Below are 576,716 nucleotides of genomic sequence, written 5' to 3'. Positions count from 1 at the left end.
GAGTTAGGAAAGCCCCCATGGCTGTGCTGGCCAATATGGAAGCCATCGGTCACCAGAAGCTGTGTTCCCATCACTGAAACAAAGTGCCAGACGGAAACAGCGCAAGGCAGGGAGGTCATTTTGGTGCATGGCTTCATGGTAGTGGGGACACAGTGGCAAAGGCTGTGTACTTCAAGGTGGCCAGGAAGCAGTGATGTGTCCCCAGTGACACACTTCCCTGGCAAATCTCCACCCCTTGAAGTTTCCAGAACTTCACAAACACCACCAATGACTGGGAGCATTAAATGCAGAGCCTCTGGGGAGTGTTTCCCATTTAAACAGCAGCAGCTAGCTCAGTTTCCAATGAAATGAAACTTAGAAGTCATGCGCTAAAAAGGTGACTTGCTCAGAGGCACTGAGAGCATTAAAGGACTCTGTGGCACCCATGGCTAGAGCAACAGTGGCCAGCACACCTGAGCACATCCCTGCCCCGCTGCTTCCCACAGTTAGTGTATTTCAAGATGGGCTTGGGGGTGCAGACTTTAAACCCCCGTTACTCAGGAGTCTGAGGCAGGAGGATCACAAGTTCAAGTCCTTAGCTGAACGACAGAGTGGGTTCAGTGCTGGCCTGGGGAACTGGGTGAAATCCTCTCAAAATAGAAGGTGAAAAGAGGACTGGAGAGGTAGCTCAATGGTAGAGTGCTTGCTTAGCATGCACGAGGCCCTAGGTTCGATCCCTAGTACCAGACGAAACAACCATTTGACTCTTCCTTAGTGTCGAGGTGCCCTTGTTTATCTCCACATTCTCTCATCCTCACTGGAAACTTTGTTTAGAAACGCCCAAGGGTGTTGAGCAGTGGCATTTAAAGCCAGATGACAAGATGGGCAGTCCCAAGGGGGCAGTCTCCGGGGCTGGCCAGCTCTTGATCCCTCGGCCACACAGCCTCTTCCATCCGCGAGTCTCACAAATGCATTCATGTATGTCCCTGGTTCAGGTGAAAGAGAAGCATGCCCCTCCCCTCCCAGGATGCCTCCCCTGCGACCCCCTTGATTTCTCTCCTGGACAAACCCCCTGGACAAACCCCCAAGCCTGGAGCTCACTGCTCTGGCTGGCTGGGGAGCCTTTTGTGGACCTTCCAGAGCAGAAAGAAAAGCTGCCACTGAAGAAAGAATCCAGGCAGCAAGTGCACAGGGCAGAACAAGATGAGGCAGGAGCAGGATGGGGCCGGAATTGTTCATTCCCTTGGAATTCACTGGCTCTTCCCGCACTGTAGGTATCAACAGCAAGGCTTCTGGGCAACGGATGCTCCACACTCCCCTGCATTCCTGTGAGGCTCTCTTCATGCGAACTCCACACCACCACTAGAAGTGAAGAGCTGCACACTGCAGCATTAATCTGCTTAGATGTAAGTCAGTGACCAAGCTCCTCCACCCACAAACCCAGAACTAAAGCCATGGGGACTGAGATGGCTCAGCAGGTTAGAGCACTGGCTGCTCTTGCACAGGCCTGGAGTTTGATTCCCAGCACCCACATGGTGGCTTATGAGTCTATAACTCCAGTTCCTGGAGATCTGATGCCCTCGTCTGGCCTCCAAAAGCACCAGGCACACATGTGGTGCACAGACGTGCATGTCGGCAAAACACCCGTACGTAAGAAGTAATTTAAAGAAAGGAGATAAATACTTTACACAAAACTTCCGGGGTGTGTGGAATGTCAGCGCTTCGTCCACGAAGTGCCAACGGTCGGTTTTTCATAGACTTCACACACAGTTAACACACAAACATGCAGGTAGATCCTTGTGTCTGTGGAGAGGTGAGTGGAGGAACAGGTACTACTGAGGTCGCCATGTGACTGTGGGGTAGGTAAGCTGCAGCTTGGCAGGAGTGAGGATTGTGGTCTTGGGTCTGGAGGTGGCTGGCAGCAGGAGTCTTCTTTGAAGACTTTGAAGATCTTTTTTCCTAGGGGCCTTCACCTGATTGGATGAGGCCCATTCATACTATGGAAGGTAGTATGTCTTACTCAGCTCTGATCTTAAAACAGCCACACTGCTAGCCACCGGGGTACATCCCTGTACTCTGAAGGCAGAGACGGGAGGATGGAGAGATTGAAGTCAGCCTGGGCTAGACGATTAAAGTTTTATTTTTCAAAAAAGCCAAATTGAAGCATAACTGGTATGCAAGAAACTGCATATAGTCACTGCATTACAATCTGAGAAATCTGGACAAGTGCCTACAGCCGTAAAAAAATGACCACAATCCAAATGAAAGAAACTCTCTCCTCCAAGGACTTGCTTGAGTACCCCCAGCCCCACCCTGTCATGTGCAGGTAGGAAAACGGTCCAGGACACTTACCCTCTTCAACAGTTTCAAGTGAGTGTGCAGTACTGTTGGTCCTGTGCTGGATGGCTCTCTAGAACATACCCATCTTGTGCAATTGAAACTTGACAGCAAAGGAACAATTCCCCAGCCCCTCCTCCTCTTTTAAAGTAAACCCAGCCACTTAAAGCCTGCACACCAGCTTCCGGTGGGTGTGTGGGTAACCTGCAGCTTTTTCCAGTTTCTACATTATAACTCCTTCTGACATGGCTAGCTCTGGCTACAGACAGTCTGTCTACCAGCTTGTGGCAACCCTTTAATTGTAATGTTTAGCTCTCCAGAGTTGCCATAGGGTCTCCCTGCACCCATGAAGATCTGGGTTTTGCTTCTGATTTATATGTTAGTCCTTTTAGACTGTACCTGGATGCTTTTATCCACTCTCCATCCTGACAGCCAGGCTGCCTCAGGGTCTTCACTGTTAGAGAACTGTAGCCCAGTGAATGACACTTTGCTTATTGCAGCTTCACACTTTCCCAAAGTGGCTGGCCTAGGTCACCCACTCACCAGGTTGAGTGTAGTTGTTGGATTTTCTTCTACTCTAGCCAAAATGTTGTTGGTTGTTTTTGTTTTTGTTTTTTTTTTGAAGGGACACCACCCAGCTTCCAAATAAAATCACACACAGAGGCTTATTTTTAATTATAAGTGCTCGGCCTTAGCTTGGCTTATTTCTAGCCAGCTTTTCTTTAAATTATCCTGTCTACCTTTTGCCTCTGGGCTTTTTCCTTTTCTTACTTCTGTAAATCTTATTTTTACTCTTACTCCATGACTTGCTTGTGTGGCTGGCCCCTGATGTTCTTCTCTCCTTCTCCTTTTCTTGCTACTCTTTCTTCTTCCCAGATTTCTCCTATTTATTCTTTCTGCCCGCCAGCCCTGCCTATCCTTTCTCCTGCCCAGCTATTGGCCATTCAGCTCTTTATTAGACCATTGGGTGTTTTAGACAGGCACAGTAACACAGCTTCACAGAGTTAAACAAATGCAACATAAAAGAATGCAACACAGCTTTGCATCATTAAACAGATGTTCCACAGCATAAACGAATGTAACACATGTTAAAATAATATTCCACAACAGCTGAGATCCCATTTGCTCACAGCTTTATCAGCACTCAGGGTGGACAGACTCAAATTTTGCTAAGCTAGTAGATGGTACATTGAACCTAGTAACTACTGGCATGTAACTACCTTTGATTTTCTTTTACATTTAACTCTACCCTGTATTTATCTATCTCTTGCTGGACACAGAACATCCAAAGGACAGACCCTAGGTAACATGGCTATGTAGCTTTTCTACACACATGAGGAAATGCATATGCAGACTTTTGAGGATGTAGGAACATAAGCTGTGTCAGTACTGGCTCCTATTTATCTTTGGCTTCAAGCATCAAAGGGCCACATTAATGGTGACTTAAACAAGTGTGCTGGATGCTCAGTTAATGCAATAGATAAGAAGTCTGAAACTGTAAGAGAGGCTGTGGGTCCATCCCAGACGCAGATCCCTACCATCTTTCTCTACCACCCTTATGTAGGAGTTATTCTCAAGCTCATTCCCTATAGCTCCAGTCTTCTGGTTACAAGACAGGAACAATGTCAGCTCAGGGACACAAAAGCTTTCATGTAAACACAAGGCAACCCATGCATCAGACAAGAGTATTCTGTCAATGATAGGAACTGGAAAGAAGGCAGCTCTTGCTCACAACAAGTATGGGGGATATGTATTTTATTGATATTTCTTCACAGTAACAAATGTATGAACACAAATGATTCATGAACAGACATCATGGAACACAGAGTTCCCACAAGCCACTGCTTTACAGGCCGGCATTTTGCTCACTCCCTACTTTTCCCTTTAGTATCTAAGGTTCATTTTTTTTTGTACCCTTTTTTTCTTTTTGGTTTTTCGAGACAGGGTTTCTCTGTATAGTTTTGGAGCCTGTCCTCGATCTTGCTCTGTAGACCAGGCTTCCTTGTACATCAAGTTTCCATGCAGGCCTCTTGCCACTCAAGCATAGGGTGTCAGAGGAAAGTGCACAGAGTTACAGAAGAAATCTAATTTGTTATTTGTTGTGGTTGTGAAACAAGAATCCTTTAATGTCTCCTGTTACTAAGTTAAGCTGTGAGCACACCTTATTTTGTAGATGAAGACCTAACAAGATGTTCCTGCAGGAAAGAGAAGGTGTGGTTGCAGCTTACAGCCTAAAGCTGGATCACAGGGAGGAGGTTTGGAGAAGGAAGTAGCAGGTATAAGACTGGCCAGCAATTAGGCATCTCCATAAAAGCAACAGCTGGCTTTGAACTCACAAGTAGAACAGGAGACATGGGAATTTAATGATGCCTTGAGTTAGGACCTGAGTGGTTAACAATTAGGTGACTAATCATCCTGGGACAAAAGCCAGCGCTGTAGGGACAGGATCAGTGATTGACATCCTGGGTACACCCTGCCCCTGCCCCTGCCCCTGCTCTGTGTCAATGTCAAGTGCTCAGCATGTCTGTGTCACCGTGTCTAATGGAAGGTCGGAGGACTCAACTCCAGAGACCACCAGTTTTCATTCCTAGCTGGGGATTTCCCCTCTAGCTTTTCTACAAGGCAAACCTGAACTAAGAACTTGAACAATGCAGCCCCTGGCTATTCCACAGGATCTCTGACAAAGGCGGCTGTGCACTCTGCAGTGAGGTGGGGGAGTGGGGGTGGAAACCAAGGAACCGTTTGCCCACTGCTTCTCTTCCTTACAGAGTGATGTAACTTTTATGTGGTGTTTGACTTTAAATACCAACTGCTGTTATTTTTATTGGAAAATATTTTTATCTGGGTGTGGTGCTACATTACTGTAATCCCAGTACCTGGGAAGTGGAGGCAGAACTGTGAGGAATAGACCAGTCTGGACTAGTACATGAGACCCTGCTCCAAAAAAAAAAAACCCTTAAAATTAAATGAAAACATCCAGGAAATATTTTTCTTTACAACAAGTAACAGGTGAAAAGTTTCCACTGTGATTTCCCTTAGGACACACAGACCTGTTGATCTCAGATAGAACTCAGTTCAAATCCAGACTCTGCTGCTCAGCACTTGCACAACTGACCTGACTCCATCAAGCCTCAGAATGTATGTGCCCTGCAGAGCCCATGGTGAGAATTAGGTGGGGTTACTCAAGGGGTTTAGACCAGGCCTGGCATTCCTACATGCTTGAAAGGCAGATAGTAATGGCATCTGCCAGTTTTTAATCTCCCATGACTTTTTTTTTTCCAAATCCAATATCAAAATGAAAACTGGTGGGATCTGATCTTGGCTTAACTTCACACACATCTTCAGGAAGGCCCACATTAGGTAACAGGAGGCAGCCTGATATTAACAAGAGTTGTTTTTCTCACCTGTGCTGTGGGGACACACATGTGGCTGGAGGGGAACTAGAGGAAAGCTCCTCTCTTCAATGGGTTGTTGTGAGGATGAAATGATGCTGGCATGCTTCACTGTGGTAATATATTGTGTACCCTAATAAAATTTGCCTCAAGATCAGAGAACAGAACAAGCCACTAGACTAAACATTGAGGCCAGGCAGTGGTGGCACACACCTTTAATCTTAGCACTCAGGAGGCAGAGGTCCATCTGGATCTCTGTGAGTTCAAAGCCACCCTGGATTACATGAGCTTGGTTCAGTCTAGGAGAGAAACAGAGCCAGACAGTGGTGGCACACACCTTTAATCCCAGCACTTGAGAGCTCATGCCTTTGCTTGGGAAGTACACATGCCTTTAATCCCAGGAAGTGGTGGCTGGGCAGAGAAAGGTATATAAGGCGTGAGGAGACAGGAACTAGAAGTTTTTCAGGCTGAGGAGTTGGTGAGGTAAGAGGTGGTGGCTGTGGCTTGTTCCTTTGTCTCTCTGATCTTTCAGCATTTACCCCAATATCAGCCTCCCAGGTTTTTATTCAAAGACCCTTTAGCAATTAGTGTTATACTTCACTTTGGGCACTGGGATATTCAGCAGACACTAGCCCCTTCTCTCTACCCTGCAAACAAAGCTGAGCCTCTGAGAGGTAGACCAGAGACATGGTTCCGGGTACCTGAGCGCTCTCTCCAGGGCCTGAGGTTGGGTTCTCATTTCCATAGTTATTTCAGATTTACGGAGCCAAGAGATGGCAATGGCTCTGTCCACACCATAGAAGAGCAGAAACAAAACAGAAGCTGCTAGAGGCACTGTCTGGGGATTGAGTCTTAGTCTAGGTGAAACCTGCAGACAGTAGCACCGATTTGGAAGTGATGGGGTTCATCCTCACACCTTCTAACTGATGGCACATTGGCTTGGAGGGCATTGGAGGATCGAAGATGAAGCCAACCGGGTCTCTGGCTCTGGCCGTGGTGCTGAATGCTCCTATCTCCGCAGCACAACTCCTGTGGTGGCAGAAGAAACCCTCAGTGGTGGGAGTGCCGGGGGAGATGCAGGAGAGCAGAGCACATGCCTGCCCTCACTGCTAGAATTCCACCAACTGCCTATTTAAGGTGTTCAGTGCCTCTGTTCCCTGATCTTTGTTAGACGAACAAGGCACAAGGGAGAATTTTTTTTTCTCTAAAATCCCCAGTGCCTTAGCATCGTCTAAACTAAGTAGTGTTTTGAAGAGTCAGAATACACCCTGGCTGCAGAGCAAACTGCAGGCAGGCTAGCACAGTATTGTTTTTCCATGTGTGGAGAATTGACAACACCATGGTTCAGAGATGTGTGGTCAGAGATGCCATGTGCCCTGAAAAGTAGCCAGAGAAATATTTGTGAGTTCTGAGCTCCAATCTTGACCTCCAGCTACAGGAAGATGTATTTGACTGGCTTTATGTATGTTTGTTATGTGTGTCCACACATGTTTATGGGTACAGAGACATTTGTGCACGCACGTGTGTGTGTGTGTGTGTGTGTGTGTGTGTGTGTGTGTGTGTGTGCGCTAGAAAATCACCTCAGGCACCACTCCTCAAGAGCCGTCCACTTTGCTGAAACAGGACCTCCCACTGGCTTGTAGTTCACCAACTAGGCTGGGCTGCCTGGCCAGTGAGCTCCAGGGACCTGCCTGTCTCTCCCTTCCCCAGTGCTGGGACTGTAAGCCATCATCACTGTGCTAAGAGTTTTAAAGCGTGGGTTCTAGGCAACAAACATACATCTTCATGCTTGTGTGGCGAGTCCTTTTCTGGCTGAGTTTTCTCCCCGATACCAGAAAACACACATATCTGAGTTGACGGGGTTTGGTTTTAGAAATGAATTCCGTTTTGCCATGATGTCCTGGTCATGACTCTCGCCAAGTGTCTCCTGGATTGCATCTGTCCCTCCAAAGACTGCCAACGAGGGAGTGGATGCCTAATCATGGGCAGGTTAAGGCAAAGTGTGGTTAATCTGCTCCATGGACACAAACTATAGTACCATCTCCACCACTGTGCCCAAACACAAGTTGAGATTAGAATGCGGGGGAGGTGTGAACAAAGGGACACACAGGAATGTGTCTAGGAGGAGCCTGCCATGCCAGGAGCCTTTCCTCTGGCTGACCTAGGTGAATGTGAGGATTAACTCCTCACTCCCAGGCCTCCTGGGATCTCTTCACCAACAGACATGTACCACCACAGTTGGTTTATGGAGTGCTTGAACCCAGAGCCTCATGCATGAGTGCATGCTAGGGAAAGCATTCTACCTACTGAAGTCTCCAACAGGAAAATAAAGCACTTGCGATCAGTGTAACAGCTTCAGCCAGGGCCTGGGAATGGCCTCTCTCAGTGCCTAGTATCTGCACATTGCTGATGCTACTTCGGGGCTACCTAATGTGAAGGGAGTTGGCCATGTCTACGGACTGATGTCATACAGAAGGTAAAGGGACGATCACTAGTCTTGGGTCCTTTGGAACACATGGCAGACCCCACATGATATGGGAGCAAAGGTGTGAGCTCAGGAAAGCCCCCGCTCCCCCACCAGGGACCTAGAACCCAGCCTATCCTCACAAAACAGCCTCAATTAAAAGACCAGCAGCTACATCATGAGCCTTCTCCTAACATACTTCCATTATGCAGTCTTAATGGTGCTACTCTTGACTCTGCTATCTACGAGGGGAAATCAGGCCAGTGGCTGCTGATGCCCAGTCAATGTGGCATCAGGACCCCTTCCAAAGCTGTTTCAAAATTGTTTAGAGACTCGTTGCTCGCCTGCTGTTTGGGTTCTGAGTCTCTGGATTGTTGCTGTCTTCTCTCAGCCTCTCTGATCCTCAGTTCTACTGTTGTTTCCTGACCTGCGCAGAAAGTAAGCGAAAGTAGGGTTAGACCAAGGGTCAGTGTCTCATCCATTCTAGGCCTTCCTGCCTCCTCTTCTCCCTGTCCTCTGGTTTATTCAGTCACAGGAAGGAAGCCTGCAGAGAGGCGGCTGTTTGCACACAGGGAAAATGCCTCCTTTAAAAGCATACCCAAGGGCTGTCCTTTTTTCGAAGACCAGTTCTAACAGCTAAGACGGCTGACACCCAACTGGCATACTCCAGTGCCTCTGTCATGTCACCTCCTGCCATATCAAGCCTTTGGCACAGTTCTGGTGACTCAACCTCTGCCAGGCCCACGCCATCTTCTGCCCAACCCATAGCGGGTGGTGTCCAACATGTTCAGGTTGGTACAGGTTGGTAGTAGACCATAGTTTCCTGGACTTCGTTTCTGAGGTAGCCTTTGCAGGGGTGGTAGGCATGCCGCCATTCTTCAGTTTTCTCTTTGACTTCCCCCTGTGACTTCAATGAACAAACTCCTGGTCTACCTTTGAGTTCTTTCGCCTTTGGGAGGAGGCTTTGTGTGCCCACTGACCCAGCGGTCTCCTCTGACCTTAGGAGGGTTGACCCTGGCACAGCTAGTCGGCACAGTTTGGCCCAATGCTCTCTGGCCGCACCCACATACCACAGCAGTGCTGATGCCAGTGTGTTCCCTGCAAAGGTGCCCATCCATTGTTTCCTCTGTAGACTAAGGAGGCTGGGAGAGTTTCTTTCCAACTCTCAGAAGTCCCCGGACATGCTCACATACCTCTCAGCCTCTTGGCAAAGGGGTGACCGATCACAGGTGAAACTGCCATCTGAGCGAAGTACCTTATGGAGTAGTAACTTTTACTCTGCAGACTCAAGTCCATATATATGGAGCATCCCTAATCTGAAATCCAAAATGCTCCCAGTCAGCCATGGAAGAGAACCCACAGGGTGCCTCAAGTGGAAAAGTCTACACCCCACCTTGTGTGGTGGGGTGTAGTAAAACAGTTGTTTTAAAACTAATGTATGAGATTACCTTCGGGCTGTGTGTATAGATATATATACACACATGTGAAACAAACCAATGTTGGGCATTGACTTGAATTTCATCCACAAGGTCTTCATTACATATATACAAATATTCCTCCCTAAGCTCTTCAGGTCCCCAAGTATTTTGTGTAAGATGGGCTTGACCTTTAGTCTGAAAAAAGAGAAGAGGGACACTAAGTTACTAAGGTAAGAAAGCTCAACACCACTGTTAAGGCCCGTACCAGCCACTCCGAAGCATGCCTACTGAGGCGTTACTTCTGGGGTTCTCAGCAGCCTCAGACAGATGAAGACAATTTAACATCCTAGGTTTTGATCTGAGATCACATCAGATCCAGGATTAGTATAAGGCTGCCCCAGGCCCTTAGAAGATGGCTAATAGAGATTCCATAGTGTCCCCTTCCTTCCCTGGCTCTACCTATATTGGAGCAAACAGTTCTGTTATCAACTGCTTGTCTGCAGCCCCAAAGACATCTCTTTGTCCCTTACCCTGGCATGCATACAACCCCATAAGCCACACTGCCCTCCAGGTTCTGAAAGGCTGGAAATAAAGATCAGAAGCCCAGAAGGGCATCTGGGGCACACGGCAATACCATGGTGCAGCCTGTGGGTTGGCTTGTGCCTCAACAATAGTCAAAATCATTAGCAAGAAGTGTGCCAGGTCGGGAGTCCGCTGCTTAGACATGGCTGAGTACCTGCTGGCTGGGCTTATGCTGGAGTTTTGACCCTCGTGCCACAGTGAGCCAACAGAAGGGTGTCTCCATCTCCTTTCACTAGCCATGCTATTATTAGTGCTCTAAAACAGCCTGCAAGCCACATGGAACTCTAAGCCCCTTGACTTGGATAGATTGAATTCACACTAACACTCAGGCTCCTTGACTTTTTCTGTTTTCTTCATAATAGGACATTGAAAACCACTTTATAGTATTTTACAAATTCTGGCATGTAAGGTCATCCTTCAGATCTATTAAACTTCATATGTGATGGGTGATGTCGTTCTGTATGCTGTGAATAAGTGTTGTTCTGATTGGTTGGTAAATAAAGCTGTTTGGCCAATGGTGAGGCAGAATAAGGTTAAGTGGGGCATTCTAACTAGAGAGAGAGGGAGGAGGAAGAAGAGCAGAGAGATGCTGCTAGCCACTGCCAGGAGAAGCAAGATGTGAAAGTACCAGTAAGCCACAAGCCATGTGGCAAAGTATAGATTTATAGAAATGGGTTAATGTAAGATGTAAGAGCTAGCTAGTAAGAAGCCTGAGCCATTAGGCCATAACAGTTTGTAATTAATATAAGCCTCTGTGTGTTTATTTGGGTCTGAGCAGCTGTGGACCAGGCAGAACACAGAAAAACTTTCAGCTACATTTGGTGCTCAAATGTGTTGGCTCGAGTTTCCACCTGACACCTGAGAATACTTAATAATCAATTCTAAATGGAATCAAAGATAGGTTCCTGCTTCATGTCTCGTGGATGGTGAGATACCGCAACATTCAGGCTTGAGCACAACATGGTGGATTCCTGTTGCAGTACACAATGGCATCTCCAAGATGCACAGTAGTGTGTGTGACAGATTTAGCTTTTGCTAGTATAGGGGGAAAAAAAAGGGTTCTAGGCTACACGCTGCTTTAATGGAGGCAGAGACCCACTGCTTCTGAGAGCTGATGGTACACATGGCCCAGAGCTGGAGGTGAATTACCTCCACCATGTTGAAAGGCTAAAATGGGTGGAGTCAGCAGCCAAGGCTGCCACTTTTTGTCCTGGCCATGCAGTTTAGCAATTTAAAGTCTCTCCTGGCCAGATAAGGATTATAGATTCACAATAAGACAAATGCAGATGGGATAAAGCCTAAACAGTTTACAATGTGTGTAAAAATGTATGTAGGCTTGAAAGAGAGGAATATAGACAGTTACATAAAGAAATAGAGGGGTTGGGGGATTTAGCTCAGTGGTAGAGCGCTTGCCTAGCAAGCACAAGGTCCTTGGTTCAGTCAGTCCTCAGCTCTGGAAAAAAAAAAAAAAAGCCAAGAAATAGAAAGTTTTAAAAAATAAAGCCTTTAAGGAGAAAGTAAAAGTAATATGAAAATAAGCCACATAAAGATGGAAATCACACAGAGAGTCTGGATTATATTGTCTTTGGTATTTTTAACTGCAGAGAGACATTTGATTGTAAAAGCTGCTGAGCTAAATCTTGATTTAAAAATCTATGTCTAAGGGTATGTTGCTTTGGAAAAGAGATTCTGCTTTTGTTTCCACAGAAGATGAGAACATATGGATTGCTTCCAGACTAATATGGTTTGATCAAGGAAGACCCCCTGAGAGGCCCAGATGATCCAACATCCAAAAACAGCTTTAAGGCAACTGGCTCAGAAAATACAATATCATAGACTATTCCAGTCAGGACTTGACCATAATTCTTAATTTTTCTCAGGATCCCCATAAGAATACAGCACCCTTTATTAGCAGGAAGTAGCCTAGAAAACTATGCCCACATTCCCAAAAAATGGATTTGTTGTTGTTAGGTTGTTGGTTACAAATTGTTATTGGTCATAGTCAATATCTTTCTAAAAGAAGAAGGGGGGATAGGATATAAAATATAGGATATAGATATGACAGGATAAAAGGGTGGATTGTTGAACCTACGTGTAAGGAGCAACTTGTTTAAAATGTTTTATGTTGGTATAGGTTTTAGTTTATTGATATAAATTTAAAGTTAATTTTGTTATACTGTACATATATTTCTACTCTTGTTTAAGGCATTAAAACCCTCCTTTTGAATAGAAAAAAATAGGAAATGATGGGTGATGTCATTCTGTATGCTGTGAATATATGTTGCTCTGGTTGGTTGATAAAGTTGTTTGTCCAATGGCGAGGCAGAATAAGGCTGGTAGGACATTCTAACTAGAGAGAGAGAAAGGAGAAAGAGCAGAGAGACACTGCTAGCCACCACCAGTCTCGAGAAGCAAGATGTAAAGTACTGGTAAGCCACAAGCCATGTGGCAAAGTATAGATTTATAGAAATGGGTTAATTTAAGATGTAAGAGCTAGCTAGTGAGAAGCCTGAGCCATTAGGCCATACAGTTTGTAATTAATATATGCCTCTGTGTGTTTATTTGGGTCTGAGTGGCTGCAGACTGGGCAGGACACAGAAAAATGTTCAGCTACACATATGTACCAAAGGTCATACCCTTAGATCTAAAGATGGCCTCAGAGATGCCATGGGCCAGATGCTTGGAGCCATGGCATGAACCCCTGTGAAGGGCTGTGGACAGGAAAGCATTGCATGTCTGACCTTTCTGAACTCTTCAGCTTAAGATAGACGTGTATTTGTAAGGGGCTGTATTAATTACTTTTCTTGGTGCTGTGACAAGATCCTTGATGTAAGTAACCCAAGGGAAGAAAGGTTTACATTGGCTCATGACTTCAGAAGCTTCATCTGTCATAGCAGGGAAGGCAGTGTTGGCTGCAGTTCCAACTGTGGCAGTTAAGTGCAATGTAGCAGCGGATCACATGGTCCAGACCAGGAGGTAAACAGTGTACTGGAACCTGGGGTGGGTACAGCCTTCAGAGGTCTTCCTGATTCCTACTTTGGCCAGTCAGGTACCATACCCCAGCAGCTCCATAGCCTTCAACACATGTAACATGCTGGGGATCAAGCATTCAAAACATGACCCTGGGCAGAACATTTTACACTAAAACCTTATCAGGGCCATAGTTTTCATTAGTTGTAAAAGAGACTCTGCAATGTGACCAGTTTATTTTATTTATTCATGAAGTTTCAGAACACCATAAAGGAGTGAGGAAAGCAGACCAAAAGAGAGCTGGGAAGGTGGGGGGATGGTGGAGGGGAGGAGGGAGATGGAGAAAAGAATTAGAACAACTTTTACTAATCATCCAGGATTTGGAAATATGACTAAACAGAGATATGAAAATCTCAGGGAAGCTGATTTCAGCCATGAAGTCAACTAAGGCATCCTAAGTTCACACAGAGCAGGAAAACAACAGAACATCAGAGCAATGTCTGCAGAGCAATGGACACCATGAGCTATTTGGAATTATCTTGGATTTTGGGAATAATGGTATAGCCAGTACATGTTCTTCAAGAGTGTAGCTGTTTGCAAAGATCCTCTCTAAGAGAAAGCAGTAGAAGCCGATACAGGACTCATCAGTACCAAGCTTTTATGGCATGTTAGTCACATGAACAAAGAGTGCATGAATGAAAACTGAAAGATGGCATTTAATCTGCAAAGTGACATGGGAAAGCTCTGTTAGTAATTGTGGAACTCAATAAATGTGGGTAATAAAGACAGTCTTGTAGCAGAAGCCAGGACAGTGGTGTACACCTGTCATCCTAGTACTTCAGAGACTCGAGGCAGGAGCAGGAGGGCCTTGATTTCTGGGCAGCCTGGGCTGCACTGGGAGACTGCCTCACGTAAACAAGACAGAACAAAACTCCTGTAGTCATATACGATGGGACTGGCTGGTCCTTCTGTTTTCCCCCAAGATTTAACTTTGAGGACGGGGAGATGCTCAGAGGTCAAGAGCACATACTTCTCACAGAGGACCCAAGTTCAGTTCTCAGCACCAACACAGAGCAGCTCATAACTGTCATTACTCCAGTTCCGGGAGATCAGATACCTCTGGCCTCCATGGGCAACTGCACGCATAGACACAGATACAAAATGATAACAACAACAAGTGAGCCAGGTGGGGTGGCACACACCTTTAATCTTAGCACTCAGAAGACAGAGGCAGGAGGATCTCTGTGAGTCAGATGCCCATCTGGGCTGCACAGCGAAACCTCAAAAACCTCAGAAATCTCAAAAAAAAAAAAAACTTTAAAATTTACTGCCATGGTCATTAATAGATTACTACCATGAATAATAGGCAGGACAGAGAAGGAGAGTAAAGAAATCTGTGGACAAAGCTTTAACGAACAGGCAGAGAGGCTGTGCCGCCATAGATTACATGCAGCACAGCACACAGTGGCCATACTGAAGACCCCAGAAAGGAAAGCCCCCAGGGAGCACCCCATACCTGTGCAGAAGGGCGGGAAGGCTCAGGAACTGAGCGAGAGGCAGTGTCTTGAAGTCAGGTAGACTGGAGGAAGTATCTGGAACAGAGGCACAGAGGCTCAGTTAAATTCTAGTTTCTCCCCAAGTACTCCCAATACATGTCATTCTCTAGAGAGCTTGAGGCAGAGATGATGTGCACCTGGAGACAGCCGGCACAGCCAAGGGGTGTGCTCTTGGAGACAGTGTGCACGGCCAAGGGAGGGTTGAGTGCCAGGCTACAAAAGAGGTTAATTAGAAATCCACATTCTGAACGGTAGGACTTGCTGCTCCCTCTTCAATTCAGCTTCCAGAATCTGACATTCAGGCTTATCCCTGTGTAGGACTAGGTCTCATTCACCATCTCCATCTTACCCTGTAAGGCTGAAACTACATTTCCCAGGATCCTCTTCTCCACTTAATTCCAGGCTACCATTTGGCCATGAGAGAAACCTGAATCAGATGTATAATGACTACATCAAAGTTATTATTCCAAAGGCCAGACATAGTCCCATGTACCTGCCTCCATTGAGCAGCCAGACTCTGCAGCTTCCTCGAACTCCTGGAGCCTCTGGCTCTTCTGGTGCAGGCTCAAGACAGGTGAGAATTTTTCCAAGGCTCTGGCTGAAGCGTCCAGGACCTCTCTGACATGCTTCCTGGTGCTAGGTTTTATTCTTGTACTATCTGAAGAGGTGGGCTGACCTACGCTAACTGAAGCAATGCCCCATTGGAGCCTGAGGAACTCAGCAGCAGACAATGACACTGGGTGTGCCCTGCTGGATCCAGGACTGAGCCACACTATGACTTCCTTACAGCGGCTGTGACTGTAAGGATTCTGTACATGCGCAGCCTAGGGGTCTCATCTGGCGCCTTATTATGTCATCAGCAGGCGACTGTGTCCCAGCCTAAAAGGCGGACGTGCACCCCCACATGTTCTTTCTGTCTGTCTCTCTCTGCTGTCTCTTTCTGCCTCTCTTTCTCTGAGTCTCTCTCTGCCTCTCTCTGTCCTGTCCTCTCTTCTCTCTAATAAAGCCCATTCTAACTCTGGTAACCATGGCCTGTGACTCTTCCGCCACTGACCAAACCTTACCTTTCAGAGACAAGTCACTACAAACTCAGTGTCTTCCAAGAATATAACTGCGCCATCTCCTCCCAAGTCAACAACAGGTCTCACTGGGTAAAGTCGGGCATCAGCAGCTCCACTCCTTTCTGTAGGCTGCAGGGGAGAAGCTCTGTTGTCTTGCCCTCCTCACCTCAGAACATGACACATTTCCTCGCTGGGGCCCTCTTCCTGCACCCCCAGAGCCAGCCTTGTCGGGTCTCTCTACTGCCTCCATCCTCACATCTCTCTGCTTGTAAGGCCAAGTATGACCAGGAGGCTCCTGGACCAGTCAGGATGCTGTCCCATCTCAAGGTGCCTGACTCATTCACCGCATCTAAGCCCATGTAAGGCCAAATTTCCAGTTAGGACAAGGACTTTTTTTTCTTAAGATTAAAAAAACTCCACAAACCTGTGTGCTTATGTATGTTTATGTACATGCATGTCCATGTGGAGGCCAGAATAGGGTGTTAGATCCCCTGGAACTGGGGTTACATGTGGTTGTGAGCCACCACACATGGGTATTGGTACTAGGAACCAAATTCTGGTCCTCTGCAAGAGTAGTACATGCTCTCAATTGCTGAGTCATCTCTCCAGCCCCAAGGACAGGGACCTCTTTTTGTTCGTATGAGAGGACCACTGTTCTGTCTAGCATACAAGCTGCAATTAGGTAGGCCAGTTGAAAAGTCCTGTCAGTGGATAGAGACCTTTGACATTCTACACCTACCCCTCATATAAAGACAGTCAAAGACCCAAGTGAACCCACAGTACAAAAACCCCAAACCCCAAAGCATCTGGAAGAATTAGACTCAGCAGTGGGCAGAAAATTTTAAAATGAGAATGAAATCAACACCCCCCAAAATAGCTCTGAAACCTCACATGGGAAAAAATGACATTAAAAACCCATCTTTTAGATACTGAAGTACATTAGAAATAAACACTTACTGTGAAGTTCTAGAAGACATAGACTTTTCTCCAGAAAGCAGAACACAGGGACAGAGAGGAGATAAGGAAAAAGATAAGTCAAAGGAGTGGATCAGAGTGACATGGAAAGGGGTGCCAGGGAGGAAGGGGGGCGGAGACCAGGCCAGGGGATTAAAATGGCAGAAGTTTTGCAGGAGTGGAGAGACATCAATTACTGTTCACAACAGTGACACTGAAGCCTGGCACGGGGATGACAACAGCCTCTACTGTGGCCCAGGAATAACCACTAATGCGTGTACACACACAGACACAGACACAGACACAGACACAGACACACAGAGAGAGAGAGAGAGAGAGAGAGAGAGAGAGAGAGAGAGAGAGAGAGAGAGAGAGAGGGAGAAACTGAGTCTCCTACTTCCAGAGAGAATGGTCCAGTCTAGATCAGCTCTGCAATGTACTAGAGAATGAAAGTCTGTGTGATTTCTTTTTCCAAACCAGGAATTCATATCAACAGAGTATAAACCTAAAGAAAAACAGTAGTCAGCCTTTCCCAGATTACTGTGGAAGGATGTGTGCACATTTTTGAACACACACACACACACACACACACACACACACACACACACACACACACACACACGAGGATGGGAACTAGGGGTCAAGAAGGTTAAAGAACCCAGAATCTGGGATGTATTAGCCCAGGAGCGGAAGCAAGGGAACCAGACAGCAGAGAAAGGCACTCATCCAGATCAGGGCAGGAGGCAGCTGGCCTCGGAGAAAACAAAGCACAACATGGTGACCGCACACTCGTCTGGACACGCTGGAAGGGAAGTCACAGCCCCACAGTCAGGATTAGGAGAGAATGGAAACTTAAGACTTGAAAATGATTCTCAACTCATTTCAGAATTTAAATACGTTTCTGAAGGAAATGTGAATCCGTATGGGTGGGCTACAAAAATCTCTACATACTACTGACACCAGTCCTTTTTCTGTGTGCACATGTGCACCTTAGGTTCACCTGGGGTGTCCTTCAGGGCAGCTGTCTACCTGCGTTTTTGAAATAGGGTTGTTTACTAGTCCTTGAATTAACTTGGGCTGTAATTGAACTGTGAAGGTAACTGGAGTTGGGCACACACAGATCAGAGAGTTAAAGATGCTGCTAACGGGAAATAGCAGTGGACACGGCTTGTTGCCACGAGGTTCAGTGCTATCCAATACAGTCTGTGAACGTGAAACACACAAATGACATTAAAAGATTAAACTTTAAAAAAAACCAGGATAATTCTAATGCCAAACTGGCAAATACATAAACAAATTGTGGAACGTGCATAAATGAAATATTATTCAGCCATGAAGAGAGAACAGAGTATGGATGTACACAATGTGGGTGAACCTTGAAAACACACTAAGTGAACAAAACTAGACTGAAACGTCCAGAACATAGAACTCTAGAGACTTTACTAGGAATCAGGAAGGAGAATGAGGAATGCTGACTTGCTGGGTGCAGGTTTTCTTTTGTGATGAGGAGAATTACACCTTGACCTGACCTGATACAATACCATGAATGGTTTAAAAGCCATTGTATTATATACTCCAAAATGGTTAAAATGGTAAACTGTTTCTGTAACTGTTACTTTGTTTTACCTTAATAATAAAAATAATGTAAAAGCTCTAATAGATTCTATGTCTTTGGTAAACTCCATTTTAATTTCAGCTAAATAAAAAAGCTGCTCTCAGCCTCAGCAGCAAACATATTCCTCTGCTTTACACAGGATGCTGATGGGTAATAGGCTGTACAATTGTTCTGAAGAGCCACGACCTCATTCAGGCACGACAGGAATGAACTAGGAACCTCAGAACGCAGGGCAGTGTGAGGAGAGCAACATCAGTAGCTTGCTTTTTCACTGTGACACAGAAGCATGACAAACCTGGATTTGGGGTTCTGGGCAGTAAGGCCTAGGGAAGGAGCTTCCTGTTTTGCTCTCTACTTTTTTTTAAATTAAATTTTACTTCCTTCTCCTTGGTATGCCCCCCCTTCCACAATATCTTCTCTTGATGTTCAATTATTAAAAATCAGACTGACCTCAGAGTCAACAGCAAAGCAAACTCCAGTCGCCCAGATTTGTCTGTTCATTTCGGAGTTCAAATTTGATTTGTGGATTTTTCTTTTTTTACAGCTAATTTCAGGTTTCTGCCAGTTGAACAATAAATAAAATTTAAACCCATCTCACTTAATGGCTTTTTAGATCTCCCACAGCTTAGTCACTTGTATGACTCATCTGGTTTTTCTCATGTTTAAGTCTAAAGTTCAACCAGGAGGGAATGCAGTTGCTAAGTACCACTTGGAAATGTTCAAAGACCACAGTTGAGGCATGTCTAACCTGTGGTCCGGGGGTCACACACACCCCAGAATAGCTAAGAATGCTGTCCAACACTGTAAGTGTATTTAAAACCTATGAAATTATTTCCTGCAACTCCATTGTGTTCTCTAATGTGAACTTTGTAGATGACAACATTGCTTTGCAATGTCAAAAGGCTGGACGTGCCCACGGAGGAGTTTGTCACAGAGATCGCCATACTGCAATCAACCATACTGCAGCCTGTGACCAATTTTCTCTAAAGTCCCGGTACATGGGAGGCCCTCGCTTCTGGTCATGGTGATCACACCTAACAGAGAAGCTTGGGACCTGAAACCCCCATCTGGTTCTCAGGGGCCCAGGAGAGAAACCATCAGCCCTGCTCTGCTGGGACACCCATGCCATGTGAAGGCACCACCGCCACACAGACCAGTGCACATGTGACCTAGGTGTTAGGAGAGCTATGGAGGACCTGGGCTGAGGAGGACGGGGAAGAACACCTCTGGGCAGAGGGGCACTGTACACACATTCACGAACCTGGAGTGTCCTGGCAGCAAGCTAAACTCAGAAGCTAGGTCATGAGAGTGGGCAGACAAGAGTGGTAGAGCAGGCTGGGGAGGGAGCCTAAACAGCCTGTCCCTGGCTGAGACAGTTCCCTGAATGGCTAGAGAGAAAGGATACATGTTTTACAAATATAACTGGTGGTTACTCAAGGCTGGAGGAACGGGAGGGGAGGGTACAGCCGGCCAGGAAGCCATGCAGGGGGGTATCTGAAGAGCAGTTCTCAGCGAGAGGGTGGAGATGAGGCTTGCTGAGGGTGGATGTGGATAAGGAGGGAGTGCTCAGATTTAGCTGGGTAGTGTGGGAGGAGTCAGCTTTTCAGAGACCAAGAACATGGCTCTGGCATACTGTGCAGAGGTATGTTTAGAAGAGCATGTTGATCTACCTAGGAGACACTCAACAGGACCTCCGAAGTTCGAGGCAGTCCCAGGGGCCAGACTCCAGTCTGCCAGAAGAAAGCACATGGGCAATGTGTCTGGGACCTGGAGTGGAGGCCACTCAGCAAACAGTAGCTGCAAAGACAAGAGTCCCAAGGACCCTCGTGGTGAACTGTGGCTCATCCACCTTGCCACAGGGGACAGAATGTCTCAGCTCCATACCGTGTCTTTACTTGGAGGTGACACCATTTCCAGAGAGATTTCAGGGGTTGAAAGGCAGTAAGTGGGCAGAACGCAGCTAGGGTGTGTGTGGTCTTTTGGGGGCAGAGAAGAGCAATCTTCCAGGTGCCTCTTCATGTGGCAGTGGGTGGACCAGTTGGTGACATCAGCATCTGGGGCAGGAAAGTATTTACAACCCGGGGGGTGTAGCGGCTGGCCTCACTCCTGCTCCTGGACCTAGAAAAGTTAGGTTTTTTTTTTTTTTTTTTTTTTTAAACCAAGTGTCCCTTTCCCACAGACATTTCAGGACAAAGCTCAAATAGAACCTCCCACTTCTTCACATCTACTTATTTCTATGCCTGTTAATTTTGGTGCGTCCCAGACATGGGCCCAGTTAGTTAGCCGAACCATCTGCTACATTTCACTTTTAGCCTTCCTGAGTGTGGAGAGCTAACCATACAACGGCCGGTGTCTGACTGTCCCCAGGTGAGCTAATAGAAGCTTCTAAAGTAAACCGAATGTCCTCCCAAATTGGCTCGGTCAGTCATTGGTTTTGCCCTTTACCCTCTCTAGTTCTCACCGAACCCAGAATGTAGTAAACAAGTTCTCCAGAACATAACCATCAGCACTACGTGAACAACTATTACCACTTTTTGCTCCTGTAACACATCATGAAACTGAGTTAATAAAAGAAAATGCACCCCGGGGTTTCTTGGTATTTGTTTTCTTAGTTCTTACCCGTGGTCCCCAAGTCGGCAATAAATGACTCTTGTGTCAGTCAGCTGGCTGCATGATGCTTTTCCCCAATCATTATAACCGATTTCAGATGGTGCTAGAAAATTCTATTGACTCTGAACACCAAAAGAAATCAGTCATCCTCTAAGGGGTCACAAGAGGTCGTGTGGATCAGAAAGGTCACTTGTAGGGCTCTTCATCCAGACACGACTGAGTCTGCTTCCAGAGAAGACTTATTTCGCAAACAAGTATGACACCCTAACAAGGGATGATCAATTAGCTCTATACAACACTGGTGTCAGCAGGGCTAGGGTGGGGAGCCCATTTTCCACGCTCTGTACTTCAGGGCCGTAGCACTCTCTCAGCTGTTGGCAGCGAGGTTGTTCTCCTCCAAGAACACTGATTTCAAATGGTGCTAGACAATCACTATTTAAATCTAAACCACCATATGAAACCAGCTTCCTGAAGGAGCTTTATCATCTGCTGTCATGTTCTTCCAGCCATCTCCAGACAGCCTACAAAGGGAACAGTTGCAGTCTGTGCATTACTTGCCAAGTTCAGGTGTTTGTGCACTGGCATCACCCAGCTGGGGGTGGGGTATGTCAGCCACTCACTACATTCTTCCCTAAGTGGTAAAACAGCCTTCACCCTTCACCGGAGCCCTGAACTCTCCGAGGTTTTGGTACCAGCAGCTTCGGGACACTGAGGGACGCTTCCACGTGCATGGTGCCGAGTGAGTCAGCGCTGCAGAGCTGAGGACACTTCATAAGCATGGTATTTTTTACTTCCAGATCATTCCATTAGATTCGACCAATGAGCACAATGTGGGGTTCCGAGGAGCACAGAAACCGGGCCAGCTCAAAGGCAAAGTGACTCGCAGATGTCTAATGAGACCGCGCCCCCCTTCTTTCCAGAACAGGATTTCTCAAGAGCGCAGCAGTGAGTTCAGGCCTTTCCTTAACTTTCAATTCTCCTCCACAAATAAAGCTTCGAGTCTTAGGTCTCTGACAAATTATCACTACTGCTATATTATTTTAAACAGGGTCTCAGTATGTATCCCTGGCTGTCCTGGCGCTCAGTATGTAGACCAGGCTGGCCTCTTAACTCACAGAGATCTGCCTGCCCCTGCTTCCTGAATGCTGAAATTAAAGATCATTTTTGTGTAGCTCTTTTCTCCCTCTCACTGGCTCTTTATATGGTCTTGCTAGGCAGTCTGCTGTGGATCCTTTTAGAGTGCCAAGGATCCTGCTAACTACAGCATCCACATTCTTTTTAAAATTATTGGGGAACATTTCAGATGTAAAAATGTTAACTTTCCTTTTAAAAATAACTTTTTAAAAATGTACTCAATTAAAATATGATTAGTATCATTTTCCCCCTTCCTGTTCATTCTCAAATGGCCTCAAATTTCCCCCTCAGTTCATTCTCAATCATGGCCTGTTTTTAAAATGCTGTTAGACACACATGCTCTCTGCCTCCTCTAAATACATGAATATAACCTGCTCAGCCTATATAATGTTACTTTTATGTTTATGATTTCAGGGCTGACCACTTGGTATTAACTTTCAATGACAGTAAAATTCCTAAATTTTTTGCTTATGAATTCAACAGCTGAGCATTTTTGCTTCAGATTTGCTAACTACATATATAATCTACATCATTACCTAAATGTGATGTGCATGGTTCTTGTTCAGATCAGCCAGGTTATCTGCTCCCAGCTTCTGGGGCATAACACTACTTAAGAAAGATTGAGATCATTGTGATTTTTTAAAAAGGACATTTTTCTATGTAACTAAGTATTGTCCTACATGAGAAAACACACAGTTCCTCAAGACTGCAAAATAAGCCAGTGTGCATGTGACATCTACTTTGTCTTACAGCTTTGCTTTTAAACTCAGGTGTCATCAAGATTACAGGAACCTTTGGTCTGCACCCTTAACACTGCTACCTTTCATGGCAAATCACCATCGTGTGCAGACCAGTTTCCCACCCTGCTGTTCACCGCCTGCTCTATCAGCTTCACTGAGTACAGTGAGTTTACTGTCTCCTTAGCGCTGTCCTCCTTCAGTCTCACACACAGTCTTGCTGGAGAACAGGGTCATAATCTAACAATGTGTTAGAGGCTGGGCTACAGCATGAAAACCTATTTCAAAGAAAAAAAAAAACTAAACATAAAAAAATAAGAGGAATAAAACTTTGGCTAGCTTAAGAAAAACTTTTGTTCTCTAATAAAGCACCAAACTGAAAGAGACAATGTTCATTACAGACGTGTCTGAAGGTCTACAACATATAGAACTTTTGGGGGCTGGAGAATGGGCTCAGAAGAGGATTGGTCTGAGATCAGCTCCCAGCACATGGGTGGCTTACAACTGCAGCTCCAGGGGAGCTCCTCTGGCTTCTGTAGGCACTCACATGCGCATACACATAAGCAGACATGCACATACAATAACAACATGCCTGCACACACAGGCACACAAGCCTGCACACATGCCTGCACAGGCACACATGCATGCACACATGCACAGAGATCTTGAGTCTGGACCCCAGTCTTCATCACCTCAGCACATCCGGCTCCTTAAGAGAACGTTCACCATGAGAATGATCTCAGAGTCAACCAATAGTTGACTAGCGGAGAGATGGACAAGCCGGGGGCGGGTCTCTTTTTTCAGGACACACACAGAAGATGGAGTAACAGCAAACGGTGTGGGCTCTGCTGCCTTCAGTGGCCCTCAGCCGCAAGCCCAGGCCTCCCAAGAAGAATGGCTTCACTCAGCAAGTATTACCACGCTTCCATTCTCCCAGAACCATTACCAGTCAACCTGATCACGCTTTGGGCGAGGACACGGTAGAGCTACGTTTCTATAAACTGGGATTATTGTTATTTTGAACCAGCAATAATTTCAAAGTACTACAACACTTGAAAAACAAAACAACTTTAAAGCACATAGAACACACACTTGGGGTGACCAGAGTCTCCACCCCCTTGAAAGAACAGACTACTAAGCATCTGTCAGCCCACCAGCCATGAAAATGCCTGTTTTATAACCTACCCTGCATTCTTCATGCTGCTTTTCCACTCACTGCCCTTCTATGCACTTCTTCCACATCTAATAGCGTAGCTGGGGCCTGGAGGAAGTCAGTAACCCGCAGAAGGATGCGTGTGTGGCAAGGCTGGGCAGTAGATGAGCACTGTTCCCACTGACGTGAGAGACCAGTCTGTTCTTGCGTGAGCAAACTGGATTAAGGTAACTTCCCTCAGGGCTTGGGGATTGCACAAGAAGGATCCCTTCCAGAACAGACACCTCTTGAAGAACACGGCTTCAAAATGTTAGGGACACTGGACTTGCCAGGCCAGACCACAGACACTGGTCTCACTGGGTCTCACTGCGGTAGCTGTGCTCACACATCTGGAAAGCCACGCTCAGCTGCCCATGATGCCTTCAGTCATGTTAGCTCAGGAGAGAAGCAGGGATCTGGCTCTGCTGCTTACCTGCTATGTGATCTTGGGCAAATCATTTAATTTCCCTGATCTAGACAGAAAGAGAGACTGAGTCCTACATGGTGGTGGTGGTTAGGTTGACTGGTAGGAACCCTGTAGTGTCTCCTCAGGGAGAAGGCAGGACTGAGTGAACAAGTGGAGGAAGGGTACTCTTGAGAGATACTCGCAGCACACACCTTTGGAATGCTTATTCTGGCCTTTATATGCTGAGTGACACTCTGAACATTCAGAGTCACCTCAACATAAAGATGTGGGGTCTTGAGGGACAATGCAGTGAGGGTGTGGGTCCCAAAGCTTGTAAATGGCAAGCCTGGGGGAGGGGGAGGCTCTATTTAGCCACCCCAATCCCATGCCATCAGGGCTTTGCTGCCAGAGGCCATAACATTTACAGTTAACTGTTCATCTTCCCTTGACATGGGAACACCCACCAATTCCAAATCCAGGGGTTTGCCAGCGAGTACATGAGCAAACCATTAACACCAGCTCTGGCCCCGATTCACAGAAAGCCCTAACCCAGCCGCCAGTGGGAAGGAAGACTTGGAAGTCGCTAAGATTTGGTCACACCAAATGGTCAGACTCCCAGTCACGCCTCTGACTTGGGTGACACGGCCTTGAGCATACCCCACCTTCTCTGTAGCCTTGTCCCTGCTGACCTTAAGCAGCTCAAGTGAAGGGTGTGTCACGTCTGGTCCCAGGATCTTATTATGAGGATAAACACTGTCTCTCTCCAGAGCCTCCCATTTCTACCAGGCAGTCGGGTGATGAGGGTGAAAACAGGCGTATGGAGCCATGCCCACCTCTGCCCCTGCTCCCTGCAGAGCCCTAGTGCCTCCATCTCCTCTCTGCACAATGGTAATACCTGACCTACCACACCAGTCACGTGAGGTAAATCAAGTGGTTAAGATGAAAGGTGACTGTAAATCAACATATGACCTTTCCTGGGGCACACAGTAGAGGGATAAGAGGTCTGCCTCAGCTCGCAAATGAGAAGGCATGCGAAGGTGCATTGAAAAGGCACCTTTGGGTCTCTGAATGGAACACCTGGCGATACATTCCGATTACTCTTCCGATACATTCCGATTACTCTTCCGTTCGAAGGCCTACACGTGAGAACTGTGCTATTGCTGGCGAGGAGAACTTACGAGACTCTGTCCCGATTGCGAACTGGCAGCCGGGCATGTGAGACAAGAGTAGGTATCAAATACAGACGGCCACTTAGAAAACTGGGGATTCACTCAGGAACAAAGGAAAGCAAAACCTCTTTAAGGGTGATGTGCAAGCATGAACTTCTACTTTCCTGTTAGCAGGGGTTTTCCAGGTGTACACATGCTGGGGAGGCCCTTCTATAGAGAAAGAAGCCGTACATGGTGACCTGAATCTCAGGCTTCACCCCAGGGAGGCCACAGGATAAGTGTGCTTCCCCTTTGCAGCCTATCACTCCTGATTCCTTTATTCACACACCTTCAGAAACAACTCCAAGGTTCTTCTCTTTCCAGCTCCAGACACATAAGCTGGGAAGGTTCCTGTCCAGTGAACACCTCCTTCCTCATGCACGCATTGCTTTGCACTGGAGATCTGTCTGTATTTGGAGACGTGTGTGTGTGTGTGTGTGTGTGTGTGTGTGTGTGTGTGTACACGTACATACGTACGTATTAAGGAACCTGCCCCTTGGCCTTCCATTTTGCAGATCAGGAAGGTGTGATGTGCAGGATGGCTTAGGTAGGGATTGCAGCATGCTATAAACCTGTAGATCCAATCAGCGCAGAAATGGAGGAAAGCGTCTTGCACAGGGCAGGAGGTTTCTGTTTCCAAGGCTGAATTGTAACCCCACATTTTAGCAATGCAGGCTGCAGAAGGCCCACAGAGGGAGTACCCCATTCCACGTGTCTCCACGTATAGTTTTCTTTGATCGCTCAACAGCCAGGCAGAGGGCAATCTGGAACTCAAACTACACTATACTCTACTCTCTCCTCCGTGGTCCTACTTTAAAGTACCTTCCACTAGACAGGAAGCCAAGGGCGTAGACACTCATTTCCAAAATATTGATCACTCACGTTAATAAACTGGGAATGCTGCCCCAGCAGGCCCACACAGGATTCTTTACAAGGGACTTAATATCTCAACAAAAAAGAGGCCAAGTGACTCAGCAGTCAAGTTTCCAGTGACTGCAATTTCTAAGTTAATGATTGCAATGCCCCCAGTGGAACCTGGAACAGCAGAGGCCTCAGAGCTTATCATCAAACCAGGATGGTGTGGTCCAATCTGTGAGGCCACCTGTGGACCACAGGCCACACTACTCTCTTCCATTGTCTCATTGTCCAAAGTGGCGGGTTTCATTAGGCCACCTCCACACACTTGTAACAAGTACTTGGCCAATGTTCACATCATTACTCACCCTTCTCTCCTTCCATTGCTCTTTCTCTTTTTGTGAGTCTCATGTAAATGTGTGGATTAGATCACTGATTTCTGTTGTTATTGCTTTGGTTTTGAGACAGGACTTCCCTGTGTGCTCTGGGCTGTTCTGGAACAAGCTCTGAGGACTAGACTGGCTTGGAACTCAAATGATCCCCGTCTCTGCCTCCCCAGTGCTGGCCTTAAAGGTGTGTGCTACCATACCCAGCTGGTTTTTTATTTGTTTTTTAAAATTTAGATTCCGTATTTAAGAGGAAACACACAATATGATTTATCTGAGTCTGGCTTATTTGTCTTAACACAATGACCCTCCGTTCTATCCATTACCCTGGAAATGTCCAAAGTTTCTTCTTGTTGTAGCTCATACCCTTTAAGATAATTTCCAAACAATAATGAAGTGTCTATTGGGAAGATTCTTGGAAGAATTCTGGGGTTAAAGTCTGAAGATGTTGGCAGGTAAAAGAAACATCAACACCGTGTTAACCATGTAACAGCCTTTGAAAAAACCCTCAGGTTCAAAATTAAGGTAGGAAGGAAGACGTGTCAAGACCAACACAAAGTGAAAACCAAAGTGCAAATACCACCATAAACTACTAGTAGCTTCCCAAACCATCTGGTCACAGAAATAAGGAGAGGGACTAGGACCGCAGAGGGGGTCCTGTGCTTTTCGGCAGTGACCAGGTCCTGCTGCAGCTGGTCTGAGAGCATGCAGTGTTTAGAAAGTGGTTCGCTACATTTAAGCCAGTGAAGCACCTCCCAGGTCAGGGGTTGAGCAAGCCTAGTTACAGAGCCATGTGTAATGAATTCATCCTCTCCTCAGAGAACCTGGGAGCCCAATGGCTACTGCTGTGCCCTGCAGCTTCATAGGCTGTAGGTCACAGGTGCAGATTCTACAGGGGCCGGTGAATTTTCTCACATCCAAGGGTTTGACTTGACAGATGACCTGCAGTCTCTCCCCCACCTCCCTGCCGTCCCCATGAGAACTAGTCCCCATGAGAACTAGCTGTCCGAGCAGCTCCGGACAGCTCGGATCTACGGGCACAGAATGGCAGTGAGACTCACACTGTACCTGCCACCATTGAAAACAGAGCCCCTAGCTCCGTGGGGCCACACCTGTGAGGGCACCCTGGCTGCCTCTGGCAAGGTGACAGCAGTCACAGTCTGGGCCCCACAGATGGAGGGCCTTACCTCAGAACCAGACCTACCAGCAAGTATCTTTCCTTGTGGTTCTGTTCCTTGTGAGCAGCGGCCTGCTGAGCTGCCCTTTCTTTGTCAAGTGTCAGAAAGGGATCTCTTTAAGTGCCTTTAACCTGGGATTAGAAGGACAAACAGCCTAAGCCCTGGATTAGAAAGATCTAGATGTCAATTTCTCCTCTGCTGCTTGTTACACAGCCTTTCTTTAAGGTTAACTCTGAGAGCTGTGAAGACTTAAAGGAAAAAGAAAGCTATGTACGACAACACACATCTGCAATCCCAGCACTCGAGGGGCTGAGGCAGGAGGACCTTTCAATGAATGCCTCCCTTTCCTGAAGTGAGTGGAGGGCACACCTAACACTTCAGATAAAATATCTCAATCATCTCTACATACAATCAGGATGTTAAGATCGGGGGAAGACTACAATAGGATTGGGCATTAGTAACCAAACACTGTGGGTAGGTCTGGAGGTTTCTCTGGAGGTCAAGGCCAGGCCAACAATGTCAAAACAAGAGATCAAGAACTGGGTAAAAGAGATTAAGATCTGTAACAGATTGAGGTATTCTGGTCATTTCAGGCCGCCCACTCAGGCCCCACAGCTTCACCGCCTTCATGGTACTCTGGGGGCTGGAGGAATGCGGCCAGCCTAAGTAAATTATACACAGTGGCAAAGAAAGAGGTGGCAGCCCCTGTGAGCCATGCACACGGGTGGGACATGCCACGTCTTTTGGAGGTAGATTAGTCAACAGCAATGCAACATGGTCACATGGTGCTAGCCACCCTGGGGTTATAGGGACAGAAGATGCCACAGATGACAGTAGGAGAGGAGGATAAACACGGTGACAGAGGACATAGATCAGGACTAACCGTGCAAGGGTCTGCTGTTCTTTGTCCCACAGAGGAAAGGGTGAGAGCAAACGTTGGGGTCAATTCCTTCAGAGTGTCCCAGGGTGGCTGGGACAGCCAGCCTATGAACAGTGTTTAGCTGTCGTTTGTCTGTCATCTGGTTTGGCTGGAGAGGGAGAAGGGACTGTAGCACAGCCTCTAAGGGGCCTTCAGCCCAACGTCAACCCTGTCCTGTTCCCTGACTCCTTACAGAAGGCAAAAGGAAGTTACGTCAGTGGCCCCAAATCACACTCACACCGGCATGAATCTGTCTACTCCCGAGGACATGGCGATGATAAGGCCCTGCCCTAGGAAATGAAAATCCCGGGGAGGGCTGCAGACAGCCCAGCAGTTAAGAGCACTGGCTCCTTTCTCAGGGGCCTGTAGTCTGGTTCCCAGCAGCAAGTCAGGTGGCTCACAACTGCCTAGGGCTCTAGTTCCAAGGGGTCCAACACTCTTCTGGCGAGCGAGAGAGAGCGAGAGAGAGCGAGAGAGAGCGAGAGAGAGCGAGAGAGAGAGAGAGAGAGAGAGAGAGAGAGAGAGAGACAGACAGACACACACACACACACACACACACACACCAAACCAAAAACCATGGAGATTTGGGTTGAATGACTACTATTGTGACAATTTTATCTCTGTGTGTCGTCTGACAAAACCTGCCTCCAGGTAAGGCCTCCATGGACACATTGGTAGCTCACTTTGCCATGCTCTCTTCTTCAGTAAGTCTTTCTTTAAAAACAAAGTCATCTTAAAGTAGATTGCCCATCTTAGACATTTGACAGTATAGGGGCTGGGAGCAGGGGCATTGTTATTCTTTCCCAGAATCATGCTAGGAACTAAGCAAGATGGCCTCCCTCCACATCCCTTCTATGAGCTGGCTCTGACCGTCACTAGAGCCAAGGGCAGCTGCGTGGGAGAGGCTCCCCTTTATGCTGACAAGCTGGGTTTACCTGCTCCAGGGAATGCAAGCTCGGCAATAAGGAGGCCACGTGAGAACTGAGCCATGAATGACAGCTCTTTTGAGTTCTACCTAGAGGGACATGCCTAGGATTTACTCACAGGAGGGCTTCGTGGCAGAGATTTGGGTACAAATCCCATGCCTTTGACTTTATTTTCTCCTTAGACAAATTATTTAATCTCTTGGCGCAGGTTACCGTCCTTATAGAAATAAAGGCAGCATTACTCTGTCTTACGTGATCACGAAGGAGAAGCTGGCGGTGGAGTGCCCGTGTGCTGTGGGTGCTCAACATCATGGGCTCATGTCCTCTCTGGGACACGGTGTGCATGCGGTCTCTGGTTGGTGTGGCTTGGCATGTGGTCTGGTGTCTCCTGCGGCTTGATCATTACTGCCTGTGCTGCCTGTTCCCCAACACAGCAGGGGCAGCTGGTCCCTCCTCAGTTTAGGAGGAAATGAGTCCTTCCTCCTGGAGGCTACCTCCCTGAAGTCTCAGCTGAGCAGTAAGGGGCGAATCGACTGCTCTCCCTAAAATGCCCTCACCTATCCACTTTCCACGATCTCCCCCTTTGCCCTATGCCCCCAGGGGTCACTTCCAAGTGCTCAGAGCATCTTCTAAATATAGCATCTACTCAGAACCTGCGATAAATCATGGTCTAAGAACATTGCTCAAGTCTTTCTCCTGTGGGAAGGTTTGTTTTATTAAGAACTATTATGATGTAAGTTCTCATCTAAAGGGGAAAACCCACAAAGGTATGTGAGGTCCAATTCTGGCAGATAGACATTAAACACTCATTCTCTCTCTCTAAGAGCTAACAAATGTGTAACACATGGGCAAACCTTTCACAGGTTTTTGAAAAGCTTGCTTATAGCACACACATATCTGTTCCACTTTGTATTGAATAAGACTTTCCTTTTCCACCCAGAATATTCCTCAAAGGGTGAGCTGTCTCTTCCAGCACAAGCCAAGGACAGGCAGGAACCTCTTCTGTGGTTTGGACTGGGAGTCCCAGGCTCCAGACTCAGTGGTCTGTCTGGGACTGGCTCCTCTCCCAGATCCATGACCCCTGGCAGGCCGAAGGCTCTTGATGCTGGCCTTTGTCTGAAGTAAGCAAGCTGTTTTTCATTTGCTCCCAAATGAGACGGTTCTACCAGATGACCTTAAGTGTGAGGCTGGTTTCTGCTCAAACTTCACCTACAGAAGTTTTAGCCCATGCTTAAAAAACTGTTCTGCTGAAAAAAGGAGCCTTCTGAACCATTCAAAACCACCAAGAATATTGGCTTTAACTTCTGAAAGGTAAGATAAACAAACCCATGCCTGCTGGAGCCTTTGCCTTTTAACTCCCGCTGGGGCCCAGGAATACCCCAAGGCCTTGTGGGGGCCCCTGGAAGGTGCTGTCACATGGAAGCATCCCTCTGGCATTTCAAAGGTAGAGGAAGGTCCTTTGGGTGCTCAATGTCCAGTGATGGCATGTGGTCCCAAGACTGCCCTTCCTGTAACCTCTGTGCAAAAACACGTCAATTCTCTCATAGGTCCCAAAATAGAGAAGGAAGCTTCCTCCCTCCTAATGAACCCCTTTCTCCACGAGACCACACTCGCCCAGTTCAGTGAGGTGAGTAAAGTCTACAGAACCAACTGGCCTCAAACTCCAACCACCTGTGATGAACTCTGGATGACCTGAAATTAAAGGTTCAGGAATCAGGTCAGGTTCTGGATTCTAGAACTTTCCCCAATTCTTCTGATTTCGTAACACTAGAAGGAATGGGTTTCATGTCCCGTATTGCAAGGGAAGGAGGGACCAGGACACGACACTACAAGACAGAGACAGAAAGGAGCAAGCCCCACTTCCAGACCAGAGGCTGCACTGCCGTCTGCAACCAGGCATCTGGGCTTAGAGGAGCAGCTCCAATCTGTGCTGAAGAAAGATGGGCCAGGACAAGGACGGGCTTTTTCCCCTTTAGGGTTCTTTTGCTCAACAGAATTAACTGGTCACATGGTGTGTGTGGTCAAAAACTTGAAAGAACTTTCAAAAGTTAAAAAAAACCCAAAACCCTCAATACTTGGAAAGCAAGAACCTGGTGTTTTTTTTCTTCCCTTTCTGGAAGCTCCGACAGGGGCATCACAGTTCACCAGATGTAACATTCATTTTGTGTGTCTGTAATGGCTTTACTGGAAGTAAGTTAGTACTATCTCCTAAAAGTCACTGTTCAGTCAGACCAGTACCTCAGGCAAAGAGGAAAGTTACTTTATGGCTACAGATTTGGTTTAGATTGAGGCCATGTCTGTCTGCTGTGTTGTGGGTGTCTAAGCTAGATGTTTGTAAGCAGGAACTTTCAAAAGGAATACTTTTGCTTTGGAAATACATGATAAGCATCTGAATTTTTAAAGCAGCCATCAGAATGCCTATGAATAAATAACTCAAAAAACAAAAACAAAAACAAACACACACACACACAAACAAAAAAACAAAACCAAAACTCCAGGGTGGGGAGATGGCTCAGCGGGTAAGAGCACTTATTCTGTAAGTGGAAGGTTTGGAGTTCAGACCTCCAGCACCCACATAAAGCTAGGCATGACTGTGTATTCCCCTAACACCAGCATTGGAGACAGGTGGATCCCAAGAGCCTGCTGGCTAACTAGCCTAGCCAAGAGTGAGCTCCCAGTCTACTGACAGATCGGTCTCAAAGCCGTAAGGTGGTGAGCTACGGAGCGGCTTCCACATGTATGTGCACGGTTGCCTATGTAACACCTCCCTCCTCACGAAAATATCCTGACCCTCATTTTCACGTGGTTTATGGACTATCAGTGGCTTGCATCTCTCCCGTGTCACACTGTTCTTCCACTCTTGTAAACCACAAGCTCAAACAAAACACCATTTAAAAATTCCCTCGCTTCTATTTCTAAAAGACATCTGTAAGTGGATAATTTAGGTGTGCTGAAACATGATGACCAACCACGAACCATAACTGTAATTGTGGGAAAACTTTCTGTGTGTTCTGCCAGAAAATTCCCATTTCCTTTGCCATCTCTGCCTCACTGAAAAAACCCTCACAGGCTTGCAGGCCAGATGGAGAGAACCCAGTCAGCCTGGGACGGCCTGGCCAGGGCACTGTTCCCAGGGCGGTGACTCAGCTCTAGAGGACCACCTGCCATTGCTGCTTTCCAGGTCATTTACAGTCCTGGGGGCAGAAGGACCTAAGGGACAGCCCAGAGCCAGGCCAAGGGAGGCACCTGAAGGCAAGTCTTTGTTTGAAAAGGGAAAGAGCCAGTCCTGTGGTTGACGGGGCTTCACACCTGTACCCTAAAATGTGTAGGTCACAAGATCAAAGCCACCAGGCCACAAGGAGGAAGCTGAGGTGAGTCCATGACAGGAAATGAAGGCAGGGCCGCAGGGCACCTTGAGCTTTTTAAAAAGACGCCTCTGAAGCAGCAGAGTGGCAAACCCAGACAGTCTAGCACTTAGGGAAGTAGGGGCAGGAGTTCAAGGCCAGACTCAGCCACACAGAAGTTCAAGGTCAGCCTAGCCTACTTGAGACCCTGTTTCAAAAAGGAAAAAACAAAACAAAACAAAACACCCCAAACCCAAAACAAACCAAAAGAAACGATTACCATTGCCAAACACCACTGTTTGGCACTTTGGTGGGTTCTAATGAAGTGACCGACACACACTAGTTACAAAATGTCTGAGTGTGTGTCTAAGGCTTTTCTACAGTGAAATCCAGCCACCCGGGAGCATTTTCCCACCCTCAGATGAACTCTCTGCTAGGGAGATAACCTGCTGCCCACACGGCCGGCTTCTCCCCTCCATGTCTGTTCAAGAGAATGGCTGAGCTGCCAGAAATCTCAGACACTAAGCTCTTGGAAGTCTTTTATAACTCTTTGATCTTTTAAATGTAAAGAACATTTGCTGTCCAGTTCTAACAGTTCCTAAATGTTTTGTAGAAACTCCCCAAACCCATTCTGGACTCCCAGCAATCATGCTTGGATGGTGTCACATCAACTGACGTTCCCTGGTTTGTGCGTGGTAAGTACTTTCAAATGCCAGCAGTGTTTTCAAGTCCACAGGGTACACTGGGCACTGTGTCAAGTGCTCGGGCTATAAAAGAGACAGTCAGGGTCCCCTTTGTGGAGGCAGGTCACAGTTCCAGAGGGAGCCACAGTAAGGAGGGCACGCTTACCAAGGAAGAGGAGCCTCTGAGAGGAAGTGGCTGGCCCTGCCCAAAGCATCAGAGGTTTCACTGTGAACTCAGACGTGTCCATCCAGTACTTTTAAGAAAGAGGTCTGACAAGGAAGGGAGATGGGAGGCGCAGACTAGTACCTGTGTGTGTTGAACTACACAGGGCATTTGCTGCATTCTACCTGCAGCCTGCAGTGAGGCCTGGGGCCCACAATCTTCTCCTGGAGGCTGAGCACTTCCAAGATCTCAAGTGTGCCATCTGTGTGAGGAGAGGACAGACTCCAGGATGGATCTGGAACGAGGTGTTTCATAGGAGGAAGGCCATCTTCTTTAGGTATTTTGTTTATCCACCACCATATTCCCCAGCCATGTATTTGCCCATTAATCACAAGCTGCTTTGTGACATTCTCTTTTCTGCTGTCACTCTCCTAAATGGCTCTTGTATCATCCTCTAACCTCTGCTGAAGGTTCCCATGGTGACCTGCTCAAGATCTTATCTTCAGAGAAGTTCAACCAAACATTTCAGAAATCTCAGGAGATGCTTTTACCACAGTGTATCCAATGAGCAATCCATCATCTAATTGCTAAGCCCTCAAGTTCAGGTGTAGACCACAGGTAGGTTCGTTTTATTTGATGGGGGCCCAGGACTGAAGAGTCACTGGAGAGAACACTGTTAGGACCCTGCCCTGGCGTGCGCGCGTGCATATGCACTCTCTCTCTCTCTCTCTCTCTCTCTCTCTCTCTCTCTCTCTCTCACACACACACACACACACACACACACACACACACACGAAGCTTGGGATCTCGAGTCTTATCATCATCAGTGGGTGCTGGCGACTACATAACCCGCCATGTGGTCATGCAATTCGCACCTTAAAAAGCCAGATGCAGATCCCCCCGCCCCTCCTCCCTGCTCTGCTCCCGCCATCTTTCTTTCTCTCCAGGCCTGGCTCTCCTCCCTCCTATCCCATCCTTCTTTCTAATAAAGCTCTTTGTAACTCTGGTAGCTGTGGCTGTGGCCCGTGACTTTTCTACTGGTAACCAGTGCCCTCACCAGTGACGTTTATCATAACCATCAAACACAGCATGAACAAAGAAGTCTTAAAACAGACGAGCCTGCCAGCAGTGGGTGTGGTTACGGACACCATCTATGCACTGCTGTGAGGTTGTGAGTACTGTTCATCAGGCGGCTTCAGCGGCCCCCACTCTGTTCCTAGCCAGTCCTCTCAGCCCTGTGAATACCCTCAAGTGTTTTCTGAGTCCCACTGCTTCAATGATGACCTCTGCCTGCTTTGATTCTCTTCCCTTTATCCTCCTCAGAGCCAGTGAGCAGTGGTCAGCTGCCAGGCACGATCCTATTACATAGAGACCCAGAGACAAAAGACAGTCTCTATTTTCAAGTAGCTTGTGGAAGAAGAAAAACATCTGATTATAACACAGTTGTTCAATCCTCTCAGATTTCCTCCCTCCCTCTTCTCCTTCCAGCCATTTGGCTTTCCATTTCTTTCTTTTTCTTCCAAAAAGGGAGCTGAGGCATGCTGAGGGAAGTGAGCCAGGCGTGGCGAGAGGGAGGCTGATATGGGGCTGGGTACCTGAGGTGACTGTCAGATCAATGTTCATCAGCCAGTAAGTTGGAGGGGAAACACTGTGGGGCAGAGGGGCTGGCAGAGCTCTGAGAGCTGGGCTGGAACCTGGAACCCGAGAGAACTCCTTTGCCTTTCGGATAGACTGGCCTGGAGCAGAGTAGAAGAAAACCATATGGAAAGTGAGTCCACAGCCAAAGAAACCAAACACAGACTATAGAGATGCCAAAGCAGAAGCGCTAAATCCTTAAGCTGGACTCGTGTGTGTAGTGTGTCGGGGTCACTGTTCCCTAGAGCTGGAAGCCAGTTACACACTGCTCGGTCTCAGCCACAAGGTGGCAGCCTCGCACAGGCACGGTAACGGAAAACGAGAGCCCTCTAATCGGGAGGAAATGGGGCACCCACCCACCGCAGAGCAGAACCACATCCATTTCACAGGAATACCAAAGAGGGTACGAGCATGAAGTTCACTCCTGGAACGCTCCTCTCCCACTGAAAATGGTGCAGAAGTACTGGGAAGTTGGCGGGTCTGGGTGAGGAGTGTCAACAGCAGCAATATGCCTGACAGGCTGGTTATGCACAGAGCAGGGGGCTGGGCCTGTAAGAAACACTCGGAAGTGGCAAAGGCAAGCATCTGGTCTGACTCCACATTCCTGGCTTGTGACACAGGATCCAGGTGGGTGAGGCCGACTCCACAAGCCCCTTGTCATCCCAGGGAGAGGCTGCCTCAGGTACTACAGGACTCAGGGTGACCGCTATTCCTGCTGTGACACAGGCTGCCTTCTTCATGGAGAGAAAGAAAAAACGAAGGGGCTGATAACCTAGCTCAGTTGCCCCGCGTCCCAGTCTTCTGGCTTTCCCGGCTTTTCCTCTCTTGGCTTGGATCTCTAAAAGAACATTCTAGGGCTGGAGATATGGTTCAGAGGTTAAGAGCACTGACTGCTCTTCCAGAGGTCCTGAGTTCAATTCCCAGCAACCACATGGTGGCTCACAACCATCTATAATGAGATTTGGTGCCTCTTCTGGTGGGCAGGCATACATGCAGGCAGAACACTGTATACATAATAAATTTTAAAAACAAAACAAAAACATTCTAGTTATTTGGTATCTGCCTGCAACAGTTTGGAGATGCAAAGGACCATAAGTGGTCCCCACACCTCAACGGGGCATCTGTGACTTGGCCTTTCTAGAAAAGGCAAATCACTGAGCTGAGCAGGTCTCTAACACACACAACCAGATGTATCTGCATGGCTCCTTGGAGGCCAATAGCACTTCACAGAGGGAAACCACCAGATGACATGGATGTGTTCAGAACTCAGCCTGGAAGCGGTGGAGTTAGGATTCAGAACTTCTGAGCGCATATGCCACAGTGAAGTGGTCACCTGCTCCAAATTCCACCCGTGGAGAGGTGGGAAGTCAGAGGAAGAGGCAGGACCCTCGGCCCCCAGTCCTGACCCAGCACCCCTCCACTGCCACCACAGGCCGTGCCACCATGCGAATGAAAAAGGCGTGGTCAAATCCTCCAGCTCTAGTTACAGCAGGAACCCATTCACCATCACGAGGGGCTCCAGAGAGTGCCCACAGGGCCCAGGGAGGGTCCCCTGCACTTATCACCTACTGAAGCTGTGCTTGGACTCACGGAGGGTTTTAAGTAACAGTCCCAGCTGCTTAAGTCAGCCCACCCAAAGTACTACCCAGCAGCCACACCGTTTCCATGCCAGAGCCTCAAAGCAGACCGAGGAATGGGAAGGGACCAATGGAAGCAAGAGTTCTCCAGCCTCAAGGTGTTTGGGGCAACCACAGCTCTGTGAAAAGGCTACTTACTGGTCACACCACACACTTGGCATAATGGAGCAATGCTGGTCACATGGAGGGAAAAGGGATGCCATGCCCACAGATGTGGGTATGAAGGGTACTTCTTCACCTTAACCATGCACATCTTTCTCTTGCACATCTGAACGGTAACACATCCAACCAGAGTGAAAGGCACTCACTGCTGAATCCTCCACTGGGACTACTGGGTGGGGGAGAGGTCTGTTTCACAGCAGCCCTGATCAGCTAAAAATACCCTGAACTTCTCAAACTTCCCCTTGTCCACGGTAGTCCTAGACGCAAGCTCAGCACAGCCTCACCATCTGAACAGCTGCTTACGGCCACTTCTTACTGCATTATGAAAAACTCTTCTCACTGTTCCCCTTGGACACTAAAACAGACATTCTTTACAAACAAACAAACAAACAAACAAAACCCCCAGCTGTCTCAGCAAGCGCTTTAGACTGGCACCTCGGAGGGTCCCTGCCTTACTTTAACTACAGATGGGTGACGCTATATATGCTACCATGGAAATCCCTTCAGATATTCAAGCACATAAACTCCTGTAAAGGGAAGAGTTCAGGGAAGCGAGCTTTGTAAAGGAGCTGTTCTGACCTCCTCCTGTGGCTTCAAAGGTATTCTCTATTGCACAATCATAACCTTGAAAGAATCCGGCCTTCCCTGCCAGCAGCAACTCCGCATCCACCTGTCCCTACAGGTAGTAAAAGATTAGATGCTCAGAACGCAGTGTTGACACAACACCTTTGGGCTCCACGGCGCTTCCTTTTAGCTCCCACTCCAACCAGCCTCAGAGGTTGAAGTTCACTTCTTCCAAAGTGGAGGCAGTGTACTTCCAACAAGCAGAATGGGAGGTGGGAACTGGAGGGAGAAAAGTAAATGGGATGCTCATGGGGTCCGCACAGGACTGCATACAATCTGTGAGAGCAGAGGTCTCAACCTTGCTGAGGTTGCAATGTGAAGAAACGAGGTTCCCTGAATTCCGTGCACAGTGCTCCCTGGAAGGCTGGGGCCCAACTATGTGGGCTTCTCTCTTCAGAATTAACCACCATCTGTGTTTGGCATCCTACCACCTTGTTGGCCTCACCACCCCGGCCACGTGAACCACGGTAGAGCAACGTGGGTCCTCTGTCCCCTCAGCGCTAAATAGCCTGGTCACACTTACGGGCACCGGAAATGGGTCTGGTTTCGGATTCCCTGTCATATGCTTTCACTGTCTCTGTTTATTCCCCTCAACAGGGGACCGTCATAGGAACAGGAAGTGGCAAGCAGTGGCTTAGGGTGGGGCTCTCCTAAGAGCCTGGAAACTTCCCAGGGGCGTGTCCAGAGATTCCATGAGGGTTCTGAAATGGAGGCACCCTTTGTACTGCCTTCATTTTGATCCTCCAATGTTGAATTCACCCCTCACCCTAAGGGAGTGGTTCTCAACCTGTGCGCCAAATGACCCTTTCACAGGGGTTGCCTAAGACATCAGAACACAGACATTTACATTATGATTCATACAGTAGCAAAATTACAGTTAGGAAGTAGCAACAAAAATCATCTATGGTTGGGGGTCAGCACACCGTGAGGAACAGTATTAAAGGTCACAGCATTAGCAAGGTGAGAACCCCTGCTCTAGAGCCTTCTAGAGGCCCAATGGTTGGTCCTCCTTCCTGCCTGGACACCCCCCCCCCCCCCCCCCCCCCCGTGCGCGCTGAAATCGCCTCCGACAGACAGCCTCCCTTCAGTGGGTTCACCTGGGTTCCACAATGACAGAGGCCACACTTGCTTCCGTGTCTCATCATCCATTTTAGCACAATGCTGACCAGGGACTGGCACACAGCACATGCTCAGTGAACACAGAACAAACACAGTCAGCTGGAGGCCTCCAACTTTCCAACCCCAGAGGAGGGTTCTCTGATGGTATCTTCCTGTTCCTGACTTTGTCCTTCCCCGCAGAACAAGAATAAATTCAGGGAGGGGTTTCTCTAGAGATCTAAACATCAAACATACTGGCCAATCTCAGGCCAGTATCACAATCACTTTGGTGATTAACAATTACCTTTGGTCCTGTGTTCTATTGTGGGTGCAATATTCATTTCTCTGTGAAATTAAAAATCCCCACTTTGACCAGTATTACCTAAAAGAAAGCCAAGTTGGATACCGGGTGATTTTTTTGTAAACTTATGAACTGCTGCCTGGACTCTACAGTCTTCAGCTTACCTGCTTGTGAAAATTCATGCCTAGCTCCGTGTGTCCACAGACATTTCCTCAGCTTTCTCGCTTTCCCTGTTCCCCTGCAGGCCTGTGGAGAACACCACCCTACTGTTGGAAAGACCTGTTCAACTGTTTAATTACACAGCTTGTCCCGGCCAGCAGCCTCTCTAAGGCCTCTTTTGTGCCAAGCACATGGGCCGCCCACACACATTCTCTCGCTCACTTCCTCACTGCGCCCAGGTATACACAACACCTACCTTGTTCAGTTCTCACTAACACAACCAGGACGTTCCCCTTCAGTGTGCTCACGCACTTTACCCAAACCCTATGGCTTTCTACTCTGCCGAATCTCTCCAATAAGGGAAGCAGCCAGCACGGTCTAAACGGAAGACTCGATGTCGACACCTTACAACTTGGAGAGGTTCTACCACTTGTCAGTGTGGGACTTTAAGCGAAACGGGGTGTGGGTGTGGGTGTGGGTGGGGTAAGGGGCTGCTAACGGAGAGAAGAGAGTAAGAAGGAAAAATAAAGTCTGAAATCAACCCATTCTGAGTCCAGCTGACTGGGACAAGAGCAACGCGTGGCTTTCGTAAAAGGTCGTGAGAACAGTTATACACACTTGCTAAGGAAGACCCACACAGGGAACCTGTGAACAGGATCCAAGGCCTAAAGACTCCAGAGATTTGAGGCTCTGGCTCTGTCATTCACCAACCATGCATCAGCATGGGGCATGCTGATGGCTCCTCATCAGTGAGATGGGGACAGAGAAAACTATCGAAGTTGCTGTGAGGAGCTACATTCCGTGTGTGAACATGTCACACAAAGCTCTGGCAGTTCTGCCTCATTCAAAGGCTGGGTGTTTATCCAGAAGTACACACCATCCAATTCCCAGTTCATAAGAGGAGCTTTAAGTCAGGAAAGGCAAACACTGGTAAGTCACAACACATCTTGGGAGCACCCAGGAAAGGGATGTGTTTCATTGAGGTGGCACACAGGGAGGGAAAAACTTCATCCTTCATCCTGCTGGATAATATCACTGGCAAGGGAAAGTGGGACCAGAGTACATGGGAAGCCAAGTTCTCCCCTGACAGAGGAATTGCATAGTGAACAGGCAACAATCCTATCAAAAGACAACTAACTTCTAGGCTGTGGGGCTGCATTTAAATCATGGAACCTGAACTTCCTGGAGGGCCCAAGAGCAGTGAACTATCACTTGTTCCCAACCAGGAAAGGGGAGTTTGCCCATCATGAGCCACGCCGCTTCTCACCCTTGGCGGCTGAGCCAGTTACTTTGTGAACTGCCTTTGTTAAGAAGTGTCTCTCAGGTCAGGGCACATTCTGTAGAGGCACACAGGCAGAGAGTATTCATCATTAATAAGCGGTCACAAGGTGACCTAGAACAAGGAATGCCATGAAAGCATCCAGCTGGATGAGAGCATCCTTCCGCAGTATACTGAAGATACGTGACTGCATCAAACTGAATAATGGCCCAATAGATAAAATCTAAAATGAGTCAGGAGACCAAACAGGATACAAACTCAAAGCTTGGGTGTAGCTGGCAGACCTCGGCGATTGGAATCCTTGTCTCTGCATTTGTTGGCCATGTGGTTCCCCAGGAAAACGACTAGTTCTCCAGCCCTTGGTTTTCCCTGTGTGTGGTGGGTACTGCAGGTCTCCTGCCACAGAGAAACCTGTACAGTGCCTCTGACGTGTGTTGCTGTCACCGGCCTCTTCTCTTTGTGTTGAATCAGGCTCTGTGCTGAGGGGAGTTGGCAGGAATGAGGAACACTAAAATGAGCTTTCCTTGTTTACTCTGGCCCCTGAACGCTCACAGTTAACCTGGGGTTCTGGGTTAGTCATCATTAGCATGTGGTAGATTGTGAGTGAGTTGGCAGTTTGGCACATGGTAGTTACATTTCTGCTTCAAGTGAAGAACTTTCACCATTAAATAGAGACATAAAAATGCCACCCTAGAAAATATCCATGACTTGTCTAAAATGCTAAAAGCCCCCCCTTTAATTCTTTTTTTTGGGTAAGTACCCCAGTAGCACAACATACCCCATTAGAGCTCCCACCTCAGGACCAGCTTCTAAAGTAAAGCCACACCTCATCACTTATATTCTCTCTGCATAGTGCGGCTTGTTTCATTTATATTCTCTCTGCATAGTGCGTCTTGTTTTATTTTGAGACAGGATCGGGCTATGTGCTCCACCTGGCCTCCAACTCATTATGTAGCCCAGACTAGCCTTGAGCTCTCTGTGCTCCTGCCTCCTCTACTAAGGTGTCAGAGTTACATGTATGTGCTGACCACATATAGCTGCAAACAAGTCTCATCTGTCTTGTTAACTTGTTATGTAGTCTCAGAGTCTATGAACATACCCCAACTTTATGTTTCATCTAAACTGGTGGCAGTTTTTAGTATTTTAGCAAGATAACACTTGGGAGATAGAAGTTCCATCCACATGGACATGACTCAGCCTAAAAGCAACATTCCTATGACACCCTCCTCAGGATTCCCTGTGGTGAGAGGCTTCATGTTCCTTCTACAGGGCTTATGACCTCATCAGTCTTATTTCCTGCAGATCTAACCTTGGAGCTAACTCCATCCTTGCCATGGACTGAGAAGGTGATTCATATACTCTGTGCATACCATGGTGATGAATGGGGTGTGTGTGGAGGGGCGGCTTTGCATTGTCTTTGTATTTTAGCACCAAGGAAAATAATATGTAAGAGAAAAGTTGTGTATCTCCCCCCTTGCTCCTGGCTAACTTGGTATTTATCATCTGGGCCTCTGTGCAGCCACTGGCCCAGGCTGCATCCGAGTCCTGATGCAGAGATAGGTAAAGGGCGAGGTGAGGAAAGACCGACAGCAACATAGTAGGTGGGAAGCAACAAGCAGACTCTTCTTGGAGCACAGTGGTGTGAAGTGGACATTAGCAGGAAAAACAATACTTTATATCCCCCCCTGAAAACCATTTGCTCAAACAGGACGCCTGTCTGTACACACTGAACTTGCCAGAACCTTAATTTAGGTGATATAATTTCTCTGGATAGTCTTGGAGTTAAAAGATTTTGTTGGCTAGGCTTCTAAAACATAGCTATCCCCTCTGCTGGGAAGCAGGGGATTCAGAATTGAGGTGACATTAGATCCCAGTGTGTCTCACGGAGGAGGTCAAGGCAAAATGCTGGTTAGTAAGGAGTCACCAAAATTCTTGCCAGGAAAGTCACCTCCCCTGTGTGACTGCAGGAATCTCATCCATTCCTCCTACTGGACTCACACCCCTCACCCAGCCCATGGATGGAGCCTCATCTAACACTCAAAATCCTAACTCCAGAGCCAAATCTTATGAACTTCACCGCAGTTAAGTACTATTTAGGAAAGTGAGGGGGGAAATCATCTTCCTAGCTTTCTGAGAGAGAATGGATACTAATCTACATTCAGTGGTTTATCTTAGAAGTCATGCATTGTTGATAAAGAGGCCACTGGTATAACCATAAATCCAAGGCATTTTTATTGATGCAAAATAGAGGCTAGCATGGGGAAAAAACAGTATGGTACCCTGCTTTGGTGAGCACAGGCAAGTCTTTCCAGGCAGATTGTGAGTTTTCTGTTTGGCTGGCTGTGTGGACAGCATGGTTACAGACTTAGCTCCACGGCTGTGGTCCCAGCACGGCTCACAGGAGCCTGCAGTGGTGGCTCTCAGCCTGGGCAGAGGGCTTGCTGTTTCTTGTGAACAGTCGGGAGGGCTAGGCTCTCCGGGGCAGTCCGCTTCCTGGTAAGGGCTTCCTTGCACAGCAAAATTCAGCCACCAGAAAGCAACGCTCGACACTGTCTGCTTTCAGGGCAGTACCATGGCCAAGGCCTAACCTCTCGTCCCAGCTGCTCTCAGCATCTCAGCAAGAGACAACTACTGTTGGGGGACACTCAGAACAGGGAACCAGGCTTCTTAAGAAATAAATTCCTCACCTTATAACCCTCGAAGTCAAGCCATAAGTTAGACCGGAGGAATACGGTGGGAAATAGTTTTCCTTGATACATACTGTGCTGCTCACTGTCTACCACACTAATAATATACATTCCCAAGAGTCCTCAAGAGCAGATCTTCAAATGAAAAACCAACCAACCAACCAAACTTGGATTAGGGGAAACGTCTTTAAGATTCTTCTTGGAGTTCAAATGATGGTTTAAACGTATTACATCAATAAATAAATGGTTTTAATAAAAGAGCGGTAAAATATTAACTATGGAACCATCTGGCTGGTGAATGGAAGGGGTTTACTATAAAGCACTTTCAACTCTACTGTATACTTGAGACTTTTTATAATAAAATGTTTGTAAAAACTACGACCCCGCCCTCCACTCAAGTGCTAATATCCAGGCAGTTCAGGGCATCCCGCTTCAGAACAAAGTGTGGAAACAGAAAATAACGGGAACACCACAAAGTACCTGGGAAAGACCAATGACTCAGAGCACAATGCTGGGGGATTTACTCTGAAAAACCCATCTGAATCTTCGCTTCAGACCTTCCTTTTAATGTGTCAAAGTTTAAGAAAAAAAAATGAAATTACTTAAAAAAATAAAATATTGTCTAATTTTTGAGTAGGAGGAAAGTCCTCAGCACAGAGCAGCTTTAGCCGGGAAAAACAAACAAAATGCCACTAACTCACCCAAGGGAAAAAACACTTGTGTATCTGGAAAAGAAAAATGACAAGCGAAATCAGAAGAAGTCAAAGAAGGGAGGAAGAATACTTGGCCCAAGTACCTCTCACACATACAGAATTAAAAACGGCGTTTCAGAAAGTCGCATTTCACTAGAAATGCTGGTAATGAACACTGACAGACATTTACAAAAGAAAACAGAGTCAGGAACACATAAACAAAGCTGAGCTTACTAGGAAAACCAACACAGGGTGGGTGTGCATTCCACACCTGCTGACTAAATGATCCAAAAGTAATATAAGGCTTTTTGTCTAAAGACTAACAGTAAAGGTAGTAACGACATCTATAAAGAGATTGTGAAAAATTACATAGTCTACTAAAAATGTGTCTAGTATGGTACAAGCGCTTGAGAACACAAGTCAGCAAAATTCATCAAAATCTTAAAGTACAATTCCTTCAAGACTCACTATTAAACATATCCTAAGGAAATCACAAAACAAATGAAACGAGACAAGGTCTCGCTACATACCCCGGCTGGCCTGGAACTTGCTACATGGGCCAGCCTTGCCTCTGTCTCTTGACTGCTGGGGTTAAAGGTGTGAACTACCCATACCCACATGAAACAAATTTCCAGTACTCATGTATTTTAAAGGATAACTACTTAAATATGAAAAAACTAAACCTCCAAAGAAGAACATAATGTACCATTAAAATGCTTTAATGGAGAAAATGCTAATTTAAAAAGTGGACAACCCAAGGGTCGATAGAGTTCCTGCAAACAGAGTGAGGAGGTAGCTATTTGAAGAGAGATGCAAAAGCATTAGTATGTGGCATTGATTAATACCAACAGATGTTTGGGAATTGAGGATAGTTTTACTGTTTTTAAATGTAGATTATAAAGAAAGTCAAGTATATAGAAACAAAATAGAATAGTAGCAAGGGGGGTTGGGGAATATGGGCTAAAGGGTATACAGTTTCTGTTATTTGAGATTAATCAATGGGAAGAACAGCAGTCACTAGTGCAGTACAGGGGAATTTAGGTGCTTTTTACATAAGCTTAACCATGTGAGATACATACATAACTTGGTTTGACTGTAAGTTATCATTCTATCAAAACATCATACTGTATACCTTAAACATAAACAATGGAAACTTTTATACTACAAGTAACTTTGAATCAAATTTAAAATACAAAGGTCAGGTGTGGTGCATGCCTATAATTCCAGTATTCAGGAGGATGAGGCAGAAGAGTTATGAGTTTCATGCTTGCCTGGGCCACATAGTGAGTTCAAAGCCAGGGAAGGCTGCCATAGGTAGACCTTGTCACAAAACAATAAACAATCCAAAAAAATAAATAAGTAAACAATAAAAAAATAATAATAAAAATCAAGAGAATGACCACTGCTTTGGAAAGGGTGTTTACACCAGTTAAGACTACCTGATCATTTGAACTGTCTGTTCATCAAATTTGAAGTCCACGCCCACTAAGCAGACTTCCCATTCACTCTTTCTCTTCCATCTCATTTACCTAGCCAGTGGGTGATCTGCCATGCCCCAACGCCACCTGTTCATTCCTCCAGGCCTGGATTTTCCACTGGTATTTTCATGGTTTCACAGTGAGTGACACTACATGGCAATGAAGCCATTGTGCCAAGTCTGCCTTATCCATGTCTGCTCACTCCTTCCTTGGGAATCCACTACTTACCCATGTCAGGAGCCTCTACACCTTGCCTGACCTACACAATACCCCAACAAAGTCCTCTTCACTGCTGTCTGGTCCTCTTTCCAAGTTGTACATCTACCAGGCCACCATGTGTGGCACGCTAGTCCTTGTAAACAACGGCTCCCCCAGCATCTGCTCTCATCATTCCTTTCTGGACCCATGCCTCGTGCCACACCTCTGTGCCCCTATGTACCAGGTCCTCATGGGGACGGCTCACCATTAACTCCATCTTCCTAACCTCAATGGCTGCCCTTTAGGGAGGCAGCAGTCTGGACTTCAACTCTATCAGGAAGCCACATGGGGTGGTGATTGAATGCCACAAGCCCCCCCCCCCCACATGCTGCCTATGTCTTCACAGTAGTGTAATCAAGCACTGTGTGTGATCTTCCTGTTGTACCTGCCTACCAGTCGGCCCTAAGAGACTGTTGAAATAAATGTTCTACCACTCAAAATGGTTACTTTCACCTTTAGAAAATCATCACCAAAGATTTTATCACATCCCTCAGCTCAACTATTTTATCACCTATCTATTCATCACATCCATTCCTATGTCATACCAATAGCTTTTTGGATTTATCCATATATATATACTCGCAATGAGTCTATCACGAAAGTGTTACAAGCGTTCCTAAGCCAGCAGCTATGCACTGTGCTGCTCCTTAGGGAAAGTGGGCAACATGGCGGCCCAAGGAGACAAGAGAAATCAAGCAGTTAGGAAGATGATCAGCAACAAATCCTCCCTTTTCCTAGAACAGTGCGTAATTCTGTTGATTGTGTATCAGCACTTCACCATCGCCCAGTATCTTTCTCCCAGCATGACTCAAACTGAGTGTGATGAGTCTGACTAACGTCAAGTCCACCCCTCTGTGTCACAATCCCTTTCACACAATCAAGACCTGGTGTCTTCTTTTTCCACAATGGCCCCGACGGTATGGCTTCAATGTAGCTAAGGAGCAATAAAGACTTGGTTTTTTTCAAACACTGTTCCATCTGCATCCAACAACATCCTCATATGCTAACCCTGCCACGTTTCTCCCAGGAGTATAACCATCTCTCTGATTTGTTATGAATGTTAGGAGTTACATCCTAAAGTTCAGGCGACTTGTGCTCCTATCTGATTTGGTGGCATACACCATGGAAAAACTAACAAAAGAAAGGGAGGAGAGAGAGAAGACTTCCTGACATTATGATATAAAAAAAGATGAGGAAAAAATGATTTGAGGAAAACTAAACAAAGTGGTTTACTACAAGCCTTTAGCTCTCTACGTGAACTCGTAATTACTTTATCGATGTACTTGGCTGAATAGATAGGGATCCTGGGCTCCACATTCGACACTCCTGATGGTATCAATCACTGTCTAATATTTATTGTTAGTCATGTGTCCTCCACCCCTTTGTCCTTTCCTCTGGCTCTGGTCTCCACCCAGAAGCCACACAGGAGTGACTTCTGGCCTGCTTATTTCCTGCTTTTAACAGCAGTTCTTTGGGAAGCCTAACAGCCCAGTGAGGAAAGGCTCCAGAGTTCAGCTCAGCCTCCTATACCTGGGGCATCTACAGAGGCTTTTCTGTGTCTATGGATGTCTCCAAGTGCAAGCAAATGTTGTCAAAGGGATTCATGGCTTCATCAGGCTCTCAAGGGGGTCTAGCCATCAGAAGAGACTGAGAACTCTAACTCTCAAGGGGTCTAGCCATCAGAAGAGACTGAGAACTCTAACTCTCAAGGGGTCTAGCCACCAGAAGAGACTGAGAACTCTAACTCTAAGGCATGAGGAGCTTAGCTCAGGACACACAGTAAGTAGACACACTACAACAGGCTCTACCTTCTACCTCCTACTGTGGGAGAATAAGAACACCCACAGAAATCACCCATCAAGCATCTTAGGATCTAGTTTGAGGATGTGATTAGGAGGCGACAGACAGTGGACCTAACACAGAGGCAATACTATACACGCAACGCCACGACTATCTTCTTTCAATCTCTGCTTTTATACAGCTTCAGTGTGTTTTCTCAGTTCTCTTCTGAAGCTCAATTGCTAACTAACAGTGGTGGGTAATCCAGAGCATCAGGACGCACAAGTCTCTCTCACTAAATATCCCATCACTTGCCACAAAGGTGCACCATTCATTTTTTTTTTTGTTACAATATACTGATCTATTTACTATTATGCTTTAAATAAAGAAGCACTTACTATACCAAAACTCCAACTGCATTTTTATCTGTATGCTGTAAAAATAAAAATAAAGCTTAATTCTCAACTTCCACGGGTGTCCATAGGTTATGTTTGGTTCTGTAGTTTATCACACCCACAGTACTTTCCATGGGAAGTGAAATGTATTACAAATACACTAGCAAAGATAGTTCTTAGGAGGTCTTGCTTAGACAGAATGCCATTCAGAAGTTTCTAAGTAAGATGCAGTGAGCACCAGAAACTGCAGTCCCACATACTCACGGCTGACTGGTCCTCCACAGATCCCCACGCACAGGCTGGACTTGTCCTGGAAGCAGAGGACTGAATTCCATTAGGAGGGCAGAGGGCAGGCCTAGAGACACTGAGTGCCTGCACTACCTTCCTCCAACCCATCTTAATTGCAGGCCCAGGGATTCTGCAGTCCTCCAGCATTAACAATAAAACCACACTAGGTTGTTTTCCTAATTCCTATGAAATGAGTCAGTAGGTCAAGCAACTGATCCACTTGAGAGAACAATCCTTACAGCTACGCTCCCCATTTCCAGCAACCCAGCCCCTTCTCTCTCTCCCACTAACCCAGGAGCCACAGGGCCTGGCAGAGCCAGTGTGGATACTGACAGATAGCCAGTCTCCCCTGGGGTTAGTTAGCATTTCCCTTTAACAGAGAGTATCACTGATGTAGGGCCATAGGGTCGGCTTCCTCAGAGTTGGCCTAACTTCTCTGTTGAGACCATGTAACTAATTTATCTCTTTCACCCCAAAGAAGGGGCTGGTGCTTAAAATAAACATAGAAACCCATTTAATTACACCTCTAAAAGCCCCCCCCCCAAACAAACCACTTCCTTTTGCAAAAATACCTTCTCTTCAAAAGATCTCCATATTCAGAAGACTGGATTCAACTATCCACACTGTTCAAACCCTCCTCAGGGTCTTCATGCTGGCCGGCAGTACCAGACACTGCTTCAGAAAGCCAAAGTGTGTACAAGCGACCAGCTTTTAAATTCTGCCTCTTAATCCATGACTCAAGTTGCTGAACACCTTCGGAAACTACCACCTACTCACCCAGAAGAGGGATGGTTCATGTAGTTAGTGACCTTCTGCATCGGAAATCACCAGCTACTACTGAGGAGAAGAGGTTGGTAATTCCAAGAACTCATCCATGCAGGCAAATCTAAGGACACACAGCTTGACACAGAGGTGGTTAGATCGGCTGTCACAGTTCTTCAGTGCGAGACTTTTGTTTTCTGAATCCACGGGGCTTACTTTCTGTTTTTTTCTTTTTAAAGACAAGGTCTCATTTTGATCTTGAGAAACTGTCTGATCAAGCCACCAACTGAAAACCTGCCATTATAAACCAGGGATTTCACAATGCTCATTCCAAATCTGTGGCTATTCATTTCTGGAAGTGACTCACTGAGGAAGACCGGCTGTTGGGGGTGGGAGGGAGCGATCATTTAGGAGACAGACTGCACTCTAGGAGCCGAGCAGAAACCCCAGAGTAGCGACCACGTGCCTGCGCGGGCAGGAGGGCGGCGACCCCAGCTCAGCTTCCTCCAGATGACACGCAATGACCAGTCCCCTCGTGAAAGCCACTCCATGGACAAAAAGCCCTTCGGGCTGTGCGCCCGCCCACCCGGCCAGCCTCGTGCCTGCCCCTCTGGGGGCTATTTTCACATACTTCAGGAGGGAGGCGCTTGCCACCTGTCAGGACTCCGTGGCTGGTGAGTAACCAGCATACAGAGACCACTTCCTGTGAGTATCTCCAGAAGACCTTATGCTATTTCCTTTAGAAAAGTAAGAAGTGAAAAGGAAAGCTTCCTACAGAGGAAGGAGAAACAAGAGCAAAGCTCAGAACTTGCAACGTGACCGCTGTTTACCCAGCCACGCCTAGTTTTAATTTGGTTTCCCAACCCCTGTGTAATTAAGACAGCCAAAGAGAATAGCATGGGGGGGGGAGGGGGGCGTGATTCACAAAGGAGTAGACTTTCTGAGCGCGTGACCAGAAAAGTAATTTTAAGATTCAAGAGAACCAATCCGAAGCTGGCTGGAGCGTTAACCCTTGCAGAAAGAGAAAGCTGTTTTTTGTCCCCAAATTTCAAACATAGAAATCCTCTTTCCACTTGGATGACATTCACCAGACTCTACCCTAGGTCAGTGAAAGACAGCATGGTGTCAGACCTGTCTGAGGGGACAGTCACATTAACAGCACCAGCCCGTGCCTGTCATCTGACACTAACGTGTCCTTTGAAACTGCCAACAAAATACGACGACGTTTTGTATTTTGCCAAACCTGTTAATTTATGTCACACAGGAGGGGGTGGGGAGCAGAATCACTGCTCCGATTCCTGGTGAAGGTAGGCTGTCAACAGGGCTTTTTCTGAGGACACCGAGGGCCATGCTGGTAGAGGGGGCTTTAAAAAGCTTGCCTGGTTTTTATTTTCCTGCTGCTAATGTGCCTTCACTTAGGGTGTCAGGGGCGGGCGTGGGGAGAGCTGTGAGTCAAGGCTAGAGCAGGGAGCACCAGCGGAGTGGAAAGAGACCACCTGCCTGCGTTTTAGCGCCTTTGGATGTTGGCCCTGGCTCTTCTCCTCCTTTCTGGATACTTGAGATGGGATGTACTGTTTCCATAATGTTTACAAACGGTTTTCTTGTTGCTTGCTTTTGACAGTACTGGGGATTGAACTCAGGGCTTCACATACTCTAGGCAAGCCACCCTACTGTGGGGGACTCTATCCCCAGACTATCAAACTCACATTGTTCAAGAGTATGGGAGCAATTTCCACAATGGAAATATAATTTACAGGTCAAGAGTAAGTCAAATGGATCTGTAACTGGAGGGAGAATGTACACTGACTGTATCACACTACCCTCATCCCTTCCGCCCTCGCCTGTGAGACCTAACCAATGTCCTCAGCGAGAGAGCAAGGCTCCTCCTCTACATGGAAAACCAGCCAGTTTTAGAAATCCTACTGCTACTAGACTGGTGAAGGGGAGCACTGACTGGCGTTCTCAGGATGGCTGAAATGCTCCAATGTCTCATTTCCCTTCTTGCCAACAGGACGCTTCCCTCCCCAGTGTCGAACACATTGAGGATCAGATCTCAATGGCTGTGTGGCTGGCTGGTCCTGGCCTGTCTCTGATTGCTGACTAGGGCAGTCTTGGGAGGTCAGTGCAGAGGTTTTAGAAGGAGTAAGGGAAAGTCAAGTCAAACCAGAAGATCATGAAGCAGAAGCTGGGGAGGAGCCGAGAACACGCAGTGAGCGTGGAGCAGCTTGGAAGGTCACAGCTGTCTTTGAGAGGCGTGCTCGCTTGGGTATTCCAAGGCTGGACACTCAGAATGTGACTGAATTCCAAGGCTGCTCCAGGTCTTGCTGTCACTTGCCCTGTTGTGGACACTGTTCACATGTACAAAGTCCGCCCTCTTCAAACAAAACAAAACCCTGACACAAAAGCACTTGTCTACTAACATTTACTCAGACTTCCCTCTGCACAACGCAAACAAGCTAACTCTTTTCACAGCACCTTGATGGACAGAGACACGGTGGCCTCACGCAGGTAAGATGCCAGCTCTGGGTTCCAGCTCCTTTTACTGGTGTGCTCTTAGGAAGGTCACCCAACCTATTCAGGCCAGTTTAATCGTCCATGACACACAGGCCTGGCTCAGGTACTACCCAAGCGATTTTCAAAGCAACCCTACAGGCTAAGGTCTGTTATTACTCCATCCTACAGAGAAAGGAGCCAATCAGCTGGCAGTGGAGACAGCACTCAAAGTCAAGAGAGCCTGACCTTGGCCTGTTCTCCAGAGCCTGCCAGCCACCTCCAATGGGGTTCCCTGAGTGACAGAGCACCAGGGGAACCGCCTAAAAGCCACAGAGTGGCCCTACTAGCCAGGTTTTTGAACATGTCACTTGCAAACATCGTTTTCTACAAACTTTAATAAAACTTTCTAACAAAAGTGCTAACACGGGTCTATAAGTGTATAGGTCAGTCTGTCCACAGCAAACAGCTTCATGTGTCCTACAAACTTTGACTGCCAGATCCATGACACTGTGAGAAGCAGAAAGATTCAGATGACCTGTTTTCAATCAGGGTGGACAGAAAGAAGGTCTCCGATCTGGACCTTCACATCTGCATCCTTGCTCACTGATCCAACAGAGCCCTGGCCGAAGCTGTCAATGCATAAGGAACCAGATGCCTTAATCTCTTCAATGTCCATTTACCGCTGGGAAGCGTGGGCAGTGTTGGTGTGAGCTGTACAATGCCCACCTGCCCCACCCAGGCCTAAAAAGGAAGAACCTTCCTTCCCTTGTGTATGTTTTTTCTTCAAGGAAAAGTATCTTCTGGTACAAGTCCCGCTGACTAGGAATATAATTTGAGTTTTACACAATTCTTTTCCATATGAAATTGCTCAGCTATATCCTTCCTGATGTCCCAAGTGCCTGTCAAGCAGGCTGTCTAAGGTGGCACTTGGGAGTCTCCTTCCTTTCAATCTTCAAGCAAAAGGCCCTTCCTTAGTTCAATGCCATGTACATTTGTACTTGGTCTAGAATGTTCCACATAGAATCATAGTACAATTTGATCTCCCTCTCCTCCCCTACCATATTTTAATGGTTCTGTATCATGTTGGGTCATCAAAAAAAAAAAATACTTAAAAATGTCTTCCTAAACCAAAGGTGTTAGCAAGAAAGTTAAACACACCATTCTGGTATCAGCTTCATCTAAGACCAAGTGACAGCTGTGTGCAAGATTCTGGAAAACTGATGTTACATTTATAAGCCACAACTCCCCCCGCCCCAAAGACTTCTTCGGTATTAAAAGCCGCTCCCTGCACTGTAGTCACAAGATCAAGATTATTTACACCCTATCTTATCCATTCACACACATTTCCTGTCATAAAAACCTGAACCTGGATGGGGTATTAGACCAACCATGCGAAAGCTCCAGGTGGGAAGTGACCGGAGCTACGAGTTTCAAGTTCATGTTCTAGTCTACCAAGGGGTGACTCACTCACTCTCGGGAAACCTGTATCACACTTTGTCATCTTAGGTGACTGATCCCATTATGGCTCGCTCTGAGGGCCTTTTCTCCAGAGAATTGTCCTTGGGGGGCTCTGGAGTGGCTGCAATTCACCTTCAGAATCCATGACCCAGGCTTAAAAATTGTGACAACCCAAAGACATCTATGGGACAGATACACCTATTTTAAAGTCACACGCAAAGTTGTCTACCTATTTCTAAAAGAAACCCAGCTCCGAAATGTCTAGGCTTCTCTATGATGGTGGGAAAAGCAGAACCAGTGTACACAGGACTGAACAACCTTAGGTTGACAAATCTGTTTACAAAACAGGCCTGGCAAAGTCTGTCCTCCGTCTACAGCAGGACGCAGTCAACGCACGCACACACACACACACACACACACACACACACACACACACACACACACGCACAGGAAGCGGAGGGCTAGCTAGGCTTTCTGATGAAGGTTTGAGTTTGTGATTCCACTGGGCAGTATGTAATCCTGGGCCCAGGACTGAAATACACATATCCATACAACTGCCCACAGACAGATACACTCACCCAATCACAGACATATATATTCACACACATTCTCATTACACAAAGACACACATGTAGACATACTTAAGTACACCATTTCCACTCTCCTCCTCTGACATTGGTCTCCAAGTTACTCCTTCCCTGTATTTACCTACTTCAATGTGGAAATAACACACATTACATTTTGCTTGCTTTACCTTGATTAGAGGACCAGCCTTCCAGCAGGGCTTCAGAGATGGACTGCTGGCACTCACCTTCATCCTCACTCAGTCAGGCCTGTTAGCAGCTCTAGCCAGCATTGTCCACCCCTGCTGCCTCTGTCTTCTCCCGCACACACCTTAGACCCCTGTCACTTGTTCCTCGATGAGCAGGCTGGTCCTTTGAACTGGTCACTTGCCGACCAGTGACTGTTGGTGGAAGGCTGGGTAGGTAACAAGAAGATGAAGTCCTGGTGATTTCCACGGAAGTCACTGAGTGTCCACACCTGTTGTATAAAGAAAGTGGCTGTCAAATGACCCAACCAGGACATACTACAGAGTCACAACTGTAACCTCTTGAAATTTAGTTTCTGTGTGGTACCGTACTCCACAAGAATCTTTAGTTATTTTGCTGGGTCTATAGAGGAAAAAATTATGTCTGTCATTCTCCAAGTTTTCATTTAAAAATTTAAAGTAAGTATGACAATTTTATACAAAATATTAAGTCACTACTAAGAAGCCAGAGGTATATCGTGAAACTATCTCAAAAAACCACACATTTGAATTGCTTTCAAAAGGACAATGCTTTTGAGCTATGGGTATTCAGCTATGAGCACTGTGGATAGCTCTAAGTTCTGAGCTATGAGCACATTTCTGGGGGTTTCACACACACAGGCTCCAGTACTTTGAACGAGAGCGCACAGCTGCATCACGCTCTACTACGAACTGAAGAGCAAGAACTTGGGAGTTTGAGGCAGGGGAGATGGCACAGCTGGGCAGGGCACTTGCCACCACGCCTGATTACTCGATCTCAACCCCGGGGACTATAACATAGGAGGAGGAAAGCGACTCTTGACTTTCGCATGTGCGCTGGACCATGTGCATAACCCTCTACAAGTGACAATGAAACGGAACACAACGAAACCACTCAAGTTCTGTAGCATGCCCAAGATTATATTAGCTATAATGTGTCCGAGTCCCTTAAAGAACCAAAGGAGAGGACCTAGTTTGAAGAGTACTTGCTATGTGAGCATGAGCACCGAGCTCAGCTCCCTAGCATTGTATATTTAAAAAAATTAAGTGAGGGACTTGGGAAAATTTCAAGTGCTTCTATAAAAATCACCCTCTCTAAAGTTAAGTCTAGACATCGACATTTGATCTTTGTCCGAAGAAATAACATGACTATATCATGTCTCAGATTTTTCTCACATAATGAAAAACAAATGAAGTATTTTCTATGACATATAGTCTTAATAAAGCAGTTGATTCAATTTTGAGTCAGTTTGTATTGGGATACCTTCAGGTAACATGTGCTTCCTCAAATAGTAGTAAGAGAAAAACCGGACTATCTGTAAATCATGCTCAACTCCAGCACACAGCTAGAAGGTGATACTCTGGTTTTCTCCTTCATTCCAACAGCCCCAGGCTGACCTACTCTGCAACAAGCCTGAAAAAGCCAAGCTCACTGGCTCCATATACCACTCTACCTCTATACCGACGGACGGGGTGTCTACAAGTTGTTAGGCTGGTCTTGGGCATGCCCTGACTGCGAACACAAAACCAGTGTGCTCAGTCTAAATCATCATTTGACATGGCTCATGGACTGTATCTAGTCTGTCTTTACCAAGCCATCTGAAGATCTCCACTTTCTTCCTGAAGAGCTGGGGATCAAGAAGAATTTTGTATTACCATAGTCTACTTCGAAAAGGTCTCATCAGTCAGGGGTGATGGCACAGCTTTCTAATCTCAAGGCCTAGGAGGATTGCTGTGAATGTGAGCCTAGCCTAGGCTACACAGTTACCCCTCAGGCAGCCTGGGCTACAGAGGGAGACCATCTCAAACAAATAATCTGGGTGTGGTGATACAGATCTGTAATCTCAGTACTCCAGAAGCTGAGGCAGGAGAATCACAGGTTCCAAGCAGGCTATGGAAGCAGAGAGAGAGCCTATCTCAAAAACAAAAAACAAAATAGCTAACCCCACAAAAACTAACCCATATATAAAACGGCTCCAATGAGCCATACCTACAATCCCAGCACGAAAAAGGACTAAATTGAATTTGAATCTAGTCTGGGTTATACAGCAAGACCCTGTCTCAAAAGCAAGGCCTCACTTTATCAAGATTCTGACATAAAATGTGCATATATATATATATATATACTGTGTATATATTAGATTATGTGGTTTGGTTTTCTGCCAACATCCTTCAGTCCAAGGTTTACAGAAGAGGTATTCGGAGAAAGGCTGAACGGGATTTCTAATCAAAACCTCCAACACATAGTGACTTGTCTCCAACAACCCTGAAATACAGTGTGGTTTGCCATACCCGTGCTTTTCCTAGTGACGCCAACATTCACCTTTCAGGCTCATAATGTAAAGTGGGCTTCCATGCCAGAAAGAAACTCAAGGAAGCATGGCCTGAGAGGATGACTCAGGCTTAGGTTGGCTGATCTGAGGGTAAGGGGCCAAAATATGATCAGGGAGCGTTCTGTCTGTTACACAGGATTACTGTGTTTGCAGTAGAGGTGGGAGCCTTTCCCTAAACACACGGTTCTGATTTACTCAAGTCTGCTTCCTCTCCCCACAGCAAAGCACTGCCCTTCATAAAACACAAACAAGCAAGAGTACATACATGCTAAGTAAGAAGAGTGAAGAATTAAGCTTAAAATGCACACAAACACACATATCTTTCTGAAACTCAAAAATCTGAGGCTAGGGTGGGAATGAGAAGTTGGATGAAGGAAAGGTGGCCTGTAGCTCACCAGTTGACACTTCTGAGTCTTGATTCCAAAACGGACTTTTTTTTTTTAAACAAGGCATTTGTTTCCAGAAGGGCCCCTGCAGTACTGACCTGAGACGGCGTAATGATGTTGCTGAGGCTGTTAATCAAGGCTGATGCTAATGATATTCCCTGATTCAGAGACTGCACAGGAGCTGAATGCACAAGCAGCTTGGCCCAGCAACTCGGCCTAGCCATTCAGTCCTTGGAGGCTGTGGGGCCTAAGCTTGAGACGCCTGGGCGGAAGGTTTGTCTTGGAGGCCATTCAGGGAACCGCATTTGGTTTCCTCCATTTAACCAGGTCACCCAGGCATGGAATGCACAGCTCTGCCAGACAGACATTTTGGATGCCTGTGCAACAGCGGCTTGTAGAGGCTACCGAGACAGAGAGAGGCTGCGGTCCCCTTTCGCTCTGTGCTGAATGGCAGCCTTGACGTCACAACTAGGAATCATTGGAGGGACAGATAGCAAGGCCCAAGCCAAACGGGCTCCCCTGTCCCCGCGGCAGGGCTACTTTAGTCCTACTCAGACACTTCTGGGGCTGCAGAGACAAATGCCTGCAGTTTACACAGACAGGCAGCCTCTGGACAAAGGAAACGCCAGGGCTAGCTGTGTTCAAAACCCTCGATCCATCGCCGTTTCTGAGTTCACTTGTTTCTGACAGAGTAGCCTTCCTGAGGGAGGCCTGCAGCCATTGGGGGAGATGTTCAGATCTCTGTGGGGCTAAAATTCCCCAGTGTGTAAAGGTCAGCCTCGTTCAAAGGGATGACATACACACTCTGGAGATACTAGGCACTCATGAAAGCAGGCAGTCTCAGCAGAATACAGCTATCATTTCAGAGATTTTAAGTTTGAGCAAGTAAATACCCACGGCAGCACCCCGCTGTAGGGGTCTAAGCCAGTAGGTGAAAAATGCGGGCTGTGGCAGCAGAAACTCTCCATTAGTTGCAAGTTGTCGGTGTAGGCCAGTTTCAACTTTACACTGAAACTATGAATTATGTTTAGCTATGTGAATGCCAGGTCATTTCTTCCCATTATAAATGCGTTGCTAACTACAGACATCACGGGCTATCTGCAGCTGGGATGTGATGGACTGTACCTGCTGGAGTGCATGCATGGCAGCTCATGGGCATGTCTGACTGCAGGTGTGAGGACAGGATGCAGGGTACCCAAAGGCGATGAGAGAACGCTGGAGGAGTAACACGGAGAGGCTCTGTCACTTTTGGCAGCTTTTTTAAAACCCAGCATTCCCAGAGCACTCTTTTGTAAGGTCCCCATGTCAGGCTAATTTCAAGAGAAGGATCTGCTATGGAGAGCCAAGGCTTCCACAGCCAGAAGGTGCGATTCTGGTCCAAGTTCCCCTCAGGGTTGGTTCTATCAACCATCATCATCTATAGGACGCTAATGACCTCACCTAGGCAGGTGACAATTGCTGGGTTCTTGGTTCTGTTGCCCAAGAACTACCACCCCCCAGTGTGTTTTGTGTTTACTGATAAAGTAAGCAAGTAAGGAAACTAATGTTCTTAAAATGAGAAGGGAAAACTGATTCTTAACTGCCGAGTTTCTTCAGACAGTGGTCACACTCAAGAGGTCAAATTTTATCCTAGCTGCATGTGGCTCTTCTATTTCAAGAGTGGAGTTACAGTGGCCCTACCCTACCCATCTCCAGAGGCTTACTGTTTAAGAGCTGTAATTAAATTTCTTCTGAACTCATTTATTACACTTCAAATTTTCAAAAAGAGAATGATGGGATTTCTCAAATCATTGCATGCCCAGAGGGAGGATGTCGATTTATTTTTATTGCTCTGATGTAAGGGTAAGAAAATGAGTATGAATTCTCCTCCAAAATTGTATTCTGATTAGAACTGTTCAATGTTCAAATCCCTGGTTTAAATTTCAGTAAACAATCAGTCACTCATTAAGAAGCAACTACTGAAAAGGCGGTATTTAAAAGGGGGGGGGGTGACAAACAAAAACTATGTGTGATTAAAACTCTCCACACGTCTTTACCCGAGAATGCCTTGGCTGTCTGGGTAGTCACAAGTTACAAACACCCTTTGGGATCTAGATTTAATTCATGCCATAAAGCAAGCATCCTATTTTCATTTGTTCACAAAAGACCTAGAACCTCCTGTAAAGAGCCCTAGTATTACTAAAGTTTACTTTTAAGTCACTGAAATGCCTGTCGAGACACAATCTTGAACAAACAATACCCTATCATTCTTCCTGAAGGAAGAAAGTGGTGCAAAGATAATTTTGGGCTTTACTGAGTTTCTGCTCCAATTTCTTGTTTTGAAAAGTTTTTCAAATGGGCTGGTTCTAAGCTCTGGTAATTTCCACTCAGAAGGACCAGGAAGAGAAGACACTGTTCCGAGAGGGCCAGAGACGGATCCTGAGAGTCCAGACTGGCTATGGGAACCAGAAGGCTCTTCCTTAGCTTGCTTCCCAGGGGTGGGGGTGGGGGTGCTGCAAAAACTCAAGCTCCTTAATCGTTCCAGGAACAGGAAACACACCGTCCTGGGCTGATGAGCTTCTGGCTTCAGAACCTGCCAAGTGTCCACACTCAGACTAAGGCTGAGCTAGCCCACCTGCTCTTCAGCAGGGTGGGGTGATGGCGTCCTCCTGGCTCTCTCCTGCCTCTGTTTCAGTCTATGCCACTCTTGGTATTCCCCAGTAGTCACTGTCCCCACTACAGAACTGGCTCCTTCTGAATCCAGATCCTCTTCTGGATGAAGATGACATCCTTTCTCTAACTTAATTGTGAAAGAAAAAATAACTTTTGAAGAGTTTCCTCTTTCAATTTCACACTCAAAGACAGTTAATCCTGTAAAGCACACTTGAGTGTTGGGGAGAAATACTATCTACCTGCTTTCCTATCCATCACCTGTTTGAAAAAGAAAATCTCCACAGTTCCTCTGTCCCACCCAGCTCCACCAAGGCTAGCGTTGGTGCTGGCGGCGCTGTCAGAGAAGAGCTGTTCCGAGTGCAGGCGCCCAAGTTTTGATCAGCCGCCCCACGGGCCTTGATCCATCCTAGCCTCTGACTGCGTGCACACTGTGCCTACCGGGTGTCCTTCCTCGCCAGCCTGCAAGCTTCCTCCACAAAAAAGGGTGAAGGCCTCGGGGGCTCTTTTTTGAACACTATGGGTGCTGGAAAAAGGAAAAGGAAGGAAGAGAGGAAGTGGGAATGGGGTAAAAGGAGGAAGGGTGAGAGGAAAGAGAACAGAAATGAGGGAGGGAGGGAGGGAGGGAGGGAGGGAGGGAGGGAGGGAGCAGAGCAGCCGCCGCTCGTTTTTGTAATCAGCGCCTTGACTGTTTCCTCTCATTTTTCATACACAGAGTTTACAATTCTTGGCAAATATGACTGCATAAAACCATGGAAGGGTCCAGGACCCTTAAACAACATCCTCTAGGGTAGTGGCACAGAGACACAGCCCTGGGGGCAGGGTCTCTCCCGACCGCTTCTGCTTTACCCACCCGTCGTCAGCCCCTGGTACGTCTTATGACTGCAAAGCCTAGACTGGCATGCACATTTCTACAAAGGAAGGAGAACTTATCAAGCAATTTCTTTGTATTCTTACCACCCACATGCACAAGATTTCAGTAAAAGGATGCATTCAATTTAGACAGCCACTTATGAGCAGTTAGTGGGGTCAGTAAGAGTGGAGAGTATCCTCGCACAGGACAGCCAGGAGGAAGGTAGGGCATGTCACAGGGCAGGACGTTCACCAGGGCAGATCGCTCATGTCACTCTGGAGTTCCCAGGTCTAGGTGAAATGGAATGTTCGGTTCCTCATCATATGACTTATTCCACAACGTCATCAACAGGTCACTTGTGCCAGCAGACATCTCCGAGATTATTAAGTCCCAGTGCCCACTCAGATGACAGATCCAGAGCAGAGGTTCAGGTGCCTGTGCATGTCTCCTGGCTTCTTGCCTTGTGCTCCCTCCATTCCTTGTCACTAGTCACCACCGACCACTCACCAGTACAGCAGAGGTGGAAAGAGCTGGCCAGGCCGGCCCAAGTTCCCACAGCTCACTAAGGTTTGAAAGGTATGCTGTGTCACAGAGACAGCTGCTGGGTCAGGCTGTGGCCTTGGGGGCAAATGACAAGGACAGCAGAAAATGGCAGTGAGCTCACCTGTAGCTCAGGAAGGGTATGGACAAGGAACCTCCCCGAGACCAAGAATGTCCCAGTGTTCAAGGAGCTCACCAAGGAACAGTTAATGCCATGAGCCTGACCTACCGGCCGTATACAGCCGTGAGCGGATTCACCGGCTTCACCACCACCTAATACCCAAGGGTGGACGGGCACCCCTCTCGTCTGCAGCTGCCCTGGGAATTGCTGAATCAACAGGCAGGATGCACACTTTTGTGGACCATCATACTCCATGTCTCCTTTGACCCTCTCTCTTCCCAGAACTGCATTCACACCCTATGAGGCCAACCTTAGAAATTCAGCTCTCACGTGGTGGAAACTCTTCTGTCAATAACATTTCTCCATGAACACATCAACATGTGTGGTTAGTTCAGGGACTCAGTTCTCTTTGGTAACCGCTGACAAAGGTAATTTGCCACTCTGTGTTGTCCTCAGATGGGTATCTTCTGGAAACTAACATCTTGTCCTTGAGTGGTGAAGCTTTTCCATGAACACATGAAAACTAACTGCCTGCCACCTGAACACACACGCAGCAGTAAGGCGGGAGGTACCAACTCAGTTGGCCTGCCTGTCCCTCCTTTGAACATCACAGTGCCTCCTGCCCATCACCATCTCACCTTACTTCTCCGGCAACAGTGGGTGGAATCATGCATTACAGAAGGATGGACCTCCTTCAGCATCCTCCAATGGGAGGGAGAACACTGAGGGCCAGCTCTGTGATATAATCCTAGCACCCGTTGAGTGTCAGAGGTCTTCAGAGAAAAGCACATTTGCTCTGGTCATTGCTTGGCTTCTTTGATATAAAAAAAAGATCTTAGTATTTGATGAAGTCAAGTCAAGTGCTTTCAGACTTCTGCCGGGTCCCTGGAGATATATGGCTTTAATACAAAACAAATGTGTGCTTGAGAGGCAGAGGTCTAGGCCTGTCACTGCTTATTCACTGGGTGGTTGGCAGGCAAACAGCTGAAATCCAGCAGGGTCACTTTTGAAGAGTCCAAGCGTCACTCAGGAGCTGGGCTATGTTCATAGGCGAGACTATAATGTGTAATAGGTACTAGGACCACTTGGACAACTCTGGGGACCCTGGCACTGAGGGAGGATGTTTCTTGCTGGATTCAAGGCAGACACACTGAAATGTGAACTTGAAATGGGACCTGGCAAATACCTGTCATTTAAAGAACAGCGCCACACGGGCCAGAACATGGCTCTTAGGAACTCATACCACACATGCAAATGCCAGTCCACCCTTCTTTATGCTCCGTTGCTTCTATTTCTAGTTTGAGTAAAGCTTACACCTGTGAAGCTGAAAAACAGTAGACAAGAGGTGATTTTCCATACAGCATGTTGCACCTGACAGTGCCAATTTATCTACTGGTTCCATCTCACAAGGCTCTAGGAGAGGGAGCAACTTCAGCACCTGAGGGTCCCGTCACCCTTCAGAGCTTGCAGACACTTCCCTCCTCCTCCCTTGAAGCTCCCATGCTCTTCATTCTTCCCTGTATGTCAACACTACAGCAAGATGACACAAGAGGACAGAGGCCTGGGACAAACCAACCATCAGAGAGACGCAGCACAGGGAAGAAGCAAGCACAACACACAAGTCTCACCGGGTGCCTTCCGTCACATTCCGGACTCCGAATGACTCGGATGCCACCTTCATGCTGACCACAATGCACCCGAGCCCACCTGTGTTCTCAATGGTTTCTCCGACATATCTGAAACTCCACATGTCCAAAGCAGAATCCTTGTTTTTCTCCCACTTTCCACGATAAGGTAGTGGTAAGCTGTGATCAAGTCATATGCAGAACAGTACAGCACCACAGATAAAGAAAGGCTGCTATCCTCAACATGGAGCAGTTTTTATAAACACAACACAGGAGGAAAACTCAAGCTGCAAAGATGACCACATACAATGTGGTGCCACATTTCTGGGTCTTCAAATGTTTTTTTTTTTTTTACCAATGCGTATTTATGTGATAGAAATGTTGCCTGGTAAGAGCCAGAGACAACTGTAATTAAAATCTTCAGCACTGTGTGTGTGTGTGTGTGTTAGGTTCACAGGAATCAGAGAGGAGGATCCCCAAATATTTTTAGCGTGCTGACTTTAAGCTGAACAGTGATTCACTGACAGCCATCTTTACGCTGTCCTTCAGCTGATGGCTGTTGTATAGAACCTTTTGCACAGGACACCCACGAAAATTTCTGTTGAAGGTAGCTCCTACTTCAAAACAATAAGGAAAGTAAGCCCTTTAAAAGATGCGGAGATTAATTTATGCTGATGAAGTTGGTTGCAGGGTGCCACTGTTTTAACAAGGTCGGGTAAACAGGCAACGCATGGGATCAACTACCAAGGAGGAAACTGCCAAGGGTAAGATCAGAACCTACACACTGACCGAGAATCTTCTCTGATCCACAAGGCTGGTCTTAAAAGGCAAAATTAACTGATGCGACTTCTCGTCAGTTAATGGCTTAGCAGGTAGAAGATCCCACTTTCTCTTGTCCCCAGAGGATGACACTATTTCAAAAGGTTGCGGAGAGCCCAGGCTCTGCCAAATGTCAGTGATTTGAGGCCATTCTTCCCTCGTCTTTGGCCCTTGCAGTAGATGACTGGTTCTAGCAGTTATTAGAATGAACACTGTAGCAGGGGTGAATGAGCCCAAAGCCACGCTGGGCATGATGTGCCTTGTTTATCTGTGTGAACAGGCGTTTAATTGGGGAAAAAAAAAAAAAAAAGAAGCCTGTAGGTTTCTTGCCTTTCTTATATAAGAGTTGGATCTCTCTGAATGGCCAAGGAGGAGAAGGTAGTTTGATTCTGGCATGAGGTTTAGGGGAAGAAATGCCTTTGTAGCTGGTCCTAAATATTATGGTAACTTGGATGAGTTAGCCTCCAAGGGAGAAGTTGCCACATGTTATAACAGAAGCCACGGCTTGGCAAGACTGAGAACAGAAAAATTGCAATGGAATGACAGTTTCTCCATCATGACAGAGGTGTGCCGGGAGACCATCCCAGGACCAGCTTCCTCGCCACAGCTTACCAAAGTGAGCGCTGCCCTTTCAGCCAAGCCTTGCACCAGGGCTCTTAAGAACACAAAATGCTGGCGTTAATTTCTAGTGGATTTCTTAAGAACTTTTATCTTTCTTCTAACTTAAAAGAAAAGAAAGATTAACACTTAAAAAGGGAGGGCTGCCAGCAAAAATTGTGAACCTGAGACCTTTGGGAAGGAGGACTTTTCAGCTTTTAATTCTGTAGTTCCAAAGTAAGGATGCCGTCTGCTTTCTTGTCCATGCCAGTACTTCCAGTTTACATGTTAACAATAGATTCTTGCCTGTGATCCAGCTCATCACTTTCAATGGCCATTCTCAAACATGGATGGCCCTGCTCTGAAGCTTCTCCAAATCACACAGAAGTTCCCGTCTGGCATAGAGCAGCCAGCTGCTAAGGCGTTTTTACTGGAAGTTTTACCAAGGCCTTGGTTTGGATATAATTTTGTTTTGTTTTGTTTTTCGACACGGGGTTTCTCTGTAGTTTTGGAGCCTGTCCTAGACTAGCTCTGTAGACCAGGCTGGCCTGGAACTCACAGAGATCCGCCTGCTTCTGCCTCCCGAGTGCTGGGATTACAGGCGTGCGCCACCACCGCTCGGCTAGGATTTAAATTCTAAGGCATCTCACATCAACAATAATGGAGTTTTTGGAGATTCAGACCTTTCTTATGTTAAAAGATATGAAAGAAAGCATAAATATTAGCTCACATCTTAGGTATATACACAGACTCATGTATTTGTGCATTTACTGAAACATATAAACTCAGGGCCTGGGTTAGGGGGATGGAAGCCTTATTCCATAAAGTGCTTGCAAACTGTGTGGAGAAACATATGACAGGTATAATGGCATTTGCTTATATCTCCCAGTACTGGGGAAGTGGAGACAGATTGTGGGCTCACTGGTTTGACAGCCTCAACTACTCACTGAGCTCCAGACCAAGGAAAAGTCCTATTTCAAAATAAGGTGGTTGATGGTCTTGAGCAAAGATACCCGAGGTTGACCTCTGACCTCTGTATGCATGCACAAGCACCTTCGCTCACAACAGAAAATAAACCTAGGGGTCATTCTTCTAAACTGTCATTTTTATACAGGAAAAAGACCCACAGTATCTTTACTCTGCCAGAGATCAGCTTGCACATCTAGCAGTGGATGAGTGGGCAGGTGGAGCATGGAGCTGCTGCCGAAGTCCGATTTACAGGTTTCAAAATCACACTTCAGTCATAATAAACGTGTAGAACTGGTTGTGACAAGAGTACCACTGATTCCCAGTTTTAAGAAGCAGACAAAGTTAGCACTGAGGGGAAAATGGTGGGAAATACACATACTGGTTTAAGTTTGCCTAGTTTTTCCATGTGTTTCATTTAAAAAGCAAAGGGACCTAAGTAACAGGCAACAAGAGTCTGCACTAACAGAATCGGACATCAGGGACTGTTTAAAAATGTAGAATTTGCTGAGTTCTGAAGAGCACTGGCCTTCATTAGATGTTGGTTCAGACCAGTGTGGAGTACAAGCCAGGGAAGAAGTCCTGGCTGTGGGCAGCAGGCAACATCACCTGCGTTTCTCCGGGAAGGAGAGACAGGCAAGTGTGCTCATCTCCAAGTGTGGATGGAGAGGATACCCTCTAGCCTGGGCTGGATGTGTGAGACTCCCTGAGTCCGCAGTACCCTCGGAGTTTGTGCTCTTCCCCAGCCCCAGCAGGAACTAGGAGGAACTCATGTTCCACTGCACAGCCATATGATATGATCACAGACGTGCAGTCAGTCCATTCCGGCTCTCAGTGTCCGAGCAGGGAACATCAACTACGCGTCAGGAATAGCACTATGGAATGTGCTGAGCACAGTGAAAGAGTCCCTGCCTGTAGGAGCCACAGTCTGGCAGGGAAGAGGGGCAGGCATAAGGCCGGTGCCTAGCGTGCACAAAGAGGGCCAAGAGCACTGGAGCAGCCTAAGGCCGGTGCCTAGTGTGCACAAGAGGGCCAAGTGCACAGGGGCAGCCACTCTGATGAGGTTCACATCCTGTTCTGCCACTGAAGCTCGGAAATGTGAGCTGCCTCCTCAGTCAGTGTCCTCCTTATATGTAAAATGGAGTAAGGCCAGCCTCTTGCACTGCTGGAAGACTCCATGAGGTGAGATCTCTAAAGCACTTTTACAGCTGTAGCTTGTCATACAACAGGTCCAAGAACTAACAATTATGGTGGCCATTCTCCCAGAGAATCAAAGGCTATGCATAAAGAGCATGTTCTCTTCTTCCCTAAAGGCTAGAAAGGGGTGCCCCTGGCACCGTTTTGTCACTTTGGGCACTAGGCTTCATGAATGTCCTATGCTGCTGCTACTGCTGCTAAGGGGCACCTTTCTATCAAAAAAGACTAAGCATGTTCTCCCTGGTGTCTATCTGTCCCACCAATGGTGCTAATGTATGTCCTAGGTGAGGCTTTCAAGGGAGCCCTAGTGAGCTGTGTGCAGTATGTGCAAGGCTGAGGAGCAGCAAAGCAGAGGGGTCAGGAGCTCAGCCCCTGGAGCCAGCCTTCCTGGGCCTCCAGCTCTGGTCTATGGCTTGTTAGCTGTGTAGCAAGGTCCACAATGCTTAGTGGACCTTAGTGTTTAGAATCTACACTGTGTTGGTTAGAATAATCCCTATCCCATTGTGTGATTATAAGAACTAAATCACTAACACAGCAGTAGCTGAAACACAGCAAAAACCCCATTAGTAATAATTATACAATGCAAACCCAGCAACTTTGTCACCTTGCTAATAAAAACCAGAGAAACAAACAGCAAATAGGCAGTCCAAAGATCCCAGAAGAAACCCCTGGCTCTCCCATCCACTCTCTGAAACAGTGCGAGTGTCACGTCCCTTCTATAATTCATCTTTCTTGTCATGTGCATTCAAGATGCTGAGAGGCCCAAAGCATCTCTCATTCATTAACTCAAGATCTCAAGGTTTTGGTATCACATTAGAATTTCAGATGGAAGATGTTAGGGTGTGTGTGTGTGTGTGTGTGTGTGTGTGTGTGTGTGTGTATGTGTGTGTGTACACATGAATTTGTGCATGTACCTATGTGTACAGGGGCATGGCATATGCAATGTGTGCTAAGGAATTAGCTCATGGAGATTTGTTTCTGCATGGTGTAGAGCAGGATAGTGACTCTGGGAGAAAAGCTTCTATTTCAGTTTCCAATACATTAAAAAGAAAGCTCTTTCTTTTTCCATAGAGTTTTTGTTTTGTTTTGTTTAAAGATGGATTCTTTGTGTAGTCTTAGTTGTCCTAGAAATCACTCTGTTGACCACACAGGCCTCAAATTCACAGATATCTGCTTGTTTCTGCTTTCCAAGTGCTGGGATTAGAGGCAAGCACCACCCCCACCATCTCTTAAGGGTTTCAATTGATTGGGACAAGTATGCCAGCGATAGTAATAAGCTTTAGTCAAAAGCCCCACCCACTTTATGCTAAAGGAACATCTAGCCTGGTGTTTGAGGAAACATCTGGGTCACATACCCTAGCCAAATTAGCCATCACATTGTCCTTTCAAAGAGGGTGACTCAAATGGTTCTCTGCTAAAGCAAAGCCTATGGGTTGCTCAGTGATTTTGCTTTTTGTTACAGTACATAGGAAAGGCTAAAGACGCCAATGAGTCTATATTCCCTCTGAAGCTTTTCTGTATGCGTGGCATTCACTTCCAAGTACATCTAGAAGACCTGATGTAGACAGAGGTGAGTCAGAAGGATGCATGCACAATCCCCATGGCGGGTGTCTGAAGTGCCAGTGTCCAAACCCAGTGGTCTGAGTGCCAAGCAGACTCTAGGAAGAATGGGGGTCATTAAAACGGAGTGTTTCCCTGGCTGGCAGAACTGTCCCAGGCTTACTGCTGTGAAGGGCTTTTAGTCCACACTTCTTCCTATCACACCCAAGGATGCAGAGAGGTCCTGTGGGGGGATCCCTGGTTTCATGACAGGCCAAGGGAGATGGTCTCTCAGTGCAGATTAGATGGCTGGTCACTTGAGCTGGAGTCAGTCAGTGCCAGCATCCCCTCTGATTATAGGATGAAGCTGAAGACCTGCACTGCAGAATTATCTGCATGCTAAGGGGAAATGTACTTTGAATGAGACATGGCAGTTGATTTTATGCACACGCACACACACATTATTATATAATGGTCACTGTGTTAGGAACTACATTGCAATTCATTGAATTCTTAGGATAGCTCTATGAGAAAGCTGTTCATTTCACAAACGAAGATACAAAGAGCAAACAATTAGCTTCAAGGGCATAGAGCAAAGAATTCTACTCATAGGGACTGTCAGAGAAACAGAACACACCAAGACTGTCAGGTGCTCCCAGGGCCTCATATTCTGCAAGCCCCCACAGTCCTCTTGGCTCTTTCTTTCAGCACAGAATCTACTGTGTGGGGGCTGTGCTCTAGTCCCAGCACCCCTTCACTTGGTAAGCCCATTCTTCCTCCGCCACCTGCCTCATCTGCTCTTCTTGGTGTCAAAGCACTGCTAACACCTCCTCCATTTGCTCTGATTCTTTGTGGCCTCCCGGGATCCCAACTGCCCGGTTGTTTTCACATTCTCCGAAAGCTCTCCCTCTGCCCCTATCCTGAACCCTACTCCGAGGTTGGGTCCTAGGCTCTTCTGACCCTTCCCCTGGCTCTATAGCTACAATTCCCTCTCCTCTCTAGTTGCTCATGTCATCCTTGCAAAGCACATTTGTAAGGTATGCCTCAGTCTGAAGTCACCATATCCCTCACTAGTTACTGACTGATAATGTGATCTACAACCTTGGCTCCAACTTGCACGTGAAGCCTTTGGGCCTCCTAACTGCTCTCCAGAACCGGCCTCTCCCGTGTTCTTCACCCTCCAGTGGCCAAGCTCACTGATCATCGACCTGCTTTTACCTCTCCACTTATAAATTAGTCTTCTCTGGTTTCTCCTGGTGCCTCAGCTAACATTCCTCCACCTAGCTAACATCATATAACCCAAGCAATTCCCCAGCCTCGCCTCTGGACTTTATCAAGTTCTCCTCCTTCTCCTGGACAATCACAACAGAGTTCTCATTGCTGGCTCTTTCACTGTCCAGGTCACACCCTTTCACACACACCTTAACAGGGATTTGCCCAAATCCTTCGGCTCCCTCGTGACTCACTGTTAAATCCAATTTGTTTACTTACACAGCAAGTGACCCCTCCCAGAGCCGGCACTCACGGGACCTCTGTCCTCGATGGTCTCCCAGTCACTCTGGGGTTCACTGTTATTTCCAATCACCACCAGCTGTTCCCAAAGATAAGGAGGCTTTCTTTCCAAGGTCTCATGTCCAACATCACCTTTCTCTTTTCACTGAGCTAGCTGAAATTTCCTTTATCTGGGAAGCATTTCTTTTTTTTTGTTTGTTTGTTTTTGTTTTTTCTAGACAGGGTTTCTCTGTGTAGCTTTGCGCCTTTCCTGGATCTCGTTCTGTAGACCAGGATGGTCTCCAACTCACAAAAATCCGCCTGCCTCTGCCTCCCAAGTGCTGGGATTACAGGCGTGCGCCGCCGCCACCACCACCCGGCTAGGAAGCATTTCTAGATCCCTCTGCACTGATTACTTTTTATGCTTCCAAATTACCATGTGGCTAGTTTACTCATTTTTACTTTTTCTACAATTTTCTCTACCTTTCTAACTTGATCTATGCACTGAGAAAGTCCGTACACGTGCAGGGCTCTGTGCTAGCAGCAGCAGCAGCCTTCCACATCCAGGACACTGACTTAGCCCTGGTGATACTCCACAACGAACTGCACGACACTATCCATAAGACATATCGCTATCAGCTGCAGCACAGAATTCCTATCCCCGGGGAAAATAACCCGAGGGCCATGGAGCGGCCTCGTCCCATGCACTGGGAAAGGCAAGGCACCTTCAAGTTTACTGTCTCGCACGAGTTAGTTATATAGCAACTCTCAACAGTAAAATGACCTATGATGCTTTGATGCTCTCTCAAATGTTATTTATTTATTTACTTATTTGAGACAGGGTCTCACCATGAAACCCTGGCTGGCCTTGAACTCAAGAGATCTGCCTGCCTCTGTCTCCCGAGTGCTGGGATTAAAGGCACACACCACGTCTGGCTATGTTTTCTCAGTTCTATTTTATTTAATTTTATTATTGATGGAGTGACTGAGACAAGGTCTTTCCACATAGCCTTGTCTATCCCAGCCATGTACACCAGGCTGGCCCTCTCAAGTCTAACATGGAAAAGAAGTAATTATTCTGTATCTTCTTAGAGGACACAAAGTTATTCCATGAATCTTGGAACCTTTTTGGATCTTGCCTTTTGTACACCAACAATTTACCTGAGGTAAAAGAAAATTTCTTTTCGGGTAAAAAACATTTCAGCTGATGAGCAACTGTGCATCAGAAATAGTCTGTTCTGCAGCCTCAATGTAAGAAGGGGTAGTGCAAGACTTTCACTGCTAAGACTTGGTTACATGAGTGACTCTCAATCAATCTCTCTCTCTCTCTCTCTCTCTCTCTCTCTCTCACACACACACACACACACACACACACACACACACACACACTCTTACTTTCATTTCCCCCCAAGTCTGTATGGTAAGATTTTACCTGAACCTGATCTGGGTACCCACCCCTCTGCAGTGTTACCCCATCATGTCATTCACCCCACAATGCAGTGCCCTCCTGGAATGCTGGATCCATGAGCTAGCTGCTTACTTCTGAACATGACACACCAACTCTAGGGATGAATTTGTGGCCCACTGGGTGTCGACAAGAAATACAGACACAGCTTTGGAGTGAGACAGCCACCTTACTTATCAGTGCTTGCAAACACAGCTCCTTACTGCTCCAAGACAGAAAAAAAGCCAAAGGTTCTTCTTAATGCAATGGCAGGCAGGAAGTGACGCGCTCCAGGGAGTCAGCATCCCACTAGGGAAGTCTAAACTCTTCCTGGCTCACATCAACTTGTCTGTGTCTCTCGCCATATGAGTTGAAATACTAATCACTTGGGGCTAAGGGGATGGCTCAATGGGTAAAGATCATGCCACCTAAAGATGCACAGCCCACCTGTAAATGGGAGGAGGAGCAGGCATGGTGGCCTGCCTATAATCCTAGCACTCAGGAGGTGGAGACAGGAACCCCAGAGCAAGTGGCTCCCTAGACAAGCAGAACTGGTAAATCTTAGATTCAGGAGAGAAACCCCACCTCAATTTTAGGAAGTGGAGAGCGATCAAGGAAGGCACCCACCATCACCCTCTGGCCTACACATGCACACCTATCCACATAGGGACAAGCATGTACTCATATACCTACATATACACATAAAAACTAGCCACATTACCTCATAATCACATTCTACAGATGTAATTTATTTTAGTCCTCTTGAAACTCATACTAAAGGGTAAAACGAATTTTGATCACACTGCACATGGCTAATTCAATATGTAATCTAACATCCAGAGCTCTTCCCAAGAAACAAACAAAAACAAAGATGTCAAAGCACTATGAAATGACAGGCACCAGTTGCTCACACCTGCTCTATCCCCTCACTGTGGACTATGCTTCCAGCTAACTCCAGATATGCAAACTGGATGCTTGTCTGCAGATGCCTACATTCCTCATCACCAGATGACACAGAGCAGAAGCACACCCATGCTTCCAGGAAAGCTCATTACAGGCTGGTGAGAAATCTGAAAAGCACTGTGAGGTTACAGGGGTAACTCACATGTTTGAGCTTCCATCTATATTATCACAGGGCTAAGAAATATCACATTTCCATGTCACACAGACAGCATGACACCTGGCTTTGACTGTGGAGTTTGAACCAGTCCTGCTCCATTTAATATGGCTGTTAGAGCATTTTTGCCGAAGTATATTAAAAACTGAAAATAAAACCAACTAAACAATTTAGAATTTCTCAGTTCCAATAAAGTTTGTATGAAAAACAAGTATTTTTCACTGTCTCTCAAATGCTTAAAGCAAAACATGTTTCTTTCTCTGACAGAGTTAAGAAAATCGAGGCAACAAAGTGAAATCATTTTCTGAGGGTAACTCACATCTCAAAAACAATTAAACCATGACCCTAAACTAAATTGTCTTGGAGCATATTTTCATGAGAAGACGGGCGAACAAGCTTATTGCTTAACTAAAGGATAAACAATGCGAATTACCCCCGTGATCACGGGGCCAGACCACTAAGCAACTGAACATCTTCTAACATCCTTATCCATGTTCTCTCTCCCCAGATAATATACATGCACTGTAACTAACAGGTGGGCCCAAGACACATCCCTATCCCCTGTCCACAGCCATATGTTGCCATCTTTTGATTATGCTCAAGGGAATGTAAACGATTTTCATGAAAAAAATAAAATCAATAAAAATAAAACTCCACGCTTTTCCTACCAGGAGTAACCTCAGGATCCAGAGGGACAGAGACAGCCATGTGGAGACTGCAATGTTCTGAGACATAATCAAGTGGAGTTCTAAGTGGATAAATGCACTGCCATGAACTTTGTTTTGCAAGTGCCAGGCATGCTTGTAGTACTATTCATACTGAGACAGACAGATCTTCAATGACCTTCTGGGTCACTGACTAGGGAGAAAGCTATTAAAAAAAAAAAAGGAGGAGGAGAAAAATAAAAGGGGAGTTTGCTTCCTTCCACTGCAGCCCCCCTGCCTTGAATGAAAGAGGACAGATGGCAGGCACCTTCCCCTTTAATTAGGAAGGGCGTCTCACTGGGAACATCAGGCTTGCTGGGCACTATCCTCAACAAGAAAAGTTTTGATGGACTGCCTTGCTCGCTCACCCTTCAACCTGCTCGTCATCTTTAATTTACAAATTGAAACTGCAAACTGAACTATATAAAATCGTAACTTTTATCATGTCACTATCATAAGGAAGATACTTAAAAATGTTTGCTGAATTAGCAATCCTCAGATGTTGGGGGGGGGGGATTGGACTGTTTGAGACGGACGTCAGTCATGCTCAGTTCCATCTCTACAACTCAGAAGTAAAAAGCAAATTCTGTGACACTGGTGCTCTGACTTTATCCCTGCCACATGCACAAGAGACTCAGACGCAAGACACCCCTCTTCTGCCTCTCACTCTGCACCACAACCACACTGCTCTCCCTCTACCCTCCAAGTGCTATTTGGAGAGTGCAGCAGTCAGAGGCGCTCTGCAGTTCCTTTTATAGAGAAAGACCTTAATTACAAATCAAATCAAACCACTCTGCTGCTGTGCTCTGCTTGCGAATGTCAAAGCCACAGAACTCCATTAAAACTGAACCAAGCCACTTCTAGAGACAGATTCAATGCAGAAACCTACCGCGATCAAACATACGCCCGCTGGAGATTTAAGCTGCCGTCACCGGCTCCTATGTAGGTGACGACTGCTCTTTGTATCCCAAAGGCTAAGATCACCTTCTCCAAATCTGTAAGGTATGAAACCTCCTAACACAGGATAAGTCAGTCCTCTTGAAAGACTAGATCTCTATCTATTTTATCCTAACTTTTAATTTTTTAAACATCATTAAATATCGTGGGTCCCTTGGCATCCTTCCATTTTCTTACAGATTTTAAATTACTTATGTCTGGGACCCTCTCCTCTGAACAAGGAGCTATAGCTTGTAAAAAGCTTGTCTGTCATTGTCACTTAACAGAGAGAAGAGCCAAGGAGTGGGGAGTGACCAACTGAGCCTGTTTTCTTCTTGATAATACTCCTCACTCTCTAAAGCAAGTCAGCATCTTAGATATGGGAGGGCAGCATGATTAAAGAAGAAATTAGCCTAACAAACTACATCTCCCACTTCCAAACAAAGGAGGAAACTCAGCACCTGCCAAGTATTGAACGTCTAACAGCGTTAACAAGGAAAAACATGGAAGAGGAGACTGTCCAAAAAACAAAACAAAACAAAACAAAAAACCCAACTTACTTCACTTTCCAGCCGCTAGCAGGCTGTGCGCAGGGCTGCTGGCAACTGCTTCCTCAAGGCCATGGTTTCACTTTAAAGGCTGTGTGTGTGCTAACACACCCAGGCTTGCTGTGGACACCAGAGTGTCTGCACTTCTATCGATGCCTCAAGTTCATACATCACCTCAGAGCTCCTGAAGACCCTTTTGAGAACAGGGAATCCCCAGGGCAGACTGTGATGACCTCTGAGAGCCACGTGGCTGCACTGTGTCACCCCCCCCACACACACACATACCCTAAGCAACACCCACTTGTTACCTCCTGCACCCCGAGGCCAGCATAACTGCTCCTATGAGCAGCCAGAGACTCCACTCTCTTGGCATTCTCAGGTGCAAGGTTGGAAAATGCCTTAAGACAAGAGCTATGCAGCAGTATTCTGTACCATCAACTTTCTTTAGCTTGGACACCTGCCTGGGTAAAAAAAAAAAAAAAAATCAAAGGTAGAAGACTAGAAGAACCATGTTGTTTCTGACCGTGACTGCAACCTAACATGATTTGAAATCTACCATATATTTAAAATTCTTATACTAGAAGACATGAAGTTGGGGGCTATAAAGGGGTGGGAGATGGAACTAGGAGGAGTTATTGGGAGAAATAGGGAGTAAATATGATTGAAACATTATATGCATGCATGAAGTTTTCCAAAGAATTTTAAAAAGCCAACAAAATAGAATTCTAGATTATTTCCTTTATTAAAAATAGAAAAAAGTAATCTTTATAATATAATCAGTAACAAATCTCATCTGGATAATTTGTTTCTTTTTAATCCAGAAAGAAAAAACCCATACGTATAAATGTGACGTTTGTTTGGAAAATTACTTCATCCATGCGCTGTCCAGCTCGTAAAAACAAGCCTCCTTTTCCAGCAAAAGGGGACACTTTGACCTTGTTTACTGCAGTGTTTTGAAACCGTGGTCTCGTAACTCCTGACATCACTGGCCATGCATTAGCACCTTTGCTGCTGTTGGCTGCACACGCTGCTCCAGCTGCCTCGCACAGCCACGGGTGAACAAACACCACGGGACAGCCAGGATGGCGACATTAGCATTATGCCCACAGTGCTCACACGGAACCCTCCTGAGATGCCTTGGTCCTCTGGTCATCCTTACAGGAAAGCAAAGGCACGGTACATTACAGATGAAGTCCCAACATCCAAACCCTGTCCAGCTGTTCTTGTTCACACAAGAGACTGGCTTCCTCACTCAGCTCCGCCATATTGGCGAGAATTCCTGTCCAGAGCTTCACTGAAGGTCCGAACTCATTTCCATCAGCATGTAGCTCCCCACAAGCTTTTCTGATACAGTTTTTATCTTACAGTATTAAAGTATGTCATGGAGTACTGTGCTCTGAGGTCTGGTGACCCACAGAATGCACTTCTGGTGCTGTGTCTCAGTGCTACCCGTTTAAGTAAGGAACTGCCTCTTCTAAGTCCGATACATGTTTCTTTTGCCTTCCTCGAGTCTTAATGTATGTTACAGCAAAGTAGAGTTGTAACTGGAATCACACTGCAACTGCTTCTGTGACAACATCTCCTTAAAATTAAATCCTGAACCCTTAACTCAGTGCTGTTTTACAAAGTAATTAAAAGCCCACATTTAGCTTATGTGATGCCAGCTGAGAACTATCTTGGTTCCTTTGCTAAAAACACTTCTAAGCATCAAGCCCTTGAACTACAAGCCACAGATCCGAGAGAACATGAAATACGTACCAGAGCCGTGAGTGGCACTGTTTCCCAGAGAGGGGTAAACAGAAAAACACTGGTTAATAACATAAAGCCAAGCTGAAGCACCATGGAAAGGCCCCAGACACCAAGCTGTTATGCCATACAAACGTCAAGTCTCCGGTGAGGAAATGTGACAGGTTTAAGATCCCTGATAAAACAAGTGTAATCCTGCCAGCCAGAAATGAAGATCAGCAGAGCCTCCATGGCCAAGCGCACTTGGGAAACACAAAATCGTTTTTTACCTTCAGAGAGCTGCAGGGCTCTTCGTTTGGATCGCGAAGAAGTGGGTGGCTCTCTTGGTAATCAGAACCGTTTTGATTTCCTCCAGCGGAACCACCCCCACAGCCTATCTGGTTGGCATGTTACTTTTTAATAATGAAAGCAAAGTCTGATTCAATCTCAAAGGGAAGGGATGAACAAAAAACAAAAACAAAAACCCCAACACCCAAATCTAACGGCCTCTTGGCTAGGAAACCACACATTTAGGGCTCAGCATCAGCATCAAACAGAAGGAAACAGCATTTTCCTCAGAAAATTTCTGCTCCTAGGTATTTAGGCTGATTTACACTTTATGTAATCTTGATGGCTCAATCAGGAAGTGAGAATTTTAAGTGCGTGTGTTATGGGCGGGAGGAGTCACGTGACCCACAGCAAAGACAATTAGCCAGTAGATTAGCTCGGTGAGAAAAAGAAACTTAACAGGCATTTATAAACAGTATCCTTGGGATATACCGAGCCATGAATGGATTGTGGTCTCTGAAATAAGCATTTGTTTAGAAGCTTTGAAAACAAGTCCCCAAGACTTTTTTAAAAAACAAAAAACAAAAAACAAAAAACAAGTGAGATTAAAGCAGAGCACAGAGAAAAGAAAGCTTAATTATCAAAGGAATTGTTTCTCTGAAGATAATCCATTGGAGGTATGTACAAGGCTATTTTTCAGTATTATCTGGAGACCATAGAATACTGAATCTCCCAAATGAAACCCAAGCTGTAGTTCCTTATAAATATGCATGTCTTCTCTCTTATACAGTGCTCTGTAGTCCTCACAGACTGTTAGATTTATCTAGGTTCTACAGATTCAAGGAGGCATGTACAGTACTGTAGCAAATACATTTTCAAGGGGAAAAATGTTATAAAGCTATAACATTTTTTACTAGAATATCTTGAGTCTATAAAAAGCATCATTAAATAGTGTGTGACCACCCTTGTGAGTTATGTAGGTTATAACCAATATAAGACCATATCAACCACTCCAAAACCAAAAAGCAATGAGTAGAAAGAGCAGACAACTTTGCATTGTAAGACTCACTTGAGGTACAGTCTTTGTGCTACATTCCCAAACCAGAATATATTAAGAAAAACGTCTGAAATAAAAAGATTTGGCTGGCCGTTGTTTTGTTTCTCAATGCAGTTCCTGATACTAATGCATTCATGAGAAAACATGTATTAATACCGACAATCCCCACGGCTGAAGAGCAGGCAGTTGCCCCAGCTTTACTCCTATCATTTTAATAGGTCGTGTTAGATTTTTATCTTAGCCTTTTACATTCACATTCATGCTACAGCTCTGGGCACGAGGTGGGGGACAAGATGCTCAGGCTTGGAGTTCCTCCGTCATTAGAGCACCTTTCCTTGATGCTATACACACAGGAAAAGAAATGCCTGGACGAGGTCTTTCAGAGTCGGGACGGTTACGACAGATGAGGAGCAGCCAGGGTGAGTAAGCAGAAAGTCTCCCAAGGTGGACTGTTAAGCGCCACCAGCCTCATCTTACAAAGCCTGGTCTCATACCCACTGATGAGACCCAGAATTAGACCACAGCAGATCCTCGTGAGCCTGGCTCTGCCCCCTGCCTAGACTACAGCTTTAAAATCAAGCTGAGCGGGCACAGCTCTCTCCCTCTCCTGTACGTAGACAAATTAGAAAAGTTGGACTTTCCAGTTACATGGAGAGCTGGCAGACAGATGAAATCGGAGCCAAGATGTCTGCCTTCCCTAGGCTGGGGCTCTGCCACCATGTTCTACTTCCCATCTGCCATAGTTACCCCTAAATACCCAAGTCAGCCAGATGCAGGCTTGACTCTATACACCTGAGGTCCTGGTCCCCAAGTCCTTCCTTGTTCCTACCCTCTGCCTCCACCAGCCTCTGCTGGCTGGGAGGGGGCAGGGCCAGGGATGAGCCTCATGGTTGGGAGGGGACAGGGTAGTGGGGGGCAAGGAAAGCTTCTGAAAGGGTTACACAGCTCTTTCTGACCCTCCTGCCCTTTGGCACTCCAGTCTCCTCAAACAAAGCACTTGAAGAGGATAAAACATTTGCTTTGCTTTGTAACACAACTAGGCTGGGAGTTTGAAGGAAGTCAGGAATATAATATTTTGGCAACTTCCACTCAGTAACACCTAGCAAAAGTAACTCTGTAGAAATTTATGCTAATGGTCATCCTATAAATATTTCTCAGCTTGATAAACATTGTATTGTTCATACCTCTTTAGAACCTCAGGACACAGTACATGAAGAGTCACAGTAAAAAGATTAAGAATACAAATTAAAATGCCACAGTGGTTGCCTTTGTGTAGACCTATTGCCCATGTATACTTTTCCTGTAGCTTACAAGTTATTTATAATTGCCATACCTTTTGTAACAATATTACAATTTAAGACAGACAAATGAAGAAACTGTTACTATACCAGTTAAAATTCAAAATGCAGAATATACGTAGCCACAGATGGCTACTCTATTGCTAAGGTGTTTGCTTTGGTATGCCTTCAGAAAACAGCAGTTGAGCCACACCATAGTGAGGGACAGGAAGTATGCTAAGCCCACCTCTTAGCTATCCTATGGTCTCCACAGTTCTGTGACAATCTTGAGAACAGAACATTTCTGTTGGCCCCCAACCTGTGCTTGTGACTTTCTGATTCAGTGGTGTACGAATGCCATGTGCACACGGTGGAAGTCACACTTGGAACTTTGATCTTTTGGTCTCTAGTCCAAAACTCTCCTCCCAGGTAATGCTGGTCCTGCAGCTCCCTGCCAGCCGCGTGATTCTAAGAGCAAAAGACCACACTGCGGGACGAGGATGTTCATTGGTATAGCAGTGGACAGTAGTTTTCTTTGTGTGTATGTAATGTATGCATGTACTTATGTAGATCACAGTAACTTCTAGCTATGTTCCTCTATTGCTCTCCACCTCGATTTTTGATACAAATTTCTCACTGAACCTGGAGCTTGCTGTTTTGTTGAATCCCCTGCCTGTCCCCACTGTCACCTGGAAAGCTGTCATATTGGTAATGAGATCTGAGTTCAGGTTCTCATGCTGGCACAGCAAGTACTCTGTGAGCCCCTCCTCAGTCATCTTCACTTTCTATGGTGAGATGGGAATTCCCTAAGTCATCGAAGATGACCTTGGATGTACACCATGGCTCAGGCAGGCCTTGACCTTGCTCCCTTCTGTCTCTGCTTACAGAGTAGGTGGGATTCCAGGCCTGGCCAATGTTCATTTTCTGCCTTTTCAACTTCGGCTGAGTTTACGTATACGTTGTTCTCTGTTGTGAGAGTATTTTGTACTCAGGTAACGTTCCAAAGGTCATGTGAGAAGAACAATAAACAGACAAAAGAGGAAGACAAGAATCCATGGCAACAACTGGTATGTTAGGAGCTGAGGATCTGATCTTAGGTTCTAATTAACCTAAGTTGGGGAAGACAACACCCACCTGCACAACCACACAGCAGCACTACTCACAACCACCACCCAAAACTGGAAGCTACCTGGCTGTCCGTCAGTGAGTGACCAGATAATGAAAATGTATCATGCACAATGGATTATTACTCAGCTTCAAAAAGGAAAGAAATTCGTTCAGGATTACAATGATGGGCCCTGAGGATGCTGACATAAAGATAAAATGGTGTGGTCTGACACATACAAGGTCCCTTTAAAAAGTCACTGAGTTGGCAGCAGACTGGAGATTCCTTGCGGATGGAGTTTGGTGTTTAAGGAATACATACATCATGTTCTGAGGAAGAGCATTCTGGAGAAAGGAGGCAGTGTGGCATGTAACTCAAAACTTTTTATAAGTGTTATTTTCAAATGAGTAATTTAAAGTTAGAGTGGGAAGTGGCTGTAGTTTAAAGTGGCTATGTTTGGAAAGAGAAGCTGATGACTTCCCTTGAGGGGCCAAGGAAGGGTAAAAGGAGCTACTTTAAGTACAGGGAAGGATGGTCAAAGCAGCAACTTGGCTAAAGAGCAGGACCAGTGTGATGCTCCAGGTGTAGGTATGTGAGGAAGAAGTCACACTTGTCTATGAGCAACATGGAGGCTGCTGGGGAGAAGGCGCGGCCAGAGAACAGAGAGAAATACGCAAGCATGGGAAAACAGGGTTCCACATGTCATGAATGTTAGGGAACTGGTTCGAGAGGGTGACTTGAGGGCACAAGGTCAGATGTGAGGAATCTTGTAAGTAAGCTTCAGAGGTGAAGTTCACTGCCTTGATCACTGCAGGTTTGAGGGGGGAGATGAACAGCCCCCATGTAGGTGGTGCTGGAGACAGGAGGGTAGAACCTTGGATGAGGAGCTCTGTACGAGGGCATGCAGTTTCAAACGCAGAGATGGGGCACCCAATGGGGAGGTGGTGAGGACTGTGCAGGAGGTGAGGGCTGTGCAGGAGGTGAGGAGTCAAGATGCACAGTGGGAGGTAAGAAAGTTACTAGTTACTAGCCTGGGAACCAGGGATCAGAGCGACTCTCATTATACTCCTCACCTCCGTGATCCTCCATGAAACAAAACTGCCAGTTTCCTGTCCAAAAGAAGCGTGAGTGTGCACTGGGGCAGAGGCAGTGATCCATACTTCCAGTTGTCTTCTGGATCTTCAAAATCACTGCCAGCCACAGAACCCCTGAGCAAGCATAGTTCATCTCTCAAATCAGCTTCATGGGTCCAAATAAACGGCTCTTTCATGGATACTATTTGTTAATCCAAGCAATGAAAACCAAACTGAAGCAGGGTCAGCAGCAAATCTTTGTGTGCATCTCCAAAAACAGGAATTCTACCTCAGCGAAACCCAGAACAGAACTGGCCACCGCTTAAAACATTTGACTTGGAAAATAAATTTTAAGCAATTTTCAAACTACTATGCATTTGCTCCATGTGCTTACATTAAATTAAAAGACAAATAAATGGATACCAATTGTCCTTTTCCATTTAATGAAACACATTGGCAATTCCATGTAAATGTATTTAACATACTCAGTGTGCTGCATGGTGATTAAGAGTAAATTTTTTATATATATTTTACAATCAGAAATAGTATGTGCATTGTGTGTGTTTGTGCAAGGCAGGGGTCAACATTAAGTGACTTCTATTAATCCACTATGTGTGTGTGTGTGTGTGTGTGTGTGTGTGTGTGTGTATCTATCTATCTATCTATATAAATTTTATGTGTACTGGTGTTTTTGCTATGGGTGCCAGGTCCCCTGGAATTGGAGTTACTGTGAGATGCCATGGGGGTGCTGGCAATTGAACCTGAGTCCTCTGGAAGAGCAGTCAGTGCTTTTAACTACTGAGCCATCTCTCCAGCCCCAATTCCCCTAATTTTTTGAGACAGGGTTTTCTCACTGATCCTGGAGTTTGCCATTTCAATTAGACCAGCTGGTCAGTAAATCCCAGTGATCCTTCTTGTCTCTGCAGCTGCCCACCCCACTCCACAGTGAGTGCTGCAGTTACAGACATGCGCCTCTGCCACTGGCTTTTATAAAGGAGCCGGGGATCTGAACTCAGGTCCCCATGCTTGCTTGACAAGTACTTCATTCAACCAAGTCACTTCTCTAGCCCCAGACAGACGTGCACTTCAAGAGCATACAGTCACACATAATGCAGACATTCTCCTTAAAAACTCACGTTCTGAAGGTGGCTTCTAATTGCCACAAGAAAAAGTCAACGGTGCAGACACCAAAACAGACAGTATTTAAATTCTTTGTTGGTTTGTTTTGTTTTCTAAGACAGAGTTTCTCAGTTTAACAGCCCTGCTTGAACTCTGTAGACCAGGCTGGCCTTGAACTCAGAGATCTGTCTGCCTCTGCCTCCTAAATGCTGGGATTAAAGGCATGCTCCACCACCACCCGACAATACTAAACTCTTTGAATGTACTTACACAAGTCAGCTCAAACACAGATCAAAAATGAAGTAAGAAGGGGCGCTGTGTTTAACTTGAGTACACACAAGACTTCCCTGTGGCTTTCTGAGACCCTTTCATTAAAGCCAGCTTGAAAAATTCCCCACAACTAGGAAAGAACCTACAAATCCAATCAACAACAGCAACAAGCAGGAAAAAACACCAGCATGGGGGAAAGTCTGAGTGTTGTACCAGCCTACTCCATTTCCCCTTTCGTTCTCAGCTGTCAAGCACTGCAGAACAAGACAAGGGGACCCACCCCCAGCAGCTTCAGGGATGTGAACCCCAGGAGGGACCAATCAGGTCACTGATGTCAGAAACCGTGTATTAGATAGAACCTTCTTTGTATAAGGTGTCCAATATCATTCAACAAAGACCAATGAGCTCACAGGACATAACTGCATCTCAGGCATTAGCCTAGGTCCTAGGTGGCACATGTGATGTCTCCATGCTTTCTCCAGTGAACAGGACATTACTGTCTCCAGGAGATGCAGGTGCTGAAGATCCAGATACAAGGGGGCTCTGATCTGGTCTGACAGATGGAAGCCTGCAAGTGGCACGGCCATCACTATCATCACAGTGTCACTGACTACGCCCTGTGTCACACAGGGCCATGCATCAATCATCTCTGTAAGCCCACAAAGCTGCACTCTGCAGACGAGGGACTCAGGTGCAGAGAGGTCCCAGAGCTTCCAAGCAGTGGAGTGGGACCAGAAGGCATCCATGTTCAGTATCTGCTTCTCCAGAAACTGAACAGGCAGGGATGAAGCTTGCAGCTGAGAATGTTCGGGGAGAATCAGAAAAGGGGAGGTCCAGGGAAGAGTTTCTCCAGGTAAGAGAGGCTGGGACCAGAATCGGAACAGGTGAACGGGGAGAATGGAAGACATGGGGAGCCCAAGGCCAGGAGCTGGGGAGGGCAGGAGTGGTGGATGTCCAGAGAGGGATTCACGGGGTTATGCTGTGTGGTGTGGAGTTCTGTCTCCCTGGGAACGCTTCAAGCACAGGGCAGGGCCCACAGGTGGCCTGCGTGAAGCTATAGGAGGTTTTAACAAGCATCATGCTGAATACACAAAAGAATGGTCCAAGAGAGAACATCCAGAGGACCAACAGGGCTACTCCCGTGGAAATGTGGGTCAAAGACAACAGAAAGGAGGGGGATACACAGGAGACCAAAGCAGCTGGATGTTGACTTCAAAGATGAGAGAGGAGGACCAGAAAGGACCAGTCGCTGTACAAATCAGTTTGGAAGCGGTTAAGTAGAAGGTGCCATGCAAAGCGTCGTAGGGAGATGCCCATCTGGGATCTAAGCAGGCAGGTCAGCAACGTGTGGCAAGACCTGGCAAGAGTGTTGAGGGTTGGAAAAGGTCAGAGAGACTAAGGGGCAGAGTAGAGAGTAATCAAAGAGTGCTCACCACAAAAAAGGCCACAAAAAGGAGCACAACTGACTTCAGTGTGAAGCCACAAAGGAGCAGGGCTGCACACCTACCAGGTTCGGCCGCAGCAGAAACCGCTGGGTCTCAGGTAAAAATAACCCAGACTAGAACCCTGGGAGCGGAGTGGGCAGTGGGGGGAGCACGTCTACAAGCAGGGTCCTGGCAGACAGCAATGGAGAGGCGCTCAAGCTAAGGCACCACTTACTAAAGCACCATCTGGTGACGACAGCAAAGAGTGGGGTAGGTTTCAGGGTTCACTGGAAATGCCAGCGGGAGAGAGGTGTAAGGTCACGGGAAGGAAACCCTCTGGGAAACAAACTGAGGACAGGAGGCTGGGAGAGCAGCAGGCATAGACACAGGGAGCCCACCCTCTCCCTCTTTTCTCTGCCCCTTGTGAGTGACAGCCACTGCTGGTAAAACACAAAGGGAAGGAGCTGGAAAGAAACTGTCGAGTGGGCTTCTCTGTGGCCTCAGAGAAGTCTTGTCTTCAACACAGAAGGATCAGTCAGTCCGCAGTCACCAGTCAAGTGGACTTAAGCTTCATCACTAATGGTCAGACACACACAGTGGCCGGCCTTCTGGTTACAGATGTGGAGCATGTGCACTCATCAAATACCATGGCTTCAAACCACCAAACTCACAGGACTAGCCTGCCTACCAGATCAGTTGGAGCTGGAGCTTATTTCTGGGATTGTTGGCGCTTCTAAAGATGGGAGGTGTGAACGCAGCGTGGGTCACACCTGTCCAGCCCCCCTACCCAGCCTGTTAGAGCACTGCAGGCAGCCGGTCAGGGGAAGACCCACCTCAGCCACTTCTCCCAGGCCTGGCACTCATTCTGCTCTTGCCAGGAAACTGCTCAGTAGAGCAGAAAAGGGCCAGGAGCTAAGCACGGACATGCAAGTCCAAACAGGCTCAGAAGGTGGTATTCCAAGTGAGTGGATGTTGTTTTTCTTAAGCACAAGAAAAGATGTGAACTTAGACGCCATGTTTCCTCGTAAAGCCCTTGTGTAGAGAGAGAAGTAACACAGTGATTAATATAATGCTCTCCTGCTATTTCCAGGACATGCACTCTTACTGAAGAAAAACTCCCATTCCAAGTCCTCTGGGGAGCAGATGGATGAATGCAGTGGCTAATGTACAGAAGAGGTCACACGTTTTTGCTTTTCATCATCTTAAAGCCATGGTCCTCTTAGCATGAAAGTAACATTAACTTTAAGTAAGACAGGCTGTGACCTGGGCATGACTCTACGCTCTTTGACTGTTTAACCCACCCTAGAAGCAGGCACTCTGACTGTTCCTGCATTGGGTGAAGTTCCGAGGGGATACCTCTATTCCAGCCAGCACCAGTGTGCTGTCTCAGCCTGCACTGGCAACTTCCATGCAGAGGCCAAGGTGAAGTCTAAAATCAGAGGACACCAGAAGAGATAATCCCCGCCTAACCCTGCCCACTCCACTAACACTCAGGGTGCTAACATCCTCCACAAGCCATGGGTAAAGGCTGGCTATGGACTAGAGCCTCCAAAACAGGAGTTAAAACAAACATTTCCTCTTCTTAAATTACTTATATTTGGGGTCTTTTGTTTCAATGACAGAGGCTAACTTACTCTAGGAGAATAGTTTTAGTGTCTTTCTTACTCTATTATTAATCCTCTAGGTTTCAAGTAAAAAAAAAATCTTTTAATGTTAATATACTGAAAATTTTAAAAATCCTGAATTCTGTTTTGAGAAAATGGAAACTTTATACGAAAAGTTTTCCAGTCAGTATACAGGGCTTGTGTAACTCAAGTCTGCTTTCACATGCACTGCATTTGCTATTAAAATACTCCTTGTTTCATAGTCTGCTTTATAAAAAACTTTTAGGAGTTTTTTGGACTTGCCCATCTACTACAGTAAGTATCAAGTCAGTTACGTTACAGTCCACATGCATTCAAGTTTTTAAATATGAAACCAGAAGTTGGATCTTTGTTCTCCCTGAAGACATCTGCAGGCTTGGGTTGGATCTCAGCTTATGGTACATTTCTATGCACAGATACAAACAATGCATTTGGGGCTGGAGAGATGGTTCAGGGGTTAAGAGCATTGGCTGCTCTTCCAGAGAACCCAGGTTCAATCCCCAGCACTCACAATGGTGGCTCACAACCATCTATAATGGGATCTGATGCCCTCTTCTGGTGTGCAGGCATACATACAGATAGAGCACTCACACACATAAAAAGTAAATATATTTTTTTTAAAAAAACCCACATTGCATTTAACATGGGAATCGTGGAACTTACAGGGTCCTCGGTAAGGTCAGCATCAGAAAACAGGTAAAATCATGCCCTTCAACACACAGATTCTGTCAGTCACCTCTGAAGCACTGTCCATTACACACAAGTCACACTTGAAGCTTAGGGATAACGAAGTGACCAATGGGGACTGTTACATCCCAGACTTAGGTCAGATACATACATACAACTTTGGTTCGTTTTGAGACAAGGTTTCATTTTGTAGCTCTGGCTGTCCTGGAATTCACTATGAAGAACCAAGCTAGACTTGAACTCAAAGAGATCTGCCTGCCTCTGCACCCCAAATGCTGGAATTCAAGCTGTGTGCCACCCTCTCTGTATATTTAACTTTTATTAGCATGTAATACATTGTACATCTTCAGTTCCACTGTGACATCTGCATACATGTACATGATGTACTTTTACCATATTCACCCCTTCTCCCTAACTGTCCCCTTCTACTTCCACGGGCTTTGGTTTTTGTTTAAAATCTACATTCTGTATGAGGGAAAATGGTGTTTGCTTGAGTCTTGAGTCTGGCTTATTTTGTTTGGTGTGAGGGTCTCTCCAATTGTATCCAATTTCTTGCAAGTGACATGATTTTGTTCTTTGTGAGTGAATAATGCTCCACTGTGCATGTACAGCACATTTTCTTTACCCATTCATTTGTCGGACACCTAGGCTGAGTCTATAATTTGTCTATTGTTAAGGGCACGCCAATAAACACGGGTGTGCAGGTCTCTCTACCATGTAGTGCCTTTGCTTCTTTTGGGTGTATCCCAGGAGCAGTGGGACTGGGTCAGATGCTAGTTCTATTTTTAGGTTTTCGAGAACCTCTATTTAAATTTCCACAGTGGTTGCAGTACTTTACATCCTACCAATAGTGAGTAAGGGTAAGGGTTTTCCCTGGAGTCTCGCCAGCACTTGTGATTTTGTATTTCCTGATGACATCTGGGGTGAGATAGAATCTTAATGTGCTTTTGATTTGCATTTTCCTAAAAGCTGAAAATGCTAAGCATTTTTTAAAAAAATGTACTTTCAGGGCATTTTATATGACAGTTTAGGTTCCTTTGACACAATTCTCTCTCTCTCTCTCTCTCTTACACACACACACACACACACACACACACACACACACACACAGACAACTGATTCTCAACAACAACAGTGCCTAGACAAGTCAATGAAGAAAGTAAAGTAAAGCTCTTTTATAGGTCATGCCAGGGAAGTATGAACGAAAGAGTGAGGTTTCTGAACGTGCAGGACAACTAAAGGAGACTGATTGCTGGCCACAGCATAAAGCTGAAAAAACACACTGGAGAAAACTTCAGAGTTAGGGACTAAGATTATTTAGGAAAAAAAAAAATCTACCAATAGTTCAGGTGTCTTGTTTTAAAAACTTTAAAATTTTAAACTCTCACTGGAAGACACTTCCTAATTTAAAAATTAGCAAATAAAGGTCAAGCATAGTGATATATACCAATTACTCTACCACTTGGGAGGCAGAAGGCTCAACAGCTCAAGGCCAGCCTGGGACATACAGAAAACAACAACAACAAAGTCAAAAGACTTGAATAGACACTCCAAAAATAAGATATATAGACTGTCAGTAATTACGTATTATACACAAAGGAAATGCCCATTTTTTAAAAAAGATTTATTTATTTATTACGTATACAGTGTTCTGAACGCAGGCCAGAAGAGAACTCCGGATCTCATTACAGATGGTTGTGAGCCACCATGTGGTTTCTGGGAATTGAACTCAGGACCTCTGGAAGAGCAGCTAGTGTTCTTAACACTGAGCCATCTCTCCAGCCCCGGAAATGCCAATTTTAAAACCATCACGATATATTACTTGATATCCCAGAGAATAAGCTAACTTAGAAAATCAACAACATACACAGCTAGGAAGGAAGTAGAACTCGCCCTGCTTGCTGGTATGATATATAAAATGGTACGGATACTTTGGTGAATGGCTTAGAGGCTTTTATAAAGGTACATACATCTCCTGGATGGCCCATAAATCCATAAAGGAATGGAGAACCCACTTCCAGTGGCTTGAAATGAGTAATAGCTAAGCAGGTAGAAATCATCCCAAGAGAGGCCAGGAAGACCCGCAAATGGAGTATATCTCCAGCGGAATGCAGAAGACTGCAGAACTGTGAAGAGCGAAGAATGGATACGTACACGTACAGCAGTAAACGATCCTGGGGGAACAATAGACAACAAGAGTCCCCACTCTACAACTCAATCTGTACGAGACTAGAGTAACAGAAACGTTTATGCCAGCAAGGGAGGGAAGGCTGAGGCAGAAGCACAAGGGACAGAACAGAACGGCTGTGTCTCAACTGGGGTATGAATCCCGCTAAAGTCTGTGTACTTTCCCATGCTTTTCCATCAACTGTGTCAAGGAAGGTCAAGACCTGATGAACTGGTATCTACTTTTCCCACTTTATAGCATGCATGACAAACAGGGACAAGGACAATCAACATGGGCTTGGAGGTTCTTAACAAATGGGGATGTCTCGAAACATCTCACAGAACAGGAAGAAGTGGGAGGGTTTATGCTCCCCAGGGAATGACTGCCATGCATGTACGGGAACTAACCAGTAATGGAGCCACAGATCAGAACAACTACCACTACTTTTATAGATTTTAATGACTAGGTTGGAACCAGCCAGGTGAGACTCACTCCGTGAAATAACATCAGTTCACATTTTCGTCCAATCAGGTAATTCCTGAGTTAGTTTCCAGAAACCCCATTGCAGTCACGATGCCCCATTAACTAACTTTTTTCCCATGACTCAGTGCCAAATGCTACTGAATTATGAAGTCCTCCAAGGTCCCATGTACTGATCAGGCTTAGTCCTAAGTCCTTGAAAGTGGGTAGATAGGACCTTTAGGAGGTGGAGTCTAGTGGCAGGAAATGAGGTCATTGGGGGTGAGCTCATGAAGGGTTATGGTGGGACTCATACTGTTCCCTTTTCACTTCCCAGCCACCATGAGGGCAGCACTCCACGGCCATGTGCTGCTTCAACACAGACCCAAAACAACAGGCAGGTGGACTGTAGACCAGAGCTGCGAGCCAAATGCTTTCCTTCCTTAGGAGCTGATTATCTTGGATGTTTTGTCACAGCAACAGAAACCTAACACATCTGGCTAACCTTACTTTCCTGCTTACTTATTCAGATTTAATTATGTTAAGTCACCTAGTGGAAGTCTTGCCATTTTAAGGCAGTGGTATGTTACAAGGGTGGTGTGCTACAGGAGAAATGTCATTACAGTTACTGAAAGGTATTTTTGCTGTTTATCTTGGTTTCCTCTCTATAACTAAGTATGACATTGGATGCAACATACACACATACATACACACACGCACGCACACGCACACACACCATACAATACCTGAGAGCTTTGCTCAAATGTCTGGAAAGTAAAAAGGGACCCAATACACTAAGCAGAGAGGCAGCTCACATCCTTAAGTCAGTGTCTGAGAGACTTTATTTAGGACAACCCCTGTAAGGGTCCAAGTTCAGGAAAACAAGTGCAATCTGGGACAGAAGTGAGAGGAACAGACAGGAGGCAACAGCCATATCTGGTAGCACACAAACATTCCTCCCATGCCTGTTTCCTGTGCTTAGAAGGAACAGACCTTATTCACCACCAACCCCAGCACCCCACTCCAGGCAAAATGAAAAGAGAAAGGCGACTCTAAGATTAAGAACAAGTCTCAAGAGGACTGAACTACTAATGTGGCTATGAGAACCCCAAATCAAGTCCTCCTCACCTCAACTCTTAGCAGCTCTCCAAGAGCACAGTACTGGGAGCCCCCCCCCCCCCCCCCCCCCGCCCAGTGTCTAGTCAGAAGGAACTTTAATTCAAATCAAAAAGAGAGACAGGTATCAAGAAGAAACCGAGATAAACAACAAAAAGACCCTGGAAGCAACAGAAAATTTAAGACAGCAAAGAGTTTCTTTTCTAAAAAGAAATCTTTTATTAGTAACTCCAAAAATATTTGAGAAACAATAATCACATCCATATAGTATCAAGGCATCATCCAAATAAAAAGCCTAGAAAATTAGAAATCACGAGCCCAGGGGCAAGCACTAAGGAACACTGTGTGGGTAGGCCTAACCCCCGCTACGACCCCAAGAGGTTCAATCAACTGTATGGTCATACCTTCTGTGTGGCGAGCAAGGCTGACAGGCCTGTCTCCAGTTCAGAACAGCACACACAGAACAGATTCACCGTAAGAAGGCAGGGACACAATGTCCCACAGCAAGAAAGCCTGTGTCTATTTTTAACTCACTGGCTGGTTTACACTGTGATAGGTAAACTTCCCTTCATACTTGTCTTTCCTTTTTACAGAATGGGAGCACCCCCAGAGGATCAGGTGAGTGCTGGAAAGACTAAAGGCTCCTGGGAAGGCGTCACAGACTACAGGAGCCTCAGACACAGATGAGCACCCTCTTTACACTGCCCTTCCTTCTACAGCAGCAAGAACAGTGGGATCGAAACCCTACTCACCACAGAGAGCTAAAAACTCAGCGTGTGCATGTGTACACATGCACAGGTGTGTGCACATGCACAAATGGTCATGAGTGTGAGCATGGGCACAAAGGCGCTGTCAAAGAACAATCTCAGGTGTAGGTCCTCAACCTTGGGGTCTGTGTGTGCACCAGACTAGCTGGGACCCAAGTTTCCACGGGAGCACTGGCGTTACAGTGTGTCTCCACTTTACCCAGTGAACCATGGCCCGAGCTCCCAATGCCCTCTTTTTATAAAAAGAAGACAAAGTCCTGTCATGTGGCACTAGTCCAGAATAAAATTGGACAGTAATATTAACTACTGTACAGATAGCTTTTGAAAAGCTAAAGGCAATTCCCTAGATTCCACATCAAGGAGAAAAGTAATGTATAATCACAATACTCCGGTATCAATACATAAAGAACTTTCAGGTGTGATTAAACTGTACTACAGACAGACCCTTGTAACTTCCTGGGATTGAAGAAGTCAGACGGGACCAGCATGACGGCAGCAGTAAGGTTGGAGTTCCATGCAAGCACTCGGCCTAAGGAGGAGAACAAGACCTGACTCCTGTACATTGTCCTCTCACCTCCAGACATGCACAGCACACATGCACAAAAACTTGTGGGCACACAAATAAACATAATTTTAAATTTTTTAAAGAAGTACTCAGATAGAAGGGTGAGCCGCTGCTAGAAAACAAAGAGAAGATATACTCTGTATGAAAATGCAAAACGGCTTTGTCTTATGAAAAATCTGAAGTCTAGTCTCAGAAAATTATAAACTAACTTTTCACTACATGAACACTTGAGGTAAAGTCATGTGGGCGAATGGGCAAGTTTTTCCTGTATGGGGCTCACCCCTTAAAATACCCTTATAGTATAAGCAAAACACCCTCACGTATTTCCACTAGGGGGAAGTCCCACTTTCTGAGAACCCTGGCCCAGACCTATGGGATCACACTGAGAACTGGTGCCCTAAAGTCCAAGCCATCAACATATCTAAAAAACAGATCAACTCACTACCCAAATGGCCATGAAGAAGTTAGTTTAGAATTATGTCATTTCCTATATCTATAGTTAGCGCCATTTCTGAACTCAGAACCATCCGCTGCTCCAAACAGAACGCGGAGTGAAAAGCTCACTGTCTCCCTGTGACATTTATTTAGAAAGCACAAAGTAATTCCAATTTGAAAAAAAATTTTAAGATTCAAATCTGGCTAATTAATGAGATGAGGGAGTTTTCACAGAGCTCTGGGGCTCTTGCTTCCTCAAAACAAGAATTAAAGTGTTCTTTCACATGTGGTCAGCACAGGAAGGGGGAGCCATTTACTGTAAATGCTAACTCTGATGCAATCCAACCACCTCTTTCAAAGACAGAATTCATCCAAGAAGCCTTAGTCACTTCTAGAAAAATGCCACTGCTCTGAATGTACACACACCAAACCACACGCCTAGACACCAGAGATGAGCTGGTCTGGCCAACAGAAAACAGATCAACAGATGGAGAGGAGAGATCTTGGCCTCATCAGATCCAGCAGTCTTCTTTCCGAGACTGGCCTCTGAGATGGGAACGCCTGACAGACATGTTACCACCTCTGTTTCATAAATCAAGGGCAGGGAGAGTTCTCCTCTGCCTACCTGTGAAGCACTTCCTAAAAATGTGGGCCTCCGGTTTAGAACCGGGAACGTAGGCATAATTAGTAACTCAGCAACTGTGACTAGTTAGTTAAAAAAGTTTCAGGTGCAGAACAGAAAGAGGAATCCTGTCCTTTAAACTTTGAAACTGAAAGTACAACTCGGAGAGTGTGGGTTACACTTCAAGAGGGTGAGACAGTGGGAACCACAGTTGGGTAGAAAAACAAGAAAAGCAGCTTGGAGCTCTTCCGAAAAGACTCATTTCCCTAAACCCCAAATCCACCCAGAGAAAACTAGGGGAGGATTCCTCCCCTTTCTGCTTACCAGGGACACCTTGAGTTCTCCTGGGGGCAAGATGTGCGCACTCGCTTTCCTGGAGGAGCTGCGTTCTGCTGAAGATGGGGATCCCCTTGATGAATGAAACCACACGGGGTAATATATGTGGTCTGAGCAAGCCATTGGCTACAGGAGGCCAAGGCGTGTGTACATCTGATTTGCCAGCCCTCGGGTAAGCCTCTCTCAGCCCGTCTCAGGAGAAGACGCAAGGTGCACTACACCCCAGGAGAGTCAAAACTAGACAGGGTTCGTTGTTCTGTAGCACTCTCCCCAGCCCAGAGGAAACCACAGCCGACCACAGGAGATCTGGCTCCTCCACCAGGCGAAAAAGAATTATGATGTTGACACCGGCAATTTACCAATGAATCCCACACTGATGCCAGAGCTTGCTCTCTTTGTATGACTGCCTGGGAATCAGAGGTAGGAACATGCAAGGTATATGCACACTCTTAGGCTAAGGGGACAGGCCAAGGTTTGGGGGCTCTAAGGAGGTGGCGAATTCTGCCAAAGAGTGGTACAAAAAAGAAAGGAATGTTAACTTTTGGTTCCCCTGGTGACCCACAAGAGATGAACAACCAAGACGACAGGACAACAGTGTAACCGATCCTTTCTGACCAACGTTTCAACATGGTTTTGGACTACCGTGTCCAGACTGCCTCTGTGGAGCCCAGGAGTGTGCTCGTCAGTCAAGCATCATGGGTCATTCTCCTACACTAGCTCTGTTTGCTGTTGCCAGCATTTTGCCTAATAGTTAAATCTGGCTGTATCAGCACGGAGATTCTCTAGTTCATGTTACCACTGAAATCCCTTCCATTCCCCCAAAGAACATCGCAAGTGAAGGCCCACTGCAGATTATCAACGGCAGCAGAGTACCCTTGGTTGACACAGTACACCAGAAGACAAAGTACATCTGATTTCTTCCTGTTAAAACATATCATCCCTCAGGTGATACAGCCAAACCCTATAGATATTTCTTTACACCTTATCAATGTATTCTATGTATGCCTTTATGTCTCAGAGTGAAGCATGCCTAAGTTTTTTTTTAAAGGTACATCAGGTCAAATCTCAGACAAACATCCTATCTACTACATTGAGCTCCAGAGTTTTGTCACACCTCTGACAGGTGTAGACCCAAACAGTAAAATTACCATCTCTACCTGCACTGCTAATTAGCCTTACCCTTATCACAAACAAGTTGAAGGTCATTTTAGAAACACAAACTTTTGTCAAGGCATGTTTCGAAATGTATGCGAACACCATCTTGATGTATGAGAGCCCATTATATTTCAACTCAGATGTGTATATACTTAATTTTTACTTGCTGGTGTGTTAATCTATGAAGCCCTGCACTATGTAACGGGCTTTCTGCCAAGGACAGGTCCTAAAACAGACCCACAAGGTATTATTGCCCAGGGATGCCAGAACTGTCCTCATTTGCAAAGCATACCCTGTCACCTCTACAATGATGAAATCACCTGACACCTTTCTTCAGGATGTGTCCCTGTTCTTAACTGGTACATGGTTGTAGTGTGAGACCATTATATTATAAGCAGCAAGCTCATGCACACATATCTGAGACTCAAAAGGAAAAGGGAACTTAACATTAGGCAATCATTAACCAAAAGATCTTAATACCACGTCAGGCTACAGAGCAAAGATCGAAACGCTGCCTCTAAGAGTCGGTTATTTCTAAGCTTCTGCCAACACGGAAACATGAAAGTCTTCTCTTGTCTTCTGGGTGCTGTTTTCTGGTTTAATAAAACAAACAAAGCTGCTATATGTCAAGTGTAGGTGTAGAAAAACGTGCAGAGTGAGGGGAGATTGATGTTCAAGTCCCATCCAGGGCCACCAGGTTGGACTGGGAAAGTCCAGGGCTCCATAATCAACTGTCCTTTTGAATAAACAACTACACCTATATAAAATAAAAAACTTGATATTCCTGTATCAGAAATATACATGGGTATTTAAATGAGATGGCATTTACAAATTCATGCTTAAATCATTTTCAGCAACTATCTATTTTCCTATGATTCCGATTTTTAGTTTTGTCCTGAAAATAATGAGCAAACATTCTAGAGCGGTTAACAGCATTTTAAAAGTCTGCCCTTAATCACAGGATACACTGAGACCCTTGGTGGCTACCTGAAACGTCAGCTAGTTCAGAACCCCACTACATAGTGTACTTTCTCCTATACATACATGCCTATGATAAACTAACTCATAAATTAAGCTCAGTAAGGGACTAGTAACCAACTTTAAAAAAATGATTATTGTTACCTATTGGCTTAAGACTGGAGTTCATCTTCCCTTAGGAACAGCACTTCTAATGACTGTTGGGGATCCAGGCTATTCCACAGAGCTGACCTCACTCAGAATGTGTGCATAATGAATGCTATGTGAAGAGTTATGAAGAGCAGGTGCGAATCTGTGCAGCAATGCTGGTAGTTAGTGGAGACACATGCTAGGAACGACCTTCATTTGTCTATATGCAAATGTAAGAAGGTGTAAGCACTTAGGCTGAGAAACTTCCCGAGCAGACCACACAGTAGTGTGTGACTGATGACTGTTCTTAGGAAAAGAGAAAGACACTTGAAATGCAGATGAAATATGTGTACCTACTTCATATATATGGAATTGAAAAGACCTTAAAAGGTCATCAGGAAGAGAGAGAAAGTGGCCAAACTCCTCCAAGTCCAGCAGAAAAGTGCTGTGTTGGACACGCACCCTCTATCAGGAGAACTAGACTGCTGCAAGACTGACCAAAGGCAGGTGGTGTGTTGAGTGGCCACGTGTGTGACTTAGACATGTGCAAAGCCAAGAGTGGCCCTGTGTGTGACCAAGATGTGTGCAAAGCAATCTGGGAAGGCTTTTGTGTGGTAAGCTTGGTAAGAAGCTGGTTGTCAATCTTCCAGAGAAGTAGCACTGGGTCTGACTGGTGACTCAGACAGTGAGAACATAGGGGCAGGGTTCAGAATGGTGTCATGCGGTGTGGTCAGCCTTGTGGTGTCCATGCATGAAAGCAGTGAACTTCCCATAGGCATGGGGCTGGTTCACCAGGCGCAGGCCAAAGCCTTGGCAGCTCAGTAGACCAACTCACTCTCCAGATCTCTGTCCTCTGTTAAGAGACCCTAGGGGAGGGAATTAGGGACTATAATCTGAAAGATCATTTATTATTAGCATTGCTAATTTTAAATTACTTATGAAAGTGACTAATGGACATAATCTTATTATTCTTATCAATTTTAATGTTATATATTTGCCAAAAGTGAGTTGAACTAGAGTAATATCAAAAGGTCTTTTAAAAAGTGGTCATATGAACTTCTGACTTTATAAAAATTAACTGGTGACATTTAAAAGTGTGTGACTAATCGACCAACATTGGTTACAATTCTGTTTTTTTTTTCTTTCCTCTCTCTACTTTTGGGTGGCGTTTTTTTTTTTGGGGGGGGCAGTTGCTGTATTAGATTTTTGTTTGTTTTTTAAGAAAGACTTTAAAGTTGGGTGAGTAGGGGGAGAGGAGCTGGAAGGACTTGGGGGAATGGAAGAATATGATCAAAAACATTTAGATTTAAAAGTTGTTTTATATAATAAAAATAAAAAATAAAAGTGTGTGAGTGTTGAGTGGCAGATTTCCAGTTCTGCCAGAGGGGAACTTAGGAGAATGAAGGCAGCTGTATTTTACTAAAACCCTGCTCCTTTGGGTTCCTGTGAAGCTGGTCTGTACTAAAACCCTGCTCCTTTGGGTTCCTGTGAAGCTGGTCTGTATCTGTAGGGTTTTCAAACCATGCAAGCAGCACTTTTAGAAAAACAAAACATAAAAAGACAAGAGCTCACTACAAGTATATAACTACATGTGTGTGGCATGTACTTCCCATCCTGTAAAACCCAGGAGAGAAAATGTTCTACTAGGAAAGGTTAGAAATTATGATTGAAACCAAGTGGGTGGATCACATGTAGATTTAATTTGAATTGGAACTATGCCATCTTTCTTATCTTGGGAACTAATCCATAAACCAAGATGTGTTTACACTATGCTAAACATCAATCCTAAAGTATCTTGTAAGTCATTCTTCAATCAATCACCCTGTAATCTGTTCTCCCTGAGGGGTTACGACCAGATGAAGGTTAAAACAAAAACCAAACAAACAAAAAAACCCAATCAAAATAAAACAAAAAACCCAACAATAAAAACCTACTTCAAATCCATTACATAGGGTTGTTAATTAAGTAGGATTAAATTATAGTAATAGCAGCTACCACACACTGTTTATCATGTACCACCGCATGTTTTATACACTGTGCACACCATTAACTCCCTTGATCCTCCCAGTAGTCTCATAAAGTAGACACTAACATGATTTGTTTTACAGATGAACAACACGAAAAGCTAAGTCGGTTGTCTGCCATGTAATTAGTGTGAGACATGGAGTCTAGCATCTTGAGCCATGCTTTTAGTTACAGAGCATCAGTACCACAGTTGTTATGACGTGAGGAGAAAGGAAACATGAACTACCTCAGGTCTAGCCTCCTTTCTCCATGCTTGATGCCCCAGGGCATGCACACCATGCTTCCCAGAAGAGCCACAGAACGTCCGCCTTTCTCTGTGGTGTAAGGAGCAGACTCCTTACCTTTCTGCAGTAAAGGCTTCTCACTTAAACCAGAGAGGAGTCGTCAGTCACAGTGCTGGGCCCTAACTTTCATCCATTCTGAATGCTTCGTCCCGGACTCAGCAGCCACTGACCTTCTGGTGATGGACCTCCTGGGCTGACTATCTGGAGCTCCAGGGACGCAGTCTTTGCATCCTCTGACTACAGGCCTCACCAGCTTCAAACAGGCTCTGAGGAAACTGTAGGTTTATCACACTGTGGTGGCTATATAGTCATGATTCAGAAAACATGAAATGGTGTGCAGCCAAACTATTTTCCTGTCAAACCTCCCTGCTGCCTTCAGGCTACCTGGAGTGTGTTTGTAACAGGGTCTACAGACAGTAAGAGTCAACACTGTTGTTTGCAGCCGCTAGTCCTAGGGCTCAGACCTGTGAGTAAGATCCTCACTTCTTAAACACCACTCTGCCATGTGAAGGTTCTAATTTGGATGTGAAAGGTCACCCTAGGCTCATATGTTGAGTGCTGAATGAATACTTGATAGAGCTGTTCTGAAAAACTGTGGATCCGCCTCCTTGTGCACTACTAGCTCTTGGAGATTCGAGGAATCCCAGAGCCATCCACTATATCAACACCTGCATGCCTTCTTGATGGACTGTGTCCCTTTTAACTGTGAGACAAAGTAATCCCTTCCTCCCTTAAGCTGCTTCTTCCAAGTGTTTGGTCCCAATGAAGAGTACCCAGTACAAATTCTGGGTAGACAGCTATGACACCGCCCTTCTTCATCACATAAGCTGAAGCAGTCTGCAACTAACAAATGCAGGCAATACTCAGGTCTTCACCTGACACTTAACTACAACCGCAGATTTTTATCATGCAAGCACCTTTTGGGCAAACAAACAAACAAACAAAACAACAACAACAAAAAACGAGGGATGTAGTGGGTAGCCATTCCAGCCTTGGCCTGGAAGTTCCAACCCTCATTGAGGCTTCGGTAATGGTCACGCCCATAGGCGGGGCTGAGGGAGGACGCTGAAGACCCAGGATCAAGAGGAGAGGCTTCTCTTGGTTCCGAGACCCTGGACACTGGAGGTAGACCGAGCAGAGTTCTCCAGAGAACACCGCCGGACTGCACTATACCTTTGCCAGACCCTACAACCTACCCCTTCATTTGTAAGTTACCCCACAAAATAAACCTCCCTTTTAACTACGTGGAGTGGCCTTAATAATTTCACCAAGTTATCAAAATTAATATATATGGATGGTTTACAAATTGTGACATGGAGGATTAAATTTCAGAATAGTTTAGGGTATTTTTAAATGTAATGAAACACTTGAATAAAATCTGGGGCTTACCTGTGGTGACTGTTGAACCACACTTCCTTTTTATCTTTCCATACAGTCTCTAGGTGACCTCAAAACTAATGAAGTAATTCTTTTATAATATACAGTTCAGAGCACTGTCAAAATAAAATCTTCCTTGAATAACACAGTTTACATATGACTGTTAATTCATAGAAGAAGCGGGAAAGATGACTTTACTATCCATTGTTAAAATGATTTTTAGGTATTTTAAGGCTATTTCTCTTAATGAACAGTCTGAGCTGTTCATTTCTATGAAGTACTCAGTGTGTCTGAAACCAGTACATTTGACATAGTCTGGGACACACACTGTGGTTTTAAAAAAATAAAAGGATGATTCAATTATGCACTAATATGGTCAATCTGCTTCTGAGAAAGACACCCTTGGGAGAAAATAGTAATGTCTGCCTTGAGCACTGTGGCACTTGCTGCAAGTGGTAATAGCATGTGGGGACTTTTCTGATGCTGCTACTCATTCTTCCTGTCCACGTACCCTGCCCATTTCCTGAGCTGAGACAGGAGCATTCTTTTGCAAGACAGCCTGCAGAAGAAGGGAGAACCTCAAATATGGTGATTAAGCTTTTTTTTTTTTTTTTTTAAAACTGGACACAGAATGGTTTATGGGGCAGGAGAATCAAATACAAAACCGTTTCCTTTACAAACATAATATATTACCATATTTAAAACTGCAACTGGGGGCTGGTGACGTAGCTCAGCTGGTAGACCACTTTCCAAGGTTCAACCCCCAGTACATAAAACTAGACGTGGTGCCAGGAGACCGTGATCCACTGCTTGGGATGCAGGGACAGGAGGATCAAAGGTTTATAGTCATCCTTGGCTACACAGTCAATTTGAGGCTAGCCCAAAGTCCCCATAAGACCGTGTCTCAAAACACACCAAAACCAAAAATTGCCATCACAAAACCCCCTGCGATTATGCCAGGAAAACCAGTATGGCCACCAACTTTGAAGCCAGCTGCATTTGCTTCTATTAAGGATCTGGCTGAGGCCTCCCTGGGGTCCAGAAAGGAGGGCAGCTGCTTTGGAGCTGAGGAGAGGACAGGGAACATTTCAGGGAGGAGCTATTGTTAAAGGAGGAAGTTGCTTGGGTTTGAAAGCAAGTCACAAAGCCTTCATTGTCGCAGGAGGAGGGTGGGCCTCTGTCCTTCCTGCCCTCAAGCTGGCAAAGTGGACACTCACAAAGTAAATAATGTTTTAAAACTGTAAAATACATCCTGATGGCAATTTTTAGCAAAACATATCCTCAAATTCTTACGGGACAATGAAGATTCCGCAACTGTCCAAACATTCTTGAGAAAGAAGAGCAAGGAAGGGACAATGCCACTGACTTCCAAATGCACTCTAAAGCTACAGTGACTAAAGCAGTATGGTGATGTCATTCAAACAGACAAAACCAGGGGGAAAATAAACCTATGCATACAGCCGATCAATCTTGACAAGGACGCCCAGACATCCGCAAGAACAGGCTCCTCCATAAACAGTGCTGGGAAGATGGAAAGCAGTAAAACTGGGTCTCTTACACCCTACAAAACAATGTGAGACATGGGTTGGTGAGGTGGCTTAATGGGAAAGGCACCTGGCACCAAGCCTGACAATCTGGGCTCCATTCCCAGGACCAGAGAGCACCTCTCTGTGAGCTCTCTCCTGACCTCCGCACATGGACTGGACTGTGTATGTGTACTTGGAGTGCATGCTCACACACAGCAAATACATACAATGTAATTTTTAAATTTACAACTGGACACGAATGGGCTAAAGACTTTAAATTTAAACCCTGAATACAAGAAATTATTTGGAGAAAACGGGAAGCTCTACGCCATTACATCCAGGCAGGGATTTCCTGACTACTACACTACTACAAAGGCACAAGCAGTAAGGGCAGCAGCAGACAACTGGGACCAGGGAAGCAGCTCAGCAGGGCATAGGAGATCTCTGTCTCCTCACCGGCTGTAGAGCAGACCCAGGGTTTGGGTAAGGCAGCTGTCAGTCATGTATCTGACAGGCACACCGAACACGTGTAAGGGATGCCTGTGGCCCAGAGGCAAAACAACCTCATCTCTAAAGTGGGCATTTCTCTGAAGATGACATACAAATATGACCGTGATGCCCATGAAAAGATTTTCAACATTACTGGTTTGCAAGAAAATGCCAATCAAAACCACAGCGGGAGCTGTGTGAGGTAGAACACACCTTCAATCCCAGCACTAGGAGGCGAGCAAGATGAGCTCTGTGAGGTCCAGGCCAGCCTGGTCTACACAGCAAGACCCCGTCTCAAAACAAACCACAGTAGGCTCTTGCTTCCCACCTTTCAGGATGGTTACGATAAAAAACAAACACAACGTGACAGCAAAGAGATGAGAAACTGCAGCCCTTACACAGCCTCCGTCGACATAAAAAGCGGCTGCGACAACATGTACACTGCACGTGTACGCACACACAATGACCCAGTGCTTGTGTGTCTGTCTCCTATCTTCCTAATCCCTGACACGGCCACCATCCTGAGGCGCTGATACAGACACACCTTGCTGCATACGAGCACTCCGATTGGAGGAGGCACTCCTAATTCTATTACTCTATCTGATGATTGAACGTGCAGTACAATTTTCAAGTATGCACTTGAGAACCTGTAACACCAAAGTTATTCAAGTGCTCCCAACTGCAGAATGCTTGGGTCATTGTCTCATTCTCTTACGCCCTCTGATTTCCTTCTCTGTCATCACGGCTCATCCCCATGTAAAACGAGAAGCGCCTTAAAACTGCAAACAGTGCTCCATTATTATTTGGACCCAATAGCCCGAGATTCCAATGAGGCTCTGGGTGCCACAGGATTCTCAGTGAGGGTAGGAAAGCCTTTCAGCCTGGGCTTTCCGATCTGGTGAGCATGAAACTGGATGGCGGTAGACCCTAGCCTTATGCTTTCAGCTGATGCTTAGCATGTATGACTCACCAAATGTAACGTGATTATTTACCTTTGAAAATTAGTTACTGTTTTGTGTGTATATGTATGTAGGGCATGTGTGTGCACATGCACGGGGAAGCCAGATGTTGATATCAGGTGCCTTTCTCAGTTACTCTGCACCATTTTGGGGGCAGGGACTCTCACTTACTCAGGAGCTCGGGGGTTGGCTGGCCAGAGAGCCTTGGGGATCCTGTCTATGTCCCTCAACACCCAGTGCTACGGTTACAGACTTGTACTCACAGCTGGCTTTCACATGGGTGCCCAGAGAGGTGAACTCAGGCCCTCATGTCCACACAGTAGGCACACCAGTGACTGGCTGAGCCATCTCCCTAGCCTAACGTTATTTTCTTTGCCATATAAATCCAAACAATCTACAGGAGACAAGAACTAACAACTTCCTGCTGTGGCTATTGGCAGCATCGTATCTTGGGCCTGGCAGTAACAGTGGCTATTTGTTGAATGCAATAAATGTGCACTCAACAGAGTCACAGAGGACTTCAGTCCCAGGTTCAAAACCAGCTGTCTGGAACACACCGCTTCGTCTCTTCTTGTTTAACCCCCTTCTAGTCTCACTTAAGCTTGGCTGCCTGACACAGGCTTCTGTCAATCTTCAGATCCCCAGGAGTCTTGACAAAAGGAACAGATTCCTAAGACAACAGCCGGAAAGATGGAAAACGTGTAAGACATGTTTTAAAATACACGTTCTCCGTGTGTGAGGTTACAAACCTCAAATGCATTATTTTACGTTCCCAGCTACTGTTTGATTTGATCCCTTAAGCCAACAGCTCTATCTGCCCAGATCTGTCATTCTTGGAAGCTGCTGCAATTCGGTCCTGTGACACCCAGATTACCTACTGAGAAGAAGAGGGACAGAGACGGCATGAGGATGCTCAGCAGGGAGGCACACACCAAGCTCCCAGCACATGCTGGTGTTTTCCTACCAACTTCCCTTTACTTAGGAGTAGAAAACTGTTAAACACGGACAGGTTAGCAAACAGTGAAAAGTCCGAGACAGATGGACGACTACTGCATTAATTTAGAAGAACAATTTTGTGCATGCTAGTCCTTAAAATCTGTTCTGGACACAGTAGAGCCTTAGAAGTGTGTAATTACATGTTTTGTTTTGTTTTTTGAAGCCATCCTGCCTCTGCACTTGGTGAGAACTTCCCCAAGGAAACACTGCATCGAAGCTACCATGATGTTCCAACTGGGGCTTCAAAGCAAAATGTCAGTACCCTGGATTTCTTCTTCTAAAAATTTGTTTTGATTTTTAAATGTTTTCTATGTATGAGTATTCTGCCTGCATGTACATATGTGCATCACGTGCACACTTCATGCCTAAGGAGGTCAGAAGAGGGCATCAGATCACTGGAACTGAACTTAGGGTGTCTTGTGAGCAGCAGCCCTGTGGGTGCTGGGAAGCAAACCTGGGTCCTCTTAAGCAACATGTGCTCTTAATCACTGAACCAACTCTCCCATCTCTGGCTTTATTTTTCCACTGCCAAGTTTGTAAATAAGAACAAATGCACCTCTCATGTAATAAAACTAAGCCATCTAAAAAGCAAGCTCTAACTTCTCTTTGAGAAGTGAGTTACCCCTTTCAAAATCTTTTAAATGACCCAAGTCTGAGAAATAATTACTACATGATTATTTTGTAGCTCACTGAACATGAGGAAGGACAGAACTGGGGTTTGATCATGAAATCCTTTTCTCTGTCACATCTCTACTCCTTGGACCAAATTCTCAGGTATGAATACTTCTTAGTTCATCAAATGTGATCTGTAAATGGCAAGTATGTTTGAGGGGCTTAGGTGGGAAGCTTCAGTACATTCTAGTATAAAACATATCCACATGCTATGAAAGTTTAAGGTCCTATGATAATATCCAGAAGAGAACAGCAATGCAATACTACATTTTGGCCAGCAGGTGGCTCTCTGGAGCACTTGACACCAAGAAAGGAAGACGCCACCATTATTCTACTACTGTGAACCTTACCACTTACCGGGGTTGGGAGGTGGGGGAGGATTTTGAGACCAGAGCACCACAACGGTTATGTTTCTGAGAAACCGTATATTTCAATATAAAAATTATGACAATGCAGAAGTAGTATTTTCTTAAAATTATTTCATAACAAGATCTTTGTGTGGGGGCAAACACATTCATGTGTGTGTGTGTACATGCAGATAGAGGTCAGAGGTCACTGACAGGTGTCTTTCTATCACCCATGGCCATCTATCTATCTATCTATCTATCTATCTATCTATCTATCAGGTATCTTTCTACTACCCATGGCCTTTATTATCTATCTATCTATTTACTTTGGAGACAGAATCTCTTACTGAACTTTGCTCAACTGATTTGGCAAGACTAGCTGGCCAGTGAGCTCCAGGGATTCTCCTGTCTCTGCCCCACAGAGCTGGTGACTAAGTGATTACAGACACATGCTGACATGCCTGGCCTTCTCCATGGGGCTGGATGCAAATTCAGGTCCTTAGTGATGATAAGCCCTTTACTGACTAGCTTACCTTCTCTGTCCTGTTTAATGTGAGGCCTAACGGCACAAAAGGATGTGTCTTTCAAAATGGCAAGATGGCTCTTTGTCGGGAAAGCAATGTCAAAGCTCAGACAGACAGCTGAGCAAGGGATGGAAGCAGAAAGCAGAGTGCTCGGTTACAACAAGGGGAAAGTCTGCTGCAAAGAATTAAGCAGCTGAAGACCTGGGTTCAGATCCCAGCACCCCCTTGGCTGCTTGGACTCATTTGTCAACTCTAGTTTCACAGCATCTGATGCTCTTTGGCCTCTGAGGGAAAGGCACACGCACAGTGAACACACACACACACACACACACACACACACACACACACACGCTCAGGCAAACACTTGTGCACATTAAATAACTAACTTAAAGTTAAATTAAGGCACGTTTGCAGTGTTTACAGACAAAGAAACAGCAGTGCACAGAACACAACTCAAGGGCAAAGACCCACGGCCACTGTCACAGCACAAAAACCTCAGGTCTACAAGAGGACAATACCCTGGAAGTCACAATCCGCATTAAAAGAAACATCAAGTGTTAACATAAAACAGAGCAGAGGGCCGGGTGGTGGCGGCGCATGCCTGTAATCCCAGCACTGAGGAGACAGAGGCAGGCGGATCTCTGTGAGTTTGAGGCCAGCCTGGGCTACACAGTTGAGTTCCAGGATAGCCAGGGCTACGTAGAGAGACCTGGTCTCAAAACAACAAAAACCAGTGAGAAAATCGTGACAGGTATAAACGCTTGCAGTGCTAACTTATTTCCTCCTATGGGCCTGAAGGTCACTGACATACTCAGTGCTCCTGTTGTGCTGGTAATGGCCATGCTAGCACCTCCCAGGAGAGCAACCACATAGGTCATGTTACACCCCAGAGCCCAAGCAGGGAACCACACAAACACCAAGTGGCAGTGTATTTAGGGTAAGGCAGGTAACTTACCACATCACATCAGAGGGAAGGAAGCCACACCATGAAGACCATCTAGAGCAAAGTCTACCAGACTGGCCCCTCACCCTAAGAGAGGGATGCTGAGGTACTGAAGGAGAGGAACCGAGGAGAGAAAAGTTGAAGAGGAGGGAATGGAGTCCAGAGCATCGCCACGCGAGGAGACAGGAGCCGACAGGTGAAAAGAGGAGGAGGGCTGTGCTCCCTCCATCCACGGGCATGCGAGTGTCTCCATCATCATCACTGGCTCACTGCCAAAGCCTTTGTGGTGCCACAAAGTTGGACGATCAACACTTGGGAATTTTTCATCCAAGTTGTCTGCTGCCCCCAGACACAGGGTGCTGTTTTTAATGTCATCTTTGTGTGTCAATGTCAACCCCAAAGCCACCTTGGTGGCTACCTTAAATAAACCTATTCTCCATTTTCCCAAATGATAAACTCTTAGGGTCCTGCTGGATGGCCCAGCAAGCAAAGGTGCTTGCCACCGAGTCTGATGATTTGGGGGTCAATTTCTACGTGGTGGAAAAAGAACAAACTTGTCCTCTGACACCCGTGTCCCCTGCCCCAACACAGACTTTATTTCAAGGTTGGGCCGGGTGGTACCTGGCATCCCAGCACTTAGGAGGCAGAGGCAAGAGGATCAAGACTTTTGGGAGTGGCCCGCGCTACATGAGGCTCTGTCTTCAAAAGTTTTAAAATCATAATAATTACTATTACTTAAAATTATTATTAAGTATCAACAAAATTTCAAAGAAGCTCTTTAGTTTCAAAACTGAAACCAATTTCACATTCAAAGTTATTATGAATGGGTGCTTAAAGGCAAAAATAAATTGCTGTGCCAAGAGAATTTGTTAGATCCACTCAGGCCATTTCTGGACTTACCAAGGCTGCTCATTTGCCCTTGGAACAAAAGGTGTGGCTTTGTGTGCAGTTTTCTTTTTTCGACTAGTTCATTTGGAGCTTAGGTACACTGACAATAACTTAGAAAAGGGCAAACACACACAGTTTCCTGTGTCAGATACTATTCTAAGCACTTATCAACATTAATGTAATAAATATACACACAGCTAATTTCACTTACATGTTTGGTGGTTTAAGGTGTCCATTAGAAGGTCCTAGGTTGCTGCAGTATGTTCCCCTGCAAAAGATGAGGACGATTGTTAGCAAGTGCTCTCAAAGACGCATCCACGTGTTTTCCATCATGTTTCCAAACTCAGGAGAACCTTAAACCATTATTTCAGGAGCTTTATTGCGTTCATTAAAAAAAAGACCCATTTGAAAAAATCATCTCTCCATTCAGCAGTACTAAGGACTTGAAAAACAAGTATCCCTTGGCTTTAAAGACAACCATGTAACACCATGAATTCAGCTTAGCCAAGGCTAGCCTCACTCTGGATTCTTTCGCTGGCTAAGATCACATTTTGTAATATCGAGGTGTGAGGCCTGTGTCCCACAATGCACCAGTGGAGGTCAGAGGACACTTTTAGCAGCTGGTCCTCTACTTGCACCAACCAAGTGGGTCTTGGGGATTGAACTCAGGTCATCATGCTTGGAGGCAAGCACCTTCATGGTTGAACCGTTTTGCCAGCCCTTTTTCCAGGTCACCCTCCCTCTGAAGACCATTTGTAGGTGACTTCTCACTTTACCCTCTGAAGTAACTGCAGCTCTGGAGACAAGACCAATACATAGATATAGCTTTAAGAACTACCTAAAGATGCAACACAATGTAATGGAAAATTGTTGAAAAGGAGTGTCACTGCCAAGGCAAGGTTCAACTGACATCTATCCTGGGGAGTTTGTGGCTAGCCAGGAAGCAGAGAGGCCTTCCGCAAGATCTCTTACACTCTTAGCCCCTCAGCTGTGGTGGAGTGCCCCTAACAGACTAACAAGGTCCGAATTCCCAGCATTCATTTGTAGTGGAAAACAGACCTAGCAGCCCCTAGTTTCATCAGCAGTTCCTGTCCTGTCAGCACGCAAGTGCGTCCTGAGAGCCCCTGAATCCTGGACTCCAGCATCTTCCGGCAGTTTGGAGAGGACGACACATCCATGGAATGAACTGTCTGGGGAGGCTGCTGGAGCCACCACCAGTGAGAGCCCTTCTCCTCCCCTCCAGCCCGGGCCCTCCTGCACTGCCCTTCCCCAGGACCAACAAGAACCCACCTCTCGCTCTTATTCCCTCCCAGTCTCTTACCCAAGATGCGTCTTGAGGAGCCACCATAACACATCAATCAGGCTGGGTTCAACCATACTTACTCTTTTAAACCCTGGATGTTCTGATACGGACCACAGCTGACACTTGGCCTGCTCTGGTCCTGCCCCCCACCCCCTCCTCTGCAGTTCTGACTTTAACCTTCTCTCACTAAACACAAGGTCCCCGGGCTGGACCTGCTCATTTGATTGGTCCAGTTTACTACAGGGGCTCAGTAGATCTGCTCTTGAATGGCTGATAGCCTAGGACCCTTAGAACCCAAGGCACCATCACCCACACAGGGAAGGCTCTGCCGGGCAGAGCGCAAGGCCTCGCGGACCAAGTGCGGACCTCCCTGTGCTGTCCCTTACTCCAAGAGAACCAGGAACCAGATGGGCTCCGTCTATATTCTTGTCCCAATTTTGTTGTTGTTGTTGCTATTTCCTATGCTTCCGTGGCCAAGATAAACCTGAAGCTGTTAAAAGAGAAACAGCACAAAGTTCAAGATGACTGAGGAGCAATTCTGCAGCAAGGCCTCTGGCAGAGGTTACTAAGAAACACCATCAACAAAAAGGAAAACACACATGTGGCCAAGGAAGTCCTCAGTGGGTACAATGCTGGGAAACACATTCACAAGTCCGAATTATCTTCAGGGTGCCACACAACTGAGGCAGTGAGAAAGGAGAAGGCTTTGCTGCTTGCTGCTTCCCTCCCATCCTAGGGCACACAGGACATGGACCACTGTGTTCTCCTCCCACAAATCAACCATTAATTGTCATTTCTTAACTGGACGCCTGGTGTTTTAAATGGTTCACGGCTGTGGTTAATTATTAAAAGATGTTCCCCTCACGTTCACATTTCAGTTCTTGTAAGTGAGGGGATTAAGAACAAACTGGTGGAGAGACACCCCCCCCCACACACACACAATACCTAAGTTCTAAATCCTTACCAAGACAAGGGGCTAGAAAGCCAACTGCACTCTTGGAATGGTGTGCATGTAACTAGGCCAGGCAGAGTTCTAGAGACTAGAGACACAGACGGAAGAGAACCCCTGCTCTGAGAGGAGCGACATTCTAGGAAGGGACAGTGAACACTTGAGAAAACCAGCATGAATACTGGATGATGGTAAGTGTCATTTAGAGAAGAGCGTGAGCAGGGGGTGGGGCATTTAAACATAGTGGTTAAGGGACACCTTACTGAGAAACTGACGCATGATCCTGGAAAGGGTATGACAGGAAGTTGAGTACAATTTGGGAGTATGCACATATTCCTACACTGGCCACTCCCGTGTACCAGTATTCTTCATTTATTCTGAAAGCGTAGGGCTTTGTCCCTAGCTAAGGAGAAAGGCCCTCATATTTATGTGGCTATGACAGTCGATGAGTGAAACATGGTTCTCCACATGAAGATCTACTGCCCACAGCCAAATAAACATCAAACACAAGCACCCTACAACCCAGCTTCAAGTGTTTTGCTGAGCCAGTGTGAGGTCAGCCCCCGCCAAAACACCTAGCACCTCACAAAGGAGGCCTCATGCTTCTATATACAGACTTTGGCTCTGATAACTGTGATAAGGTGATGGACAGTACAATGGACATGATGAAATTCTTTAAAAATTAAGTAATCTTTTTATTCTCTGCTCTGTGGATAAATGGAGGTGGGAAGAGGCCACAGTGTAGAGTGTCCTAAAAACCAATGGGCTGCCAGTCTGGGAGCAGCTTTCCTTGAGTCCCTCAGCCTTGGAGGCTGCCGTCTGTCAGGAGTGGAATCCCTGCTCTCCCTTTTCCACAACACCTCAGTCCAGTGCTGGCCTGGTCTTAGCTACAGACCAAAGCAGCATGCCCAGTATTTAACTCTCAGAACTGACATGCTGTGTTCATTCGGCTTCTCTCAAGTATGCCAAGACAGGCAAAGCCCTACTGGTGATCTCCAGGCTGCTGTACTGCCCTATGGCAGAGTTCTTTCAGTGTCAATGTGTACACAGCTGGGCTAGTGAGAGCACACTGTGATCCACCAGGCTCAAGTGCAAACGACATATTGTGATGGTCAACATTTCATCTCAGAACTACTTTAGCTCATATCCTGGTCATCTTTGGCAATTCTCAGCATCTATTTCCTTTTTAGTTTGCTTCTAAGGGTAATGGTGCACTGACAAGATGTCCTAGCAGGTGAAGGTGCTTGCTGCCAAGCTCTGGGATCTGCACTGTGGAGAAAGAGAACCAACTCCTGAAAGCTGTCCTCTGGCTTAAACACACACACACACACACACACACACACACACAACCAAACATTTTTTTAAAGGGTAACATAGATAATGTTTTTAAAATCATTTATTTAGATTCGGAGACTACAGCAGCATGCATAGGGTCTGCACATGTTCAAGCCAGATGGGGACCCACTGCTGCAAGGAGGAAGTGGACACTGCCTCCCACCTCTAACCAAGAAGCTCTGTGCAACTGGCGTCCCCAGGCAAAAGGAAACCTAGTTTCTCCAATGGAGTTTGACTGTATAAATGAACCACACTTCATGGTAGACCCCATGCCCAGCAGGAGGTGGTCAACACAAAATGAACTCAATGGTATTTTTTTGTTTCAGAGTGCTTTGTTGGGAAGTTTTGTTGTCTTACTGATCTTGTGCTTGGGTATTTTGTCTTGAGACAGGATCTCTCTACCCAGTCCTGGCTGTGCTGGAACTCTGCGTAGACCAGGCTGGTTTCGAACTCAGGACATACTCCTATTACTGTCTCCGAAGCGTTGGGGTGAAAAGGCATTTGCCACCACTACTAGACTTTTGCATCCATGTTTTGGTTTTTGCTTTCTTCTTTATTTTTCCCCTCTGTCTATATGTGTGTTTCTTATTTTTGTTGGTTTTTTTTAAAGACAGAAAGAGGGTGAGGAGCTGAGTGGTGGAGAGGATCTGAGGAGTGGGGGAGGGGGAATGTAATCTGAAAACAATGTTTTTCGAAAATACTTTTTTTAGGATCCTCAGCAAATTTGTGAAAAAAGGCCCACTATAAAATCCTCAGGCTTCGAAAAAACAAAACAAACAAAAAAAAACCCAAAAAAAACAAAACAAAACAAAACAAAAAAAAACCAAAATCCTCAGGCAACTAAAGGGTAATAGATGACTAAAGAGAAACAGGCTACGTGTTAAGGGGAGGGCACATAACAGAGAGCAGACTCAGTCTGTGTGGCTCATGTAGTTTAAAGCCAAGAGAAGCAAGATGAGGGACCCGGGCACAACATCAACAATTATTTCCAAAGTAATTATTTCCCTTACTGAAGATACACCTGCTCACTCCTGCATCTCCTCCATCGACATGGCAAACAGGACAGGCTATAGATCCCGCCCCAAAAGCAGTTCCACAACCTGGTGCGTCATCGGCACTATGCCTCGAATGCTTCCCTAGTTCCAGACCAGCCTTTCAGAGGGGAACACCGGGCTTCACCTCTTCTGAAGTGGGTGCACCCTGCCTCCCAGCAGCATGCACAGCAGCTCAGCACACACAGCACATCCTGGCTGCATGCACCCTGCCTGACATTCTCTCTCAGATACAAGCACTCAGACCCGGTCTTGTAAGGCAACAGAGTGAGCTAGCTCTCCGTGTAGCCTCAGCGGTGACCACAGTGATTTGTACACCCATGTACTCACTGGATGACAGAGGCTCCAAATGAAGAGAAATGGAGAGAGGGGATGCTGAAGCTACCACCTAACAAACAGGTGCACTGCAGAGCACGCGTGGGACCTGGGAGGAAGTCAGTCAGACGTACTTAATTCTGCACAGAAGACGTGCGTTTCAGTGGGACGGCTTATCACTGTAGTGTGTTTGTAACCTATTGGCAGAGCTGATGCCGTAGAAACAGCCCTAGTAACTTGCTTTTAATTAAGAACACATTATTTCATGCTACAAGTGGATGAAACAATCGCTTGTGGTTGGTTTCCGGCAAGCCTCAAGAGGCCGTGCCCACGGTACCACCCTCACACTACAACCAGTCAGTCACTAAAGCACACACAGGTCATCCACCCCAGGAACAGACCTGCAAAGGCTTTGTGGTCTTCTAATGTTCCAATTTAGAGAGGCCTGCACCCCAACATTACTGATTAGTACAAAAAGGCCAACTTTATTTCACCATTTGTCCTCTTTCTGAGACTCTGACACTATAGTTCATCCCCTTTTACAGGCTACTGGGCAAGCTTAAAACAGGTATGTATTCTGGGTCACTTCTATGAAGGGCTTTTCTCACTCATGACTTTTCAGTTTCATATAGGACTTTTCAACATCCCATTAAATAAGCAATCTGGGGACTGCATGCAGCGTCATTGCCAAGAACAGTAATTGCTCTTCACAAGAATTTCCGTAGCTCACGCCAGCTCGCTCCCTACAGGTGCTCCAAGCCACACACCTCACACCCCAGAGCGAGCTCTGCTGGGATGCACCAGCAGCACCCCACACCCCCATCGGTGGTCACCATCTAGGCAGCCTGGGTCCTCTTAAGTGACCCCCTTCTCGGTCAGACTGCTGCCCTGGGTGGTGAGTGGCCATGGCCTCCTCACAGCGGGTGGCGGCTCAGTGCTCTAGCAGAGTGTGGTGGCCTTTCTCCACGACACAGGCTAGACGTCCTAGGACAGCTTCAAGTTGTAGACTTTATAAGCATCAGCAGATGTTTCCGGACCTATCAATTTGCAATCAGATTTTAAACAGAACAGTTTTTTTTCTTTTTAGAGAGATTTAAAAAACAAAAAGCTACTCTTGTATAGAGGAGGAGGGTAAGAAGCTCAGAAACCAGCCAAATTCAAACGTGATGTGGGGTTGCTCACCATCAGAAGTGGCTGTTTATCCAGAGGATCTAGCTTTCAAGTGTGCATCGTGTAAGTGCGTGTGCCTGCGAGCATGCATGTACCTCTTCTACCCATTCTTCCTTACGTTTGAACAAACAGCCAAGAAATAAAAATGATGAAACTTACAGTGAATGCTTGCTTCACAATCTGTCGCTCTGCCCTAAGAGAAAAGCTGCCTCTTTTGGGGGAAGACCCCATCATGTTTCTAAGGATAAGGCGAAAGTTCCCATCCGGTGTGTTGTCTGTCTGTCTGTCTGTCTGTCTGTCTCTCTCTCTCTCTCTCTCTCTCTCTCTCTCTCTCACACACACACACACACACACACACGTCACACACACACACGTCACACACACACACGTCACACACACACACGTCACACACACACACGTCACACACACACACGTCACACACACACACGTCACACACACACACGTCACACACACACACGTCACACACACGTCACACTTACCACTCCGGTAACCTCTGGGGGAGATGAAACTGACGGGGAGGTTGGTGAATCAAGCCCTGGAGGTGGTTACTGCTACTGGAAGCTCAGTTCTGTCCTGGGGGCTGTGAGGCTGGCAGAGCCCTCTTCTCACCCCCACTCCCCACAGCTGCCACACGGGAGGCCTGGCCATGCCTGCTCATAGCAGAGAACTCAACATAGGATTCAACAGGACACAGGAGCCAGTGACTGAACACCCAACAGACTTCCAGGGGCAGGGCGAGAGATGCCTGGCCGACCGAAAAGGGAGTGGGCGAAGGGCTCTGGCCACAGCCCAGGGCCTGGGATGCCTCTGGGCAAAGGCAAGATGTATCTGTTGCTGGCCAAAGGACTGAAATTCCGGAGCCATTTCAAGGGAACCTTGCCACAGAACCCTGTGGAACATAGTACCAGACCATGATGGTACACTGTATGTAGCCCACTGGGCTTCACAGAAATTTGCATAAGATCAACACCCAGGCAGAGAAAGAGGCCAAACTTGGAAAAATAAACAAGGAAAGTGCTGGGAAAATTAGAGTGTTTTGTAAAATAAAAATATTTGTCTGGAATTGAGAAGGAAAAGAAATAGCCCAACGGCATAGGACGTATCTTATAGACTAATGCATTCATGCACCAGCTCTGGGTTCGAGTCCCAGTATCATACCAAAAGAAAAACAAGGAGCAAGCAGCCAGCCGGGAGCCCAGGAAGGGTGAGAGCAGGGCAGTCTCCAGCCAGAACAGAGAGTTCACATGGGCCTGGGCGTGTGCTAGCTTCCATTTGGCCCACCCACGGATTCTGGGGCAAACAAATTCTTGGCTGAGCAGGTATGTGTGGGAGGCCTGATCATTTTCCAACATCAGAGCTTTGCCCAGAACTACTTAATCAGGATTTTTTTCAAGGTCACATATTTAAAAGCCAATGTTACAGCCTTACAAAACAAACAACTCTGGAGTCCAGGAGGCAGGAGGGTAGGCAGTCAGGAGGGAGGCCAGATTGACTACTCTCATGTGATCTAACTTTCTATCCACTCAGAACACACATAAGCAGGCAAACACAGACATGAGAAATAGTAGCTAATTTTGCTACACATGCTTGTGCTTTCTGGGGCGCTATCCCCACCCCTCTTCCTCCCTTCTTCTCGCCCTCCCTCTCTGGAAGCAGAATTCAAACCCTCTTCAATGTGGGTCACTGCCACCATCACCACAGCTCTTGCACAGAGGCAAACAGAGGGTGGGGATTCCCTGTGGACCCTGCTAGCCTGCCCGTCAGTAAGACAAAACTGTAACAAGAGCCCTCTTCCAGTTATAGTACACCTAATGAATTTCCCCAGCGACCTGGTGTTCTTCAGGCAACTTTCTTCAGCGTATTATCATCAGAACTGGTCTCTGTTCTGGACAGATACCATGCCTGATCCTTTAAAAAGCCATTTTTTAAGAGGGCTGCAAACATCTCAAGGCTTCGCCCACCACTCACCCTCTCACTGCCCGTTTAGAAGCCGGTCTAGCCAAGCTTGATCCTGTTACAGTACCAGTGGACAGGCTTCTGAAAGGGCCTTACGGTTACTGATCGCAGCGGGAGTTTTGTTGTTATCTTTTAAATACACCTTGACGATAAGAACATGGGGTGGTTTCCAGGATTCCCCTGTCCAGTTCTAGCTTGTTCTCCGGTGGGTGCCTGGAACTCTCCAGGATCTAACACAGAAGTAGGCACTCTAGATTGCTCATGTGGGCAAACAGATGAATGGATGAACAAACAGAAAGCTATTAACTCTTAGAGGCTGAGTTTAGGGCAAACTTATGACGCACGTAAGAATCAACGGGCAGCCAAGTTGGGCACAGTTATCACTCTAAAGGTCTAAATCTGAACAAGGAAAAAAATCAGTTGGGTATTAACTCTAAAGACACCTTAGGCATGTCTAAACAGGCAATGGAATGGTATGGGGGCGCTTATTAACAATGGATTCTATTTTCAAAACACACAGCTTATGCACTTAAAGACATAATGGGGTCAAGTATGTGTCAGACCTATACTATTTTCCTATGACATCACACTCTCCCCAAAGGTACCAAGCCTTAGGATGCCAGCTGTTCTATTATCCATCCCCACATCTGGATCTTTTGAGTCCACAAAGGCCTCTTTACCCCCTTTCAGGAGGCTTTCCCTGACTTTCCAGACACATGAGTCGTTTTGCTTATAGTCAAAAGCACTTGGGGCTGAAGAGATGGCTCAGTGGTTAAAGAGTATGAGCTGCTCTTCTAGAGGACCTGGGTTCAAGTCCCAGCACCCACATGGCAGCTCACAACTGTCTTAACTTTAGGTCCAGGGGATCCAACACCCTCACACAGGTATACAGACAAAAATCCAATGCACATAAATAAAAAGTTGTGCTTTTTTAAGAGTATGTTAAAACAAAACAAAAAACAAAACACTGGACTCTTTTTGTATACAAACTCACTCTCCAAACTAAACTGAAGTTATTTTTCCCACCTGTATTCTCTACTTATCCCAACTTCATCCCTGTACATGGGGAAAAAAAAAATTTTTCTGAACACCAATCAGCCATCTAGTCAATACAGACTGTTTTTTTAAAGATGCCCATGAGGGCCTGGAGAGATGGCTCAGCTTAGGTTAAGAGCTCTGGCAGTGCTTCAGGAGGCCCCCAGCTCAATTCTCAACAGCCACGTGGTGGCTCACAACCATCTCTAGTGGGATCTGATTGCCCTCTTCTGGCACAAAGACATACATGCAAACAGAGCACTCATACATAAAATAAATCAATCTAAAATAAAAAGGGGTATGGGGGATGCCCACAAAATGTTCCCAAGATATCAAGGCATCTGTTTCTAACATCTAAATGTATTCAATATTTTAAAGCTGTAGTTTAAACTCCACAATGACTGATGCACTAGCCTTCCAAAAGCAGCAGGTTGTTATCCACTATGTGTACAGGTATCAGCCCAGCCCACTGCACCCAGGAAGCCGCTTTCAAGGCCTGGCACACACAGGGGAATTCTGGGTGTGACATGCCATTGAGAAGTCTTTTGTGGTTACTGTGTTCTGAGAACAGGGTCTCACTCTACCCCTCAATCTGGCCTGGAACTCACTATGTAGCCCAAGCTGGTCTCCCTCAGCTTTCCAAGTGCTGGGATTACATACAGGCTTAAACAGCCATATCTATCCCAGCTAAGTATCTGAAAACATCTGTGTCAGGGTCCACTCACCTGAGTTTGTGTGTATGTAGTCTACTCTCCTGAACTTATGGGAAGCATACATGTGCCAAGCCATTCCTGAGTGTGGACTCCTAGGTGACACCAGGCAAGGCCCAGGGACACCTGCAAAGAATCATTGCACTTACAGACCTTTGGGATAGGAGCCTATCTGAGAAGGGCCAAGTATTGAGTCTAAGAACAAGACGTTTCCTGTGTGCCTAGGTGTGACACGGAATGTTAGCAACTCTTTCCGCAGTTTAGTTACAGGGCTACAGCTTGAAAACAAGAATTCCCTACCCCTTAGATTGGATGAATTGGAAACCAAAAAGCAAAGAACAGCCTGGGCGCAATATTTAAAATGAAGAAAATCCTATTGCTATTGTCAGATAATGATCTGTGAGGAAAGCTTTCAAAAGGTTACACATTTAAAGCACAGTGTGCAGCATTGCTCACTAAGGGGGCTGGTGTGAACACAGCTACCACACAGTTAACAGCACCTACTTCCTGGCTCTGTATTCAGGGGACACATCACCCAGCACTCGTGAGACTCTGGGTTCAGCCCCTGCATCACAAACTAACCTGTACTTCATTAACTGTTATGACCCTGCGGTGAGCAAACACTCCAGAGTAAACAAAACCAAATCTGTACTATAAAACATCACTTGGTTTTAGAAGTAGACTTCCCTGCAAGATTCTGGCTAACAGGGTTCACCACCTACTGTCAAGTTTGAGAACTTGCCTCAGAGTTTCTCAAACCTTGGCCTGTATGTTAGCTGCTGAGGGCCTGGGCAGGTAAATCTAACTGTTCAGATGGAAGATGGGCTGATTTGGAGTGTAGCTCCACAGAGATTCCCTTCGGATAGTGAAAACAGTTAAGAATCATCCAAGGTGAGGCAGGTACTGGAAAGTGAGAACTCGGCATCCAGCTTGCAGGGTTTGATAGCAGCGCACTCAGTTCAAACACAGAAGACCCTCTGACCAAGACACAGCTGTCTTCCGTGTTGGAATGGGGAAAGTGATGTCCAGGGCTCACTTAGATCAAACTGGGAATGCCTAATGGTCTCCTAGAATATCTGAATGCCTAGTAAACACAACAGAACAGCTTTGGAGATCTCTACATCCAGAAAGCAAGGTGAATTCCTTCTCGCCTTTGGCAATCCTTCCTCTTCCCCACCAAGTATGTGGCCTGCTGATGGATCCTGAAATGTGTTAATAGAGATGAAGATGGATAAAGTCAATCCAACAGAAGCATGCTTTTATTATAAACTCACATCCTTCCACTCCACCACCTCGAACTTCTTTCGCTTCATCTTTTCAGTTTCCACATCTAAACCTGAACTTCCCGAGGACAAAGGATGAATTCCATCTTCTCTAGTTTCAGGAGCCTAGAGAGGCAGCAGGAAAGGGCAAGTTGAGGCAGCACTTGCCACTTAAGCAAGACACACTCCTCCAAAACCAGCCATGAATGACAGGGCCTGAACTGCACGATGACTCTGTACTTGGAAAGTTCGAACATGAAGTTACATTCAGTTGTGTGTGGATTGTTGAGAGGGACCAGAAAACCACCACCGAGCTTATCAAATAAAGCCCTGCATACAAATATAAACGGTAAAACCATCTGAGGGCAAGTGAACCTTTACAAGTAGCTACACTGGGGCCAGAGGTCTCGATCCAAGTTCAGTTCCCAGACTTCACACCGGGTAGTTGGCAAGCACAGACACAGCTCAGGGGATAGGATACCTCTAGCCTCACAGCCACCTGTGCCTATGGTCACAGACCCGCCTTGCACATGGTCAAAAGTAATAAACCTTTTTACAAACAGCTCTATGAGCGAAGAGTTACAAGCCAATCTACACTGGAAACTTGAATTTGTAAGAATATTCAGTGATTGCCTATTGTGTGCTGGAGGAGTGTCATGTGGAGGGCCAGAGCGAATCCCCTCTGGGAATCACACCAGATGCCACAGGTAATAACTGGCTTAAACCAACAGGGCATCTGAGCAAGCATGACAGAAGAAACCCCACCAAAGCTGCCTGTGTGGGCTTCCCCTTGCAGAATTCCTAGAACTCAGCTGCCCTATGAAGACGACAAAGCCAGCCTGTAGCCGTGCCACCTAGGTTCTGGATACCAGTGATGCCATCTTCGGTCTTTTCTCCTTGGGCAGCATCTTATTGGAGCCAGTGTGGACATTCAGAGACCAGGAGAAGGATGCTCAACTGACTCATAGAACCATGCTCAGATAAAGTGACTGAAATCTATCAAACTTTGGACTCCACGTTACACAGTGTAGATAATCCAAATGTCAAGACACTGTGGAGATATACACAGATGCACAAACATGGTTTACAGTATGAAATATGTGGATGGAAGCAGAAAGTATTTTTTCTTTTTGGTTCTGGCCTACAAAAACTAACTCATTTTTATTAGCCTTATTCGTAAAAGAAAGTTCAATTTTTTTTTAATAAAATAAAAAGAAAGTGGGCCTGAAATATCACTAAGGCAAAAGCAACCATAAGACTGCAATGGGAATCAAGAGTCTTTGGTTTTGTTTTTTTAAGACAGGGTTTCTCTGTGTAACAGTCCTGGCTGTCCTGGAGCGCTAACTCTGTAGACCAGGCTGACCTTGAACTCAAGCGATCCACCTACCTCTGCCTCCCGAGTGTGGGGATTAAAAAGTGTGTATTAACACACCCGGCAACTTAAGAGTGTAGCATCTTAATCTTGTTTAGCATTTATTCATGCATGTGAGCAGCAGATTTCTGTCAAATGGACCCACTGAAGCTAATTTTGAAGAATGGAGATGAAGATCCACACTTGAATGTAGATGACAGAATGCCCACCAAGCCCAAAGCATCCCATGTATTCTGGGTGATTCAACAGCAGGTACCTGCCTGTACTCCTCATCTTTTCAATGCACTTAGAGAGCTCTGTGACAGAGTTCCTCTGTCTCACCCCCACTGATCCACCACCGTTAAGCTGGAAGGCTGCTTCTTACTGACGTTATCTTCAGGGATGGTTACCAAGGTAACTGCCCCTTCTCCACACACATGGGAAACACCACCACAATGCTTCAGACCACCGAAGCCAACACCCGCTAGGGCAGCTCCCACGCCGAGGCCAAGGAGAGGGGCTGAGAACTGGCACTGGTGGCAAGCCTTTCAGAGGGCACAGCAGAGCAGCAGATGCCGCACTCCCAACATAATCAGTCTGTGATTCCTGAAAATGTACCTTTCAAAATGGCTCTACTGCTTCTCGAAGCAGCAAACACTCAGGACTCAGGCAGTTTCAATTTTCTTCTAGTGACTAAAAGCTCACACATATGCCATGTATGTGTCTGCATGTGTGAGAGTGTGTGCGTGTCTGTGCGTGTGTGCGTACGCATATCACAGTTTACTGGAAATATTAATCTTTGCAAACTTTCTCCCAAATAGTCATCATCATTTCCATTTTCCAGATTATACAAGCAGAAATTCAGAAAGGTCTACGTGTGTCCAAAACCAATAGCAAAGCTGGGATTCAAACCCCGTAAAAATAAAGCTAGGTAGCCGTTCAACAGTCACTCAGTGGAGAGCATTTTAACACTGGACTCTGTGCTGACACTCGAGGGGACTGAGGGGCACACCTATCTTATCAACTGCGACACATGCACATACAGGGCAGAGTAGTGCTGCATCCAAGGAAAGGTCCAGAAATGCTGAAGATGCTCAGAGATTGAAACCATGTGTTCTTTTTGTTGTTCTTTTATCCTGAGAGGGTCTGGTGTAGCCCAGGCTGAGTCTCCAACCCACTATGTGGCCAAGCCTAGCTTTTAACCCGACCATCCTGTCTCCACTTTGCAGATGTAGGGGGTTACAGATGTGTGTGTGAGGGACCGTGGTTTTGGAGAGGGGTGGAGGGCGAGTAGGGGAGAGAGACTATCATGGAGACAGCACTGAGTCGCAGTACAACCCGACTTTGGACAGGGTGAGAGGCTACCTTACACACCAAGGCAGGTTGACCCTTGTATGGGGGCCAGCTAGTGAGTGACTTTCAGAAGACCTGCATTCCCAACCAACGATCTTAAACTTTTCTATCTGACACTCAACCTGGAAGCATTTAACAGATACTGACTGAGAAAGGATGGGAGTGGGGTGGGATCCAGCATAGTCTGTAGAATATTTAAATAGAAATATATGGTATCTATTCACCTGTACATTACATAGTTCTTAAAAATACCTTCATATAAAAAAGGCAAGATGAACAAAAGCTACTCAGTTACCTAACACTCCAAAGAGGAGTCTTCCACATGCTGAACAGCATCGATGGAACTGGAAACCTGGCGTCCTAACGAAATGCTGGCTCTGCTTCCAACAGAAAATGTTTCTCTAGCAGATGTGTTAGCAGAGAAAAACCAGACCGTTGTAATGGAGCCTGAAGCAACGAAAACGTGTTTCCTCCCCCTCCTTCTTGTCCCTTTGACAAGACAGCTTGTCACGGTGAGACTTTTAACAGCATCAATCCTGGTGACAAACATTTGCCAAGTGTGTGTATGGGGGTGCTGGTGCAGAGAAGGAATGGAATAAAAAAGGCAAACCTGGCAGGCACAAGAGGAGACAGCGAGGTGCCATCTGCTGGCCGAAAGGAGAAAGGACCAGGAGAGATTTGAGAGAACACCTCCAGAACAATCAAATGCAACACAATGAACTAGCTTTTCAGTCACCAAGAAGATGGAATGTGCAGCCCGAGACCACCTTCTCCTGCACAGGCCTGAGCTCACAACTGACTACACATCCCACCGTAACGACCACCCACCTCACTACCAACTACAGAGAACACCAACCAGCACTATGCTAGGCATTCTGGGTGCAGTACACCTACTAAAGCTACTGTACTGTACTGTACTGTATCCAAAGGTGTCTCTCAGCTTATTCAGGCAGAACCGGGAGATGTCCTTGTCTAAAAGCAGCATCTAAGTTCTAAGCAAACATGAGACAGGGAAAGACTGCAGGATACAAAGAATGTCCTTAACAATCCAAACTTTGCAACTTCATTGAGCTACCAAAAAATCCATTTATTATTTTATTATCTACAAATAAAATGTTGCACATGACCAACTACCAGTCCCAATGTTCACAAGCCAATGTCTGTGAATGAATCTCAACCATGTGCTGAGAAGATGCTGGCAAAGGATAGGTGTTTACCCACACACCTCTGAGAAGCTGTTGATACAGGGGGTCTATTTCCTCTTCTCTCTCTCTCAACACGCACGCACGCACGCACGCACGCACGCGCTCCCCCTTAAGATATTTCAACTTCACAGGTAGCATCTTCCAGTATCTCTGTTTTTGGCTCATGGCATTTCTTAGCATCTACGAACTATGTGGATTTCAAGCACCACAAGGCAAATCCCCAATGGGCATCACTTTGTTCTCAAGCTACAGCCCACTGAAGGAAGCTCACATCTCACAACACTTAGGGACAGGCTAGTTCACAACACCAATCTTTGCAAGCACTAACACCTGCTGCAACTCAATGTTCTTGTCTTCGCTGTCCTACCCGGCCTTTCTGTAACAAATTGGATTTAGGAAACACTGGTGCTAAAACAGTGCCTTAGTTCATTTATACCTTCAGCACATGGTGTGTCCTAGCTGCAAAATGAAACCAGTCATAGATAAAGTGATGCCTTTTGGGTTATGTGGTGATAATTATGCTAATTCTTTTGTTGTTTTGGTTTCTTTGAGACATGGTCTCTCTCTATATAGTCCTAGCTGTCTTGGAACTCGCTATGTAGACCAAGCTGGCCTCAAATTCCGAGTTTGCTGCCTCTGCCTCCTCATTGCTAGAATTAAAGCCACGTGCCACTATACCTGACCTATGCTGATTTTTAAAGCAATTATATCAAAATTTAAGGAAATCTAGTATTGTATTAGTATAAATGGATCCCAGGACAGTCGGGGCCACAAAGATTTTGCATTCTATTTATATATTGAAAACTTCTAAGAATCTGTTAGCTGGCTGGAGGCAAAGGCAGGCAGATCTCTGTTGAGCCTGGGGTCAGCCTGATCTACATAGTGAGTTCCAGGCCAGCCAGAGCTACCTCTCAGTGAGACCTAGTTTCAAAAAACAGAATGTGTTAACCTAGTGTAGTGGCTCCCGCCTATAATCACAGCACTTGAGAGACTGGGGCAGAAAGACTGCCCTAAATCTGAGACCCCAGCGAGGCTAAAGTTCCACTGGGCCTGAGCTACAGATTGAATCTGTTGTAAACACAAATAAGGAACATGAGTCAGCTGTGTGGGTGTCCATCTGAAATTTCAGCACTTGGGCAAGAGGACTGCAAAGCTGAGGCTAGCCTGGGCTATAGTAGCAGAACCTGTCTAAGAAAAACATTTTTTCAAGAGCAAATAGTCCACAGCATAATGCACCTACTCACAGATCTGGCAAGGAGGAGGGGAATGGCAGACAGACCCTAGCACACTTTCACAGAGAAAATGCACATCTAGCTTGGTGATGTGGTAAACACTGACCCCAGAATTCTCTCAAATGACTTAATGAACAATTCCATCCACACAGATTTAGGACAGAGATCACTCAGTAGGAGATGGCCACGATGTGATACAGAGTGGTGGCTGGACAGAAAGACCTGATCTTTGTTTCACTGTCTCCCAGTGTAGCCCAGGCTGGCCTTGAGCTCAAAATCCTCTTGCCTCTTTTCTCCACTTCTTGAGTGCTGGGATTACAGATGTGGATGGCTGAGAAGACCTGATCTGACACACTCACCATGAGCAATTTGAAAGGTCCTGTGTCTGTAGGTCTTTTCAGTCTTCCTAGGTTAGTAACACAAATTCAGACATGAAACCCCACACTACAGCAAATGAGAGGAGATTCTAAACAGCATCTCTCTGACATCTTTCAAACGACCAGCCCTAGTCAATCATGCACCCACAGTGGAGTCTTGAGGGTTCTGCATTTATCGTCAGAGTTAAATGGCAGTAGCTTCCTGCACTCGCCTCCTCCAAGTCTGTTGAGGGCAATACTTGGACAAACAGCATTCAGCATACCATACAGCTTCAGTGCTATTGCCGCCTGCCCCAATTTGTTTCTTGCAATTAGAACCTGGTACTAATTCCAATCCCTGTTGGTTTCTGGCCATACTCCCATGTATCACAATTGTAAGTTATCTCTGCATACTATACACTTAACAGTGTTGACCATGTGCCTCCATCTGCCCACTTTTTAATTAGGTAGGGATCTTTGAGGAATGCTGTACCAATCCAAAAGTCTTGTCCCCTTTTATTGAGATGCAGGTTCTGCAAGTGGCATGGATAGCTCTCAGAGAGATGACAAGCACCTCCCAAAGGCAATGGCCATCTCTGGATGCTCTGAGAGTCAATCAGTACTTCTTGAGTTATTACCTAAGCCGTGCTTTTACGGAGCGTGAACATCTGACTTCCCTCTAGAGATGCAGTGGGCACTGCAGACCAAGAGTCCTCGTGTACAGACCACAATCAACACAGAAGAACTCTGACTGAATCTGGTGCCACTTCCAAATGCAAGGGGAAAGGAGGGTGGGACTCACAGTCCAGCAGTCAGGGCCTCCATCTCCGGTCTGCACCATTAAGTAACTGAAATTGGAGGGGATGGCGGAAGGTTTTCCCAGGAGCAGGAAGGTCCTGGAGTTTGTCCTCTGGAGGGTCATCTGCTCTTTCTCAGAAAGAAAAACCACTGCAGACAAGGAGTCTGCCAGGGATAGTTACTCCTTGATCTGGACAAATGGGCTGGTCTCTAAAAACCATTAAGAAACTTCAGTCCCGCTCTCTGTATTCTGACTGTGGATATGGTGTGGCCAGCTGCCTCAAACCCCTGCTGCCCTGACCCCCCGCCGCCACCACCACCACGATGGGTATGGCCTTCAACTGTGGGGCAAAACAAAACCTTTCTACCAGAAATAAAGGAAGAAAGAAAGAAAAAGGAGTAAAGAGAGAAGAAAGGAAAACCGCAAAGATCTCAGTCACCTGGACCAAGTGTGGTTAACTGATGCTGCTTGCCTCGATGGCTGGAGCAATCACAGGAAAGCACAAAGACGTGCACACACTATGGTTCGTCTGAAGGGGAAAAGGCCAACAGTCACCTCACCACGTGGACATCACATGGGTTTTCCAGAACAAGGCCGAGTGCTGCTCATGTTCCTAATACCAGAGGCTCGGCCGGGAGAGGAACTCAATGCAGCCAAGTAGTTCTCTGTGGCCCTCTCTCTCGACTCCATTGTAGACAGAAAATACAACACTTTCTGTAATATCCTCACACGGCATCAAAAGTGCCTTGACCAAGACCAAAGGAGCTCTCCGTCTCTGAAGGAGCAGGACCTTCAAGCATCGTCCTGGGACTCTGATGAGAAAAGCAGCTGGCAGTAACCTCCTTAGTATGAGATGACCCTCAGGTCCACAGAGCCAAAAGGAAGACTATTCACTTTTTAGAAGAAAGCCTCCGTCTCACCTTCTGCATGCTTGACTTCACTTAAGCCTGGTCTTGGTCTAGCTGACACTCATTACTAGCGTCTAGCTGTCAAATCTTCTGTTGTTTTCTTGGTTTCTGAGAGTCTCACTGGATAGACCACCTGGTCTCTGACTTCTAATCCCCCTGCCTCGGCCTCCGAGTGCTGAAACTGCAGGCACGCACCATCATGTCTGTCTTCAAGTCTCCCCTTAATTCTGGGGGGCGGGGTGTGTGTGTGTGAGGCTACAACAGACACTTGGGAAACTGCCCCAGAGTTTCTCACAACAGGGATTTTTCTCACCTAAGACACACCAACACAGGGCATTTTCCTTCTCCAGGGCTGGAGGGGAGAGCTGGTATGGAGTCAGATTTGGAGTCTCCCTATGATGCATGCAGCAACTTCAAAGGCAGACAAGTCCCAGAAAGCATTTTCTGTGAACACAGTATCAATGCTATTTCATAGGAGACCAAGTTTCATAAAAACGAGGAAAAAATGCCTGAGATGACCACACAAAAATCATGTTAGGTGATACTTTAACCATAAATATAACAGAAAAGGAACCTATCATAACAATCAAATGATTCAATTGCACATACCAGTTAGTAAGCAAGGGTTTACTATCATCCCCGTGAGGGAAGAGAAACCTAAATTACAGCAAAATAATTTAGAACCTTCAGAAGTCAACACTCAAATTCAGACTTTTAACTCTGGTAACCAGGCACTTCCTGCAGCCAATGAGGACGCACAGGCTCCAGGCAGCCCCTGCCTCTAAGACTCGGCAGTGGCAGTGACGGAGGGAGGTCCATCAGTCTTCCACGGCTCTGGAGCCACTCCCGCTTCTGTGGTACCTCTTTGGATGGAGCTTATCATTTTTAGCCGTGCAAAGGAATCTCTCTGAGGAGTCGGGTGTGATTCCGGCTTTTCCCAAGGCCTCAAGGACAGCTCTTACTCCTTTATCAGCGTCAAAACATGGTAAGAAACCCAACACGAACTTTTGTCCTCCTCCTACCCCAGCCTGGATTCAACACTGACCAAATCTTACAACTCAAGGACTCCCTCTAGTACCGACCACCGGGACCCCCAACCTCATGCTGGAAGACTGAGAGGCCAGAATCCCTGAGGCTTTGAACCTTGGAAAGTAACTTACTCCACCTTTGTACAATTAGTTCCTCCAACTAGCAAATGAGGGAGGATGAGATGCTCTCAAAAGGGCTTTTCCAGGGTCAAAGTTCTGCTGTATGAAATAACACCAAGCACTCGGCCCATCTGAGGATACGGATTAGTAAATAAAAACAAACAGCACCTACCCGAAAGCCCCAAGATGCTTGGTTCAAATCTTTCATTCCCAGGAACGCAATCTACTTAATAGCGGTGCGCAAGATCACTTGAAGACTCCATGAAATCGCTCCTGCTATGGTTTAATGTGAAGCGGCTTCCACAGGCTCATGTGTCTGATCAGTTTGGGGATGTCTGGGACCCTCTGAGATGCCCAAATACCAGCAGGGAGCCTCAGGCTCCCACTGCCAAGTGCCTCCCTACAGCTGGTGGGTCCCTTCTCCTCAAGCCAGAGCAGGTTAGGTTATGTCAGTCAGGTTATCTGTTCACATGAATGAAACAGGAACAGAGCCTAAGGACAGTAAGGGGCTTTGCTGTTGTTTTGTTTCCAGAGACCATGTTACCATAGCCTAGGCTACCGAGAACTTGATATCCTCTTGCCTCAGCTTCCCAAGTGATGGCATTACAGGTTTGTATCATCCCCAGAAAAAGTGGTAAGTGTGCACTGTGAATTTACAGGAGAGGTATCACAGCATAGTATTTCAAATCAACATATAAATAAGTAAGTAGGCCAACAAGATGGCTCAGTGGGTAAGGGCCCCTGACTGCAACCCTGGTGACCCAAGTTCCATCCTTGGAAGCCACATAAAGGTGGAAGGAAAGAAGACATCCCACGAAGTCATTCCCTGGACAATACCCACACACCCACACATGCACCCACACCCCATAAAACTTCCCAGCTCTCACCATGGTTTCCTCTCCTATGCACACTGCAGGGCCAGCACCCAGGGTCTGCACTAGGCGAGTGCAATTCAGAGTTCCACTCAGAGGACAGAAATGGACAGCCTTAGGAAGGTCACTTGGTCATCACCAGAAGGAGCCTTGGCAGCAGATCAAGAGCCCCCTCTCCACTGCAGGCTTCGCTGCCAACAACTTGTCTACACTCCCCAGAACCACTGGGCTCCACCTGCCCTCCACGTATCAGCTGCCAGCTGCCCCACCCCCCTGCAGCCATGTCAGGCCCCTTCTCCTTCCTCTCCACTTTACAGAAATGCTGACCACACAGACTATGCCAACCTGACAATCTAAACAGAACTTCTAAGTTCATGTCAGTGCTCTCATTTCTATACTGCCATGTAGAGGCAGGTAATGTGCTGGAGTCCCTGCCATGTAGAGAACTAAAGGGGGAAAAAGTTTTCAAATTTTCTTGAAAATCTCTTCTCTACAGACAGAACAAAAGAATTCAGAAAGTCTCTCTCTACTATTTCCACAGAAACTTGGTAATTATCAAACGATAACTAAATTGGTACTGGAATGAAAGGAACGGTGCAGGATTCTCTGAAATTAAGAACATGGTTTTCTGATAACGATTATTGACTAAATGCAGTTAACTTCTTGTCACTTTCAGAAAGCCACCGGTGAATTTCTCTGAAAAACCCAACGTCTTTCTTTAAAAGAAAAAAAAAAATCCACAAAACTGGGACTCTGCCAAGTGAGAAAGTTACAAAATCATGCGCCACAGGCCATCAGATGGCGCCTCCCAAAGGTGAGGGCAAAGCTTCTGGTCTGTGAAGGCGGAAAGGCTGCTGCATGTGCTCGACCTTCGAAGGGTCTGGATGGTGTGCTCAGTTTTCTTTAACCTGTCTCCTGATCCAGTCGAGGAGGAGGAGGAGGAGGAGAAGGAGGAGGGGGAAGGGGAGGGGGAGGGGGAGGAGGAGGAGGGGGAGGGAAGGGGGAGAGGGGAGGAGGGGGAGGAGGGGGAGGAGGGAGAGTAGGGAGAGGAGGAGGGGGAGCAGGGGGAGGAGGAGGGGGAGGGGAAGGAGGAAGCGGTGGCCATTGTAATATGGCCAAGCTGAACTTGCCTAGCAAATGAACTGATTTGAGTCAGGACTGGGCTAGGCTGGGGAAGAGAGGACACCCAAAGTATAGTTAGCTTTGAGAGCTCTTCTCCTTCCGTTTGTAGGAACCCAGGACGGCCAGCGGATTCCACCTCTCTGAAGTTCTCACACTGGCCTATCCTAAAATAGTGACACCCACACATTCAAGGCAGAACAGAAAAGAGGCAAAAGATGAAGAAGTACTGTCCCTGAAGGCACATTCCTAGAAGGGATTCACGTGATAATTTATTTACCCCCTCCCATACACAATGATGGTAGCCTATCTAAAAAAATAAATAGAACCACCACAAAATACAAGAGAGAGAGGAGATATGGTTGTCTACTAGGGACCAGCCAGCAGGCTCTCATAAATTATAGCTTCACTATCAACCCACAGTGGCCTCACCTTCAGGAGGTGTAAGGGTCCACACCCTCAGTGACTAGATGCTCCTGCTACCACGATGGCCACATGTTGTGAAATTTCCTCTGGCACTGAGAAAGCCTCCCTTCCAAGTTCCACAATGAACAAGATTTTCCTCTCACAGTAAACTAAGCAATTCACTAAATGGTTTCTCCGTTGTTTTCTGAGGAGAGCATGGAGCACAGACCTAGCAACTTGCTTTAGTAGAGCAGTTAATACTGCAGAATTACAGGAAGCCATTTTAAAAATGAGTACTTTGTCACTTCTCTCTGAGTGTGGTCTCCTGGGAGCTGAACTATGGAGATTGGGGGGGGTCTCCACTGTCCCCACTTCCCACCTCTCCATCACTCGGGAGCCATGGGCAGCGTGGGCTCTGCAGTGTGGGCGGGCGATGCTGAATGAGGCCGTAGTCATCCCAAACGCAATTAACACTAGTATTCACTTTCTTCAAAGACATGAAGCGGGGTGCCCCAGACCTGGAGTATTTCTTGTCAACTTCATCTTTCTGTTTTAATTATTTCCAAGGGTTTTAATCAGCATCTCCTGCACTCTCCCACGAGTGTTTAAGAACGGTCACAGGGGCAAAGTTTCAATGCTAACAATATTGTTCCTCATAAATACACTTAAATTCAAGAAAGAAAACCAGTTCTACATAGCAGCTTTAACTGCTGCACAGTAATTACTCTAAGCAGCAAAGGTGTGCCAGCCCCAGGCCACTGTGCACTGGGAGGGCTTTGGAAGGCTCACGTTCCAGCCACAGGAGGCCCAGGTTTACAGGACGCATGAAGAAAAGGTGACACAGCGAAGCTTGTCTCTTCCCTAGGGGAACTAGTCTCACTTCAGTGAATCCTTCCACATCATGTCTTTCCTAAAACAGGGGTATAATACATCCTGTTTGGGAAGTTTGTGTCTTTAAATTCAGCAGTCATATTACAGTTATTACACTCCCATCTTTGACCATGTGTATAAGACTCCAGCAGCAGTATCTTAACCCAAGACACCATCAGGCCCAGGGCTGGGTATCTGCTCTATACTCACCTATGGCAAACACAAAGCCCTGGGTTTGATCCTCAGTGTCGAGGCATGGTGACGCAAGTGAAGGTACGAGGTTCAGTAGTTCAAGGGCAGCCTGGGCTATATGAGATGCTGTCTCAACAAAAGAAAGGAAAACATATGAACACTCAAGCCAACAAACAAAATTAAATACTGATTCTCTCTTCTAACTTCCCGGGGCTTGCTGGTTCTCCAGACAGGAAGGCAGCATGCATATTAGAGGAAAGGGCCGGCACCTCCAGGACGAAAGGACAAAGTGTGTACTACTCAAGTATTCCCAGCAAGACTGGTCTGTCCTACCCAGTCAGTCATCACTTCCCCATCTTTCACCCATGGAAATGTCACTGCACCTCATGGAAAGGGTGACTTCAGTGTCCAACTGAGCCTCATGCAACCATGGAGACTGCCCAACACTTGACATCCAGCAGAGGAGCTGAATATATTTTAATTTCATTTTATTTAACGTATATACCAATAGCAACAACACATGTGCAGCAGCTACTGGCCAGTGAGAAGACAGAAAAGGAGCAGCTTTTGATGCTACAGGAGCAAGAGGAACTGTACGTTTAGGTATGTGGGTAGGTCAGCAATGTCAGCCTGAATACATACTCTGAACTGTCTTTTCTTAACACGATCAGAGATGAGTGGACAAATTCTACAAACAATTGATTTGAAGTTAGAATGCACACTATAGAATAAACACTGAGATGGTGCAATGATCTCTAAAATCTGAAATTAAAAAGTTCAAGTGCTTTCTGATTTTTTTCCTGGCATGATCCTGCATGTGGATCACACTGCGTTAACAGCTTCTCTGTTGGGTGAAAAAACAAACTGCAAAACAGAATGTACAATGTTATGCCAACTGTGTGTGTATGTTTATATATGACTAGAGTCCATCTTGATCCCTGCTGGTAGCAGAACGTTTGAAGTCATGGAAACACTCTACACCTGTCCTGTGCACATGGTAGCCACCAGCTGCTGAGCATTTCAAAGATGGCCAGCATGACTGAGGAAACTTGATTTAAATTTGTGTGCACGGGGGCACGTGTGTGTGCTCCAGTGTGTGTGGAGGTCAAAGGACACCTTTACAGAGTCACTTTTTGACTTCCACTTTGCTGAGGCAAAGTTGCTCCTGCTATCTGTTCCACTATACAACATACTCCACCCTAGCTGGCCCATGGGCTTCTAGATGCTTCTCCTGTTTCTGCCTCCCACGCCAAGTCAGGGATGCTGGGATTGCAGATGCTATCTCTGCATCCAGCTCTTTATGTGGGTTCTAGGGACTGAACTCAGGTCAAACTTGTACAAACATTTTACCCACTGAGCAATCTCCTTGGCCCTTGCTTATTTTTTAATTAGTTTAACTGATAGAGTCCCAGTGAATATGGTTATCCATTAGATAGGGATTTATTCTTGAGACCCACATTAACTATTCAACAGTCCTTGGGAAATGATAATGGTTGGAGGGAGAATCAGAAGGATGTTACTTAAACTTTCTATAGCACAGAATTCTTTGGATTTACTCTTCAGTTTTACTCATGTGCCACCTGCACGTATTTTGTATTAAACAGGATGGGGAAGCTTTTGCTTGGGCTACTGTGACTAACCAAACAAAACAAAGCTAAACAACTCACCACCCCCACAGATTTGATGGATTAAATGGTGGCAGACATTGTTCCTATTTCAAGAGATGGAAATATGAGGGCATGTAGACTTGGTGCCTGGTGAGGGCTTTCCTTCTGCCTTGGTGTATTTTTATACAGTGGCATACTACTGTGTGGTGTGCTCCACCCATATGATCTCATGGAAACATAACTACTTCCCAGAATCCTTAGCTCTAGGCATTATCACCTCTAAATCAAGACTTTGGCTATGGATGGGGTGGGGGTGTCCAATGGAAAACCTGGAAGCTTCCTCTCCTCTGTGTTGTTGGTCTATTTTGTCATCATACCTACTCAGATCTTGAGGATCTCTGCAAATGTAACCTCAGGGCTCCTGATATCTGGTTCTCAAACAACTGGACAATAGTCTTTCTCCCTGGGCAGAGACGCCATGAAGTCTCCAGACCTTTACAATAGTAGATTCTAGCTTGAAAGGGCACATTTAATGGTTCAACATTCTCACATCTTCTTGGACTCTCCAGATGCTCAAAATATCAGGGGAGGGACCAGATGTACAAGCTCCAAAGCTGGAGACAACAGTACTCACATTACCTTTTTATCACATCACCTCTTGCTGATTGCATACGTGACTGGTGGTCTTTCATGGGACTTCTCGTGGACCCTAACAATTATCAAAATTGCTTTCTTGGACCCCATAAAACAAAGATTTCTGTAGGGGTTGATCTGTCTGGGAGCCCCTTTCTAATTTGAAAACTGCCAATGAACTCATCTTCTGCACATATACAGAATAAACCCAGGGGACTATTTCTGCAGAGTGCAGGATCAATCCCACAACCAACAGATGCCAGCACTGCATCTAGCTGAGATCACACAGAGGTATCATGGTGTCCTCCATTTGAGCAACCCTAGTTTTCCAGTAGAAAGGAAGGACAGAAATGCAAGCCTGTTTCCTTAGCTGGCCAGTAGCTCAGTGGTAGTTTTTGCCTAGCCTAAATGAGACTCTTGGTTCTGTGCCCAGCATTGCAAAAACAAAACAAAAATAACAATTGTTTTCCTTATACTTTGTTAAAAACAGACATTTGCCACTAAGTATTAGATGTCTATAAAGCCAGAGACAGTAAGGAAAATCTCAAGTTCAAGGACAGCATGAGCCACACTGGGAGACCCTATCTCCCAATGCACATCTGTACTTTGTCTTTTCACAGATGTCAGTATGGCAGAGGTGAGACCAATGAAGGTGACTCAGCACTGAGAAGAGGAGGAAACTAGAAGGTTCTCAGGGACAGAAACCAAGGACATAAAAAAGACAAATGGAACAGAGGCTGTGGGGCAGGCTGCAGGAGTGCAGTGAGTGAACAGAGGCTGTGGGGCAGGCTGCAGGAGTGCAGTGTGTGAACAGAGGCTGTGGGGCAGGCTGCAGGAGTGCAGTGTGTGAACAGAGGCCGTGGGGCAGGCTGCAGGAGTGCAGTGAGTGAACAGAGGCTGTGGGGCAGGCTGCAGGAGTGCAGTGTGTGAACAGAGGCCGTGGGGCAGGCTGCAGGAGTGCAGTGTGTGAACAGAGGCCGTGGGGCAGGCTGCAGGAGTGCAGTGAGTGAACAGAGGCCGTGGAGCAGGCTGCAGGAGTGCAGTGCGTGAACAGAGGCCGTGGGGCAGGCTGCAGGAGTGCAGTGCATGAACAGAGGCCGTGGGGCAGGCTGCAGGAGTGCAGTGTGTGAACAGAGGCCGTGGGGCAGGCTGCAGGAGTGCAGTGCATGAACAGAGGCCGTGGGGCAGGCTGCAGGAGTGCAGTGCATGAACAGAGGCCGTGGGGCAGGCTGCAGGAGTGCAGTGAGTGAACAGAGGCCGTGGGGCAGGCTGCAGGAGTGCAGTGAGTGAACAGAGGCCGTGGGGCAGGCTGCAGGAGTGCAGTGAGTGAACAGAGGCCGTGGGGCAGGCTGCAGGAGTGCAGTGAGTGAACAGAGGCCATGGGGCAGGCTGCAGGAGTGCAGTGCATGAACAGAGGCCGTGGGGCAGGCTGCAGGAGTGCAGTGTGTGAACAGAGGCCGTGGGGCAGGCTGCAGGAGTGCAGTGCATGAACAGAGGCCGTGGGGCAGGCTGCAGGAGTGCAGTGAGTGAACAGAGGCCGTGGGGCAGGCTGCAGGAGTGCAGTGCATGAACAGAGGCTGTGGGGCAGGCTGCAGGAGTGCAGTGAGTGAACAGAGGCCATGGGGCAGGCTGCAGGAGTGCAGTGAGTGAACAGAGGCCATGGGGCAGGCTGCAGGAGTGCAGTGAGTGAACAGAGGCCGTGGGGCAGGCTGCAGGAGTGCAGTGTGTGAACAGAGGCCGTGGGGCAGGCTGCAGGAGTGCAGTGCATGAACAGAGGCCGTGGGGCAGGCTGCAGGAGTGCAGTGTGTGAACAGAGGCCATGGGGCAGGCTGCAGGAGTGCAGTGTGTGAACAGAGGCCATGGGGCAGGCTGCAGGAGTGCAGTGTGTGAACAGAGGCCATGGGGCAGGCTGCAGGAGTGCAGTGAGTGAACAGAGGCCGCGGGGCAGGCTGCAGGAGTGCAGTGCATGAACAGAGGCTGTGGGGCAGGCTGCAGGAGTGCAGTGAGTGAACAGAGGCCGTGGGGCAGGCTGCAGGAGTGCAGTGAGTGAACAGAGGCCATGGGGCAGGCTGCAGGAGTGCAGTGAGTGAACAGAGGCCGTGGGGCAGGCTGCAGGAGTGCAGTGAGTGAACAGAGGCCGTGGGGCAGGCTGCAGGAGTGCAGTGAGTGAACAGAGGCCATGGGGCAGGCTGCAGGAGTGCAGTGCATGAACAGAGGCCGTGGGGCAGGCTGCAGGAGTGCAGTGCATGAACAGAGGCTGTGGGGCAGGCTGCAGGAGTGCAGTGCATGAAGCAAGGGAGACAGATGCCCAGAGTGCATGAGGAAGAAGGAAGGAAACCGACTGTCAAGCATGATGAGCAGGGCTAGGGAGGACTAGCTTAAGGCTTGGGGATTCTGGCGGAAGCAAAGGTAAAGCAGTTGCTATATGTGAGAGTCCTCTGGCAGCATCAAGCAGAATGGATCACCTCCAAGGGAAAGCACAGAAGGCAACAGGAGGTGGTGTGAGGAGTGGGATCAAGCTGGTAGCACTCAACTGTGTTGACAACCAGCCCAGTATCACAAGTCAACTATTGAAAATGCTGAACAGTGCCTTGAGCCTAGAAGAACAGGTCCTAGTCTGCCCTGCTGCTCAGGTGCCAGAGCTTAAAAGGTCAGGCATGGAGAGCTTTGGCAAGAGACTCAAGTATGTACAATGGTTGAGAAGAAAGAACACATAGGGCAAGATAGAAAAAAGAGGCTAGAGAGATGATTCAAGTTACGAGCACTTACTGCTCTTCCAGAAGATCTGAGTTCAGTTCCCAGCACCTACATCAGGTAGCTCATAACCTCCTGTAACTTTAGGTCCAGGGGATCTGACCCTTCTTCTAGCTTCATGTCTCTCTCAATCTCCCTCATCCTTTCCCGTTCTCCCTCCCCACCCCATACACACACAAGGGGGGAAGGGAAGGAGGAGAGAAAAAGCATTTTTAAAATGATAAAGCGTCGGTAGGTGAGAAAAACAACGTGTGGCAGGGTAGATGGACACACGAGTGTGGTCAATTGCAGCATTTCTGACTTGCTGATCTGGGCTGTGCACAGACAACATTTAGGAAGTGGGGGATCTGGGATGGTCTGTTGAGCCCACTGGTTTAAAGGAACCACAAATCCCAAGAGGTCAGGGCATTGAATGGGGGCAATAAACTTAACTAGAGGACAAAGTCCATCTATCAAAGAGGTAGATGGAGCAATCAAAGTCCAATAACTTCTAGGCAGGGCAGAAAACAAGGCAGTCATTGGTGATGGATGGGAGAAAGTGAACAGATTATATACCCACAAGGCATGCATAGGCATGGGTTGTGGAGCTGGGTGACATGCCCATGATCAGGCCAGGATACAAAGGTGGACAGCAGTGGTCTAGTAGCTACGCTTCTGGAATCCTACCTTTGGAAGGTCGAATCTACCAGTAAAGCGAGTATACAGTATCAGCTGCCTCCTGCCTACTTTAATCTCAAGAGTGCCCATCAGTCTTTCCTCTAGCTTCACACAACACAAACACTGGTAGAGTATCCAGATAGGTTCCTGTAAACTTCCAAAGGAATGTCCAGGGAATATAAAATTCATCTTAAAAGCTTTGGGAGGTGTACACAGCCACCCGTAAGCTCATTACAGGGTCAGAATAAAGGAGTATTTCTATTAATTTTTTAAAGTTTTTTTTTTTTTTTTTTTTTTTTTTTTGTAGCATACAGATCCTTCACTTTTGCTACAGGGAAAAAAAAAGACAGGGGAGGTCCCAGAGCCTGGCACTTCCAAAGTCTCCCATGACAGTTTCTGCTGTATACTTGCGCATAACTGAAAAGGCAGAGACTTGTGGTCTTTTCCTTGAAGATGTAGTGATCTGGGTTATATTTTATAACTATCTCCCATCATCCAGTGTCTGTAACTGCTTCACCCTATGGACTCATGAACTGCAGCAATTTGCATGGACAAACTTAACCCTTTGGCTCCTGGGAATAGGCTTGTCAACTTCTGAAGCTGCCTTTGCAATTGACAGCTCTGTCTCCTGGCTTCACAACAGCTCCTCGGCGTTGCTGGGACTCTCTCTGAACAGCCCTGTTACTGCACTATCAAGCAGACATGATCCATGACTTGGGGCAAACACTTTACCTCTCTGGTTAATTTCCTTGAGGGAAGAATGGAGGATGTGGCAAGCATCTCATTAGACTATGTATCACCCTATGCCCTGCTTAGAAACTGGAATGTACCTGGCACATGCTAAGTGCTACAGAAGCCTTTGCTACTCATTTGCATACCTCCTTGCCTGGTACCATCACTGGCTAATGGGAACATGTGGTGAGCACGTTAAAACATCAAGTCCATTTCCACCTCACAGAAAAACCAAAAAGTAGATACAAACGTAACAAGTCGGTGCCAACGAAACCGCTCAGTGGGCTAATGGCACCTGCTGCCAAGCCTAACAACCTGAGTTCAACACATGGGATCCACAGGATAGGAGAGAACACTCCTCCAAGGTGTCCTCTTAGCTCCACATGCAAGCCATGGCACCATGGGCCCACACATGAACAAACAGATGTAACAACAAAGAACAACCAACAGAAAGCCAAAATAGTCACTTATTTATAAAAGCTCATACAGAATAGCCTGACACTTTAAACACATAATCTAAATTCCATAATTCAATTTTTTTTCACTTTGCCACAGGAAAGGGCCTGGCTCCCTAATGGTCGCCTATGACAATTCCACCTGAAGCTCCAGGAATCCAGGGAGGGGAAAGCTGTAACAGGGCGCACCTACTTCATCTGCCACCGTCCTATAGCAGAAGTGTCTCCTCCAGGCTGTTGGTGACAGATGGGGAACAAATATGCCATCTCAAAGTTTTCTAGCTATTGTGGCTATCATTCAAACTGTCCACAAAGCCCACACATGCTCAGGGCGGGGAAAGCCCTCCTCCTCCTCCTCCAGCTGAGTATCCTAGTCTACAGTCCTTCTCCACACAGAACCATGTTACCCAACCCCAGACTGCGAGAGCTGACACTGGCATATCCTGTTTCTTTATGAGCATCTGCTATTTCTAAGCACATGGATGAGCTGTCATGAAACCAGCCCGGCTTCCCTCTTTTTCTGGTGCATTAGAAAAAGTCACCTATTTCTTTCATCTGGAATTGAACGACCGCATTCACGTTAGAGTCTGGAAGTAAGTGTTCATGCTTCAGGGAGGTAAGATACTGGGTCAACCAAGAAGAAACTGACATGAAAGAACACGAATGAAGAGTCAGGGAAATCACACTTAGCACTGAAAACAGAAAGTGGCATCGTCAGATTAATCAGCGTCCCTTCCCCACTCAAGGACTTCATTTCTACCTTCAAAAACAAGCCAGCATAAAATGTGTGTGTGTGTGTGTGTGTGTGTGTGTGTGTGTGTATGTGAGAGAGAGAGAGAGAGAGAGAGAGAGAGAGAGAGAGACCCTGTTCAAGGAAAGGGTGAAAAAGACAAAAATAAAAGCACAGCATGCACACCCTACTTATAGTGTGTCCACTAATTAAATATTGGAGTTTTTATTTACTTAAAAGTTAAATGAAAAAAAAAAAAAAAAAACAAAAACAAATGAACAAACGCACACTGTGACCCCAACTTGCCGACTGCTGCATTTGAGGATTAAGATTCTTAAGTACATACCTTTCAGCTGCTCACCTTTAATTACCACTTCAGGGGCTGCCCAGGAGACCTCCAGGCTGACCGGAGGTCTGCAAGTGAGCTCTCACTTCCCAGCTTGCTTTAACAGTCTGTCTTCCTGAGCTACTGAAGTCAGACATTTACGCAACCTGATGGCATGGGAGGAAAAAAGTTTGTGAGGAATATGGATATTCCTAACAAAAATACAAGTTAAAGAAACTAAGTCCTGTTCACATCAAATTTAGAAAAGAAATGGTTAGTTTCAAAAACCCTACTACCATACCAACACTTGAGATGACTCAGTGGTTAAGAGCATGTTGCTCTTGCAAAGGCGGGGTGGGTGGGTGGGTGGGTGGGTGGGTGTGTGTGTGTGTGTGTGTGTGTGCATTCCCAGCATCCACATGGTAGTTCACAAGTAACTGCAGCTCCAGAGATCTGTTGCCCTCTTTGACATTCCATGGGCACTAGGCATATATGTGATACACATATATATATGCAGACAAAACATTCACACGCATAAAAAAATCTAAAAAATTATAATCCAATAACAAGTAATTATAGAATGTTATTTTATAGCAATGTTGGCAAGATAGTGACTGTTAGATAATAAGGAACACACTGAGAAAGCAAGGCATGGGAAATACCCATGGAAAGAAAACAGCCAGCAGTCATGAGACACTCAAAACCAAAGACGCCCACCACTCTAACTCCCACCCCAGCTCAGGCTCCCTGCCTTCCTTACACTCTACCTGCTGTCATTACTGAATAGGTCACTTTGCTGTATGCCAAGTTGATGGTGTTGATCATGGATTACCACACTAGAGTTGAGCCTAGGCTCAGGCACCTGTGTGAGAGGTTTGCTCCAGACAGAGTCCATGTGGAAACAGGTTATAGGAGATGTGGCCCACTGGCCTTTGAAGGAAGGGAGAACGATTGTTCCAACAAACTAACTTATGGCAGACTCAATATGGACAGCAGATCCCAAAATTCCAATTCCAAGGTTCTGTAGGGCGGGGTAGTACAGGAAGTGTCCCAAGTTGAACTGACAGAGAAGAGCTGCCGCTGTGTAACTGACAACCTCCATGGATGGAGTGACCATTTTTCCAAGGGGTGCTTTATTCTAGCACAACTTCCTAATGTACTTAAAGTATGCATTCTGGGACACCTTGGTATTCTCTCAGTTGATTTCTAGCTAGCAAAGTGGAAGACTATTTATTGAAGCAAGGTCTCACTGTGTAGCTCTGGCTGTCCTCGAACACACAGATATCATGCCTCCCCAGTGCTGGAACTAAAGGCATGTGCCACTGTGCCTACCTAAAGTGAAAGACTTTTGACTTCAGTCTTTTCATGACTAGGCAGAGCATTCTTTCTGTAAGTCCTTACTAAGAATGGACCTTCTTTTAAAAATGAATTATTTCAATTAGTTTGAATTATATACACATGTATATACACGTTACTCCAAGTATCCATGGAGGCCAGGAGGCTTCTATCCTGGAGTTAGGGTCACAGGCACTTGTGAGCAACCTGATGTGGGTACTAGGAGTCTAACTCGGGTCTTCTGGACAGCAGTACATGCTGCTAACTGCGTGGGTCTTTATATAGTGACGAGGGGCCCTTGCACTGCCAAAGACTAAAACAACAATACAAGCCCTTAGCTGAACCTTTTGAATTTTCTTTCTCAACTGCTACCCAACCCAAATGTGCAGGAATGTGGACTCTGCAAGTCCTTAGCAGGACTCTGACCGCCATGGGCCTCCAATGCAGAAAGACCTCTCCCCAAGGTGCCACCAGGGCTTGGCATTTCCCATCGCCCTCTGCAAGCCCTACCTCTCATCAGTTGGCTTTCATTTATTCTCTTAAACCCAGATCTCTCCTGGCCTTTGTTATTCCTGTGGCCAGCCCCGATGATCACAAGGCTCAAGAGGTGGTTGCAGTAACTGTATTGGTCTGGTGTTTGAGGGTTAACTTCCCAGGGAAAGCAGTAATACAGTTCCCTGTAGTTTGGAACAAGTCAAATTCAGAGGGGGCAACACGTTGTGTGATATTTTGTTTGTGTTCTGACAAATAAAGCTTGCCTGGAGATCAGAAGGGCAGAGCTAGCCACTAGTTAACCACAGAGGTTTGGAAGTCTGTACAGACAGGAGACAGGAAGTGGTGAGGCTGGGCAGAGACAGGCTCTCAGCCCTTTTTTGGCTTGAGGATTTGGAGAGGTAAGAAGTTTCTGGTGGCTGCTGATTTGCTTCTCTAATCTTTCAGCTTTTACCCTGATATCTGAGACTCCTGGTTTTTATTGATAAGACTAATTAGGATCATACTCTAGCTGCTGGCTGTTAAGACTGTTGTTACTTTACTTTGTTGGCAAAGACCAAGTAAAAACACTTTGTTGTAAGTGGTCACTTTGTGGCTTCACAACTGTCCTAAAGATGCCTCAAGGAAAACAGAATTTTAGAGAAGGAAGCGGAAGGAAGGCAGGTTACAATTTTAAAGCATCCTACAGAGCTGAATCTTTGTGGCACAAAAATCAGCAATGTATTTAGTTTTGAAAATGTCAGGGAAGTTCTGTAGATATTCACACCTGACAATGAACGATGGAAAAAAATCCCTTTTCTATGGATGGCTGTTGTTTGAGTACATGGAATGGAAGGACTCACGAATGCCTTAAGCAAGTCTTACACCTCTCTCCTCAGCAGTTCCCCGATGGCTTAGATCTCTAGGAATTCTCTCAATTAGAACAAGCCTTTGTGAGGGACTGGAGATGGTGCTGGAGGGTAAGGCCAGAAAGGGCAGGAACCTGGCTTCCTGAAAGCAGATGCCAGCTTCCTTCTCAGGTGAAACTTTCCAGTGCCCACTTTGTGCAAAGATGCTTGCAAAGTGGAACAGGGGGAGGCTACTGTATGTTGGGGGGCAGGGGTGGGTACCTGGTTCCTAGGGGCACATATTAGGGTGACTGAACAAAGTCAAGTGTCGAGCCATGGCTCTACAAACTCAAGAAATAGCCAAGGTGGGTCCACATGGAGGGTTTTTAACTTTATCTCAAGTATGCTCATTTCAGTCATCATTTTATGAGACTTTCCAATTCGATCTCAGCTCTCCTATCAGTATTATGTCCCTCAACTGGGTCAACAGTCAATGTTCTGAAGGTTGTCTCCAGGCTTTCAAAACTAATCCTTAAGAAGAGATGGCTCAGCATTTAGAAGTACTTGTTGGTCTTGCAGAGGACCTGGGTTCAATTCCCAGCACCACATGGTGGCTCACAACCATCTGTAACTCCAGGTCCAGGGGATCCAAAACCTTCTGACTTCCTTGGGCACCAAGCATACATGTGGCACACATACATACATGCAGAAAAAAATACTCCTATACATAAACTAAAAAAATCAAAAACCACGTTGCATCCCCTAGGCAAGGATGGTGATCTATAGCTAATGGAAGAGGGCTTAAGTTAGGATCCTGAATTCAACTTTTAAAAATTGTTTTATTTGCTACGTAAAATTTTTTTTAGAAAGTTTTGTCGATGTGTGGGATAATATGTGTGTTATACACAATACATATCTAAAGTCCTTATATTAAATGGCCTTTAACCTACTTTACAGTTTTCTACATTTAACTTTTTGATGTTCAGCCTTTGCCAGTCCATATACTAAGAATGAGTAATATTAAAACAGCAATGGCACACGGAACAGACCTCACTGAATTCAGAAGTAACACAAATGCAGTGCTTCCCTGTATTGTGCACTCATATGAGACCGAGACTCCAAGAGTCTGCGTGGGAATCCCCACACGAACCACAGCCATCGTTTGGCTGAGAGTGGAACTGAAAGCCCAAAGGATTTCCCCTGCGGTTGATGAAAAACACTACTCTTGTTTTTAGTTGTCATTCCAAGTGACCATTAAGTGAGCAAAAGACCCCTTTCAGAAGTATTTTTTCAACCTTTTCAGTGCAGGATTCTGAAATTGCCTCAAACTACTCTAAACATAGTTCCCAAGGTCAAGGTCATTCGAACACGGAGAGGAGACACTAAGTTCCACAGTCCTGCAAAAAAGATTTATTTAGCAAGTCCACTCAGACGCAATGTGTACGGCCGTGGATGACACAGAATGGCTCCAAGTGTGGACCCATGAAATAAGCCATTTTGGCAATCACAAAATTCATCACAAATTCTGAGACAGTATCCTAACACACACACACACACACACACACACACACACACACACACACACACACGGTCACTCATAGCTATTCCCATAGTATTCTGATTATATGCTACAGTAATACTATTTTAACCTCTCATTTTGTTTCCCGAACAGTTCCGAGTGACTGTCCTGGCTGTCCCGGAATTCACCATCCTAGTCTACAGAGATCCGCCCGCCTCTGCCTCCCGAGTGCTGGGATTAAAGGTGTGCACCACCACTGCCTGGCAATCTTTTTTTCATAAATTTAAATAAGACCTAGAGTTGATTAAGAAACTAATCAGACAAAAACCAAAAAAAAATTTGACCCCTTCATGCACCACAGAGACAAGAAGACCAACAGAGGAAATCCATGAACTCCTACAATCTCCTGTGTTTAGGTGGAAGCAGCGCTGGAGCTGAGGGTGAAATGAACTGCTCCAGTGTCTCGAGTCCATGTAAAACTCAAATCTTTTTTTCTTCCCCCAAAATTTTATTTATTATGTATAATAGCCAGAAGAGGGCACCAGATCTCATTACAGATGGTTGTGAGCCACCATGTGGGTGCTGGGAACTGAACTCAGGACCTCTGGAAGAGCAGTCAGTGCTCTTAACCTCTGAGCCATCTCTCCAACCCCCAAAACTCACAAATCTTAAGGACACTTTCATACTCGAAAATACTCCCACTCATTAATTATAATTAATGTAGTCTGACGTCGTCTACTAGACATAAAAAATATGAGGCTTTCTTGTGCTAAACTCAGGAGATCTGTGCAGCATCTGGGTGGGGCAGCTGATGCAGTTTGCAGATTATGGAGATCGTAAAGTAAAATGAAAATGCAGGCTGGTGCTAAATAACACTGCTTCAAACATTCCCGCTTTTAGACAAGCTTCTTTTTTCACTTCTTGCACTTAAGGCTTCCAACATGACATCTGAAATCAGATACACCCTGCCACAGCAGGTGTGACTGCAAATAAGGCATTTCATGATCTACAGGGAAGAGAACAAACAAATCTTACAACTGACATTACTGTCCTTGGTGACTTGCTCCCAATGGTAGAGGGTGGAAACGAGGAAAAAATGACAGAAAACTGGCCAACACTGAGCCAGGTGACAAGCGACTATCCAGTGGTGACGTCACACAGACAGCATGCTCCTTCATGTGATGTGATGAACACTTCACTCTGCAGTGGTCTGAACAGGAACGGCCCCAGACTCACGTGTTTGAATGCTTAGCCACAGGGAGTGCCCTGGTTGTGGGTGTGGCTTTGGAGGGGGTATGTCACTAGGGGGTGGGCTTTGAGGCCTCAGAAGTTCAAGCCATGCCCAGTGTGGTGGCATTCTCTGCCCGATGCCTGTGGATCCGGATGTAGAACTCTCAGCTCCTTCTCCAGTACTATGTTTACCTGCATGCCACCATGCTTCTTGTCATGACAATAATGGACTGAACCTCTGAACTGTGAGCCAGACCCAATGAAATGTTTTCCTTTGTAAGACTTGTCATGGTCATGGTGTCCCTTCATAGCAATAAAACTCTAAGACACCACCCCATCTAATAATCAGTAAGACTAACACTGACAGACATTCTACAAACTATCTCCTTAATATGTCTGTGGTGGCCTGTGGTGGTCTGAATGAGAAAGGCCCTCATAGGCTCGTATATATGAATGCTTGGTCCTCAGTCGGTGGAACCATTTGTGAAAAATTAGAAGGTGTGACCTTATTATTGTCTAGGCGTGTCACTGGAGTGGGCTTTGAAGGTTCAAAATCCCATGCCAGGCCCAGTCCTCTGTCTGCCTTCTACCTTTAGATCAGGATGTAAGTGCTCAGCCTGCCTGCTTGCCCACTGCCATGCTTCTTACACCATGATGGTGACTGACTCACCCTCAAAACTTTGAGCAAGCCCCAATGAAATGCTTTCTGTAAGTTGTACTGGTGACAGTGTTCTGTCACAGCAACAGAAAAAGACTATGCAGGGCTAGAAATGTGGCTCAGTTGGTAAAGTACTTGACTGGCATGCATGAAGCCCTGGGTTGGTTTCCTAGCACTGCATAAAACCAGACATTGTGGGCATGCTGTAATCCCAGGACTTGGGAGGTGGAGACAAGGAAGATCAGAAGTTCAAGGTCGTCCCTGCCTGCATGGAAGCTCCAAGGCAGCCTGGATCACATGAGACCCTGTCTCAACAAAACAAAAAGTGAAGAAATTGAACACCTACACTCAACTACTTTAAGGTAAAAGGCCATTCTAAAAGGCATCCCTGAGTGAAGACTCTCCACCGGAAATGGACACCAGAGAACCAACAGTGAGTGCTCAATAAAGTATGCATTTTTTTTTTTGTTCACAGTAATGTCCCCACGTTTGTTCCTTGTGAGCGATGCAGGACACGTGCAGGTTCTTGGAACTACCTTGCAAAGTTTCAAATAACACCACACTGAGCCCACAGCATCAATACTTGGTACTTCAGGTGATTGCTGTGACATACAAACAGGGACAAGCCTAGGCTAGGATCCTGATCACCCTGAGTGTTGACCAACCAACACTGTGGGCAATCTGGGAACTTGTCTGAGATGCCAGGAGACTACAGATGGTGTGCAAGCAACAAGAAAGGGAAAAAAAAACCCACAGACACCTCAGAACTGCCTCACAACCCCATCTGAAGTGAAAAATAGGCAATTTTATGCAAGAGGAAAAAAGACTAAAACAGGTTGGCCAGGAGCCATTGGAGCTCTGTGAAAACACATGACATGCCAGCCCTTGTATTTCACTTAGCAAATAGCATTGCCAAAACCCAAGCAGGTGTCAAAGTTACACAGCCTCAACAGACCAGTATGTTTGATTTCCTCACTGGAAACACAGGGAATCATGGACATGGGATTCTTGGAAGCTTCACAGGACAAAGCAGGCCACCTCCCAACCTAACAGTCCATAAATGTTTAAAACCATCCAGTCAGGAAAAACACTCAGAACTAAGCTAGCCATTAAGTCTTTCAGGTGCTGTTCAATATTGTCTTTGCAGAACAAACGTGGCCATGGTTGGTGTGTGTGTGCTGAAATGGGTTTATTTAATTGCCTTGAATTTCAATAGAAAAAGAAATCTGGGGACTAATCTGCTCTAACTGAAGAGTTCCAGAATGTATGAACCAGTGAATACACAACCATCATCAGGCAAGAAAATTAAAACATGAATGTCTTCAGAAAATTAACACACTGTCAATCAAAAATCAGGTTTTTTTGGGGTGGAGGTGGTGACCAAATCCTCTCAAAGTTCATTTGTAAGAAAACTATAATGTAGAAATAGCCTAGACAATCCTGAAAAACTGTAATGGTGACGGTGGTGTTCAACAACGCACAGACTCACAGCACTTGAGTCAGGAGAACACAGTGTGGCTGCAGATCTGGAACACCCTGAGAGATTGATGGACAGCAGGAAGGTATCTGCAAACCAGGCAAGTAATAGTCATGCAAGCCAACATCTACAGAATGCCTGCCATTTGTAGGCACTGCTGATGGTCACAAGACATGGAAACAAAGTGAACCAATGGAAAAGCTGGAACATCCCCAAACTGACCAGCTTTCGAGAGAAAATCGCTTCTATTTCCCTCACAAGTACATTTACATCAATACAATATAAAACTCCTAGCATTTGGCCAGGCTGTAGTCATGAACACCTCTAATCCCAACACTTGGGATGCAGAAGCAAGTGAAATCTCTTTGAGTTTGAGGCCAGCCTGGACTACAGAGAGTTTTCCAACACAGCCAGAGCTACACAGAGAAACCGTCTTGTTTATGCTATTTACATAAACTTCATCATGGGAAATATGTGGGTTTGAGAATAATAATTGTGACATTAAGTTAGCCCAAATGTCCTCAGAGACATGGTTAAGTAAGAGATCTATTTATTAATATTTTAAATGTATTTAGTAAAAAGACGTTATAAACAACAAACACACACAATTTTAACGTCTTAAGACTATCTCTCTCTCTCTCTCTCTCTCTCTCACACACACACACACACACACACATACTCAGCTAGTAACACAAATTCTGAATCTCCCATATAGTCAACAAAATTATAATTAAAACTACAAGATAGCATTTCATACCCTTAATTTTGAAAAAATTAAGCTCTGACAATGACAAGTGTCAATGAGACTGTGGCACAATACAGCCACTTCAAAGAACACGTTCATGACAGCTATCAAGTGTGACGCTGTGGATGCTCTAAGGCCCTGGAACGTTCTAGTTATCTACCCCAGAGAACTCTGGATACATCCCCTACAAAGTGAGGGGGAAGTGCACTGTTATTCTAGTAGTGAAAATTCGAAAACACTCACAAGTCTTTCAATAGGTAATAAGATCTTAAACAGTGACATCATCTAGGAAGACGACTTAATTGGTGAACCCGAGTTCAGGTTCCCAGGACCAGGTAAAGAAGTACAGTACGGTGGCACTCGCCTATAACCCCAGCGCTGGAGTGAGGGGCAGAGGCCTGGAGCCTTGAAGCTCACAGCAAGCTGCCAGAGCCAGACGGATGGGCTTCCAGTTCCCTGAGCCCCTGCCTCAAAACAAAGGCAGAGAGCCCCTGAAGAGAGACAACAGACATCAACCTCTGGCCTCCACATTTGAGAGCACACACATACACTAAAAACAAGTACGTCACCACACACACACACACTCTCCACTTCCAGACAATAAAAATACTGAATAGGGGCTACAGATAATTAACATAGATCATCTCAGTCACATCACTGGATGAGAAGTCCCAGGTCAGACAATGGACACAGTATGGATATTGGAGAATACTAAAATGTGCTAAATACTAAATGTCTTGGTCCCGTGAAATTAGATAAAGTTTACCCCCCCCAGGCCCTAAGAGTACTATGAGCTGATAGCCGTCTGCAGAAGCGGTAGCCTCATCCATCCTATGCCACCGCCAAACCAACCTTCATCTGGTGACTGGCCAATGTGAGGCCACAGTGGCTTGGCTCTCACCCTGGGATCAGCGGAAGCCTTCTTTGAGGCTTTATGACTGCCCAATTCTGATTTCTTCTCTTCCAGAAGCATTAACCCTGGAATCTCCTTAACAATCTCCCTTCATCTTAATCGCCACAGCCTCTGCTTCCCTGGAACCTTACTCACAAGAGATAAAACCGATATTTTGTTTAAGAGCATGCTCAATGGTACAGCATGCTGGCAAATGGCACTGTCTATGCTTGAGAATATATGTGTGTTTATTTGGTCATGTTTTTAAATGCACTGGAATGACAAGAGACTCAGTAGAGAGCTTAATGACCCTCTGGAAGGTAGTGAGGAGCAAAGGCTTGTGGGAAAAATGTATATCTCAGTGACAACATACCATTTGAATTCTATATTGCTTTCTCTTAAAGAGTACAGCTTGCCTCTGGGTCAACCATTTTCTACCTTCTTTTTGCCCCCACCCTGAACAAGAGGGCTGACCTCTGTGATCAACAGGAATACAGAAGTATGATGACAGGACCAGAGGAGTGGGGGGTGAGTTCCTGCAAGCACAGTGCTGCATAGTTAAGATCAAATTATGACACTCACTACAGAAACTCCACTTCCTTCTCCTCAGGGCTGTATCAGATTCCACATGAGTGAGAGGTAAACCACAGGAAAAGGCCGATCATGTCGACTTCACGGGAACAGCGCTGAAATGCGAACCAGAACAGGCTGACTGAACTGGGGTAGTGTTTAAACTTGCTACCAAGTCACAGAGAAAAACCTGTTAAGGAGGAATCAGAGTGAAGGGAGATGCCAAAGATTCCTTCTAAATCCTGAACCTTTTCCAATATTGAAAATATTGCAGTAATACTACACTTAAACACAGTGTGCTCACAGTTTTTCTCTATGCAGCTACCAGCAAAAGCAGGGCACAGTGATGTGTGCCTTTAAACTGCAGCACTTGGGAGGGAGAGGCAGGTAAATCTCTTGTGATCTCCAAGCCAGTCCCCAGCTCAAAACAAATACCAGCAAAATAAAGAGGAATCCATGCTTTAGCTCAGGAGCTCCCTCTAGTGGCACACAAAAGCCTGCTCCTAGAGTGGCATGCCAGCCTAGGAGGCCCTCTAGAATTTTCTAACAGTTGGAGGACACACTTTCATCTCTGCCATTCCGTGATAGGGAAACAGGCCACCTGAGGTCAAGCTCCTGGTTTCCTCTAGGTACCTTCCCCAGGGAACTGTGTTCAGCTCAGGTGTGCCGCACTGTGTCTGGATACACAGCATGTGCCCATGCTGAACTGTTATCAAGACCCCACTTAAAGCGGATGCTGACCATGTGTCACTTAAGATATGCACCTAGGGCTCAGCTTACACCTCATTTTAACTTGTGTTTTAAGGCGATTTCGAAGTAACTATTCTGATGATGTTGTCAATATAATCGTGATCACTAACAAAACAGCAAAGTGAAGGGTCAACAGAAGTTAACCCACGAAGAATGACTTCCCATCTTCTTCCCCCAACATTACCCATGAAGGACACAAATAGGATTTTCTTTTGTGCATCACTGATCTATTGGTTACTGCAAGCACTTCCTTGAATGACAGGCAGAACTAATCACACTTCCCAAAATAGTAAAATGTCATCCTCATTTACATACTAATGTCAGAGGATAAACACACGGGTAGTTACACTTGATGCTAAATTGTAAACCCTAATTTTAAAACTTTTATTTCCAGTTTACTTTGTATCTTCAATATAAATGTTTGATTAAGAAAAATGGCCCATACAGTTTTTCCTAATTCATATCTACAAAGCCAGCATTTGAGAGGCCGAGAGTCTTTAGTTTGAAGCTAGCCTTTGTGAGACTCTTCCTTAAAACAAGAAAATGCACAAAGAACAAAGCCTCAATTTTCAATTCGTCCCCTCCTCCGCCAAAGCTGCCCCAGTCACCGTGAACGTCCCTCTCTCTACAGAGGCAGGTTAGACAACACTTCCCACTGCCATACTAAAAACATTTGTTGTATGTGGATTCAGTGTTTTGCCAGCAGGTATGCCTGTGCCTGGTGACCACGGAGGACAGAAGTGGTCATCACATCGCGCTGGAACTAGAGTTACACAATGGCTGTTAGTGCTGAGAACCAAACCTAGAAAGGCAGCTGTGCTCTTAACCACTAACCCATCTCTCTGGCCCCCATGGTACTCTTTAATCCTGTCATGTCTTCAGGACCTTCTCACTGCCTGAAAAATAAGGGCATACTATAAATCTCCATTCAGTGGGGGATTCACTTGGAGGGAGGGAAAGGGTTGGGGAATAGCTGGTACATGACTAAGGAAAAAAATGGCTTGGAGAATTTCAGTGAAACAATCGTTTCTAAACCATTTTCTTCCATCTGTACTAGACTGTGGAAATGTTAAAGATTGATTTTTCATTAAAATGGTAGGAAAGTTAAGAGAGGGATGTGTTGGGAGGTGTCTGTGGTGATATTTTACTTGTATGTTAATAAATAAAGTTTGCCTGGAGATCAGAGGTCACAGTCAGCCATAAACAGAAGTCAGGTGGTGGTAGCACATGCCCTTAATCCAATCACATGGCGGTCATGAATACATGGGACACACAGAGAAAAGAGACTGAGAGACTCTAGGCCTGTGGGCTGAAGATGGATGCCCCAAAGTTACAGAGGAACTCTGAGTGACTGTCCAGGCAGCCAGCTGACTCTGTCATTCTAGATTTTGGGAAGTTGCTTACAATGCTCTTTCTGTTTACTTAAATAATATTGTATCTTTCTGAGGTCTTTGATGGAGTTGAAGACTAGATAGTTATAATTATGGTTTTCCTTGGTTATGATAAAAGATAAGGTAGATATGAAACCTTAGATTCACAAATAAATAAATAGAATATTTTCTTTGTATTTGCAAATATAAATAGACTAGATATTGTAATTCTTGCTTGGTAACTGTTTTGTTATATGGAATTTAAACCTTCCTTTTCTTTAAAAAAGGGGGAGGTGCTGTGGATATCACACCATATGCTGTGAATGTGTTGCTCTGATCAGTTGATAAGTAAAGTGTTGATTGGCCAGTAGCCAGGCAGGAAGTATAGGCATGACAAACAGGAGAATTCTGGGAGGAGAAGGCTGAGTAAACAGACATCAGCCAGTCATCCAAGGTGCAACATGTAATGGGACCCAGGTAAAGCCCCCAAAACCTGGACAAAACATATATTAATAGAAATGGGTTAGTTTAAATGTAAGAGCTAGTCAGTGGTAGGCCTGAGCTAATGGCCAAGCAGTTTTAATTAACGTAAGCTTCCGAATGATTATTTTATAAATGGCTGCAGGGTCTGTGGGGCTGGGCAGGACCAGAGAAAACTTCAGCTAAAAGCGTCAGAGGAAGTAAGAGAGTTGGGGTGCATGCAACCAAGATATACACTGTATGCATGCATGAAACCCAAGAATAAAAAATATTCTCAAAAAAAAAAAAATTAAAATGTAGGCTTCTACCCCCACCCCCACCCCCATGCAATCTCCTATTTTAGGTATCAGGGTATTTAGAGGCAAAATGGCTGGACTCCAGAATTTGGTCGCTTATCCGTACAAACAATGGGCAGTTCCAGACAGAAGGTGCTCCGGGGCCCCTTAGCTACTGTCTACTGCCTCCAAGGATCTGATCCCTCCCAGAGTAGAATTAAAGGCATAGGCCACCATGCCCACTCAGCCCTTCTTCTTTCAGTTTCCTCTAAATAAAGGACTGTACTACGAAAATACAGCGTACCTCAGGGATGAAATATAGATGTGCTTTCTAAGTGTGAAATCAACACTTCTCATTCTAACCGGGTTATCTTCCACAGGGAGAATGGCCCTGTGCACCATGCCAGCTAACATTACTTCTAGGACCCAAACAGCTGATGTTCTGAAATGTTGAGGTTTCTGAAGATAAACTGATTGACTGTACAACTCTGACCACAGAACTCCAGGATCAACAGGATTGGTTCTGTGTTGTCATTAGCAAAGCCTGATGTCTTAGTCACTGTTCTATGGCTGTGAAGAGACGCCATGACCAAGGCAGCTCTTGTGAAAGAAAACATTTAATTGGGGCTGGCTTACAGGTTCAGAGGCAGTTAGTTGTTTGTTTGTTTTTTTCCACCATGGTGGGGAGCATGGCGACATACAGGCAAGTCATTGGAGCTGAGAGCTACATCCTGATCCACAGAGAGGAGGAGAGAGACAGACAGACAGACACAGACACACACACACACACACACACACACACACACACACACACACACGCGCCTCACTTGGGCTTTTGAAACCTCAAAGCCCACCCCCAGTGACACACTTCCTCCAACAAGACCACACTTCCTAATCATCCAATCCTTTCAGAATCCTACTCCCTGGTGACTAAGTATTCAAATGTAAGAGCCTATCTGACCACTCTTATCAAAACACCACTCTGACAAGGGCAAATGGCAGTATCTCTGGAGGACCCATTGACATGATTGTGAATGTTATCATCAGCCTAGAATCTGGCAGCTTCACTCCCCCCACCCACCCCATTATTCCGAATGCCAGGACAAACCTTCAGCTAAACTTAACCTCCTCACTTTCCTTTTAAGGGGCAGCACTCCACGGCACTCCCAATGCTCATCTACTGCCCCCATATGGCCCCTCACAAAGGTGTCACGGCACACACCACCCGGTTAGAACACTTAAATGAAGACATGCACACTCTGAAGTCAGATCTATGGATCTAAATGTTCAGACGATGCTTTATTTTCTGTGGCTTTGGTCAAGTCTCAGCCTTTATTTCTTCAAATGTCTTGATTAACTTCCTTAAAAATAAAGGAAAGGGAATTACCCCCCACGTACCAGCCTTTCAGTTGACAAGAACTCCTTTTAACATTTGTTCCTTAAGAATTTTGATTGTCCAAACATAAATGGCACTCAGCCAGGAGAAACGAAGCAGATTTTGTTCACAATAGCAAAGCAACTTTTAGTGGCATCAGTGCCAGCCTCTTGCTCGCTCCCTCCCCCTCCCGCCCCAGAGCAAGACTATGGCACCTAAGAGGGCACTCTGTTCCCACTGCCTGCCTTACTCGAACAGGTGTGGGCCTCCCATGTCACAATCTGGACAGCCATTTCAGGAAAACAAACCTAACCCCTGCCTTGGAGAAGGTGCCGACTTCTCTCATCTGTGCAAAAACAACCACTTCCTAGACTCTTGACTCAAGAGGGTCTAGACTTGATTTCTTAGCATCCTCCCGATTATCCTTGCCTGTTTTGTTGATCTCACCACTGTCAAGGTCATAGCTAAATCCCGAGATCATCAATCCTCAGCTCCCATCTGATCCAGCCTCATCAGCTGCACTGCACTGGCCACTCCTGCTGCAGCTTTCCTGACTTCCACAGGACAGACCACAACATCCAGTCGCTATCCAACCCCCGTCGCCACCGCCAACCCTGTCTCACTTCCTTTGGTTACTTTCGGTCTCAGGCACCACTGCCTTGGCCACTGCTGTATCCTGAACACTCTCTGCTTCCCCCTGTAAGTGCCGTGACCCCAGAGCATTCAAATGACAGCAGAAGAGCAGGCGCTGCACACCTCTCTCCCTGAAACCCACTTCCTCTTCATCTCATTGGAAGAAGAACTGAGTGTAAGCACCGCTTCCGTGATGAACTACCCATCTGCATTCTGACCCCCTTGTCCCGCTCTGCTCACCAGCCTCTCCCTCCTGTTCAGGCAAACCAGGCATGCTTGAACCAGGCATGCCTGCATCCTAAGATCTCTACATTTGCAGCCCTTCTTTCTGCCATTCCTGTCCCATGGGACACCTTTGCTGTCTTCAAGTCTCTGTCCAGGAGCCCCCTTTTCAGTGAAGGAAGCCCTCCTGAAATCACCCCACATGGCACTCAGTCCCCGATCTTTGCCTGCCTGGCAGTTCTCCAAAGTTCATGCTGCATCATAAAACCAATTTCACTCATTTATTTGTTCTGTACCTGTATCTAGAATGTTCCACAAATGCAGTTTGGCTTGCTACTGTGCTAGGAGCACCTAGGATATTGTCTGGCACATGGTGACACTTGGCAAATCGAATAATCGTCTTCATCAAACAATATAGATTGTATGATTATCCACACAGACAAGAAAGCTAGAGTAGAAAACACTGAAGAATGGAGGATTAAGAATGACCATACATGATGATAGAGACAAGCCTGTCAAAAAAAGAAACAATTCAAAGCTGAGCATAGTGGTCAAGACTGTAATCTAGCACTGGGGAGGCTAAGGCAGGAGGATTCCCATGAGTTCCAGGCTAGTCTGGGATACACAGCAAAACCCTGACTTAAATAGACAGAGACAAATAAATAGCAAAAACCCTGCCTTAAGTAAATAAGAACAAAAAGAGATAGGCCGATAAATTCAAGGTACAACTAATTTAAAATTTTCTAATCCAGGCATGGTGACACTGAAGAGTCTGAGGTAAGAGATCTGAAGGATAGCCCGGACTACATAGCAAAATCCTACCTTAAAAAGAAAAGAAAAAGGAGGTGGGGAAAGAGAAATATCTACCTGTCACAGGGTAAGAAGGGGGGAGTGAAATTTTAATGTTTTACTTAATTCAATGTATCAAAAGGGTTATTTCAACTATTATTCATGAAAAATTAAATATTGTGGGGGCTTTTTATTGTTATGGTTTTGTTTTATATTTTATTTTTTTCAAACAAGGTCTCTTTATGTATCCTAAAACTCACTATGTGGACTTGGCTAGCCTGGAACTCAGAGAGATCTGCCTGCCCTGCCTTCGGAGTGCTAGGATTACAGACAAGTGCCATCGTGCCCTACTGTGTGGTCTTTTTCTATTAAATACTTGGAACAGTGCATATTTTATGCAGAGCACATCTCAAACAGCACTACCATCTCAATGCTCAGGAGCTATGTGGCCAAGTGGCTATCATCCTGGAGAGCATTGTTTTGACCCGAATTAAAGTACCCCATGAAATGAGGTATCTATCTCAAACACCCACTCTTCCCTGTTAACTAGAGTCCAAAAACTCCAAGGCAGCCTCGTGCTTTACTAGCTTTCCGAGAAGACAGCAGAAGAAACGGTCTCTTCTGAGAAGTCACTGCTGTAGAGGTAACTGGCTGTGCTTTAACTGCAAAGGCCAGGGTCCCTCCACCTGCTCCCTGTGATTAAGAGACAAGTCCAGAAAGACTCTGTAACCTTATCTACATACACATAACATAGCCACGATGTCCACCAGACTCCCATGGATCTCAGGTTAACCAAAGCCCACTCTGAAAGGAGAGACCTCATGCAGCCACAGCTGACCTGTCAAGTGTTACAGCAACTGCCTCACCTACACATTTGCATTTTAATAGCACAAAAACAAAGCACCAAGCAGAATGCTTTAAACATGTTAATACCTGCATGTAAGCATCACTGTTTAGAGATTAACTATTATGTAAGGAAAGTGTTTCCATTACTTTGATCTCAAAATCCCTTCATTTACACCCATTTATTATTATTATAAAATCGCTATTATTTCCACGTAGCAAAATTTTAAAGAACCCAATTAAAGTGCACTGTGTTTTCAAACCTCAAAGTTAGAAGAGTCTGCAGTGTGTGTGTGTGTGTGTGTGTGTGTGTGTGTGTGTGCGCGCGCGTGCACATATGTGCGCTACATTTGTTAAAAAGCTGTACAAGAAGCAGGTGGGAGGGTAGGGTGGCATCTACTCACCTTGGCCCTGAGCTGGGCTCAAATTCTCCTGTAAACCAGTATTCGGCAAGGGCAGGTCAGGAGGCAGAGACACTGCGGACTCTTGCTGGCTCAAGTCCTCTACCCTAGGCAGCAACAGAAGGCCTGTGGGGGAAACGAAACTGTCAGGACAAAGCCAGCGGAGACCGGCTTGCTTTCATTCTTTGCCTTCTGTGTTTTCTTAGTGAGGGCTCAGGGCAACTTAAGTCCTCACACCTTGGACACGACCAACTTTCATCCTTATTACATCCTTTCTGTTTTAAGGCATCCCTTCCAGCATAAGCCTAGGTTGGCACAATAAAATATACACATCCTGCAGCACACCCTGGTTACCTTTTACCAGTCTGACCCTTCACTAGACAAAATCTGCTGTCCCTAGCCCTACAACTGGAGATGCTTTTGATTCAAAAGGAGAGGGAACATTTATTCATTTATTTTTATTTTATGTGCATTGGTGCTTTGCCTACATTCATGTCTGTGTGAGGGTATCGGGTCCCCTGGAACTAGAGTCATAGATAGTGGTAAGCCACCATGTGGGTGCTGGGAATCAAAACCGAGTCCTCTGCTCTAACCGCTAATTAAGCTCTCCAGTCCGAGGGGAAACGTTCCAAAGACTGAAGCTGGGCACAGTGGTGTGTATCTATAACCGAGGAAAGTGAGAGGCCAAGGTAAGACTGCCATGATTGGAGGCCAGCCCAAGCTACACAGAAAATCAAGGCCTATCTGGGATCAGAATGAAGTCCTGTCTCAAAGATGGAAGGAGAAAGAGAGGGCAAGGGGGAACAGAAGAGAGAGAGGAGAGAAGAGAAAGAATAATGGAGTTATCGACCAATAAGCTGGACCGAAACTCTGGGCTTATTTTTAAAATAGGAAAGTGATTGAATATTTATGTTAAATCCAAATTGTAAGGCTGTCTTCACACACGTAAACACTGGAAAGATCACAGATTGGTGTGCTCTGTAATGTACTGCCTTTGTTTTCACTAACAGAGTTGTCTTCTCTCACACTGGTCCCACTGCTTTTGTTTCTAGGGAAAAAATTAGTGTGTTCTCATTATTTTAAGTTTTTTCACAGATGCTTTTTAGAGCTTGATTTCCTGCCAGTCACCTCTAACCACTAACCCTTCAGCTGACCTTCTCTAGTGACACTAACGAGAACATGCTCTTGCACCTGCTGGGGACCTGTTAGGCTCAAGGCATGGTCTGTTAAATGGAGGCTGTGCTCTGCTCCATGTTTAAGTTGGAAGTGTCAATGCTTCAGCCTAAAGGTTTTTCACAGAGGCTCTCTTTTTGCCTGACGTGGTGTTTCCATCCTTGTCCCGCTAATCCACTCACCAGATCACACCTTAGCATACTACAAACTCAACACTGTCCTTTTCTGCCTTGGAACTTTCCAAAGCTTCCATGGCACTCCTGCTATCTCCTGGGCCTGAGTGGCCCTGGCCTCCCACCTCCCAGGCTGCTCTGGCCCACGCTCAGCTCCCCTCTGCCTAGGGCTTTCTCAGCTCTGTGGAGCTGCTCCCTCCACCATGCCAGTCCTTCCTCTCAGAGATGGGCCCACAGGCTCCAACCCCAGTGCCACCTGCTGCCCTCCGTCTCAAGTCCTCCCTATTTTGTTGCATGTGTTTATCTGTGCGTCTTTCGAAAGCCCATCTCTGAAAACCTTCCTGAGGTCCACTGGAATCCCGACTGTTCCATGTGGTACAGAGGAAGACAACACAGCATGTGGGCACACCATAAACCTGGATGGAGGAAGAGGGAGAGTCTCATCTCACTGGGGCTGCTCTCTTCTCACCAGGCTCTTCCAGGCTTCGCAGGACTAACAACTGCCTAACACAACAACTTCGTGTGCAGGCCCATCTTGTAATACTGCACATTTATGGTCCCCAGACTGGACCCCTCTGCTTGTTCTCGATGGACTCTACAGCAGGACAGTGGACCTTAGTCAGCTGGGCATAGTGATACACATCTTTAATCCTAGCACCCAGGAAACAGGTGAATCTCTGAGGTCAAGGTCAGCCTGGTCTACAGAGTGAGTTCCAGGACAACCAGAGCTACATAATGCAGAGACCCTATCTCAAAAAAAGGACATACACACAAACACATCAACATGTTTCCCTTAAATATCAATATAAATCCATACTGGTAAAACCAGGACAGGAAACACAGATCCCAAAGACCTAGAAATATACATGTAAACATAAAATATACATGTAGCATAAAAACTAAACACAAGGACAGTATTGTGGCTCATGTCACAGCACTTCTATAGACCTGGGTTCAAGTCTCAGAAAAACAACACTACAACAAAAACCTAGAAGTCTCGGTGAACCCATTATCCATAACCTGTGCTAAGTACTTAACCCACATTAGCCCCTTTAATCTAAAACAAACCACACTTTGGCGGTGTGTAGCAGACACACCTGTATTTGCAGCACTCAGGAGGCAGGCAGAGGAGGACTTTGGTAAGTTCAAAAGGCAGCTTGAATTCAGAAGAGTTAAGACCCTGACTCAGAAAGCCAAGGGCAGGGGCTACAGCTCAACACACAGAGTTGGTCAATACAAAGTGATCTCCAATCACTCCATGCTGGGAGTCTCAGGAGGAAAATGACTTTTTCAGGTACTTATCTGAGAAACATTTTTCCAGCAGCTTATCAAATAAACAATACATTGGGGTCTTCAGAACTGTCCCTGGGGGATATACTGGCTGGTTACACAAGGTTCTGGGTTCAGTCAACAGCATCACTAGATTTGAAAGCTACCCATGATGTCCCCCTAAATCACATTAGTACATCCTCTCACATTGCTGGCTAGGCATGATATGGCCCCAAGTAGCAGAAATTATTACTCATGTTTTACCATTGTGGGCAGCTGATAATTAACATCTGTATGAGAAATATAAGGCAGGCCAGACTTTTTTTTTCTTTTGAGTTAATGTACCTTAGTTAGGGTTTCTATCATTTTGACAAAATGCCATGACCCAAAAGTAAGTTGGGGAAGAAAGAGTTTATTGGGCTTACATTTCAACACTGCTGTTCACCACTGAAGGAAGCCAGGACAGGAAATCAAACAGGGCAGGATCCTGGAGGCAAGAGCTGATGCAAAGGCCATGGAGGGTAACTGCTTACCAGCTTGCTTCTCCTCCTGGCTTGCTCAGCCCTTCTTATAGAACCCAGGACCAGCAGCCCAGGGATGGCTCCACCCACCATGGGCTGGGCCCTCCCCATTATTTTGATCACTAAATGAGAAAATGCCTTACAGCTGGACCTCATCCTCAACTGAGGCCCCTTCCTCTGATGACTCTAGCTTGTGTCAAGCTGACACAGAAAGGCAGCCAGGACAACTGACCCCTGTCAACTTCACACAAACACATCACTATGAAGCCACATCCCATCCTTTCTTATTCATCCTCAAGATCTTACTTTAGAATCATAATTTTAAAAGTCCCACAGTCTACCAATTCTAAAACATTACAATTTCAGATTCTTTAGCATATCCAATCTCTCTTCAAAGTTCAAGTCTTTTGGCTGTGGGCTCCTTTAAAAAATCAAAATTAAAAACCTTCTTCAAGAGGGAAAAGCAGGGCACCATCACAGTCTGAACCAAGCAAAACCAAACTCCAACAGTGTAAAAACTCACTGTCCAATTATCTGGGATCCACTCACAATCTTCTGGGCACCTCCAAAGGGCTTGGGTCACTTCTCTGGCTCAGCCCTCTGCAGCACACACGAGTTTGTCTTCTAGGCTCCAGCTGGCTCCACTCCACTGCTGCTGCTGTTCCTGGTGGTCATCCCATGGTACTGGCATCTCCAAAACGCTGGTGTCTTCTGCTGCAACTGAGCTGCACTTTTACCAACAGCCTCTTCTAGGCTCTCTTCATGGTACCAAGCTTCAACTTCTTTGCATGACCCCTTCAGTCCTGGGCCTTCAACTGCCACTGAGGCTGCACCTTCACCAATGGCCTCTCCTGGCCTCTCACAGTTGGAATCCTCAGCTGCGCTCCATGATCCCTTCACGTCTTCAGAACTACTATCACATGAGTGATGCTTGCACACTAACAAGTCCATCTGCCACACAAGGTACAACGTTGGCTGCCTCTGGAATACAGCTTCTCTGTGTTCTCAGGAAACACCAGATTTCACTTTAGTGATGCTGGTCACTTCTTCATCACTGCTAACTTATTAGCTCCAGCTGACTAGCATCAAGTATCCCAGCAAAGCAAAATTTTGCTTCAGTAGTTCTGGCATCTTGTTAATCACAGCTGATTCTTCAGCCCCAACTAGCCAGAAGCACAGGATCTTAATTCAAAACAACAAACGGCCCTGACAAAGTCTTTAAACTCCCTCTGAAACTTCACAAGCCAGGCCTCCATCTTCTGCACTGCTCTTAAGATTATTTTCCAAGTTCCCACAGAATTCAATGGCTCTACTAAACCCAAGTTCCAAAGTCCTTCCACAATCATCCCCCAAACATGGTCGGGTCTATCACAGCAATACCCCCACAACGCTGGTACAAATTTATCTTATTTAGGGTTTCTAGTTCTTCGACAAAACAACACGACTAAAAAGCAAGCTGGGGAGGGAAGGGTTTATTGGGCTTACAATTCAACATGGCTGTTCATCACTGAAGGAAGTCAGGATAGGAACTCCAACAGGGCAGGATCCTGGAGGCAGGAGCTGATGCAGAAGCCATGGAGGGGAGCTGCATAGTAGCTTGCTCCCCATGGTTTACTCAACCAACCTTCTTATGGCCTGGGCCTTCCCCCATTGGTCACTAAATAAGAAAATGGCTTACAGGGGGCGTGAAGGCATTTCCTCAACTGTGGCTCCTTCCTCTGATGGCTCTAGCTTGTGTTGAGTTGACACATAAGACCAGCCAGTACTGTACCCTAGTGTCTTAGTTACTGTTCTATTTGCTATGAAGAGACACCATGACCAAGGCAATTTGCTTACAATTTCAGGGGTTTAGGTCATCGTCATCATGGTGGGGAGCATGGCAGTAGGGCACGGTGCTGGGGAAGTAGTGGAGAACTACATCCTGATCCTTGGCAGAGGTGAAGCATGGGCTTCTGAAACCTCAAAGCCTACTACCCTCAGTGACATACTTCAACAAGTCCTCATCTCTTACTTCTTTCAAATGGTGCCAACTCCCTGGTGACTAGCATTCAAATATATGAGCCTATAGGGGTCATTCTTATTAAAACTACCACGTTCCACTCCCTGGTCCCTGTAAGTTGTAGTATATCACAATACAAAAAGGCATTCAGTCCAATATCAAAAGTTCCCATAGTCTCAACACTGTTCAAAAGACCGAAGTTCAAAATCTCTGAGATTCACGGCAATCTCCTAAGTGTGTCTTAAAATCTCCTCTGCCAACACCATTCATCCAAAACTCCTCAATTTAGCCTCAGGCACATTTTCAGGTCTAGCACATTGTTTCAAATGTCTGGCATTCAAATATACGAGCTGTTCTCATTCAAATCACCATGCCTAGTTAACCCGGGAGGGCACGTTCCTCAACAGAAACCACCCTTCTGGGATCACACTCTTTCAGATGGTCAGTTGGCTACACTTCTCCCTCATAAGGGAGGGAGGCTGTTTCTGCCCTATCACATTAGTTATAAATGGTTACGATTCTGTTACAAAAACCTAAATGAAAAAAAAAAAATCAATGAGTACACACTTTCAAAAACTAAAATTTCAAAGACTAAAACTCTATTGCTACCTTTACTCAGAAGTGAAGTAGACTTCTGTGAAGAAGGAGGCTAGCCCTTACAGTTCCATAAAAAAATGTTCTCTGTGTCCTTCAATGCTTCCCATGAATCAACAAAACACAATCTCTGCATTGGAGTCACTGTTGGAGGAGTGAGGAGGAAGGGATGCTATGGAAAAGCCACCCTGACAACATCTCCTGTCCCACAGGAAATCAACCAGCTGGCCCCATTAACAATGCTGACTGTCTTGAGCTCCCTCCTGTAATTTCCAAACAGTGGAGTCCCTGGCCTCAGGTCCCCCGAGCTCCTTCCCGCTCGCCTGCCTCGTGCCTAGGACACACACTGAGCCTCCTGGTCACCTCCTAGAGAGCACGGGTCACATGTGCTGTGCTCTTGGACCTGTTATGTAACTGTGGTTGAAGATATTTTTCACTAGACTCTTTAAACAAAGGTCCACGTGACCCATTTCGGCTTGAGTTTAGTTCCAGGAAATGTTTGGTTTCTGCAGATGTTTACGGGCTTCTAGTTGTCAACACACACCAACTACGCAATTGTGGGCTTTCCTTTTCTCACTTTAGCAACTAGAAAGCCCCAAATCAAATACAGTCGCCAACTCAGCCCAACAGAATGCCCAATTCTACAACTCTCCTTTAGTAGAAGGCTTCAAACAAGGCTTCAAATTTGTTTTTTATAAACTTACTTTACCTTTTGGCCTGAAATGTGCAAATACTGGCCTATAAGTTCCAGAATAAAATGGAAAAGAGGAAAGCATGGTAGTATTTTTTCCACTGAGAAAAGGTAACTAAGAATTTAATTCTGTGTTGTCCACAAGGACCCTCCCTTCCTCCAAAAAGACACAAATAGCCCTCTACCCTCTTTATGCAAGCCCTGTCTACACAGCTTGCCTAAGACACAGATATACTCCCAGCTGCATCTCCCTAGCAACACTGAAAGGCCTGAAGGGCTTTGTCAACCCCATCACTGAGAGTTCTTTAATTACTATTTTGAAAATTGAAGTGTTTTGGAAAAGCCAGCTAAAGGGCTTTCTGGCAGGTGTTCCTGGAGAATGGCAAGAAAGGAACAAGGCACACAGATCTACAAGCCAGGGGATTACTTCAACTGTACCTCAGCTCCACATTCCCTGACAGATAAAGAAAACACCAACACCGATTACAAAGTTATCCCTAAGGATGCTGGGAAGTAAATCTCGGGATAAGTATGACTTATCCCGGTACTTACCTAAAAAATACCTTTTCTAGACAATCATCATATAAACGGAACACAGGGGTCTTCAGAACTGTCCCTCACACTTTACCAATGAGCTATATCGTGGCCAGGGATTTTTAACCAGATTTAATTTTTGTAGCCAACTCTTAACAGTAAATATCTACCTGCTGGACAGTACAAATTTTTGGTAGAATAATCATTTTGAGATTAATATATATTAATTACTAAATACCATGCTAGGCATATGGGTACATGCCTTTAATTCCAGCATTCATGAGTTCAAGACCAGCCTGGTCTATACAGTGAATTCCAAACCAGTAAAGTCTATACAATAAAACCTGTCTCAAGAAAAGTACCGATAAATACATAGAGATAGGACATTTTTTTAAAAAGATAGTACATTACATTATCTTACATTCAATTTTATATTATCTATAGTTAGTGAAGCGTAACTCTTCTACTAATGGTTAAAAACCAGAACTTGGGGGTGGAGAGAACTGTAAAGGTCAGGCAGCTCCAGTGAACACTGCCTTTCTGTGTTTTGTGTGGACATCCTGCACACTGCCCGTGTGGGATTTCAAACCACATTGTGAGCTACCCAATTACCGAAGGCCACACGCACAGCCACCTGCTCATGAATCCTGAACGCAAGTACAGTGAGCCAGCAGAGGACTCAAAGGAACAGAATACAGTTTCAGGTACTTCTATCTGTGGGAGGAGAAGTCCACATGTCTGTCTACAAGCTATTCTCTCTGGCGTCAAGACAGTAGCTGAGCAAAGAAAATCTTAGGGGTGGGGACACATGACCTTCTTCTGGTTTAGAAGCCTCACATTGTAAACAGACAACAGTGTGTTCTCTAGTGGTCCTGGCCAGTTTTCAGAATTCTCATGAAAGCCAGACGCCCATTTTGCAAAGTGAGGCCTTCTAAGGAACTCAGTTGCAGCATCACACCAAAAATTTAGACTTCACATGCATTCCTCCTGATACCACAGGCACGTTCACCAAACAGAAGTCAGTTACCAAGCACTGCTGGGCAATAGGGGTGACTGTCTCATCAAGGTTTGTGGAAGTGAGCAGAATATTTATCTCGGGTTAACTAAGTCCTTAAAGAACAGTAAGTAGTTTTAGTCATTCTTAAACTACCTTCATATTAAAAAAAAAATAAAACCTGATGTGGTAGAACAGAAAAGACATGGTTAGTGTCTTTTAAAAACTACAACAAAAATTCACAGCTGTTAAATGAAGTATTTCCTTTAACAGCTAGAAAATGCAACAAAGATGGTTATTTAATAATGCAATACAAGTTTTCTTGTTTGTTTTTCAAGACATGGTTTCTCTGTGTAACAGTCCTAGCTGTCCTGTAAATTGCTCTGTAGACCAGGCTGGCCTTGAACTCAGAGAGATCCATCTGCCTCCGCCTCCTGAGTGCTGCGATTAAAGGCGTGCACCACGACCACCCAGCGTTAACTGTTTCTACAGCAAGAACTATAAAGAAAAACTATTAGAATAAAATCTAAGTCCATCAATATTCTTGGATATAAGATCAATATACAAAAAAATAGCAACTCATTAATTTAAGGCAAAAGCCGTTTCATATACCAGGAAAACCTTTCACTTAATATGACTGTTGAACTACACTTTCTTCTTTTTTGGTTTTGGTTTTTCAAGTCAGGGTTTCTCTGTGTATCCCTGGCTGTCCTAGAACTCAGTCTGTAGACCAGGCTGACCTCAAACTCAGAAATCCACCTGCCTGTGACTCTTGAGGGCCGCTGGGATTATAAGGAATGCACTACCACCTCCCAGCTAAACCTATATACTTTCTAAGAATAAGTCTAACAACAAAACCTTCAAGAGCTTTATAGGGAAAATTCACAAGCTGAGCAAATGAAGGAATCTGCTCTTTCTTGGTGGGTGAAAGGGTAAATATAAATAGTCCCTTCCCTGAAGCTTGGACTCACTGACTTTAATTAACATCTCTACGGAGTCTTTCAAGGAGCTCAACCTAAACCAGCCTTCAAAACCATGAGGAGAACTTAGGCGATCTGTCTCCCAGAAATCATGGGTTTATATGAAACAATGATAAATAAAATACTAAAGACAAATAAAATGCCAAAGCACCCAGGAAACTCATTGCAAACATTTCTGTGTATCTGTTATGTGTATGCACGTGTGCTGTGTGTGTGAGAGCAGGTCCATGTGTGCGGCCATCAGAGGATAACTTCCAGTGTCTGTCTTCATACCTTTCCAGGGGCAGGGTCTCTTAACAACCAGCAAGCCCTAGGAATCTGCCTGATTCCCTCCCCAGCACTGGATTACAAGCCTAAACCACCATCCTGGCTTTGGTTCTGTGGGCTGAATTCAAGCCTTGCCAAACACCTTACCAACTGGGCTACCTTCTAGGTTCCTTACAGAAATGACACAGCAGAAAGGGGAGCGGGGGGAGGGGGAGCAAGGAGGAAGAGAGGTGTCAGAAGAGGAAGGAGCGGGGAGTGGGGATGGGAGAAGAAAGGGATGAGGTTGCAAGGACAGTATTCTCCTTCGTTTACCACTACACTTGGTTCCACCAGGAAGCACAGAAATAAAAGCCCACCCGTCCATCAGCAACAACACACATTTAGAATGTTAATAAAGAGAAATGGCAAGGACATGAGATCAGTACAGGGGCCAGGGTAACAGAGGCGGAGCAGACAGTGAGTAAGGGGCCGACTCTGAAATCAAGAGACTTAGGGGCTGGAGAGATGGCTCAGAGGTGAAGAGCACTGACTGCTCTTCCAGAGGTCCCGAGTTCAATTCCCAGCAACCACATGGTGGCTCACAACCATCTGTAATGAGATCTGGTGCCCTCTTCTGGCCTGCAGGCATACATGCTGTCTACATAATAAATAAATAAATCTTTAAAAAAAATCTTTAAATGAGAGAGAGAGAGAGAGAGAGAGAGAGAGAGAGAGAGAGAATGAATATGAATTAGGACATTACATGCTGATTTACCTTTAAAAGCAAAAAGGAACCTTGGGGGGAAAGGTGTGCATGTTACCAGAAGAGATGGGGAAACTGAGAAAAGACAAGGTTACATAGAAAACATGTGCCTTGTATCCAATATCTAGCTAGCAGGGTCTGCAGGCCAAAGACATTCAACAACCATTTGCTGAAGTAATGACTTAGTGGAGGATGGACAAGCTTGAGTTGGAAATAATAGTCGATAAGTTAACCAAAAGATTCTTACTAGAATGCCTGTGGCCCAAATTGCTTTTTATGAAAATATTTGTTTTCAATTAGCACAATGGACTGGAGCAATTGGTCCATCCGACATCCAACATCTGTGCATCAAAATCAGGTCTGGATCCAGCGGTTCGACAAGGAAGCACCATGCGTACCATTCTAAGAAGCAGGGGCTATCCTAACCAGACTGCCTAGCTCATCTTATTTACAAACAGCAACCTGAACGAACCGAACAGAGAAACCGTGTTCAGAAGAATGTTCAGGCCACTCTTCATTACATTATGAAACGCTGTTTCCCTGTTTGTGGTTTCTTCCCAATGAGAAATCTATCCAGAGTCGGGCCTTTGTGGCCCCCTAGTGCTCGCCATGGAGAATGACAGCCTCTGTGTCTTTAACAGTTCCTCTGTAACTAAAGCAGACTTCTATTCTCTCCTGTTCCCCTACACACCAGTCATGCTGACCCCCAGGGTAACATCTCAGGTCCTGCTGGATCAAACCAAGCAAAGGCAGACAAGGTAGACGCACCATCACGCACCTCTTCTTCATCCTTTCCTGACCAGACCCAGGGAGCTACCTACCCAGGGAGCTACATTCATCTACATTGTTTTGTTTGCTTTAGACAGTTTTTAATTAGTTTGTCCCTGTTTGGTGAGTGATTTCTTCTTTACTGCGACCCCAGAAAATTCACCCACTCTACTTCTCTATGACAAGATACTATCGAAGGACTAGTGCCTCTGGCCTTGCAGAATACTCAGCGTGTTTGACTGAACTCTTCTTGATCAGAGCCCTTAGCCACACAGAAAGGGCCAGACCCTAAGGCCAGCAATCTTTCCTGGAGGCACAAAGACACCACAGTTACTAGGGAAAAGACTACTAGGCCAGAGAGGGAGGCCAAGTGCTGGCTAGCAACTGCTATTCCCAAGTGACCTGGTCACCACAAAACACCAAGTGTCTGTTTCACAGGGCCACGGACACCATTTTAGATGTAGGTAATTGATTCTGGGGAGGAGTTCAGGAATGAGTAAACGGCTAAGTTCATCTAGACAAACACAATCGTTGATTAGAAACAAACAAACAAACACAAAGCTATGCTGGAGAGAAAAGCTAACTACGGATTCTACCACTCGGCTGTGAAGAATGTGTTACAAGAAGTCCTCACAATGTGAACGCTAAGCCTTATGCGGAAACGTAATTATCATCACAACGGGAAGGCGGAGGGGCTGTGCACACAGGGTGCGGGTATGCAGCAGAAGCAAATTCTATCATGAGAAATCGAAGTCTGTGGATAGCTGACGAGTTGGTACATACCAAATGGCCAGAACACCACTTGACAGACAGCAATTCCAGAACACAAGGCTGTGCATGCCTGATTTCAAAGCTGCAGCATGTCCCTTAGATCATACTTTGGAAACAAGCATATGACTTTCATAAACAAAAGAAATGATTTTATGCCTATGTTCAAACTGTTGTCAGCTAATAGCTTAGCTCTGTGTGCATTCATCACCGTACAAGCAAACCTGGAGGAAAAAGCCTTCCCAGTTTTTTTTTTTCCTTCTCTACTTCTTCTTCCATTTGTAACTATGTGGTCTTTTTAGGCATCCCCTTTAAATATATCTAATAAATGAAGCGTTATTAGAAGTGAAATGAATGATTTATCGAAAAGCAAAATGTGAATGACTGTCCAAAATCAAGTAAATCACCTACCACTAGATGGCACCATACAGGGTAATTTTAGAAAATCTTGCATAATGAAATTCAAACTTAGCGTCGAATTACAAGAACGCTTTCAGGAGACGAGGATATGATCAAATCAGTTCCGTTTTTAAAGCTATTGTGCCATTTCAGAAGCAGATAAGGTACTGAGAGAAAACAATTATATAATCAAGTTAAATATTTGCTATTTTATTTGATATTGCAACAAACTTTTCAAATAGTTTTAAACATAAATAATTCTACATGTCTTTCCCAGTTTCCAAAACAACAGTAAGTACAAAAATATATTTCACTGCATAAATGTGGGGTTTTATTCTGGGACTGGCTTGGTTACAAGGAACTACATTTCCCAGGCCAGGGTTGGTACACAGGAACTTCCTTGGGATCTGGAAAAAGGAAGTGCAGCAATCCCATAGTATCTCAGTACGCTTAGCCACTGAGCCATTCCTGCCACTTCTAATTTGTTAAATTATTATTTATTAGCTTTATTCACTTTCCTGAAACCTTCAAATGTTTATAAACCAGGCAAATGTGACAGTCAACCATCAACATGGCTCCTGAAGTGAACCAAGGTATATCAGACTTAGACAGGTACAGCTAAGTGGCTCAACAAGGGTATATTACAAGAACAGACGAGTTGAGTTACTGTCAGCTCTGGACAAGTCTATTTCAACCTTCTAACTCCAAAGAAAATGAGAAATATTAACTACCCATTTTTGTTCTAGCTCTGCCCTGTTTTTCAGGATTGCCTCTGGCAGTGCCATGCAGTCTGGGTGGCCTCTCCACACAGGGAACACCTCAACCCTTACCTCTAACAACGAAGTTCCAACCAAGTCACAATCCCTGGACTTCCAGGACGGGACTGAGTTCACAGAGGTGCTGCTGGTTCTGTTGTTTTTAACAAAGGAGTCGTCTATAACTGGGGCTTCTGAACCCTTTACAGCCACTGTCTGCTTAGGCCTCTAGCACCCTAAGGCAGGGGGACAGACCTTCCTGTTGGCACGGGCCAGCTGTGGATACTCTGAAGGTGTAGGAGAACCTTTCCAAAGGTAAACATTTGGTCCAGTCAGCACCAGGATCTGAAGCTGACCATGGCTCTTCCACAACCTTGGAGTTCTCAAGCCCCAAACGACAGTACTTCTTCTGCACCTGCCCCACCAGGTCAGACAATGCGAGAGCAAAGCCTGCACCGCTCTTCTTCCGCACTGGGGGTGCATGTGTGTGAAGGCCAGAGGCCGGCCTCAGATGTCCTTCTTCAGTACGTCACCAGCTACCTTGTGTTTTGAAATACAGTCTTTCATTCGTCTGGGGCTTGCTTATCAAGTAAGCAGGCTGGCCAGTGAAGCCCACGGATCTATAATACCAGTCTCCACTTCTCTAGGGCTGGGATTCTGTGTGGACCAATACCACCACACCCAACTATTTACATGGTTTCTGGGTACTGAACTCAGATCCTCTTGCTTGTTCAGCAAGCACTCTACTGACTGACCTCCCCAGCCCAGCAAGCCCTTTGTACCCCCACCCCACCCAAAAGCATGCAATGTAACACCTAGGTAAATATCCTGTGTTTAGCATGCGACTAAATACATTGATTACTGAGTATGAGCCGAGGCGTGGCCTTCTCTCAAAAACAATGCCTTCTCCAATTGAAACTGCAAAGCTGATGGTGTTTCAGAAAAGCTAAAGACGATGCAGACACTGAAGACAAAAGGAAGTGCTAAGGCAAACTGGAATTCCTGAAACCCATGCACCACAGAGCTGTACTCGGTTGCAAGACCACAGTTATCTTGCACGCCACATACCTATTAACCCTAGAGCTGCAGATGCTCCATTCTGCCTGTCCCAATGGCCTCCCATCCCCAATGGATGTGTGCACTTCAGTTCTGGTCTCCCTGTCCCACTGTGGTTAAGGGAGCCAAACCAGCGATGTTGTGAGAGATGCCAATGAGTAACTTTATCTCTGGGCAGAAGGCTGTGCAAAATACAGCACCTTCCTGCCAGCCCCCTAGGGAAGGTTTCACACTTGGGTTCGGTGACCCTATCTTAATCAAATGCACAGGAAATGAAATCTATGAAGACATTTTCCACTCTCTCATCTGCTAGTAAGAACACCTACTTGGTGCTCTGCAGTAAGACTGAGAATTAGTTTGAATACACCAAAAACAAACAAACAAACAAACAAACAAAAAAACTGACTAGTATGCATCCGTCTGATGTTTTAAGCGCAATAACCTCACAGTACTCAGTTATTAGGCTAGGCCTAACATACAGGGGACTCTTCTGAACCCTTCTGGCTAGCCATCCCCTGGAGTTGGTCCAGCTCCACCAGACCCAGGCTCATCAAGTCTCAAGTCTGAGAGAAGAGAGAAATCCTTTTCCTGTTGGACTCCAGGCAAGTCCTTTCAGATTAAATGCCTTCTCTCCACAGGCTTTTGAACCCACCACCACCTAGTCACTCAAGTCTCCTCCTTCTAAAATCTTCCCCTTGCCTGGGTGTATTCTTGGCCTCGCAATCCTGTTCTTCTCAATATGGATTCTCACTTCTTGCTGAAAACTCAGTTTTTTCTGCCTAGAATCACCCACTCACCTGACTCAGAGAGTCATACAAGTTGCATACTATAAAAATATCCTTTGCCATGGCATGTGCATCCTTCACTCCTTTACATTTGGATAAAACAGCAGCACGAGACCATGTGATGAAAGTTTCTGTCCCTTTGTCTGTGACTTTCAAGATGAGAAGATTTTCACCAGAGACTTGAACATAACTAGCTGCTGTTACAGCCTTCACCAGAGGTAGTAACTAGCTGTTTTAAAAGCTATCCAGTCTCAACAACAAGACAGCCACCTTAGATCAGAGTCTGTATCTGCTAGTCACTTAGAAACTGAACTGCATGAACCACTGACGGATTAGAGATTTTACAGCCTCTATCTTAGAGAACAGAGAGTGGAGAGAAAACCCTCATCTTTTCTCCATGACTGCTTGGAGGCAGACCTGAGGACATCTGACATCCCTTTCATAGACTGTTAGCTGTTTTCACCTTTACAGTAGGCTGCAAGCTGATCCCCTTGGATGGTCCCACAGAAGCACTTATCATTTTCCAAAGCATCCACATCAAGACTGAACCTGGCTGCTGGCACTCCTCCTGCCTTTATCTCCTTCCAGAAAGGGCTCCCGAGAATAACTCTCTAAAATCAACACCAGCTTCAGACCGCAGTTCTCTCCGACAACCGGTCACGGGATGACGATCAAACTCTCAACCAGCAGGCCTCTCACAGGTTCCAAAGCAACACACTGAACAGAGACAGCAGACAAAGCCAGCTGCAGAGGACACCAAAGGCCCCGCTTCCTCCCAGGGGCCCCGGGTAGAGCAACCACAGCTCAGTGAAGGCTCTGGGGTACTCTCTCAGGATTGCCCACTCCAACAGCCTTGGATTTCATGCTCATCACTCTTACATCTTCAAAGAGAAACAGTTTTCACTGGCACAATATGTAGGGACCCAGAGAAAGAGAGAGTTGGGGGGAAAAAAAAAGCAAAAAGCAACCTTTTAACACAGCAATTCTCAGATTATAGCTTTTGGCTTCAAATGGAGATTACTTGAATAATATTTTGTCTGTGAAGAGCCTTAAAATTAGTGTTTTGGGAAGGGTCTCTTTTCTATCTGTGACTAATAGAACCTCTTAGATTTCTTTTTTAAAGGCAGTTCCCTTCTTAAATCTATCCTACAAATCTGTCAACTTTGTTCTGACAGTTAAACCAGAACTAAATTGGACAAAAATATCACACAACATACCAAAGGTTGTGAGTTGAATTAGTTATCGACAAGCAATTCTCCATCTGGAGCAAAGGTATGATACTGTTTTGATTTTTAAATTTTTTTATGATCATCTGTTTTATATGTATATTTATGTATGTACTCCACATGTGTGTCTGAATGCCTATAGTAATCACAGCTGGTACTGGGTACTCTGGAATTGGTTGTGAGCCACCTGGTTGTGAGCCACTATGTGGGTTCTGGGAATCAAACTTGGGTCCTATGCAAGAGCAGCAAGTGCTCCTAACTGATGAGGCATCGATCCAGCCCCTGATTATGTTCTTCAAGGCTTAAGTACTAAGTAAGAACTATTTAACATCATGAGGAGCTGGATACATTTGCTGGACCACAGGGCAACCTTACAAAGCACACCTGTGACCCCAGCAGGTACAGGACTGAGGCAGGAAGATGGTGAGTTCTGAGCCACTGCAGACCACATAATGAGAATCTGTCTCAAAAAAAACACTGAGGTGAAGTCTGATAATGCTAAGACACATACGAACTTTGAAGACACTAAGCAAAGTGTAGGCCCATCACAAAAGGGCTGACTCATCTTAAGGGAGAGCTATTTAATGTGCACAATGTCTCAGCTGCAGGAGACGTATGGTACATGACGCCACCTGTGCATGTAAAGAGAGAAAACTGTATTTTAACACAAAACGATTAATTTTAAAAAGTCAGATATTTCGGAGAATCTTAAATTCTTAAACAAAGGTTTAAGAAAAAAAATCATGATGGAGTTCTAGCTCGCAGCTAAGAGGCTATTCTTTCAGAGAAAGTTCGGGAACTCTTAGACTGCCTCAGTTCCCTGCCGTCAACCCATACCACGCCCTGGTCACTGCGAAACAATCCATTTCCTCTCCCATCCCTCCTTGCTCTAATTCCCCACAAGGAGTCACCACCTTTTCAAGTTCTCTAGCCAACCTATACCATTCCTTTGAATTTAAAACTTCCCACAATTCCCCGCAGCCACCAGCGTTCTATGCAGGCCCTCTCCAACCTCATCTCTCACCACTTTACCTGATGCCACAAGCTCCAAGCTCTGAGTCCCCACCTCTACAGTTTGTCACATGGTGCTTTGGAAACGCTTCCCTGTTTCTCCCCCATGTGATAAGCAGTGATTTTTCCTAGAAGACTCCAGACAGATCTCAGACAAAAAGTTAACTACAAACTGCCTGCCCATGCTGAGCATGAGGATGCAGTGTACACCTGACCCGGCTGGGCATGAGGATGCAGTGTACACCTGACCCGGCTGGGCATGAGGATGCAGTGTACACCTGACCCGGCTGGGCATGAGGATGCAGTGTACACCTGACCCGGCTGGGCATGAGGATGCAGTGTACACCTGGCCAGGCTGGGCATGAGGATGCAGTGTACACCTGACCCGGCTGGGCATGAGGATGCAGTGTACACCTGACACAGCTGGGCATGAGGATGCAGTGTACACCTGACACAGCTGGGCATGAGGATGCAGTGTACACCTAACCCGGCTGGGCATGAGGATGCAGTGTACACCTGGCCAGGCTGGGCATGAGGATGCAGTGTACACCTGACCCGGCTGGGCATGAGGATGCAGTGTACACCTGGCCAGGCTGGGCATGAGGATGCAGTGTACACCTGACCCGGCTGGGCATGAGGATGCAGTGTACACCTGACACAGCTGGGCATGAGGATGCAGTGTACACCTGACACAGCTGGGCATGAGGATGCAGTGTACACCTAACCCGGCTGGGCATGAGGATGCAGTGTACACCTGGCCAGGCTGGGCATGAGGATGCAGTGTACACCTGACCCGGCTGGGCATGAGGATGCAGTGTACACCTGACCCGGCTGGGCATGAGGATGCAGTGTACACCTGACACAGCTGGGCATGAGGATGCAGTGTACACCTAACTCGGCTGGGCATGAGGATGCAGTGTACACCTGGCCAGACTGGGCATGAGGATGCAGTGTACACCTAACCCGGCTGGGCATGAGGATGCAGTGTATACCTGACCAGGCTGGGCACGAGGGCACAGGTATTCACTACACAGCACTGCATCTAGCTTCTGGTTCCCAAACCATCCCTGACACATCTGCCTCAGAAGACTTGAGATAAGCAACTCTGTGTCACTCAACTTCAGCCAACCCTAGACACTTTTCATCGTGTGCACTCTGCCTCTCCATCACACATCTCCAGCCTCAATGCCACTGCTCCTCTGGTGGTGTGTGTGTGTGGGGGGCATGCTTGCTCTTGTTCACTAACATATTAAATGTAAGGCTGCTCAAATAAGTCTGTCTTACCCCTTTCTTCCAAGGAGCTACCCAGTTTGGATATCAAATTTGCAAGTGAGTATTAGTATCAGACTTCCTAGAAGCCCCAGTGCTAAGAGTAGTTTCCAGAAGATTCTGGAATCAGAGGGTCTTGGAGGGTGATAGTATTTCCTGAGAGCATAGGTACTGGGAATGGAATAAATGATCTAAGAAGTTTCTACATCTGCTGAAATCCAAGAGAGAATGTATAGAAAAAGAAGCAAGGACAAGAAAAAAGAAAAGAAACAGGAAAAGGGAGAAAAAAGCCAATTAACTAGACCTTTTTGTCAACTGCCCAAGTACAGTGAGGAAAGCCAAGATGAGAAGTTTATAAATCTACTTACTCTCGTTCCTTTTCTCTCTGCCTTCCTCTTTCCTACACTGTGAACACATGGAAGAAGCTTGGTGTCTATTTAAGGAAAACTAAGAACTACCTGCAGTTTGCAGCCTTTCCATGCCCTTCCGTCGCTTCTCACCTGGCTACGCAGAGCAGGGTCTCTCAGTCCTCCACTTCTGCGGTTTCTTCTCACATTCCTGGCCCTTTCTATTTCTTCCCATGCTTACCCCCCACGTGTTCTGCAATACCAGACTCCATTCATGTAAGGCTTCCCTACTGATTTAAAGATAATACTGGCCACAATTCGACAATCAGATAGTTTTGTGGTAAAAGGAACTTATCAACAACAGTTCCTTTATCCCAGGGTATACAGACTGCTCTTTAGGAATGATGGTGTGCTAGGAAAATGGGAAACAGGAGGATGAGGTTCAACAAGGCCAAGCTCAGCTACAGTGAGTTCATGTCAGCCTGGGCTACGGAAGATTCTAATTCAAAACAACATCAACATCATCAAACAAAACAAAACTCTTCCATTTGGAGCCATTTTGGTTTAGTTTCTCTTAAGTATTTAGTAGACCTAAAATCTTGTTCTTGAAAGAAAAACAACAGGAAAATAACCATTACACCACACAGTAGAGGAAATGCAGACACAGTTTAGGGGGAATCTTGATGTTTAATCTGTAAACGTCCTTGTTTCTTTCTTTTAACCTCAAATCTTTATTGAAACCCTAGAATATGCTATGTTCCATACGAAGACCTACAAACTCTTCTCCTAATGTGAAAACTGATCATGCATTATGTAAGAGAATCGTGCATACCGGCATTAAAAAGGAGGAGGGGAAGGCAGAGGAGGGCTGGTGAGGCGGCTCGGAGGGTGAAGCCTGAACATGAGCTGACTCACTCAGCAGGAGAGAACCAATAGTCACAAGCTGTCCTCTGATCTCCACATGTGCCATAGTGCACGTACCTGAGCACGCACACACGTCATGAAGAGTAGAGAATAGCCAAATGCAGGATGTGGAAGGAAACAAAAAAAGAAGGTAAACAGATTTCACTTACAGTTAAAAGACTCCGGAAAGTTAAGTGAGGCAGAAATCCTCCAGTAAAGGACACCATCCCTGGGATGCATGGCGGTTCTAAAAGGAATCAGGAAGACAGAAGATGTCAAGGTCAAAGAAAGAAACTTCCGGAATGCCAGACACTTGTCTTCCCAATCTCGAGCAATGTAAAAAAAAAAAAAAAAAAAAAAAAAAATTCGAGCATCTATGCAGATATGATAATCCGATTTCCAAAGTTGTTCTACTCCACTTAAAAAATGCCCTCTCCTTCACAATCCCGCAGGCAAAAATGCTTTCGTTCTGAACACCGTTCTCTCTTCAACCCCAGCACCTGAGGGTTCTGGATGGCTCCAGATTCTCTCCTTCCACCAGGAAGCAGCTCCTTCTTCCTTCCCCTCATGTTGTAGGTCTGTCTGCCTCACTTCTCCAAACTACAGCCCCGCACCCCCCAGCCTGGCCCTCAAGGTGGGGTCTCTTTGGTGAGAGGTTTCAATCTGGGTCTTGGCTGTGCATTTTCGACTCCTTAGGAATCTCCCCTTGAATTCTCAGAACCAAATCGGCTTCCCCCCTGCCTCCTCCCCCACTCTCAGGGCCCTCCACTGAATCTATCATCACCAGTGGCTTGATCACTGCACTGGGTAAATCTCGGTTCAATTTGTCTTCAGCGCTACGACCAGCTTGATCTGCCTTAGAGATCATGGGGATGGGGGTGGGAGAGGAGTATGTTTCCCCTTTTCAAATGTTAGCCTCACTCCTCCTTTTTAGAACAGACAGGACAGTGTGTAGGTTTCACAAGCTGTTCTCAGATTCTTCAACATTCCCCTCTTGAAAATGTGAAACTTAGTTCCCCTGCTCTCGAATGTGGGTTGAACGTACAGCTCCTTTCTAAGGAATGGAGTGTGGAGAGTGACAGTGGATGGCTTCCAGAAGGAAGGTCCAAAGGCACTGCAGCACCTGCCTTGTCCCACTGGGTCACTCGATCCAGGGAGAAGCTGCCGGGTCTACGGGCACTCCTCTCTGCGGAGAGACTCAGGGAGAAACTGAGGTCGCCACAAGCCACCAGCACCAGAGAATGCACCACTCTGGAAGAGGACCCTACAGCCCAACCCAGAACGAGGACTGGAACCTTACATTCTGACTCAGTATCAGGAGAGACCCCAGTCCCGAACCCCACCCCCCAGCACACTGCTAGAGAAAATCAGTGCTGTTAACTCCAATCTCTGAATTTGAGGGCAATTTGTTACCTTGCCGAAAGACTGATGCCAAGGAGATCAAGCCTCAAGTGTTTCAAAGCCATCTGTCAACCTCTGCCCTGTCCTTATCTCTGCATACAGACAGCAATTTAGTCTGGGACGTCACTGCCAAGGCAAGGTAAATTTAACCTATGCCACCAGCACACCAAACTAACTTCAGCACGTTCTTTTGGGAGGGGGACAATCTTAAAGCAAGATCTCATTATGTAGCCCCTGGCTGACCTTGAACTTGCTGAGCATCCACGTAGGCTTTAAACTCAGAGACCCACCTGCTCCTGCCCCTTGAATGCTGGGAGTGAAGGTGTGTCACTAGACCAGGGATACTTTCTCCTGGGTTCAACTCAAGGTCTCTTTATAGGAGAACTTTTCATATATGGTGGTATTGTGTTCCCCAAAATATTGTGCACCCTAATAAACTTATCTGGGGTCAGAGAACAGAACAGCCACTAGATACAGAGGCGAGAAAATGGTGGCACTCACGCCTTTAATCCTAGCATTCCAGAGACAGAAATCCCTCTGGATCTCTGTGAGGTCAAGGTCACATTGGAAACAGCCAGGCACTGTAACCCATGCCTTTAATCCCAAGAAGTGAGCCTTTAATCCCAGGGAGTGATGGCAGAAAGGTATATAAGGTGTGAAGACCTGAAACTAGAAACTTTTAGCTGGTTTAGCTTTTAGGCTTCTAGCAGCAGTTCAGCTGAGATCCATTTGGATGAGGACTCAGAAGCTTCCAGTTTGAGGAAACAAGGATCAGCTGAGGAACTGGCGAAGTGAGGAAGCTGTGGCCTTCTCTGCTTCTCTGATCTTCCAGCATTCACCCCAATAACTGGCACCAGGTTTGATTTTATTAATAAGACTCTAAGATTCCTGCTACATTCAAACTTTCAAAGGTATGTAAATGTCATTTCTAGGACTATGGGCCAGTTAGTTAAGGCGGAAGCGGTGACTTCTGCTCTTCATTATTTGTAGTGCTCTGGTGTCTGAATCCCTGCAGGGTCTCCCACACACTCAGTCACTGAACTGCACCCCCAGCCCCTGCAACCGTATATCACCCATGTTAATGAACACATACAACTTTTAGGAGTCATTTTTATGGTGTTTTTCTTGAAAAGAGAAATCCGAAGATCTGGTAACAATGTACGTGTGCACTAAAGTTTGCATGACTCATCAAATGGTTTGAAAGGATAACGTGGCAGCACTTATTACCCCCAAATCCAGATGGTTTATGAATAAGCAAGTCCAATTATAACTGCTTGGAAGAGGGAAAGATTAAAAGTAACAGGCATACATCAACAGAGGCAAAGTTAAATTAAATCAGGGCACGGTAGACTACCCTAGATCCATTTTACAAAATAAAATAGGTCAACATGTACTGACCTGCTCGACAGAATATTAAGTGGAAAAAAATGCAAGTTTCATAATAAGAAATGTATAAAATCATCAGAGGAAAACTTTAAACGTTCCAGAAAGGCACAAATGAAGACTTAACCAAATAGGAGCTCTTACTTCCTGACAGAACAAGCTAACATAAAAATGTCAGTCACTGTAAGTGAATGTATAAAATAAAAGTAATTTCCACAAATACACCAAGTTTCTAAGTGGATGCCTGAGAGAGAAGTCCATGTTGGAAAACAAATAAACCAGACACTCAAGCGCCAGAGGGGGGTGGTATATTCTTCCAGGTGGTATAGTCTATCATACAACCCCATAATGGAAAGTGTGATACAGACAGACAGACAGACCAAGGACAAAAATAGGCTCAGGGAGACAGCAGCTTTCCGCAAATTAAAGGAGATGTGAAAATTACTTGATGAAAACTGACTTTTTAAGAAATAAGTGTTAAGACTGTATAGCCATTTGGAGCTAAATAAAATCAGATCCCTACCTGGGACCCAAGAGGAAGCTCCAAATGAATAAGGATCTAAATGTGCAACAAGGAAGCTGTGCAAGTACTGGAGGAGAGAACTGGCATGTTCTTAACCCCGATGGGAGCAGGCTGCTTCACTAGGGTGCACAGGCAGTAAGTACCAAGATCATCAGTCTGACTAGAGATAGAAATTCTCTTAATCTGAGAAGCCAGTATTGTGACTCACAACTGTAATCCCAGTACTCAGAAGACTGAGGCAGGAGGACTGTCAGAAGTTGAGAACAATCTAGGAGTTACAGGCCAGCCAGGGCTAAACTGAGACCCTGTCTCAAAAGCAAACAAACAAACAAACAAAGATTTATCAATCAGACGAAGAGAAAATTTAGTATGGCCAAAATAAAAAACACCGTGAACAAGCACAACCATAATGTTTAGCACATCTAGGAAGGTCTCCTTTCCCTAAAGAGTAATTCTAAAGCAGATCAGAAATACTGAAAGAGAATGTGAACACACATACACACACTGAAACAGAAGAGCATACTCTCAGTTTCATACATCGTAAGGGAAATGCAGCTTAACAGCAAACTGAGACGCTATTCCTCGGCTGTCGGACTGAGGGTACCCTGGCTCTTGGGGCACGTGTGCAGCACTCAGCTGCTTCCCGGGCTGGGGGTAGCACGGGCATTCCCCAGAAGCATGCCACACAGGAAAGGAAGGACAGGAGGATATGGGACCAGGTGTGGGGATGCACATCTGTGTCATCTGCACCCAGTGTGCTGGAGGTCAGAGCACAGAAGGCCACCCTGGGATACCTCACTAGATCCTATCTCAGAAACCAAAGGCACAGGCATAGAAGCCAGTTCCGACGGACCCCACTGGCCAAATGCGGGGCACTTGAGTGTAAGAAGAAATGACAACTTATTAAGGCCAATATAAAAACCTGCTAAGTCTAAACTGACATAAATATGAAAGATTTGTGACAGGAAGCACTTTTCTGGGAGAAGGCCAATTAATAATTTTTTTAAAGATTTAACTTTAAAACCACAAGGTGCTGTCCTAAGACTGAGTCAGATCATGAGCATCAATGAGCCACAAGGCTTAGTAGCAAAAGACACAGAAGTGAGCCAGCTAGATGGCTCAGTGGCTACAGCACTTGACCCCATCAAACTGGACAGCCTGAGGACCACTCCTGTAAGCTGTCCTCCGGCCTCCACACACGTCCTGTGCATGCATGGGTTCTCCTCCCAAACAAACATAATAAAATGTTTTTAAAGAAATAAAACTTGAAAAATTTAGACATATAATAGGATAGTAATAAAATCTAAAAAAGATTATTCCATGAACTTCTTGTTTATTTGAAAATGGTGGAAATAACTGACTTTAAAAAGAGAGCCAGGTGGTGGTGGCACACACCTTTAATCCCAGCACTTGGGAGGAAAAGGTTGGTGGGTCTCTGTGAGGTTCAAGGCCAGCCTCACCTACAAAGCGAGTTCCAGGACAGCCAGGGCAACACAGAGAAAACCTGTCTCAAAAAAAAAAAAAATATGAGAGAGAGAGAGAGAGGAGCTGGCTTTAACCATGGTATCAAAGTCAACCTTATGAGGGGTGACACTATGTGATTCCAGTGTGATACAGTGAGGACATAATGTCCCCAGGGTGATACATCTACCAAAGCACAAAACCTGGGTATCACAGGAGGAAACATCAAACAAACCAACCACAGGGAGATTCTCCACAGTGACTGGCTGGCTAGTATTCTGCAAACATGGCAATGCCATCAAAACACATTGGCATGGGAGGGGAGGGCAGAGCAGGGGCTGGAGGAGAGGTGTCTACTTACCCAGAGGGTGTTCCAAAAAGCATATGCAAACAGTTTTATAAGCCTCCTAAATAAAAGTTTCTTTTTTGTGGTGTTACCCTACTCTGGGGATCATGCTTACCTCAGAGACACAGGATGCCAAATCAAAAGCCCAGTGCTAAGGTGTGGGACACCTCCCCTCAAATTTGTGGTTGGAGATGTTCCGGAAATACCCAAACAATACAGACTATGATCATTGCTCAGAACTCGATGGGAAGGCCCCACTGTTGAAGACCATTGCTCAAGATACCATATTCACCTGGCAAAGGACACGGAGAAAGCAAGTGGGTAGTGACCAGGAAGCTTCCTACCTCTACTACTAATTCTCAGAGTTCCAGGATGCTGTGCAGATTGCCAGGGGGAGTCACCAGCAGTCTCGCAGCAGTCTTACCTGGCTGTGGACTCTGGGAGCTGCAAACAGCACTGGACTGCAAGCCATGCCTATGGATGCCACGGAGGCACAAATGTTAGGGAGGTGACCTACCGCCTTCTGACTGGACTTAAAGCCCACTCCACAGGAGGACACACATGCCTGGTAACTACAAGTCTAACCAAGAAGCCGTGGATGGGGAGCTCACAGGCCCTAAGAGTGAATCGATTATTATTACTTTGCTAAAATGGGCAGGGTATCAACCTACCCTCTCAACTCTTAGCTCTCTGCTTATAGATTAGTACAACCCCAAGGAGCTATGAACAGTTGGAGGCTTCTAGGGGAGAGAGAATCAGTTTCCTTAAAGGGAGTAGCTCCTTGCTGGTCAACTACACTCCAGATGGCCCCACAGCCACAAATGTCAAAGGGTTATTAAATTAGTCCAAAAAAATGACAGGAGACGAGGAGGGTGTAAGAAGTGAGGACAGATCTGGGAGAAGTTAAGGAGAAGAATCAGGGATGGCTATGATCAAAATCCACTGTATGAAATTACTTTTTTAAAAAAAGATTTATTATGTATACAGAAGAGAGTGCCAGATTTCATTACAGATGGTTGTGAGTCACCATGTGGGTGCTGGGAATTGAACTCAGGACCTCTGGAAGAGCAGTCAGTGTTCTTAACCACTAAGCCATCTCTCTAGCCCCATATGAAATTACTTTTAAGATTAATATAAATATTTAAAAAATGCATGGTGAATAGCTACAGCTGTTTGATTTCCCATCTTTTATTTGTATGTTTTTTTGTTTTTGTTTTTGTTTTGTTTTGTTTAGTGTGAGCCAGAGAATGGAGAGATGTACAGCAAAAAGGTCTTTTGGGTATGACATGGACCTGAGAACTCACTGAAGCTGTGGTTGCTTACCCAGACCCACAAAGATCCGGCCTCTCAACATTCCATCACGGCTGGAGGAGAGAACACTGCACAGCTCCTCTCCTCTGGTCTTTGTGAGCATGATGCCTACTGGACACTAGGATTAACTGAACACTAATGACACTGGCCTTCAAGAATAGATGATCTTAATTAATCATTAACTTTGTGTTAACATGAAAACAAAAACAAAAACTGGCTGAGTTAATAATGATGGTAATGTTAACATCCATCTTTTATGAAACATATCTCAAAGTGTTGAGAGAGTTATTTTAAAGAATGAATGAACATCCAATTATGATCGCCCTTGGTATCCATATGGGATTGATTCCAAGACACATCCCATACCTAGATCTGCAGATGCTAAAGTCTACTCATCATGTGGCCTACCATTTGCATGTATTCTATGCACATCTCCCAATATACCTGAAATCACTTCTAGACATAAACACCTAATACAATGTACATGGCACATAAACAGGTACTCTGCATTGTTCAGGAAATGACTCAAAGGCTGTGTATGTTCAGTGTAGATCAGTACAAATGCCAAGATTTTTTTCCCAACTATTTCTAACTGCTTGGTTGAAACCATAGATGTGAGAAAAACAAAAAACTATCTTGAATGATTACTAGCATAGATAAAATTTAGGACATACTCACAAGGTTTTAACATTCACATAAAATTTGTGAAAACTCAAGTAACTTGTTTTGAAGAAAACCAAATCCCCACAAAAATGGAAGCACAGTGCACTGGTGTATGACTACAATCACACCACTCAGGAAGCTGAGGTGAGAGGACTAGGATCCCAACCTGGGCCACCAGGAAGACCATGCTTAAAAAACTAAGTGCAGATAGTATTGCTAAGTGAACATCTACCGCTACATGTTTATTTTCCCATAGATTTTTTTTTAAGTCACTGTCTTACTTTAGACCTTTTTTTTAAAAAAAAAAAAAAGATCAATTTAATTCTAAGTCCCAAACCATCTTCTCTTTTTTCATATTATGGCCAGATTTTTTCTTAGATTTTCTATTTCCTTTCTTATTAACAGTGGTATAAACACATCTTCAAGGTACACTGAATTCTGTTTGACACTTTCTGGGCTTTTCTACCTAAATCAACTCCAAGATTCTCTCTCATCCCCAGAGGACAAAATATCCCTTTCTCCAAGAGGAGGACAAATCTTCCAGCTTCTTTTGTGCTTTCCCAGGAGATTCTCTGGCTTCCTAAATATCAGCCCCCATCACATCTCCCTCTCCCCACAGTAGCTCTACAAAGTACCTTCTGACAGCCAAAGTATCTACTAAGTTAAGGGGCACAAAGTGCATTTTCCCTATAGATTTCTTTACCACAAACCCTACCCTGATTCATTTATCAAATTCCTACCTCTTAGATAGTACTGGGAGGTAAGGGCTTAATCTAGACTAGTTGAGGTAAGTAAGCAGGGTGGAACACTCATGAGTGGAGTTAATGACCTTTTAAAAAATACCAAGATAGATTTGGGCTGAGGCCTTAAGATTGCAAGGAGTCCATTGGAGGACAGCCTGGGCTATTTCGTGACAAGGCCTATCTCACAAACAACAAACCACACACAGGGCCTGCTTCCTCTCCATTATATCAAGGCCACAGCAAGAAGGTATCACTATGAGCCAGGAAGCTGATCCTTCATTAGACAAGACTCTTACAGCGTCTTGATCTTGGCCTTCCAGAACTGTGATACACAAATTTTTGCTGTTTATGAGCCCCTCAGCCTGTGTGGAACACTGCACATACCACCAGCCTGGGTGGGTAGCTCACCCTTCAGAAAGTAACAATTAAGAAGGCTTCCCTCCATGCCTCTTTCTCATTTCTTTAGGGCGAAAGAACAGTGTCCTGCCCAGCTAGTAAAACCAACAGTGTGCAAGCAACAGAGAGAGGCCTCCGCACAAGGCCTCCACGCTCCAGATTATGCGCTTCTCAGACCCAGTTTCAATCTCAGCTTTTCTCCAACGTTTATTGAAGCTCCTCTTTCCTACCCCTTCCAGACGGTTCCAACTGGCTTCCCTCTGCCCAACTGCCAGGTTTTCCTACCGAGAACCACAAAACCTATTCTCCTACCCCAAACAAAGCAACTCTGAGTTGGAAACAGCAAAATTCTCATAAATTTATGTTAACACTGGTCTCTCAGCCTGTTAAAGAATAGAAATTGAAAAGAGCACCTCTCAAAGTCCCAAATCTGAATATTACTACTGGAGGGCCCTTTCCACCAGATTTAAAATGTGGAAGATCTGCCCTTGAATGTGTACCCACTTCAGCTAGCTGAGATGCCAAACACTAGGTCTGGTGGCACAGAAGAGGCCCCAGCTCAATGGAAACTCTACCAAAGTACAAACTGTACCCCAGACCTGGGAAGGACCCTACTCGGTAGTTCACTTCTGGTGAAACACCAATCCACACCTGGAACCAGGTGATGTCTAAGTCAAAACTACTACAAACTCCAACAGTAGTAGTCTCATGATGCTTGTATTCTATTTCCAAGTCTCCTGAGTTTTGATAGGAAGAGGACTATTATTTACCTGTGGTCAGTTATGCCGCTAACTAGCAATGTCATGTGAAGACAGCTGTATGATCTAGACTAACAGAACTAAAGTCCCTTAGCTCTGAAGGTCATTACAGCCAGACATATTCTCATCCTTGACAGTGGTGTTTAACCCAGATTTGACTGTCATGTTCTTCATACCAAATATAGTTCAAGCAATTTAAAAACATTACCTAAACAACATTTTTGTTCAACAAATTCTTCGTTAAAAACAATCCTGAAAGTTTTACTTAAAAGACAACCACAATCCTGGCAGAATGTCTTGAAACATGCTTCTGAGTTCCACTTGGATGTCTCCCGAAGAGCAGCTGAAAACATGTACTTTCTGTCCAACACGGAATTAACCTCTATAAACAAGTTAAAACTTCAGAAATACTTCCTATTTGTTACTATGCATCAGTATGAATCTTTACAGGCTACAACAATCTTAACATTAGAGTCAAAGTTGCCTTTAGCTTTAGAGGGCCCATCAGTTTGGGGGTAGGGATCATGTGGGAACCTCCAAAATGTTTCCAGGCTATGTATTTGTTCTGTGGGATGAAGAATCGAACCCAGAGCCTCGTGATTACAAAGCGAACACTCTACCATTTACCTGCAGTCCTAGAGCGAGCAAATGGGAAAGGCAGATAAGCAGAACCCACACAGAAAAATAAATGTGCATTTGGGAAACTGAGAAAGAAAAGGAAAGAGAGAGAGACGAAGAATGAGGGGAAAGGCCAAAATTGGGTATGCCAGAGCCACAGCGTACCAGCATCCCACAAAACCTTCAAGACCCATTCCACACACATTCAAAGCTTTTTATTTGTTTTCTTTTGGGACAGAAAGTGTAACCAAAGAGATCATGTTTACTGGTATGTTTTAGTTAGGCTCCATACTGAAGACTAGGAGGGCTCTACTGATGAGAAGTAACTCAAACGTCCACAAGCCCAAATACACTCGAGGGGGGTTACCTTCAAGGTCTGGGAGCCCACAGGTTCCTGGAGAATCACCTCCCCAAGCTTAGAGCTCCTATTCCAGAAGGGTGCCACGGCATGTTAGCAAGTGTTACATAAACTCACACAATTACAGGTCTGCCCTTGCAACCAAGTGATACACTCCAACAATAACAAAATGCAGTGAGTGCACAGGCATTTCCAGTCGCCTCTCTGGATGCTGCTGTGGCTTTCCTCAAGAATGCAGGGTGACTTTCTGGTTAACAGCCTGGGATCACTAGGACAGAGATTGTGCCTAGGATATCAGGTCACCACCACGTCCCCAACATAGGAGGAATACTCCACAGCTGCCACTGGGAAGATCATCAAAGACACTGGAGACCAGGTGTGCTGTCTGGAATCCCAAATGATCTTTTTGGGTTTTGTGGTGCTGGGGGCTGAACCCAATGCCCACACTATGCACAAGCTATCACACTGAGCAGCACCCCCAGGCCTGACCTTGTATTTTTAAAAATCTCTAGTCTTGAAAAAAATCCTGCAAATAGCACAAAATGACTAACTAGGATACTGTTTCATTAAGGCAAAGAAGTCCTTGTTGCACATGGCCCATTAGCTAGTTATAAGGATGGGTGGCTACCAGCAGAGCCCTTGGTTGCTCTTCCAGAATTAAATTAGCAGCAGGAAAAATCTCCACTTGGAACACCCTAAAAGTGGGAGCAAGGAGGGCTTTGGGCATACTTTCCCATGAAAATAAAAGGAGGCTACAAATACATGCACAGCAATGTTCTACAAAGCAAAAGCATATGATATAAAGTTCAAAGATGAAATCCAAAGAAGGGCTTTGAATGACCTTTAAAAATGTTTTTACTTCTTCTTCCCATCAAACATGAGCGTTTTCAGGCAAGAAATGCTTCTGACAAGAGTTTATATACAGCATAAAATTCTGAAAAGGTTAAAAAAGCAAAGCAAAATGAACATAAATAACTCTAAGACAAAGGTGATTAATTAAGCCTTCTTACCACAGCTGTAACTAACCCAATGGGAAGCACCCCACGCTTTTCAAGCATGGACAGTTATGTGCAGTAGATGTGTGTCGCGATCCACGATCAGCAAGCAGAAACAACTGCCAGTGGCCTTGACCGTAGATAGGTAAGCAGCCTGGTGTAGTTGTGAACAGACAGACTCCTTACTGGCAACAATTCCCCTGAAAATAGGACACAAGCACTCAAGGTCACAGGCCATGTCCAAGTTGTGCAAAAGAAAGACCTGGATAAGTTTTTTTGTTTGTTTGGTTGGTTGGTTGGTTGGGTTTTTTTATTAAGTGAGTGTACAGGAAGTAACAGAGACACTAAACTGGTTCTCAGAAACTCTCAGAGATTCAAATGCCATCACTGAAAAGGCTGTCTTTCTTTAGAAGCCACCTCCTCCTGGGAGCCAAAGGGAGCAGAGACCTTCCAAACGCTGCCAGGTAACTTTTCCTGACCGCAGGATTCAACTTTAACTACCAGGACTCTGCACAGTATGGGGAGAGTGCCTTCGGGACCCACCCAGACTCCAGGGGGAAGAGAGAGGGACAAAGGGGTGCATGTTCAAGCAGGGGGAATTACAAAGCCAACACAATTCTTTTGTGACAGAGCCTGCATTAAATAAAATAAAATTGTGAAAAACTACAAAATTCAAAGAGCTAAATTATGAATGTGAATAATACTAATGACAAATGTAATTAAAGTGTTCTCACCATAGCAATAATTAAACTCATTTAAGGAATTCTGGATTCTCTCACCTTGGTCCCTATATCAAGACCCCTCTTCTCCATTATCAGCCATGTGTAATAACCACGCATTCCTGGGAGGGTCTGCAACCTTACCACTGTGCCAATAGGTCCTATTCGGCATCTGAGGGCCAGGAAGCCCTCTGTCCATCCAAACTCTCCCAAAGGAATAAAGAGGGAAGAGAGAGCTTTTCCCAGGGCCCCAGAGCTAATGGGAACAGCAGCAAGCAGAGTAATCAAGCCGAGGAGACAAATCACTGTCAAAAAAAGGGTCAGTATTATACCTCAATGTTCAAACCAAGCTCAGCCGCAGCACAGGAAGAGAAAGACAGGAAAGGGAAGAGAGTGTGGAGGTAGAATCGTGAAGATCCACACAGCAGTCTTGGCCAACCAGCACTCATCATGAGACGCTACATGCCTAGCTGAGACAGAACCAGAGTTCTCACAGGTTATAGTAAACGAACTGAAAGAAAATGAGACAGATGCTCCCGGCTACAGTTCTTATATAAGTCAAGAAAAACAGTAACCATCCCTAACATTTTAACTCTAAAGCATAGGAGGATTTGGTGTTGATGCTTATGGTGATGGTGGTGGTGATGCATGCATGTGTATCCACAGGTACATGTGTATGTGCAAGTACCCGCACAGGCATGTTCCTAGGCCAGAAGTCAGTCCTGGGTGTCCTTCCTGACGTTCTGTCACCATGGTGTTTTCTTTTTTATTTCTGAGAGAGACAGATCTCTCATCAGGACCTGAGACTCACTGACTAGGTAGACTGGCCAGCCAGCAAGGAATCTACTCCAGTGCTAAGATTAGAAAAGTGTTCCATGATGTCTTCCACGTGGGCTGGGGGTGAAGTCCTCATGCCGAGCACTTTACCGACCGAGTTATTCTCCCCAGTCCCCAGGGGTTTTTCCCGAAGTTCTGTAACAGTGGTTCTCAACTTTACTAATGCTGCAACCTTTTAATACAGTTCTCCATGCTGTGGTGACCCTAACCATATAATTATTTTTCTTGCTACTTCGTAACTGTAATTTTGCTACTGTTATGAATCATGATGTAAATAAGTATCTGTGTGTTCCCACATTCTTCAGCCCTGTGGAAGGGTCAGCTGACCTCCTCAAAGGGGCTGAGACCCACAGGCTGACAACTGCTGCTCTAGGGTAGGAAGGCAAAGGGACACACTCAAGGAAGGACCAGAGAGGAATCCTGTAGCAGCCCACGACAACTGACCCTCTGGGTCCCAGCGCCCGCACCCTGTCAACCCCAGCCCTTAAAACTGTGTCACAGATTTACCCGCAAAGAGTTAACTGTGTGTGGTTTATGCTTCGAATTCCTGCACTTGGGAGGCTGACACGGGAGGACTGCAGTGGAGTTTGAAGGTGGCTGGGGCTACATAAGGGAGTTCCAGAGACTCCTGAGCCTCCAGAGACTCACAGTGTGAGGTCCTGACTCAAAATAAAATAAGATCTAAAGAGTCGACTGCAAAGAACATGTCCGGGTGTCTGAGTCAGTAAGTAACTCCATCCCCTCCATCAAACACAAGAAAAGAGACTGTAGCTCTCAGTGGTATGTCTTTTCAAATACAGACTCAAACCTAGAGCCCCATCTATGAAAGTAGAAAATCAATCATGTGCATACTAAATCAACTCCCAGAGTGTAAGTTTCAGTATTTCCTAAGAGCAGTTACAAAACACAGAATTTCAAGGTAAAACTAAACCTTGTGCAGTGGAGCCCTTCTGGAGGCCGCAGCCCGCTGTGGCCCACACAAATCCATCAAATGCTCTCCGGAAGAAGCGACATGCTCGCCTTCCAGGAACTTGGTTTAAACATGCTAGCACTTATTAAGCCTCATTTAAACATGTCAACGACTAATAAAGCCATCGAGAACTGTAAGCACTGGTGCTGAGCGGAGCTCTGGAAAGAGCCTGAGTGAAACAACGGTCCATGGCGACAGTTGCAGGAAATAAACTCACTACCATTTTCTGACAGAAAATTTTGTGCTGCTATAACTGGTTTTGTTAATTAGTCTTCGAACATTCTAAAATCTTAGACGATCTCATCGTCGCCACCAGTCCCTCCTCCTCCCAGGTCCCATCTGATTTCTCACGGGGACCGATGTTCTTCCCCATGAATCCCCTCACGTTAAGACCATGCTGTGAAGCTGGGCGGTGGTGGTGCACGCCAGAGGCAGAGCCAGGTGGATCTCTATGAGTTCGAGGCCAGCCTGGTCTACAAAGTTCCAGGACAGGCTCCAAAGCTACAGAGAAACCCTGTCTCAAAAAACAAAAAAACAAAACAAACAAACAAAAGACTATGCTAGGCTCATTGCAGCCCTGGATCACCTCATCATTTGGAATGCCTCCAGAGCCCTTGCCTCTTAGAATCCACACCAGAGTGCCCCCCAGCACCCCAAGAACACACCTCTGGCTGCTTTAAGGCAAGTCTCTGTTGTCCCTGACCCCCCTTGCTACCAGATACAGGCCTCACAGGCCTCTCATTTAGAAGTCTCAGAGCTGCAACTGTGTCCACAGTCTGGTGGTTTGACTAGACTGACGGTGCTCTGACTTCCTATGTAACCTGCACACACAACATGGGGCACCTCCTTCATGTAAACATGCTCTTCCCTAAGTAGCTGTTCTCAGAGGACTTCTGTGTCATTGCTATGGCTGTCTAGCACAGACCCAAAGCGATGTAATTTCAACTGGAAAAAATATCGGTGTGTCACAGACCCACTTTCTTGCATGAGCTCCCAATACTGTTGTAGCTACTCCCTCTGCAGCTCTATCTGAAACGTCAATCTGCAGGGCTGGGGAGGACTCAGGTTAGGAGCACTGCCTGCTCTTCCAGAGGATAGAGGTCAATTCCCAGCACCTACATGGCAGCTCCCAACCACTCCAGTTGCAGAGCATGCTCTGGCTTCTGACACCCTCTTCTGGCTTCCTCAGGAACTGCATGTACAGGATACACGGACGTATGTGCAGGAAAAATACCCATACACATTTTTAAAAAAAGAAGGAAGTTGGCCAGAACCTAATACATTAAAGTTAAACCAGCAGCTTCATTTACTATCAGAAATATTTTAGTATTTAGTAGCCCTGGCTCTCCTGAACTCGTTATGTAGACCAGGCTGGTCTTCAATTTGCCTACCTCTGCCTCCCAAGTGCTAGGATGAAAGGCATGGGCTATTTTAATGTATCTTTATTGAGAATTCTCTGGCTACTCAGAATATATCATCTGAGTTAGAACAGACCCAAGGTATTCTGAAAATATAGAATGCTTAAGAAACCTGTCAAAGAATCATAATCATTACTAATTCAGTAATTTTTTTAAGTATCATGATGGAGAAATCAAGCAATGGTAAAGTTTGTAATGTGAGCAGGCGTGTATGTGTGTGTATGTGTGTACAATCACAAAGAGTAGACAAAAGTTACATAATTTAATGTGTGGTCCTCTGTGCATTGAGACTAGCAATCCTGGGAATCTAAGTATACATTACTGACTGAGCCTACTCTAGGCCTACCTAGTCAGAAGGCATGAAAAGCCAAAGATATGTGTTCTAACAAGCCCTCTGTGGTTTGAGAACCACGGGTGCTGTTACCAACTCCATAAAGAACTAGAGCCAATCACTTCTTTATATTTATTTTTGTTTTTGAGACAGTCTCACAATGTAGGTTAGCCTTGAACTCGTGATCCTCTGCCAGGACGGCCACTGGAAACACACTCAGCTTCCTTAAATTCTTAAATGAACTTAAGGACCATGGTCATTCACTGTGAACAGTTCCCAGTAGCTGTATCTGAATCCAATTAGCCCTACGGGCTCTCGTAGGCACCTTGATTTTTGCATTGTTAATCTAACAGCATCACCAGACACTTGACACAGGTAAACAGAAACTGTCTGTACTAAGTAATTTATACTGAATATCTTACAGCAGCCTCCACACGACTGACCTCTAACACGTCAAGTAACACGGGCTTCCTCTCGTTTGTTCAGTTCGGCATACTTCTGTTGCTATCAGTACTGTTTGGTTCTGTCGTATTAAGGTTGTGTTTTGGTTTTGTTTCTAAGGCAACAGCAGGAATTACTGGAACACTTGGTTGACAGTTTGAAAAGTTTGCATTTATTTATTACTATTTGTACCCCATCAAAAAGATTCAGCTAGGCGTGATGGCACACACCTTTGATCCCAAAGATCCCTCTTGGGAGGCAGAGGCAGGTCAATCTGGTCTGCGTGCTGAGCTCCAAGACAGCCAGCCAGGGCTACATGGTCAGACCCTGTCTCAAATAATTTTAAAAAAGGAAAATAAAAAGAGAAAAAAGATTCACTCCGAAATTATTTAAAACCTAAAGAACAAATAGACAGGAATTCCTTAAGAGAAGGTTGCCTGCCCTCATCCCCAGTTCACATTTCACCTTGGAGTATTCCCTACGGCTCCTGATTTTGTTTTGAGTGACAGGTTAGTATTTCCAACTGTGTTGTACTTAATTCTATAATAAAACTAGTTTTTACTGTGGGACATACAGTGGGGCAGAGTGACAGGCTGACATCGGGAGTTCTAGAAGCAGCTATGGAATAAAGCAGCCTGAAAACACAGGCATACATCATAGCGTCAAGCAGACTCTGTACCATCCTCTGCAAACACTACCATGCACTTCAGCAGCACCGTCAACCAGCAGACTCTAACACACCTTCAAGCTCTTGTTCTAACCATGTCTGGCACGTCCTATCCAGTTCTCATATATTTCCTAGTAGCCATCTACTCCATTAAACACCTGCTTCTGCTTCTATCTCTACCTTAAATATCTTCTTGGAGAAGTTTCTAACTGGGTGTTATGATGAGACCAAAGAGTTATGAAATAAAGAGTCCATTCCCATTTTTATACGGAAGCTGTTTTCTCAATGTCACACCATGCTTGTGGCTGTATTTCTGGTCTTCTTTTCAGAATTATTAACAAATACTATTATTTTTTAATTCATGAGTTAAATTAACTAGTTAATGCTCTTCAATGCATGGACTTTATCTTCTTTACTACAAGTACAGGGCCAGTCACGACACAACAGAAATGCATACTTCCTTTTCTCTGTGTGCATATTCTTCCCACCCCCCTTCTGACCTGTACAACACATCTTGTGACTATTTTTAATCTGTCATCAAAGAAGGGTGACAGCTCCTGCTCTGAATCTTGCAGGAAAGAGATCAAGGTCACACTTAACTAACCAGAATGCCTTGGAAGAACTGTGATGTCAGAGTCCCTGTCCTCAGTCCTTTCTTCCCCTCTTCCGCATGCGCTCTGGGGCTGAAATGACGTGACCACTAATTTACTCAACAAATATTTGAGCTCTCCTGATGTTAAGCACTGTGCTAAGACCTGGAGACATAACTGTTAGCAAGACAAATCCTGCCCGGCTCCTTGTAACACATAAAAACAAAACAAAACAACTGATTCACCTTGTGAGACACTCATTTGGTTTATGCATCAATCACTCCCATCCATTTGTAAATAATTACTCATCTTTATAGCTATCCCCAACCTCTCCACTCCCCTCCTGGAAGGGAGAGACCACATAAAGTACAAGAACAGCTTATGTAATAACACAGATGTTCTACAGATGAGGGCCTCACCCAGGTCAGATAAAATATGTCACCAACAAGTGCCTATACTCTAGGAATGAGAAACATTTGTGCCATTGCCCTAGAACTTTCTTTTAAAGGTACACTACCTTAGCCTAAATATTTGCTTGTTAACATGGTAGACTCCAAGAGAAGCAAATTCTCCATGTTGTCCCATACTGTGGCCACAAGTGGCTAGCTACATTTGGATCAACTGCAAGTTCAGTTCCTAGGTCGTACAGGCCACATTTAAGATGTACGTCACTTGAGAGCCTCAATCAGGTAACAGACTGCAGATTGCAGCTCAAAATCGCTTCGTCATCTCAGAAAGGCCTGCAGGGCAGAGGGGCTCTCACACATCTCTGTGTACTAAATATGAACATTGCAGAGTAACAAAATCTGACGAAGCGCCTGGGCCCTACCCCAGCACATAAAAGCATACCCCCTGGTAATGGGCGCCATCTTTCTCCCCAAGTAAGTGGGAAACACGTGAAAATCACTGCACGCCGCCATCATCTTCTCTATTCCATTTATTAAGAACGTCAGTGGTACCTTATTCTGTGTCCTCACAAGAGTCATGTGCTGCTCACTTGACAGCTCATAGCAGAGGTGGTGAGGATGCTTCAGAATAAAAGGGAGGGAGGGGGGCAAGCAAACATGAGAGAATTTAATGGCGACCACTGCAAAGAATTTAGTGTCAATATACGCTGATCTTTAAAAAAAAAATCATTCCCTTAACTTTGAAGAGAACAATTTCTTATTAAAGACATCGAACGTGTAACAAATATGATAAGCTGTGTCTGACAAAATGAACCAATGATGTGCACAAGACACAATACATTACATTTATTTAAAATAAAACGTTGGGTGCTGGAGAGATGGCTCAGCAGTTGAGAGCACTGGCTGCTCTTCCAGAGGCCCCAAGTTCAATTCCCAGCGCCTAGATGGTGGCTCACAACTGTCTTCTACTATAGTCACATGGGATCTGACGCCACCAGATGGCGTGCAGCTGTACATGCAAACCAAACACCCACATAGATAAATAAATAGATTCACTTTTAAGAAAAAGTTATTGAAAAGACAACAGGGTAAGTTTCTGAAGGAGGTACCAAAGAAGCAAACAAGCCCTCTTAAAAGAGCTATGCAAGGACCCCCTAAACCAACAGCTCTCAAGAGGTAGATTGTGACCCTTTCTTGAGTGGGAGGGGTGTCAATCGACCCTTTCACAGAGGTCGCCTGAGACCGTCAGAGAACACAGATATTTACATTATGATTCATAACAGTAGCAAAATTACAGTTATGAAGTAGCAAGGAAAATAATTTTATGATGAGGGCGTCACTGCATTAGGAAGGCTGAGAACCACTGTGCCTAAATGGTCGGACAGTGCTGAAAAACCAAGTGTCACTCATGACGAGGGCACCAGGACAGACAGCGAAGGAACACAACTGGAGAACCATTAATCCCAAACCAATGAAGTTCATGTTTATGTTGCATTGGCCTGGGTGGGTCCTTCAAGCTCGGCTCACAAACTGCAAAGAATGTGAACATTAACCTTAACACCTTGATCTCTAATATACTTACCCATGTCCACCACGCAGCAAACACTATTCGGTGGCAATCATTAGTGTGCATATTCCGAGTTCTTTAGGACACAAAAGACAATGGTGATAATGCAAAAATGGTCACGAGAGTTTTAGAACTCCGTGTTTGGGGGAAAACCTTAGTTTACTGTGTTGTTATCTCCTTGAATATCAGCGAGCTTATTTTCCAAACATGTAACCGGAACCCCCACCACATCTCAATGTTCCCATCAAGTTTATATAAACGAGAAACAATCAAACCAAGGAGACATTCGTAAAAAGCAAACATTCTATACCCCAGAAAGTGTGTGCTTCCTCCACAATTTTCATGGCATTTCTCAGACACTGTACCCCACAGGGGCACTTCTGGCCATATCCAAACGGTGACCACTATGGCATCATTTGTCACGAACACGAGTAGAACACAGATGCATCTTCTGGACTCTTCTTCAGGTTACACATATGTTCAACAAACATGAAACTACTCCCAGGGATCCACCTGTTAACTTCAAACTGCTAACAGCCCTCCCCGTTCCTCCACAGTAAACTTCTAGAATAGGTAGCCTGAAGGTCTTAATGAATTTAGCAAATAGTTCTCCTCCCTTTCCAACAAGGGAACCTGTCCAGATAAAAGCTTTAAGAAATCCGTGCACACAAAAGCAGGCCCTCAGGCTAACACGCACTGCTCCCAAGTTGTTCAAAAAGGTCAAGCAGCCTCAAGAAATGGTTGCAAGTATGTGCTCTGGGATCTGCCCCCCTGGATACCAGTGAGGGAGTCCTCACACTACCACCTCCGCCAGAACCTCCGGTGCTTCCATTTCCCCAAATGTAAAACTGTTACTTCTCCTCCAGGTTACAGCCATGTTTGCGCAGTCATCCTGTCTGGCACATAGAGGCCCCATTTAGTGATAGATCGACATGTTAACTATTGGGACTATTTTTCACTCTTTAGTGCGTAAATACGGATGACTCAACAACTATCTAGTCTATCAAGCTGGCTACCTACGACTTTCCATTCCAACTGCGTCACACTTTACTGGAGAAGGAGGAGGTGAAGAAAATGGCCCTCACTCCTCACTCTATTTAGATTTCAGGTCCCTGGCTAGGAGCGTGGGTATCGGGATGAATTTTAAAGGTCTCGGGTCGGTTATACCGTGCAGCCTGGATGAAGAGCCAGAGGTAGACACTCCTGTGTCCAGTGGTCACACACCTGTGAGGTCCGTTCGATCCCGCAGCGGCTCCTCCAGCCCTCCGGTTGGGGAGGTTGCGGGGGGAGAACAGCTGACTCGCAGGGATGCTGTGACGACGGTTCCAAATACTGCTCCAGGGGCGGGGGATAACCGCGACCAGCCCCGCATCACTGTCCCTCCAGGCAGTCTGCCGACTGTGCAGAGGGGGCTGCGACCCTGCCCGCGCCCTCCCCCGCGCCCGGGCCGCCAGCGCCCAGCCCCCTCGCGGCCGCGGCACGTGACTCGACACGCGCCAGCTGCACGCGGGCTCCATCAAAACAAAAACAGAGGAGGCGGGACGGGCGGGGGCGCGCGCGCGCTCGCGCCCGCTCGCGCCCGCTCGCGCCACCGGGGCTCGTCCGCCACGGCCGCGCGCGCGCCTCCGCCAGGCCGGGGGCGGGAGGGCAGAGGGCGCCACCCTGTTTACCGCCGGGCTCGGGCCCGGCGCCGGAAACCGTCTCCCGGGAGCGGGCGCGTGAGTGCGCACCCACCCGCGGCGCGGCCCTGCGTGGGCGGCGAGCGGCCTCGGCGGCTGCGTGTCACCCCCGTCACGACTTGTGCTACGCACTTCGCCCCCAGCTTTCAGCTCCGGCGCTGCTGCGGACACCCCCCCCCCCCGACACACACACACACACACACACACACACACACACACACACTCACGTGGCCGCCTCCTCCCTGACACGCCGTTCCGAGCGGACCCTGGCGCTCGGGAGCCTGTCCCCACCCCGCCTCGGACGTCACCCTCCTCGGACCACCCAACCCACACCTTCCGCCCCGGGCGCGCGCGGGAGGGGGGTAGATGGCTCCAAGCTGTCAGGAGCCTACAGTGTGCCACATGACGAAGCGATCGCCCTCGTCCTCGCCACTCACGCAGCAGCCTTGCTGCGAGCTGAAACAGACATATTGGGGGGGGGGGAGCTGTCTTGACGTTTCTCTATTGATTTTAACCCCCCCCCCATCCATAAGCCTTAGACTCCGCTCTACCTACGCAGTTGCTTTGCCTCCCCACGGTCTCCCACCACCATCCAAGCGACTTATCAAATCCAAATGCCCACCCCACACACCTGCTAGCTAACCTGCCTTCTGGGAACCCGAAGCCCCACCCATCCCGCCTGCGGGGGTGGTCCTGGGTTTGGAATGGGGTGGGGGAGAGGGGGAGGCGACGCGATCCTGGGTAGTCTCAGAAAAGAGGGGGTGGGGGCATGCGCCCCTCTGCCCTCCCACTCCCCATCTCCAGAGCAAGAGGACGCATCCTGCTCCCCTCCGCCAAAATAATAGTCCAAGTCAAAGCGCTGGTTTCCTAGGGGCTGCCTCTTCCCCCTGAGAACCTAGACGCCGCAGCCCTCCCGATCGCACGCCCCCGGCCCTTACTTCTTGTTGACAGCAGAGGTGGGGGGCGTGGGAGCCATGCGTGAGTTGCCTCCAGGTTCGGGATGTTGGTCTCCGCTGAGTGAAGAGGTGGGATCTCGAAATGGAAACAGTCCTCTCTCTCTCTCTCTCTCCCCCCCCCCCCACCCCCCCGCGCGCCGGTCCCTCCCCTCCTCCTCCTCCTCCTCCTCGTCTGTTTACCTCAAGTTTGAATTTTATCTGCGCAACATTAGCTGGAATGCGGACATTGAAAAAAAAAAAAAAAAAAAAAAACACCACTTGCTCTCAACCCGGCAGCAGCTCCGGAGGAGCCATGTGGCATGAAGCCACCGCAAAGGGGAAAAAAGTGCTCTTAGCAACACAAACATGGCGAAATAGCTCCGACATGCCCGTTTCACGCAGCAGCCCTACCTTCCTTCTCTCGCCCGCCACCGAGCATCCTGGCCGGCAGCCGCAAGCCCCTGGCGGGGGGCGACAAGGGGCCCCGGGGGAGTGCGAGGGTGGACGTCACCAGAGTCCACCGGGAAAAGAGCTCGGATGACGCGCCAGCCCCTCTGCCTCACGGAGAGTGCGGGGACACCTTTTTCACCCCCCAAGGTGGGAGTCGACACCAAATTCCCGTCCCCCAGTCCCGCTGGGCCCGTTTTCCCCACCCTACAGAACTTACCGATGGTCTGAACGTGACGCCGCTCTGCTGGCTTTCTGGTTCCTTCCTCCCGGAGCGAGGAGGAAAATGATGCGCACGTAGATTCCGAGAGCGTATTCTTCTAGAATTTTCCCAGGATGGTCGCGGGGAGCGATGGGGACTCGGAGACAGGTGCGGGTCTGCCGGTTAAAAGTTGCTCTGCGCACGGTGGGCAACAGGGTCCCCGGGGTGGGCCGAGGACCCCCCACTCCCTGCCCCTGGCGTCGCCCACTTGTCACGCCGGGCTGCTGCGTGCGCTCGGCCGCAGGGGAGGTGGCGTAGTTTCTTTTTCTCCCACCTCTTCTCACTCACTTGTTTTTGTAGCCGTGGGCTCCCCTAATGCTTTCCTCTCCACAATGTTGTTTCATTATATCATGTCCATCATGTGACACCGGAGAGGCCTCTCTATGGAAACTTAAAGGGGCTCCCACGTGACTGCAGCAGCAACAACAGCAGCAGGACCCGCGGCGGCCGCAGCGTTCGTACCACCACCCACCCGGAGCCCCTCGCAGCATCCAGAAGGGGCTTGTGGCGCTACAGAAGCCCAGATAGGGGAGCCACTGCATCCGGGAGCTGTGGCGTCGGTGCGTGCGTGGAGCCGGTGCTCATTACACAGCAAACGGAACAGGAACGTCCTTAAATCCTTTCCTGCAGTCACCAAACCCACGCTCTGTTAAAATGACATTTCGTGGTTCCTACTTTATGTTCTCCAGAGAGCTGTGAGTTTCCTCTCAGGCCTGATTAAATTTTACAGAGTCAAAAAAGAAAAACCAGATTTGACCCCCTCAGTGAGCTCACTCGCAGATCGCTGCTAGAATAGAAGAAATGCCCAAACAATAACAACAAATAGAAGCGGGCATTTGTTCCATAATTCCCATCACCACCAGTTTCGGAGCTTTCTGGAATTACATTCCTCCGGTAACTGTTGATGATGCTCTCAAGAGGCAGAATGCAACGCAGTTTTCTCTTCCGCAGCTATATTAGGGCTTTGTTGCTGACAACAGTAAAAACTTGTTTGTGTCAGGAAGTGAGGTATGAACCTGCAAGGAAGGTAGAGACAAAACCAAAGTGGCAGTTTGGGCACTACTTTTGTGACCACATTCTTTCAAATGGTGACAAGATGCCTGCTGTAAAATGCGTGTCTGCTTGGAAATAGGGTGATCAGGAACACATGCCCTTAATCAATACTGTACATGCTACACACTAGAAATTATGTATACATATCTATGCATGTGTGTGGATAGAAAGCACGCACGCGCATTTTCATGATATTAGAAACCACCAATTCTGTCCCCACGGCTAGCATTTAACTTAAGTATTAACGTTTAAAGGCTTATTCGAGTCCAGTGATGTATGAAAACCAACAGTTTGAAGTACTTAGTCTTACTGACTAGGCAGTCTGGGGGCGCGCGCGCGGGGGGGGGGGGGGGGGGGGTCTGTTCTACTTTGAATTTGCAATTCTCTGTCTCAAAGTTTTATGGATCATGGAAATATCCTGTAAATCTAAAATAAACTACTATTTCTCGGTTGGTTCCTGCGTTTCCATTTTTATAAGGGAAATTAGATGGGCAGAATTGTGAAAAGGAAAAAAAAATAAATAAAAATAAAAACCAACTGAGTAACCTGAAGAGTGGGATGGGAGACGATCTGCCTTCTGGCCTAGCCTTGAGTACGTCTTTGTACCTCGTGAGTTACAGTAACCGACCGCACTAAATCCCTTCTATTTCGATTAACCACCATCCTTTTGGCCTTCCAACCTCACATCTAATTCTTTCATCCTTTACTCCTCTTTTCTCTGAACCCCCCCCCCCCCCCCAGCTCAGGCCCTTTGCTTATGTGCCCAGTTCAGGCCTTCCCAAATACTTAGCACCCCACAACACACACCACCACCCCCACCACCACCACCACCATCACCACCACCAGCAGCTAGTTCACTTCTCAGCAACTCCTAACCCCCTTACCTCTCTTTGGCCTCCTTTAATCTCCACAGCCTGGCCCTTGACTTCACGGACTCGTCTTACCGTTCTTCACCTGAAATGTTTTGCCCTTTCTTGGGGTCTCCTTTACCCGCTCCTCTCTGGTCCCATCCCTTCTGCTGGCAAGCCCCCAGCATTCCTCCATGGCTCGGCCTGGTCAGCTCGAACCTCATTTTGTTAGCTTGCCCGGGGCAGGGAGGGAGCGTGTGGTGCAAAGTGGGACCAAGACTACCCCTGGACTAGACCCCTGCCTTGCCCCCCTCCGCCCCTCCCAATCCCTGGTTGCGGCGCTTCCTGGGCGGATGGTTTGGACTTGCTGCGGCAGCTGCGGTTCTGCTGTGTCATGCAAGAAGGAGGCGGCGGCGGCGGCGGCGGCGGCCAGAGCTGGAGGGGGAGGAGGGGAGGAACCTGATCCTCGGTAGCGAAGGGCTGGAGGCAAACACCGAGCTCCCCCTGAGCCGCCCGGGAGCTGGGAGGGCTCTGCTACCCAGAGGGGCCCTCCCCGCGGGGCAGAGGGTAAGTTGGGCGGCGCAGGTGGTCGCCTTGGGAAGGGAGCGCGCAGGGGGGTTAGGTGGGACAGCGGGAGCTGGAGGAGCCACCGGGCCCCAAGGCGTCAAATGTCCAGCTACCAGAGACCCAGGCCATAGAAAAGATGGCCAGCCAGTAGCAGCAAGAATAACTATTTGACTAATGCCCTACAGATGTCCCAGGTCACACGGTGGGTGGAGTTGTAGATCCCGAACTCAGGACCCAGCTAGAGGCAATGATTCAGGGTTGCAGGAACTTCATCCCAGCAGCCCTGGCGCTGTAGGGCACCCTTGAATAGCAAAGGCCAACACACCCCAGGTTCCAGTAGCCTTTCTGGACTTTCTGGGTTGTCTTCTTCAAATCTAGGGGAAAGGGTGGGAAACTGGTCCAACCTCACTTTAGCCACGGGGGGGGGGGAAAAAAAAACCCAAACCTGCTCTTGGCCAGTGGCCTTGGACAAGCAGCCTCTGGTGCAATTAAACAATCAATAGGAAAAAGCTTCATCCTCCACCCCTCCTCCCCAAGCTCCATCGACCAAGGTAATTCATGGGGCTTAAAGGAGAAAGAAAACGTGGTATATTTTTGCACTGTCCAAGCTGTCAGTCAGTCTGTCACTACACAAACGCCACCTGTACACTCCAGGGTTCACCCTGCCTTGGGTGGCTTCTGAGAGACACAACATTCTGCACCATGTTCCAAGAGGAGACCACCTTAAACTCCCGACAATTTCTCCCCAAGGGAATCGGAAACCTAGACTTGAGAGCAGTGAGCTGTAGAGACAGGGTGGGCACCTAGGAACATTTCTCTTTTCACCTGCCTACAATTCTCAGGACAGCAATTATTATTATTATTATTATTATTATTATTATTATTATTATTCCTTTCCGTGTCCCTCCTAGAAATCTCAAGAAGCACTTTCTGAAGCATGTCAGTCATACATTTGGAAGGAAGGGGTTGAGGGGATTAACGGAAAGGCTAAGGACTGTCTCAAAAGCACATGCGGTTGCTAGGGAACTCAAGCTCGTCCCGCTCGCTAATCACCAGTGTGGTACAGGGAAATCAAACTGCTCGGGGTGTTATTAAAATGAATGGCATTTGGTTAAAGGCTTTTTGCTTATGTTGTAGCATCCTGGATTATTATCGATTGCCTCACACCCACATATCTTGTTTTCCTAATTTGATTTCTGTATTTGCGTCACTGCCAGGGACACTCAGACTAGACCAGTCAGGTTCACTTCCTGTTTCTCAGAACTGGTTTATATTTGGTCTCGTTGCTCTAACTGGTAAGACATTATCACGCTGATCCTCTTGGAAAGGAATTTTTGCTTTCCGTTGAAAACAAATTATCCCAATTAAATGCTAATTCTCATGGAAAACGTCATTGCAGGAGGGTTAAGGCACTGCCAGGCTACTTTATTAGCCATTTGAGAAAGCCATTCTTGACATGTAAAGCCAAGAAAAAAATCCATCCCTTCTCCCCACCCCCAAGAAAATCTTTATTCCTCAGCTTTGGAACTAAAACAAACGCAAGAAGAGAAAATATTTAAGTATATTTCCAAAATGAAGCATAAAAAAGTACACATTGAAGCTGGAGGAGTCATTTCTACTAAATAAGGCATAGAATTGAATGCAGGCCAGGCCCAGGAAGGACAAATAAGTAGGGATTGGCACTGTGGCCCTAAGAGAACACGGTGTGATTGCAAGGCTACTTTACAAGTGGGAAACCCCATCACCGAGTGAACGAAGCGTCTCTTTTTCTGATTCCTCTGTGTCCCTGACACGGGCCTTACTTTTTATATTTTTGCTTCCAGTTCCTTCCTCTTTATAACAAGAATATCACCAAGGCAATAACAGAGAGATAAGGCTATGTAAATAGGTGGGTTCTGATGGAGCTAGTTTGTTTGATGAAAAATAGAGCACATATGGCATTTGAAGACAGAGAGGTCTCCACTTCTGTGCACTGGATGAGCTTGGGCAGCCATTTGGGGCCTTTGCATGTTGGTGTCTTTATGGAAGCTTACTAAAAGATCTTGACGTTTCCTTGCATTTAATTCCAATTTTTAGCTCTCAGATTTTTATTTATTTATTAATCCACCCATTTATTTATTTGTTTGTTTGTTTGTTTGTTTGTTTTTGCGTTCAACCCTTAATACCTAGCTGTAGAGACTGGGATGTGTGTGTTCACGTGACTGATGATTTGGTGGTGGAGGTTGAGTTTTAATGTCAGAGCTATCTTGTTTCCTTTACATTTCTTCTCTCTTTCCCTTGTAGTGGTGCAGAAGCAACAGGCTAAAAAGTACAAAAGTCTGGAAGACTAGGCAAAGGCCTTCCAGTTCTTCCAGATGCAGTTAACCCCAAGTGGCTCAGTGAGCACAGGGGTGGGATGATGGAGGAAGGGCTATGGGAAAACAGTTATCAGTTGGATTCTGATGGAGCCACACATCTGTTTGCCTGTGTTTTAATTAGCAACAGATATAAACAAGCCCAGTTGTAATTTAGAATCCCTCCAATTCAAGATATTAAAAAGCAAAATTGTGTGAGGAAATGTGAGATTTGTGCTGGAAAGAGAAGTCCTGACTTTGAAACCCAGTTCTGCTGCTCAGTTCATTCTTGAGTGCTTGCTGTGGCCCTAGAAATGCAAGGATAAACATAGTCCACGCCCTACAGGATCTTATAGTACAATGAGGAGACAACTGGAAACACAGTTGGTCATGGAATAGTGAGATGATATCTAAGGAGAGCTCAAAGGAGGGTGCCTAGCTGCAGAAGTGGTAAGTAAAGTAAGCCAGATGTGCAAACAGAATAGAGGACAATTTAGACAGAGGGGGGGGGACTGTACATCAAGAACTTAAGTTAGGTAAAAAGGCACACCCAAGGAACTGAGCCCAGAGGATGGTGCCCAGCAAATAGAAGATGCTCCTCAAATATTTACATTGCATGAAAGACAAATAGACTTTTGTAGCAGTGAAAGGCTCTATCTTTCTAAGAAGTTTGGACTTACTGTAAGGCCAATGGAAAGCTGTTGATTAATTTTTAATATTTATTTATTTAATAGTATTTGTGTGTACCTGAGTGTATGGGTGTACACCATATGCATATAGGAGCCAGGAGAGGTCAGGAGAGGGTGTGAGAGAGCCATGGAGCTGGCTAACAGGCAGCTGTGAGCCACCATGTGGGTATTGGGAACCGAACCTGGGTCTTCTGCAAGAGCATTAAGTGCTCTTAACTGCTAAGCCATCTCTCCAGCCTCTTAAATTGTTTATTGATTAATTTTAAGGAATCTTCTGACATAATCCAATGGCCACTTTAGAAAGATCACTGCTGTTGGGAGAGTTTGTTAGTGATATTGTAAGCCAGGAGATTAATCAGAAGGATGTTTAGCATCCAAAAGAAAAAGAAAAGAGGGGTGGTGGGCAGGGACATGAACCTCTTATACTAAGACAGCAAGAAGAGGGATCTAGAGAAGGAAAGGGTTGAACAACTAAGACGAACGAGTCTGCTTACTGATTTTATCTGCGTGACTAAGACATGGTGGGAGAATTATGGCTTGGTAAACAGGATGGCAGAGGATCAGTCACCAAGATAGGGACCCTAGGAAGAAAAGAAGGTCACAGTGAGAAGGAACTAGTTCATTTTTAAACCTACTAAGTTTGAAGTAGCCACGGGATATCCAAGTGAGGCTATGTTCTACTTACCAGAGGAAGCTGAAACTCAGGAGGCATCTGCGTTAGAGTCATCAGAATAAAGGAGAGTTCAGGATTGTGGATGAATCCCCAAAAGAGAAGGGACAGAGGACAAGAAGAGGGCCTGACACAGCACCATGGAAATGCCGTTTTCAAAGGTGATTCCGGAAGGAAGGGTACTAGGGAGATATTAGGGTACTAGAGGAAGGGTACTGGAGAAGGAGAAGGAACAAGGAGGTTTAGATGCTTTGTGAGGACATTAAACACCAGAGAGTTTAAGATAAATGAGGAATGGAAAGCCCAGGGTTTAGCAACAAAGGTCATCTGTGTATTTGGCAAAAAGCATGTTGGTGAAGGGGGAGAGTAACTGGACTGTGATGGATTGAGGGGTACGTGAGAACAGAGGAAGTGGCGGGAGCCAGTTCTCTCAGGAAGGACTGAAGGCATGTCAGAAAGGAAATGAAGAGGGTGTGTGAGTTCATGGACTGTAAAGCTACAGGTATATGGTAAATAAAATAAAACAAAGGAAATGAAAGAACTCTGGATTCTTCTGGGCTTCTTCAAATTGTCTGGCATCATCATCCACCAATCCCGTGTGCTGAACAAATGTGTAGACCTTCTTGGTTCTTCTGTTTCTTTAACTTGCACATCCAATCCAGGAGGACTTCAAGACAGCTCTACCTCTAACACATTTCCCTAACTTGATCTTTCTGTCTCCTTAACTACCAACTTAGTCCAAACCAGCATCCTCACTCTATGCTCATACTATAGTTTTCAAAATAAATAAATAAATGAAGGAAGGAAGGAAGGAAGGAAGGAAGGAAGGAAGGAAGGAAGGAAGGGGAAGGAAAGAAAAGGAAGAAAGAGAGAGAAAGAAAGAAGAAAAAATAAAAGACATGAGTCTCACTTACTATGTAGCCTGAGTTGGCCTCAAATTTGTGATCCTCCTGCCTCAGTCTCTTCGTGTTGTGATTACGAGTGCCACCCTCCCAGGTTCTAATGAGTGATTTGTTGTTGTTGTTGTTTCAAGACAGGGTTTCTCTGTGTAGTTTTGGTGCTTGTCCTGGAGCTCTCTCTGTAGAGCAGGCTGGCCTCGAACTCACAGAGATCCGCCTGGCTCTGCCTCCCGAGTGCTGGGATTAAAGGCGTGCACCACCACCACTGCCCGGCTGGGTGACTGTTCTTTTTCTCTTCAGCACAGATAAACCACTGATTCAAGCCAGGCATCATGAGACATACATCATAGCTTATCATATGGCTTCTCCTCTCAGAATCCTTCCATATCATCTGCTTGCACTTGGAATGCAGTCCAGGCTTCTTTCCTGGCCTTCCATGCCCTGTGTGGCATCCTAGACCATCTCTCCAGCTCAGTCTTTCATCAGTCTCTCAAGTTCCAGACCCACCATGCCTCAGATAGTTTCTTTCCAGGGATATTTTGTTGATCCTTCTGTTTTTGTTTTTGTTTTTGTTTGTAACATCATCTCCTCCAAGAGGGCTTCCACCACCAGAAGTGTCCTTTCCTATCCCCTTTCTAACGCCCCCCTACCCCTGCCGTGCATCTTTTCACAGTAACCTAATTTAAATTACCAAAGCCACACTACCTTTCGCTTTATTGCATATAGTTGAGGACTTCTAAAATGTAAACCCAGTGACCCAAGATTCTTGCCACAAAATTGGAGCTTAACACTGATCATTGGGTGTTCATAGACGGGAAAGAAGAGAGTGACAGATTAGTAGAAATTAGAGATATCAAGAACCACCTTCTAGAAGCAGGTATAGTTCAGGAAGCTGAGGCAGGAGGATCAGGAGTTCAAGGTCAGTCTGGGCTATATAGTAAGACTCTTGTCTCAAAAAGAAAGAAAGAAAGGGAGGGAGGAAGGAAGGGGGGAGGAAGAAAAGGAAGGAAGGAAGGAAGGAAGGAAGGAAGGAAGGAAGGAAGGAAGGAAGGAAGGAGAACCGGTACCTAGTGTATTGAGGAATGATGTTTGATGCAGAAGCACTAGGCTTTAAGGGTTTCAGAAGTAGAAGAGCTCCTAGCTGTGTTACCCTGGGCATTGGCATTCTCTGAATCTCACTTTATAGTTAATAAATAATCTGTGCTTCAGTGGGCTGTTAGGGAAATGAAATGAAATGGTATAGGCAGATGATAAAGAGATCCTGTCAAGCTGGTTTAGGAGGTCAGAAATTCTAAGGGTCAATTCATAACCTCCAAATGTGAGGCCCCTTTCCATCTAACTCCTAGTACTTGTTATTAGAATAAAAAACTGAGAGCCCCTTGAGATGGCTCTGTGATTAAAGTCCCTTCTTCCAAACCTTATGACCTGAGTTTGATCCCTGGTACCCACACACTAGAAAGAGAGAACCACTTCCTGTAAGTCATCCCCTGACCTCCATACACATGCCATAGCACAAATATGGTCCCCTCCCCATGAACATACAAAGTGTAGCAAAAGCATGGCAAAATTGTGACTTAGAAAAATAGCCTACAGCCGTGCAACCCTGAACATGCTGAGCTTTTGTATAATAATAAAAACACTAGGATTTCTGACTGAGCCTAGAAGTTACAATTACTTCAGACAAAATCAGTAACCACCCCAAATTCTGGAAAGTTGGGCAAGGTATAAAACAAACAGATTGAAACCAAAGAAATACAAAAGAAAGTTAGCGTGTGCTAAAATACTCACTTGCTTTCTCAGCATAAGAAGCATGCCCGTTGCAAATGCAGTGAGAAAAATTTTCAAGTATCTGGTTGTCTAGGCAGATGGGAGAAGCAGACATGTTCTTAGTAATTGGATGATGAGGAAGTTGGAATGACCTCTGTAGAAGGCATCCTGACAGTGTTTATCACTTTTCAAACATGCAAAGCCTTTGACCTCCCAAGTCTACTTTTATATCTCTACCCAATAGACAGATTCACACATATATTGAAGGATGACACTTCCAGGACCTTCACCAAAGCATTATTTATAGTCATTAAAGACTGAAAAAGCCACCAAATAGAGAAGTGGTTAAACACAGAACAGTGTGTCGATGGAAGGGAAAGGTAGACAGACAGCTGTGAGACATTGCCAGACATATTGATAGGAACTGAGCCCCACAATACAGTACTAATTAATAAAAAAAATCAGATAAAGAACATGTGTATTTTGCTGCCCTTATTTTTTGAAGGGAGATTTACATTTTTTTGGTCTGAAATACATTATCAAGGGGAAGATGAAGGCGAACAGGCCAAAAACATGTGTGGAGAGGCTATTCTGAAGGGTGGTTCAGCGTCGTGGGAGGAAGGATGGCTACCAAGTGAAGAAGGTGACATGAACAAGGGGAGAATAACCAAAGCCCACGGAGCTGTTTTAAATAATTTAGTGATAACAGGACATGGTGAGCAACACAAAAGAAGACGCTGTCATGGTCACAGTGAACTTGGGGGTTCTGCCCAGATCAGATGTGTGAGCAGAGGCGTCAGTGACTGAGATGAGGAATCTTTCAATAGCCAAGAGATTGAGGAGACAATTAGAAGTTCTGCCCCAGTGAAGATGTCTGCTGTAGACCTGGAGATAGGAGTCTGAAGCTCAGATGTACTATAGGAATTGGATTTGTGAACTTAGGAGATCGCCTAAGGTGGGCAAAAATAAGATGAAATTGAATAAAATAAAAATGTATTCAATATAGAGATTGAATAGAAAAGAAAATTGCCAATGGAAACAGAATCAGAGCCCAGAGAAGGGGAACTAAGAGACTGTAGGGCCAAAGGTACCAAAAGGAGACTGTGTCATGGATTAACTCTCAGAATCACCAAAGGTCAAGAAGGATTAGCATAGATCAGTAGTCTTCCTCCTGAGTCCTAAAGTCTTCAAGAATTAGGATGTTTATACATTTTTGTACGCCCAGCATCTTACACATAATAACTAGTAAACTTATGTTAAATGGGAGAGAGACGGGAATACACAGATAGACAGACAGAGACTGTCGAATTTATGTTTGGATCTCAGGAAATAAATCAGACTGAGGATGAAGCTTAGGAGTAGAACTTACCTACCATGTAGAAAGCCCTATCTTTGCCTCCCAGCACCACAAAACAAATTAGTAAGTAAATAAATAAGTAAGATTCATTTGAGATTCAACACAAGGAATCTTAGGAAAGAGATAATCTGTACACTTTTTATTTGTAAGCTGACTGGCAGATTAATTGCTCATGAGACCACAATCTTTTATATTAAGTGCCTTCTCAAAACACTCTGATCAGTAATTTCTGTGTCTGGGACACCTAAGTCACTTTTGTATTTCTTTAGGTCCTAGATACAAAAGGAACAGTCTGTTTTATCCTATCCAGAGTCAGGGGCTCTCATCTGGAAAATCCATTTTGGGGTTGCCACAGTTCCAGTGACACTGTAGGCACTCTTAGATGCCCAGCCTCAGTTGCCTCTCAAAGAGAAGAATGACTCTAGGCAGGAAGATTTCTGTCCTCCTAGACACCTCCATAGGCTTCTCAGGCTGCAGAGAAGTCAACAGGGAAGAGGGATGGCTTCATTCTGAGAATGTGGGAATCTCTGATGGAAGAGTGTTGTGGGCACGGGGCTGTACTCAGTTGGAAAAGTATTTGTCTAGCTTGCACAGGGCACTGGGTTCAAACCTTAATATCCCATAAAACAAAACAAACTAGAGTAGAGCACACTAGAATACCAGCTCTCTGGAAGTAGAGACAATAAAATCAGATGTTCACGGAGCTCTGAGCCAGCTGAGGCCATGTGAGAACCTGTCTTGAAAAGAGAAAGGAGGGAAGGAAAGAAGGAAGGAAGGAAGGAGAAGAAGGAGGAAGAGAAGAAGAAAAAGAAGGAAGAAGAAGAAGAAGAAGAAGAAGAAGAAGAAGAAGAAGAAGAAGAAGAACATCATCATCATCATCATCATCATCATCATCATCCTTGGAGCACCTGTACACATGTGGTATACACACACACACCCCTTAGTAAAAATGAAATAAATCTTAAAAAAAGAAAAAAGCTTTAGAAACTAATAGAAGTAACTTTAACAATATTGAAAGGCCTGTGACATCCTGACATTATGATTGGTGATTAGCAAACTTTCTCTATAAAGGATGAGATAGAAAATATTTTAGGCTTCTCTGCCTCTGTTCCAAATTCCTAATGCTGCCATTGCAGTAAGAAAGCAGACATCACAAATATACAAATAAAGCTGAGCATGGTGTGCACACCACAGTCTCAGCACTCGGCACTCCACAGGCGAGTAAAGCAAGGAGTCTCAAGTTCAGGGTTGCCCAAGGTTGTCCAGCAAGATGGCTGAAGACGGAAAGACTGAAGAAAGGGAGAGGGGAAGGGAGGAACTATTGAATAAGCATGGCCATGTTTCAGCGGAACTATTTATGGATAATAAAATTTGGATTTCATACAATCCTCCCATGTCATGAGGTTTTCATTCCTCTTTTAATATTTTTTCCAACCGTTTTTTTAAACTATGAAAACAATTCTCAGTTTACAGGCCACACAGCAACAGGGTGTCGGCTGCATATGGGCTGCATGGGGAGTAGTTTTGCAACCTCTGGTTTAGATAAGTGTGAACATCTTGTTATGAAAAAGCTGTTCAGATGTGGGCTTCCCAAAACAATAATTTGCTTCATTTCTATATCTCTTCACCTTTATTTTCACTTCTCAAATTTGCATGGACATAAATGTCGATCTGTCAATCTGCACCCGAGTTACTTGGGAACAAAAATGTCCCCCAGGAACAGTAGTCTTTGTGTGTTTCACTCTTCCTTGTAATGGATGTGTCAGTGACTGGCAGTATTTTAGCCAGCAGTGGACCTATATGTGATAATAGTCCCATAATTTTATGATGGGGGTGAAAAATTCTTGTAGCTTAGTGATAGCATAGCTTTCAGAATGCTGGAGCAGGAGGCATTATCAACACAGGTAGGGTGATGCTGGTGTCAGTAAGCCTACTACATTTCTGGTCACAGAAAAGTATAGCAGTACAGTTGTGCAGTGCATAATACTTGATAGTTACTGTAAAGGACCGTTGTATGGGCTGTGTGCTTACTGCACTATACTTTATGTTACTTTAGTATTGCAGAGCATACGCCTACCAATAAATATGACTACTGTAAGATAGTGTGCCACTTATACCCACATCAGTCATATATCTTTTTCTTATGCTTGATTTAATATAACTTTTCATTTATTGTGCTCTGTGAGCAATCAACTGTTTTATATATTGTAGTTGGGTTTTTTTCTTTTCTTTTCTTTTTCTTTTTCTTTTTGCTTTTTGGCCACCCAGCTCCCAAATAATACACAAGAAGGCCTATTCTTTCTTATAAATGCCCAGCCTTAACTTGGTTCATTTCTAGACAGCTCTTCTTAACTTATCGTGTCTACCTTTTGCCTCTATTTCTGTATATCTTTTCTTTCCCTTGTATTCCATGTCTGGCTGTGTAGCTGGGTGGCTGGCCCCTGGAGTCCTTCTTCTTCTCTTACTCCTACATCTCACTGCTTGATCTCCCTTCCCAGATCCCTCCTATTTATTCTCTCTTCCTGCCAGCCTTGCCTATCCTTTCTCCTGCCTTGCTATTGGCCGGTCAGCTTTTTACTAGACCAACCAGGTGTTTTGACAGGCAAAGTAACACAACTTCACAGAGTTAAACAAATGCACCATAAAAGAATGCAACACATCTTTGCATCATTAAACAAATGTTCGACAGTGTAAATGAATGTAAATAGCTCAAAATAATACTCCACAACAATATATGTGTTTGTGTTATATATGTGTGTATATATATACATATATACTAGGCATATGTATATTATATTATGTCTACTTTATGTGTATATATATGTATCATGTAACCCAAGTGAATGGTAGTCTATGCAATGTAGGCTTTTGTGAGTGCTCTCTGTTTACCAAATAACAAAACCACACAAGGACATTTCTAAGATCATGTCTCCATCATTAAATGACTCTTGACTGTTTTATATGATAAGGAATTCTTCCTAATTGACTTTATAAATACATAAAACCAAGATAAAACAGCAACTCTAATCAGTCTTGTGTGTGTCTTGGTGACTTTTCTATTACTGTGATGAGATACCATGACCAAGGCAACTTATAGAAGAAATAGCTTATTGGGGCTTACAGTTTCAGACAGTGTATGACCATCATGTCTGGGAGCATGGCATCAGGCAGGCAGGCCTGGCACTAGAGCAGTAGCAGGAGGCAGAGAGAGAACACACTGGGAATGGCCCAAGTTTTTTGAAACCTCAAGGTCTGCCCCCTCTCCCCCAGTGACACATTTCCAACAAGGCCACACCTCCTGATCCTTCCCAAACAGTTCCACCAACAGAGAACCAAGCAATCAAATATATGAGCTTGTAGCTGCCGTTCTCATCTATCCCACCACAGTGTGTTTATGAATGTGTGCAGGTGTGTGAGAGTGTTACACATGCATATTCAGGTATATGCATATGATTGCCCACCCTTGTAGAGGCCGGAGGTCAACCTCAGGTATCGACCCCCAGGAGCCGTCCATCTTGGGTATTTTTGTTGTTGTTGTTGCTGCTGCATTTGCATTTCCACCTTGTTTGTTTTTGTTTTGAGACCAGGTCTCTCACTTGGTACCTTGGGCTCACCAACCAGCTCTACAGATCTCTTTCTCCCCTTCCCAGTGGTGGGATAACAGATTTATGGCACTACACACAGATTTTTATATGCATGTTAGGAATCATCTTAGGTCCTCATGCTTGTATGAAGCATTCTCCTGACTAAGCTATATCTCCAACTCCCGCTAATCATGTTGTGTGGTCATTGGGGTTTTGTTTTGTCTTTTTGAGACAGGGTCTCACTGTGTAACTTTGGCTAGCCTGAAATTCACTACGTAGACCAGGCTGGCCTAGAACTCACAGAGTTCTCTGTCTCCTAAGTATTGAGATTAAAGGCATGTACCACCACACCTGGCCCACTAATTATAAATATGTGTGTGTGTGTGTGTGTGTGTGTGTATGTGTGTGTGTGTGTATTACCATATTAGTTCATTAGATTTGACATCTGCTTTTATGTAGTACTGTGCTGGGTATCATGGAGATAAAAGAGACTAGAATATTGGTAGGTAGGTAAGTAGCTACTTAGAAAACCTAGTGACCAGAAAAAAAACCAGTGAGAATTGCCAGCGTTTGTTACTGTCAAATGCATGAAGTGTGTCTTGAGAAGCACCTGAAGGCAGCCAGGGGAGCGGGAAGGTTGAGGTTTGAGCTCTTTTGCATTCCAGCTGTGTGACCTTGGGCTGATTACATAAACTGAATTTCAGTTTCCTCATTTCAGACTGGGGATAATAATAACTACCTGCGAAGGAGGTTGGGATTAAATAAGCTAGTATATATAAACCTGCTACTCCCTGGGATCCAGTGAACAATTGGTAAGCTGCAGCCGTTGTTGGAGGGGGCGGGGGGGGGGGGGGGGCAACATACGGGTATCCAGCTTATTCACAAGAAGAGCAAACAGTCAGGACAGAGTCACCTGGAAGCTACAGAGTCACGGACATGTCTAGAAACCCACAGACCCGATAAGGAACATTTGGGTGAAAATAAAAGCAGAAGTGATAGTGTCACACAAGCATACAGTAAGGCAGCTGGCCAGCTGTCGTCCTTAGCAACCAGCTGCTGGGCTGCCTGTGAAGCTCCGCCTACCTCCAGGCCCAGCTCCCCAGCGTCCGCGCTCCAGCGCTTAAATGTCAATTGTAACTGAGTGAAAAGCACATGTTTTCCTTCCAGGCGGGGCATCTGAAGCCCAGACACCCCAATGTTCCTCCTATTATGCCCTCTAATTCTGGACTTCCGCCCTAAGCTCTGCCCCTTCTTCTTCTGGTCAATGGGTGTTGAATGCCCGTCTTCCCCTGGTGGTGCGCTTCCCTGAGCACTAGCCTGTTTCACCAGGGCTGAGATGCCTTGTTGGTCTGGGCTCTGACTAGCCGCCTTCCACAGGCATCTGTATTCTGCTGCTCGCTCCCTGCTGTTCTCCCCGACCCGGTCCAGGTGTCACGCCCTCAAGGGGCCACCCAGCTAGAAGAAGGCTGGACTGCTTCATAATAACAGCTTCCTTAGTTTTACCTTGGTGTGGGACAACAGGCTTTTCACAGCCTGCCTTTCTTATTCTAGGCCTCTGTGTTTACAACCCATGCCATCTGGAGTACCCCCACCCCAGTGTCAGGGGTTCCTGTCTTCTCTCCCCTGGCTAAGTATTCTCAACAGTTTCTAGCATGTCTTGTGAGCCTTTGGTGGCAACATCGATAACGTTTTCCCAATACAGATGACCAAATTAGTGGCAGAGGGACATAACATAGGGGTAATAGCGAACTTCAATTTATTTAGAGTCAACTGACAATACCATTCTGCTGAAAAGCAAGCATTAAATAAAGTTGGCATACCCTGGATTTAAACTAATTCCTTATTGAAGAGGTGCTAGTCTATGCTTAGTTCTAACTAGCCAAGAAGAATGTGCAGGTGAAACAGGTGACGGACAGCCACTGCTACACTCTTGAAATGGAGATAGCCAGAAAAGGCGGCTCTGCACTCACCAGCTGATCTGCCCAAGATGAAGAGAGCATGCGCTGCATACGCCACATGCGCATGCCGGGAACCTTTGGCTGGCCAGGAACTAAGAAAGTTCTAGAGGAGTAAAATGTCTGAAGAGGTACCTTTCCATACAATTAATAATTTCAGGTTAATGAAAAGGGAATTGTTAAAAGAAAAAAAACAAAAAGCAAAAACAGTGTCGTTGCTTGTTCAAGTAGCGGTCTGATCCGCTCCTGGCTTTAAAGGGTTTGTGCCAGAGGCAGGAGAGGGGGCATGCGACATGTTTGCTTAATTTGAAGCAGCGAAGGGTTTGCTATATTTGAAACAAGCCTGCATCCTAAGACCTCAGGTGGGAGTGAGGGATTTAGCTCAATTGGTAGAGTGCTTGCCTAGCCCGTGTGAAACCCTGGGTTCACACAGAATCTGGTGATGCATGTCTGTTACCTCAGCACGCTGCGGGTGCAGATAGGGAGGATCAGAAGTTCAAACAAGTTTGAGGCCAGACTGAGATACATGTGACCCTGTCTCAAAAAAAAATTTTTTTTAAACCCTCAAAGAACCTCAGTCCCCTCAGTAGATGCCTGGAACCATGGAGATTAAGAAACGCTGTGTATACTGTGGATATTTCCTATACATACTTGTGATAAAATTTAACTTATAAATTAGGGACAGTAGCTGAGATAGCAATATATTAGACAAGATATTTTTAAAAACATATACATTGTCTATTTTAGGAATGTTCTAGTTGACACTTTGGGATAACAGTTGGAAGCCTAACTGAGACCATAGGGGAAAAAATTAGATGAATGGAGCCACTATATAAATGGGCCATCTCCAAACGCAGCGTTCAGACCTGTGAGAACAATAATGTCCTAGCTAAGGTCCACAGGCAGCTGGAGTCTGGGGAAAGGATTGAAGACAATGAATGGGCTTTTTGTCTGTGTGGTGGAACCAGACCCAGTGTCTTATGCATGCTAGTGCCCTGACCCTGAGCTGCATGCACCCTCAGCCCGTTTGTTGTGTTCATGTTCACAGTAAAGAATGATGGCAAAGGAGTAACGCTGCTGAATGGGGCAGACTAACGTCGATGAATGAAAAACAGTTCATTCAACTAGCTTCTTCGGGAGCCTGAAGTGTAGCTCCTTCCCCTGATACGTTCTCATTCATATCCCCATTCTCCCACCTCTTCCTCCTACCCAGGGTCTTGTGCTATGGAGCTGAGGCTGACCTGGAACACATGACTCTACCTCAGCACCCCCAGTTGTTGGGATTGCAGGGTGAACCCTGTAGCTAGCTGTTTTGCTACATGTTGGTTTGTCAGGTTTCTGTGTTGGACTTTTGAGACAGGATCACACTACATAGCCTAAGCCAGCCTCAGACTCAAAGCAACCTTTCAACCAGGCCTGGCATTCACTGCTGGTGATCAGACTCAGAACTTTATTCATGGTAATCATGTTCTCTGCCGCTGACCTATATATACCCCAGGCCACTTTTAAAATATGTCTTTGTGTGTGATCGTGTGTATATAGGCACATGTGTACAGGTGCACGTGTGTTTGTATGGAGGATTACTTTTTGAAACCAGGCTCAGCTCTTAGGCGAGGCTGGCTGGCCAGCCAGTACCAGGGACCCACCTGTCTCTGCCTCCCCAGTTCTGGGATTACAAACACGTAGCACCGTGTCTGGCTTTTTAAGACATAGATTCTGGGGATCAAACTTAGCTCTTCATGCTAGTGTGGCAAACACCGTATCTCGCAGACCCATCTCCCAACCCCCTATGTTCCTAAACGCTGATTATACTTTCACTAGGTGTGCTCAGTGTGAAAGTATTTTCTAAGGAGGCTCAGTGTCCTGAATTGCCTTGCACCCTACTGCAAACTGGCTGTAGAAGGGTTGAGGTCTGAAGTCTTAGCATCTAGGTCTGGCAGATAAGGGACCCGCTTCCTATCCTGAAAGTGGTTGCCCTACCGGTGGCCACCAGAATGCTGGAAAGAAGCAGGTGGGAGTTTGGAGGCCACATTGAGAAGTAAATCGTCCTGTGAAGGATGAAGAGGCAGTGAAATGGGAACTGCTGAGGAATTTTTAAAAAGGAGCAAATAGTACAGACATAACTGAAACTAGAAAGCAGACTCTGGTCCAAAATTCCCAAGACCTCCATGTCTTAAAAAAAAAAAAAAAAATCCCCAAGACAGTGAAAAGAGACCATTGCAAGCCGCATCCCTGTACGTGTGTGCCACAGCGCAAGAGTGAATGCAGATGGGATGTGTGTTGGAAAGGCCAGGCATGGTGCATGAAGGGGCATTATCTCTGATGCGGTCAGGTGATAGTGGCTTGCCCTCAGTGGGACACTTTAAACCATGCCTAGCACATTGGAGTATGTGTGTCACTGTGCCCTGCCTCTGAACAGAATCAACTGGGTGACTGACTAAGAGCCAGCTGTTCTAGGGTCCAACTTACTCAGCTTTGACTGGTCCCATGGAAGGCTCCTCTGGGAAAGCCGTTAGAGGTTTGGAAACACAAAACAGGAAAAGACATTTTGGAGTGGTCAGGTGAAATCCTGGTCAGTACATGCCTATATAAGACAAAGAATGGTCGAAACAGAGAAGAAGGTGGGCAGGAGCCAGAGAGAACTGACTGGAACCCTTTGCTGTCAAGCCCATCTTTGGAACCTAGGCTAGGGGAGGAATACAGACAACATTTGACCTTGGGCGGAGAAGGAACTGTTCCAGCTACAAATCACCAGGGCTTTAGAAACCTGATGTACCCAAGCGGTTTATAGGCAACATGACCTTCCAGGGGGAAGACCACATCTTTAGCTCTAGTGTTGGCAGTGAGACAAGAATCCCTGAGTGCCAGAACACTTCAGTTTCTATTACAAAAGAGATCCCGATATACAGATGCATACAGCCTTAGTCATCCTCATACGTATGCCCCACCCCTTCCTTGTGGCCCCTGAAGAGCTCTGACTACTCTTTCTTGCCCAGAAGGCAAATCATGTGGTCCAGACTAAGCCAATCAGTAAAAGGTATCTATCCCTTAGTAGCTGACAGTATGATGGTATGGACCTGAGACCGAAGTTTCTCCCACCAAAGAGAAGGTCAGGACTTTTGCTGAGAATGCTGAACAGAGATGCTGTCCTGGAATTGGAAACAGAAGTGTGAAACTCTGAGAGTTTGGGGGCACCGTGGTGAGACCAGGAGGGAGAGAGTGTTCAGAAAGGAACTGTCACGGGGGCTAAAATGAAGAAATGACAAGGGAGCTGTGGGGTCCTGCCGATGCCTTCCCTGGCAGGGTGTGTGGTTTGCAAGTCTAAGACATTGGGGTCAACCCACAGTACTCGTCACCCGACCAGTCAGTTAGTGGTAAGAGCCTTTGTGCCTCCTAATACATCAGCAAGAACTTCAAAGTGATATACAGATATAAGCACATGGATAAAGTCCCAGAGAAATAACTGTACTTATTCTTGATTGTGAGTATAAACCAGTATTCTCTCAATAGGGAGCAATTGAACATTGTGTGTTTTAAAACCTTAGCAGATACAGTAAGGCATGGTGGCCCAGACTTGTAATCCAAGCATTTCTGAGAGGCTGAGACCAGAAGATCACAAGTTCAAGGTCAGCCCGAGTTCTACAGTTAGACCCTACCTGGATGGAAAAAAGGAGGCAGACCCAATACCAACAATAACGAAAACCCTCTTAATACATATGAACCATTTTATACTTACCATAAAAGTCTCAAGACTTTCTCCAAAGAAAATAATCAGACATGCCCACAAAATTGAATATGGAATATGTTATTTGGAGGTAACCTAAGAGTCTAAGAGGAACCATTTGATTGTAATACACTCCTATGAATGTAGGCACAAGATAAAAGCAGGGTTCAGAAGGTGTCATGACATCACTAAGTGTTATCTAGTTACATGTATGTATGTATGTATGTATGTATGTATGTATGTATGTATTTCTCTTGAGGCAGCGTCTCTCTATGTAGCCCTGGCTGTCCTGGAACTCACTCTGTAGACCAGGCTGGCTTCGAACTCACAGAGATCCACCTGCTTCTGTCTCCTGAGTGCTGGGTAAAAGTGTGTACCATCAGCCTAGCCTGGCTTGGTTATTTATTTTTAAATGTATTTTCTCAGGGGTTGGAGGAGGGGAACAGACCGGAGAGTTATGCAGTAAAATATATTTAGTGAAAATGCCTTGGTAGTAAGATTGAGTTAATTTTCTTTATGATTTCTGTATATTCTAAACTAACATAGTATTTTAAATCTACATGCAAGCTCCTGCAGTCAGAGAAAGAAAAAGATTTTACCAAAAAGAAACTTACTATGAAATGGGAGCCCATGATGAATGAAGGGTAAATTTAAATAAGATTTCAATTTCAATGAGATTCAAATTTAAATGAAATCCAAAGCTTCTGATCCATATAGGCAACAAAAAAAGCATTTCCAGCTCTGGTGTGTTATGAGGAATTTTGCCGAGGAAAGTACCACATCCTGGGATTATGCAACTTGGCTAAAAAAAAATTTTTTTTTCTGTTTTTTTTTTTTTGTTTTTTTTTTTTTTTGTTTTGTTTTCATTTTTTTTTTTGTCAGGGTCATGCTATACAGCCCAAGCTGACCTCAAACTTAAGATACTTCTGTCTCCCGCTTCTCAAGGGCTGAGTTTACATACTTGCTCCATTAGGTCCTGCCAACTTTGCCAATGATTTAAAAAAGCAAAGTGAATTCCAGAACCTCGGGACTGATAAACTAACCACTTAGGAAAAGAAAGTTGGTATCTACAAGAAACAGCAGGGGTTTCATTGAAGTTAAGTACTTGTAAAGTACTGTGATTTCCTCATCCCCACGTGCTTTAAACCTCAAAATCCTCATTCCAGACCTCCAAGGTAGGTAGTACATTATCCCCTTTAGGCAGAAGCTGGAGGCCTTAGATGTCAAGTGCTTGGCACGTGGTCTTCTCCTCCCTTCCAGGAGCTGAGGCTACTAGGTGGGGACGAGTAGAGGCATATTTATCATACCTGGCATTGTAGAGAGATTTCCGTGAGATCCTGATGGACGATATGAAACATTAAGGGACAGTATTATACCATAGCATTAGATGAAGCGTTACACACAAAAATGATAGGTTAATAAAATCTGGTTTACTGAGAGCTTTCAAATTGGTTCTGGTAACAATTGCACTTACTGTGTGCAGAGTTCTATGCTGAAATGCTTTCTGACTGTTATCATGCCCAGCACAGGAGAAGCAAAGGTTATCCCCATTTTACAGGTGATAAACCAAAGCTCAAGAGTGACATGTGTCCGGGCTCCTGACCGTGTATTAGTAAGCATGGGGGTTAAGGCTGAGTCACAGAAAATCGGAGCTCGGCACCCATAATTGATACTTATATCAATATATCTTCATTTGGTCCTTGGCTCCAGTAATGGCTCAATTCATTTCTTTTACTAAAAGAAAGGGTTATTTATCTGAGTAACAGCTCAAAATGACACACGCGGTTGGAAGAGAAGGCCAGCAAGAAACCCAGTCTTCTGAGCCCTTACACGTAGAAAGGCCCTGCTCTGGTTAGCACCTCGGAACTGCTCTATCATGTAGACAGGGTAGGAATATCTCCCCCACCCCCACCCCTCCTGCCCTGCCCCACCCTGCTGTCAGGTGAGTCAGGATCCCAAAAACAAAGCCAGAATTCAAATGTAGATCTTCCTGGCTCTCAAACCCCTGCCACTTTTACTACTAGCTAAATAAACCAATGTTACGTGAATACAGTATTTAGGGGTGGGGAGTAAATGTTGCAATTGGCTTTAGAATATTAAATGTATAAAAGGTAAGGTTTGGGTTGTTTTTCAACATTTAAAGTGCAGGTAGATCTATCGCTGGGTCTGATGGAGCATGTGGAGGCAGGAAGACTGCAATGGAGGCTGACGGGGGAGGGGGGGTCGGGGCTATAGTGAGTTGCAGGCCAGCTTGGGCTAGAGGGTGAGATCTGGGCTCAAAGATAAACCAAACCTCAAGATCTGAATTGCTTATGAAGCACCTCACGTCAGCAGCGGCTGTCAGAACAGCCCTGTGATTTTTAGTTAGTGTGACAGGAGGAACTATGTTCTGGATGGCGGAGATGCCTGCTTAGGTCTGGACACTGCTTATACCAGCTGGGGACAGTTGCGCTTGAGTGCCAAGCTTTCCAAACCACTCTGATATGTAAGGCTACGAATATCTAGAGGAAGCAAGCGAGCTGGCGGCAAACATTTACATTAAACTGGATTATTTCATAAATGTGAAGTGGGAAAACCTGAGGGCCAGTTGAAAACCTTCAGCTAGCAGGAACGGTGCTATATGGAAGACATTTTTATGTTGCACAAGGGTGGAGAGAAGAGACAGCTGTGGCTGGAAGGAGGCAGATGTGGGGGAGCAAGTGCAAAGCCAAAATATTATTGCACCTTGCATATTGTTTGGGAGACATAAGTGCTGAGCCGGATACTTTAAACATAGCAGGCACTCAAGAAAGAAATATACACTGAGCTGAACTGGACTTGCTGGCATGCAAAAACTCAAGGTTGTCTTGTGGCCAGAGGCTAGACAGCTACCTGGTATACTCAGGTGGGTGTCTTTCCACCTGGCCCAGCTCCTGGTTCTCAAGCTTCTGACACCTCCAGATTCTGGGATTTCAGGCAGGCACCACAGTGAGCCAGGGCTACCTAGTGAGTTACAGGTCAGCTCTGACTGCAGGGTGACACCTTTCCTCAAAAAGGGAAACAAAAAAATGTGTTGTGTATGGGAGTGGGGGAGAAGAAGGAGAAAGAGGCTTATCAGAGTGAGACCTTGTTTCAAGAGGGAGAGAGCCAAGGAAGGAAGGAACCAGTGTGAAGTCTTGTCTCAAAAAGAGAGAAGAAGAAAGAGAGGAAAGGAAGGAAGGAAGGGAGGGAGGGAGGGAGGGAGGAAGGAAGGATGGAAGGAAGGATGGAAGGAAGGAAGGAAGGAAGGATGGAAAGAAGGAAGGAAGGGAGGAAGGAAGGATGGATGGAAAGAAGGAAGGATGGAAGGAAGGAAGGATGGAAAGAAGGAAGGATGGATGGATGGAAAGAAGGAAGGAAGGAAGGAAGGAAGGAAGGAAGGAAGGAAGGAAGGAAAGAAGCAAAGAAGCAGTGGGCCTTGTGACAGTTGTATGGGGACAAAGCCAAAGTGACTTCCAACACAGAGATCAGAAGGGCCCAAAAAGAGCGGAAAAAGGCACAACCAGCGAGGCAGGAAGGGGGACAGGGCTGTGTGGAAGGCAGGCAGGCAGCTGTAGAGGGTCTTGCCACAAGAGGAAGTGACCACAGGTCCCATGATCTTCCCTCTTCCAAGAGGCTGCTGGGAAGGTGAGATGACCAAGAATTGGTCTTGCACTTGACGTCACAGAAGTCATTTCAACCTTCACAGCCGAGATGCTCTGCAGTCTTCATGTCATGTGTTTAGTGGTGTGATGGGGTGACTAGGGCATTCAGTTAGCTTTAAGAGGGAAAAGAGTTGCTTGTTAAAAATGAGTGACAGTTCCTCAAAGGAAAAGGCTGTTTTATAAATTGGTCAGGAGCTGCCAGGTCAGTGAGGTACTCTGAGACAAGGGTGGGACTGAACCTTTCCTTGAATGACAATGGAGTCCGCAGTTGGAGTTCAGAGCTTTAGTCCCTGAAGCCTCTCCAGGACTTCTTCACTGAGTATACCATTTTCTTCCCTGGCCAGTTCACTCATGTGGGGGCTGCTCGGGGAAGAGCCATCGCAGCAGGGATATGGGGTAGGGTTTTCAGAAACTATTGCTAACACTCCTTGCTAGTTTGTGGGGTTGCTGATAAGACCTACCAGACTGGCCCTCTTTCTTTTCAGGACAGTGCAGCACTGAGCCTGAGTACTCCAGAAGAGGTGGACAGGAAAGCCTGTCCTGTCCAACTGAGTGAATTTGAATGTGTTGTACTTGGAAATATTGCAATATAAAAGTATTAATCTAATAGTGGAGATGGGTTAAACAACCACCTAGATTTGATGAATTTCGAGACCGGGCTTAACTGTAACTCCTTAGATTTAAGCTGTTATGAAATTGGGAAACTACAGACGTGGAGGAGACTGGATCGGGGCTGATTTTCTGCCATTCTTTTTGTGATATCTCATATGGAGTCTAAGTTCCCAGAGGGACTATGGATACAGACATAAAATATACAGAATACATTCTACGGAGATGACGGTGAATTAGACATTTCCCTTTATAGAGTTATTTATGGGTTCGTCTAGTGCCTGTGCAGTGCCTGGCTCAGACGCTCCTGATACACCATCTCTATAGTTCTCCAGCTGCATATAGTTCTGTCTTACTTGTCTGTGTCTTTGTACATTATGTTCCCTGTACCAGAAACAACCATAGCCTCTTCCTGGAATGATTGGCTCTGGGAGGAGGCCATCTTCACCCACTCTGCCACCCGGATCCCTGCTCTATGCTCCCAAAACCACTGTTCCAGTTCCACCCCCATGGCAGTACACAGCGTTTGTGGGATCTTCCCACATTCTCCTTGGCGCATACGTTTCTTGAAGTCTATGATCTTTTGCCTGGTTTTATCCTTTGCATTTAGAATAGTGTTTGTGTGCTCTGGGGAACCAAGTTTGTTCAAAAGTGTGACTGAGTAAGTGAGTAAATGAATTAACACATGGAAGGTTGGGAAAGTAGTGCCTCCCAATGGAGATTAATACAATTTAGGTAACACCAGGTGGGTGACACATGCCTGTAACCTCAGGACTAGGAGCTCAAGAGGATGCTTTGCTCCATAGTAAGTTTAAGGCTAGCCTGCTCTACTTGAGAGCCAGTCGGAAAAAAAATAGATAATTTTACATCTCTGCAGAATTTGAATAATACAATGGTACTTCCAAAATTCAGTTAAGATGACATGACGGTTGGCATATAACACACACACACACACACACACACACACACACACACACACACACACACTTCAAAGTAAGGTGAAGCCTGGGCTCCTGAAGAGCAGAGCTGGGTGGTGGAGAAACTGATTCATTTAGATCTAGGTTTGTGCAAGAGATTTGATCTGAGGAACTGGAAGTATTTTGCTCCACGTTATTTAACCATGGTATTTTTTCACTTTGAAATTTAAGAATGAACTAAGTGTCTCTAAACATGTTGATTTAAGGCAACAAAACCATGAAGAACAAACCAGCCTGGACCCCTTCAAAGTGAAATTCCACTGAACCAGGCCTGCCTGTCATTCCAAACCCCCCCCCCGCCCCGATTTCTTTTATGCCCAATCTGTAAAATGCTGATGACCCTTTTTATTGTTTACATTCTAAAAGCATCGTCAGGGTGAGAGAGTCTAGATGATTATGGTGTCTTCTTGGAAGATAAGCATTATACACGAATGAGGTATTATTATTTAGTTTTAGTTTTGCCTTTTTGGGCCTATTAAATGAGAATTAGATGAAAACCCTGCTTTAAGCAATAGCCAGCAGGTAAATGATTATTGACCTGAGTACAATGAGATTAAGAAGAAATTTCCAGCTGTAACTGTAAGTCAACCTGTCTGTGACCCGGGGGATTGGTGTGTGCTGTTCACCACTGTCCTCTGCACTCTGGTTAGGAGCCAAAGTCAGATAAGCCTTTGGGTTCAGGCCTGGAATGCGTTTCAGAGGACCCAGGCTAACCTGGAAGGATTATGCTTTGGAAATAACGTTCCCACTAGTGAAGTCATGCATCTAGTTTTCTTGTGGACTTGGGTCCTAAATGAACCATCAAGCCTCTGTTTCCCCTTCGGGCACTTGGGAGAAGCTAGTTGATTCGTGTGGTAGTCTCTGGCTACTTAGCATTGATTGGTGCCTGTGTGCATGGCCGAGCAGCTCCAGGCCACAGCTTTCCTGTGTTCTTGGAATTCAGGATCATGGTAGCAAGAGAAGGAGTTATGGAAATCCTGCTTGTGGGGTATAAATGTAAATTTTGCTTATTATTGAAGGTAGACTGGTGAGTAGAGGCACCAGCCATGCAAGGCTACTGGCCTGAGTTTATTTCCTGGGACCCACACTAAGATGGAATTAGAAAACTGACCTCCTATCATGAGAGTCTGAGAACGTGAACAGGGCCAGGGAGGATGCAGAGTAACTGAGCTGATGGTGAAGTGTACATCTGTGCAATACAGCTGTATCTGCCTTGGTGTGTGTGTGTGTGTGTGTGTGTGTGTGTGTGTGTGTGTGTGTGTGTCCGGGGCACATATCTATGCTTCTCTGGTCCCTCCTCTTGCAATGCTTCCTGCCCCTTCTGCTTGCCAAACCCCTTCTTGTGCCTGTCCCCTAGGACTTGGCTCACCTTCACCCCCAGGACCAACCTTCAGCAGTGCTTGCCATTGTGGTCATCTGTTTGCCACCTGACCCATTAATTTTGGCTTCTGGATTTTGCTTTCAGAGAGGCTCCCTGCTTGCATCGCTGCTTGCTTGGCCAGCTGTGGGGCCAGCTGCCTGGTCCAGATTCCAAGGTGACCAAACTCCTCCTCTCCCTCTTGAGAGCTTCCACGATGGTCGCCATGACAATAGGGGAGAGGAAGTGAGCGTGAGGAGCGGATCTGTCCCAGCTGAGGTCATTCCAGTGACAGGCTGCTCAAGAACTCATATGTGCCTTCATCCATCACAGTGGGCCTTAGTCCAGGAAGCCGGCGTGGACCTTTGAGACCTAGAAGGAGGCTACACAGGGAAGATTTGGTTTGCTTTACACCTTTAGCCAGACCCAGCATTAGTTGGTAGACTACTCTGAGGTGCCAGCTTTGTCTCCCCAAAGTCCTGCTGTGAGTCATCTGTGCTAAGGTCCTGGAGGAGGTAGAGTTCCCTTTTAAATATTCTCCATCTCATGAAGGTAGCCTTCATGAGGGGCCCATCCCCCACTTTGGGGCAGGAAGTCTAAGGATATGTGGTATGTCTTCTTCCCCATCCAAAGCAAATTTTTGAAGTGGTTGGCTGTGTGTGTTGGTTCCGTTCACATCTCAGTTCACACGGAGCTCATTTTTGACAAACCCATCCTGAGTTTCTGGTGCATCTGTGGGATCCTTGGTTTTTTATTTTTGATCCCTAAACAGTGTTTGCCTTTGTTGACCCCAGCCTACTTGCTGAAATGTGTGTTACCCTTGACATCCCCCCCCCCCCCCGATTCTGTGATGTGCCTTCTTCCTGTTTTAGGGGAATCCTTTCTCTGCTCAGGCTTTCAGCTTTGGTATTCCTCTGGGGTCTTGACTGCTTTTTCTTTTTCCCAACACACCCTTCCAGACTGTCTCATTCACCCTTGTGAATCCACTTGCTCTGTGTTGTATTAGTTTGCTTCTCTGTTGCTGTGACAAAACACTGACAAAGAGCCACTTGGGGAGGGAAGGCCTTTATTTCAGTTTACAAATCCCATGCTTCCTCTGGCTCGCTCAGTTGCCTTTTGTGTATAGCCTAGGCCCACCTGACTAGGGAAGGCACTGCCCACAGTGGACTGGACCCTGCTACATCAATTAGCATCAAGAAACTCACCTAAAGACATACCCAAGGGCCAATCTAATGAAGGCAATTCTTCAATTGAAGTTTCCTGTTCTGAAGTATGTCTAGGTTTGTGTCAAGTTGACAAAAATTAACCAACAAAGTTGTGTTGATGATTTCTAACCCTATTTCATCTAGCTGCCTGCCTTTGCTCTGTGAATATCCTAGGCATCATAAACACGGCCAAGGCATGTGTCTCTGCCTCCCCTGCAGTGTCTCTATCTTGTCTTCAGATTTTTGTTGTCTTAATGAATGACATCATAGTTCACCCTGTCTATATCACGGTCTTGACAGCTGCCTCTATGAAATGTCAATGTATAATCCACCACACTCTTCAGTAGATTCCATGTTCCTGGAATATGCCTTGTCAGCTTCTTTGGCACTTGGGCATCTTTGCTTTGCCAGGCTCGCCCCAGCCCGGATCGGCTGATGCACTCTGTCTTAGCTGTATTGACTTTATACATACATACACACACACACACACACACACACACACACACACACACACACACACACACATATATGATTCCTCATAGAGAAAGGGGATTTTGAAGAATCAGAAAGACTTGCTGCCCATGATGGAGCACCTTTGGGCCAAATGTGTGCTAAGAATTTGGAACAGGAGTAGCATGCCACAGACAGCTGTGCACTAGACCTCTGGCTTCCACACACAGCCCTTTCCTCCATCTTTAATCCCAAGCTTTCCCAGCCTCTTGCATGCATTTGTTAAACATTTAGTGTTATTTACTTGTCTTCCTTTTTAGAAAATGCCTATCTCACCATAGTAATTTTCTCTCTGCTGTGACCAAATCCCTGACAGAAGGGAAAATGGCTACAGCCCATCACGGCAGGGAAGGCAAGGCAGGAGGACTTGAGGCAGCTGGTCACATTATGTCCCCAGTCACCAGAGAGAGATGAAGGCTGGTACTCAGTTGTGTTGCCTTTTTATACAGTTCAGGATTCTGTCCCATGGAAGGGTGCCATCTGAATTCAGAGTACATCCTCCCTGTTCAGTTAACCTCTCTGGAAACTCCATCATAAGAGGCACTCAGAGGTGTGTTTCCATGGCGATTCTAAATCCAGTCAAGGTGACCGAAGATTAACCACCCCACAAACCCTCTAGAAGGTATGCTTCAGGGGAGTAGAGAGTTTGTTTTGTTTGGCACTCCATGCTCAATACCCGAAATGGTATATGGAAGACACTCACCAAAAATTTGCTGATTTAATTACCTTTAAAGGTTCTTTTGTTTTTAAGGTGCTGAAATGTGCACAGGTCTCTGGGGGAATCTAATACAGGCCTGGTATACGTCCCTGTCCCCCTTAACATTTTTTTTTATTGATGACTAAGATGATAACGTTGAAGGCATGCCAAGCAAATTGATGGATGACATTCAAGTAGAGGGTTAGTAACTTAGTGGATACAGTCAGGATCCCCTCATCCCCAGTGCTGACGGATTGCAGTAGTGAATCATCTGGCACTATGGAGTTAATGGGTACAAATATCAAGTCCTCAAAGATCCCTGAATCCAATTAAGCAGGTACAGAGTGGGTGCGAGATGACTCGCAGGCATGCACGTCAGGAAGATTTAGAGTCTCCTGTTGATTGTAGGTGGTGAGTCAACGCCGTGTGATGTCCGTTTCGAAAAAAATCAATCTCCTGTATTAATAGCAATAGAGCATTTGAGACTGGAGCTGACTCTCTAGTGCCCACCAGGGATCAGACCACATTTGCTCTGTTTTATGAATTCTGGGCTCAGACAGAGATACTGATAGACAGACACTCATCTAAGAAGAAAACAAAGGAATAATAAAGGTTCTGGTAAACAGTGTAATCCAGAAACACAGAAAGGCTCCAAGGCCATGTGTGAGCACAGGTGTGTGTGTAGCAAACAGCATAGATGGCCATCTTCTGAATTCTGAGCTTTGAGAGAGTGTCCTGTGGTGGAGATTCCGTTTCTCCTGGATAATCTTAATGTCAGATTGAGTGCCAGTAAGTAGTTATAAGCATGTGCATTTCAGCACCTTAGGGACTGATTGGGAATTAGATTTGCGAGGTCATCAAGTGGACAAGTACAGGGAGGAATAAGCCCTTGGATCTCTCCTCTTTATTGTCAGACAAGAAGACATGAATGCAGCCAGCCACATGGATGCATCTGAAAGAGCATCTCAGTCTGTTTCCCAGCAAGGAAAACAAGAGCTTTCTGGGTAGCCCTCTGATGGCAAGAGGCAGATGTGATGATCCATTACACACACACCACAAAGGCCTTGAGAATTCTTGCTCAGTTATTTTATTGTCATTTAAATAAGTGTTTGTTGAGTATCTATCCTGGGCCAGGTGCATCCAATGTGTTGGGGAGACAGAGGTGGCCTGGAGGGTAAGCTGTTAGTAGTACAGTGGGTGGCGTGGTGTAGAAATGGACAGATAAGTAGATCTTCATGACAGTGCTGTGACATTTAGCATAGGAGAAGAGTGAGGCGTGAACTTGAAATAACCTTCCTAGAGTAACAAACTTTCAAGGTGGAAAACTGGGGTTCATGCCTGTGCAATGGACACTAGCAGACACACTTGCCTGTTGCACTGAGTTGTCTTCACCAGCACACACACACACACACAGAAGAACTGGAGCCCATGTGATTGGACTGTGAGTCCAAGTTCAGTTTTTATTCACATGGCCTTGCTCCTTGGCCGATGTTGCATCCAAATGAGAAGAAATGGTCACAGAGGTTCAAACAGGATTCTGTAGATCTTGTATCTATGGTGACTGGGGACCACCATGGTGAAATCTAGAATGTGCTTTAAACACAGTCACCAACGTGGTGTAGACTTTCTATGTTTTAAGTGTTCTGGACTTTTAAGAGCAATAGAGTCAGCCTCTTGCCTTGTGTGAGGGGCTGCAGTCTGGGCAGCAGGAGATAAGGCCTGCACCTGCTGGAAACTAGACAGCAACCTTTCCCCTGAAGCCTTTTGAGGTACGATTTAAATGCTTTTCTAGAAAGAAGAGGATAAAATGTAAAGGTTTGAATAAAACTAGTTACACTGAATGCCTTGTAAATTAGCAGAGGAGGAATTGAGAACCTAATTGCTTAAATTGTCCAAGCCTTCTTACACTGAAAAGAAGTTCAGTCCAACATTCTTGTGCCTCCTAATTGAGCTGGGCTGGATCTGCGGCAGATCTGACCGACAGAGACCGGGCTATTAAATGAATGAAGTAGATGACCCCTTCCTCGATAATTACCGCTTATGCTAATGCAGGCTTGACCTATGTGATCAAAGCAATTGTGATTGTAAGCTACCCATCTCCTGTAATTTTTTGAGATTTGGTAATTTTGAAATGGGCTGCAGGCTGGGGTTTCTGTGGTCGGTGAAGGCAGCTGAGGCGGCGGAGCAGCTAAAGGTCAGTGCATTCTTTCCTTCCGGTGGGTGGGACTTGGGCCTGCCTGTCTCCAGTGCTTCGGTTCCTGTTGTCAAGTGTGGAGACCTAGTAGCTTCAAATGGTTTCTTGGCCTTTGCTGGATGCCTGTCTTCTTGGCTTCCAGTCCCTGGAGACGTTTATTCGGCTGGCGGCGAGAGAGTTTCATCAGGCTTTATTTATTTCGGTTGTTCCCATTTCTTTGTAATACCCTTCCATTTAAGTCTGCTTTCGAGGTGTCAACTAATGTGTTTTTATGTCTGCACAAGCCCTCTTGTTAGAACTCTCATGTAACCGTACAAAAGCACTTAGCTAGGTGATGCACAGTAGGTGCTACTTAGGATGCCATTGAAACGTTAGTAGCCAAGAACAGGGGTCTGTTTGGGAAATTAGGCTTAAATGTTTCATTGCATTTAGTATTTAAATAAATTATTTTTTAATTACAAAGGAGCAGTGTTCTTATAAACATATTTTTTTTTCATTTTATCACTCAGTCAGTAAAACTTGGAAAATTATTTTCTTGCATATTCCATTCTTTAAACCGGAAGGTAAATTGCTTTAAAGAGACTGCATTCCAAGCAAATGGCTTTTCATAAAGCCAAGAGTAAATGAATAGAGTGGGCTCTCCTGGCATTTTGGGATGCATGTCTAATTAGAGTTCCCAGTATTTCAAACCTATAATTTGCTAAAGTTGAGGTTTTTAATTCCAAGTGTTGAGCCCACTGGGTCGGAACAAGTGACCCTTGCTGGAAACATGTCAAAATTCAACTTTCTTGGATTGACTTCTAGCTTGTCACAAAATCAAAAATGTTGTCTATTCCCAGACTTAAAACTTCATGGGCTCCTTTCATTTGATTAAGATCCAGACAGAAGGGGAGCAGTTGTCTCCTCAGTGATGCTGATACTAGAGGGTCTGTCTGCAGAAGACTCCATCTCAGCTGACTCTATCTCCACACCAGTCAACATTATGTACATCTTCCAAGGGGTGGAGGAGCCCCAGGAAGGGATCAGCCATACACCAGACTTGAAATGTTGTCCAGCTCAAGGCTGGGTCCTAGATACTGAGGATAATGGCAGACATTGTCAGTTGCCATTGTTCACAACTTGAAACTGAGCCTGTCAGACTTGGAATAACTAGATTATTATGTAACCCTGAACGAGCAATTTAATCTGTTTTGTTTTGTTTTGTTTTGTTTGAGTGTTTGTGATGCTGGATATTGAACCCAGGTCCTTGTGCATGGTAAGCAAGCAAGCATCTCATCTCTGAACTGGATCTCCAGCCCCTTAGCCTATTTTCTAATTATAAATTAAAAAAAAGATTTGATTTGATTTGATTTTTAGTTACATGTATATGAATGGGTCTGTGCCGGTTAGTGCATTTGCCCACATTGGCCAGAAGAGGAAGGTGGATCTCCTGGAGCTGGAATTACAAGTGGTTATGAGCTCTGATATGGGTGCTGGGAACTGAACTCTGGTCATCTGCAAGAACAGTATATGCTCTTAATGGCTGAGCATAACTTTTTCTAAAGCAATGATTTCATAAGGTTATTGTGTTTGTTATTAAATGGTTGGGATCATATTGGCCTAAGTACAGATGGAATTTATGTGAGGAATAGGATAAGCCATGGAATCTCAGACAGGCAGGTGAGCCCACAGTAGCATTATCTACCTCTAGATACTTGTTAACTGGAAAGTTTCACTCTCAAGTGCATGGTTACATCTGCCTGTGCCTTTTTTCTCAAGTCCACATTCAAACAATATTCTTGTGCCTATCTGTCAATATAGTTCATAACATATTTCATACTGATTTATTTAGGAAAGTATTTCAAAATAATTTCAAAATAGCTGCCCAGTTGTCGAAGTATCAAACATTTAGAAGATATAATTGTATATATAATTATTAAATATGCTTATTTGACAAGGCTATTTGGTTTTTACATTTTTATTGGTCTTAGAAGACTGACTGTAATGGTCTCATCAAATGACTAACACTGGAACATTGTGTTGACCACCAATACCTCTTTCACTACCTCTCCTGCCCTTGCCTATGTTTCTGAATGTGATTCAGACTGCTAACTCCCGGCCCTCACCGGGTATCGGATGGATAAGAGGAAAGAGAGGCATTCCCCCAGGTATGAAGGGAGGCGTCTCCCAAGCCTTCAGAAGCCAACAAGGTAGTACAATGCAGGAAGTTTTTACTAAGAAACTGTCCGACATCTGCAGGCTATTTGACTGAAATCTGAGGTGTGGGATTTCAGTGTAGAGGTGACTTTGGAGGAGAAACTTGGTGCCAAATGGATCTGTTGTTGTTTTGCTGTTTACTCTCAGATTGCAAATCTGAGATGATCCCATTACAGCAAATGGCAAAGTCTCTAAACCCCAAACTTTACTTTATGACTATATTTGCATAAACTGTTATCTGTACCCACTGAAATAAAATATGATTAAATACTGCAGGATTCACTGTGTCCCATTATATTTAAAAAGTACAGGGTCACTGTAATCACTGCATCAGAAGTGAATTCTAGGCGAACTGTAAAAGCAATATTGTTAAGTTTTTTAAAATCTATCTTGTAAAATATATTTTCATGATTATCGGGAATATGCACAGAGCTGAGGGTACAATTCAGTGGTAAAACATGTGCACAGCTTATTTGAGACTTTGGGTCAAACCTCCAGCACCTCAGAAAGAAAAAGATGAAGAAAAAACATGTGCATTGTAAGATATATAGCTATATGTCGAGTAAACAGTCAAACAAAAGGAAAATATGATCACCAAATCCTCGCAACCTTATGACACATACATTATCACCATTAACACTTCATTGTATTTCCTTTATCTTTCCCCTTAAAAAAAAGTTCTCAAGGCTGGGCAATGGTGGTACACGCTTTTAATCCCAGCACTCAGGAGGCAGGAGCAGGCAGATCTCTGTGAGTTCAAGGCCAGCCTGGTCTACATGAGTGAGTACCAGGATAATCAGGACTACACAGAGAAATCTGTCTTGAAAATTTTTGTTTTTAAAATGTTAATACTCTGTAATCTAGGATTGCCTAGACCTCACTGGAGCCCTCCTGCTTCAGTCTCCTGAGTAATATTAATTACAGGTGTGAGCCACCATGCTCAGTTTTTCCCCCTTTTAATGGGTATTTATACATACACACAAATAGACTCATGTACACATATCACACACATATTCCAGATTTTTCACTACTTATAAATGTGAGCTCACATTTTATCTTAGAAAATTTAAAACATAAACCCAAGTTGGTAGAGAGCATAATGAACCACTGTGCCTATTAGCCTGTGGCCAGCCTGTCAGAATCCCTGTACTCCCCTGTTTATTTTTCATTATCTGTCTATCTGTCTGTCCGTCCGTCCGTGCGTCCATCCATCCATCCATCCATCCATCCATCCATCCATCTATCTTCCTACCGACTATCTTTGGTTTTTCGAGACAGGGTTTCTTTGTGTAGCTTTGGAGCTTGTCCGGATCACGCTCTGTAGACCAGGCTGGCCTTGAACTCACAGAGATCTGCCTGTCTCTGCCTCCTGAGTGCTGGGATTAAAGGTGTGTACCACTGCCACCCCCGCTGCCACCACCACCCAGCTCCCCTGTTTATTTTTTTGTATTTGTGGATCTGGGGATCAAAACCAAGATTTCAGTCATGCTTGGCAAGCATCCTGTCCCTCACCTGAAGTCCCAGCTCTACTTATGTTATTTTGAAGCAAATTCCTCATGTTGTATCATTTTATCCATAAATATTCCAATATAGATCTTTAAAAAACAGAGACTTTATGAAACATAATCATTATTAAACTTACATGAACAACTCTTTAAAAGTATTAAATATTCAGCATTCTAATTCTTAGTTGTTTCAGTAATGTTTGAACTTAAAGCAGGACACAAATAAGTCTCACAGGTTGAAGAAGTTCATGTGTTTCTTTGGCTTTATTTGTATGTGGGTGTGGTGCTGGGGATGGAACAGAACCCTGGGCCTCCCACATTTAAACGAGAGAGAGTATATGTGGACTCGAGCGCGCGCGTGCGCGCGCGCGCACACACACACACACACACACACACACACACATTGAGTAAAGAATAGAAAGGCACCCATGTCTATTACAGAAGAATAGCTAAACAGGTTGTGGTATCCACAGGAGTTCATTGCACCTGTAAATGGAATTAAGGATCTATCTATCTATCTATCTATCTATCTATCTATCTATCTATGGAAAATGACTTTGAAATCTGGAGTTAGAGACCAGCTTCAACATGAGTTTCATGTCTCAAAACAACAACAAAAACAATTGCATAGTCTACCCCAACTGACTTTATGCTAAGGACTAACTAACTGAAAAAACAGTTTTTAACCATGTTTGGTAATCCTAATTTTGGTGGAAATTGTTTTTTTTTTTTTTTTTAAGATTTATTTATTTATTATGCATACAGAAGAGAGTGTCAGATCTCATTATAGATGGTTATGAGCCACCATGTGGTTGCTGGGAATTGAACTCAGGACCTCTGGAAGAACAGCCAGTGCTCTTAACCTCTGAGCCATCTCTCCAGCCCCGATAGCAATTGTTAATGTTGCTATTGTGGGTCATGTGAGATAGGCCAAGTGAGTGGGCTCAGTTGTGCAGTGGTTAGAGATAAATATTCTAATTCTGTTCTCCTTGGTTCTCCTCGAGACAGGACTCTACTATGAGGAATGTGATGACCATTCTTAATTGTTAACTTGGAATTAACCAAGGGACTAGGTGCACCTGTGGGGGATTTTTTCCCCTTAATTAAGTCATTTGAAATGAGAAGACTCATTTTTAAACCAGATCTTTTGAGGTGGGAAGATCCACCTTTAATCTGGGCCACGCCTTCTGCTGTCAGCCTGTACAAAGGACGTGGAAGAAGGAAACTTGTGCTCTCTTTACCTTGTGTGCTCTCACTCACTGGCCAGACATTCCTTCACTGACATTAGATCCACCTGCCTCTGCCTCTGCCTCCCAAGTCCTGTGATTAAAGGCAAGTGCCACCACACCCAGCTCCCGTTCTTTACAGTCTTGTATAATGCTGCCTCAAAGTATCATCATCATCATTATAGAGAGCATCTTATGTGTTCCAGTCTGGCCTTGAATTCTCTGTATAGCCAATGATGCTTGAACTTCTGTTCCTCCTACCTCCACTTCTAGAGCGCCAAGATTATATGTATGTGCCACCATCCATCCATCCATCCATATGTATGTTTTATGCAGTGCTGTGCTGGGGATTGAACCCAGGGCTTTGTACATGTTTGGCAAGTATTCTACCAACTGAGCTACGTCTCCAGCCTTGTCTATGGGCTTAGTGCATATTTCTTTAAGTGTAATGAACTAACTCAATGGAAGGAACATTTTTAAGCTCTTGATTAGTATAGTCAAATAGCCCTTCAGAAAGGTCATGTTACCTGGCACATGGCAGAGTGGGAGAGAGGTAGGACTCACTGTGTTCTAGACTTATACACTAACCTGCCTCTGCTCATCTGATACATTAGCTAGTACTAACCATTGACTTTCTTTGCTTGTCCTTTTTCATTTTCTTACGGAGAAACATTAACAATTACAAATACCTTCTGGAAAATTTCCATTGATGGAACATTCTCATGTTTACATTGCAAATTATGTTTCAACAGAGATTAGAAGGGCCATATCAAATTTAATATATTACTTATAGTTAATGTTTCAAATGATTAATGCTTCACTTGTATACATAGCCATCATGCAGGTATTAAGGTACTAATTTGCGTAGCTTTTGGTAGCTACCTTTGCAGTTTCTCACGTTTTTAATTATCACTTTTCCCTTACAGACTCATTGTATGTGCAGTGTTTTCCCCAGATGTAGTTTAAGAAGCTAACAAACCCTGTCAACATTATTTTATACCTACATCTCCCTGTAAGGGCTATAAAAGCCCAGAGAAGTAGCTAGGAGGCAGAATCACCTCCTGCTGGAGCTGAGAGATTTTAAAGTTCATCTGGCCTCACCCCTCCATTTTATACTTGGGAAAACTAAGGCAAAGGGCAGTTATGTAACTTTATTAAAGTCGGACAGCCTCTTGGAGACAAAAGCCCAAGCCTGATTCAGCGCGGTGTCCTTTGCACGCAGCTTCTCAGAATGAGCAAAACTCCAAAGAAAATCAGGGTTAGGGAACTGGAATTCAGGGTTGTCTCCTTTCAAAATTCTAGGGTATCACTTTTTTCATTAAAAATTTAAAGAAAATGGACCAATAGCCACAGTAGAAACCCAGGTAAAAGAACACTTCTGTTATTTGGAAAGCTAGCCATTAAGCATGGGGCTTCTAATACTGGGGTTTACAGCAATCTAAATACGCAGCCTCCAGGGCCTTGTATTTGTACCTGTGGCTGTTGTAATCACGTCTCATTGTGCTTGAACCAAAATCTCCAGCACAAGGAAGTTCTGTGCCTTGCCTAGGAAGCCTTCACCTGAGGATTTGAACCTAGGCTGTCACAGAAGCATGGGGCTGCTGTGATTCTCTACTCTCCACTCCCCTTTCTCGACATATCCAAAAGCTCCTTAAAAAAATCTATTCATTTGAACTGGGGAGATGGCTCAGTGGGTAAAGCCCTCACCACCCAAATATGAGGACCTGAGTTTGAATCCCAGAGCCGCTGTCAGAGCTGGAGATGGTCATGTGTGTCTGTACTCCTAGGAGTCTTTTGACGATATGTGGGGTGGGGTAGAGACAGGAGAATTCCCAGAAGCTCGTTGGCCAGTTAGATTGACAAATGCAAAGGCAAACAGTAAGAAACCTTTCCTCAAACATGGCGGAAGGTGAGGTTGTCCTCTGCCTTCCACTTGTATACCATGGCACCCCCACACTACCCACACATTGACACATACACACATGCACGCATGCACGCACATATCTAGGTGCAAAGATTTAAAAAAAAACATCTTCCTTAGTTATAATGGAAATTGGGGCAAAAATTTTAGGGATAGCTTTCAGCCCTTCGCCACTCGGGGTGTGTGATTTTTTTTCATCCCTCATCTGTAACATGGATGAGATAATATCTACCTCCAAGGGTGGTTGGAGTTACAAGTATGTAAGATAATGGTGTGGGTTGTCAGCAGAGTGTCGGACACATAGTAAATATTCAGTAACTGTCACCGACGGGCCATTGTCATCGGTAGGGTTATTAATGTCCTCCTGTCCTGTTGCCATTAGTCTTTCCTTTCCTCCATATTGACCTCTTTTCTTAATGCGAAACTCCTGGAAGGGGTGACACATTTCCCAGGGGCCTGGTGAGTCATTGGTTGTTTTTCTCCGGACAATATTAAACAGAAGCCTATTACAAGGGAGAAGTGGGAGATGCAGATGAGGGGTGAGCAGCCCCCAGAGATGATTAGGGACCCCCCAGCTTCCAGACTAGGCAGGGTGAGTTTATAGAATATCTCTTTGGAGTCAGTGTGCCGGTGGATGGGACTTTATTAGGATTCTAGAGGGCTGAGCAGCAAATGAGAGAATGAGAGCAGCCATTATCTGCAGGCTTTGTGTCCTGCCCAAGGACTTCCAGGCCCCGTGGCCACCTGCTTATCCGGACTGCAGTCTTACAAGCGAGCGACAACCTTCCATAGACAGTTCTGTTTACTGTGCCTGGAAACAGGCCTCATGCCATGGAAAAGTACCTCGCTGTACCCGTAAGCTCCGGACACATATTGCGCAACACGAAAGATCTTATTAAAAGGTCTTGTTCCGGCTGGGATGTAGCTCGGTAGTAGAGCATTAACCTAGCAGGTCTCTGGCCATGGGTTCATCCTCTAGCACCAGAAAAAAACTAAAAACAAGTTCTTGTTGACCTGTACACACTCTGCCTAGAGCCTGTGTCTGAGAGCCGTTCCTGACTAGTCCTTTGCTGTGCCCTATGGCAGGCAGTGGTGGCCTCCACTCTCCTCCAGAGTCCTGGCCAGTCACTGGTGTGAAGGTCAGCTTTCCCCTCATTCTAGACGCTCTTCAGCTCCTTTTGTCTCTCACTTTTCATCATCAGAGAGAGGTAGTAAGCATGAGGGCCCATATAGAATGGGACAAAGGGGGGCGCTGGGAGAAAGCAGCATCTCTCTCCCACCGGCCCCCCACAGCCTCTGCTTTCTGTCCATCTACTCAGAAAAGAGCAAGGGCTAGCTCTTCCCTCTCAGCCACCGTGCTAGGTCTTTTGATGCAAAGGCAAAGGACGGTCAGGTGTGTGTCTTCTGGTAGGAGTTGATGGCCACAGATAAGGGGGCCGAGCAGATGGCTGCAGGGAATTCTGGAAAGTGATGAGTACTGCAAACAGGAAGAAGGAAAAGCCAGGGTCACCGGATCACTTTTGAACGAAGGACTGAGGGAAGAACAGGGAAGCGCTGTTGAGGGGCAAAGCATGTTCTAGAGGACAGGAGAGCAAGTTCTCTGTGGAATGGGGACCCGGTTTACATGTTCATCAACCCTTATTTATAGAACACTGAGAAGGTGCTTGTCCTAGTCAGGTACTCATCTGAGAGGATCATACATTTTAACCTGCTCCCCAGCACAATCTTCCCAAGCCCAGACAGTCTTTTTTTGTTGTTTGTTTGTTTTTCGAGACAGGGTTTCTCTGTGTAGCCCTAGTTATCTTGGAACTCACTGCGTAGACCAGGCTGGCCTCGAACTCAGAGATCTGCCTGCCTCTGCCTCCCGAGTAATGAGGTTAAGTCCTTTTTGTAAGAGGAAACTGAGGCACCGAAGAGGGAGAGAAATTACTAGAAGTCACAAAGCTAGACAGCAGTAAAATCCGGACTCTAACCTGTCTACCTGGCTCTAGAGTCTGTGTCCCCACTGCTCGGTAGGAGGACAGTGGGGCATGAAGACAAAGTGGGGCTGATTCCCAGGTATGGAATCACATAGGAGTCTTGAGCAGAGGAACGGCAGGTACCTTTGTTCAGAGATATCTGCCCCATTCCATACATGGCCATCCATGCATCTCTGTGTATCCTGTCATTAGGTTTGTGCCTGCTTGGTGGTAGTTATGCTTGATTCTAAACTTTGAAACAGTTCTCTATTGTGGGAAAGAAGGGCAGGTTCAGTAGAAAGTATGCTGTAGTTCAAGATGGTATCTTATCAAATAATGTTTCGGTCATGAGTAACCACTTCTATTTTTAAAGTCTCACAAATACTTGTCCATTCTAGGGCTCTGGCAAGTATTCTCAAATACTTGAATGTGTGATTCTGCTTCCTGTGAGCAACGAGTCAACCTTTGGGTTGAACGAGTCATTGCTTTTTAGTTTATTCACATTGTAGAGCTACCACTGCTAGGACCTAATTCAAGAACGTTTCTGCCACCAGAAAGAAACCCCTTCTATCTTTTATCTCTATGGGTATGGGTATGTTTATCTCCTGTAAGTGGGGTTCCACAGTCTGACCTCTGTGGCTGGCCTCTCTTACTTAGCATACTTCTCAAGACCCAGTCATGATGTTGCACACATGCATCCTTCATTCCTTTGTATGAATACTGTTCCATGTGTGAGCCTACCACATTTGACTTATACATTCCTTAGCTGATCTGGTTGTTCAATTTCTTGTCTATTAAGAATAATGGTGCTACACACACACACACACACACACACACACACACACACACACACACACACATATATATATATATATATATATATATATATATATATATATATGTATATATTGGTTTTTCAACAGGGTTTCTCTGTGCAGATTTGTGCCTTTTCCTGGAACTCACTTGGTAGCCCAGGGCCTCGAACTCACAGAGATCCACCTGGCTCTGCCTCCCGAGTGCTGGGATTAAAGGCGTGTGCCACCACCGCCCGGCTGTAATGTATTTTACAATTCTTCTGAGTATATACCTAGTGAAATTGCCTGGTGTTGTAATTCTTTGTTTAACTTGTGTTTTTGCTTTTTTTTTAAATGTCTTATGTAGCCCAGGTTGGCCTTGAACTTGATATATAGCCAAAGCTGGCTTTGAACATCTAGTCCTCCTTCCTCTGCCTCCTAAGTACTGAGATTGCAGACATTAGCTTAACATGTCAACTTTGAGCACAGTGTATTACTTTAGCTCCTCATTATTCGGAAAATGGAAAATGCAAGACCAAATGTCCAGGAGCATCCTGTTGTATGGGGTGCAAGATTAGTAGTAGTGCCTCATTCTTAGGGCTTCATGAGTCAATACCCTGAAAGTCATTGCTGTTTGTGGGATATACTCTCCAGATAGATCTTTCCAAGGCCACCTCTTATGTTTTTTTCCTGTATAACAGATGGCTGTAACCATGAGGAAGTTGACTCTAAGGTAAGTGAGGGCTCTAAATTGAACAGCCAGCTTTTCCAGGGATTTCCCAGAGCATCATGGACAGTCTGCAGAATCTCTGAGATTATGGAGCCTCCTGAGACTAATATTAATGCTTGTTTGTGTGTCCATGGTATGCCTAGAACACAGCTTTTCCCTAGACCTACTCTCCATTAGTTATATGTGGTCCTCAAGGGCTTGAAATGTGTTATGAGAACAGGAGAGGCTGTTCGGGGCTGGGATGAGGCTGTTGGTAGCGTGCTTGTCTAGTATGCACAAAGCCTTGGGTTCAGTCCTCAGCACCACATTAAACAGGCATAGTGGCACTGCCTGTGGTCCTAGAGTTTGGAAAGTGGAGGAAGGAGGATCAGGAGTTTGAGGTCATCTTCAAAGACTCAGTATAAAATACCATAATATTTTGTCCATGTTCAGTAAACTATAGGATAAAAATTAAATACACCTATTTGCTTTCTACTTCTCTTAACCCACTACTCAAAAACTTGAAATCCTGTGTGTGGCTCTCATTGTGGCTTATGGTCTATTTGTACTGGACAGCCCTTGTTCTAGATGGTTCCTCCCAGTAATTTGATCAGCTGGACAGTATTATCATTTCTACATTATCGGTGAGGAAATGGAGGCTTAGAGAGCTTAAGTAAATTGCCTGTGATCACACAGCTGTGGCTTATGTGCAACTCTGTCTCCAAGCCTCAATTCTTACCCATTATTCTATGCCCTCTACCCCCAAGTCCAGAAACACAAGCCTGTCCTACAGAAGCAGCACTGATGCTTAGTTATGGCAAACAGCTGTTTTCAGGTCTCTTGGAACGTGGGGGGGGGGGGGAGGTCAGGTTCTGCAGAGGAGAATTGAGGAATTATAGAGGAATGTTTCTTAAATACAAACCATAAAGTCTGGGGTACCACACCCAGGAGAGGAGGGTTACGAAATAACTTCCGAGCTTCCTTTATTGTCCTGTTCCTATCAGGTGCCTCTGCCTGACGGGAATCCTGTGGAGGTGCTCTCGGGGAGATGAATGGAGTAAGTGAAGAGAATCCATGATCCTGCTTCATCCCCCCTCACCCCACCTCTTGCAGGAACGTCGAAGGCTTTCATTTAAATTTATGAACACCTCGATGGGACATTCTTCACAGTGATCCTGCTCTCCTCTCAGTTGCTGTACACATACACAGAGACTGTGAGGGAAGGAACAGCCATTCCTGTCGCGACCCCCCCACCCTGCCATCTTCAGCCAGTCTTTAGAGTACAGGGTCACTGTCAGCCAAACCTTCCTCTTCCTGGGTCACTCGTGAAGTCTCATGTCTGCTTCAGTAATGAGTAGGGGTGTATAAGGAACCAGATGAACAAGCCATGGAGAGCAAACCAGTACCCATCATTCCTCCATGGTCTCTGTCTGCTTCAGTTCCTGCTTCAGGTTCCTGCCTTGAGCTCCCCCTCTGTCTTCTCTTGATGATGAGCTGTGAGCTTTGAACTAAAATAAATCCTTTCTGCTCATGGTTGATTTTGGTCAGTGTTTTATCCCTGCAATAAAAAATAAATAAATAAATAAACCAAGACATGTCCCAAGAGGGACCAGCCTAGAACAGGCTTTCTTTTGGGCCACCAACCAGCTCCCAAATCATGACACGGAGACTTAGTTTTGAATGCTCGGCCTTAGCTTAGCTCTTATTTTAATCTGTATCTAGTTTTTAAATCTACATCTTATTTTATTCTCATTTAACACATACCTGCATAGGACATGCTTTGTGAGTGTAATTTACTTGTTTACTTTCAGACTTCAAAGAGGAAGCCCAACCTAGCACACTCGTCCAGGAGCACACTGGCCCTCTAGCTCTGTTTTCCTAGCTTGGAAGTGCGGGAATGACTACGGTAATTGGGAATGAGACTTGGCCACAGGGCCTCATCCCCAGTCATAGTCTTAGGGACTAGAAGTCTTACTGGGAGCCATTAAGAAAGGAAGGAAAACTCAAAACACACTTTCCCCCCCTCTTTTCTTTATTTCCTTGGCTACAAGTTTATACCAAGAAACATGGCGACTTAATGGCTATAAAGTACAACTCAAAGACGGAACGCTCAAAGCTAAAATGTGTCTCGAGGGCTACTGGCCTTTGTTGCTGTTGTTCACTGTTAACTTTTTAATTCAAATTCTAAGTCAGATGTTCACACTGGCTTAATAGCTACGTGGAAAATAAATTTCAGCCTTTGGTCCATTTCATTTTTCCTTTTTGCCTAGTCATTCCCACTTAAAGTCCCGCAGCTGTTTCAAATGCAGCTCAGCTGAGCTGACAGTGAACCATAGCAAGAAGTCAGAGAGAGGGACGGCTGTTGGGAAGGGTGCGGAGAGCCTGGAATCAGATGATGGGAGGTCAAGCTCTGATAAGACTTAGCAACCAAGCCCTGAGGAATCTGAGTTCCCGGAACATTGACTGGACACCTACTGTGTTCGAGGGACTGGAAATGGGTACTGTCAAAACTGCAAAGATATGCCAACATATCTAAAACAACAACAACAAAAAACCACATAGCTCTTCTAAGGACTTTACTGGAGCGCCGCCCCCCCCCACTCCCACCCCAACCACCACCACATTGGCTATGAGTCTGAACGCCCACTTGCATTAAGAAAAAGCAATACAGGTAAATGGAAAAATGACCTTATGCACAGGTTTGGTTATAGCTGGAAAGACAGGCATTCTCAGGCTGCTTACGGTCTTGCTCACAGCCATGTCACAATTTTTACAAAACACGAAACAAAGGCCAGAATGTCTGCCTGTGGGGAGCAGCTTTCTCCCAGCATCTTCACTTGAAGTGTAGAGATTTTCTCAAGGAATCTTCCTGTTTTAATGTCATCGAGAAGGAAAGGAAGCATTATTCACTGAGCCGTGGCTTAGTGTAGCGCCAGATACGGTGGTGATAAGGGAACTGGGGGAGACAGAAGTCAGCATAATTCTAGCTGGGGAGCCGGAGATGGCGTTGAGAAGGAGCTACTTGGAATGGTCCCAGAAGCACGGGTAGGCTTTGTGAGTGGGACTGGGACAGCTTGAGACAGAAGGTACAAGAAGAGGAGACAATGTCAGCAAAGGTGTACAGTAGGAAAGTGCAGAGCTGGTTTGGGAAACTTGTTAGACCGGAAGGCAGTGTGCTTTTGGATAAGAATGGCTGGCGAGTTTTGACCAGTAGATTAGAATTGTGGTAAGGCTCAGATTTCATTCAGAAGACTCTGGACCTTCCTGGTGTTGGAGAACAGGGAAATGGCAGAGATACGGAACAGCCCTGGTTTTTGTCAACGTGGCACAAGCTAGAGTCCTCTGGGAAGAGGAACCTGAACTGAGAAAATGCCTCCATCAGATTGTCCTGGAGGCAAGTCAGTAGAGGCATTTTCGTGATCAGTGATTGATTTGGGAGGGCCCAGCCCACTGTGGGTGGTGCCACCTCTGGGCAGGTAGTTACAGAGTGTATAAGGAACCAGATGAACAAGCCATGGAGAGCAAACCAGTACCCATCATTCCTCCATGGTCTCTGCTTCAGCTCCTGCTTCAGGTTCCTGCCTTGAGCTCCCCCTCTGTCTTCTCTTGATGATGAGCTGTGAGCTTTGAACTAAAATAAATCCTTTCTGCTCATGGTTGATTTTGGTCAGTGTTTTATCACTGCAATAAAATAAATAAATAAATAAACTAAGACATATCCCAAGAGGGACCAGCCTAGAACAGGCTTTCTTAGTTTTGAATGCTCAGCCTTAGCTTAGCTCTTATTTTAATCTGTTTCTCTTTATTTATGTCTTTGCCTCGGGATTTTTCCTTTTCTTTCTTTCTGTATGTCCTGCTTTCACGGCTTCTTGTGTCTGCTGGCTGGTGTCTCCCTCTCCTTCTCATTCTCTTCATTCTTCTCTCTCATTCTCTTCTCTTTTCCTACTTATTCTCTCTGCCCACCAGCCCCGCCTATCCCTTCCCTGCCTAGCTATTGGCCGTTCAGCTCTTTATTAGGCCAACCAGGTGCCTTAGGCAGGCAAGGTGAAACAAATGCAGCACATCTTTACATAGATAAACAAATGCAGCACAAACAATTTAACACATCTTTACACAGCTGAAGTAGTATTCCACAGCATAAATAAATGTAACACATCTTTACACGGTTAAAGAAATATTGTGCAGCATAAACAAATGTAACACACCTTACATAGTTAAAGTAATTTCCACAACAGTCCCAGGTGGTCTGGTTGGGAGAGGGAAGACTTGTAGATGGCTCAGGCTAGTGTTGAAATAGAGTTGGAGTTGTAGGAATGACAGAGGAAAAGTCCGAAAGAAATGGATAGAGGAAGCCCTATCAGGGTGTTGACAGCCGCTGGTTTGAGGTTCTGAGCACCAGTGAGTCAGAGGATGGAGATGCTGAGAATGTAGGAGGCTTGCCAGGGAAGATGCTGAGTTTGGTTTGAAGTAGTTAGTCTGTTCTGAATATGCTGGCTAACAGAACCATATAAAACATGAGCCAGTTCTGACTTCGCCCTACTTGTCTTGCTCAGCTCAAGGCAATCTTTGCAACGTTTCATCAAGCCTTCCTTGTCCTAGCTGCCCCTTTCCCTCCGTCCTCACACGGGCCTCGGTGACACTGGTCCTACATCATGTCTCTGTTTAGGGCCCCAGTGCTGTTGCTCACCTGAAACCATCTTTCTTCAGTTCTCAGTACCTTACTCTTTCCTTCCCTTGGCTCTCATTCAAATGCCATTTATTATTGTTATTGTGGTAGTTGAATGTAATTGTCCCCCATAAGCTCACTGGGAGTGGCATTATTAGGAGATGTGGCTTGTTGGACTAGGTATGGCTTTGTTGGAGGAAGTGTGTCACTGTGGGGGTGGGCTTTGAGTTCATATATATGTGTTCAAGCCACTCCCAGTGTCTCTGAACACTTCCTGTTGCCTGTGGAATCAAGATATATAGCCTTCTTTACTTGCATCTCCTTCTGCAGCACCATGGCTGCCTGCACGCCACCATGTCCCAACATGATGATAATGGACTAAACCCCTGAAACTGTATACCACCCAATTAAATGCTTTCCTTTATGAGAGTTGCCGTGGTCATGGTGTCTCTTCACAGCAATAGAGACCCTAAGACAGTTATTATTATTATTATAATTATTATAATTATTATTATAATTATTATTATTATTATGCAGTTTGGGAGATTGAACCCAGGGACTATGATAATCACGAATTTTGCCGCTAAGCTATATACCCAATATTTTATTTTTTATTATTTCTATTTATGTTTCTTAATTTTGAGAAAAGGTTTCACTAAATCGCCTCCTGCCTCAGTTTCCCTTATAGCCAGGGTTACAGGTGTGTGCCACAATGCACAACTAAATGCTCCCCTTTGAGAAAGCCCTCCCCAGTCATCTTCATAAAACAGTGACACCAGCTCTCCCTTGCTGCTGTTGCCTCCCTCCCTCGCCTACCATCTGACAGAATGTTTATTCTCATAGTTTGGAAACTGAAGCTGTAAAAACTACATCTAATTAAATAACCCAGTGTTTTCAAGAGTGCAACAGGGGCTTGCTCCTCTCACACACCGGTCTTGGGTCTTGGCATGATAAACCATTTGAAAAGCAACTTGGCAGCAAGGATGAAGAACTGTAAAATGTTCATGGCTTACAACTTTTTATGTTTTGGAAAAAGTCAGTTCTAAGAAGATAGTCTCAGATCTGGGAAAGAAAGCATGAAGTTTATAATGTCATGAGTTGGAGAGGTTCAAGACGTCAAAGAACAGAAGATAGTTAAACAAAATGAATTGCTCCCCCTTTACCTTCTCATATATTATTCCCTTGTTGAAAGGATGGTTGTGAAACCTGGTTAGCAGCTAGGGAAAGGCTTCCCTAACAATTCTATATTTAAAAAGTGGGATCCATAGTTGCATAGCTGTGGTTCAGTTGTCCTTAAATATGCATACAAAAAAGGTGAAGGGTGTAGCATGAATCCTAATTGGTCTTAATCATAAAAACCCAAAGCTAGATAAAAACCCAAAGCTAGATAGCAGGGTAGATGCAGTAAAGGAGCCAGCCAATAGAGAGACTTCTTACCTCTACCGAATCCTCAGCCTGAAAGAGGCCGAGCTCCTGTCTGCTCCTGCCGTATATTCCACTCTCTGCCCAGCCATATCACTTCCTGTCTGCACTTCCTTCCTGCTGGGATTAAAGGTGTGAGGTCCCAAGAGCTGGGATCAAAGGTGTGTGCCACCACTACCTGGCTGTTTTTCTTTTAGACTGGATCAGTCTTGTGTAGCCTTGAACTCACAGTGATCCATTTGCCTCTGCCTCCTGAATGCTGGGTTAAAGGTGTGGGCCACCACTGTCATGCCTTCATGGCTAACTAGTGGCTGGCCTTGCTCTCTGATCTTTAGGCAGGCTTTATTTGTTAGAGTACACACAAAAACATCACCACAGAAGAAAGCAAGAGAGATTGCTTAGCCTGTAAAGCATTTGCCTTTCAAGCATGGGGAATCAAAGTTTCATCCCCAGACTTCACATCAAGTGCCATGTGGTGGTCTGTGTTGGGGACACAGAGAAGGTCACTAGAGCTTGTTGGTCAGCCCGTCAAGCATACTTGGTGACCGACCTCCAAGCCACTGAGAGGCTCTGTCTCAAAAGCAAAATTTGTTGATGCTGAAAGAACTGAACCAGAGATTGTCTTTTGGCGCACGCGCGAGCGCATGCGCGCACACACACACACACACACACACACACACACACACACGTGCGCGCGTGCGCGCGCGCACACACACACACTCACACACGCGCATGCACACACACGCGTGCACGCGTGTGCGCACACACACACGCACACACACACTCACACACACATGCACACACACACACTCTCACACACACACACACACACACGCGCACACACACACACGCGCACACACACACACACACACACACACACACACACACTGTGGTGGTTTAAATGAGAATGGTCCTCTCAGGCTCACATACAGAATGCTTGATAGCCAGTGGGTGAACTATTTAGGAAGGATTAGGAGATACTACCTTTTTGGAGGAAGTGTGGCACTGGCGGTGGGCTTTGAGGTTTACCAGTTAGCTCTCTCTAATTGTTGTGTCAGGATGTGAGTTCTCAACTCCTGCTCCAATGCCATGCCTGCCTGCCTGCTGCTATGTTCTCCACCATGATGGTCATGGACTAAACTAACCTCTGAAACTGTAAATCCCCAAACACTTTCTTTTATGGTATCTTATCATAACAGTAGAAATGTAGCTAAGACGCACGATGAAGAAATTTAACTTAAATGCTGGTAGTAAATGCATGGTTAATTGAATTATGATTTTTTTCTTAAATCTTTTGAATTTTCTGTATTTCAGTTATATCCTAAATACAGAAAGTTATTAGATTTTTTAAGCCAGCCATTTAAAAAGTATTATAATCTAAGGTGCTACCCAATTCACTGACATTGCATGACTGAGTCTCTGTGTCAGGTGAGTTCCCAGGCCTTTTCTGGAACCTGTCTATAGCATCAAGGGTTAGTGGTGTAGCTAGCTGGCTCTACAGCCCATTAGCACCCCCAAGGCTCAGTATCCCTTCATTCCTACCTGCTTCTTCTGCTCTTCCTCATGCTGGTGGCTGTGTCCTTCTTACCCTGAAGGTCAACACCACGGGGCAAGGAAGTAAAAAAGCAAACAGCTTATACTTTGCACCTTGACACTTAGAAACTAAGCCTCCTCTTTAACGACTCTTTAATTTGTTCTCAGTTTAGCAACCCCTACCCCCATTTAGAGGTTCCCACCTGACCGTTTTCCACAGTGCAGGTTATTGGATAACATATTATGTGTTTTAGTATGACTAAAGAACTGCAGTGATTTGATTGGATTTGATTTGATTTTTGGGTTTCCCATGTAATCCAGGCTATCCTTGTACTTGCTTCATAGCTGAGGATGACCTTGAACTTCCGATCTCCCTGCTGTTTCCTCCCAAATGTTTGGACCACAGCATGCACCATCATATGAGATTTACACAGTGCTGGGGATGCCCAGAGCTTTGTGCATGCGAAGCAAGCACTCTACCAACTGAGCACATCCCTAGGCCTGTTTTTATTTTATTAGGAACAAAACAGGTTTATTGAATACACTGCGAGGGCCTTCGAGCTGGCAGTAACAAGGTTGATGCTTCGAGCCTAAGGTGATTTTAAAAAGAAAAAGAAAAAAAAAATTCAGTGGTTACCCACTGAATACTAGGTAAGTTCTTGGCCTATATTATGTCTTTTTATTCTTACTAACCAGAAAAATAAGTGTTACACATTGGGAGGACTAGAGAGGTTAAATAATTTGCCTAAAATCACTTACACAGAAAGTTATCATGGTGAAATTTCAACCCTCATGTTGCTGAGCTCCAGGCCTGTGCCCTTAGATGCTTCATCAACTATTAAAATAGGCTATATTAACTTATTTTACAGGCATTGCCCATGTGAACAAAGATGTAAGTCAACCTAAAACTCACAATCACTTGATGCCAAGGGCAAGTGTCTATGTAGCCCAACTCACTTCTCCTTGCTTCAGATTTTCCTGATGGATAACCACCTTCTCAACAACTAGGGAGACTTTAAAATGAACAGGGTTTTTTCTTCAAAGCACTCTGAAACCTTTTCATTTGTGTGTGTGTGAGAGTATGGGCACACACATCCCATGGTCCATGAATGGAGCCAAGGGGGCAAATTGATTCTTGCCTATTGTAGGAATATAGCAGAATCACTGTGTGGGGTAGCTATTAGAATGATGAACTGTTTTTTACAAGTACTTTGACCTTGAAGAATCCTTGTGGAAAACAGTATTTGTTTTGCTAAAGGGGCTTTGCAGCCATCGCATGACTTTGGCCACAAGACACCTCAGACACACTGAGGCTCTTGTATCATTGTGTATTGTACATGATACATAATAAGGACTAGAGTCATGGAGCCATGGATGCTCTCCTTCAGTAAGACATGTAAATGAAGATTAGGGACCTTGGTATGAGGAAATACTTTGTGTAACTTTCAATAAATACACCTTTGTTGGCTGTTTGGGGTTCAGTGCCTCAGAAGAGGCTGGACCTTCCTGCTGCCACATAGGCCTTAGAATTTCATCTTGGGAGTGCCTTCTTTTTTCAACCACCCTCTACACGGTGCACCCCGAAACTTGCCTTTCACCTTGTTAGTTGTCAACCTGTCTGCTGGCTCTGCACTCCAAGCTGTCTGTCCCTTGAGAGCTTTTGGTGATTTTCTTATCTCTGCCTTCCCCCTCAACAGGAGTGCTGGGACTGTAGTTATGTACTGCCACACCCAGCTTTTTTTTTTTTTTTTTGTAATGTGGGTTTCAGGGATAGGACATGGGTCTCAAGTATGTACACCAAGCACTTTTGCAGGCTGAACCGTTTGGCTGGCTCAATGAAGAACTCTAAGTGGTTTAACCATTTTGGTTATCTGTACTATACCAAGCAATCACTGACCAACTAGAATTAATTTCTTCGGCTTTGATTAATAGTCTCCATTGAGGGATTTAGAAGTACTTATCTGGAACAAAAAGCAACTTTTTTATGAAGTAAAATTCTTCGTTGCTAAATATTAAGTCAGGTCTTTAAAAATGGTTATTTGGACTTTAAGAATTGAGTCTATTAATAGGAGACATGTACGTTATCAAAAGGAATGTTCCCACAAGTTATGACTAATACTCTTTCAGAGGAAATCTCTAACAAAAAAGAGATTTTCCATATAACAAGCCATTTATTTCAAGCAACAAAGTTTAATAAAAATCTGAAATAAATTTGTTGTAACAGGAATTGAATAGAATTTCTCGGAAAACATCACTTATAATGCCCACCGTTCCAATAGCTCACCAGTGTTTTTGTGTGCCTCTTGTGGCTAAAAGGCTAGGTATTTAGGACATTTTAGTTCCTGACCCAGGTGTGAGCAGCCAGAACTGGACCTCCCTCATTAAGAAACATTTTTGGCAGCTTCCTGTGATCCACTGTGCATGCTCAGACACAAGTAAATTACACAGAAAAAACCATAGCTAGACTAAAAGACTGAGGCATTGTGTTAAGGAGATGGACTACTTGATAAAGTTCTTGCTTTGCTCTGAGTTTGATCGCAAGAACCCCCAGGAAAAGGCCAGTTGTGTGGTGCGCGGTTGTAATCCCAGCACTGCGAGGGTGGAGATGAGAAAGGCTAGCCCACTTGGTCTCCTTGGTGAGGTCTGGCCCAGTGAGAGACCCTGTCACAAGTAGGAAAGTGGATGGTGACTGAGGAATGGCAGCTGAGGCTGACCTCTGGCCCCATCCACGTGCACACACAGGAGCATGAACACACATATGCTGATGAAGGGGAAAGAGGCAGACAAACCGATGAAGAAGCTGTTTGAGAAACACTTAAAGAAAACACCAAGTCTGTTTCACTGGCAGTTTCTATCTTCCTGTCATGCTGGGAGAGTGACATTTTGTACAGAAGCTGCAAGTTCTCTGTGTGCAAAAGGAAAGGTGAAGGACAGTTTGAATAGCTGCCCGTGATTAATTCCACTGGAGAACTGGTTCTGTGAGAGGTGAAATGTTGGAAACCTAAAGGGTCTGAAGCAGTGTGTTTTCCTGGATAGTTTGGACTTCCTTCACAGCCGTTCCTTCTCACCTAGCCTGTAAACCTTCCGTTCCAGGGTGGCTTTGGGAGCTCAGCCGGCGGAGCTGTCCTTGGTCTGAGGGGTCAGAGGAAACATGGCATTCAGGGTCTCTGACTTTCACAGGGGTTGGGGTGGGGATGGGGGGGTGCTGCTGGGCTTGTCTGGTCTGTCAGACTCCCCTGCCCATCATGGAGAACACATTCAAGTTTGAGGGTGAGCACATGAAAACCCTCAAGCATTTTACCTCTGTTCATTTGAACTTCTCACATTTGAGCAGAGTTTTCCTGCCTTAGGTCAGGAAACAGGAACCTGAGCTTCAGTTAGTTAGTAAAATCATATCAAATACCTATTTTGTGCATACCACAATTCTAAATACCACAAAGGATCAGGATAACATCTCGGTCCTCAAAGATTTTGTTGCATGCTGGTGAGAAGACGCCCCCACATCAAATAGAAATTAATCAGCCCAAGCACCATACAGAGACAAATCAGAAACCAGCAGAGAGCCATGGATACTGAGAGTTTGAGATAGAAAGTGGTGAGGAGTGAAGGAGGCTTTGGGGCAGAGAGGAAATTTGAGATAGGCCCTGAAGAAAAGGAGGCTGTCCAGAGTACCACATATATACAGTCCTGTCGCCTAAAAACAAAGGAACACTGCCATGTATATGTCTTTATATAATACACTTGTATGACTTTATATAACACATGTATATGCCTTTATAGAATATATTATATATTAGAAAAAAAGAGCTTGAGGACTGCTTAGCTATTTGTGAGGAGGGATGTCTTCATTGCTTATTTGTTACTATAACAGAACACCACAAGCTAGGTAGTTTAAAAAGAAAAGATTCAAACAATACAGAAATCAAAATGGAAAGTTTGACTCACAGTTCTTGGGGTTTGGAAGCCCAAGAGCACAGGGACTTATGGAGCTTCATACCATGGTTGAAAGGGTACGAGGATGTGAACAAGAGAGCCAAGAAAGCCAGATTTGATTTTCGGACAGCCCACTGTGGTGGAAATGAACCCAGTGTCCCGAGAACTCATCGATTCCTGAGAAAAGAATGATGACCCACGCAGAAGGTTAGGACCTAAATCCCTTCCTCTAAGGCTCCCTCCCAATGCTGCTGCCCTAGGTTTAAGATTCAAATCTGTGGGCTTTTGGTGAAAACATCAAAACCACAGCAGGTGTGCACATACATGTATGCGTGGGGGGCGGGGGCACGCACACGTGCAGTTTTGGTATTTGGTGGTGGAGGGGAAGGAAAGGCTAGAATTTCTAGTGACTTTCAGGGTTTCTTGTTTTGTTTTAAATTTATACTGTTACTGTACATAATTTCCTGTGTTGTTTGAATCCTTTTCTAGAGAGGATGCATTCATTCCTAATTTAGTATAATTTTTTAAAAGTTTATTTAAAAAATAGTTAAGACTTGGGTTTGTAGTTGTGAAGGAAGAGGCAGAAGTGGGTAGAACAGCTGGAAAAACTGCCTCCAGGTGGCAGTGCCCAGGGTATGTTTGTGGAGTAGTGAGCAACAGAAACAAGGGGCCAGCAGAGAAGGGACATGGCAGTTTGGTAGCTTGGCGCTGGAGAGGAATTGAGTAGAAGACACGGGATTCTTCTGTTTCTGACCAGGAGCTATGATGGGTTTTGGAAGTTTGTTGGGAGCGATCATCTGGCTGCAACAAGTATTAATTTATAAGCAGGAATACCAAAGTCCCAGCAAATGAGCCAATAAGAAGCAAATGTACTCATCGTGTGCCCGTGGAAGGGCCCAGTATCCCCCACAGAGAACTGCAGAGTGAAACCCATTACTAGACTTACCAGCAAACTAAAAAACAGGAATGCTGTCAGATACGGTGGCAACCAGCCACTTGTACTTGATCCTTATTATTAATTTCACCATAAATCTTTGTGTTATTTGACATCCCTGATGAATGATCAAAGTGTAAGAGAGAGCATTCAATCCTCAGTATATGAGAAAAGACTGAGTTAAGTTTGTAAAGTTGAGTAATGATGACTTGATTTCAAAAATGAGGATCCATCTTGTGCTGCTTGTCCTTGCCTTGGATGGAATGACAAATCAACACTTTCGTAAACTTGTGCTTATGCTTATAGCATGCTACAAATGATAGGTGCACCTACATTGCATTTTTTGGTGGTTTTTCAAGACTGAGTTTCTCTGTAGCCCTGGCTGTCCTCGAACTCAAAGAGATCTACCTGCCTCTGCCTCTGGAGTGCTGGGATTAAAGGCACGTACCACCACGTCCTGCTACATTACATTTTTTTAAAATAAACACAGAGATATTTGTACAACATCACAATGGAGCAAAAATCTGTAGCTCCCTGGAGGTGGGAAGTACTTAGCAGACAAGAGTATCCTATGTGATGGAGCAATATCTGGTTGACCCTTGAATTGAGCATTGTGACTCATTCTCAGTGGCTGGATTCTGGGTGAGGTAGCTTCCTTCTTGACTAATGAGTAAAGAAGGACACATCAGAGAGTTCTGAGGCTGAGTGAGGTTTAGAAAACACATACTTTGAATCCTGAAATGATCTTGTAACCAGAAACGCTACTTGAAGTAGAAACCGACAGTGAGAATTATTTAATTGGGTTTCACTTCCTTCCTTCTTTGTTCGTGTTTGCTTGTTTGTTTTGTTTTGTTTTTCGAGACAGGATTTCTCTGTGTAGCTTTGCACCTTTCCTGGGACTCGCTCTGTAGACCAAGCTAGCCTCGAACTCACAGAGATCTGCCTGGCTCTGCCTCCCAAGTGCTGGGATTAAAGGTGTGCACCACCACTGCCTGGCTCTTTGGTCATCTTAAGGACTTTTAGCCCTCAGTTTTCCCATCAGCCCACACTTCCTGCCACACTGGCCCTAGCTGTCTATACTTTTTTTTTTTTTTTAAAGATTTATTTATTTATTATGTATACAGAAGAGGGTGCCAGATCTCATTACAGATGTTTGCGAGGCACCATGTGGGTGCTGGGAATTGAACTCAGGTCCTCTGGAAAGGCAGTCGGTGCTCTTAACCTCTAAGCCATCTCTCCAGACCCTGTCTGTACCCTTAGAGAGGCAGATGAGAAAAACGTTTTGAGATGAGGGTCTTACTATATTCCTGATTGGCTTGGAACTTTCTATGTAGACCAAGCTGGCATTGAATTCACAGAAATCTGCCTGTCTCTGCCCCTGGAGTGCTGGGATTAAAGGCGTGTGCTGTCATGTTAGACTAGCGGGTGAAACTCTCAGTGTGCAGAGCTGAGTGTCCTTGCTTGGTGACAGGAAGACATGCGGGGACTAGAAAAAAATTGGAGTAATCTTTCAAAAGCACATGGGAAGAGATTCCCGATTCCATAGGTTGCATATTCCCTTTTTTTCCTATTCTTTCCTACCAGTTCAAAGGCCTTCCGTGGCATCTCTTCCCATCACAGGACAAGGACAGCAGGAGGTATGTGGCCCCTGTGTAATGACTCTGTACTACCTGCTTTGACAGGTGCAGGCCTGCCTTCTGAAGACACTCTTCACAACAGACAATGATCCTCAGTTTGTTGTCTAAGAATTTTCATGTAGTTTGGGGGCTGGGGATTAATTGAGAGGTAGAAATTTTGTCTATCAAGAAGCCCTGGTCTAGATTCCCAATATCCCCAAACAAACAAGCAAACCACTAGGTATGGAGCTTGAGAGATGGCTCAACAGGTAAAGCATGTGGCAAGCAAGCATAGAGACTGGAAGTCAGATCCCCTGGCATCTGTGGGAGTGCCAGGTGGGCATAGTAGCCCTCCTCGAATCCCAGATCCCAGGAAGGCAGAGAAAGGGGATTCCCAGAACAAGCTGGCTAGCTAGACAAGACATATGGATGAGCTCTGAGTTCAGTGGAGAGACCCTATCTCAATGAATAAGTGGAACACATACAAGGCTCCCAGGGTCAGTGCCAGCCTTGGGTTTCCACATGTAGGCGTATTTATGTGCCCTCCAAAACCTGTATAAACACACACACACACACACACACACACACACACCAGTAAAACAGGTAGGGTGGTGCACATCTGGAATGCTGGCATTTGAGAGGTAGGGCTGGGAGGATTTAAGGCCAATCTGGGTTCCATAGCATGACCCTGTCTCAAAAACAAAAGTGAGTCTCCGTTTTACATCCTTCTCGGAAAGATCTTGATAAGAGCTGAGAACTCAGTCCGGCAAATACTACTACCAGCCAAGGTAACGACAGTGCTCGTCAGTGAGGCTATTGAAGAGCAGTCTAGGCTTCCGGAATAACTCATTCCAGGCGTGCCTTTTCTCCATCCCTCTCCTCACTCTGTTTATTTTTTCTCTCTCTTCTCCCTCCTGTCCCTCCCTGGTAAGTAGACACTATGTAAATTCTAAAGGGAGTACACTGACATCTGCTGCTGTGCTTGCTAGTGTGTAGGGGGGTGTGCATGCATGCATGGGTATGTGTGTGTGTCCTGCCTGTGTGTGAGGGGACACAAAGCTTTATTCTGACACTCTCCTATTATGTGAACTTTTCCATAAATGACACCAGCTTCACCGAACACTAGGGGGAAATCTCTTTTTCTTTCTTTACCCTCCCTCTTTCCTCTTTCTCTGTCCCCACCCCTTCCCTCCCTCCCTCCCTCTCTTTCTTTTTTTTTTTTGAGACAGAATCTTGCCTGACTGGCCTTGAACTCACAGCAATCCTCTTGCCTCAGCCACCCAACTTCGAGGGTTACAGGTATGACTTGGGGAAAAAAATCTTTATAAGTGCAGAAATTAGTGTGAGAGAACTGAGTTTGCAATCCCATTTTTTAAAAAAAATTAAACAAGATTCCTTAAGATCAGGCCAAAAATTAAGAATGGTTAGATAGGAAACATTTTGGGTCCCCGCCCCACAAAACAAAACAAACAACCCTGTGCCTTTAGCTCGTCTATTTGTGTATCTGCATGTCTGAGACAGAACACACAACTATACGCCAAGCACAGGCTTCCCGTGAGGAGGCCACTCCAGCTCCAGGTCCCCAGAAGCGAGGGAACAAACACCCTATTCATCCCTCGATGACATCAGCCGGTTTCTGCCTGGTCAGTGACCTAAAATGAGTTGGGAAACTTACTGTCTTCAGTTCATTGGTGCTCGCCCTCTGAGTTCTGGAGCAAAACTGAGTTTTTAATATAATTGGTATTTTTATTATATTTCATTTGGTCAAGGAACTAAATACTTATTATAACAAATATATGTCTATAATTTAATGATGTGAAACAAATGGTTGAGAGATAGAGTGACTATATGGGATTCTTAATAAACCCCCATTGTCATAAGAGAGCGGATTCGTTTATGTCACTTACCTTGTCGTCTTTACCCATTGTTGGTGGTGGTTTCTGAGGCAGGCTCTCACTGCATCGCCCAGTCTAACCTGGAATTCCTGGACTCAAGCGACCCTCTTGCCTTAGCCTTCCAGCCAGCTGGGACTGTAGATACATACCAGCACCCCTAGCTGTACTGATCTATTTCGTGTTTTACATACTTCAATATTTACATTTTTGTAGTAAAAATGTCGTATGTTCGTATGTTCTTCTCTTGAAAGAATGTTGTTAGTTTTTCTCCTTCCAACCCACAGCTACACTAAGAAGCCCTGTGCTGTGTCCTAGATGATCGCCGTTGGGATAAACTGTTTCTATTTGTGAAGGCCTGTGAAGCCTTCTTGTCCTTCGGGCCTTCTTCTCAACGTTTTTTTGTCGATTGTTTCCCTCATGTTAGCTTGCCAGCAATAAGCAAAAATATAGCTGGGGCTGTGTCCAAAAAATTCACTGGCCACATTCATCCCTCTTCATCAGGGTTTCTTCAGTAGTGTCCCCATCCAGTGGCTGTGCCAGGCGGCAGAAACAGCTAGCTGTTGTCTACAATGAAGAATAATTGGAAGCATGGTGCCTGTTTCTTTTCCTGTGAGGAACAATCCATCCATTTAACATTCTTTCGGTGCTCTTGAACTCTGTGGTAGAGCCTGTGTTCCCTGCTCAGTTGGGGCCAATCCGAGAAATGCCGACCTTCCTGCCTGCTGCTGGCCCTACCCGTGTGGAGCAGTGTCAGCTATCTGATGACCTGGTAGCTCTTCTGGGTTAGCTCTTCTACCCAGAGCTAGTGGCCCGCCACACCAGCATCAGGCTGGAAAATGCTAGGCTGCGGGGAGTCATAGTGATAAGAGAGAAAGTTAATGGCTATTATATTAATAATTTGTCCTCAATAACTTATGAGCCGAGGCACAGAAAGGCTGGACAGCTCCCCCCTGTATCACAGTAATCATTCATGTTTTCTGGCCAAGTATCTTGATTTTGTAAACGTTCCATAAAAGGTTGCATATTTCCATTTTGTATATTAAAATATGGTTTGTATATTGTTTGCTAATCAGAGACAACTATTCATGTCTCTGTGCAGATAGTGAGCTCGGGAGTCTGCAGGCCCGGCCATCCTTGCGTGTTGTCTGTGCTGTATTCTAGAGAGTTCTGAAAGGAGGTACATCAAAGCCCACCGCTGTGATCGTCTGTGCCATCACATACTCCTCATCTTTTGATTTCCTGTTTAATTTTTGCGCTTTGTTTTTAGTGCAAAGAGCTTACATTTTTTTTAACACCTTTTCATGTCTGTATTTGTTCCACCGGGATTAGGCTCCCATACCTATACAAAATAATCAAAGAGGGGTGGCTTAAGAAATAGCAATGCATTTTTCTCAAACATGAAAGATGTGTGGAGATAGCGAGTCTGGGGCTGCGTTAGTGGCTCCTTGATCATCTGAGGGGCAGTTTTCTGTCTTCCTGCTCTGCCACCTTTAATAGGTACCACTTATTTACCATTGTAAGATGGTACATAGCGCTCCAGCTGTCCCGAATGGATTCCAGACAGGAAGAGAACAAAGAGAACTGTTAATTGGAGAAGTTTCCAGTTCAGTTCTACCTCAGCAGGCCCCACCCACTACAACCCTAACATCAAATTATTGCAGAAGACTGGAGGGCTGGGCTGTTGCTCAGGAGTGGAGTGTTTGCCCAGAGTCCACAAGGCCCTCAGTTCAGGCCTCAGCACTGCAAAGAAAAGCAGGGAAGGGCAGGGGTGGGGGTGAGGAACTATTATTCCAAACACATTGACGCCTCAAATTAAACCAAGGCAAATGTGTTTGGTGTGATATCCATCAGGCTCTGCCTTGAACTTCCAGCATTTGTTCCTATTAAGTGCGTGTGGCCTTGAATTCCATCATTGCCACCGCCTCCACTTTGGAATTGGCTTGGCATATATCTCCCAGACATTTATTTTCTAACTTTTCTTGTCACTTTTTTGAGATAATTTCCTGAATGTTTTAGCTCTGTCTCGCAGATCTTTTGAGAGGGAAACTTATTCCAATGCATATTTATTCATGTTTCTTTCTTCTTAAGTTTATTAGTTTTTAAAATCTCATTGTTTCTCTTTTCCTTCTTTTTTTTCTTTTTTTTTTTTTTTTGGTTTTTCGAGACAGGGTTTCTCTGTGTAGCTTTGTGCCTTTCCTGGATCTCGCTCTGTAGCCCAGGCTGGTCTCGAACTCACAGAGCTCCTCCTGGCTCTGCCTCCTGAGTGCTGGGATTAAAGGCATGTGCCACCACCGCCCGGCTTTCTCTTTTCCTTCTTCATGTTTACTAACGTGATCATTTTCCCAGGTGTTTTCTGTGTTACCTATTAGAGGGTTTTCTTTTCTTTCTTTCTTTCTTTTTTTTTTTTTTTTTTTTTTTGTCTTGAATAAGTAAATCTAGCCATGTACCTTTGTCTCAGATTTGGCATCAATATGCTGAGGAACAAATATAATGTGTTTTTTTGTTGTTGTTGTTGTTTGTTTGTTTGTTTTTTAGCAATGACACCAAAGGTCACTGGAGGCATTTTAATTAAGGAAGTTCGTTGTCCTCATTTCTTTTGACGTCATTCACAGACAGCTACAGATACCCCACCTCACCCATACTCCTGAGCTAGACATCCATCCCTGTCTGACCCAGCTAAGGACTGACCTCAATTCTTAGATTCCTGTTCAGGGCTTCCTAATGGAGGAAGAAGTTAAGTTTTTATCCTAGAATTCCAAAGTCCACGGGGAACCATGTTTATAATCCCAGAACTCTGATAGGAGTTGAAGGCCAGTTTGTGTGAGACCTTGTCTCAAAACAACCCAAAACAAAGCACCCAGCTGGGCGTGAATGGTAAGAAGTATTTTTACCTGTGCTTGGCTTTCTCTGCTGAATGCAGACCAAGGATCAGGAACAGTGGGACTCTGGGTGGGTCATCTTGTGGCTTGCTGTCTGGATTGGCTTTCCAGATTGAGGAGAGCTTTAATGTGGCCGAACATTCCAGTCCATCACCGCAGGGAAAGCATGGAAGGGTTTATGGGTCAGGAGTGGGTGCAAGCTGGCCACATAATGACAGCAGAGAGGTAGAGAGTGGGACCAGCAAGGAGCTGTAGATGGGCTGGAGCCCTCGGAGGCCCATCCCTAGTTGTCTATATCCTCTTACTAGGCTCCACCACTTAAAAAGTCCACAGGCTCCCTAACAACCATGACAAGCTAGGGTACAAGCAAGTGTTAAACACGTGACCTCGTGGGGGATATCTCACATTCAAACCATTCTACCTTTGCTTTTTTTGTTGTTTGTTTTTCTGGTTTTTGTTTGTTTGTTTGTTGTTGTTGTTGTTGTTATTGTTTGGTGTGTGTGTGTGTGTGTGTGTGTGTGTGTGAGAGAGAGAGAGAGAGAGAGAGAGAGAGAGAGAGAGAGAGAGAGAGAGAGAGAGAGAGAGAGAGAGAGAAATAGAGAGAGAGAGATAGAGAGAAGGACTTACTGTGTAGGCTTGACTGTTCTGGAACACACTATGTAGCCCAGGCTGGCCTCAAACTAACAGAGATCCTTCTGGCTCTGCCTCCCAAGTGCTGGATTTAAAGGCGTGCGCCGCCACCACCCAGCTTGTTGTTGTTGTTGTTTCAATATTATATTTTTTGTGTGTGAATGTGTGCGCACGCACACTTGCCCAAATGTGTATGGGTGTGTGGGGATCAGAAGACAATCTGTGGGAATCAGGTCTGTTCTTTCCTTTTGCCATGTGAGTCCCAGGGATGGGCATTATGTTTGTCAGCAAGCACCTTGACCTGATGAGTCACTGTGGGCCTTACCCTCGTTCTTTAGGGGTTGGAAACGTCCGGGAGCTTTCAGGAGCTTGCATAGGAACTGTAGCTTCATGTTACCCAGGAAAATCACTTATCTTTTTTCTTTACTTTCTACATTTTGTGAGTGTGATGCTTGTGAAGGAAGCCTTTTGTCTCTTGTCTGGTTCCCAATTACACCTTCTGCTTCCTGCCACAGCAGTACACTTGTTCCCAACAGCAGTCAAGGATCCTAAAATTAACCAAATGCTTCGAGTGTTACCAGTTAGATAGGAAAGCTGCTGATTTTTTTTTTAACTGTGGGAACAGTATAAAGGGAGAAACCCAAGTTGTATTAAAGCCATACAGCTTCTACACAACTTCTCTCTTCTCATTGGTTTTTTCTTAAATTATTTTAGATCTCACATAAGTATGATTTGACTGTAAACTGATATAGACTTTGATACATCTTCAATGCTAATTCTATATGGCAAACTGCACTCTGAGAAAACATTTAGTAATACATATGAAATAAGTCAATAACCTGTAAATACAAGAAGCTCTCCACCTTGAAATGCTTGGGTTCTGATATCTGCCCCCAGTGCGCTCACCCTCTGTTGGATTGCAGAGGCACAGCCCCGCCCCACCCCCAGAGCATCCTCCGCTCCCCACATTCCCTGTGTCTTTGGGACGAGAGGGACTGAGAACCGGTTCTGCTGCCTTCCTAACACCACCCTCTTCTTCAACAATTCAGGCACAGTGACCATGTGTCCATAAGAAGAGAATAATTAATAAATTAGTAAATTTTAAAGCCACCACATTGCCTTGTAGGTATTTTCCTTCTGGTCTGATTGTGAAGGAAACTTGGCTTCCTACCAGTCTCAGGAAAAGGGAGAGCTTTGAGACTAAGAAAGAAAAGTGTCTCCTGAAAATAGGATGATTAGAGAAAAATAAAGATGTATGAGCTTGCTATCAGGTTTGACCATTAAGATATACTTTGATATCATATATAGCTACTACTAATGCCTGCTAAAACTAAAGCTTCAGGAGCTGAGAATGTATGCTTAGCATGCACAAGGTCCTAGCCTCCCTCTTGGGTACTAAACACAAAGGCCAGATGTGGTGGTATATGCCTGGAACCCCATCATTCTAGAGGGATAGAAGGATGAATCAGTGCAAGTTTAGACCAGCCTGGTGTGCGAGAGGAGTTCCAGGCCAGCCAGAGCTACATAGTAAGACGGTCTCAAATGTGATTGGCTTTATGTTTACAGTTGTTGAATGTTCGATGATAAGTTTGGGGTTTTTGTTTGTTTGTTTGTTTGTTTGTTTACTATTCTTTCTATCCTTGGTGTATTTAACACAGACAACTGCTTTAGAGTGATTACTTCCTCTTAAAGGCAGCCCCCTAAAAGGGGCTTCATAAGTAAATTCATCAGTATTGGCCCAGTCCAATAACACATTTCAAACCTGAACACAAAGCCAATGGCTCACACTCTGGTTGAGCGTGGAAGAGACGTAGGCTCATAAAGTTTCATAAGTACCATTTGAAAATAGACATCAGACTATTTCGGTTCAAGATGTTAGTACTTAAGCCGAGTCTGTGGTTCTTTAGCTCTTAGGTTTTTGTCCATTTTATAAAACCTAGATATTTTTACTTGCGTGTTATTTGGTCCCAGAGAACTAGTTGGGAGATCAGGTGTGAACTCATCCCTGGAATGAGCTACTTATTTATTCCCTGTGTCTCTTGGTTTTTTGTTTTTGTTTTTGTTTTTTAGCTAAGGGACAAGACATGTAGAAACTACACTTAATATTTTCTAAAAGCACTTTGAGAAAGATCCATGTTTGAAAGATTTCTAGGGGTTGGGGATTTAGCTCGGTGGTAGAGTGCTTCCCTAGCAAGCGTAAGGCCCTGGGTTCGGTCCCCAGCTCTGGTAACAACAAAACAAACAAAAAACAAAACACGCCTGTAATCCCAGCACGCGGGAGGCAGAGGCAGGAGGATTTCTGTGATTTTGAGGCCAGCCTGGGCTACAGAGCTAGTCCAGGACAGGCTCCAAAGCTACAGAGAAACCCTGTCTCGCAAAACCAAAAAAAAAAAAAAAAAAAAAAGAAAAAGAAAAAGAAAATAGAAGGATTTCTAATGTATCATCTAGAACTCCGTTATAACCAAGAGCGCTGTCTTTGCTAAGAACAAATACAGAACAAAGACTACAAATAAACGACTTGTTCAAAAAGGCTGTGCTATAGTGTCACCTCTGTGAAAGTTCTCACATAGGCATGCCATTTCTCGTTTTCTTGGCTGGCCTGGACTCGGTGATGATGCAGGCTTGGAACTCCTGTGACCTCTGAATGCGCTACAACGCAGCGATATGCACAACCTTCCTTAGGGTACAATTTTCATGGTCTGAAAGTAGTACAAGAAAGGTTCTGAAATCGAAGTGGTGTCTGAATGTATTTGTTCCCATGAATCCTGGGTGATTGACATGACAGTAGCGTGCTTTGTGACTTTTTTGGGTTGGTTTGCTTAGATTACAATCAAATTTTAAGGTGACTAAGGGGGAGGGCAGGAGGGGGGTATGCACTATCAGGAAGATGTGAAGTGGCTTTACTACTCAAATAAAATTAAATTCTAGGAAATAAAATCCTTAAAGGGGCTGATTGTAGAGAAGAGGGAAGACAATACCTTATCATTAAAAATCAATCAGATATTTACTAAGTGCCTCTCTGAGGATTCCTTACATTTTAGTCCTTGGCGGATCTTGGATTACACAATACTTTCACATGCATTATCTCATTTGATCTTCCCAACTGGCAGGGAGGCCAGAGAGGGATCTAAAGTCGAGGAAATTGCATCTCAGACTTAAGTGCTCCTGGAGACCTCCACAGAGCCGGAGCAGGGTGTGCAAGCATGGGCCGGGTGGTGGGTATCTCCAAACACTCTGTCCTCTGTCCCGCTGACCTCCACTAAGTACTGTGACATATTGTCTGTACGAAGGAGTCCAAAGGAGTAAGATTACGATCTGGACCCTCAAGGAGTTTATGGTCAGTTTGCCAATGAAACAAGCAGAAGACTTTTGTTAACCAGGATAACACAGGTTGTAAACACAACAGGTGGGTTATTTTAGTTGGAACATAAAGTAGATCAATTATACTCTGTACCCTGAAAATGAAAACGAACCAAGTGGATATTTCTAACATTTTCCAGCCAGACCATCAGTGTCTTTGGGAGAAGTTCCTCACTGGGAGGAAAGCCAGCAGGCACAGTCTTGTCCAGGTACATGAGGACATATGGATATTTGGAGTCCTGAAGTTCTTACTCTCCTCTTCCATGCTTTGTACCAAGGACTAGGAGCCTGTGGGAGGCCATCCTGGCCACTGTTCAGCCCTTTAAACCATTAGAGAGGGTCTAGTTTAAGGGAGAGGATGCCCTGCAGGGATATCCAACCTCTTGATACTGCAACACGATGGTGTCATCTACAAATGTTGTAGGCTACAACCTTAGCTCTCTCGGATGCATACAGCCTATAGAACACAGGTTGGACCCGTCCCAGAAGCAGAGCATGGCTTTGTTTGTGTTGAAAGGGACTGTGGATGTGAAGGGTCTGCAGAAACTGGTCATTTTCCTTTTCTCATGTCCCAGTGCTCAGACCTAACATTTTCCAAGCTCGTATCTGTCTCAGAAGCAGAATTCCATTCCAAGTATCTGTTCTTTGTCTTTTCAGCAGAGCAGGCCTGGTCTGAGACTGCTGTTGTCCAGTCACCGTGTGTCCCTGCCTTTGTGTGTCTCACTGGGAGGCCCCATGGGGACTGCCAGAGCTTCAGCCAGCAGCCGACGATTGTCTTTTCACAAAAAGTGCCGTGCCTACCCAGGTTCGGCAGCCTTATAGACATGGCAAGTAATTGTCTTCCAGATGCTCATTGGTAACGTGTCCTTTGGCCAGCATAGGGCTTATACTGCAAGGTTCTGCCTGCTGTCAGGGAGGTCTTAAGCAGCCTATGTGGGCTGGGAGGCGCCATGCTGAGTAAACATGACAACAGAAAAACTTTTGGAGGTACCATCTGTACCACCGCCTCTCCACACTGAGCACACTGAGAGCCCACACGAGTGCAAGCCTATTGATGATCAAGAGCGAGCATCCAGCCACACCCACTGAATCCCAAGACCAAGCACCCAGCCACACCCATTGGATCACAAGTCCAAGCACCCAGCCATGCCCACTAGATCACAAGCCCAAGCACCCAGCCACACCCACTAGATCACAAGACCAAGCACCCAGCCACGCCCACTGGATCACTCAGGTCCTCAGTTTCATCCCTTGTCTTCTTCCTTGAGGACTGAAATGGACTTGTGCTGAGTCACTTCAGCTTTCCTCTCCTCCTGTAACGCAGCCTCTGGAACCAGCTCTCTCACACACTAGCTGTGCAACCTTGGGAAAGTTACCAGAGCATTCTTGACACTTCCAATCCTGAGATGTGGCACCATGATAATACATACCAGCTCTATACATTATAACAGCTACCTCAAAAAGTTCCTGAACATGTTTGTCCAGATGGAGAGCTGAGGTGACTGCCTAGATGTGTTCTGTGGTGTTTGTTTGTTCTTTCCATGTGTTCATCTGCTGCCCTTTGGAAGTCTTGCTCTGGATACTGCCCGAGTGAGGAGATGCACGAGGTGCCCTCAGTGGGTGTGCAGTGTATAGGGCAAATCACTGAATAACTTGTTTGTTCAACAGGTGGGAAGGACTCAGAACGTACTTCGGAACGTGTGCCTGCCTTGAAGAGAGACTCGAGGATGTGGAAAATTTCACTCAAATGATGCTGTAGAACATTGCTGGTGGCAGCGGCGGCACACAGTAAGTGCCTAGTGCCATAGAAGTGTTTTCGGCTTTAATTGTTAGGCTGGCAGAGTGAATGCTGAGACCGAGCGTGTGGCCGGAGGTTGAGGGCGAGGAGGTGGAGGTGCTCCTGGGGAAGTCTTCCAAGAGGCAGTATCCTTGAGCTCTAGTCTGATCAGTGAGTAGGCGTTTGCCAGTAAGAGAAGAGGGTTAAGAGTGTTCCAGGCAGAAGGAACATTGTGTGCAGAGTTAGGGAGGCGTGAAACAGCACAATACACTCGGGGAACTCCGAGCAGGCAAGGAACAAGTGGCGCCCCGTCCTTACTGAGACATACAGCGTGCGTTTGTTAAATGAGTATGAGAGGTTAGAGGCTGGGAAATGAAACATTGCCTGATCATTCTGGCCTGAAGCATTGACCAAACACCCATCGAGGCTGAAGTGGCTAAGGGGCTTTTAATCTTTTAATTGTTCCATGTAGTACTCGTCCAGTGCAATCTCTGTACTGTGTCAACTCTCTCCCTTTTTTCTTTCTTTCCTTTTTAAAACAATATATATATAATTGAGACAGGGGTTTCATGTATCCCAGACTCAAATTCCCTCTGTAACCAAAAATAACCTTGACTTCTTGTCTTCCTGCCTCTACCTCTCAAGTGCTGAGATTATAGGCATGTGCTAGCCATGCCCAGTTTTATGTCGTGATGAGGCTCCAAGCTTGGGCTTTGTGCGTGCTAGGCAAGCATTCTGTCTACTGAGCCACATCCCAGCCCCTTCTTGTCTTCTGCTATGAGTAACTAGTTGTCTCCCTTTACCCCCAAAGTGATGGAGATGGATTACAATGAAGCTGCCAGGATCCCAGAACGAATACTAATGCTTTTGTGGGTAACACGTTTCTTTAGATAAAAGGTCAGCAAAACCTGGTCTAAGGACCAGACCCAGTGCACTGCCTGGGGCTGGGTGACCCAGGATACTATCAGTTGGGACATCCCATCCCTGCTGTACACAATCACTCACCCTCCCACGGGTTGGCCTACGCTCAGCCAGCAGTGGCAGGTTCAAGGGAGAAAGTGGAAGAACACACTTGAGGCTCAGCTTGGATTCAGCACAGTTACTTCTGTTACATTCTGGTAGCCGGCGAGAGGCAAAAGGCCAACCTGGGTTGGAAGGGTCTGGAAATCACCCCCAGTTCTTGATTAGAGCTGCTGCAAGGTGACACTGCAAACAGCAGGGAGACTGAGGGACAGAGTCAGGGCCGTGTTTGGAATCATAAGCAATCACAATCTAAAGCAGCATGCGTTCCAACCACAGATTTTTTTTTTTTTAAAGTCATCTCTGTGGTCTCAAGTGGAAAGATGTATTCATCATGCATGTCTGTTCAGTCCCACCCACAGCCATGAATCATCAGTGTCGTCTACTGAGTCGACCATCATCCTCTAGCACATGACAGGCACAAAGGAGGAGTAAAATGAGACCCAGACCCACATTCAAATACCACCTGATGGATTTCACCAGGGAACCGGGCTCAGTTTTAACCCCTTAAAGGTATAAAGCAAACCATTATCACAGATGCAGCCAGTGACTGACTGAACAGCCTTTGGGAGTAACTTCTAGACAGACCTACACTAAATACTCTTGCTTCATCATTCCATGCCCCACTGCTGTTACAGGCGCTATTAAAACTAGCCGCTGATGCATCTGTATATAAATGTGACTGAGCCGGCAGACATAAGACAGCTGCTTTACCCATCAGCTGATTGATGGTTCCCCCACTAAGCGCTCTCTCCTCTCCTCTCCTCTCCCCTCCCCTCCCCTCCCCTCCCCTTCCCCTCCCCTCCTCGCCCCGCCCCTCCTCTCTCTCTCTCTCTCTCTCTCTCTCTCTCTCTCTCTCTCTCTCGGCGGGATATTACACGTTTGTGGGGTACTTGTGCATGAATGGGGAGGTCAGAGGTAGACATCAAATATCTTTCACAACCCCCCCCCCTTATTGTTTGAGACAAAGTGTCTCAGAACTTGAAATTTACCAGTTTGGCTAGATGGGCCAGCCAGGGAGCTCCAGGGACCCACCACTGGGATTACAGATGCATGCCATTATGCCAAACTTTAAAAGGGTACTGGGCATCCAATCTCAGGTCGTGATACTCACCACAGCAAGCATCTTACCAACTAAGCTACCTCCCTAACCCACTTCCCTCTCCACTTTTTCAAGATGGGGTATCATCACGTAGGCCCGGTTAGCTTCAAACAGGAGCTGCCATGAGTTTTTGTTTTTGTTTTTAAGTTTATTGCCAGAAAATTTTCACTGTTACCAAACTTGTCTCAGTAAATAATGCTTAGTATAAACAACAACAAGGATATCCAAAACCTCCCATAGCAGCCCTTCCCTGGTACCGGGAGATGTCAGGAGACAGAACTCATAGGTGGTACCTGTTTCCTAAGACTATCCTGAAAACTGAAAAACAAAAACACATCTTCCAAACAATCCAGACAAAAACCATATGGCTTAGGTTTGAAAATGTTCTTTCTGTTCCGGCACCACTCGGGGTCCTTGGGCGTCTGCAGGATGCTGACATCTTGACACCAACTTCCATGGAGTTGCTGCTGTTAGGGATCTGTAGGAGCAGTATCCGTGGGTGGAAGGAACATGCCAGATCTCAGGGAACTATTAGATGCCTGTTGACTCAGGCGGCAGGACCAGCTGTGAATGGGAATGTATTTTTACGTAGCTTCAGTGGAAAGGAACAGGGCTGTTGATATTAGTGCCAAGGTGGGGACGGAACCTGCTGAGTTATTTGTGGATGATTTGGTTTATGGAGGATGGGAAGATAGGGCTGTCTTGGGAGGTACAGCTGAAGACTCTAAGCTCAGAAGTTAACTCTGGACATAATGGCACATGCCTGTAATCCCAGCACTTGAGAGGTGGAGGAGGAGGATCAGGAGTTCAAGGCCAGCCTGGGCAGCGTGAGACACTGTCTCAAAAAAAAAAAAAAAAAAAAAAAAAAAAAAAAGATGTTTATTTGGGCAGGTCATATAAAGATGGAATGGTAAATCTACCAGGTAGTGTTTTCAAAATTAGACCCCAACAAATGTGTATTTCCTTCATGTTTCTGTGTCTCCTACCCACCTTAAGAATGTCAAGAGAAAAAAAAAGTCCTGCCAGCCAGCTGCCCCTGGAAAGAAGTCAATTAGGATAAACTTCCTGTTGAGGGTGAAGGCGCGGGGGCTTTCGCTTCTGCAGCCCTCCCCACTCCCAGATCCCAGGCTTCGCTAAGATACTCCTTCCTGCCTTCCGAGGAAGCCTGTGTGCTCTCTCAGAGCTACCTTGGCATTCCTTGATGTCTTAGAGCAGCAGATGACCCCGGCTGAGCGGGACAGTCAGCAGAACAGCAGCTCTTGATGCTGCCTTTGGAAATTTCCATTCTTGCTTGCAGCTCTGAAAAAAAAAAATCTAAAGAGCCCAGTAGCTGGGAAATTTCCACAATGGAAAATTTTAACATATTCTTTAGCTCTAAACTATGCAGGTTTATAGACATTATTTTTTTCCCTTCTGGTGATTTCCTTCTTTAACAACAATTTGTGAACATGGTACCACTAGAGCTGTGGGAACAGGAGGGCAAGGTGACCCAGGGGGTGGGCATAGCTTGCTTAGCAGGAGGCTGTGCTGTATAAACGTGTGACCACTCACTGCACAGAAGCATAGATCACCGTGAGGCCCACTGGGTGGGAACTCCTCCAAAGCAGAGCTAGCTTGCCCGGGAGCACTGCAGGGAAATCTGTGTTAGAACCTTGAAGTGGAAAGTGCACGGATACAACTTGGGAACCTGACGTGGTGAGTCATGTTGCCAGCCAAAGTAAATCCTTTGGACCACTGCTCCCTGAACCTCAATGGGAGCTGTAGGCTCTGATGCAGTAGGTGGAGGGTGGGATCTAGCCTGCATTGCCAACTGATGCTGATCTTCAGGTGATGCTGATGCTGCCCTTCTGAGGACCACAGTGTGAGGCACAGCAAGACCTTTGTCAGCATGCAGCCAGTGCCCTGGTGGCTGAACACTGCCAGAGGGTGGCTGGAGGTGAGCTCAAGTTACACAGCGGAGGTCTCAGAACAGAACTCAAAGTCCTCTGGAGAGATGTTCCACATCAGCCTGGATAAAGGGGCTCTGTTAGAATGTAGGGGTGCACAGAGTTGCCAGAAGCCTTGGCTTGGAGAATTCTAGAAATCAGGACCTTTCCAGAGAAACCCATGTTAAGCTGGTGATGATTCCTAAGCTGGGCTAGGAGTATGGGTGAGTGGCCATTGAGTCAGTCCCTAACACCAAGGGAAGACTGTTAACCAGCATCCTGTGAAGAGAAGCAGTTACTGCCGTTGTAGTTCACTATTACTGAGATAAAAGTTAAAAGGGAATTGGAGATTTTCTTAGCATCTATCTCACCATTAGAAGGAAGGGAGGAAGGGGAGGGAGAGGGAGGGGGAGGGAGGTAGCACTATTAATCTAGGATGTTCCTGCCTCATGATCTGTGATGTGTCTGCTCTGTGCATTTTTTTTTTTTTTTAAAGCAACACTTGTCCTATTTTTTACTTTCTGTTCAATTGCGTTTAGGGTAGTTTATTAGTCCTTACTTTCCAAACTTTTCCGGTGAAACGTACACAGAGGACTGTGTGAAAGGAAAGGTGGAGGTCTGCGGTGACAGGCATGCAAATGTGACTGAAGTCAGAGAGTAGAATTGTTAGACAGATTTGATGACATGTCTCGCCCACTGTGCTCACACTATGACTTCGGGGATGGCTTAGAGATCTGAACATCTGCAGATTGGTTGATGACTTCTTCTAGGGATGCTTTTACCCTGAAGCAAGGTATGACTCAGCATTGAAAGGACATCCTGATGGCTTTGGTAGAGGAGACAGATTGGTTTCCTTAGCGCCAGGTTTGATGAGTCATTATTCACCTAAGAACCCTCTTAGGACCCGCAGTCAATCAATTGGCTTGATCCCTTTAAAGTCACATTTTTTTTTAAAAATTTATTTAAGGGAGTGCTTTTGTTTTATGCTTAGGTGAGATTCACAGGACAACACTCACCATTTTAAAGGCAGCAATACACAGGCCTTTAGTGTCTTTGTGACATTGTACAACTTCCCCTTATATCTAGTTCCCAAACACTTTTATCACCCCTCTTCTCATATCCATTAGGTTGATACTGCCTGGTGCTCACTCCCTCCTTCCGGAACATGGCCACCACCAATTTACTTTCTGTCTCTGTGGTTCCCAGGCTGGACAGTTCACCTAAGTGAATTCCAGCCATACATGGCCCTTTCATTAACTCGAGTCTCCTTAAGAATAAACATTATGGTTATAAGGAAATCTACTGCTATTGAGTGCTTATAGCATGAGGCGTGGAACCATTACAACAAGTAGACACCGTATTATACAGATGAGAAAACTGAGATTCAGAGGGTTGCCTGAGGCCCATTCTTCCTTTTGGCCAAGCAACGGAGAAGCTTCCCTGGCCAGGCCCACTTTCACTACCCCTCAGCTCCTTTCTCTTCTCGCAGACAGATGGGTAGATACTGCTTCTCAAGTGTAACAACTTCACAGAGCCTTCACTCACATTCTGAATGCAGCGTTAGTTGCTTACAGCTGCTTTTTCTCCAGCAGTGCAGTGAGCCTAGGCCAACTCTTCTGAAGAGCTCATTAAAACTGCTAAAATAAAGTCTTAGAAGCAGGTGCATTCATTAGCAGAAAATGCAGACGATTATGTTAATATCACATTCAGGTGACAAATTTAAAGGCATCAAAATCATGGAGGATAAAAGGCTTCTTTCGAGGCTAGGGGTTCCTTCTTTCTTTGTGGGGCTCTTTGCTCGGAGAAGCATGTGATGGACTACAGCTGTCCAAAGTGGGGAACCTTCAGCGTTAGTTCGCAAAAATAAAGCTGTGATATCATGTTTCTGTGATATCATGTTTCTTTGTATGATTTCTTGGGTCTCTAGTTATGAGAAGAAAGATGAGGAATTGCCTACACACCTACTGCTGGGTCTAGCCCTCCATTGATAACGTACTATCCACTGGGCCCAAAGAAGAGAGGCAGCTGAAGAAATGATTCAGCTATCCACAGGCTGGGAGGTAGCACAGTAGCATGTTCCATACACAAGGTCCCGGTTCCCTGGACTTGAAGAGTAAATCGTTGTAGGCAATGATTTTCAGTTTGGACCAAAAATGATTTTTACTTTGCTCTTTTTTTTCATTAAAAAAAAAGGGGGGGGGGGGGGGATTTAGCTCAGTGGTAGAGCTCTTGCCTAGCAAGTGCAAGGCCCTGGGTTCAGTCCTCAGCTCTGGAAAAAAACAAAAACAAAAACAAAAACAAACACAGTGAGCAGTGAGCAGCGAGCATGAAATAAGACTGTCTAATATTTTTATTTTGAAGTGTGCATATTTTCTTATTTGCCAAATTTTTTTCATTCTGTCTTTTTTTTTTTTTTGGTTTTTTGAGACAGGGTTTCTCTGTGTAGTTATGATGCCTTGTCCTGGAACTCTCTCTGTAAACCAGGCTGGCCTCGAACTCACAGAAATCCACCTGGCTCTGCCTCCCAAGTGCTGGGATTAAAGTCATGCACCACCACTGTATTTCCCAAATTTTCTATAATGAATTTTCAATTTTAAAATAAAAAATATTTATTAACTTATAGTTTTTAAGTATTTAAAAATTACAAAGGGATACTTTGCCTTTCTCCCATTGATTGAATGTCCCTAGAAAATTGGAATCATACTTAAGTGCCTGAGATATGAAAGCTGGACAAGAAGTGTTCCCAGTCCCTCCCTCTTCCCAACTCTAGGATATTGATGGTTGTGTTGGTTTTCCCTTTGGAAAGGAAGGAGAAACAAATATGACTGGATATCGAGTTACTAAATAAAAAGATAATTGTGCAATAGATGATTGGATTTTATCAGGTAAGTGGGCATACTCTGAAAGGGATGCACCTGCCACTTGGAAAGGGGAAAACGCTAAGAGACTTTTATAGGACACATGGACTTTATTTTTAAAATTTTAAGTTGTACATTCACTCTGGGAAGGAAGTCTTTGACTAGCTACCCCCCCCCACATACACAAAATGCTTAAAGTGACTATTTCTGATTGCAGAACATAAATACTGAAGCCGCAACACACAGGGCATGTTCACAGCCTCTTTCTCTCTCTCTCTCTCTCTCTCTCTCTCTCTCTCTGTGTGTGTGTGTGTGTGTGTGTGTGTGTGTGTGTGTGCATGCCCGCACATGATCAATAGTAACAAGCTGAGAGACTGCTCGTGTGTATGGTAATCCTGTCTTTTCCTTCCTTCCTCTTCCCGTCTCCTTTTTCATCCCTGGCACATTCCTGCCCCTCCCTTTCTTCACCACCCCCATGGGTAGGTGAATATATACAGTATGTCGGGTACAGTAGTCCCTTCTCAGACACACGATGGACTCTGATGGTCAGTAGATGCCTGAAACTGTAGGACCAAGACCCATAATTTAATTCACTTTCTGTCCTGACTAAGCACTTACTGTATGGGACAGCCATAACCGTCACAGTGTAGGATTGATAACAAAGCTAGCACATACAGATTTCCTTTTGTTTTCTACCATTTTGTAGATAGATTTGTTTTTCTTGGAGGTCTCCAAAACCTCGACATCTACTTTTTTCTTTCTTTAGCAAGTTCAAAAAGTCCACCTCTTCACTTAGAGGAAATCCTTTATGGTTCCTTTGTCATCAGCACCATTATGCCTTCAAGCCATTAGTAAGTCAACTAAGGGTCACTTCGAAGAATCACTTTGATCCAGCGACAGTTAACGTGCTGGCCAAGGTGGCTGCTAAGTGTCTCACATGCCACATACAGTGTGGACGCACTGGGCAAAGGGATAATGCACTTCTCAGGAGGGCGTGGCGTGAACTCTCATCCTACTTCTTAGAATGGCATCCAATTGAAATTTTATAATTTTTTCCTCTCTAGAACTGTCCATTTCATATTTTAAGACCAAGGATTCTGTGGATAGCTAAAACCTAAAGAAAAGAAAACAGTTGTATACATGCAGGCATACACACATTCTTTCTGGTTAGGAATGTTCTAGATGAGTCCCCACTCCAGCTGCCACAACTTCGCTGATGAGCTCCTTCACTGCTGGACAGCTCCGCATCGCATCGCCTAGGAGTGCCTTCCCGCCCACCTCTCCTCCTCTGTTTAATTCTTAGAGCTGGCACCACAGAAGCCTCTGATTCCACACAGAATGAGGATGGTGGCCAGTAGAGACTCGTGCCCTTCCAGTATGATGCAGCGTAAGAAGGGCAGTCAGAGTTCAGAACACAGAGTCTGAAGATGAAGATGGAAGACAACTCAAGTCCCTTTCTGTGGATGTATGTCCTCCAGAGACATGCCTGCTAGTCATGCAGCCTGGCTTTGAAACTTTGCCCATGACAAAAAGTCATCCTATTTTTTTTTAACCTTGCTTTGTTTAGGTGGGCCACTAAAGCACACATACCGTTATAAGTACAGTGAGAAAAGAAGGAGGAAGAGGAGGAGGAGGACCCTGATACTACCCAGTCTCCAGGAAGTATACCCCCTTAGGGTCCCTGAGGAAAGTGAGGATGCTGAGTCCTTTATTTGACTAAAGGAGACTTAGATCCCATTGGTCCAAGTCACCCACCTCCAAGCCTGAGTATCTGAGCCCCATCCAGATGTCTTCCGGATCCATCCTTTTACCCCTCTAACTCACCTGTGCAACAAAAGAAATTCTGAGATTAGTTCATGCAGGGACTGCCTTAAAGTCCAAGGCGTTTAAGAACTATTTAAGTTGAGCACCATGTCCCCACGTTTCCTAAATACTGCTCACTGTGTTCCTCCTTTGAGAAGACCGTGGAAAGTTAAGCAGTATTTTGAAACAACTGGTAACGACAACACCAAGAATGCAGATAGCTGCAGAGGAAAAGGTGCAGAAGGTCCGTGCCCTGAGCAAACAGCCAGACACCCTATCCTTTCCCTTTGGCTACACAGGGGGCTCTTATAAAATGAACCACAGCAGTGGAAGTGGCTGTGAGGTTTTGAGAAGCAAATTTGGGTGATGAGTTAGGAGAGGAGAAAAGACTGAACTGAGATGTTGGCTAAGTGAGTAGACTGAGAGAATTTTAGATCATTCTTATTTAATGTCTTGTGAAGACATCCATACACTGAAGAGCACAAAGAAAATAGGAAACTGTGATATGCTCCGTCACCTAAAGATGGCGGATGCTAGGAGGACATCATGTCACATGGAGAAATAAAAGCTTATTTATTTGTCTTTTTTTAGTGTGTGTGTGTGTGTGTGTGTGTGTGTGTGTCTGTGTGTCTGTGTGTGTGTATGTATACATGCGTGTGTGTGCGCATACCTGCAGGAGATAATGCAACAATGCTAGAGTGGAGGTCAGAGTTCAGCCTTTGGGAATCAGTTCTTTCCTTCTACCTTGCTGGGTCGAGGAATTGAACTGAGGTCATCAGGCTGGTGCAGCAAACACTTTTACTTGCTACACCATTGTGTCAGCCCGTTTATTTATTAGTTAATTAGTTTGTTGACACAGGGTCTTGTCATGTAGCCAAAGCTACCCTAGAATTCACTAAGTTAACCAGATTGGCCTTGAATGTGAAATTCTCAGTCTCCTGAGTGCTAGGGTAGTTTAGGATTTTTTAAAGTGGCGTGCATTTGGGCTGTTATGTTTCGCTTTACTAGCAGTCCAATAAGGAAACCCAAAACCTGACTTTTAAAAACCTCACCTGATAGGAAGGCAATTAATTAGAATTCTCAGTTGATAAGCAATTATAAAACTGAATTCAATAAACCCTGGGAATATTTGAATTTTCTTCTATAGATACATTTTCTAGTCCTTTTTTCAGCTCGTCTGTTCTGAATCATATCAAAGTAAGGGAGGGATGTTTCCTACTGTCTTCAGTTCAGAAAGCAGCTGTAACCTGGGGCTTCTGACCATGTTAAATACTGCAAGCCGCTGTCTAGCTTGTGCATATAGTCGGGTCGCTCTGGTTACATGGACATCTCTTTTGATCAGTCAGTTACATCAGTTATTAAACACTCCAGACTTATCCTTGGAATAGAAAATAGAAGGAAATCCAGAACTTTGTCTTTCCTATTGTAAATAAAAGGAAGATACAATGATGGCCCATTTTTACAAGCTACAACACTTTTTCGTGTGTGAAGGGTTTACACCCATGTGTGTGCGCATGTACAAGTGCACACGCATGTGGTTAAGTTGGAGGCTTCCAGTGGGTGTCTTCCTCAGTTCCTCTCTGCTTTAGGTTTTGGAACATGCTCTCTCACTGAACCTGGAACTCATAGATCCAGTTACAGACACTGGCTGGCCAGTAAGCCTCAGGGGGCCTCCTGCCTCCATCTCCCCACTCCTGGGGTTACAGGCACTCACTCCACACCCAGCTTTTTGTGGTGGCTGGGGATCTGAACTCCACCAGTGAAACTGTCTCCCCTGCCCCCAGTCCCACCCTTTTTCCAAAAATACTACATGTCTTCCCAAGTCAGGGTCTACTGAGTGTCACAGTTTTGCTGCTCTGAACCCAGAATCTCCTCAATGATAGACAAGCTCTCCCAGTGAGCTGCCCCAGGCCAAATGTTGTTCTTTTAAATTTTGAATTTTGGGTATTTAAAATGTGCATCATTTTTAAATCCTGCTTATTTACTAAGGGCCGCCATCCTCTGTAAGACTGCTTTTGTTATGTAGCGCTGAAATGATTTTCTTCACTTACTCCTGTATGAGAAGACTCATCTCTGCTCCTAAGCATGCTTTACTAAATTCGCATTAGGCAAAAATTGGAGTGGAAAATTCCCAAGCTTTGCTTCTTAGTGTTGCAAATAGCAAGAACCCTGTGGTCTCTGTGCTGCGTGTTATATTCAGAGAACATTAATGCTAATCCAAATGGTTGATTATTCCAGGTATTTTTTTGTGTTTGAGATTTGTGTGATAGTTCTGCCATCCCATTTGTATTTGATGAGTACTAATACACAATTACAGGCCATTTCCTGACTTACTCATCAACTTACATACAGGTCAAATAGGCCGAAGAAGAAAGCCACTGTCTCCTGGGTAACCCACAGAGCACAGTGAAGGTAATTGCTTCATCAAAATTACAGATACCCCAGTGACAATGGATGTTTATTTCACTGACATTAGAATATTAGACTACCTCACCATTTTTTTTTTCTGAAAAAAGATGTGTTAAATAATTTTAGTAAAGTAAACTGTGGGGTTTTTTTTCACTAACATGTTTAGCATTAACAATATGGTTTCATTTTTAATTTATCCCAAACTAAAAGTGATTATATAACTAATCTCTTATTAGTGGTACTTGGGCCATAGTTTGAATCTGAACCTGCCCCCAGGACCCCCCACAGGCTCATGTTCTGACTGCTTGTCTCTCAGCTGGTGGTACCGTTAAGGCAAGTTGGAGAACTTGCAGGAAGTGAGACTGAAGTAGGCCTCTGGGGGTGGGCCTTGGAGAGTGATAGCCTGGCCCCTGGTTGTAGCTTGTTCTTCACTCCTAGGCCTACAGATGTGAAGGATCTCTCTCCTCGCCATGCTCCTGCTGCCACTGTCCCAACTCCTCCACTACCTCCACAATAGGCTGAAGCCCTCCAAAACCATGAGCCAAAATAAAGACCCCTGTGCCAGACATGTCAGACACAAGTCTGTGATCTGGTTTGGGAGGCTGAGGTGGGAGGGTTGCCATGTTTTCTGCCAACCTGGGCTACGTAGTTCCAGACAAAACTGGGCTACCATGTGAGTCTCTCTCTCTCTCTCTCTCTCTCTCTCTCTCTCTCTCTCTCTCTCTTTCAAACCACAGAATAATTTAGCTTATTTTCAGAAGGAGAGGCTGGGAAGATGACTCAGCAGTTAAGAACCCTGCCTACTTTTCCAAAGGACCTAGGTTTGATTCTCAGAACGAATGTGGTGGCTCCCAACAACCTGTTTTCTATTCCCAGGCCATCTGACCCCTTCTGGCTTCTAAGGGAGACAAGGCATGCATGTGATGTATTGACATACATTCAGGCAAATACCCATACATGTAAAATAAACAAACAAATAAATACACAAAATTGGGAAAAAATAATTTGAAAAGGAAAGGAAGGAGAGAGGGGAAGGGAGAGGGGAGGACAAGAGGGAGGGAGGGAGGGAGGGAGAGAGGGAGGGAGGGAGCCGGGAAGGAATCCATGCTCTTTAGGTTGTCTCTGTCAGAGTCTGGTGAAGCCATGCAAACATAACGAATGCACATGGTACATACTAAGCAACCAATGCTTGGCTTAACCTGTTACTGTATATAAGGAGCAGGAGCTACATCATGTATAAAATGTTAAGGCTCTGCTTTAAAATTCTGTTCCCTTATTCTAAATTTGTCAGGTGATAAACTCAGTTTTTTAATGGTTGAAGTTTCAAACTTTGTTCAAAATCACTAATTTGATGCTTTAAGGAACAGACTAATTTGAATAAATTCAAAGTGACTAGGGTCTTAGGGTGAAAGTCATTTACCATGTGGACCACCACCAATTAATCAATTCATTGATCAGGCAGTCAATAAGTCCTCTATTCCAGCTAGTACAGCTAGTCCAAGGCTTCTTGGCCCTGCACTATTGACTTTGGGAAGTCTGCGTTTTGCATTATCGGGTGGCTAACTGCATCCTTTAGGTACCAAGGGCACTTCCCCTCCAGTTCTGATAATGAAAAATGTCTCCAGCTGTTACCAGAGTTCTCCAAGGGAAGGAGTGGATTGGCACCTCCCCCAACCCGAGAGCTGGGGTGTATGTCTTGCCTTTTTACTAGGTTGGGAAGATTGGAGGGGCACAGACCCAGTCTGATTCATCACTCTATCACCCCTTCTCCACCAACTAATTTTAGTCTCTGGCACAGAAATGCTTCTTGAATGTTCTGAAAAGAACAAAATATCTCCAGGGTTCCTCTGCTGTCGTCAGCCCAGCACCAGCAGCTCAGAACAGGAATAAGGCAACCTGGATGACTCATCTAACATTTGGAGTGTTTGTGTGTGCACAAGTAACACGTGCACACGCATGCAGAGGTCTGAGAACAACCTCGGGTGTTATTCCTCAAGCTCTGCCCACCTTATTTATTTCCTTAATTATTTATCTCTCTTAAAAATTGTTTGTTTTGAGATGGAGTGTCTTACTGGCCTGAAATTCACCAAGTACACTAGGCAGGCTGGCCAGTGAGCTCCTGGGAGTCACAGGCCATCACACCCAGCTTCCCAGCCTTTTAAAACTTGAGTTTTGTGGCTCATAGTGCTTCCAAGGCTGGTATTTTATCACATGAGCTATCTCCCCACCTCCTTTCTAAGATTTTTGCTATTTGACTAATCTGGGGTTCGTAAGAGGCTCACCTATGTTTGAGTCATGTTTTGTGTAATGCTACTTTACCTAGAGGTGACATCAATCACTCTGGCCACCACTATTTATAATTGAAGCACTCGAGGCCTAGAAACATATTCTTGGGCAGGAGTGGGAGGCATTTTAATTTCAGTCAGATTGCCCTCCTTGATTAAAAGAAACTCATAGACATAGTTTATTAATGTGAAATCTGAAGTTCATATTCCTTCTTGTCATGTGAGATGTAGGATGTCTCAACAGCTCTTTGGTGATCTAAGTTGGTAATGATGCCTTACTTTGTATTCCTGGAAATTGCCAGAAGGCTTTAAAGGAAGAGGGAGAAGAAAAGAGTGAGGAAATTTTCCCTGTGGGCAGTTAGGGAAAACAAAAATATTTTTGTGCTGTGGAGGTTTCTCAGGAAGGAGGGTTGGCCAGCAAGTGGCTGCATCTGAGCAAGGGGAATTTCCACATTTGGGAAAACATGGTCGTAATTAATGACTTAGGGGAGCCAAGAAAGTGGACCTTGTTGGCAAAATATCATCTTCAATGGCCAAGTCATTGTCAACTGATAAGGCCAGAAAATAGGATGGTTTTAGAATGAAATCTTTATTTGTGGATGGTTGCCTGTAAGCCCTTCCTTCTTGTGGGTCTAGTAAATACTCCTGTCCTTGCTGTGGGCTTCTAGGATGGCTAATGGCTTCTTATCTTTAGTTTTGAACATGATGTTTGGATATAGCCAGTAGGATTGTATATGTTTTTTGTTTTGTTTTCCCGAGACAGGGTTTCTCTTTAGCTTTGCACCTTTCCTGGATCTTGCTCTGTAGACCGGATTGGCCTCAAACTCACAGAGATCCCCCTGCCTCTGCCTCCCGAGTGCTGGGATTACAGGCGTGCGCCACCACCGCCTGGCAGATTGTATATGTTTGGATAGAGATGATTATAGAAACTCCGGGGCAAGCGTAGGGAATAAGATCGCCTGCTCACAGGGCAGCCATTGTTAACTAAGTGGTCCGTGTCTTAGACCTTGTGCTGAGAACACTGAAAAGTTACCTTGATGTGGCTTGAGTAAACCACAACTTGGGGAATTTGTGTCACTTGCCTAGAACCATGCTGTTTTCATCCCCACGCTTGCAGCTAGCTCTTCCTGCATGGAAAGCCAACCCCTGCACTGGAGTGCTCTCTCCCTGGGTACAGCCCTTGCTCTTTCACCGCCAACCCGTTCTCTTCCCCACATAGCTTTGTTTAAACTACATCTGCTCTTGAATTGTGCTCAGCAGAGTGTCCATGGTTACCTCTCATTTCCTGGAGGAGAAATCAGCTGGCAGGTTCAGTGGCACACCCTTCTCCGTCTACTTAGAGAGGAATATATGTGCTCAGAATGTCTGTGACCTGTTTTGAGTCTTTCCTTCGTCTCAGTGATCAGTCTTATTAAAATGTGTATGATCCCCCTTGCCTCTTCTCTCATGAATTTTTTTTTTCAAGATCAGAAATAGCTTGCCAGATTTCAACAGAATTTTCCAAGGAGAAGGTCATTTTTCAGGAAGGGAAATAAAGCTTAAAAAGAAAAAAAAAATCTCTGAATTCGAAATGTAGATGCAAGATCTAGTACAACACCAATAAATTCTGCAGACCTTTTTGTGAATTGGAAAGGCTGCAGGTTAAATTACATCCTCCCCGAAGTAACAGTTCCATGCTTTTGACCCGTATGACGCGGCTTCTAGAGTTAGCTCTGCCTGCGACAGTTAGAAGTGGACTGAAGCAGACGTAACTAGGGTTAAAGTGTCTAGTTGTTCTTGACTGAGCTTCAGTGGGCATTGTAGTTAATAGGAACGTCGCGGTCTTCAGCAGTAACTTACTACATTTCTTTTCGGTCAAACTCGCAATGTACCCATGAGAGCTTAACATTGGCTTTGGGATGGTTCTTAGGAACGGCCAGGTAGTGTTGACTTCATTTCAAACTGGGGGAAGCTGAGGGGATGTATTTGTTTTCTACTGCTGTGGGACAAATTACCACAGATTTGAGAGATTAGAACAACACCCCAGGTATTCAGTGGGCTTCACTATTCCATAGGTCCTGGAATCAAGGTGGCGTTGGCTGGATTTTCTGCTTAAGGATCCAAAGGTAGAAAGCAAGATATCACTTAGGTTTGGCTTTCATCTGGATGCCCTGGGGAAGACTAACTGCTTGTACTGTCAGCTGCTCCTAGAGACCCCAGTATTCCTTGTCCTTGATTTCTCCATCTTCACAGCCAGCAAGCACCCTCACATCTTTCCCTCAGGTGGACTCTCAGCTTCCTTTTCTACCAGCTGAGGAAAATGGTTCCTTTAAAGGACTTATTATTAGCCCTGGCCTACCTGGATAATCTCCATTGGTTCAAGTAAATTCCTTTGAGACTAAAATCCCTCAACAAAAATCCTTAGATTTGAGTTTCTTTCATGGGCTAACCAGTCTGGGGCAGCCATCTTTACAGTTTTGCCTACTGTAGTAAAATGGTCATCCAGTAAACCTGAGATACAGTCTAAAAACAGGCTCTTTGTAGAGCTGAATCAAAGAGTTTATTTTATTTTATTCCCTTCATTACTTAGTTTTTAAACATACACATAAGTCTTATTTTTAAATGCGTATGTATTTGGGAGTCTGCACCCTGATACTTTTCTACAATACTCCATTAAAAAAAAACCTTTTGATAAGCACACTGTGCTTCAAGGACTTGTGGGTTTCTAAGAGTTAGAGACGAGGGTTAGGGTTGAAGCAGGGTGTCTTGTATGGAGAGGGGAACATTGTGCTGAAGAAGTACAGTTGTGTGTAAAGAAGGAGCAGAGGCTAAGATTTTGATGAACCCAGAGCAGTAGTTCATTCCTGATTCTTAATATATTCACTGAAGGTTTTTGAAGATGGTAATTTGCTAACTCTAACTACAGTAATTCTTTTGTTATCATGTTTTTGTTTGTCTTTTACAGTATTAGGAATTGAACCTAGAGCCTTGAACATACTTGGCAAGTACCCTATCACTGGACTCCAGCTCCAACCCATTTGTAACATCCTATGAACAATCTTAGAAGTTCAAACATAAAGTGATTTTGTGTGTACAAGCATGTGTGCACATGTGTGTGATTTTTGAGTGATACTTGACTTTTCTTTTCTAAATATAGGTGTGTTTTGGATATGTTGAATAAGCTTTACTGGGATGTTATGTCCCTACAGTGGGTATGAACGTCCCCCATTTTAATTTCCACATGCTGTTATCTGTAAGTATACTAGAGGTCTACAGTGCAGGGTAGGTGTGTGGGCCCCACTAACTACTGATCTAAAAATCTGAGCTCACAGTAGGCCATCTAAGAAATGAGAAGGCCAGGAAAACACTAAGAAGATCATAGAAAGGGAGAAGGGAAAAGATGCCATATTCATTTTGTTGGTCTTTTCATTATTTTTGCTGGGAGAACTATTCAATGAACCTTTTCTATTTTGGTTAAGGAAGAAGAGATAGCTTTGGCCTTTGGAAAGAACAAGTGTAAAAATATGAAAAATATAAGGAAAAGGGAAAGCATTTCAGAGGCTAGAGATTCCTATCTTCTCTCAAGAACATTTAGGTTTTCTTCTTGCTGAAATTATGGCCAAAAATGCAGGGAGGGAGGACATTTCCCAGATGTTTCTTTCAAATTCTCCCAGACATTCAGAAAATGGCGAGACAAGGCAGTCAGCTATCGCAGAGAAAGTTCAGCTGCTGTCGAAGACATTTAATAATGGCATTGAGTAACAGAACTTAGAGCGCACGTGATGTGTTCAGCTTTGGAAGAGAGGGCATGGGGAAAGATGCAGGGTTGGAGATACCAGTGTTGCAGTCAGTGATATTCATCGAGATATCCTAAAGCAACACACATTGTGGGTCTTTTAATTAAGTCATTTTTCTCCATAATGGATCATTCCAAAGATGCTGATAATGTTACAGATGTTAAGTTTACTCCCAAAGTTTGCACTTTAAAATCTCACCCTTCGTGCATTCATTCATTCATTCATTCATTCATTCATTCATAAACATCTGTGAGACCTTGGCATCATTTAAGTACCAGGAACACAGCAGTGAAAACGACAGATGAAGCCCCTGCTCATGTACTAAGATGAGGGGTCAGAAAACAAAGGCATCCTTACTTTTCAGTACAGGCTCCACGAGGAGGCGTGTTCTACGTTCATTTCTGCCGCTGTGGCTTGACCTGGTAGAAAGCAGCACACAGGAGGAAAGGGTTTATTTGACAACTCCAAATCCGTCATTCTGGGACAGTCAAGACCGAAACTCAAGTGGTGAGTCACATTGACAGTCAAGAGCTAAGTGAGAACAAACACATCCTTGGGCATTGAGAGATGGCTCAGCACTTGCTGAGCTTCCAGAGGACCTCAGTTTTGTTCCCAGTACCCACACCTGACTGCTCACAATGGCCTGTAACTCTAGCTCCAGGGATTCTGAAGCCTTCTCCCAGGAGGATGGAGCAGAGCCTGTTATTTCCTTCCCAGTAGCCGCCCCTCTCTGCCTCCTGACTAGCAGAGCCCTGGCTTGCTTCAAATGACAGTACATCTAGCACCAAGTGATGAATCACAATGGTATGATTCAGTCATAAAAATCCCAAAATTCCCTTTTGATAGATACTCAATTTCCCCATCTTCTTTGCAGCTAAGGGAGTCTTATTCCTAACTAACGAGATCTGAGGGAAAGCCTTTGGGGCTACATGGAGCTGTCTGGAGTTCCATTACAACCGTTGGAACCGTAGTACCCTTCCTGATTTTAAGACTAAAGGCATGAAAATTAAAGATCAACACATTAAGGATGGCAAGATAGAAAGAATCCTGTGTCCTAAATAGTATGGTTGAGTGGTTGAAGCAATACCATTAATCATCCATTGATCTGCAGTCTTACAGAACTCCAGGCGAGCCTTGAACTTGCTATCTACTTGAAGACTGAAGATGAGTGAGTGCCTTTCCCTCTCTAGTGTTGGGGTTATGCACTGTCACTGTCCTGGTCATATGCAATGCTGGGGATCGAATTCAGGGCTTTGTGCATGCTAGACAAGCACTCTGTCCACTAAGCTACATTCCAGCCAAACATCTTGTTTATTAAAAATAATTAAAAAGTTAACCTCCCTTTTAGCCCATTATTTTATCTGATACAAGAAGTTTAAGAAAACAAACAAGAATTATCATTTGACCATGCCAGTTTTGAGATGCCCTGTAGATATTTATGTGGAAGTAACTGTCCCATGATTTACCTCGCACAATGGAACAAAAGTTCTAGCCCCTTTAAATCTACACATAGAGACATGTAGCATATTATTATACTAGAATTATACTAGAATGAACATGCAAATGTCAAGGTGAGCAGATTGCAGTGGCCATAAAATCCCCAAGTTAGAAGCTGGACATTAGTGTGTACAACTGACTCTTGGGAGATGGAAAGATGGCTCAGTGGTTAAGCACACAAACTGCTCTTGCAGAAAGACCCAAGTTCAGTTCCAAACTGAATGAGTCAGCTCACAACCACTTGTAACTCCAGCTCAAAAGAATCTAATACCTCTGTTTTACTTGGGTGCCTGTATTCACCTGTACATACCCCAACACACACACACACACACACACACACACACACACACACACACACACACACACACGCAGGCATGCACACACACATAATTAAAAAATAAAAATACTTTTAAACAACTGAATCCCCTAGAAACCAACTCCTCTAGTATACTTAGGTTAGCAAGGTTGAAATTAAAGCAGGAAACACAGTCAAGCTGCAATGGTAGAGAAAGCTCAATCTGAGGACCAGGAAGGTCCCTGCATTTCCAGTGACCTTCACCTTGCTGGTACAACAACACTGTCCCAGAGAACTCATTTCTGTTAGGATACTTCCTTACCTATGCAGCCCAGCACTCATGAACTGCTGCATCTCCTCCATTACATAACAAACAGCCTTGTGAAAATTCCTCACTAACTTATAAGGAACATAAAGTACGCCAAATGGAGCTTTTAGCACAGTCTCTTCTTGCTGATAAAAATCACCATCCACAACCCAATTGCACCTGTCTCCATTAGAGCTCTTACCTAGGGCTGCGTTCTCAGTTTTGGTCATTACGTCTGCTGACACTGGAGCTTTTCCCCCTAAACAATTTCTCCGTACACCAGATGGTTTTGACTCCATCTGGGAAAATAACAAGTGGGGGGCTGCTGAGGGGTTTTGTTTAGTGGGGAGTGATTTTTTTTTTGCCCCTGGCTTCTTAGAAATAGCTATTGGGGTGTGTGTGTGTGTGTGTGTGTGTGTGTGTGTGTGTGTGTGTGTGTACACAAGTAACCAAGTCTAAAACATTGGCTTTTCAGGGTAAATATCCTCGTACTCTGCCCAACCTGTGAGTCTATGTTCTCCTCGGGTCCATTGGCTTGACATTTTCTGCTTTCTCATTCTCCCAGCTTTTCACTGGGGTGTGGGGTGGGGCCCTATGCCTTTCACTTTGCCTTTCCCTGTTTATTCCAACCAGCTCTTGTATTTGTTAAGCACTGTTTTGGATCTGCATTAATTTTAAGTCCCTGAGGAGCACTGTGTTCCCAAACATTGTATTCTGCACTCTCATGCTCAGATCACTTTGTGTGATGCCAGACACCTCCTGGGATCCCAGGAAATGTTTCTTTTTTAAAAAAGATGGGCAATTACTCTCAGATGCCCATAAAATATCTTTCCTGGTTGAGTTCCTCATGCCTTTCTTTTAGCTTCACTGACATAGGACAAAATATTGGCTCATAGACCCTGAGCCTGTGAGAGGACTTGCTAGTATATGTATTTCTGTATAAGCAAGAGTGAATATTGGCTAGTCTTCTGGGAAGGAAGCAGTGAAAAAAAGCGTTGGAACAGGAAAGCTCGTGGCTGTGAATGTGAGTTACTGAGGATATGGCAGCCCTGTCTCACCAAGTAGGCCTCAGCGCCTCACTGTGGGAAGCTGTTCTTTAACCAGAGAATGGCCTTCCAGACAGATCCATTTCTGCTAGCAGCATCTGCTGCAGGTAGGAGGAGCTTCTGTCCGAATACCCAGCCAGCTGTGTCCACATTTCCCTTCACTCTGCTTCCCAGCTCTATCTACAACACTTGTGCATCTTCCTGCAAAGCAGAGTTGAGCTTGCCTCTGAATTCCGCTGGGGCAGAATAGGACCATGGACAGTGGTCCGGCTGCTAAGCCCCGTCAGCAGGAAAGCCAGTTTTTCCCAAGCCAAGAAGCTCTGGCCGAGGGTCTTTGCACAGGCATGATCTGTTTCCAGAGACGCCACTTATCTCACTCTCTACTTCTGAGTCAGTCTCTCTCTCTCTCCCTCTCTCTCTCTCTCTCTCTCTCTCTCTCTCTCTCTCTCTCTCTCTCACACACACACACACACCTCATTTTTGCAAATGTAACTCCTAAAATGTTTAAATATATCTTTATTATGAAACATCTCAAACAAGCATTAAACTCTTTATCAGACATCTGCACTTAAAACATCCCCCCTACAGATCTTAGTATTTGAATTATTTGTGGGTCTGTTGTAAGAAGTCTTTAAGTATTGTTGAAGTTCCTTCCTATCTCAATCTCTTTCCTCCTCTCTTCCCCAAAAGTAACTGTTATCTTGAAGTTGTTATAAATCATAAGTCCTTCCCATGTATGCGTTTATACTGTCATTATTTGGATGTATTAATAAACAGTATATATATATATATATATATATATATATATATATATATATATATTACTGCTTTGTTTATAGAGTATAAAATATTTAATCACCATGTATTTTTAATTCATCATCAGTTTTTAGATTCCATATTGCAGCCCAAAGAATAAACTCCTTTCTTACAACTGCTGTAAATCCGTGCCTCATTTGACTTTCTGCAAGTTACTCTGTTCTCTCACTTCAAGAGCTTGCGGGTTACTTTTTAGTCTACAGTTTGCCCTAGCAGACAATATTGCAGTTAACATTTGTTGAGGAGCCAATCAATTTGCTCCCTCCCTCCCTCCCCCGAGATCCCTGCAGCACCGCTGCTTCCCGTGAGTCACAACAAAAGTTGTCTCCAAGACTGGTAGGTGTTTCCTCAGGAGCAGAACCACTTTGGCTGAGATTCACTAATACAGACAGTGGACCCAAGAGTTGGGGCTACTGGGTCTCAGCATTGACTGTCATGGAAGTCTTGATTTTGGTTTCCCAAGAGTTCTGTTTATCTATGTCTTTTAAATATCAGATACATTCAGAACTAAAGATTTTGTTGCCAATTTATAGATATGAATGGTGACATTTGAAGTTTTGTTTTACTGGAGTTTCTATTGAGAGTGAGCATTGCCTTGTGTGTTGGGCCTTTAGGCTTCTCCTTCTTCTGGGATTTGTCTATCCAAATCTTTTGACAATTTTCTTTCTAAATTGCTCTTTTTAAAAAAAGTTGCTCTCTAAGACCATTATAATTTTCAATACTAGCACTTTGATAATTTTACATCTGGGAAAATACCTAAGTTTGTCTTATGTACTTTGGTAATGACATCCTTTTATTTTGACTTGCTGAAATACATACAGTACTACTGTCTTTCATGTTTTATACTTTTGTGCTTTATTTGATTTCTTTCCCATACTAAGTGTGTAAAGATAATATATAGTTTTCCAAGGACTACATAACTTTACTGTCCACATTGAAGTCTTTCCATCAAGTTAAGCTGTTATGGGGTAAAAGTGTCTACAATACAGTTATTCCAGTAGTGATTATTGCAGTCACATGATGGCATCATAAGGGCTTGGAGCCTCCTCTTTATTTATTCATTTATTTGTTTTATTTATTTATTTATTTATTTAGTTAGTTAGTTATTATTTTTCGAGACAGGGCTTCTCTGTGTAGCTTTGCGCCTTTCCTGGAACTAGCTTTGTAGACCAGGCCTCGAACTCATAGAGATCCACCTGCCTCTGCCTCCCGAGTACTGGGATTAAAGGCGTGTGCCATCATTGCCTGGCTTTGTTTTATTTATTTATTTATTTATTTATTTATTTATTCATTCATTCATTCATTCATTCATTCATTCAATAGTTTATTTTTTAAAAATATGACTTCTTATGCCATCTCTGATTTTAAAATTTGATATTTGGTAGAATAATATCCAGACTTATTATTTTTCTTCCATTTCTTGGCTATCATGGTAGACTATCTGACCAACAGATGGCATCTCTTTTGACTTTCTAACTGGGAATCCCCATTGTTCTCAGGCATCTATGGACCCCGAACCCATGCTGTGTAGTCTAAATCCATCCCATGGGGTGAGTTCAATATCTTTCCAATGAGAACTAGATGCAATTATATTAAAGTAAAAGTGGAGGGGGTTGGGAAGGGTCATCTTATTTTAAAAAGTACATAAGAAAGAGACTTACCCTTCCTACCTTTGTGTAAAATTGAAGGGAAATACCAAGCCTGACACTGTGGCAACATCTTCCCACTGAAGGAGATGCACTAGAAGCTGGCTCACTAAGACTGCCTGAATAAAAAGGTCCCAGGCCCTTATGATGTCACCATGTGACTGCAGTAACCAATATTGGGTCTCTTGTGAGCTGAAATAATAAATTTCTTACTGCTGAAGTCACTTTATTTTGTATATTCTGTTATTTGCAGATACTGTTTGAACTTTTATTTTTAAATTATATTTCTTGTGTGTGTGTGTGTGTGTGTGTGTGTGTGTAGGTCAGAGGACTATTTTCAGGAGATGTTTTTCTTCTCCTATGTGGCTCCCAGCGATTGCACTCAATTTGTCAGGTTTTGTGACGAATGCCTTACCATACTGAGCCATCTTGCTCACCCTGAACTTTTATTCTTGATGTGGATTTTGTGATCATTGACATGTTTCCAGTCAGACTGAATTTTTTTTCAGTATACATTGAAAGTAAATGTTGCCTTGAGGAGACCTCACTACTCATGGTATTGAATGTTCTAACTCATGAATTCTGTAATATTTAGTTTTTCTGTAGAACCTTTTGCATTTGGGTAGAGAGGGTGACACTGAGATTGGATCTTGTTATGTCTCCTCTTCCCCCTCAGCCTCCTGCGTGCTAGGATTGCAGGTGTTCCGAGCCCTGCTTGGCTTTCTTCATAGCCAGTTAGAATACCCAAATGAGGAGAATTAATATTTCCGTTGCCGTTCTGGGACAGCAGATAGATGCAGTCACAGGGAAGTGTTGATTGTAATTTTCTGTCTTGTGTATCCCTAGTGGGAGGCTCACCAGCAGATGTCAGGCCACCTTCCGGGTTCTTTAACAAGCCTGTGTGGGTGGGGCTCTCAGTCTAGCTCATATTGTCAATCACGGGACCTGGCTTACCACCCATTCTCCTCCAATATCCTCCACCAGCTTTCAGACCCGCAGGCCACTCAGGACCCTGTCTTCAGCCTCCTTCTTCACTTTGCATTTCTGGCCCATAGAAAAATTTTATATAATGGACCGATTTTTTCCTTAGTATTTTAATAACAGTTATGATGTTGATATAGTTGGTATGTGTCCTCCGGGGGCTTGAACATTTGGTCTCCAGTTGGTAGCACTGTTGGGGGACTATGGCTTTGCTGGAGGAAGTACATCACTGTGGATGGGCTTTGAGAATTCATAGTCTCCCCTGTTTCCAGTTTGTGTGTGTGTGTGTGTGTGTGTGTGTGTGTGTGTGTGTGTGTACATGTACGTGTCCTCCCTCTCCTTCCTTCCCTCTCTGTCTCTCTCTCTCTGTCTCTGTCTCTCTCTCTCTCTCTCTCTCTCTCTCTCTCTCTCTCTCTCTCCTCTTCCCCCTCCCTCTCTCCCTGTCTGTCTGTCTGTCTCTCCCCTTCATGTTTGTGGTTAAAGAGTGATCCTTCAGCTTCTAGCTTCTGCATGCCTGCTGGCCATGATGAGTGGATTCTTACCGCTCTGGAACTGTAAGCTCAAATAAACTCTTCCTTAAGTTGCTTATAGCCATGGTACTTGATCACAGCAACAGAATAGTAACTAATGTAGCTTCTCAGAATTTTCCCAGTGCCCTTCAGGTCCCGGGGCTTTCTGAACACTGATTGTATTGCATTTGTCATCTGGCTAATTGGGAACAGTGGGAAATGCTATGTTCTACACCTGAGACAATGGAGGCCTCTTGCCTAATTTTAGTGGAGAATGACCATAGAGCTATGGTTCTGTGAGTTCTCCCAGACCTGAGGCTTGGCCTTGTTCATCCTGTGCTTTGAAGAAAGCAATGCTCTGTGAAAGTTTTTAAGCTGAGCCAACCACATTTCAAGTCCATATCTGGCTTCCTTCAGACAAGGTCCCATGGACAAGGAGATTCCTGGTGAGTGTCCTCCAGATCTATTCAGTATCATAACCTAAGGAACAGAAAGGGGTAAGAGTGACAGGTGCCAATTTTTGACAAAGTGGGTGGGAAGGAATTGTCAGTGGTAGTTCAACTAGTAAGTGAATTTTGATTGAGGTCTAGATATTTTTTGTACTCCTCTCTTTATATAAACTTAGTATGTAAATATAATCAAAATAGCAGTCATTAACATTGCAAAACTTATTTATTAAAATATGTAAATCAGACAGCTGCAACAGTAGTGACTAACAAGTATAAAAATATTTTGTTTAACAGATTTTTTTTGAACTCCTACTATGTGCTCACACTGTACAGGAAGTAAACTTAAAAGGGTAGATAACACAGATCTCTGTACAATTGAAAATTGAGTTGGTAGGCTGGAAAGATGGCTGAGCAATTAGAGCACTGGCTGCTCTTTCAAAGGACCCAGGTTTGATTCCCAGCACCCACATGGCAGCTCACAACCTCCTATAACTCTAGTTCCAGGGGATCTGATGTCTACACTAGACACATATGTGGTACACAAACATACATGCAGGCTAAATGCCCACACTCATGAAATAATAATAATAAAGTTGATTTGGGCCTATGGGTAGTATAAAATTTAAAGGAGTATTAGTTTAGGGGCTAGAAGGGCGGTACAGTTGCTCAGAGCAGGCTCCACTCTTACAGCGGTTCTGAATTCACTTCCCAGAACCCAGATCAGGCTTCTCACAACTGCTGAAAATTCCAGCTCTCGGCTGAGTGGTAGTGGCACAAGCCTTTAATCCCAGAACTCAAAAGCTGAGGCAGGTGGATCTCTGTGAGTTTGAGGCCAGCCTGGTCTACAAAAGTGAGTTCCAAGACAGCTAGTAATATTAAAAAGAGAAACCTTTTCTCACAAAACAAACAAACAAACAAAAAAAAACAAACAAAAAATCCACTTCTCTTCTGACTGACTCAGGTACTGCACACACAACATGCACATATCCCCCATGTGTGTACTCACACACACTCACACAATCAAAAAATCAAATAAAATCTTTTTCAGAATTGCTGTTCCCTTAGCTGGCCATAGTGCTTTGAGATGGGGCCTTTTGGCAGGTGGTCAAGAATAGGCTTACCACCATGGAACCCTGGTGACTGAACAGGGTGGGCTGGCTTTCTAAGAAGAGAAAACACACACATACCTTGTCTCTTGTTATGTGATATTCTGTGCCACTTTGCAACTGTGGCAGCAAGAAGGTTATCATCGGATGCAGGCTCTTTGACTCCCAGAACTATAAGCCAAATGAATCTCCTTTCTTCATAAAGGTACCCAGCCTTGTGTATTTCAATAAAGCAATGCAAAACAGGCTCATACAACAGCCATTGCTTTGAGTTTAGAATGTGTTTCTAGGACATAGGACAATACCTTGATCAGAAATATGAATTCATGTTGAAGCTGGAAGATTATGAGTCCAAGGCCAGGCTAGGCTACATAGTAAGAGCTGATCAGGAGTAAGAGGAAACAGAGGTAAGAAGAAAATGAAGGTAAATTTCAAGAGATGTTGTATGCTCGTGTTCTTAGCAGCATTATGCACTGTAGCCAAGGGATGGAAGCTCCCTGTGTCCACCAGTAGAAGAACGGAGAAGTAAACAAGGTGTATATAGGATGTGATATCATTCAGCTTTAATAAAGAAGGGGAATTCTGACAATTAGAATGTGGATGGACCTTGAGAACACTGTGCTGAGTGAAACAAGCTAATCATAGGAAAGAGAAGTTACTCTACACGTTCACGTATATGAGTGCCTAAAATAAATTCATAGAGCTGGAAAGTGAACCTTAGCTGTCAAAACCTTGCAGATGGGTGAAATGGGAGTGATTTAATGGGTGTATAGAGTTTCAGTTTTGCAAGAAGGAAAAGTCATAGAGATTGGCTATGTAACAGTGATGAATAATGTTTGATCACAGATTTCAGTTTAAAAAATATAGAGTGTAGGCTTCCTGCAGGCTGGGGTCTGTGGTGTTCACAGTCATTTTTCTAGCATCTAACAGAGAGACGGCTTGATACATAGTAGGTACTTGACTAATATTTTGCCTGCCTTTGGCTTCTCCTCCCCCACATCCCTTGCAGCAGGACAAGGGCCAAATGGTTCTGGGAGCCAGTTCAGCAAACAAAGGCTCCTCTCTCAGGGCACAGAGGGGAAGAATTTCAAATATTTGTGATTTGATATTTGTCCTGGTCAGAGCAACTCTTCTTTACTCCTCGGAGCTCAGTTGGCATTTCAGCGTCCTAAAGATAGATCCCGTCTCTACTTCCTAAAGCAAAATAGAACTGCAATGGACTTTGTAAGAAAATTTTAAAAAAAAGTGGAAGGAAGGCTGCGAGATGAAATCATGATTAGGCTGCTGGGCGCTGCCTGCAGCCCCACACAGGAGGAGGGTGAGGTAATTAGCGTGTATCTGCAGTGTGGTGCTTGTCTTTGTCCCTTCACAGGCTCTGTCTCCTTCTCTTGTGCTTATTTTTTCCCCCACTTGGCCAAAAATAGAGAGACACAAAAAAGTTTTCTTGTACTGTCTTTGGCTTTTCTATTTTTCCCCTTGATGTGTTTGGTTTCCTCTTGCATTGGACCTTCCTTTTTTTTTTTTTTAACCACCTGCTGGCATCATGGCTCCCCTATCCCTGCCCCCTTTCTCAACATGGCTGTGCTCCACTTGGAACCCTGGTTTGGTGCAAGGTGTCCGGGAGGGGCAGTATTGAGGGATGTATCGGTGGCATTCCAGTGGGAGGGTTACTGTTTCCAGTGCAGGCATAGAGTGGGTCTTCTTGTCAGCCTCTGCTTGTTCTGGTTCCTGCATGTCTATGTCATTAGAATTCAGAATGGAACCTCTCTGGGGGCAAAAAGTATCAGAGGTCTTTGTCTCTTCATACTCCTTTGGGAACCAACTGAAGACCCTGGCCACCATAGAACCAACCACACTCTTCAAGGCCTGGCAACTCGGTCATGTTACTTTCTAGATCTCACACTCCCCATTCCTTTCTAGTTTCATTCTGGTTGCTGTGATAAATAACCTGACAGAAAGCAATTTAGGGGAGAAAGGGTTTGTTTCTGCTCACAGTGCCAGGTTATAATCCATCACAGCAAGGAAGTCAGGCTAGCAGGAACTTAAAACATCTGGTCGTGCCACACCCACAGTCGAAAGCAGAGAGATGAATGCATACACCATTACTTGCTTGTGATCAGCTCAGCTTCTCCACTCTTACACAGCTCAAGACCTCCTGCCTAGGGATTGGTGCTGCCCACAGTGGGCTGGTGTCTCCCACATCAGTTAACTTCAAAGACCATCCCCATAGATGTGCTCATAGGACAACCCCACATAAGCAACCCTTCATTGAGACCCTCTTCCAGATGATTCTAGTTTTCATCAAGGTGACAAAGTCAACCATCATATCATCTAAACCTATATAGCAGGCACTGCCCTAAGCATTTTTAAGTATTACTAACACGTTTGATTCTTGTGTAACTCAGGCCTGGGGAAGGGGATTCAGTTCCACAGTTAGTGTCACACAGCCTGGTTCCTGAGTCCACAGTTTTAACCACCTTTTGACTAGTGCCTGCCTCTGCTTTGGATATAGTTCCCTAGATTTCCTTTGGTGATTTCTTGCCTGTTTTATATTTTAATGTATCAGTGCTCTGTCTGCATATATGCCTGCATGCCAGAAGAGGGCCCCAGATTTCATTACAGATGGTTGTGAACTGCCATGTGATTGTTGGGAATTGGACTTAGGACCTTTGGAAGGGCAGCCAGTGCTCTTAATTGCTCAGCCATCTTTCTAGGCCCCCTCATGCCTGGTTTTATGAAATGTCTCCACTAATGTATAATATCTCATGTTGGGCAACGAGAATATCTCTCAGCTTTTCAGGCAGCTCTTGGCACATTCATTAGCAGTTATATCCACAAGGCTCCACCCTGCAGAAGACATAGAATCTGACCTTTCTTTCCAGGAGCCAGAGAAGAGGAGACAGTTTTTAACATACAAACTTGAAGAACCAAAATTTCGGCCATGGTGTTATCATCCTTGTGTGAAGTGCCCTGCCCCCATGTAAACAGAGACATTCCCCTGAGGTCTGTCACCAGCCAGGATGAGTTTGCAAGGAGCCATCCAGGCTCTTGGGAACAGGGTCATGAATTTTTTAGATGATTGGCTGGAGTCAAGAGAGTGGTTCAGAGCTGCAGGACAGACCTTCCGGTGATGGTAGCACACTGGTCTGGAAAGAAGCCCATGACCTTGGCCTGTTTACCCTGGAAGACCATAACCAGGGCCTTGGATATCACGAGGTGCTAGCTAATCCTCTGACTCTACCTGTGTTCCTCTGGCTGGGCCCCAGATGGCTTTCCCTGACAAGAAGAGGGAGGCGAGAAGGGACTTCCAGAAAGTCAGGAAGACCTTGGCTGCTGCTCCCTGTACTTATTCTGGTATCTCATTGTCACACAAAGATTTTAACTCCTCACCTCCGTCTGTTTCCTACTAGCAGTTCCCAGGGCCTCCGCCCACCTAGACCTTCTTCCCACAGGGCTCTGGTGTCAGACTGGCTAGCACGAGCAGAAAGTGAATCCTGCTAAGAAATCAGCTGATAACATCTGAGTTAAGGCTTGTCTTCTGCATGATGCATAAGCATCTTCACAGAGTCAGCAAAACCAAGAGGCTTAAAAACCAGAGGAATGGCGTCTAGGAGTAGAGTTGGGCTCCTTGATGTAGAGGAATTTGACTAGTGCCTTGGTGGTTTGGGGCTGCTCTGACGAAACACTGAAGTCTGGGTGACTTAGAATCTACAAAACCTATTTCTCATGGTTCTGGAGGCTGGAGTTCCTCTGACAGGTTCCATATCTGGTGAGGGCCGGCTCTCTGGTTCACAGGCAGCTGGGGACAGCCAGTGGGGGGAGAAGGCAGCACTCTGGGCCTATTTTACTAAAGGCACTAACCCCTTTCATGAGAGCTCTGGCCTCCTAATGTGATAATATTACCACCTAAAGGCCCTTCTACAAACGCCTCTACTTTGGTAGTAAGATTTTCCAACACATGAATTGGGGAGGCAGGGTTGCATTTTCTCCATAGCAGCTGGTGTCCCATAACCCTCTTCACATTCTTTCCATTTTGTTTTGGTTTTCTGGGACAAGATCTTGCTGTGTACCCTTGGCTGGCCTAGAACTCAAGATGTGAACCAGTTTGGCTTCAAACTCTAGAGATCTACCTGTCTCTGCCTCCCAAGTGCTGGGATTAAAGGTGTGGGCCACCGTGCCTTGCTCCTCAAGTTCTTGCATCTAAAATTGGGCCTGACTGGCCAGGCACACCAGAGACCTGGAATTCAGAGTAAAACTTCAACTTTAAGGCTGTTGTAGCTTTGCATCTCTGCCCTGGCTGGTATGATTCACCCAGATCAAGCATGCAGGTGAGTTCTCTTTAGACACTAGTCAGCTTGAGTATACCCTAGACCACTAGGCTGCTCATCGAGGCTCTCAGAAGGCCTTCACCAGGTATCGCTGGCTGGCCCTTTGGGGAGGAGAGTCTCTCCTATAGACTCTTCAGGCTAATGCACTCTTGACCCAGGAAGGAAACAAAGGTATGTGATAGGTCTTGAGGCCAGAGCCCTCAGGAATGAGATTAGAGCCTTTACTCAAAAAGGCCCTAAGAGTTGCCACACACCCCTCTCACCAAATCAGAGTTCAGTAAGAAAATGGCTGCCTGTGAACCAGAGAAAAACCCAGAGCACCTTGGGATTTGGGTAGATGGAACGGGAATGATTCTCCAGAATCAGGAGAAAGGGGTTGTTCTTAGCCTAGGCAAAAGGAAAATGGCAGGCTGAGAGCTGTGGCTGTGAGCAGGCTTTGGGAACCCTGGAAAGGTGACAAGGTTTCAGAAAGCACCGTCACCAGCCTGCCCCCTTGCCCTACCCCAGTCTTCTCTGTGCCGCTTCTGGAGACCAGCCACCAAGGGACACCTTTTACTCTCAGACCTCTGTGGTTCTTCCTCGACCCCTTTCTCAAAATACTCCTCTCTTCCCTCCCTCAGGCCCAGACTGCTGGCATCTGACTCGCGTCCTGTGCAGGCTGCCATGTCTGGCTTTCCTGGGTTTATAATTGCCTCTGGTTAAAGTTTAAATAGATGGGTTTCAGCCCAAGAGAAAAATGTAAACAAGCCGTTTGTGCCGGTTCGGGCAGCTGGCTTTCAGGGCTCCTGAATTCTGCACTATGGGAAATTCGCTTTGCTTTTCCCTAGCCCGGGGACTGAGCCTCCGTCACCGCCGCGGGTTTTGCAGAACCCTGAGTGCCTCTCCGAAGCCATTGAAGCCGGGAGAGGCTTTTAGAGGACCCGCACTTTTCCCTTTTAACTCAATTAAGCCATCAGGATCTTGTTCCCGCTCCAGCCAGTGGGGCTGGTACGCTGAGGTGAGAACAGGGCAGCAATCTGCCCTGGGCTGCCCGCCCGACAGGAAGGAAGGGAAGGGACTGTCATTTCCCAGCTGGGATTTTTTTCTCTGAGGGGAGGAGGGGTTGAATTTGCTGCCTTGGGGTTTTTGGTGGATGGGAATGACCTCCAGTCAGGAAAATGGGGCCATTCTTGGCTGAGGGAGATGTCTGGATTTGGCTGTCTTTCCTCAGAAGTAAGCAGGTCTTTTGTGTTTTTGTCAAGGTTTTGTTGGTCCTGGTGGTTTTTGTCTTAAGACTACCTATGTCTTATATCTCTCTGCTTTGTGAGTCTGTGTACTGGAGTCAGAATGGATCCAGCAATACTTCGGGGTACTTTAATCAACGCTTCAATTGGATGATTGCGTTCTCTAGTCAAAAACCTTCAAAAAGTCCCATCTCTAGTTCCAAGGCTTCTGCGGAGGCTGCTGTGGTCTGGCTCCGCCCCCACCCCACCCCCTTCACCTTCAACTCTCCCAGCCCCAAGCTGAACTGGGCTGAACTGGCTTGAACCCTTCCGCCCTACAGGTCACCCATTCCCTTCTCTGCCGTGCCGCCCGCCCGCAGGACTGAGCTGGCCCCCAGCGCGGCTGCCCCCCCCCAGCGCGGCTGCCCCCCTGTTCTGTAGAGCGTCCCGCACTCCCCGAGATGGGAGTGGACCCTTCCTCCGGTCCTCCTGCAGCCTTGTTGGATTGTATCAGTCAGCCGGCCTCTGTGTGTCAACTTCTCAGCCTTCATGATGCTTGGTCCTCGGAGTGGAGGATCGCTTTTCCATTCCTCCCACACGGTGCAGTGTCAGATGTGACCCAAAGTGTCCAGTAAATATTCTTTGGGGGACTGGAGTCCCAACTCAGGCCCTTACACGTGCTGAATAAGCACAGTGTCACGGAGCTGCAGGCCAGCCCAACATTCGGCTTTGTTTTCCAGCTCCTCTGAAGAGCTGTCTAAAAAAAAAAAAAAAAAAAAAAAAGGCTCTTGGAGTTGAGCTTGGTTACACATGCTTGTAACAAACAAACAAAAATCCAAACCTCCAGACACACAAGCCAACAGAAACTAGCTCTTGGGAGTGACCAAAGTGACAGGATGCAAGTCTTCGTTCCTGAGTGAGGGACTGCTTCCTATTCTGGTCCTTGCAACTGTTCCTTTCTCTGTACGGAAAAAGAAGACAATAAAACCGTTTACGGTTTGGGAGCAAATTAAACTGAGATCTTTCAAGCAAAGAATTGAGCCCTTTTCAGCGGCACGGCCTCACAGTGAGGAGCTGGCATCCAGGCGTGCGCGCCTGTTGCCTGAGGGGCCACTGCAAAAGACGGCTCCCCACAATAATGCGCTGCCCACAGGGAAGTGGCCTGGCCGAAGCGAGCAGGCCCAGGTCCTGTAGAGCTGCAAACACTGTGAGCAGTCTGCTGGCCTGGACATCCCAGCCTGTGTGAAGGGTGGAGGTCATCTGACCCAGATTTATGCTGTCACACAGTCCCTCTCCAAAGCCCTGGTGGCCTAGTACCAGAAATAGGTGGACAAGGTTTGGAAGAAGAAGATCAAAGACATCCTCATCCAGCATGACAGGACCTGGCTGGAGCTGACCTTGGTCAGTGTGAACCCAGTTTTCAGGCCCTGGTGCCTGTGTTCACTACCAGAAATCCTACCTATAAGCCTGCCATGAGGATCAGGGTGTACCTTTATAATAAGCATGCTGGGGTTTTAACGTGATAGGAGGAAGAGGAGGAGGAGGAGGAGGAGGAGGAGGAGGAGGAGGAGGAGGAGGAGGAGGACACAGTTCCCTCCCATCTTTACCTTCTCTTTATCCTCAGACCTCTTAAATATTGAAACATTTTCCTCTGAGATATGGATCTTGTCCATTAATTTAAAGGATACGTGGTGCATTTTCCCACTTGCCAGCATGATCTCCCTCTGTATAAGTGCTCTTGCAAGGTTTTGAGAGACTCTATTTATTTTTATTATTTATTGGTTTGTTTGCTTATTTTTGAGATAGGACCTCACTGTGTAGCCTCAGCTGGTTGGAGCCTGCCATGTAGTCCAGGTTGACCTTGAACTCACAGTGAACTCACACAGCCTGCCTCTGATTCCAGAGTGCTGGGATTAAAGGTGTGCGCCATCCTTCCCGACTCCTCTGGTGAGTAGTCTTGGCCCTGCTTATTCGTCACTAGAAGACACGTGGGTGAGAATGCGAGGCACCAGGCAGCACTCTCTACTACCTTCAGCTCCTGAAATGAGGTCAGCTCTTCTCTGCCAGTCTTAGAAGGGATGCCAATGAGGATACCCTTGTCTTTCTCCCTCCACCGAAGTCAGTCACTTTTTCCCATGAGAGGGGAACATGGGCTCCCCTTACTCTTTGAGGACAGGTTAATACTCATGTGGAGCAGTTACTAAGATTAAAGCTGCAGCAGCCAATGTCTGTGCTTCTGAAAGCTTCAATCTAATGACTTGTTGCCAGAAGGAAGAGAAACTATCTAAACCTGGATTGCAGGAGGCAAAGGCAGAGACTGTCTTGGGTAAAGCTCCAGAGAGTGGTGACCTGTGCTGAGCCTCCAGGAACCAGTGCATGGCTGTCAGTAGTCAGATCTCTCCAGGTAAAGGAGCCCAACTGCTCTTTCTTCTGCTCTTACATGACAGACAGCTTGAAGCCTTTGCCTGGGTCATCTTCAACCTGTGTGGCTAGCTTCTCCTCAGGCCAAGATCCCTAAGGGTCCCCAGCTTCCTTCACATCCGTTCTGATCACAGAACCGACCTTAGGGGCCACGGCTTTCATCCACAGAGCCAGCAGACAGCTGGAGTAGTGTGAGCTCCCAGTGGGAGAGTGGAAGAGTCAAGCAAGGTGTGTGTGTGTGTGTGTGTGTGTGTGTGTGTGTGTGTGTGTGTGACAGACAGACAAACAGACTCTGATTGAGAGCCTCTGGGTGAGCGTCCCTTTGGATGGGGCAGGAGATGTTCGTGTGTAGGCATTACCACAGGAGGCAGACGTGGAGCTACAGAGAAGGAAGCACAGCTAAGTGCCTCACAGGCGAACTGCAGACAAGGCGGGCCTGACACAGTCCCAGGCCCAAACGAAACCAGAGCAGGAAGTTGCATCATGAGAGGAAGGCTGCCAGTGTCACGTTGAAGGGACACAAATGTCACACAATAAAATGTGAGAGTCTTACTTTGCCCGGACACACACTGTTGCAATAGTTTCTTCTTTACAGCAATGTGAGGTTATTGAAGTCATATCTGGCAAAGCGAAGATGAAGAACACAGAAAAGCAAAGATGGGAGATTGCCATTAATTTAACAGTTACACACACTGTATTTTGTTAATTTGTATCAGCAACTCATTGCAACTTAGCCTTGTCCCTTCATGTAAATGTTTTATTCTCCAGAACTTAGAAATATTAAAAACAGGTTGGGAAATTATGTCACTGAAAAACATTTAAAAGGACAAATTATTAGCATACACTGAGGAATTCTAACAAATATATTTTAACGATAATTGTGTGACTGAAGACAGAGCAAGGAAGAGAGATCCCACGGGTGTTATTACATTTTTTCATTTTGGTTCAAGTAGAAATGTTAGTCTCTTTACTAAAAAGAAGTAAATAGTTCATTTTCCCTTTGATTAGATCAGTGGCTCTCAACCTTCCCGAAGCTTCAACCCTTTAATACAGTTCCTCATGTTAATGATGACCCCCAACCATGAAATTATTTTTGTTGCTACTTCATAACTGTAATTTTGCTACCTTTCGTAATCATAATGTAATTATCTGATATGTAGGATATCTAATATTCGACCCCTGTGAAATTGTCATTTAACCCCCCCCAAGGGGTTGGGACTCACAGTTTGAGATGGATTAGATTCTTGTAATTACACACACGAAAAGATTATAGGATTGTCTTTTAGGTGAGACAGTTTTATAAAAGGTTGATGTAGTGTTTGAATGTACTTGGCATCTAGACCTCAGAGAAGTCTTTTGAAAGATGTTGCTTTATAAATGTAGTCAAACCTATTGGCATTCTGTCACCTTCCTAGACTTGGAATGCCTTCAGATGATTAGCCCATTTACCAGTGTCGCAAAGAGTTAAACGTATGTTGAGATTTTGACAGTGGATGAGGCAAGTTGTGTGTACTTTGGCTACAGTGCAAACAGTGTTTCTCAGTTGGATCCATTTTCAGCAAGAGTAACTGGGGAAGAACTTGGGTGGACAGTGGAGAGGAATCAGCCAGGCATGGAAGAGCAGTCGGTGAGGAAGAAGGGGAACACTAAGGGACTCTTGCTTTCTCTGCATGTGCTGGGTATTCCATTGATAATTACTGAAGGAAGAAATGAATGGATTGGGTAAAGGAGAAAGTATGAATGAATCCCCAACTCAGAGCTTAGGTCTGGCTTCACAAGAGGGTTATGTCATTTTCACTATGACACTGCATTGGCAGTCTATAAAGATGTACAGTTTTCAGAAGTGTTAACTGTGAAATGTATTTATTTTTATTTTATATATGTATAAGCACTTTGCCAGTGTGTGTGTGTGTGTGTGTGTGTGTGTGTGTGTGTGTGTGTGTGTGCGCGTGCGTGCCTGGTGCCCTCAGAAACCAGAAGAGGGTGTTGGATCTCTGGAATTGGAGTTACAGACTATTGTAAGCCAATAGGTAGGTTCTGGGAACAGAACCTGTGTCCTCTAAGGAGCAGGAAACAACAACAACAACAACAACAACAACCAGGCTAGAGAAATGGCATTGCTTTATTATGAGACTCACGCACTGCCTACTGTGCTAAGGAGGCAGGTGGCATTGCTTTATTAATAGTTACTAGCAAGCTCTGCTCTTGCAAGGGGACGCTCCCCAGCACTCACATGATACCTCTCAACTGCCTGCAACTCCAGCGCCAGGAGACGTAGCACCTCTGGCCTCCTTGGGCACTTATACTCAAGAGCACAGTGCTCTTGCCTGCATGTATATGTAACTTAAAGTAAAATAATAATAATAAAAAAAAGTTGCTAAAGATTTGGTTTGGATTTTGTTTGTTTCTTAGATTTGTTTTTCAAGCTTTTTTTTTTTTCATAAGTGTCAATTTGGTCTTACTTTAGGAACACAAAATTATGCATTAGGAAGAAATTGGTTTGCTCAAAATTATTAATTATTCAGAATTATAATTTATTCAAATGAATAAATCTAATATCTTTTTCATTTTAAAATCACAACTGATGAGTAGCTGCTGATCAAATTTGACTTTTGTGTGTGGAAAAGAAACCAGCAAAGACTTAGAGAAGGTACTGGAAACATGGCACAAACAGCGTAACTAGAATGTTGTCTTTTTTCCTAGATCTGTGACCCTCCATACACCATTTCCTTTCAGAACACATGTACAAAGAAGCAACCCTTTCCAGAAAATAATCCCAGGGAGAAAGGTACATAGGAAAAGGAGGAAGAAAACCCCAAACATTTATTGACTTTTTTTTCCCCTTAAGTACTTACATTTTGGGGAATGCATAAATGTCACATTTGCCCATTTCTCTCCTTTCTGGACTTACGTATCTCCAGAGGCCTTCCATCTGGATGTCTAGCTGGCCCTCTGTGTCCATGGATCCTGCATCCTCGGAGCCAACCAACAGTGTTGAAGATACTGGGGTGGGGTGGGGTGCATATATCCTGAACATGCATAGATTTTTTTTTTCTTATTGTTCCTGGACGGGACAGTCTAGCATCACAGCAGTTTCAAACATTTATATGGTGTGAGGTATTACAAAGTATCAAAAGAGGGTTTAAACTATGAGGAAAGACATGCTTAGGAGGTGTGCACACAGCTTGCCATTCTGTAGAAGGGACTTGAGCACCATTATGTTTTGGTCTCCCAAGGAGATCCCGTAACTAACCCGCTGTGGATACTGGGGGCCATTGCTATAGATCTGAAGCCTTGCTCTGAGAAGCTACAGGAGCTCTCTGACCTAGCTCATGGTCCAGGAAGCTCATCTTTTTCTGGAAGAGATTCTCAGGTCCATTTTACATTGTAAATCTATAACTCTTTCCTTCAATGACTAGCTGGCCATTCTTAAATTGTGCTCTTCTTGGCTGAAGAATGTAGCATCCCTGTCCCTGGAGTTAAAAAGGAACTTTGCTCTTTGCCCAAAATACCTCTCTTTCCCAGAGCAATTTTCCCTCCTCTGAGAAATGCTGTCGTGTGTCAGGATGCACTGCCCTTGAACCAGACAGCTTTCTCTACTTCTTTATCTGTCTAAATAAAGCTAACCTACATTTGCTGTCTAATTCATTCGGAGGCTTGCTGCTGCTATTTCAAGTACCCCTCAAGGCCCCTGAGAAAAACAAGATGTTTTATCTCCTGTAAGGAACTTAAGTTTGGCTGGTCATTTTTAAGGAATTCAAGAATCTTAAGAATCCATTCAGTCTTCTCTGATTCGGACATGAAGAACAAAGGAACTCTTTGGGTTTTTGGTTCCGAGCAGCTATCATTAACTTATACAGGTCTGGGATGAGTGGACAGAAAAAAGAGGGAGTTGAAAAGTGTGTGTGTGTGTGTGTGTGTGTGTGTGTGTGTGTGTGTGTGTGTGTGTGTTTGTCCTTGTCTCCAAGTTTCATGAAATCTAGCTTTTCTGAAGATTAATCGGTCATTTTTCATTGTGGCCTCTGATGACTGATTGGGTCACTGTGAGTTTATTTACCCCCTCTGGGAACAACTGGGAAACTTGAAAGACAGTTGCCATCTCAGTAAACTGAATTTGAGTATTTGGTCTGTGGCTACCTCTCCATTCAGACTGCATGGTACGTTTCCTTGGAGAACCCTGTATCCTTCATGTCCCAGAAAAGCAGACTGTGCGGAGATGGCTGCCGAACAGGACCCCACTGTGCATTCACAAAGGACTGGGTTCTGAGGCTCTGGATTTGCTGTTTGTTTCTTCACATCCAGATTTATGGGGTCTGTTGGCTTGCCTCGTGGGAGGGTGAGCCGGTACAACTTGATTGTCTTAGCCATTAGTGTCCCGCTGCTGCCTTCAGCACAAGCTTATTATCAGCATCCACTTATCCAGCCAGGATGCTGTGACGTCCATTGCAGAGAGTGAGTCAGAAGCCGCAAGCTAACAGGTCTATTCCTTCCCTCTGTCACCTAGGAAACCAACTCATCATCCACAGGAAATGCAGGCCCCGATGGGGAGTGTGCCCAGATCAGGTTAGAAAACTGGCAAGGAGGTTTTCAAAAGAGGTCAAATAATAATGTGCAGAATTTTGGTCTGAGGTGGGAAGTGAATCCAGCCTCAGAAGCGTAGATTGGGGGGGGGGGGGGAGACGAACTGTCCAGCAGAAACAGCAAGAGAAATTAATCAGCTAAAAGCAATCAAGATGTCTACATTATAAGAACTTGAACAAGGGCAAGAGATATACAGACATGATCTCATGCCCCAGCAAACAGCACTTTTGGCCCAGTAGCTGAGGGTCTTTGGAGGTGGGTATGCTTATACTGTATGTGAAACAAGGAGGGGGAATTGGCAATGCACCTGATTAGATATTCTGTAGTTTAAAATCCCACAATGTGGTCATTATTCCTTGAGTTTAAAAACTGCGGGCAATATATTCCCCAGTTCTACCTTTCCAGGAACCACACACTAATGTCTCCTGTGCTTTGTCACTGTTAGCTGGTGCTGTGTTTTTCTTGACTTTATACGAGTGACCCATTGTCTCTAGTATATCCTTCAGGTTGATCACACTATCCAGGCACCAGTGGGGATCAGTTTAACATGGCTGAGAAAACCGACCTGTACAGCTTCATGTTCTTTGATAAGCTTGTTTCTAGGCAGATTTACACTCTCATTGCTCTGTAGGTGAGAGATCCTATGTCAGGTTCATGCAATCTCCCGTAATTTCCTGTTCTACACACAAAGGATTTCTGAGTAGGAGGCAAACCTCAATAATCATATGGCCCAGCCACCTCATTTTTCCTACGAGAGAGGTGAAGTGACTTGTCTAGGATAGCATAGTGATGTGGGGTGTAGGCTGGTGGCAGGGGACTTCTTCCTGAGGTAGAGAGAAGAGATAGCAAGGTAGATGGAAGGCCCAGATGGATCTCCAGGCGACATAGCTGTCTCTGAGACTGTTAAAATTAGTGAGCTACTTTGACTAATGTATAAAGTTCTAATGAGGAGGGACAGGTGGTCTGCCATGGGCTGGGTGGTGCATGCCAAGAGTATGATGCTATATCCTGAGTACTAGCTGAACAGGGAACAGTGACAGCCCCCAGTGTGTCTAGTGGAGGGCAAATCAGTGTTAAGAGTTTCAGTCGCTGCAGTCTTGGAAGAGTTGACGGACGTGAGACTGTTTAGCCTGGAGCCTGGGGGATTTGTTATGGGAGAGGTGGGAGGAGGCATCGTCAAGCAGTTGAAGGGCGGTCTTGAAGACAGCTTGGATTTAGTCTGTGCACCGAGAAAGATGGTAAGAAAGTGGTATGAGTTAGAAGGTGGTAGCCAGGCAGTGGTGGCGCATGCCTTTAATTCCAGCACTCAGGAGGCAGAGCCGGGCAGATCTCTGTGAGTTCGAGGCCAGCCTGGTCTACAGAGCGAGTTCTAGGGCAGCTCTGATTGTTACACAGAGAAAACAAACAAACAAGAAGTTTGAGGGTGGTAGAGTTTAGGAGTTTGTTCCGTATTAATAATTCTCTCATATTTCAAGCTGACGAAGTATGCTTGATCAAAGGAAAAAGCTATGGGGTAAGGATTTGGAGGATTGGCTGTATACCCTCTGTATGTCAGTTGTTCTGAGCACTAAGGGTATGAATATGAGTGATAGCCACTTCTCGCAAGGGATTCGTAGTCCAATGGAAGTTTGCTGGGGATCCTGGGAATCTAGAATTCTCGGAAGAAACTCACACAGACAGAAGGTGCTTTGCGTTTGCTGTGAGCATGAACACAATACTCACTCCAGCAGTATACCTCAATAACAAAAACAAACGACCTCATGGTTCAAATCCATGGGAAGGTTCTTTTGCTATGTAACATGCAAGATGTGCAGCACTGTTTCTAGGAATAGTTCAGAGACCCAGGGCCTCTGTCTTGTGATTTTGCCATCCTAATGCACAGCTTGCAGTCACTCTAGGCATTACCTCCTGCTGGCAAGTAGGGAGAACATGGAGTATTGGGGCTCTGGGTTTGGCCTAGACCTAGAAGTGATGCTCCTGTACTCTGCTCATAGTTATCTGCTGGAATTCGGTCCTGTGTCCACACCTAGCCAAAAGGAAAATTACAATACAGCCTTGGGTGTGTGTGTAGCTTAGTAGTCAAGAGTGTGCTCTACATGTTCAAGGCTCTGTGATCTGTCCCCAGTAGCAACAGCAGCAGCAGCAACAATACACACACAGGGCAGGGGTGGGCACACAATATATTCCCCAGCAAAAAGGGAAGCGGGTTTTGATGCCTGAGTGGCAGATCCTTTATGGTAGCCAGTTCTGAGATTCTCTGACTATGGTGACAGAGCCAAGGTAAGACTGGGGGAGGGGGCTGGGTTCTTCATTTTATCTGTTTGTTTATTTTTCTTTATATTATATTCAGTTAATTCCTTGGTTGACTAATTCAAGTCATAAGAGTTTATGGTAGATACTAAATTTTGATATATGTATACATTGTAGAAAGGCTAAATCAGGCTAGTTAACATATATTCCCTCACATAATTGTATTTTTTTCAGCGGTGAGACAACATTTTAAAAATGTTCAGATTTAGGAGCAATGTCTCATGCTTACAGTGTGTCTTCCCATGGGAGGTCTTCTACTCAAGATGTATTCAGGGATGTGCATTTTACTTTGCTTTGTGGTGGTGTGGATTGAATAGAGGGTCTGGCACATGCTACCAACGTGCTCTATCATGGAGTGTCAGCCTCAGCCTTCAAGATATATTATTAGGTTGAAAAAAGTGAGGTAGAAATGAAGCCGACTTCACGTGTGAACAGGGAAGTGCTGTCTGTTTGGATTTGTTTGCATATACAAAACACAGGAAAGATATGCAAGAAACCATGGCGACCGGGCTGAGGGAGGGTGGCGGCATCGCTGGGAATGAAGGCTCGTGTATTCATTTAAATATTTTCTTCTTTCTATTTATAAAAAGGCATAATTAAAAATATCTCATCCTGTTGCAGAAGAGTGTTCCACGGACTGACCTCTTTTTGTTTTCAAATGAAGAGGAGCCAAGAATAGGACCGCTTGGGAAGATGAGCTGCACATAACGCATAAGGCTGAGGTAAAAATCATGTTGGCTGTAGAGGCTTTCTTGTTACAACACGTCTGTCCTTGGCTAATTAGAGCTTTCGACAAAAAGCAAAAGACCATTCGAGCACTGACCTGGCTGTATGTGGGATCGTCTACAAGTTTTCGAGTGCTTTTATATTGAACCTCTTTGTTGAATTTCATGACATTCCTGTCCTAGCTTTCCTCCACTGTAACAAAATACCTCAGATAATTGACTTACGAAGAGAGAAGGTTGATTTTGGCTCATCATTGTAGAGGTTCTAGCTGGCCCCCTGTCTTTGGGCCTTTGGGTGAGACAGACTCTGTGGTAGGAGTGAGTAACAGAGCAAAACTGTCTACCTCATGTCCTGGAAGCAAATAGAAAGAGGGGTGAGACTCCCATAATCCCTTCTGAGGTCATGCCCTTAGTGATCCAAGGATCTCCCCCGAAACCCTGTCTGACAAGGATTTTACCAACTAGAACTAGCACTATGTTAGGACCAACCTTACCATTTAGACATTTGGGAGTCAGTCAGTGTGGGAACTATAGGGCTGGAGAGATGGCTCAGAGGTTAACAACACTGACTGCTCTTCCAGAGGTCCTGAGTTCAATTCCCAGCAACCACATGGTGCTGCTTCACAACCATCTGTAATGAGATCTGACACCCTCTTCTGTATACATAATAAATAAATAAAGAAATCTTTTTAAAAGATGTGGGAACTATAGCAATCCCTAGTAACTATTAAAACTGAAATGAATTTCTTGTTTGGTAAGGCATTTTTAAGACCAGGATATGAGCTTTTCTACAAATTCATGCTTGGTGTATCAGCCAATCCTTTTTATTTCAGGGTAGTCTCATCATTGGAAGAATGGGATAAAAATGCTTGGTGTATCGTAGTATTTCCCCAAATATTTTCTCAGTAAATCTTCCCATCAGCCATGCACATTAATTAGGATTAGTGTTATCTCTGCTTTAGTGACAAAACATAATGGTGACCACTATAAATAAGGAAACAACATCCATGGAAACTGGGAAAGTAGGACTTTTGATATAGAATGCACTGTTATCCATCCCTAGTTGAAAGACAGATACTTCAACAGAAAAATGGCCAAGAGTATATAAGTGGGGGCGGGAACATTCAAAGAGAGCACAGTGACAATCCAATAAACTTTTAGAAGCATTTTTTTTCTCCTCAAAACGGAGATAAAGAAAAAAACATCCTTAGTTAATTGACATAAGTTCATGGGCCATTTGAATGGAGCATTGATGTTTCTGGGAGAGATATTAGTCAGCATAATCTCAAGGTTAATAAGAAACATTAAAATGTTAAACATAATCTGTACTTCTGCTAATCTGATAAAAAATATATATATAGTGATTTATCACAATTGACATTATTTTTCTGAGTCCAGCAAAAGATGGGTCAGATGATATAGTAAGGAAATAGAATGCCAAACTATTGCTTAAAAAAAGGAAGCCAGGTGGTAGTGGTGTAATGGTGCATGTCTTTAATTCCAGCACTTGGGAAGCAGGCAGATCCCTGAGTTCAAGGCCAGCCTGGTCTACAGAGTGAGTCCAGAACAGCCAGGGATCCACAGAGAAACCCTGTCTTGAAAAACAATACAAAAAAATGAGGAGCTGGGGAGATGGCTTAGTTTATACAGCACTTCCTATCTAGACTTGAGGATCCTCTCCTGTTTAACTCCCATGTGGAAAGGCAGTTATGGAGGTATGTATTTGTAAACCCTGTGATGGGGAGGCAGAGACTGGAGGTCCCTGGGGCTTGCTGGCTAGCCGTCTTAGCCTAATTGGCAAGCCCTAGGTCCCAGTGAGAGACCTTGTCTCAAAAATCAGGGTGGACAACTCCTGACATGCCCACAAAACCATGTCAAAGAACTGTGCAAAGAGAAAGAAAGGCATGACTTAGTAAAATATCCAGGGATGTGTATGTGCCTTACAAATCAGCAAGCTCTGAGAGATTGTTAGTAAGTCAGCTTCCAGGAGTGATTTAAGTTCGGGAATTCATGTTGGTTCCTTTAGAGCTTTACGTCTGGGCTACAGGAGAACTTCAAGGCTGTGGATCTAAGTGGCCTTGACCCTACAGAGCCACCCTGGTGTTCAGCAAATGTTTTAGAAGAATCTTTAAACACATCCTATAGCTAGAGTTTTTCTGGTCCTGCCTGGCCCATGGTCGGAACAAATCTCTCTCACCCGCCAGTCCCGCAGCCGCTCAGACCTAACCAAGTAAACACACAGAGACTTATATTGCTTACAAACTGTATGGCTGTGGCAGGCTTCTTGTTATCTAGTTCTTATATCTTAAATTAACCCATTTCTATTAATCTATACCTTGCCACATGGCTTGTGACTTACCGGTATCTTACATGTTGCTTCTCATGGTGGCGGCTGGCGGTATCTTCTCTGCCTCAGCCTTCCACTTCCCAGAATTCTCCACTCTCCTTGTCCCACCTATACTTCCTGCCTGGCTACTGGCCAATCAGTATTTTATTTATTAACCAATCAGAGCAACACATTTAACATACAGAACATCCCACAGCAACATCTGGCTTCCAAATGCTTGCATGGAATTTCAGTCCTCACCTGAATTCATATTTAGATTTTATTCAGTGTGGTTACTCATTTCTTAGTGAGACATTCAAATGTGTTTCCATTTCTTAGGTGGCTTTTCCTCATTTTTGCAGACTACGGGTCATCACATAAGCCCACCAGCATTTTCCACATGTCTTCAGTCTCTCTGTCTTTTAGGATGAACCCAATACTCCATGGTAGAGCCCTGGGTTCGATCATCAGTGGAGATAAGTGAACCGTTTCCTCCTTACCCACATGCAGCTTTGACGGCTTTTCTCACTAGTTCAGTCTTGTATTTTCACCAGAATAAGACTCTTCTTATCAGCACGTCCAATACTCTCCAGCACTTCCCCAATTATCAGACAGATGGGGTTAGAATGTTACAAAACTCCCAGCACTAAATACAGGCAACACGTTGGTGACGAAAAAGTAGTTAGCCAGGGCTGAAATTAACAACAGCCGAACCTCCGATGTCTGCTGGAGGCCGGGGAAGCTGAAATTCTACAGCTTTTTTTTTTTTTTTCATTTTTGTGAAAGGTGACAGGTTGCCAAGCTGCCAAAAATTTCTCCTGCCTTTGCTCATAATGCTCTGCTGAAGTACATTTGAGACATCAACCATCAAATTACATATAAATATGTAATCAACTAAAGTTATTTTTAGTCAGCTCAGTGAGTTTACATTGACTGAACGGGCTGAGGCTGTGGGCTTGAACCTATGTGGCTTATTTAACACATGAAGAAAATTCAGCACCTAGGTAGTCTGTCCCTACAATCGAGCACGTCACGAACGTGTGATCTTCAGGAGCCCTAGCTATCTACCGTGTAGAAGGCAGCCATATCATTTTAGGTACAACCTTCCTAGGGCAATGCAAGTATTAACCTTCATAACAACGACCTTGGGCTCTTCCATCTCAGTACATCAATTAGCCATTCACGGAAGAGAAGATGCCTTAGTCATATGTTTAGAACATTTTTTTTTAATGTATTTATAAGCACAGGTTGGATCACAATGTTCTCAAATGTAAAATACTTTAAAAAAAAACAAAAAAAACATCAAAAGAGGCCTTTTCCTCCCCCCAATGGAGACTATTAGAAAACTAGAGGGTGGTATCTGATTCAGCTCACTGCCTGGGAACCTGATGACAATTAATTCCTATCGAGTTTATGCCCTGAGATTTGCCCCAGCTCAGGTCAGCATAGCTGGAGGATGCTCCACAGCTTTCCAAGCACCAAATGCTATCGATTCACAACCTAGCTTCCGGGGAAGAAAAGCAGCTCCCTATGTCCCTCTGTTTGAGGATCTGCTCCCTCATCTAGAACCCCAAGCAGTTCCGTAAAACAAACAAAACAACAATAGCAACAACAAAAACCCACCATGTCCCTGGCCTCCTCGCTCTGGTTTGCAGGGCTCCCTTGAGGTCTGCCTCCACTGCTTCCCTCTCCCAGGCGTCTGAGTCAGCCTGTGAGTCACCTCACTCATTAGCCCAACTCAGAACGCCTCTCCATCCCCAGATCTCTTTTGTTTCCTTGCATCTAACAGCTTTCCTGGCAGCCCCCAAACTCCAGAGACAGCCTTGAAGCTGGAGGGTGGGTCTCTACCGAGACGGTCTGCTTCGTGAAGAGAGACCCGCAGTCGCAGAGTAGAATTAAGATGGAGAGGTGGTGTGCACACCGTGGCTTCAGAGGGACATCAGTGACCAGATTGAGCATCTGAGCCTCTGTCCGTTTTATAGGATGGCACAAAGGTCACTGAACCTTGGTGCCACCCTCAACCTTGCCTTCTTTTTTTTTTTTTTTTTTTTTTTTTTTTTTGAGATGGCGTCATTATGTAGCCCTGGCTGCTCTGGAACTTGCTATATAGACCAGGCTGGTCTCAAACTCACAGAGATTTGCCTGTCTCTGCCTCCCAAGTGCTGGGTCAGAGGGAGAGCCAGCCACACCCAGCTGCCCTTCCTTTCTCTCTAGTCTTTGCTTCTTCTCTTCCTACCCTTCCTTCCGGACACAAGCCCTCGGATGGTACCAGAGACAGACAGGAAGGGGACAATCAGTGTCCTTAGGCCATGAGTACCCTTTTATCCAGTTCTTTCAGGTCTGTCTGTCCATCCCAATTCTCTCGGTTTTACATCCCCCAATGCTTTCCCTCTTGTGGGAGGCAGACAGGCAAGGCTGGATGAGAGATGGAGTCATCCCTGGTGATGCCGCCTGGGTCTATCAAGACGCCCAGTGGAAGGATGTTAATAAGAACTCTAAATTCACTTGTAGGAACAGCAGCACTGTGGCACCGTTATTAATTCATTAATCATAAAGCCCTTTGTAAAGTGGGGACATTCGACTTCGCTGAGTGTGACACTTTTCATTAGATTCAACGATTTAGTTTTGAAAGGCTCCTCAGAGAGAGACCACCTGCACTTCCCATCCTATGGTGATTACCAAGCACCTGTGAGGAACGAGCCCGTGTGGCTGCCCTGTGACTCCGCCACTGTGAGGTCTGTGTGTCAGTCATCTCAGAGGCTGGCTATGATGCAGATTCCAGTTCAAGAGGCCAGGTGCAAGGCTGTCTTCTGCACATCTGTAAGTTCCTCGGAGATCCCACTAGCCCAGGGATCACATAGGGCATGACAAGACTCCAGGGGCTCTAAAGAAAAGGGGCAAGACTTACTGTCCCCCAGGAATCAACCTGCAGCTTAGGGACACTGCCCTCCACTTTCCTCATCCTCAGCTGATGACATTTGTCTGCCCGGACGTTCTTCCAGATCTCTTTCCTAGCATCATTCCCAGTGGAGGGTGTTAACAATGCAAGATTTAGGGTTGGTATTAGTACAAGAAATAGGCCTCATAGATTTTCAGCCTTGACTGTGAGGTCTCATCTAGCTCAAATTACCAGGAAGCTTAGAATTCACATTTAGGCAGAACCTCAAGTGAATAAACTGCTTGTTTGATTGTAACAGGCATCCACACTTACTAGTTAATAGGTCAATCTTTTGCTAATTTTTCTACTGGGTCTTTTGCCTTTTAATTATTGACTTAGGATAACTCTTTATTATAATAATAAAGAGAATAAAGTCTCATATATATATGTGTGTGTGTGTGTGTGTGTGTGTGTGTGTGTGTGTGTGTGTGTGTCTTTATTAAATTTGGAGTTTGGAAACTTAGCCTGTAGGCAAACATTAATTTTCTTGCTAATTTAGTCAGGCATCACGACACACACTCATAGCTGCAATATTCATGAAGCTGAGGCAGGAGAATGATGTGTAATTTGAGGCTAGCTTTGACTATACAGTGAATTCTTGGCCTACCTGGACTACAGAGTGAGCCCCTGTCCCAGGAACAATGTCTTCTTCTTGCTAACCTGAGCAAGCCTCTATTGCAATACAGCTCCGTCTCTGTGAATGGAGTATTAAGGATGACTGCACGTCGTGGGGAACTGCTAAGCAGGAAGAGAAAGTGCAAGTGCTGAACAAACACACGCCATGCTTAGTTTGTTGTCGGAGCTTATATTAATCCAATAGCTTTATCGAGCCTCGTGCCAGGCTCAGGTGACGGATGTTGACAAATTCCAGTTTTGTTTTGTTCTGCGCTTAGTTTGTTTTTGGTTAAGCAAATGTTTGTCAGGCAATTGTAAGGGCTCTCTGTAGTGTCCTCGGTCCTGGTTGTTCTGAGAATCACAGGGGAAAGTTTGAGGCTGTGAATGAAGAGCTTTCTCTGTGTAGACGAGCCCATGATGGGCGCCAGCCTTGGGCCTCCTCCACCGTCTCTCTCTCTCAGCCTTCAGCAGATGTACTCATCTCCCATTCTCCCACTCCTAACCATCTAAACATGAAACCCCGGTAGCACCGAGGCAAGATGGCTGGGTGTCTCCTTATCCTCTTCATGTGCTCCCATCTCTCTTGGGAAGCTAGGCTTGTTAAAGTTCACACATACAAAACCTCCTTTTTCAGTGTTGGAGATTGAACCTGGGACCTCATGCCTGTTAGGTAAACTCTCTACCACTGACCACATCCGTCCCTCTTTTTTACTTTTTGTTTTCTTTTCTGTGTACGTCTACGTATGTGCACATGTATATGTAGGTGTGGGTGCATGTGTGAGCATGAGAAGGGCAGAGGTCATGACAGGTATCTTCTATCACTCCCCACCTAATTCTTTCTCTGAATCTGGAGCTCACCAATTTGGCTAGCCTGGCTGACCAGCAAAACCCAGGGATCCCCCTGTCTCAGCACCCCCAGTATTGGGGTTATAGGCACGCATCACTGAACCTGGCTTTTTATGTGAGTGTTAGGGATCCAAACTCAGAGTCTTACATTAACAAGGCAGCACTATCCATGGCGCCGTCTTAACTCATTTACTCTTTACCTTGAAGCAATCTCATTAAGTTGCCAGAGTTGGATTTCAGCCCACTTTATAGCTGAGGCTGACTTTGAACTTGGCATCATCATGCTTCAGCCTCCTGAGTAGCTGAGACTGTAGGCTTGTCGTCAGGCATGGCTCGGTTTTATGGTACAAGCTCTACGCCTGCTTGTGTTACCATTTAGACTGACCGGTTCTCACTTCAACCTCACTAAAAATTTTGTACCACTCTCCCATCTATGGTTTTTAATGCACTTATGTTACCTCTACCACTGTCAGGGAATATTGGAAGATAATTTTTTTTTGCCTCTGATGGATTTGGGGGTTTTGATAGAGTCAAAGGAAGGAAAATCTAACGGCAAAATTGATCAACTCTCCAGGTAGAGAATGTCCCCACCCCTTACTGCTACCCTGTTATCCTTTCTACACACAAATCTGCCTTACAGCTCCCGCCTCCGAGTGAACGTAAAATGAACAAGTCGATATCATTGAATCCCATGCATTTGCCAAACACCGTGCTAAGTGCCTTCACATACATTTTCTCGGTTAATGGCTCCTTTGCTTACTTACCGAAGTGGACAAAGTGGACCTGGCCTTTGCTTGCTCCTCCCCCTCTGTCTGAGCTAGCCTTCCGCTCACACTGAAACAAAATCCATTCTTTCTGCATCTCATCCAGGTCTACGGCCAAAAGTTGGCCTCTCATTTCTAGAAGATGAAAGCTGCTGCGATGATTTAGGAGAAAGTGAGTAGATGGGGGCTGAAGGCTACCTGCTGCCTCACGCCACATCGTGTGCCCATGTGGGTGGGCTCCTGCCTCTGGCTTCTTTCCTAGATCAACTGTCGTACTCTGTGGGACAAGGGTCGTCATCCATTCACCCCTCCCTTTGATTGCTCTCTGAACATGTGTTACTTACCACTACCACTAACTGTAGTAGGAATCTTAAAAGGTCTTATTAATGAAATCAAACCTGAGGCCAGTTATTGGGGTGAATGCTGGAAGATCAGAGATACAGAACAAGCCACAGCTATCTCACCTTGCTAGTTCCTCAGGTGATCCTTTTTCCTCAGGCTGGAAGCTTCTGAGTCCTCCTCCACATGAATCTCAGCTGAACTGTTGCTCCAAAGCCTGAACGCTTAACCAACCAAATGCTTAACTAACTGCATGCTTTACTCTAATTGCTCTAGTTTCTGGTCTTCACGCCTTATATATCTTTCTCTTTCTGCTGTCACTGCCTGGGATTAAAGGCTGGGTTTCTGGGATTAAAGGCATGGGTCACCATGCTTAGCTGTTTCTAAAGTGGCCTTGAACTCAGAGATCTGGCTAGCTCTGCCTCCCAAGTGCTGGGATTAAAGGCGTGCACCACCACCGCTCAACTTCTGCTATGGCTTACTCTTCCCATTTTCTAGCCACCATTTCTGGCTCTGTTCTAGTTGCTGTCTGTTCTCTGACCCCAGATATGTTTTTTTTCGGGGAACACACAATATTTCAGGGAACACAATACCCACCACAACTAACCCCAAGCCCCCCTGACCAAACAAAATAAAACAAGACAAACAATCCTGTCTCCTGGAGACACCGGACAGGTCTTATCCGTCTCTGAGATGGCTAGCTGTTGTCTCCTCTCACCATAATTCAGACCTTGGATTCCCCTAGGAAAGCGTGGCCCGGGTGAAGTTGTCCCACCAGCAAGAAAGGTATCTTCCGGGACTCCAGGAGAAAGCGTCCTCCTTATCTCAGCTCTTAGGAATGGCTCTCTAGCTGCTGACACAGCCATATGGGCCCAGCCCCAAGGCTGCTACAGACCTCCCAGGGATCTTAGAAAGAAGGAGGCAACCAGTGGTATAGCCAGAGCTGAGCAGAGGCAGTGACTCATTTACAGAAGTATCCCAAAACACAATGGCCAGCAGCCTGTGCTGCAGTGCCTTGGCATGAGGCTAAGTTGCAGCTGGCCTAGGCTGGTGGACTATATAGCTACTGAGCCAAAGGAGACCCTGAAACAGGACCCGTGTGCCGTCAGCGTGGAGTAACATTGTTATTCCAGAGGCTCCTGCCATTCTCTCCTTTGTGCAGCAGGTGTCTGAGTAACTGGTGGGCACTGGGCTGGAGGTGGGCACACACTTGCTCTCCACAGCAGAAAGGCAAGTAGGAAACTGTGGGAGAGACACTTAAAACTTAAAGAAACTCATGCTGGGCAGTGGTGGTGCTTGCCTTTAATCCCAGCACTTGGGAGGCAAAACCAGGTAGATCTCTGTGAGTTTGAGGCCAGCCTGGTCTACAGAGTGAGATTTGGGACAGGCACCAAAACTACACAGAGAAACCCTGTCTCAAAAACAACAACAACAAAAATTCTTAAACTCAAAACTGTAGAATTGAGAGCATAGTCCTCCAAAATGTGTGAGAGATTGTACAAAAGGGTGGTACTAATGGTTTCTGTTTACAACTTGACACAATGTACAACCATCTGGGAGGGAGTCTCAATGAGGGATTGCCCAGATCTGTGCAGTGGTTTGAACGAGGATATCCCACCCAGGCTCAGATGTTTGAATAGTTGGTCCCCAGTTGGTGGTGCTGTTTGGGAGGCTTAGAAGGGGTGGATCCTATGTCCTGGAGGTCGGCTTTGAGAGCATAATTTACTCATGTCGTTTACAATTCATTCTCTCTGCTTGCTGCATGCTGTTTGAGATGGGAGCTCTTCCTGCCGCCATACCTGCCGCCCACCGCCAAGACGCCTGCCACCCACCGCCAAGACGCCTGCCATGAGGGACTCTTACGCCTCTGGAGTCATATGATCAAGTGAATTCTTCTCTAACTTGCCTTGATCATGGCGGGTTTTTTTTTTTTTTAACTTAAGAAAATATTTTGTCTCTATTTTATGTGCATTGATGTTTTGCCTGCATGTATGTCTGTGTGAGGGTGTCAGATCCCCTGGAATTAGAGTTACAGACAATTGTGAGATGCCATGTGGATGCTGGGAACTGAACCCCGGTCATGTAGAAGAGCAGCCAGTGCTCTTAACCACTGAGCCATCCCTCCAGCCCCCATCATGGCGTTTTAATTACGGCAGCAGAAAAGTAACTAACACAATCAGGTTGGCCAGTGGGCATGTCTGTGGCAGGCTTTTCCTTAGTGCGTTCATAATGGGGAGACCCATCCTGAATGTGGGCAATGCAGTTCCTTGGGTTTGGGTCCTGGACAGAATAAACAGGGAGGGAACTGAGCACAAGTAAGCAAGCATGGTTCAATTCTTTCTCTGCTCTTGACTGTGGATGTAATGAGTTGACTGCTTCGAGTTCCTGCCTCGAATCTCCTGCAAAGATAGACTATAACCTGGACCTGAGAGCCAAAATGAACCTCTTCTCCTTACGTTGCTTTCCGGTCAAGGTAGTTCATCCCAGCAACAGAAATGGAATCAGGACACGCAAGAAGAGGACACAGCATGGAACCAGGATCAGGAAGCAGTGCCAAAGGGTGAAGGCCAGGGAGAGGCATAGAAAATGAGCAGCTGCCGTCAGAGAGGATGAGAGAGGGTGTGTCTGGGAGGTGAGCCAGGTCAGTCAAAAACGGTGTGCTCTTACTTGCCTTTTACAGGGTCTGAAGTCTATCTGAGGGAAGTGGGAGCCACTAACTGTCCTAGGATGAGGGAAGGACTTTAACAGATGTTTGTTCTCTTAGCCCATGAGAGGGGTGGAGTGTGTGTGTGTGTGTGTGTGTGTGTGTGTGTGTGTGTGTGCGCGCGCGCGCGCGCATTTCCCCATACTCTAGGGTCACATACCACACAGCTTCATTCTCAGCTCTATATCTGGCTTTAAATCAAACAAACTTCATACAGATGTGTATGGGAAAAGTATGAGTTACTCTTACTCTGTTTATTTCCCATTAATAATATTTTGGGGTTTTTTAATTTAATAAATTTTAAAAAGAAATGAATGCTTCAAAAAAAATTAGGCTTCATCCTGACTCTGACTTTCCCAGCAGACATAATTGGAATCTTAAAGGAAGTCACAAGTTAATTATAATTAATAATAAATTATAATTATAATTAAATTATAGTTAATAATAAAGTTGGGACTCTGTTCATAGTCAATCTTATTTCTATAATATCTAACATACAGTTAGTTAGTCCCATCGTTTGTGGAGTACTCAAGCAGTCTCCCTTTTGCATAGAATTATATAGGAATTAACATACACAGGAGAAAAAAAATCCATGATAGGTATAATCAAATTCTGACATTTTAATTCTAATATCTTATTTTTACCTGATTTTAATTGGCATGTAATAATTGCTCATATTTATGGGGTAGAGTGCGATGATTCAATCCATATATACAATGTGCATTGATCAAATCAGCAGGATCGGCCTTTCCACCTCATTGGACATCTGTCACGACCTGTGTTCAGAGCCTGCAAATGCCTCTCTTCTTGCTCTTTATAAAGTATGGAGTAACTTGCTGTAAACTGTATTCAGCCTGTTGTGCTATCATTCCTTTCTAACTGGCATGCATTAGTCAGTCTCCCTCTATCCTGCCTCTCCTACCCTCCAAAGCCTCTTTCTATGACATGTTACTATGTTCGTTTGTAGAAAGTGATTGTAAGATGGAGACTGAATGCACGACAGTATTAGGACCAGTGTGGAGAATTTTGCAGTCCTAAGACAAGGAAATGATGCTGGCCCAGGCAACACCAGAAGCAATAGGGATGCAGACAGGAGGGTCTGAGAGGCACAAAGCTGTTGCTCCAGGCGGGGGCGGCAGGCATTCTGATGACTCAAGGTTTGATATGTGGAGGCAACAGCAAGAAAGGAAGACTTGTTGGGAGGAGCCTGGGGCAGAAACCCTTCCATTCCCTTGAGGACCACCTGGATGCCAGTGGAGCTGGGGACTTTCCTGGTGCAATGCAGAAGAGGCTTGATGAGGTCCTGGACCCTGGCGGCTAGAAAAGATGAGGCTCCTAACACCTGCCTGGTTGCTAAGACTGAGTCTGTGTGGAACCCAGGCTGCAAATGAGAGGTCTTTGGTACCTGCAGCCAAGCAGGGCCCGACAAGCTGTTTCCATGGAGACACAGAGCTGTGTGCAGACGTAGGCGGGTTGATCCATTCCAGAGCCTTGGGTCACAAGGCTGTAGCAGGCTAACAGGAAAAAGGCATGATTGATCAGGAAAGGATGTTCAAAACTATTGGCAGCTAATTGAGGTTGTGTTGACATAATTCTAGATTAAGTCTAACAAATCAGGATTCTGCTAGCTACCACTTAGCAGGAGCACAAGGAAGCAGACACCAATTCAGGCTAACTCCAAATGTGCAGACACCCATCCCAGGCCATTCTGCATCCTTGAGCTCTTAAGCAGCTACATCTCTCTTCCAACTGTCTGAGACACAGGCAGCGATTGGGGGAAGTTAATCTCCTTTTCATTTGTCACAGGAATGGCAAAAATATGCCGGAAGCCTAAGCCTGGCTCTTGAAAAACTCAGATGCTGGCAAAGCCCCAAGCTGGATGTTGGGAAGCATTTTGAGAACTACTGTTCACTGAGATCCAGCAGCTTCTAGCACTCAGGAGATGGAGGCCAGGTGATTAGTGATTCAAAGACTGCTGCAGCTACATGAAACCTTATCTCGAAACAAAAGCTAACAAAAGAAAGCCAGCAGCAGTGAAGCCCCAAATGTGTGGTGTGTATATGTGCATGCCTTAAAATAGATGTAGCATGGAGTTTACCACTGGACACTTTTAAGTGTACAAATTGATGACATAAATTACATGCCTGATCTTGGACTGGAGATGTAGGTCATTGGTACAGCATATGCTTAGAATACTCCTGCCATGGGTTCCAAGTAGTACTTAAAAAAAAAAAAAAAAGTATGCTTACAATCTTATGCATTCATTATCACTATCTACTTCCAAAATTTTATTTTGGTTAAGCAACAACTCCCCATTAGATTTTGCTTTCGTTAATTTTGTGTTGTTATAACAAAATACTAGAGGCAGGTTATGGTATAAAGGAGAAAGGATTATTTATCAGGAGTCTAGGGATTCAAGAGCATGATTCTGCCATCTGCCTGGTCTGTTGAGGACCTCATGGTAGATGGCTTCACAATGGTGGATGTGCATGTTGAAGAGGTCACATGGCAAGGTGGGATTCATTAACCCAGCATCAATCTGCATATAGGGGCAGAGCCTCCACATCCTGATTATTGTTCACCAGGCTCTACTACCTCATCACCACCACACTGGGGACCTATATGAATGACCCTCTGGGGGACTTCAAGATGTTAGACAATGCGATTGTGCCCCAGAGTTTCTGCCAGCAGAGTTCATCTTAATTGTCAGCTTGGTGGAATTTAAAATCACCATGGCACATCTGTGAGACATTATCTAGACCAGCTCTACTGAGAGGGGGAGATCCACCCCAAAGGTGAGTGATACCATTCCGTGGGCTGGGATCATCTCAGACTGAACAGTAAAGAGTAAGCAAACTAGACACGAGCATCCATCTCCCTCTGCATCCTGACTGTGGCTGCAATGCGACCAGCCACCGCAAGCACCTGCTGCCGTGCCTTGCCATCATCAAGGACCGTACTTTGGAACTATGAGCAAAAGTAAGCCCCTCCTTCCTTCAGCTGCTTTTGGCGGGTGTTTTGTCAGGGTACTGAGACAACTAATGCAGTTAGCCTGTTGCCGGTGAGGAAACTGGGTGGAGCTTGGTTTGGTCAGTTGAGGTCGTGGTAGACATGCGGGATGGTGGCATGAAGGTCCTCATGTGTTTGTTAGACCTTCTCTCTGGGAGGAGGTCGATGTGAACTCCTTGAGCGGACGGAACTGACTCCTCCTGCCCTTCGGGTGTTCCAATGGCCAAGAGCAGTGCTAAGAAGTCACCGTGAATTACATCAGGGCCAGGAGGTCTTCACAGAGATCCTATTAGAGGAAAGCCTTCTTCCCAAATTAGTGGGACATAATCGTGGGAAGAACTATTCAGGAACCAGCTTCTACTTAAGTGAGAAAAAAACATTCGAGTTTGAGAGAGATGAGACATTATTTTTATAATATTTTAAAATTTATTCTTTGAGAATTCCATACAGGTATGCGGTGTGTTTTGAGCATATCCATCCCAGTACCCTCCTCCAAATCCCCTTAGGACTCCCCAGCAATGACTACACATTCTTTCCTTTTTTCTTAATAACCCACTGAGTCCAATTACTGTTGTCCCTATACATACATTTCTGAGGATCAAAAAGAGAGCAGATTGTACATCTTTTCACCATGGAAAAATTGACAGTTGTACTAAGTAATTCATGTTTGCCAGTTCAATTTGGCTACTTTGTGATGTGTATATATTACAAAAATTATGTTCTACATAATAAATATTTGTAATTGTTCATTTAGGTACTAACTATATTTTTACCTTAAATTTTTTAATGATTTCATAGATGAGTGATGAATCCACATCATTTCCACCTTCCCTCTCTCACCTCTGATGCACAGCACAATACACAAACATGCATATATGAAACTTACTGAGTCCATTTGGTGTTGCTCATATATACATGTGTTTAAGACCGACCACTTGGGATTAGATGATGTATCAGGTGATAAGACATTATTTTGATGGAGAACAGTAGGTACTACTAGATAATCAGAACTTAGAATCTGAAATTTCCCAATCTCCTTTCATAATTAAAACCTCCCAGCTTTGTGACTTTGCTTATTTGTCCAACCACAAGGTCAGTGTGTTTAGAATATTGTCTTATTTTCTATTCTTGTTGCTGTGATGAAATACCCTGTCAAAAGCAACCTTAGGGAGCAGGGCTTCTTCTGGCTCTCTGTTCAAGGGTACAGTCCATCATGGCGGGGAAGTCAAAGCAGCAGGGAGCTTGGCACAGCTGGTTGTATCCTATTAATAATTAGAAGCAGATGTTGAGGAATGCTTGTGCTCAGTTCCATTTCCTCATTTCACTCATTCCAGGACCCAGCCCAGGGAACAGTACCATCCACAGTGGTCATGTCTTCCCACCTCAACTAATCTAATCAACAGTGTCTCCCACCGGCATGCCTGGAAGCCCACGTTCCAGGTGATTCTAGAGCTCAGCAAGCTGACAGTTAGTATGAACCCCCACAGTCATCTAGGCCAAGGCTCAGTCTGTAGTTCGTAGCTCCTCTGTATAGTAACCCCTAAAGTTGGAGCAGACACCTCAAGGATACCTGCTCATCACAAAGGCGAAGGCGAGAGAAGGAACAGGGTTGATGTGGTGAAATTTTTTCTGCTGTAAATCCGATCTAACTCTCAGATCATGTTTTGGGAACTTAGTAAGAAATACTTTAATAAACCATCCCTGGGAACTCAACTCAGAGGAGACCGACTGCTTTATGTACCATCACTCCAAAAACCAGGGAGAAGTCTAGAGATTAGTAGGTCTTCTGGTTTGTTTTGGTCACTATCTGTGGTAGTCTGCGCAGTTCTCATGTCCATAAAGTTTTCACTTGGTCTGGAATGATCAAGCAGTACAGTACTTTATCTCCAAATTCGCCTCCATTTATCAGAGTTTGAACCTTGGAGGGAAGCTCAGGAAAACATTATTAGCAGTCAAGACAATGTTTATAGCTATTAGGATCCTATTAAAAGGCGATTTCCAGAATGATGCTGGGAGGGGCCCTCCAGTGCCCTGTCAACAAAACATTCATATTGTAAAAACAATCATTCAAAGTCTCTGGAAAGCTTCCTAAGGGTCTATAGCAAATGCTCATTTATTTAATGAAATCTACTAAGTTTCAGTAAGAGAGGGAACTTATGGCATCTAAACCCCAAGCTGCTCCCTCCCTCCCACCCCTCTCCAACCTGGGTTGTTGTGCCTGGAGCGACCACCTGCCCAGGAAGGCGGGGTTCTTGACAGTCAAGGCCTACAGTATCCCCATCTTGCCATGTTGATGTTGTAGATGCTAAATTCCACCGCACCCCCTAAAAAAGTGCAGTCAAAAGGTGGGGGGACTTCATTTCTGTCCAAGCCTCCACGTAGATATGGTAGACTCATAAAACTGGGGACCAAGAGCATCCACACTATTTCAGATGCCTCCACATGGAGGTCACGGCTCCCACTCAGTGCTCTTTTTGTGAAGCAGACACATTGGTCCAAGAGAAGTGGGGAACTGACAGTGCCCCATGTCCAAGAGGGGAGCCCTAAAGACTCTGTGTAAGGAAAGGGGCCAGTTCTAAGAACAGAGAGCACTGATGAAAAGATGCTGTGTTTTGGAAGAGGGCATGGAGTTCACACTGAAAGTCAGTCCTTGTGAACAATGGAGACTTGGGTAATAAGCAGTGAAGAGGAAGCAGGTGGCTCCATGAGAGAAACAGATAAGCTTTAGGTTGGACGGTTTACTAGAGAACACCTGGGAAAGAAAGAACCAAGAGGAGCCTTCTGGGCTCAGGACAGATCTTGAAGACTGACCTCAAAAACCTCTGCGAAGATGCTTCCTGGAACTGGATCAGTGTGGAGCAATTTATGCCCAGAGCCCTGTGGAGAATAGTGCAATTAGATAGGAAGGAGAGAGCCTAACAGGAAGGGGTCATATCACCAGAGGCAGAAAACTTGAAAGAAAGGAGCAGTGAAAGAGGGAGGGATGGACAGACACACAGTCAGGTTTCCTGGAAGCACCACCATCCCAGAGTGACTGTGCAGGTGACCGAATGTGTATGTACTGAACCTTCTTAGAGTGATACCAGCTGCTCCACTTGACATGAACATATGAGCAACAGCAAATGGGAGAAAGGACTCTCACCGAGCACAAGGATGGTTATAAGCCTGCCATCCAGAGAATCAGCAATCAGCATTGTTACAGAAGACTGTTGGAAACACCCTGTTGGCAGTAAGAAAAACCCAGTAGACTATAGGTCTCATATACAGGGAGGTAAACAGGAGTCAGGGGCAACTGCTTAGGAGGTGGCCTGGATGTCAGACTTAAAGACTTCAAAGCAGATATTGTCTGTTCAAAGAGCAGAGGAAAGCATGCTTACAGAAGAAAGGGGGTGCACGAAGGCAGGTCTCACCAGCTAGGGATTGTCAGTCTAAATGGAGAGACAGAAATGACTTGAAACAATGGGAAGTCTAGAGTTGAAAGTACAGTAACTGAAGTAAAAAAGTTCACTAGAAGTGCTCAGCGGTAGATTTGTATTAGAAGAAGAATCAGCAGATTTTTGTTTATTTATTTATTTTCAAACTGGGTCTCACTATGTAGCTACCAGGCCGGTCTTGAACTCACAGACATCCGTCTGTGTCTGCCTCGTGCGTGCTAGGATTAAAGGGGAATGTGCCACAGTAGCCAGCAACTCTGAGGATTTGAAGGCAGAGATGATTTGATCTCAAGATCAGACAGAATGGAGAAATATGAAAAAGAGCCTCAGACAAATGTGGAATTGCTTAAGAAACAGGATGCCTGAACGGAGTATGTGAACTTGTTCTAACTTAATAGAATCACAAGAATGTTGAATAGGAAGGGAAAAACAGGAACTCCTCCTCATGGGTCAAGTTATTGTCTGGAAATCATGGCGATGGTTGCACAATGTTGTCAGTGTGCTTCATGCCACTGAAGTGTAAGATTAAATGAGAAACTGCATTATGTGCAATTTTTAAATAATTGTAGTGAATGTATCAACATATGCATACTGGAGCAATAACTTAGTGACGTAACGGGCACCAGACGCCTGAAATTGTTTGAAATACATCGGTCTACTTATCTAAGAACAACTTCTACACCTAGATACGCAAAAACAAAAGTGTTGACAGAGAATGAGAAAAATGGTGATAGCAACAAGATAAAGCAATAACAAACGCAAACAAAACATGTCACAGTGAAAGAGCATTTACTGAGGCCCTGGGTTCAATCCCCCAGACCAAAAACAAACAACAACAAACACAAGCAACAACAAGAAAAACACAGGCAAAAACATTGTGTTCAAGAGAACCCAAATAAGATAAACAACGGACTTCTCCACGTAAGCAGTGGATGCCAGGAGACAGTGGGAGATATATTCAAAATGCTGGAAGAGACAAAGAGGGCGCTTGTGTCCATAGAACCACCACTCAGAACAGAAGCACAGGAGGAAGGTCTCAGGCAGATCTGTGAAGATGGAGGTAGAGGCAAAGTTCAAACGGCCTTCCAGATGCTTTGAGTAAGAATGCTGCAGGTTCTTTGCCAACCGCTGATCCAACCTTTTGACACTGTGACATGACATTGTCATCTATAAATGTGCTGGACTGCTTTCATAGCTATCCAGGGACACATGAGGACAGTGTTAGAGGAATCTGCACATTTCAAGTTTTCAAATAGGATTTTTAACTCAGAAAGAAATTGTGTAATTATTAAAGTGAGTTGTGCTCTATATCAAAGTTATAGCTGTTTGTGTAAATGAAATGCTTTGCAGATTTTATCAGTGTGGGATAGAAAAAGCCATCAGTTACAATTCCCAGAGACTTCTTCTAATGGCAATATGTGTGGTGAGTTTTTCCTTTCCTTCTCTTCTGTTCTGAGATCACAGATAGACATGAAAAAGCATTAGGATGGAAGTAAGCTGCGTGGCCACCTGGAAGAGACATGGCCTAGTGACTTGCTTGCAGTATATTGGTTCTTAAAAGGAAAATGATCTGCAGTGTGCCTTGGGTGAAACAGTCCTGATCCCTCTCTGTTAGTTCCCAGGAATGCAGCTGTCTGATCTTTCATGATGAGCTTGCTCAACCCTTGAAGGAAGTTGGGGATAGGTAAGGAGCTAGTTCCAGCTAAGGGCAACAACTCTACTTACAGACTCCTTACACAGGCTACCACTGGGCTGAAACTTTCTACTCTTTAACTTCCCTCTTTGATTTTTAAATTCTCATCTTATGCAGACTTACATTGTGATGCCCACCACTATCTACAACTGGATTGTCAAGAGTGGGCTCTGTCCTCTGCTGCTTCCCCCTGCACAATCCTAGTGTAGTTAGAAAGAGGCAGAATCATGACACAAACATACAGTATCTATCATGGAAATCGAATGATTGCAAACTTTTGCAACATAGTCTCCTTTTCCCTCTTTTCTGAATGAAGATAAGATTATTCATTGTTTAAATAAAATTTATAGGTAGTCTGAATATTTCAACATTTACTTCTGAAAAATAAGCACATTTTTGTGAGGCAAACACAGTTCCACTATCATGCCTAACAAGAACCACATAATTTTTAACATTATTAACTATTTATCCACATTTTGAATTTCTTCATTTGTTCCCTAAAATGTTTTAAAACTGTGGTAAGTTGTACATAGTGTAAGACATTCTATTTTAACCATACAATTCAGTGGCATTAAGCACACTGACAATGTTGTACAACCATTGCCACGATTTCCAGATAATAACTCGACCATCAAGAGTCATCCCTGTCTTCCCCTCCCCGCCAAATGTCTTGTGATTCTGTTTAATTCAAACAAGATCTCATACTTCATTCAGGCATTCTGTTTATTAAGACTTTTTCTCCCTAGCATTGTCTCCTCGATCTATGGTCACATGTTTTGCGTTCTCATGACATCAGCTTTTTGTTGAGTCCCACCTGATGATTCCATGGAATATCCTGTGTTCTATATTATCCAGTTGCTTCTTTATGCTATTATTGAACTTGTTCTTCTCTGTGTTTCTTGTAAACTGGAAATTAGATCCAAAGGCTTGGCAAGATTCACGTACACACTTGGGTAAAGTTCTCATGGATAATTCTGCATGTTTCCTACTGCATCATTTGAAGCCAGACATAATGTCTGATTGTCTCACAATTGGTGATGCTAATATGGAGTCAGGGGTTAAGGAGACAGTCTCCTATTAAATAAGTTTTAAAATATGAGAATTGACTATTGAACTTTTAGAAAGAACTACCCCTGCCTTAAATACTCATGTCATGTTGCCCAGCATATAGGGCATAGTCTTCATCTTATTAGAGAGTGTAGGTGGGGAAGCTGGATGTGGTGATATGGACCTGAACTCTCAGCATTTGAGATGTGGAAGTAGGAGGATCAGGAGTCTAAGAAAACAGCCCCAGCTATGAGAGAACTTGTCTAAAAAACAAACAAACAACCACAGAAGGCAGAGGAGGAGGAGATCAAAGGATGGAGACAAAGATAGAGACAGAAATATATATATACATGGAGAGAGATAAACCAGTCTCTTTATGGAGTGGATGCCGTGCTGAAGTTCTAGTTTATCCCAATGGGTAGCTGGCTAATCAGTACAGAATGAAATATGAGCTCTGGAAGAGACTATGTGTTCTTTGGGCCCCAGAAGGTTCTCCCAGCCTGGTCATTAACCAGAATTTCACCATATTTTTTTCCTGACTCTTAACTAATGACAGAACACTTTGGAAATTCAGATATTGGAGAATTGTTTTTACAATGTTCTGAAATGTGTGTGTGTGTGTGTGTGTGTGTGTGTGTGTTGACAAATAACTTTATGTTCCAAAATTTAAAAAGTGAGGAAGAACATATATTTGGACAGCAGTAAATAGATTACAGTTGTTTGCTGTGCAGCCCAAATTTTAGAATAGGGGAAGTTGACCCCTTCTTCTGGACTTTTAGCTGCTATGAACTGAAGAGCCAACTCACTGAAGACTCACAAAATTAAGTTCAAGAATTTCATTGTTATTTTTAAACTAAGAATTTGAACCTCTCTGAAAAAAAAATAAGTTAATTTTAATCTCCAAATAAATACTTTGTTCTAGAGCAGTTAAATCCTGTGTCGGCCAGCCTCTGCCCAAGGTTGCCCTGGATTTCTGGGTCCCCAGAAGGCTTTTTGGTTCCTATTGTCTATTTGTTTTCATGTTCATTTTTGTTTTGGTTATGTTGTTTTTCATCGAGGTGGTTGTTGTGAATTCTTTGCTCAGAGAACCAGAGTTTAACCTCAGGATGCTGTTAGATTTGTCTTTTTGATTTTGCAGCTAGAATTAAGTCATAGACCTTCTTTCCATTTCTTGGTTAACTTTTAACGACTCTAGAGTCAACCAGTTACCAACCAGATAGGAAAGGTGATTTTTTAAAAATCTCTATGAGGGACTAATTCCTTGACAATAGCATCCCTGAGAGACCTACATGTCCACACATCCCATGTCTGTTTAGGATTGCTAATTGGTGACAGAGAGCCCACAGGGTTCACCACCAAGGCCCAGTAGTCTAAAGTCTGCTCACTTCCTTTGCTCTTTCTTTTTCTTTCTCCCCTGTCCTTCTCCCCTTCCATGGGTAGCACAGCCTGGCAGGCTACTCCGATTCTCCCCATTTCCACTAGCAAACTTGTTTTCTCGAAGGATCCTTCTGCTTCACATCAGCCTGTGGTTATGACACTCCGTGGAAGACTCCCAGGGGAGGACAGGCTGTGCCTGGGTCTAGGTGCTGAACTCCCCACTGGCCGACGTCCATCTGTTGGGAACTGCCAGCTACAGTTTCTAGGCCAGGTTCAACAGACTCTCGGAGTTCTGGGGGGATTATATCAGAAGCACTTGAACTACATCCAGTACTTTAAAATGCCTGGGAAATTTTATGTATCACCCCCAACAAAGCCTGAAGAGATTTGACTGGAATAGTGAAAAATGTCATCCTTTGATGGGGAGGGCTAGGTACAAGACTGGAAGTCATGGGGAGAGCACGTCAGGTAGGTCACTGCAAAGACCAGAGCCCATAGGAAGAGACTCCGATTGATTGCCGTGCCCCCAGTGTAGACAGTATACAGGGCTGGGATTGGTACCACAGGCCAGCGATCCCAGCACTAGGAAAGCTCAGTTGGGACGACCTTGAGTTCAAGGCCAGACTGAAGCTATTTAGTGAGACCCTGTCTGGGAAAAACAAAATAGGGTAGAGGTTGTAGCTCAGTTAGGAGAGCACTTGCCTGGCATGCTCAAAGCCCTGAGAAGCTCCGGGTTCCATCTCCAGCATTGCATACTGGGCATAATGGCACATGCTGGAGGTCCCAGCACTTGAGAGGTGGCCGCAGGAGGATTAGAAGTTCAAGTTTATCCTTAGCTACAAGTTCAAGGCTACCCCAGGTGGCATGAGACTGTCTCAAACAATCAAACCAAAAGAAAACCACCACCACCAAATAATAATTAGTAATAATAGTAATAACAACAAAGTGAGTATAAAAGAAAGAATATAGATGTAAAAATAAGGCCAACTAGAATTTACTTTTCAGAAAAAGATGTGGACAATTTACCTTCCATCTCTGAACCTCAGTTTATTCATCTATAAAATGAGGCTGATACTTTCTGTTTTGTGATGATTTCAACTAATGTGTATTATTCACCAATTCAGTGCCTACAATAATAAAACCTTGTTTTTTTCATAAATGTAGTTTATTTATAGATAAAAATCTATACTTAAACCTCTCACGAGTGTAGGTAGGTGTATGTGAATCTGATCATTGAAAACAGAAGTTGGAAAAGTCATAGGCTGTACATGGCCATATCGGTCTCCTTTAAGATTCTGTCAAGACAGGTGTAGTGGTACTTAACAGTGATCCTAACACTGAAGAGGTTGAGGCAAGACACCTCAGTTCAAGGCCACTGTGAGGTATGTAACAAAACCCTGTATCAACAAAAAGCTTTTTAAATTTTGAAATATACAAGGCCCATACTCTCTGTGCTGACACAAGACCTTATTGCTGTGGATATTGCTCTGTATGCTGTGAATGTGTTGCTCTGATTGGTTAATAAATAAAATGCTGATTGGCCAGTAGCCAGGCAGGAAGTATAGGCAGGACAAAGAGAGAGGAGAATTCTGGAAAGAGTCAGAAGTCGCCAACCAGACACAGAGGAAGCAAGATGTGAAGGCAGAACTGAGAAAAGGTACCAAGCCACATGGCTAAACATAAATAAGAGTTATGGGTTAATTTAAATGTAAGAACTAGTCAGTGGTAGGCCTAAGCTAATGGCCAAGCACTTTTAATTAATATAAGCCCCTGTGTGTTTACTTGGATCCAAGCGGCTGCAGGACTGGTGGGTGAGAGAGATTTGTCCTGACCATGGTCCAGATGGGACACAGGAAAATTTCAGCTATATCTTATGCTGAGGAAGACAGTTCTGACCACACTGCATTTGCTGAAGCTCACCTGTTCCACAACTTCACCCCTTTGTGAGTTTTTTGGTATTGTAACATTTATTTATTATTGTGTGTGAGTGCGTATGAGTGTACATGACGTGGGTACATGCTATGGTGTCGATGAGGAAATTAGTACAACTAAGTGGAGTTGATTTTTTTCCTTCTACCTTTACGTGGGTTCTGGGGACCCAACTCAGGTTGGGAGGCTTGTGCAGAAAATGCTTTTATCCACTGAAACATCTTGTTACCACCCACCACCCACCAGCCCTGATTTAAGACAAGCTTTTAGTTTACAGCCCAGGCCAGCCTTAAACTCATTGCATTCACTCCTCCTGTGTCAGCCTGTCAGGTGCTAGAATTATACACATGAGCCTCCAGCTCTCTCCATGATGTTACACAGCCTGGGCAGTGAGCCACCTGGCTATGGACAGAGACTTGGGATTTGGAGTGGGAAGAAAATAGGATGGAGATGAAGTCCATGGAAAAGATGCCACAAGAGAGGAGCACTGGCGCTTCAGTTTTCAGCCTCGGAACACCACACCACAGACCTATTTTCCCAGAGGAACTGTGCACTGTCCCCATCTATCTCAGCCCAAGGGGACTCTCCTTAGTATCTCTTCAACTCCTCCACCCCCACGTCACAGCTGTCTCAATGTTCGCCTCTTTCTCTAGACTCACTTGAGAGAGAGTTGCCACCTTCGCCACAGTGGCCCAGGTTAACAATGAGAAGCCAGGAGCTCTCTAGCATCTCTGGAACTCTAGTCACGGCCCCTACTAGATGTTTGGTAGAGAGCATCGTTACAGAGATGACTCCTGGACTCCAGCTTTTAGCATAGTGTTCAGTGGTGCAGGCCAGATGGATCTGGAGCGTGTATTCTGATTTAAGCCGAATTTACCCTTTATTATTTGAAAGACTCTAACAAGTTTGTTTTTTAATCTTTTCCATCAGCACATTATTATTTATTGTTCTTAATACCTTGAGGCTACTTGAAGACAGTCTTAAATTTCAAAGTTGGTAAGTAAACAAATGTTTCCTAATAACATCTTCAGGCAAGCACCCAAAGGTCTCATTTTCAACATGATGTTTGGGTCCCCCTAATTGTCCTTTAGGATTGTGCCTAACCACATTTATAATCACTTAAAAAATAGACTCTTAGACACAAAGTTGCTTCACAATTTATTTGTTCTTCTTAATCACCATGTTCAGACAAAATGAAAAACAAAGGCAGGAACAAGTGGGTTAAAATCTGGCATTATTTGAACTCTAAATATATGAAATCAAAGAAGCTGTGTTGAGGATTCACATGATAGCTGTCCAGAGATGGTTTCTCACTGGTCCTGAGAGGATAAGTATGTTCAGAGGGGCAGTTAGTGGGTTAGGTAGAGAAACACAGGTAGTCTGTATGGTCCCATGGGAATGTCCATGGCTTCCAGTTTTACTCCAGAATCTGCTAGAAACTGAGGTGTTTAATGCTGAGGTTGGTACTGAATACCTTCTTTTAGAAAAAAAAAAGATTTATTTTATGTGAATGAGTGTTTTGGCTGCATGATGTATGTAAATGCACTGTGTGCATTCCTGGTGCCCATGGAGGCCAGAGGGTGCCAGAAGATCCCCTGAAACAGGAGTTATAGACACTTGTAAACTACCATGTGGGTGTTCCCAAGTCTGCTGCAAGAGCAGCAAGTGCTCTTAGCTAGAGTCAACTTACTAACCCCTGGAGGTCTTCATTTATCTTGATCATCTGAGACTCCAGAAATGTACTTATCTCTCTCCCTACTGTGACCAAGAGGAAAGTTGGGAAATAGGGTCAATTGTCAGGATAGGCAAATTATGGCAACTAATCCTCAAATGTCAGTGAGTTGACCCAGTACAATTCTTCTCACAGTCCAGAGCGCACTTAGAAAAGAAGGTGTGTGACACGGGATCACAAAGCCATCTGGTAATTCTGGTACTCAGGCTTCTTCCAAACTGTGACCCTGTCATCCCCAAGGTTCCCTGCATTCAGCCAGTAGGACAGATATCCTTCAGAAAATACTGCATAGGAAGCTTTATAATGACAGGGTGAGGAGACTGGTAGCCATTAGCATGTAGTCACAAAAATGTGGCCAGTGGTGCTCAACTTCTAGAGAGGTTGGGAAGGATGGGCTAGAGCTATATGCCCAACTCACACCAGTTTCTGCCACAGAGGATCCCTCAAGGCAAGCATATAGTCTTGTCCTATGTCACCAAAAGTGTACAAAGTAAGTGTGCTACCGTTTTTTATTCACTCACGCCTGGACCTTCCACTTGGCTCTTATTTTAGGGGGAAAAAAATCTATCCTTCAGCTTCAGTATCTGTCTCATGATTCCCATGAACCAGTTCACATAGGAACAACAACTTGCTTGTTTTCACAGAGGCCTCTCTAGAGTTTCCAGATACCTGGACGAAGACGATGTAGAGGTGTGGACTGTTAACTGTTCTTGAGTTTGCTCCTTGCCTGCCTTACCTGATGGTTCCCGGGGTAACACTGGCTTGGAATCTGCATGAAGCCAGGTAGATCATCTAACAAAGCTATCACATAAGACCTGTGAGATTATAATTGTGTTACAAGCATTTAAAAAATGACTTTCATACCTGTGTTAGTCCATTGGGGCTGCCATGACGAAACACTGTAAGTTGAGTGGTTTGTACACAGCGGACATTTGTGTCTCACCATTTTGGAAGCAGGAAAACCAGCAGCTTTGGTGTCTGCTGAAGGTTACTTTCTGGTTCATGGATGAAACCTTCTCACTGGGCCCACATGTGGCCCAAGAGGTGAGAGGGTCCTTTTGGGGACATTCTTTTTTTTTTCTCTCTCTCTCTCTATTATCAGCTTGATACAGTACAAATTCTTATCCTTAAATAGTGAAATGTTTCACTGAAGTTTGCTCAAAGCTTGAGTATACCCAAAATTTATTATAAGCCACAGTCATCCTAGGGTCCCTTTGGGGACATTCTTATGGGCTCTGGGCCTGTGAGCTAATCACTTCATTGAGTCCCATTTCTAAATTATTTTAAGGATTAGATTTTGATGTATGAATTTGAGGGAGACATAAACCTTCAGGCCATTGTGACGCCTCTTCAAAAAATATTAACAGTGTTCGGAAGGTTTTGATAGGAAATGTGTGAGTTTGAGGCTGGTCTGGACTCCAGAAGCCATACCTCGACTCAAAAAAGAAAAGTTTTTGTTTTTTTAGTCAATCAACATACATTTTGTAGTTGTCATGGTTCCATCGTCGTCTGCAGCCTTTCTTCCTGTGTCTCTCATTTACCAGTTTACAAAGGCTATGTCATAGTGCAGCCGTTGTAGAGACATTACTTCTCCTCATTTACTCCCAATGCGGCTTTGGCTCTCTCAAGTAATGTTGTTCATTTCTTATACAACAACATGGACTGTGAGCCGACACAGACAGGCTGTGGCGTCCACTAGAAGCTGTTTTTCTAGTGTTGGTGACTTTTTGCTGGTTAGACTAGACTTTTCTTTTCCAATCAGGTTATATCTTTATGTGACTTATGGGGTTAAGAGTACAGTCTTCATTTCTTTATGCATTTAGCCGTTCCAAAATATTTATTGATTACCTTTTGTAGACAGTGTTAGGTACCAGAGAAAGGACAAAGAATAGTAGGTATAAGGTCTTTGTCCCATGGAGCTTATTAGAAAAACATATTCTAAATAAATAATAATAATAATATATACTATTAACTATAATTGTTATGCTTATATGGCAAACTTATTTTCTTCTTAAACTCGGATAATATTGAATCATTATTTTTTTTCTTTCAAGTGAGTCTGTTCCATAAAACTAGCTTTTTCCCTTAGAGTAATTATTCATTGCTTCTTCTAGTCATTTAAACCATTCATTAATTCATTCAATCAATATGAAACTACTTATCAAGATCTTTGCTAAGTTTTCAGAATACAAACATGAAATGAGAAGATTCCCATCTTCGAGAGTCACAGCATGATGATTGCATGCTGTATTTGTTACAAAACTGTTATGGAAAAATATGTAATGAAAGCAATTTAAAGAAGGAAGGGTTTGTTGATTCAAAATGAGAATACAGCCCATCATAGTAGAGAAAACATGGCGGCCTGAGCGTGAAGAGGCTGGTCACATCACATCTATAGTCAGGAAGCAAAGAAAGGAATTTTAATGCTCTGCTCACTTTTCCCTTTTTATTCAGTCCAAGATTACAGCCCATGATATGGTACCATTCACATTTAGGGTGAGTTTTCCCACCCCAGAGAAACTTTTCTGGAAAATACACCCAGGTATTTGTCTTCTAGGTAATCATGAATTCAGTCAGCTTAATAATGAAAGTTAAACATAAGCAATCTCTCCCATATCACTTTGACACCCTCAAATATCAAATTGTCTTAATACTCTATCCTTAGCCCTGAAATCTCATTTTCATCTCGTAATGTAAAATTTATTTAGCCCATCTCTAAAGCTCTCCAGTCTTTAACAGTCCAAATGCTATTTAAAAGTCCAAAATCCAAAGACTTTTCTAAGACTTAAGGCAATATCTTAACTGTGAGCTCTACAAAACAAAATTAGATGATATACTTCTGTTACAAAATTGCAGAGTAAACATTCCCATTCTGAAAGTGAAGGATAGGGACACAGTAAGGAAAGACTGGACCAAAGTAATATTAGAACTCAGCAGAGCAAATTTCAAACCTGAAACGCCATGTCTGACATTTTGGACTTCTGACAAAAATCATCTGTGCTCCAAGGGCCTTGGAAAGCCTCTCTGCTGCCCAAATCACACATGGCCTCCCTCTTGGCTAACTCCACTCGGTGCCTGGAGCTTTCTATGGTGGCTGTCCCGTGGCCTTGGCATCTCCAGCATCCTGGTATCTCTACTGCAACTTGGGCTTCTTCACTTTCATGACATGGCCTTTCACAACCTCCTTGCAGGGACTCTAACTCTACCACACGTTGACCTCAGTGGCTTTCTGGAACCTTGGTGCAAGCTTCCATGGCCCTGTATCTTTTCTATTTTGCATGTTTGTAATACCAAAACCATACAGATGATCCTGAAACTTCCATTGCCAACTTGAGATAGAGTCTGGCTACCCTTTGTCACATGTGTAATGCCTCTTTGTGCCTTGGTGGCTGAACTGTCCCCTGCAATTGTTTTCCGGCAGGGACTCCTTTACTGGCATTCTTAGTTCAGGCTCTCTCCTTTAAAATTCACTTGCATTCTCACAAACTGGAAGCTTCTATGCATGGAACTTGGTCCTCGGGACACTATTTATATTGTCATGGTGCAGAGCACAAGTTTGTTTTTTTTTTTGGTGGTACCAATTTAACACTGCTTTCCCTGAACCTACGTTGGCTGCACCTTTAACCTTGCACACACTCCCTTCCTTGCCCAGATGCACTTCTTGTGTGTCCTTTTACTCATTCTCATCATAGACATAAACAAGAACAGCGAGCAATAATAACTATGCCACAGCTTAAATGCCATCTGGTCTTGAAATTCCCCCTGATGAGCAAACCGTTACATTTGACTTCAGCCTTACCTGAGTTCTCAGGACATAGGCAGAATGAAGCTAGATTCTTTGATGAACTATAATGTGAACTGTTTGCAGCCTTGTTCCCAATGAAGTTCTTATTTCCTCTGAAACATCAGAGTGGAGCATCTATTGTCCCTACTTCTTTCAGCATTGTGGTCGCCTAAGCCCCGACCAGAATGGGTCCTTAAGCTGTGCTCACAGCATTCTAGGGCTTCTCCAAACTCTTCCACATTCCTACCACAAATGAATTCCAAAGGCCTACCAACCACAAGGCCAGGTTTATCGTAGCAACAACCATACCTCTTGGTATGGATTTCCTATATTGTTTTCTGGTTGCTTTGCCAGGGTTTCCTGACTGAAGAGACTTAAGGAAGGAAGGGTTTGTCTGACTGACAGTTCAAGGGTTAGTCCATCATGGCAGAGGAACGGTAGCAGAGGCATGAGACAGCAGGTTGGTCTCATCTGCAGTCAGGAATGGCAACGGTATGTCTGTGTTCTCTTGTTTAATTCTGCTGCCCCTTGACACCGGCTGGTGCTGCTGCCCACATTTAGGGCAGATCTCCCACTTTAGTTAAACATTTCTGGAAACATCATCAGAGACGTGTCCAGAAATTTGTCTCCTGGATAATTCTAAATTTTGTCCAGTTGACAGTGAGGATTAATTATCACACATGTCCATAATGCTAGCACTTGGGTGGCAGAGGCAGGAGGATTACAGGTTTGAAGCTACATAGTGAGTTCCAGACTCGCCTGGGCTCCCTAGAGAACCTGATTTAAAAAAGGATGGAGGGTGGGAGGGGAAGAGGAAGGAAGAAAGGGAGTCCCAGCCTATCTGGATGAACAGACTGTCCTGCATGTCACACAGTGTGACAAATGTCATAGTGGAGAAAGGCACACAGCATGGTGGGTCTCGGAAAATGAGGGCCTCCACCTGTGCAAACAAAGAAATGTCTGAAGGAAGCAGAATGTGGGCCTGTGTTTGAGCGGAATGAGCCTTTCTTCAGGAGAGGCAGGAAGGGCTTGAGATGTGTTCTCCTCCCCACTCCTGAAGTATGACATGGAAAGGGAAGATGGGAAGGAGCCTGACCAAGTTGTCAATTTCCCACACTCGGAGAGGGAGGCCGGGAGGTCAGGGCTCACTAAAGGAGTGTGAGCAGAAATGGTGTGTTGCATCATGTCCTCGCCGGGGCTTTAAGGATGGCAGAGCTGTAAAACAGAAGGAACCTGGAGGGACCGGTACAGAATACAGAAACCGCCTTCTGTTTTGTTATTACTGCTACATCGCAGCTTGCTTGTTACAGCAGCAAGCTCTGCTATTATTAGTACGAGACATCCAAGCAAAGAGAGCAGTGTAAGCAAGCAGTTGGAAGAGGGTCTGACACATGGCGCATGCTCAGTATGACAGCACGGGCGTTGTGAGGAAGCAGAAACAGTGCAGCGGTGCCAAAGCCTAAAGTGGGTGATGGGTAGGAGTGAGGGTAGTGTGGCGGGATAGGTAGCTATGTCCTGATCACCAGGAACTCTGAGCATCATCCTGGAGAATGTACCTTTTATCAAGGGCAAGGGAAGCCGTGAGGAGTGTGAAAAGGAGAGTGGCGAGGCTTTGGGGACAGTAGAATCTCCGTGAAACACTCTAGAACCTCCCTGGGTTTTCATCCCACAAAAGGTCCTGATCCAACGATGAACAACGGCAAGATTTTAGAACCAGGAAGCATCGTGGTCTGGTCAAGTCTCATTTAACAAATCAGGCCCGGAAGTACCTTTGCCAAGATCACCCAGCTAAGCGCTGGCAGAGCTGGGCCTGGAAGGAGAACTGCCTGGTCACCAGCCCTACACGTGGCTCCTCCCACTGTGCCACAGCGCGCTTGCTCGGAAGCAGTGGAGACCAGCTGCTGTGCCTGCATTTTCGGTTCCCTAATGAAGACGTTAGGGATTTGGAGGCAGGGTATTTTCCATGGAAGGCCATCTTTTCTCTAATTCCTCATCTGGCCTGAACCACTATTTTGGAAAAGTGCCAGTTTTCAACATCAGATTTCCCTGGGGGACAATCGGGGATGTGCTTAGTGGCCTGCGGGGTGCCCTTGTACTTTCTGAGTTTTTGTTGGGAAGATGAGAAGAAAGTAGCAGTGGTTTGAGATCCTGTAAACACTGCCTGGTCCTTTGGCAGCTGGGTATCTGCTGGTTCACCGAAAAGGGCTGTGGTTGAGCTGGCCCGCTGACCATCTTTAGGGGTCAGAGTCAAACGTCTTCTTCACTTGTCTGTTGAAAAGGTCAGCCAGCTAAATTATACTATCATTTTCTGTTCATCAGCTCACTGCCTCTGGCTTTTATGTATGGTTAGATTAACCCATTATCCGTTTAAATTATTTTCAATCATATGCAGTAAGACAAATATTTGTTTTTAATGGCAAGCCGGAGTTAAGGGACCGCCATCCTGATGCCAGCCTCAGAAAAAAATGACACGTGGTCTGATGTAAGTAAAACGGGCTGGTACTGAACTGTTTTACAGCTGGGAAGCCAGAGCTCAGGCTGAGGAACAACTTGAGGGAACAGAGGAAAGGAATTGGTCAAAGTCTCAGACAGACAAGTGTGGTGTCTCACACAGAATCCCAGTACTCGGGAGCTGGAGGATCACCATGAGTTAGAGTCTAGCCTGAGCTACATAGTGAGTTCCAGGCCAGCCTAGGCTACAGAGTAAGATTCTGTCTCGAAGGGGGAAAATGTCTCTGAGATGTTAGGGGAAAATGTAGTTCTTAATAGTTAGTGTTTTCTAATCTATACTTTTCTAACCATTGTCTTCCTGTCTTTCCCTGCCATTGTCTTTGCCCTCCTGGCTTGTTGCTCAGTTAAAAGCATGCATGGTTGGTTGGTAATGAAGGTGTGGCGCGATGAGGTATTAAGGAACATAGATAGGGTTGTTGTCTCAGTCCCTGAGTGGCCAAAGACAAGCTCTTAAGCATTGAGAAGTGTTTGGTCTTTCAAATTAGACAGATGCTTGCCACTCACTAACTGTGAGACCTTAGGCACATTTCTTATTTTCTCTGAGCATTTGTTTCCTGATTTGTGATAGGGGAAAATAACCCATGTGGTTGTGAGGTGAGATGGTTATCTTGACTGGCAACTCAATTGGATTGAGAGATGCCCAAAAGATGAGAAAAGCAAACCTTTGGGGGGTGTCGGTGAGGGAGTTTCCAGAGGCGGTTTAGATGAGGAGGGTGCTGACCAAATCTAATGGTTTCACCCACTGAGGCTTCCATTCTGAATGGATTATTAAGTGGTGAAACCATGGAGGTGGCCTTGTTGGGAAAAGTGAGTTGCTGTGGATGTGAAGGTCCTAGCCGCCTCCTGTTATGTCTCTCTGCTTCCTGGCTGTTACGGGGTTATCAGGTTTTCTCCTCCACCTGCTTCCTCTGTGATGTTCTGCCTCACCAGGCCCAGAAACAAGGGGATCAGTCAAGCATGAGTTGAGCCCTTTGAAACTGCAAGCAAACACACCATTCTTTGCTCAGGTGGTTTCTTGGGTGGTGTGTCACAGCGATGAGAAGGCTCACAGGAAAACATTAAATGCACCAGCACATGTAAAGTCCCTTGTCAGTGGGGACAGAGTAGGCTCCTAAGTCATTTACTTCTTGAGATATTGAGAAGATCTTATTCATAACATTTCTTTCCCTGAGCTCCAACGAGTGAGCAGATGAAGACCAAAACTTCTTAGTCAGTTCCAGTTGTGATAAGGACATGTCAAAGGCCAGGTGTGCAACAGGGTGGCGGTGGCACACGCCTTTAAATCCAGCACTTGGGAGGCAGAGCCAGGCAGATCTCTGTGAGTTCAAGGCCAGCCTGGTCTACAGAGTGAGATCCAGGACAGGCACCAAAACTACACAGAGAAACCCTGTCTTGAAAAAAAAAACTAAATAAATAAATATAAAAATAAAAAAATAAAGACCATTTGTGTAATAAATATATTCTTGTTTCTCAAAATTGCAACCACCAGAAGTTCAAATCAGGGTGCTAGCGCAGTCGGGTTCTGGTGAAGGTCCATCCAGAACCTTCCAGGACACTAAAGCTGGCTTCCCATGATACCTTTTCATGGGATGAAAAGAGTGAGAAAGTTTCCCGCAGAGCCTTTTTTTCTTTCAGGGCACAAACCCCCTCACGAGGGTTCTGCTCTCACAACGGAACCACTTGCGTGGACCCAGTCTCCTAACCCCGTCTGTGGTTTGAACAAGAACGTTCCTACAGACTCACGTATTTGAACCCTTGGCACCAAGTTGGTGCTGTTGTTCGGAGAGCTTACAGAGCTTTTAGGAAGTGGAGGAAGTATATCATTGGGGGTAGACATTGGGGTTTAGAGCCTCGCCCCTTTTCCTGTTCCCTCCCCTTCTTTCCTGTGTGTGGATAAGACATGATCGGCCAGCTTGCTGCTCCTATGTCCATGCTACGCTCTTTCTCTCTCTGGAACCAAAAGCCAAAAGGAACTCTTCCTTAAGTTGCTTTTGGACTTGATATTTTATCACAGCAATAGAAAGTAACTGGCAGTCTATCCCTTGGCTGGGGGAAATAAGGATGGCATGAGAGTAGCATATCCACACATAGGTTTGGGAGGGCGCTGTTATTCAGCTCACACCAACCTTGATGACTGATAGAGATTAACCGTGAGATCTAGTAGGAATGCAATGTTTCACCGCCAGGTAGACAAGCTCCATCACAAGTAACATTTGATCAAGAAAGGCTTGTGCAAGCTGAGGTTGGAAGCTGGGTTAGGAAGAGGATTGTGCTTTGAAGAACTAGGTGATAGTCTTACTGTGAGCAGACAGATACAATGAGAGGAAGGAAGGAGGAGGTGGGATAAGCATGATCTGTGTGTTCTTCAGCATGGCGTCAGTCTGACGTAGCATCTACAAGAGGAGAGACAAGAAGGGAGGTAGGAGGAGCCAGGAGAGTCACACCACAGAGAAGAAAACTCTGGAAGCGTTTCTCCCAATATTCCCTCCCCTGCGCCCTTTATTTCCTGCTTATGACTTTGCAGCCACTCTGCCCATGGAAACCAGAGGTGCCAGGACAGCTTCAGGGTACAAAAGGGTTGGGAGCAAGGTGTATGGAAAGGGTGAAAAGGTTGGGTTGGTCATTGGTTAAGAAAAGCATAGACAACTTGAATCTGGAAAGCAGAGTGTAAATTCAGAAGCAGAGCTCAGAGATCGGAAGGGAGGAACTGTCAGAGACCTATTCCAAATAGGAGTTGGAATCCCCAGTCATGGAAGCAGAGAGAAGGGGCCACAGGTTTCAGATGGCTTTGGAGCTGACTTAGGAGATCTGGAGCCTGTATCTCTCAGAGATGGCTCTCATCTGTGGCACTGGGTTCCATTACACTCTGCTCCATCTTCCCATCTTTAAAATATAAGCCTATTTTGTGATCATAAAGCTCACACATGCTCAACATGAAAAAGTCAGAAATGCAGAGGAATATAAAGAAGAAATGACCTGTAATCTCACCGTACGGAAAAGCTAATGTGATTCTAGTCAGCCTTCCTCCTATGCATATGATTACATACATAAGGTGATTCTGTCTATACGGTTTAATTTTGCATGCTGATTTTTTTTTACTTAAATGATAATATAATCATTTCCCCGTGTTATTAAGAGTTCTCTGTAATTAAGCATCATTTAAAATGACATTTTCCCCTACTTTTAAGCACATCTGGACCAATTTCTACCAATTAATGAAAATCCCTAGAGAGACCTTTTAGGGGGCTAGTGAATAGGGTATTCCCAAAGGTGAGGGTTTCTCAGGGGCCTGTGAATGATAACCACTGTAAAGGACTTCCTCTCTCAAAGATTTCTCATCTTACCAACCACTGATACCAGGGAGGATCAGAGGATGACAGCCAGCACCTTTACTGTGAAAAGCAAAACTAGCCTAAGCCTGTGCATGTGTCAAGCCTGGGTTTACCTCCAGCACTGGGGGAAGATGATAGGCCTTTCCTGTCTACACATCACTGTTGGATACTTGAAAGAACCACTGTGTTAGTCCAGAGGGCTGCTATAACAAAACTCCACAGACTGGGTAGTTTAAATAACAGCAATTCTTCATGGTTCTAGAAGCTGCCAGTACAAGACTAATGTGTAAGCAAGTTTGGTTTCTGATTGAGCTTTATCCTTAGGCTGCACACAGCTACCTTCTTGCTGAATCCCCACATGGTCTCTCCTGATTTGTTTATTTAGGGGTACCGGGAGTCTGACCCGGGTCCCTGTACAGGTAAGTCAGGTATTTTACCATCAAGCTCAGCCCTGGCCCTGAATATCCTCATGTTGGGTAAGACCCCACCCTAAAGCCCTCATTTTAACTACACTATCTCTTGAAAGCCCTTATCTGCAAATTCTGTTGTTCTCTGAGATAGTGGGGGTTAGGACTTCCACATGCATTATTAGCTTGGGGGTACTTGTCAGCCCTTAACCACAGTTCTTCAGTACTTCAGGGCTCTAGGTTTGAGGGACCGAACCTCAGCCATGATACCTGCTGGTAAACAAACACTCACCTCCCAGAAAACAGTGCCATCGGCACTGTTACAATCGCCGCTGTCAGGAATCTGCACTTTCCCGGCATCCAACAAGTCACCAGCTGCGCAGTCACCCATTGCCTGAAAGGCAGGAGGCCTCAGTCCTCAGAGAAATTCATGAAATCGCTGTGGGACTATGGCCCAGGAGGGCAAGGAAGGGTTTGCCGAGGTCTGAGGGAAGAGTCCTCTAAAGACATTCTCTTGAAAGCCAGGCTGCATAAAGGGTGCCTTTATTGCATTTTTGGGTGTATTTTTTTGTATCTAGACTCTAGTGCTCGGCATCTTTTTATATGTGGTCATTTATTATGGAGAATTTGCAGTTGCATCTCAAAGGTACATTTTTTTTTTCTCCCTCCCCAAAAGGACATTCTGAAATTTAAAAGTGAGGCCCCTTCAGGCATTTCCCCTGCCCCCCCCACTCCACCAAATTCTAAAATTTTTGAAGACAAGTATAGTAGGTTGTATTTCAAAACAGTCCAAGTTTCTTACCCACGTACCCCGCAGTCCCACCCGATGGAATGCAGGTGGTAGAAGCGAGCTGCATCCATGTGGGGAGTTTTGTTCACCCTCCTTCTTTTCCCTCTCCATGTTTTAGATCACATCTGCTTCCCCAGTGCTGGCCTCAGACTGAAGACAATGGGGGCAGCGCCGCCGCCACTGCAGCAGACTTCTGATGGACAAGAGGCGTGAGTGGCGTCAGCTGTTATTGTAAGCCACGGAGGTTTTCAGGGTCACTTGTTCCTGGAGCCTAACCATAATTTTCCTGATGGATTTGCCACTCCAACCTATCATTTGTCCACAAAAGTCAGTAAAAGATGGCTTTCTGAGACTCTGCCTGACTCTGAATGAGAGCGACTGTGAAGGTGTAAGCCTCAGTGTGGGTGCTGACTGGTAGGTAAAGTCACTGGCTATCTGCATGACCTGCTTCCACACACCACCGCACTCCTCACCTGCTTCACTGTCCTGCTTCACTGGCTTCATACCCTGGCTCTTTGAAGCCAACTAGGAAGGTCAAACATCAAGCGGCTATTGTATTTGTACTGAATGGGCAGTCACTAAGTTCTTGTGAACTACTGAACATGTGGGGGAAAGTTATTACATTACTATCAAAAGATAATAGATCTGCCCATTCTTTCTTTTACTTGAGGAGCATTGTTATTTAGTATTCTCTCTCTTTTTCCTTCCTTGCTTTCTTTATAACTGAGGTAATCCCAATAATAATTACAGCTATTGGTCTGGGATGTAACTCAATGGTAGAGAATATTTTTTGGTACATTGTACCATACACTCAATTTCCAGACCCCCAAGCTCCCTAAAAGAAAGGAAAAAATAGTTAACTATAGTTATTATTTATTGACTTCATTTAAAGAAAAACCAAATCCTAGGGGCCTAGAATGCAAAGCTTGTCCACCCTCCAAGAAGGGACTCAGTCATTCATTTTCCAGTGAGAATAGCTCATTTCAGGTGACTGTTATCATCATGTGGACCGTCTTAATCATGGGTGAAGGGTGGTGCTGGAGATCGGGACAATAGTGACTGTTCACATTTATCGAATGTCTGCAATGAGCTGTGTCTTTGCACGCACTGTGACTAGGGCTGAGTGCAAGTATCATGCTGTTTTGTCACTAGAAAAGGAAGATTTAGGGAGGTTAAGTGCTGTGGAGATCGCTCTGTATAAATAAAATGCTGATTGGCCAGTAGTCAGGCAGGAAGTATAGGCGGGACAAGCAGAGAAGAGAATTCTGGGAAGTGGAAGGCTGAGGCAGGAGATCCTGCCAGCCACTGTGATGAAAAATAACATGTAAAGATACCAGTAAGCCACGAGCCCAATGGCAACTTATAGATTAATAGAAATGGGTTAATTTAAGATAAAAGAACAGTTAGCAAGAAGCCTGCCACAGCCATACAGTTTGTAAATAATGTAAGTCTCTGTGTGTTTACTTGGTTTGGTCTGAGCAGCTGTTGGACTGGCTGTGGGACTGGTGGGTGAGAAGGATTTGTCCTGACTGTGGGCCAGGCAGGAAAACTCTAGCTACAATTAAGGAATCTTGGTGATTAGCCACCCTCTATTCATGCTCCATACAGCAAACATTACTGAATGCTTACGGCGTGTCAGGCGCCGCCACTGACATAAGTGACGGCTATAACTAACTCAGGGAAGGTTCCTGTTCTCATGGAGCTTATTCTCCAGGGAGAGAGACACACAAGGAACCAGTAAACTAAAAGACAAGATGATTTCAGGTATCGACTAATGCTACAAGGAAAAGAAGACGGGGTTACTAACCATCGCATTATTCACTTTTCTGTTGCTGTACAAAAAGCCACCATGACCAAGGCATCTTCAAAAAGAAAGCATTTAATTGGCCTTTGTGGTTTCCGAGGATTGGAGTCCATAATGGTGCAACAAAGGCTTGGCAGCGGGTAGAGCTAACTCAGAGCTCACATCTTGGCCTGCAAGCAGGAGGCAGAGAACACTCTGGGAATGGCCCTAGGTTTTGAAACCTCAGAGCCTACCCCCAGCGACATACTTCCTTCAGGAAGGAAGGCCACACCTCCTACTCCTCCCCAAACAGCCACCAACTAAGAAGCAAGCATTTAAGTACTTGAGATTTATGGCGGAATGTCTCATTTGAGCCACCACAATAATGATAAATTATACAGGAATGGGGACCATCACCCAATGGATGAAGGCTGAGGGAGACCTAAATAATGAGAAGCTGAGTAATGGTTTGAAGGAGAATGTCCCTAGAGGCTCAGATATTTGGATATTTGGTCCCCTAAGTTGGCGGCACTGTAGGGTAGGTTTAGGGGGTGTGGCCTTGCTGGAGGAAGTATGTCACTGGATGTGTGTATGTGGGAGAGGGGGTGAGATTTCAAAACCACAAGCCAGTCCAGTTTGTGCTCTCTGCTTCCTGCTTATAGTTGGAGATAGGAGCTCTCTGCTGTTCCTGCATCCGTGTTGGCCATCTGCTGCTATGATTCCCTCACTGGATTCGTGTCACTTTGGAACTGCAAACTCAAGGAAACTGCCTTCTGTAAGGTGCCTTGGTCACAGTGTTTTATCATAGCAACAGAAAATAGCTAATACCGCGACAGTACAAATACTTAGCGAAACAGCAAATGCCAAGGTCCCAAGGGAAAGGAACTTGATATATTCAGCAACAGTAACTGAGCTAGAATGCAAAGCTGGGTTATCTGGTTTTTACTTCCTTTATAGCTGTTGAGGTACTATTTTACATACTGTAAAAGCCACCTATTTAAATATATAGCTCATTGTTTTAGAAGTATCTCTGCTGGTATGTCCATCTCAACTATCCGATTCAAGAAAATTTCTGGTACCGCTTAAGAAGCCTGTAGCCACAGATGTCATACCTCATTCCTAATTCCTACTCTCGGGAACCACTAATCCACTGTCTGCCTCTCAGGGTTTGCACATCGTGAATATATTACATGAATGGATCCTAATGTGTGATCTTTTGCGACCAGTTTCTTTCATTTAGCATAGTGTTTTCATGGTTTCCCCGATATTGCAGTACTTACCAGTCTGTCTGTCTGTTTTTACATGATTATAACAGATTTCATTTATCTGTTCTTCAGGTTATAAACATGGGTTGCTTTTACTTTTTGTCCATTATACATAATGCTGTTACAAACATTTAGGTATAAGTATTTGTACATAATATGAATATACACATTTTCATTTCTCTTGATGTAGTTATGTCTAGGAAAGAATTGCCCAGTAGCTGTGTAGTTCAGCATTTTGAGGAATTACCATGTAGGTTTTCAAAGTCACCATATTGTTCTACACACTCAGCAGCATTAGATGAAGATTTCAGTTTCTTTACATCCTCACTAACCATGGGCATTCTTGTGGGTGCGAAGAATGTGTCTGGGGTTTTGATTTGTGTTTTCCTAATGACTCGTGGTGCTGATCATCTGTCTGCACGCATGGGGGCCATTTGTATCTATTTTTCTGATAAATGTTTATTCAGATTTCTTGATGATATTTTCATTTGGTTTTTTTTTTTTTTTTTTTTTTTTCCCGAGACAAGGTTTCTCTATATACTAGTCCTGGCTGTCCTGGATCTCGATCTGTAGACCAGGCTGGCCTTGAACTCGCAGAGATATCTCTGCTTCTGCCTCCCAAGTGCTGGGATTAAAGGCGTGTGCCACCACTGCCTGGCTCATTGGGTTATCTTTTTATAATAGAGTTTTATAATGGAGTTTTATGCACTCTGGATATAAGGTCCTTTTCAGATGGCTGCAAGGGCTTAGCTTTCCTTCTGTAATTTGCCCTTTTATTTTCTTGATGGTGGGTGTCCTTTGAAACACAAAGGTTTTTTATTTTTTAATTATTCTTTGTATGTATATATGTGGGACTATACCATGGCGCACACATGGAGGACTTTTGGGAATTAGGTCTCTTTGTCCACTGTCGATGGGTTCTGAGGGTTGAAGTGAGGTCATTAAGCTTACACACCAAGTCTGTTTATTTTTGCCCCCCTGAACTATCTCACTGGCCCATGAAACAGAAAATTTTTCACTTTTAAAATCCATTGGTCTATTTTTTTAAGCTTTTGACACTTTGGTTTTGGATTTCCTTTTTGCAAGATTTGGGAAGATTTTTCAAGACTTGTTTGCACCTTTGTTCTGGGGGATGTTTATTTATTTGGCTGTGGATGGACCCCAGGGCCTTCCACATGTTAGACACGTTGAGTTGTATCTCTACCCCAGGAAGAATTTTTACTTTTATGCCAGACATAGTAGCACACACCTGTAATCTCAGCACTCAGAAGGCAGAGACAGGAGGATTGCCATAAGTTCAGATCTGGTCTCTCCCACATAGCAAGTTCCAAGCCAGTCAAGCTACAGGCCACATAGTAAGACCCTGTATAAAAAGAAAAAAATTAGAGCTGGGCAGTGGTGGCGCACACCTTTAATCCCAGCACTCTGAGTTTAAGGCCAGCCTGGTATACAGAGCAAGATCCAGGACAGGCTCCAAAGCTACACAGAGAAACTCTGTCTCAAAAACAAAACAACAACAAAAAAAAAAATAGAAAAAATAAATTAATTCTTACGTTTAGGTCAATGATTCACTGTGAATTTATACTTTATTAATTTTTAATTACAGTACAAAGTAATGAGTTTCATTGTGACATTTTTACACATACATACTGTACTTTGCATAGAATGTGGGGGAGGAGTATAGTGCAGAGAGCCCCACTTTACTCTTTTGCATGTAAATAATTAGCTGTCCTAGCACCATTTTTTGAAAAAATAGTTTTAGCTGAGCCCACACCACAAATCCTATAATACCAGCTAGTTGGGAGGCTGAGGCAGGAGAATTGCAAGGTCAAGACCAGCACAGGATACAGAATGAGCTCACAGCCAGCATGGATAATTATTAAGACCTCATGTCCAAATAGACAATGAGAGCTGAGGAACAAGGGAACAGCTCAGTGGTAGAGTGCTTACCTAGTGTATATGAGGTTCAGACCCCAGTGCTAAAGCCAAACAAACAAGTAAAACCCAACAAATTTCCCCTATGAAGTTGTTTTGGCACCTTGTCTAAAATTGACCATAATATGCTGGTTTATCTCGACACCATCAGTTTTTTGCTGGTTTCTATAGGTACTCTTATATCTTATGTCAGATTATGTAGGTTTTGAACTGGAAATACTCATCTTCCATCTTCGTTCTTTTTCAAGGTTATTATGCCTATTCTGAGCTATCCTTCCATATGACTTTTATAACCAGCTTGTCAATTTCTGCAAAAGAAAAGTTGTTGAAATTTTGATAAGAATTGCAGCGGATGTCATTGCTAGCTTATAAAAATACAATTGATTTATTTCGTATCTTACCATATTTCTGAACTTGGTGTACTCTTCATAATGATTCATTGCTGCTTACTCACTGAGGCACCGTGTTAGACACTAGAAAGTACAAAGATGGTCTAAGATGCTTATAGCACAGGTTAAACTCACTGGGTTCAATAGTAGCATGTTAGGGACAAACAGGAAGTGCGTAATTGCCAAATGAGTATTACAGAAAGTTAGAATTAGGAAAAGACAGTTCAAGGCTGGAGGATCCTGGAAGAGACTGAGTAGGACGGATGTGAGGGAGGGTTCAAGACTTGCCGTGCCCTCCTCCCTTTCTCCTTTCTTCTGTTGCTTTATTTTCTCCTGCCCAGTTTCTTTGAAAACACTGATAGAACCTAACCAGAGATGGCTGCCATTCCTCATACCTGGCTGATCATCAGAATTTCTTGGAAAGCCTTTTAAAATATAGATCCCAGTCTCCCCGACACAGAGCTGCTGTGTCATGCTCTCAGATAATGGGGCACGGACAACTGCATTAACATTTTTATCTGATTTTCTGCCAACGCTGGGAATTTCTGGGTATGGTTATAATTATATCTGCATGAGGTCCAGCACCTTTCCTCATCCACTGTACCTCTGATTCTTTTTAAGACACTCAAGTCCAGAAGGTCACAAGGGCACCTGGATAAGAGAGCTTGTTTGGCTTCTCCACTAACAAAAGCCACATAGATCACACACGTTTCTAAGAGGGTTCGTTAGTGTCTATGTTTAAGGAGATGATTCGATATATAAAACAAACATTCAGCTGGGCGGCCGTGGCGCACGCCTATAATCCCCGCACTCGGGAGGCAGAGCCAGGCAGATCTCTGTGAGTTCGAGGCCAGCCTGGGCTACCAAGTGAGTTCCAGGAAAGGCACAAAGCTACACAGAGAAACCTTGTCTCGAAAACAAACAAACAAACAAACAACAAAACCAAACATTCATCTCTCATAAGTAAGAATTCTAAGGACCTCATCAGAATCTTTTGCTGTACTAGCTATGATCCTCAGAATCACTTGTAGAGTATATATCCACTATCCAGGAATCTTTTTTAAATGATATTTCTTTACTTATTAGACAGGGATTATCATGTATCTCTGGCTGGTCTGGAGCTCACTATGTAGACCAGACTGGCCTTTAACTCACAGACATCCATTTAAGTTTGCTTTCCAAGTGCTAGGATGAAAGGTGTGTGCCACAACTCCATAACTCCACACACAAATACACACACACACACACACACACACACGCACACGCACACGCACACGCACACACACACACACACACACACTCACACGCACACTCACACGCACACGTGTTTTTCCAGACAGGGTTTCTTTTTGCAGCCCTGGCTGTCCTGGAACTCACTCTGTAGACCAGGTTTGGCCTTCAATTCAGAGATCTGCCTGCCTTTGCCTCCCTAGTGCCCTTTTAATATTTTTAAATAAAGAAAGGATCTGGTTTTCAAAGTCCTTTGCATCTCAACTTTCCCCAGAAGCAACCAATTTCTTAAAGATGCTTTAAACGACACAAAATACTAGTTTGGAGTGTCAAGCATGTATGTAAGTAGCATACATATTTTCCTACAGCCCTTTTCTCACCATCAAGACTTTGAGATTTATGTATATGATGCTAATAGAACTAATCTGTTCTTTTAACATGGTAATTTTATACTGTGGAACCCTGAAAGACTATTACCCTGTTGCATAACTACTTTAGATTCTAGTCTCCCGTAAGTAGAAATTCATTAGGTCAATAGTTTTGTTGTTGGTTTGCCCTGGCTTGGTTTTTTTGGGTTTTGTTGGTTTTTTGTTTGTTTTGGGTTATGTTTTGTTTTGTTTTTTGAGATTTTGGGTTTTCATGTCGCCTGAGACACATGTAGGAATTTGGAGTATAAATTGGGGTGGACATTGCCAGGAAATGGATATGCACTTTTGACTTTACCAGATTGCTTTCGAGGTTACTCTGCACAATAGCTGAACCAGTTTTTTTCTCTCATCAATGATTTAGGAGAATGTCTCTTGCTCCACATTGAGAACCAATACCATTAAGTTTTTAAAGTCGATATCATGCTGGAGAGATGGCTCAGTGAGCAAAGGAGCTTGCTGCCAAGCCTAACGACCTGAGTTTGATGCCCCAGACCCACATAGCGAGAAGAGAGGACCGACTCCCTTGAGTTGTCCTCTGACCTCCACACTTGTGCTGTGGCCCCCATACACTAAATAAATAAATACATGTAAAATGTTTTTAAAGTATTAGGAAGTAAGTATCTACCTGGGCTTTACTCTCGGGTTCCAGTAGGGTAGCTTAAGAATATGGCTGGGAACAGGCTTCGGGTGATTTTGAAGGCCTGAGGTCCTCTCTGCTCTAAATAGGCATGTGTACAGCCATCTTACACATTGACACATGAGTGTCAGTGACTTTTACGTCAGTGTGACAATAACATACCCAACAGCATCAACTTAGGGGAGGAGAGTTTTATGTTGGTTCCTGGTATCGGGCAACATGGTCTACTATGGAGGGGAGACCATGGCATTGCGGTTGGCTAGTCTTTTTGAAGATTATTCACGTTTTGGCTGACCAGGAAGTAGTGAACTCAATAGGAAAGGGAGCTAGGCTGTAACCTTCAAAACCCCACCCTCAATGACTCACCTCTGCCAGTCACAGTTCAACAATTCCACAGAACAGCGCCACCAGCTGGCACCAAGTGTGAACACATGACCCACGAGAGACCGTTCACATTAAAACTGTTATAGTAAAACTTCTCTGTGTTTGGTTAGGCACATCCATGTTGGCTGTGCTTGGATCATTCAAGAAAGAAAGTGTGCTCAACAAACCCTGCAGATATATTTTCCCTTTTCAGTTATATTATTTCATCTTGAGACAGGTGGTGTAGAAATTGCAATCCTCCTGCCTCAGTGGTTCACGAGCTAGAATTATGGTTGTGCAGCACCACGCCCTGCACTGCAGATGCATTTGAACAAGACGGTAGGATGTGATTTACCAGTCCACTGGGTGGTACTTAAAGCCCTACCTCTGCCAGCTAGGCTGATAGGAGGTGGTCCCTTTCTGGAAGCTCTAGATGCGCGTCAATGCTTCGGGCCGCGTGCATGTCAGAGATGCCTGCCAGCCCGCTGGGTGATGTCACTGTGTGGCTTTTTCAAAGCCCCGAGGAATCTGAGAAGCAAGTGAGAGGAACGATGCATGAAAACAAAAGGCAATGGAAAGAGTGACCAGCCAGCAGGCTCCAGCAGGCTAGAACGCTCTGTCCTTGTTATTACTGCTTCATGAAAATGCCGCGGGCCTTCTGGCAGGGTCTGCAAGGTAGAGGCTTCCTGGGAAAAACAAGGAAGAGGGTGCAGAGTGGGAGGCTGGGAGGCTGTTTCCCACTTCCCTGCTTCCCAGTGGATGTGCCACGGGGAGAACGGGGACCCCTGTGCCCTTCGGTAGGTGCCTGCTGGCCTTTCCTCTGTCCTGGCTGCTTTCCCGAGAGGTTTTTTCCTCCCACTCAGAAGCTGCAAGCTCTGGTCTCAGAGGCCTAGCAGGGCTTGTCTGGGAGGGAGGCTGGGTGATGCCTGCTCTCCTAGAGGGATCTGAAGGTCAGCAAAGGGAGGAAGCAGGGCCCTCATTCCTGGTCCGGGCATGCTTGTCACAAAAGCGGTGCCTGTGGTTGGGGTGTCATCCCCTCTTGCTTTCTTCTGAGCTCAGAGGGCCCCTGGCAACATACTAGGCAGCCTCGGTGCAGTTTTCAGAAAAAGGGAAGGGAAGAGCATCCGTTTCTACTCCTTGGGGGAATTCTGGACTCACTAGAAGTCAACCTCCACAAATCCACAATCAGAGTCTCCTTTCTTTGTCCTATAAAATACCTGATTTCAAAGAAGGGACTTAGCCCACATTCTCTTTTTGTTTTAAAAAGTGGTTATGAGGACAATGAATAAAAATAGGCCCTTGCGGATACAATAGGACTGAACAGGGTGTGGTTTGCTTGGCAACTGCACAGGCAGGCGGTTGTTTCTTTTGGTCTTGGAATGCTACAGACTTTGCCTCTGCCTGATGAAATCCTAAATAACCAGCTTCAAAGTGGCTCCTTGGGAACGAGACTCCTGTCTCTAGAGTTAATCATTCCCTTCTTTCTGATCCCCTCGCATTTCGCTCTTACAAAAAGCATTCATTAGGCCGGTGTGTGTGTGTGTGTGTGTGTGTGTGTGTGTGTGTGTGTGTGTGTGTGTGTCAGTGAAGGGCTTGCTGTACAAGCATGAGGACCTGAGTTTGAATCTCCAGTGACCCACGTAGAAAGTTGCCCTGATGGTGTGCACCTATAATCCCAGCACTGTAGAAGCAGAGACAGGAAGATCCCTGGGACTTGCCAGTCTAGCTCTGGGACCAGTGAGACTCTGTCTTACACACACATACACACACACACACACGCACACGCACACGCACACGCACACGCACACGCACACGCACACGCACAAGCATTCATCATATTTTGTGATAATTGCTTCCTTGCCATTGTGCCTTATTGCATTTCCTCAGCTTCTATAGTCTGTATTTTGCCATCATAGGTCTTTAATAAATGTTTATTTTATGAGTCATAGTTCCTTGGTGCTTGTATTTCAGTCTCAGGTTTTTCTTTTTGTTTGCTTACTTATTTGCTGATTTTTTTTTTCAGTGCCAAGGGGGCAGGTAGAATGCCCAGGGCCTCAAACACACGAGGCAAATACTCTGCCGCCGTGCTGTACCCCCAGCCTGCTTCTGTTTCTCAATCCCTGGCCTCTTCTTCCTTGGGGTGAACCACTGGCAGCTTTAGTTCAGTGTGGAATAGAGGGCTCGCTAAAATGGAATGTAATTTTTTTTTTTTTCCTGAGGAATTGTTCTAGCAGGAATGAGTGTTTCAGATATATCATTTCTGTTACAGGTACAGGAATTGTTTTCAGGAAACACTGCCATCATCACCTCTGAGAGGCAAGTTAGCGGTTGTTATTTTCCATTTACAGATGGGCAAATGGAAGCCTTCTTTCTCATTTACCAATTACTCCGCTCAAAGAAATGTCTGAGGAGTTTTATGGGCTCCCGAGGTATGAAAGACAGGTTCTCACTCTGAAGAAGGCCATACTCCTATTTGAATGAAGAGACATTTGCATGTGAAAGCAACTGTGATTCAGGAGCCTAGGATGTGAAGTGTGGGAAGGGTCCTAGCAGATATTCCTAATGCACTATACAAGGTGAAAGAGCGTCGGTCATCCAGCCCCGGGGTTGTGGGTGTCAGTGTGCCATTTGAGATGAAGCGAGTCTGTGCTGTTTGTTGTTCATTTGGCCTCTGTCGGGTTTTTTTTACAACTGCTGTAACAAATTAGTACAAACTGGTTGACTAAAAACAACAGAATTGGATTTTCTCACAGTTCTAGAGGCCCCAAGTCTCAAATGAAAGCTTGGGCAGGGTCAGCATCTCTTGAGGCTTGAGGGGAGGGGAGATAATCTGTCCCTGCTTCTTCCAGTTACTGATAGCCTCAGGCTTTCTTTGGCTCCTGGCCACTCCGGTCCAAGCTGTTGCTGTGGTCACATGGCCTCCTTGTCTACTGTGCTACAATTCCCCTGCTGCTTCTCCCTTGTAAGAATGTGTGGCTGCACTGGGGACCCACCCAGAAATGTGGGATGAGCCTCTTCTCTCATGACCCTCAACTGGAATCTTATCTTTTGTCACAGGATGTAGTAAGTACCCTTGGGTTCTGGAGATAGGCAGTGGACATTTAAGGGGGTGGGGGGAGACAGGGAGCCACCATACTGTTCTCTGCCCTGGGCTGTATTAGATAACCTGTTATTCCCATGCTATGCTATCTGGGTTCCATTGCCCTCTGGCTTTCCAATGGGAGATATTAGGAAGGATCAGAGAATAGGAGGAAGACACCGAGGTTTCTCTCTTCTTTCTTTAGTAGGGTGCTTGTGATGCTCTCGGGAAAACCATGTTCTCCACAGTTCCTGTTCTCTCAGGCTTCCATTCCCCCTTCTCTGCAGCCCCGGCTTCTTCCACTGCTGAGCTGTGAGCGCCTAACACCCTAACCACCCATCACTCTGCCTCTGTCGTGTGAAAATGTCCGAACCATCTTATTTTCAAAGTCTCAGTTGACTGTGTCTTCAGGTTCCTGCCACGATCTGGGTTGATAGAAATCTCAAGAGGTGACATTTTCATTTCTAGAACAGAGCTAGACTCAGGGTACCACGAGCTAAGTTGAAGCACTGGACCTGGCATACAGCTCAGCTGTCCCTGTGGGCCCTCCGGTAGTGAAGTGCTGTTTCTGTACCCTACTAATGTCTTGCTGTCATGCCTCATACCTCTGGTGGCCTTGCTTCGTGGTACTTTCTATTATTGTTTTTTCTGCCTCTCAGCTTCTGTTGCCCAATGGTGTCTGCTGCCCCTGCCGTGGCTACCATCTTCCGTGTACTGTTTAGGTTCAGCCCACCACACAGCTGACTCCCTCGAGTACATCTCATACCCTGTTCCTTAAAGGGGTCTAACTGGCTTGGTCGACAACAGTTGACAGAAGACCTGGAGCGCCAGGCTGCTGCTGTTGTGACAGAGCCTCCAGAGAGTGGGTTTAGGAGGGCCCTGGGCGTCATTTCCCGATCAATGAGCGTTACTGAAGGTTTTGAACATGGAGGAGCAAGACAAAATTAGTCTTAGGACTACTCACAGTCAGTGTGAAAACAAAGATAAATTAAAAAGCAACTATAATAGTCTAAGTGAGAATAATGGGGACCCAAACCTGGGCAAGGGGACAGATCCTGTGAGACACCCAGGAAAGGAGGTATGCAAGAGCAAGGCCAATTTGAGTTCCTGGCTTTCAATTTCTTTTTCTTTCTTTCTTTCTTTCTTTCTTTCTTTCTTTCTTTCTTTCTTTCTTTCTTTCTTTTTCTTTTCTTTTCAAACAAACTGTGCATCTTTATGGGAAATATGTAAATATCACTTAGGTGTACTGATAATGACAGTATGATTTTTAAAGACTTGATTTTATCTGTGTGTGTGTGTGTGTGTGTGTGTGTGTGTGTGTGTGTGAAAGAGAGAGAGAGAGAGAGAGAGAGAGAGAGAGAGAGAGAGAGAGAGAGAGAGAGAGAGAGGAGAGAGATTATTACCAGCAATGGCATTTTGGAAGACACTCAAAAGAATGCAAGAAGCAGTGGTCCTATGAAGAGAAAGAACATGAACTTGAATATTTTATTTAGTTCAAGTTTCCTAGACAAACAGAACTCAAACTAAACATAATGTCAATGTTTTATTTAGGAGATGCAATCCCGGGACAGTGAGTGTGATTGGAAAGAGGAGCAAGAAGATGACAGGTGTTCTGCCAGAGGGTGCTTGAGCAATCTGCAGAAAGACTGTCCGCCTCCTCCGATGGCTTTGCAGAATATTACTGTGCTAGATAGAGGATGAACCCATACCTCAGGTAAGCTCCTGGGAGAGGGAGACCCCAGGAAGCCGTCTTCCTGGGGCCTTCCCCTCTCCTGTTTACCAGGGATCAAAGTTCATCCCATCTCACCTCGCTGCCACTGTTAGCAGTGCAGCCTTTAACCTTGGTTGAGGAGCACAGAGATGCTAGACTCCTGCACCTGTACCTGCTGAGCCTGGTCCCTCAGTGCAAGAGGGGCAGGGTGGGAGGGGACACAGCTCTGGGTTGTGGGACTGTATGGGCTACAAATGGAGCAAGTCACAGGCAGTCATAGCGATACAGAATCAGCAACTAAAAGTTGGGGGGTGGATAATAGAAAGGGACTCTGGCAAGCCCGAGTCATGCCTGATACCCTGGGAGAGAGGGATGAGGTAGAAAATGCAGTTCAACAGGCACTTTGGAACTCAGAACTGGAACCACTCCAGAGAGACAGTCTTTTGAGGGCTCCAGAAACAATAGCACTTTATAGTCCATATCTGATTAATCCTAGACAGCATTGACTAATGAGGTAGGAACGTGGTGGGCTCTGGGGCCAGCAGAGATGTGCTTAAGTGCCCCTGTGTGTGCAGTGGGAAGGTTACTCACTTTCTCAAGCCTTAGTTTCCTCCCCTTTACATGTAGATGGTCATAATTGTCAGCTCATGCTGGAGAGCATTTCCCTATGCTCAGTCTACAGTAGATGCTAAATAAACCACAGCTTCGCTGTCCCTTAACCTCACTCTTAGATGGTTGTGTGACTTCACCAATATTCTCCTACCGAGACAAACTCTCCTGTGCAGTTCCTAAGTGTCTCCTGCATATGATGAGGTTTTCTAGCTTGAGTCCTTCAGTTATTTTCAAGAGCAAGTGCCTCCCTTGGGATCATGTGGTCATAGAGTTCCACGAAGGCTGGTAGCTCCCTTCAAGGGATACATTGGGCCCTAAGAAAGCAGCATGTTAACCCATACCCATTGGTATACAGACAGGACATATCTGAAATAGCCATCTGCTCTTTACACCTTCAAAGTGGGAAGGTACCTGGGTGCTTTCAGAAGACACAGAAAATACAGGGGCCACATAAGGAAAAACATCCTTGTAAGACTTTAAAGGTTCTTTTTTAATGGATATCAGTGTGTACCTGTGTAAATCTGTATACCATGGGCATGCAGGTGTCCACAGAGACCAGAAGAGGAGGCCTGGTTCTCTGGAGTGATAGGCAGCTGTGTAACCTTGATATGGGTGGTGGGGACCCACCATAGATCTTCTGCAAGGGCAGTATGTGTTCTTAAGCACTGAGATACCTTTCCAGCCCTAAAACTTTATAAGGTGATGGGAGGATGGATTAAACATCATCCAAATTTTTGTTCCAATATCACTACCCCCTCCAATTTATAGACAGGATCTCACTCTACGGTCCTGGCTGACATGGAATTTGCTATGTAGATCAGGCTAACATTGAATTCATAGAGATCCACCTGCTTCTGCTTCAAAGTGCTGAGATTAAAGACATGTACCACCATACCATGGCCAATATTGCCTTTTAAGTGACTGCCAGTCCTAATTTAAAATTACAATGACCTATCCCTACTTTAAATTGTTTTGTCATCAGTACTTACTTTTGCATAGAATTTACAAATTTGTTGCTTTTTTATCCATCTATCCCAAATAGAGTGAAAAAAATATTCATTTTAGTCTCTGATGTACCCCAGGTACCTAGAACATTTCATGAAACAGTGGTCCTTAAAACCATAATCATGTACCTCCTAGTAAGATTTGGGTTAAAAATTAAATGAATTAGGAACTGACAAGATAGCTTAGTGGTTAGGAGCATGCTCTTGCATAGGACCTACGTTCACTTCCTAGCACAAATGGCAAGCAAGTCACACTTGCCTGTAACTCCGACTCCAGAAGATCTGATGCCCTCACATGGTAGACATAAATGCGCCCCCCTCTTTAATATCTATCTGTCTGTCTATCTGTCTGTCTGTCTGTTTGTCTATCTATCTATCTGCATTGGTGTTTTGCCTGCATGCATGTCTGTATGAGGATCTATCTCTATCTATCTATCTATCTATCTATCTATCTATCTATCTATCTACATATCTATCTATCTATCTATCTATCTATCTATCTATCTATCTATCTATAATGGAATGCATGTATAACAATGACCCATAAGATTTTATGGTTTAGTGACATGGCAGCCATCCAAGCTTGTGTAATAAGACTCTGTGACTCTGCAATCGTCTCATAAGGATGAGATTGCTTCTCTACCCTGTCTTAGAACATATCCCTTTGTTATTTGTGGAAGGAATGATCACACTGTTTGGGGGTGAACAAAGTTGGAGTCTGCTTGGAGATTAATTCCCAAAGAGCTTCCTGATAGGCGTGTGAGGTGCTATGTGTTCCCAGAAGTTGAATGGTCATAATAACCCTCCTATAATATTGCTTAAGGGATTGATCAGCAAACTCTTTGTTCCCCAAATATCTCTAGAGTTAAACTTCAACTGAAATATAGGTCAAATTATCTGAATTAATGACTTTGATCAACTCCTGATTAACTGCTTGTGAACTCTGTGGCAACATGAATTACCCATCATGACCCAGGAGTCCTACCTAACCTATCATCAGGATATATACAGAACTAATAACATCTACTCTAGACCAGGTAAGCAGCTATGTTCAACCTATGAGGCCAGTTGCTCATCTTCAGCATGGTACAGATAAGTAAATGAAGTCAACAGAAGCCCCAGATCCGGAATCAAATAGACGGTACAGATTTCAAACCCTCCATTCCCAAAGGCTATGGTTTTTCTAGTATCTCCTTCTAAGCCTCCGATTTTTCCTTCATAATATGTAGCAATGCTATTTATGTACAGAGATGCTGTGACAATTAAATATATGTAAAGCAGAATTCTCAGCAGATGACAGCATTCACTGTGGCTGTACTTTAGGAATGATAATGAGTCTTTTCCCTTGGGGAACAATCATGAGACCTCTCTGGGGAGAAAAACAAGAGCTCTGACTTAGTGGATGACAGAAATAGAGTCTACAGAGGTGGGTGTGTTGGAATAATCATGTCTAAACATCCAACTTTGAAACAAATTGAAACCCTTACTTAGGAGTTGACCAAACAGATATGATCGCCTAATTAACCATGGACTTTCAGCCTCCAAAACTATGAATCAAATAAACTTCATTATAAAGTATCCAACCTCCTGTATCTTGTTATTGCAACAGAAAATGAATTAATGCATGACCAGAAGCACCCCATAATCAAAAAATATCTGTGGATATGGCTAACAGTCCATCTTGGGACACCGGACTAGAGAAAAAGAATCAAATGCAATGTAAGATCTTAGGTCAGGGGTTGGGGATCTAGCTCATTTGGTAGAGTGCTTGCCTAACCTGCTCAAAGCCCTGGCTTCCGTCCATCCCCAGCAGGACACAGACTGGGGATGGTTGTGCACATCTGCAAAGCACTCAAGGGGTGGAAGTAGGGGGTCAGGAGTCCCCGGTCATCCTTGCTACACAGGGGGTTCACAGTCAGCCTGAGCTACGGAGGACCTCGTCAAAAAGAGAAAGCAAGCTAGCAAGACAAGGAAAGAAAAAAGAGAGAAAAGAGAGAAAAAGGAACAAAGATTGATCTGTGGGAAAAGGGAAAAATGTTGTAGAAATTTTAATATGAACTTAAAGGTATTATTAAATCATTGTTAATTTTCCCAAGTCTGAAATGGTATTATAGTTATATTGAATGCCCTTATTCTTTGAAGATGTATGCTGGATTATTTTAAGTTTTATTTTTATATTATTTACATATTTTATATTAATGTATAATTAACATATATTTATAATATATATTAAGTCAAATTTTTCAATATTCAATTTATTTTCAAGTGCTTCAATGGATAAAAATGTCGACTCATAGGAAGAGATAAAACAAGGATGAAAAGAATATAAACAATAGATGAACAGAGATTGAAAGATATGGATCATTAACTATATTTTTTTCAAACTTTGTGGAGTTTAGAATCTTCCAAATAAAAAGCTGGGGTTGGGGGAGTTATTTCTACCTCATGACCCCTTACTAACCCAGTAACAATAGAAGGCGGATGCTGCCCTAAATGAATCTGAGTTCCCCTGTGGAGTTGCCTGAACAATGAGCTAGCTCAAACCATGAGTATGGCACGACACTGAGGCAGGGGGTGGCCTGGGGCCGAGTGTAGGGGCCTGGAGAACCGTGCCCAAACTCAGCTTCCCATGAGGTCACTGGCTTCCTATGCCTTGTGTGATATCCCACCCAAAGTCTCAGTGCTGGGTGATAGAGTGCCTTGGAGTCCGCACAGCTGCATCAGCTGCTTCCTCATTCCCAAGCCTCGTGAAGGAGTCCCAGCCAGCTATTTCTCTTTGCAGACCCCTCCGTTTCCTAAGGAGAGAGGCTGCTCCTCATTGTGTATGATAATAAGCAGTCTTGTCTCTTCTGCTCAGGTCAGACCCTGCTCTCTTCTTGCTTTCTGCCTCTACGCTGCCTCTGAAATCTAACACTGGGCAAGGTATGTTGGTTTTCCAGGCACCTCTGGTAGACAAGGACCAAAATCCAGGATGCCCAGGGCCAACATAGGCTGATTACCCCTTTCCCTAAGGAGGTGGCCCTCATTCCTGTGTATATAAAAGAGAGAGAAATGGGGGAGCAGGGAGAGGTCCTTTAAATGGGACATAAACCACTCTCTAGCCAGACAGTTATCCAAGGAACAGTGGAGGATGGGGTCCCTTTTAATGATACTGGCTTTGTAAATTTTTTCTCTCCACAATAAAACCCAATTTCGTGTGTGTGTGTGTGTGTGTGTGTGTGTGTGTGTGTGTGTGTGTGTATGTGTGAACAGGGAGGCCAGAGGCTACTGTCTTCTTTGATGACTTCCACTTACCTTTCTGAGGCAGGGTCTCTCACTGAACCTGGTGCTCACTGGCTAGACTGGCGGCTATGAGCTACAGGGATCTATGATGCCCGTCTCCATCCCCCTAATGCTCAGGTGACAAATGTATGCAGCCATTCCCAGCTTTTTCCTGTCTCTCCTGGGGATCCAAACTGAAGTCCTCATGCTTCTACGGTAGGCCCTGAGCCATTGCCCCAGCCCCGTATTTATTGAGACAGGGTCCTGTTATGTGGCCACAATAACCTTGAATTCACAGCAGCTCTCCTGCCTTAGCCTCCTAGATTCTGGAATTACTGACATATGCCGCATACCCAGAATAATTTCTTACTTTGAACTGTGTGACACAGTAGAATTCAAATCCAAGTATACTGTGAAGAGACCCAACTACAAGACAACTAACATTTAAAACACATGCAAATTAAGAAGCCAGAAAGGAAAAATGCTGATAAATGAATTTATGTAACGCATTTAAAACTTTTATGTGGTGAAAATGAATATAATGATAAGAGCAGCCGCAGAGAGACCCTGTAAACAGAGCCCAAGACAAATGGACAGAGGAGAAATTATTGGCAACCCGACAGAAAAAGTGATTATGCATTATGCAAGGAGATCTTAATTTTATAATGTTATCAAGCAACAAAATGAACAGAAAATGGGCAAAGAATGTGAACAAATACTTCGCATACTAAAAATAAGAGTGGTGGTGGATGTGGTGGATCTTACCTTCAACCCTGTACTCCAGGGAGGCAGAGGCAGGCTGTAGAGCTCTGTGAGTTCCGGGCTAGCCAGGGCTACATAATGAGAACCTGTCTCACAAAACAACAGCAACCACCAAACAAATGAAAAGTAGGAATGGTCAAAATTACTTGAGAAAAACATGTCAGCTTCAAAAAATGCAAACCATGACAACATGCCCATGCTTCGATGAGTGACGGATGTTTAAAGTTCAATAAAATTTGGTGTTTAGCAGAGATATAGTAAATGTACGCTGTTGATGGAAACTGAATCTGGACCCATGAGGGGAGGTTAGAGTTTGGAAGTGTTTAATTGTGTGTGTGTGGGTGTGTGTGTGTGTGTGTGTGTGTGTGTGTGTGTGTTGCTGGGTTTGAACCTAGAACCTTGCACATGCCGGGCAAGGAAGTGTTGTCACTGACTGACAGCTCTGCTTCCTCATCTTAAATGTTCATATATTATGATCCAGCAACTTCTTTGAAGTAATTTATTCTATGGATAAAGTCACAACAGAGGTTCCTAAAGACATGAATGTAAGGTTATTCATGGAAGCATTATATCTAATAACAGTATAAAGTGGAAAGGATTTAAATGTCCATTAATTAGGCAATGGTTGGCTTTATGGCACATGTAGTGGCTAAAAGATCTCCATGTGCTGACATGAAATTTTGCTGACTTATTATTAGATACAGCACACACGATACTGTATATTTACATAATCTACTCTGCATAGAAACACTGTGTGTATTTGATGTCCTTATATGGAAAATACAGGCCAAGAAATAATCCTCAGTGTTTTAAAACTAGTGATAAAGGCAAGAAGGGCATTTTTTTCTTTCTATACAAAACCATTTTGGAGCTTCCATTTCTTTTCATCATTGTCTTACTTTTACAATTAACAATGTGCAAATTATACCTCAAAACAACTTTCAAAATGTCCGTCACTGCCCCTTCTGATGCTGTTGTGGGAAATGTTTGAACTATCGGAGCAAGATAAGGCTGCATGCTGGCTAAATTGCTTTTAGCTGGGAGTGCAAATATGGAAATATACTGAGCAACTGTGAGGAGGAAGATGATTCTTAGCATCTAAGAAGGCTGTAGCAGAGCAGCCGGCAAGTTCCTGAAGCAGCTTGAGGTCATTCACCCTTCTTGCCTGGCTCAGGCCCAGCCTCCAGCAAGACTTGGATTCGGAAAGCCTAAGTGGCCCAGCGAGAGAAAAGCAATGTGATAAGAAATTTTCTTTCTCCTCTTTCTTTCTCTGCCTCTGGAGGTTCTTCAGGAATATGAAATTAGAGCTATCACCATAATTCAAAGCTACCGAGATATGAGGAAATTTTGAGGAGGCGATTGGATGATTCTCTCTCTTTGTAAATGTACCATGCTTATGCTTGGCTGGTCCTCTTCAAAGCCCCCGGGGAATTGTCAGGTTCAAAGCCCCCTTCCTCTAAAATGGTAGTGCTGGTGACATTGTCCTAAAGAGGAGGACTTTACCTGGGTAAACTGAAGGACTGTGAGCAAGCCCAAAGGTTTGTGTCCACTAGAAAAGCAGATCTCTTAGGGAGGTTTGTTTGCCACGAACCTTGCCTCTTAATGTTCTCCCAAAGGTCAGCTACTTCAGGCGTGGGCATCTAGTTCGGGGTCAATCCCAACAGCCTGTGCCAGCTCAGATCCCCATTCTGCTGAATATCATATAAAATCTGCTTGCTTTCCCACCATTTTGCTTTTCTGCCTTGGCAGTTTGATCCCTCAATAAACCTTTCTTTCTGCCTATAGAGTGGCCCAGTTCAGCACTCTCTCTGCACCATCTCTTATAGGTATTAATCCGTGAGATTGGCCTCTATTGGGAGATGGTTTCTGCTCTCAGTGAAGTGGCACATTTAGTTCCACTTAATTTCTATTAGTCATTTCACAGCTGTGTCTTGGGAGGGGCAAAATCTGAAATACTTCGGGCTGATTTCACGAGGAAGCTGAAAACATGCCTTCGCAGTTCCTGTTGGTAATTTCCAAGCCAATGAAGCACGTCTGTCTTGGTGGATGTTTCTTTCTGAACAGCTTCAGTTGTCCGCAGATCTGTCTACCTAGCTTCCCCTTGGCTCCGAAAGCTCCGTTTGTGGCCATCCTGTCACAGGTGGACGGACGCCAGGCTACCCACCGTTGTTTGTTATTAAATTGGTGATGCAATTTTTGTTTGGCAGTTTATGACTCGAAGGTTATTTGAGGATGCTGTTTAAAATACAAGTGAACTATCAAGCGAGGCATCAGAGCAGATCATAGGTTTGTTATTTTTTTAGGCTGTTCAGGGCCAGTAGACGAATGCACAAATTTGTTATTGTAGATTGTTATGAATCCCGAAGACGCACATACGGGGATCATTATTGCAGATTGGCTTGTGACAGCTGGCCCTGATTTACTTATTTCCTCAAGAAGACACTTTGAACAATTATTGAAATGCCTCCCCTCTGTAATTACAATAATAATGATGATTTTGCAACTGAATATGCAATTCAGGGCGTACACACTCAACTGTTTTTAGCTTTTCTTTTTACATGGATGTCAGCTGCTGTCTCGGATTATGAAGAACTGAGAAGGACTTTCCAAGTAAGGGTCAATGAGCTACATGAACAAAGTCATCTGTAGCCAATCCAGGAAATCACTAAAATAATAATTATTACAGTTAGGATTTAAGGAACAAGCTAACTATAAGCAAGGTTTTTTTTCCCCCTCCCTTTGGGAGTCTTTGGGGAGAAAAATCTATTTTTAGTACTTACCTGTTCTTAAAAATAAAGTATCTTGTTGAATAATAAAATTATGAATGTCTGACAGTGCTCCCTCCTGCCCCACCCCACCATACTTTCTGATGAAGGAGCTTCAAGGGAAACAGATGAAAGAGAACAAAGATTTCTGTACTGTGGGGCAGCGAAAAGAACAGAAGAGGAGGAGGAGCTACAGAAAGGCTGGAGGACCAGCCGGTATGAGGGACAGACACACACAGGCTAAGAGAAGCTAAGACAGAACGGCGGTGATGGGCGGAAGGTAAAGCCAGAAGCAGACAGGAAGAGAGAAGGCAGGGAGGGGGATAATGGGCAAAGAAGAAAGGCACAGGGGGACTGAAGATGGGCAGCTGGAAGCTAGCCTGGCCTACACAGGTGCTCCCTTTGTCTCTCTCTGTCTCTGTCCCCTTTCCGGCTTGCACACACAGAGGGAAATGAGGCCAGGCCTGGAGGGGCATGCCTATCCTAGAGCTTGGAAAGCTAAGGCAAGAGGGACTTGAGTTCCAGGCCTTTCTGGGCGACATAGTGAGACACAATCAGAAAGAACGTAAGGAAATACATCAATCAGCAAATAGGGAAAATTAGACAAACAAGCTGAAAAGGAGAAGCCCAGGGTCTCAATTAGATTTTTTTTTTATTAAGTGGTTGTGTACACCTTTAATTCCAGCACTCTGGAGGCAGAGGTAGGAGGATCTCTGTGAGTTCAAGGCCAGCCTGGTCTCCAAAGTGAGTTCAGGACAGCCAGGGCTTCACAGAGAAACCCTGTCTCAAACCCCCTCCCTCTCAAAAGACTTAGATTGATTTTTTTTTTTTTTTTTAAAGCATGTGATGGTTAGTGTCATTAACTTGAGAAAAGGCTAGTCACCTGGGAGATGGGCCTCTGAGCATGTCTGGCAGGGACTGTCACTCTGTGGGATGACCCTTCACTACGAGTGGTACCATCCCTAACTGAATCCTGGCCTTAGGGAGATGAGTACTGGCAGTCAGGCCCTCACGGATCTCTCCTGATTGGAGATGTCACGTGATCAGCTGCTTTCCGCTGCTGCCCCCTTCTACTGTGAGCTGAAATAAACCCTTTCTTCCTCAAGTTGCTTTGGCCAGAATATTTTACCACAGCAATGGTAAAAGAAACAGATGGGTGAGGCGTGGGGGCACAAACTTTAATCTCAGCACTCTGAAGGCAGAGGCAGGCAGATCTGTGAATGCAAGGCCAGCCTGTCTGGCCAGAGCAGTAAGTACCAGACCACCCAAAACTACACAGGAAGACTCTATGTAAATAGTAATAATAAAAGGATACACAGAGAAAGGATATGTCTTCGGAATCAGTACATCCCAAGTCAAGTTGGATCAAATGAAGCCAGAGGTCAGAGGTTCTGAACCTTTATCCTGTATATTTAGTATATGGCGACACTTTAAGTTGGCTGTGGCGCTGGGGACAAGAGGTTATTAGAGCATTATTTATAAATATACAAGAACATAAATCACACTTTTCAGGGACCAGCAAGATGGCTCAGCAGGTAAAGGAACTTACTGCCAAGCCCAGCCCCCAGCACTCACATACACCACATGGACCCACAAAATAAGTAATTTAAAAAAACTAACAACACAATAAAGTCTTCTACAAAAATTTGCATTTGAGGGTGGGCAAGAGGACTCATGGGTAAAGGTTCTTGCTGCCAAGCTTGATGACCTGAGTTCAATTCTCAGGACCCACAAGACAGAAGGAAAGAACAAACTCTCACAAGTCACCCTAGGGCATGAGATGATTTCACTTGATTCCCAGGACACCTCGTATCTTTTTGACGTCGATTGCCAACTCGGCTCAGACTGATCTGGGATCTGCTAGAACCAGGAGACATGGACTACTTCCCCTTTGTTCGCTGTGTGCCACTCTCCTGGACGTCCCTGTGTCCCCTTGTTCTCTGAGTTGCCCTCTGGGTTCTCCTCTCGAATGTGGAGCTGTCTACAATTATTTTGTACTGCCAGGTTTCCTCATGGTCACTCTGCAGTTTACTGTTCATGTATACACACATGTGCACGCTCGCGCGCGCGCGTGCACACACACACATATACACACACACTGACACACACATACACACACACACTGACACACACACATACACACACATACACACACATACACACACACACTGACACACACATACACACACATACATATACACACACATACACACACATACACATATACACACACACTGACACACATACACACACACATACACACATATATACACACACACATACACACACACACTGACACATACAGATACACACACATACACACACACATACACACACATACACACACACTGACACACACAGATACACACACATACACACATACATACACACACTGACACACACACACTGACACACACATACACACACACACTGACACACACAGATACACACACATACATACACACACACACTGACACACACAGATACACACACATACACACACACTGACACACACACACTGACACACACATACACACATACATATATACACACACACTGACACACACACACACACTGACACACACATACACACACACACACATACATATATACACACACATACATATATACACACACACTGACACACACACACACCTTGACACACACACATACACATACTGACACACACACACACACACACTGACACACACAGACACACACACATACACACACATACACACACACACACACACACACTGACACACACACAGACATACACATACACACACACACACACACACACACTGACACACACACACACACAAACACACAAACACTCTGACACTGACACTGGCTTTCTGGAGCCAATGTTCTTAATCCAAAAGAGATTTTAATATGGCGCCTTTTGTAGGAAAGAGGAAGAGTTGTCTGGACAGACTCATGGCCAATTTCTATGGAACTACGGCCTGGCTTCTAGATGATTCTACTTTATCGATACCCATCATTAGGAAATATGACATTTGGTCTGTGGCCTTACACAAACAAGACTATTGCCATCACCAACACTACCACTAATACTGATTTTTTTTCCTAATATCAACCATTTCTGAACAGACTCTTATATAAATCGGGTGTACTCTCTGTCCCTGGTACATGGGAGAGGACGGGTAAATCCTTACTTCAATGACTGGATGGACGTTTAATTAGCAAAACAAGGGAATTAGAGCCAACTAGATGAAACAGGAAATGAGAGGCACTAGTTATGCTTGGTTTTCACAAAGCCTGTGCTATGGGGGAGTGGGGAGGAAACAGAACGAGTCTGACTTCAAAGCTCCTTAACCTTGGACGTTTCAACCAGGAAGGTTGGGATACGATTTTTCTGAGCCAATTCACCCTGCCTCCAGCCCCCAAGGCCTTTTGGTTCCAAATACACTAGGAATCAGTGTTAATTGCTTTTTTGAAATACTGTTTTGTCGGCTTCATTTGGATGTGGTAATTTGCAAAGCAATCTCCAGCAGTTGACAGTTCATCCATAGCTGTGTGGTATCCAGACATTTCCTGGGACTTCTGCCCACCTCCTATGCAGCTGGCAGTGTCTGCCAGACCAGGATATGTGCTCAGCTGGGATTAACTTGGAACCAAGTAGCGCTTTGTTGTGTCTAAGATTTGTTTAAATTCTGCAAGGGTGAAGGGCAGTCCTACTTAATCCAAATAATAAAAGTGAAATTTAAAAATTAGGACTGAGGATATAGCTTAGTTGGGTAAAGTGCTTGTTGCTCAAGCATGAGGAACTGAATTCAATCTCCAGTGGCCATGTAAAAGAGTCTGGAGTGGTTGTGTGCTCTTTTAATCCCAGCACTGGAGTGGTGGGAACAGGTAGGTCCCTATGGGTTGCTGGCCTGCTAGCCTAATCTCCTTGGTGAGCTCCAGGACAGTGAGAGAACCTGCTCAAAAAGACAAAGTGAACGACTTGTGAGGTTGACCTCTGGCTTTCGTAGACACGTGCACACTTGTGCACGCCCACCCCCCTACAAATTAAAAATCAGTAGATGCTGGAAGACCACCTTAGTCCACAAAAGGTTGATAAGAATTGCAGCTCTGGCAGGTTCAAGGACAAGGTCAGTAAGTAGGCTGGTGGCTGAGAGCCCAGGTTAAGAATCTATATTCTTTGCGTGGTGCCCTCTAGATTTATGCTTGTGGGGCTGTGAGTTTCAGTTACTGGTTGTTTCTTTCTGAAGCTCTTTCCTTTTGGCTGGAGACTTTCTCAGCCTCCTTCACACACGCTTCAAGGTCACAGCCTAGACCAAAATGTTTACAGAAAAAGCTAGGCACTTATAAAGGGGACTCTGTGCTAGCTCCTACACTCCCCGTGCCTGGCTCCAAACAAACTCAGCAAACCAAGGAAGGGATAAAGTGGTCTCTGGACCCAGGAATGTCTAGGTTGGAATGCCAATGGGAAAGCAGATGCATTCTGCCCTAGTACCCCAGCAGCTGACACTGAGGCAGCGGTTGCTGCTGCTGCCACCTCCTGGGAGAAGACAGACCTGAATGTCACACCTGAAGCCCAAGTCTAGGTTCACCAGTGACTTGGCCAAAGGTCCTGCTGGGTGGGCAAAGGGCTGAAATATTTTTGACTGAAGAAACAAACAAATAGCCCAAAACTAATTACCCACTTACTTAACAACAAGAAAATCACATCCGTCTTTTTTGCATTTCTTTTGTTCTTTTTTTGACAGCAGTTTGCTTAAAGAAATGATTTCAGGGCAGGGGACACAGCTGTGGTAGAAAGGCCTTGTCTAGTATGCCTGAGGCCCAGAATTCTACCCTCTGCTCTGGAAAAAAATAAAACTTCATAACTGTTAGATTTTTTTGTTTGCTTGTTTATTGGGGGGTGGCGGTTCAAGACAGGGTTTCTCTGGGTAACAGCTTTGGCTGTCCTGGAACTCACATTGTCGACCAGGCTGGCCTTGAACACCTGCCTCTGCCTCAGGAGTGCTGGGATTAAAGGCATGTGCCACTATAGCCTGGAACCATAGCTGTTAGTTTTAGGAATACATCAAAGATCCCTCTGCTTAGCTCTCTGAATCCTGAGTCCTGGAGTGATGGCTGGAAGGCACACACATGGGATTTTACAACAGAGAGGGGCCAGACAAGTTTGGTGATTCTTGGCGTCCGAGCATCTCAGTGTACTTGCTGAGAGTTGAGATGGTAATGGAAACTCCCAGTATTCAAGACATGTTCAGTGCGGTGAGTTCATGCTTCCAATCTCTCTGGGGACCGTCTTCATATCTTAGGTTCTTTTCCTGTTGTTGTGATAAAGCAAACGGACAAACAAACAAACAAAACCAAACAACAACAAAACCCCAAACCCTAACAAAAGCAACCCAAGGGGGAAAGGGCTTATTTCAGCTCACAGTGCAAGGGTGCAGTCCATCCTGGCAGAGAAATTGAGGCAGCTGGACACACTAGACCCAGAGTCAGAAAGCAAAGGAAGATGAACATTAGTGCCCAGCTCACTCCATCCAATTCAGAACCTACCCAGGTAATGGTCTCCCTTACAGTTGAAAAAGGGTCTTCTGCAGCTGGAGAGATGGCTCATCAGCTAAAAACACTTGTTACTCTTGCAGAGAATCCAGGTTCAGTTCCCAGAATCTACACAGTGGCTCATAATCATCTGTAATTCCTGTTCCTGAGGGCCCAAACTCTTGTCCCCATAGGCTTATGATCATCTTATAAAGCAAAGTGCATGCATTTCAACATCAAAAGTCCCCATAGCCCCAGTGGTTCTCAACCTTCCTAATGCTGAGACCCTTTAATACAGCTCCTCATGTTGTGGTGACCCCCAACCACAAAATTATCTTCATTGTTATTTCATAATTGAAATTTTGCTACTGTTATGAATCATAATGAAAATAACTGATATGCAGGATATCTGATATGTGACCCTGTGACCCTAAAGGGGTTGTGACTCCCAGGTTGAGAACCACTACCATAGCCAATAACAGTTACAAAGTCTCTTAACTGTGGGTTCCTATAAAATAAAAAAAACAAGTTACATGCTTTCAACATAAAATGGCACATAAACATTTTCAAAAAAAGAAGAATAGGGGCATAGGAATGATTGGATCAAAGTGAGACCCAAATCTAGTAGGGCAAGCCCCAAATCCCCGTTGTGTAGCATCAGAGGCTTGTAATATAATCAGCTGGGCTCCAAATGGCTTGCATGGCCCAACTCCAGCTCTGCTGCCTGTGACACACATACCCTCCTTTTACCCATGCTGTCAGTTCTCTTTGGCAGACACCCCATGGTCCTAGCATCTCTGATGCCCATGGTCCTAACCACAGCAAGCTGGGTGTCACCTTTACAGCTTCATGCACCGGCCTCTCGGGGGCTCCTTGTAGGAACTCTGACTCTGCCATACATTTCCTGGCCTCAGTGGCTCTTTGATATCATAGATCAGGACTCCATGACTGTGTCTAAGTTTTCATTTTTAATGACTTCAAAACCAGTGCCGTGGCAGCATAGGTGATGTTGCCAGACTCTGTTGCCAACTCCTGATGCAGCCGGGCCCCCTTGTACCATAGCCATAGCAACGTCCATATGCTTTCTAGGCTGACCTTGGTGAGACCCTCGTGGTGTGGAGCCTCTGGTGGGTGGGATCTTGTTCTCAGGGTACCTTTCCCATTCTCCCAGTGCAGTACAGGAGGCATCTCTTCAGTGGTGCTGCTCTACTTAATAATTACAGTTGTTCCCTCATCACTAGCCTGAATTCTCTCCTCACTTAAAGTTTCCTCTGCTAAACAAATTAGCCTATTAGCTTTAAATTCAACTTCATTCAAGTTCTCAGGATATGAGCCAGATTCTTAGCCAAAATATCACATGAATGGTCCTTAGCCCAGTTCCTGGTAGAATCTTTGTTTCCCTCTGCTAACTCATGAGCTGGGCCTCCACTGTCTGCATTTTTTCAGCACTCTTGTATTTTAAAGCCCCCATCAGAACAACCCAGTAAGCTCTGTTTCCAGCCTTCCAGGGCTTTTCTAGTCCCAAGTGCCAAACTCTTCCACATTCCTCCCATAAGCCAATTCCAAAGGCCTAAGAGCCATGCGGTCAGGTTGGCACCAATTTTCTATCTTAGTTTCTTTTCCTATTGCTATGATTAAAATATCCTGACAAAAGCAACTCAGGGGAGAAAGGGCTTATTTTAGCTCACAGTACATAGGGCAGCATGATCTTGAGGTAGCTGGTCACATTATATCCACAGTCAGAAAGCAGAGAACTAGGAATACCAGCCCTCCACCTGCTTTATTCATTGTATATAGTTTAGAATCCCCCACCTAGGGAACAGTCTGCCCACATCAATCAACCTAATCAAAATAATTTCTCACAGACATTCTCAGAAGCTCACCTTAACCTAGATTATAGCTCACAGGTGCACCTGGAGGCTTGTCTCCTAGGTGACGCTGGATCCTGCCAAGTTGACAACACTAAACTATCATACCAAAATTTGTGCTGACAACCCTATTCCTTTTCATTCTGTCCAGTTTTGAATTTTGTGGAAACATAATTATATATTGTCAAGAAGAAATTCAGAAGGAACCAAGAGACATGTTTACTGAGTGCCTAGCATATGCCTATCATAGAGAATTTGAAGAATAATAACATAAACATACATGTATACACACACACACACATATATATATATATATATATATATATATATAACACATTTCTCATGAAATGCATAGGAAAAATCAGGGGTGGGGTTCTAGATGCACATCTGCAAATAGCTCAGTTGTATAAATGTCTTAGGTGCCATAGCAGCTAACATACTTGGGCATTAGTGTTATCATCTGTTGAATACTACTGTAAAAGGACATTTTTCATGCATATTAGAGCTTGCTTAGAAGACAGCAAATTGAATAATTTGTCATGTTTCACCTGTTCTAATCATCAAAATCTGTTAGAGACCATGGACTCTGAGTGGCCCTGGTGAGCTAAAGCAAGAACCTACCTCATGGGCCTTTATGTCAAGATTGTTTTCCTTAACTGATGAATTCTTGTGTTGTGGGATATTTGTACACTGTATGAAGGTGTGTCACTGTGATTGGTTTAACAAAGAGCTGAATGGCCAATAGCTAGGCAGGAAGAGGGTTAAGCGGGATTTCTGGGGACAGAGAAGATGTTAGGAAAAAGGAAGATGGAGTTGCCAGCCAGATACAGAGAGGAAACAGGAGGTTCAAGATGGAAGAGAGGTATTGTTATGTGATAGAACATAGATTAATATAAATGGGATAATTTAAGTTATGAGAGCTAGGTGAGACAAGCCTAAGCTAAAGGCTTTGCTTTCATAATTAATAAGAAGTCTCTGTGTCATTATTTGGGAGCTGGCAGTACAGAGAAAGACTTGCTATATTCTTGGACTTATTTCAATCAACCATTTAGAGCACTGAGTATATTCTAGTCTATTTCAAGTATGTTTTAATCCTTTGCTATAGTTTAAATGTTCTATCCCCTCCAACATTCATGTTGAAACTTAACCCCCAATTAAGAGATGGGGCTTTTAGGAGATCAATAAACATAGAGGGCATCACTTTTAAAATGGGATCAGTACTCTCATAAAAAGGTTGTAGGGAACTAGCTAGGCTGCTTGTTTTCTCCTCTTCTACTATGTTCTGATAGAACACTTCTCCCCTCCAGAAGACATAAGCCATCTTAGAAGCAGAAAGACAGGCTTTCAGTAGACATCGAACCTGTAGGCCTCGTGATCTTGAACTATCAACCTCTGAAACTGTAAGAAATAAATTTCTTTTCTTTATAAATTACCCTGTCTCAAGTATTTTTGTCACAGCAGTGTATAACTTACCAAGCATAACTACGAACCCCCTTCCTTAACAACAAGGAAATGCCTTTTGCCCTCAGCTAACTGGTAAGTTCCTTTGCAGGAAAGCAGACTCAGCTGCGTTTGTTTCACTTTGTCTCTCTTGTGGTCTTTATTACTATTACTTCGCAACCTTTGATATTTGAAAATACTTCATAGTTTATTACAATTATTCCTAATTATCTACTCATTTGGGAAGAATTGTGGTATGATCAAACAGGATGGATGGGCTTTTGAAAAAAAGAGGATCTTCATGGGTCACTGAACAGGGTAATCTCCTTGGATAAAGCATTGCATCAGTCAACGAATGATCCATGCTTTGCCTGGTTTGTTTGTTTTTTGTTTTTCGAGTCAGGGTTTTTGTATATAACAGCTCTGGCTGTCCTGGACCAGGCTATCCTGGAACACACAGAGATCAACCTGCCTCTGCCTCCCAAGTGCCGGGATTAGAGGAGTGTGCCACCACTGCCTGGCTTAAGCCTGCCTTTAATAGTGGTTGGCACCTCCTCATTATACAGACATTAGCTTAAATATTATCTTCTTAGGGAACCTGGCCGATCTAAGAACAACTCTGGATTAGTCTCTTTTTAGCATTTAGCACAGACTAAAATGATCTAGATGACTTATGTGTGCTGGCCAAACAGAGAATGTTAGCTTCATGAAGTGGGGCCTGGTCTGGCTCCTCTGTGCATCATTGTCTCCCTAGCATCTGGGACAACCTGGAGCATCATAACTTCCCTCAATAAGTCTTTCTTGCAGTGAGAGAGAGTGGCTAGCAAGTGAGACGTATTTGAGAAGCATACCACAGGGCCCTCTGGGGGATAAGAAGACTGGGTAACTAATGCTGTGTGTAATCATAGCACTGCTGATCTCTGAAAACCAAATATCCTCATGCTCCATGATGGCACAACAGGCCCCATCTGTGAAGGACAATGGCACAGGGTGACTGCTGGCCGCTGTCAATTCCCAGGCCTTCCATGTGCATCTCTACATGTGCACCACCTAAAGTCATGGCCCAAAGGCAGAAGAAAGTAAAGATGGACCCCTAGTAGTTTAGCTGTTAGTAATCTTCTGCAGTCTGCATTTCTTGAGTTTCCAATTTTATTTGAACATTTCTATGAATTTTGGGCTGAGTATCAATATATCTGTTTGTATTTCTATTAACATAAGGATACTTTACATTTTTCATCATTTGTGAAATTTGTGTTCTAGGAAAGCCACGCTCTCCTAGTTCTTTGTACTGTGCTTGGCTATCATACCTAAGGGGCGCATATTTCCAGTGTTTTGACATTCCTTTTCCTCTGCAGTACATTTGCCTCTAATTGAAACTCTTTTTTTTTTTTTTTTTTGGCCAGAGCTGAGGATTGAACCCTGGGCCTTGCGCTTGCTAGGCAAGCGCTCTACCACTGAGCTAAATCCCCAACCCCTGAAACTCTCTTTTAGCACTATTTATTCATTCTTCAATAAGCACTTAGTGAGCATCTCCTATGTATACACGGAGACTGTGACACACAGCTGCCACTGTGAATTGGATATGCATGGCTCCTACCATAATGGGAGTTACCTTTTACAGGACCGAGAAATACAAAAGAAACAGAGACATATCGTGATGATTTTTAAGCTAAGGAGGAGGAACTCAGGGAAATGTAGAAAATGTCAAGTAATTTTTTTTTTCCAAGACAGGGTTTTTCTGTGTAGCTTTGGAGCCTGTCCTGGAACTCACTCTGTAGGCCAGGCTGGCCTTGAACTCCCAGAGATCTATCTGCCTACCCCTGTCTCCCAAGTGCTGGGATTAAAGGCATGTGCCACCATCACTCGGTCAAGTAATCTTAAAACAGATGGTGAGGAAAGATTTTTCCAAGATAAAATAATTTGAAGAACAGAGTTAGCCAGGTAAAATATGGGTGCAGGGATATTTCGGGCCAGGAACAGACTACGCCTTGGAGATAGAGAGGATGCACAGCACATAAGTAGGGATTTGGAATGCTTGTCCAGTGAGGCCAGAAGAGAGTGCTGAGGAGGACTTGGGGGATAAGGAAAAGGAGAGCGCCCGAGCACATGCTGCAGGGATGATGAAGGGCCCCTTGTTAAGCCATTTCTAGTGGATGGGTACAGAAAGTCACAGAAGAGCGGGCAAGTAATCCCGGTACTCAAGAGAAGGAGAGGCAAGAGGTCCTCCGCAGATTGGAAGCCAGTCAGGCCTTGGTAGGTAGATTGTGTCGTGAAAACAACAACAATCACAACCACTTCCCCTCCCTACCCAAAAACAGTTACAGGCAAGTTCGACACTAAAAAAAGAAAGAAAGGAAGGAAGGAAGGAAGGAAGGAAGGAAGAAAGGAAGGAAGGAAGAAAGTTTAACACTTAAGAAGAATTGGTTTTGTTTTTTTTCTTGTTTTTTGTTTTTCAAGACAAGGTTTCTCTGTGTAGTTTTTGGTGCTTGTTCTGGATCTTGCTTCGTAGACCAGGCTGGCCTCAAATTTACAGAGATCCACTGCCCAGCAAGAAGAATTGGTTTTAAACCTGGGGTGGAAGTGGGAGGAAGCCCACTGGGCCCCAAAGCTATATGAAGAGCTACAGGCAGCTGAGGAAAGCTGGAAGCTGGAGAGGTGGTCCTCCCTAGGGAAGGCAACACCCATTGGTTGTCCAGTGTGAAATGGTCAGCCCCGAAAACATACATACAGGTAATATTATATGGACTCAACAGGTTATACTTGGGAATAAATATGTATATATGAGTACATATATGCATGTAATAACAATTAATGAAAAAAGAGGCCATGAATTTGAAGGAGAGCAGGGGAAGGTATATGGGAAGCTTGAAGGGAAGAAAGGGAAGGGAGAAATGTAGTTAAATTACAATCTCAAAAAGAAGACTTGGTTGATACAAAGTCACAAAGTTTGATCAGGAACTGTACAATTCTATGCCTGGAAAAATAAAAAAGGACGTATTAAGAAGAAGCATTAGCAAATTGGGGGTCCTCAAACTAACTGGAGTGAATTCCCAGCTCACCTCCCTTTCAGAGACAACCTTTTCCTCCATGCTAATCTCTCTGTAGCTAATTTCCTCAATCTCAGGCAGTTCTTTAACTCAAGTTTCTGGTTTAGAGCGTTTCTCCGGATCCCACCCTTTCCCAGCAGACTCACACACTTAAAGCACACAGAATCTTAAAGACTGATTCTATTTTGAGGCCTAGCTGACATTTCTGATGGTTTCCTATTAGAGGCCACTACAAAAATTACCCCAGTGGAAAAGAATCCAACAAAGAACTGGAGAGAGCTGATGGGCAGGTTAATGACCATTGCCAAAGAGAGTATAACTATTGGTTCACCCGATCATTTATTGAGATGCTCTTTGCTTGAGTTTTTTCATCCTCTGCTTGACATAATGATACTAGCCAAGCTTTCAGGAAACTAACCTCTTATTCAAGGAGCGACACAATTTTTTGATTATGTCAATGGCTAAGCAAAGAAATAAATATTTATAACCCTGAAAAATAGGTACTAGATGGGAGCATTATCTAACTTTGCCACATATGTAGACTAGGTGTTCCTTTTATGATAAGAACCTTCTGGTTTTCTGAACAGTGTGTGTGTTGCGGGGAGGTCAGGGCGGCAGGGTACTACTCACTATTCCTTCTGAAGAGGACACGGGTCTTTTCTTAAGCATTTTTTTTTTTTCTTTCCAAACGTTTGGGCTAGATTTATGTTAAAATCAAAAGCAAGCAGATTTACCAACTGAAATGCACAGCTTCCCAACTCTAAGGACATTTTCCTTGGTATGTGGGTTACTGTCATTTCTGAAAAAAACCGATGCCACAAGAATATTATTAGAAGGAGAGGGCTCATAAGAAATGTTTACGGTTGAAGGACATTAGAGACTGAACACACTAGCTTTTCCTTTTCTTGCCTCCACCTGACCCTGGAACACGGTGACAAGGACATTCTTAACCTCAGGACAAGTCCAGAGACAAAGGCCATACATTATTATTGCACTTCAATTCTCCTCACCGCTCTTTCCTAAAAGGATGCACAAACAGGTTAGGGCAGTGGTTTCCAAAGTCGGAAAAGGTTTTCCCTTTCCAAAGCGGATGTCATTTTCCCTTCCTGTTCTATAACTAGGATTTTTTTTTTTTTTTTAATTTTCTAATATGTTGTTGGCTTTGTCTTTACCTGCGCTTGCAAGACAAGTCCTCTGTGCCACTCCTCTTCCAGCCTCACGGGAAAGCCTTCTCGGGAGGGTCAGCTAGGAAAGGACAGCGTGGGAAACCGGAGGAAGCGGCCGCCAACCTGCCAGTCCCCGCCCAGCGCGGCTGGGTTCACGGTGCGGCCCCTTTAAGAGCAGGCCGCGTCCCCGCCCTCCTCCTGGCGGGGCCGGCGGTCGGCGGCGGCCGCTACGGTGCTGACAAGATGGCGGCTGGCGGGGCTGTTGCTGCGGCGCCCGAGTGCCGGCTTCTGCCCTACGCGCTGCACAAGTGGAGCTCCTTCTCCTCCACCTACCTGCCCGAGTAAGTGCGGGGCCCCGCGCTCGAGCTGTCGGCGCTGCTCGGCGGGAGCGCGGTCGGGCCGAACGTGCCGTGGAGGGGAGCGGAGCCGAGAGGCCCAGGCGGGGCCTGGGAGGGGAACGCGCGGCCTCCGGAGCCGAGCGGCCCGGTGCGGCGGCCGAGAGCTCCGGCCTGGCGGGCCGAGGCCAGGGTGAGGGCCCGGGAGCGAGCTCGGGGCGGCGGCGAGGCGGGCCTGCGCCGCGGGAGTTGAGGTGGAGCGTGGGGCTCGGGGTCCGGCCGCGGGCGAGCCGCCCCCGCCGTCGGAGGTGGCCCGGGCGTCGGGGGCCGGGTCCTTCCAGTGCGGCGCGGACGTGCGGCCCCGGAGTTCCGGAGCCCGCATCCGAAGTGCTTAGCGCGGCACCCGTGGCGTGAGAAGTTACGGAGTCCATCTGCATCCTGGCAAGAACTTGGAGGACTGGCAAAGGGGTGTCTTCGCATTGGGGGCTGGAAGTTCTGAAAAAGATGGGGAAGGAGGGCAGGTCTGGAGGGGTGCTTGCTCGTCCCAGGGAACCACCGTGTCGGCAGAAAGGGCTTTATGAACAAAACCAGGAACTGATGGGGTTCTGTGTGGCTGTACAAATAAAATGACTACATCTCGGGAGTGTACTGAACAATGGTTCTTTTTCCATTTATATTTTGGAAATTCCTCACATTGGTCCAGATTTAATTTCTCAAGTCAGGCGGGGACTCTCCAAGTGAAGAATCTCCCCTGACTGCCAGCCTGCCCTCCTATTCACCAGGTCAAGGGTTGGCACTGAGACATTGTAGCTGTGGCCCAGTGCAGGCTGACCTGTGGCCTCATCTGGCCGGTTGTGGCCCGGTGATGGCTGGTACATGGCCACATCCTCGATTGATGTTGGAACCCAACTTTTTAATTTGAGGGTGAGCTAGATAAACACTAACCTTGAGTTGAAGTTGAGCTGTGGCTGGAGGTGCCTGAGCCCCTGTTTTTGTTTTTTTGTTTTTTGTTTGTTTTGTTTTGGCTAACTGTCTGTGACTCCGAAGCTGTTTAATACTTTCTGTGTCTAGGTTAGAGTTGGTGGTGTTTCCCTGCCTCCAATGACTTTTTTCTTACTCTGATCTTGACTTACTGATTAGGTTGTCTGCCATTCCTTTAAACTTGTTGTGTAAGGCACAAGATTTGGATACTCCAAATCCCATCAGAATTACCTGTTGAATGGGCACGTTAAGGAAGAAAGCATTTCTGAACAGAGTTGATCTGGTGGGATAGTGGCTTTAATGAGACTCGGATTTGGAGTGGACAGAACCTGCTGTTGCAGTTAAAATAGAAGAGGGAGAAAAGCCTTTGCTATAGGTTTCTTAAGGCCATTGAGGAAATAGTATGTAATATACATATATAACTTGTACTCTCATCTAGTGTATCTTGTTTAATCCCAATGGCATTTTAGAAATATAGTATAGTTTTTATTTTAAAGCACTGTAGAATTCAGTCATCTGAAAGTTTTCCTTTGAAGGAGAGTAGTTGTGTGTTAGGGGGCTTGAGTTTGAAAATTTTGTCAGGCAAGTTGGTGTGTGTCTGCCTTAATTGTAAGATTCTTGGTTCTGAATTTATGCTAGCAAGTATGGATGTTATAACTTTGTATTACAGGAAGCTTAAGAAAGGGATTGACTTTCTTTTTCCTTATCTAAAATTACCTCTAATGGGGTAAGATAGTAAAAGGCATTATGTCATGGCTTAAGCAGGTGTGATTTTTTTTTTTAAGGTCTAGCCAGCCATTTGTTGAAATTGTTTACAAAACAGCAAATATTTATTGACAGAAATCTAGGCATTTTGGGGTAGTGGTAGTAATTACAAAAAAATGGTGAGTACTTATACCTTTCATTTGCCAGTCTTTATTATGAATAAAGTGTTTTAGCTCATTTAATCCTTAACAGTCTTTTAAATAATTTCAAAAAGCTGGGCTTGGTAGGAGATGGCTGTAATGCAAGCTCTTAGGAAGCAGAAGCAGGAGAATCAGAAATTTACAGTCATCCTCAGCTTCAGAGTAAAGTTAAGGTTAGCTTGGGCTATATGAGACCTGTGTTGTCCCTCTCTGCTCCCTCAAATCCCCATTTTCCAGATGTGGAAACAGGCATGGAGAGGTCATCTACTTAGGTGAGGCCTGAATTTGAATCCAGAGAATCTGACTCCAGTCCATTATCCCAACCAGTGTCTTTTCTTTGTGCTTCCATACAGGTGTTTGTCTGAGCAATCATAGATTGGAAAGAGTTCTTCTATTAAGGGCATTTTTGTGTTTTAGTTGATTAAAGACATGTAAAAGGCTAGAGAGACCACTCAGTCAGAGTGTTTTCTGTGCAAACTTGAGGACCTGGCTTCAGATCCTAGCATAGACAGGTTTATATGGCGAACCTATTACCCCATTGTTTTTTTTTTGGTGGGATAGAGACTGGAAGATCTCTGGGGCTAACTGGGTACCAACCTACTTCTAGGTTTGGTGAGAGACCCTGACTTAAAGGACAAGGAGGAGAGTGATAGAGTAGGATACCATATGTACTCCTGGTCTCTGTAGCACACATGCACTTACCTGTGCACATAGATGCACATATACCACATATGCCTAGAACTGCCCCACCCCACCCCACCCCACCCCATGAAGTCATGAAAAGAATTCCAATTGCAGAGTTCTTTCTAGAAAACCATTTCTAAATGTTAAAATAAGTCTAGTTAAAGATAACACCTTTAAACTAACAGTGGCCTTTTATTTTTTAGTGTGCTTAAATTCATTTACCTGTATTTTACTTTTTTTTCTGAAATTTATACCTGATTTAGGAATTAAGGGAGGTATGTGTAAGTGATCATTGATAGACTTGAACATGCTAACATGTAAAAACATTTTAAAATGATCCCTACTCTTGGGTGTTTATTGTTGTAGGTTGTGATGATGTTGGCTATAGTTAATTATTCACTGTCTCCAAGATGCTTTTTTCATATAGTTTTTTTAAATTTCAAGCTCAAACCTGCAATAAGTTTCCTATGTTCTGCAGATGAGGAAGCTGAGATCAATATAAAAGATAACTTGTTGGGTTGGGGATTTAGCTCAGTGGTAGAGCACTTGCCTAGCAAGCGCAAGGCCCTGGGTTCGATCCTCAGTGCAAAAAAAAAAAAGATACTTGTCCCCACCATACAACTTCATACAACTTTCCAGAGGCTTGGGAAGCTCTTACTTAAACTCACTATACACTGACTGCCAATAATAAGCACTTACTGAGTGTCTTCCGTTCTCTATCAAGCAGTTAGATTCCTAGACTTAGTTTTTGCCCAAGCACCAAGATGAATGTGATACATATTTTACAGCTAGGGAACCTGAGATTTTAGAGGTTGCCTTGCTCAGGTCAGAGGAGGACTCTGATCCTGGGCTCTGACTTCTCTGACAAGCTCCTTTAGCTGCTTCAGTATGCAGTGTGACTGTTCTGTGCCTGCAGATAGATTTGCTCTAAAGTTAGAACAGGGGGGGTATTTTGTGTTGGTAGTTATGGTTTTGCTGTGAGAGCTGAGTCTTTAAAACTGGCTTTACATTTTTGATAATTCCATTGATGGGGAATGATTCTCAAATTTATTTTATTATTGAATAAATGAAATAATTTTAATAGTAACATTTGATTAGCATAGGTGAATTTATTTCAGCTCAATTAATTAAAAATTTTCACATTTGAAAATGTGAAAATAAGTAGGTGTTTTGTTCTTGTTGCAAAAATGCCCAAAGTTTGTAGTTAGAATATTTTCTAAATATCCACAGAAACAAAAGTAAATTACCCTAATCCCTCCATGCAAAGATTACTACCCATTCTTTAGATATGAGACTTCAGATCTTTCTTTTCTGCTTATCTTTTCAGTCTAGTATTTAACGTCCTCTTTTTACTCTTTAGTATACTAAAGTATGGTTGAGTATTTTTACTTTGAAAATCCATTAGCTCTGAAATCTGAAACTTTGGAGCACTTACATTTTGCATTTTAGAGCATATGGATTTGGGGACCTTTTGGGTTTTTTATTTCTGTATTAGAGATTCTTAGTCACCAAAGTCCAAAAATCTAAAAGACTCCAAAATCAGAGATACTCTGTCCCAGTCATTTTGGGTAAGGAATGCTCAGTCTGAATTATATAAAATAGATGTTTTCTCGTGAGATTAAATATTCACTTGCATGAATACATTTATATTCTAGGCAATGATTTTTATTTAATTGGTTTTCTATTATTGGGCATTTAAACTTTTTAGTTTTGTTCCATTTTTTGCTTTGTGTTCTTTGGTCACTATGAATAGTGAGATTGTTTGCCTGATAATTTCTTTTAAGACAGATCCATATGTAGCTCAGCCAGTCCTCCACTTGCTGTCCAGCTGAGTTTGTCTCCTAGCCCAGCCAACCTTGAATTTGCTGTGTAGCTGTTTGTCTTTGAACCTCTTGATTCTCCTGCCTCCTCCTCCCAGTTGCTGGGGTCACAAGACGCACCACCGCACGTGGCACCCCCGCACGTGGCACCACCGCACGTGGTACTGATGAGGCAAAAAGGAAACTCCTTAGTTCTGAGTCCCTAGGTGTTGAATGGCTGGATTCAAGGTATTTTAGGCAAGACTGCTTGCTCACCTCTGTAGACTGTTGAGTTCTGGGTACCTGGACTAATGTATTAACATTCTTGGTAATTTAGAATCACATTTTTTATTTTGGTTTGAGGCAGGGTCTCATTGTGTAGCTCCAGCTGATTTGGAACTCACTATGTAAACCAGGCTAGCCTCCAGCCCACAGAGATCCTCCTGCTTCTTCTGCCTTCCAAGTGTTGGTACTAAAGATGGGCATCATCATGCCCAGCTTCATTTGTTTTCTGAAACAAGATCTTACTCTGTTTCCCTGGCTGGCCGAGAATCTACTGTGTCATCCAGGCTGACGTTCAACTTGAGCCACCATTCTTGGCTTAGCCTTTAGCTTGAACACTCGGGAGGCAGATGCAGGTGGATCTCTGTGAGTCTGAGGCCAGCTAGTATACATACTGAGATCCTGTCTATAAAAAAAAAAACGGTAGAGGAACAAATGGCTCCAATATGTGCATTACATTTTTGGGCCTGATACAGGGAGTTCTTGATGTTTCTTATGAAGATAATATGTATTTCAATGCTTTATAACCTTCTGACTCTCAGTCATTTGGGAATTACCTTTGGAAATGAGAGATTTTCTGGTTTCATTTTTTTTTAAGTCACATTTTTATTTATTTTGTGTATGTGCACATATGTTTCACAGTGTGCTTGTGGCAATCAGGACAACTTGGGGATGTTGGTTCTCTCCTTTACTTTGTAGGTCTTGGGGATTAAATCCACGTCATAGATTTGTTGGCAGGGGCTTTTGCTTCTGAGCCATCTTGATGGATTAGAAATGAGAGGTTTTATAGGCTTTAATGTGGATAGAATGTTTCAAAGAAGGGAGTTAATATCTCTGATTATTGCTTATTATAATACTACTGATCTGTGATAAAGGACTTTAGAGAAGAAAATTCATAAAATGATTGGTCTCTATAGGCCGAATATATTGGTGGCAAGCATCTTTACCTCCTGAGCTGTCTCACCTCATGTCTTCACATTCTTATTAGGCTGGGCTAGCTGTCCAGGGAGCTGCTGGGATAGGTCCACCTCTCTGCCCCTGCAGTGCTGCTGAGTCTGCTCTTCATGTGTGTGCATGTGCTGGGGATCTGAACGTAGTAGGTTCCTCATGCTGTGTAGGAGCAGTTTGCTAGCTGAGCTTCAGCTGAGCTATCTCCCCAGCCTCTACTTTTTTTTTTTTTTAATGTGATAGATGTTTGTTTGTGTTTTGTTTTGATATTTATTTGTGCTTTCTTTATTTCAATGTTTTATTAGAGTTGTTATAAGTTTTTCATCAGTTTTATTGCTACTTTCTTTTTAAAAATATTTATTTATTATATATAGTGTTCTATCTGCACGTACCCCTGCAGGCCAGAAGAGGGCACCAGATCGCATTACAGATGGTTGTGAGCCACTATGTGGTTGCTGGGAATTGAACTCAAGATCTCTGGAAGAGCAGCCAGGGCTCTTAACCTCAGAACCATTTCTCCAGCCTGCTATTTTCTTTTTAATGGTATTATAAGTTGAATTATTTTCTTTTAAAAATTTGATTAGGGGCTGAAGAGATGGCTCAGTGGTTAAAAGCACTCATTGCTCTTCCAGAGGGCTCAAGTTCAATCTCCCCAAACCCACATAGTAGCTCATAACCACCTGTATATGACACCTTCTGGCCCCTGTGGCCGCTTACTCTCAGATGACATACACGTAGACATATACAAACATACATGCACATAATGAAAAAAATTAAAACTAGCTAAATACAAATTTGTTCTTTGACAATTTCATATATGCATATGATGATTGTGTTTATTCTCATTACCCTCTCCAACAAATCCCTTTTCCACATGTATGTCTTTTTTTTGTATTGTTTTGTGTGGCCTACTAATGTAATAGTTTTTGTTTTTGTTTTTTGTGGGTTTTTTTTGGAGCTGAGGATCGAACCCAGGGCCTTGTGCTTGCTAGGCAATAGCTCTACCACTGAGCTAAATCCCCAACCCTGTTTTTGTTTTTAATATTGATGTACTTTGGGAAAATAGTTTTTATCATCAGCGAACTTTGGGATAATACTTCTTACAAATATCATTTGTTTATAAACTCCATGACTTATGTTTACAAATGTAAAAACCCTTCAAGTAAAAATAATGGTCTGTATAGGTTGTTTTATACACACACACACACACGTTACAGGTAAAAAGAATGTTGTTTATTTAAATAAGGTTTTGCTGATGATGAAATAAATGATACCCATTAAGATTTATCCATCTTTAAAATACACAGAAAGGAAAGTCACTTTAATCTTCATATGGAATTGATTTGAATGGTCTGAAATCTGCCCCTATGAAGTTGCTGAGTAGCAACTAAGTGAGATACCCGAGCATAATATATTTTGGATTGGCAGGTAATGAGGATTGGAAAATGCAGCTGTTTGGTTTTAATGTATATGTTTAAGATTGTAGGATTTTCTGTTTGTACAGATTAGCAGCCCCTTAGGTTTAGGTATAAGTTCTTTACCATTTATCCACATCATCCAGATTTCACTTTCATTTCTTCTTTGACTAGAATGTTGTGTTTTCATTTTTTGTTCCTCTTAGTGGGATATGTATTTATTGACTGGGCTGGTCTCCAGCACCTGTGTTTAAACAAGTCTCCTGCCTCAATGTCTTGTTTGTGCCACATGCCTGGCTTTATTGCTTAATGTTGAACATTGGGGATCTTCTGTTTTGTTTTCTGTCTGATCTATCTTTCTTTTCTTTTTTTAGAGACAAGGTCTCACTAAGTATCTTTGGCTGGCTGGCCTGGAATGCATTATGTAGACCAGGCTGCCCTTGAACTCAGTGATCCCCTGCCTCTGGCTCCTGAGTGCTGGGATTAAAAATGTATCACTATACACTTGAAAAGATTTTATTCTGTTGCAGACTATCTTCTTTGTATGTTTAGAAAATCAAGTATGTGAATTATGCTGTTCAAATGTTCTATAATCTATTGAGTGAGATTTTTTTTTTTAAACTAAGTTTTATTTTCTGTGTTTGCATGATGTGTGTGCCATGGCCTGCATGAGTTCAGGACAACTGTGGAGTCCATTCCCTCCTTGAGCTTTATGTGGATTCTTGAGATCAATCTCAGGTTACCTCAGGTCACTAGACCAGCGCTGTAGACGACTTTAAATGCTGGCCATCTTGCTGCCATGCCTCTTTTTTTTCTTAGAGCATAGGTGATTGAACCAAGCTTGTGTGTGGTAGACAAGTACTCTTTCATTGAGCTATATTCCCAGCTTTACTGATTTTTAAATTTCTTCTCCCTTTTCATTACAGAGAGGTGTACCTCAGGGTAATTCTATGATTATAAATCTGCATTTTTCCTTTTATTTCCTTTTATGTTTTGAAGCCATGTTATTAGATGCATACAAACTTATAGCTTTGGTCCTCAGCTCGGGGAGGGGGGGCAAAATAACAAACTTATGGCTTTATCTCTCTAGCAAATTGGGCCTTTGAGTATAACATGCCCCTTTATCTCTAATAATACTTTGTGCTTCCTGCCTTTAAAATCTACTTGGTATGGTTCCATCTGTCTGATTTGAGCAAACATTAAGCAAAGCTGCTGTTTGTTGGGTGTAGGCTTTACTTAGGTTTTTCTCAGTGATGCTGGTGATTGGAACCCAGGACTTGATGTGTGCTAGGCAGCTACTTATCCAGCCCTCCTCTTACTGTGCATGTTTTATGTTTTCATATTTGAGGTCTTTCTTTTTAACAACACACAGATTTTTCAAAATTAAGTTTATTCATTCATTCATTCATTCATTTGGAGAGTTTGTGAGTGCGTGTGTGTGTGTGTGTGTGTGTGTGTGTGTGTATTTGTGTACACATAGCACATGTGTGGAGGTCAGAGGACACATTTCAGGAGTTGGTTCTTTTCATCCACTGTGTAGATTCCAGGGATTAAAATCAAGCATGTTTAGAGGAGAGATAATTGGGTTTAGTGTCAATCTTTCGGCTTTTGACTGTTAGTATGTAATACTTTAAGAATAACTTTACATTCCTTTACTATGACTACTATATCTTATTAAGATTGTAACTGTGTTGGTCTGATTGAGAATGGCCTTCATAGGCTTTTATAGTTGAATGTTTGGTTCCCAGTTGGTGAACTGTTTAGGAAGGATTAGGAGGTGTGGCTTTGTTGGAGGAGGTATGTCACTGGAGGTGGGCTTCCATGGCAGGTCCAGTTTCTCTCTCTCTGCCTCCAACTTGTAGATAAAATGTAAACTCTCGGGGCTGGAGAGATGGCTCAGAGGTCCTGAGTTCAATTCCCAGCAACCACATGGTGGCTCACAACCATCCATAATGAGATCTGGTGCCCTCTTCTGGCCTGTGGGCATATATGTAAGCAGAACACTGTATACAAAATAAATAAATAAATCCTAAAAACAAAATAAACAAACAAAAGATGTAAACTCTAGCACCATGCTTGCCTGCCCACTGCCCTGCTCTCTACCATTGATGGTCATCGACTCACCCTCTGAAACTGTAAGCAAGCCCCCAGTTTGTAGATGTAACCAGCTTGTTAAATAAGAAACACAGAACCGATTGCAGAGTTAAAAACCACGAGGTCAGAGCAAAAGCGGAAAACCTTACCCTTCACTGCTTCTGCGGTTCCTCCTCTCCGCAAGAGACCTACTTCTCTGCGTCCTGTCTATTTAAAAACTTTCTGTTCTCCTCTCTCATTGGTTGTAAACCCAGCCACATGACCTCCTTGTCACTGCCTGTTTGTACAGACCTCCAGGTCTTCTATGGTTGGTATTGAGATTAAAGACATGTGTCGCCATGCTGGCTGTATCCTTGAACACACAGAGATCCTGCCTAGCTCTGCCTCCCAAGTGCTGGGATTAAAGGCGTGCCCCACTACTGCTCAGCTTCTGCTCTGGCTTGCTCTGACCTCAAGGCAACTTCATTGACATACAAATAAAATCACATTTCAATACAAATAAAATATCACTATACCAGTTAAATAAGTTGCTGTCGTTATGGTGTCTCTCCACAGCAATAGAAAAGTAACAAAGATGGGTACTTGATATTAACACCTTGTGTTTGTTGTAAAAGAAATGAACTTCATAAAGAAAACTATACAGTTACTTTCAGCACCTTTAGGTGTGATACCCTTCGTTTTCCTTTCATTGTCCACTTCCCCCCTTCCCATTTTGATTTAGGTGGTTTCCATTAGAAGGATCATAAGACCTAACTCGTATTCTTCAAATGTCACTTAAAATACTGTTTTACTAGGACATCCTGTCTGCCCCACTCTTCCTCCCTAATTCTGTCACCAGTCTCCCACCTCTGTGGTTGAATACTTGATAACAGTATGTACCTGTCAGATAGATCATATATTACAGTTTTCAGCCATTTACCTATTTGTATGATTACTTTTTGTTTTGTTTTGTTTTGATTTTTGAGACAGAGTTTCTTTGTGTAGTTTTGCACTTTTCCTGGAACTCACTCAGCCCAGGCTGGCCTCGAACTCACAGAGATCCGCCTGGCTCTGCATCCCGAGTACTGGGATTAAAGGCGTGCGCCACCATTGCCTGGCTTGTATGGTTACTTTTAATAGCTGTTCCCTTCAGCTGGACCATGAGCTTCATAGGGAGTCATTGTATCTGAGCATAATGTTTACTAGTGAATAGATGAGTGAATTAACTAGCCATTTTAATCTCTTTCTTAGTTTTATTTTGGTTGGGGGGTTGAGTATCATGTTGACATGTTCAAAATAGAAATTTTATTTTAAATGTTTTAAGTTGTTTTTAGCAAAGTCTGAGAGTATCTTAAATGAAATGAACAAGGATATAATGTTTAGAAGGAGTTGGAATTGTTTCTTATCTGTATTTTTGAGACTTATTATGAAGTTATTTAAAATTTTTTTAGACAGTATTTCTAATAAGACCTTGAAATTTCTAGTTCAGTTTAATGCAGAATTTGATTTGCCTAATAATAGTTTAGAGGATACTACCAACATTTTGATTAATTTTAGGATATGGTTTCTTATGGTTCCTTGATTATAAGTATTTTTAGCTTTTTTATATAATATTGTTATTAATATAATTTATGTACAGTACATTTTAGCTACTTAAAGTAATCAAATCAGTGAGTTTTAATATATTCAGAGATAAATGTGACTATTATTGGAGTCATTTTACAACTTCTTTGGAGTCTTTATAAAGAACCCTTAGCTGCCCTTCTGTCCGTAAGCAGTTACTAAAGTACTCTCTGTCTCTGTAGATTTGTCTGTTGCAGGTCTCCCATGTAGATGGGATGATGAAATACATTCCAATGTGATTGGCTTCTTCTACTTGGGGTACTGTTTTTAAAGTTCATACTTACTGTATCATATGTCAGTGCCATATCCATTTTCTGACTGTAATATGAATGTGTAAAGATGGACTGGAGAGATGGCTCAGTGGTTAAGAGCACTGGCTGTGCTTTCAGAGGACCTGGGTTCTATTTCCAGTACCCATGTGGCAGCTCACAACTGTCTATAACTCCAGTTCCAGGGGATCTGGCTCCTTCACACACACCAAAACACATAAAATAAAATAAAATAAATATATAAAGATGTATTGCATGTTGTGTATTCATGGGCATTTGGACTATATATACTTTTTGGACTTAGGAAGAATGCTTCCATGAACATTTAAAAAATATTTATTTATTTATTATGTATGCAGTGTTCTGCCTACATGCATGCTTGCAGGCCAGAAGAGGGCACTGGATCTCATTATGGATGATTGTGAGCCACCATGTGGTTGCTGGGAATTGAACTCAGGACCTCTGGAAGAATGACCAGTCATGAACATTATTTATGTGAAGAATCTTTTGTGTGAACTTTAATGTTTTCTTTTTTCTTTTTTCTTTTTTTTTTTCTTTGGTTTTTTTTTTTTTTGGGTACGTGTACCTAGTAGTAGGATTTCTGGGGTTAACTATTTGTGGAACTGTCAGATTTTTTTTATCAGTTCTTCACCCCCCCTTTGCTATTGAAGAGTGCCTAGAAAGCTATTAGATAGCTATTTTATAATAGTTTATCTAAAGCTATTAAAATAACTTACTTAATAAATGAAAGCCCTATATTGATGTCTTGCTGTTAACTCAGTTGCATTAATTTTTGTGGCAGGACAGTATTGTATCTTCCTTTTTGTTGTTGAGAATAAAATATATATATATATATTCCATACTATCATCCTTGAATCTATCTGCCTCTATTATTGCACATACTTTCCATGTACACATATATACATACACACGATTTGTGCTTAGAAAATTGGTTGAAAATTGACTTTAAGAATTATATTATTTAAGGCTGGGCATGATGGCACCCACCTTTAACCCCAGTACTCATGAAGCAGAGGTAAATCTCTGTGAGTTTGAGGCCAGCTTGGTCTATATAGTTACTTTCAAGTCTATATAGTGGCCAGCCAGGGCGACACAGAGAAACCCTGTCTCAAAACAAACAAACACACACAAACAAAAATTATATTGTTTACATATGAATATGAATAAGCTTTTTGGAACGGATGAAACATGTTTATGAACTCTCTGCATATACACTGAGGGATATATTTTTAAAGAGCTGAAAATAATTTCAGTTTCTCACAGAGCTTAGAAGTTCAGATAGTTGAAAATCCATACATCTAGGTCTTTAGCATCTTTTGGAGTCTTGATTTTCAATAGGCTGTGACACTCTGGGTGATGGATTAAAACATTAAAAATATTATTGCTATTCTACAGCATTTGAGTTGCATTGTCAGATTTCTGGCTATCTTTACCACAAGGTATAGGGTACTTCACTGATTTCTAGGTACCACCTGAGCCTGTTTGAAGGTAAGAGGTGAGTACACCTGGTGATGTGGTAGCCACCATTGTTCAGGACAACGGCTTAGGTGAAGGTAGTAAAGGCTCAGTTTAGAGTTTCAGTTGGATTGATATTGGTAGGCTTTCATATTCTTATTTTCCATACTTTCTTATATAGTACAGGGAGTGACACAAGTATCATGGAATTGCAAAAATGAATACTGAACTATAAATATGGCAGTCTGTGGAAGATAAAATTGTTATCGGGGATTCTGAGGTCTTTGCATTTGGACAGAGAATTGAACAGGACACAAAAAGGGAGAGATGAAAGTATAAATTTATTAAGTGAGAGTAAAAGCATAGAGTGCACACAACAGAATGGAAGCAGGCTTAAGCAAGCATGTGACTCAAATGCCATATCTTAGTTTAGGGTTTTACTGCTGTGAAGAGACACCATGACCACAGCAGCTATTATAAAGCAAACATTTAATTGCAGTGGCTTGTTTACAGTTTCAGAGGTTCAGTCCATTATCATCATGACAGGGAGCATCGCGGTGTGCGGGCACACATGGTGCTGGAGCTGAGAGTGCTAAATCTTGCAGGCAACAGGAAGTCAACTGAGACACTGGGTGGTATCCTGAGCATAGGAATCCTTAAAGCCTGCCCCTACAGTGACACACTTCCTCTAACAAGGCCATTACCCATTCCAGCAAAGCCACACCTCCTAATAATGCCACTCCCTTTAGAGGCCGTTTTCTTTCAAACAACCTCATTCTACTCCCTGGCCCCCAAAGGCTTATAGCCATATCATAATGCCAAAAAAAAAAAAAAAAATGCATTCAGTCCAACTTCAAAAGCCCCCATAGTCAATAACAGTCCCAGACTTGTTTCAAAGTTGAAAGTCTCTTCTGAGACTTATGCAGTCTCTTAACTGCAATTCCCTATAAAATCAAAATCAAAAAACAAATCATATACTTCCAACCTATAATGGCACAGGATATGCATTACCATTCCAAAACATAAGGAAGAGAGCATAGTGGAGAAATACTGGACCAAAGGAAGACCAAAAACCAGCTGGGCAAACTTCAAAGTTTGCATCTCTAAGTCTGATGTCAAAACACTCTTCAAATCTCCAACTCAGTTCAGGTTTGGCTGTAACACATTTCTTTTTCTTGGCCTGGTCCCACTCCCTGTTAGCATCTCTTCTTGGCAGGTATTTCATGACTCTGGCCTTTCTAACATCTTGGGGTCTCCAAGGCAATCCAAGCTTCAGCTTCACAGCTTCATAGCTTCACACAATTGCTTCTCTAGGCCTCCATTCAGGTACACCCCTGACACATGCCTGGCCTCAGCAGCTTTATTCCATAACTCCTTTTTTCTATCTAACTCTAAAGCCAGAACCATTTGCCAAAGCTGCTAAGTGCTACTGCTTGCTGGGCTTGGAACATACCTTGTTCAATTACATCTTCCCCAGCTTTCTGCCTAACCTTGGCTGTCCTGAAACTCACTCTGTAGACCAGGCTGGCCACAAACTGAGAGATCTGACAGCCTCTGCCTCCTGAGTGCTGGGATTAAAGCTGTGCCCCACCACACCAGCTCTAAGCTTTTCCTTAGTTTCTTGCCACAAATTGGAAAATTAGCTGGGTGGGATCTTGCCCCAAGATTACCATTCCCTTTATTCCGTTTCTTAATCCATTTATTTTCTTGAACACAGGATTTAGCTGCATTCTACTTCCTGGTACTTCTTCTCAAGATTTACATTTTGTAATTTACCCTGTTCAACTTGCTCCTTTTCATTATAAATTTTTATTAGAGTTACCATTAATATCTACATGACAGAGTCTATACTAGGCTGTTTTGAGATTTCTTCTGCCAATGGAATTAATCCAAAACTCCCTTTTGCCTCAGGCAGACTTTTTGGACAAGGGCAAAGCAGCCACTTTTCTTCAACAAAATATCACAAGAATGATCTCTAGACAATATACTAAAATCTATTCCTCTTGAGTAAGCCCCGGGCAGTTCAAATAACTCTTAGCAGCTCTGTCTTCCATGCTTCTTCTAGTATGGCTTATTAAGCAGTGCTTAAAGTGTTCCACTGCTTTCATAACCCAGAGTACCAAAGTCCAAATTCCTCCAAACAAAACCATGGTCAAGCCTATCACAGCAATACCCTAATCCCTGGTACCAACTTCTGTTTTAGTTAGGGTTTCTATTGCTGTGAAGAGACACCATGACCACAACAACTATTATAAAGCAAAAATTTAATTGCAGTGGATTGCTTATAGTGTCAGAGGTTCAGTCCATTATCATTGCAGTGGGACATGGTGGAGTACAGGTAGACATAGTTCTGGAGCTGAGAGTGCTACATCTTGCAGGCAACAGGAAGTCAACTGAGACACTGAGTGGTATCCTGAGCATAGGAATCCTCAAAGCCCTCCCTCACAGTGACACACTTCCTCTAACAAGGCCATACCCACTCCAACAAGGCCACACCTCCTAATAGTGCCATTCCCTTTGGGGGCCATTTCAAACCACCACACGCCAGGAGTTCTTTTTTGGGAGTCTTTTTTATGAATCTAGGTGGAGGGAGGTGGCAACCCCCGGTGGGGGTAGCGGGAGGCTGGGGGAGTTCTTACCCTAACTGATGAATGGACCACTGTATAAGTTTGGGTGATCTGCATGTGCTGTATGGCTCTTGATTTTGATCTTGAATATATGTGGGATGGGAAACAAGAATTTTTCCTGACAGGTCATCACAAGGACAAGATGGCGTTGGCTGCACTTGCTCCAGTGCCAGTCTAAGCTGGCCTTTTTTGTTTCTTTTTACCACAGTGTGCCTGACCATAAATTACCCACTGGGGAGGAGATGCCAGGTGCTGCCTTACTGAGAAGGGGCAGACAAAAATATTTTTTTATGGGGAGATGCTTATATCACTGGGCTGTTCTCAGATTTGTCTGCCTCAAAATATCTGACTTGTTAGGATCGTCCTAGCACATATGCCTTGAACTATTCTTATTTTTAAAAGATTTATTTTTGTTTATGTCTCTGTGTGTGAATGTGTGACACATGTGTGCTGGTACTGGCACTATTAGAACACAGAAGAGGCCCTCAAATATTGGTGAAATTATTAAGGCCACTCCACGTAGTTAAAAGGGAGGTTTATTTTGTGGGGTAACTTACAAATGAAGGGGTAGGTTGCAGGGTCTGGCAAAGGTATAGGGTAGTCCGGCGGTGTTCTCTGGAGAACTCTGCTCGGTCCACCTCCAGCGTCCGGCATCCCGGAACCAAGAGAGCCACCTCCTCCTCCTCCTCCTCCTTGGTCTTCCGCTCCCTCCTCTGCCCCGCCTTGTGGGCGTGATCATTACTGAAGCCTCAATGGAGGTTGGAACTTCCAGGCCAATGCTGGGATGGCTATCCACTACATCTCCCCCTTTTGTCTAAATAAGAAAGTTCTAACCTAATACAAGACTATACACAAAGAGATGGTTATCAAATATTGTCCAGGAGTAATGAGGGATAATGACTTAGATAAGTTGGAATTACAATAAGTGCAAACAATGTCAAGCAAAAAACACATAGTAAAATCCAGGGAAGTCTAGAACGTGGGTAGGTGGCATGTTACAAAGATCATTCCAAAAGGTATCCTATCCTAAAGAACCTGAGTCTAATACATAATATATTCTATCTAAGATATTATATATGTATATATACTAAGTTGTAACTATAACTGCTAATCTCCAACCTCATCAAAGACCTGAGAAGGAATGTAATAATACCTGAGAAATGGGAGAAGGACGCAAGCAACTTTCGGGAGTCTTGCAAGAGTAGACAGAGACAGCTAGCAGCCTGGACAGTCACCTAACGTTTCTCAGTATCGTTGGTGCATTCAAATTGGCTACAGGCCTAGAGTATCTGACAGACCATTTCAGAAGCAGGAATTCTGAAAGACCATCTTACCCTGTCTTGGCAAAGTATGGTGGTCGCTTTCATTGTGTCCCGCTTGTCCAGAAAGGACAGCATTTGTACTGTCAGCAGTTGAGGCAAGGGCAGTTCTTTGCCCAGTAGGCTATTTTGTGCCAAGAAGACAAACTTCCAAATGGAAATGTCTTAGAAGCCCAACATTCTCTCCGGATCAAATTGGTGCTGCCAGGAGCAATTGTGTCTCACGTCAACAGAATGCTAAATTATTTAAATGCCATATTCTCTAGGTCCATGAAGTGTTTGAAGATTACCTGTCCATCTGACCTATGTATTTATAAATCTGGATAACCTAACTAACATAATTATAGAGGTGACAAGCATAGGTGACAATAACTCTGTAAGTCTCATCTACCTAAACAACCTAAGGACTAAGGCTTCCTATAAATAAGGCAAAGAGTCTGTAAGCAATTGTACAGTAAAAGGACAATGACTTCAAATTGTGACAATACACAAAATATCTTTAACAGAGGTAGGAATGTATAGTGCAATATGCAATATGATAATAATCCTAAATATATATCAGTATACAGAATATCTTAAACAGAAGTAGAACATACATACAGTATGACAGACATAAATTCACATATGTATCAATATACAAATATTTCAAATAAGAGTAAAAATATGTGTACAATATAACAAACATAGTTCTGTATTTGTATCAATATACAAATTATCTTAAATAGGAATATAAAAAGTTATATTTGTATCAACATATAAGAATTTATAACAGTGCAAAGGCTGCTATATTACTAAATTTGTTTACTAATGTATGTGATAGTCTACCATAACATGCTATACATATCCATTCCATTTCTTCTTTTCCCTTTTTTGTTTTTTTTTTTTGAGACATATTTTCTTTCCTAAAGGAGAGTACTGAGTTTGACCATTTCTTCTACCCCCAACCCTAGAACCATTATCCATAACCCTGAGAAATATGAAACCTAAGGGATAAGGGGCGTCGTTTTCTTAGAATTGCTTCCTGCTGTTTAGGGGGCGATGGTATCTCTGTTGGGTATTGTGAGAAAGCTCAGATAGTTAAATCTCAGTTAGACTAACTGTAGATTCTGCAGCAACTCTTAGAGTAATGGGTAAGATTGTCTGAAATTCTGGCAAGAAGTATAGTATGATGATGATTACCATGGTATCATTCTGGATTGGGTAGAGTTGTTGTTGTTGGGGCCCCATCTTCCTTCTGGAGACTTCGGAGATTGCCTGTGTAGATTGGTACCAATAGATTCTTTCTTTCTGCTGTAAACATCCAGATATCCAAGGCCTTATGATTTCTGGAAGATGGGTATTTCCATTATCCTGGAAAGACAAAACAGAAGCCTACCCCAACCTTTGATTGTTAAATTTTTCTTACAACCTGAGGAGATGTCACATTGGTGGATGATCTTTTATTTCTCCTCATCAAGGGGTTTCTCCTGTTCAAATCGAATTTTTATTAATTTTGTTGGTATCCATAGCTTTTCTTCTCCTGTGGAAACAAAAGCAAAACCCCTTCCCCAACGTAGGACATATCCAGGTTTCCATTCTGAGGTCAACACATCTTTGAAATAAACCGGTTGGTTTAGCTCAGGAGTTTTGTTTGTCGTCCAGTGTCTCTCTGCAGCTGTTGTTCCTTTCTCATCAGCATTGAGAAAATTCAAGGTTAATAAAGCACTATGCAATCTATTTCTAGGAGTCATTGTTACCTGTTGCTGTTTATTTAGCATATCCTTTAAAGTTCGATTAGATCTTTCTATGACTGCTTGGCCTGTGGGATTGTGTGGTATACCTGTAACATGCTTTATATTGTAATAAGCAAAGAACTGTCTCATTTTATTGGAGACATATGCTGGGGCATTATCTGTCTTGATTTGTACAGGTATTCCCATGATGGCCATAACTTCTAATAGGTGTGTAATCACAGAATCAGCCTTTTCAGAACTCATAGGAGTTGCCCACTGAAATCCTGAATGGGTGTCAATGGTATGGTGTACATACTTTAATCTTCCAAATTCTGCAAAATGAAACACATCCATCTGCCAAATTTTATTTCTTTGTATACCTTTTGGATTGCTCCCTGCAGGTAATGGAGTTTGGTTATAGAAGGAACAAGTAGGACATTTTTTCACAATATCCTTAGCTTGTTGCCAAGTAATGGAGAAATCCTTCTTCAAACCTTTGCTATTTACATGGTGTTTCTTATGAAATTCTGAGGCTTCTAGCACATTACCTATTAGTAACTGATCAATCTCATCATTACCTTGTGCTAGAGGTCCTGGCAGACCTGTATGGGATCTGATATGTGTTATAGATATAGGATGTTCCCTTTTTCTGATGATTTCCTGCAGTTGTATGAATAATGAAGTTAATTCTGTAGTATCAGGAATAAATTCAGCAGTTTCAATGTATAAAACAACTCTCTCTGCATATTGAGAGTCAGTGACTATATTGAGGGGTTCTGTGAAGTCCATCAGTACCATAAGAATGGCATACAGTTCTGCCTTTTGTACAGAGCTGTATGGACTTTGTACCACTTTACTTAAGTCTCCTGATTTGTATCCTGCTTTCCCTGATTTATTTGCATCAGTATAGAATGTGAGGACTCCAGAAATTGGCTTATGTCGTACAATGTGAGGAAGGACCCATTCAGTCTTCTTTATGAATTCTATCCTCTTGCTTTTGGGATAATGGTTGTTAATCTCTCCCAAAAAGTTACTGCAGGCTCTCTGCCAGTATTCATTATCTTTCCATAGTGATGAAATTTCCTCATTAGTTAAAGGTACTACAATTTCTGCTGGGTCCATTCCTGTCAACTGACGAAGTCTTAATTTACCTTTTTGAATCAAATCAGAGATCTTTTCTATATAAGTCTTTAATTTCTTATTTGGTTTACGTGGTAGGAATATCCATTCCAATATAATATCTTCCCTCTGCATCAAAATACCTGTGGGGGAATGTCTGGAAGGGAATATGACAAGAATGCATTTAAGTTCTGGATCCACACGATCCACATGTGCTTCTCGAATTGTCTTTTCTACTAGAGCCAATTCCTTCTCAGCTTCGGCTGATAATTCTCTAGGACTATTTAATTCTTTGTCCCCTTCTAGAGTATTAGCCAAATTTTGTAGTCCATCTTTGGGTATTCCCATGATACCCAATAAGTTGGAAATGCTTCCTAACAACTTTTGAAAATCATTAAGAGTCTTTAATCGATCTCTCCTCAGTTGTACCTTTTGGGGTCTAATTTTTTGTAACTCTGTCTTATATCCTAAGTAATTAATAGAATCTCCTCTTTGTATTTTTTCAGGAGCAATTTGCAGTCCCCAGCGAGGCAAAACTTTTTTTTACTTCTTCAAACATGCTTTCTAATGTGTCTAACTTTGGATCAGCTAATAGGATATCATCCATATAGTGATAAATTATGGATTGTGGAAACTTTACTTGAATTATCTCCCATGGTTTTTGCACAAAGTATTGGCATAAGGTAGGGCTGTTTAACATTCCCTGTGGGAGGACCTTCCATTGATATCTCTTGACTGGCTGAGAATTGTTATAATTAGGAACTGTGAAGGCAAATTTTTCTCTATCATTTTCTTGTAATGGTATGGTAAAGAAACAGTCTTTTAAGTCAGTAACTATTATAGGCCATTCTTTGGGTAGCAGAGAGGGCAAGGGCATCCCAGTCTGTAGGGAGCCCATTGGTTGAATTACTTTATTAATAGCTCTCAGATCTGTCAGCATTCTCCAATTACCAGACTTTTTTTAATAACAAATACAGGAGAATTCCAAGGGCTGGTAGATTCTTCAATGTGTTGAGCATTTAACTGCTCTTGAACCAGCTGTTCTAAAGCTCGTAGCTTCTCTTTTGTCAAAGGCCACTGTCCAACCCAGACAGGTTTATTAGTTAGCTATTTTAAAGGTAAGGCAGTTGGTACTTCTGAGAGTTCAACAGCAGTTGTGCTCTGTTTGTGTACAGCCTGAATGGTTGGTGACTGGTTTTTATAGCATGTTATGATATTATTCCTAGAAACATGCATTGGCCTGTATTCCTTTTCTGAGAGTGTAGGAGTTTTAATCTGGGTATTCCACTGTTGTAACAGATCTCGGCCCCATAGATTTACTGCTACATTTGCTACATATGGCTTCAGCCTTCCTCTCTGTCCTTCTGGCCCTATGCATTCAACCCATCTCGAACTCTGTTTTATCTGAGATAGGGTGCCAATTCCTAAAAGTTGGACATCTACCTCTTGAAGAGGCCAATTTGGATGCCATGATTTTGGTGTAATTACAGTCACATCTGCACCTGTGTCTACCAGGCCCTCCAGAACCAAGCCATTAATTCGAATTCTAAGCTTTGGTCTTTGTTCATTTATGGAAGTCTGCCAAAATATTTGTTTTATTGTGTTCTTTGTAAACTGTGATTCATCTATCTGAGCTGTTTTATCATCCATTGCAGTATTGGTTTTTACAATAGGCATTGGTTTATTCAGTTGTCCTGGAGAGGAATGTCTTCCACAGTGGCCGGGAATGTTCTTACCACATTTGATTTGGGGGTCTGCAAGAGGCCCCCTGAGGCGTTTCCCGCCAGTAAAGGGTTGCCTCGTATATCTGTTTTTGATCTGCACTCACTGGTCCAATGTCGGCCTTTGCCACATCTTCTACATAATCCAGGAGGTGGTTGGGGTCTCCTGTTTAGGCTATTCCTAGAAGGAGTATTACTTCTAGGATTACCCCATGTACAGTTTTTACTTATATGACCTGGTGTACCATATCTAAAACATTTGGTACCACGGGGCCTTCTTTCACCTCTGGGATTTGTCTCTCCTATCCAAGCCTCATTACTGTAGTTAAAAGATTCAACACCATTAGTATACTGAATCCATTCTTCCAAAGGAGCTGATCTGATCTTTAATGGTGTAAGTATTCTTTTGCATTCTGCATTAGCATTGTCAAATGCCAAGGACTCAGTTAATACTTTTCTTAATTCTTTATCTGATACAGCTTTTGTTATAGCTGTGTTCAGCCTTTGTAAAAAATCAGTGAAGGGTTCATGTGGTCCCTGAAATATCTTTGTGTATACCTCAGTTGCTTTTCCAGGTTCTGGAATTTTTTCCCAAGCATTTAGAGCTGCTGTACGGCATAGGGATATTGTATGCTCATCATAAATGGCTTGTACATTCCTGTCAGCAAAACATCCCTCACCAAGTATTTTATCTTGGGAGATCTCAAAACCTGAGTTTACCTTGTTGTTCTAAATTTCTTGCCTCTTCTCTCAACCAGCTTTTCCACTGTAACTGCTGGCTATATTCTAGAACAGCTGAAATTAACTGATGCCAGTCATCTGGAATGATTCTATGTGAGGTAGACCATGAATTTAACATCTGTTTTACATATGTGGAGTGTATCCCATATGTAACTACTGCTTCCTTTATATTTTTAAAGTCCCTTGTTGAAATTGGTTGTAATGTATATGTCGTATATGGCTCGGGGTGTGTGTCATCTGCTGGCTCCTCATGGATGATAACAGGATAAGCCATTGTATGAGAGCCATTTGGAGATGTTACAACCTGTATGGTCTTGCCCTTCTGCTTATTAGGTCCCTTGTCATGTTTATTGAGAGTTTCCTCCAGGGCTTATAAACGAGCTCCTAGGGTCTGTTCCAGGGAGTAAACCTCCTCTCTTGTAAGGGATTCCAGATTTTTCATGGAATCATGGAAGTTTTTATGTTCTTCTGAAACACATGATTCCATGGACCCTATCTTATCAAGTAATGATAATTTTTCTTCCTTATATAGTGTCTGAGTAGCTACAACTCCACTCTGGAGAGTTAGTGTTCTAGCCATTAAATACTCATATTTATTATCAATAAAAGCAATTTTGGGTACAAGCTTGTTTTGTAAATTCTGGTTAGCAGATTCCAGAGAGAGAGTCTTTTTATGTAAGTCCTCATTGCTATCTTTTAAAGCCTGTATCAGTCCCAATAATGACTCATCTTTGTTCTTACTATTAAACCAGTGTTTGAACACTGTGTGAATTATTACAATGAATGTCAAAATGGTACAGGCCAGATATGTCTTAGGGAGGTCGTATATTTCCAGGAAAATGTCATTCATCATACAGGCAAAAAGGTTTTTAAATTCTTGTGAGGTAATGTTGTCAGCCATATTACAAGAATTACTCAAAATTTGTTAGTCAGTTTTAAGGTGTAAGATTATCAAGTACTTGAAAGAAGCTTACCTTTCCGTGGTTTTGGGGGGTGCAGTAGCACTTTTCAGCCAGCAGGAGGCGTTGGTATAGCTCCAAAGCAGGGCCTGCTAGCGACCTTGGCTGGCGGCAGCTGAAGGCAGGAGCCAAGATGGCGGGGAGCCGGCACTCAGGGAGGAGTGGGAATGCCTCAATCACAGCGGTTTTCGCTGGTCTAGGGGCTAAGCTGGGGAACTGAGACCGGATTAGCTGTTCCCTTTTTCGGGAATGGGACCGTGTAGGTGTCCCCTGGTTAAATGGAACTTTGCAGGCGGGTTTAGGTGCCTGCCAGCCGCCAGCCGGGAGGAGGCTGAGGGAGGGAGCCGCCTGGGTCTTTGGAATTTGCCCCATGTGAGCGCCAGATATTGGTGAAATTATTAAGGCCACTCCACGTAGTTAAAAGGGAGGTTTATTTTGTGGGGTAACTTACAAATGAAGGGGTAGGTTGCAGGGTCTGGCAAAGGTATAGGGTAGTCCGGCGGTGTTCTCTGGAGAACTCTGCTCGGTCCACCTCCAGCGTCCGGCATCCCGGAACCAAGAGAGCCACCTCCTCCTCCTCCTCCTCCTTGGTCTTCCGCTCCCTCCTCTGCCCCGCCTTGTGGGCGTGATCATTACTGAAGCCTCAATGGAGGTTGGAACTTCCAGGCCAATGCTGGGATGGCTATCTACTATACTCAGATCTTCTGGAGCTGGAGTTCCAGGGCAGTTGTGTGTCCCAGACATGGGTGCAGGAAACCAAACTCAGGTACTCTGGAAGAGCAGCAAGCACTTTTTAGCCACAGACACATCTCTCTGGCCCTTAAACTACTATTTACTGTGGAAAGATTGATGACTCAGTTGTCTGAAAGTTGAGCAAGGATGTTGGCTATTCCTATAATAAACTTGACTTCAAAGTCATCTCACTGAATTGCTCACTTCTATATAAGCTGAAGGTAAGTAAAGCACTCTGAATTCATGTACTCTATCTATAACATGATGTGCCATATGACCCTCTTCGTGATTGATGAGGAAAGCATGGACATTTTAGATGCCTCGGGAAATTACTCCTGTCTTTTGAAGGTTTGTTGCAATAAACTAATAGGAGAAAAGGCCACTGTTTTATTAATATGCAAAAGGGAAAAGTCAGCTCTTGGGGAAAACCATTGTGATTACTTACTACCCCAGCATGATATATGTACTTCTCTTTCTATAAACAAGGAGGATATGGGGAATGTCAGTCATTTTAGGGAAATAGTAATGATTTTTAGTGGAACTCAGTGGGTTTGGAGAACATACTGTGGCCTGTGGCAAAGTCTGCTGGGCCTACAGAACAGATGGTGGTTTGTAAATCTCAACAGGACTAGAATAAAGGACAGGTGGTGTTTGAAAAGTGTGCCTAGGTATGTGGACAGAGTTCAGTCTTGTCCCTGTGATAAGAGTTTAGTCTTAGCTGGGTGGTGGTGGCGTACGCCTTTAATCCCAGCACTCGGGAGGCAGAGGCAGGCAGATCTCTGAGTTTGAGGCCAGCCTGGTCTACAAAGCGAGTTCCAGGAAAGGTGCAAAGCTACACAGAGAAACCCTGTCTCGTAAAAACAAAACAACAACAACAACAACAAAAAAAAACCCACACACACACAAAAGGAGTTTAGTCTTATCTAAATAGTGATTTCAGTGAGAGACTGCTTTTGGTCACAGAGACTGTCATGGGAATGTATTTTCAGTAGGTGTAGCACGGGATTAGTTTAAGTAGGGTTGGCCTCTCATTAGCACAGTTTTAGTTACTGTGCTTCGCAGAGGGAGGGCAGCTAGTGCTAGAATAAAGAGACAGGAAGCAAGAAGTGCAGTGTGGACAGGACACTGAGGGAGGAGGGCTTTGGGCGCCCATGCTGGTATTGGTAATTCTGGATCAGTCGGTTGGTTTCTCAAGGATTTTCTCTATCCGTGTACAGTGTGAGGGTTTAGGAGTTTATGGTCTTTTGCAAAGGAGGCATAGAGTTGATAGAAAAAGTTATTATTTTTTAGGTTAGCATACACGGTTAGGGGTTTCATTTTGGCTTCCGTATACATGTGTGTCATTACACTTGGATTACATTTATTCCTCCTGACTACCCTTTCCTGGACCCCTCCTACCTCCAGTTGCTACCTTTCCCCAGTGCACCTTACTTCTGCTTTCCCATTGGCTCTCTATATCACGTCTCCTTGAAAAAGTTTTAGAGTAATCTTTAAAAGGCAGGCACCTGCACCCCAGTAACTCACTAAGTTGAATTAAATTATTGCCTAGAAAATATAGTTTGAGGATTTGATAAAGTCAGAATTTGATTGTGATTACTTTAGTAAAGTTATTTACATATAAATGAACCTTTATTTAGGGTGGCTTTATAAACGTTTGTGTATATACTGTTATTTTGTCTAATATGGGAGAATGTATATAATAAAAACAGTAAGCCTTTTTTAGGTCATGTCCTTATTTAATCATTTTTGCTTTAGGTTGAAGTAGGGTTAGTTCTTAGTGTTGAAATATATTCTGAAGAGCCAGTTAAAGACTGATAATTGAGGAGAGATGGCTCAGAGGTTAAAAGTACCAGCTACTCTTCCAGAGTTCAATTCTCAGCAACCACATGGTAGCTCACAGCCATCTATAATGAGATCTGGTGCCTTCTTCTGGCATGCAGGCAGAACACTTGTATACATAATAAATGAATAGATCTTTAAAAAAAGATTTATTTTAATTGTGTATGGGTGTGTATACACATGCCCTTGTATGTGTGTACCGGTGTGTGGATGTGTGCACCTTATGCAAGTGACCTTGTATGTGTGTATCTGTGTGTGGGTGTGTGCACATGTCTACAAGTGCCCTTGTGTGTGCATATCTGTGTGTGGGTGTGTGTATGCAAATGCCCTTGTATGTGTATCTGTTTGTGGGTGTGTGCATCTGTATGCAAGTGCTCTCAGAATCCAGAGGCATCAGATCCTTCTGGAGCTGCTGTATAGGCAGTTGTGGGCTGTCTGGCATAGGTGCTGGGAACCAAGTTCAAGTCTTCTGCAAGAGCAGTTTTTACTCTTAACTCATGAGCCATGTCTTTAGCCCTGTAATTTAAGCTTTTTGGGATATCTACTAAATGAAAACCTTTTTTATATGAATATTTATTGGGTTTTCTTGCTATTTATTTGCATTGTTGTTGTTGAGACACCAAGCCATATGAAGTGATTTTTTTTTTTTTTTCAGTTTGGTTTTTGAGGGTTCCCTCCTCTGTCCTCTGTATTGGAATGTTTATTTTCTCTTAGTGGCATGTGTTTCCCAGTGGTTGCTTTGTTTGCTCATGTGGAGAATGTATGTTCATTTGTGTCCCTAGGGTGCTTTGAATCCTTAGAGATAATTATTACAGGCTCAAACATGCTCAACTCCATGGTGATAATAAGCCAAACCAAGTTTTCCTTTGTGTGATGGTAAATAGGCACTATAGTGATCTCCTATTTGCAAGGTCATAACATTCCAAAATGCTCAGTCTTTGTTTGCACTTACCTATTTCTCTTCTGGTATTTCTTAAATTAAGTTGTTTCATTCCTAAATACTTCACTATGCATGAAGAAGGGCACACTGCATTAATTATCTTTTGCCTCAGTAACAGTCTGCCATAAACTATAGCTTAAAACAAGGCATTTATTGCATAATAGTTAAATATCAAGTTTGGGCATGGTTTAGAAGGATCTTCTGCTCCAAGTCTCTTAGAAGGGTCCAGTCAAGGTGCTGGCCATGGCTGCAATTTTTCTGAAACTTGAGTAGGGAAAAATTTACTCTAGGTTTCTGTAGTTGAGTTTCTTAAGTGCTGTTGGTCAGAGGCTACCAAATAGGCCTCTGACATGTTCTCCTTCATGAAAACCAGCGAGGGAGAGCCTGTTAGTAAGGTCTAATTCATGTTTATGTATCCAAGGTTTAGAAATGACACCACATCACCATTGCTTTGTTCTGTTGGTTGGAAATCAGTCGCTAGACCATCCTACAGTAGGGACAGATTATAGAATCTGTGTGTGTGACTTGGTGTGACTACCAAGACATAGAAATAGATTGAGCAGTGATGTTTAATAGTAGTTGATGTTGCTTCCATGTCCAGCTTTCTCTTTTCATTGTTTGAATCAGACAGAATCAAAACACTCATTATATTGTTATGTCCCTTTAAAATTCTTTTATCAAGAAGAGTTTTCCCAGGGGTTGGGGATTTAGCTCAGTGGTACAGCACTTGCCTAGCAAGCACAAGGCAAAAGAGTTTTCCCTTCCTCCTGCCATTTTTCTTTAATCCACTGATTTTTTTAAATTTATGTTTTATTTTTAAGACAGGGTTTCATGTATCCAAGGCTGTCCCCGAACTTCATTGTGTACCAAAGATGACCTGGAACTTCTGATCCTTTTGCTCTCACCTTTGAATTGCTAGGAATACAGGTGTTTGCTACTTGAGCTATCCCAAGATTTACCAACTGATATTTTTGAGGAAACTGTGTTATTTGCCTGAATAGACTTTTATATTCATATATATCTAGTTGCTTTTCATAGTAGCATTTAACTACTTTCTCTAGTTTTAAACAATACTGAGAATTATATTCTAAATTGTTTTTTTTAAAGGCTACTCTCTAGGTGATATACTTTGTATTGTTAATACGTCAGGCTGCATAGTCTAATGGTAATTTCCAAGATTTCCCTTCCCATTGGCCTTTCATTAATAGTATTAATATTCAGTGATAATCATTGTCAGAATAAAAATGTTTAATAAGGTCTGGAAATTGGATACACACACACACACACACACACACATAAAATTCTTACATTAGTTTCACATTTGTTAGTTGCAATTCTTCCCCCCTTCCTTTGTACTGGTCATCAAATGCCCTCACTACAGATGGTAGTTGGCTTTTATGCATAGAAATTACCCTCAATGGTAAGAGTTTTTAGTTTCTGAAATACAGTCAACTGGAAAGTGAGATAAGTGCTTAATTCTTTCTTTTTAATGACTAATTGCAGAATAATGAATTAAGGGGTATTTCTCTAGGTATATAGCTGATTTTGTTTTTAAAGAAAACCTTTGTTCACTAGGCTGTTTATATATCTACTGTATTTTATTTATTTTTATGTGTGAGGATATTTATCCTGCATGTATGTCTATGCTCCAAGTGCATTCCTGATGTTTGAGGAGGCCAGATCTCCTGGTACTGGAATTACAGACTATGAGCTGCCATGTGGGTATGGGGAACCAGAACCAGGTCCTCTGGAAGAGCAACCAGTGCTCTTAACTACTGAGCATCTCTTCAGCCTCTCTAATATATTTTAAACAGCTTTAGTAGTTATTATGTTTGATGCCGTATTGTTAACGTTTTTTTGAGCAAAAGGAACCTCTCCAAGTCTTATTCCTATGTTCCTTGACTAGACCCCATTATTATTTTGAATTTTTTTGACATAGGAAATATTTCCTTTAGATACATTAGGAAGAGAATGATATTTAGAATGTATTACTGGAAACTAGAAAAATTTTTTGCTACCAGATTGTATTTTCTTAAACCTCTCTAGGATATATAGACAGGAAATAATTTTTAAAGAGAAAATAATGTGCAGTTTAGACTAATTTGATTTGCCAGATTATAATTTCTTTCATTTTACATTTGTTACTTAAAAAATTGTTTTTAAAGAATTTAATACTTGTTTTGTGTATGTATGTATGCCTGTATGGTTTTATGTACCAACTCCATGCTGGTACAGAGGTTAGAAGAGGCATTGATCCCTTGGAACTGGTGTTAAGAACTGGTTGTGAGCCCCTGTGGGGTGTGGGAACTGAACCTGGGTCCTCTGAAAGAATAAAAAGCACACTTAGTTCTCTGGCCTCCATTTTTAACTTTTTAGTGTTGGTAATATTTCCTGATAGTATTAGTAGAATTACCACTTTATCATTTCACTATTTGGTGCACACAAGTGTGTCTTCAAATATAATTTCTAAAGAAGGGTATCAGTATTGTTAGGTGAAGTTTAATATTTCTCTCTGAAGGTGGTTAAAAAACATTGTTTCTATTGTCAGTTAAATAAATGCTTTTAAAAATAATTTCTTATGATCATATCACTAACTTGATACCTAGTTACATTAATTTTCTTCTATTCGTTGTCTTTTTTTCATTTGGAGACAGTTGTTTTAGTTTATTTTCAGTTTTTAGGGATTATTTTGTTCCTTTCTTCTTTGTTTATAGTATGTAAAATATTTCTATGGTTTCCAATTAAGAAACAATTTTAGATCTATTTTATTTTTACATATATGAGTGTTTGCCTGCATATATGTCTGTGTATCATGTGCTTACTTGTGGAGGTGTGATGAGGGAGTTGGATCCCTTAGAACTGAAGTTATGGATGGTTTTGAGACACCACATGGAGGCTTGGGAACCCGATCTGGGTCTTCTCCAAGAACAATATGTACTTTTATTCTAGGAGCCATCTGTCCAGCTCCTTGGGTTTCACATTTCTTCATTTCTGTCCCTTCAGCACTTTTTATTTCTTTTAATTTGAGTAGCCACTTTTATTAGTTTTTGGTTCATGCAAATACAATCAACTACATGTGTATCCGTTTAAATGTACTGTAGTTTGGTCTTGAAGGATGTCTGGATTTTTTTCCAGTTTGGATTAGTAGAAGTGAAGCTGTTTTAAACACTTGTGTGTTGATTTTATTTGGACAACAGTTTTTATTTCCTTTGAATCGGTGTTTAAGAGTCTAGTTATTGAATCATATGAAAAGCACTTTTGTAAGAAACTGTAATAGACACCTTGAATGACTGTACCATTTCACACTCACATTAGTGTACAGATATTCCAGTTTCTCTTAGTTCTTTTTATTCTTGTTGCATTTGTTTATTTGTTTATATTTATTATTATTATTATTATTATTATTATTATTATTATTTGTGTGTATATTTATACACATGTATGTGGCAACAAGCGAGAGTCAGTTCTCTCCAACCATGTGGGTCTTGGGGATTGAATTCAGGTCATCAGGCATTGAGCCATGTCAGCGTCCACAGTTTCTCAGAATTTGTAATTGGTTTTTAATTTTAGCTGTTCTGATAGGCACATAATGATAATTGGTTGTGGATGTTTGTAATGGATAATGGTGATGCATATGTTTTTATTCATGTGTTTATCTGCCCCCTGTATGTTCCCAATGAAATGATATTCATTTCTTGCCTGTTTTCTGATTGAATTGTTTGCTTTTCTTTTTTTTTTTTTTTTTTTGAACCTAATCATTATGAATACTTGGATGCCCTAGATGTAAGTCCTTTATAAAATATATAAATAGGTTCTCTCAGACTGTATCTTGTCATTTTATCCTTTCAACAGAGTCTTTCTCAGCAAAAATTTAATTTTTCTATGGCCTGATTTTTGCTTTTATAGATTTTTGATTTTTTGTGTAAGAACTAGGCTGGTATTTAGAGACAGAGAATTGTAATTGTGGATAGTAATATAATTAGTGTATAGCTGTTATAGCAAACAATACAGAGAGAGGTCTCTCGAAAAACTTTGCAGCCCAGCAGCCTCCCCTCTGTGTGTATAAAAGTCACTACATCAGAGAGATATCCACTACCTGTTTATTGCAGCACTATTCACAGGAACCAGAATTATAGTCAGCCAAGATGTCATCAGCAGATGAATGGATTTTAAAAAGAGGTATATAGGGGCTGAGATGGCTCAATGGTTAAGAACACTTGATGCTCTTGCAGAGGACCGGAGTTTTATTCCCAGCATCTATATGGCTAACAATCATCTATAACTTCAGTCTCAAGGGTTCTAATGCCCTCTTCTGACCTCCAAGGCACCCACAGACAAATGGCATTTACACATAGATAGACACGTATACTCACAGACTTTTTAAAAAAGATGTGTGTGGGGTGGGGGTGGAGAGATACTGTTATAAAAAGTATTGCATATTGCATTGCAGCAACATGACTGAAGCTGGAGGACATTATGTTAGATAAAACTAGGTGCAGAGAGACACATACTGCAGAAGCTAAAGACATTAGTCCAACAGTGTAGATGGTAGTGTGACTGTTAGTAGAGGCTAGGAAGAGAAAGCAGTCAGAGGGTATGATAATCAGTACCCAGATCAGTTGCTGTAGTTCTCATATGTTACAAAATTGGGGAACTAATCCAAAGCAATTAACTGTACATTTCAAAATGACTGGAAAGAAAGAGCTGGCTTCCCAAGATCATAGACATGATAGTATTTGAGGGGATAGAAGAGCTGAAGACTGTGGTTTGATCATTATACATTGTATTCGTACGTAGACTTGATTTATAAAGTTGTGGTCACATAAGTGAGTACAAATACTATATGCTAATTGAAATCATAGAATCTGGAGCTGGGACGATGGCTCAGTGGTCAAGAAGAGCACTTGCTGCCCTAAGAGGACCCATGTCCCATTTCCAGCACTCATGTTTGATGACACACAACTACCTGGAACTCCAGCTGTAGAGGGTCTCTCTCTCTCACGCATGCACGCACACACACACATGAATCCCCTGCAAAAAACAAACAAACAAACAAAAACCACAAAAACCCCCAAGCTTCTAGAGGTTTATCTTTTTTATTTTAAGGTAGCCAGGCTGACTTCATTCTTTTCCCTAGCTCTCATTTTTGGTTTGATTTTTACTGTCATTTTTGTTTCACTTTTTATTTTTTGTCATATTCATGCCTACATTTCTTTACTTTCCTAGCTTCTTAGGGTGGAAGCTTAAGTGATTCATTTTAAAAATGTTCTGATTTTCTAATGTGTATTTAACACTTGTAAGGTTCTTTTTTTTTTTTTTAAATCTTTATCTATTTAAAACATTTCTGTGTTTATCCTGAGGCTTCTTTGATTTGTGTATTATTTGGAACTCTGTTGTTTATGCCAAATATTTAAGATTTTCCGGCTGTCTTCTATGAATGATTGTAATTAATTCCATTGGGGTCTGTGAGCAGGTTGTGTATAAATACGTTTCTGTTCTTCTGTTACTAAAGTGTATTTTTCTGTCTTAGTGAATGTTCTTGTGTGAGTATGGGGAGAATACACTTGGTGGTGGTGAGGTGTTCTGTGGGTGTCAGTTAGATCCGGTTGATGGATGGTGCTTATCAGTTCAGTGCTGTTCGGAAGTTTTGCCTGCTGAATCTGTCAACTGCAGAAAGAGGGAGTTGATCTCTCCAATTTTAATAGTGCTCCAGTTTGCAGTTCTGATATTTTTCCCTCAGGTATTTTGACACTTGTTTTGTTTGGTGCAGTCACATTAAAGCTTGTTCTGTCTTCTTGAAGAATTGACACATTTTCATTAATGCCCCTCTACCCCTGATGTTTTCCTCTCTATTTAGTAAACCTGATAGGGATATGGCAGTTCACCTTCTGTTAAAACATGGTGCACCTTCATCTGTTTCTTTAGATTCACCCATGTTCTTGATATTTATGTGGGTTTTTCAGGGATGGTGTATTTGAGCAGGTTGTTTTTTTTTTTGCCCCCAGCCATTCCAGCATTCTCTTTTAATTGGTTTATTTAAACTTTTCACATATAAAGTGATTATTGATACAATTAGGTTCATATCTGTCATATTTGCAACTGGTTTCTATTCATACACGTTTCTTGCATTTTTTCTTCTGTCTCTGATTTGCAATTAGCTTCCAATGTGGCTTTCCCTTCTTTTATGTATTAATTACATTCCTTTTGCATATTTTTAGTGTTTGTGTTGATAGAAGAGTATATTTGGACTTACGATTCTAGAGGGTTAGCGCCCACAACTGCTGGGACAGCACGGAAGCAGGTGGCAGGAATAGGCCGCTGGAAGCTCACACTTGAACTGTAATCACGAAGCAGAGAGAGCAACTAGAGGCAGGCATGGCTTTGTACTCTCCAAACCCTCCTCCAGTGACATGCTTCCTCCAGCAAGGTGGTACCACCTCAACCTTCCCTGGCAGTGCCAGCAGCTGAACCAAGTGTTGACATGCCTGAGACTTTGGGGGCATTTCTCATTCAGGCCATCACAGTGCTTATCCTAGAGTTTGTAAAATATGTTTATGACTAATCTAACTCCAACTTTAAATAATATTATACTGCTTATCAGTGGTATAGATAGATTTTCAGAATACATTTTATTCCTCTCTTATATGACTGTGTCAGAGTGCCACAGGTTGGGTGGTTTGTAATAAACAGAAATTTATTGGATTACAGTTCTAGAAGCTGAGCCATCCAAGATTCAGGAGCCAACACCTGGTACAAAGGTCTTTGAATGTCTGAGACATCTCATGGCAGAAGGGTAGAGAGAGGGAGGCTGGTAACAAAAGGATACTCTATCCTTTCCAAATAAACTCAATCTTGATATGCAGAATGTATAATGAAATTAATATAGTCAGGAGTCTGTTTTTATGACCACTCATCTCTGGAAGTTTAAAAAAAACTTTTAAATCTTTTATTTATTCTTTGACAATTTCATACATGTATACAGTGGCCTTACCCACCACAACCCCTCGGCATGCCAACATGCTCCCGATATGTTCCTTCCTGTCTTCACGCTCTCTCCTTTGTTAAGTACCCACTGAGTCTGGTCAACATGCTCCCAATATGTTCCTTCCTATCTTCACGCTCTCTCCTTTGTTAAGTACCCACTGAGGCTGGTCGTTGCTCCCTGTTAGAATACAGACTGATCTTGTGCATTTGCTCATAGCTGCAGTGAGTTCATGAGTGCTGTAGCATGTCATACCCAGAAGACTGCATTTCACAGCTCTTTACTCCATCCTTCAGTTTGTACATTCTTTCTACCCTCTCTTCACTGTCTTGCTGAACCTTGGGAGAATAGGGTTGATAGAGATGTCCTATTTATGGTTGATTACTTAACAGTCACCTTTTCTGAGCACTTTGACCTAGTTATGAATCTTTGCATTAATTGTTCCTCAACTGTAGAAGCAGCTTCTCTTGTTAGTGTTGAGAGCGGTACTCATCTCTGGGCATAAACAAATATCTAGAAGGCAATTTGACTGCATATCCATTTAGTAGAACAACAGTAACGGGCTGCTCCCAGGGCCTATGACCTCCAGAATCATGGACTTTTGACCAGGTTTATCGTGCCAGGCATGGATTCCCTTCTATGGAGCAGGCCTTAGTTCCAACCAAAATGTGATTGGTTACCCCCATAATCTTTATGCCACTATTGCATAGATGGGCACTTCTTACTGTAACATCTGGTATATTCACTGTTGGGCAATACCTTTGATGACTTGACTCTCCCACCTGCCTGCATGGCACCTTCCAACATTATGAAAATTAGCCATCTGTGAGGAAGTGTTCAGGTCAATTCCAGTTTGATTGCTGTTTGTCCTACAATCAAAATGTATTGTGTCTTCAGCAGTAGGATATTTAAAGTCTAGTTCTTGTGGGTAATCAAGAGCAGTGGCAATAGCCTGAATTGTTTTGGTGGAGGGGGTGCCTTCTTGATGAATAACTCATAAGGAAGTAGCCCACTCCTGGTACTAAGATTTTCATATAATAACCTGTCTTCTGGGGAAAGGTTACCCACCCATGCAGGGAACCTGTGTCCAAATCCCTTTACAGTTTTTTTTTTTTTTTTTAAGGGCTTACAGTAGTGCAGGATATTTAATATATCCTTAGTTTGGTTAACCCTGTTTCTTCTTCATCCATTCACTATGACCATCCCCACTAAACCTTTAACTCTGAGCATTCACTCTACTTTCAAATCACATATCAAGACTGGTCCTTTTTCCCCTCCCCCTTTAACTCTTGAAATAATAGTTCCTTTCCTTACCTGTAGATTTCTTGATGAGAGTGTAGTAATTTTTATCTTTGTTTCTCTGTAGATGAGTTCTCCCAACTCTGTTACATTTTTTTTTTCCATGACTTCTCTGTGTTTTTGGTTTTCTGCTATTTGAATATGATGTGCATATGTGCTAGTTTTTACCAACTTGGCACAAAACTAAACTCACTCCCCTGAGAAGAGGGAACCCTAATTGAGAAGTTGCTCCCATCAGATTGGCCTATGGACATGTCTCTGGGGTATTTTCTTGATTAATGATTGATTCTCACTGCAGGCAAGTGATCCTGGGTTATATGAAAAAGCAAAGTAGCTTTGCAAGCTATGGAGAAGAAGCCAGACTGTGGATTTCCTCTGTGGTTCTTGCCTCTGTCCCTGCTTGAGTTCTTGATCTGACTTTCCTTAAAGATGAACTATGTCATCACTGTGTCCCCCCTCACGACCCCATTTATTTTTGGTTATGATATGTATCACAGCATTAGAGAAACCTAACCAATTATAGCCCAGATGTAGATTCTTTTTCTTCCCAGTTTTGTCTTGTCTTTTTCTTTTTCTCCCTCCCCCTTCCCGTCCCTTTTGGTTTTGTCTCATCTTCCTGGATTGGTGTTTTGATGTCTTTACTGACTTCTGAAATTCCTCAGTCACCATATTGCCTTAAATATTTCTGCTGCTCCTCTCTTTCTTTTATTGCAGCTATGTGTATGCTGTAGCACTTTGATTTCTTACCGCCTTTGGACACCTTCACTCCTTTTCAGGCTAGGGATTTCTGTTAGAAGAATTTCAAGCTCAGATTCTTTCTTTAATGTTACCCCCCTATCCTGTTTACTATTTACTTGTTCCTTTAGAACTCTTAAATAACTATAATAATAGTTATTTAAAAATGTTTCTTGTCTGATAATTCTAAAATCTGTATTACCTCCATCTGGTTCTAATATGTTGTCTATTCAAACTTAAAAAAAAAAAAAGATTTTTTAGCAGTTGGGGATTTAGCTCAGTGGTAGAGCCCTGGGTTTGATCCTCAGCTCAAAAAAAAAAAAAAGATTTTTTAGGACTCTTCCTCCTCTCCACTGCCCTATTTTCCTCTCTTCTCTTCTCCCCTCTCCTCTCCTCTTCTCCCAGTCATGAGCTTCTTGTGTAGCTCAGGCTAGCCCTAAGTTTGTAATCCTGTGTTGGCCTCTTAAGTGTTGGGGTTACAGGTGTTTGCTTTTCTGTAACAGTTCATCCCAAGGAGTTAAGAGCCTCTGTACAGTATCTTTCCTCCTGAAATCTAATTTTAAGTGACCAACTTAACTTCCAGCTAATATTTGAGGTACTCAACAAGAATAAAACCCTTTCCTTTCCACTTCCAACCCTTTCCCCCCTTCTTTTAGTTAGAACTATACTGCCTACATTTATTTGTTTTGAGGCAGAGTCTCTCTCTATGTAGTTCTGGCTGTCCTGGAACTCATGTAGATCAGGCTGGCCTAGAATTCACAGAGATTGGCCTGCCTCTGCCTCCCAAGTGCTAGGATAAAGGCCTGTGTCACCAGGCTGGAATCCTGTCTGCATCTTTGCAGTGCATATTTGTATTCTGTTATGTCAAATCCTCATGGTTGGTTTAGTTCTCTAATTCCTTTTAGTTTTCAAGTCCTTTCGGGATATGCAGTTTGTTCTTTAGTGGGTTTTCAGGAGAAAAATATATTGTTAAATATATCTTTATATTTAAAAGATAAATATAACAACATAAATATATGTTTTAAATATATCTTTAAAATAGAAAGACAGTTGGACTATGAATCCCTAAACATATTTTTTGCATAAATTTTTCTGATTCATTATATTTGGGTCTAAAATAAAGTTGTCATAAAGTCTTGTGATGTATTTTTCTTATAAATATCTTGATATTTTTACCTGCATGCTAGAGACATTAAAACAAACAACAACAAAGACAAGCAGGGCACAGCTTGAGTACTCCTCTATTCCTAGGGACAGGCGGGTATCTGGTTCCTTGGTTAGCCTGGTCTACATAGAGAATTCCAGGCCAACCAGGGCTACATTGATGCTGTCTCAAACAAACCGACCAGTAGCCTGTGTGGTGGCACCTTCTTGGTATGTCTCCCTAGCATGTTGTGTATTCTTGTACTATGGATTCAAGTTTGAGGAAGATTTGCTTGAAGCATGACTTGAACTGTTTACTGCTTTGCCTGCTTTGTATGTGTTTGATTATTTCCATTTACTTTCTAACCTGTTTTTCTCTTTTGTTTTTTTCAAGACAGGGTTTCTCTATGTAAGAGTTCTGGAACTTGCTTTGTCGACTAGGCTGGCCTCAAACTCACAGAGATCTGTATGCCTAGGCCTCCCAAGTGTTGGAATTAAAGGCATGCACCACCACTGCCTGGCATTTCTGGACATTTTTTGAGGGGACACTTTTGGGGAGACATTTTTATAATTTAGTTTTGAGGTGGTTTTTTGTTTGTTTGTTTGTTTGTTTGCTTGCTTGCTTTTTTCTTTTTCCTTTCTAAAAACAAAACAAAAAACAAGTTTTCAACCTCATTTGTGAATCTCACTGGCTGTTCCTGTTGTCTGGCCATACTTTTCCGAGGTGTTCCAATTTTGACTTCTTTTTTAAAATTTATTTTTATTTTGTGAATATGAGTGTTTTGCCTACATGTATGTTGGTATGCCGCTTTTGTGTAGTGCCTGTGGAGACCAAAGAGGACTGGTGTTAGAGATGGTTATGAGCTGCTATGTGGCCCAGGTCCTGTCTTGACGGTTGAGCAGGCCCTCCAGCCTGAGGTTTGCTGCCAGCTTCTTAATTTCCTTTAGGTCTTTTCAAAATACTAAAGAACATTTTCATCTTCATTTTACTTGATTGCTCCGAAGATTTTATTATATGTTAGATGACTATTTTTCCTCTGCTGTCTTGTGGTAGGTTTTTATTTCATCCTCTGTCTTTCCCTGGTAGAGAAGGAACAGCTTTCAGAGGAAGGAATGGGCAAGTGTTGGTTTGAGCTTTGGGATTCAAGGCCTACCTTTAAGTGACAAAGTATTTGTACAAACTGTTACCTTTTGGAAATAAGCAGTACAGCATTTCTTTAAACCCTCCCCTTTCTCTGTCTTTGTGTCTGGGAGAGGACTGTTAGTATTTGCAGTTATGGTGAGTTGAAGGCTGGGTCACTTGGACCTCTGCCCGCTGAGTTCTCCTTAGTTTTGCTTTACATAGGTTTTTGTTTTTTTTTTTTCCCTGTCCTCTGCACGTTCCTTTTCTGGGTATGTCTTTGTCTTTCTCAGAGTTAGAGACTATTACCAATCCAGGATCAGCGTGTGAATGTGGTCCAGTTCCCTTGGAAATTTTCTATGTTTATCTACCTCTTGGAGCCTGTGAAGGACATTATCTGACTTTATCCAGTTCTCAGGTTGTCTGTTGTTGCCAGGATTTGAACTTGTTCATTTTGTGAAGGATAGACTTTTCCTTTGTTTCTATGTAAGTGGCTTCTTTCTAATTAATGTAATTAGTATTTTTTCCATAGGTGTGTGTGTGTGTGTGTGTGTGTAAGTTTTAGACCCCATTTGAGAACTCATTTTTTTTTTTTTTTTTTTAGCACTTACTATAGGCAGATGTTTGTGTCCCTCCAGCTTGCTCCCAGATGTCACACAGAGACTTCCTAGTAATTAGGCTTGTTCCTAACTAGGTCTTAGAACTTAAACTAATCCATTTCTAGTCATCTGTGTGTTGCTACGTGACTCATGGCTTTTACCTTTTTTCTTGCACGCCTGTTCTCTCTGGCATGCTGGGAACTTCGCCAGTCTTCCCAGAGTTCTCTCTGGCTCTCCTGCCTATACCTCCTGCCTAGCTAATGGCCATTAGCTTTTTAGTAAACCAATCAGAAGGTGCCTTGTCAAGGACACATCTTTGCAGTGTACAAAAGGATTCCTCAGCCATTTATAACAGTGTATGATGATCTTATTTATAGCTCTGCTTGTTTATTATGTTCTCATCAGAATGAGAAGTGAAGACCTGTCCATCTTAGTACTACTGTATACTTGGAACCTAGTACACTGTCTTGTCCAAGGCAGGAAGGACTCGGTGTATATTTGTGGAATAAACAATTCTGGCATATGGTAGACTCCTCAGTATGCTACCACCTTAAAACTGCCAAGTATTTGGAAGTGAGTCTAAACTTCTACAGCAGCAAGTATTTGATTTAAGTTAAAGCAGTATGCTCCACTTTTGATAGCTGGAAATATTAAAAATTGACAAGATTTGGGCCTTAGTTTGCATTATGAATTAAAGTATTTTATTGTATACCTTTGTTTCAGTTAACTTATATGCTATTAAAAACATATTGTAAAGCTGGGCAGTAGTGGTGCACACCTTTAATCCCTGTACTCAGGAAGCAAAGGCAGGTGGATCTCTGAGTTCAAGGCCAGCCTGGTCTACAGAGTAAGTCCCAGGACAGGCTCCAAAGCTACACAGAGAAACCCTGTCTCAGAAAAGAAAGAAGATTGTGATCTCATTGTCCACAGATATCCATTTTTCTTTTGTTATGGCATTAATTAAAATGTTCATTGGTAATGGAAGCTCTACCCATTGATGGTGTGTAACTGTTTGTAAAGGAAATACAGCCTCTTTATTCCTTGATTTCCATGCTACTTTTTATTTCAAATTCTAGTCCACTGGCTTTCAGATGTGTGTAGTGTACTTTGATCTGTCACCCCCTTTCCTCCTCACCAAAGTACCCTCTTCTACTTCCAGCCCTGTTACAATTCTAAATTCTACATATGAGAGAAAACGTGCATATCTGTCTGTGTGAGTGTGGTTTATTTTTACTCCATGTGTTGAAAATGTATTTTGGGGGTATAGTGGCTCATGGTTTATGATCCTAGTACTTGGAAGGCTTATGTTGAAGAATTCCTAGGAATTCAAGCTCAATCTAGGCTACAGAGAAGTTTTCTGTTTCAAAACCAACCAGCCAACCTTCACTGTACGTATTTGTGGGATGCAGTGTATTTTCAGTACAGGTATACAGTGTGCAGTGCTTAATCATAGGACTTGCCATGCCTGTCAACTCAGACATCTATCATCTCTTGTTGTTGGCAACATCCAAAATTCTAGTGATTTTTAATATTAAGTGTTGTAATCAGTAGTTGTCCTATTCTGCTGTATTGAACGTTAGGTAGTCTCCTAACAAAGAACATCTCTGTACCTGTTAACCATGCTCTCTGCATCCTTCATTTCTCCACAGTCCTCATAAGCCCTGGTAACTACTGTTTTCTTCTTTGAGGTAAACTTGTTTCCTGTGTGCTGTTGTATAGGATAAAGATTATGCATGGCACCCTGAATGAAGGATGTGACAGCTCCATATATGACTGCAATTATTTCTTGATTTCTTACATGTATAAACAGTGTTTACCTTTACTTACTGCTACGTAGTGAACAATTTCCAATGATTAATTAAAGTTAGGTTTTTTTTAATATAATGGTTACTCGGTGTTACATAACATAAACATGTCATATTTTACCTAATCTCAGTTGTTAGACTTCTTATAAATTGCTGTTAAATTGTGTTGTGATGAATGTGGATGATTAATACCGTCTAGATTGTTTTGTAGGTTAAGTTCCAAGAGGTAGAATAATTCTTTGAATTTGTAGTATGTGATTAAATGCCGTGTGTAGTCAGACTCCATGGACATAAATCCTTACTTAGATGTATATATTTGGGCCAGTCTATTTTTCTGTGTTAAGTTTCTAAATCAATACTTTTAAAGAAGATAGTTTACAATAGAAAGCAGTCAGAATGCTTAGATACCATAGCATCGTGGCTGTAGACTTCGTCATTTTCATTTTATAGCTAAACATGTTTGAATTGTTTTTTGATATAGAGTATGCTAGAATTGTGTCATGAAAAGTTCTATTAATTTGCATAGCTACTGCAAAACAGTATCATTTTGCAAAGCTTTAGTTGATATTTTAATTCAGAAATACATGTTTTTGATGATGTGGCCTCAGATTTTAAGGACAGATGCGTGCCTTTGAATCCTCATTATTTGGTTAATACTGATTTTATATGTTTGGGGTTTTGCCTGTTGTTACGTGATTATTTATATTTAAGTAATTTAAATATTTAGATTTTTATTTACCTTTTGTATTTTATGTTTTCTGTATCTGTTCTAATTGATTGCCTCTTAATTTAGTTTGAATTCTTTTTTTACATTCATAGAATATGTATATGAAGGTAGTTCTTTTCTTTATGGTCTGCTTTTAAAAATTTATTCACATGGGGCTGGAGAAATGGATCCGTGGTTAAAGAACACTTGTTTCTTTTGTAGTGGACCTGGGTTCAGTTCTCAGCACCCATATGGTAGCTAACAACCATCTGTAACTGTAGTTCTGTGGCTCTGATGTTCTTTTCTGTCCTCTGTGAGCACCAGATACAACATGGTGTACGTACATACATGCACGCAAACACCCAGACATATCAGATAAAAATAAGTCTTTTTAAGCCGGGTGGTAGTGGCAGTGGCGGCAGCGGCGCCTTTAATCCCACCTTTAATTAACTCGGTGTGTGGGGGTGGTGGGGGGTGGTGGTGGTGGTGGTGGTGGTGGCGGCGGCGCTGGCGGCGCGGGTGCAGAGGCAGGCGAATCTCTGTGAGTTCGAGGCCAGCTTTGGCTACAGAGTGAGTTCCAGGACAGGCTCCAAAGCTACACAGAGAAACCCTGTTTTTTTAAAAGTTATTCATTTGTTATAATAAATCTATTATTTGTGGTAGTATAAATAAATATATAATTCATTCACTCATTTATTAAGCACTTTTCTATGCCAGGTATACAGCTAATATTATAAAAATATACTTTTTATTTTTAGAATAATTACAGACTGCAGAAAAGCTGCAAAGATTGTTTCCCTTAGGCAGTTTATCCTACTACTCACATTTATTATTTCCATGATAAATTTGTCACAACAAAGATGCAAACATTGGTATGTTACTACTAACTAAACTTTACATTGTATTTAGACCTCACTACTTCTCCCAGAAATGTTTCTGACTCATCCAGTGTCTCATCCAAGAAACAGCATTCTGTTTAGTTGCCTTGTTTCCTTTCTCTTCCTGATAGGTGACAGTGTCTCCAGGCTTCCTTTTTTTGTTGGTGTAATTTTTGTTTGTTGCTTTCTAAACTTTTAAAGATTTATTTATTTTGTTTTATGTGTGTTTTGTTCACATGTATGTCTGTGTACTACATGTGTGTCTAGTGCCTGTGGAGGTCAGAAGAGCATGTGAGATCCCCTGAGCTGGGGTCATGGATGGTTGTGAGCCTCCATGTGGATGCTGACAATTGAACACTGGTCCTCTCCAAGAACAAGTTCTTTCAATCACTGAGCCATCTCTCCATCCTTGTTTATTTTTCACTTAGTGTTTGGAAGAATGCTAGTCATGTATTTTATTCAGTTTCTCAGTTTGGGTTTGTGAGATGTTTTTCTTGTGGTTGTATTAGGGTTATTTGTAGTGGTATGGACTCTGGGTATTATTTTATACTTCTTTATAGCCTCATGCTCAGCCTTTATTTTGTTCCTGTTCTTTTCCAGCTTCTTTTATACTTCTAGGTTGACTCTTGGCCCAGTATTCTTTCTGTACTACTTTTTTTTTTTTTTTTTTAATTAAAAACATAGATGAGTGCTCTGTCAGCTTTGTGCCAGAAGAGGGCATCAGATCCCACTATAGATGGTTGTGAACCACCATGTGGTTGCTGGGAATTGACTTCAAGACCTCTGGAAGAGCAGCCAGTGCTCTTAACCTAAGCCGAGCTGTCTCTCCATCCCCTCTGCATTTCTTTTTATGGTTTATATGCTATTCTCTTTCAAACTGCAAACATTGTACAACTTTGTGTTAGTTTCAGTAGTTTTATAATGGTGGTTTCTTCCCTTTTTTGCCCATCAATTTTTCACTTACTATTTTTATCACTCACTTCCTTTTTTCTTTTCTTTATTCCAGGAACATTTTAGTGGATAAACCAAATGATCAATCTTCCAGATGGTCTTCAGAGAGCAACTATCCTCCCCAGGTAAGATTACATGCAGCACCTGAGACTGACTAGAAGTCAGAATAGAAGGGCACTTCTCACTGGGTATCCGTTATCTAGCTAGAACCCATTGAGAGCTGCTTGATTTTTGTCTTCGTGATGATGAGCTACATTTTCTTTGTGATCTTAAATTTTTATTTTATAGGTTAAAACCATGTGGGATTTGATGAAACACTTGAAAATTTAGATTCTGATTTATTTTTATATATTAATAAGGATGCAAAATGAAGCTGTTTTGTTTTGTTCTTTAAAACAATCTTCCGAGGAGAATGTTAGAGAGCTGACTAGAGTGCTTATGTTTGCTTTGATCTGAGCTGAAGTTGGTACATTCAAATCGTCCTGCAGTCGGTTAAGGAAATGTTAGTACGGTGAACTTTGAGAAAGTCAACACAGTTCATCACATTATTCGCCTTGTGATCTTTTAAAAAACTACATTCTCATTTATTTATTTATGTATGTGTGTGGTGAATGTGAGTGCATATGTGCACGTGGAGATACGGGGAGGAATTATGGGAGTCAGTTCTCTCCTTCTATCACATGGCTTTTGCAAACACCTTTACCTTCTAAGCCATCTCACTAGCTCAGTTTGCTGTGTTAAAATAGCATACTTAGAAGGTGTTATGGCCGTGAGCCATGCTCTTTTTCCTTGGTAAGCAGTGCTGTCGTTAAAAGGGATCATTCTTTCATTATATACTTTCAGTGTATAATGCTTAGGGTGTAATAGGTACATTTATAGTGCCTATATCCTTGAAGGTGTGATAAAGTAGGTGGGTAAACTTAATGTAGTAGAATTCATGGAGCTTAGTTTTGTTGCTGTACCTATTTGGGTCATTTGAATGTTGTATGTTTACCAAACACTGTACCACTATATTATGTTCTTAGACCAAAGATTGTATTTTTATTTACTTTGACATTATTACTGAAATTATGATAATAATTTTTACTATGAAGTTCCCATTCAACTATATTTTTAAGATAGTAGCATTTAATACTTTTAATATATTTCTTTCTCATTCATTAAAAAATTATTTAGTAAGTACTCAGGAGGTATCAAGTTTTGGTAGTAGAACTGTGAAATATTTTCTTTGTTCTTGATGAATCAAGAAAACTCTGATTCAGTTAACATTCCATCTATTGAGTCATAGGATAGAAGTAACCTAAAGCTTTTGTAATTAAGATTAATTTAATTTTGAAACTCATAACATGTAATCAGTTTGTCTTAGTTGTAATTATGACCCAAATCTGAGATTCCTAGTTTTTTTATTGGATAGAAAAGGCACAATTTTGGTGTATAGATAAATAGCGAGAAGTTTTGTGCCCTTAGTGGTTGTCGGCTGTTATTGACTGCATGTGTGCTTAAGGTTTATGAAAGCTAGGACCTGAAAACAACTCAGACTGAGGATAAGGATGAGACCGAAGGAATCCTTGGCTCTGGGGACAGTAGGAGAAGCTGCAGAACTACTGCACAGGACAAGATGGAGAAATCCCATCTGTGAGAGCTCAGGATGGAGTGGTGGACTTTGTCATATTTGGCATGACCAAATTTCCAGAACCTCCAGAAGTTAGAGAGTATGGTTATGAGTGACAGTGTGTGGCAAGTGCTTTAGGGAGATGTGGGGTCTCTGGGGCTGGTTCTCTTAATGCTTAGGCCTCAAGTAGTCTCCACAGATCTGAAGCAAAGTGAGTGGTATGCACTCGGCAAGAACCAGAAATTGAGTACCTGTAAGTAAAAAGTAGTAGAAACCTGTAAAAACTTTAGATGTGAAATTCAAAGTACTAAATGACCCTGGAATTACAACAGCCAATCATATTTAGATAATGAAAAGATACTTGCAAAGAATGGGAAACTTTAAGACATAATCTAGTTGACTTGTGAAAGAAGCAACTGAAATGTTTATAAATGATAATCATAATAACAAATCCATTTGACCAGTCTTTCTATTAAAGATAAACTTCAAGTTTGATTCTGAATCATCTGTACAGATTAAATATAGCATAAATGAAAGCCTGTCAATGCTTTCGGATAGTATTTTACTTTTTTTTTCAAATCAAGTACATTTTATAATGTTTGTTAATGCTACCATAGAAAATACGTTTTTTGAGAGGACTTATGAATACTCTGGGGCTGTGTAAAATGTAGATGCAGTTACAGGTGTCTTAATTGCTTTAAGATTACTTCATAACATTTCTACTGCAATTTTATGTTTCTTTCAAAGTAGTTTTAAGGAAATGTATGATTATTGAATATTGCTATTTACTTTGGAGGCCTGAAGGTAACTGAAGTAGATTAACAAACAGCTAGCTTTTCTTGCTTCTTTCTTTTTCTTTCTTTCTCTCCCCCTCCCTCCCTCCCTCTCTCTCTCTCTCTCTCTCTCTCTCTCTCTCTCTCTTCTTTCTCTCTCTCTCCTTTCTCTCTCTCTCTTTCTTTCTTTCATTCTTACAACCTCTTCTGATAACCTCTTCTGATCAAAAAAACCATAGTGATTACCCACTGTTGCTGGGATGGAGATGTATAGTGGGGATTGTTTTTTTACACAAACTCAGATTATTCTTCAGTTTGATGAACCATGACACGCTGTAATAGCAATGGGGTATTTGCCAAGGAAGGAAGGAAATGTAAGAAAACCCAAACATGTCAATGTAATTTCTTTTTTTTTTCCTTCAAGTTTGTGAAAGAGCCATTGTTTATTTTGTATAATATCACTTTATGTATATATTCCTTTCCTTTGTGTTAATTTTGAGACAAGGTTTTACCATGTAGTCTAGGCTGGCCTCAGAATGAAGTAGCCCAGCCTGGTCTGAAATTTGCAATTCACCTGTTGTTCAGAGTCCTGAGTGTGTGCCACTATGCCTTGACTGTAATATAGTTTTAATGGCTATAATTTGCAACCAGTAAAATGTGTGGGCCTTAGCGTATACCATATCCAGTTTGAGCAATGCATATACCAATATAATTTATAGCCCTGTCAACCTGTGTATAAAATATTCCCATGACTTTAGTTAGCTCCATTCTGTCTTTTATCAAAGAATCTCTAATTGTCCCACCACTCACCCAGAGGGAAGCACCAGTAGGATCTTTGCCAGCGCTTAGTTTCATCAGTCCTAAATGTCTATGAGTGGACTCGGAGAGCAAGCGCGAGCGAGTACAAATGCCTGTGCTCTTAGGTGGACTCTTAGCACATGGTTTGTATGCTTGGAAAGTTCTACTAGTTATCTGTGTTGTTGTGTGCTTTAGCATCCCGTTATATTAGATGATGCTGTTGTGTCATATGTGTGTACAACAATTTGTTTATTCTCCTTCTTATGTACATGTGGGTTTTTTTCAGTTTTGAGAATTATGAATAAATCTTACATAACATTCCTCTCTAAGATTAAAGGATAATTCATGTTTTCATTTATTTTGAACAAAAATTTAAATATATAACTGTAAGTAGTTCTAAGTCAGGGATATTTTATGTGAAATTATTAAAATTGTTGCTTTACAGCAACTTTACGGTATGCTGACACACATTTAAGCTTAGTAATTGTTGTAGGTATGAAGTATTTTTAATTTATAATTCGTGGGTGAGTGATGATATTAAGCATTCCCCCTCCATTCACTTATTAGCTGATTATTTAGGATTTTCAGGAGGAGATAAGGGAGAGTCCTAGGGATTGATTCCAGGGCCTCACATATGCTAGGCAAGTCTTCTAACACTGAGTCACACCTCCCCGGCCCTGTTTAGTTTTTTAATGAATTATTTTACCCATTAAAAACAAAGAATATTGATTTCTCTTTGAGCATTGAGCTCTGGAGGTTGTTTATATTATCTTGTACATGAATCCTTTTTCAGGTTTCTTTTTATCTGTGGCTTGACAATTCATTTTCTTAGCATTGACTTTTATTCATATTTTAATAGTTACTGTTATTTTGTATTTTGGGTGTATTTTTAGTGTACATTTTAGTAAGTTTTGTTGTATACCTTAAGTATAAATGCATATTTAAGATATATTTAAGATGTAAACATATCTGTTACCTCCAGAAATTTCCCTTGTACCATTTTTAATCCACCCACCTCATCTGTTTCTAGACATCCACTGATCTGTGTTCTTTCACTGTACATTGCATTTTTTAAGTTTTTATAGTTTTCATTTTAATCTGTTCTCACTCATTCTTCCTTCCTTCCTTCCTTCCTTCCTTCCTTCCTTCCTTTTTTCTTTTCTTTCTTTTTTTTGAGACACGGTCTGGTATATAGACTAGGTTGGTTTGGAGCTCATTATGTAGCTCAAGTTGGTCTTCAACTTAATGCTACTACTTCAGTTTCCCAAGTGCTAGAGTTACAAACATGAACCAACATGCCAGAATGTTATATAAATGGCATAATGTGTATCTTTATTTGGCTTATTTGAGTCAAAGTAATTACTTTAAGATTAATCTTAGAAACACACCTGTGAGCTCAGTGACTGTATAATACCTCCTGGAACTGGGGTTACCTCACCCATAAATTGGCACCACTTATCTCCATGACTAAATATGCATACTCCTAGCTGAACCAAGGGAAGGGAACACTGAACACCGAACTAAATACTCATTCAGTGCAGGAATGGCAGAAACTCATTCCAAAAGTTAGGCCCCCACTTACAGAGACTTCTGGATATCACCAAAGCAGAACTAGACCCTGATCTGCATCCAGAGTCAGAGCCAAAACAAGATTCAGACCCAGGTACTGATCCAAAATAGTCCTCAGATACAGAGTATGTAGGAAGGAGACTCAGAGAAATGGCCAGCTTAAGACAGCTTTCTGAGAACTAGGAAGGGAGTGTAAGAGGTGCCAAATGGAGTCTACCCCTGGGTAATGTCTATTGTTGTAGTTGGTTGTTACTTCAGAAGAGGACTGAGGATAGATTTGATACCTTGAACAACATTTTAACAGAGGAAAGTGACACCTCAACCATGCTGCCACGTGAGAAACCATGCTGGCCCCCAGTGAGAAAGAGCTAACCTAATCTAAAGAGGTAAAGCTTTCTTCCTGTACTCCAGTGATGATCTACCTAGCAAGACATGCCTGCTGGACAGTAGTGGCACAAATGTCATGAGAGTAATCCTTAGAAAGAAAGGTTCCTGATTGGGTTTAAGGCCTGCTCCACAGGTATGGCATCATTATCCTTTGGCTGGATAGGTTATAGACCCTAGGAGAGACTCTATTGCTATTACTCTGCTAAATGGACATAGTGTTACATTGACTCCTGATGACTTCTCTCATCAGTGAAGATGCTTCTTATACTCAATGGTGATAAACCCAGAGACCTACAATGGTCAAGGTGCAGGGAGTAAGAGATTAAAAAATGTTCAGTCCTGAATGGAACATTTGTGGAACACCCCTTCTCTCAAGGCTCAGGAATCATTTGGGAAGAGGGGACAGAAAGATTTTAAGAGCCAGAAGCAGTAGGTTACTAAAAGGAAACAGAGTTTCTGGGCACAGCAGGGAAGTTGCACATATGAGCTCACAGCCGTTATAACAGATTTCAAAAGACCTGTTAGGCTGTGGCCAGACCAGTTACCACATGGAGATGGAGGTGGGCACGGAGTCCCACTTCTAACTAAGGAGCTATTGGCCATTGCTAGCTGCTGGGAGAGGAACAGTCATTTTTCTTTAAGGGTGTGGCCCCTGGTAGGTGGACCATCCTCTAGTAAAGGCCACACATCCTAGAGTATATATGCAGCATGTTGTATTGGATGAGTTTTTAAAAAGAAGATGTGAGTTGGGAAGGTAAGGATAGGTCTAGAAAAAGTAGAGGTATATGACTGTGATAAAAATATATTGTACAAATTTCTCAAAGAACTAATAAAAAACAAGAAAACCTGCAAAATTTTCTATTGTTCTTGACCCCAACACAGTAGTAGTGGGTGATTCATTACTCTCCACTATCAACTTTTTTTTATGGTTTTTCGAGACAGAGTTTCTCTGGGAGTTCTGGCTTTGTAGACCAGGCTGGCCTTGAACTCACAGAGATCTGCCTACCTGCCTCTGCCTCCCGACTGCTGGGATTAAAGGTGTGCACCACCACTGCCCGGCCATTCTATCAATTTTGAGTTCATGTCAAAAAGTAAACTAAAGCATCTGGATTATGACATCATAGATCAAAAGGACTTAACAGATAGATACCTACAGAACATTCTCTCCTATAACTGCAGAATATACATTCTTCTCAGCAGCCCATGGAACTTTGTCTAAAAGTTTCTAGTAGGACATAGAAGAAATCTGAACAATTATAGGAAAATAGAAATAAGTCCTTGTATTCTATCTGGTGACAATGAATAAAACTACAAAACAACAGTTAGAACAACTGTAGAACATATACAAACATATGAAGTCTAACAACACATTACCAAAAAGAAATAAAAAGTTTCAAAATCAAAAGAAAATGAAACACAAAGTACCAAAGTTGATGGGATAGAATGAAAGTCCTCCTAAGAAAGAAGATTGGAACTCTTAGTGCCTACATTAAGAAATCAGAAAGACCTCCTAATTTAATGCTACATCTTAAGGTTGTAGAAAAATAAAAATAACTCCCCTGTCTTAGTCAGGGTTCGTTGCTGCTACAAAACACCATGACCAAAAAGCAAGTTGGGAAGGAAAGGATTTATTTGGCTTACACTTCTAGGTAATAGTCTTATCATTGGAGGGAGTCAGGACAAGAACTCAAGCAGGGCAGGAACCTGGAGGCAGGAGCTGATGCAGAGGCTGTGGAAGGGTGCTGCTTACTGGTTTGCTTCCCCTGGCTTACTCAGCCCACTTTCTTATAGAACCCAGGACCACCAGCCCAGGGATGACACCATTCACCATGGGCAGGACCCTCCCCCATTGATTACTAATTGAGAAAATGCCTTAGCTGGATGTCATCAAGGCATTTCCTCAACTAAACTCTTTCCTCTCTAACAAATCTATCTAGCTTGTGTCAAGTTGACATGCAAAACCAGCCAGTACACCCCAAAATCAGTAGATAAAAAGAAATGCTTAAGAACATGGACACAGCCGGGCCGGGCGGTGGTGGCACACGCCTTTAATCACAGCACTAGGGAGGCAGAGGCAGGAAGAGGCAGGCAGATCTCTGTGAGTTCAAGACCAACCTGGTCTACAGAGTGAGTTCCAGGAAAGGCACAAAACTACACAGAGAAACCCTGTCTCAAAAAACAGCAACAACAAAAGAACATGGCACATGGCTCAGGAGGTAAGAGCACTTGTTGTACAAGCTAGAAGCCCTGAGTTCAGATCTCTGCACTCACTTATGGTCCTGTGTGCACATTAATGGAGACCTTGCCTCAAAACAATAAGGTAGAAAATGATAGAGGAGGTCACCTGACACTTTTTTTTTTTAGCTTTTATACACTACCTTCCCATACACACAAAAATAAATAAATAAAAAGGCAAATGCCAGGTGTTGATGGTGTACACCTTTAATTCCAGCACTCGAGAGAAAGAAGCAGGTGGATTTCTGAGAATTCAAGGCCAGTCTGGGCTACAGAGTGAGTTCCAAGACAGACTCCAAAGCTACATAGAGAAACCCTGTCTTCAAACAAATAAACAAACAAAGTTCAGGGAAGAAACTAATGAGAAACAAAAAACAAAAAACGGTACAAAAAAATTACTGAAACAGAGAGTTGGTTTTTGAAAGGATAAACAAGTTCTAAACTCAGACAAAATGACCAGAAAAGATATCCCAAATTAATAAAATTAGAGAATGGAAAGGTATACTTTAATGCTCATTGGGTGTGATAACATCTACCTTTAACCCAGCACTCAGGGGGAGGCAGAGGCAGGCAGATCTCTAAGTCCAAGACCAGCCTGGTCTACATAGTGAGATCCCATTTCAGAACGTGTGTGTGTGTGTGTTTTCTACTAAATTGGAAAGTCTAAAAAGGATGATGCATTTCTGGGTTCATATAACCTACCACAATTGAGCTGTGATGAATAATTTAAACATTTTTGTAACAAGTAGTGAGATTAAAGTAGTAATAAAAGAAACCTGACTAGAAGAGTACAGTCCCAGTTGGAGTCACTGGTGAGTTTCTACCAGACCTCCAAAGAACTGAAAGTAATTCTTCTGAAACTCTTTCATAAAGTAGGGAATGAAGAAATACTACCAAACTCTTTATTAAAGGCATTATTACTCTGATATGAAAATCATATAAACACACTCAATTAGATCAGTCTCCCTGATGCATATAACTGCAAAATTTCTCAGCAAAGTACTCACAAACTGAGTATAGGTGCATATAACAAAAATAATCATGGTGATCAGGTTGGCTTTAGTCCAGTGATGCTGGGAGGGTTCAACATACAGAAATCAATGTATGTAATATGTTATATGAATGGACTCAGTGACAAAAATCACACGATCATCTCATCTTTTCATGATCAAAATTCTGAAGTGGGAGCTGGATAGATAGCTCAACAGTTAAGAGCATTAGCTGCACTTACAGAGGATCTGGCCTCAATTCCCAGCACCCACATGGCAATTCACAGCCTTCTGTAATTCCAATTCTAGGGGGTCTATCACCATCTTCTGGCTTTCAGTGGCACCAGGCACACTTTAGTGCACACATATGCATGCAAGCAAAACACCCATAAACATTTTTTTAAAAACCCCAGAGGAACTGGGAATAGAAGGAACACATCTCAGTGTTCAGCAAACCTATAGCCTACTTTGTACTAAATGGGGCAGAGCTCAAAACATTTTCACTAAAATTAAAGAACAAGATAAGGGTGTCCATTTTCACTGCTTAGTCAATATAGTACTGGAATTCTTAGCTAGAGGATAAGACAAGAGAAATAAAAGACATATGAATAGGAAAGTTTTGAAGATGATCAGATTCTATACATAAAATCCTACAGACTGGACCAGAAAACTCTTGAGTGCTGACCAACACTTTGAGCAAAGTGGCAGGCTACACAATGAGCAGTCTTTATTTATACCAGTAACACAACGAGAAAAGAATGAAGGCAACAGTCCACACCATGATCTTAAACTAAATCTAACTAAAGATGGGAAAGACGTGGAAAACTTTAAGAATTCAAGAGAGAAATTGAAAAAGATACTAGAAGGTGAAAAGTCTATGCTCATGGACTGGAAGAATTGTGGAAATGGCTATCCTTAGCAAAAGTAGTCTACAAGGTTGAATGGAATCCCAGTCAAAAGGCCAACACCATACTTCATGGAAATATAAAAAGCAATCTTAAAATTTATTTGGAAACACAAAAGTCTTCAGATACCCAAATCAATCCTGTCCTCCCCACCCCCAAATAAAGAAGGAAAGAAAGTAATCAAGCAAGCAGAGGTATCACCATACCTGATTTCAAGGTGTGTTACAGATCCAAAACTAAGCCCGGTACTGGCACAGACTGGTACAGATCGATGGAACAGAATAGAACATCTGGATATAAGTCCCTGCAGCTACAGCCACCTGGGTTTTGACAAATGCTAAAAATAGTCATTGGAGAAAAGACAGCCTCTTTAACAACTGATGTGGGAAACTGGGTATCTGATGTGAAATTTGATGATACGCACTCTTGATGTTACACCTGAGAATCCTCAGTCAAAACTAATACCATAAAGATTTACTCTTGTGCCTTTTGTGGAGTGCGTCCAAGTTTTAATCTAAATTACATCTAAATATTTTATTCTAAGAAATGAATTCTGGTAAGTTTTGATTAATTTTAAGTATAATAAGATACATATATATCATATATATAATGAGATTTCGATCTGTCAACTTCATTCCATGGAAGTGGGCGGTTGCTATTTTTGCATTTTAATCTTGCTTCTTTGGTTATTTCTAGTCCGGTTATGTCTTTAGTATCATTCACTGGTGAGAATTTGCATCACGTAGGCTTCTTTCAGTCTGTTTCACCATTCAGAAGAATGTAGTTGGTGACCTCAGTTGAGTAAAGAATGGTAACAGTCATTGTAGGGGTGTTGTATAATTCTTAGCTTTAAGACAAAATAAAACAAAATAAAAACATCTTCCAGCCTTCCATCCTAAGATGGAACTTATGATTAACTGTCAAAACTTACAATATCTAAAGTTTGTTATATGTTTTAAGCAGAGGGTGTAGTTTTGTTGTTTGTTCTTTCTTTTTTCCCCAGTACTTGATTCTGAAGCTTGAAAGGCCTGCTATAGTTCAGAATATTACATTTGGAAAATATGAGAAAACCCATGTCTGCAATTTGAAGAAATTCAAAGTCTTTGGTGGAATGAATGAAGACAATATGACAGAGCTGTTGTCTAGGTGGGTTTGCTTGTGGGGACGGAAGGGCTGTCCTTGGAGCATCCTGCAGGCTTAGTCTACTTTCTTCATAGGTGAATCTGTGTGCCCTTTCCAAGAAAGTGAGAAAGAACACTTCTCTGGTTTTATTCCTAGTGTCTTTGTTAACACTGTGGCTTAAGTTGGTTTATTATTTTTCTTAACTACCAGATACTAGTTAAAATTGTTAAATAATGAAGAAAGAATTGAGTGTTTGTTTTCTTTTTTCCCTACTCATAATTTTGATCTCTCAATAACTTTCTAATGAAAATCTCTGGGTTCAGTTCCTAACACTTCCAGAGCAAACCACCCATTTGTGGTGGGAGGGCAAAAACCATGCTTTGGAAAACATAAACCTCACTCAAAATGTGAATTGTGTAATCTAAAATGGTATTCTAAGATTTTACTGTTGGAAATGAAAAAGAGAAGGTTCAGTACATGAGAACAAAACAAAATGTGACAGCATGTAGCACACAGTGTTTGCCATTGGAAAGAGCTTTGTAAATTGGAGTTCTAAAACAGTTAAATCCCAGCATGATGAAAAATCATATAGTCGATGGGGAAAAAAAAAGATTTAGAATGTATTTGTGACATGGTTATCCCGTTAAGAAAACACTGAAGTAAATACTATTTATATACTCTGATTAAGTCCTAGAAGTATTTTAGGGAGTAAGGTAGTTGGATGGTAAGGAAGGGGTTTTCCTATAAACACTTGTATCAATCTTGGTTAAACGAGAGGTGATATGGGTTACTGTTTATCTAGGTTAAAGGAGATGCTAATAAATCAGCAGACCAACATTGGTTTTGAAAATTTATAAATGTGTAGCCAGAAGTTTTCCTGTGTCCTGTCCAGTCCTGCCGCCTCACAGCCACATATAAAATAATCACTCAGAGGCTTATATTAATTACAAACTGTATGGTCTATGGGTTCAGCTTCTGGCTAACTAACTCTCTCATCTTAAATTAACCCATTCCTATTAACCTATATGTTGCCACATGGCCATGACATTACTGGTCTGCTGGCATCTTGTTGCTCCTTCTGCAGCAGCTGGTGTCTCTTGACTCCGCCCTTCTTCTCTCTCTAGCTCTGCTTGGATTTCCCACCTGGCTGTAAGCTTTCATGCCATAGGCCAAAACAGCATTATTTATTATCCAATGGGAACCACACATATTCACAGCATACAGAAAGACATCCCACAGCATTAATGATAAAAGGATAATTAAGAAATGTAATTCTTTGACAAATTCTAATATTTGGCCTTGTCGAACTTGTTAGATAAGACTGAATTGTTTTTAAATTCCTTTCCTACTACTTGAAAATTTTTCATATTAAATTATACATTAAAGACAGTCACACATTTCCATACAGCTAGCCACATTCTAGATCTAGTTAATATATAACATTCTTCACAGCTTTTGTGTAGTTTTAAAAAACACAGTGATATTGCAATTGATTTGTATGTGCACATTTTGACTTATGTTTTCGTGTTCAGTTACTTGTTTATATTGTCTTGAATATACATTATTAGCATTGACTTAAAGCTTAACATCTGAGTATAAGATTAGAGTGTCTTAGTGTGTTTACTAAATTATGAAATCATGTTTCTTCTTCCCCTACCCCAACAGTGGCTTGAAGAATGATTATAACAAAGAGACATTTACCTTGAAACATAAAATTGATGAACAGATGTTCCCTTGTCGATTCATTAAAATTGGTAAGGTTTTAGTGTTTTTGAGTTAAAAACATTTTTTTAATGTCTTTCGTTTGTAGACTCTAGTGTATGAGCAGGTTCTTTAGGTCCCTGTGTTTTAGAGTTTTTAGTAGGAGCGTTGCTGCACTGCTTGGTTTGTACACTGGCTTTGACTGCTCTTGTGCCCCAAAGGCAGAGGGGGAGTGGTTTAGAGAGATCACGTAGCTCATCCAGCTGAAAAGATTTCTGTTGGCCCTTTACAGAAATGTTTGCTTTATGAATCCATTAGTAAGTGACAGCTATTTAGTAAGGATATTTTTCCAAGTGTTTTCTCTTTTGAAAGGGTTCTTACAAGATTTCTTGTATGTTTCACCTTTTATGTGATATACTGGTTAAACCTGTCAATCTCATGGTCCAGCAATGATATGCAAACCACAGTTCACAGTACTGTCTTTAAGGCATTTATTTATCAGCAAGTGTTTTTAGCTTATGAAAGTTCTTGTAATACATTCTTCAGGCTAGGCTTCTTAGGGTCTTCTGTGTTCCTTTAGATTTAGTATTTAGAGGGCAGGGATATTAAAGTCTGAGCCTTTGGATTTCTGTCTCTGCCTCATACCTATAGCACTATTATATTAAAATTGGAACCAAAGAAGTCATATTTATTATTGAAGAACAATAATTAATTTCAGAATCCCACATTTTGATTTTTGAGAATTTTTTTTTTTTTTGTAATAATCGTGTTCAAGAGTAGACACAAAAAAATAGTTGAGACCTTCTGGACTGTGGTAGGAATTTTTGTATTTATTCAAGTCACAGGAAAGCCTTGCTTTATTAAAGCAGTTTAAGCACTTGTGTTGTAGTTAAATTTCTTCTGTGTACCTAGGAGTTGAACAGAAATATTGGATAACCAATCAAGTCTTTTAAAATTGTAGATAGGCAGCCATGTCATCTTTAAGTAACCAAATGTTTTCTTACTATAATCTCTTTTTAATTAGACTTTTTTTACTTTATGCACATATTTTGCCTTCATGTATGTATGGTCCACCATGTACTATGTGCCTAGTGCAGAAGAAGGTATTGGATCCCTGGAACTGGAATTAAGGATGTTTGTGAGCTGCTGTGTGGAAGCTGGGAACTAAACCCGGGTCCTCTGGAAGAGCAGCAAGTGCTCTTAATTGCCTGCTGAGCCCTCTCTCTACCCCCCCCAACCATCCCCCATTGTACTGGTTAAGACATCTAGTGTGATTCTATTAGTAGAAAAATTGGTTTCTTTGTCTCATTCTGACTTGAACAAGAGTACTTAATATTTCCTCAGGTTTAATGATTTAAGGCTTAAGATTTTTTTTTTTTAAGTAATTGAACACATTTTTTTCCTTTTAGCTTTTGTTGAGGTGGTAAATTGCATCACTATAGCTTTTTATAGAATCATCTTGTACTCCTTTTTTTAAATAAAGAAAACATGAGATTTTTGTTATTGTTATTGCATCTTTCCCCTATTATTTGGGTACATCCTCATAGTTGAGATTGACTTCTTTCATAGTTGAGATTATTTTTTCTTTGGCTTTGTTTTCAGGATTATATATTGATTAAATAATTGAAGTTTTAGTCTATACTTGGATATAATTTTAAAAATATTATTATCAGCTGTGTGTAGGATCAGTAACTTCTGTTACATTATCTATTTTGGATTTTATTTATGATGACTTTGAAGTTATATCACAGTTTTTACTAACTAAAAAATGTCATGATGGTTTCAGTCAGATTTGTTTTTTAATATCACAAGCCATCTTTTAAAAATTGAACACTTGGGTTGGGGATTTAGCTCAGTGGTAGAGCGCTTGCTTGCTAGGCCCTGGGTTTGATCCTCAGCTAAAAAAAAAAAAAAAAAAAAAAAATTAAACACTCATTTGTTTCTATGATGCATGTTTTTTTGTTGTTGCTGTTTTGAGATAGAGTTTCACTATGTTGGAACTCTTGTTCCTCCTGCCGTAGCCTCTTGAGGATTGAAAGTGCAGGTGTGTGGCATGTGTGTAGAAATTCTGATGAATAAAGCCATATTGACTTAAACATTAGTAGTTTTAGTTTGTTGAAACTTTATTTGAAATATATTAATTTTTCCCTCTTTTTTGCTTTTCCTCCTTAAAGTTCCACTTTTGTCCTGGGGGCCCAGCTTTAACTTTAGCATCTGGTATGTTGAACTTAGTGGCATTGATGATCCTGATATAGTGCAGCCCTGTCTGAACTGGTACAGCAAGGTAGGCCTGTGCTTTAAAATTTGATTCTGATACCTAGAGAGCGGGAAATGTACCAATTTCTTTATTGTGACCAATATGAAATGTTGGAAATAATAGTAAAAGTTAGGATTAATCAGCTACCATTTTAAAGCATTGTAGTCGTCAGCTGTTCGGCACTCCTAACTCATTGAAATCATTACCATTTTAGGAGATGGAATCGCCAGTCTTTGCTATTTCATACATAGATAAGGAAATGGAGCAGAGAGGCTCACACAGTTGTAAAGTGCTTGAGCCAGATGTTGGACTTGGGCAGTAGGGCTCTACAGTTTGCTGTTACTTTATTCTATTTGCTTAGCCTTCAGTTTTACTTTTAATATAAAGCGATATGAATATTTTGAAGATAGTTTTTACTGGGTTACTTTTACAGCCTGACAGAAAGTTAATATTTGGACATGATTAAAATGCCTAAAGTCAACAGGGTAGCCAAATGTTGCTCTTTAATAAAATTGATGTTATATAGATAATTAATAATAAATCTATTTTTGAGGCCAAAGGCAGGGAATAAAATTAGTAGGGATACAGAATCATTCTGGTTATTTACTGAAGTTACATATTGATAATTATATTTTATAAGCAATAGGGATTTGATAACCCTTTATTAGTTAGGAAGTGTGGTAACTATAAACCAGCTGTTTTTCAAGTCTTTTGGGGTCTTATTTTCTTGTCTTATTTCAGGGTAATGTTTATAGGGAAATCTTTTTTTTTTATTGTTATGGAAAGTTTCTATATAATTTTATTTTCTTTTTATTGTAAAGCAGTATACTTAGAAAATTTGAGGTAATTTCAGCACGTATTTTTAACTTGTTTGCTTTTAAATTATTCTTCTGAGCTTGTATTTATTTCTGGCATTCACCCTGTTAAAGAAAATGGTTTGTAAATTGAGTGCTCACTTTCAAAGTCATGTTCTCTTTCTCTTAGCACCTGTATTGTAATGTTATTAGTTAATGTCCTGGGAATTGCAAAATTTATAGCCTTAAGGGGTTTTTAATATAGAATATGCTGCCTTTTGCTCTCTCCCCCACCCCCAAAGTTTAGGCTTTTGCATTGTGTCTGGTTTGATCTCCTTGGATAACATAATCTTGGAAAAATTGGTACGGTAGCATTAAGCTCCAGTTTTACTACTTGACAGGTGAAAATAATGGTAACTAGTGACCGGGATTAAAAATGGTGCTTGGTAAATATTAAATCAGTTGTTTGTATTGTTATTGTTTTCTGCAGTGGCAGCTAAGCAGATCTCTTTCCCCCCTACTTTTCTTGTGTTCTAGTAGTACCGCGAACAAGAAGCCATTCGCCTTTGCCTGAAACACTTCAGACAACACAACTACACGGAGGCGTTTGAGTCCCTGCAGAAGAAGACCAAGATTGCCCTGGAGCACCCAATGTTGACAGATATGCATGATAAATTGGTGTTGAAGGGTGACTTCGATGCTTGCGAAGAGTTGATTGAAAAAGCTGTAAACGGTAAGATGCTTAGAAATTTGGATTATTAGAATAATTTCAGTATGTACAGGAAACTTTCAAAAAGAATATGTGCTGCTTACTCAGCTATGACTCTTTTCTATTTTTCCTGTGTTTTTACTACATAAAGTTTGTTAGCTTCTTGGAGTAGGGAATTCTTTTATGTAAGGTAGGTTTATAATATCACAGGAATTTTAAAAAAGAGTAGAAACACATTTGAGTTTATTTACCTATATTAAATTGTCATTTTGGGAAACCAAGCACTTAACTAACAATAAGTCAAGTGAGAAACAATTTTTTTGGTGTTATGTTCTGTTATCAATGACTTGTTCCTTTAAGTAATTTTTGGCAGTGGCCAATATTCTCATTCATTCTCTCTCTCTGTCTCTCTCTGTCTTTCTCTGTCTCTCTCTCTCTCTCTCTCTCTCATTTTTGACAGGGTTTCTCTGAGTACCCCTAACTGTCCGGGAACTCATTTGTTAGACCAGGCTGGCCTCGAACTCAAGATCCCCCTGCCTCTGCCTCCTGAGTGCTATAATTAAAGATGTGTGCCGCCACCACCGCCTAGCCCAATATTCATTTCTTAATAGTGTGATTTGGATAGGAGGGGGTTGTATGTATATTCAAAAAGTATTAGTAAATATAACAGACAAGGAAATTTGCATTAAAATGTTTTTCTTTGTAATGCGAATGATACTACATAATCTTTGATTTTCTTATAGAATTGCTGACTTTCTTAAGTGGCCTATAATTTGCCTTTCAACAGGTGTATATAACATAATGAGTTATTTTGAGTTTGAATAGTTAAGGTCTCATAGTTATTTGAAGTAAAAAGAGGGCTCTGTTATCCCTTAGTGAATGAGAACTTCTTTTATCTTTTTCTCCTCTTTGTTCTTCTACAGTGGTTTCATAGTGACAAAGAACATTATAGATATTCAGTCTGAAGCTTGTGGAGGGCTGGGGATGGCTCATTGGTAGACTACTTGCTTAGCATTCACAGAGCCATGGAACTTCTTCAGCATTGCACAAACTGGGCCTAGTAACCCAGCAATGGGGAGGGTTGAGGCAGGAGGATCAGTAGTTCAGAGTCCTCTTCAGCTACACAGAACATGTCAGACTAGCCTGAGCTATGTGAGACTGTCTCAACAAACAAAATTGTAGGGTTGAATTCAGTATATCTTTACATACAAAAATAATAATGTATTTTAGTCCTTTTCTGACTTCTATTTTATTCTCCCTGCTGTTATCCATTATTACTAGGTACTTGCATTATTCAGATATTATATTAGCTATTTTAACTAAGGAAACCAGAACTTATACTTTCTATGTTATTTTATAAACTTATCTTAAAGTCAATTGCTTCCAGCTCTATTGTAAGATACATTGGCAGAATTATCTCCAAGCCTTGTACATTGTTGTTATTTATTTAATTGATGATTCATACTTACAAGTGAAGTTTTGAAATTGAGTATACTTTAGGAACACTGATAGTAATTCCATATCAAACTATTAAAATGCTACCAATGAAAGTATAGAAATATGTCTCCATTTCTAAAAGTTAGTTTCTATCTTTTTCTCATCTCAGTATGAGGGAAGTATATAGGTGATTTTATGATTTTGGGTTGGCTTCTTTCACATCTTTTCTACCAAGGCATTGAATTTTGTTGTGTTAGTGATAGAAAGCAACAGCACCTACCATGTGTAATGTCATTGGCTGTAAGGCTAATGGTCGTTACGTTTTAAACTCTCTCTTCAGTTGTATGCCCCATGGTTAGGAGAAGCTGTTAAAAGCGTGTGCAAGTCTCTTGACTCTAGTTGCTTGTACTTCTGACTCTAGAAAGGGAACTTGGTTTAGCAAAAGTGATCATAACTGAAACTTAGAGCCACATCATCTTCTTACTGCTAAGTGCTTTCCATTGCCTTGGAACACTTAGTTAATAACTATTCCTTTCAGGGTTGTTCACTTTGCTGCTGACTTTGCTCTTGATGATTTGTTGAACAAATAAGGAAAAGAACAGTGCAGAAATTTTGGCTTCTCTTCCACTGAAAATGTAGATGAGGCCAAGAAGTTCTTGCTCACTGAATAGGAAAGTAGGACACTGAAGCATCTTTTACCAGGCTCCTTACAGTGGAGCAAACAAAACCTTCTCAGTGTATTTAATGTTCTCATTAATACAACCTTAAGTGTGATCTTCATTTGAGTATGTCTTCTTCCTTTTTTCTAACACCTGTCTAAAATTTTCATGTGTGAATATGACTAAACTTTTTACAAAACAGACAAGGTTATTTTGTTTTTTTAGAAGTTGAGACAGACAGACAGACAGACACACACACACACACACACACACACACACACACACAATGACACAATAAGCTATACATACTTGGAATGTGTACTTTGGTATATGTTGACATTATGTGTATATGACCACATGCCTGACACCACCATCACCACTATACTTATAGTAACAAACATTGACAATCCCTAAATTTTTCTCACGTTGTTTTGTAATTTAGCCCTCCTTCATTGTTTCATTCCATCCTTAGGCAACTATTTACTTACTTTCTGTCACTATAGATGAGTTTGCATTTCTATGACTTTATGTAAACAGTTTCTATTCCTGGTCTTCTTTCAGTTGGCTTAACTATTTGGAATTTCATCTAGGTTGTTGTACCCATTGATATTTAATTTCTAATTGCTAAGTAGTGAATGATATAAATATACTAGTTTTTTTCTTCATTCATCTATTGATAGACATTTGGATTACTCACACTTGTGGGCTATAAGTAACCCTTGCTATGAACGTTTGTATATAAGTCTTTGTGTGGAAACACACTTTTACTTTTTAAGGTAGATACTTAGGAATAGAGTTACTGTGTGTCATGTTGTGTGTATAATTTAACTTTTTAAACTGTCAGTTCTTCAGCATTGCTGTTTTATATTCACACAGAATAAAAATTTCAGTTGTGTGACAATAACTAAGATGAGGTCATGAAATTGAGAGTGAGTAAGGAGGGCATGGGAGGAGTTGGAGGGGAAGAGTGGTTGGTGGAAATGATGTAAATACATTCTAAAATTAAACAATAAATGTAAAAAAAAAGCCAATTGGCCAATTGTTACACATCCTTGCCCATATGTTGTAACATCTATCAGTAGTTTTAATATTGACTATTCTGATATATATATATATTATTGTGGGGATTATCAAGGCAACTCCATGTAGTTAAGAAGAAGGTTTATTTTGGGGTAACTTACAGCCAGTAAAGGGGTTGGTTACATGATCTGGAAGAGGTGAGTCTAGCGGGATTCTCAGAAGAACTCTGCTTGGTCTACCACCCATCATCCAAGTTCATGAGGAACCAAGAGCCCAGAACGTTTGGATCTTGGATCTTAAGGGCTCCCATCTTGGTCCCATCCCAGGGGCAGGTCATAGGTAGGCGGGCCAGTTACCAGAGACCTCACTAGGGGTAGTACTTCAGGTCAAAGCTGGAACACCTAGCCACTACATATGTATTTATTTTGTGGTTTTAATTTGTACTTTTGTAGTAACTAATGATTATAATAGGAAGGTTTCTCTAGGTCCCATGGCCCTAAATTAATCTTTTAGAAGCTTATATTAATTATAACTGCTTGGCTATTAGCTCAGGCTTATTACTGATTAGGTTTTATATTTAAATTAACACATAATTTTTTATCTAGTTTAGCCATGTGGCTTGGTATCTTTTTTAGTTTTGTCTTTTCATTTTATTTTTTCATTGTAGACGAATTTCTAAATGGTCTTAATATTAATAAATAAAAACACGGAGCCAAATATAGGGGTGAAAGCCTTAGGTCAGGAAAATAGGGAAAGCTACTAGCCAACTTTACCTCACCAACTCTGCAGCTTCCAAAGAGAGCTTCTTCCTGTAAATGATGCTTAGCATATTTTCATAGACTTATTTTTATCTTTGTGTCTTCATTGCTGAAGTATTTGTTTGTATCTTTTGCCCATGTTTTTAGTGAATTTTTTTCCTGTGTCTGCATTTTAAGATTTTTTTCTACCTGGAGACAAGTTGTTTATTAGATATTTTTGGTTGTGAGCCTCGCCTTTAACATCTGAGCCATCTCTCTAGCCCTCCTAGAGATATATAAGGGATTTGAAAACACATTCTTTCAGTATGGGGGAGACAAAATTCTAATGGGATATGATTTAAAATGTCATAATGAAACCTACTATTTTATACAATTAATATATGCTAATAAAAAAAGAGAAAATAAGAAAATAATATTTTCATAGAATTGGTGGTACAGGCCTGTAGTATCTGTACTTAGTAGATGGAGGCAGGACAGATGGAGAGCCAGTTAGAGGTCATCTAAGAAACATGAGACCCACCCTGTCTTAAAATAAACAAAAATAAAATAAAATAGCCTGGACAAATTAAAAGAAAATAGAATCTATGGTCTATGGTTTATCTTTCCATCTTCTTACTGTATATTTGAACATCAGAAGTTTTACCTGTGGTAAGAATCCTTCTCTCTCTTGATTTGATATTACCATGCATGCTCTTGATGTTAAATCTGAGCAAGATCAGAACTCCTTGTTTTCTTCCAAGAGTTTTAGTTAAGGTTTACATTTATGGTTGTGATTGACTTTGAGTTATTTTTTGTGTGTGGTACCAAGTAGGAATCTAATCATTTCTTGTTTGACAATGTAGTATGTTTCACCAGTATCACACCAGCTTGACTACTCAAGCTTAATAGTAAATCTTCAGATCAAGTAGTAGTAAGTCCGGCATTGTTCTGTTTCAAGACTATTTTGACTATTCTTGGTGATCTGAATTCTCCTGTGAATTTTAGAATCTGCTTGTCAGTGTCTAAAAAAAATGTCTACTATGATTTTTTTAGTTTATAGTATAGTCATAGGTCTATTTGGCAAGAATTGAAATCTTCATGTTTAGTGTTTTATTTAAATATGGCTTATACTCTCCATTTTTACAGTTCTTTTAACATTTATTTTACTGTCTTTAGTTTTTAGTAGCTGAGTCTTAGATATATATGTTGGTTTTCCCATAGTATTTTATGTTTATATTCCTATTACAAATAGTATTTTTAAAATTCAGTTTCTAATTGTTAACTGCTAGCGTATATGAATAAATCAGGTATTTTTATGTTGGTTTTCTATTCTTCAGCCTTGCTAAATTCCCTTCTCTTGGTAGCTGCTTGAGAGATTCAGTAGAGTGTTTAGTCATGCTGTCACTTTTAGAAGACCCCTTTCATGTTTTATCCAGTCTTGATAGTTTTCCTTTCCTTTCCTTTCCTTTTCCTTTCCTTTCCTTTCCTTTTCCTTTTCCTTTTCCTTTTCCTTTTCCTTTCCTTTCCTTTCCTTCTTTCCTTTTCTTTTCTTTTCTTCTCTCTCTCTCCCTCCCTCCCTCTTTTCTCTCGCTCTCTCTTTCTTTCTTCCCTCTTTCTTTCCTATATTAGCTTAAGACTTTCCATAGAATATTAAGCAGTGTGGAGACAGTAGATATCTTTGCTTTGTAAAGTGGTCATTAAGTAAAATGTTAGTTATAGTTTTTTCATATGCATCTTATCAGATTGAGGAAATCTAGTTTGTTATATCTTTATCAGGAATAGGTATTGCTTTTTTATCAAATATGTTTCCTGTGTCTTTTGAGGTTGGTGAAAGGATTTGCTGTTTTTAACTGCTCAGATCTTAAATTATAGTAATTTTCAATTCAACTTTGCAATACTGTGAAAATCCGTTTGATACTCATTTGTTACATTTGATTTACAAAATTTTATTGAGTGTTCCTACACATAGTTGAGCATTTGGATACTGGCCTGCAATTTTGTTTTAAGTGTATACCTTGTGTTCGGGTACTTCTGGTCTTTACAGAAAGAATGAGGTGTGAATGAGTCTCTCTTTAATAGACATTTTCTGAAAATGTTTATATAGAATTAATAGTACCATGGTGGACTTTAAAAGGATGAATGGCAGAAAGTGGGGCTGAAGTTAATTTTGTGGAGACTTGTAAATTTCACACTTATTACTGTTAATAGATAAAGAGCTGTTTGTATTCTGTATTCTTGAGGGAGTATTAGTAGTTTATGCATTTTGAGGAATATGTACACCTCATTTAAGTTCCTAAATTTATCAGTATAAAGTTATTCATAGTTTTTTAAAAATTTTCCTTTTTGAGTCTTTATGTCATGACTTACTCTTTATGGTTTCTTTTTCTTCTCCTTAATTTGTTCTTCCTTTTTTCCTTTTTTCTTCATTCCCTGAGACAAACAAAGTCTTTTTATGAAACTGACTGACTTGTAACTTGTTTTAATGTCTAGGCTGACCTTGAACTTGGCAATCCACCTGCCTCTGCCTTCCTAGTGCTGGAATTGCCTTTTTTCCTAGATTCTTATCATGACGATTGAAGCCACTGGTTTACTGTTCTTTTTTAAATACTGCCAGCATTTTGTGTTAACATTTTCCTTTTCAGTACTGCTTTAGTTGTTGCTCACAAATCTTGTTACACTGTATTCATTTTTACTCAGTTTACTCTTAGGGTAAAAGGCTTGTTTCTCTCTTTCTAGCCCCCTTTCCTTTCTCTTTGTTAAGTCGTTGAGCTGAGGTATCTAATAGAGGGTTTAAGGTATAATAGTAGTGTATATTCTGGTGTAGTTCGTATTCTCAGAAGCAAATCTGTTTATCATCACCTCAGAAAACATGGGAGAAACATTTGCGGAATACATCTCTTCTTGATAGAGGATGGCAAACTAGAGATAGAAATTCCTTCAGTCTGAAAAATGTCTACAGAAACTTAATGATTAAATTATACATAACATTCTTACATATTCTGTTTCATGTGGTATTTTGGAGGGCTTTGCATCAGATTCCCAAATGGCTAAGAATAGTATATTAACAAACAAATACTGAATTGTATTGCTTTTTCTACCATTTGTGATAATGAATTTTTCTTGTCTTAACTTGTTAATGTAGGAAATCAGTTACTGATTTTTCTAATTTTAAGCTGACTTTTTATTTCTCAGATATACTAAACTTGGTCGTCATGTATTTCTTTGAGTTTGTCATAGATTTAGACTGGTTAATGTTTATCTTGAATTCTTTCAGTTGTTTTTATTAGTAAGAAGAACAAATAATGTTTCTTCCCTTTATATTTCTTTCAGGTTTAGGTTCTAATTTCACCTAGTGAACTCAGAAGTTAATCTCTTCTTTCTGTGTTAAGATATGAGTTGTTTTTTGCTTTCTTACCTGGAAGAGCTTGGAGTTAGGTAATCTGTCTTGAAATGGCCTTGTGGGAGCATTCTGCCTATCTGTTTATGAAATGGCCTGGTGGGAGCACTCTGCCTATCTGTTCATTTTGTCTTCATGGTTGAGGACTCAGCCGGGTTGTCTGCTTCAGCTTTAATCAGTTACATTATTGTTAGGAATTGTCTATTAACATGTTACATTTAAAACTTAGGGAGATAAAGGTCTTGTTAATATCTTAAACTACTTAATGTTTGCAGGATTTCCTGGGATGTTTCTTTTTGTTCTTTAATTGGTTAGTTATAAATTGTTCTTCTTTTAAATCCATCACTGTCACCAGAATAATCATTTAGAAATAACTAAATTGTGGGCTTTTTTTTTTCTTTTAATCCTTTCTGTTATTTTCTTTTCTTTTTTTTCTTTTTCTTTTCTCTGACAGGGTTTCTCTGAGTTAACAGCCTTGTCTGTCCTAGAACTCGCTCTGTAGACTAGATTGACGTTGAACTCATAAAGATCCACTTGCCTCTGCCTCCTGAGTGCTGGGTTAAAGGCCTGTGCCATTACGCTTTGTTTACTGTTAACTCTTTCTTTGAGTGTCTGTCTGTCTGTCTGTCTGTCTGTCTGTCTCTCTCTCTCTCTCTCTCTCTCTGTGTGTGTGTGTGTGTGTGTGTGTGTGTGTGTGTGTGTGTGTGTGTGGTTTTGTTTGTTATTTTGAGACAGGGTCTTCACATTTACAATATGTAGCCTTAACTGGCTTAACTTGCTATGTAGATAAGACTGGTCTTGAACTCACAGAGATCCTTCTGCTTGGTCTCCTGAGTGCTGGGATTGAAAGCGTGCACCACCACGCCTAACTTTTGTATCTTTTTTTATAACATCTTTAGATGGATGCCTAGCTAATCATTAGATATTAAAATTTTCTCACATGCAGTAAGGATTTAAAAATTATGTCTTCTTAATTGTCTGGTTCATTATTTTCATTATGTAATGAAATGGCTCTTTGGTGAGTTGTAATTTTATAGAAATATTATTTTTTTTAACTTTCAAATACATTCCTTTTTTGGTTATTGTCTTCATTACTGACCTCTAATGGAATTGCATAGTGGTCAGGTTTGTGTGCTATGTGATTACCAGTCCTTTCAAACTTAGACTTGTAATATAGCCAGGTTTATTCAGTTTTTAGAAACACTGGCAGTTGTTGGGGGACAGTATTCTATATCTATCCAGCAGGTCAGGCTTGCTACCTATGTGCTATCACATTGCACAAATCTTTATCAATAGTTACTGAGAAGAATGTATCTTAACACTCTTCCATGTAAGTTTGAATTGCATGTCTCTTTATGGTTCTAATTTTATTCCCATATTTTGTTGCCATGTTTTTAGTTACACATTTTAATTTTTTTATTTCAAATTAAATTTTACTATGTATTGTTTACTCACTTTCATATAGTATTTGCATGACATATCTTTCTTGTTATTTTAAAAAACAGTAGTATTTATTGTTAAATGTGGCCCAGGCTGCTTTGTAGTTGAGGAAGACTTGGAACTTCTGGTCCTCTTGCCCCATCTTCTGAGTGTTTGGCTTACAAAGGGTTGCTAAAATGCCCAATTTGATGTGGTTCTGGAGATTGAAGCCAAGACTTTGTATATGTTAGGCAAGCACTTTAGCCCCTTTCAGACTTTAGTTTCAACCTTTAAATAAATGATTTATTTATTTTCTATGTGTACAGTGTTTTGCCTGCGTGTATGCCTGGACACCAGAAGAGGGCACCAAATTTAATTATACATAGTTGTGAACCACCATGTGGTGGCTGGGAGTTGAACTCAGGACCTTTGGACGAGCAGCCAGTGCTCTTAACCACTGAGCCATCTCTCCAGCCCTAGTTTGAACTTTGCTATATCCTGTTTTAAAGAAGTAACTCTTACAAATGTTTCTTTTTTATTAATTTGTGTATGTACATGTGTGAGTGCAGATGCATATGTCTGTGCACATATGCAGAGGCCAGAGGGGGATGGTGAGTGTGCTCCTTTGTCATTCTCTCACCTTACTCTTGAGACAGTCTCTCACCGAACCTGAAGCTCACTTTTCAGTGAGGCTGCCCAGGTGGCCAGCCAGGTCCTGAGATCTTCGTGTCTTTGTCCTTTGCCGCTGTGGGGTTATAGACACTCATAGCCAGGCCCAGCTTACCATTTTACTTTCTAGGTTTTGTTATGTTCTTTATTTCTTCTTTGTGCTCGTCATCTCTTGCTTTTCAATATTTTCAGTTTTCCTTTTGTTTACTTGGCTCTGATGTATTCCATAATTAATTAATTAATTAATTTTCCTCTCTCTTTTTTTTTTCCTCCTTTCTCCCCCCCCCCTTTCATTTTTGCTTTTTGTTTTTTGGTTTTTTCCAAGATAGGGTTTCTCTGTGTAGTTTTGGTCCCTGTTCTGGATCCTGCTCTCTAGACCAGGCTGGCTTCGAATTCAGAGAGATGCTCCTGGCTCTGCCTTCCAAGTGCTGGGATTAAAGGTGTGCACCACCACCACCTGGCCCACAATGTATTTCAGATAAAAATTATGACAAGTACACAGTTAAAAATTTTTTCATCACCATTTTTATCTTCTAATACATGGATTATAAGTGGAGTCTCCATTTTATTTACTCATAACTCATCTATTCATTGTCATTTATGGTGGCATAGTTGAGGCCCTTATTGCTTCATTTTATACAGAATTCATGAGTTTCCCCTATCTTTACTGATTTCCTTTCTCTCTATTACTGTGTACATTTTTGGTCGTACACCTAAGATTTTATTTCCTTTGCCTTAAAGCATAGCCTTTAAACTCTTAGAATAATGAGGGTGGGGTCCCGTGTCGTCTGTGCCCCCCCCCCCTGAAACATTTGTCTCCTAAAGATGGACATTTTATGTTGGATGTAGAACTTTTGGCTAACAATTCTCCTCTTCCTCCTCCTTTTGTTTTTGTTTGTTTTTTGAGACAGGGTTTTTCTACATAGCCCTAGCTATCCTGGAACTCTGTAGACCAGGCTGGCCTCAATCAGATCCGCCTGCCTCTGCCTCCTGAGTGCTGGGATTAAAGGCGTGCACCACCACCACCACCACCAGCAGCAGCTAGCAATTATTCTTTCAAACATATTTTGATTATTATTCCACTGTTAAGTGGCAGCATTGTTATTTTGAGGAAAGTGTGTTGTTATTTTTCTGTCTGTTTCTTTGAAAGAAATCTGTTGTTTTTCTTGGGCTGTTTAAATAGTCTGCCTTCGTTTTAGCTTGTTTTGTATGGTGTCTTCAGTTCCTGAACTTCAGTGCGGAGCTCTCCGCCTGTTGAAACTCTGTGATTTGTTTCACTCTTCATTTGTCTAGTTTCTTACTTATCCTGTTAAGCTCGACATTTGTGTTTAATTCTCATGCTGCTTTGAAGTCTATCCCATTTCAGTTGTTAGTATCACTAGTGTCTCCTCTGAACACTTAAAGGATCTTCATCTCTGTAGTGTTTCAGGCACTTTTTTTCCTCTCTCAACTTTGACGATTCATGGTTTCTATTTTGGGCTGTCATACTGTTTCCATCTATTTATCATCATGTCTACTTCTCGACATTCACGTCGATTTGGTGCTAAGGTCTTACACCAATACTTGCTTACTTTCTTACACTCATGGTCTTATTTAGCGGTTCACCTGTTGCACTGCATCCCCTTTCCTTTTCTGCATCTTAGCATCACATCTGTGTTGGTTCTTACTAATTGGAATGGTTTTAGTAATCTTCAGATGTCCTGGCTATGGTGGGTGGTGCCTGTGAGAACAAGAAAACCACCTAGTCTGGATAGAGCAGGTTTCTCCTGGCTAATTTTAAGGAGCTTCTTAAGACTCAGAGGCTAGAGCTGTTGTCCTGAGTAGCAAGTTTCCTTACTCTTCTTCCCTGGGAATTCTGTGTATTCTCAGCAGTGCTCAATAATGCAAAAGCTACATTCTCTTCTCACATGACCACCAATCTGCTTCTTAAAACATGGCTTCTTCCCAGAAGTCCCTCTCACTGTGCCTTCTTGCCTTTGTTTTTCCCATATTCTCTGTGCTGTTTACTTTCCTTTTCATTATCCATTTCCAACTCATTCTCCAAGACTCGTTCTTTCCAGAGAGCTTCTTTTATTCTTTACTTGGTATTCTCTCCTTCCCCCAACTCTTACTTGATTGAATGCTCTATTTCTCATGTTGTGCACAAAAACTATTAATAGTTTTCTACCAAATACAGTTCCAAACACTGCATCATCATCACCATTGTTGATGTTATTGCTGCTGCCGCTGCCACCACCACAACATGTGTTTGAAGTTTTACAATGGGACCTTGTATTTTTAAGTTTCTTCATATGAACTTTGTAATTGCCAAACATGCTTTCTGGGGTATGTGTGGTATTGTCATTGTCTCTATGAAATGAGGAGAATGATTAATTTGCTATGACTGAATAACTAGTCAGTGACAGGGCTAATATTTGGGCTTCCATAGTCTGGTACCAACATGTATACTTTTAATAAGCTATGCTTTACTGCTGTAAATTTTTACTAGTTCAAGGTTCTAGTTAGCTTTCTGTAAGCTAATTACTTTATGTGTTTCTGTTACTAAAATAGAACCTAAAGTAGGGAATTATTTTGGCTCTCAGTTTCAAGATATTTTTAGTTTACAGTCCTTGCTTGTGTGGATTATGGGCCTGTAGTGATGTAGAATATCATGGTAGTGGAAACGTGGTAGGAGCTACTTACCTCATGGCTTGACAGGAAGGAGAGAGTGGTATCACTTTGAGAGGGACATTTCTAGTGGTCTACTTCCTCTGCCTATGTTTACTCCCTACAGTTTCTATATCCTCTGCTGTCTTAGGGTTGTAATTGCTGTGATAAAACTCTATAGAGAGAGGTTTATTGGCATGGTTTACAGGCTGTGGTCCAGCTAATCCAATAATGGCTGCCTAGGAACAGACGTTCCAAGAACCCAGTAGTCATTTAGTACACAAAGCTGGATGGCTCAGCTGGTCTTCAGTATATAACTATAACTATAACTATAACTATATACATATATATACATATATATATATACACATATATATATATATATATATATATATATATATATATATATATATATATATTCAGTATATACAAAGAAGTAGGCTCTAATGCCAGTGAAGGGTGGACTTGTTAGCAAGAGTGAGAGCAAGCCGGAAAAGAGAGAGACATTTCCTTCTTCCATGTCCTTTGTATAGGCTGCCTGCTGAAGGTGTGGTTCAGATTAAAGTGGATCTTCACACTGAAAAAGATCTGGATTAAAGATTTATCTTCCCACCTGAAAGACCCAGATTAGAAGTAAGCCTTCCCACTTCAGATTATTTAATTAAGGCAAAAAAATCCCTCACAAGTGTGCCTAGACGTTTGGGTTTTAGTTAATTCTGTGTGTAGTTAAGTTGACAATCGAGAATGGGAGGAAAGGGTTTACTCCACCCTACACTTCCAGGTAGCCGTCCACCATCAGAGGAAATCTGGGCAGGGACTCAAAGCAGGAGTCTGGAGGTAGGAGTTGAAGCAGAAGGGCATAGAGGAATGTTATTTACTGGCTTACTTACTCATGGCTTGCTCAGCCTGTTTTCTTATGGCACCAGGACCACCAGCCCAGGGGTGGTCCCACCTACAATGGGCTGGGCCCTCCTCATCAGTCATTAGTTAAGAAATGCACTACAGACTTGCCTCCAGGCCAATCTTAGGGAGGCATTTTTCAGTTGAGAGTCCCTCTTCCCAAATGACTCTTGTTTCACATTGACATAAAACTAGCTAGCACATCCCTTAATAGCGCCACCAAACTGCCAGATAATTTTGTAAACTATTTTTGAATGACCCGAAAGGACTATATGCTCTCTATAAGCTAGATACGTGAGTATTTCTTTGAATGTAATCTGAGTTTCATTTTTCACTATATATTTTTAAAGCATTTCTGCTGTTGAAAAAAAATACTGTGTGCCAGTGAAGATTTATTGTGTTTATTAATATATTCATAGTCACACAACAAATGAAATGTGTTGAAGCTGAGGTCTTAAGCTAAATAGTGTGAAAATTATTAGCAACTTATTATTAGTGTGCTTTTCTCTGAGTGATATTTTAATTTTTTTTAAGATATTCTACTTTTGTTGGACTTCTGGTTTCCTGTTTCAGGTTTTTGTCAGAAATAGACTTACTGAAATATTAGTAACTGTTTGACTTCATCCTAAAACTGATGTGATTTTTATAATAAACATCTTTAAATTCCTCATTGAAATTTTTTTCTCCAATCTGGAAAGGTTAGATCAGCTGGCAAGTGCTTGCCTACCATGCTCAAGCCCTGGGCTTTATCCCAGCACTCCACACACTGAGAATAGGCACATGTAATATCATAGTCTTTCGCAGGCAGAGGACCAGAAGTTCAGAGTCATACTTAGCTAAGTAGTGAGTTTGAGACCAGACAGGGATACATGAAATTCTGCCCAAAAGGGGAAGGATGAAAGGAGAAGGGGGGATAGGGAAAGAAATACATGCTAATTTTTAAAAAATTACAGAAAATGGGAAAAGACATGGTGGTACACACTGTTATTCTCAGCACCCAGGAGGCAGAGGCATGTCAATCTCTGTCAATTCTAGGCTAGCCTCCTCTACGTAGTGAGTTCTAGGCCAGCCAAGTCTACACAGTGAGATCATGTCTCAACAAACAAACAGAAAAGTAAAATTTACTATTTTCCTATTGTAGGGTTTTTTTTTTTTGTTTTTTTTTTTTTGGCTCTTTACTTTGTCTTTTTCCACCTTCAATTTTCTGTATATATTTACATCATCCTCCCCAGTCTCTCCTGTTAAGTAGGATTAATAATTCAGTGTCAGTTTCCCCCTTCCACCTTGTTTGCAACTGAATCTTCTTAGTCTTCACCACTAAGTCCACCAGGACCACTGACCCACAAGCTACAAAGATTACTGTGTCTCCATCTCCCCTCTCTCTGCAGGAGCACTGAGATTACAGGTGTGCCTCACTGCTCCTGGCTTTACATGGGTTCTGGTGACTCAAGCTTCGTCCTCATGCTCTAGGGCAAGTACTCTACCCACTGAGTCATCTCCACAGGCTAATCTAATTCTTTAATGAATAATTTTACATTCTTTTTAAGTTTTTAAAGGCATTTTAGAACTTCTGTGTCTCCCTTCCAAAGACTTATGGTTGATTTGTTGTTGTTGTTTTATTTTTCTATGATCATTACTACAGTGAACAGGAGCCCAACACTATTTGGAAGGGGAGAAAAGATTCCCAAATCCTATGATATTGGAGGTTTTGGTCAGGAAGGCTGAATAAAGCAAGACTCCAAAATTATGGAATTATGTAATAGATACATTCATTAAATTAAGTTGTGCTGCATATACTTCTCCTTCCTATAACAGTGAAAATGTGACTGTCAACTTCTGGGTGTATAAGGACGTGGAGGTGAGATAGAATCTTGAACTGTAGCCCAGGAAGGCCTGCAACTGGCTATATAGCCCCAGCTGGCCTTGTTCTTCAGGCTGTCCTCCTGCTTAGCCTCCAGAGTGCAAGGATCAACTTCTAACCACCACATCCAGCGTGGGTGCTGGTTTAGACAGGAACTTTCTGTTTCCACTAATTTTATAAGGTTACACAGGCAAAGAGAATGAAATTCAATGATTATATAGGGTTGTTTACAACAGCTTCTTGATTAACCCAGAAAAGAAAGAGATTAGGAAGGTTGTTTAGATTCCAAGTATGGAAGTTATAGAAAAGAGACATTTTATAGCATTTTGAACAAGTCTTTGTTTTCAGTGACACAGGAAAATCCTCATTCAGATAGAAATCAGGATCAAAGGACAGAATTCATGAGAGAATGAGCACATTGCCAGTTATCTATTTGGATACATGTAAAAGAAAACTCTGGCTTGGTAAGGAGAATGTCACTACATGACGTCATAAGAAGTCCAGGGGTGAGGTGGCTTTCCTGGCAGCTTGACCCCAGTTATCTAGTTTCTTTAGCTTTCTCTGCTGTCATTGCTGTAGACTCGACTCTTTCCCTAGCTCTGCAATAGGAGTTAGTAGCTGTACGCGTTATATACTGTATATGTACATGAAAACATGTTCAGAAGATAAAAGCCTCTTCTTTTCTTGGCTGTATGTCTATTTAGAAGCGATGAAACATTGCTTACAAGTCCTCTAGAAGATTCTTCCTGTTTTGTTATCTAGAATTTGATTCTATACATCACTCATAAACTAGTGACAGACATGGATATAGAATGTGATAATCATTTGGAGTAGAGTAGATGTGTGGGGGAAGTACAGTCTCCATATATTATAGTAACTAATATAATAATTCCTCCAGAAGTAGATGAAAAGTTTACTGAGAAGAAAAGCAAAGTGGGATTCGAGTCCCAGCTCCACTACCTAAGATATGTGTGAGTTTGATAAAGTTCCTTAGTTCTCCAAATATGTACTTCCCCATCTTAGAAGAGGAGCTCCAGATCCTCTTAGGGTTGTTTTTAGAATTAAATGAACTAAAACAAAACAGATTTAACATTTGGCAGCATCAATAAGTACAGTTCTGTTGCTGCTGGCAGTACTTTTATCTGTCACTTTACACCCAAAGAAAACAGGAATTTGCATTTTAAAGAGTTTTCTCTTTCTCTGAGGTTGTAATATAAAGTGCCTATACCAAAGCTGTTGGCGGTCATGTCCTTATTTAGGGTATTTTTGTTTTGTTTTGTTATTTGTAATCTGGTAACAAAATCTATGAACTCTTAAGGGCTCTTCATGGGGACGACATTGGAATTCAAGAATCTATTCATTATAATGGATAAAGATTGTTTTGTTTTTGTTTTTGTTTTTCGAGACAGGGTTTCTCTGTGTAGCTTTGGAGCCTGTCCTGAAACTCACTCTGTAGATCAAGCTGGCCTTGAACTCACAGAGATCTGCCTGCCTCTGCCTCCCGAGTGCTAGGATCAAAGGTGTGCGCCACTACCGCCCGGATAAAGAATTTAAAAGTAGTAAATAAAATAGAGAATAGTGGTGAGAAATCACCAGAAAGCAAATATTCTTCCCAGCTTCGATTATTCCTTCTTTTCCCATTTGTATTTATATTGATACCAAAAATGATTTTTTTTCTTAAATTTTTTTATTTTTATTTTTGGAGGTGAGGACTGAACCCAGGGCCTTGTGCTTGCTAGGCAAGCACTCTACCACTGAGCTAAATCCCCAACCCCAAAAATGATTTTTAAAGTGTACATAACCGTGTTTTAGTGAAATAAAACATATACTCAGATCATTTATTAACTATTTTCTGCTGCTTCTGGTTCCCAGCCTTAAATTGTCATGTTAACTTTGTTCCTCTCAGAGCTTTCCTTCTTTCGTGGTCTTTGTTGAGGTCACATACTTCTTCATGAGCGCAGTAGTAACTTTATAGTGACTCATGTAGTCATTGTGGGAACCTAAGTTTAATATGGGCTGCTGCTAATGCAATGTTTCTGTTGTTGTGTCAACTAATAATTTACTTTTTTTTTTTTTGGTTTTTCGAGACAGGGTTTCTCTGTATAGCTTTGCCCCTTTTCCTGGAACTCGCTCTGTAGACCAGGCTGGCCTCGAACTCACAGAGATCTGCCTGACTCTGCCTCCCGAGTGCTGGATTAAAGGCGTGCGCCACCATCTCCTGGCAGTTTACTATTTATATTTGGGTAGCATACTGGAGGTTGAAGAGCCAGCTGAGACATAACTCTTCTTTTTTATACTTGCAGATGGCTTGTTCAATCAGTATATCAGTCAGCAGGAGTATAAGCCACGGTGGAGTCAGATCATTCCTAAGAGCACCAAAGGTGAGTTGCGCTGTCTGGCTTGTTCTGTTTCTTCTTTACAGTCATTTTCATTAGCTGGCCCAAGCATCCTCCTCCTCTGCTAATAAAGAGCAGGTGTCTGATAGAGAGCATCACTTCCTTAGCTAGGTAGCAGAGAGGATTATTGTCATAACTTTTTCCCCCTGAGGCTAGGATTGAACTCGGCCTTGTACATGCTAGGTAACACTCTTACCAGTGAGCTATAGTCCCAGCCCTAGTTGATTGTCTTTAGATTATTCGTCACTGTGACAAAATGTTGAGCAAGGTTGTTTGTTCTTTACACAGAATGCTGTTACAAACTACTTTCATAGAGGTGTGTAAAATAATAGGCATGCTGTGGTGCCACCGTATGTGTTCCTGGAAAACTAAGTTCGACAAAATTGCTCAGTAAACATAGCAGGACCTTTTGAGAATAAGAACAGATGATGAACTTTATATGCAGATATTAATAACAGTCGACATAGCAATTCTGTTAAAACACAGTACAGTTGAAGCTAAAGGCACTTCATTGAATATCAGAGTGCCTTCCTTAGTCCCCACATCTCATGCTTCCTTCTGGAGACACAGACCCTAGGGAGCATTTATTTCTGCTAGGGACTTGTTTGTTTTCAAAACTTAGAATTGGATTCAGAATTTGGTCTTCTTCATTAACACATTATTTTTATTTTGTCACTTTATTGTATGCATTCACTTTTGCCAGATAGAAACATTGTTTTACTGCACATGTTTACATTGAAGAAAGATGGCTCTCAAGTTATTCAGTTGGATCTTGTGGTCTTCATATGTCTCCAAGGCTTTCTCTTCACTTGTGAGAAAGTTTTCATAACATTGCTCATTAATATGTACCAAAAATTTCTCCTGAACTTATATAAGCTGTGTTGTGTGAACATACTCCCACTTTCATAGTTGTGTGTATGGTGACTTACTCAAAGACACATGAATTTGAAAATAGATTAAATATACAAAACAAATGATAGACATTAATATTTTAGTGTTTTGCTATTTTATTCTTGAAAAAAGCAATACAGGCTGACAGGAGAGAAGAAAAGGGCAAGCCCTCAGTGATGTGATCAGCAGGATCTGAAGGGCGTCTAGCTGTGAGAAGGGAAAAGACTTGTCGAGTACAGTGGTTTGGCTCTGTGCCCCGTTTCTGTGTCTAATCACGTGCTTCATAATGATGGTCCCATGAGCTTTTAATGAAGCCGAAACATTCCTATCTGTGTTCAGACTGAACCTTTTTCTGTGATTGGCTATTCTGAAAAATATAGACATTGTAGCTGGCTGAAGTACTTAGTAGTAACATGTTTTGCCATATGGCTAGGCGTACAATAGGCAGTCCCATGTCGATTTCTGTAAATATACTCTGACGTTTACACAAAGACAGAATCGCCTAACAATGCATTTCTCAGAAAGTATTCCTCATCAGTAAGTACTCATGACTGTATAAAAACTGATATTTCAGTTATTTTATAGTATTCCTGTAAAACTTATGTGCACAGTTAGATGATAAGTTTTACATACAAAAATCAGGGAAGTTCATTTGCCAAACTAATTTATTTCTACTAGTGGGAGATTTATGATGAAAACCTTAGGCTTTCTGGTTTATATCAAATTGGTATTGGAATCCTGTAATCTTATGGCTGAGAGCATAACTCAGTGGTTGAATACTTGCTTATCACTGTGGGGACCTCAGCACACATGCACATGCACCATTTCCTAGAGTTCTGTAACTGTTTCAATATTTGAAACAAAGGTATTTCTTCCTTTATTTTTCCTTTCACTTATTTATAATATTTTGAAAGAATACATGTGAAGTATTTGTTACTGTCCTTTATAGACGTACAAGTGAGGTTAGTCCTCTAGAATTGCAAGTTTTATTATTTCTTTATAGAAAATACTTTTTCTTCTCCAGGTGATGGAGAAGATAACCGACCTGGAATGAGAGGGGGCCATCAGATGGTTATTGATGTTCAGACAGGTGAGTCACGCTAGCAGTGTCCCAGCAGAATTCTAGAGCTAAAGTATGAGTAGAGTTCAGCTGTAAATTCAGGCAGTACATGCCAAAATTCATCATTGGCCTACATTTATAATACTTCATAAGTGTGGACACACTTCTTCTCTTTCCATTTATGGTAAAGGTTAAATGTTATTTGTTAAACCAAATAGCAGAGGACAGTGTTGACTGTATACTATCTGAACGTCGGCACTGAGAGAGCAGGCTGCTGTACAGCCGACCGTAGACACCCTAAGAAACGTGTCCTTCACATGATTCCACTTTATAAAACTTGACTCTGACCACGCCAAGAGTTGCTCAGGCAGCATTTTACTTTTCGGAGAGTATTCACACCGTTTTGTTCCTTTGTTTGCTGACTCGGTACTTCTGAAATAAAAATATTTCTTTTGTAGATTTATATTATTTTATAAATAATTAGAAAAATATGATGATACTAAATCTTGACTATTTTCAGAAATTGTTGTTAATAAGAATTAAATATTTTACTTGAAATTAAGTGTTAGACATATATACATAATTTTTAGAATTTGAGAATACTATTAGAGTATCTTTGGAAAAGTTTTCTTTCAAGGTATAGGATTTTGTTTTCTAATCTGTTCCCTTCTCAAAAATACTTGCCTGTCCTACATAAGTAGGCTTGAATACGATATAGCCTTTTAGGTATTAGTTTTCCTGTTTCAGAGTAACAAGCATGCCTATGTTTGTTTGTTAAAGGGGCAAATTTGTACATAAATTATTTTCTTGCTAATAATACACTAGGGGAAATTGTTCAGAAAAGCCCCTTTAATTTCCAGCAAAATGCACTTCACCCCAGGATGAGGTGTCCTGACACTTAAAGGCCACGTTCAACAGGTCGGAGTTTCAGGGTTCTTATTACTATGCTGTCTGTGAGAAGGAGACCGTGCATGATGGGGAAAGAGCACATGGGAAAAAAAGATCGTTTAAATAAAGATAATGTATGGGATTTTTAGGAGGAAAACAAAGATTCAAATGATAAACAAATGTCCTGACAGAACTTAGTATGACCAATGTGGCTGAGGTTAAAGGTAGCAGACAGAGGTCCTTGTTTAGAAACTCAGAAGATGAGGGTATAGACATCTTTCCTACCATACTGTTTTATGCCATAGGAACAGAATTTCAGCAGGTTCTCTGTGGCCTATGGCCATATTGCCATTCCTGTTTGTCTAACTGTAGAAATTGTAGTTTTAAGAATAGTGGGAATGATTATTACAGTCATGTGATTTTAATCTTGTGTGTGTGTGTATTTTACACACACACATGTGCGCCTGTGTGTCCTCATGTTTGTGTGTGTACTCCCATGCATATTTTTTTGCATATTTATGCATATGTATGTGGAGACAGAGGTTGACATTGAGTGTTGTCAATCTCTCTCCCCAGTGCTGGGATTGCATAGCTGCATCTGGCTTATTTGGGTGTTGGGATCAAACTCAGGTCCTTGTGTTTATATCACAAACACTTTACTGGCTGAGCCATCTCCTAGCTCCTGATGTTAATTTTTCTTTCTTTTTTTTTTTTTTTGATGGCTTCTCTACTTATAACCCTTTCATCTGAATCTCACCCCACCTACCCACACCCCTATTACTTGGTGAAAATGTAAATTACTGCACTGAATAAGAGATGCCTTCAATTTTCCCCCATTCAGCATGATATCTACTCTGTTTGTTATACACATACTTTATTATTTTCAGGCATGATTCTTCTGTTCCTGATTTTTTTGGGGGGCTTTTTTATGAGGTGTGTTGAATTTTCTCAGATACCTTTTCTGTATCTGTTATGATCTTGTGATTTTTGCCCCCTTGATGTTATTTATATGTTGTGTTATATTTATTAATTTGCATGTGCTAATACATCCTTGTAGCCTCGGAATGAAACCAACATTATTATGGTATATAGTCTTTCAGTGTAATGTTTGCAAGACTTTTATTAAAGATTCTTACATGTATATTCATCTAGGTTATACATCTCTGGTTCTTTTTGTTATATCTTTATGTTATCAAGATAATACTGGCTTTATAGAGTGAGTTTAGAAACAGTCTTTTTACCCCTGTTTTATGGGATAGTTTGAAGAACATTGCTCTTGGTTCTGTAAATGTCTTGTTAAATTGTGCAGTGAAGCTGTCTGGTCCTATGATTATTCCTCTAGTGTGGTCAGCGATGCATGTTCTAAAAGGAGATGGGAGTAACTGTCATTCCTAGCTAGCAGTGTAGTAGTCTCTGTGTAGTTTTCCTCTGTTGTTGGAGAGTATGTGAATGTCCAGAGCAGTTCTTCAGCCTGTTTGGAGTCTGTTCCTCATTGAGGTTTCTCCTAGTCTCAGCGTTTCCATGTGTTACTGAGGTTGAGCAGGGCTGGATGGAGTGGAGCATGGTGCTGTCTCTTAGCTGTACCAGGCATTCTCATCAGCAGTAGTGTCTACTGCTCCTTTCCCAGAATGGCATAAAAAGGAGAAAACAAAAGAACCACAAAGAGCAGCCAGTTGGGTACAGAAAGAAGTGAAAAGTCAAGCACAAGTAGGTATAATGGTACATTATGGAAAGCTAAGCAAATTTTATTTTGGTTTATTTAATGTATGTCAAAGCATTTGTTCCTTCTCAGTGTTTCCTATATTTTATTTTCTTAAACATTAAGGCTAATAGCTCCTAGATTTCATTTCCCTTTTCAGTCAATAGTTGTTTGTTTGCTTTATGCCATTTCCCTGTCAGATCCAAGGATAGAATAACCATATACATGCACAGTGGGTTAAATTTACTATTTAGTTGCCCAAACTTCTCCCGTCATCCAGGAGTCATATACTGGACCATACCTTGTAGCAGACGAATGTGATACTTTGGCCTACTGTACTGTATGTTAGTTTTATTGATTGTAGTCCCTGAGCCTGACATTCCCCTCTTAATAGACTTTAATTGTGAATTGGGTTTCAGCTGTGGTTTAGGTAAACAGTTGTGTGGAGAGATTTTGTTTCAGCATGGATTGTCTTGTGTTAAGTTATTCTTCCTATGTAATTATTACTGTATTTTGGGGAAAGACTCAGGAAACACATACCCATTATTTGATAGCTGCAGAAGACAATGCTGGGGATTTGTCATTTAGAAACTCTCAACTCTAAGTTTCTGGACCTTGAACTACCTCTATAGCAAGTACATCAAAGTGCTTTTCAAAAAAAAAAAAAATGTGTCTGTATTCCTTGAAGTTTTTAATGAAGTGGATAAAAAGGAATTTGGGTTTTTAATTGCTATCAAACTTTCATGTGGTTATACTTATGCTTCTCTTTTATTGTGTGTATGATTCCGGTTTGGGTATGAGTGTCAAGATGTGCATATAGAGGTCAGGGGACAACTTTGTATAGTCAGGTGAATGCAAGTCATCAGGATTTACCCACTGAGTCATCTCACTGGCTTTTGGATTTTTGATTTGTGTCTGACTTTTTGGCCTTCTCTGTTAGCACATATTTGATACAGTCTGTAGTTTCAAAATGACAGACTTGTTTAATTATGAATAGTGTGCCATCTTGTGGAGGTTTATGCAATCAGCAGTCTGATTTACTCAGAGTAGAGTGGTAGATACTGCAGTTGAGCACTTCAAATAAAAAAGCCCATTTTAGTTTACAAAATGCGTCCAAATGGTGTAAAAGGCCAAATTCTTTACTTGTGTTAATTATTATCTCTTATTTTTAAAACATGTACAATGTGTAAATTGTGCTGCTGGGAATAAGTAGACCCATGGCTTGCTAGATTCTGGTGTTAAATAATGTATCTTTTGTACCAAGGAACAATAATTGAATTGTAATATTTATGGAGTAATAATTGGTAGATTGATTGATGATTATCTGATGTGGTCTCTTAAATGAAATTGGTTTGACCTTTTGAAAATAGGCTACTACTAACTTTATTACCACCAGTCTCTCTCATTCCCCATGTCTTCCTTTTTAGTTAGTTCTACAGCAAGTTCAGATTCTAACCCCTCTGCTTAACATCGTTTAAGCCATGGGTCTACTTATTCCCAGCAGCACAATTTACACTTTAGTGTCTGTGGAATTAAGTTCGAACCCTAGTAATTGAACCTTGACCGAGATCTAGTCACTGTCTGACTTTTTAAACTTCCTGTCTGACTACTACCTTTGTGTCCTGATTTTATATACATTTTCTGTAATTTACTTATTCACCACACAATTTAACTTCTTTGCATACAATGTATAATTTCAGTTTTTACTGTATCTTTAGGAAAGATAAGCATATCACATTTTAGAGCTTAGGAAACTAGTGGTTAAGGTTACAGGGTCAAGATTGAGGCTACAGTATGCCTGACTTTGGGGTTTATGGTTTTTCAAACACTTTGGTTGTGTTCTGTCTCTGTATCTTGGTTATTTTACTCTGCTTCTTTTCTGTTCTACATTCTACTTACTAGAACACAAAGCCACCTTCTGACCCAGGATAGAGACTAGTCTTACCACAAATCTGCCGAGTTGTTCTCAGCCACACGTGTTCTCCCTCTAGAACACCTGTTCTGCATTGTGCTGAATTGTGGCTAGAGTGTAAGTTCTTCAAGGACAAGAGACTATTCATCTTTCTTTTCATTTCCTACAGTGGTTTGTAAGTTCAAATCAGTGCTTAAAACTTATCAGATAGATGTTGAGCTAGGACAAATGCAGAGCTGTGTTAGTCTATATTCCTTTAAGGGGGGAAATTGGAAAGAAAAGGTTGCTGCTTGAGGAAGATGATGTTGCCTAGGATGTACAGGCGTGTTGTTATAGGACTTGTGGGGGGCATGGGTTTCCAGGAAGCCAGCTTTCCCGCTAAAATTTCAGCTTTTCCTCTTTCTTTTCTACCATACTTCTCACCACAGTTCTTTCTAGATAACTTCATAGTTTAAGTCTTTCTGCCTTTTATGGATTAATGACACTTCTTGGTATTTATTTCTAGATGGTTTATCTTTGTGAGACTTAAATGATGAGGGATTGAATTAAAATTTTTGTTGCACCTTTTTTATTCAGTTACATCAAAAGAATAAGTTTCTACAAAATTCATTTAGTTGTACTATTGCTTCAGTTGGACCTCAAAGCTTCCATGGATAGGAATGACATCTTTGTTTAATTCTTTTGGGATGCTTGCCCTGTGCCAGATTTTCTTTTGCTCAGCTATCAATGAGGCTGTTGTAGAAATGTAGGTTTTCTTTGCTGTGAGAGTTTATGCGTACAAAGAGACCTGCTTTTCAGAAAGAACATTGAGAACTCAGAGCCCAAGAGGAAGGGTTATTAAAGTTAATGAACCAGGGTAACCTTATCCAGAGAGTGCCCAGAAGTACTATAAAACAAAAGGTCAATTGCTACTGCTATTTTAGTTCGATGGGCCTCCCTCTACAGGCTTCAGAAATTAACAGGGTTAACTGCTGTTATAGTAGGGTCTTGGCAAATAATCTTAAGCCAGATGAAAATTCTTTGTTCTTTTTCCTGTAAAATTATGTATCTGGACATTACTGTATGCCATCTGGGAAACAATGATATTTAACTAATGATAATGGATTGTTTTATAATTATGAAATAAGACAGAGTTTTAGTACTCTAAAGTAATTGCCATTATTTCATATTTTTTACAGTGCCAAAGGGATTCCAGGTTTTGGTTAGTCTGGAGTCTAGTACAGTAATATTATTGTTACTGTGTCTGAGGTACTTAGGAACTGAAAGGTAGCTAAAGTTTTACTTGTTTGTTTTTCCTCTTTTTTAATAGAAATGTTCACTTTTGACAACTTGTATAACTTAAAATCTGAGGGACCTGAACAGAGTTTTGTAAATAATAAAACAAAGACTGAGGAAAATAAAGTGGCTTGTGTTTGATCACTCTTTATTAATTTCTTACCACTGTTACTAGATACCTCAGAAAAATAACTTAGGGGAAGAAAGTATTTTGGTTCATAGTTTTAGAGGTTTTTAGTCCATTATGGCAGGGATGGCATAAAAGAATAGGTTGCATCATGGTGGCAAGGAAGCATAGAGCGTAAGGAAGGAAGAGAGGAGGGGAGAGAAGAAAGGAGGGTGTAGCTGGAAGTTCTCCTGTGTCCCGGTGGTTGGGACAAATTTCTCCCACTCATGTCCCCCAAGTAAACACACTGAGGCTTATATTAATTATAACTGCTTGGCCATTAGCTCAGGCTTATTACTGACTAGCTCTTACACTTAAATTAACCATAGTTCTTATCTGTGTTTAGCCAGTAGCTTGGGACCTTTTCTCAGTTCTACCTTGACATCTTGCTTCCTCTATGTCTGTCTGTCAACTCCTGACTCAGCCCTTCCTCTTCCCAGAATTCTCCTCGGCTGCTCACCCTGCCTATACTTTCTGTCTGGCTACTGGCCAATCAGTGTTTTATTTATCACCCAATCAGAGCAACACATATTCACAGCATACAGAACATATCCACAGCAGGAGGGAGGGAGGGAGGAAGGGAAGGAACTAAGAGAAGATACTGCCTTTAAGAACCCTCTTCCAGCTCTGCCCCCTCTTAAAGTTCACAGAACCTACCAAAGTAGTGCTTCTGGCTGTGACTGAGCCTCTAAGAATGAGCCTGTAGGGGACAGAAGTTCAAATCCAAAATCTCTGCTAAGACTCAAGGCAAGCTCTTAAAGGTAAGCCTCTATAAAATGAACATGATAGACATTTCCATTCCAAAGTGAAGGAATGGAAGCATAGAAATGAAATCTGTAGCTCTTGTCCAGTATCTGGGGTATGTAATGGTATGATATGAGAAAGAGACATGCTTTTCAGAAATACATTGAGAGAGAGCCCAGCTCTGAAAGGGATTGCTTTCCCACCATTTGGTTCCAGCCCACAAGGCCTCTCTTTGAGGCTAGCTTTTCTTGTTGGCCTGCAGCATTCCTCAGTATACATTCTGTGTTCCTGAAATCTCTTAACTTCCTGGGTGTTTATTTGTATCTTTGGACTCATTCCCACAGCTTGGTGCCGGATGGACACATTGTCTCACTTCTCAGCCTAACTTTGAAATCTGAGTAGAAACCTCCATGACTCTCTACTCTATATGTCTGCAAAACCACGAAGTCTGCTGCTACCTTAAGTGGGCTCAGTGCCTGGGTAGCTCAGCATGGTTAAATAATCTTTGGGAAATAACTTGATATGGTGTGAGGTCAGAGTGCCCTAGAAGCACTGATTTCTCAATGAAAAGTCTTCTAATGTGTTTACTCTTTGCATTGGGTGTTTATCCCACCAATTCCTGAGACACTCCCTGTCACCTTTCCTGTTGTTTCATTGAAAAGAAACTGGCTTCCTTTTTCATGGTCTAAGCGGTCCAGAAACCATGCCTTCCTTAGTTTCAAATGTGTATAGAGTTTTTCTAAACCAAGTTTTTCAAATCTTTCTATTTGCCTTTGACTTCCAACTTTCTCTGTAAACCTGGTGAAGACCATGGTCCTCTGATCTTCTGGGCTTCCACTGGAATTACCATCTACGCTCTACCTCTGGCATCCTAAGTTTCTTCTAGCCAGTTTCAGTGAACTTTTCTAAACTCTAAACCAATTCCAAAGAACCATATGGCCTTGGTCAGTCACCAGCAACAGCTTAGCTCTAGTATCAGATTTCTATATTATATTAGCAAGGCTTCTTGTCACTGTGGCAAAACAATTTAGGCTTACATTTTTAGAGGATTTTCATCTACCAGTGTAGGAAGGGGTTGGCAGAACTACTCACACCATTGTGACCAGGAGAGAGGACAAGAGTGCCAGGACATTGTATTGTCTCAAGGATACACTCCTAGTGACCTTCCTCGTACAGCTAAGGCCTCCTTCTAAGATTTTTAGAAACTCCGAAATGATACCACCAGTTAGGAGCAAACCTTCCAGGATAGCCTGTGGGAGACATTTCCTTCTCAGACCATAGTATCCAGTTAGCACTAGAACTAAATCTTCCTCCAGTGGGTTGTTCTTCCTCTGATAGTAATGAAGCATTTGTGAACATTTCACTCAGAAAATTTGCTTAAAACTTTAAGTTATATGCAAACATGACAGAATCTTAGGTGACAGCCCAGCTGTGAATGGGAAGGGGTTTGGTAATGTAACAGTGTTTTCATGTGTAGTTTTGAATTGTATATCTTTATGATCAGTCATACTTTAGATGGTAACTGCCACGTGTAGAGTCTGAAAACATACACTTCAAAGGATCAGTGACTTGACAGTTTTATTCAGTAGGCATAACATATTTACAAAGGGGGGATATTTAACAAAAAGAAAGGCATTGTATAGAGAAGGATCTATGATATAGTATTATGTATAAAGATTCACTGCTCACTGAGGCAAATAATTTTGTCACAGTGATAAAGTTTGTAAATGCAGTAGACATTTTAGAGTGACAAGAAATTAATTTCTCAAAGTATTAGGTTAATCTTTGAAAAGGAAGATTATTACAATATATTTGGGAAAATATTAGCCCAATATTCATGGAACTACCATTGTTTTATATCAGTTTATTCTTAACTTTCAGCTAGTTTTAACCATTGCTTGGCAATAGGAAGATATTACCTTTAATGTTATCCTTCCTCATTGTGCCTCCCCCCCACCCCGCCCAGTAATAGCTACATGTCTTCATGTAATCTTTTAAATTTTGAATTTTTATACTTTTAATAGTTCTGTCAGCTTTTAGTAGCTAAAATACGGTCCAACAGACCAATTCTTAAACTGGCTGCACCAGGTTCATGTGGGAGACTTTAAAAATACAAACTCTTTAGCCACTAAAGAACTTTGGAATCAGAATCTTGGGGAGCATGGTCTACTGATCTGATTTTTAAATAAATTTCTCAAAATATGGTTCTGCAGTAGTCTTTCCATATACTTAGGCTTAAGAACAGCTGGAGTACATTTTTGAAAGCTATAAATTTAGAGATAATACTGTAAGAAATATGAAAAGTATCTTCTTAAATGTTCTTTGAAACAATTGAGTGAGTCTGGTGCCTTAACCCGTGTCCCTATGGCTTTTTTTAATACATACTGTTTTGATTTTCATAGAGACTGTTTATTTGTTTGGTGGCTGGGATGGAACACAAGATCTTGCTGACTTCTGGGCATACAGTGTGAAGGAGAACCAGTGGACATGTATCTCTAGAGACACTGAGAAAGAGGCAAGTTCCTAGTCTTTTCATTCAACTGTATCACAGCAGGAGCGTGGTGTACACTGCTGCATGCTTGTTTTCTTCTCTGATGTTTCACAACACTGGTAGTACAAAAGAATTTTGAAGTAAGAAAATCAGTTGGATTCACCAACTCTTGTGTTTGAATTTCTATCCCTGGCCCATCAGTTAGTGGTGTATATAGCTATTTTGTAGAGTTAAATAGCAATATTTGGTTTTGGTTTATTTTAAGCTACTTTACCTTAGAAATGTAACCGTGTAATATCTTTTCATGCCGCGGCACTCTGCTCTTGTTCTCAGCATTCATCTCCCCCGTGCACTGTGAGGATGGAACCTGGCCTCAAAGTGCAGTATCGCTGAGCTAGTCTAGCCCCCACCGCCATACTGCATTTCCTCCGGAGAAGCATGCTTTGGATGTTTTAGCTGTACACTGTCTAGCTTTTTAAAACATATGTTTGTTTGTTTGTTTGTTATTGTTTTGCCGACATGCATGTATTTGCATCCCATGCATGTCTGGATCTGCAGAGGTCTTAAGAGGTCATTGGATCCCCAGGAACTAGAGTTGTGCATGGTTGTAAGCTACTGTGTGAGTTCTGGGAACTGAATCCAGGTTCTCTGCAAGAGCAACAAGTGCTCTTAACTGCTGCTTTGTCTCATTTGTCCATTTTTGTCTCTATTTTGACCCTTCATGTTTCACTATACAGTCATGTGCTACATAATAGTTTTTAACCATTGATAGTCCATGCCCGTGGTGGTGGGCTCATAAGATATTGTTTAGGGCTATCACAGACATATTTGTTTATATAGATACAGTATAGAATGTTGGCACACGATGAAATTGCCTAACTGCATTTCTCAGAATCAATCCTTATCATTAAGCTATACCTGTCAGTTTTCAGAAGTGATATTTATTTTAATTAAAATAGTATCTATACATATGTCTGTGTTTGTACCTATATATGAATAAATGAAGCATTTCTATAATGAAAATAGCTTTGATTTATGGATTTGAATTAAATAATTACATGGTAAAATATAGGAAAAAGCAAATATTATTCATCTTTCCTCCAAAATTGTTGTAGACATATTCTCCATCTAAGCTATTTCAGATTGTAGGTTGGAAAATAAACTACAAAAAAGAGAAAGCAAAAGAGAAAAAGACCTAAGTCAAAACCACTGATTTTTGTTTAGGGAGGCAGATTCAAAAGATCTGGAGGTGTGCCTTCAGTCTTTGAAAATTGAGTTCTTTCTTACTCAGTCTGCTCCAAGAATTAATCATTTGGATAGCACTTATTTTTCCATAAGATCTTGAAATGCTGATTTCTTTTTCTAATCCCAGGTACATAAAAATGATCTTCCATTTCCAGTGTTGAAGTATCATTTTTTGAAATGGTTATTTTTCTGCCCTCAACAAAAATAAAGACATATCTAAAATCACTTAATTTATTTATTCTCAGCTATTTTAAATTGAGTTAGTTACATCTTTAACTATTCTTCCAATAATCATAGGGTTCATCTTAAAATCTTCCATATTCATTGATTGTGTCAAATTTATGCCAAAGGTCCATTGATATCAATACTGCATTTCAAATGTCCTTTCGTCTCTATTCCTTTTCATGCTATTTCTTCCACTGTCTCTCCTTCCCTCTCTTCCCCTCTTCACTCCCTCCCTACCCAACTTAGGAACTTGCCTAGGCTGGCCTTGCTTTGTGATACTTCTTCATCTTCCTGGAATTACAGAAATGTATGACCATCTTAGGAGTTGCCTTAAGTTTGAGTCCAGCTAGGTCTACCTGGGAAGTTCCAAGTTAACTTCTGCCACATACCCAGACCCTGCCTCTAAACAAGTAAACAAAATTAGTAAATAAATAATCCCTTGGTTTTTTCCGAGATAGGATTCTCTGTGTAGTTTTTTAGTGCCTGTTCTGGGTCTTGCTCTGTAGACCAGGATGGCCTCCAACTCACAGAGATCTGCCTGGCTCTGCCTCCCAAGTGCTGGGATTAAAGGCGTGTGCCACTGCTGCCCGGCATGAATGATCTTTTAGAAACATCTAGCTTTGATCCCTATTGAGTTATCTTTAACATTAGTCATTCATAGAACTTTAATGCTGTATAGTAGTAAGCATTTCTTTGCTTGTGAGGCAGTAGGTTGGCTGGGTCATTCTGTTATTAGGAGCGTCATTTGGGAGACAACTGTTGGCTAGTCTAAGGTTGCTTCAGCTGAGACTACATGGGTGTGTTTTACTTAATTGTTCACCTATCTGTAGGCTAACTGGACTTGTTCTTAGAGCAAGGGCAGATGTTGTGGGATATTTGTACACTGTGAAGATGTGTCACTGTGATTGCTTTAATAAAGAGCTCAATGGCCAATAGCTAGGCGGGAAGTATAGGCAGGACTTCTAGGCAGAGAGAGGAAATAGATGAAGATGCCATTGAGATGCAGAACGAGTGGGACCCACAGAATGGAAGAGAGGTAAAAGCCATGTGGTAAAATGTTGACTAACAAAAATATGGGTTAATTTAAATTACAAGAGCTAGAGGGACAAGCCTAAACTAAGGCTAAGCTTTCATAATTAATAATAAGTCTCTGTGTCTTTATTTGTGAGTGAGCTGATGGCCCAAAAGAAATTCCAATTACAGGCAGGGCTGCCAGGGGATGAAATGGCCATGAACACTCCACCAAGTTTATTTCTGTCTCATTTGTCAAAGGGAGTCAGATAACTTCAGTTCAGAGTACATGTATGGTGGGATGTTAAATGGTATCCATACAAGAAAGTATAGGGGGAAACCAAAACAATAATAAAACAATGTATCTACTCCAATTTCTTTAATATCGTGAAAGTACCAGTTCTCATGCAGCCATATTCCCTGACTGTGTGTGAGGACTGACCACACTGACCATTTCTGCAATTTTACCATGTCTTCATCTGTCTCATTTGCCAGTGTTTCCCCGTGTTCTCAGTGTGATCTCCCATCTCCAGCTTCCACCTATATGTTCTTTAACGTTCAGTTGAGACTTCCCTTGTTTAGTATAGCCTTTCTTTAGCCCTCTGAGCAGAATTTAAACCTCCTTGATGCACCCACCTTCACCTGAAACTTGTTTGTTTTTCCACCTAGAGTCTGAATTCCTGATAGGCGTGAAGCATATATTTAGAATTTATGTATTTTAAAGAAGTAATAGATATTCTTTTGTAAGTGATCAGATAAGGTAAATTAAATAAAAAACTGGTATTGGAGTAAAGCAAAGGAATGATAAATACAAAATTCAGGAGATTGGGTGCCCAGAAGTGAGGCTTTATGAGTAGTACTGATGTTTTGTGTTTTTGAGACATGGTCTCACTAGGTCGGGCAGACTGGCCTCAAATTCAGGGCTGTGCTTGTGTCCCTCCTACTGGCTTTATGTACTCTGTGCTGAGGTTACAGGCATGTGTCACTGTGCCCAGCTCATTTGATTGTTTTATACTGTGTATAGACACTGTAATATGAAAAATGAAGTTGAAAATCACAGTGATTATTTTGATGAGAACATTTTCTGTTACTTTGAAGATAATAAAATGTTTCTGTGCTGAGCTTAGGTTTATTATAGTTTGTCCCATCATATAGATGCCTGTGGTGATTTGAGTAACAATGGTCTCTGTGGTGATAGTTTATTTGTACTGAAATGTGATTTTACTTGTATATTAATAAAGTTGCCTTGGGGTCAGAGTAAGCCATAGCAGAAGCTGGGCGGTGGTGGTGCATGCCTTTAATCCCAGCACTTGGGAGGCAGAGCTAGGTAGGATCTTTGTGTGTTCAAGGATACAGCCAGCATGGAGATACACGCCTTTAATCTCAATAGCAACCATAGAATTCCTGGAGGTCTGTACAGACAGGCAGTGACGAGGAGGTCATGTGGTTGGGTTTACAACCAATGAGAAGGCAGAACAGAAAGTTTATATAAAAGACAGGACACAGGAAGTAGGTCTCTTGCAGAAAGGAAAGACAGAGCAGCCGTGAAGGGTAAGGTTTTCAGCTCTCAGCTATTGCTCTGACCTCTTGGCTTTTAACTCTGCAATTGGTTCTGTGTTTCTTATTTAACAAGCCGGTTAAATCTACAGGCCTCCATGTGCTAATATATTTAAATGCTTAGTCATCAGGGTGTAGCACTGTTTGCAAAGTCAAAGGATTAGGAAGCATGTCCTTGTAGGAGGAAATATGTCACTGGTGGTGGACTTTGGGGTTTTAAAGCCCATACCATCTCCAGAGTCTTTGTCTTTCTCTGTCTCTTCTTTCTCTCTGCCTGTGGGTCAGGATGTAGCTCTCACCTACTTCTCCAGCACCTGTCTGCATGCTGCCCTGCTTCCTGCCATGATAATAATGGACTGAACCTCTGAAACTATAAGCAAACTCCCTGATTAAATTCTATTTTTTGTAAAAGTTGCCTTGATCATGGTGTCTCTTCATAGCATAGAACAGTGACTAAAACAATGTCTAAAACTCTTGAGTTGGTCTATCTGTGAACTGAATGGTAATATTGCCCTAGCTTCAATAGCCCATTGTTCCTAATATTCTGCAGTTACAGTTTTTTGTCCCAGTAATATAGATATTGGTTGTTATTGGTGATGTCTCAGGGTATGCATTTAAAAAACATGATATATAATCAAGAAGCAAAAGTTGATTTAATCACTTGAATTTATTTAAACATATGTTTAGTAAAACACTTAGAGATCAAAAGCTAATAGCCTGAGCTCTTAAGGAGAAAATAATTGTTTATGTAGCTAGGCAAGTACATTTTTATTGTTTTGAGTTCTTTAAAGTAGTTAATAATAAAAGAAAGCTAGGATGAAATTATGAAAGGCTACGGATGTTGTTCAGTAGTAGAGTACTTGGCTTGTGCAAGAGCCTGGGTTTCTTGGCACTATAAGTAAGCACAAAGAAAAGCGTTTTTACTAAACCTGATTCACCTTCAGTATTTTTATAGCAAGAGATGTCTTCTTAGAAAAGGCCAAGTTGTAGCTTTTCATAAAGGGAGTGCTAGGAAAGGTCTTTTATACATACATTCATACACATACACACACACACACACACACACACACACACACATTATAATAAAAAATAAAAAGTAAATAAATAAATAAAATAAAATAATAAAGTCTCTGATGTAATAGAAGATAGTGAAAATAGTTGAATCACATCACTCTGCATTCAGACTTTTAGTGTACAAAAGTAATGTAGCCTCTGGGGAACTTTTGCCTGTGTTCATAGAGAACGAGAATGAAGAGACAGATATTTAAGTGTTTTCATGAGAAGAACTTTGACCCCACAGACGGCCTGAAGTACCCCAGAGAGAGACATTCATTTTTTTTATGCCATTTCCTAAACCCACTTACTATAATTCCATGGATAGTACAGCTAAAGACCTCATTCACTCTTTCTCTTCTTTTCCTCATAACTTCTGTCTGTGTTTCGTAACATCTTTCCCGAGTCACCAGGTTGACCTTGCAGAGCACTGTTAAATAGAGGTGGTGAGAATACACATCCTTGACTTTAGATCTTAGTTATAGAACATTTATGTGTTACTATCAAGTGAAAGCTAGGCTTCATATTGTCTTCATCCTTTATCAGATTGAAGCATTTTCTTTCTCTTCCTGATCTGCTGTCGGTTTTTTACCATAAACATGTATTGAATTATGTCAAAAAATCTTTCTGTTAGACGTGGAATAGAACAAATATTGGTGAAATTATTAAGGCCACTCCACGTAGTTAAAAGGGAGGTTTATTTAGTGGCGTGACTTTACTAAGGAAGGGATAGGTAGGTTGCAGGGTCTGGGAAATGTGTGTTGCAGCCCTGCGGTGTTCTCTGGAGAACTCTGCTCTGTCTACCTCCAGTGTCCAGGGTCCAGGAACGAAGAGAGCCCTGGCATCCGGCATCCGGAACTCAGTCTTCTACGTCCTCTCTCAGCCCCGCCTTGTAGGCGTGACCATTACCAAAGCCTCAATGGGGGTTGGAACTTCCAGGCCAAGGCTGGAATGGCTACCCAATACAAACAAAGTTCAAAATGAAGTTTTTCTTCATGTTTTCTGAAATTTTTTTGTCTAAAATTAATAGTAATTTCTTTTATGAATGCTTGGTAAAATTTACCAGGGCAGATACCTGAGTCTGTTGTTATAGGAAGATTTTGAATGATAAATTCACTTTTTAAATGAAAGGGCTTCCCATTTTTGCCTCATGTCTCATGGCATTTGGTTATATTTTCTCAAGAGCTGTGTCTTTTTTATGTGTATATTTCATTTGTTAAATTTCTACCTACACTTTTAGCTATTGTCAAATTGTACTTGTTTTTCTTAGTAAACACTATTTTCCTCATAATTCCTTTTATTCTTTAGTGATATCCTTGAGTTTATTTCAGATGTTATAAAATTCCTTTATAAAAAAACACTAACATTTTCTAGCTCTTGTTTTCTATTTTGAATTCTATTAATCTTCATTTTTAATTTTTGTTCTCCCTGGGGTACAGTTTACTTGTCATTTTAATGGGATTAGTGCTACTTTAAGCAAGAGGTCTTTCTCGTTTAAATATTAAAATTTCATACTAATGGAAATATAACTCCTTCTTTGTTTTTGAGATTACCTAATAATGAAAGTAACTTTCCCCTAAATAATATTTCTACTTTATGTATGAAATCTTAGCAAAGAAATCCTTAAAACTTAAGTCTTAGAATAATCCGTATGAATATGAAAGCACAAATTGCACTCAATGTATTTTCTCAATTACTGTTACTAATGTCAAGCCTTTTTCCGGTGTAATATTCCCACGGTTAACCAAGCTATTTACATCATGTTACTTCTCATATAATAATGCTGTTTGGTGTTCTGTCTTGCTCCAGGAACTTACAGTGGTTTTTTTATTTCCTGAAGATTGTACCCAGTCTCCTAGCTTCCCATTTCTTGTCATCTCAGTCATGAGCATATAATTTTTTTAGCAGTTAGATTTTTGCTCATTTCTCTCTTCTGAGGAAAAAAACCAATTGCCTATCAAAGTGAAAAGAATAGGGTTTTATAATGTTTTTAAATCTGGTTATAGTGGGGCTTAGATATCATTGTCACTTCCTAGTTTCTGATTCTAGACAAGTAGTTTAGACTGTGAAATAGTGATACTGATTTCCTTATAGTGCTTTGCAAGGACTCAATGAAACTCATCTATCCACAGTAATAATGTAAACAGAATTGAGCAAGTGTGCAGGTTGGTTTTTGTCAACTTGACACAAAACTAGACATCTGGGAAGAGGGAATCTTAATTGAGAAAATGTGCTGGCAAGTTTGATGTCACCTTGAAATAAGCTAGAGTGATTTGGTGAATAACAGTCAACCAGAGGCAACTGATGCTGACCGCAGGCCTACACAGACATGCACACACCTTATACATACATACATGCACATTTTTTAAATTTCTTTTTTTTTTCACAGTACTTTTAAAGATACAGTATACCCCAAGCTTGATTTTCAATAGGGATTGAACTGTGTTCAAGGCATATAAAACACAATATGGATGTTAAAACCAGTGCCAGAGAGTCTAAAATAGTTCATAGCTTTTTCCTGGCAGATTTCAAACCTTTCTAGGGTAAAGTTTGTGTCTCCTGCTGCTTTCTTTTGCTTAGAGATGTGTTATCAGGGTAGTGTTAGAGCCACAGTAGTTGACTCGTCAAGAGTTTTTATGAACTAGAACGAAGAGAGCATTTCTGCTCTTGGCTCTTTGACACCCTTTTTTCTTCCCACCCTTCTCTCTCCAGAATGGTCCCAGTGCCAGGTCGTGCCATAAAATGTGCATTGACATCCAACGAAGGCAAATCTACACGTTGGGCCGCTACTTGGATTCCTCTGTGAGGAACAGCAAATCTCTGAAAAGTGACTTCTACCGTTATGACATTGACACCAATACCTGGATGTTACTGAGTGAAGACACTGCTGCTGATGGTGGACCAAAGCTGGTGTTTGATCATCAGGTTGGCTGCACTTCATGAGAGCAGAAGTAGCTAGTGCTGAGTAATCTTTGCTCTTAGAGGTCTATTTTAGATGTTTATATGGGGTCATCTAACTGATGATGCTGTTGGTAGGTAATAAAGATAATTATTTCAGGAAGTGTAAGGTTTTTCTTAATTTTTGTATTGTTTGGTATAGGATGAAATATTAAGCCATTAATCTTAATATTTACATAATTGTTAACTTATTTTAAACTTTGGTATAGAGAGTGGATGAAGCAATATTAGGAAAAACAAATTTAGAGGTTTATAAATATATATTAACTATAACAATTACAACTTATCCTGTTAATATATTTTTTTATCCTGTTTTCCTGGAAGAAATTTAAAATCATTTGCTAATGAGTTTAAAATCTAGCACTTTCCTTCCAGTTAGACTAAAATATGCTTTGTTTTGTTTGTAATCAGAAACTTGTTACAAAGCTATGTAGAAATTTGGCACATTCTAGATTAAGCTTAAACTCAGCATGTGATGGTGTTATGGACAGGACAGTTGTAAACAGTGAGTGGTGTGGAAGCCACTTGAATTACTGTGGCTGTACCTCTCCTCATTATCCCTAGCATAGTCAAAGAAAACAGTAACTGCTTTGAATTGTTGAAATAGGCAGTTTTACTTCGTTAACCTGTTTACACAGCTTTCAGAGTGCAGGAGAGATTACCTGTTTTACTGTATCAGCTAGCGTAGTCTGCTGCTGGGGAAATAGGAGATAGTGATAGAGTTGTGCTGCTCCAACTTTGGCCTTAGGTCTTACCTAGCAGCTGAATCCCAGGCCTTTATTTATTGTTTCTTTATAGATTGTTTTGCTTTGCTTTGAAATTATCCTAGTTTCATGGTTTTGTGAATGCATGGCTGGTGTAGAAGAATGGTGAAGAGGAGCTGCATCCATCAAGTACTGTAGGTGAAAAGTAAAAGGTTAAGGTCATCTGGTTCAGTCTGGGACTTACACAAGCTCTATAAGGCTGAGTTTCCACAGCCATGCTCCTTCCTGGTATCCTCAGTGTTGTTCTTCTGGGAAAAAGAAGTCCAAGAAGTTAGGCTGAATCTGGTCATCTAAGAATGGAATGTCAGCGGGTCATATTGTTAGGGAACAATTTATCCTTTTGATCAAAAATTGTTAATTTAATATTTTACCAAAAAGTACTGAGTTTTACAAAAATTACATGTATTGGTTAAAAGTAGGATAGCTGAAAGATAGTCTGTCTGTGCACACAGTTGTGTATGATATTCGTTTGTCTTGACTGATAAAACAGGATGCTCCTTGGAAGTTGGCTACTATTAAATAAATAATTCTAAGTTTTCAACTGATTGCATGCTGTCAAAGAACCAGGGGGGGAAGAAACCAGCATTTGGTCCTAATTCAGCTAAGCATAAGCAGCACCTGTCCAGGCCTCCAGTGGACATTTAATTTCATGCAAATAAAGCTGTAAGTTAGAACTTATTAACTTGTGTTCATGACACTCCAAACATTATTTGTAGTGCCATGATGTTTTAGAGCTTAATACTTCATGTTCAAAATTTAGAAGAACAAGGGGAAAATAAAGACACATTTAAAAATTACTTTTCCGTTTTGAATTTTAACATTTAAAACATTGAAATTCAGAATCTTGTATTCTAGTGAGCATATGGCAGCTTAGCTCAGCTTAGCTCTCAAACTTGACTTGTTGCTTTGCCTAGTTTTTAATAACAGCAAGAATTCCAACAGAAAGGATTTTAAAAACAGTATGTAGATCACATATACAGAAAAACTAGGAGCCAGAGAAAGCTCACAATTACTTGTAAGTTTAATCAAAAACAACGAAAAACCTGGTCCATGTACTGAAGTCCACACATTGCAATGAAGAGAGCTTCAAATGTAGGGGGGGCCCTACAGTGGTACAGCAGACTCCTAAGTGTCAAGAGCAGAGCAGCAGCAGGACGAAGCAGAGCATTAACCTGTAGCAGGGTCACAAAGCCCAGCCGATTTAAGAAAGCAGTATGTTCTAAAAAGGAAACACTTGGACAGCTAAGAAAATCCATATCTTGAGGACCAATCAGTGAGATGGCTTATTGGATAAAGGTGCTTGTTTCCAAGTTTGGTCTCAAGAATTCAGAGAATGAAAGGAAAGAACTGACTCCTGCAAGTTATTCTCTGACATCTAAATGCACACTGGCACATGCATACCCACAACAGGCATATAAGTATGCACATACAGAATCAAAATGGACAACTGTAATTTTCAAAAGACACCTTGAGATAGACCATCTATAAACCAGATGAGATCTCAGAATTAGGCAAGACATAGCTTCACAGAAACAAAGCTCTATTCACTAGCACCAGGGTCCTTAAACATAGGTCCTCTTCCATAGGAACTCTCTGGAAGCTATTGGGTCCAAGGAAAACCAATTCACTTAAATGTGAAAAACTATAAATAGTACCAAGCACCAGATCTTTAGAGAAATACTTCAAAGAAAATAATAGAGGGGAAAAAAATACTTTCCTTCATACAAAAGTAGGTAAGAATTATATTTCAGCATTCTAACAGTTTAACAACATAATGAACAAATTGAAAAATGCCAGTGTGATAAGCAAAGGTAAGAGCAGGCGAAAGAAACTGCATACAGGGAAGAAATGAGGGCTGATGAAATGGCTCAGTGAGTAAAAGGGCTTGTGGCTCAAGCTTGTCAACCTTAGTTCAGTCCCTGGACGCCTTGTAAAGGTGAATGAGAGAACCTACCCTACAGAGTTGTCCCCTGACCACTGTGGCACACACATGCCTCCTCCTCACAGTGTAAACATAATAATAAAAACCAAAGAAGAACATAGTCTCATTTTCAGAAATGGAGACTAATCTATAATCATAAATAAGAATAGGGATCATATATAAGTATAAAACAAAACAGAAATAAAAAGTACTTGTCGGAGAATTATAGAGAAGATAGGCAAATGAGAGCCAGCCAGCTACCGCAAAGGCATATTAGTAACACTAAATTTAAAACACACTGTTTTTAGTTATTAGACAAAATTATGAAGCCACTTAGAACTAAAATGAGACTGGTTGTATATCCACTTTCAGTGTTGTTTTCTGGCTTTCTATAGCTATGGTGAAATATCTGAGGTGTTTAACGTATAAAGAGAAAAGATTATTTTGGCTCATGGTTGTGGAGGTTCCAGTCTAAGATCAAGTGGCATTATTGCTTTGGGATTTTGGTAAGGTCACACATTATGACGGAATCATGTGGTAGAGCCAGACTACATACATGAACAAGGCCACAGAAGAGAAGGGGCAAGCTGGAGTCTCAGTCTTCTTTACATTTACAATCTTAATGGTCTAATGTCTTTCCAAAGGCCACTCTTCCGAAAATCCATAGCATCTGTCAGTATTAGTGCCACCTTGGTGTCAAACTATTAACATGCTGACCTTTGGGAGACACTACCCCTATTTAGACTGTAGCAAATGCCAAGAGACCAAAGAGCAGTATCTAAAGGTGTTCAGGAAAAGATAGTGTGGACCAAGTGTTCAAGATCTGACCAAATTGCCCTTTAAATATAAATACTTTAACAAATCACTAGAGGGCTGGAGAGATGGTTCAGAGATTAAGAGCATTGACTACTCTTCCAGAGGTCCTGAGTTCAGTTCCCAGCAACCACATGGTGGTTCACAACCGCCTATAATGAGATCTGGTGCCCTCTTCTGGTGTGCAGGCATACATGGAGGTGGAAAATTGTGTACATAATAAATAATTCTTTTTTTTTTTTTTCAGCTGAGGATCAAACCCAGGGCCTTGCACTTGCTAGGCAAGCACTCTACCACTGAGCTAAATCCCCAACCCCTAAATAAATCTTAAAATAATAAATAAATGAAATAAATAAAATAATGAATGAATTACTCGAGCTGGGTGGTGATAGCGCATCCACTCAGGTGGATCTCTGAGTTTGAGGCGAGGCTGGTCTACAGAGCAAGTTCCAGGACAGCCAGGGCAACACAGAGAAACCCTATCTTGAAAACTACCCCCCACCCAAAAAAAAGAAATTACTAGAAACGGAATGTGAGCTAGCTGGGAAGTAACAGGAAAGAGTGTTGTTGAAGAATGGAAGATCTCAGCAGGTCATGGTGTCCCACACCTCTAATCCCAGCATTGGGGAGGCAGAGACAGGGGGATCTCTGTGAGTTTGAAGCCAGCCTGGCCTACAAATCAAGTTCCAGGACAGCCAGGGCTATGCAGAGAAACCCTGTCTCAACAAAACAAAACAAAATAAAAAATTGAAGATCTCAGTGTCTTGGCCTCCTTTCCTGGACTGAATAATTGACAGGACAAACAGATCCTTTCACGGACCTCCTTACCACAGTCTGCAGAGAGGAAAGCACATTAGAAATGATGCTGAACAACAACAGGTTGTGGGAGCTTTCCTGAAGGTAGATCACCTCCTGCCAGAAGGAATCAGTGTTCGGCTTCCTACTGCAAAAGGCTGAGTCCAGAAGTCTTTATGCCCTGAGCAAATATTAAGTTTCGGGTTAGGGACTAAATAGCAGGGGATCCTCTAGTCTGAGGAAGTATCTTTAGCTGTGATAAGTTATAAAAATCAGAAAATGGGTTAAAGGTAGACAAAGAAAATTGGGCTGTCTATTGCTTATTGTGTTGTAGAAATGATGTAACCTGACAGAGTAGAGAAATAGTTTTCCATTAAATCTGGGTAGGATTTGTTGTTTGTTTGTTTATCTATAGGTGGTTGTTACTGTTTTGAGACAGGTTCTCATTTTGTAGATCTAGATGTCCTGAAACTCCTATGTAGACTAGCCTCAGACTCAAAGAGATTTGCCTTAGCCTCCTGAGTGCTAAGATTAAAGACATATGCCACCACACCCACTGGTCTTTGAAAATTTTGATTTACAAATTTTTATGAAAATACCACAATTTATCGTAAGTTTGTATAACCATTTTTCAGAGATTAAAAGCTACAAAACAGGACCTGGAGCTGGCTAGGCAGTAAAGAGCATGTGCTTCTCTTGCAGAGAACCCAAGTTCAGTTTCCAGCCCCCATGACCAGTGTCCAACAACTACCTGTAACTCCAGCTCCAGAAGATCTGACACCTTTTGAGCTGCAAGGGCACCTTGCATACTTATGCACATGGACATGGGCACACATATACATGATTTAAAATAAAATAAATGCTGAAAAATATAGAATAAAAAATTAAATGAACTGGGCAGAGGTGGTGCATGCCTTTAATCACTGCACTTGGGAGGCAGAGGCAGGGGGATCTCTGTGACTTCAAGGCCAGGTGCCTGGTCTACAAAGCAAGTTCCAGTACAGCCAGGACTGTTACTCAGAGAAACCCTGTCTTTAAAAAAAAAAAAAAAATCAAAAACCACTATGTATCTTAGTGCAGGTGTATATAGTATATAAATAAAGTTATTCCTGTTTCATGTCCTGTATGCTGAAAGTATGGAGAAGAATGTCCATGCTGATACTGTGCTCCTCCTGTTTTTTATGAATTAGCAGAATAAAGATGTGTATATGTAGCCCTGATGACAGTTAAGAATACCACACCAAAAACTCCCGAATGGAAAGAGCAGTGCCAGGGCTATGCCGAGACCCTGTCTCAAACTCTCTGTCTCTGTCTCTGTCTCTCTCTGTCTCTCTCTCCCTCCCCTCCACCCCCTCCCTCTCCTCCTCTCTCTTTCTGCTAGAATCCTTCCTTTTTGTAGTGCTTTTTTTTTAAATTGCTCTTTAAAATTACTAACAAGGCTTTGTGCTATAAATTAAAAAGTAATTCTATGAGAGAAGTGGTTTGGGAGAAGAGACTCAAACTTGGAACAGCTAGCACAGTGCTTCACTGAGAGCAGAGCTGTCTGTGTACATAATGTAGTCTTCAATCGCAGCTGCCACTTGGCTTTGGTATCTGAACTCCAGCTTGACTTGGAGATAGAATTTGAGTGTTGCTATCTTGTGACAGCTGTTTCCTCACATGTTATTTTATGGAGGGCTTTATTTTTATTTTAAGGAGTATAAAAATCAAGATAGACTTGAATTGCATAGCTTAATTCAGTGAAAATTAAATTTATAATGTAAAAAGAGACACAGTTATTTACACTATGGTATGGAAGTCTGTCTGGAGACATGTTTGCAAATTTGCCTTTTGGGTTTTGTTTTGTTTTGTTTTGTTTTGTTTTGTTTTGTTTGAGACAGGGTTTCTTTGTGTAGCCCTGGCTATCCTGGAAATCACTCTGGAGACAAGGCTGGCCTCAGACTTGAGATCCACCTGCCTTTGCCTTCCGAGTGCTAGGCTTAAAGGTGTATGGCACCACTTCCTGGCTTGTTGAATTATTTTACAACATAATTTGGCAAGTTTTGTGAAATAAATGTAGAGGTTCATTTAGCTGAATCACTCTAGTTTGCTGGTTGGGTATCTTCTCTCTTATTAAACAAGTAACAAGTAAGATACTTCCCTCTAAGGAGGATAGAGAGGGGCATAAGGTCACAATTCATCCATGGAGTTATATGATCAGTATGCACTGTTAGTAAAACCCGGTATGTCATGATTTGTTGTGGGTTCTGATAAAAATCATGTAGCATAGCATCAAGAAAACAAAGTTCCTTAGCTCTGTATACTCATTTTAATTGGGATAAATAAAAATTGAAAAGTATTTAGAAACCTATCCTGAATTTCTGAACAGTGTTACAGTATGTGTGTACAATAATTAAGATATGTATTTAGCATCATTAAGAGCAAAATTTGGAGTTTCTTTGAGAATGTGAAACTGTACTTAATGATTTCATTTTGGCACATATGCCAGAACAAACTAAAACTGTTGCCTTATTCTCATAGATGTGTATGGATTCAGAAAAACATATGATCTACACCTTTGGTGGTAGAATTTTGACATGTAATGGCAGTGTAGATGACAGCAGAGCCAGTGAACCACAATTCAGTGGCTTGTTTGCATTCAACTGCCAATGTCAAACCTGGAAGCTTCTTCGAGAGGACTCCTGTAATGCTGGCCCTGAGGACATCCAGTCTCGAATTGGACACTGCATGCTGTTCCACTCAGTAAGAATATTCTGTGGATTGTGTTATTTTGTCATGTGTATCTTTATAGGAAAGAATCAGTAAGCTTTTCGCTAGAAATAAATGATTAATACAGCAGTGACAGAGGAAATAGAACATTAGCAGTGAGCTGTCATTTAGTCATTTCCATCAACTTAGAAACTCCTAAGTGAGCATTACCTGAAGATAAAGGTAGGTGCTTTTATTACTGACTTTACTGCTTACATAGCTGTCATATAGTTAGCTCTCTTTTTAGGACTTAACCATTTGTAAACTTTTCTTAGCAATTAGATGGATAACTTTGAATTATTTTCTCTCTTGCTTCTCTCAATTAATTGCAGATTGATTTTAATAGAATTAGAATAAGAGTTTGCTGGCAAAAACAACCAAAAGACTTTACCTTAGCTTTTTGAAGTAGGCAATCCTTCTTTTGTGAACAAAGTATTGAGTGTATGCTGTTTAACATGCATGTTTTTAAAATATTCTTTATATGAAGTACAAAGAAGGAGATAGTGAATTTCTGTGTACATATCCGTCAGTTTGATCAGTAAACAATCTGTTTTTAATATAGCTCTCCTACTTTAATTATATTCCCCGTCATTTTTAGAGCTTATTACATTTTATTATACTGGGAAAATTTGCAGAAAGACTTCAGCTAGGATGTCTGTATTTAGCAGGCCCTTCATATCTGTGGGCTATGTATCTACACATTCAAACAACCATGGATTGAAAATAGTTTTTTAAATTTTTTGTCTCCACTAAACATGTACAGACTTTTAAAAAACCTTTATTAAACAACTGCTCTCATGTCCTACAGCTTATACTAGGTATTAAAAGTAATGTAGAGATGATTTAAAGTGCATAAGAGGATATGTATATGTTATGTGCAAATCCTAAGGGACTTTGCAGTCACCCAATTTGTGCATCAGGATTAGGACCTATACTGATACTGAGGGACAATTGTACCTAAAATTATACTACAGTGTACACAGATAGACGCAACTTTTAAAAATGGTATTACCATTATCATACCCATCACAATCAAGCAGCTTATTAATATTACATAATGCCTGGTCTGTATTAAGTTGTTCTGATAGCCTAAATGATACCTTTTCAGAACTGGTTTGTTTAGATCAGGATCCCAAATACTCCTGTGCACAGCAGTACATCCTCTTTTCTCCACATACATTCTACTCCCTCTGCTTTTTTAAAAATCAGAATTATTTGTAGTCTACAATGTTTCCCATTCTCACTTGACTGATTGGATCTTCATTGCATTATTTAATGTGTTTCTCTATCATATTTTATATTATCTAGTCATTTTTGTCTGGAGGCTTGATTTATAGTTACTGTCCTTTCAAGGGGAAGCCAGGAGGTAACATGCCAGCACTGCACCAGTACTCTGATCATAGGATATCAAGAGGCACTTAATATTATCGTGTTTTACATATATATTAGTGAGTTGAGGAATTATTAGTTTGATCGATCAATTATGAAATTTCCTATAACCTTTATCTGTTGATATTCAGTGGGTATTCATTGTCTAGATTTCGTTAGAGATCACAAAATGGTGATTTTTTTTTCTCATGTTCTTGTTTCTTCTGTATTTATTAACTATAATTCTATTTTTCTTTTTTTAAAAAATAACAACAAAACATCATGTTTATGTCATGAATTGTTTGATTACTCTAAAATGAAACCATATGGTTCTTGGGCCAGGCCTAATGATGCACACCTGTGATCCTAGCACCTTGAAAACTAAGGCAGGCATCCCATGGGTTTGATATCAACCTGGGCTATGCACAGCAAGTTCAAGGCCAGCCTGGAACACATAGAAAAACCCTATCTTAAAAACTAAGTGAATCATTGGGTGTACCTTTAATTACATGCCTTTAATATGAACAGGGGCAGTGGGAATCTCTGTGAGTTCGGGGCCACCCTGGCCTACACAGTGAATTCCAGGTTAGCCAGAGCTATGTAGGAAGACTCTGTCTCAAATAAATCTAAATGAATAGATGAATGTCTTATTCTTTTGTTGATTTGCATGCTAATGAAATCAGTTTCCAAAGTCAACCAGTGAGGTAGTAAAAACATTGTAATTCTGAGCTCATGAATTTTGTATATACGTGAGACTTAAGTTCAGTGCTGTCATTGTTCTCAGTTGATATTTTTATTGTTGTTTTTCTGTTTCATTTTTAATCTGTCTTTGGCCAGTCGGAGCCTCCTTTCTACCCATATATACACATTTACTTTTTGGTAAAACAAAGGGCAAATCGTGAGTTCTCACTGATCAATCTAATTCAAATTAACTTTTCTTTTACTTAGTGACTTTGGTTTTTGTACTTGTATATCTTTTAAAGTTAAGAATCTTACTTCATTTGTATTACATTACTTGTTTCATCTGTGAGAATTTTCCAGTTGTCAAAGCTAACAACAAAATCACTAGTGTTTCCAAAATTAAAATTGCTTTCTGGTGAATTTATGATTTAGGACTTAGACCATAAGAGTGTATTATCAAAAAACTCTGAATTGAAAATCAGTATAATACTTCTGAGTGCGGTTAGAATTCTATATATACATAAAGTCATAGCTTTATGTACAGGTAGAGTTTTTCATCTTTGTTCTGTTTTTTTAATATTCTAATAAAAACATGATTATGGTTATAAAATAAAACTAAGTCAAGGTACCTTTAGATAGCTCTGGTTTTTATTTCAGGCATAAGAAGGAGTTAATTTCTTCCTCATAGGTGGCTGTCCTGTATTATGTTTTGACTTATCTAAACACATTCTTGTTTGCTCACTCATGCTCACTTTTGCTCTCTCACAGTTACACCAAAGGCAACAGCCTTTATTTGGCTTTAGTAGGCAGCATTCGGTGCCTGTTGGTAGTGTGGAGAGAGCTACCTCTCCTCCTCAGTCGAGCAAAGGAATGTTGTATGGGATCGCTCAGGAAACTACTGTTACAGAGATGTAAAGTTTGAAGGATCATTCTGAATTCTTCATTGGAACTGACACCTCCTTTCCTTTTCTCCTTTTTTTAGAAAAATCGTTGCTTATATGTATTTGGTGGCCAGCGATCTAAGACATATTTGAATGATTTCTTTAGTTATGATGTGGACTCTGATCATGTAGACATAATTTCAGATGGCACCAAGAAAGACTCTGGGATGGGTAAGAATATTTCTCATGCTGTAACTACTTTTTATAGAAAACTAGTACCCATTTTCTTCTCTTTCTAACCATCCTTCATACTTTCCTACTTAATTGAAATAATTCTGAATAAGAAGAATAAAACTCTCCAATTCCATCTGTTTAAAAATATGTGATTTACTATTATTTCTTTTAAGCAGAAATATGAGTTTCTGAAGTTAACGTGTGTCTGTGGCATCTTAAAAGGTATCCTACATTTGCTGATGCTGTCTACTTGTTTTCACTGTGGCATAGTGGAGACTGTCTGTTCTAAGGGAGTCTTCATGCAGTCAGTCAGACCTGCAAGCTTTCAAGCTGATCATCTAAGTAGCTCATCTGCTGGTGCTGAGGTGGCTGTTTACTAAGTTAATGCACATGGCCCTGGCCTGGATAGTAATATACTGTACTTACTATTTTTAAAAGTCTTATTTGATCATTTTCATTGAACCAGCATACAAATCGCTTTACCTGAGAGTATTATATCCAGAAGAGTAGATTTGATTAAGGCCTAGTTTAGCACTGGGGTTAGAAATGAGATCAGCTTGCTTTTCATTTTTAACTGCCATTTATAAAAAAGATCCTTTTATCAGTGGTACTTTTACAAAATACATTTTTAAATACTTGTGTTAGGGCTGCTGCTGCACAGGCATGAGGACCCAAGTTCAGATCCCCAGCATCCATTTAAAAGCCAGGCCTCATTGTGTGTGTCTGTAACCCTGGTGCTGGGGAACTAAAACAAGCAGATCATTGGAGCTTGCTGGTTAGCCAGTCCAGCTGAATCAGTAGGACTCTGTATCAGAACACTAATAAGGCAGAGAACAATAGAAGAAAATACCCAGGCGCCAACACACATGTACACCCCTCACCCCCCAACACACGTATAGCCACACATACATACGTTATAAGTATCATTTCTAGGCACTGTACTGAGTAAGTCTCTTCTTTTAATTAAAGTTGTTTACATAGAAGAAGAGAAGCTGCCGGGGGTGGGGGGTGGGGTGGCTCAGTGGGTCAACTCCTTGCAGTGTAAACCGAATGGCCTGCCTGCTCTCCATCCCTGGATCTCATGGTGGAAGGAGAACTGACCCTGCAGACGCACTCACGAACACACAATTGTATACATCAAGATTTCAAAAGAAAGGAAACACTAGAGAAAAACAACAGCAACTGTGGCGTGCCTCCAGGACCTGTGCTCACATCTCCCCTGCTGAGTGCAGGCTAGAGGCTTCTTTTCCGTGCTTTCTTCTTCGTGACCAGCAGTAGAACGGTGCTCTTAGAGCCTAGCCTCCGATTCAGTGCAGGTCTGCAGCCTGGCAGCCCTGGAGTTTTTCCCAGCAGTAGAGAACAAAGTAAATGGAAGAAGTGGAAATAAATACTTGAAAATTTCCTCAAACTCAGAACATTGATCTTCAGGTTATAAATGGCACTCCATAAAAAATAATTGGTTGAATCTTCAGAAAGCCAAAAAGTTCTCTGGCTACTAAGGCAGATCATTGTGTGTTATAGTGCATTTTTATAATTCTGGCAGAAAAGAGGACTTCTTAAATGCTTCTACACACTCAGAGCAGCAAGACTTAGAATGACTAGAAATTCTTAGTGGCATTGGATGCTTCAAGATAAAGAAAAGGAGCTTCGGGAACATCCTAGAAAAATTACTAAAAACTGGAATTTTTTTTCTTAGCCAAAATAATGCAAAAAGGAGAGAAGCAGTATTTCTGGATCTACTAGGTAAATCCATGTTTGCCTTCTAGAACTGTCCCATCAGACAGCAGGTTAGACAGTCCCAGAGTCATCTAAGAAAAGAAGACCATGGCAGACCGTAGGGACTGGAGCAGAGATGGGGTGTCCCCAGGGCTGCAGGCTGGCTCTTCTGCGGCGGCACTGTCTTAGTTGTGGTGTTAGCTACCTGGAAAGGGCACTGGAAGCTCCTGAAACATCACTCCTTTGCCTGGGGGCAGAGATCACAGAATTTGTCCTGACAGCTGCCAGTGGGATTCTGCTCAGATTTCATTGGCTAGAAGTCAGGCTTCACTGGAGAGTCTGGGAGCAAGAGTTGAGGGTGTGAGGGAAAGGGTTTAAAAATGGCTCTTGTCTCAACGTATGAAAACGTTGGACTTTTTATCTACTGGTTTTTAGAAAGACACTTTACCGAATATGCTAACAAAACAATAGAAGTAGCAAAAGAGAAAACACAGAAGCTAGGAAAAAAGAAAATCCAAAGTAGGAAAACAAAAGGGCTTCCCCAGATGTGGCCCAGTGAGCAGGAGCAGCAGGGCACAGAGGTGAAAGCAGATGTAAAGGAGACTTGAGGATACATTTGAACATTTTCAATAAAAATACTAACAGACAGATAGCATGTGATACAAGAGGTTGGAGATAGGAACACAATAGGAAAAAGAAAAAACCCACAACATTTTAAGAAAAAAAAAGACATTACCACAGTGATTTTTTTTGGCCCTAAGTGAGCCACACTTTTTCTTAATTTTTTTATTTTTTGGTTTTTTGAGACAGGGTTTCTCAGTGTAACCCTGGCTGTCCTGGAACTCACTCTGTAGACCAGGCTGGCCTTGAACTCAGAGATCTTCCTGCTCTCTGCCTCCCAAGTGCTGGGATTTTTTTAAACAATATAATACAAAACTATGATCAACTTAACAAAAAATTGAAATTAAGATTTAGTGAGATGATAGTGTACATGCAGTCAAAGTTTACTGATACAGAACGTCATTTGGCAACAATACAGAACGTCATTTGGCAACAATACAGAACGTCATTTGGCAACAATACAGATCGTCATTTGGCAACATCGGAGACTGCAGCCTCAGCTTATGACTCAGAACAGGAGCCTGGGTGGCTGATACTGTTGCTCACTGCACTACGTCATCACTTTGCTCCCCCACTTTCTGGTAGAGGTGGGTACTGTGGAGAGACATGTATTACCTCTGTCTCACAGAGGTAGTCTCGATTTCCCTCACATCCCCTGCAGTGGGTTGGGGACAGACTCAGCTCTCCCTACACAAGCTTCAAGGGTGGTAACTGATAGGACCGATACATTAAAAACTGTAGTGTATTGTCGCAGTGTATGAGAGGATATATGTCTGGAACAGGGCCAGTTAGGTTCTCTCCAAGTGTAGCCTAGCAAGTAAATAGTAGTTTGATGGACAATACTAACTTCACATATTTTTTTGATGTTGTCATTTCCCAGTTTTGTGCTCAGACACTAAGCTTCATCCCTGGTCCCAGGAGCTGTTGTTCATTTAGACCCTACTATATTCCCAGATTATCTTTTATTGGTGGTATTATTCTGGTATGGTTAAATAACACATTGAGCATAATACAGCTATGTGGCAATAGATCTGAGATTTAAGAATTTGAGGGAAAATATTCTATTCTCACTGTATAGAACCACTTCTCAAAACTAGAAGAAAAAGGTGTTAAAGAGTGGAAGAAAGCTACTTTTTTTTTTAAAAAAAAAGGGGGGGGGGGTTAACCGTAATAAATGTAATGACTATAATTTAAAGCATTTAAATTAGTAACAATTTTGTAGTTATTTACAACTTGGTTATCCTTAATCAGAGTCATGACTAGTAAAGTTGTAGCAGTTCTTTTTGTTTTGTTGTAATTAGAAAAGTAATGATCTCCTGGTAGAGAATCTACAACAAAACCAAACCAGAATGATTTAAAAAAAAAATCCAACCATTTAGAGATAGTCTTTTGACATTTTGATGCATCTCCCAATCTTTTTTTTTTTTTTTTTAGTTTTTCGAGACAGGGTTTCTCTGCGTAGTTTTGGGGCCTATCTTGGATCTTGCTCTGTAGACCAGGATGGCCTCAAACTCACAGAGATCCGCCTGGCTCTGCCTCCTGAGTGTTGGGATTAAAGGCGTGAGCCATCACTGCCCGGCTACATTTCCTAACCTTTTAAACAGATGTTTGTATCAAATTTTGTTTCTGATATTTTAAAGTTTACATTTTTTTAATGATTTTTTTCTTTATCATAGTTTTATTGCTGAATGGAAAGAAATAGAAGGTCAGTTATTTCATTCAGTAGTTACTGCTCTAGTTAACTCTTCTAAAATCAGAGTTACAGGTCTGCTGTGCATTGTTCGCTTTTTAGTTGGCTTATAGGGAATTAACCACACAAGCAAACAAATCCCTTCATTAATGTAATAGTATTTGTTGATTGTTTAGTAGCATTTAATAGTCATTCAAATAGTCTGCTGTCTTCTGTTTACCAAGGGTTGTTTTAGGCACCAGTGGGGATTAAGCTAAATCAGAGAGTTCATAGTCTAGTGAAGAATGACCTGCAGTTGTGCTCTGAGCACTACAAAGAAAAGAAGTTGGAGGCTGTTCTAATGAGGAGCATGAGCATGCCATTTAGATAATGTAGTTTGGGAAACCATCTCTGCAGAGGGACTCTTCAAGACCAGACGATGAGGAGGAGAATTAGGAAGAACCTCACAAACAAAGGGGTTTTTTTTTTCCCCTTAAATACGAAGTTATTGAAGGATTTAATTTCTGGGTCTAGATTTGGTTTCTTTTGAAGATACCTGCCTCCCTCCTCCTCCTCCTCCTCCTTCTCCTCCTCCTGCCTCCCTCCTCCTCCTCCTCCTCCTGTCTCCCTCCTCCTCCTCCTCCTCCTGCCTCCCTCCTCCTCCTCCTGCCTCCCTCCTCCTGCCTCCCTCCTCCTCCTCCTGCCTCCCCTCCTCCTCCTCCTCCTCCTCCTCCTCCTCCCTCCTCCCCCTCCTGCCTCCCTCCTCCTCCTCCTCCTCCTCCTCCTGCCTCCCTCCTCCTCCTCCTCCTCCTGCCTCCCTCCTCCTCCTCCTCCTCCTCCTGCCTCCCTCCTCCTGCCTCCCTCCTCCTCCTCCTCCTCCTCCTGCCTCCCTCCTCCTCCTCCTCCCTCCTCCCCCTCCTGCCTCCCTCCTCCTCCTCCTCCTGCCTCCCTCCTCCTCCTCCTCCTCCTCCTCCTCCTCCTCCTCCTCCTCCCTTTCTCATGCATTATTCCCTTTCTGCTTTCCTCCTGCTCGTAGAGGACTCTAGACCTGGCAGGGATTGAGAGTCTCAGGGCCAGCTCTCAGGTCCTGTTTCAGTCTTTAGTCAGGTAGGCTTACCTAGCGCCTCAGACTTGTAGATTACCAGGGTTCATTTGAAGAAAAAGGTGGCTTACTCAGCCTCCCTGAATGGAGGTGGACTGACTGACCCTCTAGCTTGTCTGGTATTGTTGAGTATCTCAGTTTTCTCCAGAAGATGTCATCACCACCCTCAGGGAACATTGAATCATCCAGTAACCATCAAGTCACCTCATTTTGCAACATGTCTCTGTGCCCCTTGCCACTTTATTCTGTACTAGTTTGGGCTGTCTCACCCTTTTGCCCTCTGTCATCTTCTTCCCATGTGCCTCAGTTCTTTCCAACCCATTCTCTACTACAGGACTTAGGAAGGGCAAAACCATAGGCCAGACGTTTAATTTGTAGATGGTTTTTGGTCACTTACTAGGGCTCTGTCTTTTTGTGCGTGGAGAAGACAAAGAAGTAAGTTGATGACTATTTGATTAGAGCCTGGCTGATGGGCTGAAGCTTAGCTCTGCAACCCCGGCCCTCCTCCTATCCCCGGCCTCCTCCTGCAGCCCCGGCCTCCTCCTAGCCCCGGCCTCCTTCTGCAGCCCCGGCCTCCTCCTAGCCCCGGCCTCCTCCTGCAGCCCCGGCCTCCTCCTAGCCCCAACCTCCTCCTCCTGCATTTCTCCTCCGGTACTGCTTGTTTCGCAGCACCGAGTAGGAAGGGCCTTTAGAGATAACGTGCGTTTTCTTGGCTTCAAACTTTCTACCATGCTGTTCCCCAGTTTTTCCATCTTACCTCTCAGATCTAATTTTGATCACCTCTCAGATCTTACCTTATAAGTTTTGGTCTCTTGAAATTCTTTCCTAACTCCTCAAGACAGGTTAGGAATTCAAACGTATGGTTCTGACCTTAATTGCTAACACTGTTATAAGTGCATCCTTGTCTCTGCATTTCAGAGGCTGTGCAAAAATTCTGGGGGAGGGTCACATATTTTATTCAGAATTTCTTTAAAGAGCATCCAGACTCTTCGATACCCTAAATCTCCTTTTAAAATATACTGCACCAAGTTAGGTTATTCAGAAAACCTCATATCAAGAAGTACTGTATTTGCACAGAATTATTTTTACCTCATTTTAACCAGTGTACACTTAAATTTTGTTGTATCTCACTAGGGCACTACTTATCTTTTAAGGCACTAAAATTTTTTTTTTTAGTAATGAAGTGGAACACTTTAAATTCCCACATTATCAAATGTTCCTAGAAAACACCAATTTTACCCATTATTTAGATGTTCTGTAATGTATTAACCCATTCCAATGCTTATTAGCTGTTTGTCTTTTGAAGTTTCTGTATTTCAGTTAATTACTGTAATTTGAGATGGACTTAATATATAATTACATGTTTGTGCTTCACTCCAGTGTGTTATTTGATTAAAACTGCATTTACAATGTGAGTTTTATATTGTATTGTTTGAAATCATAAAGCAAATTTTTTACCAATTGAGATCCCCAGTTAGAGATGATATATCTCTTATAGCAAAATTGCTGTTCTTTATTGATATTTTCTGTGTATGTAAAACCTTCAACCATTGCTCTTTATAATTATTTAAATGTATTACCTTAGATTTAACATCAATATCTAAAAAAACTTAAATCTTTTTATTTTCTACCTTGGTTCAGTTTTTTTATTTTCTAACTTGTGTATAACAATTTTGCATTTCCCTTAGAAGAAAATTATAATTTAAATTAGCGGATGGCAGTCGCTTAGAAAGAAGGCATTTTTTTTTTAGATTTGTGTTTAACATCAAAATTCAGTATGCTAAAAGTTGGTTTATTCCTAAGTTGCCTTTGGCACTAATGCTGTGAACACAAGCAGTTTAACATACCTCTCACATGTAAGTTCTGTGTTTACTAGCAATTGAGAATTATGTTTAGAAGCTTTGTAAATTGCTGTAGACTGTCTGTATTAGAGTGCTTCTGTTCAGTTGAGGCCAGCAATGTACATGGAACCATCCCAATATTGTAGGTAAATCAAGCATTGGTGATACAGAGCTCCTAGAATCTCATCCCACTAATGTAATAGCTACCTGTTTACTTGTTTGGGTTTTAAATTTTGTCTCCTCTGCCTTTCTGTACTTGCTATTCTTTATTCCATTGTGTTCTAGCTATTGTAACAGATTGATGTATTTGATACAGTAAATTGAATCAAAAGACTTGGTCTCTTGTCATCTGGGTCATCACCATTAGCAAAATTGTGTAACTTCTTTGGATCTGATTATCCATTTAAAAAGAGAGTTGGGCTAGCAGAGCTTAAAGTTTCATCTGTCCCTGAAACTATTTAGAATTCACCCTTTTTCCTATCACAGGAAATCATAGAGCAAATTTGTTAACAATTTCACACACCAGGGTGGTATGAGTAATGTCTGCAACATCTGACGTTTCTGTTAGTTTATTTTCATGAAAACCTTAAAAGCAAAGTCATCCTTTAAATGTGTCCATGGGAATGTGTTTATTGTGCTTATCAACACTGAAGAAGACAAAAGGATGAAGGAAGTTACACTGGCTTTGACCTTCTTACATTGTGCCAATGAGCAAGACCAAGTCTTGCTTGTTTACAAGTACAGAGACTCCCAGCTAATGACTTGTTATTCTTAATATGGATTATTAAATTGGAATGATAATTTTTTCTTGTTTCATTTTTGAGACAGGGTCTCATGGAGGCCCCTCTAACTGGCCATGGAGTGCAGATGGGCTGTGAACTTTTGATCTTTTTGCCTAGACTTCCCAAGTGCTGGGATTACATGTATGCACAACAATACCTAGTTTATGCAGCACTGGGATTGAACACATGGCACACATGCAAACAGAATCATGCAAAACACTCATACATATAAAATAAAAATTAAGTCTTTATAAATATAATAATAATATTTCAAAACCAATAACATTGTGGTTGCCTCCCTAGGAACCATTGTCCCTTTTCCTTTTTATCCAGACGATACTTTAGTTTAATGGCACGTTACCCAGGGCCAAGGGGGTAGTCATAGTTACAGTCAGTCATCTTTATCCTTGTTCAGATTATTTCACTCTACTTTGTGCAACTCAGGTCTAGCTAATCAGACAGCAAATTGTTGTATGACGTTTAGGAAAATGTCCTTTCTAGTGACAGTAGAGAGGTGCTGAAGGAGTCCTCTCCATCTCTTAAATGCTCCTTGTAAGTGTGTGACACTTAGAGCTAGAGCTGGCAACGCTGAGGAAAGAGGGGCAGGCCAAGAACACTGCAGGGATGTGAACTTAGCACGGAGATTCCGTTGACAGCAAGACAGCCTTGGAGCTGGTATAACTTACTTGGGTTTTTCTGTGTCTTGGATTTGAAAGTATTCTAACAAATAGAGAATCAATAGAGAGCAGTTTCTGTTGTTCCATGTTTCTTTGGTAGTTCTGAAATTGTTCTTTGCCTATGTCTTAGCTAAAGAAATTAGTAATGAATATGTACTTTGGATGACCATGAAGCAAAATAGAAATGAGATTAATTAACTAATTAATTAATTTAATAACATAAATTTCCTCATAGAGTGAAAGGACTTTAAAAATATTAGTTTTCTGTCCCCTCTCTAAGGTTTTCTTATAAGTAAAAAATTCTGGCATCCCTGCTTATCTTCTGGTCAAAGCAAGAAAGGAGAAAAGAAACAAATAACATTCAGACTGTCACTACTTTTGACTTCTTCTTTTATTGGTCCTGTTTTAAATTTTAAAGATGCTAACCAAAAAATAGGGAAGTTAAAGCATTATCCTAATTTTTAGATAGACCAAAAATAACAGACTGGCATGTTTTCTCAGACAAGTGTGTCTTCAGAATGTGTGCAGGATTAACTTGTGATCTCATTTACTGATCTGATTGTCTCATTTCTTTCTGTGAGTCGTGTGTAGAGACCAGTGAAAGTTTCTGGCATCCAGTCAAGCTTTTTCAAAGCAGTCGAATTGAAAAGCATTTAAAATCAGTGTTACAAATCTCCTGTGTTGTTACTCCCCCATCCCCCCTCACCCCCACCCCCATGTGTTGTGTGTGGTCCCTCCCCCATCCCCCGCGTGTGCCTCTGCCACAACTATTAAAGTGAAAAGATAGCCTGGTTTTCTTCTTGGGAAGAAGTAATACAGAAGACCAGATTAATAGTTAGGGCTTATTAGGGTGAAATACTCTTTTTTTTTTGGTTTTTTTCGAGACAAGGTTTCTCTGTGTAGCTTTGCACCTTTCCTGGAACTCACTCTGTAGCCCAGGCTGGCCTCGAACTCACAGAGATCCACCTGCCTCTGCCTCCTGAGTGCTGGGATTAAAGGCGTGCGCCACAACCGCCCGGCTATGGGTCTAATTTTAAAGTTTTGATAATGTTGCTTTTATTCAATCCAGTTTTTGCTTTTATTATTATGAGTGGTGCATGTAATTAATTAATAAAGCAAGATTCAAAGATTGTGGGATGTTTTAGTACAAAGTATTATTGTCCACGCAGTAAACTAGCACAGTTTGCTCATTTCTTTAACCAAATTCAACCTAGGAGAAATACAAACGAGAGACAGTAGAGTCTAAAAATTCAGTGTAAGTGACCAAAGCCTCTCTTTCTGAGCTACTTTGAATTATTAATTCTTGGCCTCTCTAGAAACACATAGCAGTAGCCCACTCGTTGTCAGAATCCAAAGAACAACATTATGTAGTGCAGGTATCTTAGTTACTGTGTTGTTGCCTTGGTAACACACCATGACCAAGGCCACTTATAAAAGAAGGAGTTTAATTTGGGGTTCACATTTCCAGAGGATTAGACCCAATGACCATTATGGCAGGGAACTTAGCAGCAGGCAGCCAAGCGTGGACTGGAGTAGTAGCTAAGAGCTTACTTACATCCTGATCCACAGACAGGAAGCAGAGACAGAGACACTGAGTGGGAATGGTGTGGGCTTTTGAAACCTCAAAGTTCACCCTCAGAAACACACTTCTTCCAACAAGGTCTTTCCCAAACAATTCCACCAACTGAGAATGACGTGTTCAAACACAGGAGTCTGTGGGGGCCATTCTCATTGAGACCACCACAGCAGGACCTCCTGGAGGTCCAGGAGATGATGAAAGCAGAGGTGTGCTGACATCTGAACTCACCGGTTCATTTCTTCTGCTCGTCTCTTTCAGTGCTGCCTCCTGTTTATCCCAAAGGGTTTCACAGTACAGAACCCTTGGATCGGAGTTGGTAGTACACAGAAGTGGTTGGCTGTTTCTTATTGCACAGGCTTCACTCTTAGGCCTTCTTCCCTCTGCTTCCCATAAACCCACTAATACTGGTCCCTTATATTTCTCACTCTCTGAAAAACATTGCCTCCTCACAAACCAACACGAATGGACACTAGAGGACTATAGCTGTCTCAGAAGAAATCAACAAACTCACAACATAAGTGATCAAAAGAATATGAACCACGAATTTAAGCATGGCAGCCTGTTAGCCAGAGCAAATGAAGAACACAATCAGAAGCATATGTTAAATGTTGTATAGGTCTTTAGGAAAACATGCATGCAATTGTTTCATTGTCTTTAAACATGTAACTTTACAAGAAAAGTGATAGTGTAAACATTAGGGGAGCTGATAAATACTAAATATAACCACAAATATGATGACCCTGGCAAAACTGAGAGATGCAAACCTTGTAATCACGAGGTCAAGATTCTGCAAGGAGAAATAATGTGTGTAGTGAGTGTTTTAAGTACTCTAAAAGCCAGTCCTGGGCACGACAGCCCCTTACCTCCCCTCAGCCTTAGTCTTGATCTCTAGCTCCTGGGTGCTAGGATCATAGGGGTGTATGTCACTTTGCACCAAATAGTATTGTATCATGGTTTTGATTTGTACCATTTACTGTGCCTGTTGACCACTTCTGTATATTCTTGGAAATGCTTTATGACACACGTCCTTTAGAGATATGACTTGCAAATCTTCCTTCTTGTTCTGTGCTTTTCCATTTGTAAAGTCATTTGCACTCTTGTTCTAGTGCTCACTCTTGTGCACATACTCACTTGCGTGCTCTTTCCCCATCCCCCCTCCTCTCTCCCCCACCCCTTCTCTGTGTATGTATGCATGTGTTATGTATATGTTCTATTTTAGACACTGAGAACCAAGTAATGAACAGAGCAGCCTCTGCCTTTATGTCACTCCCATTCTAGAGCAGGAGGAAGGCTGTAAACAGTGTCTGTTGTTTAATACAAAAGGCTGGGAGGTGTGTTAAAAAATAAATACAGGGGGCATATAGAGCAACATGAAGTCAACAATTAGTACTAATCTGCTGTTGATTGTAAATATTGCCATCTTATATATCCCTTCCATTTTTAGTACCAATGACAGGATTCACACAGAGAGCAACTATTGATCCAGAACTGAATGAAATACATGTCTTATCTGGACTCAGCAAAGACAAAGAAAAGAGGGAAGAGAATGTCAGAAATTCCTTCTGGATTTATGACATTGTGAGGAATAGCTGGTAAGGATCATTGTCGTGCTGCAATCCCAGTGATATTTACATGAATTAGTTTATTAAAAATGAGCATAGTGGGAGACGTGTTAATTTGTGACAGTGAAAGAATACTCAATTTTGTTGCATTGTTTTGAGACAGACTTACTATATTGCCTCAGCTAGCCTTGAACTCATGATTTCCTTGCTTCTGTCTGGGATTATAGGTGTAAGCCACTCCACTTGGCCTAAAATATCAGTAATTTCAAGAAATCAGTGTTGTTGATAAGATCAGCACTTGTGTATACAGTGACATTAAATGAGTGGAATTTTACTCTGTTGTTCGCTTTCTGATACTTCTTGTTCTGGGGCTTTGCAGAGTTGTATTTCACTTTAGGTTATCACCAAGTAGATAGGTGAAATTGAAGCTAATGTTCTGCAAACATCCCCTGTCATAGTGCTGGTGAAGGGTAGGTTTGACTTATCATTTCCAAGCCAAGATTTGTCCCAGAGCATCTGGCAAAGCAGACGCTGCATGTTCTGCTTGGGAAACAGTTGCAGAAGATCCAGCTCTGGTGTTCAGTGACAACAGAAACACTTCCAAGAACCAGCTCCATTTTCTATGGCAGTATGCTCGGCAACTGTGGGATCTGTTGTTTTCTGAGGAAGACATTTTGTTTGCATTCAGAGAGAGTGTGCTTGAGTCTTCCACTGTGAGGACACAGTATAACACCTCTTCACTTTTAGCACTTCCTGTGTACAGTTCCTGTTTCCAAGCACAAGATAGGTTGTTCTGAAGTGAGCTATTTTGAAATGTCAGAACTAGTTCTAACAAGTGTGTGCCCCCTTTACACACTGACTTTGCACTCGGATGTGACAAGTGTACATTTTTTTTCTGTTGCTAATTGGGCATTGACAGTCAGCTTATTGGCTCTGATTGTCTGAACAGTGTGGTTGCTGCTGATCCTCTGAAGTACAATGTCTTAAGAGCAGTGTCTTCCAGGTCTTGTGTCTATAAGAATGATCAAGCTGCAAAAGAGAATCTGAGTAAAAGTCTTCAGGAAGAAGAACCATGTCCAAGGTTTGCCCATCAGCTCGTTTATGACGAGTTACACAAGGTATGCTAACCACTTTGACCTGTACATTTTCTATGGACTACAGTCTGAAAGTATCCCTGAATAGATCTTATTTCTGATTGTTTTTAAGTGGATTTGAATGAAAAATTTTAATACAGAAGCAGACATTTAAGAGAATATGTAGCAGGCATTCAATTTTATTCTTTTTAAACCCTCTCCCCCCACGCACACACACAAGATTGAATGTAGAGCCTCCTACATGCTAAGCAGGTCTTTAACTACTGCACTATATATCTGTCCTCGGCCCTTGTTTTACTTTTTATTTTGACACTGCCTATGTTCCCCAGGCTGTACTTAAACTCATTCTGTAGCCCAAGCAAAGTTTGTAATCCTCCTGCCTCAGCTTTCCTAGTAGCTAGAATTACAAGACTATCTCACTAGCCCCAGTTTTTTCCTAAATTTCTTCAAGAGAATAAACATTTTGTATGGTCCATAGTAATTTTTGATGCTTTTTGTTTCTTATGTTGTTTGTTTTTTGTTTTTGTTTTGTTTTGTTTTGTTTTGTTTTTCCCTCCTCTGGAGCAGGGTCTCAGTAAGTAGCCTAGACTAGTCTCAAACTCAAGATTCTTCTACTTATATCCATATGATGAGATTACATGTGTACACCATAACATTTTTCCTGTTTTGAAAATTGTCAGTGACTTCTCTGTCGTTCCATAGAACAGATATATAACGTGTCATTGAATATATGTTGTGGATATTCAAGTATAAAATGAAGGTTTTGCATTTTGAAAAGGAACAGGTATATAACTTTCCAGGCATTAGATTTTCCACCTGTATAAGAAGTCATGTCATCTATATATTTCTTATATAAATGACCTCTGTCTACCAGCATTGTGAAAATAATTTTTGTATCACTAAATGTTCACAGAGTAGCTTCTGTAAGTATTTTCCTCTTAAATTTCATGTGTAATTTAGCAACTGGACTCAGATTGTATTGAAACTTACTAGCAGAGCAAACTTTTTCTGCTTAAGCCACAGGTGAAGGTTTGAAATCTGTACTATATATCTTGAGACCTTCGGATGAAAGATAACATGGAAATGAATACAAGCCCTTACTCCCAGAATTTTCCAACTTAAGGGGGTAGTGAAGAATTTTCATCCCATGGGCTAGGAATAATTTTTGCTTGGTGGGCTAGAAATAATATTTCTTTTGTAATACTATGAATGTAAATGTTTTCAAATTTTCAGGGAAATGTCTTAATGTTTAGTATAAGTTGTAGAATAACATTGAAATTCTGCTCTAATGGTGAAATCACTATTGTAATCCCTTTACATTTCTTGTTTAGTATTAATTGAATAATGGATAATATTCTTAAAGTTATATATGTCTTTTACTATTTGACATTTAGGTTAAATCAAAATAAGATGTTAAAAGTTTTTACTGAAATTTTAATATATTCTTGACCTTCAATGTTGTATTTAAAATTCATCTCAATTCTTTTAAATATTGCATTTTTTATTTATTTTGACCAATAATTAACTAGATAACCCTTTTATTTGTAGTTCTCTAAAATATGTGTTGGATTAGCTTATTCCTACCATGGTTTTTATTTCATTTTCCACTTGTCATTATAATTCTAATAGTATGATTTTAATACACATGTAGCTTTGGAAAGAGCTTTAGAATGAAATGGAATGAAGAAAAATCATGGGAAACCTCTGATAAGAATGTATCAATTTAAAAAATTGTCAAATGAATAAGGCAAAGAGAGTTAGCTATCACATACTCCTGAAAAAAGACATTTCCTTATGAGCTCTGTAGTCTTTTTGAGTATGTATGAGTTCTTTAAATTCTGGTTTGTTGTGTTTCTTATAGGTTCATTATTTATTTGGTGGAAATCCAGGAAAATCTTGCTCTCCAAAGATGAGACTAGACGACTTCTGGTCACTGAAGTTGTGTAGACCTTCCAAAGATTACCTTCTGAGGCATTGCAAGTACCTCATACGAAAACACAGGTATAAATATAATTGACTAAGCTGGGTGTGGTGGTGCACACCTTTAATACTACCTCTCAGGAGGCAGAGGCAGGCGGATCTTTATGAGTTCAAGGACTGTGTGGTCTATATAGTGAGTTCCAGGACAGCCAGAGCTACATAGTGAGACCCTGTCTCAAAAGCATTTTTTTTTTAAACTCTAAGTCTTTAATTAGCATTGTCGGCTATTCTTGGAATGACTTAGCTATGGATGCAGGTCTCTCACTGTAACTGTTAGAGAAGATAGTCAAGTGCTCTGAGATACTGGATTTTGTAAATATCTGCTCATTTTTTCTTCTTTCAAAGGGAGATACAAAGTAAGGATACATATAGGCAGGTGCTAATTTTTTAATATGCAAGTAAAATTTTGCAAGTGTTGGCAGAAAAAAATATCAATTGCCAAATACTTTTAAGGTTGCGATTGATTAGACATGATTTAGTCTTAGCAAGTAGCAAGCCACTAAAAATGTAGAAATGCACTTGTCATTTGGGTGACTGGAAGTCTTAGGTGCTAACTTGTTTTTTGGAAGAAGGTCATCATTTATTAATTACTGCATGTTGGTCCTGATTCTTAGTCTCATAATTAGATAATAGAGTGGAAACTGCCATTGTCACTATTTTGTCAAAGTGAAAAACTGAGGCAATTTTTAATGGCTTCTACAACTCATAAGGTACTCAGCTGAAGTGGCAAAATGAGGTTTGATCCTGACCTTTCTGACTACAGAGAGCTCCATGTAACTGTTATGCATGTGATATGTTTGTGGGTGTACATGTACACCTAATGTGTGCATTTTTATGTTTATCAAATATATTTGTGTATTAGATTTTATATAGAATATAATTGCCTAAAATGTCTGCATATGTACAAAGCAAGTCTGTGTTTTTTTTTTTTTAACCATGTTCTTAATTATCTTTCCCTGCTTTCACAAGTTGTATTTTAGAAAAATTAATGCAGAAGCTCCTTTGAGGCATCCCTATAAATAACAAGTTTATTTCCTTTAGGATCTCAGAAGAGGCGGTCTGACTTTTCAGTCAGGATGACAAGGAATGGACTATAATAAGGTTTAAACTTTGAGGCACTTTCAGCTAGTTGCCAAAATTCACTTCTTAATATCTTACTTAGTGTTTGCTTTGTTTACAAAAGGGCAATATAAATTCAGAAACCATAGTGCTTCTTTTTCTGCTTCAGCTAGAACACCTGGTAGGTGGAAAGTTAAATTTAGTTCACTCTTAAAAGTCTTCTTTTGCAGCCCAGAGAAATGACTCAAGCTTTTAATCCCAGCACTTAGGAAGCAGAGTTAGGTGGATTTCTGTGACTTCAAGGCCAGCCTTGTCTACATAACAAAAAAATCAGTAGGATTTTAAAAGACAACATAAATATGTACTTGAAGTCCTTTTTGAATATTGAACATTAGCTATCAAAACAAATGCCAAAGGAGCCATAAGAAAGCATTCTGTGTGTTCTTATGCCACTACTATCACTCTGTGTAAAGAACCTGCATGGATGGTGGGCTTTATACACTAAATTCTCAAGGACTTTTGTGGCTTACGTTCTGAGGTGAGCTAGCCATTCATCTAGACTGGCTCCAGAGATCCCCCTTGTCTCCACCTCCCAGTAGGTGTGTGCTGCCACTCCAGACTTTGGACATGGGGTCTGGAGGTCTAAACTCAGGACCCCATGCTTGCTTAACAAGCACTTGACCCACTGAACTAGCTCCGCAGCCTTCCCTTTAGATTTTAATGAAGAAAGTAGTGCATACAAATAGTAACTTGATACTTGATTATAGCCTTTAAATTTTTATTGCATATATATATATATTGTATATATAGGCTTTATTTAACTGAAAAAAATGGGTCTTGTTCCTTTGAGTCAATGAGTGTCTTAGTTAGGTTGTTTTTGTTTGTTTGTTTTTTTGTTTTTTGTTTTTTGTTTTTTAATTGCTGTGAAGAGTCACCATGACAACTCTTATAAAGAAAACATTTAATTGGGGTGGCTTGCATACAGTTTCAGAGGTTCATGGTGGGGAGCATGGCGGTGTACAGGCAGACATGATACTGGAGAGGTAGCTGAGAGTCCCACATCTTGCAAGCAACAGGAAGTCAACTGAGACACTGGGCAGTATTCTGAATATAGGAAACCTCAAAACCTGCCCCACAGTGACATACTTCTTCCAACAAGGCCACACCTCCTAATAGCACCACTTGCTGTGAGCTTATCCCATAAGCTCAAACTGCAACAAATAACAATGTGAGTCACCATAAACATTGTTAGTATGTTTACAGGTACAAGTGCGGCTGCGCAGGCCTTTAATCCCAGCACTCGGGAGGCTGAGGCAGGCAGATCTCTGTGAGTTCGAGGCCAGCTTAGTACACAGAGCAAGTTCCAGGACAGCCAGGGTTATGCAGAGAAACCCTGTCTCAGGGGTTAGAGGAAGTATAAGTGCCAGTCATATAATACTACATGCTATTCTGTTTTATGTGTAATTGACTAGTCTCCTTTTATTAGAGTCTTTGGGTTACATCAGCTTACTAGATATTTTAGGTAATTCTGTAATTTTTATCCAATCCATCCAACAGTGATGGTTTGTCAAAAAGTTACTTTTCATTTCTTCCAGAAATAACAAAGATCGTTCATTTTCCAACAATCATGCTAGCCCAAGAATTTGTTTTAATTGTAGCCATTTGTCTTCTCCTTTAAAATTCTTACTGGATCAGGGGTAAAGCTCAGTGGGAGACCTCCTTCCTAGCCCTTATTTTTGTTTTCAGCACTGCAAAATAACAACTACAACACTTTTGATGGGCAGGTAGGGTCATAGTTTATAAGAAGAGATGGTAGTCATGTCATAAATGGAATGGATAAAGGAAAAAAGGAAAGGATCCTCTACCAAACTTTTCAGAGCATGAGATCAATTCACAAAATAAAGTAACTGAAATTGAAAGTTTGTGACCCGCAGTTTGTTCCTGTGGGAAAAGAATTGCTAATTAATCTCAGAACTTAAGCCACAAAAGTCCTTGTGACAGAATTTAATGTATAAAGGCCCACTGTCCATGCAGATTCTTAAAGTAATAATAGTGGCTTAAACATAGGCAACATGAGAACTCAGCTCTTTCTTGAGGTTGCTTTTGGTATTTGTTCTGATAGCTAATGTCTAATATTGGAGAAGGAACCTTGAATACATACTTATTTTGTCTTTTTAAAGTTTTACATTTATTCATTCATTCATTCATTCATTCATTCATTCATTCATTGGTTCTGGTTATTGAACCAGACCCTATGCATGCCAGATAAGCATGCTATGACTGAGCTACATTCCAATATAATAGTATATATTATTTTTTATTTATTCCTTCTTACTAAATTGTCTATCTTGACCTCTCTGGAAATCACTTGTGGAATGCTAAAAGCAGCCAACCACATAGAGTCTTTAAAAGCATTAATAAAAATGTTCATTTATTGCAAAAATACTTATTGAGCACCTATGTGTGGCAGACATGGGCCTAGCCTCCAAGAATGGATCAGTGAAGAATCCAAAGTTTCTGCTCTCAAGCTTCCACTCTTAGAAGTGGAACCTGACAGTAAGTATGTCCTGGGTAGTAGGAATAGGGTAAACAGAACATCTCAAAACTATTGTTCTCATACTTGTAAGGGAGCTGAGGGTGTTTTCTTCAGTAAAAAATAAGTGATTTTGTTTTAAAGTTTCCACCCAAAGACTTTGAAGAAATAGCTATTTAAGGTGGAAATGTCCCAGAAAATAGGCAGGGCTCTGAGGTTCAAGGTGTTGCCATGCTTACATTGTTTGAGGAGGACTGTGTAGACGTGGAAGGAGTGACGTGACAGTAACAGGGAGGGTCAAGTTCTGCAAGGCCGAGGAACAGGAGCTGTGAGATTTTCAAAGATGAGTACACGTTCAGAATTACCAAAAACAGGGTATGCGGTCATATTGAATTCTTCAGAAACGGTCAGTTTGTACATTGGGAAGGCTAAGTTCAGTGTGGGAACATGGAAGGCATCTGTGAACGTTTGAAGAAATGCCTTGAGCTGACATTCCATCATTGAGTCATCAGCAGAGAGGGAGAAGGTGCAGATTGAGGAGAGTAACAAGGATGTTTGGTATTGTCTGGAGGCACACCATGGGAGAGGCTGAGAACAGACAGTTTCTGAACAGCGAAGGGTCTACAAATAGAAGCTTTGGTGGTTTGAGTATGGATCCAAGACAAAGAGGTGTCAAGGAACATTTATCTATTACAGTTGTCAAACAGACAATAAGAGGCCTACTTTAAATGTTTGAAAACACAGAGACCTTTTCTTCTGCTAACTTTAGCCAAACTTAAGTGTTTCCTATATTACATATAGAATAGAAGCTTATTTCTATAAAGTAGCTAACACATTTTGATAGAAATTGGCATACTAATTGGACAGTCTTTGATTATATGGGTGCCTACCCTGTACTACTAGGTCATGACTTTTTGTTTTTCTTGTGGAAAGTTACTTGTTCTATTTAGTTAACATATAGATTTTTGAGGAAAAGAAGTATCTTGTGAGCCAATGATATAAATAAAGTGTCACCATTAACTTTTCATATAATATTCATCTTCTAAACTGGATGATGATTTGTATGTAGAAAGGAGCAAGACTTCTTAAAGCATTAAATTCATGTTTAACCGTAGGGAAGAACTGCTGGTTAAACACAACTCTAGACTACAGGAGCACTTTTTACATGTTAAGAAGCCCAGGATGGGGAGAGATAGCTCAGCAGTTAAGAGCACTCTGGCTACTCTTCCAAAGATCCTGAGTTTAATTCCTAGCAACCACATGGTGGCTCACAACCATCTGTAATGAGATCTGGTACCCTCTTTTGGCATGTAGGCAGACATGCAGACAGAACACTATACATAATAAATAAGTATGAAAAAAAAAAAAAGAAGAAGAAGGGGAAGCAGCAGCAGCCGCCCAGGATGGAAACAACAAAGCTCACAAGCAAGAGGGAAGACATAACTTTCAGTAAATTGATTTCTTAATGAACTAAATAGAATGGAAAGTTAAATTTGAGTTTATTTCACATTGCAGAGGATTGGGGTATGCCTAGGATAATTCAGATGAAACAGTTATTTTAGGAATAGCCCAGGCATTAAGGTACCTTCTTTGCATTTTAGTAATGAGGCCTAATGCAGAGTTGTGTGTGAAGCTAGAACAGTTCTGTTTGCTTCATTGTGTCCTCCTGTTCAGCTGGCTTCTTCTGACTTTGCTTTCCCTAGGCCTCAGAGCAGGCAGGCAGGCAGGCTGGCTGATAGACTGACTGTTTTATGACTTCAGCCTACTCCCTCCTCTGTGTATGCTTTTTATATGTTCTTTGTCTTAATTCACCAATAGACTATTCTATTGCTGTGAAGAGACACCATGACCAAGGCGACTCTTATAAAGGAAACATATAATTGGGTGACTTACAGTTCAGAGTTTCAGTCCATTATGATAATGGTGGGACATGGCGACATGCAGACAGACATGGTGCTGGAGAGGTAGCTGAGAGTTCTACATCTTATGCAGACAACAGGAAGTGAACTGTCTCACTGGCCTGGCTTGAGCATATATGAGACCTCAAAGCCCACCTCCACAGTGACACACTTCCTCCAACAAGGCCACATCTCCTAGTGGTGCCACTCCTTTTGGGGGCCATTTTCTTTCAAACCACCACATCCTTCTATATCCATCTTTTGGTTCTCTTAAGAGAGAGTCCTTTAAAGAGTGTCCCTATTGGGAAGGATTCTGCCAAGTCACTTGATAAGCTGCTGATCAAGCTTGAGACAATTGCCTTTGGCTCAGGGAATATCGTGGAAGAGGGTGGAAAGATTGTAAGAGCCAGAGGAGCAGGAAGTCTGCTGTGAGATTTTCACCTAGAAATGACAAGGAAGTGACACCCATGATACCTCAACAATATATAGTTTCCTAAACAAGACTGAACGATGGCAGTGCCAGTAGGCATGCTCATAGGGAAGGGGAAATGGTATACGGTACTGTCCCTAGGCAGAGAGCCAGATAACTAAGGAATGCTGAGAGTGGGAACATTAGTGTTTTCAGGGATGACTCTGTTAATTATCTAATGCCGTGTGGTCAGCCCTGACATCATATATAAGCAGCACTAAATGAAACTGGCAAACCTTATTTATATATTTATGCATATATGTAACAATAATAATCAAAGAAAAAGTGGGCCATCAATTTGAGAGGGAGTGGGAGATCATGGGAAAGGTTGGAGGGAGGAAAGGAAAGAGGGAATTTTTTTTTTAATGTAAGGTAAATATTCACTTTAAAAAAAAAAATCTAACCTGTGCTAATGGTACTTACTAAAAGTACCATACTTGGACTACTGTCTGCAATTCAAATTCCAAGGGATCTGGTGCCTTCTTCTGGCTTCTCTGGGCACCAGGCATACATGTGGGTTCACATATATACGTTCAGGCAAATCACTTCTTCATATAATTTTTTAATAAAAAAATTGATTCTTTTTAAAGTGCCTTATTCATTTCAACTTCCAAACTGTTAAGAACTATCAGAAATTCTAGTCTGTTAGTCTCAGAAAGCAATTTTAGTCTCTATCTACTTGGTTTTGCTGTGACACATTGGGTCTTTTAAAGTTGTTATGTGAGTATATGTGCACAGTTAGGTGTGTGCACACACTGCAGTGTGTGTGTGTGGAGGACAGAGAACAATTTAGGGAAGTCAGTTTCTCGGATTAAACTCAGCTCACTAAACAAGGTGGCAAGGACCCTGTTTACTAGCCATCTTGCCCACCTGTATACCACGGTTCGTAGGGAAGGTAAGAAGTGCTGTCACAGACTTTCTAGCAGCCCAGCTGGCTGCCACATGGCATTTCTATTGCATCTTTCTTCAAGTCTTAAAGGCATTTCTCATAACTCAAAGTAATTGTTTCCCTTGTTTTGTATTTTCTAGGTTTGAAGAAAAGGCCCAGATGGACCCTCTTAGTGCTCTGAAGTATTTACAGAATGATCTTTATATAACTGTGGATCATTCAGACCCAGAAGAGACAAAAGAGGTAAAGATGGCAGTACAGTTTAGAAGTGGAATATTCTTTTAAATGTTTTTCTAGTTTGAGTGCTTAAAGGAAATGAAGAAAATATGATGCTCTGATCTTGGATAATAAAAAATGGGTGAAATAAAAAGTCAACAGGCAGCCAGCCGTGGTGGCACATACCTTTAATCTCAAGAGGCAGAGACCGGCAGACCTCTGTGAGTTCAAGGCCAGCCTGGGCTACAGAGTGAGTTCCAGGACAGCCAGGGCTGCACAGAGAAACCTTGTCTCAAAACACAAAACACAACAAAAAGTGAACAGATGTGGTGAACAAAGCCAGGTGTGGTGCTGAATGGCTGCACGTCAACGTTAGGAAGATTGAGGCAGGAGGATCACTAATTAAAGGCTAACCTAAGTCACATAGTGTCTCGTAATACCTTCTATCCAAGAGAAAAAGAAACAGAAACTGAGCGGGCACATTGGATTCATTCAAAAAGAAGTTTTGGGTATAAAATTTTAAATGAGACATTAGTACTGTATTTATGAAGGAAATTTTTTAAGTTTTTTTAGATCATCAAGGTTTATATGCAGTGGTTCAGTGTGCGCTTCTGTTGATGTTAAGATCTCTTAAGAGAAGAATAAAACTTCCCTTTCTTGTGTGGAGAAAGTGGGGGGCGGGGTTGGAATACTTGCAGTGTCAGTATTTACTTGTGAGAGGCTTCTTCTAGCAGTATAACTTGACTATAGGCTACTAACCTCATTCACCTAGTTCCTAAACCTGAGAAACAAGTCTCAGGATTTTGTTCCACAAGGAAGAAGCACATGTTCAAGGTTTCTGTTCTTAGGGGTACGTGTGCCTGTCCAGTGTGTGAATGTGTCTGCACTGGACCCTACAGTCTCTTCCTGCCCCTTCGCTTCTGTCTGAGCTGCAGCCATACGCCTTGCTCCTCCCTGCTGGTGCTGAGGGCTCTCGAAGCTCTGCCCTACACCGCTTCCTTGTTCGGGGCCGCCTTGCTTTGCCTTGGTGACTCTTTTGAGCACTTTTCTCCCTTCTTGTTGACCCCCTCATGGATTTTGATTTCCTGTCAGATTCTTTCCTGCACCAGGATCAGGATCATTGTCTCTTGTTTTGGTTTTTCAAGACAGGGTTTCTCTGTGTAGTTTTGGTGCGCCACTGCCGCCACCCAGCTGGATCATTGTCTTTCTAAGGCAGTCAAACCTGCATGTTTTCTACACCGAAACAGAGTTCTCTCTCATGGCCTACCATGAAAATATGTTCGGTCCTTCTCATTCAGTATTGGTTGTGGTTCTTCTTTAGGTATAGAATGAGCAAAGCCCTCCGTTTAGGGGACAAGAAGTTGTTTTTCTTTGAATGTTTACCTGATTCCTGATACCATTTGAAATGTGGAAAATTACTGTAGTTTTGCTGAGAAACTAGTAATCTGCCATGATTTATTACACCATGTAGTTGTGAAAATACATTAATGGACATTTTGTTGTACCATGCATTGAGAATGCTAAATCAATTTCTTTGTATTTTCTCCATGTTCTATATAAAATGGCCATAACTGGACATACTTATTTTCTTCTTTTTTAAAAAAAAAAAACAAAAACAAAACAGATCAAAACAAAATGTTTCAGAGTAAATAGTGTCAGCTGTGGGAGCTGTAAGGTCAAATAAAACAGTTTGTTCTTAGAGTTAATGGGAAAAATCAGGACATGGAACTATTACAAGTTCAGATATAGCCATTTTAAAGTATGGGTAGCTGGCTCTAATATTCTGTGAATCATACATTTTGTATGATGCGGGTTTTCTTTGCATTTTCTAAAAGCTTAAACAGAGTTGCTTAGCCCTAGAAGTTAGTGAGATGGTATGTGCTTGTGACCATTAGAATCATCTCTAAACTTCACAAACTGTACCCTCACCTTCAATTCTTACTCTTTTTTTTGAGACTATTTCTCTGTGTAGTTTTGGTGCCTATCCTGAATCTCGCTCTGTAGCCCAGGCTGGTCTCGAACTCAGAGATTTTGCTTGCCTCTGCCTCCTGAGTGCTGGGATTAAAAGTGTGCATCACCACCGCCTGGCAGTAGTTTAAAGTACTTTTTAATCCAACAGTCTGGATTCTTTTTTTTTTTTTTCCTGTTTGTATGCTTTACTCAGTTTCTCATTATTTAAATTAACTTCTCAGTAACCAAAAGTATTTTATGTTTGAATAGATGTGGAAATTATCGTAGTCTTCATCATTGTATTATAACTAGTATTAGGACAGTGATAGTTACCTACCATTGTAAATCAAAGCACGGTTCTTTGTTGTCTTCACTTTCTCAAGTGTTGGTTTGGAATTGGGGATGAACTTTTAATAAACTTTATAAAAAATGAAATTGAGCCTATACTTTTGTAAAGAATCCCATCAGGATCCTGTTTTTTTGTTTGTTTGTTTGTTTGTTCAAACTAATAAAATATATAGTAGTTCAGAAACAACCACCAAAGAACAAGAAGCAAAGGCCCACAAAATAAAACAAAAATCATGAAAAGAAAAACAGGATCAGCTGGTAGTGAGAGGGGACCTAGAAAAGTTAGGTATATATAGATTAAATACTATACATGGATGAAAATGTTATGTTGAAACATGTTATGTGTAATTAATATATGCTAATAAAAATGCTTGAGAAAAAAATACCAAAATCAAGCCTATCATTTTCAGAAAAGATACTATAATAGAGGAGTAGGGAAAACAAGTTTTCAACTAATAGACCACATTCTGTACTAATTATACAATTCTTTTATGTTTACAAAATATTGCTCTCATTCATTTAATAGCTGTGTATTGATTCCTTACTCAGCCAGGCATTCTTCGCATAGGAAATAAGTTTATAAATGGAATGATCCTTGTTTAGAAGGTGCTAATAGATACAGGTGCTAAGGAGATAATAGATAGAGTAAGTCAGCAAACTAAATAGTCCGTTATAATTCGGTTAATAGTGTGGAAGCTAATGTAATGTAAGAAAAGTAAAGGAACAGCATAGGGCCCACACCTGAAGCCTCAGGACTTGGAAGGTGAAGGCAGGAGGATATGGCATTCCAGAATGTCCTCAGCAACACAGTGAGTTCAAGGCCAGCCTAAGCTACATAAGACCTTGTGTCAAAAAGCCAGTGGCAGGGAATTGGGCCTAAAGGAGATCATAATTTATAAGGGTAAGAATTGGGGCAGTTGAAGTCTTAAATGGGTTCATCATAATAGGCCTCAAAAGAAATCAGATTTGCACACAGACTTGAAGAATATAAGGGAGTTCTCTGAAGAGATAGTGTAGTGAAGATAATTTTCTGACAGCTGGAACAGAGATGCTTGGGGTTATGGGAGCACTCTGGCATGGTTTAGGAGGATGGTAAGGGGCCCATGCTAACTGAAGTGGAGAAGGAAGAAGGATAGGGAAAGTGTGAAATGAGGCTAGAGAGGTGCACACAGAGACTAGGAAAGCAGACTATGCATGGCTTCATAAGCCTTAGCTTTTACTTTGAATGATGAAGGATTCAGTTCCAGATATAGTGCATGGGAACGATAAGCTCTCTGTATTTAATTAGACCACTCTGACTACTGTATTGAAGAAAGACCAAAAGGGAACAAGGATAGAGGCAGGAAGACCCATGAGAGAAGTGGCAGAAATCTGAACCCTAAGCTGTGGTAGTTCAGATCACAGTAGGGTGGTAAGAAGTGAAGAGAATGGACATGTGATTGGTAACTTAAATGTAGTTTAGAAGAAGTGAGCTGAAAGTTGCTTTTCCTCTGGACTCAGTAAGGCTCCTGACTGAGATTAGGAGCCTAGTTGACATGTGTCCAATTTGAAATGCCTGTGAGACAACCAGCTTGCTGTGTTTAGGTTGCAGTTGGACATTTGAGAAACTTGGGAAAGAGGACTGTAATACAATTTGGTATCTATTAAAATTATATTATAGTAAATACCAGTTCAACTTATATGTCAGTTTGTTAGAAGAACAGATTTCTCTTAAACTTCTCCATAAGGAATCAGTGTTTATTTTTCATTTTAGGAGTTAGAAAAGAAAAAGAAAAACTCAAGATAAAATAGAACATTAGTGAAATAGGAAATATGCGATAAAAAATAAAATATAATGGTGGTTCTTTGAAAAAGTAAATAAAATGGATAACCTCTTATCAAGATTCGTGATGGGAAAAATGAAAACATAAACTGTCAGCATCACATTTGTCTTAGTTAGGATTTTTATTGTTATGAAGAGACACCATGACCACAGCAACTCTGCCAAAGAAAACATTTAATTGGGGTGGCTTGTTTACAGTTTCAGAGGTTCAGTCCATTATCATCATGATGGGGAGCATGGCAGCGTGCAGGCAGACACGGTGCTGGACTGAGAGTCCTACATCTTACAGACAACAGGAAGTCAACTGACTGTCACACTGGGGGAAGCTTGACAAAAAGAAACCTCAAAGCCCGCCCCCTCAATGACACACTTCCTCCAACACACCACACCCCCAATAGTGCCACTCCCTTTGGGTGCCATTTTCTTTACAATCAACCCAGCATGAAAAAGGAAAGTCACTAGAACCCCAGCAACATGAAAAGAGTAACTAAAAGATACAATAAAAACCTTATCAGCATATTGAGGAGCTTAATGTAGTGGACAGAAGAGTCCTTAAAGGTGTAATTTACCAAAATTGACTTAAGAAGAAATAGATCTTTTTTAAAAAATTTTTTTTAATTTATATTTTATGTATGAGTGCTCTACATGTATACCTGCACACCAGAAGATCCTATTATAGATAGTTATGAGCCACTGTGTGGTTTCTGGGAATTGAACTCAGGACCTCTGAAAGAGCAACCAGTCCTCTTAACCCTGAGCCATCTGTCCAATGCCCAAAATAAGATATCTTAAAGAATCCCATATTTACTACATAGTTGAATTTGTAATTAAAAATGTTTTAGCAATTACTCTAACTCCAGTGTCTATCAGTAATTCTATTAATCATTTAAGAAACATAAACTCTCAGAAATCATACAAATTCCTGGATGTTTGTGTGAATCCATTGTAATTCTGCTGTGAGAGGTAACCAAAGATACTATGAGCAAATATATATATAGATTACTACTGAGGAGATTACTACCAGCAGTTAAGAGCACTAGCTTCTCTTCCAAAGGACCAGGGTTCAATTCCCAACACCCACATGGTGGTTCACAACTATATGTAACTCCAGTTCCAGGGCATCTAACATCCTCTTCTGGTCTCCATTGGCATCAGGCACTCACATAGTATACAAACTGGCATACAACCAAAACATCTATACACATAAAATAGTAAAATAATAATAATATTATTATTATTTTTAAAAGATAGATAAGTCTAGAATATTTGTCCCATTTCAGACTTCTAAAAGACAATTGGGCCTTATAAAATATTAGTGTGTAAACATTATCTGAAAATTAAAGACATCCAAGGAAGTTGAGATAGGAATATGAGTTCATAGTTCATAGTCTGGGCTATACAATGAAAACTTCGTTTCAAAAAATAAAAAGGAAAAATCAGTATGTTATTGTTTTCTTTTAATCTAAATGGTGCTGGCGGGGCCTGGGGTTGTTGGCAACATTTGGTGATTGGATCTGTGCAATGAATGCATAAAAACAGAGGTTATAACAAATGAAAAGTCACAAAGTTATTTTTCTTAAGTGTGTCAGCCTAATTTGCATTTGTATTTCTTTACAGTTTCAACTCTTAGCCTCAGCTCTGTTCAAATCTGGCTCAGATTTCACAGCTCTAGGTAAGTGTGCCAGCAGTTTATCTTGTGCTAACATTTGTTTAGATTTCAGTGTCTCATGTGGAACATTCAAGTAAGTATATGCGATTTCTGATAGTTGTTTCTCAGGCATCATCTAGCCGTTCCTGCCTGCAGCGTTCAGTTCATGTGCCGCTTGATGCAAGCCGCGCAGCAGAATCATGGTCAGATAAACTGATCTTTGTAGCACTGCTCTGGAATCAACCCTTGAGGGGTGGGCTGTTTTCTCTCTGTTCTTCAGGGAGTGGTGTGGTGTCAGGGGGTGGGGATGTGTAAATGGGGAGGGGATGAAATGTTTTGAAAGTAAATTATCTTTCTTTAGAAATGAAAATTGTTAATTGTGGATAAATTAACTCAAGTTCCTTTAAGATTTTTTCCCCTCAAAATTCTCAGATATGGATATTAGTCTTCTTTAAGAAGTATTCTTATTTACTATTAATAAATTACTTGAAAAAATGTGGTGCTAGGAATTGAGTGGTATTAATGGATGATTAAAGTAACTAAAGTTATAGAATTCCAATAGCATAAGAAATGGTCACAAGAATTGAAAATTGATTACATGAAATAGCCTTTGCATAGCAAAATACTATCAACATAGTAAACTGAAAATCTTTACCAGCTGTACTTTAGGCAACTAGAATATATAAAGAACTGGTACACATACACAAAAGCCCATGTGAATGAATTAATCATGCCAATCAGTAATGGGGCCAATGAACTAAACACACAGTTCTCAAAAGAAGAGATGCAAATGGCCCAAAAATGTTTTTAAAAGATTTCAATATAGTTAGCCGTAGAACAGTACAAACTAGAGCTGCTTAGAGACTTCATTTCACTGCAGTCTTGAGCATGGCTGTCCTCAAGGAAACAAAAACAAACTCTGGCAAAGGAGATCTTTTTCAGTATTGGTTCAGTATTGGCGGGGTGTAAACTGGTGCAGCAGTTGTGGAAACCAGTGTGGAGGCTTCTCAAAAGCTAAAAATAGAACTATAATATTACCCAGCTATGTCATTCTGGACATGGACCCAGAGGATTCTGTATCCCACCACAGAAAGACTTGCACATCCTTTTTCATTGCTGCTCTGTTCGAAGGGAAATGGAATCACCTTAAATGCCTATCAACAGATGAATAGGTGATTGTTAACAGTTCCAGGATTGTAGTAAGAATGCAGCTGAATATGAAAAGCTATACCTGGAAAAAATCAAGTCATTCTTCCAGAGGAACCTAAATCTCAAGGAATATTTGGTGTTATTCTGTTTTTAACGTATCAACTGTTCCTGCTATGAATTTCATGTGTGCTCTTAACTTCCCCCAAGAACTTTTAACAGTTTATTTTACCTGAAATTCTTCTCAGCATCCTAGGCCTAGGAGACAGGTGAACTTAGGTGCATTGCTTTGTTTCTTGTGCAGATGAAGCTCAGACACTCCTTTCTCTCACAGCCCAAATGGCATTCCAGAGCAATTGACTCAAACAGAATGGTTTTTTGTATACCAGGTACAATGTAGCTGTCAGGCAGGTTTCCTAGCTCCAAGCAGTTACCCCACCCTGCCAGTATATGGCAGCATAGGAAAATAGAGGCAGTTTTATTCTAGTGACTTATAGACTTCTTTTCCTAACCACCTGTAAGATTGTAGTTTCAGCACATTGATAATAGGCTCGTATGTAATGTTTCACCTAACCATTTATAAGAATATATTTTGAGCACATAAATTCCCTTTCTGACTTATTCCAGGCCTTATCTAACCCCACCTCCTCTATTCACTCCCCCTTTGTGTTGCAAATGAAGCTGGCTCTCACTGCTCTTGTGGGGACCTTGGAAGCCTAGCATTGGATTGTGAGTCAGGCTGCTGGTAGGTCTGCCTCTGGTTGTGGGAGCGGAAGGGGAAGGAACCAAGATGGAGAGAAGTGAAGATGAAGATGAGGACGAGGCAAAAAGAGCCTCGAACTAGGACAGGACAGGAAGAGAAGGGACAGAGAGGAGCTGAACATAAGAACAGGAAAGAATTGTGTAGAGAGAACTGACTCAGAAGAATCAAGTGTATAGACCAAAGAGTTTCGTGTATGTAGATTTATTAGTGAACCCTGCAGATTAATCCACCACCAGTAACATCTCTTCTGGAACTCTGGGTGGAGGCTATTGAGGGGCAGGACCCCAATAGCCCTCATTAGATAATGAAAGTGTGGTACATTCATACATGGAATTTTAATCATAAAGAAAAATGAGATTTGCAGGAAAATGGGTGGAACTAGAAAATGTTGCAGTGAGGTGACAAACACTGTGTTTGTCATGCACACATCCTAGCTTTCCAATTCCATGTGTTTATTATGGGGGAGTGAGTGTGGGGAGAGGCCAGAACACTGTAAAAGAGCTGTGGGAGGAGGAGGGGGTGGGGAGTAAGAGAACAGGTGATGTAAGAGTTGAAGGGGGGATTCTGGGAACATGGGCAAGAAGATGCACGAGAGGAGTGACCATCACCTAAAGCCAAGACTGTATGAAAACACCCAGAGGAGACCTGTTACTTTCCATGCTGATTTAAACATTAAGTTCGTGCACGCACACACACACACACACACACACACACACACACACACACACAGCAGCTAAACTAGGCTATCATAAAAATAAGTCTGCTAAGTCTATAATAGAAGTTCCAGAAGGATATTTTTATTAGAACAATTTATGATAGGTAGCTTCAGTCTTTTGTCAGCATTATACTTTTTAAGTTCTACACTGGGCTTGGACTCAATGATTCTTTGGCCTCAAAGAGTAATCCCTGAAACATGAGAAACTCTAGTTCTGTACTTGGCATTGTGAAATGTAATTTTACATGAGTACACACCAACCCTGTTGATGCCAGTGCTGTTGGTATTTGCCCAAGAGTTGTACAGCAGGGTGCACATACAAATATTGCTCTTTTCTTTGGAATCAGATGAGCCCTTGGTGGTACTGGTTTGCTTTCTTCATTGGTTGTCCTTTTGTCTGCTGAAGAGGAGTGATTCTTGGAAGAAAAAAACAAACATAAATTGTGTGATTCTGGTGCTACTCCCTGGGATGGGAAAGAACAGCAATGTTCCTTGGGATTTTTTTTGCCTTTCCTTTTCTATAACAAGTAACTGAGGCTTCTTTAAGGATTCAGGCAACTCTGGTTTTCATTTCTAACTCCAGAATAGCTTCAGATCATTGTGGTAAGTTAGGAAACAGAAAGGAAAAAACAGAAAACCAGCAGTCCTTAACTCCCAAGTACATTGGACTCCACTGGCTAGATTAGCAGGCACTATCATTCTAGTGGATATGTCTTTAGGGTACAAAACCTTGCAGCCCTGTCCTAGGTACAAACCCTGCTAGAGAGCTCACGCCTTTCAGAATTTTATCCTTCGAAGCAGGCATAGTGATAAACACATTGTGAGCCTACCATCGATTTAAAAGAATTTGGCCTTAATGTGTCCAGATACCACAGCCCAGAGCCATTATTTTACTTACTGGCGGGTAACACTAACCTGTCCTGGCTAATGTTTAGCCACTAAAACAAGAATTTCTTAACAGTGATTAAATAGGTTAAGACTGTGTCAGCAAATATTTTACCATTTAGCTTAATTCCTTTCTTCTGTTCTTCCGTACTCTCTGCCAGAGGACATATTTTGTCAAGAACAACTTGTTTCCTCGGGGTATAAACAAAGCTGACTCCTAGTACATCCTCGCGTCTTTAGAGTAGTCATTGTCTTCAGTCCTGGTTAGTACAGTGCAGCAGAAGTGAGAGGAACATGAGGGTGACATCAGCACCACCTTTCTCTGCAGCCACTGTGATTTCAGTCTTAGTTTTGGATCACAGAGTGTCCTGGATCCTGTCCCTTTACATGTATCGAAACAAACAGGCAAACAAATGTTACTCAGATGAAGTATAAGTTTCTCCTTACACAGCTTCCCAGTCTGCTCTACCTGGTGTATCTTTACCCAGCACTGCCTTGTAAAGAGACATGTTGATATAATTGATACTGATTATTCAGATAATTATGTTTTATAACCACAGTGGTAATTAGTGAAGGTGAATCACTGCTCTTGTGGGAAACTCAGAGAATTAAGTTTCTGAGCCCCTTCAACAGATCACTGCATAACATTGATTCTTGGGTATTTCTGTTTAACGCCTCCTTATTTAATACATTATTTATTCATTCACATTGAACTCATGGTCAGGAGGACCAAAGTCCCTGCCTGAATGAAGCTTGTTTAGCCTGTTGTCTCTGAAAGCCACATCACAGCTTACTCTCAGAAACACTAGCCTGCAGCTCCAGGCCACTTTAAATGGTGGGGTCACCATCAAACAGCACAGAATTTGAAAAATGTGGCTCCAAACAGAACATGAAATAACAGCTGTATGATCGGAGATCCGAAACAAGAAGGCAGACTTTACTGGGGATGTGCTTCTGGCAACGCAAATATTCTGCCATTCTGCACTTGTCTATAAATAGTCACAATAGTGCCCAAGTTTTGATTGTGGGATTACAAATAAATTTCAGTGATGAGGTGACTTTGTAAATATAGAATCTTTAATCAAGATTTTATATTAATACACATATATAAGCATATGGATTTGAATGTGCTGCTTTTGTTACATAGTGTAAAAACATACTATACAACATATTTAATTGTGTGGCTTTGAAATATTTTTATGAAACTGTGCTATATCTGCTGGGTCTTTATGAAAGAATTCTAAGGACCCTCTATAGTCCAATAGTAGTGTAAGTTTTGATTTCCTTATTAGTGATCAAAGTGAAGATACTTTTGAGGACAAGATGAGTATAGCATGTTGTCCTACACGCTCAGTTAAATGCAATGAGACTAAGTAGATAGACTTTAGAGTCTCCTCACCCACTGTCTGTGAGATCTTATTAAACTACTAACTCTCTTAACTGATTCTAAGGGTGGAGTTCCATGTCCAGGCCTAGAAATGATATGTTGACAGATAGTGTAACTGATTTTGGATTTCTCAAATAATTTGCTACTACAAAGAATTATGCCTTTTTTGAGAAATGACTGACTTCAGAGCTGTATAAGAATGAGTTTGAAATCTTATTGTATGGGAAAGTAAAGAAATGCTCAAAAATTGGTGGGTATATTTCTCACTGGTTAAATCTGAGATGATGTGAATATCAAAGTGAATGGTGACAGTGATGAGTTTAACATTGAATAAGAGAAAAGTTCAGGAGTACATATTGATCCAAACAGATAAATCTAAAAAGGAAGGCAAGAGGAGATCTTTATAGTTGGGCATAGCGGTGCACACCTTTCATCTCACCACTTGGGAAGCAGAGGCAGTGGATCTCTGAGTTCAAGGCCAGCCTGGTCTACAGAGTGAGATCCAAGACATCCAGGGATACATAGTAAAATCTTGTCTTGAAAAAGCGAGAGAGAGAGAAAGGGAGGGAGGGAGGGAGGGAGGGAGGGAGGGAGGGAGGGAGAGAGAGAGAGAGAGAGAGAGAGAGAGAGAGAGGGAGAGAGAGACAGAGAGAGAGAGAGAGAGACAGAGAGAGAGAGATGTCTTTATAGCAGAATTCCAGTTAGCAGCTATATGGAAGGAATCACAACTAGGAAAACCACAATGCTTTATAGAACTGCTCTTTCAGTCAGAACCATCAGTGACTACTCATCACTGGGTTTTGGTGTTTTGAGAAACAAGGTATTTGTGCTATGCCAAACAATTTCCCAAGTAGCAGTTTATTAATTTCAGAAATAGGAATAAAACTTTAGTAGAGAAATTGGGCATAGGCTGAGTTAACCTTATGACCAAAGTTAATATCATTGATAGCGGTCCAAACTGATAACTATGTGCTTTCTGAGATGATGCCCTGAGGACACAGTATCACTTCTTTAGTATTCTACCAAGGACTGCACAAACCAGTGTCTATCTTAGAGCTTTCAAAACAAACCCAAATTTAACACACACTATACAACTTTTCTATGTACTTTAAAAATCGTCTGTGCCATTAGAAGCTGCAGAAGCTGCAGATTTGATTCAGATCAAAGAGACTTCAAATCCAAATAGAGTGTGATCTCAGGTCAGGTTTTTGCTTAGGGATAAATGAATAATAAAAAGATTGTTAAAACATTAATTTAAGTTTTCCAAATTTATATAGAGTGAGCATTAAGATATAGCTCAGTGGCAGAACACTTGCCATGTGCAAGGAAGGTCCTGGCTTTATTCCTTAACCACAGGAGATGGATATGTGTAGAGTGGGGCAGGGACAGAAGAGGAGGGGGTGGTGGGTCCTATGAGTGGACGGATGTTCTGTTCTTAGTTGAAATGAGTTTAGTAATTCCAGAGTGAGGGTGTACAAGTACCCACAGGTGCTTCCACAAAAAGATGATGAGTTGGGCATGTCTATGTCCTCAATAAGGACATGTCAGGCAAGACACTAACAGCAGACTCTTCAAAGTGAAGGTCCTGGATGAATAGTCATTGGACTTTCGAAACCTTTGTGTTTTTGCAGTGTTTGAAAGTAAAGCAATTGGAAAAATTCAGAAAAGAATAATGATGAGAAAGGGTTATAATCTCACCTTCACAAATAAGCTTTGTTAGTATTTTGCAGTATTTCCTTCTATTCATGTCTATGATATGATAGTAAGCTTTGTTAAGCTAAGCTCAAAGGAAGAAACATTTTCCCCTGCAAACTTAAAAATACCAATAATAATAATTTTTTAAAATAAAAAGGAATGAACTATTCTCATGGCATTGTTTATTTCCTTCCAGGAAGCTGGTAACCTTGACAGTGTTATGTTCTATTTCTATTCTTTACAAGATTAAAACAAATTGGATCTAAAACTGTTGAGTGGAATCAGTCCAATTTGTGTTTTCCCTGAACTATCACAGCCATGGTTCTTTCTCTGATGGTCCCAGCTAGCCATTCAGTAATAGGAAAATCATTGATCGTATAAGCATTTAATTTGTATGTTAGAAGTCTGAAGCAACTGAGATCATTATACAAACTTCCCAAAATGGGGCATTGGCTGGTGTGAACTTGAAAATTAAATGTTACTAGATGTAAATATAGGGAAGATCCTTTACATTAATAAACTCTGTCTTTTAAAAATGTCTATTACTCTCTGGTACTTATTTGCATAAAAGTACTTGGTTATTCTCATTAAATATGCTCAGTATGGAACCTGTCACACAGCACCATAATGGCATTTGAGGTACCTTATGGGCTGGAGTACATGGACTTCTTTCCCTTGGTTGTCTGTGTTTTCACTCAGTCCTCTGGCAGTACTTCCACCTCTAAAGACCTTGCTGATTGTAGCCTGCTTTCCTGAAGATCTCTTCGTTACAATTTTTGTTATATTTCTTTACCAAAAACATTACTGGGACAGAAGCACTGAAGAGGTAGAGGACTGGAATTTCCTCAATTAAGTAGTAGAGTAATAATTTAGCAAAGGAGAGATGAGAAATCAGTATTAATAAGTACTGAAGTAACAATCTTTCTGCTAGGTGTTGTAGTTGCATTTAATCTGTACAGATGTCTGTGAAGTAAACAGGATTTCACAGATGTACATCTGTGAGGAAATGGGTGGTGGACACCAAGGAGGCTGATAATGCCTAGTCGAACCTGCTGCATCTACCCCCAGGGCAGTGGTTCTCAACCTGTGGATCATAACCCTTCCTCAGAGTTTGCCTACAACCATCAGAAAACACAGATACTGACATTACATTTCATAACAGTAGCAAAATTATAGTTATGAAGTAGCAACGAAGTAATTTTATGATTGGGGGTCACCACACCATGAGAAACTATTAAAGGGTCACAGCATTTGGAAGGTCAAGAACCAGTATTGTAGATGTTGTGAGCTGGTAGAACCAGGATCACGTTGTTAGAGTTTAGCTAGTTTTGAATCCTGTCTTGATTTTTATTTTCCCGTTGTGCATGATGCTGGTCACATTAACTTTTCTGTTTTGTTTTGAATTTTTGAAATAATATATAAATTTGTTTTCCTTTCTTCACCAGGCTTTTCAGATGTGGATCACACCTATGCTCAAAGAACTCGGCTCTTTGACACCCTAGTAAATTTCTTTCCCGACAGCATGACTCCTCCTAAAGGCAATCTGGTAGACCTCATCACACTGTGAACTGAGGAGTCAAGTTGAGGAATTGCTAGGCTCAGAAGTGGAGACTGGAGTCGGAGTTCCGTGTTTGCGTGGGCAGAGGTGACGTCGCAGTAACTGAGGACTGCATCAGAGTTTTGAAGGATCCTTATTATCACAAGTTTTAACCCTCTCCTTCGTACCTGACCTCAATCCCCTTTTCCTCATATTCCTGCATTAGGCTAATAAAGTGAAATTGATATACTTCCCATTTAATTATGCATATCTTTCTTTAGCTTTTAAGAATTAACAAGTGTTAATGAAAATGACTCTTTTCTGCTTTCCAGTTTTCCAAGTTTATCTGTGGTTAGGAAAGCCGCACTGTTAGCAGACTCGGTGCTGTGGGAGTGGGGTTTGCTGTTGGGTTGTTGGCCTTTGTCCCCTTGTCTCCTCTCTTCCTTTTACTTTCCCTCACATCACAACTGTTGTAAGTGTGTCACTGGCTTACTTCTTCATTCTTAGCAGGTGCATTTTTCTGTGGGTCAGTTGTTGTATGGTAAGCTGATATGTGGAACTGGTTGACTTTTCTTATATTATAGTAAACGAGATGTTAGAGGGCTTCAGTTTATACTTTTTGCCATAAAACCAAAAAGCAAAACTCAAGACTGACCCAGACACCTGATCTAAATTGGCATTTCTGAATTGATATTTTGTAGTGGCTATTACAGTAGCCATTGGCTTCAAATCACAAAAACCTGAAACCAAGGCTATCATCCCGAAACTTGAAGAGGTTCCCCACAGGTGACCAGCAGGAGAGGTCCTGTCCTGATGACCGTTTTCACTGATAGCTTTGTAGGGATTGGGGAGGAAAGGACTCTCCTGGCCGAGTTCTACAGAACCCATGCTCTCATTCTCCTCGGAGCTCTCTTTTTGTTGCAGTTTTATCTGGGGAAATGGGTTCCAAAGCTGTGCTTGCATTTTTTTCTGTGTGTTTCCCTGCGTTTTTGAACAGTAGTGGTTTGTGGTTGTCCTTTGGCACACAACTGACAGGCATTTCAGTAAGCATGTGGACCAGGCTTTTTTAAATAGACAAAAGGGAAAAAAATACTGTTTTTCACTAGACAGAAAAGTACAACGAATGGTTCCATTCTTGTGTATGCAGGAACAGAGGAGCATACCTTCCTATTAGGTGTTGTGGAATGTTGCATGAGAAACCTGCTGAACGTGTGCCATCTGCAGCTGGTAACCTACCATGTTGAAAGCGGAACCTATAATATCCACATGCCAGCTGTTAAGAGTGAGTGACTGTGAAATTGACCTGTACTTTCAAAAAGTGTCTGTATAGGAATGAGACTTTGATATGTCTTTTTCCTCTGTCTTTACTTTATGGTTTTACTTTTGAGGATGAATGGGAGTATATTTTTGCCTGTTGAGATGAACAGGAATGTATTTTTGCCAGTTGTAGGATTGAATTGTGGCTTTTTTAGCTTTACAAGCATCCCAAAGCAATCAGTAGTAATTTATTAAACATGTTAGTCAATACCTTATCTTGTGAAAAATATGATGTATAGTTTAGCAGGTATCAAATTGTATAAATCCAGAATAATCAGTTAACTGTACATTTGAGTAATATTCAAAGACTTGCAGTTTCTTAAAGTGATTCTCCTGAGTAACAGCCAAGAGCATAAACTGTATCACTAATAGTGTAGCCTGATGGATCTCATTTTTCAAAGACAGATGCAAATCAGTAGTTGACAAAGGAACCTGAACTGGAAGTTGCCAAAATATAAGAGCTGTAGCTGAGCACCTTGACAATACAACCAAATGGAATTCTGCTGCCTGCCACCTTTTCATACTCATGCTCTCCTTGGCTCCCCACCCCACCCACGCTTTTCCATCAGTTCCTCAGACTCGATTACTTGGATGAAATTTATTTCTTGACCTCGGTGATTCTTTTTTTCCTTGTAACTGCTTTTTTTCTGTTTCTATCATGCCTGCTTTAATTCCATCTTTCCTCGCTTTTATTTTGTTTGAGTTTTTAATTTTCACAACCATGTTTAAGTGGTTGAGTCCTAGGAAAGCACTGAGTGTTGCCTGAGTGAAATCTCTCACTGACTGAGGAGGTCACTGACAGGGCTGGCTAGATCAGGTTAGAATCTGTGCCTTGGGGTTTAGTGGGGGCACTGCCAGTGACAGCTTCAGAAAGTGTAGGCCTTTCTGTGTCCAGGACCAAGACTGACATGTTGCTCACAATATTTCATATCAGAACCCAGATTGAGAAATTGTACAGTTATTTATTTACTAAGGAGCAACAGCAGAATATTATAATTTATACAATAAAGTTAGTATTTAAGTAACCAAATACATGTGCTTTACTACTTAAAGTTTCATGTTCTAGCTTAGTCCCAAATTAAAACACTTAGCTTTAGACGTGTTAGTTGGAAACTGTTCCCTTGACTTAATCTCCCGGGTTTCAGCCTCACCTCCATCTCTCTTTTTCTAGCAGAATATGTGGCTTTCAGTCAGAAATAAGCTGTAGATGCCTGATGCTACTGTCACCCTTGTATTCTGTAAGAATTTGAACTGCAAGTCACTTGACAGTGCATTTGTGTTTTATTTATGAAATAGCAGGAGACCTTACTTGGCCACCAGCTTGTTAGATTCAGTTATGTTGTGTTTTTACACACACAGAGTCATTTAGAATTGGATTCCCACCTCTGTGTCATTAAAGCTGACAGACAGTATTAACCTTTATCAAAGTCACCTTTTTTGATACGGTTTCCATTTCTGCTAAAACTGCCCATTCTGTGTCCAGAGAGTAAAAGGAGAAAGCATTGGGAATGAAGTCATTGGCTTATGTAGAAAAGTGTGTAGGTTTAAGGCCAGTGCTGTGTTTGTTTATAAAGCTGTATTGAGTGCAATGTGTGTTCTGTGTGTGAGTGCTGGCCACTAGTCACTCCACTGGCTCTCCACATCTGCCTTAAAAGTGTTTTACAGAAGTACACAGTAACAGCTTCACAGGACAAAGTAGGCTTAAAGTCCATACAGATAAAAGCTAGCTGAGGAATTTAACCATTTAGTGAGAGATTGAGATTGTTGTTTAGTAAGTCAAGAAGCACTTAAAAGAGTGTTCCTGATTACTAATCTCAGAGTTAAATTTCATGGTAATTATATATATATATATAAAGGAATTATTTTGTTTTGTTAGATAATTGTGAGTCATTTATTTCCTGAGTGAAACAGTGTGAAATCCCTAGCTATTTTATGACAGTTGGGAATTCTGGTTTGATAGTGTGCACTGTAGACAAAGTCATAAAGCTCTTTAAAAATGCCCTTCCTAACACTTGCTTTTTAAAAACCCTTGCTCATCTACAGTCTCATCCCTTTGCAGAAACTCTTGCTTGAATTTTCACCAAATTTTAGCTAGTCTGTGGTTTAGGATGTGCAGGCTCTACAAGAAAAAAATCTTTAGTTGCTGGAGATATGTCATAGAGGTCTGTATATGACAATATTTACAGATTAAGTTGTTGGGCTCTTTAATGCAAGTTTTGTTTTCTGTATTAGGCAAATAATACTAATTTTTATATGTGGTTTTTGACTGTGGGTTTAGTCTCTGTAATTTGTCTTAATGTTGAAATGGCTTGGCTATCCAAAGCTTCTAGTATATGTCAGGTATATATATATAAAATATATAATATAAAATCTTCTCGATATAGGTGTGTCAGTTGAAGGTCAGAGTTCCCCCATTTGTTGAAATTACATGGAGCTGACCAGTACACATGAGTGACATGAATAGTTTGCTTATTTGTGGGGTGGAGTGACTGCAGTCTATTGATTTCATCACCAATGCTCTTGTTTTCTTAATAAATGCTATCTCAGATTTTATTTCTAGATGACTTTTTAACCGTAAATTCATTCTACTCACCAATTACTGTGAATTGTGTTTGCATTTATTTTCCTTGGCTAGTTTAATTATATTCATTACTTCTTAGATTTTTTTCTATGGCACTGTTTAGAACTATTGTACTGCTTTAAAAAAAAGTCAAGTCATTGTAAATCATACATGCTTCTGTTTCTGATAAGAGAGTAATGAGATTAAAAATGTATATTGGTAAAGAAGTAATAACATTTAGATATTGCTATAAAGTGCGTGTGCCATTTTCATTTGGGGTAGTGATCATTTCAATGGCAACTTTCACTAAGAAACGTGGTCTAGCTTCTTTTCCTGGGAGTAGGGACAGTTGTCATAGAACTGTTGGCAGAATACAGGTTCTAAAAGAAAGCTAGCTCATGGAGACCAGTGTGCCCCCACACTTGACTTCTGCTCTCGCCCTTTCTTCTTGTTGTATTTTTACCCAACTATTTTCCTGCTTCTATCTCCATCGGTAGCACTGATTTTCTGTTGAAGTTGAAATTTGTGCTAATCATTGGCTTTTAGCATTGTGGTGCATACCTTTAATCCCAGCATTTGCGAGTCAGAAGTAAGAAGATACCTATGTGAGTTCAAGGCCAGTCTATCTACATAGTGAGTTCCAGGCCAGCTGGAGCTGCATAATGAGACCCTGCCCCAAGGTTTGGGGTGGGGTTAATTTCTGATACAGTTTGAATATTATAAATGGCTTTTATTACCACTAGATAATTGATATTCCTTATTTTCTTAAATAAAAATAATAGAGTGATGCAGATATTTTTTCCGATAAAGACCATGAATTTAGGGTAGGTAGATGGCTCAGAAAGTAAAGAGTCTGTGCTCCAGGACACACATGATGGATATAGAGAACTGCTTCCCACAGTTGACTCTAACCTCCACACATGCACACACACAGAAAATAAATGAAGAAGTCAATGAAATTTTTAAAAATTTTAAAAGTATGAACTTACATTCAATTCCAAGTGACTAAATTGCTTTCTCAGTCATAAAACTAGTGATAAAATTGTCGTACAGTAACATCTGTAGTCTCTCAGCTAGGGCGTCCGTAGACAGTACAGTAACTCAGACTTTCTAGTAGCCGAGAGAAATACCATCCTGGAAAATTCCTGTAACTCTCTTTCTAAAGCCATTGATCTCGAATTGGAGCCCAGTTTACAACACAGAAAACAAATGGTGGTTCTGATTTCTCTTCTGCATTCCAGCTGTTTGTAAGTCAGATCTGCAAATGTGCAGTCTTGTCCCTGAACACTGGCAGGCTTGCTTGGAAACGAGTCTGTGTGGATACCGTCTAACAGCTATGGAATCAACAACAGAAAAGGCTGCAGTGCAGGGTGTCAAGGAAGGAAGGAAGGGAACCAGTTCTGAGCACTGTGAAATCATGTGTCTCCCTTTTCTCTGCGGCACAGGTGTTCCCAGTAGGCCGTTATATGTACATGTGCCCTGTCCTATGTACATGTGCATTGTCCCAAGATGGGTTGACCTCTGGAAGAAAGCCCCAGAGAAGAAAGAAAGTGTACTAGAAAAAGAAAAAACAGGAGTTTGAAGGTTCTCAAAGCTAAGCAAGGCAGAAAGCTCTTCATTATTAAGCTAGAATAAGTCTGTGGATTCAGTGCTAGGAAAAAAGTTATCAAAGGGGGTCAAAGCTTGTGTTCTTCTGAATAGGCTTGAGAAGGTAGCATTCCCTAGGTAATTAACTTTTTGCTCTTCTTGTAAATACAGACCTTAAAACAGCCCAGAGTAATCTTTAAATTTTAAAACTAGGTAAGTAGTTTCCTACATATGACTAGTTCCTTTGATAAGCCCATGGGGAAAAAAAATAGAAGTGAAACGTTTCAACGTGCAATTTGGAGGCTCCCAAAGGACCGAGTCATCACTTCTGAACTCTTGGTGCAACACAGCCCTGAACCATTTTGCATGGTAGCCTCAAGCCCAGCAAAGAGTTTCCATACTTGAGCTGGCTGCTGCACAGAAAACCAGACTGAAGACAGCCTCATGCTTCTGATTGAGCCACTGCTCAGGTTAGTTGGCCGCAAAGAATAGTGTGTGTTCCTTCCGCAGCAAGCCTGTGGATACGGGTGAGGGTTGCTCAGACTAGCGTAGGACCTGTGTTTCTCTCCATTGTTAGCAAGTCTCAAGAAAGTCCTACAGCTCAGCTTGTGTTAGTAGGCTGGTGTTCGTTTACTAAGCCCCTAAAATAGGAAGAAAGTGTCATTGTACTGACAGGGTTTTGTTTGTTTGTTTGGTTTGGTTTTTTGGTTTTTTGTTTTTTGCCTTAAAATGAATTACTCATCCATTCCTGGTGGTTGTATTTATTTGTCCTCAGTGTTACAGGTTTCTGATAACTTTATGCTTTTAGGTGTTCTACATATCTGTAAAATGATGGATTACATTAGAAAAAAAGAACCTAGATTATGGTTTGGTTTCCTTAACAGCTGGCAAAGCTTCAGATTCAGTTGCAGCCCAAGACCAGAAACCCTTCAGGCCATGCTGGCCTGCATTTGGCAAGTGATTGTTGAGAGTATTGCAGTACGATTGTGTATTTACATTCTTGGGATGCAGTGGCTACTGACAACAGAGGTGTGTGTAATTTTCAGTTTTTAGCGTGTCCACTCCTGAAGCTATAGAGCACGTGTGCCTTTGCAGGTCTTGGCCTAATTTCACATATAAATGCCAGTCATGCCTGTGAGAACACAGGAAAGTAATTGTCAGCCCAGCCCACTTCATGGTGGATATCCAACTCCAAAAACAAGACTATGTATGAGTAGGTTTCTATGGGATGAGGGGTTTTCTTTTTTTGTTTGTTTTTTGTTTGTTTTTTTGTTTTTGTTTTTTGAGACAGGGTTTCTCTGTGTAGCTTTGCGCCCTTCCTGGATCTCACTCTGTAGACCAGGCTGGCCTCGAACTCACAGAGATCCTCCTGCCTCTGCCTCCCGGCGAGTGTTTTCTTTTTCTTTTTTTAAATGGGGGTAAAGAAACACAGACAACAAGCACCCAGAGAGGAAGACTCAGAAGCAGAGGGCCCTCAGGAAGCTGATGCCCCAGATAGAGAAATGTTTCCATTGTTCATGAAAGAAAATGACCGTGTGTTTGCTAAGCTTCCAGAGATCCCTCCTGAACCATTACCTTCTCCCTTTCCTGGCCATTCCCTTTAGCCTGGGCACAAACGCTGTGCTTGTGGTCTTTAAGCCGGTCTGCCTTCTGCCATGGATGCAGTGTCTTTCCAAAACAGTTAGATTGTACAGTATTGGTTATCCTTTATGTCTAGCCTTCTGTTCAATTTAGAGGTTGCAAAATGGCATTTTTTTTTTCCTGTGAGCAGATTTTGCTTGGAGTCCTTTTTTTTTTTTTTTTTTTTTTTTTTTTGGAGTTTTGGAGTTTCCCTTTTCTTTTTGAAGTGAAGACATTTTCTTCTTATTACTGCTCTAAAGTTATGCACAGCTGAGTCTGCAGACTCAGAAGAGGATGAGGGAGCTAAGGGAGGAATTTTCCTTGTCTTAGTCCTGAGATCATGCAGTATTCTATCTCTGGAGAAGACATATTTATAATCCACACAAGACAAGTGTTAACGGTTTTTTAAAGCCAACTGTTTTGCTTTTGTGAGTCAGAAGTATGTAGTAACCAGAAATAAGATGCCATCTGATAAAGAGCTACAGAGCCAAAGTTTGGGCGGGAGTTAGATAAAGAAAGATCACAGCAGCTAGGCAGTGGTGGTGCACACTTTGATTCCCAGTCCTCTGGAGGCAGAGGCGGGTGGGGCTCTGATTTCGAGGCCAGCCTGGGCTACAGAGCTAGTCCAGGACAGCCAGAGCTGTTACACAGAGAAACTCTATCTCTGAAAACAAACAAACAAACAAACAAACAAAAACAAAAAACAAAAGAAAGAAAGAAGAGAGAGATTGACACTTGCCAGCAGGTGGTACACCTCATGTCCCCAGGCCTGCCTGAGTGACTCTGTAGCCAGCCCTTCCCGGGGAGAGCATCTGGCCTGGACCCACTGGAATCAGCTTATCTTCAAGCTAGGAGATGTTAAGTAACCTTTGTGAATTTTAATAACATATATTGATTTTGTAATCATAAAACTATACCTGTTAGAGAAAAATGGGAAATAACTAAGTAAAAGGAAGGAAGGCTCTCATTTACTGACTGACAAGACCCAAGACCACTTTTTTTTTTTTCCCCCCCTTTGGTTTTTTGAGACAGGGTTTTGTTTGCTATGTAGTTCTGGCTGTGCTGGAACTCTCAGAGATCCACCTGCCTCTGCCTTCTGAGTGCTGTGATTAAAAATGTGGGCCACCAGGCATGCATGGCTAACTTTTTTAATCTTGTTTTTCTTACTTTTCTTTATCAAAATGGCCAAAGCCAAGAAAGGCCTTTAAGCAAATGTTCCTAGCCTTTCTGTTCTCTGCTGCAGGTGTCCAGGTAGGACCAGGTTGCAATCATTATCTTGCCATAAAGTTTGAAAAGTAGCAAAAAAAAAAAAGTTTCTGTGTATCTCTAGTGATGAACTTTGGGGAAGGAGGACTCCTTAGCAGCTTTGGAGTGTTTCTTGTCTGGTTACTAGAAATTTTATTCCCTAAGACTGCATTTGTATAGCATTTAGGCACCATTACAGGCACATGGAACATAGTCCCATTGTGAGTAGACTTCTGTTGGTGATGAACACTTCATATGTCCAAAATTAAACGCACACTCAAAAATAAAAGGCTGAAAGCAAAGCCAAAGGAACACACAGACTATGAGGAGTTCATTTCCATGGAATAAGAGCTCCTTATCATGCTCAACAAATGCCTAGAAAACAGTGTGTAAACACGGGCTAGGAGCTAGAAGTTTTACAAGTTTGGCACCTTGGTTTTCGGATTAGACTCTTAACGCTTAATATGGAGGAGAAAACCACCCTGTTAGACTCTGCTCTCTGCCCGCTCCTGTGGCAGTGCAGGAATTGTAGAATCAGAAACCATGTTACAGGCTCCCTGGAAGGTCAGCGTGTGTGAGCTGGAACATGTAAACAGCGCTCTTGGGTCTGATCTCATCTCTTCCGGCATCAGTACTTAGGGTGTGTTGGCTCTGTTGAATTCTGCAGTAGTCTTGGTCCCCAGGCTATGCAAATCTCTGGTTTATCTTTATCCAGTCCTTGTGGACTTTCTAGGACTTCTTTTTGGTAAAAGTAACTTTCTGACTTCAGATTTGGTACATGTTGTCACTACTTTATGAGTAAATAAATGAGCGGTCTCTGCTAACTTTCTGACTTCAGATTTGGTACATGTTCTCACTACTTTATGAGTAAATAAATGAGTGATCTCTGCTGAACAGCTGCAGTTGTAGAATTATGTTGTATGTAATGTACATATGAGGAAAGAATGTATTTTGTTCATTTTCCTAATAAAAAGTTATATATGAACATCACTTGATGTCTTGTGTTTGCCAGAATTACTTTGAAAATTAGGAAGTTACATTTAAGGGGCCCTGGGGAGAGTGGAGTGTTTGCTTAACATGCACGAGGGTTTAGATTTGATCCCCACTCATAAACTACAAGTGGGGTTGCATATGTCTGTAATCCCAGTATATAGGAGAATAGTGAATTCAAGGTCATCCTCAACTACATACAATTTCGAGGCCAGCCTGAGCTCCATGAGAACCTGTTTTTGCCTGGAGTGTTTGATTTAGGCTTTCAGATATAGATAATAAGGCCTCAGGTGCTTTCCTCTTAGGCAGTGTTCAGCTAAGGTGGTCATGCTCGCAGTTCCTGGGAAAGTTTCTGTTTCTGAAAAACACTGGCATATTGTTCCATGGGGAAAAAATTTATCTGCTGTAGGCAAACAGCATTTTGTCTTTTTGTGAGTTTGAACTTGTTTTAGTTGTACTCGTTTAAAAGTACAAGGGAAACTAGATCAAAACAAAATTAATTGTAGGAAAAATAGCCAAGGGAGAGAACCTAGCGGTACTTCTGAGTTTGGAAAAGTCTAGGTCCCAGTCTCTGCTGTAGAGGAGAATTTTTTAAGGACCAGACCTAAAAGGTAGATTCAGAAATATACCAACTGGGCTGGGCTCTGTAAAGCAAGGGCTCCTCCACCTGTCATCTGTCAGGCTTTATGAACCTGCATTATCATCAGGTATGTATTCAAAGTTGGGGTTAAATTTAACTTGAAAATCAACCTCTTCCTGCAGAGCTTTCATTCTAGGGTGTATTTTAATATGGCTCAGAAGTAATGTTTCTTTGTGTTCTCAAAACAGGAAGACATGAGGTCCAGTGATAAGGTAAGAACTGGCCCATTCCTTAGTAATCCTGAGAATTAAAGGGATCAAAATGAGGAACTCTGACACATTGGTCCCTATCTCCTGCCAGGAAGACAGCAGTAAACAAACCCCTTTAAGACGCCAACTGCCTGTGTCCAGTGAGTGCAGGCCTACAGGAGCAGCAGTGTGCCTACCCACAAGTCATTTCTCCAAAGTGACAACCAGAGGTCATAGAAATGGGGCGGGGCAGGCTGGGGACTGAGTCGGGTACTGTCACTGTGAGCAAAGGCAACTTTCTGCAGGGTGAGTTGGAAAGAGCGCTGGCTCTGCTGGAGCCTGTGCTGGTCTGCCATCTGCTCTTTCTGCCTTTAGTATGTATGCTGTATCCTCCTCTGCAGTTTTCCTGCTTTAGAGGAGTGGAGATGTGAGGCAGCTGAGCGCACACATCCCTTTCTGCTCTGCAGTGCCTTTGATGTCCACAGGAAAAAAAAAAGCAGTCAAGTACACCTTTGCCAGAGTCACCCAACAGGGGAGCAAAGCCAGGTAAAGGTGACCTGTCCACTATGTTGGAAAGTTTTGATGGTTGGCAAAATCCAGGAGATGAGGATGTTTGCTAGTGTATGCAGCATGTATGGGACAGCTGCCCCTTGAACTCAGGAATGGAATGGGAGAGTTTGGAATGCTGTTTCCAACTCTATATCCACTGGTACATACTGTTGACCATTCTCAACTCTGCAAGTAAGTATTGGCAATAGATCATATTTTTTGAGGCTCCTGTTGGTCTTAAGAGAATGTGCCAGGGTGTTTGAAAAATGCACACTCAGTATTTGTCCCAAGTGCTCATTAAAGTAGCCAGTACCATCTTTCTTTTTTCCTTTTGGGTACAGAAGAGAGGTGGTTTGGGAAGGAGCTTATAGAACAGGAAAGTTGGACAACAAGAGGACCTCTAGACGGTTAGGGCTGGGAGCCAGGTCAGTGACCTACTCAGGAAGACTGGAGCCTTAGAGCTAGTTTGTGGGCTGTGATAACTGTGAGTCACCATTAGCACTGTGTGCCTGAGCAGGGCCATGGTCCTGTGGGAGTTCCTGGCATTTGGATCTTTTCTGTGTCCCTGGCATACTCAGGAGGTTGACCTCAAAATACCCTGGACCTAACTCTGACCCACCCATCTGGGTGTCACTTGCCTCCCAGCACACAAAAGATTAAAGAAAAATCCGCAGTAACTGTGGATACAATGTAGAAATGAAGCCTGTTGTTAGAACCCAAGCATGATGGTGGTATGGAAAAAAGAAAACAGCTCTGAAGACAGAAAAGATGGAATCAAGGCCTGTACCAAAAAGAGGAAGTCTACAGTCTACCATGTACCTTGGAGTTTCCTACAAATGAGAAAATGAGGTGGAGGCAGATTAAGAATATGGCCAGATCTGCAGGTAGTCCTTCCCTCCTACAAGCTGGGAATTTGGACTTCTCCCTCCCTGAGAAAATACAGCCGTAGATAATGTAAAAACATCAGTATCTTCTCATCGATCAACTACCTCCTTCACTGTGTACCTGGAGAAAAGACAGACAAGCCTCCTGCAGCATCTTCCCGTGGCCAGAACACAGCTGCTTTCCACTGTCCCTGACAGGCGTTTCCTTGTGGCGGTCTTCTAGGCACATCCCAGGCAGAAGTAGAGGGCAATTAGAGGGTCTGTAAACTAGTGCACAGGGGAGATGAGGTCCTTTTGGGTGCTGGATAGCCCTGGAGTCCTCCAGCCCTTCCCTCCAGCACTCTGCTCCCCTCTCCTGAGAGAACACTGCAGGTGTGCCCAGGGGCAGAGGCAGTAGCTGATGTTCTCAGTACATCAGGTGAAGAACTGAAGCCAGAGCACCACACTGGGGCCTGAACCAGCTTACACAAAAGCATTTTAATTGACAGTGTACAATTTTCCAAAATATATTTTATAAGAAAATGCAATAGTTAACTATAGTCTTTACAAACAAGTTTCTCAATAAATTCCAGTGTACTTCAGACCCCTGTCCACTAAAAAACATGCTCCCCCAGTCTCCTGGGCAAGCTGGTTGACATTCACTAAGAAACAGAAAGGCCTCATGGAACAGTGATCCCTCCTCAGTGTTGGGTTCCCAGCAGACCTGAGGGAATCAGCGGGTGACAGTGAGGTGTCACTAGAGGGTCCCCACTCTGCCTTGCTCAAGAGTATTCCCTTTGATCCTTGTCCTAAATTGTTTCTTGTTAGGGAGGAAAAAACCAGACCCAAAAACCCATATTATTTACATCTTGGACCCAAATGATTCCAGAGCCCCGCAGAATGGCTGCGTGCCTTTGTCTTCCCCAACAGTGCTAGGGTAATTGTGGGGAAGGGTTGGTGGTGTCCTGGGTTGACTTTGTACCTGTGAGTTACAGTCCCTAATTCCCTGTTCTTGAAAAGCACACAACACAGGGTGGGAAGTCTGGGACAAGTGTTTTAATCTTGTCTCTGTCCCTGGGTTGGTTTTGGCCCATTCACTTCCTTTGTGGCTTGGGATGTTTTCCTGTAGAAAACTGAACTGTGTCTTCCAAACCCTTTCCCCGTGACCATCGCCCATTAAGGCCATTCTGAACTCCAGCCCACACTGCAGCAGAATTAAGACTTACCCGGGGAGGTGCAAGGGCCATATTTTACATTTTAAAATGCCCTATCTACAAGCTTAATACTTTTGTTCCCAGCCTGTTCTATTTTTCATTTTAAAAAAGTCATTTCTACTAAATAGACACTCCCATTCTTGTTGAGACAAAAGGCTTAGCTATCTTAGCTATCAGATGCTTTCTCAAAATTTACTCTCTGAAAGTAGTACAGGGTTAGCAACCGTGTGGCCCTTGTATTTACAATGTCAAAAATATGCATATATCCTGTCAACTTCAACTTATTCTTCAAAGTTTCAACAGTATCTTGTCCAAAAAAGGGGGGGCAAAAAATGATAAAGCTCAAAATGCCTGCTAGCTTTCTCTATTGAGAAAAGTTGAAAGCCTGAGTCCCCCAGATAAGCCTGGATCCTGCCCTCGTGAGACTGCCTGGCTGCTTCTCTCCCACTCACGCACTCACTCACTCACTCACGCAGCAGCACAGAAGCCCCTGGTTTGCTGGGTCAGCATCACCAGGCCCTCGGGTGCAGCTGGAAACCATCTGCACTGAAGTGAAGAGTTACTTCATTTCTCTTTGGTACAGCTGGTTTTACAGTCTTGCTGAGAACACTTCCTCTTCCTTTTCTCGGCCAGAGATTCTGAATTAACAGACAGCTCTAAAAATCCAGTACAAATGAAGGAAGAGGACTTTATAGATGCTAGCAGTGTGCCCTGTTGAACAGATGTCCCAGCAGTAAGGACAAGCTGAGGCCAGATATCAGATTCTCAAGCTGCATAAAAAGGCAACAAAGTGTGGGCACACACGAAGGCGCTCTGGACCAGCCTGGCCGAACTTCCACAGGCTACCCTGGACAGAGCCATGCTGATTCTTCCCACCCAAAATCCTTTTGTCTATTCTTGCAGTCATCTCTGAGAGGTGTGGGGTTGCAATCTGTGACCGTTTAGCAGAAATAGAATTTGCTAATGTGTCGAATGACCTTGCCCCAGTGGCTGTGAACCTGAACTAGCCTCTCACACACAGGCCATGACAGGATGACCCACTGGTGACGGACTCTAATGCAGGAGGCAGACCTAATCTCCCTGACACTGCTCTCTACCCACCTTTGCAATCTGAGAGAAGGAGGCCAAGGGACTGTTGCTCTTCCTTAGCATCTCTCCCGCTCCTGTGGAACTCAGAGAGCCTGCCTTGATTTCTGGCAGCCTCTTCTCCCTAAGGAATACCACAGGGTGATGGCTGTAAAGATAGAATTAGGCAGAGGACATCTGTCCTCCCCTAGCTCTCTTTTAAAAACAAGCTACTCCAGAGCAGAGTGGGTCACGAGAATTTATACCCAAGAACAAAATAGTCCAAGTTCAAAGCTCTCCACAGGCTCCCCCTTCTCAGAAAACCAGATGAACCTCACTGTTCCTGGCCCTCTTCTACCCCGGCCACTTGACTGCTGAGTCTAAAAATCTGTGGTAGGTACTAGGCATAGCTTCATGTTTCCCTGAGATGCTACCAGAAGGGGACAGCTGAGATGCCACCAAGAACACTGGAAACAAAAGCCTGGCTCCATGCTGGGCAAGTGGGCAGAGGCACCTTCTGCATGTTCTGCATAATTCTGGGCCTGACTTTCTCCATGGCAAAGGCAGGTAAGAACCAGTGAAATGAGCTAATAAGCGTCTCCAGTGTCTGAGCTTTGGCCTTTGGTAGTGGGGAGCTGGACTAAAGGAACACACAACACAACACACTTCTCAGTAACTTGAAAAGTCCCCAAGCTTCCTGTGGAACATTAACGCCTGGTAGCTTCGATTGTCTACCCAGACACATTTGCCAGTCAGGGACCACTCAGTGTCCCAGGACATGTCTGTCCCCTAGACAACTGCTCTAAGACACTGGGTTTCGAGGAGTCACCCCCTCAGTGGAGCAGTGAACAGCAGAAAGGGAACATCTTGCTTTCAGTAGCTACTGTAGCTTTGTTCCTAGTTGGGTCTTCTAGGAGTGCCTTTGGGTGACGGGCCAGTGTCCGTTACAGAATCAGCTGCCATGAGGAAGCCATTTGGACATGAGCTCCCTTTCTCTCTGCCTGCCCACCCACCCCTTAGGCAGACCCCCATTGGATAGTGAGGCCTATGTGGGTTAAGTCCCAACCCCACTAAGCAAAGGCAAGGAAATCAGAATCTAGAACGGGACGTTCAAAGTCATGCTCTGGGAAAGAGCGGGAACAAGGACTAAGTCATGAGAGGTGGGATACAAGCTAGCAGAGGCCACATCATAGGAGATGGGAACGTGGGACCTGTCCTTGAGAGCACAGGGACCTGTGTTTCTTTCCAGCCTGCCCACCTGCGAGTATCCCTGCTGCCCAGATCAGCCTTGGGGAGGGGCACCAAGGAACACAGTGGTATGGCCTGGTGCAGTTAAGCACCAGACTGAGAGAAACCATCTTGGACACTAAATGGCTGTGTGACCCTGTGCAAGTCACCTAACCTCTTCAGGTCTCTGTCATCCACAGCCCTTACATGGCTTTTCTCCATCTTCCTCTTGCCTTCCGGCAGCTCTGGGCCCAGGCACAAGTGGGTTATTTTACATGAGGAAACTGGGCAGAATGTGACTTTTGAAAAGGGAAAATTAAGGCCCTAGGGGGATGGGGAGGAGGCAACCCTGAGAGTCCACGCTCCCTCCCCAGTCTTCCCCTCTTCCCGTGGGAAGCTTCCCCCGTCCAAATGGCACTTCGGGTGGTTTGGAGCTCAGCAGTGCTGTCGGGCAGGCAGCAGACTCATCAGAGATGTGTGTCTTCCTCCTCCTCTAGGTCATCCTTGGTCAGGTTGTCCAGAGGCACGATCCAGCTGTCCCCCAGTTCCCCATTAAGGTTAACCACCTTCTTCTCCTGCATCTCTGAAGGGGTCTCCATCACTTCCAAGGTTGGGTTGTCATGGTAACCATTCTCTACGGTCTGCAGCTCCTCTGTGAGTCGTTGCTAGAGTGGGGACAAAGGCCCCAGGAAGGAGGCAATTTTAAGAGAGCTGTGAGCTTTAACATGAAACGCATTTCCCCATTCTACCCAGGGACCCCAAACTGGCCACAGTAAATTCCCGTGGCTCATTTGTGGAAGCAGATGCTTCCGGAAGTCACCCTGACCATCTCACGAGCCCTTCTCCATATCCTAAAATTATCAACTGGTGTCTTGTCTTCATTCCAGTGGCAATCTGTGACATCAGTAGATAGATTTTTGAACTTTTTGTCCTTAAGTCCTTTTTTCTCCCCTCCATCCCTCTCACAAAACTCTCAAAATCCCTACCTCACTCCCTAATAAATAAAACAAGACAAAAAAAAAAAAAAAAAAAAAAGGAGTTCCAGACAGGGCTTCTCAAATGAGCAAGATGAACATGGCGGTCCTTACGGCCCCCTACGCTCCAGGGGGCAGCAGCCTGGCTGGGATTTGCGCTCTGGAATTGGGCCGTGGATACACATCGCCATCCCTCACGCTTCGTTCAGTGTGTGAGGTCACGAGGTATAGGAACTTTCTTACTGCTCGCTCCCAGCAGTTTGCAGCCAGGGTTGGGAGCCACGTCAGAACGGCACCGTGAAGACGGCAGTTTTGTTTATGAGACAGGCTCCCTGTAGCCCAGGCTGACCTCAATCTTGTAATCCTCCTGCCTCAGCTTCCCAAGTGCTGCGATTACAGATGTACACCACCACACCAGAGAAGATGGTGGTTCTAGTAGGTCAGGTGAAAGAAGTTTTGGTTAGAGGGCACTTGCCTGAGGCCATTTATAACCCTAGACCTCCAGAGTAGCTCTGCAAGGTGCCATCCCCTCCGTGCCGATGACAAGGCTCATGACTGACTTAAACAGTGACACAGGACATGGGCCGAACCAGGGCTTGAACCCAGTGTTTCTGCTCTAGCCGCCACGATGAGTCGACCTGTCAGGAGGGTCCAGGCCCACTCACTGTGTGGAGAGACTGAGTGAGAGTCCCCTGGCTGGTGCCTACCTGGTCCTTCCTCTGGGAGATGCGCTGGTGACAGCAGCCATAGAGAGCAGCGACGAGGAGCAGGAAGGATGCCATGCAGACAATGGTGATAATGAGCGGCAGACTGAAGCGGTCCTCATTGACTTCTGGTGGGCCTTCCTTCCCCAGCATCATGTCACCAACTCCCGCCTAGCCGAGAAAGAGAACCTGAGTGGCAGAGAATGGAGTCCTGGCCTCTTGTCTCCATCCTGTCCATTTGTGGGCCCTTGTGTGTGGGTTTCCCCCACCCCACTACCCACTCTGTTCGCCCAGGGGTGCCTTTCTGCCAGATACTTACGTGATCAAAGGACCTTCTACACCAGAGGATACAGGGCTTAGGACAGTTCAGGACAGAGCTGCTTACCTCTCTCAGGTCATCCCATTTGTCCTTCAGTAGCTCAAACACGTCTTTAGGAGAAAGCTTAGCTGTGGGAAAGAGAGAGAGAGGCTGCTGCCTCCAGGGTCCAGCCCAGAGTGCTATGGAAGGGGTGGAGGGGCACCCGAGAGAAGGAGCTCCTGTATCTCCTCAGTCCCTCGGGTCTCCCGGGATGGTTCCTGGCTTGAAAACTCTTAGGCGGCATTACCCCCAAACCATCTTTCTGTGGCACTCCCGCCCACGCAGGCTAGGACCCCTCACCCTCAACTCACTCTCAATGATGACTTTTTTCACTGCCACGCCCTGTCTGTTCAGAAGAGGTGCCACCTGAAGGGTGCACTGGTCTTGAGCTGGCTTGAAGGAGGCCTTGACTGAGCGGCACAGCAGTTCCACCAGCTTTTCATCCGGAGGGCCCCCCTCCTGTTGAACAGAGAGCACGGGTGATGCCGAGGCTGTGCCAACAGCCGGGGCTCATGATGCTGCCCCCGTCTGTCACTTGCAAGAATCCCTTCTCCACATTTCACGGGTGCTGCTCCTGCATTGCCAGAGATCAAGTTTTGTTTTCTCCTTCTTATCCTCTCCTACCTTGTCCCGGGTTTCCCGTTCTCTCAGTGCATCTCATCATAGCACCTTCCCAGCTTCCCTTTCCTCCCTTCAAGGTCTCCGAGGCTCTGCAATCAGTGGCTGCATCGCCTCGGCACCCCACCACTGCCAGGGCAGAACCACAGTCAGGGAGTTAAACCTGCTGTTTTCTAGCCGCTTGTGGCCATTTACTCAGTGGGAAGGCCACACGGCTCTCCGAGACAGTAAATACCCCCAAATAATGTCCCTGCTCCCATCCATAGGCTAAGGCTGTGGCCAGAAACAGGCCGACAGGGAGAGCAAGACACGCTGAATGGGCAGTATGGAGCTCTGGGGATGGCCACTGGGTTGCTTACACAGACCTAACCCGAAAGAACTCAGAAACATGGTGTTAGAGGCTGATTGTGAGCCGTAAGGTATGGGCTTTTACTCAGTACTGCCAGTTCGGGGCTCAAGCGCTGACGTTTCCCTCCCTGACTCTGGATGAGGGGCTGAGATGAATACATGACCCCAACATTCTGTAGGTCTCCACAGGTCACCCTCTACACTTTCCGCATGTGGTCTCCTTTAGAGGTATTTTACGCCATCACCAGGAGTGGATCCAGCGCTTTCCATCTTCCGTTTCTAGAAAAGGGAGGAATGCTTCCCACTAGCTACACAGCCTAAAACATCATCTCAGGGGAAGTTTCAAAGCTACTTCTGCCTTCTCTCCAAAGCTCACCCCCCAGAACAACACCGCTTCCTCCAAACCTCTGAAGGCCAAATGCATGCTTCTATAGTTCATTACGTAAACGTTGGCAAAACAGAATCCCTGGAAGAAGACAACAGCGGAGCCCAAGGTCTCCATCCTAGAGAGACCAATTGCTGCGGTTCTTGCTCCCAGAAGTGGCTGCAGAAATTGGCACTGGCCAGTAGAGGGCAGCAACGGGCCAGGCACCCCGTCCTGAGGGTCTCAAAGGCTATGTGCTGCCGCCGCCTTTGGCCCCAGCAGTGTGAAGGGAGCTGGACTCAATGCTGTACCCTCTTATACAGCTACGCCGAGGACCAGGAAATCAGAAACCACTATCAGGATAGAGGGTCATCAGTCAGAAGTTAACTCTTTTCTGAGGTACTGGAGAGTAAACCCAGGACCTCTCCTACGCTAGCCAAGAGCTTTATCTCTTGTCACTTTTTAAAGAGAAAAGTGCTGTGGATGTCGCTCTGTATAAATAAAGTTCTGTTTGGCCAGTGGCCAGGCAGGAAGTGTAGGCGGGACGAGAGAGAAGAGAATTCTGGGTAGTGGAAGGCTGGGTGGAGACGCTGCCAGCCGCCGCCATGACAAGGAAAATGTGAGGTACAGGTAAGCCACGAGCCATGTGGCAAAGTACAGACTAAGAGAAATGGGTTAATTTAAGATAGAAGAAGTAGATAACAAGCAGCCTGCCACAGCCATACAGTTTGTAAGCAATGTAAGTTTCTGTGTGTTTACCTGGTTGGGTCTGAGCGTCTATGGGCCTGGCGGGTAAGAGAGATTTGTCCTGACTCTGGGCCAGGCAGGAAAACTCCAACTACAGAAAAGTCTCATTAAATTGCCAGGGATGGCCTCAAATATACTCTGGAGCCAAGTCTGACTTAGACGTCAGCCATCATGCCTCAACTCCTTAAGTAGCTGGAATTAGAGGCCTGAGCCACATGGCCCAGCTAACCTACCAATACTACACACACACCACACACACACACACCCAGAGCCACGGGAACTGCGACCAGGGTCTCTCAGCTCTCAGAGCGCTTGGAGCATGGGAAGCTGAGGGGAAGGGCTGCACGTGCTCCAGCCTGCAACAGTCCTGTGTGCATGGCCTGACTTAGAAAAGTCCGCTCCCTTTGGGGAGTTCGCGGCCTGGGATGGGATGGAGGGGTGGGCTGGGGCTCGGGCACGGGGTACTCACACAAAGGCTGGCTCCTGTGAGATTCAGAATGAGTAGTTTTTCATCTGGCCTTATGGCGGAGTCACACTTCAGCTGGAAGAGGTCAAGAGATGAAGGTTTAAGGCACAAAGTCAGTTCATCTTTGATTCTCCCCTCCGTGAGGGCCAGTGGCACAGAAGTGCACAGGGCAAGGTGCAGGCGTGGCTGGCCAGTTTCAGAGCCCAGAATGTACCTGGCTGCCCAGCTGGAGCCCTGTGTAGGGCAAAGGAAAAGACTTCCCTTGAATTTAGGCTTTCTCATCCCACCTGCTGCTAGAATTACCTTGTAATTCCCGAAAGTCCAGGTAGCAGAGGGTGTGCTGGGGCCTTGAGGGGCCGTTGGAGTCAGATTAGAGCTGGAACGTGTGACTTGCTCAGTGGTAGGCACGATCGCAGTTCCCCCCGGAGACCCTGTAGGCTGTAGTGGTGTGGATACAGGCAATGTAGAGATGCCTGGCCTCTGGCTGGTGATGGGTGGAGGAGTCTCTTTGGAGGGGTCCAGCGGTGCTGTAACAGACAAAGCAAAGGCTGAGGAGACCAGCTGTACCTGCCAAGGAAAGGCAGTATTTTCTGCCTTTGTAATCCTCAAGCTGAAGCCAGCGGCTATGGAGGGGTAAGAGGCAGGCAAGAAGAATGAGTCAGACTCGGAAGAGGTAAGAACAGAAAGGATGATACGGTTAACCTATCTGAGCCACGGGTGGAGCCACAGCTAACATACACAGGGTACTTGCTTTGTGTGTGTGTGTGGGGGGGGGGGGGGCTGTACTGTTTCAAAGGCACTGGCTCCTTGAGGAGGGTACTTCACAGCCCCGATTTATCAACAAGGCAACTGATGCTTGGTGACTCACCCAAGGTCACATGGAGCAGCTGGAGGTGTGAGGGATTTGAACAGACATCCCGCTCTGAGCCTGTCCGCCAGCTACAGGGTGTGGCCACTGTCTCCCAGTGCACGGGCTCATGCACAGAAACGGAGTCAGAATTTTAAGTCTCCTCCTCTGGCCATAGATTCTGACGCTAGTGTACCCAGTTAAGACTGGCACTTTACAAATAAATAAAGGGAAATAGAAATAAGATCGGGTGTGATGAATGGCGCACGCCTTTAATCCCAGCATTTGGGAGGCCGAGGCAGGTAGAGCTCTGTGAATTCGAGGCCAGGCCTCAAGGAACATAGCAAGTTCCTTCCAGGCCAGCCAGGCTCAGCAAAGGGAGGGAGGGAGGGGTGGAGGAGAGGAAGGTAGAGCACAGAAGTAAATAACACACCACGAGTTCTGAAAGCAAGCCAGCAAGCTTGCGGGAGTCGGCCCTCTGGCTCCCCATCATTTGGCCCTGAGATCCAGCTCACCAGGCTCTGCGCCGGCCTTTATCGATTTGTTTTCATTCATTTAAAAGTGTGTTTCTGATGATGGGCTGCCAGAGTGTTCTAAGCTGCTACCACAACCACATCGGTTCTGGCTCGGTTGGATCTATGCGCTGCTGGCCCCTGTTGCTGCTACAAAGGGAGCCCACGGCTGGGTCTGCATGCTTCTGCTCAACACACACCTCGAAACTCCAACTAAGCTACAGTATGGAGAAATGCACTGCCAAGATTCTCTATCCTTCTAAGATTTCTCTTTTGTGCTCCGCCTGCATTTTTGTCCGTGGACCGCATGTGTGCAGTACCCAAGGTGACCAGAAGAGGGTGTCAGATGACTACAGATGGTTGTTAATTGCCCCACGGGCACTGAGACTTGAACCTGGGTCTTCTGTATGAGGGACCCACTGAGCCTTCTCTCCAGGCCTTCTCACTTCTTAAGAAAAACAAAAGCAGCCCGGCATGGTGGCACACACCTTTAATCCCAGCACTGGGGGTGGGGGGGGGGGGGGGTGCGCGCAGAGGCAGGTGGTCTACAGACTGAGTTCCAGAACAGCCAGAGCTACACAGAGAAACCCTGTCTCAAAAAGCAAACAAAGGGAAGGGGGGGGGGATAAGAAGAGAAAGGGGGGGAGGCAAAAGCACACATCCCCAAAAATGACTTACTGTGTGTGGTAGGCCTCCCTGGGGAGGCCGAGAAGTCAGAGCTGGACACGGGGCCGGGACTGCTGGGAACACTGGCAGAATGGCTGTCTGTGATGTGTGAAGGAGTGGCCATCGGCTGCCTGGGGCTGGCCGTGCGGGCTGCTGTGGAGGCAGGAGGAAGCTCTGAGGTAGTTAAGGGGGCGGGAGGCAGGGAGGCTGTCGTGGTCAGCTGGTCACTCTCCTGAGGGGCTGATGAGGCTGTGGTAACATCACTGCTCCTGCCTCCAGAGGAGCCTGGTGGTCCACTGCTACTAGGGGGGCCGCTGCTCCTGGGAGGTGCTACTGTGCCGGTCTTGTTCTTCTGGGGGCCGCTGGAGGTCGCTGTCGTGGTAGTACCGATGCCACCAGGCTGATTGTCAGTGGGGTCTGGGGACAGTGCAGTAATATGTTGCATCGTATTAGTAGTTGGAAATGAGTATGTGACCGGTACTTCTTTGGCTGACGTAGCAATGGCTGTCTGGGCTGAAGAACGTGCGGTTGTCCCTGGGCCACCAGTTACGGATGTTGTCAATGCCGCGCTAGTCGGTGCTGTCGGAGAGACTTGGCTGCTCAGAGTTGCAGCAGTGACTGTAGTACTGTCTGCAGGGGACTTGCTGGACTCCGCTGCGGTGGATAAAGAGCACACAGAATCAAGCCAGGTGTTAGCCAGAGCGTCTGTGACCGGCTCCAGCTCATCCCCAGGGGCATCGATCCCCCACCCAGCTCTGACATTTGCCTGGCTGAAGCCTGCATCCTTCACGAGTCTCCATCTGCATAGCCCCTCAAGTCCACCACGTGGCTCTGCTGTCCCCCTTAGCACCCAGAAGCCCTGGCCTCCAAAAGACCACACAGACCGATGCTTTCTGGGCTGCTGACTCCACACTGAGTACTGGCAAGAGCCATGTGACCTTTCCAGGGAAGAAGGGAAGAGGAGAAATGGATGACAGGCTGCAGTTACACAAACTGCTCACAAGGTCTCACTGTGGACTGTGCTGAGGAAGAGCAGCGCGCCCCGCTGCGGTTAGCTCGGCAGGGCAGCGTAACCTAGGTGGGGAAAGGGTCGGGGAAGGAAGGCCTTTACTGGTTTAAAAGAATGTGCATTGAGGGCACTGTTGCAGACGGGGCTTGTGGTGACCTGTGTTGAACAAGACCCAGAAGCTACAACCCCAGGGAAATGGCATGGAGACAGAAGAACTGAATGACAGAGTTGGTAAGGCCAGGAAGTGGAGAGGGCTGGGCTGGGGCACGGATGATGACGGGAGAGGCAGCTGTCCTGGTTTCTTGTTTCCTGCTTTGACCTTGACCACAAGCAACTCTGGGGTAATGGGGGCTGGTGTGGCTATAAAAGGGGCCCTGGTTCGTTATATCAGGGGCGTTATAAAGTAGGAACTTAAGGCATCCTGTCCACAGTCAAGAGCAAGGAGGATAAAGCATGGGTCCTTCTCGCTTGCTCAGTCTTCTCCCTTAAACTGTTTAGGACCCCTGCCTGGAGAATGGTGTGTTCCACAATGGGCTGGGTCTTCTACATCGGTTAACAATCAAGACAATCTCCCTCGGACCTGCCCACCCACCAGGCCAACTTGATTGAGATAATGAATTACTTCATTAATACTTCCCTTCACTGGTGAGTCTAGGCTGTGTCAAACTGATAGTTCAAACTAGCCAACATAACCAGCCCTTGTCAACTGCATCATTAAAGCCGTAACAGCATCCCTCCACCGACCATTAGGCTAAACAGAATGCTGTGCGAACGAGTTCTCTTCAGAAGAAAAAAAAAACAACAAAATGTGCAGATCTCAAGTCAGGGGAAGGGACGACGGGAAGACACAGATGTGTGCATGGAGCATAGAGGACGGGGGCGGGACCGCTGAGAACTGCGGGCCTCACAGGGAGAGAGTGAGCTGTCGGCAGCAGGAGATTGTGCCCAAGTGCCCTGCTGCAGTGCTAACTGGGGCTGGGCTGGGCCTGAGGAGGGTGTGTGTGTTTCTCCATTAATAGCCAAGATCACAGTCTCTCACACTTACTTTCCTTTGAGAAGCAGAAGGCAGTGTCAAGTGTGGCACCATCAGGCCTTATGGGAGCCAAAGGCGGTCAAAAATCTACTAAGGGAGTCTCGATCAACTGGCATTGGTGGGACTGACCGCCATATATGACTGAAAGGCACAGACAGTAGATCAATCTAACCCGGGTGTGGTGGTGCACATCTCCAGTGCCTGCACTCGGGAGGCTGGGGCGGGAGGATGTGAACTCGGATCCTACCTGGGCTACACAGGGAGACCCTGGTTTTCAAAATAAAACTAGCTCACTAAAGACAAAAGCAAGACGTGTGTAGAGGAGCATGCCTGTAACCCTCGCGGGCGAGAGGAGGCAGGAAGATCAGGAGTTCAGGGAGAGTCCTTGCATCAACTCGCCCGCCACAAACAAACAAATCTTGAGCCATTTGGGGGACTTGGAGGGCAGGCAGGAGTAGTGGGCATGTATGTGTATACATGCTTGCTGGTGTGTTCAGCGTGCCTCTTAGTTCTGTTCACATTCCCATGAAGCCACCTTTCAGAGAAGAACCTGTGCTCCACTGATTCCAGCTAGGGTGGGAAAAAAAAAAAATCTCCCTGAGCGTAGAGACAGGGTAGAGTGTCCAGGGGGAAGATGCATGTGATTCGGCATTCCAGGCAGGAAGACCAGAAGGACAGGTAGTCTGCACAATCTGCCAAAGGGTTTTAGAACAGTAGCTAAGCATCATGTAGTCTTAGCAATGAGTGGGCAGGCCCAGCAAGATGGCCCAGTGGGTAAAGACACACGCTGCCAAGCCCGATGACCCAAGTTTAATTCTGGAGAGTCACATGGTGGAAGGAGTACTAATTTCTGCAAGTTGTCCTGTAATAGCGCGCGCGCGCGCGCACACACACACACACATGTATACACACACACACACACATGTATACACACACACACACGTACACACACACACACACACACGTACACACACACACACACACACACACACACACACACACACACACGTTTTAGAAAAATAAAAATTGTGAGAGCTATGCTGAGTGGTTTTGGAAAACACCACCACTTATCTAGTCCCCAAGAGTCAGTGCTCCCACAGACAAGTACCTCCAAGGGAGCACAGGTTACCTCCAGTAGAGCTCAGCTTCTTCTCTGAAAGGTGGCTTCACAGGAACATGAATGTACTGCCCCTGCCCCAACCTCCAGAGGTCTGACGCCAACATACTCCCTATGAAGGTCTGGGGTAAAATCTTTCCTTGCTTCTTCCTCGAGGTTCGAGGCACTCCTCAGCTGGTAGCTGTGTCACGGTGGCTCTGTGACTCCATCGACCAGCGTGGGGCTTTTGTTCCCCGTGTGCCTCTGGTTTTCAGGGGAGGGGAACCTGGAGTCCCAACCCAAAGCAAACAACCAACCCCTGGGTCCACCAGCGGAGTCTGCCCCACTCCCGTGATTCCGTCATAACCTGACTATACCTGCAGAGACTGCGCACGCCTCGGGTCACATTCGCAGTATTCATGGTAAGGACTTGAATGTGTTGCTCTGGGAACTTGCTCTTCTGCCTCCCAATCTATCCCCCCATATCCCACCAAGCCTGTGACATCTTGCTTAAAATGTCAACTTGCCACAACCCAGAACACTTTAAGAAAGCCTCAGCTGAGAGACTGCCTGGGTTAGGTTGGCCTGCAGGCATAGCTGTGCAATACTGTCTTGACTACTAATTGATGCAGCCCATTGTGGGCAGCACCACTCCCTAGACGGGGTCCCAAACTATATAAGACGGGAGAAAGCTAGCTTTCATCTAGCTAGCAACCACAAAGCAGGAAGCAAAGGTGCATTCATTCCTCTCTGCCCTTGACTGTGGATGTGGTGACAAGCTGTCTCAAGCTCCTGGCATTGTGGCTTTCCCTCCAAAGTATAAACTCTAGCTTAGAATTATATGTAAGTTAAATAAACTCTGTCTTCTCCCAAGTTGTTTTGTTTGGTTGGTTTTTGGGTGTTTGTTTGGTCAGGGTGCTTTATCACAGCAACAGGGATGAAGTAGGATAGTGAAAAACAGGACACTCAGTTCCAAACCCTCATAATCAACTCAGTTTAAACACCAGTGTCAATGCTGCATGCTTGAGGTAGGTCAGAAACAGCATCAAATCCTCCTCTGAGGTAACCCGGGAAGGCCATTGGTCCACCACTATGTGCCATTGTACACCACTGATTCTGTGAATAATAGAGACTACATTCATTTCTGAGAGTTGTGGTCTCTGGGGACACTGTTGGTAAGTGCTCTACACTTCCTTTTAGGACTGAGCATGGCAGGGACCCCCCTTGGGTCCCACCCATATTCCCCCCCCCATATCCCCCCCTCCCCGCTTTATTATTTAGTAGCATGTGGAGTTAATGAAAACAAGCACATCTTAGCAGCCCTGTGTTCCACACTTGGCTTACAGCTAGCATGCTCTCTATGTCTGGCATGGCTCTGAGGAAGGCACCTGAGCCTCCACATGCTGCTGTTACTGGAAGCACGGCTTGCAGGGAGCACACACACATTGACAACATGTGTGTGTTAGCCACCTGCCTGCACTGCGGCCACTTAGTCATGAGCTCAGGGAGCAGCCATGAGGTGATGGAGAAAGAACTGAACACACATGAGCCCTGGGGACCAGTGGAGTCAGGCAGGCAGCCCCATGGTAGCCACATCACTAGTGCAGCCATGGCCTCATCCCTCAGGGTCCATGCAAGCTGGCTTCTTTCTCCTTCCCTGCTCCTTCCAAACCACAGGCTGTAACCCTTCAGATACTGCCTGTGAAGCTGTTCCCTGTTTACCTCAGGATAAGCCTCAAATAAACAGGGTTTGGAGGGTAAGAACATGAAATGCACTAGGCAAAGCCTTGTCCACTGGAAGGATTTTCTCTTCCAGCTCTCCTACCTGCTCTCCCCCTAGTAAGCTATGATCCTGTAGCAGACCACTGCTGCGTGACATCAGGATGACATTATCTAGAAGCAGGCTAGAGGTGAGCACCCAACCAGCTGAACATGGAGAACAAGGCTCCTAGGGACCATTAGGCTTGGACTCGGGGAAAACCATCATGTGATAGGTTTTCATGTGATAGGTAAGCGTACTGAGGATTCACGCTTACCCTGATCTTTCTTTAGGACTGAGTAAATGTTCATTTAAACTTTGTGGTGCCGGGAATGGAACCAAGACCTATGATTTGATCACAAAAACAAACGAACAATAAACAAAATGGAATGAACTAATGCCAATAAAAACAAAAATCAAGGAAACCTGAAACTAAAATACAACAGCAACACCAAACACACAGAAGAGTTTTGTTTTGACTGGGTCTCACTATGCAGCCCAGGCTAGCCTCACACTTACCATCTACCTGCCACTGGACAACACCATGCCCAACAAGAAAAAAATAACTAAAAAATAATGACAACGCCACAGGATGCTCCAGGGGCTAAAGGCCAACATCTGAGAAGAATAAAGCACAAGCAGGGTGGTGGTGTCCCACGCCTTTAATCCCAGCACTCAGGAGGCAGAACCAGGAGGATCTCTGTGAGTTCAAGGCCAGCCTGGTCTACAGAGCAAGATTCACGATAGGCTCCAAAACTACAAGGAGAAACCCTGTCTCGAAAAAAACCAAAAAAGAATAAAGCACACTGGGCAAAGTCACACCCGCAAGCCACCATTTCCTGAGTGAGGCTTAATCAGAACATCAGAGAAGGTCCCCTCCCCTGCCGCACAATGCCGGCAAGGGCTTTAACAATGCCTCGAGCTGAGGAAGCTGAAAAAGGCAGGCTCCTCGGAGCAGGGAAAAACCAAAAAACAAAAAACTACAGGCACTAGAGACGGCTCAGCAGATTAGAGCATTTGCTGCTCTTGCGGAAGACCTGGGTTCAACTCCCAGGACTACATGGTGGCTCACATCCATCTGTAACTGCAGCTTTGGAGGATTGGATGATCTGTTCTGGCCTCTGTGAGCACCAGGCATGCAAGTGATACACACGCACATAATGCGGGCAAACACTCATATATATACATCTGAAACAATGTTGTTGTTTTTAAAGACCTATAGCTGAGCAGGGAGACAAGCAGGCATTTCTGGAGTATTCCCCAGCCTCTAGTGAACTAAAGGTAACCATAGCAACAACAGATTTTTAAGCCCAACCCTGCTGGACCAACACAACTTTCACACTAAAGACACAGCAGAAAAAAAAGCTCCGATGTTGCCTATGGCAACAGTAATCTACGGTCCACGGATCCGCCTCTTCAGTTCATCTTCTGTGGTGTGGCTCGCTTTACCTTCCTTATTGTCAAGCTAGTCTCGGTTCTGTCTCCATCCCACTCCATCCCTGCTACAGGTCGGGTCTGTTCTTTATTCCATAGCACGGCTGGCTGACTCGGGTCTCACCACGTGGCTCTATTGTGTTTTCTTCAGTCATTCGGCACCATGTCCACCGTCAGCCTCCGGTGAACAATGCTTCCAGGACCATTTGTGTCTAAGTGTTCATGTGGACGTAGGCTTCCATTTCTCTAAGACTGGAAACGCCAAACTGTATGGAAACTCTACATTTAGCATCTTGATAAACTGCCAAACTCTTTTCCCAAAGTGGCTGCCCAATTTTACATGAGTTCTTCTATATCCTCACCAAGCCCATCTGTCTTTGCCGTGATAGCCACTTCCACAGTCATGGAGGGGCTTTACCTAACAATTAACCAAACCCATGCTACCTAAAAATGACAGCACTCCTTGACCAAGTGGGATTTGTCATGGATAGCTCAGAATTAAAAATAAAACAAAACATAATTCACCATATTAACCAAATAAAGACCTATGATCATCTTATTCCAATTTATTTTTTACAACTTATTTTATTTTTAATTGTGTGTACCCATGTGTAAGTACACACACACACACACACACACACACACACACACACACACACACACACGTAAGTGAAGGTACCTGATGTCCGGAAGAGGACATAGGAGCCCCTGGAGCCGGATTTGTGAGCTGACTGGGTTGGGAAGCGCACTCAGGTTCTCTACAGCAAATGCTCTTAACCCCAGTCATCTCTCCAGCCCCCTCTTATTTGTAACTAAAAGTGAAGGGGCAGGGGTGGAGGAGGAGGCAGGGAGAGAAAACCCTCTGTAAGTGACCTAGGAATGGAAGGGAACTTCCCTTACCTAATAAATGATGTCTCCAAATAAGCTCTGGCATGCAGAAACTGGGAAAGACTGGCTGGATGCTTTGGGAAAAACAAAGCTGTCTCTTCTTACCATGCTTACTGAGTGAGAAACCTAGCCAAACCCACAGAGGGGGAGGCATCTAAAACAATAATAAGAGCATGGGGCATGCACATGCCTATAATCCCAACACTCAGTAGGCTGAGGCAAGAGACTGCTGAGACTTTGAGGCCAATGTGGGCCACAGGGTGAGACCCTGTTCCTCCAAAAAGAAAAATTAAAAAAAAAAAATTGCCAAAGATATATCAGTAGGAAATAAACACATAAGATGCTCAACATTAATCAAGAGGCAAATCCAAATTAAATTTACAATGCACCATTACACATCTACTAGAATTGCTGAACGCAAAGGTTAAAGCGAACTCCATACACAGTAGAAATGCAAATTATATCAGCACTTTGGAAAACAGCTTAGTCATTTATCTTAATTTTGTTGCACTGCTGACAATTGAACCCAGGGACCTGGATATGCTAGGCAAGGGCTCCACCACTGAGCTATCTCCACAGACCTTTTTTATTACTATTTTTTTTACACTTACTACTTACATTTATTTGTGTGCATTAGTGTGCATGAGTATACACCACATCGTGTATGTGGAGGTCAGAGGACAATTCTCAGAATCTGACCTCTCCTTCTACATGTTGGTTCCAGGGACTAAATTCAGTTTGTCAAGCTTGGCAGCAAGCACCTTACCCACTAACTAATCCACTTCCATGGACCAACCCTTGATTTTTTTTTTAAACAGTGTCTCACTACATAGTCCAGGCTGTTCTTAACCCTATGACCCTCCTTTCTTCACATTCAGAGTGCTGGGATTGAGGTGTGCATCAACACACCATCTTAATATAGATATATATAAAATGTGTGTGTGTGAAACACACTTTTACCACTTAAAAAAGCAAACTCCACAGTTCTCTACGGAGTTTAGTCAAAAGCTACTGTTCAAAAGGGATGCAAGCAAGGGAGCGTTGGGATGAGGAGGCTGAATATATGTGTGTGTGTGTGTGTGTGTGTGTGTGTGTGTGTGTGTGTGTGTGTGTATGTATATATTTCTACTTACATATACATAAGCATATAAATGTATATACATAAATGTACATTTATATACATAGGCATGCATATACTTATGTGTAGATTTATGTATTTTTTTTAAATGAAAGAAGCCAGAAGGCTAAACAGTGTTTGTGTTCACTTATATGGTGTCAAGAGAAGGCTAAGCTGGAGGGCAGGAAAGCAGATGGGTGGATACAGAGACTGAAGAGGAGCATCCATGCACTGAGGTAAAGCACAACCAGGCACCTCAAAGAAGTGGCTTTCCTTGATGCAAACTGTGAAGAGTAAACCAAGCGCGATGCTAAGGAAGTCTGTGGAAACAGAGGCTGCTGTGTTCCAAACACATCACACAGCCTCCCGAACGGTGTAGGAAACAGCTTCCCTCGGCAGCAAGGAGAGCCCGGCTCCCGTGTTCTGTGTTCTGTTTAGTTACTTTACAGGTAAAATTGGTTTGAAAAGCATAATCCTTGCCCTTGTGTGAAACACACTTTCACCACTTAAAGCAAACTCCACAGTTCTCTACAGAGCTTAGTCAAAAGCTACTGTTCAAAAGGGATGCGAGCAAGGGAGTGTTGGGATGAGGAGGCTGAATAAACCCTTGAGTCCGGAGATGTCAGTAGGAACCGATGCTTTCACATCTTGTTTGTTGGTTTGCTGTGTGGCAAGGAGTGCCAGGGCATGAGTGTGGAGGTCGGAAGACAACTCGCAAAGGTCAGTTCTCTCCTTCCACCCTGTGGGTTTAGGAGTCAAACTCAGCTCATTAGTCTTGGCAGCAAGTGCCTCTACCCTCTGAACCATCTTGCCAGCTCATGAGCTCGAGTTTTAATATACGTACAGCTGGACAGATTTCTCTGTCCCCTGGCAGCACCTAGAAGCTGTGGCAAAGCAGCAGCACAACCCGGATCCAGACTGTGCCTAATGCCATCCTCCTGGAACATGCACCAGGGCTCCTTGGGGAATGGTCTGTGCTTCTACGGTTGATAGAGGGGGATTCAGCTGAGAGAGGGGGGATTCGAGCTGATTTTGGAACATCTTGATATGTCAGGAAACAAGGAAGTGTAAAAGAAAACAAAGAGCAAGTCCAAAAGACAGAAGCCAGTGAGGGATCCACCTGTAAGTCCCCGACAGCCAGATGTGGGCCATTTGAAACAGCAATCACGCATCAGAATGAGTACCCACATGAGTGGGGCTTGATGGAGGGGAACACTAAGTAGACACAGAACAAACCCTCAAAGGATTCCAGAGTCCAGTCACTCTCTTCCAGAAAGGAAACCCAATAGAAAAGAGACATCATGGGCAGATGCCATGTTTTGACAATCTCCCCCAAAGTCTTGTGCTGGAAAATTGATCCCCGGATGAAGTAGGTCACCAGAGGTGTGCCGTATCTAGTCTCCTCTCGCCCCTTCCCTCCCCTCCCTCAAGCTCTGCCTCACCACCAGCTCAGACTCACAGAGCCAAGTGACCACAGACCCCTCTGAAACCGTGAGCCCAAGTAAAATTGCTTCCTTTAAGTTGTTTTTCTTGAGTATTTTGTTACAAAAGAAAAACATTAACACAAGATATTTCACGGGGGGGGGGGGCATATATAACCCATGAACATCAGGAAATGTCAGCAGCTGAGGAAATGTGAAACAAAAAAGAAGATTTGTCATCTCATACCTTCCAAATCATTAAAACTTACAAAGCCAGACAGTTGGTAGCAAGAATATGGAGTAAAGGACAGAAGACAGACACAAACACTGTCCATGACAAGTTCTGACCCAGGTACAAAGGAACGTGATGCAAAGACCATGATGATGGCATTGCTGATGAGGTTAGTTCTAAGGCCAAAGAGCTGGTGTTTTTTAAAGCATATGGACTAGTGAAAATAGGCACAAATACTGTGCAAACTAGTATAGTGCTATGAAGTAAGGGCAGGCATGCACAGCTCTCTCAACCTACAGCTTTTGATCTCACATTCGCTGTTTACCCTAGGGAGTTCCACAGACACCTAAGGTTGGTTTGGGTTTGTTTGTTTTGTTTCCACGACAGGGTTTCTCTGTGTAGTCTTGGCTGTCCTGGAACTCGATCTCTAGACCAGGCTGGCCTTGAACTCAGAGATCCACCTGCCTCTGCCTCCCGAGGGCTGGGACTAAAGACGTGCGCCACACTGCCCGGCTTCTAAGGTTGGTTTTTATATTGACTCCATATAGACAAGAAATAAATGTTTATCAACAGAGTTTGTAATAAATAAGTTGTGATTGTATTCACACACCTGAATGTGATAGGACAGGAACACGAGGGGACTATGTTTACATTTACAAGCATTAATTCATTAAAAAAAAAAAAAAAAAAAAAGCCAAGAAGACTCCTTATTTGAAAGATGGGCAGAACATCGAACACCAAATGTCCCAACTAGCATCAGTAGGCCGCAACAGTAGGACTCAGGTTAAGGTCCGCCAGGCTTCATAGAAAGACCATGTCCCAAAAGCACGCAAAAGGAACACTTACTTGGTTATAAAATTCAAAAATTGCCAAAATGTATCCTTAGGGATAGAAGCAGAAAACACTGCTTAGCTTTATAGAGAATTCACTGCTGAATTTTGAGTAATCATTACCCAAATCAAAACACCAAAAGAGCCTCCCACAAGGGTGGTTCTCAAGCCCCAGCCACCATCAAAACTCAAGGAGGGTTTGCAAAATACCAGTGGGAACAGCGGCCATGGGAGAAATGGACTTGAGTGTGACAATCTGCCTGCTTCTCGGGTCCCCACTGACCGATGCTGCCGGTCAGAGGACCACACTCTGAGAAACATTATACTAGGCAAGCAAGACGAGATTGTTGGGTAGCATTTGGTGCCAGGGCACATCAGTGTAAGATGAACCCAATCAGCCCAACTGTGTGCCTCTGCTCCAGAGGGGTCAGCTGCTTAGAAGCTGGATGGGAAAGTGGAAGGGTAGAATCGCCTGGAAAGGGGAGAACGAAGAAGATGCGTCAGGTGGGGACTGTGATGGCGGACCAGTGGAAGACAGGGAGGCTACAGAGAAAAATAGATGGTAGAGTTCAGTCTATGTGAGTGACGTGGGTGCATGGTTAGCCCTCTAGAGCCTTGGGGGGCTGGAGACAGCTCAGTGGTTAAGAATACTTGTTGCCCTTGCAACAGACTTGGATTCGGTTCCCAGCACCCACAAGGTGGCTCACAAACATCTATAGCTCCAGTTCTAACCTCCAGGGGCACCAGACACGCACATGGTACACATATATGCACATGGTACACAAACATGCACATGGTACACATACATGCAGGCATATAAAACAAATCTAAAGGAAAAAAGAGACAGCCTTCCGGGTTGGATGATGCAACATGTGGAGCCCTGGGTCTAGGTGACTTGAAGCGTCTGGAAGGGCCTATGCAGGCTGTGTGCAAATGGTATACCGTGTAATAACTGACTCCACAGAGTGGGGGAGGGGAAGGTCCTATTGCCAACCTCCTGCAGGTACCAAAAGATGGCTCTGTAAATGAGTTGGGGCAGAGCGGACAGGGACAGCGATCTCTAGCTACAACATCAGCATTCTACCCAGTGCTGGTGGTAAGAATCACAGTGTGTCAAGGAAATGGCTGAATGAAGTATAGACAGGCCAGTCCGTTTCTCTGCTTGTCCAAGAACTGAGAGAGAGGGGTGGGGATGGAGAACAAGAGGTTGGTGGCTATATCAGCCTGGGGTAGCTGCTCCAGCAGGGTGAAGGGTGCAGCAGAAGGCCCTTTTAGCCTCCTCCCCAGGGAGAGGTGGGTGCTGCCCAAACCTTCCATGAGGGCCTGCTTCCTCCTGTTCCCGGCTGCTCCCAGACCTGGGACTGACTCCACCTCCACTATTAATAGCAGAAAAGGAAACTGGAAAGAATGCCCCAGGAAGAGGGCGTGTGGAAGGCAGGCAGGAAGGCAGCGGGACTGGACTCCACCCGGACACTTGCTTGGCCTCTCCTTCCTTCTCAATTCCAACTCACCGCTCCGAGCCGTCACCTCTATAGGAGAAATGAAAGACCAAGGGACAGAGACCAAGCTGGCTCTGCTGCAGTCCTCCTTGGGTTGGCGGGATCAAAGGACACACACACACACACACACACACACACACACACACACAGCCCTGTGTCTCGGTGACTTGAAGTGTATGGAAGGACCTATGCAGGCTGTGTGCAAATGCCATGCTGTGTAATAAGTGACTCCACAGAGTAGGGGGAAGGGAAGGGTCCTAGCACCTCCTGACCCTGAGACCCAGGCACATCTGTGAAGTAGGCAGATGGTTTCTAAGGTCCCTGAGAAAGCGAATGCAGCTTCCTGGCATCGTGTTGTGTGATGCTGTGTAATACATAGGTTAAGTCAGCTTTTACATGGATTTTAAAGACACTTACACAGCCACTACCCTGGGCCTCACTGGACATTTAGATAAAGGCTTCAGGGGCTGCCTGCTCCCATACTCCATGAGCAGAAGACAGCATATGTTTCTGTAAGTCCCAATGTCTTTGTTGCAGACACTCAATTCTGTCGGGGTAAGCCCAGAGGCAATCAGAGTCGATACTGTCAATTAATTACAGCACAGCTATATCACAATAAAACTTTATTTACAACTCCAGACAGCAAAGAAGTTGTTGGCAAACCTTTGACACGCTATTTCTCCTGGGTCTGGGGACTGAAGCTTGTGCTTTCATCCAGCTCTGTGATTTCCCCAGAGCCCCAGCGTGCCACTCAAATGCCTGCTATCTGAAACAGAGCCAACGCCTCACAATACAAACAGCAAAAAACACTCGAGACTCCTGAGGAAACAACCAACCTGTCACCTACTCAAAAAAAGGAAAAGTCAAAATTAATTTACAAACCTAAAGTTCTACAGCCCAGCAACAGACCTCAGATGGGTGACTGGTGCGACCTTACAGGATGCTTCCCCTCGGTATGGCTGTTCCCAACACCTCCACTTCCCACTGCTTAGATGGGAGGGACTATGGCATCCTTGCAGCCCGGCCACCTGCACAGTACTCTGTCCCTGTAGACACCCGATGTGTTCCAGGGAAGGTGCCAGCAGGGGCCATGCACCCTGGCTCTCAAGGGGACCTAAGTGCCAGCTGGCACCAGGCACAGGAAGTCAGCCAGCACCCGCCAGGTCACTGCACCTAACTGGCCTTCCACTTCCCCTCCCTTCCCACCAGAGTAGGTGACTGGAACCTGGCTGCAAGGGTCCCAGCGCAGCCTCACAATAGCCTCTTAGTTCCTCCTCCGTATTTTAAAAGCTGTCCCACTCATATCAAGACGGAGCGAGGCAACCCAGTAGGAGAAGGAAGGGTCCCACGAACAGGCAGAAGAGTCAGAGACGCCCCCACTCCCACTGTTAGGAGTCCCAAAAAAGCCCCAGGCTAAACAGCTACAACACAGGACCTAGCCCCTATGAGTCCTGCATAGCTGATTCTGTGGTGTCCTCCACCCCTCTGGCTCCTCCAATCCTTCCTCCTCCTCTTCCGAGGGGTTCCTGAACTCTGCCTAATATTTGGGAGGCCTGCTCTTTTCTGAAGGGAAATGGAGGAACTAGCAGTGGATCTGAGGGGAGGCGGTGCTCAGGATACACTGTATGAGAGAGGAATTTAAAACACACGTGCACACACATACAAACCGTCTCACTGAGGTCCCTGCCTTCCCGGTTTTCTGTGTCATATTAACTGGCAGGCAAGACCTCTTTCTAGGCAATGTCAACTGAACTTCTGTCGTCCAGATCTGGATGGGGTAGGAAGAGTGTCGTCTTCACATCTACAGCAGCTTTCCCGACCCTCCGGTGTTCCTGAACCCACCCTCGGCAGCAGGCTCTCTCCAGCACACTAACATCCCACTACAAGCAGCGGCTGCCTACTTAGCTGAAGTTCTGCCCAAGCCAGCCTCCCATTTCTCCCATGTTTATGAGAACTCCAACCAAGACACTTGGGTGACCAAGACAGGGATTTGACTCCTGCAGGCAATTTGGGGGATGAGGCTTGAGCAGGAAGTGATCCACTTGGCCTGGCTGTCTAATAATGGGCCAGTGACAACACTTCCTCTCCTGGTGGAGGAGCTGCCTCGAAGAGACCTCACGCCTCTAGGTGCGTTGCTCCCAGCACAGAAAGGTGTGCAGCTTAGCGTGCAATACAATGTGTTCCACAGCCTAGTGATAACATCAGGTACCTGGGATAGATGGCAGGGTTCATATCTTGCATGTCCATCCTCACACACATGAATGCACACACACACACACACACACACACACACACACACACACACACACACCCCAGAGGCGGAATTAAAAGGACTCATCACATCTCACAAAGCAGGCTGTGAAACTGGACATCTTATTTAACAAGCCTGTCACATACCTCCTCCACATTTCCCAAAGCTGGAGGTGCTGATGACTGGACCCAGGACTTCACACGCTAGGGAAGCACTTTATGACCAAACTATATCTCCAGCCCCATTCTGCCTTTTTTGAATTTCCCACCACCACCATCACACCCTCACCGGTCAGCCATCTCGTGGTGTGTGGCTGTCAATTGTTGATTCTCATTATTACAGTGTTCTACTGTGCGAGTATGTGTGCCCCCCCACTGTATGTATGTGTGTGTGTGTGTGTGTGTGTGTGTGTGTGTGTGTGTGTGTGTGTATGTATGTATGTATGTATGTGTGTGTGTATGTGTGTATCCTGTAAAGGGCCTGACAGAAATTAAGGTAGTCTAAAAAGAGACTTGTCTCTTAATCCATCAGACTGTTCAAACAATGGACCCCAAAGAAACGGGCATTTCCCCAGGAAGCTCAGGCTGGGAGAAGGAAAGGGCACCAGCCAGAGGGGGAACTTGTCTCCTTAAGAGAGATTTCTCTTAGTTCAACAACTTATCAGACCACTTTGCAGGATGGGCCTGAAGCCCAACGATAACTCAATGGTGGGTGGGGCCACACCTTGGCCAATACCGACTAGATCTCTGGTCCTTCACTTCAGAACCCCAAAGACAGACTTGGTGGTGAGCCATATCTCTGCCCCTCTTCCCAATGTGGCCACATTGGATAAAGCCTTTTTTGCCTTCCACTTTTAACTGACTTATTAAGGATAGGTGACTGGACCTGGCTTGGGGCACAGGTTATGATCCCTGCCCCCCACCCCCAGTTTGATAATAATCCTACTGCTGATTCATGGTTCCATAGTTTCCAGTTTTCTTCAGGACATTATGAACAGCAGTGCCATGCACACTGCAGCCTGGTGACAGGGCTGGCTGGGCCCATTGCTGAGACCCTGTAGAACACAGGAAGAAGGGTCGTACCAGGGGTTCCCATTCCCACGGAGAGGGGCTGAGAAGCACCAGGTGGGGTGGGATATCGCCCACCCTGGGCCTCTGAGTTTTATCAGAAGGGATGGGAGAGGTCACTGAGCTGTAGAGCCTGGCTAGCTAGGTTCCTTACCCCTCAGTGCCTTATGCTGAAACTGAGGGTCGCTCAGCCTCAGACTCCGCCTTGGATCATGTTGTTGGCTCCAGAGAACTCTGCCCCTGTCCCCACCACTGAGTGACAGCCAGAGGGTGTGAGGCAGAGCTGAGTGGAGTGGCCACATAAAGAAGCCTGACTCTCTCTGGGTGTGAATGCTGGGGGCTGGGGCCCAGTGTGCATGGGACCCTTCTCCTCCTACTGGGTTGTCCAGACCTCACGCCAGCTCTACCCATGAGGCCTCAGCAAGAATCTTTAGAAATATTCTGTGACTCAGAGAGGAGAGCTGGAATGTCATCCTGTGCCCAGATCTGCCTGGCAGCTACCTGTGAGGCTGGCACAGCTGCTTTCTCTGTCTCTGCTGCCTACCAGTCACAACTCAAGCTGCCCCTCCCAAGAGGGTGTCCAGCTGCTTTTGCCCCCACTGGAAGCTTCATCTAAGGATGCCAGCATGCCCAGCCACCCAGAGAAGGGGCTAGGCTCTGCCTGAGGGAGAATGGGCCATTAGTCTCCTTCAACAGTGCCTTCCCAGGGCCTCCTAATCTCTTGGCCTGCTGCTGGCCATGTGAATGTTGGTCAGTTGGTCCGGGCAGGTTGCCCAGGAGCAGCCTGCCTGCTGCCAGTGGTGGGCAGGAACAGAGGTGAGGCCCAGCTGTCTTGCCCCCACACCCTCACCTGCCAACACAGGTTGCTGGACAAAGTCACAACAGAAGACAGCACCTGGGAAAGCGATTCCTAAAGGAACCCTTCACCTTGTCATAAGCCCAGCTTCAGGAGGCCTGCTATCTATGTGGTCAGGGGCCCCTCAGAGCCTGGACTTCCTGTCTGACAAGAAATATCTACCCACCTTGGGACAAAATGAACATTAAAAAGGAAAAAGCATACACCTTGAGGAAAACATTAAAAGACTCTCAAATCCACAGAGACTGGAGGCAGGTGGAGCCAAGCAGGAACCCAGGCTCCAACACCCTACTGTGGACTGGGTACCAGTGCAGAGTCCAGGCTGGGCAATGGTAATGTATTGACATACCTGTAACCACTGAGACACAAAGACAGAGGTGTGAATGCGCCCTCTTTGTCTTTGTCTCTGTCTCTCTCTCTCTCTGTCTCTCTCTGTCTCTCTCTCTCTCTCTCACACACACACACACACGCACACACGCACACACGCACACACGCACACACGCACATGCACACGCACACACAGAGTGAAATTTTCTATGCATCCACCTATTATAAAGCCTACCTCTTGCCAGGTGGTGGTGGTAAACATCTAATCCCAGCACTCGGGAGGCAGAGGCAGGTGGATCTCTGTGAGTTCCAGGCCAGCCTGGTCCACAGAGCAAGTTCTAGGACAGCCAGTGTTACACGGAGAAACTGTCCTGTTCTCATATTAGCCAGACACAGAGCCTTCCTACACCTGTCAGACTCTTGCTTTATTATTTTGTTTCCCTCGTTTATGAGGAGATGCCAACTACAGATGTGGACGGCTAGGTGAGAAAGCTGGACTGGGTCTCTAGGGGAACCCGAATGGCTACACTCTCCTTCAGCCACACTCCATGGCAGCCTGAGGTGCAGGGCGCTGTGGTATTGGCATATCCCCTCCTCCCAGCAGAGCCTAGTGCTTGACCTTGGGCACACTCATACTTCCAGAGGCAAAGTGCATGTGCATTTGACCCCTCACGCTTCCCTTCACTGTTAAGTTCAAAAACAACCTCGGAAAATATTTTTCTGAGGGGGCGCGTTATCATCATTCCCACACCACCTCCCCGTCCCGTGAACATGGCCAGATGTGTACAGTTTTGCAGTGGATCCTGGAAGCCTCTGCCAGGGACCAGCCTCCACTCTTGGCCCGACACAAACAAAGGCATGAAGCCAGAGGGAAGTCCTGCATCCTCAGCTGTGGGGACAGTCACCTCTGGGAACCAGACCGAGTGTTCTGTCTGTGAAATGGAGCCTGTGAGTTTCCCAGGGAATGACCGCCTTTCACCAGGTGGAAGCCAGAGGTCATGACCACAAGTGACCACAAGTGTAGCTTTCCAATTTCCCAGCTTTGTGTGTTCTGTGCTGCAGAAGTCCCTCTTCCAGGAAAGATATCCCTGAGTTTCTTGCTGCAAAATAATCCTCCCTGTCTGTTACTCCTTCCCCACCCCTGTGCAGGGAGCAGGGGAAGGATAGAGGGCCACTTGCTAAGACTTTGCTTTTTCAGCATCTCAACTGTTGGCTCCCAAACAAGAAATAAGAAAGCCAACATTGTATGGCCTGACTCCCCGGCTGGACCTAGGAGAAGAACGTGTGACCACCCTCCAGAGGGCACCGAGTCTGGACTTCTTTGGAGTTGGATGGGGAATCAGCAAACCAAGTCAGTGGCTCCAACTAAGCCACTTAGAGCTGGCTCCTTTCAAAGCCAAGTCCTAACTTATTGGAACATCAGAGCTTGTCTGGGAGGCTCGCTTTCTACAGGTTCAGCCTCGGATGTGAGCCAAGAATCCAGGCAGCCCCTGGAAACCAAGTTTCCGAACAGTGCATGCTCATTCCCCTAAGAGTATCGAGGTTTAATGACATCACACATGACATAACCACAGTAAATGCACACACACACACACACACACACACACACACACACACACACACAAGATAGGGACTATTTCACTATGTTCAATGTTCCTTCTGACGTTTCCAAGTCATGGAAAGGGCCAAGCTGGCTTAGATCACACGAGCTTGCTTCTGAAGTTTGTCTTGGGGCTCAACAGGGGTGCAGTAGGAACGTTCCATCCCTTTCCAGAATCCCAGGCACCCACTCCCATCCTCACCTCAGTCTCTGCTCTCTTTAATTTCTAGTTTTGCCTCCCGGCAAGTAGCTGCAGAGCGTAGCCATGGAGGCCAAGCCTATTCCACCGCTCTGTTGTGAGAGAACACTAAGGCCAATCCAAAATCAAGGGCTATGACTGGGTAAGTCCTTGCCATCCTCCCATCATGAGGTCCCATTTGGAAAGTGGAGAGAATTCCACGGCAAGATTCCTTCATTCCAGAGCGACCCTCAGCACAAGCAGGTCCACAGCTGGTTAACGTGCCTTCGAGGCCCGTCGCTGATAGGTTAGGATGACATGCTCAAAGTAACCCAGGCAGAGGAACTGGTACCCATCCTTCAGGACAGGCAGTAAGCTACTGAGCAGGCTGCAGCCAAGTCCACAATGCTCCAATCAGTGACTGTGGTAGTAGTCTTCTCAAGAAAATCCAGAGAATGGAGCTCTAGACACGGCTCCACTGGCGGTCATCCATCATCCATCATGTCAGCAATGCGAATCCCTGCGTCTTATCCCAGCATTCTCCTCTGCATCTCAATCACATCAGAGCTAGGGGACCCTCCCTGGGTGCCACTTGTCCCCACTCCAACAAGAAAGAGATATGCAACAGATGGTCAGAGTCACTTGTCCTTAGCACCTAGATACCCTAAGGTACAATGCAGCTATTGATTCACCAGCCCCAGAGCCTGCCTCTTCTAGCTACTGGTCAAGAGTGGGGAAGGGATCAATCTGACCCACAGTGAGAAGGAGGGAAGCTTCCATGTCACTATGGGAAAGCGCTCATGTCCTCCACTGTGATCCAGAAGTTGACAGCATCCCAGACTGTCCTGAGCAGGCCACTGTCCTAAAGACACTTCCCCTGCAGCATCCACAGGACCTCAAAGCATCAACACGGGGTGGATATCTTGGTGTGTATCCAAAAGTAAATCCAAATCATCAGATGAGTCAAAGTGAATTGAAAAGACTCCCCAAGAGCTGCTCAGTCGGTTCCTTATTTGCAGATGAGAAAACCGAGACCAGCAGAAGCCTCCAGGCTGCAGGTCTGGGTGGAATAAATAGCCTCTTCCACAAGCCATCTCCTCCTCCTGCCTGCTCCACATCAATCCTGAGCTCAGATGATGTGCCTACCACGTCCCTCCGACACATACACCCACACAACACACGTGAACAGCCATAGAGTTACAGAGGGCCCAGGGAGAGCTGTGGCTGGCATGTATTTGTGATTGTCCTAAGGTGTCCTGGAATCCATCATTGGGAATGTTCTGTGAATGTATGGGACTGAACTCCCAGGTTCTCCCAGAGCCTTAAGGTAAAGTCAGAAAATGTTCCTGCGTAAGTATGTACTGCCACCCCAGAAGCTAGGGGAAGAAGAACAGACAATGAGCCACAGCACAGGCTCTCCAGGGCCTTAGCCCTCTGAAGCCACAAAAACGCATTATGAGGCCAGACCCAGGTGGGGTGCTCCCAGCTGGACTGTGAGCCCACAGTGCAGGGAGGGAGACACTGCACTTCGTTTGCACTCCGGCTGCAGTGGGGGCTCAACCTGTTGAGCAGGAGGCCCCCCTTCTCATTGTCTCACTTGAGAGAGGGGCTTAAGGGACAGCTGCTCCTAGGAAAGCTAAGGCTGGCCAGTGGGTGCTCCCTGTGGCCACTGTTCGGCTTAGCCAGAGCTGTGCCCAACCAGCTGGCTAGAGGGACTGTGGGCTGGGAAGCCCACAGCATGGCCTCCAGAATGTCTCCTCCCCTGACACCTGGGACAGGAGGTGTTGCAGGAACTGGGGTGGGAGGCAAGGGAGAGAAACTGGAGCCAGGAGCCACCAGAAAACTTCCAGCAATGAACTGGAAAGATGAAACGCCCAAAGGGTGGCTTTGTTTTGCATGACAGGGCCTCGAGCAGATTAGGCTACCCTCAAACTACGAGATCAAGGATGGCTTTGAACTTTTTTTTAAATTATTTATTTTTTGTGTGCATTGATGTCTTGCCTGCATGAGGGTGTACAGACACATGTGAGCTGCAATGTGGATGCTGAGAATTGAACTTGGGACCTCTGGAAGAGCAGTCGGTGCTCTTAACCGCGGAGCCATCTCTCTAGCCCCTGACTTTGAACTTCCATCCTCCTGTTTCCACTTCCCCAGTGATGGCATTACCAGTATATGCCCCTCACACCCAGGAGGACGTGCTGTTGGGCTGATGTAGCGAAGACAAACTTAGGCCTTCATGCCCAGCAAGCACTCTTCTTAGAGAACTGCATCCCCAATCCTCAACCCCTACTTCTTTTAATAGCACTTCCCACCTCTGTCTAAGGAGCAAACCTGGCTGACACCCAGGGAAAGCTCCAAGTCTTCTTAGCTTGTTCCCAGGTACCTGGTTCAAGCCCCTTCAGAAGCCACAACCTCCCATATGACTTCTGAGAAACCCTCTCGAAAAGAAGCTCTCTGGAGTTCCATTTTCATTTTCCTCAAGTCTTCCTCAGTACTCAATGTTTTCACTGACCACTTTGCAGTGAGGTCCGGGTCTTTACAGATCGTCTGGAACTTATACAGAATATTCCACATCCCAAGACAGCCTGTAAGTCTGGGCAAGTGGAGATACTGCCTCAAATGTCCTCAGGGAGCCTGAGTGCTTCGCAAAATGTTAATACATGTTCTTATCCCCACCCCATGTGTGTGTGTGTGTGTGTGTGTGTGTGTGTGTGTGGTGTTTTGAGAAAAGGTCTCACTATATCCTTGGCTAGCCTGGAACTTGCTATGTAGACCAAGCTGGTCTCAAATTCATAAAGACCTGCCTGCCACTGCCTCCCAAATGTTGGGATTAAAGGTGTGCACCACAATGCCCAGTAATACACGTTCTCTTAAAGAGGAGAAACAGAAATTTTCTGTTCAATGCTACAATATAAGAGGGGTCCTGGGCTACAGTTAGGTCAGCAGTAATGGAAACATAAGACTATAGCCAACCATGGTGATGCACACCTTTAGTCCTGGCACTCAGGGCAGAGGCAGGTGGATCTGTGTTCCAGGCCAGCCTTGTCTACAGAGCAAGTTCTAGGACGGCCAGGGCTACAAAGAGAAATGCTGTCTGGAATCCCCCCACTCCCCCTCACAAAAAGAGAGAGAGAGAGGTTGTATTGGCACTGCACCCCAATGAAGGGAAACAGTAGGTGGCAATTCCCCAACCTTTGCCTCATGGTCTCCCTTGTATTTGTGGAACAAGTATTAAACTCACTGACCAAACATTCGCTGAAAGCCTATTAAAATCTCGAGGGGCCACTAGTGACCTTTACCAACAGTTTGCTATGCAGCTTGCTTTATGCAGTGTGAAAGTATAAACACAGTCCCATACGGTGCTAGCCCTGGCTTCCCGTTTGGGTAAACTGAGGCATACAATAATGCCACTCCCGCAAGGGTAAGGGGCACAGATCTGTGAGTACTCCAGACTGTCTTCCTCCCTTCCTCCCCCTGGTTCCCAGGAGGAAGGCTGGATGCTTTCCAGCCTCTGTTCACCCCATCTCACCCCCAGGGAGGAAAATGTGGAACTGAGGCTGGAAAGATGGACACCACACCGTGCTTGGATGGCAGCCAGCATCCCTGGGAAGGGAGCTGGAGCCTGGGTAGCAGGGATGACACTAGGAAGGAAGTGCTTAGCAGAAGTGAGCCGGGAGCTGGCAGGTGTGAAGCAGGGCCGCCCACAAACTCCCCGCCAATCATTGGTAGAAGAGGTGCCAAGAGGTGCCACGAGAGCCCCAGTCACACTGAATAATGAGACAGGCACAACCTTGGGGGCTCCCAGGGTCAGCACACCTGTGGCTTCAGGAAAACCTGACCCAAAAAAAGGGTGAGGAGAACACCCTTGAGGGCTGGGATGGCTGGAGTGGTGTTTTGGGTGTGTGTGTGTGTGTGTGTGTGTGTGTGTGTGTGTGTGTGCACGTGCGCACGCATACTCTTGCACATGCATGCAGAAATATTTCTGTCCTATCCCAAGGCCAGTGTGAGAACCCAGGCCCTCTGTGTGCCTGCCCTGGCTGAAATGCAGCTCATGGGAAGTTTCAGGGCAACTGGCTCAGTGGCCTAGCTGAGGGGACAGGAGACTAGGTGGGGGAAGCTGGCTTCTCTGCCTTAAAAGGAACTTCTCCCTCAATACCTAACACCTAGTCTCCAAACCTCAGACTGCGCTGATAGGGTTAGGTCAGGGGCCATGGAGGAACTAATTTTCTCTCCCTTTTGCACAGTTGGAACTAGGGAAGCTGGGAAAGGAGGGATGACAAAGGCCACTAGAAGCCTGAGGCATCCACAAACAGCCACTGCAGTGGATCTGCCACGCACCTACCCTGGTGTCCATCAATGTCACTACTTATTTTTGGTCAAATAAAAGTTAGTACTCTTTCCAAAGGAAAGTACTCTTTCCCGCTTCCCTTGCCGCTAGATATTAGCATGTGATTAAGTTCAGTTCAGCATAATGTACTTGGAAGAGTCAGGTGTAGTTTTGGGGAGATGCTTTCTTATTCCTTCCTTTTTTCCTAATGGGTGGTGGGTGGGATGCCTGCAGCCAACACAGACCATGAGGCTATGTGCTAATGAGAGCAGAGCCACCTCGCAGTCCTCTGAACTTCCAACGTGAGTGGGAAATAACTTGTCTGGTTTAATATTTTTGTTGTTTTAAATTTTAACTGAAGCCCCAATGCTCTACTGAAGAATTCTTAGGGTGAGGACCACACGGGAAACCTGAGGCTGCTGCTTCTCCTGTGGGGTCTCCCTGTTCCTGCTCAGGCTCACTTGTCCTTTTCTCCAACATCCACAGCCAGGTCCTACCTGCCACCTCCACTGTTCTGGACTCAGGTTAGGCGTGGAGAGTACAGAGCTGGCACATAAGACTTTAGGCTCCAAACCGGCTCTGCCCCTCACTCACTGAACAAGTGTTTATTGAACATCTACTATGGGCCAGGGACTTTTCTAGATGTTGTGTCTACAGCACTAACAGAAGTCTCTGCCCTCATGAAATACAGTCTAGCAGGAGAGAGAGGCACACAGGCACAGAAAGAAGTGCATCGTTGTGTGGTGAATGCAACAGGAGAAAGTAGTGTAGGATAAGTATACAGGTGGGGGGGATATATCCTGGAAAGTTCTCCCTCATGAAGGTGACCCTCAGGCTGGGGTGTGGGTCAGCTGGGAGAATGCTTGTCTAACATGCATAAAGCCTTGCATTCAGTCCCTACCACTGTGTAAAACTGGTGGTCACGGTGATAGACGCCTAGAGGTGGAGGCAGGAGAATGAGGCAATCAAGCCATCCTCAGCTACATGGAAAGTTCCAGGACAGCCAGAGGTCTGTGAATCTACCTTAAAAATAAAAACGTTCAAGCATGAGTTTTGAGCGGGAAGTGAGGCGCCTAGGGATGTTTGAGGAAGGACTTGGTCAGGTGATTGACTGGAAATCCTTGTGCCAGGGCCTGGGTGCCTTCTCTGGAAGGGACAGAATTAGAAGCTACCCAGTGGCAGCCTTGTGGCAGCCCAGCTTTAGCGCTGTGACGCTAGTGGATCTCTCTCAAAGGGTGGCATGGGAATCCAATTAGACAGTCTGAAGAGGCTTGCAGCTCAAGTTAAGCTCTGTGGGCTTGAGCTCCATGGCGGAGGCCTCAGCCATTGCCAGTGTACTTAAGAATCACGGAATGCCTGGGTCATGTCACAACACTGCCCTGTCCACCCTGATCAGGGCCAGAGTGTTGCAAGGCTCAAACTTCAGGTGGACACAGGCCCCTGGTTGGCCCTAATCCTGGGAGGCCTGGTTCTTGGGAGGCGGGCTCCTGCACCCCAATGCAAGCCTCACTCAGCCACTCCTCAGAATTCTCTTCCTTTGGGTTGAGGCATGCAGCTTTCCGGCCATGACAATTGGCGGACGGGGTGCCACCCTGCACCCTGGCCCTAGGGAAGTGCGAGGTGGCTGACCTGAGGGGGAGAAGGGTACAAAGGAAGAGAGGGTGGCAGTGGTGTGTGCTGAGAGAGTAGGGATTGAAGAAGAAAAGGAAGGACGGGTGGCCCAGAGACTGGCACAGTCACTGTATTGGTGGCCCAGCATCTCAGAGACAATAATATAACAGCTTGGAATTCGGGGAGATGAGGTTTAGAAAGTTAGAGATGAGCCGGGCGGTGGTGACACACATCTTTAATCCCAGCACTTGGGAGGCAGAGGCGGGTGAATCTCTGAGAGTTCGAAGCCAGCCTAGTCTACAGAGTGAGTCCCAGGACAGCCAGGGCTACACAGTGAAACCCTGTCTCAAAAAAAAAACAAAAACAAAAAACAAAAAACAAAAACAAAAAAAAACAACAAAAACAGCAACAACAAAAGAGAAAGTTGGGAGTGGGCCACTCTTCCCACGAGCATTTCTCTGACCACCCGTTTCCTGCAGGTACTGGCTGGAGGCTGTGGGTGCCTCAGGAGCTCTCGGGCCAGTTAGAGACACTGACAGACACAGTCACAACCGGAGTGGCCAGCATTGTGACTGTACTTGAAGAGTTCTTGCGGAGTCTGTCTGGCCTTGATTTTCCAGGTACCACCAAGCTTCAGTTTCCCTTAATGGCAAGCAACCAGGAAGGGAAAGATCTGGTTAAAGGCCCCACTAGTCAACGTTCACTAGATTCCTCCAGTCCCCAGGAGAGGTGGCAGTAGAGGGAGTTCAGTTCCTGGTTATCTACAGACAGACAGACAGACAGACAGACAGACACACACACACACACACACACACACACACACACACACCAGCCCACACTTGTCTCTACTTGGGCAAGTATCCCACCTCCTTGGTCTGTACCTCTCATCTAGAAAATAAGTGGGTGAGTTCTAGGTGGCTCTCAGCTCTTGGCTTCTATCTTAGGATGGTTACATAGACACAGTTTAGAAATTACCCTTGGGCAACTGGATTCCACTATTTTCATCTCTGACTTTGAGACAAGGTCTCCTGTAGCCCAGGCTGACCTAGGACTTACTGTTCTTCCTCCACCTCCCAAGTACTGAGATTACAGGTGTGTGCAACTACGGTCACTTTCCGTGGTACTGGGGATCGAACTGGGGGCTCTGCTTACTCCAGGCAAGCACTCTACCACTTCAGTACACTTCTACAACCTCAGTGTGAATAGCCAGCGGGGCTGCTACTTAGAGGAATCTGGCATCAAACATCACTGCAAATAAGAACCCTCTGGGGTTGGGGATTTAGCTCAGTGGTAGAACACTTGCCTAACAAGCACAAGGCCCTGGGTTCGATCCTCAGCTGGGGGGTGGGGTGGGATTTCTTTAGCCAGGTGGTGGTGGTGGTGGTGGTGGTGGTGGTGGTGACACACGCCTTTAATCCCAGCACTCGGGAGGCAGAGCCAGACAGATCTCTGTGAGTTTGAGGCCAGCCTGGGCTACCAAGTGAGCTCCAGGAAAAGTGCAAAGCTACACAGAGAAACCCTGTCTCGAAGCCCCTTATGGTGTTTTGAGATGGGGTCTCTATCTCAGGCTGACCTGTAATTCCCTACGAAGCCAATGACTTTCAACTTCTGATCTGTCCGTGTCAGTCTCCCACGGGCACCGACTTTTGCCACCATGCTGGGTTCACTCGGTGCTAGAAATGGAGCTGAGAGTTTCCTGCATGCTAAGCAAACAGTCCACCAACAGAGCTGTGCCACTATCCCATAATGTATCTTTGGGGCAGATTTTCTTTAAAGGCTTTGTTTATGTTTTTATTTACTTTTTTTTTTTGAGACATGGTCCCACTACACTACGTAGCCCTAGCTGGCCTGGAACTCAGAGAGCCCCTTACTTCTGAGTGCTGGGACTAAAGGCATGCACCACCACCAACCACACCCAGCTTAAGACCTACTTAGGCTCCTGTGGCCCTGGGAGACGTGATCCTAGATCTGAAATTTCCTTGGATCTTCCACAGCCTCACACATGGATCAGACATATGACAGAAAGACTTGTCCCACTATGTTCCTGGGAACAGGCTGTGACAGGAAATCTTACCAGCTGAGGTCCTTGCCCTGGCTCAGACACTCCAGGTACAAATCAGAACAGAACCCAGAGCTGAAAGAGCCCTTAGCCCTAGGTGTGCTGGGTCTCCAGGCCAGCTCCCACTGGAGCAGGAGCAACTTCACCCTGTCTCCAGCTATGCAGAGCAGCTTCTGGCCTGGCTGGAGGAGGAACTGGTTCCCAGCACACCTGGAAAAGGAGCCCCCCCCCCCCCCCCCCCGCTTCAGGTCACAAAACTCCGGGCTGGCCCAGGAAGTGGAGACCTTTATCACAAGGTTTCTGTTCTCCAGGGGCTCTACGTGTGGGGAGGCACAGCCCGGCTCCAGAAGCTCAGCTCAGGAGATAACCCATTCAGCAGCCTCCTCCCCCAGGGCAATTCTAACCCCTTGCCCCTCCCCCTCAGCTTCCAAAGGTAGTCTCCTCCACATAATGGAGGAGCCCCAGGAAGAGGCTGGCTCCCAGGCTCTCTCCACCTGCACTCTATACACCTTAGAGTGACCTTCTGAGGACTCTAAACTGCTGGTCCCTGGGTGGCCATGCCCCACCTGAAGCCTTCAGAGACGACAGATACTCTCAGCCCTGCCTCAGATAAGCTGCTCCTTGTGTCCGGCTAACTCTGCAGAAGCCTACCTCAGTGAATCTTGTCGATTAGGTGCCTGCTAGAAAAACCCTGCCCCCACCCCACCTCGGATCTTTTCCCTTTCCTTCAACCAGCCGCTGGTTCGCTCCCCTATAGCATTCCGGGGGCTCACAGACCCCACCTCAAACTCCCTACAATGGCTCCCATCCCCCAACCTGCATTTCCCCTACACCCTACAATTCATCCCAGCTTAGTCACCCTAGGAAGAGAGCTCCCACCCCATGCAGATCCTTTTTATTCTAAAGATCTCCATATGAAAACACTCCAGGAAGCTCTAGCCAGCCTCCCCCGCCTCGAGGAAGCAGCTAGGCATTGGATGCCACCTGCCAACATCAGCAGACTTGGGATGCTCAGGGTGTCGGAAGCACACAGAGCAATATGCACATTCAATACACAGCCATACCGAGATGCTGCTGATATTGGTAAGTTAGGTACAATGCCAAACCTGTTGACCTAATTGTTCCTCAGATGAGAACAACCCACAAGGCAGGTCTGTGATCACTTTAAGTAGGAAGCCGGGGCTTGGGAAGTACACTACCTTGTCCACAGGCACACAAATGTGGGACCCAGTCTGAGGGTTTCCACCATGCCACCCTGCCTCTCTCCTGCCCAGGATTTATCATCAAATGTCTGTCAGATGGACAGCATTCAATCGGTCACTCTTCATCACCCAAGGATAATGCAAGCGCAGAAATCTCACAACAGTGGAAATAATGGCCCTCCCTTCTGCTCTCCCATTCTACTTTACAGATAGGAGTTTAAAGGTCTGACTTGCCCCGTGGCAAAGGAAAAGCACAGAAAGGCTCCCAGGTTAAAGGGTGTTTACCTCTGGGATGTGTGCAAAGCACCAGCTGAGGAGGTGAGTTTGAGAACTGCCAGGACAATCCCTTTGTTACAGAGACTTTCACGAACCTTCCGTGTTTGCATCAATTCCCACAACTCAAGTGGGCCTGGGGTACTGCTGGTAGCCGCAGCTAAGGGCTAAGGAAGGTGTAAAACCAGCACACCCAGTACCAGGCTTGCCCCCAAGCCTTTTCCGCCCTGGATGTATTTCCCACCAATCATCATATCAGTCTGGTCCTCTTCATCACTGTAATCCCTCCTTGTTACCATACACTGTCAGAAACCTTCTCTGTATTACCACATACTGTAAAAATGACATTTGGGGTTTGGGTACCCGGGGCTCAGTGATGCTAAGAGACTTGCTGCTTGGGACAATGGCACGTCTCTGGACACTTTCGTTTGCACATATCCTCCATCTCTAACGATGAACCATCCCTGTGTAGAGTCCCGAGATGGCTTCACAGCAGAATTGTTTTCTAGGTAGTTCTCAGGTGCCAGACAAGAGCTCCAGTCTTGATGTCCAAGGACCAGGCTGGGAGCAGGCCACAGATGGCTCCAGGGCATCTCCCCTTAGGACAGGACAGGGAGGTCTCTCCCACAGCCAGGACCTTCTCCAGTATCTTATCAAGAGACAAACTAGCCCATCTGGTTTTGGAATGGTGCTGAGGCATTCTCCCTCCAGAAGACTGCATTTGAAGACCCGCCACGAAGTCTGGCTGCCTCAGGAGCGCACCCCACAAACTTGTCGTTTCCTAAAGATTCTTTAAACTGCAGACTGTGGCCCTCAAAGCTAGTCCTATCTTCCTCACATGACACAGACCCTTCCCCCAGTGGGAGCGCCCTTCCCTTTCAGGCCAGGCTGGTGGAGTCCTAGGCCACCCACAGGAGGCTTAAACCTTCATTCCCTGAGCACTAGCCCTCTCCACCATGACGAGGACGGCACTGCCATCTCACTGTCCCCAACACTAACACTTACAGTAGGAGAGTCCCATCCTTGTCCGGGCTGTCACCACAGTACTTCTGGCCCTGGGAAGCCTCCCCTTCCCACTTTCTCCCGGCAACTGCCCACTCTGGAAGGGTAGGCTACACAGTTCAAGAAGCGTGCCTCTCTCCTGGACAGAGTATCTCAGCTGTTGGCAGGGACTTGGGGACACCTGCTCTAGTTACATTTGCAGACACTGCCTGACCTCTCAAACAGAAAAGTAACAATCCATGTTCAGAAGGAGCGCAGTAGGACTGTCCCCAAGGTGCATCTGATGGGAGCCGGGTGCCTAAGGTAATACTAAGAAGCAGCTCAAACCTCTTACGTGAAAGAAGTTTCTGTTTGCACAAAGGGGTGGGAGGGGCTCACCATCCCGGCCGTGCTCTGAGAAAGGATCCGGTCCTTTGGCAACATGAAGGCAGGGTCCCCACTGAGCCACACTCTGGGACCATGGAAAGTGCGTTTATTCCACCTGCCCCAACACAGACTTAAAAAGCGCTTGGAACCAGGAGCACGCTGCACGCGTGGACACTTAAGAGGTTTTTGCTTGTGGTCTGCTTCAGGGTCTCCTTCACGTACTCCCTGTCTGTCGGCTTGACTTGGTTTCAACGACCTCGCAATACCGTCCCTGGTCGCCCCAAACACAAATAAGAGTAACCGCACTCTGGTGGTCCCGAAGGAATCTGGAACCTCCCAACAGCCAGTCCCCCCCTCCTTTCTCCCGCAAACCCACCAAGTGCCCCCTTTACAGCCTCACGCACTCCTGCTCACTCTACACGAGTGGAGACCAGAGGCACATCCACGATCTGGCCCCGCACCTGCGACATTGTCCAATGTGAGGGGGCGTGGATGATACCAAGGTCAGGACTCGGAGTGCGGCCACGCGGGAGAAGCTGCAAGCGGGCGGACCACGCGGTGCAGCCGGCTTCCCAGCAGCCCTGCCTGACTTGGGATGGAGGGGAAAGACCAAGGGTCCGGCGGAGTCCCGGCTGTCCACTCACCACCATCGTCGGAGAGCGACGGCGGCGGCAGCAGCAACAGCAGCAGCAGCGGGGAGAGCGCCAGAGCGGGGCCCATGGTTAGCCTCGCCCGCGGACTCGGAGCAGGTGGCTGCGGCTCTGGCGCAGGGTCGCTTGTCGGCGCCGCTCGGGGGAGGCCTGGCGACAGCCGCCAACTCCGGAGTCGCGTTCCGGCGGCCCCTCCTGCCTGCCGCAGAACTGGGCTAGGGCGCGGAGCCAACAGCGAGGAGCGAAGGTGGTTGCGGCCCGGGCGGTGTCTGAGCGGCTGCGGCCCAGCGCGCGCTGCTGCGACGACTCCCGCCCCGTCCCGTCCGCGCTGGCCTCCGCCCCCTCCCCCAGGAGCTCGCCCACAGCGGCGGCGGGGTCGGGCGGGGCGGCGGCTGGGCGGGCGCTGGGCCGCGAACAATAAGCAGAGGAGGAAACTCCGCCCTGGAGCGCGGCGGGCGGGGGAGCACGGGCTGGCGGTCCGGGCCAGTGCGTGTGTGAGTGAGTGTGAGCGTGAGGGTGTGTGTGTGTGTGTGTGTGTGCGCGCGCGTGCCCAATGGGTGTACTGTAGATCTGTGCTCGTGCTGTGTACGCCTGCCTGTGGGCGCTCCAGGGACCCCGCCGCCGATGTCCTACGCACAGCTTTTGCAGGGGACCAGCCGGGATCCTCCACAATGCTGCGGCTCTTGCACGCAGGCACAGATCCCCAGCCTGGGAGTTCCGATAAAAATCGGCCCTGCTATGTCCCCGGACCTCTGCGCCTTCTGCGCCTGAGCCCGGGGAGCAGGCCCCCCTCCCCAGCAGGTGCCTGGATTTCGTGCAATCCCCGAGCAAGTCTGTGCTGCGGGATGAGTACCGTGCCATCTGGACCGATTTTTTTTTTTTTTTCTTCTTAACCTCTCCCACCGACGTTTCTCCAAGTACAAATAGATGTGACTCTTTTACGGCAAAAATTTCGACGATTAATTCTTGCGAGTCTGTGTTCTAAGAGCTTTGCATGTATTAATTCGCTTGCTCTTCACAACAGCCACATTTTTTTAAAGCCTCGTTTTGCAGACAGGAAAATGGAGTTTAAAAAAAAAATGTTAAGAAAGTCGCTTGAGATCCCTTAGGTGGTAAATGGCAGACTTGCTTATGAGACTAGTCTGGAAAAATACTTTACACACTGCCTGTAATACCATAATTGCTCCATAAGAATTAATCTTGCTGAGTAAAAAGCAGCAATGGAGATTTAAGGGCCTCGGCGTCAAATCCAACTTGGGCTCAAAACCCAAGTTGTGCTAAATTACTGTGTGCCTCGGTTCTTTTCATCCGAAAAACAAAGCTAATAACACCTCTAACAGCTGCTGAGATACTTGCTAACGCGGGAGAAGCACGTAGCCTAGGGCCGGAACCTTGGACAGTCTCAATGAAAGAAGCAGCTTGCGCGGGTGAGAAAGGCGTAGACTTGGGGTGGGGATTGGAGTTGGAGAATCTCATAAACCCGAATTTACCCCGTGAAAGGACAAAGAAGGTCGCAGCCTGTTCACTCTACCTTGGGGGCCTTTGCTGCTAAGAAGGCACCTCAACCACTCCTTACAGAGTTGGAGGGGGAGGGGCGGCGAACACTGGAGGGAGATGGTGAAAATTTGTCACACATGACTCCTGGGTTTCTAATCCGGAGCTTTTCTGCCAGATGGGCCTAAGCGGAGAGATTGTTCCCGAATCCCAAGGGAGGTGGACTCGGTGAACCTCTCAAGGGGGCTGCGCACAGGCTCAGCTTAGGAAGCACCGGCGGGGCTGGGGTGTCCCTGCTGCCTGCCTTAAGCTTGGGAAGAGCTGACCTGCTGTTTTCTCGAGGAAGTTTCTGCATGATCGTTTTTGGCACGGTTTTCCATGCCGGTTTGGGAAAGACAGAGGGTGTTCCCTGAAATACGCTGGGATGTGTGTGTATCTTTGGTGTTTTTTTTTTAGCGTTTTCTCCCGGCATCAGTGCCAACAAAAGGCTTGTCCTCAAACCAAGCAATACTTTCTCAAAACTGGGGTTGAAATCTTCATTTTGTATGTGGCCCGGTTAACCCATGCTCTTGCATTCAGTGAATCAGCTTCTATACCAACTCAAAACAATCACATTAACTTTGTGGATAGAGTTTGGGACATTTTAAGTAAACATGATTTCAGATTGGCCCCACTATCAGATCAAACATAGTTAAAATGACAGCAGATATCTGGGCTTGGGAAGTGGGGCACTCTTTGTATCTGAAAACTGCTAAGTCAGATCTGTGGTTAATCTGCCAGGACCCCCATATATGAACCATGGAACTTCCAGAATGAGGCCAACACAATGGGGAGACTACAGGGTGAGCAGAGCGGCTCTCAGCTGGACTGAAGCCCTGGCCCATTCTGCACAGTTAGCTTGCTGGACTGGAGTACAAGTTTATAGCTGAAATGCAATGCCCTTTATAGGTGCTAGCTCCCGTACTTCTGGAATTCAGTGCACTTTGGTTACTACTATCCATGTGTGTTCTCTCTCTCTCTCTGTGTGTGTGTGTGTGTGTGTGTGTGTGTGTGTGTGTGTGTTTCTGTCTGTCTGTCTAGCTCTGTGTGTGTGTACGCGAGCATTGGAGACCAAACCTGTGCATGCTAAGCAAGCAGTCTACCACTGAGCTACACTCCAGCCATCCATTAACAGACTTTAAACCTGTTAACATAGAGGGTCTTCAGAGTTTACTTTTCATTTCCTCAGAGCAGCCAGAACAGCACAGCAGCAGAACAGATGTTCTGCATAGACACAGATGCAAATCTGCAGATGCAGACATGCATGCCAGCTTGGAACCATAACACAAGAACCTATGGCACGAGGCTTAAATTTATGTTCTTGTTGTGCCTGGCAGTCCCTAGCAGGTGCAATTTGTCAGCTCGGCTGACCACATCCCTAAGTGCAGACCTGGTACACCTTCTTGTTCCTCATCCTGAAACACTCTGATCCTTATTCACAACTTCTAGAGACGTAGGACAGGCCCTGTCCCATTACACCCCTATAAAAGATCTAACGCACTCACTGCCTCAAGGCCACTGTACCTGCATAAGGGACCAAGGATGTTCTTACAATGACTTTCTAAGCTGGGCCAGACCAGTGTTCCATCTATCTTGAAATCCAGGACCTGGAAGGTTGTGCCTTACCAAAAGAAAATGCACAAAGGTAAACAGACGACTTTTATTGGATTTTATCAGAAAAGCTGCACTTTCTTTTTGACTGCCAAGTTGTGTAATTCGATGAATTTCCACTGGGGCTTGAATGAAGCGCCTCACTCCAAAGTCATGCCCTGTGTGTTATTATCCAGCCGCGTCTACTGGAACAGGCCATGTGCCAGACATTATGCACTGTGCTGAGAATGCAAATGTGGGTGGCAGAGCCCCCCCCCCCCACTCTTCGGGAAGAAGTAATACCTGTACACAAACATGGTTAGCAGGTGGTAAGGACTGTGACAAATGGTGGGCAGCTCGGGGAGGTTAGGGACGGCAACACGGGAGGGCTGTGGGGCTCCAGGTGTAAAACTTCAGGGCAAAAAGGGAAAGAGGCTTTTCAGGAGGCAGAGGGGAGGGAGAGGTCAAGGTGAGGCTGGGGCCTGAGATCTGCAGGGATTGTTTTTTCCTAAGCAAGGAGCCTTTTGTAGAGGGTTGGAACCGGTGAATGAAGAGGCCACTACAGCCAGCCTCTTTACGACAGTGCCCAACTTTCCACGTCAAAACAGCCACTCTGGCTTCAGCACACTTAGAATGAATGAGCAGATGTGAGCAGATGTGACCTGGGAAGAGAGCAGAGCACAAATGTGAAGCCAGGAGTCGTCTTCAGGAGGAATTTGGGTCCATAAGGATGTGGACATGGTGTAAGAGTTGGGTATGTGGAGTGTTATGACTGGGCTCTAGATAGCCACTGGTTACTAGGTGGATTATCTGAGTGCAAAGGTTGGGGCCAGGGGAGAGTCGTGGCATTCCTAAGATGGAGGAGATAAGAAAGAAAAAGAAAGAAAGAAAGAAACAGATTGTGTGTGTGTATGTGGGGGGAGGTCCAGTTTCAAATGTGCTGATGATGCTAAAGATCCATGACACACTCAGAGTCATGTCTGGAGGTTCTGTTTGGGACACTGGAGCTCAGACCAGAGGTGAGGATCAGGAGCACCCGTAAGAGAGCCGTGGAGGTACAGGTGGGGTTGATCGATGTGCTAGGAATGGTCTTCAGTGGAGACAGGAAAAGGCTGAGGCAGAGCCTGTAAAAGAGCCTCTGTTTCACAGCCGGGCTGGTGGGGGGGGGGTGTCAGCGGATGTGGAGAATGCACATGAGTGTGACTCAGCCAAAGGAGGGAGAAGGAGGTGACCATCCAAGTCACCTGCTGTAAGACTCACTGACATGATCTGGCCATGGAAGAGCCAGTGTGATTGATTCCCTTAAGTAGAATGAATTGGCAGGGAAGGGCGGAAAGGAAGACAAGAACCAAGAACAATGTAGATGTGAAAGAAAGGGATGGGGAGCAGAATGTGGGGCCAAGGGAACGCTTGTGGGCATGGCTTTATCTTAAGAAGAGAGAAACCGGGGCTGGAGAGATGGCTCGGTGGTTCAGAGCACTGGCTGCTCTTCCTAGAGGACCCAGGTTCAATTCCTAGTGCCCACATGGCAGCACACAACTGTCTGTAACTCCAGTTCCTGGGATCCAACACCCTCACACAGAATATATGCAGGCAAAACTCCAGTGCACATTAAATATAAATAAATAAACCTTTTGAAAAGCACACACACACACAGAGAAACGTCCACTAGGAAGAAGGAGGAAGGAGCTAGCTGAAAGGGAGGTGTTAGAAGAGGCATAGACAGTGAGAATTCTCCTGAGCTAGTCATTGCTCTAAGTTTGGAGTGGAGGGCTGGAGAGATGGCTCAGTGGGAAAGGACCTGAGTTCAAATCCCCAGAGTCAGTGTAAAGGTGGGTGTGGAGGCATGAATCTGTGATCCCAGTGCTTCTAGATCAAGATGAGAAGCCCCAGAAGTTCATGGATCGAGCAGAGCCTGGATATTCAACAGTGAACAACAGAAAAACCCTGTCTCAAGGAGGAAAGTGAGGTTTGACACCCAAGGTTGTTCTTTAACTCCTTGTACACCCTATGATATGCATGTGCTAGTGCTTGCACACACACACACACACACACACACACACACGTACACACATGTACATACACATACAGAAAGGAGAGAGAGAGAGAGAGAGAGAGAGAGAGAGAGAGAGAGAGAGAGAGAACTTTGGGAAAAAAGTTTTGGTTTGAGACACTGTTAGTCTGTCTGTCATGGCAGGTGGGCAGTGATCTTGGAGTAAGTCAGTCCAGAATTTAACCCTTCTCTGGTTCGGTGGCCACATATCCTGGTCTTATCCTTAACTTCTATAACCCACAGAACCCCCAAGGGAGCCGGAGGGTGTATGTAGTACCTAGCTGGTGCTTGTTTCATGAGCAGTGATATGTTTGCATCCACAAAACAGCTGCCTTAATTTTTACTTTGTTCCCGAAGTATTCATTCCTCTTGCAAGCCTGAGTCTAGGATCATAAGACCCTAACATACTGTGTCCCAGAGTGACAGGTGAGAGACTTTTTCTGCAGAGGTGATGCCCATCTCAAGCCAGAATTACAGATTACAAAGTATGCTTATACCTACCTACCCTCTTCTCAGATGAGACAGAGCTATGAGTGCAGTGTCCCAGAATTCCCACACACTTTACATTCAGACAAAGCCTACAGCTAGGTGGATGTTAGGGGTTGCTGGACTTGACGACTTCACCCACAGGAAGAAAGCTGAGGCCCAGAGAGCTAAGGCAACAACATCCTCACTCATGTAGCTTGCAAATAAAGAAGGTTCCAGAAGCAGTCTGTCCCTCCAGCTACAGTTCTAACAGGGTGCTCCAACCCCTTTGTCAACCTTATTCTCATTCCTACGCCTGTGTCTCACAGTTTGGAAAGGCTCAGGTCCCCTAGCAGGAACAAAAGAGGCCCAAAGTGCCAGCTTTGGCTCCGTTTTCCTGGTATGCCCCAACCTGCTTTCCAGGCTCACTTAACTGGGCACCAGCCTTCTCAGTCCTCATGAAACAAAACCAGCATGCACTTAGCTTCCTCTGGCCTGGAGTCCAACTGGGGCTGAGCCTGCATGTGGGCAGTACGAAGCTTGGTTTGTAGTCTGTGAAGGGTTTTCAACACATCCTTGTCCTAGCGTGATTACATCCTTATAAACCAGAAGGGTGAATGTATCACCACTGTCCCATTCCAGCTGAGGAAATGAAAACTCATTTCCCTGGCACGGACCTGAGGTGGCTGTGGCTTTGTTCTGTGATCTCCGTCTTGGATGTTGACACACATGTCTTATTTCTCCAGTGAGCTCTGGGCTCTGTGAGGACAGAGCTGTTGTGTCTGGCTCCTTTTCCTACCTTTGGCAGAGCCTGACTTTTGTCCCCCGACTCTCTCTGCTTCCCCTCTACCTGACACCAGAGTGTTGGGTCTCAGAATTAATAGCGGTCATGTCCCCACCTGCTCCAAATCTCTGCTCTTTGTCACCTAAATTCCCTAGGTTGGCTTTTAAGGCCTGCTAAGTTCTGGTCCCTAACTAACTTTCCCTCCTCCTCTCCCACAGTCCAGAAGAAGGTCTTCTAAACTGGATCCTGTACACACTGGCACTGGCAGGTCTTTGCCGATGATGCCTCCTGTTCCCAGAGCTAACTTGCTTTCCACGAATTTGTGCATTTAGAGGCTCAGTCATCATATTCTGATCTGGCCTCTGCCCCTCAGATTAGAATTAACCATTTTCTCCTCTAGGTACTTCTTGTCTAATTCACTGTCTGAATGAATGGCTTTGGTGACAGACCTCAGTTCTCTCTGTGAGAGCAAGACACCCTCCCCCCTTTATTTACTCGTTCGTCCACTCTGTGTGTATTTAGCACAGTATCTGGTACCCTGTAAGTACCCAGTAGTTGAATAAGTATGTCTTAGTCCAATCTATGATGGAATTCCTGAGACTGAGCAAATTAAAGATAGGTTTCTTTAGCTTCCAGTTCTGGAGGCTAAGGAAGTCCAAGAACATGGTGCTGTGTGGTGGTATTGTGTTCCCCAAAATATTGTGCACCCTAAAAAACTTATCTGGGGCCAGAGACAGAACAGCCACTAGATACAGAGGCCAGAAAATGGTGGCACTCACACCTTTAATCCTAGCATTCCAGAGGCAGAAATTTGTCTGGATCTCTGTGAGTTCAAGGCCACATTGGAAGCAGCCAGGCATGGTGACTCACACCTTTAATCCCAGAAAGTGAGCCTTTAATCCCAGGGAGTGATGGAAGAAAGCAGAATTGTATATAAGGCGTGAGAACAGAAAATAGAAGCATTTTGGCTGGTTAAGCTTTTAGGCTTTTAGCAACAGTTCAGCTGAGATTCATTCTGGATGAGGACTCAGAGACTCCCAGTCTGAGGAAACAGGATCAGCTGAGGAATTGGTGAGGTGAGGCTATGGCTTGTTCTGCTTCTCTGGTCTTCTAGCATTCACCCCAATAACTGGCTTCAGGTTTGATTTTATTAATAAGAACATTCAAGATTCCTGCTACATCGCTGGCTTCCTCTTGGCAACTGGCAAAGGCCTTTTCACTGTATCCTAAAGGGGTAAAGGTACCACGTAATGAGACCTAGCAAGCCAGAGAAAGTTTGCTTTTTATGGTAAAACTCATTCACCTATGAATGCATTCATGATGATAGAATCCTCATGAACTCATCACCTCCCAAAGATTCCACCTCTGGATACTGCTGTCCCCAGAACGTGAAATTTAGAGGGTCCCACAAATGACAGCATGTGCCAGTTAATGATAAGAACAACGTGAGCAACAGCTATGACCAAATACCCATAGAAATAGCCTAGAGGAGCAAAGATTTACTTTGGCTCACAGGTTCAGGGAACTGGGGCAGACACCACGGCAGTGTGAGTGTGTTCGTATCTCAGGGTAGACAGGAAACACTATGTAGAGTCAGGAAACAGTGACCAGGTAGAATCCTCAAAGACTTGCCTCCAGTGTCCTAATGCCTCTAGCTAGGCATCTTCCTGAAGTTGCCATTACTTCTCCAGATTGCCCCACCAGCTGGGGACCAGGTGTTCAACCACTTGTCCTGTGAGATACCTTCATCTTCAAATCCTAACAGCTGGAGTTTATCGGTCCTCACTCTATGTGCCAGTGCTGAGCCCGATTAAAACCCGAGTGGCCACACTGAATCTTCAGGACCAATCTGTGAAGCAGGTGCTATTATTAATCCTGAGTTCTGGGTAAGGATTTTGAGGCTCTTGGGGGAATTAAATAGCTTGCCTAAAGTCGCGCAGCTGTTAAGAAGTAGAGTCAGGGTTAATTTAACCCTGCCAGCTTCCTTCCTAAACCACTCACTATTCAGAGAGTGAGGTCATGGCGTGTAACTACAAAATGATACTTATTGTGCTATAATTTTTGCCTGCTGAGTCTCATAAACACAGTTAAAAGTTGAAATATCTGCCCTTAGGAGTAACCCAAACTGTATGGGCAGACGAAGCCGGCCGTAAGTGCTGTTCTCCATTCAAGGAAACAATTGTTTCGCCTACACAGCTGCATTGCCCGCTGTCACAGCCACACTGCCCTGGATCCCCAAACCCACTCGACTTGAATAAAAAGCACATGGGGTTTTCAATTACTGAACCATCCTCACTTTATAATATACATGAGGGAGACCATGCTAACTGTGGGTAAGCCAAACACATGCACAAGCTTAGCATTGCTTCCCAGGATCTCAGGCCATCGAGATGGCTGAGTGGATAAAGGGACTTGCTGCCAAGACTAATGACCTGAGTTCAATCCCTGGGACCCTCAGGGTGGAAGTGAATTGACTCCTACAAGTTGTATTCTCCCAAACATGTACGGTAGAGTGTCTGCCCCCTCATAAACAAATAAATGTAACAGAAAAGATTAATGAATCATACCATCGTTTACATCTTCATCTACCTGAGGATATCAGAATGACCACAGCAGCCCAATGCTTTCATCCTGTAACTCTCAGCCCTTCCCATTCACTATCCCACGGATTTTCCAAACTGTCCCATTCGGTTGGGATTAGTTAAGGGTTGTCTTCTTCCCATCTTCCTGGTAACTTGACAGGCAGCATCCAGGGTTTTGTAGCTCCAGTGTGACATGTGTCTTGAGCTACAGGTTTCATTTCAAGCTCAGGTGTCCTTGTCCCTGGCTATGAAGATAAGAATGGGGACAGCTGGAGCAGCCCTGAGCATGGGACTGCAGACCACGGAGGTAAACACACTGGCCAGACATGGACACATGGACAGCAGTGGTCGGGTCTGCACTGAGCACTGGAGGTTCCCATGACTTCACTAACCTCTGGGGCATTGTTCTTCCCCACATCGCCCAGACATTTTGATAACATTTGCATAGTCAGGCCCACAACTGGCTGTAGGAGCCGGAAGTCTGAGGTGTGGCTGGGGGAGTCAAGTCGCAGCCAAAGAGGACAAGGAAATATCCTTCTCTGTCTCTCCTCCAACACACACACACACACACACACACACACACACACACACACACACACACACACCACGCCACTGTCTTAGGCTTTTTGCAGAGGCAAAGTAGGAAATTCCAGAATTTTTTAGTTGGAAAGAATCCCGACAATCAGGCTTTTGAATGAAAGCACAAATCTGGGCCGGAGCTGGCATTCCATGGGTGCTCTTACCTAGCATTTGTGAGGCCCTGGGTTCAAGTCCTATCACTGAAAAATAAATGAATACACTAAAATAAAAACACAGCCTAGAGTGCTAGAGTTTAAGGGGTCTCCCCCTGGTCACCCCCACACACACTATAGTCTGCATATGCATTTTTAGTCTTTCTCTGTTCAGTGTTGCTCTTCCCGATGTACCCAAAGTTCTGTGAGGCCACAGCCATGCCTCTGGGTTCAGACAGACCTACATGTTGCCTAGCCTTGGGAAGTGCTCAGTGAACAGCAGCTAGGAAAATGAACAGCTTTCCACAGGTAATTTAAAGGGTTAAAAAAAAAATCTAGTTCAGCGGTTCTCAACCTGTGGGTTGCAACCTGTGTGGCAAACCTCTATCTCCAAAAATATTTACATTACAATTCATAGCAGTAGCAAAATTACAGTTACGAAGTAGCAACGAAAACAGTTTTCTGGTTGGGGGCCACCACAACATGAGGAGCTGTATTAAGGGGTCACAGCATGGGGAGGGTTGAGAACCCCTGCTGTAGTTTCTTGTCTTTGCCCTGCTGTTCAATTGCTCATGATATCAGGAAGCTAACTCCTGTTAACTCCTTATCTGTGAAACAGGAAGTATCTGCCCTAACTACCGTTCAGACAGTTCTAAACTCCGAAGCAAAGTTGATAAAGAAGCTTGAAGAATACAGTTTCCTTTGTAGTGATCACATATGTACAAATAAATACTTATATCTTATCCTAATCTCTCATGGGTCCACACTAGTGGCTTCCTAACACTGACTAGGGAATGGTTTCAACGTTAGGGATGGTCGTACCCTCGGACATCCTAGGGTCGATCAAGAACGTGGCTCCTGCTTGGCAGTGTGATTGGTGGTACAGCCCTTGCCTAGAGTCTAAGGTCCTGAGTTTTCTCCTCTTCTTAACCTTCTAACCATTAAAGAGAGGATTTTATTTATTTAATTATGACACTGGGGATTGAAGCGAGGGTCTCACACAGGATAGGCAATCACTCTACCACTGACTTTATCTCCAGCCCTTTGTGTATATATATATAGTGTGTGTATACACACACACACACACACACATACACAAACTGTATACTGGCTATTTCTCCAGACCTTTGTATTCATATATATACATACATATATATATATATATATATATATATATATATATATATATATATATATATATACACACACACACACAAATATATATATATACACAAATATATATATATACACAAACTATACTGACTATATTGTATTTATATATACAAATATACATACATATAAAAACTATCTATATACTGACTATATCTCCAGTCCTTTGAGGCAGGGTCTCTCTCTCTTTAAGGTACCCAGACTGGCATCAAATTCACTCTAGCTCAGACAGGCCTTAACTTGTGATCCTCCTGACTCAGCCTCCCAAGTAGCTTGGACTATATGTTTGTACCACCAGGCCCAGCTTGGGGAAGAATTTATAATCTCCTCCTGTAAGCTATTTATGATGAACCCTGTACTCATGTTTGGGACACAGCTACAGTGTCCAACAAGGCCCAGGGCATGTCAGACAGGTGCATTTTTTACAGTTCCTTCGCCTCTTCAGAAGCACCTTAGTCCCTCTGACCCAACTAGTCCTCTGTCAAAAGAGTTTAGACTGCTCAGAAGAAAACCTGGAACATGAATTAAAATGTCACCCTTGGCCAGGCAGTGGTAGCACACACCTTTAATCCTAGCACTCAGGAGGCAGAAGTAGGTGGATCTCTGAGTTCCAGGCTAGCCTGGTCTACAGCAAAAGTTCTAGGACAGCCAAAACTACACAGAGAAACCCTGTCTCAAAAAAATAAACAAAAAGTCACCCTTCATCTAACCAAAGGAGTCTTTACTTTTCAAAGGAGGGACTGCTCTGTCTATGCCACAGCCAAATATACAGCTTCAGCCTATGGATTTGTGCCCAAGAAGGAGGTCTCTAAGACCCCCTCCTTCTACACAATGCCTACACATTCGCAGACCCAGAGTCTGCATTGGACATGACAAGCTCAGCAGCTTCACTTCCCTCCTGTAACTCCTCAGTATTTTCCTCTCTGGTTTCTTGGGGGTGGGTGGCGGTAGAGGGGAACATGGGTTTCCAGGTAGAAGAAGTTCATGCAGCATAGCCCAGGTTGGTCTTGAACTCATTATATAACCAAGGATGGCCTTGAACTCCTGATCTCCTGCTTCTCCTTTCCAAGTGCTGAGAGTACCGTGTGTACCATCACATAGGACCTATTGATTATAATGTCTTTTGTTTGGTTGTTTGAATACATTTGTGTACTTTTATTACTTTTGTGTATATGCAGACGCTGCAGTAGTGGCCTGGTCAGAGGATGGGCAAGGGATCAAAGGAGCAGAGGGCGATGGTGTAAATTTGTTTTGTTTTTAATAATATATGCCCTCTTTTTTTTTTTTTAAGATTTAATGCATGTGCATTTGACTAAGGCACCCACAGAGGCCAGAGGTGTGGATTCCCTTGGAGCTAGAATCATAGGAGCTTATGAGCCACCCAGTGTGGATGCTGGAGTTGAAATTAGATCTTCTATAAGAGCAGTACATGCACTTAACCACTGAACTGTCTCTTCAGCTTCCATTTAACTTTTCAGTTAATTATAATTGAGATTATAACAAAATTACATCATTTCTGTCTTCCTTTTCCTCTCTGCAACACCCCCCCCCAATCTAACTTCTTTGTTCTCTTTCAAATTCATGGTCTCTTTTTCTTTAATTGCTTCTCTCTCTCTCTCCCTCCCTTCCTTCCCTTTCTCTCTCTGTGTATGTTTTCCTAAATATAAAAAAATACAACCTGCTAAGTCTGTATATGTTTTCAGAGCTGACCATTTGGTAATGGATAACCAGTTGGTGTGCTCTTCCTTGGAGAAGATGATCTCCCCTGCACTCAGCATTCTTTAGCTGTCTGTAGTTATTTGTCTACAGTTGAGGCCATATAAGCATCCCCCATTCCGTGTTAGAATGTCCATTGGTGTTATCCTTGTTCAAGTCGTTCTTGGGTAGCCCTGTTGGTGAGACCTCCTGAATGTAGTTTCTCTGACATACTAGGAGACCATCTCACAGCAAACTTCCTTTTCCTCTAGCTCTTACAATCTGTCTGACCCCTTTTCCAAAATGACCCCAAGCCTTGGAGGCAGGGGTTGGGCTGTAGCTTTATTATGTGGCA

General features: G+C 43.8%; 2 protein-coding genes, 2 long non-coding RNA genes and 1 other non-coding gene across 10 annotated transcripts; 1 reads left to right on the top strand and 4 right to left on the bottom strand.

The window, feature by feature from the left end:
- Positions 1-153,043: 153,043 nt before the first annotated feature.
- Positions 153,044-194,839, bottom strand: LOC118580531. The gene is made up of 3 exons (XR_004944547.1): positions 194,436-194,839; positions 172,422-172,498; positions 153,044-153,153 (listed from the first exon to the last, which is right to left on the bottom strand). It is a non-coding gene; the product is annotated as an uncharacterized LOC118580531 (long non-coding RNA).
- Positions 194,840-196,814: 1,975 nt separating this feature from the next.
- Positions 196,815-512,263, top strand: Mkln1 (muskelin 1). 6 transcript variants are annotated; one of them, XM_036182846.1, is made up of 22 exons: positions 196,815-196,945; positions 259,980-260,099; positions 301,382-301,482; positions 337,181-337,476; positions 349,723-349,885; positions 414,103-414,172; positions 424,319-424,461; positions 426,103-426,191; positions 428,313-428,422; positions 429,730-429,922; positions 446,947-447,024; positions 448,955-449,020; positions 458,077-458,189; positions 465,969-466,181; positions 473,028-473,249; positions 476,287-476,416; positions 487,851-487,998; positions 488,972-489,086; positions 490,924-491,063; positions 498,031-498,133; positions 503,844-503,898; positions 511,911-512,263. In XM_036182846.1, exons 5-22 carry the CDS (start codon positions 349,869-349,871, stop codon positions 512,030-512,032), a joined length of 2,127 nt encoding a protein of 708 aa, XP_036038739.1. In that variant the 5' UTR covers positions 196,815-196,945; positions 259,980-260,099; positions 301,382-301,482; positions 337,181-337,476; positions 349,723-349,868; the 3' UTR covers positions 512,033-512,263. The 6 variants fall into 6 exon arrangements, with proteins under 6 accessions (XP_036038739.1, XP_036038741.1, XP_036038740.1 ...); XM_036182848.1 differs by lacking the exons at positions 196,815-196,945; positions 259,980-260,099; positions 301,382-301,482 and adding exons at positions 324,396-324,520; positions 325,437-325,502; positions 326,883-327,021; XM_036182847.1 differs by lacking the exons at positions 196,815-196,945; positions 259,980-260,099; positions 301,382-301,482 and adding exons at positions 324,396-324,520; positions 326,883-327,021.
- Positions 341,736-346,653, bottom strand: LOC118580851. Its single transcript, XR_004944567.1, has 3 exons — positions 345,478-346,653; positions 342,447-342,518; positions 341,736-342,353 (listed from the first exon to the last, which is right to left on the bottom strand). It is a non-coding gene; the product is annotated as an uncharacterized LOC118580851 (long non-coding RNA).
- LOC118580962 lies at positions 449,036-449,121 on the bottom strand. The gene has a single exon (XR_004944612.1). It is a non-coding gene; the product is annotated as a small nucleolar RNA SNORD45 (small nucleolar RNA).
- An 11,777-nt stretch (positions 512,264-524,040) lies between the features above and the next one.
- Positions 524,041-564,243, bottom strand: Podxl (podocalyxin like). The gene is made up of 8 exons (XM_036182054.1): positions 563,753-564,243; positions 533,684-534,325; positions 531,950-532,173; positions 531,650-531,721; positions 529,415-529,562; positions 529,131-529,192; positions 528,749-528,916; positions 524,041-527,732 (listed from the first exon to the last, which is right to left on the bottom strand). Exons 1-8 carry the CDS (start codon positions 563,826-563,828, stop codon positions 527,535-527,537), a joined length of 1,590 nt encoding a protein of 529 aa, XP_036037947.1. The 5' UTR covers positions 563,829-564,243; the 3' UTR covers positions 524,041-527,534.
- Between the last annotated feature and the right edge of the window lie 12,473 nt (positions 564,244-576,716).

Source organism: Onychomys torridus, chromosome 3 (genome assembly GCF_903995425.1).
Source record: "Onychomys torridus chromosome 3, mOncTor1.1, whole genome shotgun sequence".
NCBI lineage: Eukaryota > Metazoa > Chordata > Mammalia > Rodentia > Cricetidae > Onychomys > Onychomys torridus.
Note: the sequence above shows the minus strand (reverse complement) of the source record. Positions and strands in the feature narration are given on the sequence as shown.

Bases quoted from the DNA above. Each gene is read 5' to 3' on its own strand.
- Mkln1 (XM_036182845.1), top strand. From the start codon at position 371,574: ATGGCGGCTGGCGGGGCTGTTGCTGCGGCGCCCGAGTGCCGGCTTCTG. The intron at 466,182-473,027 runs GTTGGCTGCACT...TTATTCTCATAG, and splicing joins AGCTGGTGTTTGATCATCAG to ATGTGTATGGATTCAGAAAA. The intron at 503,899-511,910 runs GTAAGTGTGCCA...TTTCTTCACCAG, and splicing joins CTCAGATTTCACAGCTCTAG to GCTTTTCAGATGTGGATCAC.
- Podxl (XM_036182054.1), bottom strand. From the start codon at position 563,828: ATGGGCCCCGCTCTGGCGCTCTCCCCGCTGCTGCTGCTGTTGCTGCTG. The intron at 532,174-533,683 runs GTAAGTCATTTT...TGTCTGTTACAG, and splicing joins AGGGAGGCCTACCACACACA to CACCGCTGGACCCCTCCAAA. The intron at 529,563-531,649 runs GTGAGTACCCCG...TCTGTTCAACAG, and splicing joins TCACAGGAGCCAGCCTTTGT to GAGGGGGGCCCTCCGGATGA.